Here is a 576,716-nt window from a genome sequence, read left to right as displayed (position 1 = left end):
CCCATCCAACTCCCTGCTAGTGGCCTAGGAAAGCAGTGGAAGATGGCCTAAACATTTGGGCCCCTATACCACGTGGGAGACCTGGAAGAAGCTCCTGCCTAATGACTTTAGACAGACCCAACTCCAGCTATTGCAGCCATTTGGGTACTGAACCAGAGGAGAGAAGACATTCTCATTCTTTCTCATGCTTGCTCGCTCTCTCTCTCTCTCTCTCTCTCTCTCTTCTTTACCTCTTCCCTCTCCTACACCCCCCTCCCCCTCCCTTCCATCTGAGACCCTAGCCCCTATGGTTAGGGGAAAGACCCCCTGACAGGAGAATGGAAGGGACCACACCCTCTGCTAACCAAGGGCAGAGGATATGCTTGTGTCTTTCCAGAGAATGCAGGACAGCCTATGTGGGTACCAGCCAGAAATATCAAGCCTGCAACTGACAGTCAACCAGAACCAGCTGAACAAGACTGAGAGTCCGCCTTGTTAGACGCACCTGCCCTATCATCCTACCCTGACAAACTGCACATAGCCATATCCATTATTGTTTTATAGCCCACTTAGCTCTGGTCAGCCACTCAGACTGCCCACAGCCTGTGTGCAGTCATGCCATTACTGATTACCATTGTTCCTCATTTCTACTCCTATCTGAGCAAGCACTCCTGTGGTCTCCTGTTTTGAGCACTGGTTAGTCCATGACAGGTAAGATCCCCTGGAGGACAACCTAAGACAGGCACAGCCGCATATGGAGACAACATGGAAACAGGGTCAACAGTGGTATGGCCAAGGATCATGCCTCCCGTTGCTCAAAAATAAATGAAAAGGGGGAAATGTAGTGGAATGAGAAGGCCATGCCAAGATGGCCACTGGCAAGTAAGCATCAGTTACTCTGGAATGGCTTTGAAACCCACCTGGCAATGGAGCCTGCCTGGTAACAGGCTGTGATTGGATGGCTTCAGATACTGCCTGGCAACAGGCTGTGATTGGTTAGGGCATAAACCGCCCCTTGACCGGATTGGCTGCCTTGGCTATTTAAGCTGCTGTACCAACTGAAATAAACAAGTCTGCGGGCTGCTCGCCTCTGGCCCACTTTCACCCGGGTCCCGGGGTCTGTGTGGTAACTCCACACCTCTTGCCCCCAGCACGCTCCTCCTCTCAGAATGAATCCACTTCAACACCTCCCCCTTCTCTTCTTATTTCTCTCTCTCCTCTTCCCCCTCCTCCTTCTTCCTCTCGCTCTCTCTCTTTGTAAATCTGCCTTTTAAATATATAAATGTATATTTAAAAAATAAGACATGACAACTGAGAGGTTAATACCTACACACTGGGAGGATCCAAGATGGTTAAATAGGGAAAGGTATGCTGATTTTGACCATGGGAAGATAACAGAAGCAAAAGGGAGGGACTGCATTCCCAGGGTACAGTTGGAGAGGAGTTTGCAGTGGAAATTCTACAGAAAGAAGAGAGATGCTGTGGAGCAGTGAAGACAGTACAGTCACACAGCAGCAAGTGGGATACCATCAGCAGCTCCTGCAGCCAGTGGCTGGAGAACGTGCCATTTTCTTGGAGCAAGGTGAAAGGAGCCTGCAGCAGCCCCTGTCACTGGTGTTACTGCCTGGGGGAGAACCTCACAGACCACCCTGACTGAGTCTGGCTTGGAGGACTAGCAGATGGCAGAGGGCCCACCCAATGCTATGAAGGGTGGGCACACTACGTTCTTTCCATCCCCCAACAAGAGCACCTGGTGACTCTCCCTTCCCAACTGACAAGAGAAAAGATCTACCATTCCCAACTAGGGTATCACTCTGACTCTTGCCGCACCCTCAAGCATGAGACTGAGCTCCCTGGCACCACCCAGCACACATCTCTTGATATCTGATGAAGGAACAGGAACTCTAGTAAGCCATAAAGCTGTATCTAAAAGGTAAAAGCCCTCTAAGGAGAAAACCAACAAGTGTTTCCACAAATGCCTAAAAATAAACATAAATACAGAAACATGAACAAGGAAGACAATCTGACTCTCCCAAAGGAACCCTCCAAAAAATCAGTATTAGAATATGAAGTTGAAGAGATTGGTGAAATGCCTGAAGGTGAATTTATAAGAATATCCATAAGATAACTCAGAAATACAGAGAAGCAAATACTTAAGTTATTGAAGTCCGTACATTACATGGATGATAAATTGTTCCAGGAGATAAGAGACATTGAAGAGAAATCAGACTGATATATTGGAAATGAAGAATTCAATATGTCAGATAACAAATACAGTAGCAAGCCTTAACAGACTCAGTGAGGGAGAAGAAAGAATTTCTGAGCTAGAAGACAGACCCCATTCTTGAGCACAGACCAGAGTTCCCTGGCCCCACCCAAGCACATACGTCGATGTCTACTGAAGGAGCAGACACTTCACTATGCCTCAGAAGCATAGTTCAAAGATAAACCATCAGCAGAAAAAAAAAAAAACAATAAGTGTTTACACAAATTCTATGTTAACAGAAAACAAAAATGAGCAGGTGTAGTCATCTTAATATCAGACAAAATAGACTTTAACCAAAAAACTGTTCAAAGAGATAAGGGAGTTATGTATTGATTAAGAGATCAATTCAACAGGAAGATGTGACTATAATACATGTATATGCACCCAATGCCAGGACACCTAGCTATTTAAAACAAATGTTAATGGATCTAAAGGGAGAAATAGACTTTAATACTGTCGCTCCCCCTCTTCGTGGAGGAACGACACTAAACCCTGCCTAGGCTTCATATCCGAGTCACGGCACCATTATGTCACTCCCCCTCTTCATGGAGGAACGACACTAAACCCTGCCTAGGCTTCATATCCGAGTCACGGCACCATTATGTCGCTCCCCCTCTTTGCAGAGGAACGACACAGGACCCTGCACTGTTCTTTTGTCTGCTCGGCCCTTCCCGGGTTTGCTGCTGGTTCTTCCCGGGTTGGCTACCGTCCCTTCCACCTCCGTGGAAGGGCGGTTCCCCCTGCCACTTTCCCCACTTCCGCGGGGGAGCGGCACACCGCCGGCCGGCTCTCTCGGGGGCTGCTCAGGTGTTCCCCTTAGATGTTGCTGGTGCATGTTGTCTCTCTCCTCCTTTATAGTCCTCTTCCACCAATCCCAACTCTGCTACCCACACGCCGAGTACGCTGCTCTCCTCCAATCAGGAGCAGGATCAACTCCTGCAGGTCATCACTCAAGTTGGCGAGAGGCAGCTGTGTAGAAGTTGTTATTCCTCTCCCAGCGCCATATTGTGGGAGATCAGATGCATAGAATAAGTCTTAATTTCAGTAACAGTCTAATCCGAGTTGCTCCCCACAAATACAAAAGTAATAGGGGACTTCAACACCCCACTTTCATCAATGGGCAGACCAACTAGATAGAATATCAATAAGGAACTACAGAGCTAATTGACACAATGGACCAAATGGACCTAACTGATATCTACAGAACATTTCATCCCACAGTTGCAGAGTACACATTCTTTTCATCAGTCTTTGGAACTTTCTCTAGGAAGGGCCATATGCTAGGCAATAGCAAGTCAGCAAATTCAAAAAAAAATTGAAGTCATACCATATATCTTTTCTGACAACAATGGAATAAAACTGAAAAATAACAAGAAGTCCTAGAAAACATGCAAACACATGGAGACAGAGCAACATGCTCCTGAGTGAACAGTGAATCATTTAAGAAATCAAAAGAGAAATAAAAAAATTTCCTGGAAATGAATGAAGATGACACAACAAATCAAAACTTATTTGATAGAGAAAAGACAGTGTTAGAAGGAAGTTTAAGGGCTGGCTTTGTGGCATAGTAGGTTAAGCCTCTGCTTGCAGCACCAACATCTGAATTGCCCCACTTGTGATCCAGCTCTCTTCTAATTGCCTGGGAAAGCAGGAGAGGACAACCCAAGTGCTTATTTAGTTAGTATTTTGCACCCTGATGAACATAGATACAGAAAGTCTCAGCAAAATACTAACTAATTGAATCAAAACCATATCAGAAATGTCATTCACCCATACCAAGTGTGACTTATCCCTAGTGTGCAGAAATGGTTCAACATATACAAATAAATAAATGTGACATATCACATTAACAAACAAGAATAAAAAGCATATGATTATCTCAGTAGATGGAGGGAAAGCATTCGATAAAATACAAAATACTTCTTGATATAAACCTTAAGCAAATTAGGTATAGAAGGAACATTCCTCAACACAAGGCAATTTATGACAAACCCATGGCCAGCATCCTACTGAGTGGGGAAAAGCTGGAAGCATTTTCACTAAGACCTGGAACCAGACAAGGACTCCCACTGTCACAATTAATATTCAATATAGTTCTGGAAGTTTTAACCAGAACCATTAGACAAGAAAAAGGAACCAAAAGGACACCAATTGCAAAAGAAGTCAAATTATCCCTGTGTGCAGATGATATAATTCTATACATAGAGGAACCAAAAGACTCCAATGAAAGATTGATTATTGAAACATGTAGTTTGCTCACAGTTCTAGATGTTCCAGGGCATTAGCTTGGCTTTTGTGCAGACTTTATGGCAGATAACATCACAATGGGAGTGTGTGCAAAAGTAGATCACACAGCCATAGAGGAAGCAAAAGAGTGAGACTAGGTCCCATAACCCCTTACAAGAACATCATCTTTAGTCATCTCAGGATCCACTGCTAGGCCTCCCATCTTAAAGGTCCTATCATCTCCCACATCACCACACTGGGGACCACGTGTTCAACACATAAGCCTTTCGGGGACAAACAGCATCCATACTATAACATTAAAGTAAGTTAGGATGTTGGAAATTCTACATTATATTTACTGATGAAGCAATTGAAGTGCAGTCTACAGTAAAACTCAAAAAGATCAATGGCTCAATTAATAATACAAGAGCAACAATAGTGTAAATGTAATTTAAGAGCACTACTTTCATGAGCCTTGTGACATAAATGCAGATTTCTGCAGCTATAGCCAAATATAGGTAATTTGTATGAAGAAGGAGATTTATAGAGATTTGGAAATGAGTGCCTGTTCATAAAATGTGATTTTAAAGATGATGATGGTAATTGCACATCTGTTTCGATCTTAATTACATGCTTCTGGCTTTCTTCATTTCTCTTTATTTTTTTCTTTTATTGTACTACCTTAGCTACTTTTTCCTGTCTTTTTTTTTCTGTTTTCATGCTTGCCCCAGAGAAGCTCATGTAGCTGGAACACCTTAAATTATTTGACTTACTAGAAACCATTATTATCTTCCCTTCTGCTGTGTTTCCACAATATGCATAGAAGACACTCCTAATTCATGGGCAAAACAATGGGGATGATATTCTTTAACGTAGCAACTATATCTTACTCAGTTTTGAGCCTATGGAATGTCCAGCATAGTGTTATAGTGTTATATGGATATATAAAACATGCATGTTGAATGAATGTTCAAAGGAGTAAAGAATAGGATGAGTAATAAGGATTTACACCCTTCAACTAGAAAATGTAAGACAAAACTCAGGAATAATTACCTTAAAATGATAGAAAAAGAATCTTTTAATTTGAAAGGAAGAATTACACACACAGAGAGAGAGAGAGAGAGAGAGAGAGAGATAGGGAGAGAGAAAGAGAGGGTCTTCCATCTGCTGGTTCACACCCCAGATGTCTGCAACAGCCTAGGGCTGGGTCAGGCCAAAGCCAGGAGCCAGGAGCTTCTTCTGGTCTCCCATGTGAGTGCAGGAGCCCAAGCACTTGGGCCATCATCTGCTGCTTTTCCATTAGCAGCGAGCTGGATCAGAAGTGGAATAGTAGGGACTTGGACCCATTCCCAAATGGGAAGCTGGTGCTGCAGGCCATGGCTTACTCCACTATGCCACAGCACTGGCCCCTAAAAAGGGTCTCAAAAATACACTCTCATCATTTTATTGTTTATGAAAGATTAAGTTGTCACAGGAAATTGAGTTTGATAAGACAAATAAATCAGCTTATGCTGTATACAGAAAAATAAATAGAATTTTTACATTCTTATTTAGGCTGAACCTGGATTCATTTAATGCTGCCAAAGGAAGAATCAGAGAAGGTTGGTCTAGTTATATAATGGGCAATTATTATTAGGTGAGGATGAGACCAAATAAGTATAATATGTTGTCTGTTAACTATCTCCACTGCTATACGTTTGTGTGTTAGGGAATGGAAAATCTGAACTTTTTTTTTTTATTAATAGGAACTATAAGGTAACAGGAGCTGATATAAATCTGTTCTCCTGTTACAGATACATAGAGTGCTCAAATAACAAAATAATTTTTTAAATATCATCAAACTCAAAAGAAAAATATTGGAAAACATTTCTGGTTATAACAAAAATGAAAAAGAATGATTGTAAATTGTAGTTGGTGTTGAGACAATCCTAAGGGAAGTAGATGTAGAAATAGTCCTTTGTGGAAAGAGGCTTTGGTTTTAATCAGAATGTGGACATAGGGTTTATGGCTTTGGTCCTGATTAAATGGGGAACTACAACCAATATTTTGCATAAAGTTATGATTCCCCAAGAACTTCACAGTCTTTGAACTGGACTATACAAATTAAGGAACATGGAGAAGCAGTGATGTCACAAACTCTCAGTAAAAAATAATTTAAAAAAATTCCTAAGATAAATAAAAAACCAGGACATGCACAGAGATATGAATTCTGATTTACATTTATCTTTATTATTGATAACCCAGGTTAAGCTATAAACAAAACCATTAATCCAAGAATTGGAATAAATCTGAATTTTTCAGAAAAAAAGAATGAAATATACACACATATATGAGAATTATTGCATAAGTTCCTGGAAAGTACATATTATGAGAAAACTATACATAGATTTCAAAAATGTTTTCACAAAAATGTATTTTAATTACAATTTTCTTGAACCTTTGGAAGTACCCTTGGAGGTGCACATATCCATGAACTAAAGAACTTTAGATTTCCACAACATGCATTAAAGGTAATCTTACAATTAAAACATCACAAGCCACACAAGGAAGGAAACTATCATAAGAGAAAGCCTGTAAATCCAATAATGGGAGAATTAGCACTATCAAAATGAGAAGTAAAAATCTAAGAGTAGGAGCCAGTGCTGTGGCATAGGGGGTAAAGCCACCACCTGTAGTGATGGCATTCCATATGGGCACTGGTTCATGTCCTGGATGCTCCACTTCCAATCCAGCTCTCTGCCAAGGCCTGGGAAAGCAGTAGAGGATGGCCCAAGTGCTACGGCCCCTGCACCTGAATGAGAGACCCAGAAAAAGCTTCTGACTCCTGGCTTCAGATCAGCTCAGTTCCAGCCATTGCAGCCATTTGGGGAGTGAACCAGTGGATGAAAGATCTCTCTCTTTTTCTCTGTCTCTCTCTGCCTCTCTGGAACTTTGCCTTTCAAATAAATAAATAAATCTTTAAAAAAAAGAATTATATCTATGAAATACATTGAATCTGTTATAAACTAATTAAAAATTAAAATTGTTTTAAAATCTGTGTATACAACATGAAGAGTATAACATGAAGAGTATACAATATCTAAAAATATTCAATTTGAAATTCTTCATGCAGTAATAAAGAAGTAAAACTAAAATGAAAGAACAGAATAGCACTATTATAAGTAGCAGCTATAACTTCTAGAAATGAAATGTATTCATTGAAACTATCACTTCAGTGGAACAGTTAGGGAGAGTTTTATACAAAGCTGTAATGAGAATTAGTAAGCTAGGAGATACACCTGAAAAAGTCAGAAAAGACTATAGAAAAATAGAGATAAAAATGAGGGAGGGAAAAATCCTTATGTTCTTAGAATTGTATATTTGAAATACATAAAGTATGTTCTGTATGTGTTAATGAAATATTTTTAAAAGAAATTGGAAACATGAAAGATTTAAAAATACAGATACTATAGTGCTGACATTGTGTTAGGCTGCCAAACTGTGATGCCAGCATCCCATATAAGAGTGCCTGTTTGATTCCCAACTACTCTACCTTAAGTTCAGTTCCATGCCCACACACCTAGGAAAGCAGCAGAAGAGATCTAGCCATTGTTAAAAATGGCTTTCGAGACCTAATCTAGGAATTCTATTAGTTAATTCACTCTTTCTTTCTAATCTTAAAACAAACAGATAAGAAACAATATTTGCTTCATTATGGAGAAAGTTGAAACACTTCAATGTTGGAACTTGGGCTCATATTTCTAATTTCAGGCATCTTTCGATTCTGCCTTTAGTCTAGGTTGAGAAGCAAAAGGCAGCTATGCAGAAACTGCTCATAAATAAACCTTCGTTCCAGCACAGCTTCTGATGTCATAAGTGCAAGATTATGTAAATTTTATTTTGGCCTCAAGCACCAGGAAGCTACCTGTTTAGAAAGACATAAAGATTTCAACTCATTAATGTACACTTGGCAACTATTTTCACACAGAGCAAATGAAATCTAAAACTAGAGAAAGATAGAATGTCATATATTAACAAATACCATTGTAACAAATATCATTGTATAAATTTTTCTGATTCTCCAAAGTGGAGTGGAGTCAGAACATAAAACATACTTTTTTCAAACCTTTAAAAAGATAGCAAGGGGGTGGTGTTGTGACACAATGGAATAAACCACTACCTGGGACTCTGGGCATCCTATATCAGAGCGCTTATTCAAGTCCTGGCAGCTCCACTCCCAATCCAACTTCTGTGTCTCCCTCTCGCACCCCTCCCTACCCACCTTTCATTCTGTCTTTCAAATAAATAAAAATGTTTAATTTTTTAATAGCATAAAGCAGTCATTGAAAGGAAACTATTAAGGCATAGAGAAATATTAATTTTGAACAAGTAAAATATTGGTTTACCTAGTAGAACACAAAATAAGAACATTATAAAATATTAGAGAAGGATTCAGAAATGTCACATATAAGAGATAGAGTATATTCTCAGTATTCATGAATGCCATATTTGCAAATTAGGCCACTTGGTAAAATTTATGCGTAACTCCAATATCAAGACTCAAGGCACTTTTGCAATTTTCTGATGGATATGCAGAGTGGCAAAGAACTTGAAACACCTATATTTCAGGCATGTTCCTTGCTAAGGTAGAACAAGCAATGCTCTACCTTTTAACGCTCATGATGTGAACATCTTATCCTATTGGTAATTTCACTGTTTATAATGTTCTCTAATTGTAGCGTTGACATGTTGTCTAATATTCCTAAACACAGGAAGATTTCAAGTTGCCTTACAGAGGATATATGGATGTTACATAACATTTGTTCAGGTATGAGTTTTACTGCTGCTGACTGTCAGTTCAATGTTAATGTGTTAACAATAAATAATATATACATTTTTGAGAATCTATATATGAAGCAGATATATAATACTATGTTATATATATATAATGAATCAAGAAAAAAATAAGAAACTTTAAACAAAGTGCACATAAAGCAAGGCTATATTTTGATTGGTTAAGGAGAACATTTTGACCAGAGACTCAAAGGAATCTAGAGTGTATATCCATTAAGAACAATGTTTCTGGCCGGCGCCGCAGCTCACTAGGCTAATCCTCCGCCTTGCAGCGCTAGCACACCAGGTTCTAGTCCTGGTCGGGGCGCTGGATTCTGTCCCGGTTGCCCCTCTTCCAGGCCAGCTCTCTGCTGTGGCCCGGGAGTGCAGTGGAGGATGGCCCAGGTACTTGGGCCCTGTACCCCATGGGAGAACAGGATAAGCACCTGGCTCCTGCCATCGCATCAGCACGGTGCGCCGGCCACAGCGCGCCGGCCGCGGCCGCCATTGGAGGGTGAACCAATGGCAAAGGAAGACCTTTCTCTCTGTCACTCTCTCTCACTGTCCAAATAATAATAATAAAAAAAGAACAATGTTTCAGTATTTATAAATTCAGTGTTGCAATCCCTTTGTGAAACCTATTAGGAGCTATGAGAATAAGCCACATAAAAAGAATGTATTTGAGAGATGCATCCACAACTTGTTAAAGTTGTTTCAAAATGTCATACCCCATCAAAATCACTTGGTTTTGGTTGGAAACAGGAACTAGACTGAGTATGATTAATCTGATGCAATAGGTAAAGCCATTTGTTTTCAAATGATTGTTTTTTAAAGTGGCAAAAAGAAACCAATATATTATTTGATTGAATGTATTGCATGGAGGTTATGTGTAAGGAAGAGTGTGTGGGTCATGAAATTGGTAATGATGTTGGAAGCCACTTAAAAAAAGATTTATCTGGTTATTTGAAAGTTAGAGTTATAGACAGGAAGAAATAGAGATCTTCCATCTACTATCTACACTCTCCATATTACTGCAACAGCTATGGTTGGGCCAGAATGAAGCTAGGGGTCAGTAGCTTTATCCGAGTTTCTCTTGTACGTGGAAGGTGCCCAAACACTTCAACCATCCTTCTCTCCTTTTCCAGGCTGTTAGCAGGGAGCAGGATCAGAAGTGGAAAAGCTGGGATTTGAACTAGTGTGCAGTTGGGATGCTGGTGTCACAAGCAGCAATTTTACCTACTATATCACAATATGACCCTGAAAGGCACTTGTTTTTTTTTCCCCTCTGGGGACCTAATGACAGTTCACAGGTGCCATTTACCTGTCCTCACGAACTATCATTGATTAGCTGGAGATATTTTCACAAGTCCTGAATTTTAAAACTGATGCTGGAACATTAAATCTTACATCTTGTCTTGCTGAACAAAATACAGGAGCAATTGAGAAATAACTTATTTTTGAAGAAGGAATATGCTAGGTATTCTTCCTGATGTTGTAGAGAGTTGAACTTTGGCCCTACAGAGGATTGCTAAACAGAATCCACCAATAAAGTACTCAAATACAACTTCAGTATTAGCTTTAACACTTCTTCTGGCTAAAATTTTTGTTTAAGGCTGAAAGTAATGAAAATAAAATGTAGTATTTTTCACTTTGTCTTAACATATTTTGTTACAAAAAAACATCATTTGCATTTCCACTGAGTTTTTAAAATTGTTTTAAGAGAAAAAGTACGGACATCTCCATCCATTAGATTAAAGTAGGTTGATTGATTTAACCATAAAATACATGTGCAAATCCAAATGATTAACTCCATAAATTGTTTGAGTTGTCTCAGTGGGGAGGTTCAGATATAATTGCTCTTGGTTATTAAGATGCTTTATGTAAAAGGTTGAAGCTTGTCTAGCATAAAAGATTTTATGCACAACTAATTCCAAATTGGTTCTGTCTATTTTAGCTTTATTATTTGTAAAGAGAATGTAATATAACACTAGAAATCTTCCTGGTAGAACATATTCCATATACTTGGCAGTGAAAATGATTTAATCACTACATCTAAATCTTATCTGAAATAGTCCACAGCAAATATGGCCTTTGAAAGACGTTTTGAAAATTCAACCCTTACTGTGAAAAATCTAATTGTGTGCTTCCTTGATTTTTAGAATTCTCTATGTCATAAAAAATCTGTACTATATTATTATTTTAGCATAAAATTTTTCTTGAAAAGTGTAACTAATGCACTCAGAAAAAGAAAATATTTCTTAGAAGTTATTTAGAAAGAATGTGGACAAGTTTTTAAGTGAAACTACAGGGTGTCCCTGGAAGCCATCTTCTTGAAAGATCATTGTTTCATGAAATTTGTTGAAAATTTGTCTGGTTTGGGAGATACACTACTTCTTAGAGGCTGGAATATAGAAATAGAGATTACCTATATTATACCTAAATTGCAATACAAGGATGGTGTCTCAGTGGGTCTTGAAAACAGCCTGTTAACTCAGCAAACATGCATTCTGAAAACAACTGAAAATTAAACAGTTGTATTTATATATTCATAACTCGTCAACAGTAGGATGAATAGATAAATATCTATTAACATAGGGAATATCTGATAGAATTGAGAGGGGGCATAGAAATAAATTGATCATGCTTTTGCCTAAAGATAGGAAACTAAGCTTATTAGAAATAAAATTTGAGAGAACATTAAGAATTTAACTTGCTCTTTTAGAACTTAAATCTAAATTTTATTTTTAATCAAAGAAATAGTGATACATAATTTTAAGACAACTAATACAACAAGGATTATAATTTTAAAAATAAATTATTTTCCCAAGTCTCTGATAATGTCATTAATTTAATATTGACAATAGGTATATATTTTTGGCAAATGAATTACATTGTAAACTATGTTAATATTTTCTTTGATATACAAGTTTTTCTTGGGAGACACTTGCCTTCCCTCCATTCCCTGCCAGATTGCTTTTCTCTGGAAGAACTATAAAAGTCAATAATCAGGTTTCACTCACTCCTCAGTATCTTGTTTGCAACATAACCCCTACAAATTAGATTAGAGCTCTAATGGAATTACACTGGAGACTTCTCCTTCCCTCCTCTGATGCAGACTTCTGGGCTACAGGTCTATTTGCGATTGTCATTTTTTTTAATCACTTATTTATTTGAAAGTCAAGAGTTACACAGAGAGAGGAGAGGCAGAGAGAGAGAGGTCTTCCATCCGCTGGTTCACTCACTAATAGGCCGCTTGGCCAGAGCTGTGCTGATCTGAAGCCAGGATCCAGGAGCCTCTTCCAGGTCTCCCATGCTGGTGCAGGGCCCCAAGGCCTTGGGCCATCTTCTACTGCTTTCCCAGGCCACAGCAGAGAGCTGGATCAGAAGTTGAGCTGCCAGGCCTTGAACCAGCGCCCATATGGGATGCCGGCATTGCAGGCACCAACTTTACCTATTATGCCACAGCGCCAGCCCCAGCAGTTGTCATTTTTATGCGAATTTTACCTGTTTCCTTTGTTGGGGATCCCACTTCCTGAACTCTAAATCTCTTTTCTTGGTTTTTCTTTTGGTTTTCCTAAAGCATATTACCTACTTGCTTCTTGAGAAGGATTGCTTTGACTGTAACACTTCTGCAACTGTCTTTGATAGTACTCCTCTCTGAACTTTGGGTGTTTAGTATCTCTCAGAATTCCAGGTCAGAAATTCTTCTCAGTTCATAATTGCACAGCATTGGTGAAATTTCTTGCAGCATCTTATCATGCTATTAAGAAGTCATATGGGCTGGTGCCGCGGCTCACTAGGCTAATCCTCCACCTTGCAGCGCCGGCACACCAGGTTCTAGTCCTGGTTGGGGCGCCGGATTCTGTCCTGGTTGCCCCTCTTCCAGGCCAGCTCTCTGCTGTGGCCCGGGAGTGCAGTGGAGGATGGCCCAAGTACTTGGGCCCTGCACCCGCATGGGAGACCAGGATAAGCACCTGGCTCCTGCCGTCAGATCAGCATGGTGTGCCGGCCACAGCGCACCAGCCACGGCGGCCATTGGAGGGTGAACCAATGGCAAAGGAAGACCTTTCTCTCTGTCTCTCTCTCTCTCTCACTGTCCACTCTGCCTGTCAAAAAATCAAAAAAATAAATAAAATAAATAAAAAGAAGAAGTCATATGCCATTCTGGCTCCCAGGCCTTTATATGTATTTATGACATTTTTCCCCTAAAATGACATAAAACTTTTAGGACCTTCATTCTGGTACTCTGAAAGTTTCTGATGAAACATGCTTGTGTTGTTTTATTTTTTCACTGCTATTCATGGGCATGTAGTTCTTTTATTCTGAAAACTCATGCCTTTCAATAATGGGACATTTTCTTATATTGTTTTTCATTAATTTGTACTATTTTCTGTTTTCTATCTTATTATTTCTTATTATTTCTATCTTATTATTATCCTTGAGAAAATCAGTTTTAATTCCATATCTTCTATTGACTTTATGCTACTAAATTTTAGAATACCATAAATCCCTTTTATTTCTCTGAAATTGCTTTAAATGTCATTCTATTCTTATTTTGTAATAAGGTTTTGTTTCCCACCTGTACAAAAATATAAATTGCAGTTTGTAATTGCTCTCTGAATGTTTCTGATCACTGAATTTTTTCTTTATTTTGGTTCCCCCTTTATATTTCATATTTTCTTTGAATATTTATTACTTAATATTGTTTTCAGTTTTGAACCATTGGTGTTCCGTGTGCATGGGTATTCATTGTCAAATGGGGGCCTTAGAATGTTGTTCTGGTCATTTAATAGGGTCATGCTTTTATTACTAGAGTGGTGGCCTGTTTTATGTATCACCTGGACTAGGTTACAGTCTCAAATTATTCACTCAACAGCAATTTAGGTGTTGCTGTATAGCTGTGATGAAAGCCCACAGTCAGTTGATAATAAACAAAGGAGAATGTCCTAAGATAATCTGAGTGGGCCTGATTCAACTTGTTGAAAAGATTTAAGAACAGAACTAAGATTTCCCTGAAGAAAGAACTCTGTCTGTGATAAGCAGCTTCAGCTTGTGTTCAGGAACTCTAGCTTGCCCTCTCCAACGGCCTGCCTAATAGTTATCAGGCACTATAATAATATAATTCTTATTTTATTTTAAAAAACAGTACTTTTAATTTTAAATGCCACATATCCCTGCTTCCACTTATTCCTTATTTCCTGATCCCTGAGAGTCTCCGGTCAACATCTCTTAAGAGTAGTGATTGTTTATTTTGGGAAGAAGGTTGGGGCAGCCATCTGTGTGCAGGAACTGGGAGTCTGGGTACTTCTTCAACAGATCTCCTGGTTTGAGCAACATCCAACTTTCAGCTTTCAGTTGGACATTATCTGGTCTCTTCAACACTGTGCCAGAGTCTCTTGCTGTTAGACTCAGGTTTCAGCGTCCTACTGCCTGCGAGGAAGTTACTGCTTGCACATCGCTTTCCATCTCTTACATTCTGTTGACATGAGTTACCTGTTGTTAACGGTTTTGGTTGAGTTTTGTCTGTTGAACTGATGGTTTGCTCTCCTTCTGTTACTTTAAACTTCTGAAAGATCATTTTGAATACTTTGCATACAACTCTCCAAAACTTAAACCCATTATATCCTTAGGAAATAATTTCATTCTCTCAAATCCTTCACCAAGTAGATCCAGACTGGGTTTATAACTAGCGGGGGTGTAATAGTCTAGTCATGGTATCATTGAGCATGTTTTTTCAAACACTTCCAGTGCTGTGCATCCTACTACTCATCATGATGTTAAAAATTAGTGTGTCCACTCTTGGGATTTTCTTAATTCAAGCCTATCTAGGAACTAAAGTTGTAGGAGCAATTAGCTTTTCTTTTTTCCATCTCTAAGCAAAAGTCTTAAAATAAGATTCAAAGCATATATGTCCCAATAAATAATGAACCATATTTTTGTATTGCAATAATTTTAAAGTATATGTAATTCTATTAAAAATTTTATACCTGAGTCCTTATGGGTGGTGCAGTAAAAGATTAAAATGTTTATTGTGAAATGATCTCTAATTTATACATGTTTCTGTATTGGTAAATTAATGTTTTTCTTGAACTGATAAGAGTATTGATTTTTTTCATGGAAATTTTCCTTGGGTAGTGAATGTATTTCTGCTTTACTATTATTAGAAACTTTTTCTTTTTTAAAGATTTATTTACTCATTTGAAAGTCAGAATTGCTGAGGGAGAAAGAGAGAGACTCCATTGGCTGCTTCATTCCTTAAATGGCTGCAATGGCCAGTGCTGGGCCAGGCCGAAGCCAGGAGCCAGGAACCTCATCCAGGTCTCCCATCTGTGTGTAGGTGCCCAAGGGATCATATATGGGATGCCAGCACTGCAATCACCTGCTTTACCCACTATGTCACGGCACCAGCCCGAGTACTGACTTTTAAAATGCTTTGATCTTGATTATTTTTATGCTTTTACTCTTCAGCTAAATGCTAAGTAAATAATTCATTGCATCAGTTCCAACATGTGATAAATGTTATTTTAGTGATTCTCCATTTATTTCCACGCTAAAAACAAGGATTGGGGACTAGTGCTGTAGCCTAGAGGGTTAAGCAGCCTTCTGCAGTGCCAGCATCCCATATGGGCACTGGTTTGAGTCCTGGCTCCTCTGCTGCTGATACAGCTCCCTGCTAATGGCCTGGGAAAGTAGTGGAAGATGGCCCAAGTTCTTGGGCCCCTGCATCCACGTGGGAGACCAAGATGAAGCTCTTGGTTCCTGGCTTCAGTCTGGCCCAGCCCTGGCTATTGTAGCCATTCGAGGAGTGAACCAGTGAGTGGAAGATCTGTCCTCCCTCTCTCTCTGTAATTCTGACTTTCAAATAAATAAATAAGTTTTTTTTAAAAGGTAAGAATTCGAATAAAGGAATGAATTTATAATAGTTACATTTACATGATGCATTAAATGAATTATCATTTGCACAGGCTCCACATTTCTCTTTCTCCCCTGTACACCTCATGTTTCTGATGAAACTTACCAGCAACAATCAACCAACCATTCAGAATTTGTTGAGGATATCTCTTTTTTCTTGTATTTTTTTCTTTTAAAGATTTATTTACTTATTTGAATGGCAGAGTTACAGAGAGAAAGAGATGCAGAGAGAGAGAGAGAGAGAGAACTTCCATCTGCTGATTCACTCCCCAAATAGCCAAAACAACTGGGTCTAGGCCAGGCCAAAGTCAGGGGCCTGGAGCTTCTTCAGGGTCTCCCATGTGGGGACAGGAGCCCAATCATTTGGGCCATTCTCTGCTCCTTTCCCAAGTGTATTAGCAGGGAGCTGGATAAGAAGTGGAACAGCTGAGACTCAAACCAGTGCCCATATGGGATACTGGTGCTGCCAGGCCATAGCTTTATAGGCCCCATGTAGTCATTTCTTTGATTAGCCACTTAACAGGGTCAGTGCAGTAAACTTACTTGAAAAATCAGAACTGTCAATTAAGAATTGTTAGGGCAAACACAGTATTTTATTGGCATCTAGAACTTGATTGCCAGCTATTATTGACTTTTGATTACTTCAGAGCTGAACTTTTTATACTTTGATAGAATAAAAATGCAGAAGACTTGAAATAAATTAGTTATCTAGCCAAAGAGCAGAATGTTAAGTAATGATATTACTTAACATAAATGAAGTCTTTAGATTTAATTTTATTTGGAAGAGGCTAGAATTCACTCTGAACAGCAGTTTGAGTGCTGTCACAACAGTGAACTTAGGCACTGACTGACAGGAAAGTAAAACCAATTTATACTTAAATAAATTTGTATGTGCTCCACTTACTATTGCTGAATAATAAGCCATCCCAAAACTTAATGACTTAAAGCAACCACCTTTTATTGTATTTCATGTGTCCTGAAGTTCAGAAATTCATAGAGTTCAGTTAGGCAATAACTCTATATTTAATGCAGTCACCTGAGTCTCTAAGTGACTCTCAGGTGCTAGATGGGCTGATCTAGGGGATGTGATTGATTGTAATCCTGGCCAGCGTAGCTGGAAGGATAGCTCAGTTGGAAAAGTCAGCAAATGCTATGATCTCTCTAGTAGGAAGTTTTAAGTTTTTCCAAATTGTTACATGCAGTTGACTTTCTTGAGTGTGTATTCCACAAAAGACCCATTGGGCAGTTGCATGGCTTTATCTGACTTAGCTTCAGATGTCACATGGCATTACATTTGTCACATTCTGTTGATTATAATTGGACATGAAAAGTTCAGATCAAATATAAATGGAAAGATTATTGAAGCACATTGTTGAAGGATATGTGGGCTGCAAGATATTGTAGTGAGTTTTGGAAATACATTAAGATTATTCTGTCACAATGTAGTAAGAGATTCCTGGATTTAATTAGCTTGCTAGCTTTGTACTTTTGGTTTTTAAGTTAATCTCTTTTATCTTTAATTTTATTATCTGAAAAGTAGGAATGATATCAAGAATATTTCAGAGTTGAATGGGAAATGAGTAGGAATGCTTAGTAAGAGCTGATATATAATAATTATTCAAAATTATGGCTAGTAGGCGCTGGTGCTGAGGCGTAGTGAGTGAAGCCACTGCCTGCAGTGCCGGCATCCCATATGGGCACCGGTTCAAGATCCAGCTGCTTCACTTCCACTCCAGCTCTCTGCTACGGCCTGAGCAAACAGTGGAAGATGGCCCAAGATCTTGGGCCCCTGCACCCATGTGGGAGACCTAGAGTAAGCTCCTAGCTCCTGGCTTCAGATTGGCACAGCCCTGGCTGTTGAAGCCAATTAGGGAGTGAGCCAACGGATGGAAGACCTCTCTCTCTCTCTCTCTCTCTCTCTGCCTCTCCTTCTCTCTGTGTGTAACTCTGACTTTAAAATAAAATAAATCTTTAAAAAATATATAGCTAGTATTAGTTATTAGTACAGTGAAAGAAAAAGAGAGACCAAGAAAGATGTAGGCAGGCAGATAGGATATAATCAATTATGTTTGTGAGCTGGAAGACCACAACCCCTGTGTGAACTCATGCCCCTACCTGACCCCACCTATATGCCCAACTACCAATCAGACTTCAGAACCACTCCCTCTTTGGAAGTAAATAAAAGTTCTGGAACACTGTGGGAGCTCCCCTTGCTGCCCTATGCATTTGAGACACATGGCTTATTGGCCTGCTCTCTGCCTTCACTTTGCTACCCGTGTTTAAGCTACTGTGGCTACTCATAACCATATGCTTGTTCTACTTGGCTCACTCCTGGCCTGCTCTCTGCTTGGTATGGACCCAACTTAGCTTCTAGACTTCTCTTTCTCCCCTAAATAAAGTCCTCACTCTCCTGCACATTTCTCTCACTGAATAAAATCCTTATAAAACTTACCACGTTTTCTAGTCTATTTGAGCCAGTATTCAGAAGTCTTCTCTGAATACATGGCAAGAGCCCACAGGCTTATTAATTTTGAAAATTATTAATAATCAGTTTTTGATTATTAATAATGATATGAGGAACTTCCCTGAAAGAGAGAGACTGCAACTTGGATAATTGTCAAAAGAGAGCACTGCATTAATCATTTGGTGCTGTGAAAGTTACATGATAGTCACTCTTCAGATGCATCCTTATTCAATAGTACTGTCACTTCAAATGTTAACATTTATCAATGCTTATTGCAAAGTGCTATTTGAAATAAACATTATATATATATTGAATTAATTCTCACAGTATCTCAAGGGAGAGATACTGTTATTATTATTCCTATTTTATAGTTGAGGAAACAAACTAAGTAATTTTCCCAAGATACTCTACACAACTAATGGAGGGGCAGTTATTTCCACCACCCAAGTTCTTAACCACTATTTTATGCTGCTCTCTTGTTAAAAGAAAAAAAAAAGCTGATTATCATTAAGTACGTGATAAGATTATAATATCTTTAAGATATTTTGAGATATTTTTGGAATGTCTCCTTGTCACTTCCATATAAAAACTTACAGAACAGTTCTTTGGTTCTTCTGTCATTGCCACAAAAAAAAAATGTGCTCAGAATGAAGACAACATAAGGAAAACTCTAAATAGACATATAATATGAGTGAACAATTATCCTGTGTTATAAGGTATGGAATTGGTGGTTACTTTTTTTCTTTTTTACCATCATGTCATTTGTCAAAAGCTCAGTGATGTAAGTTTCTTGTTTCAGTGGCTATATATGATCTATAGGTATGATTTTTATTTTTAATAAGTTTATTTCTTTTTTAAAAGTGGAAGATTATTATTTTTTATTAAAGTGAATCTGTCATTTTGAATGGGTTAGTTTCTAAATACAAAACCATCTCCAATCAGCCTAATCGATGAGGAGTGTTCATGGGTTCAAATATCTGAAAAGGATAAAGATAGAAAGAGTGTGAGCTGTGTTTGATATAGTAGCCGAGTTTATCAAGGACTGGGTTTATGGTTCTCCAATCTGTTTTTCACAATATCAGCTTTACTCATATTTTTTCTTTAATTAAGGATGTTGCCAGCTATTCCCAGAATAACATATTTTCTTGTAAACATTAGGAAGACAATAGAGTTTTCCAGAAACACTTTCTTAGAAGCCATAATAAACTTTTTCTTGCATTTTAGTGACAGGAAATGAGTCACTCTCACATTCTTTAAGTAATAACTATACCAAGATACCCTAGACCTTAGACATTGATTGGACTATTTGGCGAGGCCAAGGCAACTTCAGCTGGCTGACAAGGTCACAGCAGAAGGTCTGTCTCAGCAAGGCGTGAGAATGACAGCCTTGGTCCTCTTGGTGGTTTTAGGTTTGTAGGAAATTACGCTCTGCATAAGAAAGCTGGAACTTCCTGGTGGTCCCGCTAATGATTGCTGTATTTCTAATTTTAGGGAAGAGTGTTTGCTCTCATAATCCCCAAAATGTCTATTGCTTTATAAAATTTTAATCAAGCAGAATATTAGTGTAGGAGAAGGGGTTGATGCTTTCCACAAGGTTGAGCTGATGTATACTTCCCACTAGAACAAAGTTAAATGTTAGTAAAACTTTAATTCAATATGTGCAACAAATACAACAATAGTTAAGATGTCGAAACTGTGGAATAAATTTAAATGAATCTTTAGATAAGTACAATAAAGAAATTAAAGAGTTACAGAAAGGACTGCAAAAGAAGGGATACATTTTTTAAAAGGGGGCCAGCTTTGAACACTGGAGCTGCTAGTAAATATTAGATTAGGAAGGTAATATTCTAGCTTGTGTAACCAATTTCTGCATAGCTGGGCAGCACTTCAGGCCGTGGCTTGTGTGAGCAGCCCATTGTCTCGCACCTGTCTGTGATTGTAACCCATGCTCTGAACAATCGAAGAAGAGGGAATCCTCCCAAATTCTTTCTATGAAGCCAGCATCACCTTAATTCCTAAGCCAGAAAAAGATGCAGCACTGAAAGAGAATTACAGACCAATATCCCTGATGAACATAGATGCAAAAATCCTCAATAAAATTCTGGCCAATAGAATGCAACAACACATCAGAAAGATCATCCACCCAGACCAAGTGGGATTTATCCCGGGTATGCAGGGATGGTTTAATGTGCGCAAGTCAATCAATGTGATACACCACATTAACAGAGTGCAGAAGAAAAACCATATGATTATCTCAATAGGCGCAGAGAAAGCATTTGATAAAATACAAAACCCTTTCATGATGAAAACTCTAAGCAAACTGGGTTTGGAAGGAACATTCCTCAATACAATCAAAGCAATCTATGAAAAACCCACGGCCAACATCCTATTGAATAGGGAAAAGTTGGAAGCATTTCCACTGAGATCTGGTACCAGACAGGGATGTCCACTCTCACCACTGCTATTCAATATAGTTCTGGAAGTTCTAGCCAGAGCTATTAGGCAAGAAAAAGAAATTAAAGGGATACAAATTGGGAAGGAAGAACTCAAACTATCCCTCTTTGCAGATGACATGATTCTTTATTTAGAGGACCCAAAGAACTCTACTGAGAGACTATTGGAACTCATAGAAGAGTTTGGCAAAGTAGCAGGGTATAAAATCAATGCACAAAAATCAACAGCCTTTGTATACACAGACAATGCCATGGCTGAGGAAGAACTTCTAAGATCAATCCCATTCACAATAGCTACAAAAACAATCAAATAACTTGGAATAAACTTAACCAAGGACGTTAAAGATCTCTACGATGAAAATTACAAAATCTTAAAGAAAGAAATAGAAGAGGATACCAAGAAATGGAAAAATCTTCCATGCTCATGGATTGGAAGAATCAATATCATCAAAATGTCCATTCTCCCAAAAGCAATTTATAAATTCAATGCAATACCAATCAAGATACCAAAGACATTCTTCGCAGATCTAGAAAAAAATGATGCTGAAATTCATATGGAGGCACAAGAGACCTCGAATAGCTAAAGCAATCTTGTACAACAAAAATAAAGCCGGAGGCATCACAATACCAGATTTCAGGACATACTACAGGACAGTTGTAATCAAAACAGCATGGTACTGGTACAGAAACAGATGGATAGACCAATGGAACAGAATTGAAATACCAGAAATCAACCCAAACATCTACAGCCAACTTATATTTGATCAAAGATCTAAAACTAATTCCTGGAGCAAGGACAGTCTATTCAATAAATGGTGCTGGGAAAATTGGATTTCCACGTGCAGAATCATGAAGCAAGACCCCTACCTTACACCTTACACAAAAATCCACTCAACATGGATTAAAGACCTAAATCTACGACCTGACACCATCAAGTTATTAGAGAACATTGGAGAAACCCTTCAAGATATTGGCACAGGCAAAGAATTTCTGGAAAAGACCCGGGAGGCACAGGCAGTCAAAGCCAAAATCAACTATTGGGATTGCATCAAATTGAGAAGTTTCTGTGCTGCAAAAGAAACAGTCAGGAGAGTGAAGAGACAACCGACAGAATGGGAAAAAATATTTGCAAACTATGCAACAGATAAAGGGTTAATAACCAGAATCCACAAAGAGATCAAGAAACTCCACAAAAACAAAACCAACAACCCAATTAAGAGATGGGCCAAGGACCTCAATAGACATTTTTCAAAAGAGGAAATCCAAATGGCCAACAGGCACATGAAAAAATGTTCAAGGTCATTAGCAATCAGGGAAATGCAAATCAAAACCACAATGAGGTTTCACCTCACTCCGGTTAGAATGGCTCACATACAGAAATCTACCAACAACCGATGCTGGAGAGGATGTGGGGAAAAAGGGACACTAACCCACTGTTGGTGGGAATGCAAACTGGTCAAGCCACTATGGAAGTCAGTCTGGAGATTCCTCAGAAACCTGAAGATAACCCTACCGTTTGACCCAGCCATTCCACTCCTTGGAATTTACCCAAAGGAAAGTAAATTGGCAAACAAGCAAGCTGTCTGCACCTTAATGTTTATTGCAGCTCAATTCACAATAGCTAAGACCTGGAACCAACCTAAATGCCCATCAACAGTAGACTGGATAAAGAAATTATGGGATATGTACTCTTTAGAATACTATACCGCAGTAAGAAACAACGAAATCCAGTCATTTGCAACAAAATGGAAGAATCTGGAACACATCATGCTGAGTGAAATAAGCCAATCCCAAAGGGACAAATACCATATGTTCTCCCTGATTGGTGACAACTGACTGAACACCAAAAAGGAAACCTCCTGAAGTGAAATGGACACTATGGGAAACGGTGACTTGATCAGCATAGCCCTGACTGTTAATGAACAACTTAATACATTATCACTCTTAGTAGTTTTTTTGTCTGTTCTACTTAATATGACTGGTTTAATTCTGTAATTAATACACAGTTATTTTTAAGTGTTGAAAATTAACTGAAATGTGATCCCTGTTAAACATAAGAGTGGGAATAAGAGAGGGAAGAGATGTATAATTTGGGACATGCTCAAGCTGACTTGCCCCAAATGGTAGAGTTAGAAACAACCAGGGGATTCCAATTCAATCCCATCAAGGTGGCATGTACCAATGCCATCTCACTATTCCAAGTGATCAATTTCAGTTCACAATTGATCATAATGAAAGGACTAAGAGTCAAAGGGAGCACATAAACAAGTCTAGTACCTGCTAACACTAACCGATAGAATAAATAAGGGGGAGAGTGATCCAACATGGGAAGTGAGATACTCAGCAGACTCATAGAATGGCAGATGTCCTAAATAGCACTCTGGCCTCAGAATCAGCCCTAAAGGCATTCGGATCTGGCTGAAAAGCCCATGAGAGTATTTCAGGCATGGAAAGCCAAGACACGCTGGCAAAAGATCTCTGTGAGTGAGATCCCAGTGGAAAGAACAGGTCTTCAAAGAAGGAGGTACCTTTCTCTGAAGGGAGGAGAGAACCTCCACTTTGACTATGACCTTGTCTAAACAAGATAAGAATTGGAGAACTCAGAGGGCTTCCATAGCCTTGGAAACTCATGACTGGAGCATAGGGAGATTACTGATGCCATAGACAGGAGTGTCAATTGGTAAAGTCAACAACAGGAGTCACTGTGCACTTACTCCTCATGTAGGATCACTGTCCTTAATGTGCTGTGCATTGAGATTTAATGCTATAACGAGTACTCAAACAATATATTTCACTTTGTGTTTCTATGTGGGTGCAAACTGTTGAAATCTTTACTTAATGTATACTAAACTGATCCTCTGTAAAAAAAAAAAAAAAAGAAAAAAAAAAAGAAATTATCAACTCCCAACTTGACTCTCACTGGGATTAAACATGACAATAGGTCTGATCTGATTTCATCATCATTTTAAAAAAAATCATCTATTAATTTTCACTTTATGTTTCTGTGTGGGAGCAAACTGCTGAAATCCTTACTTAATGTATACTAAGCTGATCTTCTGTATATTAAGATAATCGAAGATGAATCTTGATGTGAATGGAAGGGGAGAGGGAGTGGGAAAGGGGAGGGTTGTGGGTGGGAGGGACGGTATGGGGGGGAAGCCATTGTAATCCATAAATCGTACTTTGGAAATTTATATTCATTAAATAAAATTTAAAAAATAATAGATATTTAAAGCATAAAACCAATTTAACCAAAGAAATCAATTTTTTGTTTCTAAAATATTTTATTTTTTATTTATAAAAAGGGAACAAATTTCATATATTTCTATATATACAGTTCAAGAGCATAATGATACTTCCACTGTGTCCTCCCTCCCCTCTCCCTCCCTTCCTTCCTGCCTCCCTCCCCTCCTCCCTCCTTCCCTTCCTCCCTCCCTCCCTCCTACTCTTCCTTCTTCTTTTATAGAAATTAATTTGAGGCCTTACTTTTTCTTCTTCTTTATTCATCTAATTCACAGATCAAGATGGTCTAAAGATTTTGCTTAGAGAGTATTTAATTTTGAATAATTTTTAATAAATGTAATTTTCCTAGTGTGCTAGGTGACTGATCTTTTATTTATTCCTCATCAGAGTGTTTTATATTCAAACACAGAATTTCAGTGAGCATTATATCAATTAGTATTGTTGCAGATTGAATGTGGTGGTCAAAACATTTTTAAAACTTTGTTAATTACCCTGATAAGTGCAGTGCTGAGAACTGCTGGTACTCTAATTAAAGTAAGAGAAATGTTACAATAAACATTTTCCTGGTGTGTTTGTTTAAAGTAGGCTATTTAATGCACTGTAAGATTTGAAAATGTTCTGTTTGTTAAGTGAGTGAAAAGATTACAAGCTAGCAGTTTCTTATTAATAACATCTACATAATATTCAGAGTAAATCAACCTATATTAGTATGTTACTTGAAAATAAAATATATATATTGTAGGAAGTTGGCATTTGATTTGCCAGTCACTGGCTGTACATTTCTTTTTCAGCTGAATATTTCACTTTGTGATGAGTGCACTTAGTTCAAAGTGCACTCATCAGAAAGATGCCCAGGGAAATGATGGTGTAAAATTCAACAGCGGAGGTGAGCAGCAAGGAGATGGGAAAAGAAGAGCAGCAGAAATGCCAGCTAAAAATGAAGTTTTTAGGTGATGCAGTCATATATTTTCTAGTATTAATTATGACCAAAGCTAGGGTGGCCAAAGGAGGCATTTGTGGACAGCAGAGGAATAAGGGGGTTGCCCTGTTGCCTGGAAGAGTTTGGTTCCAGGAACAGGGAAGGTATGTAGTACATATATCTTGAAGGTACAGTGAGAAAAACAATTGTTTTTGATCATGCAGAACTGAATGTTCATCTCAGCTGCCTCTCTGAATAATCCTAGAGTCTGTGGACAAATTATCTCACCAATTTAAGACTCAGCTTTGCCACTGGAACAAATATCTATGTTAAATGAGTTTACATATATAAAATTCTCAGCCACCATATGTGCCTCATCAGAGGGAGCCTCTGTACATGGCTGGGCCCTCTATCTATTCTTTTCCATAACTCATGGCTTACAACAAAGGGAGCAGGACGATTCTTATGACTCATATAACCACTTCTGGATTTGTGAAGGAGTGGCCCACAGTGGGACAACTCCTTCTAAAATTTACCATGAAACATGGAAGAGGTCTGATTCATACACGCTGAAACAGACTTCTCATAGCACAAAATGGCTCAAATAATTAAGCAAATTACTATAAGCAAAGCCTAACATGCTATGCAAAGAAGCAACATTCTATAATCAGAAATATGTGTATGTGACTCATTCTAAAATCATAAGAAAACTCTATCATTTTTGAGTTCTGGTTTCCTCTTAAAATTATATGAGGTGATGTGTTTGAATTTATGTAGCACAGATTGGCACTTTATATGCTCACGGGTGATTCTGCATCCTGGGGTACCGTTAGCGCAAGAAAAGGAGGTCTGACTGAACTATGTCAACTTTTAGCCCAGTAACCGTCAATAGAAAGGATTAAACATTGCCTGTATGCAGGTCTTGGTGTATTCCTGAGCTACAAGTGTCACTTATACTTGTGTAACAGCTCAGTTAGCACAGTGGTAGCTGTTGCTTTCAACAACTTGTATATTTGGAAGAGATTTCAAATCGCTTCAGAGAATGTGCCTGAATTTCAGTTACTTCTAAAAGGCATTTCAAGCACGTTGATGACATTTGGTTTAAATTTATATTCAAAATATGTGATGTGGCCTGCTAACTATTTTGAAAAAGTTCTTTGTGGGAGATAATGAATCATTGTGACATTCAAAATACACAGTGGTAATTATATTACATGTTCCTCAGTCAGGAAAGCAGTAAGAGTTTATTGCTGCACTTAAAAATCTAATGTCAGACATAACCATTAAATGTGTTTCAAATGTTTTAAATTCAGAATGTATGGCCATGCTTAAAAAACATAGGTGCTGCCAGCTACTGATATATAAATTCAGCAGTGAGGACCAAGTTTTAGGATTACAGGTGAAGTAGTTAGAATATTACTCTAGAAAGGGTAGTGGGAATGGCTGTGAAACTAGCTTTTGCATGATGAAGCAGTGTTGAGGGACAAGCCTATTCTTGAGCCTCTGGCAGGATTTAATACTTTCCTCTCCTCTCAATAGCTAAACTTTCAATATATCTCATGAATAATTATTCTTAGGAGGATAAACCACAGCCTCAATATTTTAAATTGTGTCCATAGATTTCTTGTTTGGAATTTCTGAGCCTTAAGCATAGATCTTTTAAACTGAAGTCTGGGGGCCGGCGCTGTGGCTCACTTGGTTAATCCTCTGCCTGCGGCGTCGGCATCCCATATGGGTGTCAGGTTCTGGTCACAGTTCCAGTCCAGCTCTCTGCTGTGGCCGGAGAGGGCAGTGGAGGATGGCCTGGGTGCTTGGGTCCCTGCACCCGCATGTGGGACCAGGAAGAGGCACCTGGCTCCTGGCTTTGGATTGGCGTAGAAGAGGCACCTGGCTCCTGGCTTCGGATAGGCATAGCTCTGGCCGTTGCGGACATCTGGGGAGTGAACCAACGGAAGGAAGACCTTTCTCTGTCTCTCTCTCTCTCACTGTCTGTAAATCTACCTGTCAAATAAATAAATAATAATACAAATTTTTTTAAAGCTGAAGTCTATTCTCCACACTGACCTTATAGATCCTCCCTTTGGAATAGGGTTAGAGCCATGAAATGAACATCTTCCTAGTCATCTGTTCTTGGTCTTTGAAATGAAGAATGGTGATTCTCAAACTGTAGATGTATCAGAATCACTCAGGGACTGGAAACTTTTAGTTCTGTGATGTTTCCAAGTGAGGTTAATGCCCCTAGTACAGGGATTACACTTTGTATTGCTACAGAACAAGTGTTGCTGATAAGTAATACAACACATGACTCACATGACGTAAACAATAGATATTACCTGAATAAGAAATCCAGAAGCAAAAAATCCTAGACATGCAGGGCGTCACTCTGTTCCTATCCTGTGACATCCTCATTTTGTTGGTTAGGTCTTCCTAATTATTGCTGCATGGCTGCAGCAGCTTCAAGCACCAGGTACCAATCCAGCTGCATTCAGAAGCTTACAAATGGAGAGATAGAAGATCTTTTTCATGTCTCCTGGAGAAATGCTCTTAGCCAAAAAGGAATAATGCAAAGGATGGGAATGTTGCCAGTGGGTAACCAGCAAGAGACAAATTGTTAGGTAATGTTAGGAAAACTCATCTGGCATTTGTTTTCCATAATGTATTTGAAACGGCACAAAATATCTGATTGCTTATGCCTGCCCACCTTCCCTCTGAGCACCTGCTTCCTTCTTCCCTTCCTTCTCCTCCCCTCCCCTCCACTTGCTTCATTTTTCCTTCCTTTTTCCCTTCCTTTTCCCATTCTATTGGAGTCTTTCAGTGATACCCTCTGTGTCCACCATCTCTAAATACTGATTACTTCTATCAAATTTCTTTTTGCCCATGCACTAAAATTTTTTAAGATTCATTACTGCCTTTTTATATTATCAATTAAATATTTCATTATTTTAGATCATATATATTTTAGTTTACATTATAGTCAAAGGCTTACTGATGCACTAAATAAAGATTTCAACAGTATAAACAGTAAAAAGACCATAGTTCAGCTGCAAAATATACAAGGACTACAGACAGTAATCAACTGAAAAAAAGTTCAGCTTCGAAACTCATATAAGTTAAATGTCAAAAGTCAAAAAATCATTAAAACTGCAGTAGTATATAATTCTTAACAAGTTCTTTGATAAAGATTTAAAACAAAGTTTGACAAAATTGTATTTGTAGCATAACTAATAGCACACAGGCATTTATTTCTTTTCTTTGTTTTTTGACTTTTTAAAAAATTGTATTTAAGGTATACAAACTTTATATATACAGATTTAGGAACATAGTGGTACTTCCCACTCTTCTCTCCTTCCATCCACACTCCTATTCTTCCTCCTCCATCTCCTATTGTCACTGTTAATTTTTACAAAGATCTATTTTTAGTTTACTTTATACTCATAAGATAACCCTATACTAAGTAAACGGTTCAACAGATAGTATGAAGAAAAAAACAGTATTCCTCAACAGTAGAGACGAGGGCTGGAAACAAACATCAAATCTCAAAATGTCATTCTTATTAGTTACCACACATCAAAGAAAATATATGATAACTGTCTTTTTGTGACTGGTTTACTTCAGTAAATGTAATTGTTTTCAGTTGCATCCATTTTGTTGCAAAACAAAGGGTTTCTTTTTTTTTTAATCCCCAAGTAGTATCCCATAGTATGTATGAATGTATATGTGTGTGTATATATATATACACAAACACACACACACACCATAATTTTTTTTGCTCTACTCTCTTTTATTTTAATCATTTACTTATTCATTCATTTATTTATTTATAATGCAGAGTTAAAGGGATAAAGGGAGTGAGAGAGATCGATCTTCATCTACTGGTTTATTCCTCCAGTGGTCACAATTGCCAGGACTAGGCTAGGGTGCAGTCAGGAGCCTGAAACTCCATCTCCCATGTTGATGACAGTAGTCCAAGTACTTGGGTCGTTTTCTGCTGCTATCCCAGGAACAACCTGAATTGGAAGTCGGACAGCTGTGGCTCAAACTGGCCCTATATGGGATGCCAGCATTGCATGTAGCAGCTTAACCCACCCTGCCACAACGTCAACCCCTACTTCTCCGTCTACATCTCCCACACCTACAACTCTCAAAATAGTCCCCAGATTTCCTTGATCCCCCTTAAACTGAACTAAATGTCTTACCTACCCTGAGCCAATAGCGTCACTCATTCTGAGTGATGGCTTACTCATATGACCTTTGTGATTTCATCTGCTGGTCAAATCTGTTTCTCATGCTTGCTTTTCATTCTGGTTGCTGGGGTATGACCTATTCTGGGACCAAGGCAGAAACTGTCGGTTGATCCTGGGCTCTTTTCCTTCTTCTGCATGTCTGAAATGAAACTTTTATCTGATTAAAAACCTTCTTTTCACCTTGTTCTTCTAGTCATGCTGCCCTTCTTTGAGTTTGTTCTCAGGTCAGTTAGGTTATCTCTCTGTTCTTCAGGACTCATGTGTATACTACTGTGTATTCTCACAGGGCTGCTACATGGTAAGATATGAACAATCTGTTCTTTGGGCCAGCCACATAAATTCTTATAAATTTGTAGCATATTGTGTATTCCTCAAAATTCTGAAACAGCATCAGATATAGATAGATAGATAGATAGATAGATAGATATTTTTAAAAGGCAGAATAACAGAGGGAGAGACAGAGAAAAGAGATTTTCCATCCGCTGGTTCACTCCCCAAATGGCCACAACGGCCAGGACTGGGCCAGGTCAAAGCCAGGAGCCAGGTGCTTCCTCTAGGTCTCCCACATGGGTGCAGGAGCCCAAGCACTTGGTCCATTTTCTGCTGCTTTCCCAAGTCCTTTACAGGGAGATGGATTGGAAATTGAGCAGCTAGGACTTGAACAGGCTCCATTACAGATGTCGGTGCTGCAGACCGCAGCTTAACCAACTGCGCCACAGTGCAGGCCCTCAATAAAAATATTTTTTTTTAAATCTTAGACTTTTATTTCTTTTATTCTTAAGGAGTATAGATACCTGTAAAAGAGCATGAAGAACCTTGATATTTTAATAAATATTTTGAAAAAGGTATATTTATTTATTTGAAAGGCAGAGTTACAGAGGGAGAGGAATTCTATCCAGGTAACCCACATGGGTGGCAGGGGCCCAAGGACTTGGGCCCTCTTCCACTCCTTTCCTCGGTGCATTATCAGGGAGCTGGATCAGAAGTGGAGCAGCCACGACTTGAACCAGTGTTCATACGGTGTGCTGGTATTCCAGGCAGAGGATTAACCCTCTGCGCCATAACGCCAGCCCCTCAGGTCATCTTAATAAAATGAGCACTGTGAGTTCATGGCCCTCCTTCTCAACTAGAATGTTGTGACTATTGCTGAGCCCATTTCCCTCACAACCCTCAGAAGAAATTATTATCCTGTTTTCCTTCTAGATTAACCAGGAACTTACCCTTAAGTAATACATTATTTAATTTTATTTCTTGACAAGCAGAGAGACCGAGAGAGAGAGACAGACAGACTCCAATCCACTGGCTCGTCTCCCCTGCCCCTCAAATGCTCACAGAAGCTGAACCTGGGCCAGGCCGAAGCCAGGAGCTGGGAGCTTAATCTGGGTCTCCCACCTGGGTGTCAGGATCCATGTACTTAAGCCATCATCTGCTGCCTCCCAAGGTGTGTGTCAGCATGAAGCTGGGGTCAGAGCAGAGCTGGGACTCAAATCAGGCTCTCTGATATGATGTGCAGGTGTCCCAAGCAGTGCCATAACCCCGGTGCTAAATGCCTGCCCTCTGGCTCATTTTTTATCACTGCAGTCATGTGTTCGATTTTGTGAACATACTGCAATGCATGTATCTATCCATTGTCTTATTGATTCAGGTGTTTTTCTAGCATGATCAGTACTGTCATGAACATCCTCGTGTGAGTCTTCAGTATCTGTAGTAATTTTTGTAGGATGTTCATTTGAGAGCAGAGGGAGAAAGAGAGCTCCTCACTACTGGGTCACTTCCCAAACACTTGCAATGGCCATGGCTGGGCAGGGGCAGAAGCCTGCAGCATCCAGAAACTCAATCCAGGTCTCCCATATGGGTGGCAGGAACCCAATTCCTAGAGCCATCTCCCATTTCCTCCTGGGGTCTGTATTAGCAGGAAGCTGGAGTCAGGAGCCGGAACAAGGATGGAGCCCAGCTACCCCAACGTGAGATGCAGGTGTCCTAACTAAATCTTCACCCCTGGATTATTCGTATTTTCTTCCATGCATTGGTTTTTCTGTTTAAGAATCACCAATCATTATATTTCGTTCTTTCTTTTTTTTTTTTTTTTTTTTTTTTTTGACAGGCAGAGTGGACAGTGAGAGAGAGAGAGACAGAGAGAAAGGTCTTCCTTTTGCTGTTGGTTCACCCTCCAATGGCTGCCACAGCTGGCGCACTGCAGCCAGTACACTGCAGCCGGCACACCGTGCTGATCTGAAGGCAGGAGCCAGGTGCTTATCTTGGTCTCCCATGGGGTGCAGGGCCCAAGTACTTGGGCCATCCTCCACTGCACTCCCGGGCCACAGCAGAGAGCTGGCCTGAAAGAGGGGCAACCGGTACAGAATCCGGTGCCCTGACCGGGACTAGAACCCGGTGTGCCGGTGCCACAGGCAGAAGATTAGCCTATTGAGCCATGGTGCCGGCCAATCATTATATTTCATCATATTTTTCTCTTCCATGTCCATTACTTTCTCTTCAGTAGTCACTGTAATTATATTAAACTTTTCCTCTACATTACAATTCAAATTTTAACACTCTATCGTTTTATTCTTATTTCCAATTTATATTTTAATTCTATAATAATGCTACCCTCTGTTTGCTTCCTTAAATCTGAAATCTCTTTCCACCTCCTCTCTGTTTTACCATCCCATCCTGAAGCTCCTGCATCGTCTCACGTTCTGTTAAGGTGTACAGCGTGAAGCGTGGCAGGGCCACCTCCTGTCGCTTCCCTTGTGATTTCCTCTCACTCGGGCTCCTGGCCGCTGCCTGCCACATTCCCTTCTGCCACCCTGCAGGGTGAGTCGCCCTGCTTTTCTTGTCATTTTCCTCATGCTTGGAGAACCTTATCCATTCCCATCAGCGGTTATGACAGAGCGTGGGCGACTTCTCTACTTGCTTCCTCTTGATTTGTTTTTCTCTTATTTTCACTGGGAGAGCTGAGGGAGCCAGGTGGGGAGGTGCAGGGAAAGCTCAGAGGAAAAGTGTCCATGGTGAGATAGCCTGGACTCTGCTCCAGGCTGGATAACAGAGAGGAGAGAGGATAGAGAGAGAGAGAGAGAGAGAGGGAGGGAGAGAGAGGTCTTCCATCCTCTGGTTCACCCGCAAAATGACACAACAGCCAGAGTTGGTTAAGACCAAAGCCAGGAGCTCAGACCTGCACCCAGGTCTCTCACGTGGGTGGCAAGGGCCCAAGCATTGGGGCCATCTTCCACTTCCTTCCCACGTACATTAGCCGGATCGGAAGCAGAGCAGCTGGGACTTGCCCAGCACTGTTACATGGATACTGGCATTGCAAGCATCAGCTTAACCCACTGCGTCACACCACCAGTCAGGATTTGTACCTTCCAGTCCACCCTGTCCCCGACAATCCCAAATTCAGTGTACTGCCCTGGGGCTGTCACTTTGGGCAGAATCAGCCCAGTTGTTCACTTTCCTCCTTTGTCCCATTCATCCCAGCTTAGCCTTGTCTATTACTTTTAAGCCAGAGGAGGAAACAGCTCAGCAAACCTTCATGCGTGACTCTCTCCTCTTTGGGAGTCTTGATGAGAACCCTCAGGACCTTGTGGACTGTCTACTGCTGCTTCCAGGAAGTGAGCACCAGGTTAAGAACCATGTGTGGCTGGTGCTGTGGCCTAGAAGGTTAAGCATCCACTGGCATTACAGTGCAGGCATCCCATATGGGCACCGGTTCAAATCCTGGCTGCTCCACTTCTGATCCAGCTTCCTGCTAATGCCCCTGGGAAAGCAGCAGAAGATGGCCCAAATATTTGGGCCCCTGTACCCATGTGGGAGACTCAGAAGAAACTCCTGGCTCTTGGCTTCAGCTTGGCCCAGCCCTGGCCATTTCGGCCATTTGGGGAGTGAACCAGCAGATGGAAGATTCTCATCCCCCTCCCCCGTCTCTCTCTCTCTCTCTCTCTCTCTCTTTCTCTTTCTCTCTCTCTGTCTTTCAAATAAATAAATAAATCTTTGAGAAAAAAAAAAAAAGAACCATGCCATGCTGGCCTTCTTCACTCTGTTCCATAATCTCATGTATTTTCCTGGTTAGCAATTTCCTAAATGTATCGCCTCTTTCCTTATTTGTTTGATGTTGGTGAATGTCCTCTGTTCATTTTTACTTGTCTTGGGGTGCTCTTTTGAAGTATTAGCAGAACAAAATGGTATGAGAAAGTGTCAACTACCATTTTAGTCCAAAAGTCCTTTATTTATCTTATGTTGTCTGGCTATCCCTCTAGAATTTGATTTCCATAAGGGCAGGGACTTTTGGTTTATCCCTGTGTCTCACATCCTAAAACAGTGTTTAACACAGTGTAGGTTCTCAATGAGTACTTAGTGCATGGATGGATGGATGGGTATATGATTGAATGGGTGAGTGCATGGGTAGATAGGTAGATGGATGGATGGGAGGGTTGGTGGGTGGATGAGTAGATGGATGTATGGAGTACATGATAGGTAGATGTGTGGGTGGATGGATAGATGGGTAGATAGGTGGGTGGATGGATGGGTAGAAAAGCAAAGAAATTAATAAGGCAGCTTTCCACATAGGTGGGGATGGTATGGGCTGAGCCTTGGAGGCAAAATGGAGAGGAAGAGTGGGTTTGAGACACACCAGAATTTGGGGTAGATATGACAGAGGTTGGTAACTCAGGTGTGGTGAGGAATAGTGGGCAAGAAGGAAAACCCCATATGCTAACTGAAGGCTATTGAGCGTTCAGCTTGATGAACAGGTGTGGTCATTAGGTCCTTAACTAAGAGTGCAAACACCAAAGGTGGAAAGGTACTGAGTTTAATTCTGACGTGCTGGGTTTGGCCCCATTGGGTCATCTGAAATATGGGGCTGATGTTGAGAGACAGCGGAGCTGGAAGGATCCGGGGAGTTACCAGCAAAGGCGAAGTGTGAGTCAGTGGAGTTAGAAGAGAAGAGAACAGGCAGAGGAGGCAGCCGCTTAACAGCATTTAAAGTGGAAGCGGGATCAGAGGGAAAGAAATCTGATTCTACTAAGCTCTAGGTTCCAGAACGTGCTTCTAGAAATTGGAGGGGAAAAAAAGACATGTAGACACATGTGCCACATTTGTGCCCAACTGGACTTGCTCGTGCCCCAGCGTCTGCTGCCCCATTCTCCCTGCCGTCACGTGTTTCCAAAGGGCAAGAAGAAACTGCAGGTTTGTGTAACCTCACAACAGGTGAGACCAACTGCCTTTTAGCAACAGGAAAGGTGCTCTTTGCGTTCACTGACTTGCACGGTGTAAGTCATTTGAGGTTTTAAGAATTCAGCGGGGCCTGGGCATTTTAATACCCAACCCATGGGGCAGAGGGGCATGGGAGCAGACAAGCTCAAGGCAGGAAGTGCTGAGTGTCAGACCAAAGGCCCAGGGAAGACGCTGGGAAGGCTGATCTCCACTGATGACTCAGGGCCTGGAAACGAGCTGTGACTTTGAGACTGAGTCAGGTGTCTTATTGATTGGGACAGGGGTCCAGGGCTCACGGTCCCACCCTAACTCCTCCCCACCTATTTCACATCCTTAGACCTCTTTAGGGTTAGAGTGATGAATTCATTCTGAATCTCCAAGTTCAATGTCCCCAGTGCCCCTGAGCACTGTCCCGGGGATTGGGAATTGGGAATTCGGGTTGAAGCAAAGTAGCCTTGGACTCCAAGGGCTTTGGTTCCTGAACTGTCGTATGCACACCCGAGCCAGAAAGGACTGTGCCTGTCGGGTGGGCACAAGTTTGTCTTCTGAAGTTTCATTCCTCTTCAGCCACTTAGCTGAGACTTTGGAGGAAGGGTGACCGTCAATTGTCACAAAAATAAAAGTTTAATCACAAAAAACATGAAGCACTAACTGTGGCCAAATTAATCCAGATTGTTACCATAGCTAATTTTGTTGTTATGTGCTTACAAAGTGCTGGGCATGAGGTTAAATGCGTTATCTCTGAGTTCTGTTCTCCTATCAGGATGTTCAAATTGAAATCGTATTAATAATTAACCTCATCCCTTCCTTTCAATGAATTTTGACTGTGGACTCTGCTGGGAAGGCAGTTTCTGCCTCCAGAGTCTAATGCATTCCAGGCTGAAGATGGCACCCCCACCTCCACCCCTGTCACAGGGGGGCGAAACCAGCCTTAGTGGATCCCAGCATCAAAATAGGATGGAGTGCAAAGAAGCTATCAGAGTGCACCACACTAAGGGTAAGTTCCATGAAGCTTTTATTTGAATGTATTGTTCTGTTAATACACCGTGTTTATCTCACACCTATCTCTGTAGAACCCTGATGGTAGACCTAAGGATATACTGAATAATGATGTAAAATGGCTCTCTTACTGTTGGCCAATTTAAAATGGTTGAAAGCTATGAAACACCTCAAAAAGTTCATGGAAAAATGGAGTGAAAAGTATATTTTGGTGCAAAAACCTTTTGATACCCATGTGTAGTTATTTCATAATACGTGGTCTTCAAAGGCTTCTTGTGCAAATAATTGCAAAGTGTTTTTGCCCTGAGATCAACATATCTTTTATTTTCATTTTCCATGCAATTTTCGAAGTGAATTTTTGAAGTAACCTCATATTTCTCTATGGGAGGGGCGGAGGGAGAATTTTCTTTAAAAATTTCCTGTTGTTGTTACACAGGCTTCTAGTCGTAAGGAGTTTATACACAACTCTATGTTTGCACGTGTTTCAGTAGCTTTGGAAGAGAGGAGTTTGTCAGCACTGGAAGGCGCTTGAGAATTATTTTCCTTTAAAGGAGGGATAATGACTTTCTGAAGCTTGTGTTCCAGTCGTAAAACTACTAGTTTGACTTCTTCCTTCTCAATTTGTATCCCTTTAATTTCTTTTTCTTGCCTGATGTCTCTGGCTAAAACTTCCAGAACTATATTGAATAGCAGTGGTGAGAGTGGGCATCCCTGTCTGGTACCAGATCTCAGTGGAAATGCTTCCAACTTTTCTCCATTCAATAGGATGCTGGCTGCTGGCCATGGGTTTTTCATAAATTGCTTTGATTATATTGAGCAATGTTCCTTATATATCCAATTTGCTTAGAGTTTTCATCATGAAAGGGTGTTGAATTTTATCAAATGCTTTCTCTGCATCTATTGAGATAATCATATGGTTTTTCTTCTTCAATTTGTTAATGTGGTGTATCACATTGATTGGTTTGCCAATGTTGAATCATCCTGCATACCAGGGATAAATCCCACTCAGTCTGGGTGGATGATCTTTCTGATGTGTTGTTGCATTCTATTGACGAGAATTTTATTGAGGATTTTTGCATCTATGTTCATCAGGGATATTCGTCTGTAATTTTCTTTCAATGCTGAATCTTTCTCTGGCTTAGGAATAAAGGTGATGCTGGCTTCATAGAAAGAATTTGGGAGCATTCCATCTTTTTTGATTGTTCTGAATAGTTTGAGAAGAAATGGAATTAGTTCTTCTTTAAATGTCTGGTAGAATTCAGCAGTGAATCCATCTGGTCCTGGGCTTTGCTTTGTTGGGAGGGCCTTTATTACTGTTTCAATTTCTGTCTCAGTTATGGGTTTGTTTAGGTTTTCTATGTCTTCATGATTCAATTTAGGTAGATTGCATATGTCCAGAAATCTAGCCATTTCTGATAGATTTCCCTGTTTGCTGGCATACGGGTCCTTGTAGTAATTTCTGATGATTCTTTTTATTTCTGTGGTGTCTGTTGTTACGTTTCCTTTTTTCATTATTGATTTGGGTCTTTTCTCTTCTTTTTTTAGTTAGTTGGGCCAATGGGGTGTCAATTTTGTTTATTTTTTCAAAAAAACAGCTCCTCATTTGGCTGATTTTTGTAATTTTTTTGAATTCAATCCTGTTGATTTCTTCTCTGATTTTAATTATTTCTCTTCTTCTACTAGATTTGGGTCTGGTTTGCTGCAGTTTTTCTAGATCCTTGAGATGCATTGAAAGCTCATCTATTTGGTGCCTTTCCAATTTCTTGATGTAGGTACCTATTGCTATAAACTTTCCTCTCAACACTGCTTTTGCTGAATCCCATAAGTTTTGATATGTTGTGTTATTATTCTCATTTACTTCCAGAAAGTTTTTGATTTCTCTTTTGATTTCTTCTATGACCCAGTGTTCATTCAGGAACATGTTGTTCAGTCTCCATGTGTTTGCATACTCTCTAGGGATTCCTGAGTTGCTAATTTCCACCTTCATTCCTTTATGGTCTGAGAAGCTGCATGGTATGATTCTAATTCTTTTAAATGTGCTGAGACTTGCTTTATGGCCTACTATGTGGTCAATCCTAGAGAAGGTTCCATGCACTGCTGAGAAGAATGTGAAGTCTGTAGATGTAGGATTGAAAATTCTGTAGATATCTGTTAGATCCATTTGGGCAATAGTGTTGATTAAATCTGCTGTTTTCTTGTTGATCTTCTGTCTGGTTGATCTGTCTATTTTGGAGAGTGGAGTATTGAAGTCCCCCAGTAATATTGTATTGGAATCTAAGTCTCCCATTAAGTTCCTTAACATACCTTTTAAATAAACCGGTGCCCTGTAATTAGGTGCATAAATAGTTATAATAGTTACATCTTCCTGTTGAATTGAACCCGTAATCATTATATTGTGTCCATCTTAACATTTTTTGTGTTAAAGTTTATTTTGTCTGATATTAATATAGCTACACCTGCTTTTTTTTTTGTTTCTGTTGGCATGGAATATCTTTTTCCAACCTTTCACTTTCAGTCTGCATGCATCTTTGTTGGAAAGATGTGTTTCTTGTAAGCAGCAAATAGATGGGTTTTGTTCCTTAATCTATTCACCAGTCTATGCCTTTTAACTGGAGAGTTGAGTCCATTAACGTTCAATGTGACTATTGATAAGTAGTGACTTTGCCCTGCCATTTTCCCAAAGATATTTTCTAGTATAAGCTTTGAGTTTCCTAAGATCTTTTCTGGTAGGTTTTCTTCCTTTACCTTCTTTCATATTGATGATCGTATTTCTGTGTTTCTGTGTGTAGCACATCTTTAAGCATTTTTTGCAGGGCTGGACGAGTGGTGACAAACTCTTTCAATTTCTCTTTGCTTTGAAAGGTCTTTATTTCACCTTCATTCCCAAATGAGAGCTTTGTAGGATATAATATTCTGGGCAGGCAGTTTTTCTCTCTTAGTACCTGGGCTATGTCTCACCATTCCCTCCTAGCTTGTAGGGTTTCTAATGAGAATTCAGCTGAGTCTAATTGGAGATCCTCTGAAAGTAATCTGACATTTCTCTCTTGCACATTTTAGGATCTTTTCTTTCTGTTTCACTGTGGTGAGTTTAATTACAACGTGTCGTGGTGAGGATCTCATGTTTATTAGGGGTTCTATGAGCTTCCTGTACTAGGATTTCTCTGTGCTTCTCCAAACCTGGGAAATTTTCTGTTATTATCTCACTAAAAAGGCATTCTAATCCTTTCTTCCTCTCCATGCCTTCAGGAACTCCTAGAACCCGAGTGTTGGTTTTTTTACTAGTATCCTGTAGAATGTCAACAATATGTTTTAGATTTCTAATTTCCTCTTCTTTTCTTTGGTCTGACTGTATCCTTTCCTGTTCTCTGTCTTCTAAGTCCGATATTCTCTCTTCTGCTTCACTCATTCTGTTTTTAAGGCTCTCTAATGTATTTGTCATTTGATCTATTGAATTCTTCATTTCATTATGATTTCTCATCACTATCACAGTTTCATGTTCTACTAGTTGCTTCATTTCATTTTGATTCCTCCTTAATATTTCATTTTCACAAGAGAGATTTTCTGTCCTGTCCATTAAGGATTTCTGTAGTTCAAGAATTTGTTTTTGAGAACGTCTTAATGTTCTTATCAATTTTTTGAGATCTGCTTCTTGCATTTCTTCTATCTCATCATCTTCATAATCATGAATTGGGGTGTCTTTTTCATTTGGGGGCATCATAGTGTTTTCCTTGTTCTTGTTACCTCGGTTTCTGCATTTGTTGTTTGGCATTGTGGAGATAATCTTTGGTTTCTTTGCTGTGGTGTTTTTTCTCGTTATACTATGACTCTAGATTAAGTGGACTGTCTGCTTTTGATGGATCCTTAGAGGCTGTGATGGGTGTGGCCAGAGAGCTCTGTTTGGTTCTTCAGGGTTAAGGGTGTGCCAAAGGTGACTCATCCAGGTTTTTCTCTCGCTCACTCTCTCTCTCTTTTTGACTCAGAAGGGAAGTAATTCCGCACAGCTCCCCTTCTAGTGCTGGCGCGCAGACTCCGTGCCTCGGCTTCCACGCAGTGGGCATCCTTGCTCTCCCTGTAGGTCCTCCGTGTCACATCCACTAGATCTGGAAGAGTTTCCTCTGCAATTTTTTCCTGAGCCTTTTCCTGAGACTACAGTAACTCTACTTTTATTAAACTATCTTTTCCCAGACTATCAGTGCACGCCCTCACTATTCCGCCATCTTCTGGGCAACATATTTAATGTTTATAGTACAAAAGAGTCATTAAGAAGAATTTTTCTTTTTCGGCGATGAGATTCTCCCAGACAGTCAGAAATCCATACATAGTTTATTCATAATATGCATTTTCATAAATTTTTAAAGACCCCTTTTATGCATGGATTTCAATATTTTTTGCACCAAAAAAAATCTCTCTTAATGCCATTTTCCACAAGCTTTCTGAAACATGCTCATGAATAGCTGGGTTCGTGCACCTGTGTGCGTGAGAGGTTAGGAGAGAGGAATCCTTCACCACCTGGTGACCCCTTTGCATGCATCCAGCTCCAACTCTCAGCAGCACCTCTACCTTCCCCCTGGGTCCCGCCTCTGCTCATCTTCAAAACCCGCAGAGGCCCCCTAAACACTCTGGCTGCCTGCACCCTGCCCTTCCCCCTTCCACTCTCCCCTCCCCCACCCCTCCCCGGCAGCCAATGGGCCTTCCAGCAGCTCCCATGCACTCCCCAGGCAAAACCCACAGTGTCTCCCTGATCTTATTCTCTGCAACTCTCTCCTCCCTTACTCCGTCCCTGCCACAACTGTGACTTGTTCCTTGGCTCAGCAGTTCGCTCTTGCTTTCTGTGGGGAAGGCCCTGCCCGGTGGCTAGTGGACTGCCTCCCTCCTTTGCTCCCTGCGCATCCCTGCTCAGACACATGCCAGCATCCCTGAGCATCGTGGGGAAATAGTACCTCAGCCTTCCCCACACCCCTCACCTGCTGTGTGGTTTGGTCCCCGTGTGCTCAGCACCCACTGAGCACACCCACCCCGTGTCACCCACTGAAGTGCGGTCTCTGAGGCAGGGGTTGGGGCTGGTTTGCTCTCTGCTCTGTCCTCAGCATCTAGAAGATGGCCTGGGATGGAGCTGCTCACTCACCTTTCTCAAATGAATTTGTTTTCTTCCATTTTTCTATTTAATCACTTTTTAAATAAAGATTTATCTTTATTTATTTGAGAAGCAGAGTGACAGAGAAGGAAATCTCTATCCACTGGTTAACTCCCTAAATGGCCACAATCACTGGGGCTTGGTCCAGGCCAAATCCAGAAGCTGGGAGCCAAGAACTCCATCTGTGTCCCCATGTGGGTAGCAGAGGCCCAAGTTCTTGAGCCATCTTCCTCTGCAGGGAGCTATCTCAGAAGTGGAACATCTGGGGCCTGAACCAGCGCTCCACTATGGGATGCTGGCATTGCAGGTGGCAGCTTAACCTGCTGTGCCACAAAGCCAGCCACCCAGGGTATCTTAGTAGAATCTGGAATGGCCTTGGCAAGTTCTCCTCTACCTCTCGGCGCAGCATGTTGGGTTAGGAGCTCCTAGCCACGCTGAGTGGGTTTCCTGGTCCCTTGTGCTGGCTGTGCTGCCTGGCCCTGGATCCCTGTAGAGGAAGGCTGGAGCCAGAGAGGACCTGGGAGGGAACAGACCCATGTTAGTGTCCAGACCAGCCGGCGGCAGAGGAAGCCCTGAGCCGGGGCCCTAGAGAGAGGCCAGCAGGCATTGAAAAGGGGGTTACTGAATGCATGGGATCATGGAGGTCTCTCTTCGGGGACCTGGGTGTTGGGGTGTCTATGAGAATCCTGGTCTCCACCCTCTAAGGTGAAGTCCAGGGACCAGGTTCTGGCACAGCTTGCTTTGTGTGTGACTTTGAACAAAGCCTTCAGCTCTGGCTGCCTCTGCACTCCTGGCCCGAGTTGCTGGCTCAGTTCCCCTGGGACAGGGCCCATGTGGAATTCTTTGTATGCATTTAATGCCTCAAGAGTCCACAGGCTCAACGGTGGTATCCCTGGTTTCCTCACCTGTGTCCATCGTGGACTTTTTACCAAAGGACCCGAGGGTAATAAGAATAAAATGATGAAATGGAAATATTCAGTTATTTCACATTCTTTTTAAGACTTATTTATTTGAAAGTCAGAGTCACAGAGATTTTCCATCCCCTGATTCACTCCCCAGATGGCTGCAACGGCCAGGGCTGGGCCAGGCCAAAGCAGGCCCTTCATCTAGGTCTCCCACATGGGTGGCAGAGGCCCAAGTGCATGGACCATGTTCTGCTACTTTTCCCAGGCCATTAGCAAGAAGTTGGACTGGAAGTGGAGCAGCCAGGACACAAACTGATGCCCATATGGGATGCCAGTTTCGCAGGCAGCAGCTTTCTCTGCTACACTACAACGCTGGCCCCTCACATTCTTTTTGAAAGTAAGAATTTATTCATTTATTTGAGAGAAATAGAGAGCTTCCACCTGCTGGTTCACTTTCCAAATGCTTGCAATAGCTGGGGCTGGGATGCATTCAGAACAGGTTGCCTGAAACAAAGTTCAGGAGCCCACCTGGGTGGCAGGAACCCAATTACTTGATCCATCACTTCCACCTCCCAGGTCTGCATTGTCAGGAGACTGGAGTTAGGAGCCAGAGCCTGGGCACTCTGATGTGGGGTGTGAGTGTGTGTGTCTTATCCACTAGGCTGAATGCCCGCCCCATATCTGACACCTTACCCAGGACCATAATAACAATCTCCTAACTGCGCCCCTCTAGAAAAAATTATCTTTCTCTCCAGGTGGGTCCAGGTCTCCTCTTTGGCTCTCACAGCCCCCAGGGAATGCTGCTGCCTCATTCTCCCCCTCCTCATTCTGGGACAGTTTAAGATCTGTTTCCCTTCTAGACACAGACCCTGGAAGGCACTGAGGAGTTCCTGCCTGTAGGAGTTCCTGGCCCGGGGGGGGGGGGGTGCCCTCCCCTTAGAGGAGGAGGGGCCCTGTGACTCATTTCTGAGCAGTAGAGTTTAGCAGAGTGGTGGTCCTCACTTCTGTTGGCTTGTGTCCTGCTTTACTACCTCACGTTAGATTTCATTATGCTATAGCCGACTGCGATTCCCGTCGCGTTCTCAGCTTGCACAAAAGTGGCCACGTTGAGACCCACATGGCAAAGAGCTGAGGGTGCCTCTGACCAAAGCCAGCAAGTGCAGAATCCTGCAAACAACGAGAACCGGAATGTGGATTCCTCCCTAGCAGAGCCTCTGAGGAAGCCCCAGCCCCTGCTGACCCCCTGACTGCAGCCTGAGGCAGAGGGCCCAGCTAAGCCCCACTGTATGTCACAGATGATACATATGTGCGCATGCATATGTGTAGCTTTAAGACAGTGATGTCCGTGCAGTGGGTAAGTCACACCCTCCCCTGTTGGGTGCATGCTCCTAAAAGGCAAGGATGGTGTTTTACTTATCTTTGAGGTCCTAGAGCCCGGCACAGGACCCCTATGGACGTTTGGAAACACACTGAACTGGCCTCTGCCTCTTTCTCCTCCAACAGAACTTTCTAAAACTTTCTAAAATGCTAATTGTCACTCTCTGCTCAAAACTCCGCAATGGCATCCTATCATTTTTAATAAAAATTGGCTAATTTAGCTTAACCATTAAGGAACCTCACAATGTGTCCTCCAGCTTCTATTGCAGTCTCTTCTCCACACCATCCAACCCCTCTCGCCCCACACTCCAGCCCTGCTGACTCATCACTCCTGTGGCCTGCCCCCCTGGTGGGGGCAGGGCCCTTGCACATGAACTCCTACTCATCCTTTCCAGTCCACTGTCACATCACCTCCTCACTTAGCCCAGTGCCAGCCCACCACTGTGCTCCTTGGTACTCTGAGCTGTTTTCCCATGTACCATACTGGGTTTAAGCCCCACTCCTCTTCTAGTGTGTGTGTGTGTGTTCTCACCCCAGCCTCTGGCCTGGGAAACCTAGCCATGGTTGAACGAGTCCCCAGATGGCATTGATACTAATGCCCAGAGCTGAAGCGAGGTGCTCACAAGTTAAACAAGGCTGAACCAGTTGTGTCAGTGGCTGCACCTGCATTGTGGACGGAGGGTGCCATGCAGACAACAGAGACAGAGTCTCGTGCTGCTGTTGCTGTCTCCTCATTGTAAGCAAAGGGAGAGAAATGCCCTGGTCCTGCTGGAGAGAGCTGTGTGTGTGTGTGTGTGTGTGTGCTAAGACATTACCCGGGGGACATCTGCTGAGACTCCACCCTTAAAGACCTGGTATGGAAATTGTTTTATTTATTTATTTGAAAGGCAGAGTTAGAGAGAGGCAGATGCAGAGAGAGGTCTTCCATCCACTGGCTCACTCCCCAGATGGCCACAATGGCTGGAGCTGTGACGATCTGGAGGCAGGGGCCAGGAGCTTCTTCCTGGGCGCAGGGGGTTCAAGGACTTGGGTCATCCTCTGCTGCTTTCCCAGGTGCATTCGTAGAAAGCTGGATCAGAATTGGAGCAGCCAGGACTTGAACCGGCATGCATATGGGATGCCGGCACGGCAGGCGGCAGCTTTACCCACTACGCAACGGTGCCGCCTCCCCTTTGTGGAAATTGAACACTTCCTTCCCCTTGCTAAAATCTTACATGATGGAGCCAGATGGACTCAGGGGCCCTCTGTGGCTCTCCCGGGCTTCCTGGTTGGGACCCTTCAGACCCAAGGCCCCCTCTGTCAAAGAAGATGCTTTGTCAGTTGCATGTAACTTCCTCATCCTGGGTGTTCTCCTCACCACTTATTTTTGTCCTACGTGCAGGGCCCATGAGTTCCACAGAAATCCAGCTGCCCAGGAAGGTTGCTGAGGCTGTGTCTCCTCCTTCGCCACTACAGATGTGAACCAAGGGCAGCCTTTTCAGTTACAAACAAGTGTGGGCTCATGGGAGGGGAATCCCAGGAGAAGGGCGGAGTGCAACACCTTACAGTCAGTATCTGAAATTGACAGCCAGCCTCTCCCTTTCAGTGAAAATGCAGTCTTGACACTGCATTTCAACAGGAGTGGTGAAGCTGGCTCAGCTCCCGTGTAGACACGAAAAGCCAGATCACATCTTTTCAATCCATTTCTGATCGGTTCATGGCGGTTTCCAGATGATGAAAACACCTGTGTTTACGAAACCCACTCTGACGATGGCTGTTCCACAGCTTTTGGGTCTCCCTGCCTGGGTCTGATTTGCAACAGTGCTGATTCAACCGCCATCTCTGTTGTTCAGATGGCTGAAAAGCCGTTTTGAAACGTGGAGGATCACTGTTGCCATGCTCAAACATAGCTGGGTGTATACAGAGAAGTCTCTTACGCTTTGCTGCAGAAATATTCTGGTCAGCTTGCTTTGCCCTCTCCAGCACCGCCACCAAATGCCCCTCAGGTTGTGGAGAGGCAGAAAAGCCTGCGGTTGTCCTTACCTGAACTCAAGGTGTTGAGCGTTCAGATCGAGTCCCTTCTCTACCACAGGCCCTGCAGGTGACACAGGAGTCAATTCTTAGGAGGAGTCAGAGGTAGCAGACGGCAGCAGAGCTGCGTAATGGGGGGGGGGGGGGCGTGTTTAGTGACTGAGAAATGAGTGAATACGTGAGGAATAAGCTATTATAACATGGGGTGTGCCCAGGAAGACATCTAATCAGGACTCGGATAGGAGGGGTGTAGGGGTTGGGGAGTGGTAGGACTGTAAGAATGAACTTACTCTTTGGCAGGTTAAAGCCCCAGCCTTCAGCGCTGCCATCCCATATGGGCATCTGTTTGAGTCCCAGCTGCTCCACTTCTGATCCAGTGCTCTGCCATGGCCTGGGAAAGCAGTAGAGGATGGCCCAAGTGCTTGGGCCCCTGCCCAGAAGAAGCTCCTGGCTCCTGGCTTCTGGCTTTGGGTTGGCTCCACTCCGGCCTTTGCAGCCATTTGGGGAGTTAACCCTGCAGATGGAAGATCCTCCCATGCCCCCACTCTTTCTCTGTAACTCTTTTTTAATTAAAAATAAATCTTTAAAAAAAAAAAAACCTAGAATCATAAAATTTGCTATTTGCATTTTGTTCTTCCAGATTTTGTCCCCTACTAGTGGCAGAGGGTCCCGAGACTGAGCATGAATGTTTAAATAAATAAGCCTATTTTTTTCAAGTATTACTATTTGAAGATGACAAAATTAATCATGAATGAGCTTTCATGTGTAAGGCAGGGTATCAGGCTGCTGGGGTCGGGGGTGGTCCCTACAGAGGCCACAGCTGCTCTTCCCCCTCAGGGGTCTTCCAGAGAGAGTGAAGAGTGCAATAGCAGCAGGAAGCATAGGAGGGTGCTGAGTGGGTGGTGCTGGTGCAGGGCCCCATGGGAGGAGGAAGTGGGTGCAGGCTGGGCCATCAGAGAAGACCCGCAGGACAGGCGGCACAGCTGGAATGACTGTGGGAGAGAAGTTCTAGAGAGGACAGTGAGCCCAGATGGTGAGGAAGGCAGTGTGGCCAGAGAGGATCCAGAAGGTGTCATGAGCAATCCAGTGAGAGATGTGAGTTGGGTAAAATGGAAAAGCCCCGGAAGGGCAGCCCACATGTTCTCACGTTCTCCCATGGAGGGACAGGCAATAAATGGCTGAAGGAAGTAACGTGTCTTGGAGAAGGAAAGTCAGAGTAGAAGGAACTCACGTGTGTGTCTCTTGGCCCACCCAGAGGAGGGTAGGACTGGTCCCAGACCTCCAACCTGCCCTGGGCCAAGGTGGGAAAGGGGAGTTAAGATAACAGGAAAAGGCATTCTGGGAACACAAGGTCAAGTTCCCCTTGACCCTCCCAGATGAACAGCTGGGGTTCTGGCTTCTCTGTGTCTCTCGGGTTTCCTTGGCCTGGGCTATTCCCCTAGAGCTAAGGTAATGGGGGAAACCAAGGAGCCAGTCCCACGGTTAGCCAGAGAGCCTCCATGAAGCCAGGCCACTCTGGGAAAGCAGTCTGTAAGTCTTCCTGCTCCCACTTCCAGACTATGGAATTCACCCTTTCAGAAGTGTCTGCTTGGCTTCCCACTGGAGGGGAGCCACAGAAGTCATCTGCTTCTCTGTCGCTCCCCCACTCGCAGAGGAACGACACCGGACCCTGCACTGTTCTCTTTGCCCGGCCCCTCCCGGGTTAGCTGCCACCCCCCCCCCCAACGCCTCTGCGGAGGGGCGGCACCCCCACCGCTTTCCCCGCTTCTGCCGAGGAGCGGCACACTGCCGGCCGGCTCTCAGGGGTTCCTCAATGTTCCTGGTGCATGCTGTCTCTGTCCTCCTTTATAGTCCTCTTCCACCAATCCCAACTCTGCTGCCCACATGCCGAACACACTGCTGTCCTCCAATCAGGAGCAGGATCAGCTCCTGCAGCTTATCAGTCGAATTGGCAAGGCAGCTGTATAGAAGTTATTTGCTCTCTCTCAGAGCCATATTGTGGGAGATCAGATGCATAGAATTAGTCCTAGTTCCAGTAATTTAGTCTCAATTGCTCCCCACATTTCTCCTCGTCAGGAGATTGCTAAAGGCCTAGCGAGTCGGACCCAACGATGGGCCTTCCTTATGGTCAGAGCACTTAGGGTTGCAAGGAGCAGAGCCATGCTTGGCTAGCATGGGTGGAGGCAAGTTTGCTAGGGAAGCTCTGCAGAATCTGACCTAACCTCAGGGAGGACCCAGACCCCTGCCAGGCCTTACGGGAATGGGCTCTGGGAGGCCACCCATGCGTGAGGCTTCCTACTTTCTCACTCCGTGCTTGCACGCAGTGCCGTGGCTTCTCTTGACACCTCCGATGCTCCTGTCTCTGCTCACCTGGACGTCCTGTGCTCATTCCTGGCTTATTCCTCATTGCTCTCATGTGCCCCTGGGCCCCAAGCTTCATGATCTTTCTGCACAGGTCCTATAAGAAGCGTTTCTAGGTCCCACGAGCGGAATCCAGTGGACCACCTCATGTTTTCATTCCAAGTCGTTAGCCAGCCTGGGGATGAGCTCTCTTGGGATTATTGTCCTTCCTACTCTAAGCAGCTGTGGGCTCAGAATGGGCCTTTGGTACCTAGTGTTTCCATTCATGGAGCTGGGCAGGCTGAGTCTCTGAGAAGGGCATGTAGGCTGCCAACTGGCATCTCTTGTGTGGTTTTGCATCCCTGAATATGGGCATGGCTGTCTATATAAGGCCAGACTTCAGAGTTTCTGAATATAGAGAGAAGTGCCTGGCAGGACCAAACTCCTCTGCTGTTGCTGGTGCTACCACCAAGGGAGCAGAGCGGCCGCGGCCTGGGAAGAAAGGGCCTCTGGGAGCTGAAGATGCCCGTTCCAGAAGCAGCTGTGTATTGAGTATTTGTGAAGTGTAGTGCAGATTCTGGGCTAGCAACACACATCTGGGTCTTCCTTGGTATGAAATGCCAGGGGGTGAAAGCCTGCTTTTGGGAAAAAAGCATGTCTTTTAGAATGTAATACATGTACATTGTTTAACAGATCTCAAACCTGGATTTCAGAAAGTTTCAGCTTTCCCCCAGTGCCCACTGCTCTTGGCGGCTCGGTTAGACCGGCAGGATGATCATGTACTCCAACCCAGGGCAGGATCCCTTCTGAGGGTCACACCTGCCAGCTGCCAGCTGCCTCCCGGCCAAGGGCCCTGCAGGCTGAGGACACGCTCAGGCAGCCTGGGCTTCTCAGCTGTGTGGCTGGGCGGTGACAGTAGGGTTCCTCAGGAGCCGGGAGGCTAAGCGTCTGCGCTGAGTGTGGCAGGGTCCTCCCATTGCTTTCACCGGGATACCTGACTGGGGGTACCTGACAGCAGCCCACTGCAGGGAGTGGGTCTCCTAGGAACTGCCAGCTACTCCTCTCCCCACTAGGGAACCAACTTAGGGCCAAACATAGGCCTGGTTCTCAGTCTGAAGAATTACCCAGCTCCTGAGATAACACCTGAATAAACTCTGGGCCCCTTTTTTTTCCTTAGCCCCATTGTGTGTGTGTGTGTGTGTGTGTGTGTAGATTGGGGGGTGGGGGCAGGGGGGAATTAGGTTCAATCCTTCCATGGTGTGTGTGTGTGTTTAAAACATTTATTTAATTATTAGAGAGGCAGAGGCAGAAAGAAGTCTTCCATCCGCTGGTTCACTCCCCAGATGGCCACAATGGCTGAAGCTGCGTTGATCCGAAGGCAGGAGCCAGGAGTTTCCTCTGGGTCTCCCATGGGGATGCAGGGGCCCAAGGACTTGGGCCATCTTCTACTGCTTTCCCAGGCCATAGCAGACAGCTGGATCAGAAGTGGAGCAACCAGGACCTGAACTGGTACTGCAGGCGGTGGCTTTACCCACTATGCCACAGGGTCTGCCCCATCCACGATGTGTTTTTAAAAATGTGAAGGGATACAAGTGTCTGATTCCCAGGAGTTGTTGGCTGGAAACTCTCTTGGTTTCAGACTGAAGCGAGTCTTCCCCCGACTGACTGAGCAGCAGGTTGCTTTGCTCACTGAAACAGTATCGTTACATAAACAAGCCGGAGACTGCTGGGCTTCGAGCAAAGCCAGCATTTCCATCTGACTTTTAGCCGATCAGGATGTCTGGACCAATCCAGGCTCTGCAGTTTCACATCTCCTGAGCTTGCAGCTGTTTTCCCTCTGTCCACCAAATGCTGTAAAGCTTTGGAGAACTGTGCAAAGCACTCTTGCAGGCTTCACTGGGGCTGCATCCTCCCACCCAGTAATGCTGGCTGATGCGCCTTTCCCTGCTCTGCTGCTGCTGGTGACAACCCCGGAGTATACAGGGGCCTGAGCTTGGGGGAGGGGTCTCAGAGATTGCTCAGGCCTTCTTGGTTTCAGGACAGTCTTGTTTTTTCTTAAAATAACTCGAGAATTATGTGCAAAATATGCAAAGGTCACATTAGCTGACTGCATCCATAGATAAATGTGCAGCACAAGGGCTTGTTTACACATCAGCCACTGCACTGCCAAACCAGCGGCAGCCAGCAGCCCCGCCAACATAACAAAACCTCCTGCAGAGATGCACTTGAAATCTGCAGTTTAGCAAGGAAGGCACCCACAGCACACCTTCCTTAAATTTGCATATTTGTGAAAAGAACACACACCCGTAGAACGAATTTTAGCCGGGTTTAAATGCTAAAATGGTCTCCAGGATTTGCTTTGTGGAGAACACATGCTTAAAACTTTACTGCATAAAGCCAGACATCAGCAAGCCTCCATGGAAGGGTGGAAAATCATCATATATCTTTACCCCACAGAAGTTAAAAAGGCCTTTTGTTGTTGTTGTTAGCTAACAATGGAAACTTTTTAAGTGTTTCCTCCCTCAGTCTTGCCAAGCAATAGAGAAAAAAAAAAAAAAAGAAGAAGAAAAGAAAAACTTGTTCTGCTGAGTTCAACCCCAGACAGGCTCACAACTTCCTTCCTGCCTTCCTCCCCCAGCCCCCACCTTTGCCTTTCTCCCTCCTACCTACCCCCTGCCTTTCTCCCTCCTCCATCCCCCCCCCCAACTTTTTTTTTTTAATCTTACATTGAACAAACACTGAAGTGGCTGAAGTGGCCAGGAGCAGCCGCTGGCAGGGGTAGCATCTCCCAGGCCGAGCCGGCCCCTCCCCGAGCAGCCTCCCCTCTTTCACAGTCCCTTTTAAGGTCTTCCTAAGCGTGCTGGGGCTATCATTCCGGAGCATTTGTACTGAGCCATCTGAGGGGCCTGCGAGCCTGGGGGAGCAGCCCCCCGGAGACCGTGGCCTCCGAGATGCGAGATGTGGGGACAGTTTCTGGGCAGCAATGACACAGGCCCAACCCCAGAGAAGGCTAGGGCTTGCGGCAGAGAACCCGCGGGGAAGGCGGGGATGGGAACTCTGCCCTGTGGTTTCCCTGGCTCCAGGGAGCCTGCAAAGCTCGGAGGCCCAGGGCTGGGCCAAGCCGCCTGGAGTCCTGGGCTCGGGAGGCCCCGGGGAGACCCCAGGTGGGGTCCCAGTGATCCGGGGGCCACGGCAGCGCGCTGAGAAGTGTCTGCACCGCTGGGCTTGCTTGGGGGCCGCTGCCCCGCGCAGCCAGTGGCCCAGGAGATGGAGGCGGGAATTCCTTCTGGCAGAATGCTGGAGCCTTTGCCCTCTTGGGAAGCAGCAACAGATCTGAATGAACCTCAGTGCCTTGCTGGGGACAGGGTGGGTGTGCAGCCTGGGCACGCCAGGGCTTGGCTGGGCACTGTGGAGGAGGCCGGGCTGGCCTGGACGTGCGGCACGCGGGCATCATTGCAGGGGACAACGAGGTGGGAAGGCCCAGGGCAGGACAGAGACGCACAGCCCCGGGCCGGAGCTGCTGTCCCCAGCGGGGAAGGACAGACCTCTGGCGAGAGAGACCTGCGGCCCCAGCAGCATTCCCGCGGTCATCATTAGGGACGTGGGTGCCCAGGAGGACGGAGGCTTGGAGGAAGCCCAGGGAAGCCAATGAGGAAACTCTTGTCTTCCTCGGCCTCCTCCACAGGCTTCTCCTCTTCCTATGACGACTCAGAGGAGGACGTCTCCAGTGACCCCGAGCGCACCCTGGATCCCAACGCCACCTTCCTGCACACCCTGGACCAGCAGAAACCCCGAGTGGTAAGTCTGGCCCCGAGATCTTTCTAGAACCCATGCTGATATCAGCAGGCCTTCGATGCTCCATTTGTTCTGTTTGTCTTGCTTTGTCCCGAGTCATGAAGACTGTAACCAGGGCTCTGGGCAGTCACGGCTCATACTTCCTTCCAGCTGTGTTTGCTGGGGGGAGGGTGGCATGGTGGTGGTGATGGGGTACGTAGAGGCACGGGCCGTGCACTTCATAGTTTGGACAGCAAATCTGAGTCACTCCTACTGCTGTTTCCATGCTCATCCTAAAAAACAGGTTTTCACTGGAGTGCTTTGCACGTCAGCGCTCTTCTCGGGAAGATGGGATTCATGCGTGCCACCAGAAACTTGCTGGGTAATCCTCGAAGACAGCAAGAATGCTTTTGCCCGATCAGGCGAAACACTTAAGGCTGTGATTCATTGGGGCTGAGGGCACCTGACCAGGATGTCATCCAGTTAATTCAGCCTCTGCCGAGAGGCCAGCAGAACCTGGCCCGGGGCCCTGGAGCCCGTAGATGTGGTCGCGCTGGTCTGTTGGGTGAGGAGCCACCGAACCTCAGTGACTTGAGGCCTGGACATCGTAGTGTCAATGTGGGCAGGGTAACTCAGGTGCGGTTTGATGTTTGAATTAAAGTGAGCCAGGCAGGAGGGCGGTATCTTTGCTGGAATGTTACATTAGATTGAACTGCTGGAGAGAAGCACCTGGGTGCTGTCTCCAGGCTAGGTACCTCCTGCTAGGTGAGCCTGTGGGCCAGTACAGATGCTGGGCAGGTGTGCTGTCAGGTGCATCTCTGGGTTCATCACACTGACGTCTCCCTCTGGCTGCAGCTGTAGACAAGAGTTTTTCTCCTCTGCATGGTTAATCTCAGTCATAGACTGTCTTCGCTGCAGGATCAGAAGCCCTAACAAGACGTAAGTGATGGTGCTAGCTCTGCTGACAGGGGCTGGACTTTGTCTTTGCTCCTCCAGAGTCTAGGGAATTTCCCAGCTCCATGGGGTGGGGTGGGGGGGGCTGTTGCACTGCCATGAGGGAAGAGTTGGCATTTTATTGTCAGTAGCCTTCTGACTTCATGTTGAATATCAAACACTAGTCACTGCACCTGGATCGTTTTCTCCTGCACAACTTGCTGTTTCCATGCCAGCTCCCTCGCTAAGATGTCTGCACTCCAAAAGCATGCTTCTGTCTGATTCCGCGTCACAAGTCACAGTCTGAATTTGTGGAGGCCAAGCATTTCTCCTCCTGAAACTCTGCTTTCTGCTGATGACCTGGAGGCAAGTGTGCATGCAAAATCTGGCCCCAGTCACCCTGGCATTTTGTGGGCAGCACAAGGCCTGCACCTGCTGTTGGCCATGGGCACAGCACCTTTAGGAGGGCGGTCCTCCTGGAAGGGGATGGTGGTGCAGAGCGGGTGGAAAATGCTCTCTGAAGGTGTGGCCCGCAGCCACAGCAGGTAGAGAACTAGTGAGTGAGGCGTGCGTGGACCCAGGCATCTCATTCGCTGTGCAAACCCTGAAGCACAGACACAGCCACTTCAGCTCCTCCAGCTCTCGGTTCACCCTTTATGGCTGTGGATTAGCAGATGTGAATGGCTGATTACCAAAGTGGTTTATATGTCCTGTGTTTGGAAAGAGCTCTTGTCTGGAACTAAGTAAAGGGGAGATAAACAATGACAAGTGACCATTTTATTTCTCTCTTTTGCCAGAGGGCTACCAGCGGACAAATCAGAGGCTAAAGTGGTGTTTTCAAGGTAGCATGGAGCTGGACGGGAAGTGGAGCAGGCAGGTCTGGAACCGGGTGTGGGCAGGAGACTGTCGTTCTACCCGCTAGGCCACAGCGCTGGCCCCTATTAGAAATCTTCCAAATAGGAAGATGGTGTTGTGATTTTGAATAGAAAGACTCATTCTACTCAAAACAAGAGCTCTGCTTATCACTTTTACATGCACCAAATAAAAATATCACGGTTTCAAAACTGAGTTACACATCCTGCCTGTCGCCTACCTTTGTGATGTCATGGGTTTGTGATATAGTTAACAAAGGTGTGTCTTTCTGGACATGAAAGTGTGCAATTACTTAACAGAAATTAATCATTTAAGGCCAAATAAATGAACCAAATTGAATATGATAGCCAGAAATACCAAAATATAGGAAGGATGTATAACTTGGCACAGATTACATTTCATATTAGTAGGAAATCATTATATGTAAATGAAATGACTCTTAATGGGGAAAACAAGCTAGACATTTATGTCACAAAACTAAGTTCCTGATGGAATAAAAAGTAAACATTTTCTGTGTACAAGTTGAGAAAATTACCAGAAGAAAACACAAATGCCTATCAATACATTTTTTCTAAGAATGACTCTAAAAGGAACTATCACAAATATTACAAAGTAAAAGAAATCTTTTGTCAGTGTTTCTAGATTTTTTTAACTATTATTTAATGAATATAAATTTCCAAAGTACAGCTTATGGATTACAATGGCTTCCCCCCCATAACGTCCCTCCCACCCACAACCCTCCCCTTTCCCACTCCCTCTCCCCTTCCATTCACATCAAGATTCATTTTCAATTCTCTTTATATACAGAAGATCAGTTTAGCATATATTAAGTAAAGATTTCAACAGTTTGCACTCACATAGAAACACAAAGTGAAAAATACTGTTTGAGTACTAGTTATAGCATTGAATCACAATGTACAGCACATTAAGGACAGAGATCCTACATGAGGAGTAAGTGCACAGTGACTCCTGTTGCTGATTTAACAAATTGACACTCTTGCTTATGGCCTCAGTAATCACCCTAGGCTCTTGTCATGAGTTTCCAAGGCTATGGAAGCCTTTTGAGTTCACTGACTCTGAACATATTTAGACAAGGTCGTAGTCAAAGTGGAAGTTCTCTCCTCCCTTCAGAGAAAGGTACCTCCTTCTTTGATGACCTGTTCTTTCCACTGGGATCTCACTCGCGGATCTTTCATTTAGGCTTTTTTTTTTTTTTTTTTTTTTTTTTTTTTTTTTTTTTTTCCCGCAGAGTGTCTTGGCTTTCCATGCCTAAAATACTCTCATGGGCTTTTCAGCCAGATCCGCATGCCTTAAGGGCCAGAGTGCTGTTTAGGACATCTGCCATTCTATGGGTCCGCTGTGTATCTCGCTTCCCATGTTGGATCATTCTCTCCCTTTTTTATTCTATCAGCTAGTATTTGCAGACACTAGTCTTGTTTATGTGATCCCTTTGGCTCTTAGTCCTATCAACTTAATACATTATCCCTCTTAGTATTTTTTTGTTTGTTCTACTTAATACTTTTGGTTGAATACTGTAATCAATACACAGATATTCTTGGGTGTTGAAACTTAACTGAAAACTGATCACTGTTAAATATAAGAGTGCGAATAAGAGAGGGAAGAGATGTGCAATTCGGGACATGCTCAAGCTGACTTGCCCCAAACAGTAGAGTTAGAAACACACCAGGGGATTCCAATTCAATCCCATCAAGGTGGCATGTACCAATGCCATCTCACTAGTCCCAGTGATCAATTTCCGTTTCTAGATATTTTATATATAACTTTTGTCCTATACATATGTTTTATTATATATAGATCTATTACATATATTCCAACAATTATAGCTTCATCATTTTATTTTGTGTCCTTCTAAAAATAAAAATAGCAAATATAGGTGATGATTATTGTAGAAGTATTGCTTTCCTTAAAAACATTGAAATCCCCAAATGTATTTATTCATTCTTCCAATTCATTTGTTCATCAAACATGAATCAAAAATATGTATTATTAACAGACTTAGGGGCCTTGCATCCTTCAAAACTTTGTTTACTTGCTTAGTCTGAGAAAGTTGGGAGGTTTAAGATTGAAATAATAGGACTTGGTTTCAGTGGAAGAGTTTCCTTCCTTCTTTCAAATAAAAGTGTTTGTGAAGTTCAGAAATTGGAAAGGGTAATATTTAGCTGCCTTTTTGAAAATGTGTAAAAGTTAAATACCAATGGTGATCATTGGAAGGATCTGATTTTCGTTCTTTTTGCATGTCTAAATATTGAATAAAATTAGTCATACCTATTCACTCAAATCCCAAGGACTTGGGCCATCTTCCACTGCTTTCCAAGGCCATAGCAGAGAGCTGGTTCGAAAGTGGAGCAGCTGGGACTTGCATGGGATTCCACTACCACAAGCAGAGGCTTAGCCTACTATGCACAGCGCCGATGCCATCTCTTCTTATAGGCTACTCTTTCATTAGTGATAATGAGAGCTCATAAGTACTGTACTTTTTCCAGAAGAAAAGTATTTCTTTGGAGAGCATGTAATATTATGCTATTTGATGCTTTGTTTGGAGACTGTGCACTATAATTTCCTAAAAGCTTGTTCACTTCCACAGGACTCCTCTGCACTTGGCATGTGCGAGTGGTCATCCAGGAGTGGTAAATATGCTTATTGAAAGAGATTGCGAAATTGACCCCACTGACAAAAGAGATGAAACGCCGTTAATTAAGCTACGCAATAGTCACCCATTTCCAGCACAGGAAGGATGTGCTTTAAATGATGAGAATACAAATGAATTTATCTCACTTAAATGTAACTAGTGGGTGAAACCAGGAGAATGTTTCTTTTGAATTATGGGAACCTACACTATTTATTGGTATCATACTGACAGGCCACACAATGTTTCGAAGAAGAATGTGGTACTATCCTACTGACTCAAGGAGCCAACCCAAACCATACAGACAGTGGGGGGAACATGGCCCTGCATTATGCTGCGCTTAGTAACAACCTGGCAATGATAAAAAACTGCTTGCCTATGGCGCAGATATTGATGCAAAAAATAAGGTATGATCAACTTTTTTCCAAACTGTCTGAAATGCATTTGTTTGAATATTATAATATTTGGAATCAGTTTTCCATATTTTTAAGTTCAAGTATTCCTTATGTGAACATATTTTAAAATAATTGTCTAAGATTTCATTTTAAATATTGATCTTTTTACAGAAGCATTAGAGAGTACAGATTTCCATGTATTTGTGGTCAGTATCTGGGAAAACACTGTTAAAGTTGAAACTGTTTTCAAATATAGCATCCCACTCACATTTTTTTCTAGTTAGTGTAAAATAACACAGGAAAGTAAAATTTGTCTTGCAAACAGGCTTTAGTTTAAGACATAAGGTAAATGACTGGATTTCGTTGTTTCTTACTGCGGTATAGTATTCTAAAGAATACATATCCCATAATTTCTTTATCCAGTCTACCATTGATGGGCATTTAGGTTGGTTCCAGGTCTTGGCTATTGTGAATTGTGCTGCAATAAACATTAGGGTGCAGACCGCTTTTTTCTTTATCAATTTAAACTCCTTTGGGTAAATTCCAAGGAGTGGGATGGCTGGGTCGAACGGTAGGGTTATCTTCAGGTTTCTGAGGAATCTCCAGACTGATTTCCATAGTGGCTTGACCAGTTTGCATTCCCACCAACAGTGGGTTAGTGTCCCTTTTTCCCCACATCCTCGCCAGCATCTGTTGTTGGTAGATTTCTGTATGTGAGCCATTCTAACCGGGGTGAGGTGAAACCTCATTGTGCTTTTGATTTGCATTTCCCTGATTGCTAGTGACCTTGAACATTTTTTCATGTGCCTGTTGGCCATTTGGATTTCCTCTTTTGAAAAATGTCTATTGAAGTCCTTGGCCCATCTCTTAAGTGGGTTGTTGGTTTTGTTTTTGTGGAGTTTCTTGATCTCTTTGTAGATTCTGGTTATTAACCCTTTATCTGTTGCATAGTTTGAAAATATTTTTTCCCATTCTGTCGGTTGTCTCTTCACTCTCCTGACTGTTTCTTTTGCAGTACAGAAACTTCTCAATTTGATGCAATCCCAATAGTTGATTTTGGCTTTGACTGTCTGTGCCTCCCGGGTCTTTTCCAGAAATTCTTTGCCTGTGCCAATATCTTGAAGGGTTTCTCCAATGTTCTCTAATAACTTAATGGTGTCAGGACGTAGATTTAGGTCTTTAATCCACGTTGAGTGGATTTTTGTGTAAGGTGTAAGGTAGGGGTCTTGCTTCATGCTTCTGCACGTGGAAATCCAGTTTTCCCAGCACCATTTATTGAATAGACTGTCCTTGCTCCAGGAATTAGTTTTAGATCCTTGATCAAATATAAGTTGGCTGTAGATGTTTGGATTGATTTCTGGTGTTTCAATTCTGTTCCATTGGTCTATCCATCTGTTTCTGTACCAGTACCATGCTGTTTTGATTACAACTGCCCTGTAGTATGTCCTGAAATCTGGTATTGTGATGCCTCCAGCTTTGTTTTTGTTGTACAAGATTGCTTTAGCTATTCGAGGTCTCTTGTGCCTCCATATGAATTTCAGCATCATTTTTTCTAGATCTGCGAAGAATGTCTTTGGTATCTTGATTGGGATTGCATTGAATCTATAAATTGCTTTTGGGAGAATGGACATTTTGATGATGTTGATTCTTCCAATCCATGAGCATGGAAGATTTTTCCATTTTTTGGTATCCTCTTCTATTTCTTTCTTTAAGGTTTTGTAATTTTCATCGTAGAGATCTTTAACGTCCTTGGTTAAGTTTATTCCAAGGTATTTGATTGTTTTTGTAGCTATTGTGAATGGGATTGATCTTAGCAGTTCTTTCTCAGTCATGGCATTACTTGTGTATACAAAGGCTGTTGATTTTTGTGCATTGATTTTATATCCTGCCACTTTGCCAAACTCCTCTATGAGTTCCAATAGTCTCTTAGTAGAGTTCTTTGGATCCTCTAAGTACAGAATCATATCGTCTGCAAAGAGGGATAGTTTGACTTCTTCCTTCTTGATTTGTATTCCTTTGATTTCTTTTTCTTGTCTGATGGCTCTGGCTAAAACTTCCAGAACTATGTTAAATAGCAGTGGTGAGAGTGGGCATCCCTGCCTGGTGCCAGATTTCAGTGGAAATGCTTCCAACTTTTCCCCATTCAATAGGATGCTGGCTGTGGGTTTTTTATAAATTGCTTTGATTATATTGAGGAATGTTCCTTCTATACCCAATTTGCTTAGAGTTTTCATCATGAAAGGGTGTTGAATTTTATCAAATGCTTTCTCTGCATCAATTGAGATAATCATATGGTTTTTCTTCTGCAGTCTGTTAATGTGGTGAATCACATTGATTGATTTGCGAATGTTGAACCATCCCTGCATACCAGGGATGAATCCCACTTGGTCTGGGTGGATGATTTTCCTGATGTGTTGTTGTATTCTATTGGCCAGAATTTTATTGAGGATTTTTGCATCTATGTTCATCAGGGATATTGGTCTGTAATTTTCTTTCAGTGCTGCATCTTTCAACGAAATCCAGTCATTTGCAACAAAATGGAGGAATCTGGAACACATCATGCTGAGTGAAGTAAGCCAGTCCCAAAGGGACAAATACCATATGTTCTCCCTGATCGGTGACAACTGACTGAACACCAAAAAGGAAACCTCCTGAAGTGAAATGGACACTATGAGAAATGGTGACTTGATCAGCATAGCCCTGACTGCTAATGGACAACTTAATACATTATCCCTCATAGTATTTTTTTTTTGTCTGTTCTACTTAATATGACTGGTTTAATTCTGTAATTATCACACAGTTATTCTTAAGTGTTGAAAATTAACTGAAATGTGATCCCTGTTAAACATAAAAGTGGGTATAAGAGAGGGAAGAGATGTATAATTTGGGGCATGCTCGGGCTGACTTGCCCCAATTGGTAGAGTTGGAAACATACTAGGGGATTCCAATTCAATCCCATCAAGGTGGCATGTGCCAATGCCATCTCACTAGTCCAAGTGATCAATTTCAGTTCACAATTGATCATAATGAAAGGACTAAGAGTCAAAGGGAGCACATAAACAAGTCTAGTATCTGCTAACACTAACCGATAGAATAAATAAAGGGGAGAGTGATCCAACATGGGAAGTGAGATACTCAGCAGACTCATAGAATGGCGGATGTCCTAAATAGCACTCTGGCCTCAGAATCAGCCCTAAAGGCACTCGGATCTGGCTGAAAAGCCCATGAGAGTATTTCAGGCATGGAAAGCCAAGACACTCTGGCAAAAAGATCTCTGTGAGTGAGATCCCAGTGGAAAGAACAGGTCTTCAAAGAGGGAGGTGCCTTTCTCTGAAGGGAGGAGAGAACCTCCACTTTGACTATGACCTTGTCTAAACAAGATAAGAGTCGGAGAACTCAAGGGGCTTCCATAGCCTTGGAAACTCATGACTGGTGCATAGGGAGATTACTGATGCCATAAACAGGAGTGTCAATTTGTAAAGTCAACAACAGGAGTCACTGTGCACTTACTCCTCATGTAGGATCTCTGTCCTTAACGTGCTGTACACTGAGGCTTAATGCTATAACGAGTACTCAAACAGTATATTTCACTTTGTGTTTCTATGGGGGTGCAAACTGTTGAAATCTTTACTTAATGTACACTAAACTGATCTTCTGTTAAAAAAAAAAAAAAAAAAAAAAAGAAACTATCAATTCCCAACTTGACTCTCACTGGGATTAAACATGACAATAGGTCTGATCTGATTTCATCATCATTTTAAAAAAAATCATCTATTAATTTTCACTTTATGTTTCTGTGTGGGAACAAACTGTTGAAATCCTTACTTAAGGTATAATAAGCTGATCTTCTGTATACTAAGATAATCGAAAATGAATCTTGATGTGAATGGAAGGGGAGAGGGAGTGGGAAAGGGGAGGGTGGTGGGTGGGAGGGACGGTATGGGGGGGAAAGCCATTGTAACCCATGAGACGTACTTTGGAAATTTATATTCATTAAATAAAAGATAAAAAACAAACAAACAAACAAAAAAAAGACATAAGGTAAAAGCATAATACAGTAAATAGAAACCTTGCTGTTGTTGACTTCCTACGTAAATCTCTGTGGCAAGGCTTAAGATGGAAACTTGGACAGAAAAAAAGAGAAAACAGTCAGCTACTTGGAAATTAGGTAATTGGGGAAAAATACCAAGATGGTATATTTACTTTTGTTTTATTTTTTCTGGTTTACGTGTGTAGACAAAGTGTGTTTTGGGTGTAAGAATTCATAGTTTTTGGTAACTAGGAGTGAGTTGTAAGCTTGCCTTAGGTTCCCTTTTTAAGAGGACCCTGGGAAAACCAGATTGGGAGTGATTGGTGGTAATCAAGAGGCAAACAAGAGGGAAGAGCAGATGATTCGCTGGCTTAGTATTCTATGCTAATTGCTAAGAGAGGAGTCTAAACTCATCCTCCAAACCTAGAATGCCTTGATGGGAAGTTGGCAGAAAAAGATCTTATAAATAAAGTGAGGCTACTCCTCCCAGGGAACACGAAACAGAGTTCTCAGCAAGTGGGTCTGTCTCTTTTCATTCCTGTTTTCAGCCAGGTTCCCAAATGATGAATGAAAGTGGCGTGTGGGTGATAGAAGAGCCAATCCACTGCACTAGCTCTAGGTTGAAATTGTTCATCACAACGACTTAGAAAAATTTAACAAAAATTTACACATCTAGGACCCCCCACCAGTAACATTTAAAAAAAAAACTTTATATATTTGACAGAGTGGCAGAGAGACAGGGAAGAAGGTGGGGGCTTGTTCACTCCTTAAATGGCCCAGAACTCCACTGAGTTTTCCCATGCAGGTGGTAGGAGCCCAGATACTTGGGGCGTGTTCCACTGTTTTCTCAAATGTGTTAACAGGCAGCAGGATTGGCATTGGGCAGCCAGGGCTTGAACAAGTGCTCCAGTATGGATGCTGGTATTGCAAATGGCTTAACCCACTGTGTCCCAAGGCTGCCCGCCCTGCCATGAACTTTTTGATTCAATAAATCTTTTATGGCCTGGATATGTATATTTAAAATATTTCTTTGAAATTCTGATAAACTCCTGGTTAAGAACCACCAAACAGCTAAGTGTAATACATACATTGTCATATCTCAAAACTTCATAGGTCCTTAGAAGAGTTGGAGTTTGATAGATGCTACTTCCACCAACACTTTGCAACAAACTTTCTTTCACTTCCTCTGTAGTTGGAAAGTTATGGGAGACAATGTTGATGATAATTCTCAGCTTTTAGAAAACTACCCTGGGGCTGGCACTGTGGCTTAGTAGGTAAAGACCGTGATTTAGACAGTTTGGATATTTAAATGATATTCTTTTAAGCCTGAGACAGAGTATCTTTCCAATTTTTGTGTTTTCGATGATTTCTTTTATCAGTGTTTTAAAATACTTTGTAGAGATATTTCATTTATTTGACTAAATTTATTCCTAATATTTATTTTTGTGGCTTTGTATGTGGTGTTTACTTTTAAAATATTTATTTATTTATTTGAAAGGCAGAAAGAGTTAACAGAGACGGGGGTGGGGTGGGTTGAGGAGGGAGGGTGAGAGGGAAGGTTGATCTGCTATCTGATGGTTCATGTTCCAAATGGCCACAACAGCCAGGGTTGGGCCAGGCTGAAGCCAGGAATCAGGAACTCCATCCAGGTCTGCCCATGGTCAGCAGGGCCCCAAACACTTGAGCCATCTCCACTTCCTTCCCTGGTGCGTTGGCAGGGATCTGGATGGGAAGTAGAGCAGCCAGGAGTCGGCACTTCCATATGGAATGCAGGTGTTGGTTTAACCTCTACTGCGCCACATGACCAGCCTCTATTTCTTGACCACTCTATCATCAAGATTGTTATTGGTATATAAAAGTCTGCTTTTTTGTATGTTGGTTTTGTATCTTGGGACTTGACCAGACCAGATTGATTTGTCAGTTCTCATACCTTTTTATGCAGGGTATAGGTTGTTTATAACAGGAATGATAAATTATAGGAATTAAGGACATAAGATGTAGGGAGCTATCTAGGATTGCATAGTAGATAAGAAACTCAAAATTCTTATGACATTTATGATTTTTTGTTTAACTGGAGGGATAGCAAACTTCAAAAGTTTTATTGAAGAACATTAAAAATAATTTTAGAGTCACTGCGGGAAGCCTTTATAGAAGATGGAAGTTAGGATTGTAATGTAACATCATCTGCTTCCACCCCAGCCTTCAGAAGGTAGCCTAGCACTCCTGGAACACTGGGGTCTGGAGCTTGCTGGACTCCATAGAACTATAGCTCAGGGGAGATGTCTCTCACCTCCATCTTCTTTCTCAACTTTCTGATGTCCTTCTCAAAAGCATGTTAGGTAGGACATGGGTAGTATCGACTGGCCAATCAGTTATGGAGGGACAGTGGATTGCTGACCTTGTGTCTTTACTGGGGACAGATGAATGAGATTCCATGTAACTTGATTTTTAGAGGGAGGAAATAGTGTATATTTGAGTCTAGCCTTATCTCAGGTTTCTGTGTCTTATAGGCTTAAGATGTAAATATTTGAGGTACCCATGTTTGTCAGCTTTGTGTTACCTTAACTAAAATACCTGAATGAGGCCAACAGACCCAGGGTTATGGGTTTACTTGGCTTCTGGTTTTGAGGTTCACACTCCAAGGCCAGGTGGCACCATCAGTCTGGCATCTGATGACTGTGGTGGGTGGTGAATGTGTGCAGGGGGAGATGACTTGGTAAGCCGGCAAGCAGAGAGATAACCATGGCGCTGTTCAACCCTCAGGAGAACTACTTTTGGAGAATAAGTCCTCAGTGACCCATATGCCTCCCACTAGTCCCACATACTTGACACCATAATTGTATTGTCTCCATCCTTAATCCATTGGCTTTAACAGTAATCCATTAACCAAAAAATAAGACATTTTGGCATGAAGCCACAATATATGGTACTTTTATTGATATCCAAATTATTATTCAAATCATATTTTGCCATTGTGTCCTGGGCTGGGGGTGGGGCCATAGGAAGCAAAGACATTTAGATGGTACTGATACATAAGTAGAGGTACAAGTGCCAGGACTCTTGTTTTTCCAGTAGAGTCTCTATTTGGGTATCTCAGTGTTATGGAGGCTTTTAATGGCTTGCTAGTTTATGTATACCTGAATGAGGCAAGACTTAATATTGATTATATAATATTTAATATTTTAATCTGAGAAAATCACCATTAAAAGTCTATACATTTATTCTTTGCCCTGTATACCTTTAGCACTCAAAAATTTTGTATGTTTCCAAGGATTCTTTATATTGTTTTAGGGTAATAGGAAGCAATGAAGCCTTCTTAATAAGTGATTTCTATGCTGAATTTGTCAAGACTTCCATTTTTACCTTACACAGCTTAGCCTATAAAACAAGGATAGGCAATGGGAGATGGACCATGTATTTTTCTACCGTGTTATAGGTTACCATGTTTGTTACATTCAGGAAATAAAACTTAGGGCAACCATTGGATTTTTCAGTTGAAGCTTTAGGGTAGACAAATTGTAAAGACCAGTTTTTCTCAAGCACTGCCAATTTATTGGCACTCACACTTTGTTATGGAATGAATTGTCTTCATTAACTATATCATTAGAATAAGAGAGATGGAGACAGAAACGGGGATAGAAAGGTTTCAAAAGCAAAAGTGAAATTTTCATTATATCAAAATCACCATTTAATCTATGGATAACTGACCTTTCACCAGACCTTTTTAATGGAAAGAATTTAACAATTTTTTGTTATAGATTTTTGTTCTAAAGCACTTGCATCAAAACTGCTCCTGATAGTATTGAAGACATGAATTTACTTACAAAGGTAACATCTTTTATTTTTTATTTTAATTAATAATTATAATATAATAATTATAATATTAATATAATTCATGCTGAAATGGCTAAATTTTGCTAAAATATTAATCCTTCATAGAATGAGTGGTGTGCAGATATTTTCACATATTCCATTGGATGTTTCTTCACTCTAGTTTCCTTTGCTGTGAAGAAGCTTTTGAATTTGATATAATCCTCTTTGTCTAGTTTGGCTGTTGTTGCCTTGCTTTCAGGGTCTTATCCAAGTCATCACCTACAGCAATGTCTTACAGTGTTTCCCCAATATTTTTTTATATTTTATTTTATTTATTTTTATTTTTTAAAAAAATATTTCTTAATTCCCCCCGCAACATAGAATTCTTTTTTTTTCTTTTGCATTTGTATGTATCTCATAAATACATTAGGAACATAGTAATTTTTCCACCATACGTACCCTCCCACTGCTTCCTTCTACCTCTCCTATTTAATCTGAGAAAGAAAAAGAAAGTATGGAATAAAAAAACTAAGAGAACTGTTCCTCAACAGTCTAAACAAGGGCTATTTTATGTTATTGTTTCTCAAAGGAGATTTTGTTGTTGCTGTTTTTTTTGTTTGTTTGTTTGTTTGTTTGTTTGTTTTTACAGGCAGAGTGGACAATGAGAGAGAGAGAGACAGAGAGAAAGATCTTCCTTTTCTGTTGGTTTACCCCCTAATGGCCGCTGCAGCCAGCATGCTGCGACCAGCGCACCATGCTGATCCGAAGCCAGGAGCCAGGTGTTTCTCCCGGTCTCCCATGCAGGTGCAGGGCCCAAGGACTTGGGCCATCCTCCACTGCACTCCCAGGCCACAGCAGAGAGCTGGACTGGAAGAGGGGCAACCGGGACAGAATCTGGCGTGCTGACCGGGACTAGAACCCGGTGTGCTGGTGCCGCAGACGGAGGATTCGCCTATTGAGCCACGGCACCGGCCTCAAAGGAGATTTCACATCTTCCCCTTTCCTCTTTTCGATTCCTTCCTTCCCCTTCTTTTCCTTTTATAAACTTAATTGTCTTTAAAGAAGAACCCAAGGATGATACATCTTTTGTGAGCTCTTAATAACTATAACTTATGAAACATAATAATATCCTCTATTTAATACACTAAATGTAAGTGATTCTTGAGAACAAGTTTTACTATTAAGTCTCACGATACAACTCTTTGGGGAGAGAGGTCCTACATGGGAAGTTAGTGCACAGTGACTTATTTAACAAATAACACTCTTAGATATGACATTAGTGATTGATCAAGGCTCTTGAAATGAGCTGCCTTGGCTATGGAAGACTTTGTGTCCACTAGCTCGACAAAGCCATAAGCAAAGTGGAAGTTCTCCTCCCTTCGGAGAAAAGTATATCCTTTGGTGGCCATTTCATTCTACTGGGGTCTCACCCACAGTGGTCCTTAATGTAGGATTTTTTTTTTCCAAGAGTGTTTTGGCTTTCCATGCCTGAAATGCTCCCCCTGGGCTTTCCAGCTAGACTGGAATGCCTTTAGGTTTGATTCTGAGCTCAGAGTGCTACTTAGAGTGATTGTCATTCTGTAAGTCTGCCATATGGACTGCTTCTCATGTTGGAGCCTTCATTCCTTTTAAATTCTGAATATTGTTTCCAAGCACTTAGTCCTATTTATATGATCATTTTAACACTCGATCCTAACTATATGGTCAATTTACCGCATATTCCTATCCATTTGATCTTTATAACGCTTAAGCTGCTATTTTTGTCAGCCAGCTTATGGGATTTTGGGGTCCTATGGCTAGTTGTTAAGCTGTACCTGTGGGGAGCAACTCGGACTAGACTGTTACTGGAATTAAGACTTATTCTATGCATCTGATCTCCCACAATATGGCGCTGGGAGAGGAGGTAACAACTTCTACGCAGCTGCCTCTCGCCAACTTGAGTGATGACCTGCAGGAGCTGATCCTGCTCCTGATTGGAGGAGAGCAGTGTACTCGGCGTGTGGGTAGCAGAGTTGGGATTGGTGGAAGAGGACTATAAAGGAGGAGAGAGACAACATGCACCAGGAACATCTAAGAGGAACACCTGAGCAGCCCCCGAGAGAGCCGGCCGGCGGTGTGCTGCTCCCCCGCGGAAGTGGGGAAAGTGGCAGGGGGAACCGCCCTTCCATGGAGGTGGAAGGGATGGTAGCCCACCCGGGAAGAACCAGCAGCAAACCCGGGGAGGGCCGAGCAGACAAAAGAACAGCGCAGGTTCCTGTGTCGTTCCTCCACGAAGACGGGGAGCGATATAATGGTGCCGTGACTCCGATATGAAGCCTAGGCAGGGTTTAGTGTCGTTCCTCCATGAAGACGGGGAGCGACAGTACCCTTAGAAGTAAATCCTTAGGAATGTATTAGGACTATACTGCTTTGCAGTTGCAGACTTCATACATTTCACAAATACAACTTTAGGATCTTGGTAATTCTTCCCATTGTGCTCACCCTCCCACCCACACTCCCACCCCCTTCCTCTTCCCTTTCCTATTCTCTTATTCTTTACTAATATGTATTTCCAATTAACTTTATACATATATGATTAATTCTATGTTGTGTATAGCATTCAATGAATTGTATGAAAGAAAAAAGGATAAGGAAGATATTATAAAGGAAAAGATAAACAAAAATATAGAATAAGAAGCTGTTCCTCAACAGTTAAGAGAAGAGCTGTTCCAACTCATTGCTTCTAAAAGTGTCAATTTCATTTTTACATATTGTCTTTTAGGTGCTCTATTATCACAGCTCAGGGAGAACATATAAAACTTGTCCCTTTGGGATGGGCTTATTTCACTAAGTATGATATTTTCCAGTTTCATCCATTTTGTTGTATATGACTGGACTTCTTTTTTTTTACCGCTATGTAGTATTCCATGGAATAGATAGACCATAATTTCTTTGTCCAGTCTTTAGTTGACAGGCATTTGGGTTGATACCATGTCTTTGCTATTGTGAATTGAGCTGTGATAAACATGGAGACTCAGATTGCTCTTTCATATGCTGATTTCATTTCCTTGGGTATATTCCCAGGAGTGAGATGGCTGGGTCATAGGGTGGGTCTATATTAAGACCTCTGAGGTATCTCTACACTGTCTTCCATAGTGGTTTTACCAGTTTACATTCCACCAACAGTGAATTAGGTTACATTTTTCTCCACATCTTCTTCAGCATTTGTTGTTTGTTGATTTCTGTATGAAAGCCATTCTAAAGGGGATGAGGTGAAACTTAATTGTGGTTTTGATCTGCATTTCTCTGATGGCTAGCAATCCTGAGCATTTTTTCATGTGTCTGTTGGCCATTTGGATTTCCTCTTTTGAAAAATGTCTGTTTAAGTCCTTTGCCCATTTCTTAAATGGATTGTTTGGTTGTTGTTGAGTTTCTTGATGTCTATATATTCTGGTTATTAATCCTTTATTGGTTGTATAGTTTGCAAATAATTTCTCTCATTCTGTCAGTTGTCTCTTCACTTTGCTGATTGTTTCTTTTGCGGTGCAGAAACTTGGTCTATCCATCTGTTTTTCTATCAGTACTGGACTGTTTTGATTATAACTTCCATATAGTATGTCTTGAAATCTGGTATTGTGATGCTTCTGGCTTTGTTTTTGTTATATAAGATTGCTTTAGATATTCAGGGTCTCCTGTGTTTCCATACAAATTTCAACATCATTTTTTCTATATCTGAGAAGAATGTCCTTGGTATTTAGATTGGTATCACATTGAATCTGTAAATTACTTTCAGAAGTATGGACATTTTGATGATATTGATTCTTCTAATTCATGAACATGGGAAATTTTTCCATTTTATTCTGTCTTCTATTTTTTCTTTAATGTTTTGTAATTCTCATCATAGAGATTTTTTTTATTAGACAGGTAGAGTTATAGACAGTGAGAGAGAGAGAGAAAGGTATTCCTTTGGTTGGTTCACCCCCCAGTTGGCCGCTGCTGCTGGAGCTACGCTGATCCGAAGCCAGGAGCCGGGTGCTTCCTCCTGGTCTCCCCTATGGGTGCAGGGACCCAAGCACTTGGGCCATCCTCCACTGCCCTCCCGGGCCACCAGAGAGAGCTAGACTGGAAGAAGAGCAACCAGGACTAGAACCTGGGGTACTGGCCCCACACTCAGAGGATTAGCAAAGTGAGCCCCAGCGCCTGCCCATCATAGAGATTTTGACATCCTTTTATTCCAAGGTATTTTGTGGTGGTTTTTTTTTTCTTTTGGTTCCTATTGTAAATGGGATTGATCTTAGAAGCACTTTCTCAGCTGTGACATTGTGTATACAAAGGCTGTTGATTTTTTGTGTTAATTTTATATCCTGCTATTATACCAAACTTTCCTAATAGTTACAATAGTCTCTTAGTGGAGTCTTTTGGATCCCCTATGTATAGGATCGTGTCATCTACAAATAGCGATAGTTTGACTTCGTCCTTCCTGATTTGTATCCCTTTGATTTCTTTTTCTTGTCTAATGACTCTGGGTAGAACTTCCAGGACTACATTGAATAGCAATGGTGAGACTCGGCACCCTTGTCTGGTTTTGGATCTCAGTGGGATTGCTCCCAGCTTTTCCCCATTCAGTAGGATACTGGCCGTAGGTTTGTTGTAAATTGTCTTGATTGTGTTGAGAAATGTTCCTTCTATTCCCAATTTGCTTAAAGTTTTCATCATGAAAGAGTGTTGTATTTTGTTAAATCCTTCCTCTGAGTCCATTGAGATAATTGTATGGTTTTTGTTCTTCAATTTGTTAATGTTATGTATCACATTGATTTTCGAGTGTTGAACCATCCTTGCATCCCAGGAATTAATCCCTGTTCGTCCAGGTGGATGATCTTTCTGATGTATTCTTGGATTCAGTTGGCTACTATTTTATTGAGGATTTTTGCATCTATCTTTATCAGAGAGACTTGTCTGTAGTTCTCTCTCCAGTTGCATCTTTTTCAGGTTTAGGAATTAAGGTAATGCTGGCTTCATGGAAAGAATTTGGGATGATTCCTTCACTTTCGATTGTTTTGAATAGCTTGAGAAGAATTGGAGTTCGTTCTTCTTTACATGTTTGGTAGAATTCAGCGGAGAAGCCATCTGAAAAATTTTCTTTCATGTCATGTGGATTTTATTAGTTCATGCATTTACTTCTGATTGCTTCTAAGTAATCCTATGATCAATTTTCTGAATTCCATTTCTGGAATTTCTTCAGTCTCATCATCTTCACAATCTAGTATTGAGGTGTTGTGTTCTTTTGTGGGTGTACCACTTGGGTGTCAGGGAACTGAATCAGAAGTAGAGCAGCCAGGACTCAAACTAGTGACCATATGGGATGCCAGTGCTGCACACACTCCACAGCGCTGCACACTACTCCACCGTGCCAACCCCAATCCATGTGTTCTTATGATCTCAATTCTTTTAACAGCATTTCCTTTCTAGTGAATCCTTATTTGAGACAAATATGCTAAATTTTCCAAAATTATATTTGATTTAATTTTATCACTTGTATTTATGATTTGGCTGAGCATTTTACAAATACTTAGCTTGCTGTCTTCATTTCAAGCCTCAAGTAGTATCATTTGAGTATAACTTTGTACAGTACAAAGATAAATGCTGCTGTCTGTGACTTGCTGTTTAGGCATTGTACCCCCATTTTCAGACTCATGAGAGCTGGTAAGATTCATAGATAGCTGTAATGCAATAAGTGAGTAGAAGACAGGATTGTAGGGACTGAGGTCAGGAAAGAAGGTGGAGGACGGCCAGTGCCATGGCTCACTTGGTTAATCCTCCGGCTGTGGTGTCGGCATCCCATATGGGTGCCAGTTCTAGTCCCAGTTGCTCCCCTTCAGTCCAACTCTCTGCTGTGGCCTGGAAAAGCAGTGGAAGATGGCCCAAGAGCTTGGGCCCCTGCACCCATGATGGTCATTTGGGGAGTGAACCAATGAAAGGAAGACCTTTCTCTCTCGCTCACTCGCTCTCTCTTTCTGTCTATAACTCTACCTGTCAAAAAAAAAAGATGGAGGACAAGTCGGCCAGGGCCTTGATAATCATTGGATTTTCACTCCTGAGAATTGAATCCATTGGAAGTATTTGAGCAAGGGTTGAAAGTGCCAGGAGTTCTGATGTTCATTTAAGGTTATAATGAAAAACAGTTGTTCAACACTGTAGGATTTACTGGCACCACCAGCTCCAGTCATATTTCATGGTTATTAAAAAAAAAAAAAACACATTTTATTGAGGGGCTGGCTTTGTGGCATAGAAGATAAAGCCACCACCTGCAATGCCAGCATCCCGTATGGGCACCAGTTCATGTTCCAGCTGCTCTACTAATGGCCTGGGAAAAGCAGTGGAAGCTGGCCCAAGTGTGTCTCTACCTCCCACCTGGGAGAACCGGAAGATGCTCCTGGCTCCTGGCTTCAGATCAGCAGAGCGCTGGCCATGGCAGCCATTTGGGGAGTGAACCAACGAAAAGAAGACCTTTCTCTTTGTCTCTCTTTCTGTCTATAACTCTACCTGCCAAATAAAAAAATAAGAATTTCTTATAGGGGCCGGCACTCTGGTGCAGTGGGTTAACGCCCTGGCCTGAAGCCCCGGCATCCTACATGGGCGCCAGTTCTAGTACTGGCTGCTACTCTTCCAATCCAGCTCTCTGCTATGGCCTGGGAAAGCAGTAGAAGATGGCCCAAGTCCTTGGGCCCCTGCACCCGCGTGGGAGACCCAGAAGACGCTCCTCGATCCTGGCTTTGAGTGGGTGCAGCTCCGGCCATTGTGGCCATCTGGGGAGTGAACCAGTGGATGGAAGACCTCTTTCGCTCTCTGCCTCTCCTCTCTCTGTGTAACTCTGACTTTCAAATAAAATAAATAAATCTTAAAAAATGTTCTTATTTATTACCTTTACTTTTGTGGAGACAGAATAAATATTTTAATTGATTTCAGAATAATTTGGACAGAAAGGCCCTTATACTTTTCTCCATAATGCAAAAGTTTTCAGCTAATAAAAAAATCTATCTGGAAAAGGAGCACTTGCTTCCCTTCTCTTTTCTTTTGTGTATCTCATAACAGGATATAATGTTCAGATCGTGTATAATGTGTACACCTGCAATAGAGAATTTAGAAAACCGGCCGGTGCTGCGGCTCACTAGGCCACAACCACTACCACAGTCACCCCTGCAGTTCTTCTGTCTTCCTAATTCTATGCAGTCACCATCCTATGTTTTGTCTCTATAAAGATTTGCTGTTGTGGACATATTATATACAAAGAGCCCTACAGGATGTAGCCCTTCATGACCAGCTACTTCCACTTAGCATAGCACTTGTAGTGTTCCTCCAGGTTGTGGCATCTATCAACATTTCTTTGTTTTATTGTCAAATAATCTTCTATTATATATATAGAATTATATTAGGATATATTGTATTTTATAGTAATAAAATAATCCATATCTTAGAATAAAATTCTGTCTTGTGAACTGTCCATTAATCAGTTTGTGAACATTTAGCTATTTTCCCAGTTTTTGGCTTTTATTAATAATGCTGCTATGAACATTTATTTCTGAGTTGTGAGTACATAAGTGTTCACTCTGCTGTCTTTGCATTTTAGCAACTGTCAGGGATTTTTGCTCATTCTCCCCATATCTCCACCTTTACTTAGGCTACCTTTTCTAGCTCTTACTTCCTGTTTATCTATCCTCACCTATTCAGACCCAGTTCCTAATTTCCCTTTTTTTATGAGGCTTTCTGTTACACTTTGACTTTTATAGATCTTATACTTTCAGTACTTCTCATCTATTTTATTTATTTATTTATTTGAAAGTCAGAGCTACACAGAGAGAAGGAGAGGCAGAGAGAAAGAGAGGTCTTACACACACTGGTTCACTCCCCCAAATGGCCGGAGCTTCTCCAATCCATGGGAAAAAGAAATCTAAGTTTATTTTCCTTTATGACATAGCCAGAACTGTGATTTCTCCCTTTATCGCTCCTTTCCAACTTGAAGGCACAGCTTTTCTTGTATACCAAACCGTGGAGCCCTACTCAGCCTTCAGATTGCTTGCCAAAGTAGGCAGGAATGAGTTGATTTCAGAATCCTGATTTAGCAACAGATTGTAGTATTTTCAATTCAGTGGCTTTAGCCTGTTGTCACGGAAGGTATGTGCTTCTCAGTCTAGGAACGCTGCATACATTTTATTTCATGATCATTGCCCATCTGGGTAGGACGCAGAGAAAATAAAGTGCAAGCTGGGAAATAATAGAATTAATGGAGGCTTTGTGCAGAATGGAGCAGATGTATCCCGAGCCTCCTGCTCTGAATTTGCTGCCATTTTCAACCATGGGAAGGATTAAATCCAATTTGTACAGGACACTTCCACCTGTGTGCCACCTGTCTAAATGGGTCAACTTTCATTTGAACATGAAATCAGTAACAATAATGCTAATAGAAAATATAGATCATTTGTGTCCTATATCTTTCTGAGTTCTTCATGTATATTCCCTAACTTAATCCTTCCAACTTTCAAGTCATAGAGACACTGTCATTTTACGGATGAAGAAACTCCGTGCAGGAAGTGAATTTGCTCAAGATGAGAGAAATAGTAACCAATGGAGCTGGAATCCAGACCTTGGCATTAGGGTGTGTTAACTTTCATAATTCTTGGAAGAGCCATGGTTATTCACACATATGAATATTTAAAATCATAGTTGGTATAGTGGTGCTTGAATTTGAAACTATAGTTTCCTTTCTCCCCTGAGCAGTTTTATAAGTTTGAATATTTATTTGATAAAACTGAAAAACAAGTCTAATCTGGTGTTCTATTCTGAGGGCAGGGATCTATAAACTTTTCTCTAATGGCTCAGTGTTGTTTTAGATTTGGGGTTATAGAATCTCTGTTGCCACAACTCAACTCCACAAGTGCAGCACAAAAAATAACCATGAATATGCAAATGCTGTGTCCCAATAAAATGAACACTGCGTCCAGGTAATGAGGACTTTTGTACTATGTACTAGTAATGTTTATGGGCTTTTTATTCTTTTTTTTTTTTAGATCCAGAAGTTTAAAGAGGATCAAAAAAGACTGCAGTAACGTCTTTCAATCCTAGATAAACATACAGAAAGGTAAAAATCCAATTACCATGCAAAATAACTTCAGATTCTGTAAAGCACATATACCATGTACTAAGATAGTCGTATCAATTATGATCATAAATTGGCCCGTTTCAAGCCAGGAGAAATTTTGGTACTAACTACTTTGAATCACATAGTTTTTGTACATTATTCCTGATTTTACATATTATTCACAAAGCAGGCAGAATCATGGTGAATTTGCCAGATCACCTAATACTCTAATTTTAAGCCTATGATTATAAAGTAAATTAGAATTATGTTACTGCAAAAATTAAGGGAAAAATAAAAAGGAAGAAAGGAGGGAGGAGTGTGGGAGGAAGTATGGTTATCATCTTAGAATTGTATCTGAAGCGCATGAAATCTGTTTTCTTTATATTAATAAAAAATTTTAAGCGAATTTATATAATAACAACTTCAGATGTTTTTCATAAACTATTTTTTTATAAATTGATCTCTGAGAATAATTATTCCACAATATACCTTTTAGCTTCAAAAAATCAAACCATGTCTTGGAAGATATAGTGAAAAAGCAGGCACGTCGAGTAAAACAGCATCAGCTCGGTAAGTCAGTCCTCCGCTTCATCACACTGAAGCTGTGTACTTCTGGTTCCATCAGCCCTTCGCGGCAGGTGGCAGCCCTACCCACTACGCCACAGCGCCTTGTTGAAGGTACCTGTAAGTTGGAAAAGAGTTGAAAGCATACTTCATACATGCAATTTGCTCACCATTGTTGAGACATGACATAAAGGAGTAGTTTCCTTATCACTTTGTAATTTGATTTAACCAGTTTTCCCATAAGCAAAAACTTTAAGGGCACAAGCCTTTGGCCTAGTGGTTGAGACGCTCACTTGTGGATACCTGCTTCTCATGTCAGAGTACTTGGGTGTGTGGCCAGTCTCCTGGCTCCAGCTTTGTGTCATAGCATAGCCTGGGTTGCATAGATAATGGCTCAGGAAGTTGGATTCCTACAACCCACATGGCAGAGTGGCATTCAGTCCCCAGATCCTGGTACTGGTATGGGCCAGCCCTGGCCATTCCAGGCATTTGAGAATGGACCAGGAGACTAGAGCCCTGTCTGGCTGCTTTTCCATACCTATCTATCATTTTCTTTCTCCCTGTTTCATTTTTATCTCTGTTTTTACAGGTTCTCAGATAATTTCTAAAAATCCTAAGTAAAACAAAAAATAACCCTGATAATCATGTGGCTGTGAAATAGGATGGTTTTGCACACGTTTCTGACATCATCTTCAAGATTCCTCACTGTTCTGTCATTGGAAAAGAAAATTTCTTGTAACAAAACAATGAAGACTATTTTTTAAAAGCACATATCTTGGAGCATCTTATATTTTTTTCATAGATATAAATTTTTCCTGAAATTTAAATATTTGTTTTACCATGAAACATCAGAAGTAAATACACTCTACATAAAGTTATATTTAAAAAATTTTTACAGGGGCCAGCACTGTGGCATAGCAGGTAGAGCCACCACCTGTAGTGCAGGCATCCCATGTTTGTGCCAGTTTGAGTCCCGGCTGCTCTTCTTCCAATCCAGCTCTCTGCTATGGCCTGGGAAAACAGTGGAAGATGGCCCAGCCGCTTGGGCCCCTGCACCTGCATGGGAGACCTGGAAGAAGCTCCTGGCGCTTGGTTTCAGATTGGCACAGTTCATGCTGTTGCGGCCATTTGGGGAGTGGACCAGCAGATGGAAGACTTCTCTCTCTCTCTTTCTCTCTCTCTCTCTCTCTCTCTCTCTGTCTCTCTCTCTCTGCCGCTACCTCTCTGTAACTCTGCCTTTCAAATAAATACATAAATCTTTAAAAAAAATTTTTACAGAGTTTTTTTAGTTGAAAGACAGAGTTACAGAGAAAGAGAGAGACAGAGACAGAGAAATCTTCACTCCCCAAATGGCCTCAATGGCCAGAGCTAGACCAAGCTGAAGCCACGCATCAGGAAATCCATCCAGGACTCCATGTGTGTGGCAGGGGTCCAAAGTTTTTGAGCCATCTGCTGCTGCTTTCGCAAGTACATTTTTAGTGGGGAGCTGGATTCAAAGTGGAGTAGCGGGACTTACAGGATGCTGGCATCCCAGGAGGCAACTTAACTCACTGTGTCACAATGCTGGTGTCTGTATTTTATCACCTTGATACAAATCTTGAAGTGTATAATTTAAAAAAAAAATGAGTCCTATGATTTTTCCCTCCCTTTTTTTTCTAAATTTCAGAATTCAGTGATTTGCAACACTTAATCATTCTATTTTAGTGTGTTGAATAAATATTTACCTTCTTGACATATGCTTTTTCTGAGTTCACTCTAATTTATTAATAAAATTTGGACATATTTATGGGATGCCATGTGCACTTCAATGCCTGTATACAGTGTGTACTGATCAGAACAGTTTTATCAACATTTCCCCTTCCTTGAAATTCCTTTGTGATTAGAGGTTTGGAGCTTCTTTTCTTTTTCACACAATATATACATTAGATATGTAATCTCCCTGTGATGCTGTGTTATCCCTTCAACCGAACTCCTATTTGGTAACCATTATCCAAATCCCTCTTTCCATGTCAACCTCCTAGCCTCTTGTTACCCTCATTCTGTGTTCAGATTGATTTTTCCCTGTTAAAAATGTCATCATCCAGATATGGCTTCTAAGTTCCCTGACTGCATCAAATCCGATCTTTGCCTGGCTGTAGACATTGTCATGGATCATCACATTCTTGGCAGAATGGCCGTTCTACGGCGTATTTGCAATGATGCAGTTCAACTGCTGATTCGATGGATCCCCACTGCAGAAAAGGAGAGTTAACATCCCAGCGTGATCCTTGCTTTTGTAGCTAGGTCCTAGGTCTTTCCCATTTGTGTCTCTACCATTCTCAGTAAGTACATTCCAATGTTCCTCCCTACGTTGGAGCCCTCGATTTGCTGTCTGGATTCCTATGCCATCCTTTTGCTCCTGTTGCTCCATGCAATGCCCCTTAGGCCTTCCCTTTGCACTTGATTTATTTTTCAAAATGTGGTCCTATCTTTGCCGTGTTTCCTCAGCTTCTGAGATTGAAATGTATGTTCTCTCATTTCTACCTGTCTGTCCTTTACTGACATCAGTGGTAGGAATGATGCATTATACATTTTTGTACTTGCTTTGCCCGTTTCCCTGTTTATCTACCCCAGTGGAACATAGGACAGAATGTGCCCTCTGTTTACATTTTTAGCTTTGGCAAAGGTATGCTATAACATCAGAGACATACTGAATGTGTCACTGATTGAGTGGTTGAGAAGTTGAAGATGTTAGCTGAAGTGGTTTTCTTTCTTACTGTAGACAGTAAATGAAAGCAGTGATACTATTAACATCTTAGAAACAACTCCACCAGAGCACGCTACGGCGTACAAATTAAATCCCATCCAAAGATTATCTAATACAAGTGGTGAGTATATATCTATAAAAATTTCTATATAAAAGCTATGGTATGAACTGATATGCATAGCTCTAAATTTGGTATGTTTCTTTTTAGTGTTTCTCTTTTGCTGTCTCTTTCTATATGATCCCCTTCTTTCTGAAACTGCTTCAAACCTGTGAAATTCTTTCTTGTTGTTACTGACATTTCATTGAAACATTTATGAATGGAGAGAGAATATTTTGTATATATTTAATTCATAGTTATATAAAATATGGTCATTTTATATATATGTTGTCCACCTTAGAATCAGAGGATGAAGAAAAAGCAAAGCAACATGAGGTACTGTGTCTTGTTTTGATTTGTAAATATGAGTTGGGTGATGTTAAAATGTAGAAGTGGTGCTTGTTTCTCTTTCTACCTTTTAAAAAGTATTTGAGAGGCAGAGCGACAGAGAAATCAGAGTTTCCATGCAGCAGTTCACACCCCAAATTCTGCCACGATTGGAGCAGAGCCAAGTCAAACCAGGGCACAGGAGGCTGAAACTCACCCTGAGTCTCCTTATGGGTGGCAGAGATGCAAGTGCTTGAGCCATGACCTGCTGCCTCCCTACGTCTACCTTTGCGGGAAGCTGTAGTCAGGAGCACCCTAGACCCTGTGCTGTAGAATTCGGTTGTCCTACCTGGCATGTGAGCCTCTAGGGGAAATACCTGTGAAGGGTGGGGTTGGACTTTTATTTATCACCTCTGTATAGAACCACTAGTAATTATTTCCTTACATTTCGTCATAGAATTAGTAATACATTATGTTGTAAGTGTTTTCCTGCTGCATCAATACAGTTCCACTAATCTGCAAGATTCATTTAATGGAGCCCATGTAGCACAGTGCAAAAAAAAGAAAAAATAAGGCATAACTGAAACGAGGAATCAGTTTGGCTGTTGACATTACATTTGTCTAAAATGTTAAGAATTATTCCAGCTCAACCAATACCAAGTATACGATTCCATGTTTTCTATCGATGTTTGTCAGTCTAAGGAGATTTTGAGAGAATTGTTATTGAATCTATTGTTTTTACTTCTTGGAAATTGATAACACAACACCTGGCATTTCAAAGCATTATTATTTAAATTTAAATTACCAACTATAAATCTTCAAGAAACACATAAGTGCAAGGCCAACCTTTGGGAAATGTTAAATATGTGAGAGTTTAAGAAAAAGTACACTTTCATGTTTTCGTAAGTAGAACCAGTTTTTGGCAATAAAATTTTGTTCCTTTATGGTAGCTATGTTAGTGCTCTTTTTTCTGATGGTGACATCTGGGAATGATATAGGCACTGCCTGAACTCTTGGATTCAAGTTGGTGCAGCATAGTGGTATTTCCATCAAAATCATAGGACATGTTACATGCTGCTCTGTCACTAAGGATAGAGTCTTGGAAAAAAATTGATAATGATTATTTAATCTACGGTGACAACCGTGGGATGGAACATGAAGGGCCTAACCTCTTAGATTTAAGTAGCTGCTGCATACAGGTGCAAACATCTTTGCTGAAGTCAAGAGATACATTTGTATTCCGTGTTCTGGGTATTTTTAATTTGGCGTATGTTAAATTTCAGTAGAGGAGTATTAGATATTTCTTTATAGGATATAGTGATTTTGTATATTTGCACGTTCTGGTGTTATTTTAAATACTGTGACCTTGAATAAGTTCTGTTGCTGAGTACCTACTGTGTGCTAGCACATTTAGACACTGAATATACAAGTTGGGGGTTACCGCTCTCATGACTGGAACCGAAAAACAAATTAATAAGTACTAATTAGCTTAGAGCTTCATAAACAGAGGAGATCGCCAGTTGGAGAATATTGAGGCAGTTTGTGGTTGGGGTGGGAATGGGATTACCAGTGAAATTCAGTAAGCAGAGATCTTTCCAGTGCTCATTTTGTTGTTGCCAAGTAGAAGAATGAGAAGGAGCCATCTCTCTGCAAATATAGATGGATGACATTCTAGACAGAAATAACAGTGGATCCTATCTCTTTATCACTTTTAACTACTGGGAATGAGAAAGAGGCACAAAGTAGAAAGAAAAAACCTTCCATCAGCATTTTTAAAATTATTTGTAGAAAATAAAATACACAGATGGATGCCTGGTGCATGTTATAAGCTCATGCAATAAATATTCGTACTAAACTTACTATACCATTTTGATAATATTTCTTAGCTGCGAAAGAGTTGCATATATCTAGTACAAGTATTTGCTTATTGTTACTTAAGCATAAGGTTTTCCTTATTGTTTTCTCATTTCAGTCAGTCATTTACCTGTGATTAAATATTACATAAAATAATATTTAGGGGACAATCATTGGCCCAGCATCCTCTGTATGCCAGCAGGATACATCACACTGCCTGGGTTCATGTCCCAGCTCCTTGCCCAATTCCAGTTTCCTGCTAACATGCACCTTGGTAGGCAACAGGTGACAGCTTATGTATTATGTTCCTGCCACCCCTATCTGAGAGCAGGATTGAGTGCCTGGCTCCCAGCTTCATTAGTTTTCCATGGTCCATCTATAGCCATTATGGGCTTTTGGAGAGTGAACTAGTGAATGAATGAACTCTGTGTCTCCATATCTTTCCCTCTGACACTCTACCTCTCAAATGAATAATTTTTTTAAAAAAATGTATGCATTTCCAAGTCACCATATGCATAAATAGAGCAGCTTCCATGATGTTCTCTTTCTACTTAACATCATCTAACTCTACATCATCTAACTGCCAAATATATATCTTAACACTAAAAACCATATCTAACAATATATTTAATGTTTAAATCTGCATTATGGCAAGTGCACTTACTACAGAGTTTATTTCAATGTAATGTGTGTTCGACTGTAACAGTTTGTTGCAGTTAATGCAGTGTTCTTAAGCAGCCACATGATTAGATCTGTAGAAATCAATCATACACTATTTTCACCCCTGCAGTGTCCTTTCTTTCTTAACTGTAGAATTGGCACTGCATTTCACAGAGTTCATCAGTTGTGACAGTAAGCCACACATTCAAAGTTATTGGTCTATCCAAGTGAGGTGTTTTCTCTTACTTCTTCATGACCTCGGTAGGTGCAATAAGCGGTGCTTATGAAACAGAACACCTAAATGAGTTCCCTCGACACAGCAGGATGTGAAACAAAAACAAAAAAATTAAACAAGCAGATCACACAGTGCATGGAGATGCTTCCATTTCACTCTTTGAATACCTTTTATAAAATAAGGAGCAGAATCTTGTCGTCCAGGGACCCAGTTTTGTCCACTTATTCCTTTAATGCAAAATCACTGTGGGGCTAAGCTTTGTGTTAGGTTAAAACACCTTTTGGGATGCCTGGGTCTCATATTGGAGGGCTCGGGTGGAGTCCCCACTCTTCCCTTTTTTTTTTTTTTTTTTTTTGACAGGCAGAGTGGACAGTGAGAGAGAGACAGAGAGAAAGGTCTTCCTTTGCTGTTGATTCACCCTCCAACGGCCGCCGCGGCCGCCGCGGCCGCCACACTGCGGCCGGCACACCGCGCTGATCCGAAAGCAGGAGCCAGGTGCTTCTCCTGGTCTCCCATGGGGTGCAGGGCCCAAGCACTTGGGCCATCCTCCACTGCACTCCCAGGCCACAGCAGAGAGCTGGCCTGGAAGAGGGGCAACCGGGACAGAATCCGGTGCCCCAACCAGGACTAGAACCTGGTGTGCCAGTGCCGCAAGGCAGAGGATTAGCCTATTGAGTCACGGCACCAGCCCCCCCCCCACTCTTCCTATTCAGCTCCATGATCATGTGCTCCCTAGGGAGGCAGCAGGTGATGGCTCAAGTCCTCGGATGCCTGCCACCCATCTGGGAGACTGGAAAGTTCGATGCTTTCCTGCAGCTTTGCCATGACCCGGCATTTGAAAGCGTCTGGGGAGTGAACCAGAAGGTGGAAATTTCTGTCTATTTCTTTGTGTCATTCTGCCTTTCTAATAAACATTAGTAAAAGTTTAACAGACCATTGTATGACAGGTTCCTTTATCTTATACCCTAACTAATTCTGGGAACCTCCCGCAATTCAGATCATGTCTATTTTGCATGCTTGCCTTTTAATGGGTCTCCCTCATTTACCCACATGCCCTTCTAGTTCATCCTCCACACACAGTGATCTCCCTCGGGTGGCAACACGACCACGAGCTACTCTTCAAAACACTGAAGCCCAGGCATCTTAATTACACGCGTTGTAAAGATTTCAAAATCTCCATCTGCCCTGTGCCATGGCATCACTAGACGGTTTGGTATTGACTCCCTCGCCGGTTTCTGCTTTATAGCAAAATTTCTCCTCTCTTTGCTGCTTCTCTGCCTCTCTTGCTACTGTCTTGCACACTGTCACTTTTTCCTGTCCTCTCTGCCTTTTAATCTTCCTAACTTCAGCCTTTAAATCTTGTGTTTGTTTGTTTGTTTGTTTTTAACAGCCTTTAAATCTTAGCTCAAGCATTATGTGTAGAAATTTATTTACATTATTTAACTCCTGATGTCTAGTCCTTAGCAGGGACTCAATAAATAAGTAAAATAAGTTAGAACTGTTCACATTATGATGATGTAACACTCTCTCCCACAGTTGAGTATCAAGTAGAGTAGACATGGAATGAATCATTTTATAGTTTAGATGGTAAGTATGGTATTAAAATCAACATGTTACTAAGGTAGTCCTAGGAAAAATACATCTGTTTCCTTGAGGAAAATACCCATAAGCAAGGAAGACTTCACATAGCAAGCTAAGTCTTAAAAAGGAAAAGGGGCCGGTGCTGTGGCAAAATGGGCTAATCCTCCGCCTTGCGGCGCCGGCACACCAGGTTCTAGTCCCGGTCCGGGAGTGCAGTGGAGGATGGCCCAAGTGCTTGGGCCCTGTACCCCATGGGAGACCAGGAGAAGCACCTGGCTCCTGGCTTGGATCAGCGCGGTGCACCTGCCACAGCAGCCATTGGAGGGTGAACCAATGGTAAAGGAAGACCTTTCTCTCTGTCTCTACCTCTTTCACTGTCCACTCTGCCTATCAAAAAAAAAAAAAAAGGAAAAGAACAGTTTTTTGTAGAGGAAAACATTTCAAATATCAGGAACAGTTAATACACTGATAACGCTTTCCACGATCTTACTAGACCTTCAACAATGAACAATCTGGTTTACATGTTAATAAAAAGGTATTGTTGTGAGGTAGAGGACAGTACACAGTGTGACTTTATATGTTTCTCTGGTGTATTTAAATTTTTGTTTGACAGTTTTAGTCATTCATGCTGAGTGGCTGAATCTGAATGAATATGTATGATGTTTGTAGTGTCTCCCTATATATTCTGTTGACATTTTGAACATTTCTAAGTATGTTTTAAAGAAGTAAATACTCAACTAAAGAGTAAGCCTAAATTAAGTTTTTTATTGATAAAGATTAATAGTTTCATTAACTGTTCTAAATAGTATATTGAAGTACATAGATCTGCCATGCAAATGACAAATATATAAGCCAATATAAAACCAACTGGATTAGATATTGGACACAGTCCTCAGTATACTGGCCCTGAAAGCCTTTTGGGTCTGGGGCTTCCCCACACCAAAGTATCGTAGCATATAGTTCAAATAATGGACACAGTGTTTCTGCCATTCCAGACTCTTCTACGAAAATAGAACAAACAAAGAACATGTCCAGGAAGTCGTCTTATGAACAACAACATTATGATAACAGTCTGAAAACCGTGAGCTCTCACAGTTACTCTCTACTGGATCAACAGCAAGAAGAGCTTGATAGATTTGAGCCACGGGTATGTCAAAATTGAATTTTCTAGTTTAATATTCAACATAGCATATAGTGAAGTTACATTTCAGGCTATCTTTTATGGTGACTAAATCATAATTCAGTTGTTAATTAGAATATTTCACTAGTTATAAAACTTTTTTTAGAGTCTATAATATGGTATAGCCAGTCATTATGCTTCAAACAGAGGCAAACAAATTCCTAAATATGGTCTGGTATACCATTTATATAAAAATCTCACTCGATTATTTTTCTTTATCCATATGTGATTGCATAAAGATAATTTTTTAAATATGCAGGCTGACAGAAAAGGCATATTCACTTCAAACTGACCAAGTTAATATTTGTATTTTGTATTCAGAATAAAAATCTCAACAAACAGAATAAATAAGGACTTTTAAAGAGAGGATATACCCTCTACTTTCAGAAATAACATACTTGACTGGGAGCATAAAAATACATTTTTAATACCCATCTCTGTGGTAGTTCAGGCATCTCTTGAAAATAAAAGAACCTAGCCTTGAAAATGTTTTCCCTTCTCGTTCCGTCTCTGGGTCCCCAGAATATGCTAACCTTTAAGTTTCATTTAAGGGAAATAATTACATTCTGAAAATGGCAAATCAGGCCATAAACTTTTTTTTAAATACAAGTGAGAGTTTTGATGATACATAGATTAAAAAGTAAGGCATGGGGGCCAGCGCTGTGGTGCAGTAGGTTAATCCTCCACCTGCAGTGCTGGCATCCCATATGGACGCCAGTTCTAGTCCTGGCTGCTCCTCTTCTGATCCCACTCTGCTATGGCCCAGGAAAGAGGTAGAAAGTGGCCCAAGTGTTTAGACCTTGTACCTGTGTGGGAGACCCGGAAGAAGCTCCTGGCTCCTGGCTCCTGGCTTCAGATTGACTCAGCTCCAGCCATTGCGGCCATTTGGGGAGTAAACCAGCAGATGAAAGACTTTCTTTCTCTCTCTCCCTTTTGCTGTCTGTATACTCTACCTTTCAAATAAATAAGTAAAATCGTTAAAAAAAAATTCACAGAGACATAGTTACAGTCAAAAGAAGATCAGGAGTTGATATGACCATGACATGTTTAAAGCATGCAAATGGACATGACAAAACACTAAAAGCATATCCAAATGAAGAATTGCAGCAACAAATGGAAAGTTTTAGGAGGATACAGGATGTGATAGGCATTTGGCTCAGAGGTTGAGACACCACTTGGGATGCCCACATTCCATTTTGGATGCCTGGACTTATGTCCCAGCTCTGTGTTAAATGCCAGGTTCCAGTTAATATGGACCCTGGGAGGCAGCAGGTTATAGTTCAAGTATTTCAATCTCTGCTAATCATGGGAGAGACCTGCACTGAGTTAGCAGCTGCAGGACTTGGCCTTGGCCTGACCCAAGGTAGTAAGCTTTTATGGAATAAGCCAGCAGAGGAAAATTTGTTATCTCTCTTTCAAATAAATAAAATAAAATTTTAATGGAAGGATGAGTTAGTAATACTACAAGTAGAGTTTCTGGCTTTGGTGAAAGAATAAAATTCAACTCCAAAAAAGATGTTCAATTCCAAAAAAATGCTGATAATTCTGTATTTTTCTCTTTATCAATTTTATCTGATGTATTAATTTTTCAATTTATAAAATGCTCATAAAAATCATGCATCTATGTGTGAAATTTTGTCTGAAAGTACATTCTTCCTGCTATCTAATTATAGTTCAGAAAGCAACTTCTAAAATTTTTGTTACTTAATCAACTTAAATGTCTCTTCTGTCTTCCAAGTAGCATATCACCTGAAAAACTAACATCATAGCATATCATGAGATCTTCTGAGCCAGGGTGAACATAAAGGAAGTTGCTAAAAAAAAAAAAAGATTAGCAACCCCCAGGGTTTCTTTCTTGTTTAGCTTCATGATAAATGTAATAATAAATGAGAATAGAATGTAAAAGAACCAATGACAGGGAAGAAATACATATTTAGCCTTGAGAGTTGCAACAAATATTTCAAGCATAATGTGCCTGCCTGTGTACAAGTTTATCCATTTCACTTAGGCCATTGGAACTTTTAGTTCCAACACAACCACTTTATCTTTTTTTTTAAAGATTTATATTATTTATTTGAAAGACAAGAGTTACAGAGAGAGGCAGAGCCAGAGAGAGAGAGAGGTTTTCCATCCAGTGGCTCACTCCCTGAATGACTGCAACAGCCAGAGCCGAGCTGATCCGAAGCCAGGAGCTGGGAACTTCCTGTGGGTCTCCCACGGGGGCTCAGGGGCCCAAAGGCTTGGACCATCTTCTGCTTCTTTCCCAGGCCATAGCAGAGAGCTGCATTGGAAGTGGAGCAACTGGGACTCAAACCATCACCCACATGGATACTGGCACCGTAGACTGGGGCTTTAACCTGCGGCGCCACAGCGTTAACTATTTTAGAACTATACCTTGACTCTGTTCCCTTTGTATTAGTATCACATTAACATGAAAAGAATCAAGTATTAGAAAGAAAAATAACAATGATATATGCTCCCACATATATTTATCCCTGCTCTAAATCACAGCTTTACGTCATGTTGTTTAAGTATGATAAGTTTTGGCAAGTGTGATTTTTTTCCATGTTTGACCTGGCAGTTAAGAGGCCCACAGCCATGTTGGCATGCCTGTGTTTGATTTCTGGCCCTGGCAACTGATTCCTGCAGATCCTGGGAGGCACAGGTCCATGCCGCCTGTGTGTGAGAGCTGGCATGAAGTTCTGGTTCCGGGCCCCAGCCCTGGCTGCTGCAGGCATTTGGGGACTGACTTACCTCTGTCACTTTCTCTGTGTCTCTCTCTTTCAGACATGCTTAAGGGTCTCAGTGCAACATTCTGTTCACATTCTGCAATTTAGGGCCATCCATTTCTCCCCCACTTTACATCATCCGGAGTGATTTGAAACTGGAGACCTAAATCATCGGGCAACTCGTTAATTCACATGATTGGTCCTGGAAGCTAGCTTTGGGTGGGTCTTTAGCTGGGGAGGTCTGCTAGACTCCAGGGATCATGACTGGCCCTATTGCATGTGTCCCTTACGAAATGATGGCTGGATCTGAGGAGGAGCTTCCCGGAGGCAGTACCACATATTCTAACCCAGCGAAAGGCACTCAGCCTCTGGGCCGCTGTGGATCCACGAGAAGCCAGGGACTACAGGCAGCTTCTGTTCAGGAAAGGGAGCTCCGTGGCAGAAATGCCGGAGGATTCATAAGCTACATGCTCTACGTCTGCCACACTGCTCACTTAAAGCAAATCAGACAGTGGTTCTCTGAGGAAACGCTTTCTTTCCTGTCCAGCTGCACTGACATTCCAGCAAGTTGTCTTGTTCTACTGCAGTTGTTGAATGTGCTCTTAAGATTTTGTGGAAATCCTCAAAGAATGACAAGACAGCTTGAGAAGTAATTTTCATTCAGAAGAAAAGGCAGTTTCTGTCACCAGGCTTTCATATGGGGAGGTGCTATTGCTCCCCCAATCCACACAAAAGTTGTAATTTGGAAGTTTCACAGTGTCTGTGACATGTTGTTAAAGGACGTTGGTCAAGTTTTAATGTTTAAATTGATTCCACTATTTGATGATCACATTGCATGAATAGTAACATAAGAATGATTCAGTTTTCATTGCAATTTAAAATTAATTCACTGGGTAGTGAAGATAAAAATTTTAAAGCATTGCTTGTTCATATCTGTGAAATTCCTCTCTGAATCACTGACTAAAGGGAAATAACAATAATTATCCAGATTGTGGTGATTTTAAACATGTATCTTTAAATTGTCTCTAGTCACAAGCGTAGAGAGAGCTTCCTCCCAGACATATACAACACCCAGTATTGAGGATATTGGAGCCACTTTATTAAGGAGACGACTTTCGCTGGAGTTAAAATGGCGAGAATGGGAGGAATATAAAAAGCTTCATTCGCGAGAACTAGACCCTAAAGCATTCTCATAATGACACTTAAAATTCTAATGGCTTCCTCAAAAATCTTGTAAGTAGAGTTTTTCCAGAAGGCAGCGAATATTACCTGATCTGCTTTACCCCAATAACCACTTCCTTCCCTCTTCCTTTGTCAAGTAGATAAAATTCATTTAAACTAGTTTTACACATTTGTCAAATTCTTGACCATTTTCTGACTGGGGGGAAAATCACAAAATAATAAAACATTTGTTTTTGAGAGAAGAATATTTATACCAACTAGCTTTCATTGTGTGTAACTGTCATTTAAAATGTTTATTTCACTTGGTGCACATTGGCTTATGGTTGGAATCTTTTTTTTTTTTCTATGATCTCTTTGCCTTAAAGGAAAGGAATCAATCTCTTGTTGCAGACTGAATCTTATTTTTCATTTGACTTCATACCCTAGTAATTAAGTCATAGCCAAGCAGATCAAAACTTTGAGAAAGCATTGTAGCTGAGTAGCTTAAAAGGGACCAAATTAGATGACTGTTTTAGCACATAGAATGCAAGGTCCTGGCTGTTTTTCCATCATTGTATCAGCTTTTACTTTAGTATAAACATGAAAGACTCAGGGTCTAAGTACTAGGAATAATAAAATTGGTCTACCGGATTTAAAATGAAAATGAACTTTAACTGCTTCTGTAAATTGTTAAGTATGATGCGAATATAGAAAATCGTCAGTACTTCCTAGCAGAAAAATCAGGTAATGTATCATTTTACAAGATGATGAAAAGCATGTATAAGTGCAGTCATGATGGAAGTATTACTAAGGAAATATTTTCTCTATTTTTCAGAGGATGGAAAGAGGTATTTTTTAGTACTTCCAGATGTTGAAAATAGGTTATTTTAAACAACAGAGCAGTTCTGATGTACACACAATTTTATACCATAGTCTTACAGTTTTTTTGCTTAACAGTGATAAAGTTTTCAACTTTCTTATATTGATTGAGACTTAGTTAACTATGAAGCCTTTGAGATGAAGAGCAGAATTCTTTGTTTTCTTCACAGCTGTTGCCAGAAGTGGAACCCGATATGTGCACAATTAAGATTCATATACCCACATATCCAAGTATGTGCATGTGCCATTGCCGGCATGTGGGGAGTAGATCCGTGGAAGGGAGAATGCACTCACTCATTGTCTGCATTCCAAATAAACTTTAAAAATAAAATACTATATATTTTATCATATGTAACTATTTTAATGAAAATTTTCACATAATAGTAAACCGTTAAAATGTACGGAAATGGACAAGCTGGACTTCCCGCGAGACTGACCTGTGGCGAGACTCCACTGACCACCCCTCCTCCACAAGTATCGGGCTCGGCATGGCTGCAGGGGAGGCCGCGGTGGGGAAAATGGCGGACGGGAAGGCGGGAGGAGAGAAGCCCGAAGAGCCGCAGCAAGCTGGAGCCACGGGAGGACCTGAAGAAGCAGCAGAAAAACCTTGAAAACCAAGACTGTTTCTTCCAGTAATGGAGGGGAAAGTTCCAGTCGCAGCGCTGAGAAACGACCCGCTGAAGAAGAAGCTGTAGACCTCCCAACAAAACCTACAGAGATCTCCAAGGTTGGATTTGCATCAAGTAAGCCTAAAAAAACTGCTCCAACTCCTACTCCAAAAACCCATTCAGTAGCAGCGGCTTTTAATGAGGATGGTGAACCAGAGGAAATGCCTCCAGAGGCAAAGATGAGGATGAAGAATATTGGAAGGGATACACCAACATCAGCCGGACCAAATTCCTTCAATAAAGAAAAGCATGGGTTTTCTGATAACTAGAAGCTATGGGAGTGAAATATAAAATCTCATCTTGGAAATGTCCATGACCAAGACAATTAAATGATGTGTTTTGAAATTGGGGTATGGGGTGGGTGTAAAGTTAAAAGGAACAGTTGCCTTTTGTAAAGAAGGGTATAAGACTGTCTTTGGAGCCACTTTTTTTTTTTCATTTTTTTAAGATTGGTACACTAATAAATGAGAGTTTAAAATTAGAGGTAATGTATGTTTTATACACAAATTTCAGACACTTGCTAATTTTGTAGTTTCCCAAGGTTACAGATAATAAAGAATCAGAAATGGTACCTTTAAAAAAAAAAAACCACTATATCGAATCTTGTGGTCTGTAGTTCCCCAAAAAGCCTGATTATTTCTTTTCCCTAAGTCAGTTTCCCCGGGATGAATGCATGGGTCTCCGAGAAAGGCTGGGAGAGAGGTTAACAACACACACCCTCGTAAACTAGCAGCATTCTTCCCAAGGGCACCAGGACGCATCATCTGTCCCAGTGTGAACACTCTGTAAATGGGCTCATGTGTGGGAAATGATGGGAGGTAGGGGGCAGACTGGGACTCTGGCTGACTCAAGTCAGACGTCCAAGTATCTGAGCTGAAACACTTCCTTTTGTACAGACCAGGGAGAGCCTGTATGGCCCAAGCCTTTCTCTCCCAGAGACTGATGATCTAGCCCGTACCAGGAGTCACCACATGGGAGACACCCCGAATTCTGCTTTGTCTCTATGCTCCATCCTGGGGACCACAGCCACCTTGCCTGTGCCAGTTCACTGCCACCACCTGGCTCCTGTCCCTGCCGAAGACCGCACATGGCCTGCAGGACCCAATACACCTTCTCTCCCCCCTTCTCTTCATGCCTCTGCTGCAGCCCGCCGGCCCCTGGGCACTCCCCGAGCACGCAGACCATGCCCACGTCTGGGCCTTTGCAGGTGCTGCTGTTCCCTCTGCCCCGAGTGCCGGCCCCCAGGTCTCTACGGGACATTCTCCCTTGCCTAAGCCTGGCTCCCAGCCAAATGTCACCTTATGGCAGAGGGCTTCCCTGACCACCTTACACATGGAGTCTCCCCCTACAACCCTGAAGCCCTTGGTCCCTGACCCAGCCTTGTTTGTCCACAGAGCCCCCATGTCCTCCTCAGCCAGGTACTGGGCTATGTCCTCACTGCTCGTCTCCCCTCGTAGGACATCAGCTCTACCACAGCAAGGACCTCATCCATCCATGGTCTCCCCAGAGCCTGTCTCAGTCTCTCCTTACCCAGGAAGGGGCCTTGAACATGCTTTCAGGCTGTAGGGCCACCCTGCGGGCAGCTGTCCACACCAAGCCCGCCTCCCCTTTTGCATGGAGATATGTAGCCTGTTAGCCAGCCAGCTGCTGCCCGCGCACCCTGCAGACTCCAGAGTCCCGGAATCAGGCTGTCTCCTTAAACAGATCTTGCCATCAGCACATGGGAGGCACAGCCACAGGACTGCAGCTTCATGGGCCCAGGACGTGTGGTCTTTTTCCTTGCTGGACTGCCCCCCTCCCCCGCCATGGGTAGGCACAAAGTAGGGATCTGCCGCACATTTGTCGAATGCACATACAAATACAAATTCCTACATGCTGACCCTGAGGCCAGCAGGAGTCCTCTGGGCCTTCCACTCAGAGATGACTAACATCAACCAGCCATGCTGCTGTCAAGGGGGCCCAGGGCAAAGCAGCAACTCCCTAAGTCCCCTCTCGAGATCGCAGAGAGCTGGGGAGAAGCTGCCGGGCTCCAGCGGCCGTGGGCTCACAGGGACCCAGTCTGCAGTCACCGCTGGCCACGCGAGAGTAGATGGGCTGAAGGTACGGGGCTACACCCCCCACATTCCCCACAGGTCCCCTTCCCACTCTAACCCTCACCCTATGTAGCAACAAGAGACAGCCCGCCTTGGTCTCTGAGTGTGGAGCCCCTCCTGGGGTCACCAAGGCCAGCTCCTCCCCTTTGGTCACAGAAGGGCACATCTCTCCCGGTGAACTCTGAAGTCCACAGCCAAGAATATTCTCACTCAACCGTCAAGCGCAGGCCTGGGGCCACTCACATGAGCATATCAGAGCAGGAAACACAGGCTCGTTCCTCTCCCGGGCCGTCTTCATCAGCTTTCTCAGCGGCCCTTGGGGCCACAGCATGGTCTGTACCCTGCCACCCAGCAAACCGAGGCTCCGCTCCCCGCTGACAACGGCGCAGGCAGCAGCTCTGCACTGAGGTGCTCCAGCTCAAGGACCCTCTCCCGCCCCCACCACACACAACCCACAGTGGGGTGGGCTCATGGTCCCCCACCACCTTCACATCGCTGAAATGCGCTGCCTCACGCCTTTTGGTTTTTAGGGTTGCAAAGCCGTCCCTAAGACAAAGGCCTGGACCTATGGCTCAAGGCTGATGACATGTCTCGGCAGCTGGCTGGGATGTGCATCCCATCCCACGCTCAGTATCTGCTCAGGAGGCGCTGGCCCACCAAGGGCATGTCCTAGGTGAAGGGTTTGTAGATGCCAAGAAGGTCGGTGCCAATGGTCATGCTTCCTGGGTGCCGCAATGTGCAGCCCCCAGGCTCCAAGGCATGGCATCGGGGGCCCCTGCACTGCTCCGGCCTGGCCCACGCACTGGCTGGGCGCGGTGGAGCACTGCACCATGCCTGTCAGCAGCAATGCCTGTCTGCCAGTCTTTCCTGGCACTGCCCTGCCCATGTGCCCTGTCCGCGTAGTAACTGTGGCTTTCAGCCTGCTGCCTGAACCCAAGGGAGCGGGGTGGGGCAGCACCTGGATTAAGTCCCCTCACCTCCACCCCTGCCAGGCGCTTCCCCCCCTCACACCTCTCCAGCAGCCCAGGCAGCCGGGGCCTCCCCACCCTGTGCCCAGTGGAGCCCAAACCACTGCTGCACCTCCAGCTCAGAAAATCGGGGAGCAGAAGCAGGAGGCGGTTCCCAGGTGCCCCGCTCTCCCATCCCCAAGGCTGCCGCCTCGGCCCTACAATGCCTTCCCCAGGCTACTCAGAAGCCCCCGCGGCCTGCAAGTTTCCCGAGGACTCCCGCTCCTTCTCCTATGTTCTTTAAAAAACAAAAAATCAACACAGAGAACCAAAACTAAACAAACAGCCCCTAGTAAAACAACAGATGTGTGGAGAAGCCCTGGAGCAGTGAGCACATGAGGGAGGTACAGGGAAGCTCCCATTTTTTCTGGGCATGGTGGGTTATTTCACTAAAGAAAACCAAGGGCTTTATTGTAAAAAAAAAAAAAAAAAAAAAAAAAAAAAAAAAAAAAAAAACCTCCTCCTGAGACTGGACTCATCTGGTCCAACCCCCTCACTTTAGCAGAGACGAAGGGACCTGTATGGCCATGCGGTGCTCAGTGGCACACCTGGGCCCCAGCACTGGGAACAAGGTAAGCACTTCCAGCTGGAGCTTGTGTCCACAGTCAGTCCAGCGGGTTTGAGTGCAACCTCATTACTAAACCCATTATACAGACGAGGCCGCTCAGGCAGAGAAGTTAGGACTGGGCCCAGGAAGCAGTGGACCAGGGTGTGAACCTGGGCAGCACTTCATCCCTGTTCCTCACCTCCACTGGTGCGTCAGCAGGTGCAGCAGGCAACCGCGGCTCCACGCGAGCCTCACAGCCTGGCCAGACTCACAGCTGTCTGCTCTCCTCTGTGTAGAAGCGCGCAGCCATGAGGGTGGTCCCCATCGCAATACACCCAGCGTGACAGGCAGCGTGGTCGGTGCTTTACCTGTTCAAGGGTCAGCTCCTGCTCCAGGCCCAGCAGCCGCCCAGGAACCCACTACAGCTGTACTGCTTGGGGTCTTCCGCACAGGCTACCTGGCTTCACGAGGGCCACGGAGCACCCCTCACGTGGCTGACGCATCCAGTGTGTGGACTTAGGGAACTGGCAGTGGGACATCTCAGTACTGCTCTCCAGAGCCGAGCACTGGTGAGCCACAGCGTGGAGGTGGGAGTGCTGCATGGGAAGTCTCTGGAGACAGCAGCAGGGGAGATTCAGGGTTAGATTAAGCACCCCGAGAGAAGCAGGGGAGGCCAGCCTGGACATCAAAAGATCGTTTCCTCCCTGGGTGCAGGACTCGGGATGCCACGCAGGTTGGCCCACACAGCCACACTGACCCACGAGGCGGCAGGCCAGGTGATGGGAGGAACACCTGACAGCTCACAGCACACGGGGACTCTGATTGCAACTAAGACTCAGGGGGTTTGCACAGGAAGAAATTCCTTGTGCCCCACGAGATCAGGTAAATTTGCAGCTCTGAGCCAGGGTGCTCGGTGGGCTCCAGAAAGTGGGACAGGACGAGAAGAATCAGGAGGCAGAGAGAGAGGGCAGAACGCCTATCAGAGGCTGTCGCTGTCTGCCGGACGGGGAGAACTTCCATTTTGGAATTGTAGCAATTCAGAGCCATTAGCTGCCTCCTTAATTAGGTTAACAGCTTTAGAAAGAGCCAGAGGCCAGCATGTGGCACAGTGGGTAAAGCTGCTGCCTGCAATGCAGGCAACCCTTGTGGGCACCAGTTCCAGTCCTGGCTGCTCCACTTACAATCCAGCTCCCTGCAAATGTGCCTGGGAAAACAGAGGAAGACGGCCCAAGTCCTTGGGTCCCTGCACTCACATGGGAGACCCAGATGAAGCTCCTGGCTCCTGACTTCAGCCTGGCCCACTCCTAGCCATTGTGGCCACTTGGGAAGTGAACCAGTGGATAAAAGATTTTCTCTCTCTCTCTCTCACTCTCTCTCTCTCTCTAACTCTGCCTTTCAAATAAATAAATAAATCTTTTTTTAAAAAAAAAAAAAAAGAGCGCAAGGGGAAGAGCGCCAAATGAAACAATTAAAAAAAAAGTTGCTCAAGTATCTGTTCTTTGCAGAGAGGATTCCAAGCTGAGAAATTAAGTGCTCTTCATGGACAGAACTGAGACACCCGAAAGGCACAAAAAACTTGGGGGGTAAGAGAAGTCACTGGCAGGAGAGGCGGAGCAGTGGCCTGAGCTGGTGGATTTCTCAGATCTCACAGGGGAGTAGCTCTGCTCTCACTGAGAACAGAGGAGCGAGCTCCAATTTCTGCTGGGAGGACGAAAGCCATCTGCAAGAAAAATAGAGGTCCCTGGAAAGGCTTCTGGATGCTGTAACAGACGCACCAGGGAGCAGGATGCGGGCCTCAATGGGAGGGAGATGGGCCTCAATGGGAGACAGGTCCCATGCCTGTCCTGGGGCTGCAGGCCTCAGAGCAGAGTGCAGCGCGCTAGCCCAGCCCAAAGTCAAAGGTGAATCACAGACTCATCACGGAGTCGTCGTCTCTGGCCGCCTTCCAAAACAGCTTCCCAGGGGCTGCTGCTCTGGCATAGTGGGTACAGCCACCACCTGCAGCACCAGTATGCATAATGGGCCCTGGGTCAAGTTCTGGCTGCTCCACTTCGATCCAGTTCCCTGCTCATGTGCCTGGGAAAGCAGCAGAGAAGGCCCAAGTGCTTGGGGCCCTGCACCCATGTGGGAGACCTGGAAGAAGCTCCTGGCTCCTGGCTTCAGTCTAGTCCAGCGCCAGCTGTTGCGGCCATTTGGTAAGTGAACCAGAAGATGTAAGCTTGATCTCTCTCTCTCTCTCTCTGTATCTCTCCCTCTAACTCTGCCTTTCAAATAAATAAATTTTTTAAAACAATGGCTTCATTCCAGCAGCTTTTCCTCCTGCCACCAACGAGACCTGCCCTGGCATTCAGGCACCTAGAGTGGCATTCGTGTTATTGTGGAAACAGGGACCTGCCCCGGCAGGTAAACCTAGGGGGCAGATGTGACGCGTGTTGTCCAGCCCACTGGGAGGTCAATCTCAGAGTGGACGCAGCACCTGCAAGAGAGCCCGGCAGATGCGGATGTAGGATCTGCCCGTGGATGGCCTGCACTCCTGGCCAGTTCTCACCTGGCTCCCCCCTTCCTCTTGCTCTGGGATGTCTGGTTTTCATCCGTGAGATACAGGACCCTGCAGAGCCCCATCTCAAGCCTGCTGACGGCCGACAGCACCTGCCCACTGGGCTGCACCCTCTCCATCCTCTGGGCCATACCTGCCCTCCTGGCGGGAGCGCGGTACGGGGCTCTCAGCCAACACCAGAACATCCGCTCGTCACACACTACTTCCTTGCTGTCAGAGGCCATGAACGTGAGCATGACCCTCCCTCGGGGAGCAGCTGGCAGCAGGAGCAGAGGGACCTCATTCCACTGTCCCATGGGTGAAGACAGCAGACGGAGGATCCAGTGGGTGCCTGCCGGCAGCTTGAAAACCTGACACAGGTCCTGCTCCACAACCAGCATCTAAGACAGGCATGTCAACTACTGCCGGGAAGCCACAGTCCCCAAGGGCTGCTGGCCCCAGGCTGCAGGGGCCTTGCCTGGGCCCAGCCCAGGGAGACTCGTGTCATCAAGAGCAAAACACCCATCCACAGAAGTCAGGGCCACTCAAACCAGCTCCTCCTAAGAAGCATTTATGTGAAGGCACATCTCAGGCTTGAATTAGGTCTTGTTTCTACACAGGCCGGCTTCCACTCTGATGGAGCAGTTGGACCTTAATAGTTTTGGAACTCACTGTGTGATTAACATACTTTGCCTACCAGGCATTTTCCTATTTTCCCTGTGAGGTTTCCTTCTATTATTCTCTCTCTCTCTCTCTCTCTCTCTCTTTTTTTTTTTTTTTAAACAGGCAGAGTTAGACAGTGAGAGAGAGAGAGACAGAGAGAAAGGTCTTCCTTCTGTTGGTTCACCCCCCAAATGGCTGCTACGGCCAGCGTGCTGCCAGGAGCCAGGTGCTTCCTCCTGGTCTCCCACATGGGTGTAGGGCCCAAGGACTTGGAACATCCTCCACTGCACTCCCGGGCCATAGCAGAGAGCTAGACTGGAAGAGGAGCAACCGGGACAGAATCCCACGCCCCGACTGGGACTAGAACCCAGGGTACCGGCGCTGCAGACAGAGGATTAGCCTAGTGAGTTACGGCGCCGGCTCTCTCCCCTTCTTTAAGCACTGTAAACAAAGGAAAAATTCTGTTTGTATGGCAATAAACCTTGTGATTCATGAAATCACACTTTGATCATCTATATATAGTGGCTGGGTGGTCTCATCCCTCCATGGAGGGTGCTTGTATTATTTTTAGGAGTTCTTTCAATAAGTGTGTGCTGAGCTTTTCAGTGTTTTAAACCAGTGAAGAGGTTGACCTCTTCACTCTCTTAAAACTTATTGAGAACTCCCAAAACGTTTATCAATATAGATTTTGTGTGTGTGTGTATCAATAATTACTAGATTACAAATTGAAATAGTAACGTTGAAAGATTTACTCATTTGAAAGTGATAACGAACTTATTATTTGTCAACACATGTGATACTTTAAATGCAAAATATGATGTTTTGGAAGAGAACGTAGTGAGAAGAGTGGCACTATTTCACATTCATGGTAGGCAGAACCAGGGTCCCCAGCGCTATCCACACCTCATCCCCAGTACTCAGCTATGACGGCCACGGCTGAGATGGGAAGGCACCTTCGTCACTCAGGCGGGCTCAGCTGAATCACTGCATATTTGCTGACAGTGGTCAGGGGGGAAGGTGATATCGCTGGCTTTGCGGATGGAGGAAGGGGTCACCAGCCAAGGAACGAGCGTGGCCTCCCAGAGCTGGAAAAGGCAAGGAAGTGGGTTCTGGAAGCCTCAGAAAAGGAACGCAGCCCCGTGGTGGAGGATTTTCGCTCAGTGACGACACCTGTCAGACTTCTAACCTGCAGAGCTGTAGGATATCAGGGTAGCATGCCACTACCCGTGAGGTAATAGTCCACAGAAGCAATAGAAAACAAATCCAATGCTTTTGCAAATCTCCGTAGTGTCTGGCTTAATAGAAGACAGGTGGATTCTCACGTCCATTTCTGCATTTGATCTGTTGTCAAGTGGTGTTTTGGTTGAAGCATAGAAAATTTGGACGGACATAGATTTCTAATTGGAAAATATAAGGATATTTCTGTAGCCTTTTCCTATAATTGTGGATTATTCTTTGATAAGACACCAAATTCATCAATTGTAAATTCTTAATAGTTGCAATGTAGAACCTGAAACCACAGGGATGAACTTTGTGCTGTCTGTTACGTTAATGTCCATTGACCTGTCTTGCAGTCTGAATGCATCTTTTATTCATGCATTATTTTGTAGCATCATGTGCTGGTCATTTGGAAAACATTAATTCATTGAGTTATTCAGATTTTTACAATGCTGATGTCATACAATATAAAAAAGATCACATTTGTTAACCTTGCTGCTGATCTCAGCTGAAAATATTGGTAAGCTACTAAGTCCACAGTGGCAGATGCCAATTTTCCAAAATTCTTGTCCTCATTGGAAAGCTCAAGTTTTCTCAGGCAACAAGTACCTTGAAGTTTTTATTTTCTTTGAAGTGAGAGGCTCATTTTGTTCATTTTCCAAACCTGTCTGAATAACTTCAGGTTGTCCATCATACTTTCAAGAAAAAATGGTGTTCTATGGAAAAAGCGGCAAGTATGGCTTATAACCCTCTACATGGCAAAGTTCTTGACCTGGAGACAACCTGGGCCCTGCCCTGAGCTACAGAGCCCACCAAGAGTCCCTTCATCACAACAAAAGCCACTCCCATCACTCAAGAACCTCTGTTTTATTTTTTAAAAAAGATTTTATTTATTTGAAAGGCAGAGCAACAGAGAGAGGGAGAGACAGAGAAAGAAGAATCTTCCATCTAATGGTTCACTCCTCAAATGGCCACAAAGGCCAGAGTTGGACAAGGCCAAAGCCAGGAGCCAGGAATTCCATCCAGGTCTCTCACATGGGTGACAAGGATCATCTTTTGCTGTTTTCCCAGGTGCATCAGCAGGGAGCTGGACATGTGTCATTTTTCTGTCTGCCTAGCATCGTTTAGATAAATACCTTTCCTATTTTTGGGAACTTACAGGCCAGAACTACGTTTTCCAGGATCTCTTGCAGCTAGACTATCAGCATGTGAGCTGAGCCTCACCAACCAGATGCATCTGATGGAGCCGTTCCTGGGGGTGGGGCGTACTCAGTGGGGCCATCATTTTCTCAGGGGCAGCAGTGTGTCCTGGCAGCAGTGGTCCAACCCAGACACCAAAGTCTGCACTCAGCCGTGGAGAAGACGACCTGGGGGTCAGGGTTTCTGGCCTCATTTCTGGCCTTCCTGGAGTTTCCTTGAGTCACAAGAGTATCCTTCTATACACTGGCTTGCTACTGACCCCACACTCTGGCTTCTTCCACGTGCAACTGAGAACGCCGGCTCATGGTGTGGTTGCAGCCTATCTGTTATCCTGCCGGAAGGGGAAGCACTTGGCCTTTCCAGGCTGCCAGGCCTGTGCAATAAGACTGGGAAATGGAAGCCCAAGTGCTCGTTAGCCTCCGTGTCCAGCTGCACAGCATCAGGGCGACCACAGACCAGCTGGGCCTCTTTAAGCCTGGAGTGGCCACTGCAGGGGACCATGGCCATGACCAAGGAAGGAATAAGGGCTGACTGCAGGAGGCCCGTCTAGGCCAGGCAAGGATGACCAGATCCAGAGAGGGATTTCCTGGAGGCACCTTGCTGAGTCAGTTTTCCTCAGGGGCAGCCGGTTCCCATTGCAGGATGGAGGCGAGCTGCCTAGAGTGTTGCTGACTTCCTTCTCCCTGGCTTCATTCTCCCTCTGGCCTCTAGAGGAAGAGAGTTCCGGGAGGAGGGGCCCAATGTGTGCAGAGCCCTGACCCACATCCCGCTTCCAGGAGCTTGCACTCAGCTGGGAACACTGTCAAGGCCATGACAGATGCGCCGTCTTCCTTGGGTCAGCTTTGGATGAAGTCATCCTTTCCCTCTGGGTTCTGTCAGGATCCGTCCTTGGTGTTTCTGAGTCACTCGACAGTTTATAAGCACTTGGAAACCAGAAGCACTGTGAGAGTGGCTCTGCAAGGGGGATTTTATCCCAAGCCTGTTCCTCCAAGGGTGCCCTTGACTCTGAACCAAGAACGTTGACCAGAAAATTGAATGTGAGAGGAAGTTTGAGAATCAAGGGGCATAAAAGAAGGGGAAGCTGTCCGTGGATGTTCAGGCAGGTGTAGGACCGGTGGAGAGCACGAGATGGAACCCACGGCTCTACGCACCCCACACTCCCCGGGGGGGCGGTTCTTGGCTCCTACCAGGGGCAAGTATGGTAGCGTCATCTCACAAATGGCTTCACTCGAATAACGCTGGTCCTCGCTGGGGAGAGGCTCTCTGGGGAGCATTGCCTGAAGTCTACCTTTGGGCTTTTTATTCCTTTGGCTTAGGGCTAGACTATTGGAATCCAAAAATCTGTAGGAAGGTAAAATTAAAAACGTGTCCGTAACCCGTAATTTAATGATGATCAACATAGACATATTTAGCCAGGTCCTTTCCAGGCGCCCTTCAGCAGAATACCTCTGTAAGAAGTGGGTTGCATTTTTACAGGGGGAGGAGGGCTGTGAAGATTCCCTGATGGAGCAAAGTTGGCACCTGAAGGGGGTTACATGGTAAATGGCAGGAATGTTAGAGCTGGCAGACTTAAATTTCCCAATGAGACTCTCTAGCCCAATTTTCGCACTTTCATAAGCAACTGACTCTGGTTAATCATCAGAATCACATGCGGGAGTGACTGATTCCAGACTTTACTCCAAATCTGCAACATGAGACTCATGGAATATGGGTCATTGCATTTCAAATGAAGCTATCTGGCCTTTCTATGTGGAGTCACTGTGTCCATGCCTAAGAAAAGGATTAGCATATAGGAATCAGGAGGCTGCACATCTCAGCAATTGTGGCAATGACTGACACAGCACGAAAATCTGCCAAAGCCTGATTTGGGGACAGCAATTTTAAGAAAAATTAGTCTCTCCATTAGAGTTCCAAGAATTCTTAGACAACCTAATATTATTTTGAAGTTACCAAAAACCTATTGTCATTGTTTTCTAAGAGACTTCCTGAACATTTCAGGCCTGAGTAAACAGTAAGAGTTTATTATAGTAAGGAGGAAGCTGACAAGGAACCTAGTTATTTTTGTTGCATACAGTATCTTAAGGTAACTAGAATTGTGACTGACAGCATTATATAAGGGCTATCATATTTTTTTTATATTTTTATTTATTTGAAAAGCAGAGAGACATGTCTTCCATTTGTTGGTTCACTCCCCCAAATGCCCACAACAGCCACAGATGAGCCAGGCTGAAGCCAGTAGTCAGAAACTCAACCTAGGTCTCTCACATGGATGGCAAGCACCCAAGCATCTAAACCATCACCTGCTGCCTCCAGTGTGCTCAGAAGCAGGAAGCTGGAATCTAAAATGGAGTGAAGACATGATCCCAGGCAATTCCAAATGGGATGGAGACATCTCAGGTAGCTGCTTGAACTGACTCCCCAGGGGCTGGCACCGTGGCATATGGGTGAAGCCAATACCTGCAGCCCCAGCAGTCCTATATGGACACCAGTTCGCATCCTGGCTGCTCCACTTCTGATCCAGCTGTCTGCTAATGTGTCTGGGAAAGCAGCGGAAGATGGCCTAAGTGCTTAGCCCCCACTGCCCTGCACCCACGTGGGAGACCCAGATGAAGCTCTTGGCTCCTGGCTTCAGTCTGGCTCAGCCCTGGCTGTTGCAGCCATTTGGGAAGTGAACCAGCAGATGGAAGATATGTCTCTCTCTCTCTCTCTCTCTCTCTCTCTCTCTCTCTCTCTCCCTGACTCTCTCTCCTCTCTCCCTCTCCCTCTCCCTCTCTCTCTCTCCTTACCTCTCATAATTCTACCTTTCAAATGAATAGCTAAACATTTTTAAAAATAAAATAAATTTTAAAAATTGCTGCACCAAATTCTCACCCCAATACTAACAGATTCTATGAATTTCATAAAATATTTACAACACATTAACAGCATAGTCATAGAAATACAACTCAAAAGGGGAGGGCCTATGGCACATTGGGTTAAGCCATTGTTTGAGATATCTGCATCCCTTATCAAAGTGCCCATTGCAGTCCCAGCTACTCCACTTTTTTTATTTTTTTAAGGTTTATTTATTTCAAAGTCAGAGTTACGGAGAGAGATCTTCCATCCACTGGTTCACCCCTCACATGGCCACAACAGCCAAGGCTGGGCCAGGCCAAAGTCAAGAGCTTCATCCGTCTCCCACATGGGAGCAGGAACCCAAACGCTTGGGCTGTTCTCCACTGCTTTTCCCAGGCCATTAGCAGGGAGCTGGATTGGAGGTGGAACAGGGACACAAACTGGTGCCCACATTTAATGTTGCCTTACAGGCAGTGGCTTAACCTGCTATGCCACAATGCTGACCCCAAGCTACTTCACTTCTAATCTAGCTTCCTGCTAGCACATCTTAGAAACAGCAGATGACAGTTCACATACTTGAGTTCCTGCCACTTGTGTGGGAGACCCAGATGGAGTTCCTGGCATCAGCCTGGAACAGCCCAGTTGTTGCAGCCATTTAGAAAGTGAACTGGTAGCTAAAGATTGATCTTTCTCTCCTCTGCCACTCTGCTTTTCACATAAATAACTTAAAAAACAACTCAGATTTATCACTTGTTTGACCATATTCCCCATGCAACATATAAAATAATACTTAGAAAACATAATATGTTTATTAGGGGTTCCAGGGATGCTTCTGGAATGTTCCAAATGAGTTTAAAGTCAAAATATCCAATTTCTAACTTGACTTTTATAAGTCTGTCAAATATCCATGGCTTAAAACTTGATTAAAATAACAGCACAGGTCACTGCAGTCAGGGCACCAAAATGGCAATCAAAAAACATCAATGGCCATTCCAAAAAGCAACAACACAGTAGGAAAAACACTCAACTCTTCAAACAGCAGATCAATTCTACAAGAAAATCCTGATGTAATAAAAAGAGGAAAATTCTAAATCTGCAGGTACTTTTGATACTCATGCAGAATTATTGGAAAAAATTAAAATTTTTAGCCAGCTTCATAAGAAAATTCCTTTCACAAACTTTCTGCAGCCTTTCAATTTCTCCTCTAATCATATTTTCCTCCCTCATCTTGGAATCATCATTTGAAACATATTTTATATCCTGTAGCATCGCCCACCAAAAGCATGCCTGTGTTCTTTGAATAAGGAGCTACTTTTAGTTTTACAAGACTTCCAAAGAGAAGGAACTAGCTCTTGTTTGCCATTATGTCCCTGACCCAAGTAGAATGTGTTACACATAGGACATAGTGAAATCTCTGTTCAATAGATGCATTTCTCAGTGTTTTCCAAGACATACTTGACATTTTCTCAACGAAGGCAGTCAACCACTATTTTCCCATTTTCTCTTCAGAGCAGTTTCTAGTAGCTTACCCCACCCCTTCTATGAAGGTAAATCAGGAAGCCTGCCGTGATCACCTCTTTTCCTATCTTCACACTCTCCACCAACGCACAATAAAGTCAGAATAATTAAGGAAGAAATTGTAGTCTTTTAACTTACTTGAAAATGAACGGCAGTTCATAAGTATCCACTGTCGAAATCTCCAGAACATGATGCCAAAACTAAAAGCCCACGCTCGGGGGCACAAGCGGCTGTGCAGGGCAGGAGGTAAGCACTACGCCGCCGCTGGAGCACCAGGCTCCGTCGTTGGCCCAGCCGCAGCCCTCCACCCCGGTGGTCCTCTCCTGCCTCGCCCGCGGGCATCCTGGCACTGGGCGCTGGCGGTACGACGGTCATGTCCCTGGACAGGCAGAAGCTCCAGGAGGAGGTGGCGGCGCGCTGCGTTCTGTTCAACTGCCAGCCCTACCTGGCCGTGGCTCCGTGGAGCACGCGCCACTTGCTCAACGTCAACCTTCCCCTTACCTCGGTGGTGGCGCTGCTGTGAGCGCCGGCGACCCGATATTGCGCACTCTGTGTTGTGGGATGAGGCAGCGTTCGTGGCTGCTGCGGGAGGCCAGCGGGTGCTCTCTGCAGCCGGCCTGTGCCACCAGGGGAGCTCCCACAGACAGAAGATGCATGAGGAGAATACCATTTGCGTCCTGTTCACCTGCCCTCGCGCTTGCCAGCAGATTTACTTCTTTGATGGCGGATATAAGACCTGCTCACAATATCCTGTGTTGCCTGGATGAGAAACACATTGCACAAGAGAAAATGGAAAGCGAGAGAGCGCTCCTTAGCCAGCGTGGAAAGCCAATGCTAACCATCAGCTTCAGGCCAGGTTATGACCAGGGTAGCAGGCTGAAACCCTTCCATTCCTCTACCTTACCGTACATCTGAGGGCGAGTTCCCCCACCAGCCTGTATGTCACTGCCCTGCTGAATGTCTCCTGGCAGACTGCCAAGGTCTACACGACCCACTTCTCTACAGGTGGCTCTCCATGGCAGACAGCCCCACAGCCCCCGGCAGTGCTGTACTGTCACTGAATAGGGATAGTCAGAGTAGCCTTATCAGCGTCATTATCACACATCTTCGTGTAAGGGTATGAAATAAGACAGGAAGAGAGTAACGAGAATAGTAAAGTGTTTCCAGTAAGAGCCAGAACCACACTAGGATGCTCATTTTCACCACTGCTAACCCATATAGACCTGGAAGGTTTAGCCGGAGCTATTAGGCAAGAAAAGGAACTCAAAGGGATACAAATTGGAAAGGAGGAAGTCAAATTATCCCTGTTTGCAAATAATATGATCACACACACACACTCTCACACTCACTCACTCACACCAAAAGACTCCACAAGAGACTATTGGAACTCAAAAGAGTTTGGTAAAGTTGGAGGATATAAAGTCAACATACATAAATCGGTAGCCTTTGTATACAGAAACAGTGCCATGCCTGAGAAAGAGCTTGTAAGATCAGTACCATTTGCAATAAATACCAAAAAAAATTAATACCTTGGAATAAATTTTACCAAGAAGGTGAAAGATCTCTACAATGAAAATTAGAAAACATTAAAGAAATAGAAGAAGACACAAAAAAGGAAGAATTTTTCATGTTCTTGGATTAGAAGAATTAATATCAAAACGTTCATATTATCCAAAGCAATTCCCAGATTCAATGTGACTCTAATCAAAATACCAGCAACATTCTTCTCAGATCTAGAAAAAACAATATTAAAAATCATATAGAAACAGAAGAGACCCCAAATAGTTAAAGCAATCTTAAACAACAAAAGCAAAGCTGGAGGTATCACAATACCAGGAAAGTTGTAATCAAAACAGTTATACTACAGGAAAGTTATCATCAAAACAGTCTGCTAATGGCACAAAAATAGATATGTAGACAACGGAACAGAATAGAAAGTCCAGAAATTGATCCATACAGCTACAAGCAGCTGTTCTTTGACAGATAACCTAAAACCAATCCCTGGAGAAAGGACAGTCTCTTCAACAAATAGTGTTGGGAAAATTGGATATCTGCATGCAGAAGAAACAAGACCCCTACCTTACACCTTATACAAAAGTCAACTCACAGTGGATCAAAGATCTAAATCTATGACCGATACCATAAAATTGTCAGATGAAAACATCAGGGAAACTCTGCAAGATATTGGCATAGGCAGACTTCTTGGAAAAGACCCCAAAGTACAGGCAATAAAAGTAAAAATAGACAAATGGGATTACATTAAGCTAAAAAACTTCTGCACTACAGAGGAACACTCAAAAAAGTGAAGAAGCAACTGACACAATGAAAGAAAATTTTTGCAAACTATGTAGCATAAAGGATTAATATCCAAGATCTGTAAGGGGCTCAGGAAACTCAACGACAATAAAACAAACAGTCCAGTTAAGAAATGGACAAAGGACATGATCAGGCATTTTTAAACGATGAAATGCAAATGGCTGACAGACACATGAAAAGATACTAAGGATCACTAGCCATCAGGGAAATATGACTCAAAACCACAGTGAGGTTTAACCTCATCCCAGTTATATGGCTATCACCTAAAAATCAAAAAACAATAGATGTTGGTGAGGATGTGGGGGGAAAGGTATACTAATACACTGTTGGTGGGAATGTAAAGTAGTACAACTACTATAGTAGACAGTATAGAGATTCCTCAGAGATATGAAAATAGATGTACCATATAACCCAGCCATCCAACTCCTAGGAATTTACCCAAAGGAAAATAAATCTGCATATGAAAGAGTTATTTGTACCCCCATGTTCATTGAAACTCAATTCAGAATAGCTAAGATATGGAATCAATCCTGATCTCCATCAACTAATGACCGGATACAGAAAATTGGTATATATACACTATGAAATACAAATCAGCCATAAAAAAGAATGAGAAACTAGTCTTTTCAACAAAATGGATGCAATTAGAAACTAGTGTGCTTATGCAATAAGCCAGTCCCCAAAAGACAAACATGTTTTCTCTGATATGTAGTAGTTAATATAGAATACCAAAAAATGTATAGGAATGAAACAGGTACTTTGATGTTTGAATCCCTTGTTTTTACTTCCATGAACTATGGTCTTTCTACTTTTTATTTGTTGAATATTATGTTAGTGGTGCATTAAGCCTGTAATTATAGAGTAAGCTGAAAGTATATTTTTTGCAAATTCTTTTTTAAAAAGAAAATGACAGGAGAGGGATTGAGGGAGGGAAGGAGAAAGGGAGGGAAGTATGGTTATTTTCTTAGATTTGTACCTATGAAATGCATGAAATCTGTTCTCTTCATGTTAATGAAAAAATTTTAAAAAGTCAATTTGCAGTAAGTAAAATTTTGATTCATAAGGCTGTTAAGATACTTGTAGATTATTAAATACCTACACACAATAATACAATTTGGAAGGCAGCGTTAAAGAGATGGGGGGAGAGAGCAATACAAAGATCTTCCATATGCTGTTTCACTCTACTAATACCTGCAAGTGCTTGGGATGGGCCAGACTGAAGCCGGGAGCCTGAATTCCACTCAGGTCTCCCACATGGGTGTCAGGAGTCCAAGCATTTGGGCTGTCTCTTGTTGCTTTCCCAGGGAGGCATCTGGGAGCAGGATCTGAAGTAGATCATCCTGGACTCAGATGCTCATATGGGGTGCAAGTATTGCATGTGACAGCTTAACCCACTGTGCCACAGGACTGATCCCCCAAAACACCCTTTTAAATTGGTTTTGGTTAGAAGTTTCACCTGTCATAAGGAGGATGATTCTTCTACAATTGATCTACACATTTAATGTTTCCAATATTTAAAAAAAACAGTATTTTGAAAGAAAATATGTTTCTCTAAAATTTATTTGGAAAAATCAGTATTTCATATTGGACAATAAAATTCTTGAATAAAACAGTGATGTTGGGATGAATTTGGGAAAGTGAGGTTATCAAGTTCCCACTCTTTGTGCCCTTGCACCTTTATCTGTGCTCCCATAACTCTGTGCCTCTATGGTAACTGGTGTCATGTCCACCTGCTTGGCTACCTCGCACAAGTCTGTTATGTAACAGTTTGGCTCCAGGCCTTTTTTGTTTGTAAACCCCTATAAGCAGCTGGGAAGCATGACTAGATGTAGCTGCTTGTGCATGTGTGGATATATGGCTATGAGTGTATGCAGATGTCTCTGTTGTGTGTCCAACTGCCACCTTGGACACACAGGTGGGTATCTCCCATAGCGCCCTGCATCGGGAGCAAGTGACTGTTCCTCATGCATTTCTCACCAACACTGAACAAATGTAAAACCAGCAGCAACTCTGAATTATTCTCTGATCTGTCAGAATCTGTATCTGCTTGTTCTGGGCTCTAAGCCCCAGGCAAGTAAGTAGTAAATGAGTAGGGAATATCAAGTATTAAAACTGCAACCAAGCTGTTGAGATAGACATAGCTAGGTAGCTGTGCAGGGATTCAGTTGTGTCTACTAGGGAACTAGAAGGCAGGTAACAGTCTTGTCTCATTCCAAATAGACCACACACCAACTTTCAGCAAATAAATTAATGGTATGGCAGGGGTCTTTATCTATAGATAACTTCTAGAAAGAACGCTCTGGCCTACAACCTCCAAGGTTCTAGAACTTGTGGATTTATTTTTCAGACATGGTCTCCTGGAAATACCAGAAAGTTTTGAAACTGAATCTAAGTGGAGATGCTCCCAGATACAGTCCAAGTGATGTGTCTACACATATTATATATGATCCTTATGTGTCATTTCAAACCAGGGTATGTCCACAATGGAAACACAAAACTTGGGCATTTACATTAATATCCCAGAACTTCTGGTTTGCCTATTTATTTTCTTGTTCCCGGAGACATTGGGAATCTGCCAGAAGTTGTCACTTCCTGAGATGTGACAGGGTACAAATGAGTTTAAAATATGTTGACCAGAAAGAAAGAAATAGTTCGAAGAAGATGGAGATTGTTAAAGAGGCAAGAGATCAGTTTTAAATGACTCTTATGTTTAAATCTGAGACAAGTTGAGGACTAAATTATAAAAGTGATCATAGCACAATGAATAAAGAACTCATGAGTACACACTGATATAAAACAGTAATTAGATTAACTTATGAGAATATTTTGCTTTATATAGAAAGCAACCTACAAGTAAAATAATGGAGTTAGGAAATCACAAGTAGGCAATCATGATAGTACAATTAATTCAGGGAAAAATCACTAATAAAGGCAAAATTTAGTGGGTAAAATTGAGTTGAGATCAGGATTTTACATATCCTAAAAATATATCTTTGCAACAAACGTATTGATAAAAAAAGAGAACAAAATAGTGGGACTGAGGGAATTACCTAATGGAGTACAGTAAAAAGAACCCAACATGGGCGATATTTCAGACAAAGAAATAGCGCTGAACAAATTCAATTTGAGAGAAATTCTAAAAAATGACTTTTTCATAAACTTTTAAAAATAAGATCTTACACCTATGTGCCCACTGGCCAATCAGGCTAATGAACCACTCCCCTTTGGAAGTGGATTAAAGGCCTGAACCATGGTGTGCCCAGTCCTTTTTGGCATTTTTTTGGTGTGTGGCCTTCAGGCCACCCTCCCCATGTTTTCTGGCCTGCATGCTCCTGTACATAGCTGGCTCCTGATGCTCAGTATGAATCCAGATTTCCCTCTTTGTTATAGATAGAGTCCTCACTCTCCTATGCATTCTTCTCACTGAATAAAAGCTTAAAACTTAAAAATATATATAAGGTCTTAAGAATCTAGGTAGGTAAATTATTCTGCATATAAAAGCACTAGAATGAAATAATTGGGCAAAATATTTTATCCTGTATTGTATATTTTTTGCTACAGAATACATTTGGCAAAAAAATGATCTTCGGATGAAGGGAATGGAGTTGTGTATGCTATTGTGACTGTTTCTTTTGCAAAGAAATAATTTGAAAAAAAAAAAAGACTTGGAAAATACCGTACTATGACTATTGACAGCACAAACATAGATGCACACATCACCAAAGTGTTTATATATTAGATTGTATTATATACAGAACATTAATACTGAAACCTACATAGTAAATTACAAGGATAAAATAGCATTGTATAGAAGCTGTAACTTAAGAATAAAGGCAATAGTTATAAAATGAACTTTAAAAAGTACTATTAACCATTAATTTGCAGCTCTACTGAAGCTTTGTCAATCATACCAATGTGGTATATTATATTGTAATTGCCCATTTTCATTCATTAATAAATTATAGCTTTTCTAAACACTAAATTAGACAGTATAAATTTTCATAGCAATGTGAAAGAAAATGTCATTGCCTAAACAGTACCTAGAAGGGAAGCAACTGTGGCACTGTTCGTATGAGCACAGAATTCCAAGGTACATTTTGGTCCCATGAATGAAATGACAGAAGTGAGGATATCAGCTATCTCCCCAAATTTCCTGTTTCAGCTGTCAGCATACAGGTGCCAGGCATCAGTGCCATTTCTGGGGAAAGTGTTTATCAGATAAAAAAGAAGAAAAATCATGAAGAAGAATATCATGAAATGTAGTTTATCACTGATCATATCTTATTACTCCATTAATTTTTCTGAAAGGTAAGTTTTATACCATAATTATGGTCCATAGCCCTATTCATCAGAAATAATTCAGTTTTAATTTTGAAGTCCATCCTTGTCATATCAGTTGGTATTACATTTGCAAATAATGGTAAAGGATGTAATCAAATCTGTAAGAACTTTTTTTAAGCAACAATGCTACCAATATCCTGATTAGCTTCTGAGAGATTATTTTCATGTGGGTAAATGAGGCCCCAGAGCATTGACTCTTGTAGGCATAAAAAGAAACAGTAGATCAGGCATGAAAAATAGAGAAGAAATGAGTTAAACTTAAATGTCTGAAACATTTCAATTCAAATTAATTCTCCCTCTATTAATTTACTTCAGTTTCACTTCATCACATTTTAAGAAGCTTCTAGACAATTTTTAGACAGATCTTTTCTTTCTTTTAGGGAAAAGAACAGGAAAATATTTGCAGGATCAAAATGATGATGACAACATTTATCCAAGTGTCTTGTCCTGAAAAGCAAAGAGGTGAGTGATACTCTGTCAATTCCAAGAGACAATGCAGCATTAAAGACAGGCCAGGCTAGACACAGCTTTTTGAAGCATTCTGTAAAGAAGTGATTCCTCAGTGTCGGCATCAGCAGTATTCTTGATTACCCGCATTTCTTCTCCCTTTCTAGCATAAGTATAGGTGCTACATTAGGGATTAGGGATTAGGCTTGCTGCTTTAAAAAAAAAATGATCTTAGGCCAGTGCTGCGGCTCAATAGGCTCATCCTCCGCCTGCGGCGCCAGCACACCAGGTTCTAGTCCCTGTCAGGGTGCCGGATTCTGTCCAGGGTCGCGCCTCTTCCAGTCAAACTCTCTGCTGTGGTCCAGGAGGGCAGTGGAGGATGGCCCAAGTGCTTGGGTCCTGCACCTGCATGGGAGACCAGGAGAAGCACTTGGCTCCTGGCTTCAGATCAGCGCGGTGCGCCGGCCGCAGCAGGCCGGCCGCAGCGGCCATTGGAGGGTGAACCAACGGCAAAGGAAGACCTTTCTCTCTGTCTCTCTCTCACTGTCCACTCTGCCTGTCAAAAAAAAAAAAGATCTTCGTTAGAAACATGTCAGGGGATTCCAATTCAATCCCACAATGTGGTATGTACCAATGCCATCTCACTAGTCAGTGATCAGTTTAGGCCGGTGCCGCGGCTCACTAGGCTAATATATAGACATAAAAGGGATATTTGCATATTGGTCATGTATCAACAAAACTCGCTAAATTCACTTGCCAAATTTAATAGTGTTTTTTTTTTTTTTATGTCCACCAACTTTGCTTCTTTCTCAATATTGATGCCTTTTACTTTTCTTTCTTGCCTTGTGGCATGGCTAGAACCTCCAGTGCAATATTTTAATAGAAATGGTGAGGTCGCAATCTTTTACCTTACGTCTTGCATTAGGATGAGCATAGTTAATATTTCACCATTAGTTGATATTAACTGTAGGTTTCCTTAGATGCCTTTTGTCAGATTGAGGAGATTCTTTTATTTCTAGTTTTATGAAAATTTTATAAAAGTAATAAGTTGGTACTGTTTTTTTCCCAAGAGCTTTTTCTGCCACTATTAAGTTCTTTAGATGATATTCTCTTTAAAGCTAAAAATTACAATGATTACATTTGTGAATTACATGAATTAATTTTAGAATGTCAAAGCAACCTTGCATTATTGAAATGAACCCAACTTGCTCATAATATATTATTCATGTAGTATTGCTGGAGTTAATTTACTAATATTTTGTTAAGGAGTTTTATTTTTAGTTTTTATAAGGTATTGATTTGAATATTTCTTTTATTGGGTTTTGGAGTCAGGGCTTGGTAGCTTATATAATGAGTTAGGAAATGTTCCCTTTTCTCTTTTGTAAAAGAGTTTGTGTAATATTGGAGTTATTTCTTCCTTTTATTTTGCTGGAATTGACCTATGAAGTCATCTGAATTAGAGGTTGTCTTTCTATAAAGGTTTGCAGAGTTCAATCCTCTTATACAGGTATATTAATACATAGAGTTCTATTTATTCTGTCAGTTGTGATATATTGTGTTTTTCAAGGACTTGATCATTTCATCTACATTGTTTAATGTGTTGGCATAAAGTTGTTCATAACAGCCCCTTGTCATCACTTAGTAACCTGTACAACCTGTGATTCTAGTCTCTCACTCTTGATGTTGGTAATTTGTGGGGGCTTTTCCTCTTATTTTTCTTGATTAATATCACTATGACTTTACCAGTTGCATTATTTGCATTATTTCAAGACTTGTATTAATATTTTCAAAGAACAAACTTTGGCTTTGTAGATTTTTCTCTATTATTAATTTGTGTTCTATTTATTGATTTCCTTCTTTGTTATTTTCTTCTGCTTACTTTAGGTTTACTTTACATTTCTTTTGTTGCTTCCTAATGTGGATATTTAGATGATTTTAGATCTTTCTTGTGTTCTAATATAAACATTTGAAATTCTGAATTCCCTTTTCATATCAATTTAGCTGTAGCCTCCAAGTTTTAATGTGTTTTCCTTAACATTTAGTTAAACATATTTCCTATTTTTCTTTGTGAATTCTTTTATCCTAGGGTTATTAAAAATGATAGATTTTCAACATATCTTTTTTATTATTGATTTCTAATTTTTTAAGATTTAATTTATTCATTTGAGAGGTAGAGTTACAGACAGACAAAGTGTAACACAGAGAGATTGGTCTTCCATCTGCTGATACACTCCCCAAATGGCCACAACAGCCAGAGATTGGCTGATCTGAAGCAAGGAACCAGGAGCTTATCTCAGGTCTCCCATGCTGGTACAGGGGCTCAGCACTTGGGCCATATTCCACTGCTTTCCCAGGTCATTGGCAGAGAGCTGGAGTGGAAGAGGAGTGGCCAGGACATGAACTGGTGTCCATACGGGATGCCAGCATCTCAGGGGGAGGCTCAGCCTACTATTCCACAGTGCTGGCCCTATTTGGTTTCTAATTTACTTGACTCATCAGAAAACATACTCCGTGATTTAAACTTTTTGAAATTCAGTGAGAATTGTTCTGTTGCTCAGTGTATGATCTATCCTGTTTAATGTTCTGTAAGTGCTTGAATGGAATTGTGTTCCTCAGGCTGGCGCCATGGCTCAATAGGCTAATCCTCCACCTTGCAGTGCCGGCACACCGGGTTCTAATCCTGGGCGGGGCGCCGGATTCTGTCCCGGTTGCTCCTCTTCCAGTCCAGCTCTCTGCTGTGGCCCGGGAGTGCAGTGGAGGATGGCCCAAGTGCTTGGGCCCTGCACCCGCATGGGAGACCAGGAGAAGCACCTGGCTCCCGGCTTCGGATCAGCACGATGCACTGGTTGCGGCGGCCATTGGAGGGTGAACCAATGGCAAAAGGAAAACCTTTCTCTCTGTCTCTCTCTCTCTCACTGTCCACTCTGCCTGTCAAAAATAAAATAAAATAAAAAAGAATTGTGTTCCTCAGTTGTTGTAAAGAATGTTCCATACATAACTATGAGATCAGTTGGTCCATAGGATTCACATCTTTTATGTCTTTACTTGTTCTCTATTCCTTATTAACAACTAAAAGAAGTATTCAGGTCTTCAGCTCTGATTGTTCATATGCAAATCTCCCTTTAGTTTGTCAGTTTTTGCTTCCCATGTGCTTTCGAGCTCTGGTATCAGGAACATATACAAATATACAAACATTTAGCATTTTTATGTGATCCTGATGAATTGCCCCCTTTTATATTTATGAAGTATCACTCTTTGTCTCTAATGAGACTGTTTGGAAGGCTGTTTGATGGTAGTAGAGATACATCAGTTGTTTTTTTTTTTTTTTAATAATTACTGTTTGCGTGGTCTATCCTTTTCATGCTTTTGCTTTCAAGTCCTGTCTTTACATTTCAATTGTGTGTATTTCTTGAGTATAGCACATAAGTAAATTGTGCTTCCTTTTCCCATAGCCTTGGACTCTACTCCCATTGAAAGAAGTCTTCCACTAGACTCACAATTTACATTTAAATTCAAATTTAAAGCTACAGCTATTGACCAGTTACTCATGCTGAGAGACTAATAGCAAAGGAGTTACATTCCTGTAAGGGGTGATTGGCCTTGATCATCATGAAGGAGATCATGTCTTAGGAACAGTGAGTAATTCTGTACCATACATGACATGGCCACACAGAACCCTAGAGGTCTATCCTATGATTGATTCTCTTATTGAATATTGCCATTAACTCCACACCACAGCTTTTCCCACCACAGACACCCTCCAGGACATACAGGCCAAGCAACAGCGTGGACCACAGCTTGATTCTGCTGAAGAACTCTGTTATACATTTGCTGAGACGTTACATGGAGTTTATGAGGATCTGGCCTCTCATTTAGATACATCAGAAAATTGGGAGGGGGAGCAAGATGGCGGAATAGGAAGGGAGCACATTGACAGTCCGGGGAGAGACAGTTTAATAAAAGTGGAGATACTGCAGGTTCAAGGAAGAGTAGGGGAAGAAACAGCAGAAGAAACTCTTCCGGAGCTAGTGATTCACAGTAGACCTGCATGGAGAGCATGGGAGCCCACAATACGGGACACCAGCAGCAGACTCAACACACCAGCGCTGGAACGCGAGGTGAGCCGAACCACAATAGCCCGAGACACCGGCAGGCAAGCGGAAAGAGGAGACTAGAGGGAATGACCCTGGGGGGAAATTTCACCAGGCTAACTAGAAGAGAGAGAGAGAAAAAAAAAGTGATCCAATATGGACATGGATTTACTCTCTCTCCGCTCACCTCTCAAAGGCGAGCAAGACAAAGAGCAGGCGCCATCTTGGACATACGTCATAAGCAGGGTGAACTCAGGTCTGCACCGGCCCTGAGCCTAGCAGAAAAACCTGACTCTGGGCGGGGTGAATTAACAGGAGATTAGGACCTAGTGAATTTGTGGTGCTACTGAACTGAGACTGTAAAAAAGAGACGGTGGGGGAGAGAACTCACGGAATTCATGTGAGTACTCACCAGAGATGCTACAATTCTGTAACTTTGGCAACCCAGTGGGAGACTGAAGGAGAATTTGAGCCCACTCTGAGGGCAGCACAGATTCCCTGTGTGGTCCTTGAAAAAGAGCTTCCAATCTCTGGCTCCTGTGGGTATATCATTTGCCTCATAACTACCTCCAACTTCGTTCAGCTGTGCGGAATTACTTCCCTTTTGAATCAAAAAAATAAAGAAAGAGATCTACCACGCCTAACCTGGGAGTGTCACCTTTGGCACACCAAACAGAGCTCTCAGGCCACACCCATCTCAAGCCTCTAAGGCTCCATCAAAAACAGATAGTCCACTTAATCTAGAGTCATAGTATAACAAGAAAAAACATCACAGTGAAGAGACCAAGTATCTCAAATATGCCAAATAACAAACCCAAAAACCAAGGTAATAAAAACAAAGAAGTCACTATGATGCCCCCAAATGAAAAAGACACCACAATTCAAGATTATGAAGATGATGAGAGAGAAGAAATACAAGAAGAAGATCTCAAAAAATTGATAAGAACATTAAGAAGTTCTCAAAAACAAATTCTTGAACTACAGAAATCCTTAATGGACAACATAGAAAATCTCTCTCGTGAAAATGAAATATTAAGGAGGAATCAAAATGAAATGAAACAACTAGTACAACAGGAAACTGTGATAGTGACGAGAAATCATAATGAAGTGAAGAATTCAATAGATCAAATGAAAAACACATTAGAGAGCCTTACAAACAGAATCGGTGAAGCAGAAGAGAGAATATCGGACTTAGAAGACAGAGAACAGGAAAGGATACAGTCTAACCAAAGAAAAGAAGAGGAAATTAGAAATCTAAAACATATTGTCAGGAATCTGCAGGATACTATTAAAAAACCCAAAATTTGGGTTCTAGGAGTTCCTGAAGGCATGGAGAGGAAGAAAGGATTAGAAGGCCTTTTTAGTGAGATATTAGCAGAAAATTTCCCAGGTTTGCAGAAGGACAGAGACATCCTAGAACAGGAAGCTCACAGAACCCCTAATAAACACGAACAAAAGAGATCCTCACCACGACACGTTGTAATTAAACTCTCCACAGTGAAACATAAAGAAAAGATACTAAAATGTGCAAGAGAGAAACGTCAGATTATTATCAGAGGATTTCTAATCAGACTCACAGCAGATTTCTCATCAGAAACCCTACAAGCTAGGAGGTTATGGCAAGATATAGCCCAGGTACTAAGAGAGAAAAACTGCCAGCCCAGAATATTATATCCTGCAAAGCTCCCATTTGTGAATGAAGGTGAAATAAAGACTTTTCATAACAAACAGAAATTGAAAGAATTTGTCGCCACTCATCCAGCCCTGCAAAAGATGCTTAAAGATATGTTGCACACAGAAACAGAGAAACACGGTCATCAATATGAAAGAAGGTAAAGGAAGGAAACCTCACAGCAAAAGATCACAGGGAATTCAAAGCATATATTAGAACTTATCTTTGGCAAATGGCAGGGCAAAGTTACCACTTATCATTAGTCACATTGAACATTAATGGCCTGAACTGTCCAGTTAAAAGACACCGATTGGCTGATTGGCTTAAGGAACAAAACCCATCTATTTGCTGCTTACAAGAAACACATCTTTCCAACAAAGATGCACACAGACTGAAAGTGAAAGGCTGGAAAAAGATATACCATGCCAACAGAAATGAAAAAAGAGCGGGCCTAGCCATCTTAATATCAGATAACATAAACTTTACCACAAAAACTGTGAAGAGAGACAAAGAGGGGCACTATATAATGAAAAAGGGATCAATTCAACAGGAAGATATAACAATTATCAATGTATATGCACCTAATTACAGGGCACCGGTTTATTTAAAAGATTTGTTAGGGGACTTAAAGGGAGACTTAGACCCCAATACAATAGTACTGGGGGACTTCAATAGTCCACTCTCAGAAATAGACAGATCAATAGGACAGAAGATCAACAAGGAGACAGTAGATTTAAACGACACTATAGCCCAAATGGATCTAACAGATATATACAGAACTTTCGATCCTACAGCTAAAGATTTTACATTCTTCTCAGCAGTACGTGGAACCTTCTCTAGTACTGAACAAATACTAGGCCATAAAGCATGTCTCAGCAAATTCAAAAGAATTAGCATCATACCATGCAGCTTCTCAGACCATAAAGGAATGAAGTTGGAAATTAGCAACTCAGGAATCCCTAGAGCATACGCAAACACATGGAGATTGAACAACATGCTCCTGAATGAACAATGGGTCATTCAAGAAATCAAAAGAGAAATCAAAAACTTTCTGGAAGTAAATGAGGATAACAGCACAACATACCAAGACTTATGGGATGCAGCAAAAGCAGTGTTAAGAGGAAAGTTTTATCAATAGGTGCCTACATCAAGAAATTGGAAAGGCACCAAATAGATGAGCTTTCAATTCACCTCAAGGATCTAGAAAATCTACAGCAAACCAGACCCAAATCTAGTAGGAGAGGAGAAATAATTAAAATCAGAGAAGAAATCAACAGGACTGAATCCAAAAAGCATTATAAAAAATCAGCGAAGTGAGGAGCTGGTTTTTTGAAAAAATAAACAAAATTGACACCCCATTGGCCCAACTAACTAAAAAAAGAAGAGAAAAGACCCAAATCAATAAAATCAGAGATGAAAAAGGAAACGTAACAACAGACACCACAGAAATAAAAAGAATCATCAGAAATTACTACAAGGACTTGTATGCCAGCAAACAAGAAAATATATCAGAAATGGATAGATTTCTGGACACATGCAACCTACCTAAAGTGAACCAGGAATACATAGAAAACCTAAATAGACCCATAACTGGAACAGAAATTGAAAAGGTAATAAAGGCCCTCCCAACAAAGAAAAGCCCAGGACCGGATGGATTCACTGCTGAATTCTACCAGACATTTAAAGAAGAACTAATTCCATTTCTTCTCAAACTATTCAGAACAATCAAAAAAGATGGAATCCTCCCAAATTCTTTCTATGAAGCCAGCATCACCTTAATCCCTAAGCCAGAGAAAAATGCAGCACTGAAAGAAAATTATAGACCAATATCCCTGATGAACATAGACGCAAAAATCCTCAATAAAATTCTCGCCAATAGAATACAACAACACATTAGGAAAATCATCCACCCAGACCAAGTGGGATTCATCCCTGGTATGCAGGGATGGTTCAACATTCGCAAATCGATCAATGTGATTCACCACATTAACAGACTGCAGAGGAAAAACCATATGATTATCTCAATAGATGCCGAGAAAGCATTTGATAAAATACAACACCCTTTCATGATGAAAACTCTAAGCAAATTGGGTATAGAAGGAACATTCCTCAATATAATCAAAGCAATTTATGAAAAACCCACGGCCAGCATCCTATTGAATGGGGAAAAGTTGGAAGCATTTCCACTGAGATCTGGTACCAAACAGGGATGCCCACTCTCACCATTGCTATTTAACATAGTTCTGGAAGTTTTAGCCAGAGCCATCAGACAAGAAAAAGAAATTAAAGGAATACAAATTGAGAAGGTAGAAGTCAAACTATCCCTCTTTGCAGACGATATGATTTTTTACTTAGAGGATCCAAAGAACTCTACTAAGAGACTATTAGAACTCATAGAAGAGTTTGGCAAAGTGGCAGGATGTAAAATCAATGCACAAAAATCAACAGCCTGTGTATACACAGGCAATTCCATGGCTGAGAAAGAACTGCTAAGATCAATCCCATTCACAATAGCTACAAAAACAATCAAATACCTTGGAATAAACTTAACCAAGGACGTTAAAGATCTCTACGATGAAAATTACAAAATCTTAGAAAGAAATAGAAGAGGATACCAAGAAATGGAAAAATCGTCCTTGCTCATGGATTGGAAGAATCAACGTCATCAAAATGTCCATTCTCCCAAAAGCAATTTATATATTCAATGCAATCCCAATCAAGATACCAAAGACATTCTTCTCTGATCTAGAAAAAATGATGCTGAAATTCATATGGAGGCACAAGAGACCTCGAATAGCTAAAGCAATCTTGTACAACAAAAACAAAGCCGGAGGCATCACAATACCAGATTTCAGGACATACTACAGGGCAGTTGTAATCAAAACAGCATGGTACTGGTACAAAAACAGATGGATAGACCAATGGAACAGAATTGAAACACCAGAAATCAACCCAAACATCTACAGCCAACTTATATTTGATCAAAGATCTAAAACCAATTCCTGGAGCAAGGACAGTCTATTCAATAAATGGTGCTGGGAAAACTGGATTTCCACGTGCAGAATCATGAAGCAAGACCCCTACCTTTCACCGTACACAAAAATCCACTCAACGTGGATTAAAGACCTAAATCTACGACCTGACACCATCAAGTTACTAGAGAACATTGGAGAAACCCTTCAAGTTATTGGCACAGGCAAAGAATTTCTGGAAAAGACTCGGGAGGCACAGGCAGTCAAAGCCAAAAATAACATTTGGGATTGCATCAAATTGAGAAGTTTCTGTACTGCAAAAGAAACAGTCAGGAGAGTGAAGAGGCAACCGACAGAATGGGAAAAAATATTTGCAAACTATGCAACAGATAAAGGGTTGATAACCAGAATCTACAAAGAAATCAAGAAACTCCACAACATCAAAACAAACAACCCACTTAAGAGATGGGCCAAGGACCTCAATAGACATTTTTCAAAAGAGGAAATCCAAATGGCCAACAGACACATGAAAAAATGTTCAAGGTCGCTAGCAATCAGGGAAATGCAAATCAAAACCACAATGAGGTTTCACCTCACCCCGGTTAGAATGGCTCACATTCAGAAATCTACCAACAACAGATGCTGGAGAGGATATGGGGAAAAAGGGACACTAAACCACTGTTGGTGGGAATGCAAACTGGTCAAGCCACTATGGAAGTCAGTCTGGAGATTCCTCAGAAACCTGGATGTAACCGTACCATTCAACCCAGCCATCCCACTCCTTGGAATTTACCCAAAGGAATTTAAATTGGCAAGCAAAAAAGCGGTCTGCATCCTAATGTTTATCGCAGCACAATTCACAATAGCCAAGACCTGGAACCAACCTAAATGCCCATCAACGGTAGACTGGATAAAGAAATTATGGGATATGTACTTTTTAGAATATTATACCGCAGTCAGAAACAACGAAATCCAGTCATTTGCAACAAAATGGAGGATTTTGGAAAACATCATGCTGAGTGAAATAAGCCAGTCCCAAAGGCACAAATACCATATGTTCTCCCTGATCGGTGACAACTGACTGAACACCAAAAAGGAAACCTGTTGAATTAAAAGGACACTATGAGAAACGGTGACTTGATCAGCATAGCCCTGACTGTTAATGAACAACTTAATACATTATCCCTCTTAGTGTTTTTTTTTTTTTGTCTGTTCTGCTTAATATGACTGGTTTAATTCTGTAATTAATACACAGTTATTCTTAAGTGTTGAAAATTAACTGAAATGTGATCCCTGTTAAACATAAGAGTGGGAATAAGAGAGGGAAGAGATGTACAATTTGGGACATGCTCAAGCTGACTTGCCCCAAATGGTAGAGTTAGAAACATACCAGGGGACTCCAATTCAATCCCATCAAGGTGGCATGTACCAATGCCATCTCACTAGTCCAAGTGATCAATTTCAGTTCACAATTGATCATAATGAAAGGACTGAGAGTCAAGGGGAGCACATAATCAAGTCTAGTACCTGCTAATACTAACCGATAGAATAATTAAAGGGGAGAGTGATCCAACATGGGAAGTGAGATACTCAGAAGACTCATAGAATGGCAGATGTCCTAAACAGCACTCTGGCCTTAGAATCAGCCCTAAAGTCATTCCAATCTGGCTGAAAAGCCCATGAGAGTATTTCAGGCATGGAAAGCCAAGACACTCTGGAAAAAAAAAAAACCTAAATGAAAGATCTCTGTGAGTTAGATCCCAGTGTAAAGGACAGGTCTTCAAAGAAGGAGGTACCTTTCTCTGAAAGGAGGAGAGAACCTCCACTTTGACTATGACCTTGTCTAAACAAGATAAGAGTCGGAGAACTCAAGGGGCTTCCATAGCCTTGGAAACTCATGACTGGAGCATAGGGAGAATATTAATGCCATAAACAGGAGTGTCAATTTGTAAAGTCAACAACAGGAGTCACTGTGCACTTACTCCTCATGTAGGATCTCTGTCCTTAATGTGCTGTACATTGAGACTTAATGCTATAACGAGTACTCAAACAGTATATTTCACTTTGTGTTTCTGTGGGGTGCAAACTGTTGAAATCTTTACTTAATGTATACTAAACTGATCTTCTGTAAAAAAAAAAAAAAAGAAGAAGAAATTATCAATTCCCAACTTGACTCTCACTGGGATTAAACATGACAATAGGTCTGATCTGATTTCATCATCATTTAAAAAATCATCTTTTATTTTTCACTTTATGTTTCTGTGTGGGAGCAAACTGTTGAAATCTTTATTAATGTATGCTAAACTGATCTTCTGTATAAAAAGAGAATCAAAAATGAATGTTGATGTGATTGGAAGGGAAGAGGGAGTGGGAAAGGGGAGGGTTGCGGGTGGGAGGCACGTTATGGGGGGGGGAGCCATTGTAATCCATAAGCCGTATTTGGAAATTTAAATTCATTAAATAAAAGTAAAAATAAAAAAAGAAATTATTACAAGGACTTGTATGCCAGCAAACAAGGAAACCTATCAGAAATGGATAGATTCCTGGACACATGCAACCTACCTAAAGTGAACCAGGAAGACATAGAAAACCTAAACAGACCCATAACTGAGACAGAAATTGAAGCAGTAATAAAGGCCCTCCCAACAAAGAAAAGCCCAGGACCAGATGGAGTCACTGCTGAATTCTACCAGACATTTAAAGAAGAACTGACTCCAATTCTTCTCAAACTATACAGAATAATTGAAAAAGAGGGAGTCCTCCCAAATTCTTTCTATGAAGCCAGCATCACCTTAATTCCTAAGCTGGAAAAAGATGCAGCATTGAAAGAGAATTACAGACCAATATCCCTGATGAACATAGATGCAAAAATCCTCAATAAAATTCTGGCCAATAGAATGCAACAACACATCAGAAAGATCACCACCCAGACCAAGTGGGATTTATCCCTGGTATGCAGGGATGGTTCAATGTGTGCAAAACAATCAATGTGATACACCACATTAACAGACTGCAGAAGAAAAACCATATGATTATCTCAATAGACGCTGAGAAAGCATTTGATAAAATACAACACCCTTTCATGATGAAAACTCTAAGCAAACTGGGTATGGAAGGAACATTCCTCAATACAATCAAAGCAATTTATGAAAAACCCACAGCCAACATCCTATTGAATGGGGAAAAGTTGGAAGCATTTCCACTGAGATCTGGTACCAGACAGGGATGCCCACTCTCACCACTGCTATTCAATATAGCTCTGGAAGTTCTAGCCAGAGCTATTAGGCAAGAAAAAGAAATTAAAGGGATACAAATTGGGAAGGAAGAACTCAAACTATCCCTCTTTGCAGATGATATGATTCTTTATTTAGGGGACCGAAAGAACTCTACTAAGAGATTATTGGAACTCATAGAAGAGTTTGGCAAAGTAGCAGGGTATAAAATCAATGCACAAAAATCAACAGCCTTTGTATACACAGACAATGCCATGGCTGAGGAAGAACTGCTAAGATCAATCCCATTCACAATAGCTACAAAAACAATCAAATACTTTGGAATAAATTTAAAAATCTCTATGATGAGAATTACAAAATCTTAAAGAAAGAAATAGAAGAGGATACCAAGAAATGGAAAAATCTGCCTTGCTCATGGATTGGAAGAATCAATATCATCAAAATGTCCATTCTCCCAAAAGCAATTTATAGATTCAATGCAATCCCAATCAAGGTACCGAAGACCTTCTTCTCAGATCTGGAAAAAATGATGCTGAAATTCATATGGAGTCACAGGAGACCTCGAATAGCTAAAGCAATCTTGTACAACAAAACAAAGCTGGAGGCATCACAATACCAGATTTCAGGACACACTACAGGGCAGTGGTAATCAAAACAGCATAGTACTGGTACAGAAACAGATGGATGGACCAATGGAACAGAATTGAAACACCAGAAATCAATCCAAACATCTACAGCCCAGTCATATTTGATTAAGGATCCAAAATCAATCCCTGGAGTAAGGACAGTCTATTCAATAAATGGTGCTGGGAAAATTGGATTTCCACGTGCAGAAGCATGAAGCAAGACCCCTACCTTTCACCGTACACAAAAATCCACTCAACATGGATTAAAGACCTAAATCTACGACCTGACACCATCAAGTTACTAGAGAACATTGGAGAAACCCTTCAAGTTATTGGCACAGGCAAAGAATTTCTGGAAAAGACTCGGGAGGCACAGGCAGTCAAAGCCAAAATCAACTATTGGGATTGCATCAAATTGAGAAGTTTCTGTACTACAAAAGAAACAGTCAGGAAAATGAAGAGGCAACCAACAGAATTGGAAAATATATTTGCAAACTATGCAACAGATAAAGGGTTGATAACCAGAATCTACAAAGAAATCAAGAAACTCCACAACATCAAAACAAACAACCCACTTAAGAGATGGGCCAAGGACCTCAATAGACATTTTTCAAAAGAGGAAATCCAAATGGCCAACAGACACGTGAAAAAATGTTCAAGATCACTAGCAATCAGGGGAATGCAAATAAAAACCACAATGAGGTTTCACCTCACCGCAGTTAGAATGGCTCACATTCAGAAATCTACCAACAACAGATGCTGGTGAGGATGTGGGGAAAAAGGGACACTAACGCACTGTTGGTGGGAATGCAAATTGGTTAAGCCATATGGAAGTCAGTCTGGAGATTCCTCAGAAACCTGGATGTAACCCTACCATTCAACCCAGCCATCCCACTACTTGGAATTTACCCAAAGGAAATGAAATTGGCAAACAAACAAACTGTCTTCACATTAATGTTTATTGCAGCTCAATTCACAATAGCTAAGACCTGGAACCAACCCAAATGCCCATCAACAGTAGACTGGGTAAAGAAATTATGGGACATGTACTCTATCGAATACTATACAGCAGTCAAAAACAACGAACCCGGTCATTTGCAACAAAATGGAGGATTTTGGAAAACATCATGCTGAGTGAATTAAGCCAGTCCCAAAGGCACAAATATCATATGTTCTCCCTGATCGATGACAACTAACTGAGCACCAAAGCGGAAACTTGTTGAAGTGAAATGGACACTATGAGAAACAGTGACTTCATCAGCTCTTGTCCTGACAGTTGATGTACAATGTAATACTTTATCCCTTTTAGTATTTTTTTTGTTCTAGTACCATTGGTTGAACTCTGTAATTAACACACAGTTATTCTTAGGTGTTTAAATTTTAACTGAAAAGCGATCCCTGTTAGGAATTTGGAAAACATTATGCTGAGTGAAATAAGCCAATCCCAAAGCAACAAATACCATATGTTCTCCCTGATCGGTGACAACTAACTGAGCACCAAAAAGGAAACCTGTTAAAGTGAAATGAACACTATGAGAAACGGTGACTTGATCAGCCCTCACCCTGACTGTTGATGAGCAACTTAATATGTTATCCCTCCTGGTTTTTGTTTGTTTGTTCTACTTAATACTTTTGGTTGAATACTGTTATCAATACACAATTCTTCTTAAGTGCTGAAACTTAACTGAAAAGTGATCACTGTTAAATATAAGAGTGGGAATAAGAGAGGGAAGAGATGTGCAATTTGGGACATGCTCAAGCTGACTTACCTCAAACGGTAGAGTTAGAAACATACCAGAGGATTCCAATTCAATCCCATCAAAGTGGCATGTACCAATGCCATCTCACTAGTCCAATTGATCAATTTCTGTTCACAACTGATCATAATGATAGGACTAAGAACCAAAGGGATCACAGAAACAATAATAGTGTCTGCAAATAGTAGCTGATAGAATCAAAAAGGGAGAGAATGATCCAACATGGGAAGTGAGATACACAGCAGACCCATAGAATGGCAGATGTCCTAAACAGCACTCTGGCCTCAGAATCAGCCCTTAAGGCATGCGGATCCGGCTAAAAAGCCTATGAGAGTATTTCAGGCATGGAAAGCCAACACAATCTGGAAAAAAAAAAAAAAAACTAAATGAAAAATCTCCGCGAGTGAGATCCCAGTGGAAAGAACGGGTCACCAAAGAAGGAGGTACCTTTCTCTGAAGGGAGGAGAGAACTTCCACTTTAACCATGGCCTTGTCTAAATATGATCAGAGTCGGTGAACTCAGGGGGCTTCCATAGCCTTGGTAGCTCATGACAAGAGCCTAGGGTGATTACTGATGCCATAAACAGGAGTGTCAATTTGTTAAGTCAACAACAGGAGTCACTGTGCACTTACTCCTCATGTAGGATCTCTGTCCTTAGTGTGCTGTACATTGTGATTTAATGCTGTAACTAGTACTCAAACAGTATTTTTCACTTTATGTTTCTGTGTGGGAGCCAACTGTTGAAATCGTTACTTAATATATGCTAAACTGATCTTCTGTATATAAAGAGAATCGAAAATGAATCTTGATGTGAATGGAAGGGGAGAGGGAGTGGGAAAGGGGAGGGTTGCGGGTTGGAGGGACGTTATGGGGGGAAGCCATTGTAATCCATAAGCTGTACTTTGGAAATTTATATTCATTAAATAAAAGTTAAAAAAAATTGGTATTGGCCTTAAACCAGTAAGATACCATTATTTTAAAAAAATTATTTATCTTTCTATTTTTGTTTTATTTGAAAGGCATAGAGACAAAAAAGCGCATTTTTATTTTCTGGTTAACTCTCCAAATGCCTGTAAAAGCCAGAGGTAGGCCAGGCTGAAGCCAGAAGCCTGGAATTGAATCTAGGTAGATGGTGGAGGTCGAAGAACTTGAACCATCCTTTTGCCTCTCAGGGTGCACATTAGCAGAAGGGAAGGAGCTGCTCTGCAAACCAGACACTCTCTATAAAATGCAGCCACCCAGGCTGCATCTTAACTGCTATGCCAAATGCCCACCTTGGGTACCATTATTTTTTACTGGGGAAGGTATTCTCCTTCTCTGTATTGTCCAACTATTTTCTTTATTTATTTTTGTTTTGCTGAATTATTTGAACAACACATCCTCATTGGCTAACCACAGATTCACATATCCTGCCCCTAGGGATGTGGTCATCTATTAACTATCTCCATAATTCTATGAGCCAGGCCTTCATGGCTGAACTTCAAACTGCAATGTTTATTACAGTAATTTTATTCATGTTCTCTCTTCAGCTAAGCAGTTCTATCTCTACATTGGTCTATTATCATCCCCTTTACTATAAGCCCAGTTTAAAACTGCATCTTTTACCTTCAGCCTCTGGCCTACCAGAGGAGGAACACCCCTGAACTCCTTACTGAGGCTGATGCCATCTCATTATCTAGCTCCTTTCCCACACCTATTTCTTGATTTCAGTTGTTTTCCTGTGGTGGAATGAGGTGAAAAGGTCATATCAAGATGGCTGCTGAAAAAAAAAAAAAAAAAAAAGATGGCTGCTGACAACTGAAACTGCCTGGCAACAGTCCGTGATTGGATGGCTTCAAAAACCACATGACAATAGAGGAAATCACATGACAATAGAGCCTGACTGACAGCAGGCCGTGATTGGATGGTTTCAGAAACTGCCTGGCAATAAGAGCCTGACTGGCAACAGGCTGTGATTGGATGGCTTTGGAAACCGCCTGGCAACAGGCTGTGATTGGTTGGGGCACAGACTGCCCCTTGACCGGATTGGCTGGTCTTGGCTATATAAGCTGTTGTACCAACTGAAATAAGTCTGTAGGCTGCTTGCCTCAGGCCTGCTTTCACCGACTCCCAGGGTCTGTGTGGTGACTCCGTGCCTCTTGCCCCCACCACGCTCCTCCTCTCAGAAACGAATCCACTGCAACACTGTTGAGAAAGCAACTGCAACATTTTCCTTTTTTGAAAAAACCAACAAACAAACCTTGTTCCATTAGTCTACAAGTCTGTTTTTGTGTCACTACCAGGCTGTTTTGATCATAATGCCCTGTAGTATGTCTTGAAATCAGGTATTGTGATGCCTCTGGCTTTGTTTTTATTGTATAAAATTGCCTTAGCTATTGAGGGTCTCTTGTGCTTCAATGATGAATGCTAGCATCATTTTTTCTAGATCTGTGAACAATGCCATTGGTATTTTGATTGGGATTGCGTGGAATCTGTAGGACATTTTAATGATGTTGATTTTTCCAATCCATGAACACGGAAGTTTGCTTTTTTAATTTTTAAATGTCTTCTATTTGTTTCTTTAGTGTTTTGTAATGTTCATTGTAGAGATCTTAGACCTCCTTGGTGAAATTTATTCCAAGGTATTAGATTCTTTTTGGAGCTGTTGTGAATGGGATTGATCGTAAAAGTCCTTTCTCAGCCATGACATTGTCTGTATATACAAAGCCTATTGATTTTTCCATGTTGATTTTATATCCTGTCACCTTATCAAATTCTCTTATGAATTCCAATAGTCTCTCAATGGAGTCTTTTGGATCCTGTGCATTTAGGATCATGTCATCTGCAAATAAGAACCGTTTCAGTTCCTCCTTTCCAATTTGTAATCCTTTGATTTCTTTTTCTTGCCTAATGGCTCTGGCTAAAAATTCCAGGACAATATTAAATAGCAATGGTGAGAATGGGCATCCTTGTCTGGTTCCAGATATTAGAGGGAATGTTTCCAGCTTTTACCCATTCAATAAGATGCTGGCTGTGGGTTTATCATAAATTGCCTTGATTGTGTTAAGGAGTGTTCCATCTATACCTAATTTGCTTAAGGTTTTAATCATGAAAGGATGTTGTATTTTATCAAATGCTTTCTCTGCATCTATTGATATAATCATATGTTTTTGTTATTCAATTTGTTAATGTGATTTGTGAATGTTGAACCATCCTGTATATCTGGGATAAATCCTACTTGACCCTGTTGAGTGATCTTTCTGATGTGTTGTTGGATTAGATTAGCTAATATTTTGTTGAGGATTTTTACATCTATATTCATAGGGAATATTGGTGTATAGTTCTCTTTTTCGGTTGCATCTTTCTCTGGCTTAGGCATTAAAGTGATGCAGGCTTCATAACAGGAGTTTGGGAGGATTCTCTCCCTTTTAATTGTTTTGAATAGTTTGAGAAGAATTAAAATTAGTTCTTTAAATGTCTGGTAGAATTCAGCAGTGAAGCTATCTGTTCCTGGGCTTTTCTTTGTTGGGAGGGTCTTTATTACTGATTCAATTTCCTTCTTGGTTATTGGTCAGTTTACATTTTCTATATCTTCATGACTCAATTTTGGTAGATTGTATGTGTCTAGGAATCTATCCATTTCTTCTAGGTTTCCCAATTTGTTGGTATACAGCTCTATGTAGTAATTCCTGATTCTTTTAATTTCTGTGATATCTGTTGTTACACTTCCTTTTTCATATCCAATTTTACTGATTGGATCTTCTCTCTCTTTTCTTTTTTCTTTTTTGGTTGTTTGCACCAATGGTATATCAATTTTCTTTATTTTTTTTCATAAAACCATCTCTTTATTTCACTGATTTTTTGTTTCAATTCTGTTTATTCTCTAATTTTAATTATTTCTTTCCTCCTACTAGTTTTGGGTTTGGTTTTTGTTGTTTTTCTATGTCCTTGAGACACATTGATAGCTCTTTATTTGGTACCTTTCCAATTTCTTCATGTAGGCACTGATTGCTATAAACTTCCCTCTTAATACTGCTTTTGCTGTATCCCACAAGTTTTGATATGATGTATTGTTATCTTCATTAGTTTCCAGAATATTTTTTATTTCTCTTTTGATTTCTTCTATTACCCCCTGTTCATTCAGAACCATGTTGTTCAGTCTCTATGTTTCCATATTGTCTAGGGATTCTTGAGTTGTTTATTTCCAGCTTTATTCCATTGTTTCAGAGAATATGCATGGTATGATTTCGATTTTTTTTTAATTTGCTGAGATATGCTTTATGGTCTAGTATATGATCTGTCTTAGAGAAAGTTCCATGCACCTAAGAGAAGAATGTGTATTCTGGCTCTGTGGGGTGTAAAGTTCCTTAGACATCTATTAGATCCATTTGGTCTATAGTGTCACTTAACTCTGTTGTTTCCTTGCTGATTTTTCTCTCTGGTTGATCTGTCCATTGCTGAAAGTAGGGTATTAAAGTCCTCTATTACTATTGTATTAGAGTCTATGTCTTCCTTTAGATCAACTAGCATTTCATTTGGATAGCCAGGCACACTGTAATTGGGTGTGTATACATTTATTATAGTCACATCTTCCTAATGAATTAATCCCTTAGTCATTACATAGTGCCCTTCTTCATCTCTTTTAACAATTTTTATGTTAAAGTCTATTTTTTCTGATATTAGCATGGAAAAACTTCTCTTTTTTGTTTCTGTTAGCATGGAATATGCTTTTCTATCTTTTCACTTTCAGTCTGCATGTATCTTTGTTGGTGAGGTGTGAAGTTAATCCACACATCTACAATCAATTTTTCTTTGACAAAGGAGTTAAAATCAATTCCTGATGCAAGGACAGTCTCTTTAACAGATAGTGCTAGGGAAACTGGGTCTTCACATGCAGAAGTATGAAACTAGACCCCTACCTTACACTTTTCACAAAAATCCACTCAAAACGAATCAACGACCTAAATCTATGACCTGATACCATCAAATCACTACAGAACATTGGGAAAACTCTACAAGACAATGTTATAGGCAAAAACTTCTTGGAAAAGACCCCACAAGCACAGGCAATCAAAGTCCAAATTGACAAATGGGATCATCAAGCTGAGAAGCACTGCAAAATAAACACTCAGCAAAGTAAAGAGACAACAGACAGAATGGGAGAAAATATTTGTAAACTACACAGCTGATAAAGGGTTAATATCCAGAATCTATAAAGAGCTCAGGAAATTCAAAAACAACAAATAAGCAATCCAGTTAAGAAATGGGTAAAGGACTCAAAGAGGCATTTTTCAAGAGAGGAAATTCAAATGGCCAACAGACACTTGAGAAAATACTCAGGACCACTAGCCATCAGGGAAATGCAAATCAAAAGCACAGTGAGGTTTTACCTCACTCCAGTTATAATGATTCTCATACAGAAATCAACAAACACAAATGCTGGCGAGGATGTGGGGGACAAGGTACTCTGGTCCAATGTTGGTGGGAATATAAACTGATACAGCCACTGTAGAAGACAATATGGAGATACTTCAGTAATATGAATATAGATCTACCATATTATCCAGCCATCCCACTCCTGTGAATTTATCCAAGCCAAAAGAAATCAGTACATGAAAGAGTTACCTGTTCTCCCATGTTCACAATAGCTAAGATTTGGATTCAACACAGATCTCCATCAACTATTGACTGGATAAAGAAATTATTGCATACACTATGGAGTACTATTCAGTTGTAAAAATAAATGAAATCCTGTCTTTAGCAAAAAGATGGTTGCAACTGGAAGCCATTATGCTTAGTGAAATAAGCCAGTCCCCAAAAGACAGATATCATGTTTTCCCTGATCTGAGGTAACTAATAGAGTACCTGAAATATTTTTGAGATTCAGTGATTTTTATAGCCCTTGTCTCTTCCATTGAGAAACAGGTTTTTTTATTGTTGTTTATTTGTTTTTTTTTTCTCTTCATACTGTTTGTTGAACTCTTTTACTTAGAGTCACATTAACTGTATGATCATTAAGTATATTGAAAATAGATCTTTGCAAAAATTAAGAGTGGGAATGGAAGAAGGGGGAGGAAGGGTTGGAGCATGAATGTGAGGGAGGGTAGGGGGAAATTTATTTCAGTTCTTATAACTGTTTTCTTCACTATTTATCTTCACAACCTAAATAACATATAGTGACATATTGGCATTTTAGTTCTAGGCACTATTAACTTTCTGCTATGAAATATGAGATTGCTTTCACAACCACCACAACTACCAACACCATAGCTTCTTTTATTTTGTTCTCCAATCATAATGACATAATTATTTGGGCTGGATTCTGTGTTTGGGATAGTATGAATATTCAAAAATTTCATGGAAAATACCTCTTATGAAAAAATCTATACATGGGTATCAAAATATTTTCCAATAAAATAAACTTATTTTTAAATTCCATTTTCCTGCAATATTTCTGAAATGCCCTTGTATATCTATGCAATTTCTATCTACATTTCAGCCATGTAATATACACTTCGCTTTTTTTGTCTTTATTTGGGGGCCTAATTTTTTTGTATTCCATAGCAATAATAATTGCCTTAAATTTTCATTTGTTTATTTTTCTGTATGCTCATTATCGGTTCATCTCCTCAAGAGTGGAAATCTCTCTCATGCCTAAACCCACCTGAGAGTCTATCAGATGATGACTTCTTATGCCATAGCACTCATACCTAATTCTAATCTTGGCTAGTTCTTCCTAGTCAGTTATTCAGTTTCCCTCCTGAAATGTATCTTCTTGATTATGCTAGGAAATACCTTCACCTCTCTTTCCCCCATATTTCATTTATTCTTTTTCCTTGGATTGCTTTCTTAAATGGCTGGAATCTATCTTCCAATGGTTTCCTCAGGAAAGGTTTATGTTAGATTGTGAGCTTCAGATCCTAATCCTCCAAACCTGGTCTTGAAAGCAAAAGAGACTTTGCAGATATGATTAAGGGAAAGATCTTTCAGTGAGGATATTATCCTGGATTATCCAAGTGGGCCCCACGTAACCACAAGTGTCCTTTAGGGTAGAATGTGATGTGAAGATGGAAGTTGAGAGAACTGGAGATGCTACACTGCTGGGTTTGAAGGTAGAAGGATTCGTAGCAACGAATATATTCTGAAAAAAAGACAAATTCTTTCCCTAGAGCCTCTAGAAGGAATTAGCTTGGTTTACACCTTGACTTTAGCCCAGTAAAGCCAATTTCAGATTTCTACTTTACAAAACTGTAAGTGAATAAATTTGTATTGTTTTAAACTAGCAAATGTTGTGGTAGTTTGTTGCAAAGGCTTTAGAAAAGTAGCATAGGGAGGACAGGAGATATTTTTGAGGGTTTGTATGTCGGCAGATGTTCTTCTCACATTCTAAATGATAGTTTAGCTTGGTATACAATGCTAAGTAGAACGTACTTTTTATTCAGAATTTTAAAAGCATTTTTCTGAGGCTTTTCTTCTTCCAATAATATTGTTAGAAAGATGAAATGTCATTCTTATTCTTGATGCTTTATATGTAATCTGTTTTCATGTAAGTTTTTTAAAAACCTCTGGAAGTTTGTGTCTTCACTATTCTATAATTTAACAATGCTCTTCCTAAACCATAAGAATCTATTTTCATACACTTTGCTAGGCCTTCAGCAGGTCACTTTAATATGTTAACACATGTCCTTTAGCGGAGGCACATTTTCTTTAATTATTTTTGTTAATTCTTTGCATTCTATTTTGTATATTATCTTTTTCTAGATCTCGTATTGTTTAGCTACTTCCCTCCTATAGTGACCCTGCAGTTTCTCTTCCTGATTTCCATCTCTTTGAGTCTTTGCCTTGTTTTTTTCCTAATCTTTATGTCCAGCTTTTTATTTCAACCTCAATATTTTTAACTTCCAGGATCAGTTTTATTCTTTGAATCTCTCTCCTCACCCCCACTGCATCCTGTCCTTATTTAGTAAGAGAAATATCTTCACTTACCTATCTGTCTCTTTGAATGTATGAGTGATAGTGTGTGTGTGTGTGTGTGTGTGTGTGTAAGTATTCTAAATAGTCTGTTTCCTCCAAATAGTTTTTTCCTTATTTATTTTTTATCTCTGTCTTTTGCGTTTACAGCCTTTCCTCAAATTTGGCTGTCAGCATATATTATTTTGAAGGTGTTACTGAGGTACAATGAACATACAATACAATGAACATATTTAAAGTGTTAATGTTGATGAATATGTCTGTTCAATTATTAATTTTTGCTCTCAGTTCTTAGTTCACCCTTTGATATATCTTTTATGATAAACAATGGAATTTCTCTAAGCATCTCACCTTGAAAGTAAACTTTTGCAATCAAGGACTTTGGAGAGAGAATGTAAGAGGAAGAAGCGTCTTGGCGATTCCCAGCATGGGCCAAGTGGTGTGGCCGTGAGAACATCTGGCAGAAGCTGTCCCAGCCACAAGTTCAAACACTCTCTGCAATCTTCTAGCTTCAGCCTGGTGATAATCTCTCTCAGTGCCTGCTGAACGTGGAAGCAAACACCCAAATGTGGTTTTCATTCAATCACCTATGTTTTGGAGGGTCACACACTGGGTGACTGCTCCTTTTCTAAGTCCCCACAGTTCCCCTGGAACATCCAGGGTTGGTGAGGTACGCATTGTGTATTTCATGTATCTATCACCTTACCTATCATTTCTTTCTGGGAAAAACATTCAAAATGCTCTTCTGTGGCTATTTTGAAACATACAATGCATTTTTGTCAACTATAACCACCCCATTGTGCAATATGACACTGGAACTTATTCTTCCAGTTTAACTGAATCAATATACCTGTTGACCAATCTCTCTACATATCCTCCTCCTCTGCACCTAGCTTCTGGCAGCCACACTTCTATTCCTCACTTCCTTGAGATCAACTTTTTCATAGTCTTCATATGAGTGGGATCGTGTGGTACTTGTCTTTTTTGTACGTGACTTATTTCACAGAACATCATGTCCTCCAGGTTCATCCATATTGTTGCAAACAACAGAATTTCATCTATAGATGACTGAAAAGTGCTCCATTCTGTGCATGTACCACATTTTTCTTTGTTCATTAATTCTCCAGTGGATGCTTAGCCTGATTCTTGGCTATTGTGACTAGGTAGTGCAGGTATCTCTCCAACATACTGGTTTCATTTCCTTTGGATATATACCTATCAGTGGCGTTACTGGATCATATGGTGGCACTGTTTTTCTTTTCTTTCTCTTGCTTCCTTCCTACCTCTTTCTTTCCTTCTTTCTTTCTCTTTCTTTCCCTCTCTCTCTCTCTCTCTCTTTCTTATTGTTTTCCAAAATTGTTGTCCTGGATTTCATGCTTATGTCCTTGCTGAAATCTGCTTTCATTCCTCTTGTATACATATCTAGGAGTAGAATGGCCAGATGATGTTGTAGATACAGATTTACCACTTTTAACTATGAAACTATTTTCCACAGTGGCTGCCACATTTTATATTCCCATCAGCAATATATGAAAGTTCTCAGTGTTCCATACCCTGACCAAAACTTGATATGGTTCATCTTTTGAATTTTCTTTCTTTCTTTCTTTCTTTCTTTCTTTCTTTCTTTCTTTCTTTCTTTCTTTCTTTCTTTCTTTCTTCTATATGTAGCATCTAATTGTGATTTGAATTTGGATTTTTTTTTTGTTCATTAATGTTATTAAGTATCTTTTTGTGTATTTCTTTGCCATCCATATAACTGACCTGGTGAAGTGCTTGCTCATATGTGTTTCCCATTTGAAAAATCATTCTGTTATTCTTATTATTGAATTATAAGAGTATAAGATTGCTTTGTATATTCTGGATGCCAGTTCTCAGAAGGACACAGGTTTTATAAATATTTTCTCCCAGTCTGATGCTTATTTTAATTTTCATAACAATGTTTTTTGAAAAGCATATTTTATTTACAAAGAAGTCTAATTGATCAATTGTTTTTCTTTACAATCCACAGCTTTAATGACTTCTTAAATTTTGGCCAAATCCAAGATCACTAAGATTTTCACCCATGCTTTCTTTAGGAAGTGTTAAAGTTTATGATGTTTTAGTATCACTTTACTAACCGTCCTTTTTTGTTCTTGAATTTCTTGTTTTTGCATTTCTGAGGATAACATAGGGGTCTTTTTATCTTCTTTTTTACCCACGTACAAATGGAGCCAGGAGGTTAATAGAATAAAATATGTGGAATCAAAACTGTGTTAGCAATTCAGGCTGTACGAGCCTTTAGTTTATGCCCCTCTCCCATCATGCAGTTAGGAGGTTAGAGAAATAAAGAACAATAATAACAATTCATTGACTAAGTAACATGCTAAACACTGTTTGAGACATTTATATTAAAGATAGAAACTATATTGTTTTATGCTTTAAAAAAGGTGTTATAAGATGGGCTCTGTTTTCTTTTTTTTTCTTTCTTTTTTCTTTTTTCTTTTTTTTTTTTTTTTTTGACAGGCAGAGTGGACAGTAAGAGAGAGAGACAGAGAGAAAGGTCTTCCTTTGCCGTTGGTTCACCCTCCAATGGCCGCTGTGGCTGGTGTGCTGCAGCCGGCGCACCGCGCTGATCTGATGGCAGGAGCCAGGTACTTCTCCTGGTCTCCCATGCGGATGCAGGGCCCAAGGACTTGGGCCATCCTCCACTGCACTCCCTGGCCACAGCAGAGAGCTGGCCTGGAAGAGGGCCGGGACAGAATCCGGGGGCCTGACCGGGACTAGAACTTGGTGTGCAGGCGCCGCAAGGCAGAGGATTAGCCTACTGAGCCGCAGCGCTGGCCTGTTTTCTCTTTTTAACAGCTGAACTCAGTACTAGAGTCAGAGTCCCCTGTAGAAGGTGGCTTCACCTGAATTTCTGATTTGTTTGTATCAACTACTGGCCTCATAAAAGAGGGCAGGACCTGAAAGAGACCAGTAAGGGGAGCATTTCAAATGCTTGGGTCTGAGGGATTAGTGTAAGGTATAGAGAGAGATTTGACTTGGGTTTAAGTCTTACCCTTTTGGCCTTAATTTTGTGATTCTGGGCAAGTTTCTTAATTCCATCTCACTTTCCTTTCTTTGACTGTAAAACATGGGGCCAAGACTGGCTTTATGGTAAGCTGGGGTTTATAAATAATAGTATCTACCAATAAAGTTCCCACTATGTGCTAGATACTCATACATGCTCCTTATATAAGATGATCTAATGGACCCCTAACCACTTATGGATAACAGGTACTATCATTATTTTATTTATTTGTTTTTAAAGATTTATTTATGAGAAACAGAGAGAGAAAGAAACACAGAGAGAAAGAGATCCTCTATCCACTGACTTAACCCCCAAATGGTCATGACAGGAGCCTGGAATTCCATCTTGGTCTCCCACGTGGGTGCAGGGGCCCAGGCACTTGGGCCATCTTCCACTGTCTCCCCAGGCGCATTAGCAGAGAGCCGGATCAGAAATGGAGCAGCCCTGAAACCGGAGCTCATAGGGATGGCTGAGCATCGCTGGTGACAGCCCAACCCACCGTGCCACACGCCAGTCCCATCATCGTTATTTTACAGGTGAGAGACCAGGGCACAGACAGGTAAGGATGTTTGTCCAAGGTCGCTCATTGGAAACCAGGGAAGTTGAAGCCTCACCCCAGGTACCGTCACCCTCCAGCCTGTGCTCCTAAGGCCTAGCAAGAACTGGACTTGAAGAAATATTTCCTTTGCATGTTTAAGAAGAGCATTCTTTAACCTGTTCTTTGGGAACTCGTGTGCTGTAGCTAAACCTGAGTGTCTGTCCCTGAGCCTGGCTTTCTCTTTCTGTCAGAGAGCCTGGGGCGGAGGGGGAGGAGGGGAGGGTGGATAGATGGCTCCCAGGCAGGCTTGCGGTGCCGGAGGGGGAACTGGAAATGCGGGAGGCGAGGGGGGACCACCACTTTCTGGGAAGCTGGGAGGATGCAGGTGTGAAGAGGCCACAGCAGTGGGTGGTGAGTGTCAGGCCTGGGGCGCGCCTGCTCGGGAGCAGGGCTGCAGACTTAGTTCTAAGTGACAAGTTGAGGGAGAGGGCTAGCGCCGAGAGCGGGCGGAGAGCGGGCGGAGGCGTCGCAGCCGCCGCAGAGAGAACACAGTAACGGGCAGCCCCAGCGCAGGCGCCCTCTCCTGAGTCTCCGCAGGGGAGACCCGCCGACGGCGAGCGCAGCCGGGACAGCCCGAGACTGACCGCGCTCACCGGGTCCACAGGTGGCCAGGTGGAGGCGAGGGAGCAGGTGCGAGGGGGGCTAAAGCCCTGCAAACTCCTCCGGGCTCCTGCGAGCGCCCGCGCCCCGGACGAGATGGCCGAGCGCCCATAGGGAGCCGGTGGCTGTTCAGCCTCCGCGAGGGAGGAACGCACCAGCTGCGCCGCCTCAGGACCAACCCGCCGCTACGGACGCTGCTGGCCGCGCTCCTGCGGGCCCGAGGTAAGAGTGCACGACACGCCCGCAGTGCCAGGCCGAGCTTTGGGCCCAGGAAGCCCGGGCCCGCCTCGCTGGGCGGCAGGAGATCGCCTAAGGCTGCCTGTGCGCCCCCGGTCGCGGGCAGGGGCGGGCGCCATTGGCCCCCGAGCCCCGATACGAGTCAGTCCTGGGCGCCCGGCTTTCGCTGTCAGCGCTGATAGGAAGCTTGGGGGAGGGTGGGAGACGTCGGTAAGCGGGGCACCCCGTGCTGGCGTCTCCAGCTCTGCCCTCGGCCTCGGGCGCTCCCGGGAAAGGTGTCCCGGCGTCCCTCCTGCTCCAAACGCTGAGCCTTCCCGCGCGGTCCAATCGGGAGCTTGAGTTTTCAGCGGTGCCTGCAAGAGCCCTGGGGGTCCGCGAAGTGCACTGAACAAAAGCCAGGTGCTCCCAGGCCTCGGGCAGCCTCCTCTCACCGCCGCCCCCGCGCCCCTTGCCCTACCGAGGGTCACGATGGAGCTCAAAGCTTTGTGCATCGCTGCCGCTGCCACTTTGTGCAAAACTTGTTGTCAGGCACGCCCAAGGCTTGGAGCGTGCCACCTATGCGCGTTACAAACCGTGGGGGAAAGCCATCTAATGAATATATTTGATTTTGTAAAATCTCCAAAGACAGTCACCAACTGTAAGAGAAGTACCCAGCCGCCTTAGTTCGCTGCGGGGAGCCTGGACCCTTGAGGCCTCCAAACCTGTGCACAAGGAGAGGCAAGACCCTGGCTGTACCTGCAGACAACCGAGTCTTTGGAGGTTGGAAGAGGAAAGTAGGTTAAATATTCGGGGTGTTGGGCTTCACTTAAAAAAAAAAAAAAGAAGATGTATTTTATTTATTTGAAAGGTAGAGTTACAGAGAGCTAGAGAGGGAGAAGCAGAGAGAGAGAGAGAGAGAGAGAGAGAGAGAGAGAGAGGTATCTTCGATCTGCTGCTTCACTCCCCATATAACTCCAGTAGCTATTGCTGAGCCAGGAGGAAGCCAAGAGAGGAGCTTCTTCCAGCTCTTCCACGTGGGTGTGGGGACCCAAGCTTCTTGGGCCATCCTCAGCTGCTTTCCCAGATGCATTAGCAGTGAGCTGGATCCAAAGTGGAGCAGTGTGGGCTCTGAGCAGCTGGGACTCCCAACTGGAACCCATATGGGCTGCTGGTGTCACAATGCTGGCCCCTGGGCCTCCACTTTTTTTTTTTTAATATTTATTTATTTAAAAGGCAGAGTTACAGAGAGGGAGAGGCAGAGACAGAGAGAGAGAGAGGTCTTCCATCTGCTCATTAACTCCCCAGATGGCCGCAATGGCCGGAGCTGCATGGATCCAGAGCCAGAAGCTTCCTCCAGGTCTCCCATGCAGGTGCAGGGGAGATCAGGAAGATCCTCTAGGTAAATACAGCTCCTAATTGTCATCTAATGTGCATCAGCAGGGAGTGTCCCTTCCTGATGAAAAATCCTAATAAAATGTAAGCAACTTGGTCACATGGATGTTTTGTTTGGTGATGCCAAACGTCTGACCCAAGGCCACAACACCCCATGCAAAGTCTGCCCAGCAAACTGAGATGCAGATAAGCAGTGTGATTCCAGCCAAGGTAGGGCTCCTAGCTGCAGGCCTGGATCCAATGCAGTTATTTCCTCTGTGGTCTCCTTTTCTTTGTACTTTCGCCAAAAAAAAAAAAAAAAAAAATTATTTTAAAAGCAGAGTATACAGAGAGAGAGGGAGAGAGAGAGAGCGATCTTCAATCTGCTGGTTCACTTCTCAAATGGCCACAAAAACCGGAGCTGGGCCAGTCTGAATCCAGGAGCCAGGAGCTTCATCCAGGTCTCCCACATGCGTTGCAGGAGCCGAAACACCTGGGCCAACTTCCGATGCTTTCCCAGGCACATTAGCAAGGAGCTGGATAGGAAGTGGAGCATCCAGGACCCAAACCAGTGCCCACATGGGATGCTGGCATTGCAGGCAGCAGCTTTATCCACTGTGCCACATGGCCAGCCCCCTTTTCTTTGTACTTAATTGCTCAATAGTGGCTGCTTTCAGAGAAGGCGGGGAGAGTTGTTCACCTTTTTTGCTTAACTGCTTTGGAATAAATATCCATGCCACAATTTTCCTGAGTATAAGACAACCTCGTTATCTGCAGCCATGCAAATTCTGTCTCCTTTAACTCTTTTTTTAAAATATTTTATTTATTTATTTGAAAGGTAGAGTTAGAGTAAGAGAGAGAAACAGAGAGAAAGGTCTTCCTTCTGTTGGTTCACCCCCCAAATGGCTGCAATGGAAGCCAGGAGCCAGGAGCCTCCCCCCAGTCTCCCACGAGGGTGCAGGGGTCCAAGGATCTGGGCCATCCTCCACTGCTTTCCCAGGCCATAGCAGAGAGCTGGATTGGAAGAGGAGCAGCCGGGACTAGAACTGGCGCTCATTATGGGATGCCAGTGCCACAGGTGGAGGATTAACCTACTGTGCCACAGCGCTGGCCCCTCCTTTAATTCTTCACAGGCTTTCAAAAATTTTCAAAAAGACTGGCCCATCCCATACTCTTTAAGTCCATTCCTATTTCTGTTAATGTTTTGTTTTTTCACTTGGAATAAGGTTTCCAGAGGAACTCAGGTTTACTTTTGGAAACTCATCCATGCTTCCTCAGGCAACACAGCCAGTGGCTGATAGGTAAGCATGGATTATGTGGGGGAGTGTTGTCTGGTGTCTCAATGAAGTCCTTTATGCCAACAGCAGAGACAAGGAAGGAAGGAATGAGATTCATTTAATTTTGCGCTTTCCTCCTTGTGAATTCTTAGTTCCCTGTCCCTATTGTTAAAGACTTGAGAAGACATGTTCATGTGGTCCTTTGGTGGTGGTGGTGGTGGGGGGGTGTGTGTGTGAACAATCATCTAGCTTTTGGAGTTTGCACTAGATGTCTGAGGCCAGTTGAGGTATTGATTGGAGATATAAGAACAATTGTCCTTCTCAGGAATTGGGATCCATGTTGACATATTTTACCTCTGTAAGGCAGGATCTAAAGAGTGCAGGTTTTCTTCAGACCCCCTGGGGGATTTCACAAAGTGTATCATAGTTGACCTGCTTATGGCTACAACAGGCAGGACATCTCTGGGTTCCTGGGGAGGTAGATCCAGTCTGGGAGAGGGGAGGCACTAGGGACAGCCCCAGTTGCCTCTGGGTGTCTATCTGGGGCCTGGCAGTGTAACTCATCTGTATGTCAAGTGCACTCCCATTCATCTGGAGTTAGAGTGGAGGATAGGATGAGATAGAGATCCTTTTGGGCTGTAGGACTGGGTCAGGTGAAGGAACCCCTTATTTGGAGGAGTTTTCCAAAAGTGAGCCTAAATGCTCTTCGATTTTGCAAAGGTCTGATAAAGTAAAAGGAACATGGTCCATAATGAGACCTTCTACTCCAGCCACCTCCAGTAAAGAGAAATTTGGGGCTATTGCCCTCTTGAGCCAGTGAATGGAGGAGAGGGAAGGGGGCATCAGGTGGAGCACCAGGTACAGCCTCCAAGGGGCCTGGCAGTCCATATGGCAGAGATTCGTTGGCAGATCAGGGTCTCAGGGGGGATGTGACAAGGAAGGGGGTGGCAGGGCAGAGGGTTTGAGGCCTCATTCCTGCATGAAGAGAACTTGAAATGAGGAACATGAGCTACAGAGGGAGGGGTGACCTCAGAGGACAAATAAAGCCTTAACACGAGGGACCTCTGACCATTTGCCATTTCTGTATAAAGTTGTCAAAGTCTTGGAAAATTTGGTAATTGCCAAACTCTGGCAACTCAGGAAATTTTGGAACCAATGGAACAGGCAGAAAAAGGCTGGGGTTGGGGGTTCAGCTGGCTCCAGGATGTCTCCTAGAGAGGAGATCCCGCAACCAAAATCTTGTCCCAGAAAAGAGAAGATCCCAGTGGTTGGAACAGGTGATCCTGGTCCAGGCTGTGGGATTGTTCCCCAAAACTTTCCAGAGGTTTCTCACGTGTTCCCAAAACAAAGGCAGGGGGAATAACTGAAGACTGTAGACCCTCCAGGGGATGGGGAAATAGCTGGAGCTTGCCCCAGAAGTCTTGGAGAGATGGAGAGCAATTTCTTGCCATTCCATGGGTTGGAAGTCAAGTCTGGTGTGGATGTGGCAGGGAGATCTGGCAAAATGGTTCTGGCTGGAGTTTACGCGATAGCAGAAAGACGAAAAAGTATGAGTGGGTTTAATCAGATTGGTTGGGGAGGAAAGGGCAGAATTAGAAGGGGTACGGAGGGCAAGAAATTTTGTGCTGGGAAAGTATGGTTAGGGGTCTCCCCCAGGCATGAAAGGCACCACAAGAGCCAAACAATTACGGTCAACTCATGGCCCTCACCCCCAGTTTGTGGCAGAGAGGAAGGAAAGACAAGGGATGGGACAGAGCTGAGGGTGCTGAGTGGGTGGGCATTCTGGGGGCTGGGCTGGTTTGCAGAGCTTTCTTTGCTGGGTGCAGGCTAACAGCTGAGGCAAGGTTGAGCTGTTGGAGGAAGATTAACAGCTGAGGCAGGTTTGAACTGGCTAAGGAAGATTGCAGGGGCTTGGGATACTTCTATGGCATGGGGATTGGGCTCTGCTGTCAGTCACACAGGCAAGGAACTGAAAAGCAGCGGGATGCTTTAGATCGGCTTTCATTCTCTGTCCATTATTTGTGACCTCAATTAAGAAATTCCCCCCTGAATCCGAGTATTCTGAGATGCCCTAGTTTTCAATATATTTAACAAATACCTGTGTTATTCTTACAATGGGGCCAGTCACTGGTCTCAGCCTTTTGCAGGTGTTAACTCTTTTACTGTGAGCGAAATATTCTGCTAGTCTTCCTGGATATATAAAGGTGAATAAGGCTAGGTCACTGCCTAGAGGGGTTTCTCAGATAGAAGTTGTATTTCGGCCAGAGATTGCTAGCTGTTCACCAAATCTGTCTCTTTTGCTTCCTGAGACTATGACATATCCCAGCTCCCTTGTGGTTAAATGAGACCATGTGACTACTAGCTAATGGGAAGAGATTGGAAGTAATGAATGTCATTTATAGGCTGCCCAGGCAAGATCTTCTGATCCTTTTTTTGTTGCTTGGCAACCTAAAGAAGTCAAGTGTTGAAGATACCACACGATGAAAAGAGCCTGGATACTCCCACTGCATGGTGGAAGGCACCTGCCGGCGCACACTTACTTAGGTTTTATGTGAACCAGAAAGCAAAGCACTGAGAAAGCTGAGATTTGAGGGTGGGGGTTTTCCATTTGCAGCTGCTGTTACCTTAGCTAATACCAGGTTGTAAACTGTAGTGTCTTGAAATACAGTTAGTGGATCAGGACCAGCATTTTTAGATAGACTAAAATAGGAAACCTAGTTTGGGTCTGACCACTTCAAATGGAGCCTGGGGCTCCCTCTGGTGAATTAAATTCTTTTCTGAGTTATTTATGGCACACTGAAGATGCTTCTTGCATTGTTCTGAGCATTGTAGGCTATCTAGAAGAACTGTGACTGGCCATGGCCCCTGGAGAATTTACCTTTTAGGGGCAATAAAACAGGCACTTGTGAAATAATTATACAGCCAGTGAGTACAGGGTTGGCAATTTCATATATACAGAATCCCAGAATGGAGACGCCTTCAGGGATGATAGTGGAATATGCAGTGAGCCTTGCAGGAATGGAGACTGAGAGCATGAAGGCTGGGAAGAAGGGAAAGGAGTAGAGGAGTTGCTGTAAGGGCTAGATTCTGTAACAGCCTGCAGCCTGCAGCCTCTCTGGTCTCTAGCAGGTGCCCAAGCAGCTGGGCTCTTAGGTCAGGGTTCTACCAGGAGGGAAGCAGATCTCCAGGGAGCAGAAGAGTGCAGAAAAGAGAAGAACCACCCTAAGGCCTGCGGATTTAAAAAAAAAAATTATATAAAGATGAGATGGAAGGGGGAGAAAAACTCAGGATTTTTCTGGAAGCATGAAGACTTCACATTTCTCTCTAAAGGATAACCCAGACAGTAAAAAATGTCCTACATTTCAGGACTGGTTGCTGAAGGTGTATGATTGTGTCTTTTGTCTGCCAACTTTGAGTGGTAGTTTTGCTTTGTAGTACAGGCTACTAAATCCCAGTCCAACTTTTTCCTGTTTGATGAAAATCCCGAGAATATAGTGATAGCACATTGAGTGTGCTGTGTGTCAAGCACCATTGTAAATTTTTGTGTGTATGTGACTTTCAAGTTATTGCATGGTGTTCAGGGCAGCCCTGTGAGGCAGGTGCTAGTTATGACTGTTTTCCTAATTTTCAGATAAGGAAACTGAGGCACAGAGAGGGTAAGTAACCTGCCCAAGACCACCCAGCAAGTTAAATGAGAAAAGCCAGGATTTAGAACTGGATATCCTGAGACTGGGGCTTTGTGCTTCATCCTTACACCATAACGTATCTCAGCTTTTCTTTAAAAAAAACTCTGGTGATTAAAATTCTCTAAAAGATCCCAAATACCTGTGTCAAAGCAGTCATAATTAAAGTTTCCATTTGTAGAGGGCCTTGCAGCTTACAAAATTATTTCATGAACGGAAGTATCTTTATTTTTCCAAATATTCCAATGAAACAGGACTTCTTTCTCCCCTTTAAATTTAGGCAAGGAAGGTTGGCAGCTCACTCACAGTCATTCCAAAGCTGGCAGAGCATATGTGAATGCCAGCCTGTCTGACTTTGGGCCCAGAAGCTTTCTGTTCTAAGAGACAACTTGAGTTTGTCATTTGTGTCTCTATGATATTGATAAATGACTGATTTACCTGATTCTCACTCATTTCATCCATAAAATTCCCACATTAGCTCTTGTCTTTGAAAATGGTTGTGAGCCCTTTGTAGATGGGGCCTGGACCTGGGATTCCTGTAACAAAGGACAGTTTCTATTATGAATAAACAGAGCAGTCACTTAAAAAGAAGGAGTTTCCTAAGCGGTTGGTGATGGCAACAGGTAGAGAAGTGTTGGTATCAGATGGATCTTGGTGTAACACCAGGCTTGCCTTTCCTGGCAGGTCAGCAAATGACTTAACTTTTCTGGGACTTGTTTTTCTCACCAGTAAAATGGAGGTGTAGTGGGGCCATGGGAGGTAGGACCTAGGCTGTGGGTGGTGATTGAGCACAGCTGTCACCATGAGTTGAATGGAGAACAGCAATCTCTCCTTTGTGATTTTCACAGGATGGGATGGGACAAGACTTTGGTACCTTGTTAGACTTGATTTTATTATACAGTCATCTCTAGGGCAGACTTTCTTATTCCTGGAGCTTTTAGGTTACAGTTATATTAATCTTAATGATGGGGGCTTTCTTATAGTTTGTGAAGGTAAATATCATAAGATAAAAATAGCCTTTACTGCCCGAAATCCTAGATAGCTTTGAAGGAGTCTTATCTGTTATTCATGGGAAATTAACCCCATTTCCAATGGGCTGAGACTTCCATCAAAGCAACTTGTTCTGCTTTTTCTCCATAAGGGATGTTATAGCCCCACTTCTTAGATTTCACTCCAACTGGGGTATTTTTAGTTTTATATAACTTTCACACTTTCTGGAGGTGTTTGTTGATCTTTTCCCATGTGAACTTATGTTGATGGTATGTATCAGCCTTGCATGTGCATGCTTTAGGAATTGGTGCTTAACCCAGTAGTGACTGTTTACCATTTCCTCCCTTCCGAGGACTGTTACATGGGAAGCTTCCAGTCCAGGGAGCTGCCTATTCCAGAAGAGTTGAGTAGCTCAAGCAGCAACAGTTTATGGTGCTGTTCTCACCCTCGTGTTGAGTTTCCCTCTTTCTCTCTGTGCCACTCCCAGGCAGTCTGACCATTTATATCTGGTAACCCCAAGTCCGGAGATCAAGAGCACTGCCTGCTGTCAGAAAGTCTTCAATGGGTCGGAACCTACTGGTGGTGCCTCCCAGGGGACACTTGATGAATAGTATCTTTCTTCCCCAACATGGGAGGACCTGAGCTGATCATGCCAATTATTCTACCCAGCTTCTCCATAATCACTGTCCAGTACTGTGGCTCACACTTCTGCAAAGAGCAGTGAGAAATGGGGCAGAGAGACTCCAGGACTTAACACAGGTCAGTCTTCTTTCCCAGGAAGAAAATGCCAGTCTTGAAGAATGAAGAATTGCTGCCCCACCCCCATACATACATGCACACATGATGATTGCAACTTACTATTTGTTGTTTAAGGGCAAGTGCCAGATTTTATAGTTGTGTTGGTGGTGATGCTATATATATATATGTTAAGATGATCAAAAGTTTTACAAATAATCCTTCTACATCTTTGATCAGGACTCAGATTTAGGAAGTTTCTTAGCAGATCTAGGATGATGACAAAAATGGTTTCCCTGGACTTTTAGAATCAAACCAGAGCAATGGGTCTGTCAGCTTAGACCAGAGTGGTGGTGAAGGAGACAACAGGAAAGTAATAACTGAAGAGACAAAAGCTGTGCACTCAGTGCTATGTTAAATACCAGGGAGTCACTGATGCTTCTGTTGGGTTAAATATTTAGTTAGCAGCTAAAGTGGCTGAAGGAGGAAAATATGGCAATGTTCTTTGGTGTAGGAACTTCACTGTTTTTATAAGGGAGGCAAGATTCATATACCCTTGATAGAATGAGAACAACTAATTGACTCCAGTGTCAATGTCCTGACCTTTGCTTAGGGCTCCTCCCCTGTGGGGAGCAATCCGGACTGGACTAAGTTACTGGAATTAAGACTTATTCTATGCATCTGCTCTCCCACAATATGGCGCTGGGAGAGAAGTAAACAGCTTCTACACAGCTGCCTCCAGTTCAGCTAATAAACTGTAGGACTTGCTCCTGATTGGAGGAGAGCAGCGTACTCGGCGTGTGGGCAGCCGAGTTGGGATTGGTGGAAGAGGACTATAAAGGAGGAGAGAGACGGCATGCACCAGGAACATCTAAGGGGAACATCTAGCTGAAGGAACACCTGTGCAGCCCCCGAGAAAGCCGGCCGGCGGTGTGCCGCTCCCCTGCGGAAGTGGGGAATGTGGCCGGGGGAACTGCCCTTCCACGGAGGTGGAAGGGATAGTAGCCAACCCGGGAAGAACCAGCAGCAAACCCGGGGAGGGCCGAGCAGACGAAAGAACAGCGCAGGGTCCTGTGTCGTTCCTCCACGAAGAGGGGGAGCGACACTCCCCTATCTGTAGCCCCTGGGACTCTACTGCAGCATCTGCTTGCCTCCCCAACACAGCAACTCATGATCTTCCCTCTTTCCATCTCTCCTTGCTGAAATCATCCATGTTCTTCAACCTCTTTGTTGATCACTCAGGAATCCACCCTGACCTGCTTCAGCCCTCTGTCCTTTCTTCTCCTGCATCCTCACCTTCCACCAGCATTTTCACACAGACCACTAAGCCACTGTCTCCCTACACAGATTTTGCCCACCTCCTACATTTGAATCTTTGCAGTAATAGTCATTATCTATAGGGCATCACTACGGGCTAAGCTCCTGGCAAGGCATTTTGTATTTTGTTTCATTTTTTTTTAAGATTTATTTATTTGAAAGTCAGAGTAACACAGAGAGAGGAGAGGCAGAGAGAGAGAGAGAAAGAGAGAGAGAGAGAGGTCTTCCATCTGCTGGTTCACTCCCCAGATGGCTGCGATGGCCGGAACTGCGCTGATCCAAAGCCAGGATCCAGGAGCTTCTTCCTGGTCTCCCACGCAGGTGCAGGGGCCCAAGGACTTGGGCCATCTTCTACTGCTTTCCCAGGCCATAGCAGAGAGCTGGACTGGAAAAGGAGCAGCTGGGACTCGAACCAGCACCCATATGGGAGCTGGCACTGCAGGCAGCAGCTTTACCTGCTACACCACAGTGATGGCCCCTCAAGGTTATTATTGATAAATAATGTTAGCCTTCCCATTTTCCATGATTATTCTTATTTATTGCTTTGGTTTCTTTTGTACTTCTACTGGGAGATTTTCTGCCTTCACACTCTTTCATAATGACTATCTATCTGTGTCCCTGTATGTAGCACATCCTTAAGCAGCATTTGTAAGGCTGCACAAGTCGTGACATGTTCTTTCAAGTTCTGTTTATTATGGAAGGTCTTTATTTCACCTTCATAAAAGAGAGTTTGGCAGTGTATAGTATTCTGGGTTGACAGTTTTTCCTTTTAAGAGTTGGAGAGTGTCTCTCTATTCTCTCCTAGTTTGTAGGGTTTCTGATGAGAAATTAGCTGTTGAATATATAAAGCAATTTTAAACAACAAAAAAAAAAGCCAGAGGCATCACAATACTATATTTCAAGACATAGTACTGTAATGTCCAGTTCAGTTGTCCCCAAAGACCACCAAGGAGCCGATACCGCGGTAAAGCGCATGAGAGCTTTATTGCAGATCTGGGCCTGGACTCTCAATCAACACCGACACAGCAGGTCTGAATTGAGAGCCCCGACCCTTCAGTTAACAGGGTTTTTATAGGGTTTTCAGAGACATTCGATACATCATGGTACCATTTAGCAAATCATCTCATCCCATGGGAAATTTAAAGGACATCCCTTAGAATTGCTTAGTGCATCCAGTGGCGGGAACGGACCTACTAAAGGTGGTTGGATGGCTTTGGGTTGATGCCTTTTGAATTGATTGGCCGAAGCAGAGGGTCCGAGCTGCTGGGGTGTACGTGCCGAACTGCAGGGTCTCAGGAAGCTATTAATGACCTTATCTTCCCTGAGAAGACACCAGGAACTCTAGGTATTTCTCTGTTCTCTGCTAATCAGCTATTGCTAGGAGAGTTTATCGCAAGGGGATTTCATTTATTTACTTTTAGGAGCTTCTGGCTTAGGGTTCAGGGCCTGGCTAGGCCCAAGTTACCAGATGGAGGCCTAATTTAAAATAGTTACACCTTGATCCAGGCTCAGGTCTCACAATACAGGGAAATTACAATCAAAACAGCCTGGTACCTGCACAAAAATAGACATGTAGACCAATGAAACAGAAGAGAAGTGCTAGAAATCAATCCATGCATTACAGACAACTCATATTTGACAAAGGAGCTAAGATCAATTCCTGAAGAAAGGGTAGTCTCTTCAACAAATGGTGCTGGGGAAATTGGATCTCTATGTGCACAAGTATAAAACAAGATCCCTACCTTACACCGTCTACAAAAATTCAACTCAAAATGGATCAAGGAATTAAATCTACAACCTGATACTATCAAATTATGAGAATACAACATCAGGGAGATTCTGCAAGACATTGGAATAAGCAAATACTTCTTGGCAAAGACCACAGAAGCAGGGCAATAGAAACAAAAATAGAGAAATGGGATTACATCAAACTAAAAAGCTTCTGCATCACAAAGGAGACACTCAACAAAGTGAAGAAGCAACCAAGAAAATGGGAGAAAATATTTGCAAACTATGCAACTATTAAAGGATTACTATACAGAATCAATAAAGAGCTCAAGAAACTCAACAACCAACGAACAAACAATCTAGTTAAGAAGTGTGCAAAGGACTTGAACATGACATACAAATGGCCAACAGACACATGAAAAGATGCTCAAGATCACTAGCCATCAGGTAAATGCAAATAAAATCCACAATGAACTTTTACTTCACTCAAGTTAGAATGGCTTTCATACAGAAATCAAACAACAAATGCTGGTGAGGATGTGGGGGAAAAGGTACCCTAATAGACTGTTGGTGGGAATGTAAACTAGTATAGCCATTGTGGATGACAGTTTGGAGATTCCTCAGTGATCTGAAAATAGATCTACCATGTGACCCAGCTATCCTGCTCCTGGGAATTTACCAAAACAAAATGAAATCAGCATATTAAATAGTCATTTGTACCCCTTGTTCATTGAAACTCAATTCACAATAGCTATGATATGGAATCAACCCAGATATCCACCAACTGATGACTGGATAAAGAAAACATGGTATATATGGAATATTACACTATGAAATATTACTCAGATATAAAAAAGAATGAAATCTCATCTTTTGCAACAAAACAGATGCAGCTGGAAACCATTATACTTAGTGAAATAAGCCAGTCCCAAAAAAAACAAATATCATGTTTTCCCTAATCTGTGGTCATCACCATGTATAAAAAAGACAATGTATATGAGCAACATTGACATTTTGATATTTAAGTATTGTTTATACCCTTGTATCTACTGTTGAGGAACACTGTTTTTTCTTACTATTTGTTGAATTTTTTACTTGGTGGAGGTTTAAGCTTATTATTATAAAATAAACTGAAAGTATGTCATTGTAAATATTACATGAAAAAATAGGAAGGGGGAGGGAGGGGGAGGGCATGTATGCAGGAGGGGAGTAGGGTGAGAAATATCACTGTGCTCTTAAATTTGCATATATGAAACACATGGCATTTGTTTACCTTATATAAGTAAATTTTAAAAACTGCTCTATGATTTTCCCATACAAATAGAAGAAAGGAATTTCTGAATGATGAAGCTAAAATGTACCCTAGATTTTAGATAGGAGGATTTTAGAAGAGGACTGCATAAATTAAGCAGCACACTACTGGAGCACAAATGTGAACTCTAATTGTGGGCAGTGAGAAACACTGTATTTACAGAGGCTTCATTTTAAGAAGACTGTCTTCCATTTGAAACCAGCCTGCTTATTACTATTTCTGAAATTAAAGCTGTGTGGGTTCTTGCCATGAATTCAAAGAAGAATTCTGAATACTGGCTCAGATAGACCAGACGACATGGTAAGTTTTTAAGTTTTTTATTTAGTGAGAGAAATGCATAGGAGAGGGAGGGCTATATCTAAAAGAGAAAGGAAAATCTAGATCCATACCAAGCTGAGAGTAGGCCAAGAGCCACACACGGGGGCAACAAAGGTCTATAATGGCAAAAAAGGGCTGGGCTCACTGTGTTCCAGGCCTTTTATCCACTTCCAAAGGGGCGTGGTAAATTAATCTGATTGGCAGTTGAGCATACAGGAGTGTCAGGTAGGGGCACGAGATCACACAGGGGCGTGGTGAAGGCATAGCCTTCCAGCTCACAGACTTAATCGATTTTATCCTATCTGCCTGCCTACATCACATTCTTTCTGCCAGAGACTTTGGAGAGTTGGTTAATAACATTACCTCTTTTATATGAACGAAATATGTGCTGGCTTTATGATTAGACTAATACCTGTAATACTCCCCAGAAAAGGATACTGTCTCTTATTAGTCACTAGGCAGGAAACCAGAAGTCAGCAAAGGTGACAGTTCTATCTGTATTAAGCAAAGGAGCCCAGCTTGGAATGCACTGAAACTTAGTTTTCTAGCCACTGTCAGTGTCAGCTCCCAGGCTGTTCTGTTTATAATTAAAAAAGATGTTTGCATGTATCATCACAACTTAATGTTTCATTATCAAGAGAAAATAATTTTCACCAGGGGTGTCCCTTAATAACTGAAAACAGAAATGCATTATCTATGTTTTCAAAGCCTCTGTATTTTACGACATTTAGAATAGTATAATGTGGCCGGCGCCGCGGCTCACTAGGCTAATCCTCCGCCTTTCGGCGCCGGCACACCGGGTTCTAGTCCCGGTCGGGGCGCCAGATTCTGTCCCGGTTACCCCTCTTCCAGGCCAGCTCTCTGCTGTGGCCCGGGAGTGAAGTGGAGGATGGCCCAAGTGCTTGGGCCCTGCACCCCATGGGAGACCAGGAGAAGCACCTGGCTCCTGGCTTCGGATCAGTGCGGTGCACCAGCTGCAGCGGCCATTGGGGGGTGAACCAACGGCAAAGGAAGACCTTTCTCTCTCTCTCTCTCTGTCTCTCACTGTCCACTCTGCCTGTAAAAAAAAAAAAAAAAAAAAAAAAGAATAGTATAATATGGTATTACAATTAGGAATGAGAAACACTTGAAATTTATTAAGTGTTTTACAGATATTTTGAGTTGTACTTTTACACTGTTAAGGACTGTATTTGATGTTTATAGAAGTATTGTCAAGGGGTGGCTGCTTCCAGGCTCTTATCTCTGATACAAAAAATATGTTCTAGGATAAGACGCAGGTAAATGTTAGCAGGGGAACAACATTTAATATCAGCTACATGAAAGTCCACACTCGGGGAGCACTGGCATGCTGGAGAGCGAGCTTCTCCTGAGGTCACTGGGTCTTCCTTTTATATGAGACAGGGTCTTGGGTCTTTGTTGTACATGATCCAGAGGCAAATGGGGTAGTCTCAGATGGGTTTAAATGAATACCCATAAGGGGTGGTGTTTTGGTCAGGAGTTGGAATATCACACATTTTCTTGCCTTTTCTGGAAGTCTCAGAAGTGTTATGGTATCAGGTATATGATGGGAGCAGGATTGCCAGCCATGGTAATTTAATTATCATGATATTGTAATAGGCTATAGGTCATCACGGGAACACAGCAGCCATCTGGGTGTTTTCTGGATCTGGGCAGTGCTTTCCCAGAAACTGCAGTTCTCCACAACAATGGAGTAGTGTCACCAGAGGAGAGGCCTTGGGAAGCAGCCGGTTCTTGTCTTAACACCAGAAAGAATTCAGGCATGAGACAGAGAGCAGAGTAATAAGGTTTTATTGCGGACAGGGCATCCATCGGAATGGAAGGGACAGATCGAGAGTGCCCAGTTACTCGGACTGGGCAAGAGTGAGGTTATACAGTTGAGCTGAGAGAATACACCTGGGCAGGCCAGGTGGGCAGGCCAGGTGGGCAGCTCAGCAGAGAGCAGAGGGCTGAAAGCATGCAATCTGTTTGGACTCCCTAGGTTTTTAAGGGAGTCTGTTTACCTACCTCCCCCTCTCCTCCAGGACAAAGGATGGGGAGTCCTGGTAGAAGGGTTTGTTGGGTGAAAGTTAGTGAATTCCTCCCCAGATTTGCTGGCAGAGGCAGAGCAGAGAGGCTTCCCTTAGGGCATCTGGGAAGGTTTTATTGCCCCCTGTTATCAGGTCAGGTAACCCCTTTGGTCCTGAGGAGAGAAAATTCTCCTGGGAGCTTTTCCTGGGGGAAGGGCTGGGACCACCTGGGAGGTTATCAGGGTCTGGGCAGGACTTTGAAGTGCAAGGTGCTGGTCTTCAGGCCTGTCTCACATATACATAGGCTACATTCTGACTTCCTACCTAACAAGGTGAGGTTATTTCTTATGGAGCTCATAAATACCCAGGTAGAGAATGATTTTTTTTAAAACCATAAATGACTCAAGAAAGGTCCTTGGCAAATTTTAAATGTGAATTCCTGTCTAATAACTGCTTACATAAACACGAGCACACAGTGCATTATCACACTAAAACGTGTTATTCTCCTTTTCCTGACCTGCCTCCTTGTTTGAAAAGTTCTACATCCGCAGGTTTGCAACACGTGCAGAGCCGCTGTCTTCTGCCCTAGGTGCACCTGTGTAATCAGGCTGCTGCCAGTGACTACCTTGCAACCATTAAGGAAACCAGGTGGAGGATAACACCGAGGCACACAGGGTCTGACAACCAAAAAAGAGAGAGGAAAGGGAATGGAATAAGGAAATAAACGAAAGAATGAAAAAAAAAAAAAAAACAAAGAAAAGGAAAAGAAAGTGTTACTGGCATCCTAGTCAAATCACTTCTGTACTCATGAATGTTCCTCCCTGCCTGAAGACCAGACCTTCCTAGCTGTCAAAGCCCTTGGTTGCCACGTGTGCCCCTTCCTCCGAAGCTTCTAGAGGGCATGCATAAACTCAGAACATGCAGTAGCAGGGACAAGAAGAAGGGAACAGGATCTTCGGAACCTGGAACTCATGCAACCGTGCTATTTGAGTTAGGTCTCGTCCTCTTTCATGTTGCTTCAAGAAACACAAAGCGTGGACTTCGTGCCCCTCTTCCAGTCCAGCTCTCTGCTGTGGCCACGGAGTGCAGTGGAGGATGGCCCAAGTCCTTGGGCCCTGCACCCCATGGGAGACCAGGAGGAAGCACCTGGCTCCTGGCTTCAGATCGGCGCAGCGCGTGGGCATAGCAGTCATTTGGCGGGGTGAACCAACGGAAGGAAGACTTTTCTCTCACTAACTGTGCCTTTAAAAAAAATAAGTTTTTGTGTATTTAACCTTCTCCTATGAGGTTAACTGTATGCAGAGTAAGACGAGAGGCCCCGGAATGGGTTAACGATGAAGCAGACCGCGCTGAAAAAATAAAGAGGATTAGGGGCAAGCCTGAGAAAGCCCCTAGGAAATCCAGTGGCTCCTGCTCCTTGACACTCGCGCTTTCGCTCTCGCCTGTACTTAGAAGGTGGCGGCGGAGCCCAGCTGAACAAGTACTTGGCAGCTCCGCGCAGGGCTGGGGGCCGGAGGGCCTCTGGTTTGATTTGCTCAACCCCCTTCCCCAAACAAGGTCGGACCAGTCCTCCCGGAAGGGCGCCTCACAGTTAAGCCTTTAGCGCGCATTAGACCCCGCAGGCTCCGGGGCCAGGACCCTTCCCCGGATCAGGCGCCGCCTGAAGCCAAGACAGCCCGGGAGTCAGGTGGGTGCTGGGCCCCCAGGGGGCTGTCGAGGGTGGGAGCCAGACACGGGGACGCACTGGCATCCGTCAGCGATTCCTCTGCCTTTGGACAAGTCGGTGCCTAGGGCGAGATTCTGGAGGCAGGTGGGAGCAGCCCGGAAGCCCGAGGGGGAGGGCGCGCCGCCTCCCTCCTCAGAGCATGGTGCGGGACCGCCGGGGCGGCCGTTCCTCCTCCGCCTCTGGACTCCCGGGGCGCGGCTGTCCCTTCCAGGTCTCCCTCCGGGCCTTCCCAGGGCCGGGGAAAGTTCCTCGGAACCCACAGCGCCCTTGGATTTGGAGCCTGCCGCGGCGCTGGCTGTGGAATCCGCTCTGCTCGGAGCCCAGCGGAGCGCGTCGCGGGCGCTAGGAAGCCGCCGTCTGCGGGCGCCGGAGCGGCGCTGCCCGTGCGGAGCCGAGAGTTTGCAGCAGCCCCGGCCGCGAGTGGCCCCGTCGCCCCGCGGTTGTTTCCTGCGCGGGGCGCGGCGACGAGGTCGGCAAGTTGCGAGGAGACCCCCAGGGGTCCGGAGAGGGCTGCGCTCCGCCTCGCATCCCTTCCTGCGGTCCCCGGCGCTCGGGCGTGAAATCGGGGCGACGTGTACGGAGGCCTCCGGGTCCCGCCGAGACTGATCTGCGGCGCTCCCCGCCTGGCCCCAGTCCGCACCCGGAGCCCGGGAGCGCGGGGCTCGAGGAAGGCCGGGCAGAGGGGACGAGGGCGAGGGGCGGCGGCGGCGACATGGCGCGGTTCCCCAGGGCCGACCTGGCTGCGGCGGGAGTTGTGCTACTTTGTCACTTTCTGATGGACTGCTGTCAGTTCGCCCAAGGGGAGCCTGGACGCCGAAGGAACGGTAAGAGGCGCTTCCGCTGGCGGCTCCGTGGGCGGCTGAGGACCGCCCCGGGCCCCGGGCCCCCAGCCCACCCCCGGCGCGGCGGTGGGCCCTGGGGAAAGTTGCTGAGGTTGCGCCCCGGGTGCAGCTGAGCTTCCCAGTGGAGGGGAGGTGGACACGAGAGGATGGGGTGGGATCGTCTGCTCCAGGTAGCCCTGGGAGGGCTGCGGTGTGGGAGCGAAGCTCCTGCGGTGGGTGTCTCTCCCAGCGCTGGGCGCCCGGCCGCCACCTCCTCCTTCCCCAGCGCTCGGAGAAACTCGGCGAGTGGGGGTGGGGGATGCGCGGGCAGCCGGGGCTTACAGGGCTCCCTTTGGCAGAAGATTCCCGGTGGTCGCCCCGGCCTCCCCCTGGTCGTTGGGGGGCTGAGCGGGCCCTGGCTGTGCTGCGGGGCAGGTGCGGCCCGGCGCGGCCCGGCGCTAAGTGGGCAGGAGGGGGCGGGCGCGCCCCTGGAGACCCACCCCCGACCCCTGAGCTCCCGCACGCAGGCTTCACGAGGCTCAACCGTGCCGGGCTTCCTCCCCGTGCCCTGGCCGGTCCCCGCGAGGAGCCTGGCTCCGCCTGCGCTCCGCGACTGCGCCCCCTTCTCAGGCGACGGCTCCGGCAAGGTGCGCGTCCTGCTTCGAGCAGGGAGCCAGCGGGGCGCCTGCCTCCCAGGACCCTGGCCTCTGCGGAAAGGGTGCCGGTCCGCGTTTCCACAAGTTAGAGAAGAGTGGAGAAACAGGCAGAGGGTTCTTGGAGATTTGTGAGCTAGCTTAGGGAGGAGGTGAAAGCAAAAAATAATTGGAGGGAAAAGAGAAAACTTTGTTAGGTTGATTGTGTTGTGTTTAGTTTTGCGTTTGTGTTTTCACTTGCTGGAGGAGTCTGGTTGAGGGTGCCCAGAAGGTGCACGAGTCCCTAGTTCTCAGACTTGGGAGTCAGTCAACAGATGCATGCCCGGGAGGGCACCCGGGGATCCTGGGGAAGATGGAGCTGGGAAGAAACCCTTCCATGAAATCTTACATCGCTGAGATCTGGAAGAGTCCAAACATTATGTCTGTCTGTCTGTCGTACATTTTAGAGGGAAACCCTATGCTTTCTCTGTGCTCTTGCAGGAGTAATCGTGACTGGAGGTGTGTGTGTGTGTGTGTGTGTGTGTGTGTGTGTATGTTGGGAAGTCTGGGCGTGCTGACATCACCTTTAAAGCAGGTGCAGGTTTCCTGGTTTTGATGTTCTTTGCCATACATTATTCTGCGGTGGTCGACCTTTGTTCCTGTGTGTGGCACCTCTGCGTATTACTCTCATGCATTACATTAGTTAAAAATAACAGTTTTATCCTCTGAAAATCAACACATTTATTAAAAACATGCGGCAATCATGGTATTAAAAGTGTTTAGGAGAACAGCTTATAGCATTATTAAAGGAGGTGATGGGAGTGTGTGCGAAATATGTCCCGACTTGCTCATTTAAAAGCTTGTTTGGCACCGGGAGTAAATAATGCATTTACAGTGAAAAGGGAAGGTCAGCGGGTGCTCCTTTTTTCTTCCTTGAGCTTTTGTCAGTAATCTTACTAAGGCAAGAAGATACTTTGAAGTCTTGTTTCAAGTTCTCAATATAGTAATGGAATTCATTCCAGTATGAGAAGGGCCAGATAATCAAATACTTTTGCTTTGGGGAATATAAAATGCTTGAATTTTTCAGTATAAATGTGCTGGTATTTTAAGCCAATCCAGTATTTCTGGTGGAAATCTCTTAAATTCATATTTCTGTAGGATCCAGAAAAAGGAATAGTTTAAATTCCTTGGCAATGTTTTGGAGACTTTCTTATGCACTTTGTCTCCTGGACATCAGTCAGCGTGTAGCTTCCTGAGACATCTTAGAATAAAATGGTTAGACAAATACAGTCAGGAAAGAAGCTGGCGCCCTGGCTCAATAGGCTAATCCTCCGCCTTGCGAAGCCTGCACACCAGGTTCTAGTCCTGGTCGCTGGTCGGGGCGCCGGATTCTGTCCCGGTTGCCCCTCTTCCAGGCCAGCTCTCTGCTATGGCCCGGGAGTGCAGTGGAGGATGGCCCAAGTGCTTGGGCCCTGCACCCCATGGGAGACCAGGAGAAGCACCTGGCTCCTGCCTTTGGATCAGTGCGGTGCGCTGGCCGCAGCGTGCCGGCCGCGGCAGCCACTGGAGGGTAAACCAACGGCAAAGGAAGACTTTTCTCTCTCTCTCACTGTCCACTCTGCCTGTCAAAAATTTTTTTTTTCCTTTGTAAAATAGCCTATGTAAAAGGTCCGTACAGGGGAAGAAGTCCAGCAGTCTTGGAATTTGGCATTTGGCAGTCAGGATATTTGTTACATTTTAGCATAGGAAACTATACTTTCATAACAGGGGGTTTTATTATGTATTATTTTAGTAAATGCTGCCATTGATTATATTGCCACCAAACAGTGGAGGACTGCTAATTTTTCCATATATTTCTGTTTTAGAGGTGAGTAGTTTATGCTTAGCACATGATTTGCCTTATTCTAGTTCTTTTTCTGATGATATTTTCCTGCTATTTTCTGCTTTCCTTGGAGTTAAAACAATTTCCCTGAAATTGTTAATTTGTATAGTTATGGGAGTCCCTGTTGAGACTTGCTTGTATTGTCACAGGCGTTTTTGCCACAGTGTCTTGGCTTTCCATGCCTGAGAAACTCTCAGGGGCATTTTAGCCAGATCCTAATACCTTAAGGACTGACACTGAGGCCAGAGTGCTGTTTAGGGCATTTGCCATTCTGAGTCTGCTTCCCATGTTGGATTGCTCTCTCTGTTTTAATTCTATCAATTATTATTTTTTAAAGCTGTTATTTATTTATTTGAAAGGTGGGGAGGCAGAGCTCTTCCATTGCAGATTCATTCCCCAAATGGCGTCAACCAGCAGAGTCGAGCCAGGCTGAAGCCAGGAGCCTGGAATTCCATCCAGGTCTCCTACGTGGGTGTCAGGTGCCAAGTATTTGGACCATCTGCTGCTGCTTTCCCAGGAACATTAATAGGGAACTGAATTAGGAGTAGAGCAGATTGGACTCAAATAGTCTTATATGGGATGCCAACATCACGATAGGCAGTGGCTTAACCTGCTGTGCCACAATACCACCCTTTTAATGCTGGTTGCTGACTACATGTTTACTCACATTCTTTTTTTACTATCTTAAAATACAGAGTACACACATATGTATGTGATATATAAATGTACATACCTTGAACTTATACTCTACATTATATGCATTGTGTATATAATGTGCACATACATAAAATATATGGTGGTGGCGGTCTGTTTTCAGTGGAGGTGAATATTAAATATGTTGGCTCTTTGTGCGGTTGCCTTGAACTGCATGTGTGTGCCAATGGCTTGCACCGAGGGAGCTCCCCCGACCCAGGACGCTTGCTCTGAAGGCTCTTGCAGGGGGGAGGCTGGGGAGCCGTGCAGTGCAGTGCGGTCTCTGCTCCAGGAGCAGCCAGAGGAGAGTGAGAGGCGGGAAGAGACAGCGCTTGTGCTTCAGTGGCACACGGAGCTCTTCCGCACTGTCTTGTTAGTGCGTCTGGATGTTGTGCTTTGTGGCTAGACCTATTATTTTTAAGTTCAACTTTCTCCAACAAGCGTGTATGTGAACCTCCTGGCCTGTGTTTTGTGTACTCCCTTACCTGTGTCTTCATCTTATCCTTCCTACCTTTCCTCTCATACAGTCTTACTTTGTGTGTGCCTTGGAGATGGAGACAGGTAAATAGAATCCAATCACCCGAACATGGAAGGTGTTACGTGTTCCTAGACGACTGCGTGGCTTTGCCTTTCTCTGCCAAGTTCCAGCATCTGGCTTTCCTCGGAGGACGTTTTCCCAAAGCTTTACTCGTGCCAGCAGGTTGCTCCGTTCTGGGGGCGTCTTTCTCGGCCTGGGCTCACAAGCAGGCTGTCTTCCCGCTGAGGGAGCCACTGCGGCCCACAGCCTAGGTAGCCATGCTATTAGGACGGTTGTCCTGGCTCTTGTGTCACAGGTCGCCTGGCCCTGGTGGCAGTGTAGCAGCTAAGAAAAGATGAGAGTTCAAAACAGTGCACGATGTGTTTGTTTCCAGACAGTGCGCCCACTTCATATTTGTTCTTTGGTTTTTGTTTTCCTTGATTTAATCAACAAGGTGATGAGATGAGGAATGCAGGCAGACTTATATATTTCAGTGGAGTTAGAGGTCTGGTTAGGGGCCCGTCTGGAACCCACACAGCCTATAAAATACTGCAGATGTGAACATGGGAGTAGACACTGTGTGCCCTTACCTGAAACCCAGCCCTTTAATTCCTCCCTCCCCAGGCCAACTAAACAGATCCGTGCTGTAAAATAATCCTGAGAGTGTGCTGCACCTATTTTGGTAATTTAGCCAGTTTATTTGCTAATGTCACAAAGAGATGTAGCAGTATGACTTTCTAAATTTGTTGTTTAATTCTTGTTTGGAGTAGAAATAGGGTCAGTTTTTAGTCACACAGCAGAATTTTAAGGAGTATTTTAACATTTTTCTGAAAACTGAATCTCCTATGAAGGTCAGAATTGACTTGTCAGTTTTAAAAAAAATTGCATTTTAGGTTCTCAGTTCTTTGCTGACATACTCACCTGACCTGACAGGTATATTCTCTTCGTTAAACTTCACTGCTTCACTCACTGCTACTTTGTCTCATGTCTGAAATGTCTTTTCTTGCATGAAGATGTGGAGCTCTGATCCAGCTGTCTCCGGTAACCTCTCTTGGCAGAGCCAGCCGAGAACAAGCACAGTGAATAGAAGCCATCCAGCTCCAGGTGGTCACGAGGCAGGGCTTCCGACCCATGCCATTGGACAGTTGACCAGCCCTCTGGGCCATGCTGGACAGCCTTTTCCCAGGCCACTTGCAAACACCGTAGGATAGACAGCAAAAGAAAAATACCCATAACCAGCTCTACCCCAGACACTGTTCCAGGAAACTACAGAAGATAGACCTTCACCTGTCCTACCCACATGAGATTATGAGGGGTAGGCACGGAGACATTAACTAAGAATGTGAAAAGGGATGAAGAACAAAAATGGGAATTTTATGCAGTGGAAGGAGGGAAGAAACACTTTGGAAGCAGACCAACATTCGCACATCTGAAGTCTTCCCATGTTTGATCAGCTTTTTTTTGGGTGGGTCCCAGCCCTTCTCCAGGGGCAGCTTATAGGATGCAAACTGGGGATTATTTAACCATGGTTAGATGTTGGCGAGATTTTCAGATGTAGATCATTGGGCAGCCGCAGCCTTTCGGATTTTTTTTTCCAGCAACAGTCTAAAAGATCTGTAGTACTATACTCATTGCTAACAACCAAATCATTTCAAGGTCTTGGATGTGATCCATTTGCTCATGTTTACATCAGTTATGGTCAACACGGTTCCTATACTCAGTAATTTGCCCTTGTTCTTCCCAGAGCACATTTTTCTCACCCTTGTCATATTTCTTGTTTTCCTTGAAACATTTTTCACCATTCTTCTGTGTTCCATACAAGCTGTATGGTGAGGGCATCTGGTGTTTTTATTTGCTCGGTATCTTTTCTCCCCTTGTCTCCCCAGTCTGTCCTGTTCTCCAGACAGCTCACCATGTGTCCCAGAGGTGGCCGTCCCTGATCCTCCTTGTCCTAGACTTCAGGCCAATTATTTTCTAAGTGTTATATACAGAAATCTGTGAGAGACAAGGACTTTGGTTGGTTGGTTGGTTGGTTGGTTTGTATTTCATCGGAGGGATGCTGCATTGAGAAGATAGAAATCTAAACCCATTTGTAGGTAGTCTTGGGTTTTCCAATAGCATAAGTGAGAAAATTATAATTTTGAGTTGGGAGTTTTTACTTACACTGAAAGTGTCTTGGAAAATACATCAAAGTTTTTAATTACATGGCTGTTTGTGTTTAAGGATTATTTCCACAATAAATTTTAAGTGTGAGGGTTGAAGGTAAGAATGTCTGTTTTACCTCCATTATTTGTTTTCACAGCACTTTCCATAGTACTTGGTATGTAGAAGGCTCTCAATAAATAGTAGTGAGATGAATTATCTGTGTAAGTTCATTAGGAAAAAAATAATAATCAGGAATGGCTGTTTGGTGCAGTACTCAGGGGGAGTGGTGGTTTGAGACCCTCTCCCCTGCTTCTGATCCAGCTTCTTGATAATGACACGTCCTGGGAAACAGCAGGTGATGACTGAAGTAGTTGGATCCCAGCCAGCCATGTGGGAGACCCAGGGGGAGTTCCGGGCTTCTGGCTTTGGTCTGGTCCAGCCCTGGGAATGAACCAGTGGATGGTGCATCTCTGTCTTTGTCTTGCTGCTTTTCAAATAAAATGTAAACGAAAATTCAAGAAAATTTAAATAATTCAGGTCTCATATTGAATGACATGAGTCCAAAGTTGTGACTATAATAAATTCTTTCCTTTCATGTTCTTGTAGTTTTTTTGGTCCCCTTCTCATTTTAAGTTTTTAATTCTCTTACCTGGCTCTTACGTGTCTATTCTTTATTTTGTGGAGTTGAATTTGGTGCCTTTCTTTATTTTCCACTGCATTTTCTGTCATCGTTGTATGTTTGCTGCAGGAATGAATAAACTTGCCAGGCAGTATAAAATAGTGAAGGATAAAGTTTTGTCTCTTTAATGAGTGATACATCATGGCTTTTGAGACTTCATTAATCTCTACCCTGAAGGACAAAGCAAAATAATCCATCAGGTATAATTGAGTCATTTTGTTCACTTAATACTTGTGTTTATTGAGATTTCTAGATCATTAAATATCTGTATGATGACACTTTAATCACGACACCTAGCGCCTAGGTTCTAAATGTTGGTTACTTTGGGCTTCACTGGTTCTAAGTGGTGGTTTCTGGGAAGCTGTGGTTTTCCACTACTGCGTAGAAGGGGGATTCAGGGAGTGCAGGCAGGGCTGCAGAGGGGCTAGCGACCTCGGCTTGCCTGCATCAAGTGCACCACACACTTACCCGGCACTGCAACTCTGTAGCCTTCTACAGTACGGTATTTTATCTCATCTTCACGCCCACCTGCAGTCTTTTATCAGTGTAGAAGTAGAGCTCTGGAAGGTGAGGGGGCTTGTTCAAGGTTACACAGATAGTGAGAAAAGTAATGAACTTACAACTGCAAAATTCAAACTTGATCTTTTTTCTGTGCCACAGCTGATCATGTAGTGAATATTTCAGTTTAACCTTTTCTAGTTATTGGTATAAATTTATATTCTTAGTCAAAGTCTATTCTAATTTTCTAGATGTCATACATCCTTAGGTGATCTTTTTCTAATTTATAACTTGTGAGTATCATAAAACCAATAGCTTGTACCATTTAAATTTTTATTTATTTATTTATTTTTTTTTTTGACAGGCAGAGTGGACAGTGAGAGAGAAAGGTCTTCCTTTTCCGTTGGTTCACCCCCCAGTGGCTGCTGCGGTTGGCGCGCTGTGGTGCGTGCACCACGCTGATCCGAAGCCAGGAGCTTCTCCTGATCTCCCATGAGGGTGCATCCTCCACCACACTCCCGGGCCACAGCAGAGAGCTGGCCTGGAAGAAGAGCAACCAGGACAGAATCCAGCGTCCCAACCAGGACTAGAACCTGGTGTGCCGGCGCCACAGGTGGAGGATTAGCCTGGTGAGCCACAGCACCGGCCTGTACCATTTACCTTTGAAACCAGTTTAGATGTTTGAGCATTCTTTGTTTCCAGGGAGACTTTTCCTATGAAGAGGTTTAATTATGACATGAATGCAAATTGTGATTCCCTGAAGATACTGATTGTGTTTGGGTTAGTATTCAATAAAAATCAGTTGGTCAAAAATGTGTTTCTCCCATGTGCTTTTTGCTTTTTAAAATTAAGTTTCCTTGCAGTGACTCTTGATAGCCAGGGATATGATGGTGGAAATCGGCTGGCTCTCAACCAGGAAAGCCTGGGATGCTCTGGGAGGTGGTTTTGCTCTTCAGCACCTAATTCGCACCTTGTGAATGTCACATTTAACACTGGGATGGTTGTGTTATTGTCCTTCCTTTTAAGCCCTTTAAACGGTTCTGTAAGAATTATGCTTAATTGAATTTATTTTGTGGCCACTTTGGAGAGATCTGAGGATCAGAAAGTGATCTAATTGCTGATGTGGAGTCTGGTTGATCAGGAAAGTGGTGACATGCTGACTGGATTCTGGAGATCACTACTGATTTTTCCAGGACTCTTTAGGTTGCAGGTTGAAGTTACATGGCCTCATGGACTGTGTTTCAGTCAATTCTCTGGAGGTGGGTGTAGGACACAGCTGTTCAGATGCTGTTTGGGACACACGCATCCTGTATCAGAGCAGCTGTGTTCCAGTCCTGGCTCAGCTTCTGATCCAGCTTCCTGCTACTGCACATCCTGGGAGACAGCACATGATGGCTCAAGTAGTTTGGTCCCTGCCACCCATGTGGGAGACGTGGAATGAGTTTCAAGTTCCTGGCTTCATCCTGGCCCAGCCCTGAATTATTGTGGGCAGGTGAGGAGTGAACCAATGATCTTTTTATCCTCCTTCCTTCCTTCCTTCCTTCCTTCCTCGTCTGTTTTTCAGGTAAGTGAATGAAAAAGAGCGGTCACTACTCTGCTTGCTACCTTCAGCTTAGAAACAAAGGAGAAGGGTCTAGATCACCTCATGGGGTCCTTAAACATCTGTCCTAGGCTTGCTTCCAGTTCCATGAATCACTAATTCCATGACCTTGGGAAACTTGACTCACTCCTAGTTCCTTGATTTTGTCATCTATAAAATTACAATGCTAGGGCCGGCGCCGTGGCTCAATAGGCTCATCCTCTGCCTAGCAGCGCCGGCACACTGGGTTCTAGTCCCGGTTGGGGCGTCGGATTCTGTTCCAGGCCAGCTCTCTGCTGTGGCCCGGGAGTGCAGTGGAGGATGGTCCAAGTGCTTGGGCCCTGCACCCTCATGGGAGACCAGGAGAAGCACCTGGCTCCTGCCATCGGATCAGCACAGTGCGCCGGCCGCAACGCACCGACTGCGGTGGCCATTGGAGGTGAACCAATGGCAAAAGGAAGACCTTTCTCTCTGTCTGTCTCTCACTGTCCACTCTGCCTGTCAAAGATAAAAAAAAAATTTAAAAATGCTAGGGCTCAACTTGCAAGAATTTTGTGAGGGTTAAGATATGAAGTAGAGGACAGGGGCATGGAAAGCACTCACTGATGGTCAATGTTTACTAAACAAACACTATAGATACCCCACATTCATACGTGATGGTGTGCTCTTTGGAATGTGAACTTCAGACACATGTACTTTTGTTGCCACAAGTTAAAGGTTTAATATGCATTAACATAGCAGTTTCTTTTAAAGATTTATTTATTTATTTGAGAGGCATAGTTTCAGAGAGAAGGAGAGTCAGAGTTCTTCCATCTGCTGGTTCACTGGTTCACCCCCGAAATGGCCGCATTCGCCAGAGCTGTGCTGATCCGAAGCCAGGAGCCAGGAGCTTCTTTTGGGTTTCGCACGTGGGTGCAGGGACTCAAACACTTGGGCCATCTTCTGCTTCCCCAGGCCATCAGCAGGGAGCTGGATCGGAAGTGGAGCAGCCAGGACTTGAACCAGTGCCCATATGGGATGCCAGCACCACAGGCGGATGCTTAATCTATGCCAGAGTGCCAGCCAAGCCCTTGCATTAATATTTTAATAGTAGTAAAGTTTGAAGTAGTCATTACCTGTTTTCACTTATATAATAGCCATTTAAATCTTCAAAAGATTCAAAGTATAAGAGTTGGTATGAAGTAGGCATTAGTAGTTTTTTCTTAGTGATTTACTGATACAGAATATTGGAAAACAAAAACTAAATTCCAGCTACATTTCTGTATGCTGTTCCTGGTGCCTACAGGGTCTGCTTTCAGTTTATGATCCATAGAATAATTGCAAATGTTTCTCCCCTTTGCTACATGCAACCTTGGCAATGCAGGCGTCATCAATGCATTTTGGACCCACAGTTACAATCTGTCTATACTTTTGAAATGCCAGCATTTTTGCAGAAAGGAACCAATTAGGACTAAAACAAAAGCCATCTTTGTGCATGTGACTGTAGAGAAGGGAGGAGGTTAACATTACACAAAATATCAGTTTAAGCTTTGGGTAAATGTGCAGCTCTCCGATAAGATTACAAAACTTTCAGAGCTGGAGGATGTTGGGGACATCTGGTCCAATCTCCTCATTTTAGCAGTTTAACTCAGGCAGGTGCAGAATCAAGTCTAGAAAATGTTCTTTCCGTCCCACTAAGTTAAATTTATCAGTTATAACTGAGCAGATTCACAGTTTGAACTCATAGTACATTGAACCATAAGCCTTTATAATAAAAATATAACAAATACAATTTATTAACGAACTGCACATCATTATGCCTGGAGCAACAATTTGATTTCATAGTGGACCTTCTGATTTATACAACATCATAAAAAGTATTGGAAAGATGTGACATTGAGAGGGGGATAAAGGCCAGCCTCTCATTGTCCTATCACACGTGTGGGATTTCATGGCTGAAGGGAATGTGGTGTGGAGTATATGGAACTGGTACATAATTTCATTTTTGTTTTGGTGAAGCATCGAATATTACTGATATCTAATCATCATGTGATTACTATTATCTAAAACTATGGCAGTGAAACAGCTATCAGAAAGTAGTTACACTAATAATGTGCTAATTACACCAATAACCACAAATTTCACTGTAGAAACCTGCAACAATTTTTCCTCACAATTTAAGACCGGCACTGATCTATGTCCTTTCCCATCACAACTTAAAAGGACCTGGCAGTTAAGCATGTTGGGATAGATACCACACCAGCTTTCCAATTTTTTAAGTCTTAACGTCTTTATCAAACTGATTTACTTTTCAACCTTTAATTTCACAGATGGAGGCTTCCCTGTTAGATTTGTTCACAGTTGTCTGACCAGGCTCTCTCTTCCCCAGTGTGTCCACTCTCATTCCTTGCTTTTCAGTTGACATGCGTTTCTGCCTTTTCGCTCAATATCTTTTGTTTTCTACCCTTTCCACTAAGCTGCAGTCTCTTAATATGCCATGCCATTCCTTGTTTCAATTTAGATATTTTAGAAAATACAAAATAGCATGTAGAAGAAAAATCTTTATCACCCAGTGGTCAGATGGCTATGGTTAGAATGTGGTGTTTGTTTTTAAGTCTAGCATCTCTCCATCTTTTTCCTGCTGCTTTTTCCTGTGTGCTGCTCTTTCCCTTAAGTATTCTGGTTCTGCTGCTTCCTAGCTGTGACCTCTAGAGGGCTATCCCCTGGGCCTTTGTTTTCTCATTTGTAAAGTGAGAATAACAATCCTTGCCTCAATGACTTTGAGGATTAAATGAGTTGATTCATGGAAAGTGGCTAGCAGAGTGCCTGACAGAAAACTCAATGTTAAGGTTTCCATGCCACATTGCTTACTTACACTGTATTTGCCTGTGCTACTGTAGGAGTGCCTATAGTATAGAAAATAAATTGGAAATGATAAGAAATGTCATCCCAGTGGATAGCCTGCCATGTTCCTCATTGGAGACCTCTTGTGATAGGACAGTGGAAATGTGCAAGAAGAATAGGTAACATTTTTAGGTTTGTTCATTTGCCCTGAGTTTCAGATCTGGCACAGGAGTCAAGTAATTTTTAAAAACTTGATACATTCTTTTTCTAAAGAAATTAATTATTTGAAAGGCAGAGAGACAGTCATAGAGGTGTTTTGTCCACTGGACCAGGACAACGCCAGGAGCCAGGAATGCCATCTGTGTCTGCCCACAGACTCAAGCACTTGAGCCATGGTCTGCTGCTTCCCAGAGGCATTAGCAGCAAGTTGAATCAGAAGTGTACTTCGGGAAGGGATGCACATCCAAAGCTTAGGCCTGCCTCTCAAGTGTTATCCATGTCTTTTTACTGAATGGGCATATGACTTAAGGGCATCTCCCAGTGTCTTAGTGTGAGGCATCTAAAATAATCAGGTTTATCATTGGTGGTTTAAATGTTGGGGCTTTTAAACAGAGAGAGCCCCCATCCCCTGGTGTAGTCCCCAGATGCCCATAAAATGCTCGGGTCAGATCAATGCCAGGAAATGGAAACTCAAGCCAGGCCTTGCAAGGGGGCCGCAGGGACCTGATTAACGGGGCGGGGCTATTGCTGCTGCCTCCTGTGTCTGCATGAAGAGGAAGCTGGAGACAAACTGAGGCTCTGATGGACAAGCATCTACATGATGGTCCTTTCTGCTTGGATTACATTTTAGGAGCGCCTAACCCGCCCCGCTCCCACTGCTGTCCTTTCCCGAGAAGGGTCCTGCCCCTCTCGCCCCCAGTGACTTTTCTCCTTCCTGACTTCTCCCGTGTTTCCACTGCAGCCTTGGCCATTTGGGCACCTTCTTTCTCCACGTGTGTGAGTCACAGCATAAGGAACGGAGTGCATCAGTAACACTCAGGCAGATTTAACTCAAATGAATTGAAACCCAAAGCCCAGAGGTTATCAGCAGCACCCAGGCTGTTAAGAAGCCCCTGTGCTGGGGTGAGGTAAGTGTGAAGGCAGCCAAACAGTGCCAAGTTAAAAGGTGCCAGAGATGGCAACTTGTGTCTGGCATCTTTTCATCTGTGGGGGTGTGGGTGTGGGTGTGGGTGTGTGTGCTCTTTAGGATGTCCATAAATAACGCCCTTTCTTCTCTGCAGCCCAGAGGGTTTCATCTTCTCCCGCCTCTCCTCCTTCCCTCTGGGACTCTCCTTCCCCCTCTCTGCTCCCCTTGCTCTCACTCCCATCTCCCTGTGGCTTCCAGTTGGCTTCCCTGCTTAGCCCTGGCACTGAGCTCTCTGGTGCTATTTATTCAACTTCCAAATTAGAGCTATCACTGCACTGTGATTCATAGAACGCATCAGACACTGGCTCTTGTCTTGTGCTAATTAGTCTACATTTGTCCGGAGCTTTGGCCCCCTGGTGGTTTTAAACTGTGCATGGGAACAATGACCTAGCTGGTGTTCTGAAATCTTTTTCTTTCTCTTCAGTTCCTCCTCTAAATACTGCAACAGAGTAAGGCATATCAGAAGCAGCAGTGCCTCATTGTCTTTCAAGTCATGGCATGGCAGAGTGACAAAGAGCAATAGCTCCAGTAGTATGGGTTCGGCCCCTTAAAGGAGGACAACCTGAATTGTGTGATGTTGAGGTGCCCATCGTCACAGCTCCTTCTATAACATCAGGTAGAAATGATCACCCAGAGGCAGGCCTCAGTAACATAACTATATTGTGTAGGGAGACATAAAATTTATTTAAAAACTATGGGGGTTATTATAGTGATCTAGGGACTATAAAAACCTTATATTTTCTAATGGCACTGTATTAAGAATGAAAAGCCAATATTAGCTGTGTGAAAGCTGATGATAAAGGGGACAAAGAGTCTCCTCTTCTCTGAGAATATCATCTTAAGTGTCTTTAAGGTCCTGAATCTATTTTACACGTGAGGACAGTCTCTGCTTCTAGACTTACAAGGGGCCTTTCCTGAGCAGTAAAGTTCCCTGTAGCCAGGAATTGTGCGCCACTGGAGAAGGTGACCTAGACATGTAGCCAGTAGGGTGCTGAGCCCCAGGGACCACTGATCTACTTGGCTTGGCTGTAAACGGGTACAGAGGTGATTCTTGTGAGGGTCATGGTAAACTGTGTTAGAGTTGTATAGACTGGTGATCTGGGAGTCAACAGAAGGCTTTAGGTTTCAGTTTTATAATCTGACAGAATTTCTGTCGCTTTATAGATAGACGAGAATAGTTCAAAAGGTTCACAGAGAATACAATTGTGCCAAAATTTTTGATATCCACGCATAAGAGGGATCTTCCAGAAGGTGATGAAAACTGTATGAGACAATTAAACATGAGTTTATTTTGGTACCAAAAATTTTGAAGCTTATCTTGTGAATTATTATTCACTTAGTTATCTGAGAAATGTCGTGGATTCACTCTTGAAATGCTTGCACCACCTGGGGCCAGCCAGAGGCAAGTATTCAATCTGGATCTCCCACATGAGTGGCAGGAACACAATGACTTGAGCTACCACCGTTGCCTTTCAGGGTACCTACTAGCAAGAAGCTGAAATTAGGAACAGCCAGGATTTGAACCCAGGCACTCTGACATGAAATGCAGGGGTCCCAACCAGTGTCTACTGTGCCAATTGTCTATGCCAGAAACTTGTAAATTCATTTTCCCAGAAACTTTTTGAATTTCCCTCCCTTACGGAATCTATAGTGATGTGAAGAGTCCTAAGCTTGCATCAGTACTTTTTTTACATCATCACTACAGGAAGCTGTTGAATTGTAAACTGTTAGAAGAATGTTCCCTAGCCAGAGAATAGAATTGTACATGGGCACCAGTGTGCCACTTATCTATCCAGAGTAAATGTCATTTACAGGAATACTTTCTCCTTTTTAAAAAAATTTAAAGTTTTATTTACATATTTGAAAGGCAGAGAGGGAAAGAGAAATTTGCCATCTGTTTCTTTACATCTGGGTTCTCCATGTGGGTGGCAGGCATTGAAGTACTGTAGCCATCATCTGCCGCCTCCTAGGTTCATTAGCAGAAAGTTGGATCAGAAGCTGAGGTGGGACTCAGTCTCAAGTGAGTATCCCATGTGGCAGCTTAACCCAGTGTACCATGGCACTTGCTCCATTTCTTTGCTTTTTCAGATGGGAAAAGGTTATTTATTTTCAGGTGCACTGACATAAATTATCCTTCTTATATTAATGATTATAATATTGAGTTCTACCATAGTCTGTTTTAGCATTTAATCCCCTACATGTTCTGAAAAATGTTTCCATGTGCATATTGATGGATTGTATTGAGTCCTTTTTTTTTTTTTAATACAATTGAGCATTTGCCTTGAAATAAAAGTAAGGCCCTCTTTGTAAGTTGATTTGTGAGAATAGCAGCATCACCACCCTGAGAAATCACAGAATGATTTAGGAAGGTCAAAGTCAAATGGAATTGTATTTATTGGATTGTGTTATATCAAATGTATGCAAAATTTGGCAAATACTGACATTTATTTTTTAAAGATTTATGTACTTGAAAGAGTGAGATATTTTTCATCTGCTGGTTTACTCCCCAAATACACTTCAATAGCTAAGGCTGGGCCAGGAGTCAGGAAATGCAGCCTAGTTTCCCATATGAGTTCCCAGGTGCATTAGCAAGAACCTGGAACAGAAGAAGGGTTGTTGGAACTTGAATCAGTGCTCAGGTATAGGATGCTGGCAATGCAAGTGGTCACTTAACCTGCTGTTCTATGATGATGGCTCCTTTGCTAACTCAATGTTAATTGCCTTTTTTTTTTTTTAAAGATTTATTTATTTACTCGAAAGTCATAGTTACACAGAGAGAGGAGGAGAGGCAGAGAATGAGAGGTCTTCCATCCAATGGTTCACTCCCCAGGTGGCTGCAACAGCTGGAGCTGTGCCAATCCTAGGCCAGGAGCTTCTTCTGAGTCTCCCACACGGGTGCAGGGGCTCAAAGACTTGGGCCATCTTCTACTGCTTTCCCAGGCCATAGCAGAGAGCTGGATTGGAAGTGGAGCAGCTGAGACTTGAACTGGCGCCCATATGGGATGCCGGCACTGAAGGTGGCAGCTTTACCTGTTAGGCTACAGCACTGGCCCTGTTCATTAACTTTTAATGAGTTTTGTTTATAAGATCAAGAAGAATACAAGTATCTTAAAGTCTGTTCTGAAATCATAGAACGCTTTCAGAAAAATCAATATTTTGTTGCTTCAATGATTTTTTTTCTGAAAAACTTAAATTTGATTGATTTTAGTCAATCCTTAATTTTGGAAAATATGGAGCATATCCTGGACGAGAATACCACAGCTTGGTACCTTTTGATGTTGACACCTGGGCTGTCATCTCTGTGGTGGTACAGATGAGCAGCCTACAGATCCTGGGTAGTGGGTTTAGCAATGGCCTGTTTTTCCGTGAAGAGACCCGAGGTGAGATGGGGAGGAGGCAGTTCCAAGACCAGGAGCAAAATTTCCCTTTCTTACGATGTCTGTGTTACAGTTTGTATCATAATTATGGTGTCCTTATTAAACTTGATATTAGTTCACAAAACTCACTAACAAATTTTATAATAAGTAACAGCCTTGTTTGAAAGGATATAGCTAAGTATGGGTCAGTTGGTTATAAGTCTACTGAACTCATCTATTTCTTATGCTATTCTTAGAAAGTAGCACTTTCTAGGAATTTATTTCCTCCAGATTTTGATATTATCTTTTTTTTATAAAATAAGATCTTCATTTTCCTTCTGTTTTATAAGATATGTGGTGATTATATCATTTCCATCTCTGACATTGACTGTTTGTGCATTATCTCTGTTATTTGATTTTTTCCCCTTAGGTGTTAGCATTTTTTTTACAATTTTTACTGGAGTTCTATTAGTTTTTGTTACATCATGGATATGTTACTGTTAATACAACTTTATATAAATTTTACAAGTTTTTATTAAAATACAATATTTTGGGCAGCTAAAAAAACCAAGCAACCTAGAATTAAGATATATATAAACTTCTCATCCTAATAAAATTTAGAATATACAATTTCTGCAGAAATATACAGCATATATATATTTATATGTATAAATAAAATATATAAAATTTGTGTACAAATGCATAGAGCTATTATCAGCTTGCAAAGCAAGGATACAGGAATTATTTCCAAAGCAAGCAGCCTACAGTAGAAAAGTCAATGTGGGGTAGCTTCTGATGTTTTTCATATTTGGTAAGGTTTTGTATATACACAGTCATATTCATAAGAATATCTTCTTTAAATGAATTGTACAAAATATCCATTTAATTTACCCATCAGTTTTCAAATACAGCTTGTGTGCTTTCTTAGGCCTATGCATGGTTAATAATGTTATAATAAAACATAGGCTTGGAGCCCAGTGAGGGGAACCGTGAAGAGTCTATATCCCAGCTTTGCTCTGGAGAAGTTTCTTCTAAATTTGAAGATATGTCTTATGAAGTATCCCTGTCAGACCATAAAATGACAACAAAAAAGAATGGAGATAACCTTTCACAATCTTTGAGAAACCACTAAATTAGCATATATTTGAATTCTGGTGGTCCCTTAAAGGCAAACAGAAGGGAAAAGGCATCGAAAACCATTATAATAGCTGAAAACTTTCCTAGCTGTTGTAAAGATATGCTACTGAAGGGACATAGCACCCCAAGTAGATAAGAGTAGAAAACAATACTCAATGAAGCATGTCATAATAAAAAATCAAAAGTACAACATGAAGAGAGAACTCTAAAACTGCATAAGAAAATCATCAAGCCACATTTAAGGAGACCTCTGTAACACTAACAGCAGACTTCTCTGTTGGAACCCCACAGGCCAGGAGGGAATGGAATGATGCATTTCACTTACTGAAACAAACCAAAAAAAAAAAACCCTTGCCCACCAAGAAAACTCTACCCAGCAAAGATATCCTTCCTAGAGGATAAGTAAACACTTTTCCTTCATGAAGGAGAAATAAAGTGTATCCACAACAAGCAAAAGCCAACCAGCCTTACCAAAGCTGCTTCAGGGAGCCCTGCATTCCAGAAGCAAAGGGCAGATAACTGCTTTCTTGGAAACTCATTGAAGTATGAAGTCTACCAGAAGAGCAGACAAATATAAAATAGAATATACTCAAACCTTCCCAATGCAGTGACCACCAAGCCATGAAGAACAACAAAAGAGGAAGCAAGGAACAAAGGATATTAAAAAGTAGTACTTAGGGAGGAAAATCTGATGAACAACAACCTTTAATATAAATGGCCTAAATCAAATTAAAAGATACAGACCAGCTGGATGTATAAAAAAAGACCCAATGATATGCTCCCTACAAGAAACTCCCTTTGCCAGTAAAGACATGGAGAGTGAAAGTACAAGGATAGAAAAAGATATTCCACACAAACAGAAATTAAAAGTGAGTAGGAATAACTACACTTGCCCTAGAAAAACTAAAAGGGACAAAAAAAAAAAAAAACTATAATGATCAAGGGATTCAGTAAGACATAATGACTATAAATATAACTTCACCTAATGCAGAGATAAGAGCACCCAGTTTACACAACCATTATTGTAAAGAGAGACAAGCTATATAGTCCAGTGATGGTGAATGACTTTAATATCTCACTTATACAATGGGAAGATTATCTAGATTAAAAATTGAGGAGCCAGTGCTGTTGTGTAGCAGGTAAAGCCACTGCTCCACTTCTGATCCAACTTCCTGCTGATGTGCCTGAGAAAGCAGCGGGAGATGACCCCAAGTCCTTGGACCCCTGTACCCACCCACTTGGGAGAGTCAGAAGAAGCTCTAGGCTCCTGGCTTCGGATGGCTCAGCTCCAGCCATTGTGGCCATCTGAGAAGTGAACCAGCGGATGGAAGATTCTCTCTCTCTCTCTCTCTCTCTGTCTCTCTCTCTGCTTCTCTGTAACTCTACCTTTCAAATAAATAATTTTAAAGATATTTTTAAGGGAACATCAGAGATAAAGTAACAGATGTGGAATCTTTTTTTTTTTTTTTTTTTTTTTTTTTTTGCCAAAGACCATTTGGATATTTATAATGTTATTTACAGGACATACAAAATTACCAACTTAAATCTGTAGCAGACTAATTGTTATTGAATTTCAAATCCTGCCTCCGGTTGCCTTGGTAGGGCCAGACCAAATATTTCTTGACCTTACACAGCATGTGGGCTGGACATTTCCCACTCCACTGTATAGTCCACATGGGCCTCACAGACACTTACAGAACATTTCCTCCAATAGTGTCAGAGTTAAAGTCCTTTCATGAGCACCCGGAGCATTTGCTAGCATTGACCAAATATTAGGCCATAAAACAAGTCTTATCAAGTACAATGCAATAAAACTAGAAATCAAACATTGAGAAATTATACAAATTCACTGATCATGGCAACATGTTATTGAATAATGGGACAGTGAAGAAATGAAAAGAGAAATTTTAAAATTCTTGAAACAATATGAAAATTCAACTACCAAAAATTGACATAGAAAATGTATTAATAAGAGCACTTATAGCAATGAGCAGTTACATTAAAACATAAATCTCAAATACTCTACTGATACACCTCAAGGGTCTGGAAAATAAGAATCAGCCAAGTCCTAAATAAGTTAAAAAAGGGGCCAGCACTGTGGTGTAGAAGGTTAAGCCTCTGAATAAGGCATGGGCATCCCATATAGGCACTAGTTTGAGTCCCAGCTGCTCCAATTCCAATCCATCTCCCTGCAAATGGCCTGGGAAAGCAGTGGAAAATGGCCCAACTCTTTGGGCCATTACAGCCATTTGGGAAGTGAATCAGTGGATGAAGACCTCTCTGTCTCCCCGCTCTGTGTAACTCTGCTTCTCAAAGGAATCCTTAAAGTAAAACACAAACAAAAAATCACACCAAAGTATCAATGAAGACTTGATTCTTTAAAAAGATAAAGTTTATAACTCTAGCTAGAGTAACCTTGAAAAAAGACTCAGTATAATCAGATGAAAAAGGCAACACGGTAACTGCTACCACAGAAATAAAAAAGATTACTGTGGACTATAATGAACACTATAAAACCAACAACTCATCATATCTGAAGAAATCTTCACATATAGTCTACCAAAATTTAACCACAATGACATAGAAAACTTGGAGCCCAGTAACAAGATCGACTATGTAATTTAAAACATTTCACAACAAATGCAATCCAGGACCAGATACCTTTACTGCTGAGTTGTATCAAACCTGTAAGGAAAAACTAATGCCATTTTTTCAGCTATTGCAAAAAATTCAAATAGAGAGACTCCTTCCAATCTCATTCTATGAAGCCATGATTACCCTGATACAGAAACCAGACAAGGACAAGACAAAAAAAAAAAAAATTATCTCCTTAACGAAAATAGATGGAAACATTTTCAACAAAATACTAGCAAATCAAAGTGAACTGCACATCAAAAAGATTCACCATTATCACATGGGATTTATCCCATGAATATAATAATCATTTCATATACATCAACCACTAAACACAAGACTACTTGCAAAATCATCAACAGAAGCAATATTTTGAAGAAAATATTTGATATTATCTGACAGAGTTGGTATTCAGAAAATCAAAGGAACTCATAAATAACAAAAAGCAACCCAGTTTCAAATAGACAAATGATTTCCATACACATTCCTCAGAAGAAGAAATACAGATGGCCAATACCTGTATGAAAAAATGCTCAGTGTCAGTGGTCATCAGGAAGATGCAAATCAAGAGTACATCTCACCCAAAATAGAATGACTACTGTTAAAAAGACAAAAATAACAAATGCTGGTGATGATATGGAGAAAAGGAATTCCTTATATACTTGTTGGTGAGAATGTAAATTTATATGGTTATTTTGGAGAATAGTATGGAAGTTTCTTAAAAAAATACATCTACTGTATGATCTAATGTCGCTCCCCCTCTCCACGGAGGAACGACACAGGACCCTGCGCTGTTCTTCTGTCTCCTCGGCCCTTCCCGGGCTTGCTGCTGGTTCTTCCCGGGTTGGCTGCCGTCCCTCCACCTCCGTGGAGGGGTGGGCCCCCCTGCCACTTTCCCCACTTCTGCGGAGGAGTGGCACACCACCAGCCAGCTCTCCGGGGCTGCTCAGATGTTCCTCAGGTGTTCCTGGTGCATGTTGTCTCTCTCCTCCTTTATAGTCCTCTTCCAACAATCCCAACTCTGCTACCCACACGCCGAGCACGCTGCTCTCCTCCAATCAGGAGCAGCTCCTGCAGCTTGTCAAGTTGGTGAGAGGCAGCTGTGTAGAAGCTGTTTACTCCTCTCCCAGCGCCATATTGTGGGAGAGCAGATGCATAGAATAAGTCTTAATTCCAGTAACTTAGTCTAGTCCGAGTTGCTCCCCACAATCTAACTTCCTATTTCTAGTTATATATCCAAAGGAAGTAGAGTCATATCAGAGATACCTGTACTCCTTTGTTTATTGTGCTAATATTTACAATAACAAAGATAAAATGGATAAATATAAATATTATTTAGCTCAAAAAATAATGAAGCCCTGGTATTTGCAGTAAAATATACAAAACTGGAGAACATTAAGGGAAAAAAACCAGGGATGGAAAGATAAATACTGCATGTTCTCTCATATATGGAAGCCCAAGAAAAAGTTGACCTGAATATAGGGCAGTGATTACTAGAGGCTGAGAAGTATGGGGACAGAATAGAGATCGTTGGAAAATGAATGTGTACCAAAACACAGAATAACTCTTAGAATTCCACAGCACAGTAGGATGACCATAGCTCGTGGTTACCTTACATGATTTATGAAGAACTGAAATAGTGGAGCTTGAAGGCCCCAAACAAACAATAAGGAGGTGGAAATGCTGATTGTAATTTGATCAGTACATATACATATGCATGGATTTGAATACTTTTTGCATCGAAACAAACTTACCTTATTTTCCACAAATGTTTGAAGTAGCTTCATATTTACATAAAAGTTTTAAATGATTATTTGAAAAAGGGAGATACAGGGTGATAATTTATCACACACTTAAAAAAATGTAACAATAACTTACGATTATGGTGGTTAGAATTACAATGATTTGTCCTTTCTGCTAGTTTACCAAGTCAGTTTGCCTTTGTTTATGTCTTTTGAAAAAGAAATATGCCTTTTAAATCTTTTTTTATATTCAATATTTGAAACAACTTGATTCATTACCTTAAAATATTACCAATATAAAAATCAAAAAATATGCTTAATTAGAACACTGTATTAAATTATGCAAATATACAATGAAGATAAGGTACAGATTTGGGTTCCATGAAGGCAGTGTATTAAGATCTTTTATAAAAACTATAATCACATTAGAATTTTGAATCTCTACTATCATGGAAGATACATTTTTGTAGGAATTTAGAGTACAGAATTTTGTATGAAGTACACATAGTGGATCATACTTGATCTTGATTCTGCTATTTGAGATGATGAGACATGGTTTCCAAGCTTCTTGGTGCTGTGCCATATACTGGGTTGGAGAACGAGTAGACAGAACTCTAAGAGGAGAAACACATTGGAAAGTAAGATTTTAGGCAATGTTTAAAAAACAAACCTGCCCAGAATACAGCAGGCTTCAGATGGATTTCACTGGAGCAGTAGCTGGAGCTTGGCTGTCTATCCCTGTAGCCCCTCCAGCCCAGGCTGCCTGAACCCCTGGTACAGGTGTAGCTCTGATGTGTTTCTGGGGCCCTCTGCACACTGGCACCACTGCCTCAACCTCACCCTGATAGACAGAGGAATGCAGTAGCCTGCATTTTGACTACCTCTTTCTCTGGTAACAAGTCTGCTGTATTGAGTACACTTAGGTTAAATGAAATAAAATATAAATTCAAGAGTTTTAAGTTGATAGAAACATAGTTTACAGGGTATATGAGGAAACTTAAAAAGTTCTGTGGAAAAAGGGAATGAAAAGAGAAGTTTATTCTTGTACACAGAAACTTTGAAATCCTGGGAAGTTTTTTCATAATAGGCATTGTTTATAAACTTTTTGATACCAAAATTTGTTTATGCCAAAATAATTATCTTTTAATTCTACTTCCCATGAAATAACTATCATAACAGATATTGAAAAAGGGGGAAGTTCCATAAAATGACCCATGTGATTTCTTCAACTAATTTGCTAGAGAAAAAGGAGAGAAAAATAAAATCTGGAGATTAAAAGAGTTGTAAAAGACATCTAGCCGGCGCCGTGGCTTAATAGGCTAATCCTCCACCTTGCGGTGCTGGCACACCGGGTTCTAGTCCCGGTCGGGGCGCTGGATTCTGTCCCGGTTGCCCCTCTTCCAGGCCAGCTCTCTGCTGTGGCCAGGGAGTGCAGTGGAGGATGGCCCAAGTGCTTGGGCCCTGCACCCCATGGGAGACCAGGAGAAGCACCTGGCTCCTGGCTCCTGCCATCGTATCAGCGCGGTGCGCCGGCTGCAGCGGCGGCCATTGGAGGGTGAACCAACGGCAAAGGAAGACCTTTCTCTCTCTGTCTCTCTCTCTCACTGTCCACTCTGCCTGTCAAAAATAAAAAAAATAAAAAAAAATAAAAAAAAAGACATCTATCAATTGGGATGCCTATATCTTACATGGGTCCTGATTTAAAAAATCTGGTAACAGGGGCCACTGCCATGGCTCACTTGGTTAATCCTCTGCCTGTGGCGCCAGTTCTAGTCCTGGTTGCTCCTCTTCCAGTCCAGCTCTCTGCTGTGGCCTGGGAGGGCAGTGGAGGATGGCCCAAGTGCTTGGGCCCTGCACCCCATGGGAGACCAGGAGAAGCACCTGGCTCCTGGCTACGGATTGGCTCAGCACTGGCTGTTGCTGCCATTTGGGGAGTGAATCAATGGAAGGAAAACCTTTCTCTCCATCTCTCTTTCTCACTGTCTATAACTCTACCTGTCAGATAAAAAAAATATGATAACAATAGCAATACAAATTGACATGTAAAACTCTTAACTAGAGGCAGCAGAAAATGGCTCAAGTTGTTGGGTCTCTGTCACCCATGTGGACTAATACCTCGCTTGAGTTTCTGGCTTCTGGCTTTGGCCCAGCCAGTGCTGGCCACTGCAGGCATATTGGGAGTGAACCAGCAGAAGAGAACCTCTTTTTTTTTGTCTCTCTCTGTCTCTCAAATGAATAAATAGAATTCAAAAATTTAAAATCTCCTACTTATCTATAGGATACCTGGAGCAGCTGGAACACTGAATATCTGAAGGTATCCAGAAATTTTTAAATATTTATATGTGGTACTTTTGCTGTAATATGAAAAAACCCTTATCTGCTAGAGTTACAAGTGAAGGCTTTACAGTTGAATTTAATGATATCAGGGCTTTACTTAAAATCCTTCTGGTGAGTCAAGGGATTGAATGGCTGGGAAGTGAACCAAGATGGTCTTAAAATGTTGGTTGATGGCTCCCTGCCAGTTTATTACACTATTCTTTCAATTTCCTTATCACCTTATGAGAGTTCTGTTTAAGAGATTTTAGAACAACATTTTGGAGAAGTATATTTTCCAGTCAAAATGTTAGGCACAGTGAATATGGCTTAATGAATGTTAAGTCACTTGTTTCTGAAACAGAATCAAAACAGCAACAAAGGTCAAGAGATGTTGTAGAATTTCTTCTCTTGGCATTCTTTATGGAAGGAAAAGGGACTGTGAAAAAGGAATAATTTTTCTGTATTCCTTTATAGAAAATAAAAGAAAGCACTTCCAAGGTTCAGATCATCAGTTACTGTCACATGCATACACACTGTAAGACCCCTCAGAGGCAGGTGGGAAACTGGGTCTCGGATTTAAACCTGTGTCCGTGCATGATGACAAGCACAGATCTGAATGCCAGAAAAACCCATCTCTTCAGTAGAGTGTGTAACATCGTAGACAGTATAAGTTTCTGAGATAATACTACAAAAATAACTTCTAAACTATCTCACTTTAATTCTTACACCATTTGTATTTAATTATTAAAAAATGATAACATTTTCTTTAGTCAAATAGATTAATATTACGCCTTCCCCCTTTGTAAAAAATGTCATATTTGGGTTATTTTAAAAATATATATTTGAGAAGCAGAGAGAGAAATACACCATTCACTGTTTGACTTCCCAGTATCTACAATGAGCTGAGCTGTGCCAGGCTGAATCCAGGAGCAGGTAACTCAATCCAGATTCCCATGTGGGTGACATGAACCCAACTACTTCAACTATTATCTGCTGACTCCCAAGATGTTCATTGGCAGGAAGATGGAATCAGGAGTGGAGCCAGGATTTAAACTAAAACACACTGGCGCCGCTGCTCACTTGGCTAATCCTCTGCCTGCGGCGCCAGCACCCTGGGTTCTAGTCCCAGCTGGGGTGCTGGATTCTGTCCCGGTTGCCCCTCTTCCAGGCTAGCTCTCTGCTGTGGCCCGGGAAGGCAGTGGAGGATGGCCCAGGTCCTTGGGCCCTGCACCCGCATGGGAGACCAGGAGAAGCACCTGGCTCCTGGCTTCGGATCGGCACTGCACCATTTGGGGGGTGAACCAACGGAAGGAAGACCTTTCTCTCTCTCTCTCTCTCTCTCTCTAACTCTGCCTGCCAAAAAAAAAAAAAAAAAAAAAAGTAAATCCAAACACACCAGCATGGGATGAGGGCATCCCAACTGGTGGCTAAACTGCTATACCCTATACCAAACACCTGTTTTGTGTGTGTGTGTGTGTGTGTGGTCCGCTTCTGAAACAATACCACTCACCATTGACCATTGTTACTTACCTCTGTTTTCTCTGGGTTGCTCCAATTGCCATAGATTGGATTAACAAAGGCACAGTTACCAGTTCTCTCAGTTTTCCTTAAGGCACACAGGACAACCAAAAACAAAAGAAAGAAATATTACACTGAAATATACCATATTCATTTTCAGATTATTATCTGGTATAAACGCTTGAGAGACAAAATATCTAGCCAGTATACTTATCTTCATGAATGTATTACCTTAAGATTTTTTTTAAAAAGGACACAAAAGTAAGCGCATTCTAGAAAGCAAACATATTTTGTATTTAGATCTAAATAAACCCAGGTAAATAATAGAGGTATTAGGTGATCTCAATGTTAATTTTTCTTTTTCTTTCTTTTTTTTTTTTTTGACAGGCAGAGTTAGTGAGAGAAAGAGACAGAGAGAAAGGTCTTCCTTCCGTTGGTTCACTCCCCTAATGGCTGCTGTGGCCGGCGCTGCGCCGATCCGAAACCAGGAGTGAAGTGCTTCCTCCCGGTCTCACGTGCGGGTACAGGGACCCAACCACTTGGGCCATCCTCCACTGCCCTCCTGGGCCACAGCAGAGAGCTGCCCTGGAAGAGGAGCAACCGGGACTAGTATCTGGCGCCCCAGCTGGGACTAGAACCCAGGGTGCCGGCACCCTAGGCAGAGGATTAGCCAAGTGAGCCTCGGCACTGGCCCAATATTAATTTTTCAAAATATTAATGAAAAAAGTACAGTGCTAAAAATAATGTAATATGAAGCTGAACTAATAATAAGAAAAGGCCATCTTGAAGTTCCTTAGGCTGTAGAAGTGCTAGCTGCGGCTGGTCCAGGTAAAGCCAACAGCCTAGAATTCCATCTGGGACTCCCATTTTGGGGGCAGGAGCCCAAGTATATGGGCTATCTTCTGCTGCTTTCCTAGGCACATTAGCAGGAAACTGGATTGGAAAAAGAGCAGCCAGGACTCAAATGGGTTCTGATGTTGGAAGCCAGCATTGTAGACAATGGCTTAACTCGCTGCAGCACACTAGCCTTGGTGCCTGATATATTTGTTCACACTAGCCATGCCTCTGTCAGTCTGTGCCATTGCACCTGTTGTGTTTTCTTGAGATTCTTTGCCACCTGCTGGATTTCAGCCCAAGACTCTAGAGTTGGGCAAAACAGCATCTCCTCACTAAGTCCTTTCTCAATCTCTACTGCATTATCTTCACACCAAAAATAGCATGGCTGTCCTCTACGTGTGCTTCTCCAGCACTCTGTGAAGTGGCTGCATGCATTAGATATCGGCTTGTTGCTATACTAAGATTGTTTGCTTTTATATGTTTTCTACACTAGAATATAAATTATTATTTTTATATTTCCAGCCCCCACACAGTGACTAGCACACAACAGATCCTTAATAAATGTTTGCCTCAAATGCATGGTTGCACAGAGTTTCTGATTTCTGTGTTTTTTTTTTTTTATTTTTTTTATTTTTTGACAGGCAGAGTGGACAGTGAGAGAGAGAGAGACAGAGAGAAAGGTCTTCCTTTTGCCATTGGTTCACCCTCCAATGGCCGCCGCGGCTGGCGTGTTGCCGCGCTGATCCGATGGCAGGAGCCAGGTACTTATCCTGGTCTCCCGTGGGGTGCAGGGCCCAAGCACTTGGGCCATCCTCCACTGCACTCCCTGGCCACAGCAGAGAGCTGGCCTGGAAGAGGGGCAACCGGGACAGAATCTGGTGCCCCGACCGGGACTAGAACCTGGTGTGCCGGCGCCGCAAGGTGGAGGATTAGCCTAGTGAGCCGCGGCGCCAGCTGTGTTTATTTTTCTAAGGTGAAAATAAGCTTTCGTTCTGTCCTTTAATTTATTAGTGAGCTTAAAATTCCAACCCAGTAAACATACTGGTGAAGTTGTAGACGTATCTCCCAGGATACTTTTACAGAGAGATGATGTGGCCAAAGACTTGGAAGCAGGAGAGAGTCTATCAGGAGAATAACAGCAATTACTAAAGAAAAATTAAGCTGATCCACTTCCTTATGCTCTGCAACATTAATAAAGTATAACACTTAGAATGTTTAGTCTCCCGCAAAAGGAGCTGAATGTATTTGCTACATGCCACAGTAAAGCTGTGTGATTTGCTAGTTATACACACCTCACTTATCGTGACAGCCTTCCTGTCCGGTTCATTTAAACAGCTTACCTCTTTCAAGGAGTGTCTTATTTTCATACAAAACATTAATCTACTCTGCTTGCTTAAGAAGAAAACAGATGCAACCTAGAAATGTCAAGGACTGGAACCCTGTCTTCCTGCTATGGAAGTTTAACAGTGAACAGAGGAAAGGTGCTGAAAAATGCCAAGAGCATGGTTCTGGGGACTTTGTCTGCCAAATAGAGATACCTGTTATGCTGGGGAAATGCTAATGGTGAAATGGCTATCTACAGGATAAATAATTTGAACATGAGTTCTTGTACAGTAAAGTGATCTTTCCTATTTTGCTCAGATATTATTCCTTACACTCTGGAGTTTGTGTGCGATGACAATAGATTTAGAACTTAGGACATTTACCAAACAATAAATACGGGTACAATACCAATAAACTCTGCGGCATGCCAGATGTGTATTCCTGACACACCCATGTGAGCCAATTTTGTGTAGTGAAATAACAAGGAATTGGTTAAAAGATTATCAGTTATTTAGTTAAAATAGGAAATCAGAAATCCAGGTGAAATTTCTAATTTTATTCTTTTGATAAATATGGATATTACTTTCTGGTAAAGTATTTATAATACTCACTTAAAATTGACCTTTCTAAGAAAAATAGAATAATAATATCATTATAAGTAAATTTGATAAGTAGGTGGTCAGATGCGATACACTCCTCTTCCAAAGCCCCAGGGCAAAATCTTACACATATGGTTATCTAAATTAGAGCCTGGCATGAGAACAGTAGTGGGCAGACTACATGCAGCCACTGATTTAATAAAATACCATTTCCTGTCCTCCTAAAATGTCCAGGTTTTCTGATGCTCAGTTCATTCCATAGTTATGAATGCTTGTATGCGTTAGTTTCTAGTATTCCCTCTTGTCTACCATTCATATTCTAGGAGTTACATTCGATCATGTACTGACGTGATAGGCCATGCTTAACTCCAATAATGGCTCTGCCAAGGGCCACACAGGTAGGTATCAGTTACAATTTTTAAGCTTTGCTTTCAGCTTCCTTAGACTGGAATGAAGAATGGTCAATAACTAACAATGATGTTAGGGTAACTAACATGTAACTAACAATGATGTTAGGATAACTAACAATGATGAATAACTAACAATGATATCCCACATGTCATCTGCCAGGATTCTTTTGCAGATAATTCTGTAGCATGAAGACCAAGTAAAGTATTATACTTGGGATATAAAATGTTACTTTGGATTCCAACATCCTCATCTAGACAGGCTGAGAAATCAGACTTCAATAATATTTATGACAATGAATTTCTATGTGCCAGTTGTTGAACTTAGAGTTGTGACCATGAATAGGACAAGGATTCTGCCCTCAGAATCTGCTCACATCTTTTATGGGAGACATGATAGTAAAAGTCAATGTGCCGAGTGAAAACAAGCTCAAGAACAAAGCAGTTTCCAAGTTCAGGGTTGAGGAGGTTACTTCTGACCAAGGCTTGGATAGAATTGAAGAGGGTATCACTTGTGAACTTAGCCTTTGTGAACATGTTCCTTTCTGATGTTTTACTCTCCTGGCCAAAGGAAAAATAAACTCCAAATCTCTGGAAAGTCATTCTATTCCCCTTTGACTAATAAGTCCTTGTCCAATATTACTCTGGTAGATGGCAGTTGGCATCACTCATTCTGTATCTTGGATATATTCAGTCCATAAAACCCAAATTCCAAGACTCTGATGTGCTGTGTCAAATATGCAGCTTCCAGCCATCTAATTTTTCATTTGCCCTATGTGTTTCATATGTTAGGTAAGGGTGGAGCATTCAATGCTGTCCCTTTTTTCCAGAAATTTTCCAGCCCATAGAAGTATAACAAATGAATCCAAGACAGATGGTTTTATAAAGTATCTAATCTAGAATTTTACATTTTAGAAATTTTTACCATTAACTGTTTAAGGAAATTGCAATGGAAAGATAAATGTAGAACACTGCTTAGTCTAGGTGAAAACATCCTAGTAGCTGAAAGATTTAATGCAGTTACATTAGAACAGGAAATATTTCAGCCCCCAAAAATGAAGCTCATCATTTCATTGAAACAATTCAATTTTGGAACTGGGAAAGAACTGTAAAATACAAGTTACCTTCAGAAAGTTCTTTGAAAAAACAATTAGACAAGGCCTTTCATTGTATTTAAACATTTCCCTGACTTGTTATCAGTTAAAGCTCTGGCATGAAATAACTGACATTCTCAAATTGGAAAATTTGAGAAGTGTTTGACAAAGTGACAAATTACAGAGGAATGCCCTGATGATAAGGAAGACCATAGGCAATGGTGCAGGACACTGGGATATCAACACCAGGCCTGTTGCCACCATAAGCCTGGGAGAAAGAAAAAGAAAGGGTTCCTGAGACTAGGAGATGGCAGCTGAGTGTGTGTAGGGTCTACTGATGAACCCACATTTCAGACAGCCAGCACAAGGAAGAAGCCACGGTATAAATACCTAGTTCACCTTCTCTGCCCTCATGTATGCTCCACCTCAGCCAAACATCAAGTCAGATGATGAGGGAGTCTGTTAATGCAGTTCATAAAGGACAGCATCTAGACCCATTTGCTACCCTTCTCCATCCTGTTTGGCAGAGAAGAGTGGAAGGCAGATCTGAGAGGACAAACAGAAGATACCACTTGTCCTTTTCTTCTTTATTTTAGAATAAATTGAAATCTCTTTCTTGGGCTTCCAAAGCCCTTAACAATATCTCTACAACATACTTCCCTTCTGATACTCTACAGCTATGTGCACCATTCTGAAAGCACACATTTTAAAATTTTTCTTTTCTTGATAGCCCATTTCTTTCCCTCATATTTTTTCTTCCTTCAGATTTCAGTGCAAACTCTATCCCCCCTTATAGCATGCATCTTAGCTGCTGGCTCCAGGGATGTATCACCTCCAGGTTGCTCCCCTGCATACCTCTCACAGCACTCTGAGCAGGGAGCTCTGATTTCACCCACTCCCTGGGCAATGATATGGAGTGGTGTATTTTGAGAGGAATAAAAATGTGACCAGCATGGGAAAAATGTTGCTTTCTTTTGATGCCTCCCTTGAGGGTCTTTGTGGAACAAGAGATCACAAATGAGGATTAAGGGAAGGTTATCAGGGAGCTGGCTGCTTAAACTTCTCTTTAAAATAGGAAGAGAACAATCAACATTTGTTGCCCAACCTTGTTTTTAAGGTAAGATTTTACAACTCGTTTCTCAATTTCCTTTTTCTTTCCCAATGTGAATTTTAGCTGAGTTTTGAAGAGTCTGGCCAATAGATGTACAGGGAACTGGGACTTGGGAATCAGTTTGGTGATTCTCAGACTGTGGGACCACCTGCACTTCTTGTGTACAAATGCACACATGGGCTTGTGGACACAGCAAAGGCTTTGCAAGCAGTAACAGATAACCTTGGCCACTGTGCTAGTGGAGTTCTAGTGGCTAAGGCTGTGTTCATTTCTGGCTCCAGGGCAGCTCTCTGTTGACATTCTAGCTGCTAAATCCGCTGAAGCATAGAGTATGCAAGGTTTTGGATTTTTGCTAAGAATAAGTATTCTTATTGCTGGGCCCAGGTTGGGCTTGTCCAGGGATCTTGAACTTGACTAGCAGCTGACTTTCTGCCTTCAAAGATCCATATTACCACCCAAAATGTTTGCAGTGGGAATGGGTTTGGTAGAGAGAATATGATATTACAGGAATGAATATTTTATTTGGGGGCCAGGGCCACTCATTCAAGAATCTCAGACAACACACCCAGGTGGTACATCCAGCCGAATCGTCTTTTGGTTCTGTGGAGAACATCATGCTCTTTTTTAGTGGCCTTAAGCTGGCTCTTAACATAATCCTAAAAGCAAATTTAAGGACTTCTTACTAAAAACAGGAGACGGGTCATTGTTAGGCAGCTCCTGCTTCTGCCCAGGAAAACAAACTCGTAGTGTACAGTAACCTTAAAATTACATGCAGTTCATACAGGGTGAAAGGAAAATACAGCAGATGAAATGTTTCAGAAAACTGTTCTGCTGTATATTTCATTCAGCAATTAAAGGGCTGACTTACCTTACTGACACTTTTCTTTTCCCAAGAAAACACAAGACGGCGACAGTAATATGAGTCATCAGGAAAGCAAATCCAATACCCAGAAGAGCCCATAAATCTGGAATTTCAAACCAATGAAAGAGACAAATATGCAGTGAAAAACATTAAAGGCTCCAAAACAAAGAGTTCTTTGAGTCACAATGTCACCTACTATTCTGCATGTACACAAGATCTGCAGCAGGAGGGGTGAACTTGATGTGGCATCGACTTCCTTTCCATCCTTGCCCACATCTGGAAATGAGATAAAACGTTGATAAAGAAAAGCTGTGAATCTATTTTAGCAGAGTTGCGATATGATGAAATGATGAATGTCAAGCAAAAATGAGATTACAGAAATGTGGGTAGTTTTGATAAGAAACTAAAATGTGTAGCCAAAACCAAAACAAAATTAAATTTTATTATTTTTATATTACTGTGTAAGATCATACTCTTTTTTTTTTTTTACAACATTTATCACCTTCATGACTTTACAAGGTAGAGACCTGGTTTTCACACTCTCCTTTTTCATTTTCCAAAATTGACTTGCCTTTTTTCAGAGTGCAGTATTACATCGTTAGTCATCATTTGTTTCAAACCCTAAAGCTAGCATGTTTTCAATAGTAAACAGAATTAAGTTCTTTCAGACAACCAACAGAACATATTTAAGTTATTCATTAATATAAATATAAGCCTATTTATTTCTGATTTCAATAGGATGATCCCTGAAGTTCTTATACGTGGAATCAGTTCATAATTTCATCTGATGGCCTAAGAAGGAGAGAAAGAAGGAAAGGGATGAGAAGGGAAGAGAAGGATAGGGGAAGGAAGGGAGGGAGGCAGAGAGGAAGAAGAAAAAATTCAGATCCCCACCAGAATTCCATTATTTTTTTTTTATTTAGGGATTTTCATAACAAAACACACAATACCGGTAGGGATGGTTTTCAGAAACTTCATAATTGGGGAGCTTTTAACTCAAAGGGAGGTTAGATTTATTTATCAGCAGTAAACCTGTCAGGATTTTTCTGGTAGTATGTGTTTGCATGTGGGTGTGAGAGCGTCTGTACATGTGTTTGTTTAGGAGAAGTGTACAAGTGATGGTATACTTGGTTGAATTTCCTGCCAAGTTCATGGGAGGTGCTACAAAAGGGGATAAAAACCTAGCATCTGACTATGTGTGTTTAAAAGCCCTGTGTGAGGAGCAGTGCTTCTTCAGTGCACACCTACTGTGTTTTTTCTCAATCTTAATTTTGATAATTTGTGTACTCAAATGCAACTCCTTCACAAACAGTTTCTTTAAAAGCTTATGGGTTCAAGGAAGCTCATCATTATGCCTTTCTTTCTTCACTAAATAGTCTTTAAAATTGCAAATAATTTGATTGTTCTGATGTTTCTGAAATTCAAATTAGAATTATTGAAGATTGGTATATTTAGTTTTTATTCTCACAGCCCTTAAAATATTTTTGTTGGGCATCATTTTGATACTATGAATTCTAAATGGAAATCGCCCACCTGTGCACACACAGGTGTGGCCTTTTTTAATCTAGGTTAACTGGATTCCTTTAGACTTTATCACTTCCCTGGCATCACTGCTACAGTAATCTTCACCTCAGCAAATAGTATATATTTGAATGTGCTTATTAAGGTAAATTCCAGTGGGAAGTATCTTGGGAATAATGGTGAAAAGAACAATGAAGATTAAAAAAAAAAAAAAAGCTATGAAGGCTTGTCTATCAATCTACTCCTGTTATCCATTTATTGTGTTTATATGTTCATGTAAAACCTAGTAATGAACAAATAGAGCAGTGAATGAGATTTGTTTGGTAATTCTTCAGGGAGTTCCCCTTCACTGAAAAACTAATGTCAGTTTTATAGAGAATACATATACATACCATAAAGGAAAATAAAGATTTTTTTTTTTTACTTATAAGTATAAAAGTAACATAAAAATTGTTTAGGAATAAATTGCAGCTCAGGAGCAGGCATCTGGTGCACTGGTTAACTTCCCACTTGGGACACCCACATCCCATGGAGTTCCAGACTCTTGGCTTTGGCCTGGCCGAGCCACAGGGATTGTGGATATCTGGAGAGTAATCTAGCAGATGGAAGATAGATCTGTCAGTCTCTCTTGCTTTCCCCCCACCTTCACCTTTCAAATAAATAAATATTCATCTCCTTTAGAGAAGACACAAGCAAGTCTCCAGTAATGAACTTTCTGAAAACAATCTGTACCAGTGTTAGTAGTTTCATTGCGTCCGTTCCTAAATAAGGCAAAAGTAATGGAATCCTAGCAGGGGTCTTCCTTTCAATACATATATAAATATATGTCACGGAGAATTAGATTACAGAATAAAGCAAAGTGATACAACCTCAAACCTCATCAGCTAACATGAGAAAAGAGAAACGTCTACTCTAGGGGTCAAAATTAGCTTCAAAACATACTGAATTTTAGCCAAGAAAACTTGTAATTTAGAAAGTAGGAATGAAAGTTTGAGTTATATATTTATATAACAAACTCCTTCAAAGAAGTTGGTTATTTCAAAGGAAATTGATTATACAACCTCCATGTTTCCACTTACTAGATTATATGTCTCACTTTGACGCCTGGAAGCAAGATGATTTCTGCACATGTTTTCAAGAGAGTTTATCTTACATAAATTTTAATGAATCTCCATTAATTTGTAAATGGGAGTAGAGTTTCCTGAGATTTCAAGGTTAAATGATAAAACCTATGATTCAAAATTTCTAGTCAATAAAAATATAAATGAAAAAATAATTCCTTGAAGTAAAAATTGCAATATTCACAATAAAATTATTTCTCAAATTATCACTTCCTTATCCCTTTCCTTTTAAAATTTTTATTTGATTTTTTTTAATTTTAGTTTTTATTTTTTTGACAGGCAGAGTGGACAGTGAGAGAGAGACAGAGAGAAAGGTCTTCCTTTGCCGTTGGTTCACCCTCCAATGGCCGCCGCGGCCGGCGCGCTGCAGCAGGTGCACTGCGCTGATCCGATGGCAGGAGCCAGGTGCTTCTCCTGGTCTCCCATGGGGTGCAGGGCCCAAGCACTTGGGCCATCCTCCACTGCACTCCTGGGTCACAGCAGAGAGCTGGCCTGGAAGAGGGGCAACCAGGACAGAATCCAGCGCCCCGACCGGGACTAGAACCCGATGTGCCGGTGCCGCAAGGCGGAGGATTAGCCTAGTAAGCTGCAGCGCCGGCTTTATTTGATTTTTATAACATTAAAAGTAAAATATGTGGGGCTGGCATCATGATGTGATGGGTTAAGCTGCCACCTGTGATACCAATATCCAATATGGGTGCTGGATCAAGTCCTAGCTGCTCCACTTCCGATCCAGCTCTCTGCTAATGGCCTGGGAAAAGCAGCAGAAGATGGCCCAAGTGCTTGTGCCCCTGCAACCCATGTGAGAGACTGGAAGAAGCTCCTGGCTCTTGGCTTTAGCCTGATCCAGCCCCAGCTGGCAACGGCCATCTGGGGAGTGAACCAGAGGATGGAATATTCTCTCTCATTCTCTCTCTCTCTCTCCACATAACTCAGACTTTCAAATAAATACTTTTTTAAAAAATATATGTGCTTGAAGTAATAGTGAAGTCATATACAAATGTGTGTTAAAACTCAAGCTTTTATCTTCATATCCAATTGCATTCTCCAAGATATGTCTCCTGGTGCTTTCACCTTTTCTTGGAACACACATACAGGAAAACACACATATACATTTGGTTTGGGGTGCTGTTAGCTATCTTTCTCTTACTTACTTCTCTGCAACTGGCTTTCTTGCAGCCAGGTATAATGCACTTTAAAATCACTTGTTTGTACAAGTAAGTTGTACCTTCTATCACCAGTACAAACTTAAATTTAGTTTTTCTATACTTCCATTTTGTTCTTTAAAGTTTTTCTCATTAAACTGATAGTAAAGAAAAGTGCTAAAAGAAATTACAAAATTTTTGCCTCAAGACCAGCCCACCGGAGAGTCTGATCCAAGAAGAATCTTCTCTGAGACCTGGTGAAATCTGATTACCACAGAAAAGTGAAAAGCCGTTGGCACAGCTGTTTTCATGACTTCTCAGTTGTGCCATTTACAAAACAGGTTCACGCAGGAATATGGTTGGAGGTTCCTGGGAGGAGAACAAGAACCTGTTTGAAAAGACTCAGCACCTGCTGTGTGCACTCCTCTCCCCGCTGCCCTGGGGAGGTTTCTACCCACAGGAAGTGCTCCAGGAGGGGAGAATGTAGTGACGTCCCAACTGGAGCTGAAAGCTTTTGCTCACACCATGTGGTTTCTGGACCTTGTGCTGTGCCTTTACCAGCAGCAGGGGAGAGGAAAAACTGGGGCAAACTCTTTTTTAAAAAAAATTTTAAGGGGAAGGGTTTATTGGGGGAAACCTGACAGACCAGAGGGAAGGGGCAAAGAAGGAAAAGAGGGAGGAGGAGAGCACACACACACACACACACACACAGCACCACGTGTTCGGGAACGGGTCCTCTTAAAACTTTGCCAGGGGGCGGGCAGAGAAATAGGAGCATTGAATCCTATTAGGATGGGGGTGGAGCTGACACTAGTGATTGGGCCATGTGGTCACCTGACTTCCAGCAATGCAAGCTCTTAATAAGCCATCCTGATTGTCATGGGTGAATTTATAACAGGAAATGAGAAAGCACAAGACGTGAACTAGATTCTGAGCCACAAATCACTGAAATTCTCGTGAACACCAGTGATAAATTTGCTTGAATTAATCTTCCCCATGACAAATTAGCTCCAGCATGTTTTTAAATATTTATAAGTATTAGCTAGAGCCCACCTGAAAGCAAAAGATAAACTGGATCATTTTTGCTTTAGGGCCGTTTCCACAACAGAAAGAAGAGAAAGGGAGAAATAAAATATAATTAGACTCTTTCAACAAGAGTCAACACCCTAATTATCCCCAAGTTCCAACAGGTCTGCTATTAGTAGTTTATAACCAGGAGTCCTTGAACGACTTACTTCAACACATTCTCCTCTTATTGTCATTTGGGTGCCAGCCCCAGCTCATTTGTTTCATTGCCAGGACAAATGAGGAGCCACACATGTAATCATGTGCTCACGGACTGATCTGGGGGGAATCCCAGGGGTTTTCCTGGGATCTTTAAATGAATTGAATAGGTTGCATAAGTCCACAGTAAAACAAATTAAGTGCCATTGCAGAGGTATGGTTATTTCATAAAATTTTTTGTGTCTGTATTTTCAAATGTAGGAGTTATTATACGTGCAAGTTAGAATCTGATCCAATACTTTACAGTGATTCCTAACAATTTATTCCCAATTTTATTCCTAACAATTATGAAACTTAAAGGAATTGTGAGCCTATTTTCAAGCACTATATCCAAAGCATCATAAAGAAATAGGAATTTTATATTAAAAATATTATAGGTTTAAAAATCTCCAAGTTCTCATAGCTGGTTTGATCTTCATTTCTCTTTTATTCCCAAACTCTTCACGTTAATTCAAAGACCCTTCTCCTTGGAGTCAGTTTCACACTCACACTTCTAGGGCTTCCCATGACATCTGTTTTTTGCTGGGTAGAAGAGGTTTCACACTTTGTCCATCTATCCCCTATTTTCCTTATAAAGGCAGACTTAGATGAACCATCTTAGGGCTGGTGATGCCCTACAAACTTCCACAGTGGCACATTAACAAAGGACTGCAATTTAGGTTTCTTTATAAATCTTTCTAGGCTATAAATATATTGTATGTGAAGTCATCCTTGTTCACTCTTGCATGCTTCAAATAATAAAATCCTGAGCATAAATACTTGCTGAAAATATTTATAAACAATAATGGTGGTTACCCTTGGACAGTGAGTACCACTTATCAAAGCACTTTTGTTTTGTATGCAGATTATCTCATTTAACCCTTAGAACAGTCATTCACAATGTTAGCATGCATTAGCTTCACTTGGCAGCTTTGTTAAAGCAGACTGCTGAGCCCTAACCCTCTACTTTGGGATTCAGTGGTCTGGGGGTGTCTGGAGAGTCACTGCTAACAACTTCCCAGATGCTGCTGCTGGTCACAGAACACCTTGAGAACCGCTGCCTCAGCACATCCCCCTGAAACAGTGCTGTTTTTACCAACTTACAAGGAAACAGAAGCTCAGAGAACCCTGGCTTTTCACATAGTGGATTCAGGTCTCCTGAACTGCTTGTCTTGTCTTTTTCCACTGGTTGGAAGATGGCTTCACACCCTGTCAATCTAACTCGCATTACCCTTTAGCACAGAGACCAATTTGGACTTAGCCTGTGCTACAGGAACATTAGTGAGACATTTACTATATTCCTGTTCCTCACAATATTTATTATCAGATTCTGTCCTTAGGGGATAATTGGAAAATGCAAGTCATATGCTGCAGTATTAGAATTTCCGCTGGATTGGCAGTCAAGGTGCACAGATTTGCAAATGCAGGAAGAAAGCATTCAATTTGCAGCATCACAACAGAAATTAGCAGCTTGGAGGAAACAGAGCAGACAAGTGGGCCTCCAGCTCCCATTTCTTCAGGCAGGGCCGGGTGTGGGGTTGTAGCTGTTGTAATACTGTTGGTTTTTTTTTAATTTAATTCCTGAATTTGGTATCTTGAGCTCTCCATTTCCTCAAGTTTTTCCTTCCTTTTCATAAAGTTCTATTTCCCTGCACCAGACAGGAAAAAAAAGAAGAGGAAGTAGCAAGGACACTATATAATTCACAAACAGGGCCACTGGAAACGGGCTGTAAGTCCACAAAAAATAGTCTTATTTTGAGAGGAAGCGGGTAAAGAAATTAAGTTTTTCTTGTGGAGTGTAGTCCTAGCAAAAACTGATTTTTGAAAACTCTTTCCTCATATGAAGTCTGAAAGAATTTTCCTTTAACGTATACTCTGACCTCTTAGCTCCAGCAAGACCTTATCCCGCTTTCTCTCCTCACATTGAAATATAAATGAAAACACACAAACACATATATAAAAACCAGGAAGAATAAACACAGAGTTGCTGGGCTCTAGAAGGTATTCCCCCAACCACAGCACCCATAGCTGAGAAACTGGGGGGGTATTCATAAGACTTACTTTGACTTTTTGCTAAAGTAACAAGTTCTTTTACTTTCTCAGTACAAAACAGAATTTTCCAGTGGCTTTCCATAAAAGTGAGAGCAAAACTCTAAGCCGTGTGCTCTTTGCTTAGGGAATAATTAGTGAGCACCTTCTACTTGCTGGGCTTTGCTCTGGGTTCTGGCTGTCCTAGCCCATGAGCCCACGTGTTTCCTGGCTATAAGTTTGCGCTGTTTCCTAAATGTTGTACAAAACCTTTTCTTGGCCTTAGTGATTTCATGTTTTCTGTTTTCCATGACGGGTACACCCTGCTCAACCTTAGCCAGTCTGGCACTTCCACAGAATTGTGCACTTGACTCAGAGAAGCATTAACCAACAATCTAACACACACCACTGTTATCTATCATCCCTTTCCCATCCATCTCTAGAAACCTCCTTATCCTATTTTTCTTCAAAACACCTGCTTCAAGAAATATTTATATGTATATAATCAAATACCAGAATTAAACATGAGTGATGAAGAGAAATCGGAATAAAATGAGTGATTTTGCAGAAATGACCTCATCTAACCCTAGTGACCTCTCGACAACCCACCTGGTCCGACATCCTCATATCTCACATGGGGGTGACACTTATAAAAAATTTTAAATTGTGACACTTGAAACAGCATCAGATTCAATATATTGGTTATAAGTGCAGAGGCTGTGCCTAGCAAAGAACTACAAGTCATTTTGTTACTGCAAGGGTAAGAGTTTTTCTGTCTTTCCAGTAGAAGAATCCCCAGGAAAGCAACATGGCTCACGGGTGTGAACTGGGGCATAGCATGTCCAGTGAGGGATAAGTCATTACAGCTACACTCACTGTAGGTGTGGATGAGTCAAGGAAAAATCCTTGTAATAGGCCAGCCTGTGCATTGCATCCTATAAAACTAAGTATCTGTTATGCATCAACTCAGCAAGTCAGAGGACAAAAATGCAGGGACAGGAGATTCTTTACCTTGGTACCACAGGGTGGAGCTGACAATGGGACTGCATGTGCCCATCACATCCTCACACATGGCTTGAAAAGGGGCTTCAAGTCACTCTGGCAGAAACAGAGCAGGGACATGGGCACCTAGTACCCTTTACTGACCTTAGTCCATAAGGAATAAAGAGAAAACTAAATATTCAGCCTTAAAAATTGTTAGGAAAAATTGAAAAGAATGTTGTCTTTAGGGTCTAGACAAACATCTCCTGCAAGAAGAAATGATTTCTGTAGGGCAGAAAAAGAGAAGAGAGATACAAACAGGAATATGATAAGGAAGGACATATGGAAATTTAAAATGAATGACATAAAATTAAAAATAAAATACATGCATATGTTGGAGATAATGATATCAGAATACATATTTTAAGAAAAATAGTTTGTTGAGGGAGAGAATAAATTTGAGAATCTCATCTGTGTGTAGAAGATTATTCTTTGTGCTTCAGTTTGCTTATCTGTAAAATATATAAACACACCTACATTTTAGAGCTGTTGTAAGTCTTCATTCATTTAATACCCGCAGATGTTCAGAACTACACTTGATACATTGTAAACATTTTATGAATATTAGCTATCATTTTCATAAATGAATATTTTATTAAGTGCCTAACATATGCGGTATATAGTGCAAATCTTACTTTCCTCAAATAACCCTGATGAATAAAAAGCAAAAAATACAGAATGATCATTTTTGTGGTCAGTTCTATAAACAGGCAGTCTTGTACTTTGACGATTAAAACACTTAAAAAATGAAAAACTATTTGTTTTCCAAAGTAAATGCTTGTATCGATTGACTTCCCAGTTATTTCTTTAAAAAAACCACCAAGATTGTTTCTAATGGTGTTGTTCTAGAAAACTCAGTGCAGCAATATGATTATTTCCAGAGGTAATCCAACAAAGGGGACCTAGTGTGGTTTTCAACTGTGGCCAATGTTACAGTGAAAAATAAGTGGTATGAAATTACAGGCTATGTCAAGTACCATGGTGAGGAAATGGGAGGAGGAATAAAATCTCCAGTGAAAGGTCCCTTAATTGTTCTTTTGATCTAATTCCCTGTCCCTATCCATAAGGAAATTGCAGATGGGAGACGTGAATTACCCGCAGAGAAGGACGTGGTCCTCCGTGACAGCTTCTCTTAATGCAGTCATTACACTCCTAAACCTCAGCATTAACAGTGTTTGTGATGTCCCCTCAGGTTCTGCTGTGAACCTGCCAGAATGCTGTTAATGTCTGCAAAAGATCCTTGAAAACTGACCACACGTATAAGGTAGTCTTCTCATTTTGTTTTTTTGCATATGATTCTCAAATCTGTTCTGACCGAATGGGGAAACTCAGTATTCTATATTTCACCTGGATATCAAAATACAATACCCTACATACTGCTGGTATTAGTTCTTAACTGAGTAACATGAGAAGAACAAAGCAGACACCAGAAAGTAAGTCTCTTTTCTTTCAAAACCTGATATTTATGAAGGGCTTTTTATGTACATAATAGACTTTTCAGAGAACTTCTATACTCTTTATTTTATTCAGTTCTCAGAACAGCCCTAAGATGCAGTCAAGGCAAATACTGCAATCATTTTAAGAATGGAGAGGTCAGTGTTTATAGAGGTCTCAAGCAATAGCAGAAAACAAACAGTGTAACCTAAACTCCAGTAGTGAGCAGGTTAACACATTTTTGAAACTAGTGGCATATTTAATGACTGAATAAGTACATATATAAGCCACACTGTTTCTTTTTTCTTCATACATTTATTTCTAAAGAAACAAAACCTAACTGTATCTGACTGTCCTTGTGGTCATTTCTTGGTACCAGGCAAGGGTCATCCTTCGAGGGGTTGCAGACACGGATAGAGGCTCCTGACGTGGACATTGGGACTGGAATGTGCTCTCACTGCATTATTCTGGGGAAGCCACTCTGAACTCTCTTCCTTTCTTTTATGAAAAAAAGAGAGAATGATTATTTATGTAATTATTTGAAAGGCAAAGGCGGAGAGTGGCAGCGAGTTATCTTTCATCAGCTGTTTCACTCTCCAAATGGCTGTAACAGCCAGGGTTGGGTCAGTCTGAAGGCAGAAGCCAGGAACTCCATCCTGGTCTCCATATGTGTGATAGGGGCCCAGGAACTCAGGCCATCTTCTGCTGCCTTCCCCAGTGCATTTGCAGGGAGCTGGATCAAAAGCAGAGTAGCTGGGCTTCAAACTTCACTCTGATATGGGTTGCTGACATTGCAAGCAACAGCTTAGTGTGCTGCACCACAATGCTGGTGTGTAAACACTGCATTCTTTTTTTTTTAATTTTTTTTATTTTTTTATTTTTTTTAACTTTTATTTAATGAATATAAATTTCCAAAGTACAGCTTATGGATTACAATGGCTTCCACCCCATAATGTCCCTCCAACCCGCAACCATCCCCTTATCCACTCCCTCTCCCCTTCCATTCACATCAAGTTTCATTTTCGATTCTCTTTATATACAGAAGATCAGTTTAGCATACATTAAGTAAAGATTTCAACAGTTTGCTCCCACACAGAAACATAAAGTGAAAAATACTGTTTGAGTACTCGTTATAGCATTAAATCTCAATGTACAGCACACTAAGGACAAAGATCCTACATGAGGAGTAAGTGCACAGTGACTCCTGTTGTTGACTTAACAAATTGACACTCTTGTTTATGGCATCAGTAATCACCCTAGGCTCTTGTCATGAGCTGCCAAGGCTATGGAAGCCCCCTGAGTTCACTGACTCTGATCATATTTAGACAAGGCCATGGTCAAAGTGGAAGTTCTCTCCTCCCTTCAGAGAAAGGTACCTCCTTCTTTGATGACCCATTCTTTCCACTGGGATCTCACTCATGGAGATCTTTCATTTAGGTGTTTTTTGTTGTTGTTGTTGTTTAAAATTGATTTGAAAAGCAGAGTTACAGTGAGAAAGAAGGAGAGAGAGAATCTTCCATCTGCTGGTTCACTCCTCAAATAGCTGCAACAGCAAGGCTGGGCCAGGCTGAAGCCAGGAGCCAGGAGTTTCATCCATGTCTCCCATGTAGGTACAGGGGCTCATGTATTTGGGCCACCTTCTGCTGCTTTTCCAGGCCATTAGCAGGGAGCTGGATTGGAAGTGAAGCAGCCAGGACTCAAACCTGCCACCATATGGGATGCCAGTGATGTAAGTGGGCACTTAACCCACTGTGCTACAACATGGGCCCCAAACTCTACGTTTTTAAGAAAGAGAAAAACAGTGGCCAGAGGACTGAATATGGGAGAGTGTGCTTTGTTAGAATACAGGAAAAGGAAATTAACTCAATGAAAAATAAAAATTCAATTAATGTGAAGACCATATTAGTCCAAAAAGCAGAAGATGAAGATAGGTCAGGTAGTAAAAGGACTGGATTACAAGATTGGGGTGTGGTGGGGATGGTATTTGAACCCCTGTGACAGTTCCCTGAAATATTAAGGGCAAAAGAATGAAACCATTGTGAGACAATGAGGATGGCGGATGTGATGTACAGAGTGGAGTAATTGGTATATGGAAGGAAGCAAGGACACAGAGACATCACCAGCCATTTTGGTAACATTATTTGACTCATATCATATATTAATAGCAATTATCCTCTTAGATTCTATAAATAAAAAAAATCCAAAAGGCTCGTAATAAAACTACAAGTGTTTGCAGAATGAGGAAAGCAATTAGAGCAAAAGTGACTGAGAGTGTCCTGAAGAGTCTCAAAGGAATACACTTCACAATGGCACAATTAAGAGCACTGCTTGGAGGCCAGCGCTGTGCAGTAGCAGGTTAAGCTGCCGCCTGCAGCGCCAGCATTCCATCTGAGCACTGATTCTAGTCTAGGCTGCTCCACTTCTGATCCAGCTCTCTGCTGTGGCCTGGGAAAGCAGTAGAAGATGGCCCAAGTCCTCGGGCCCCTGCACCCATGGGGGAGACCCGAAGAAGCTTCTGGCTCCTAGCTTCAGATCAGCTCCAGCCACTGTGGCCAATTGGGGAGTGAACCAACAGATGGAAGACACCACTCTCTCTTTCTCTACCTCTCTACCTCTCCTTCTCTCCATGTGTAACTCTGACTTTCAAATAAATGAATAAATATCTCTTAAAAAAAAAAAAAAGCTTGGGTGCTTTGGCAGCGGGAGACAGCGCTGTGATGTAGTGGTAAAGTCACGATCCTGGCATTCCATATGGGTACTAGTTCATGTTCTGGCTGCCCCAGTTTCAATATGTCTCCCCATATGGTCTGAGAAAAGGATCAGAAGATGGCACGGGACCGACTCTGAGGCATAGTGGGTAAAGCCACCGCCTGCCAGTGCCTGTATCCTATATGGGCGCCGGTTCAAGTTCCAGCTGCTCTACTTCCAATCCAGCTCTTTGCCATGGCCTAGGAAACAGTAGAAGATGGCCCAAGTCCTTGGGCCTCTGCACCCACATGGGAGACCCAGAAGAAGCTTCTGGCTCCTGGCTTTGAATCAGCACAGCTCTGGCTATTGCGGCTAATTGGGGAGTGGACCAGCAGGTGGAAGACCTCTCTCTCTCTGCCTCTCCTCTCTCTGTGTAACTCTGACTTTCAAATAAATAAATAAATCTTTAAAAAAAATGATCACCACGGTTTCCTTGGATAGAACAGCAAGCAAACAACAAAAATAGAGAATGAATGGTGGCAATTCAATAAAAAGTAATTGGTCCTTAATTTTAAATTATATTTTTAAAAAGAAAGCAGTGAATATACATAATTAGTCAATTGAAAAGTTTAGGTGAATGCATCTGATTACCATTTATACAAAGCATGAAAGTGTGTGTACATATATATATATATATATGAGTAATACCAAATAAAGCACTTTAAGATAATTGTCTTTTACAGATATTTTCCAAAAATGATATTATATGTGACTATATAATATTATATAATTAAACATAAGCGTGGCCTGGAATCTCTAGATACTTCAAGCCACCAAGATATATTTGGGTCAAGATATCATATACTCTGCTTTTTGAGAAGTTCTGTGAAATGTTGCAGCTTTGTTTTAATGCTGATCTACCCAATAACTCATATGCATTTCAGTAGAAAAAATTAATTTGACCAGAAGACTATGGGACAACAAAAAACCTTATGCATGCATTTCTTTTCTAGAAAGTTTTAATTTACTTATTTGATTTCTTTCAGAGACAGCGAAAAAGAGAAAGAGAGAGAGAGATCTCCCATTCACTGGTTTACTCTCCATGCCTGCAACAGCCAGGGCTGGGTACGGACAAAGATAAGATCCTCTGAAGTCAGGAGCTGTGAACTCAATCTGGGTGTCCGACATGGGTGGCAGAGACCCCTACTGAGACAGCACCTTTGCCTCCTGGGGTACATGTTAGCAGGGAGCTGGAACTGGGAGTAGAGCAAAAACTCAAATCCAGGCACTCCGACACTCACCTCTTTTTTTTTTTTTTTTTAATCTCAAATGCAGTTTCCATAACTTTGAAAGCTTTATTCAGTCTGTAGGTTCTCCACTATTTATGATTCTTATCTTATAAATCAGGGCAAAATATTGACCAAATGCATCATTTTGGCTAGTTTCTAGAATGAGTTATTTTCCCATAAATTTTGTGATGAATTTTTCCCCCTCACATGGGTCACGTGCTGATGCCATAACATCTACATCAGAGTGTGAAAAGCCAATCAACACTCATGTGATTAATTTAAAGCTGTTAGAGCACACTGATTCCATTCTGTTAAATAAATGAGAAAAAGCTGTGGTTATTTACTCTCTGCTGAATTCAACTCTTCCTAAGATTTTCATGCAGCAGGTGGGGCAGGAAGCTGAGACAGCCCATAAATATTCAAGAACTCAGCCCCAGAACACTCTGATGTGTCTCTCTCTTACATTTCTTTCTTACATCTAATTCTCTTAGTAGTCATGGCCTGATTTCCCTTCTGCACCTAACTAGTTTCAGCTTCAATTTTCATGCTGTCTCATATTGTATTTTCTGTGCTCAACAACACAGAAAGTTTCTTTTGGGAATTCTGTTTCCTAACTTCATTTTACTTTAGGAATATTAAATTTTAGGTGCTGGAATTGTGTCTTGTGGGTAAAGCTGCCACCTGTGATGCTGGCATCCTGCATGAATACTGTTTCATGTCCCCACTGCTCTACTTCTAATGGTTCAGTTCCCTCCTAAAGGTCTGGGAAAAGCAGCAGAAGATGGCTCAAGTGTTTTTGCTCCTGCCACCCACAGAAGCAAACTGGATAAGACTCCTGGCTTTGGCTTGGCCCAGCCCTGGCCATTGCGGCCATATGGGGAATGAACCAGCAGATGGAAGATCTCTCTCTCCCTGTAGCTTTGACTTTTCACATAAATAAATAAATCTTTATTTATTTATTTATTTGAAAGAGTTAGAGAGCTAGAGCTAGAGCTAGAGCCAGAGAGAGAGAGAGAGAGAGAGTTCTTTCATCCGCTGATTCACTCCCCAAATGGCCACAACGACCAGAGCTGGGCCAGGCCGAAGCCAGCTACCAGGAGCTTCTTCCAGGTCTCCCATGTGGTTGCAGGGGCCCAAGGACTTTGTCCATCTTCTTCTGCTTTCTCAGGCCATAGCAGAGAGCTGGATCAGAAGTGGAGCAGCTGAGACTTGAACTGGCGCCCATATGGGATGTCGGCACTGCAGGCCGGGGCTTGAACCCAGTGCACCACAGCACCGGCCCCAATAAATCTTTTTAAAAAAGAATGTTAAATTTTAGATTCAACACTGAAATCCAGAGTAAGCAAAGAAATTCAGCTATTTATGACATATGTTACATATATATTACATGCATATATTATAGATATAATATTTTATATATATAGTGAGAACAAGAAACATTTCTTTTGGATGATAACTGAATTTGGTTAAATGTGTTGCATACACATCTTGCTAATAAAACACATTTAAAACTCCCTTTTCTGAACCTTGGTTCAGTCTTTTAAACATCAAAATAGTTCATTTGCACTGGAGGGAGCCTGCCGGGGAAAGCGTCACTCCTGCCAAGTGTATGGCAGTGCAGAGAGGTGGTGCTGAATCATTCTGTCATTTCAGGTAAATTACAAATCCATCTGCTTCCACAGGAGACAGCATATGCTAGGCCATCTACAGCTACCTGTTCCTAATGCCACACATGTCAGGAAGCCCCTGACTGTGCTTATGATAGGCCAGCTTATTGCTAACAAAGTGCTTAATGAAAGGTTACGGTTCCACTTGGATTTACCCACTGTGGGGTACTCTGGATCTAAGGTCATTTCTCAGGAGCAAAGAGGTGCTCAGTCTTCTTTTCATCCAGGTTTCAAAACAAACAAACAAAAAATTAGAGGCTGAAAATCCCTGCTACTGGATCAGCCATTAAAGTGGGACACCATGTATCACCAAAGAATAACTTTGATGTTATTCTGAAGTTTACAGAGGTTAAGGGGGCTGCCTTTGAGTTATCTACATAAAGAACAAAGTCCCCTAAAGCAAAAATGAAAAAGTAGAAGTCAACAAGGAAAACTGGAAGACAAACTTAAAATTCTTTCCCAAAGATTTCAATTTTCTTTATAAAAAATGTTTAAAAGCTTTAGAAAATATAACTTTAAGGAAACTATATATACATATACATATACATATATATGTTCATACACACAGGTATACACACACACAGAGGCATATATATATATATATATATACATATTTTCAGTAATTGTTTAGATGTATTCATACAATGAATCCAGAAAAGTTTTTTGAATTTTTAACCAGAAAGTAATTTTGTGTTTCCATTAACCTGAAAGTAATTTTGTGTTTCCATTTATAACACATGACTTTCTAATATTTTAGCACATACATTTCAGTTTCAAACACTTCTTTTATCTATGGTGCATGCACTTTCCTAATTCACTGAGAGCATGCTGAATAAGGTTGCAGATAATACGCTTCTTGCTCCCACCTGGACATTTTCCAAGGCTCACCTAACTGGCTTTTCATTGTTTGACATTGCTGAAAACCCTGGTTGACTCCTTCCTAGAACTGTGTTAACACCAAGTCTCCCTTGCTCTGATTCTTCCTTAGATTGCTTTCTGCATTCTGCTAATCCCTTGCAATTATACACTGATGACTCCAAGGTAAAAACCTCATTCTTAATGTCAAGAGCTACAGGCTTGGCTGGAAAGGTCATATTCTGTGACTGACATACCATACACTATCTAGCTCTTTATTTGAACCTTAAAAGTAGATGCTACTCCCATTTCACTATGGAAGAAACAGGTTCAGAGAGCTTCAGTGACTTGTCTAGGTCATGGAATTTATAAGCAGAACAGAGCCTCTGACTAAAGACAATCTGACCAAAAGCTTCACCACCTCCCACCACACTACAATGCTTCTTTCCAAACAATCCTGTCTATGAGCCAAACACTCATACAGAGCTCTCCAGTGGATATCTAATCAGAGACCACAGCACCACAGGAAACTTCAGCACCTGACCTTCAATGCTGAAACTCTCAGAAGCAAGAGGTCCACTGATCACAGAGATACTGTGCTGGAACCAGATTACTAACCTTTACTATAAACAGCCTGGTTTCATGACCCTCCAGTCAGGATTTGCCTCACTAGCACTTCCACCTGCCAGCTTTTCCTACTTAACTCATAAAACTGTTCCCATACTCCTAACTGGGGAGAGGGATTTTAGCCAAGGCTCCTGTCTCCTCTGCTGGTTGACCTTGCACATAAAGCCTTTCTTTACCCGGAAGACTAAAGTCTCAGACTTGTATTTGTGCATGGGGCAGTGAAGTACCTTGTTTCCTCACAGCCACTTGAATGATTCTTCTTAATCATGACTGACTCACTCCCAAAGCATCTTCCCGAGTGCATGGTGGTTTTTATAAGGTTTTATAATAGGGGACTCCTCCCATGTATTCCAAGATCAAACCTATATCCTTTATTTTGGCATCCATGAACTACCATAATGTGGATACTGGCTACATTTGGAATTTTACTTTCCATGCTTCTTTCTTGCAGTTTGAGAAATACATCCTTGAACATTTGGTTCCTTCTTAGAATTGGAACCTCCCTGCCAGTTTAGTAAATATCTATCTATTCTTCAAGCACACATCTCCCAGGGTAAGGCTGAATGCTGCAAACACTTTCCCAGTCCCCATGTGAGTGAAGGTGTCAGTGCTGACTTAGGTTCTGCCAAGGAGAGGCTCTCACTCTGGACTTTGAATTTAGATGTGCCATGGGCATCCTTGATGGTCTCATTGGCAGTGTATCAGTTGCCAGTTTCTGGGACAACACTGCCACAAGCTTCTTACCAGTGTCAAGTGGAGTCACACTAGCATCCCTTCTCTATCCATCCTGTGGCAGGAGTTTGGCCCTTGTTCCCTGCTGCGTAGCTCCTGCGTGTTGCTTTCCGGCTCTCCAAGTGCTTCCGTGGGTTATGCAAAGTTTTTAAAAGTACAAAGGAATTTGTACTTTTTTTTAAAAAAATTCTTTTGTACTTAAATCAACTAGAGTAATTTTTGTTTCTTGAACCTAGGAGCATTGATTGTCATGCTCATGGAGGACGAAGCAAGCCTGCTCTGATCTTAGCATTCTTCTTGACTTGACAACCATGCATTGTAATTATAAATCTATGTATCTGTTTTCTCTACAGTCCACTTTGAGGATGAGAACTTTGTTATATTTTACTCTTTCTCTTCCTGTCTCTAGAATAAACACTGCTTGGCACACTTCACAAAGTAAATCAGCCACGACAATACAAAGCACATAAGCAAATTACCCTAAAGACATTTTACATTTTAAAAGCTGCTTTCTGCAAGTCAGTACATTATTTCAATGTGTTAAATGATGAACAGTTTAGTTTTGTAGTATATTTAAGATTTAACAGCACATAATCGCAGCTGACAATATTTATTAACAAATATCTTTTTTTTTTTTTTTTGACAGGCAGAGTGGACAGTGAGAGAGAGAGACAGAGAGAAAGGTCTTCCTTTTGCCATTGGTTCACCCTCCAATGGCCGCCGTGGCTGGCACGCTGTGGCCAGCGCACTGTGCTGATCCGAAGACAGGAGCCAGGTACTTATCCTGGTCTCCCATGGATAAGCACTTGGGCCATCCTCCACTGCACTCCCTGGCCACAGCAGAGAGCTGGCCTGGAAGAGGGGCAACCAGGACAGAATCCGGCACCCCGACCGGGACTAGAACCCGGTGTGCCTGTGCCGCAAGGCGGAGGATTAGCCTAGTGAGCCCCGGCGCCGGCATAACAAATATCTTAATCAATGCTGATTCATGTGATCTTATTTATTAAAAATAAACACTTAAATTATTTGATTAAAAAAAAAATAGTGGCTTCCACAAGTAGCAGAACAGCATTCAAAAGGCTAACCAGATGAAAAACAAAAAAAATGTAAATTATGAAATGTTCAAGAAACCCATTTCCCCACAGCTATACCATTCTTATTGTGGTGGTGGTGGTGGTAGTGGTGGTTTAATAATTGTGCTGGGACTACAGATGTGATCCTCAATTTACCAGTCTCTAATTAGGCAGACTTCATATTTCTACTTTCCATTTAAACTTCCCATCTCGCACTTCACAAAGTTCTAATGGTATAATTCCATTTGCCTGCCTCACTTTGTTAGTCACTTCACTTTTATTGCATCTCATACTCTCTCTATTTTATTTTTTTAAAGATTTTTATTTATTTATTTGAGAGGTAGAGTTACAGATAGTGAGAGGGAGAGGAAACAGAGAGAAAGGTCTTCCTTCTGCTGGTTCACCCCCCAAATGGCTGCAATGGCCAATCCAAAGCCAGGAGCCAGGTGCTTCTTCCCGGTCTCCCACATGGGTGCAGGGGCCCAAGCACTTGGACCATCTTCTATTGCTTTCCGAGGCCATATCAGGGAGCTGGATTGGAAGAGGAGCAGCCGGGAGTAGAACCAGTGCCCATATGGGATGCCGGCGCCACAAGCGGAGGATTAACCTACTGGGCCACAGCGCCGGCCCCTCTATATATTTTCTATAAACAGTATCCTGAAAGGAAAAATGAGAAAACCTAACATAGTCTTTTTTATTTGTTCCTTAATTGCCATTACAGTTGCCCTGAATCCCCTCCATGAAAGCAAATTTCCAACTTGCATAATTTCTCTAGTTTGCATATAATTCTTTTGTATTTCTTAGAGTAAATGACTACTGACAAATTTTCTCAGTTTTGTTTATCTGAAAATGTCTTGTATTTCATGCTCACTTTGAATGATGTTTTTAGGATCATTTATTTGAATGGCTAAGTTTCATATTTATTTTTTGAAGGTCAAAATTAAAATCTGTTCATCTATTTCAAAATCAAATAATTTAATTGATTTGTTGTCTGTACAATATTGAGTATAACTAATTTTTGAAGGTGGCTTGTCCATTTTTTTTCTTTCAATTCATTCTGCTTTTCTCTGAGTATCCTTCATTTGAGTCTTTTTTTCTTAGCTTTTATATAGGTCATAAACATTTAATATATAGTATATATATATAAAATGATAACTGCTGCTGTTTCAGAATGGAGATATTTTCCAATTATCTTGTTGAATTATTGTTACTAGTAATAAAAAGGAAATGCATATTTATCTGATATCTATCTGCCTTCTATGTGGTTATCATTCTAATAGTATTGAAGTTAATTTGCTTGGATTTCCTAGGCTAGCAATATCTGCACAACTATTTGTGTTCCTTCTTTTTTATGCTTAACTCCTACATCTTTTTAACTGTCACATTGGCTAAAATCGTTTAAACAAATAGAATAATTCAAGAGTTGTCAAATTTTCCTTCAAATTTCTGGCTTTAAGGGAAACGAAATTTATTTCTAAAGTGGCAAATGAAATTGTGTGTAATTTCTCTTATACAACATGATACTGCAAAGTTTGCATACATTTTTTTAGAGATTTTATTTATTTGACCGGTAGAGTTACAGACAGTGAGAGAGAGAGAGACAGAGAGAAAGGTCTTCCTTCCATTGGTTCACTCCCCAAATGGCCGCCACGGCTGGAGCTGTACCAATCTGAAGCCAGGAGGCAGGAGCCAAGAACCAGGAATCTCTTCCGGGTCTGCCATGCAGGTGTAGGGCCCAAGCACTTGGGCCATCCTCCACTGCTTTCCCAGGCCACAGCAGAAAGCTGGATTGGGGAGGAGCAGCCAGGACTAGAACTGGCACCCATATGGGATGCCGGTGCCACAGGCAGAGGATTAACCAAGTGAGCCACGGCGCCAGCCCCGAAAGACTAAATCTTTTAAAATGTTTATTTCCATACACTTGAGAGGCAGAGCAACACACTTACACACACACACACACACACACACACACACACGAGTCTTCCATCCATAGATTCACTCCCCATATGTCTACAACAGAAAGGGGTGGGCCAGGCCAAAGCTCGGAACTCAACCCAGATCTCACGTGTGAATAGCAGAAGCCCAACCACTTGGGCCATCACGTGCTGAATCCCAGGATGCATTAAGAGGATGCTGAGTCAGAAATGGAGAAGCTGGGAATTGATCTGGCATTCCAATGTGGGACATGGGTGTTCCAAGTGTCAGTTTAACCTTCTGCTCCACAGTGCCAGTCCCGGAATTGTTAATTTCATTTGATGTATGCCTTACCTCACAGTTATCATTTTAATTGTGAGAACACCTTACATACACTATCTTAGCATTTCTCAAGAATACAATGTATTATTAACTACAGTCATGATGTACATACATTTAAATTTTGTGGTAGAAGCAACAACATCTTTGACTATTAAGTATATACTATGTCAGTTAATCTGCTCAAATTACATACTTATCTATTCTTGGGTGAACTTTGTTAATTTCTATTGTCCCATAAAATTCTCTTTTGTGTGTTAGACTTGAAGAAAACTCACATGCACAGCCTCTTATGCCTATCCCATTCCTACATGCTCTCATCTTTAAATCAACTCTGGAATGCTGGGATTTTTCATTTGCAAAAGAGCCAAGTGTTATTCCAACTGTATTTTTTAGATTTTAGCACTTGAGTATCATGTTTGAAAAACAACAAAATACATTATTTTAATTTTAGTTTTTTTTTTAAGAAAAGTATATTCCACCTTATAAAGAACAATTGTGTGATGTCATGGAGATAATTTCGATGATGTTAAATAAGAAACTGGAAAAATATTAAAAATATTTCTAGTGGCTTCCATTGAGATACAAAATTTTTTAAAATGTTCTTAAGAAAACAGTTATGAATGAGACTGCTCAACAACAGAGTCCCCTTTCACCTCACAGATCACTTTGGTAGAGAATATTAGTTTCTGCCTCTTCCATAGAGAGAAGTTATGTTAATTTTTTTCAAAGTCATAGAGTTTATAAGTTCCAACCTAAGCTTACCTGGTCTGAGAGTCACGTTTCCACCCTTTAATGCATACTACATGTAGAATGTGATTGAGATACATGTGGGTTCAGAATAAGTTCTAAGAGGGGAGATTGTACATACTTAAGAGATATAAAGAAGAAATGAGGAATTTTTTATATTCTCAAGTTAGAAAACGATCCAACATGGGAAGTGAGATACACAGCAGACTCATAGAATGGCAGATGTCCTAAACAGCACTCTGGCCTCAGAATCAGCCCTTAAGGCATGTGGATCTGGCTGAAGAGCCCATGAGAGTATTTCAAGCATGGAAAGCCAAGACACTCTGGCAAAAAAAAAAAAAAAAAAAAACCTAAATGAAAGATCTCCATGAGTGAGATCCCAGTGGAAAGAACGGGTCATCAAAGAAGGAGGTACCTTTCTCTGAAGGGAGGAGAGAACTTCCACTTTGACCATGGCCTTGTCTAAATATGATCAGAGTCGGTGAACTCAGGGGGCTTCCATAGCCTTGGCAGCTCATGACAAGAGCCTAGGGTGATTACTGATGCCATAAACAAGAGTGTCAATTTGTTAAGTCAACAACAGGAGTCACTGTGCACTTACTCCTCATGTAGGATCTCTGTCCTTAGTGTGCTGTACATTGAGATTTAATGCTATAACTAGTACTAAAACAGTATTTTTCACTTTATGTTTCTGTGTGGCAGCAAACTGTTGAAATCTTTACTTAATGTATGCTAAATTTGTCTTCTGTATATAAAGAGAATCGAAAATGAAACTTGATGTGAATGGAAGGGGAGAGGGAGTGGGAAAGGGAAGGGTTGTGGGTGGGAGGTGTGGGGAGCAAACCGGACTAGACTGAGTTACTGGAATTAAGACTTATTCTATGCATCTGCTCTCCCACAATATGGCGCTGGGAGAGAAGTAAACAGCTTCTGCACAGCTGCCTCCAGTTCAACCAATAAACTGTAGGACTTGCTCCTGATTGGAGAGCAGCGTACTCGGCGTGTGGGCAGCCGAGTTAGGATTGGCGGAGGAGGACTATAAAGGAGGAGAGAGACGGCATGCACGAGGAACATCTAAGGGGAACATCTAAGGGGAACATCTAAGGGGAACACCTGTGCAGCCCCCAGAGAGCCGGCCGGCGGTGTGCCGCTCCCCTGCGGAAGTGGGGAATGTGGCCAGGGGGAACTGCCCTTCCACGGAGGTGGAAGGGATAGTAGCCAACCCGGGAAGGACCAGCAGCAAACCTGGGGAGGGCCGAGCAGACGAAAGAACAGCGCAGGGTCCTGTGTCGTTCCTCCACGAAGAGGGGGAGCGACATGATGGTGCCGTGACTCGGATAGGAAACCTAACTCGGATAGGAAACTTAGGACAGATTAGGAAACTTAGGAGGGAAGAAACGGGAAGAACTGGGAAAATATCGGAGAGAGAGACTAGCAAATAGCCTAGGGAAAAGCCGGACGAAAAAGGTGCTGGAAGAAGCTATTGAAAGCCTAGGCATAGACTCAGATACGGACTACGGGGGGAAGCTGGGAGAAATCTCTAAGGTCGAAAGCGAAAGTGAAAGCTAGAACAAACAGACTCGGATGCGGACTGTGGGGAGAGGCCAGGAGAAATGAGGGAGGAGTATTGTTGGAAGAAAGCTTGGGGAAACATACCAGGTAGAGAAAAATGTTAGGGAAATTAAAGCCGCGGGGGGCAGGCCGAGGCGGAAATGAAAGCCACCTTGGGATTCTCAAGTTAGCCTGGGAATAGGGGGCGAAAAGTTGAAACCAGAAGCAGAAACGTAAGCCAGATTGGGATCCATCTGATTAGCCCGGGGAGCAAAGGACGGGAAGCCAAACCGTGGGGCGGAGACGTAAGCTGGGTTGAATTCGCCAGGCTAGCCCGGGGAACTTAGATTGAATGCTAATGGCGGAGACGCAAGCTACGCTGTGTTACTCGCGGAAGCCACCGCGTGCAGAGAGAGCACAGGGCGTGAATAGATAGGGAACGCGGGGCTGGCGCGAGGCCGTGGTGCAGACGCGAAGGGGCGTGGAGACCGCGGAGTGTGCGCGCAAAGCCTAGCCGCGCAGATGAGAGAGACGCGGGCTGAAGCGGCTCAGCCGGAAAGCCGCCGAGAAACAGCCTCGGGGCGGGCACCGGGAGGCCGCAGGGATAAGAGAAACAGAAGTTTAGAAGTAAAATGAGAGGAATAGGAATGCTGGAAGATAGAAGCAAAATGGGGGAAATAGGAATGCCCGGAGATAGAGAAATAGAGAAATAGAAAGGCCTCCCCTCAACATGGCAATGAGAAAGCTTGGATTCGGTCTGCCTGATTAAGTGAGGCGATGAGCACCTGCGGGCGGCTAGCAGCTTATGCGCCGCAGGTCACCGAAGACAGGCACGAATTAACATCAGTAAGGCTTCCCCACAATACAACAATTAGAAGGCTTGGATTCAGTCTGCCTGATTAAGGCGGTAAGCACCAGCAAGCAGCTCGACCAGAGTATGAGCTGCAGGTCACCAAAGATAGGCACGTACCAACACTAATAAGTCTCCCCCACAATACGGCAATGAGAAAGCTTGGATTCGGTCTGCCTGATTAAGGCGGTAAGCACCAGCAGGCGGCTCGACCAAAGTATGAGCCGCAGGTCACCGAACACAGGCACGCATCAGCGCCTAAAAACCTCCTCACAACATGGCGAAGAGAGGACCCGGATTTGGTTTGCCTGATTGATAGGACTTGTAAGAACCTGTGGCAACTCTAGCAAGTAGAGCAGAGTGTGTGCCGCGGGACACCGAAGACAGGCGCGTATCAACGCCAAAAATAAAAAGAAAGGGGGATCTGTGGGGAGCAAACCGGACTAGACTGAGTTACTGGAATTAAGACTTATTCTATGCATCTGCTCTCCCACAATATGGCGCTGGGAGAGAAGTAAACAGCTTCCGCACAGCTGCCTCCAGTTCAACCAATAAACTGTAGGACTTGCTCCTGATTGGAGAGCAGCATACTCGGCGTGTGGGCAGCCGAGTTAGGATTGGCGGAAGAGGACTATAAAGGAGGAGAGAGACGGCATGCACGAGGAACATCTAAGGGGAACATCTAAGGGGAACATCTAAGGGGAACACCTGTGCAGCCCCCAGAGAGCCGGCCGGCGGTGTGCCGCTCCCCTGCGGAAGTGGGGAATGTGGCCAGGGGGAACTGCCCTTCCACGGAGGTGGAAGGGATAGTAGCCAACCCGGGAAGGACCAGCAGCAAACCCGGGGAGGGCCGAGCAGACGAAAGAACAGCGCAGGGTCCTGTGTCGTTTCTCCACGAAGAGGGGGAGCGACAGGAGGGACGTTATGGGGGGAAAGCCATTGTAATCCATAAGCTGTACTTTGGAAATTTATATTCATTAAGTAAAAGTTAAAAAAAAGAAAGTGAAAAAAAAAGAAAAGTATAAAAAGGATGAAAGGAATAACAAATGCTCATTGGAATAAAAGTACACACTGTGTTGTGACAAGCAGCTGAATGCAAATAAAGTATAGTTCTAGACTTTCTTGATGCCTTTGATTCAAATCTGTACTCATAGAATCATGAACTGTCTAGTCAAATTTTCAAAGAGCAGGGGCTGGCACTGTGACACAGTGGGTAAAGCCATGGCAGCAGTGCATCCCATATGCACCAGTTCCTGTTCTGCTTGTTTCACTTCTCATCCATCTCTCTGCTAATCCGCCTGGGAAAGCAGAGGAAGATGGCCAAGTACTTGGGCCCCTGCACCCACATGCTGCCCGAAGCAGCTCCTGGCTCCTGACTTCAGATTGGCTCAGCTCCAGCCATTGCAGCCATTTGGGGAGTGCAACAGCTGATGGAAGATTTTCTCTCTCTCGCTATCTCTCTCTCTCTCTTTCTCTCTATCTCTCTAACTCTGTCTTTCAAATAAATAACTAAATCTTTTTAAAAAAATCTTCAAAGAGCCAATGTACAAAAAGAATTGAGACTTAAGAGCAGAGGTCCTGGCTAACTGACCTAGGTTTGAATTGGACTCTCCCACTTTCTTGCCTTTATTTCATTAAGTCTTAACTTTTATTGCCAAATTAAATGTACTTTCATCTGCCCTGTAAGTTCAAGTTAAGGTCACCCACATATCAAACACTTAAGTGGGGCCTGACTTATAATTTATCAGTAATAATACTCTTTTGGTTATTTTTAATATTCAAGTAAAATGAAGTAAATCTATAGAATACTTCCAGTGACTATGGCTACATTTTTTCCTTTTCCTTTAGCTTGTCTCAGGTCACACTTTTCCTACACCTTGTCTAAGAGACTCCTTAGCTGCTCCCACAGTCTCACTGTACTCCATTGTATGGATATATTATAGTTTGTTTGGCTACTTTCCTGTGTGCAGGCAGTTGGCTCTTTCCAATGCTTTTAAATTATAAAAATGCTGGAGAGAGTAGCCTTGTGGACACGTACTGTCATAATGTTAGAGCTGTACTAACACAAGAAATTCTATAATTAGAAATTGTTAGGTCAGAAAGTAAATGAATATGTAGTTTTGTTAGGAGTTGCCAAATTCACATCTGAAAGAATTGTATCAATTTACTTTTCCACTAGCAAAACGCCTATGACACTTAACCAGAAAAAATATTCCTCATCTAAGAGGTGGGAAATGGCATCTTAGTGCAATTTAAATTTGTTTTTTTCTTATGAATTTGAATCTTTTTTCATGTTTAAGTATCATGACAGTTAATTTTATGTATTATCTGTACTATGGAATGCCTATACAGTTGATAAAATGTATTTTCTGTGTGTCTTAGGGTGTTTCTAGAAGATATTAGTATTTGAGCCAGCCAATTAAGTAAAAGTGATCTATCCTCGCCACTGTTGAGTGGGTATCATCCAACCCACTGAGAGCCTGCATAGAACAGAAAGGTGGAAAAAGAGCAAACTTGCCCTCTCTCCTTGAGGTGGGACTTCCATCTTCTGTCCTTAGACAGCAGAGCTCTTGGTTCCCTGGCCTTTGAACTATGGGAAGTACCCCCTACCCCAACCATGTGCACCTGCCCCACCCAGTTTCCTTTCTTCAGCCTTCAGCTTTGGTCAGGAAGTCACATCATTGGCTCCTCTGGTTCTGTCCTTCAAACTTGGGTTGAATTCCAATACTAAATCTCCTCTTCATAGTCATATATATCTTACTGATTCTGTTTGGAGGATCTAATTCAGGCATCATTTTATATGTTTACAAATTAATCTTTTGTATTTTTTCTATCATGTTTGCATTGTCTCTGCATTTTACATAGTTCTTTCTGTATTAGAGATATCTGTCCTTTTTCTGATACATGTGAGAAAAGTATATTCCATCAGGTTTCCTGCTATTCATTTTTTCATTTTTTAATATTGCTTACTATTTTTTTTCTTTTGTTTGATGAGAAAAAAATTTTAAATAAAATTTTATGGAGCTGGTATTGTGGTGTAACAGGTAAAGCTGCTGCCTGTAATGCCGTTATCCCATATGGGTGCCAGTTTGAGTCCTAGCTGCTCTTCTTCAGATCCAGCTCCCTGCTAATGTGCCTGGGAGAGCAACAGAAGGTTGCCCAAGTACTTGGGACCCTGAACCCATGTGGAAAATCCAATGAAGTTTCTGGCTCCTGGCTTTGGCCTGGCCATTGCAGCCATTTGGGGAGTAAACCAGCAGATGAGAGATCAATCTCTTTCTCCCTTCTTCCTCCTTCCCTCCCTCTCTCTTCGATCTTTTAAGTAAATAACATCTTATAAAAACACTAGTTTTATATCCTCCAAGCTTATTTACTAAATTGTTTCTATTGCTTGAGTTTTAATCACTGCTCCTTTAGGGTTTTCCAGCTGTGCTTTCATCTTAACTTCTAATTATCATGATTTTGGGGTGGGGAGAACAGGGTCAAATTGTATGGTGACTGCTTCCAGTATAATATGATCTATCAGTTAAGACAGCCTTGTCTTAATGGAAGTGCCTTTGAGATTCTCCATTACGGAAGATGCTGCATTTAAGAATGAAGAGGGGGCCAGCGCTGGGGTTTAGCAGATTAAGCTTCCTTGTAGTGCCAGCATCTCATATGGGTGCCAGTTTGAGTCCTGGCTGCTCTACTTCCAATCCAACTCCCTGCTAATGGCCTGGGAAATCAGTGGAGAGTGGCCAATGTGCAGGGTTCCTGCACCCATGTGGGAGACCCAGAGGAATCTCCTGGATCCTGGCTTCAAAATGGCCCATCTCCAGCTTGTTGTGGCCATTTGGGAAGTGAACCAGCAGATAGAAGATCGCTCTCTCTCTCCCTCTCTGTCTGTAACTGTGTCTCAAATAAATAAATAATTTTTTTTCAAAAAATAGTGTATCACAATAATAAGCAAACATGCATTAATTCATATTTTCATTATTGCTTTTTTTAAAAAAATCAAGAATGGGGACAATCACATTTCTTTGCTTTAAAATGTCTAATCCCAATTAAATCCTTTATTCTTGTATGCTATTTGGTTTTCTTCTCTGGAGACAATGAGGATTGTTTTTATATCGTTGTCTAATACTTTTACTAGGAAATGTGCTGTGGTAGCTGATTTTGTGCTAAATTTTACAGACCATGGTCAACTCTTTAAATACGTAGATTCAGGTATTCTTTCATTTCTGAAAATGTTTCCTTGGTCTGTAGTTTTAAATAATGGTTTTGTTCCATTGTTTTGTTTCTCTCTTCAGGGACTCTAATTTATTCATATTCCTTATCTTCTACTTACAATTATGTTCTCACTGACTCTTCATCTCAGGTCCATGGGAAATTGTAATTTAATCTTTATATCTTATTTATTTCATTACCTGAGTTCAGTAAACTCAACTGATTCAATTCTTGTGTTCAATGGCATCTCAATATTTTGGCAGTTTTTGAACTTAAGTTTTAAAATTCTCAATTAAGTTTTGTGTGTGTATTTTTAAATATCCTCAAATGCTTTTTTTTTTTTTTAAGGCAAAGTGGAGAGTGAGAGAGAGAGAGAGACAGAGAGACAGAGAGAAAGGTCTTCCTTTGCCGTTGGTTCACCCTCCAATGGCCGCCGCGGCTGGCGCACCACGCTGATCCGAAGGCAGGAGCCAGGTGCTTCTCCTGGTCTCCCATGGGGTGCAGGGCCCAAGTACTTGGGCCATCCTCCACTGCACTCCCTGACCACAGCAGAGAGCTGGCCTGGAAGAGGGGCAACCGGACAGAATCTGGCACCCTGACCGGGACTAGAACCGAATGTGCCAGCGCCACTAGGCGGAAGATTAGCCTAGTGAGCTGTGGCGCCGGCCTCAAATGCTTTCTAAAAAAAGACCAATGTTTAGTTCAGCTTGGAATTGGAGTTGGTGTTCTTGCATTTTCTTCTTTGGTTTAGGTTTCTTTTTTAATGCTTGGTGCTGGCAGGGGTTGGGGAGGAATTCATACATTGAATTTTATTTTCTACAGTGGTTTTGTATACATAGAATTCATACTTGTCTCTTCATTTTGTGGGTAGGGTTGAGAATTTGAGGCAGTTCTCAAGATTCCTAGTTTAAGAGCACCCTCTTCTGTCATTATAGCAAAGCTGACTTTCTTTCAGTGAACAAATCCTACAGACTGCAGTCATTTCTTTTTAGTACAATGAACATGTTATATGTTCACAAATCATTCTTCTGGTGCATACACAGAAAGTCCTCAATAGTTCTTTTTTGATTAGTAATTGAGGTTATGGTGAGGTCATGTGTTCATATCTCAATACAGTTAAGAACATAATTAACATACTGACTATGCTTTTCCTTGAAATTTCAGAACTCTCCACGTTCATTCATTCTTTAGTCTGCACATTATTCAGACAGCTTTCAGAATGCCAGGCATGTATTAAGTGAGAAGTCATTGAAAAAATAACTTTTATTTCCTCAAAAACAAAAGTGATTCACTCTCACATACTACAAGGTGAGGCAAGTGCAAAATGAGGAATTACCATTTTTATTGTCTTTTCAATTTCAGGTGAGGTTGCTGCTTAGGATGCCCCTGTCCCGTGTTGGAGAACCTGGTTTGAATCTCATCTGCTCTGGCTTCTCTGCACTAGGCTCCTGCTGATGTGCTGAGAGGCAACAAATGATGCCCAGATGTTTGGGTTCCTTGCCACCCACATGGGAGACCTGGATGGAATTTCCAGTTCCTGGCTTTGGCTTGGCCCATACAGACAGTTGGAGACTAAATCACTAGATGGAAGATCTCTCTCCTACTCTGCCTTTCAAATAAATAACTCTTAAAAAATACTAAAGTATGTCTTTAATAAAAGAGTTTACTAGAAATGGTATTTAAACTTTCTAACAGGTCATTATGGTCTTCTGTCATCACTTCATTGTTGATTTTCTGTTTTTTCAGAACACAGATAAATAGGGTGAGCCAAAACTTGTAGACTTTTATGAAAGTTTCCTTTTTAGTCAAATATATATTATCATTGTACACACTGGATAAAGGAAAATAATATTCTTTTTTGTTATGAACAAAATAATGTGAGGCGTAAAATGATGTAAATGAATAGATATATATTTATATACTTATGTGTTACTATGTATTCTAATTTCATGCTTTTCCTTTTTGTCTCCTTTACCCATACTAACTTAATAAATTTCTTTCTTTTAACATCTTTCATGCTTTCCATATTAATTTGGAATTTGGAATTTGTACTGTATTACTCAGTCTATTTTCTAGCAGATACATTGATAAATGAAACTAACATAATAATGTAACACCCTCTTTTTGGCTTACAGTTTGCTTCTTTGGCCCTCAAACCTGTCAAGCTGTGGGTGCTTCTCCACGGATGGAAAACCATGGTTCACCTGGTAGTTTCTATGCTTATACATGTTATGAACTCCTAGCAACTCAATGATATTCTTTTTAAATCACTTGGATCTTTCTTTAGCTCCAAACCCAAGGGGAAATCTAAAGACTTTAATAATAATTTCCCACAGATATTCATGAAATTCTTAGATTCACAAAGGGCCAGAATGAGAGTGACCTGGTCTTCTCTTTTTGGTTCTACTATCTTCAGGGGACAAGGACAATGAATTCCCATGTTTTGGAACAGGATACATAAAGCCATCACCTTTCCAGAGGACCCCTACCTGTACTCTAAAATTTGTATTCTAAGTCTTCATTTAAACTTAAGTTGAAAAGAAAAATCTATATGTGAAAAATGAAAGGGTAACTAATTTGAACTTATAATTAATTTTTAAAAAGATGTATTTATCTGGAAATCAGAGTTACAGAGGGAGAGGGAGAGACAGAGAGAGAAAGAGAGATCTTTCATCCGCTGGTTCCCTCCCCAGGTGGTTGCAATGGCTGGGGCTGGGCCAGGCCAAAGCCAGGAGACAGGAGCTTCCTCCAGGTCTCCCATGTGAGTAGCAGGGGCCCAAGCACTTCGACCATCTTCTGCTGCCCTTCCCAGGCCATTAGCAGGGGCTGGATCAGAAAGGGAGCAGCATGAACTGGTGCCCATATAGAATGCCAGCTTCACAGATGGAAGATTTAGCCACTATGCCACAACACTCTCCCCTATAATTAATTTTTTAAAATGTTTGCAAGGGAGGGAAGGAAGATGCATTAACACAAAGCTAAATTGGAGCAGAGTATTCAGGACTTGAATTGGTATTCAGATATGGGATATGGGCATCTCAATCAGTGGCTTAACCCTCTGTGCTACAACACCCTCCCCTGGATATTAATTTAACTTTAATTTACATGGCTACATGGTATCTTGTTAGGAGTTGTTAGATTTAAAATAATAAATTGGCCAAGGGTAAATGAAAGGATGAATATTTTAAGATTATTTGTGGAAGAAAATAAGGAATTAAATGACAAATAATAGGACATTGGTGGTGTTAAAATATGAATGCATACATTGCATATTGTATGCATTACCAAACAACAATATCATAATACTAATGACTAAAATTCCTATAATATCTTCTAAAATGTTTTTCATGTATTAACTCCTTTAACCTCATAACTACCCCATGAGAAAGGTGCTCTTATTTTCTCTATTTTACTGAGGAAGCAGCTAAAACACGGGAAGATTAAGGAGTACTCAGTACTACATTGACAGTAAAAGACTAATCTAGATTCAAGTATACCAACATAGAAGAATAACCATGATGTTTCACAGGAAAAAGTGCAAAGCAATATCTAAAATCACATTTCTGTAAAAAAAAGAAAGATAAAAACATGCTTATGTGTGTGTGTGAGAAAGGAAGATTATATATTTATATGGATATATTTATTATAACATAGTAGGACTTGGGTATACAGTAGTATGTATACAGTAGTATATATTCTCAAAAATTTATTTTGATACACATATATTTCTTTTGCAGGTCACAATTCTAAAGAAATAATTTAAATGAAAAGACTGCCATATTAGAATATGCAAAAGTTTCACGAGTTATTTTTTCATTTCTACATTGTGGATAGCATTAAGTATTTGTTTATATTGATGGTCATTGTAGTGATTTTGCTGTTTTAAAAGAATTATTTGCTTTCAGAAATAACATATCAGAATACTTGATTGACTTTCCGCATAGTGAATTCCTTTCTGCATTCATCTCCATTGTTTTTCCTCCTTTCTTCTTTAAAATTGCCTTTATTTTAATAACACTTACTTATGAGTTGTGTGTAAAAAACCAACCATGTATTCAAAGTGTGAAGATCAAATCAGATTCGTATTTCCCTCTCTTTAAGCATTAAGTTCTTGATTATTAATAATTGTAAATATTTATGAGACACAGTGAACATTTAGATACATGTCTACAGTTTGTAATGAGCAAATTATAGCAGTTAATATTATCCTATTATCTTATTAAATCCTATTATCTGATTAAATCCTATTATCTGATTACATCCATCCTTTTCTGAATCCTCTGTTTCACCTTTTCCTGTATCTTTGAGTTTTCCAATCTTAGAGAAATAAATTTAGTTCTTTTACATCTGAATTTCAAGTGCTAAAGTTTATTTCCTTGCACAAGGATGGTGCCAAGTAGCAAAGCTCCTTGCTTGCTCAGCTGACACTAAAATCTCAGTTTCTTTCCTAACTACCAAGGTTGAAAAGGACAAAAAAAATTTTTTTTGACAGGCAGAGTGGACAGTGAGAGAGAGAGAGACAGAGAGAAAGGTCTTCCTTTTGCCGTTGGTTCACCCTCCAATGGCCGCCACGGCCGGCGCACTGCGGCCGGAGCATTGCACTGATCCAAAGGCAGGAGCCAGGTGCTTTTCCTGATCTCCCATGGGGTGCAGGGCCCAAGCACTTGGGCCATCCTCCACTGCACTCCCGGACCATAGCAGAGAGCTGGCCTGGAAGAGGGGCAACCGGGACAGAATCCGGCGCCCCGCCCAGGACTAGAACCCGGTGTGCCAGCGCCACAAGGCAGAGGATTAGCTTAGTGAGCCACGACACCGGCAATATGTGTTTTTAAAAGCAAAGTTGGAGGAGAGAGATGACCTTAGAGCTAAAACACAAACATGATGGTTCATCTAACAAAACAACCTGGAGATCGCATGACCACTTGCTTTCCAAGTCTCTGATGATTTCACCCGGTGTGTTAAGATTTGGCTCTTATGAAAACCTATTATAATTGATTATTTTTGGTCTTTATCTTTTTAGTGGTCACTCTGTTGTTCTGGTACTATGTTAGAGTTCACTTGGAAGGAGGCTGATGCTTTGCTATAGCAGGTTAAGTTGCTGTTTGCAATGCTCCCATCACATATAGGATTGAAGCACCTGTTTGAGCCACAGTACCGGCCGAAAAGGACAAAATTTAGAGCTCCCTATTGTACAGTTGACTTGAATTAACATTATATACACAGCTGACATTCAATAATATAATTTATGCCATCATTCTCAATTTCAAAAAATTTTAGAAACTAATATTATACATCCTGCATTCCTGTCTATTATTAGTTTTTGATAAGTTAAAATTTATGAAAATGGATATGAGGAAAAGTACAATTTTGTTGAGATGTAAAATCAATTGCATAATGAATTCAGGAGACAAACACTCTGAGAAACTCTTTAGTAATCTGATTTCAACATGAAAGCAATGGCTAAATAAATCTCATAACATTTTTGGTTTTTTTTTAACTAGTAGAAGTTTTTGTTTTTCATTTTTTAGGAATAAACTGCTTTCCTAATACATATGCTTACTTAGAATGGTATAATTATAAAAACAATTATTATTATTAATTTTTTATTTATTTTTTGCCAAGCAGAGTTAGACAGTATGAGAGAGAGACAGAGAGAGAGGTCTTCCTTCCATTGGCTCACCCCCCAAATGGCTGCTATGGCTGGTGTGTTGCGCTGATACGAAGCCAGGAGCCAGGTGCTTCCTCCTGGTCTCCCATGCGGGTGCAGGGCTCAAGCACTTGGGCCATCCTCCACTGCCTTCCTGGGCCACAGCAGAGAGCTGGACTGGAAGAGGAGCAACCGGGATAGAATCTGGCGCCCCAACCGGAACTGGAACCCGGGATGCCAGCGCCGCAGGCGGAGGATTATCCTAGTGAGCCACGGTGCCAGCCATAAAAACAATTATTAATCACTTTTTTGATACTTATGTGGGTTTTGTTAGGACTTGATTATCAAACTTCAGTTTTCCAATAAACCACAATATATTCATTGGTCTGCTAGATTAAAAGCAAATATAGTGGAATATGTACCATTTCCATTGAGGTTTATGCAACTTTTTTGAACAATTCCCTAAATGGTGAAAGAATAAACTGAAGCAATCTTTGATATGCAATATAAATAATTCCTCAAAGAAATTACAAGGCCTGTTCTTGTTTATTCTTGCTTTGAGTATGCAAATACATTCCTTACCTGTACTTTAACTTTACTCATAAACATTCATTCAATAAACCAAAAATGGTCTTACTTATGAACTAATTTTAACTGTTAGAACAGAAAAATATGGAATTTAACATTAACAGAGATAAAAGAAATACAGACTAAATTCATCTGAAATAGAATAGCCATATTAGAAAATCTTTTTAAATTTGATATGTACTGAGAACAACTAACGATGAATATTATAACCACATATTCCACATAATATAAAATGTTGAAGAACATGGAAAATCATATTAGGTTGTATTTTTTCTGAAATATACTTTTTATTTCTCTTATTCGGAAAGATAAACACACCTACTGCCATTATCACTTTTTTTAACTTTAATAACCACATACTGATTGGTGTTCTATTATAATAACCTCTAGAAAAGTAAGTAAGCCAGAAAAGAAAGACAGACCATGCTCCTTACCGACACGTGGGACCATTTTTCTCCACCACACAAGCTCCGCCATTTCTGCAGTAATTTGCTGGACACTCTGAAAAGCAGCATCACAGAGCAGTGAGTCGTAAATGTGAGGAGGAGGAGGACACACTCCTGTAGCCACTGCATTACGTCCAATCTCTGGGAGCAAATGCTTTCCCAGCTACTAAAAGGGAAAGGATTCTCCTCGGTTGCTTTTCTGTTCCTCCAGCATGTGCTCAAAGGCCCCTGCTGCCGTGGTTCCTGCCCTCACATGCCCCAGTGGGTCACAGGAGGAGGCTTTCTTCTCTGCTGGATTAGGTACAATCTGCCTCCTGAGGACGTGTATGCAGGACACATTTGTGGTTACACTGTTTTTGTTGTTGTTTACAGAAACATTTATTTAGCTCCACACCATAGTCACCATATCACAGTAGATGCCTGCTTGGCGTGGGTGGCCTTGTCTTGTTGATAAAATCGCTCATGCTTGCATGTCTCCTACCTCTGCGGCAGACAGCAGCATGGCTGGCTCATCCCCTCCTTGCCCTGCCCTGCTACTTTACTGCTCTGTCATTCCCTAGTTCTAGTTTAGCATAAACATTTATTTTCAAAAGTGGCTTGCTAAAAGGCAGCTAAATGTCCTCCCACAGCTACCACTGTGGAAGTGGTTAGCACTTTCCCCTTCTCCTAGAGCATTCACTCACACTGCTTCTTTGATCCTCACAACACAACCCTGATGCCCTAAGGGCCTGCCAATTTCCCCATTCATTTAAGGCTCAAGTTTCTCCTTCTGGGTTTTTAAACACCAGATTCTTGAAGGACACCATTCCTCCTTTGATGGGCTCCAATACTTGATAGAAACCTTCACTGCCTTCAATTTTTAACTTGAAAAATTTATCCTGAGCACCTATTAAACCTCTGGCACTTGGTGAGAAGCTGGATATGTAACAATAATACAAGCGCTTAAAACAGCTGGTAAGGCTGCAGGCACTAGATCCAGACTGTCTGAGTTGGAATCTCAGCTTCACTTATTAGTTGTGTAATACTGGGTAAGATACTTAATCTCTCTGTGCCTTGGGCTCCTCTCTATAAAACAGACAACCAATCTCACGGAATTGTTGAGAATGTGAGAATAATACTAAGCTCAAAGTAGGTGTTGAATAAATGTTGACTCCAAAAAGATATTTTCCTCTCTTCCAATGGCCTGCTAAGCTCATAGAGGATGCAAAAAAAAGTACACAGGGCATAAACATACTGTATGAAAAATAACCTGCTAGAATGGATGCACCACAGGTGATGAGAGCGTCAAGAAGAGCACATTAGTCAAATTTGCAAAGGAAATGCTTTCTATAAAAGAAGCAGTAGCCTTTTATTTAGGTAGTAATGTGTTTGTTTACAGGTAAACATAAACAGCCCAAAGCCTGAAAAGGCTTGGTACATTGGAGGGAGTGAAGGAAGTCCCCCATGGATGTTGATAACATCAAGAGGAGCTAAGAGAAAGTCAGAAATACACGAGGCCCAGAGCATTAAAGACTAAGTGAGGCTGAGATTTTTAAGAAGGGGAGTGGATGTGGCCGACACTGTGGCACAGAGGGTAAAGCCTCCACCTGAAGTGCCGGCATCCCATATGGGCACCAGTGTGAGTCCTGGCTGCTCCACTTCCAATCCAGTTCTCTGCTATGGCCTGGGAAAGCAGTAGATGATGGTCCAAGTCCTTGGGCCCCTACACCTACATCGGATTGGCGCAGCTTCGGCCATTGTGGCCAATTGGGGAGTGAACTGGTGGATGGAAGACCTCTCTCTCTCTCTCTCTCTCTCTCTCTTTTTCTGCAACTCTTTCAAATAAATAAATAAATCTTTTTTTTTTAAAGGGGAGGGGAGTGGCATGCCTCATGCTAGGAAGAATTTTGACTGCAATATATAAAGTTAACAGAAAAGCCAAAAGCCAAGAATAAAATTTGGTGATTCCATTAAGGGTTCTTCATAATAATCTGGGAATAAATGATGGTTGCATGAATGAAAGGAGCAGGGCTGGGGCAGCAGGTTGAAAGTTGTAGGAACTTAAGAGAAGTAAATGCCAGATTTGTGACATCTTGGTGAGCATATGGGAGTCAAGGATGATGTTCACATTTCTGAAGGGTCCACTGGCTAATTGGTGACTTCATTCATTGAGTAGAGGGATTTATTGGAAAGGAAGTTTTTTAAAAAAATGTTTATTTGTTTAAATTTACTTGAAAGGTAGAGTGATAAGAGACAGCATGTGCACATTAGACAGTGAGAAAGCGCACACTTCCATTTGCTGGTTCATTCCTCAAATGCCAGGGGCTAGGCTTTGAAAGCCAGGAGCCTAGAATTCCATCTGGGTATCCCATTTGGGTGGCAGAGTCTCAAGCTCTTGAGCCATCTTCTGCTTCCTTCTAGGATACATTAACAGGAAGCTGGGTAGGAAACAGAGGAGTTAGAGCTCAAACTGGCACTCCAATATGGGGATGTGGGCACCCCAAGTGGTAGCTTAACCTGGCGTGCCATGATACTGGCTCTGGGGGAGGAAAATTCTTAAAGGCAAAGATGATTCCCTTTTTTTAAGTCCCTGAAGGACATCCAAGTTGAAGTGTCCAGTCAGCAATGGAATTTGCATGTCTGAACCCCAGAAGAATTATGAAGTAAAAAGGTAAATTCAAGGGTTTTCTTCAGATTCCTACTTCTGTATTCCAGACATTATAACTTTTTAGGTTTGTTTCTGAAATTATTTTGAGATCATTGTTTTAGGTGAAATAAGATCTGCATTGTTTTATATGGGATTTGAGCATGCCCCCTAGGGGTCCACCTATTGAAATTGAATCCCTCTTGTGAGGAATTAGAAAGGTGGAAACTGTGGCCCACACCATGGCATAGCGGGAAAAGCCACTGTCTGCAGTTCCAGTATCCCATATGAGCGCTGGTTCAAGTCCCAGCTGCTCCACTTCCTATCCAGCTCTCTGCTGTGGCCTAGGAAAGCAGTAGAAGATGGCCCAAGTCCTTGGGACCCTGCACCCTTATGGGAGACCAGGAAGAAGCTGCTGGCTTCAGATTGGTGCGGCTCTGGCCATTGCGACAAATTGGGGAGTAAAGCAGTGGATGGAAGACTCTATCTTGCTCTCACTCTCGCTCTTGCTCTTGCTCTCGCTCTGCCTCCCCTTCTCTCTCTGTATAACTCTGACTTTCAGATAAATACATAAATCTTAAAAAAATGAAATTTGGAAACTTAATGCCACCACAGTTCAGAGGTGATATCTTTGGAAGATGACTAGGATTAGACAAAATTGTCAGAGTAGATGAACCATAATTGAATACTGGCAGCTTTATAAGAGGAGGGAGAGAGACCAGAAGACACACACATATGCTCCATGTCTCTTTCACATGGTTCCCTATACTGCTTTGTGACCCTGCCATCAAGAAGACTATCAGCAGATGTAGGCCCTTGAATTCCCAAGCCTCAGGAATTTTGTTACAGTAAAACGAGATGGATTAAAACAAGGTCACACAGATATAGTTCCCACATTTACAGGAGCGGATCAACCTTTACTTGGCCAGAGACAGGATGATGGTCATAGAGGACAGTGGGAAAGTAAAGAGGAGAAACATAAGCGTTAGGCAGCAGTAGCAGTGTGCACTGAGGACAACCACTGCAGGGAAGTGGGGGCTTGAGAGAGGAAACTGTCAAGCCAGCCACTGGACATGAGTAGAGAGATGGCAGGAGCATCAGCAATCAGGAAAGTAGGCAAGGAGGGAAGTTGTAGTTTGAGACAAAAACTGAAATGTGCTATGTGTGTGGTATCATTTTTCTTTTCAAAACATTTTGGTTTTCCTTCCCCTTTGACTTCCCTTACCTCTCCTTATTTAATGGATCACAGCCAGGGAGTGGGGTCCTGAAGCAGAGAGCAAAGGGCTTTATCTGTCAGGTGTAAGGGGTGTGCTCAGCTGAACAGCTCAGAGACAAAAACTTCCTTAACAAGAAACGTGCTGATTTGATGAAAAATAGCCCAGCAATATGGCAGCACACCAGCAGATGTAAATCTTGCTAGATAAACCATTTCATGATTATTTTAAGTACAATATTAGTTTTCTTCAAGTAAGGGTTCTGTCTGATACTGTGGGACATCAGAACCCATACAGTCCACCACAGATGTACACTTTCTCTGAACTCATTCATATTTAGTTGATTATAGAGACTCACACATATACGTTTATTTTCCTTGGAACCACTCAGTGAATCTTGTTTTCTTGCAATGCACAGTGGAGTGCTGTAGAAAAAATTTGAATGCTCACTGTAATAAGGAGTCATCCTAGTGTTCTGGAGAACCAAAGATTTGTGGATTGTCTCTGTGAGTTCTTTGTAAGTTTCTGCCATAGACCCAATTTCTTTACCCATAAAATATAAATACACAGTTTGAAGTATCTTCATCCATAATTTACTCAAAGCACATGAAATGGGAAGGGTACGGTGATGAGTAGTCAGGAAGAGGCTGAGTATTTCTAGTAGGTAAGTAGATAGTTTCCCAGATAGACACTAGGCATCCATGAAAGTGATACTGGAACTAGCACAGAAACCCTCATTTTTAGCTACAGTAAGATCTCTCCAGCTTGTCTCTGTTGCTTGGTTACTGTGACTTTCTGCCTGAAGGCCAACACAGCTCAGAGTTGACCAGCTAGAAGTATCATTCTGGGCAGAATTCACATTTACTCCCATTCTAGTCTGTCCCTGTGGATAAGCAGGAACACACACACACACACACACACACACACACACACAAGCTTTCAGGCTTAGAAATAAGTAACTTGCAACTAGGTACCTATTTTTTTCCCTCTTTAATAAAGAGACCAGCAAGTGATGGCTGTTATGTGGTCCTTCACCATGAAGACTGATAAGCACTTGAGTTTTAATATAGCTTCTGTGATATCTAGCTCAGTCATTTATGAGTTGTGTGACTTTGGGCTGGGGTCTTCCAGGTTAAGTTCTTCACATATAAAATAAGCATTACATTACTTCCTTATAAGACTGGTCAAAACATGAAATTAAATTATGATACTTTCCACTTGTGAATGTTATTAATGAAGTATTAAGTGATTGCTCTCATTCACCTCTCTATATTTGGGTGTGTGGGGGTGAATGCCTGTGACACTAATTCATTCCCATTCCTCTTCCCACCTTCTCCTTCTCTTCCCACCCGCTCTCTATTACAATGTTGCCACCACCACTACCATTACCAAAGGCCAGGTGTATGTCAGGGATTATCATGGGCTTTACATCGTTACCTTTCTTAATCCTCATAACATGTGTTTACCATAGTCACTCTCATTTTGCAGAGAAGGAAACTGAGACCTCACATGGTTAACACAACTTGCTTTAACAACAAGGAAGAATGTGAGCTAGAACTAAATTCTAGACATCCAATTCTAAAGCTTGTTGTTCAAAAAATGCCAAATGATTTCTTACTCAGTTCAGAATTTCCGTTATGGCTTGTAGTTCTTGATATGATGGTCTCAAGAACCCCTCGAATCGTGTGGCATTTATGCCCCAACACAGGTAAATATGCACAGCCACAATAATCTGCACACAGCTGGAAGCGCATCCCAGGACCCCGATGGAACAGCTTGTGCAGGAAACCATGTGCCCAGTTGGTACAGACTGTTCTTTCTATCTTGAAATCTCTATCTTGAAATCCCTGCACAAGGAATGCAGGAGAGATGACCACATCTCAGAAACTTGAAGTAGCTCCATGGCACTTGCTTAAGAAGTTTTATGCTTTGTTTAGTTTGCTTTTAAACTATTCTGAAACATTCGTTGGGTCATATCATCACCATATGTTACTTATATTCATAATATCCCATCTTACAGTTTTCTATTTTTAGTGTCTTTTCTTAATTCTCCTTTTGACTATGATAGTTATAACCTGAGAATAAGGTTTATTCACGTCTACTGCAAATAGCTAGAAAAACACTTCCAGTTTAAATTTAGCCAAGCAAATTCTGGTCAATAATTTTTTATTGCGTAAGCAATCACAACTTGAAATAATATGCCTTTCTAATTTAACTTAGGAGCAGACAGGATTCATCAACATATACTTAATCTGCAACACATAAGCATGTCTGAACTTGATGTTTCCGTTAATGACTTAAGCCTTTAGGTAGGTGAGGCCATCTGTTGTGCAACCACTGTGGGAATTACTGGATGTTGTATGGATCCAGCTCACATAACTATATGAAATGCTACCTTAAAGGAATATGATATTTGGAAAGAAGATAATATGTAACTTACATTGACAAATCTTCATCATGGTGATGTTTAAGTGCAGTCTTAAGAACATAAGCATTGACTTTAACATATTTGACTGATAAGCCAAAAAGCAATAAAATATAAATGGAGAAAACCTAATACAATATGGATTTTATTTCTGAAAACTATGTTGAACTAGGTCTTTATTTTACTCTATACCATAGCTGTGCCAATATGAGCTACACTTTGTGAGTAAAGTATATATAACTGGTGGCTGGCTAAATAGGACAACAGATTTTATGTACAGGTTGTCCATGCTTGCTATGACTAGCAAGTATTTTTTTTCAAAAACCATTTTTAAAGATAATCCATGTCAACGAAGACAACAAAAATCATAACATGTTACAATATATTTGTGTTCCTAAATGACCACTCCAAAGAAAATCTCACCTTTAAGTAAATACATTTGACATTTGACTTCTGGATCTAAATATTTGTGTTAACCATTGCAAACAATGATTTTTTTTTTTTTTTTTTTTGGACAGGCAGAGTTAGACAGTGAGAGAGAGAGACAGAGAGAAAGGTCTTCCTTCTATTGGTTCATCCCCCAAGTGGCTGCTATGGCTCTTGTGCTGCGCCGATCCAAAGCCAGGAGCCAGGTGCTTCCTCCTGGTCTCCCATGCGGGTGCAGGGCCCAAGCACTTGGGCCATCCTCCACTGTCTTCCCGGGCCACAGCAGAGAGCTGGACTGGAAGAGGAGCAACCGGGACAGAATCTGGTGCTCCAACCAGGACTAGAACCTAGGGTGGCAGCACCACAGGCAGAAGATTAGCCTAGTGAGCCGCGGCACCGGCCCGAAACTATCTTTTTAATAGCTTTCTGATACTCCACACAGAATAACAGAGTTTCCTTTTGAGTAATTTACCTGAGAATCAGCTTGTCTAGTCTTATAATGCCAGAATCCCATATTGGAGTATAGATTTGAGTCCTAGCTACTTCTGCTTCCAATCCAGCTTCCCATAGTAGTCCCAGCTACTCTGCTTCTGAGCCAGGTTTTCCACTGGGAAAGCAGCAGAAGTTGGCAAAAATACTTGGGAACCTGTCATCCATATGGGAAACCAGGATGGAGATCCTGGCTTCTGCCTGGCCCAGACCTGGCTGTCGTGGCTATTTTGGTAAACGTAGATAGATCTTTGTGTGTTACTTGGCGACACACACACACACCATATATATGAATAGTTTAAAAAAGACAATGCCTATCTAGTAGTGAAACAATGCCAGAGTATGAGTATTCACCTTTACCTATTTCATTGGGTCAGATCTTCATTTCTTTTTGAATTAATAAAATTCAATGCAGTGTGAGTACGTACTTTCAGCAGTAATGTAATAGAAGACTTTTACATTATAATTTGGTTATGATTATCATACATTTGTCACTTTTCTCATGATATTGTCTTCTTTTGAAAGATACAAAGAATATATTCTTATTTAATTTTGGCATTACAATTTAGAAAATAATATTGAATATGTCCTTTTTTTTTTTTTTTGTTTTTTTTTGACAGGCAGAGTAGACAGTGAGAGAGAGAGAGAGACAGAGAGAAAGGTCTTCCTTTGCCGTTGGTTCACCCTCCAGTGGCTGCTGCGGCCGGCGCGCTGTAGCCGGCGTACTGCACTGATTCGAAGGCAGGAGCCAGGTGCTTATCCTGGTCCCCCATGCGGGTGTAGGCCCAAGCACTTAGGCCATCCTCCACTGCACTCCCTGGCCACGGCAGAGAGCTGGCCTGGAAGAGGGGCAACCGGGACTAGAATCCGGTGTGCCCGCGCCACAGGCGGAGGATTAGCCTATTGAGCCGCGGTGCTGACCATGAATATGTCCTTTATCACTGACTAATATTATCTTTTAGTTGTGACAGAATTATATTGTCTCTATTGTTTTATATATCTCCTACAATCAAAATTCAGTTATTCAGGAGAGAGATACAAACAATACACAACAAAGGTTAGAGAAACATTAACACAATCTTGTTAAGTTTAATAAGTTTACTTTTAATGAACAAATAAGTAAAGGAAGCTCTTTTGAAGAAAAAAAATTACTAGTTTTTATTTACTTTTTTTTTTTTTTTAATGAGAGGTAGGGGAAAGAGCAGGAAAGAGAGGAAGAGAGAGAGAGAGAGAGAAAGAGAGAGACAGAATGCGCTCTCATCCACTGGCTCATCCCTCAAATGCCCACAATGGCAAGGGCTGGGCCAAGCTAAATTCAGGAAACAAAAACTTAATCTGGGTCTCCTCTGTGGGTTACAGGGACCCAACTACTTGAATCTTCACTTGTTGCCTCCTGGAGTCTACGTTAATTAGCAGGAAGCTTGAATGTGAAATGGAGCTGGAACTTGAACTCAGTTACTCTGAAATGGGACTTGAGTGTCTTAAATACTAGGCCAAATGCTCACCCTTTGTATAGTATTTTTCCCCAAGGTTTTTATTTATTTATTTAAAAAGTAGAGTGAGAGAGAGGGAGAAACAAATATTTCCCATCTACTGGTTCACTCCTTAAATGTCCACATCAGCAGGGACTGGAAAAGGATGAAATCAGGAGCCAGAATCACCATCTAGGCCTCCTGTTTGGGTGACAGGAACCCAGGTATTTGGACCATCATCTGCTGCCTCCAGATGCATTATCAGAAAGCTAAATCAGAATTGGAGGCAGGGCAAGACCTTAGGTACTCCAAAATGGGATATGAGCCTCTCAAGTGGCAGCTTAACCCTCTGGGCCGTAATGCCTGCAACTTAACTATAGCTTTTTTTTTTTTTAATAATAACATTAGATTGTATCGGGTTACCTTATTGCAGAAATCAAACAACTTTTATAGAGGAGATTAAACACTAATAAGCTCAAATTATATTAAACTAACACTACATATATGATTTTTACTTAGTGAACATTGGATAGAATAAGCATATATTGTAAATTTTGTGATAAAGTTGGTGATTAATGTCAACATTATTCCAGCCTCCCAACCAATAAGGGGAGTTCAATTATTCCACGGTTCCCATTGTTTAGAATCTCAATTTTAATATTTTTATTGTCTGCAAATTAAGTTACTGTTCCTTTTGCAAAGAACATTAACATGCAAATGGAGTACCTGAGCAGCTGGACTCATCAGGTTGGAAATTCACACAGTCAGCAAAACCATCACAGCGGTGGAGAGCTGGGATGCAGCTATTAGAGGAGGTGCATACCAGAGCTCCCTCGGAACAGCTCTCGGTGGCTGAAACAAAGAACAATGATCATGATTGATCACCAAGAATACCTTTTTCCCAATGAATTTCTCATAATAATAAGACAGTTTCTTGTGGTATCTTTCACTTTTTCTAGTCCTGCATTTTACAAGATAATTCTGATTAGAGGAAAATTCAAACTCATTAAATTGAAACTTTCTGCAAAAAAAGTTTGTTGACAGAATAACTTCCCAGTTATATATTATTATGGACTGAATTGTATCCCCTCAAAATTCTTGTGTTGGAGCCCTAAGCTCTAATAGGAGGTAGTTAGGGTTGGGGTCATCAGGGCATGGCTCTACTCTAATGTGAGTGATGATTTTCTTACAAGGAGAGTGAAAGAGATAGAGACAGACAGACAGACACAGACAGACTTCAGCTGTGCATGCACAGAGAACAGAACACAGAGGATACAGCACCTACAAACAAAGGAGAGAGGCCTGAGGAGACGCCAGACCTGCCAATGCCTTGTCTTGGACTTCTGGCCTTCAAAACTGAGTGTTCTGTTGTTCAAGCCATCCCATCTGTGCTATTTTGTCCTGGCGGCCTGAGGAGACTAATGCATGCACTGTAGAGGTAGAATTGATCTCAGGTGAAAATTCAACATTTACCTCAAGGCAGATGTCTCTGTGCTCTGCTTCTTCCCTGATGTCCCTGAAATTATGTGCAATCAAAATGACAAAGATTACAGCTTAATTCAATGTTCATCATCTTCCAGCTGGGGCATAAGCCACGGGTGGTCACTGGTACCTGCTGGATGATAGGTGATGATATAGGAAGCTAAAACTCAATGGTAGGATTATGTGCCTTCATAGCACTGTGCTCAAGTGTCAGAGGGGTACTGTAGTCTCTTATTGAGGGCCACAGCAGAGCTTGACTTGACTTCAAGGGACAAATATAATAACTGATAGGGATGTTATTACTCACAAGATAGCTGCTGCTTCAGAAAAATATCTTTACCAATGCCCACAAGGAGCACTCAAAATCTGTTCCATGGCAATCTGGTCTGCAAATATTCATTCTCTCTCTCTCTCTCTCTCTCTCTCTCTCATGTGAATCTTGATTAATTCCCTGAGATACACTTTAGTCACTCAGAAGCCCAATTATTACAATTACTAGTGTGGAAAGTATATTCTTGTGTTCTCCTTTCCCACTCTCTAGTCTTTTCTAGTCTTTACAGCTTCCTATAAAGGAAAAGTCTTTGGTTTAGATTGATTTTATGAATTGGGGCTGGCTGAGAACCCCTCATTTCAAGCAGCAATAATGGCAAAACATATCTTTGTTTTCTTGCTTGTCTCAGGACCTGGAAACCTGCAGGTTTGGGCTTCAGGTTGGACCCCTGTTTTCTGGCTCTACTCTGTTTTTGGTCCATGCCAGTGTTAATGTTTACCTTGTCACTGAACCTTTTTATGTCATAACTCTTCTACCTAGCATTGTTATATGTCTGGAGCAGAGGGAATGGGTCAGAGCATGAACTCACTGTATTATTTGATTGGAACGTCTAGATGGATTTCAAAAGCAATAAATAATGGCGATATTGATCTTTTTAACCCTGCTCCTCTGAGTACCAGAATTTGGTGGAGATATGCCAAAGACAACAATCAATAATCAGAATTTTCTGGCATTAAACTCAGTTTCAAAATTAATAGCTCTCTTTTCATCAGATTTCCTTGTTGGTACAATGTGTAACAACATATTTGAAATTTGGCTGCTACCATCTTTAAAAAGTTCTTTGCAATAGAACAGATAAAATTAAGTTATCACCTTTTCAAAGCAAATTGATAAATATGATGGCACAGGAATAAACATCCTCATGTATAGATTTTGCACAGATTCTGCCAGTTATGTCACTTGATATTCTTTTCATGTACAGTGTATTGGAAAGAATTATTTGAGGTATTAAATCTAAGTTGTATTTATGAAATTTGTATTTCTTAAAAAATAATTAAAAAAAGAGTCAAGTAGGAATAGATTTGCAATACATTTTAAATTATAATATTTCCAGAAAAACAATCATCTGGCAGAGTGGGAATATAGTCTGTAGGTACAAATTCAGTAAAGTTTGATATTGGAATGGTGGGTAAAGTAGTTTGTCTTAACTGGAGAGTCTGGGTAAAGAAGTAGTACAGGCAGACCTCAAAAACAAGGTGTTTGGTGGGAGAGTTAGCCAATAGGTAGCAGCAGATTAATAAGGAAAACAAGACTCTGAGATCAGCATGGACTAGCTGCTTCTCTAGTAAAATGCACCACTTCTTACCAAGTAGTCCTCTCTGACTCCAGATTCAGACAACTCTCCCCTCTTCTCACACCTTTCAGTCTATGAGTAATAAAAGCCTCTACTCTTACTATCCTTGTAGCTTACTTATACATACTATTTCCCCAATAATGAATCCCTTATTAATATATTCTCTATACACACTATACACACTACCAGTGTGCCCTTTATTTATTGACAGGATAACAGCTAATAAAACACAGATGAAATAATGAAACTTTCTAGTAAACAGATTGCTATCTGAGGAGTATCAAGGAAAAGCGTGTTCTTAGTTTTATGCTATTGTGTTGCTCCATGTCATTAACCAGATTTTTTTTTCTTTTTGGGGCCAAATGGTATACTTTTGATACAAGAAATATCACTTCAGCTTTAAAAATATTAACATGTGTCCAGCAGAAAGACAATATTAAATATGAATTATTTTAAGTGTGTAATTCATCACAGGTTTGTCAAAACATTCTGATCATTGGAAAATTTATTTGTGCAAGAATAAAAGGCCTTCACATTTCAACTGATATTTATTTCGCTGCTTGACATAATAAACATCTCAGAATTCTTACGCCTACAACATTTAAACATGTACAAGGCACTTTTTTTATTCTATATCCCACTCCCAAGCCAACTTCTGGGAAGAACTGCCTACAGTAGATTTCTCTCTTTGTTGTTTTCCACATGCTCTTCATGAAGATTGATTTCAAAATTCTGCCCCACTTCCCCACTCTACTGAAAGTTCTGTCTCCCACATTACCAGGAAACACTTTTTCCCCAATTTATATTTTAACCCTAATAATATGCAATCTCAGAAATATTAAATATTCTCTGATACCTTTAAGATCACCTTGCTCTTTTTTGTTGCCTTTCTATGTCTATCACCATGGAAGGGTTAAATATACTGTTGCGGCATTTTGAATGAGTTAAAGACAATTAAAAAAGAAAAGCACCTACAAGAAGATCACATTGATTTTTGTACTTTTAAAAAAATGTTTAAGTATTTATTTGAAAGGAAGAGTGACAAAGAGACAGAGAATGAGAGAATGAGAGTTATAGACACAGATCAATCGATCAAGATATCTTCCATCTATAGATTCATCGTCCAAATGCCCACAACAGCCATGGATAGGCAATGGGAGGCCAGGAGCCTGGAACTCCTACTGAGTCTCCCACAAGGGTGAAAGAACTCACATCTGCTGCCTTTCAATCCTCATTAAGCAGCATCTTTCTATCTTCTCCTTCCTATGACACTTCTCATCCTCTGGTAACCACTATCACTGAATGCTCTTATTCGGTCATTTTCTCTAGCATATTTTTTCCTCATCAATTCCTAGTGTGGCCTTATATCCCTTTAGAGGCAAAATTTCATATGACCACCTAGTCTAATGCCAATTTTCCAATGAGTGCCTAAAATTACACAGTACTTTTCTAAACTTTTCTTTTAGTATCATGTATATTTGAAGTCAAAGATCATGTGATTATTTTGAACTTAATATGATCTCCATGAGCCAGATCTTAATGGGAACAGGGATATGTAATTTGGCAATATTTCTCCTCTCAATTCACCTCCATTTGCTTGCCTTTTCTCTAAGAAAATAGTACAAAATCTGACAAGTTGGTTTTATCAGAGAATATTGAGCAGAAACTAACATGGATATGAAAAACTAATCTCTATGTCTAAACCCAGAAGAGTTTCACTGATTTAAGGCTAAAGACTTGTCTCATTCGTCTTTACTCCTTTTCCAACAGTTATTATTCCAAATACCTACACTAAATGGGACACTGAAATAACCTTATTTTTCCCAACATTTCCCTATTATAGAGATATTCCAAGACATTAGTACTACTCAAAAAAGTGATTACTAGCATATAGTTTATGGACCTCTGTCACTGCAGCTCTTGCCAAGAAAAAATAATATAGTACTTTATTATAATAAGCCAGTGAGCAAATAAATAAATAAATAAAATGTTAATGGTGCTTAGCCTCCACCATGATTACATGCTTCCTTAAAGATACGTGTAACTCGGCCGGTGCCACAGCTCACTTGGCTAATCCTCCGCCTGCTGTGCTGGCACCCTGGGTTCTAGTCCCGGTTGGGGCGCCAGATTCTGTCCCGGTTGTTCTTCTTCCAGTCTAGCTCTCTGCTGTGGCCCAGGAAGGCAGTGGAGGATGGCCCAAGTGCTTGGGCCCTGCACCCACATGGGAGACCAGGAGGAAGCACCTGGCTCCTGGCTTTGGATCAGCGCAGTGCACCAGCCATGGCAGCCATTTGGGGGGTGAACCAATGGAAAGGAAGACCTTTCTCTCTCTCTCTCTCTCTCTCTCTCTGTCTCTCTCTCTCTCACTGTCTAACTCTGCCTGTCAAAAAAAAATAAAAATATAAGAAATAAAAAGATATGTGTAACTGAGTCTCAATTACATTCATCTTTCCATAGCTGATGCTGGCTGGTTGTAATACAATTAGAAGGTGCTGCACGCAGGGCTTGAGGTTTCGCATGTATCAAATCCTCACAGCCTAGAAAACTAGGTAGTACTGACCTCATTGCATGGATGATGAGACTGAGATAGGCGGCACTCAAAGAACAACCCCCAAATTGCACAAGTAGTAAGTGACAGGGATGAGGATCAAGCCTGTGTCCTTAGGATTTAATATCCCATGAACTCTTCATGATATGACAGCTGCTCAGGTGATTATCCAGTCTATAGCCCTTTTCTTGAGCTATTCACATGAATCTTGAAGGTGGGAGGAAATTATAATTGTTCTTCTTTGAAAAGATTAAAAATTCACAAGGGCATTCCCTATATGGAGGATCCAGGACAAATGGAAAAGTAAGGGAGGAAGGTTTAACAGAAATGAGTGTGGGCACCAAATGCTGAGCAAGGGCTGCAGGGCTACACGCTTTGCTTTACCATCTCTCCCTTCCCACCACCCCACACTCTCCCCTACACACAATGCTATTGATGATGGGATCATGCTGATATTCCACAGAACTTTATTTTGTCTTGCTAGTCCTCTTCATCATTTTGAAACAGAGTTTTCCCTTGGCACACAGAATTAGTGAAAATAACTCACGACAGCTGGATTCATCTTCATTAAAGTGACAGTCTGGTACTCCATCACACAGCAGGAGAGACGGGATACACTGGCCCCCAGCGCAGGGGAACTCCATTTCCCCACAGAGCTGAGGTGTGGAGCCAGTAGAACAATCCATTTCATCAGATCCATCTACGCACTCTTCTGAGCCATTACATATTCCAGAAAGAGGGACACACTGGAGTGTGTAGATACAAGAAAATTGATCCACACCACAGGATGGCGGCTGTGTTGTGGCAGGACCTAAAACAGAGAACAACTCATGTTAGCATTAAGAGAATGTTGAAAGAGAGAGAGAGAGAGAGAGAGAGAGAGAGAGAGAGAGAGAGAGAGAGAGACTGAGACTACTTTGTCCTCAGTGTTGGAAACATTGCAGGAGATGATATTCTTGAATAAGCATAAACCATTCTGGTTAGTGAAATTAGTTTCCAGTTAGGAATAATAGGATCCTACACATATGGTTAGAGAATATGTCCTATCTTAACCCGAGAAACATGTTTTATAAAAATGGCATTATTGACATGAAGACCCTTACTTTTAAACGAAAGAAGATATTTGGATCCAGGTGCTTTGCATGTGACTTCAAAGTTAGACTCTGCTTAAGAGTAAAGATACTTTTTGGAAAGGCACCCTCAAAACGTTAGAATTTAAAGACAATGGTATTACATAATTCAACGTTATATAATTCACATCCTATGCTATTTAGACAAGGTCATAGTCAAAGTGGAAGTTCTCTCCTGCCTTCAGAGAAAGGTGCCTCCTTCTTTGATGGCCCGTTCTTTCTGTTCTTTCTGCTGGGATATCAGTCACAGAGATCTTACATTTAGGGCTTTTTTTTTCCACCAGAGTGTCTATGCTTCCCATGCATGAAATACTCTCATGGGCTTTTTAGCCAGATCCGAATGCCTTAAGGGCTGATTCTGAGGCCAGAGTTCTGTTTAGGACACCTGGCATTCATTGAGTCTGCTATGTATTGCACTTCCCATGCTGGATTGTTCTCTCCTTTGTAATTCTATCAGTTAGTATTAGCAGATACTAGTCTTGTTTATGTGATCCCTTTGACACTTAATCCTATCATTATGATCAGTTATGAACTGAAACTGATCACTTTGACTAATGAGATGGCATTGGTACATGCCACCTTGATGGGATTGAATTGGAATCCCCTAGCACGTTTCTAACTTTACCGTTAGGAGTAAGTCCGAGTGAGCATATGCCAGACTGTACATCTCCTCCCTCTCCTATTCCCACTCTTATATTTAACAGGAATAACTTTTTAGTTACATTTAAATACCTAAGAACAATTGTGTGTTAATTAAAGAGTTCAACCAATGGTATTAAGTAGAAGAAAAAAAAACTAAAAAGGATAAAGTGGAAAGTTGTTTCTCGACAGTCAGGACAAGGGCTTTGATCAAGTCATTGTTTCTCATAGTGTCCATTTCACTTCAACAGGTTTCCTTTTAGGTGCTCAGTTGTCACCGATCAGGGAGAACATATGATATTTGTCTCATTGGGACTGGCTTATTTCACTCAGCATGATGTGTTCCAGATTCCTCCATCTTGTTGCAAATAACCGGATTTCATTTTTACTGCTGTATAGTTTTCTATAGAGTACATATCCCATAATTTCTTTATCCAGTTTTAGTTGATGGGCATTTAGGTTGATTGTATGACTTAGCTATTGTGAATTGAGCTGCAATAAACATTGAGGTGTAGACAGCTCTTTTATTTGCCAATTTAATTTCTTTTGGGTAAATTCCAAGGAGTGGGATGGCTGGGTCGAATGGTAGGGTTATATTCAGGTTTCTGAGGAATCTCCAGACTGACTTCCATAGTGGCTTGACCAGTTTACATTCCCACCAACAGTGGATTAGTGTCCCTTTTTCCCCACATCCTCTCCAGCATCTATTGTTGGTAGATTTCTGCATGTGAGCCATTCTAACCGGGGTGAGGTGAAACCTCATTGTGGTTTTGATTTGCATTTCCCTCATTGCTAGTGAACTTGAACATTTTTTCATGTGCCTGTTGCCATTTGGATTTCCTCTTTTGAAAACTGTCTATTGAGGTCCTTGGCCCATCTCTTAAGTGGGTTGTTTGTTTTGTTGTTGTGGAGTTTCTTGATTTCTTTGTAGATTCTGGTTATTAATCCTTTATCTGTAGCATAGTTTGCAAATATTTTTTCCCATTCTGTTGGTTGTTTCTTCACTTTCTTGATGGTTTCTTCTGCAGTACAGAAACTTCTCAATTTGCTGTAATCCCAATTGTTAATTTTGGCTTTGATTGCCTGTGCATCCAGGTTCTTTTCCAAGAAGTTTTGCCTGTGCCTATATCTTGCAGGGTTTCTCTGATGTTCTCTGATAATTCGATGGTGTCAGGTCGTAGATTTAGATCTTTAATCCATGTTGATTGGATTTTTTTGTAAGATGTAAGGTAGGGGTCTTGCTTCATGCTTCTGAACATGGAAATCCTGTTTTCCCAACACCATTTGTTGAATAGACTGTCCTTGCTCGAGGAATTGGTTTTAGATCCTTGATCAAATATGAGTTGGCTGTAGAGGTTTGGATTGATTTCTGGTGTTTCTATTCTGTTCCATTGGTCTATTCATCTGTTTCTGTACCAGTACCATGCTTTTTTGATTATAGCTGCCCTGTAGTATGTCCTGAAATATGGCATTGAGATGCCTCCGGCTTTGTGTTTGTTGCACTAGATTGCTTTAGCTATTTGAGGTCTCCTGTGTCTCCATATGGATTTCAACATCATTTTTTCCAGATCTGAGAAGAAAGTCTTTGGTTTTGATTGATATAGTATTTGATCTACAAATTGCTTTTGAGAGAATGGACATTTTGATGATACTGATTCTTCCAATCCATAAGCATGGAAGATTTTTCTATTTTTGGTATCCTCTTCTATTTCTTTCTTTAACATTTTGTAATTCTCACCGTAGAGATCTTTAACGTCCTTGGTTAAATTTATTCCAAGGTATTTGATTGTTTTTGTAGCTATTGTGAATGGGATTGATCTTAGAAGTTCTTCCTCAGCCATGGCATTGCCTGTTTATACAAATGCTGTTGATTTTATATCCTGCTACTTTGCCAAACTCTTCTATGAATTCCAATAATCTCTTAATCATTTTTGTGTTAAAGTTTACTTTGTCTGATATTAAGATGGCTATGCCAGCTCTTTTTTGGTTTCTGTTGGCATGTAATATCTTTTCCAACCTTTCACTTTCAGTCTGCATGCATCTTTGTTGGAAAGATGTATTTCTTGTAAGCAGCAAATAGATGGGTTTTGTTTTTTAATCCATTCAGCCATTCTGTGTCTTTTAACAGGAGAGTTATGGCCATTTACATTCAATGTGACTATTGATAAGTAGTGACTCTGCCCTACCATTTTTTCAAAGATATTTCTAATATATGCTTTGAACTTCATGTGGTCTTTTACTTACAGATTTTCTTCCTTTACCTTCTTTCGTATCGATGGCCGTGTTTCTGTGTGTAATACATCTTTAAGCATCTTTTGAGGAGCTGGACCAGTGGTTCAAATTCTTTCAATTTCTGTTTACTATGAAAGGTCTTTATGACTTCATTCACAAATGAGAGCTTTGTAGGATATAATATTCTGGGATGGCAGTTTTTTTATCTTAGTACTCGGGCTATATCTTGCCATTCCCTCCTAGCCTGTAGGGTTTCTGATGAGAAGTCTGGGGTGAGTCTAACTGGGGATCCTCTGAGAGTAATCTGACGTTTCTCTCTTGCACATTGTAGAATCTTTTCTTTATATTTCACTGTGGTGAGTTTGATTACAACGTATCGTGGTGAGGATCTCTTTTGTTCATGTTTACTAGGGGTTCTATGAGCTTCCTGTACTAGGATGTCTCTGTCCTTCTCCAAACCTGGAAAGTTCTCTGCAAGTATCTCACTAAAAAGGCCTTCTAATCCTTTCTCTCTCTCCATGCCTTCAGGAACTCCTAGAACCCGAATGTTGGTTTTTTAAATAGTATCCTGTAGATTGTCAACAATATTTTTTATATTTCTAATTTCCTCTTCTCTTCTTTGGTTAGACTATATACTTTACTGTGCTCTGTCTTCTAAGTCCAATATTCTCTCTTCTGCTTCACCCAATCTGTTTTTAAGGCTCTCAAATTTGTTTTTTATTTGTTCTAGTGAATTCTTCATTTCATTTTGGTTTCTTTTCAATAACTCAATTTCATGTTCTACTAAATTCCTCATTTCACTTTGATTCCTCCTTCAGATTTCATTTTCACAAGATAGATTTTCTGTCCTGTCCTGCATGGATTTCAGTAGTTCATGCATTTGTTTTTGATTGCTTCTAAATTTTTTGAATTACCTATCTTGAATTTCTTCTATCTCATCATCTTCATAATCTTGTGTTGGAGTGTCAAGTACATTTGTGAGAGTCATGATATCTTCCTTGTTCTTGTCCTCGGTTTCTGCATTTGTTGTTTGGCATTGTGGAGATATTCTTTGTTTTCTTCTTTGTTTTTCTTTTCGCTGTGGTGGCTTTTCTCCTTATACTATGACTCTAGATTGAGTGGATTGTCTGCTTTTGGTGAATCTCTAGAGGCTTGTGTTGGGTGTGGCCAGAGAGCTCTGTTCAGTTCTGTTCTTCAGGGTTAAGAGTGTGCCAAAGGTGACACACCCAGGTTTGGCATGGTAAATCTTCTCTCTCTCTCTCTCTCTCTCTTTTTTTTTTTAATTCAGAAGGGAAGTAATTCCACTCAGCTGAGCTCTTCTCTTGGATGACAATCAGTGCCTGAATGCTAGCCCCAGTGGGTAAAATATTTATCTGCTCTGTCCCAAGGACCACACAAAGGATCTGTGCAGTCCCCAGTGTAAGCTCAGATTTCCCCTGCAATGTCTCTCACCGGGTAGCCAAAGCCTCCCAAATTTGTGGCGTCTCCCACCGAAACTACTCACGTCTCAGCCACACTGTGAGTTCTCCCATGCACCCTCAGTTTTTTTTTTTTTTTTTTTTTTTTTTATTAACAGTCCTGGTTCATAAGCTCCACACATACACTAGTTCTTAGCCTCCTCTTATTTCTCCCCACCAGAGTCAGGTTTTTCTGCTTGTCTGAGGATGGGCACAGCCCTGAGCTGGCGCAGCTGTTACAATATGTCCAAAATGGTGCCTGCTCTATTGTCTCACTCACCTTTGTAAGGTGAGTGGAGAGAAAGAATTGTGGCTGTACCAGTCCCTTTTATTTTTTTTTCTCCCCTCTAGTTCAGCTGGTGCACTTTCCCCCATGGGGCTTCAAGCCTAGTTCCCTCTAGGCTCTTCCTGCCACTTTTCCGCCAGTGTCTCGGGCTACTGCGTTTTTGCCTAACCTCCCTTTCCAGCGCTGGTGTGTAGACTTGGCAGCTGGGCTCCTGAGCCATGGGTGCTCGTGCCCTCCATTTGGGTCCACCATGTTCCTCTAATTCCGGAAGAGTTTCCTCTGCAGTTTTTTCCCCAACTCTTCCCTGAGACTACAGTATTTCCACTTTTATTAAACTATATTTTCCTGGATTATCAGTGAGCTCCCTCCCTATTCCACCATCTTGGAGCCTTCCCTCAATATACTCTGTTTTTTCCAATATACTCTGGTTTTGTTGCACTAGGTTTTGCTCTGAGATCCCAATTTAGTGCCCAAAGACTGAATGCCACTGTATCTAAAGTGCAGATGAAGTCCTAGTTTAGTGTAAGATATTGTACTGGAATGAATCTTGAAGACAATCTTGTTCAAATCCAATCAACTCATGTGACAGATGAGGATCTTAAGTTCACAGCATTTACATATTCAAAAACTTAGCATTCAATAAACTTTCATTACATAAAAGTGTTCCTCAGCAAAGATTTGAGTTCATAAACAAATCATCATTGGTCAAGGGAAAGTAGTTATAGTGAGATGAAAGAAATGAGTTCTAATATTCTCTTTCACAAAATGGTGATGACATATGATGATAATTTATTATATATTTCAAAAAAGCTAGTAGAAAGAATTTTGAATGTTTTAACCAAAAAAATTGTAAATGTTTGAGGAGATATATTACCCTGATTCAAACATTAAATAGTGTACACATATATCAAAACATCACATGGTATCCCACCAACATACACATTTTCTATGACAATTAAAACATAAAATTTCAAAACTATGCTAGATAGAAAAATAAGCATGGGCCAAGAATGTTGAATATTGATTAATGATTCTCAAGGTCAAGGAATGTATGTGAATACATAGGGTTGCACTACTTTTCAGGAATGTTATTGTTTGGAGGGTCTTAAACATCTCATTGTCTCTTTGACAGTTGTTGATGAACTCATCAGTATATTAAAAAGAAATAAATAGAGCCAAATAGCAGTGGGGACCAGTCAGTAATTGTCTTATTTACACATTCAAACTACTTTTATTTATGGATTTTTAAGTTCATTAATTTATTTAAAATGCAAAACAACAGTGAAAGTGAGAGGGAGAGTATGAGACAGATAGAGACAGACAGACTTTTGTATCCTGTGGTTCACTCCCCAAATCCCCACAACAGCTGGAGCTGCGCCAGACCAAAGCCAGGAGCCTAGAAATCTAGCTGGATCTTTCACATGAATAGCAGGAACTCAACCACTTGAGCCATCATCTCCTGATGCCTTCCAGGACTGCATTAGCACGAAGCTGGATTGGAAACAGAATAGCTGGGATTTAAATCAGGCATTCAGATATGGGATGTGGGTTTCCTAAGCAGTAGGTTCACTTACTGTGCTATCACACTCACCCCCTATTTATGAATTTTATGAATAATCCACCGAGATATACCTCAGTATAGGCTTCCCAAAAAAGCTGATTTATAGCACATTCCAATCATCAAAGTGTTCTTTTAAATTAAATCCTTGCTGGATTGTTTCTCAGATTTTTCACAGAAATATTTCTGATGCAGAAGGAACGTGAATTGGCACTCTGAAGGGAAGACTATGCAAACTCTTAGGCAGAAGCAGCTCTCCATGAATAAGCAAAGATGTATTTTCAGTTGACATTATACTCATAAGAATGAGAATAGCAGAGGGAGGAGGACGAAGGTTGGGAGTGCAGGTGGGATGGAGGTTAGGGTGCTTAAGCATCACTATGTTCCTAGATCTATATATATGAAATGCATGAAGTTTGTATACATTAAAGATTTTTTAAAAAGAAATAAGCAAAGACTGGGGAATACTCAAATGTCAGTGACTGTGATAAATAGAGAGGAGGGAAGAAAGATACTTCAAGAAAGTACTGATTCACTTTGAGCAAGATTTATTATATGACTTAAGAGCAATTTTGTTTATTTTTAAGCCAATATTTGCTTAGTCTATGTGTTTTTATTTTTTAAACTTTATTTTAGTATTGTGTGTGGGGTGGTGACAAGTGTGTATGGTCACTTTAAGCCATTAGAGTTATGGGTGAGATAAGAGGGGGATCCCCTTAAGAGGCAATCACACGTTTCAAGTGTGTTAGAATCAACAAGGAAGTGTATCTCATACTGTAGTTTACAACTGACTTATCCTCTGTATATTGGAGCAGAGTCAAGGCTGTAGCAACCATAAAGTTACTCTCACCTTCATCCAACCCAACCTGTATGCTCCAGTAGAGGTAAGTCACTGCTGTTTTGTCAATCTTGTAAAAGTAGTATGACTAGCACATGAACATCATCTGTCATGTGTCTCATTAGCAAACACATTAAAAAATACTTTAGAGTTTGGGAGATGAGAGAAAATATTCTGAAACAACATAAGATTCACAATTAAAGCTACATGGGTCATAGGTGCCATCAAGAAATTACAGTTGCATTATTACCATCCTTACAACAGTGCCTTCACCAGGTATTTATCTGATTTCATACAGAGGTAGGACACTCCAAGTCAGAGCTGGACAAATTTTAACCTCCCTTTGAGAATACAATGATATCTCAATGCCCAGTGGAGTTACTAGCTTTAGATATGTATTCAGTAAATATTTCCTACACTGGCACACAGTAAATCAATAGTCTTAATAGTGATTAGACTTTCCTTGATAATTAATGTGGGATTAGATCATCAAAGTGGGTAAGCTAAAGAACACAGTGACTAATTGTCTCCACTGATGTAATAAACCATAATAGTAAAAATGTAAATCAGTAAAATAGAAACTAAAAGGCTCTGTTAAAAATATATGTAACCCTAGGGTGGATATTTGGTCTAGCAGTTAAGATGTCAGTTAGGCATGAGTCCTGGCTCCATTCCTGATTTCAGCTTCCTGCTGAGCAGCCTGGAGGGCAACAGTCAGGTCAGAGCTCAAGTTGACTGCCTGCTCCTACATGGAATTACTGGTTCACCACTTAGATCTGGCCTAGCCACTGCATGGTGAACCCTTGGGGAATGAATCAGCGGATAGAGCTCTGACTCTGTCAGACTCTCAAATAAATTAAAAAAATATATATGTTTCTTGATACTTTTGAAAATGTTTCTGTAATTTGGTGACTAAAGTGATCATTATTTCATATGCATGCCATGGTTTTCCAACCTATTGCTTCAGAAGTTTTATGAGATTGTACAAAAAGGACTTTGGTCATTAGTGTTCTATCTAAGAGTAAACCTTATATTTTTGTTTTCTCACAAATCTTATAAGAATGAAAAGGAAAATCTTCAAGGAAGAAAACCCACCAAGGATAAAAGATTTGGGAACTACCAACATTAACCAACTTCAATATTCCCAGGAACTAAGACTTGGCTCTGATAACCACACTCCTCTTCATTCTGACTTCTGCAGGTGGTTCTCTACCCTATTTTGTTTCTTTGAGAGGGCAAAGAATGTTAACTTTTGTTGCTTACTTATGTCTAGACAGTTGTGGGAATCTATTTCTTATAGCAATAAAAATATTTCATACATATAATTTACAGTGAAATTCAGTGAAACAGTCCCATGGATTTCATAAATGCCTAAGGAAAATCTGATGGATTTTTAGTTTTATGATTAGTATGTTTACTTAAAGCAAAATATATTGTTTTAAAAGGAAAATGATGTGCATATCAAACTTCAGTTTAAAGAGCAGAAATTAAGTTAGTGGAAATACTACCTTACTGAGTCACATAGATGGTAAAATCACTCATTGCAAATATACATCAGTTATAAATCTGTAATTATATTTGAAAAGGTATTTTTTTTACATTTTTTTAACTTTTATTTAATGAATATAAATTTCCAAAGTACGGCTTATGGATTACAATGGCTTCCCCCCATATCGTCTCTCCCACCCGCATCCCTCCCCTTTCCCACTCCCTCTCCCCTTCCATTCACATGAGGATTCATTGAAAAGGTATTTAATTAACAACATTCAAATATATAATAAAAACTATGGGGGAGATTATGATTTTTTCACTTCAGTTCATGAAAATTTTGGTTTATTTGTTATATTTCTATGTGAGCCCTTCATAAATTATCCAAATATTGATTTTTTATTAAAACCTAGTCATTTCTATGGGGGCACTGAACTCTAGTCACCTCTGTGGGGGAACCATAAGAAAAACATCTAATTTCCATGTATCTGCTAGTGGACATATTCCTGGAAAGATGGATGAGATTCCCTTTTGACTATAGAAAATAGGAGAGGCTGGTGCCATGGCTTGATGGGTAAAACCATTACCTAGGGAGCCAGCATCCCATATGGATGCTGGTTCAAGACCCAACTGTTCCACTTCTGATCCAGTTCCCTGCTAATGCACCTGGGAAAGCAACCAAGAATGGCCCAAGTGCTGGGGCCCCGGAAGCTCCTGGCTTTGTTCTGGCCTGGCTCTGTTGTTGTAGACATTCTGGAGAGTGAACCAGTGAATGGATGATTCCTCTCTCTCTCTCTCTCTCTCACTCTCACTCTCACTGTAGCTCTGCTTTTCAAATAAAAAAAAATAAATCTTGGAAGGAAGGAAGGAAGGAAGGAAGGAAGGAAGGAAGGAGGGAAGGAAGGAAGGAAGGAAGGAAGGAAGGAAGGAAGGAAATAGGAGAGTCCTGACCAGGTAGAGAGGGACAAAGGACTTATGGGGGACAAAACAAGGTAGGAAAGAGGGTATGTGTTTTGCTGTAAGAAAGCTGCATGTGTGTAAAAAGACAGAAGTCTCATGGAATACACAAAATTGAAAAAAAAAAGTGAGAGAAAATAGACAGTGGTAGAGGGGTGCATGCCTTATTCTCAGAGTCCACTCTTCCCAAAACACTTACAGAAGCTGCAGACTTAAAAGAAAATTGAGAGCTGATGAAACACCATATTGAGGCCCCAAAAGAGAAGATTTTTACTTAACATCACTATTCTCCACAACTGTAGAGGCTTCCTTCCTAACCAAGAATAGTGATGCCACTGCTAATGACTGCAATTGCATAAATATTCTATCTTCATATAACCTCATATAATCAAAAATTTTGTGATGGTGGAAAAATAGACAACATTATGAAATGTTAGAGAGGTTTTCTCTTGTTGTCACTAGTCCACTTTCCAGCTCTCTCCTTTGAATCACTAGTGAGTAGCTTCACAGTTTCACATAACCTCTCTCTACATGTGCATACATATATGTGCACGAATATATTCACATATATAAGTGCACTTAAGTATGTTTATATCCATTTGGAACTTCTGTTCACATTCTTCTGTTTATATTAGTTTTAGTAACTGTAGATATTCACTTTGAAAATAATTATTTGCTATTTGGCATCTGTTCTCAGACACTTAGTTTCCATACTGGATCCAACTCCTGAAAAGTTTTCAGCTTTTTTTCCCCTACGAATGCCCCTGGGAAAGCAGCAGAAGATGGATGGCTCAACTATTTGGGCCCCTGCCATGCATGTGGGGTAGAATTTCTGGCTCCTGGCTTCAGCCTGGCCTAGGTCTGGCTGTTGTTGGTATTTGGGGAGTGAATAAGCAGATGAAAGATTTCTTTCACTCTTTATCTTTCATTCTCTCCACCACTGTGCCTTTAAAATACAAAACAATTTTAAAAACAAAGTTTAAAAAACAAAGAACTTTGATGAGGGTTATCTGAATCAAGAGCTCAAGGTTTCACACAGACTGCGTTACCTGGAAGTTGAGATTGCATAGAGTGTAGGTTCCACAGGAAAACCATGAGGGTAAGAACTCAGATGTGTGTCCTTGAAGGAATGGACTCTTCTGTTTTATAATTAATTTTTAATTTATTTTTAATCTGAGAAGTGTGTTAGGGTAGGGGTGTCCCATGTGCTGGTTCACTCTCCAAATGCCTGTAAATGTCTAGGGCCAGGTCAAAGCCAAGAGCTAGAAATTCAATCCAGGTGTCCCACATGGGTGGCAGGGACAAAAGTACTTAAACCATCACCTGCTGCCTTCCAGTGTGCACATTAGCAGTAAACTAGGATCAGGAGGAGGCTTAAAATGTAAGTCTAGATATGCAGATATGGGGTGATGATGCCTTTTTAAAATTTTATTTAAGGTATTTAAATCTCACAGTGATACTTCCCACCTTATTCTCCCTCTGGCCCATGCTCCCCAACACTTCCTCCCTATTCCCTCTTATTTTTACAATTACCTACTTTCATTTTTCCTGTATACTCATAAGATTAACTACCCAAAGAGTTCAAGAGATAGAAGAAAAAAATCACTGTTCCTGAACAGTAGAGACAAGGCTGTAAACAATCATTGAATGGCAAAATGTCAATTTCATTCTTATACATTACATTTTTGGTACTCTATTAGTTACCACAGATCAGGGAAAATATGTGGTATTTGTCTTTCGCAGACTGGCTTATTTCATTAGTATAATGGTTTCCAGTTGTATCCATTTTTGTTGTCAAAATTGGGATTTCATTCTTTTTATGGCTGAGAAGTATTCCATAGTGTATATATACCATAATTTGTTTATCTAGCTATCAGGTGATGGACATCTGGTTTGATTCCATATCTTAGCTATTATGAATTGAGCTGCAATAAACATGGGGGTACAGATAACTCTTTCATATGCTGACTTCATTTCCCTTGGGTAAATTCCCAGGAGTGGGACTGACTACTGTCTTAAACGCTATGCCAAATGCCTACCATGGAAAGGGAACTTTAGAATAAGGGTCTAAAACCAACATTTTAAATAAGGCATGGGTAGAAACAAAGAAAATGACCCTACTATACTTTAAAAATCAAGACGAGGTGGTGTTGTGGCACAAGAAGTTAAACTGCTGCCTGCAATGCTGTCATCCCATGCAAGTGCTGGTTCACATCCCATTTGTTCCACTTCCTATCCAGCTCCCTGCTAATGTACCTTGGAAAACAACAGGGGCTGACACCATGGCGCAGTAGGTTAATCCTCTGCCTGAGGTGCTGGCATCCCATATGGGCGCCGGTTCTAGTCCCAGCTGCTCCTCTTCCAATCCTGCTTTCTGCTGTGGCCTGGGAAAGCAGTAGAAATGGCCCAAGTCCTTGGGCCTCTGCACCCACATGCGAGACACGGAAGAAGCTCCTGGCTTCGGATCAGCGCAGCCCTGGCCGTAGCGGCGATTTGGGGAGTGAACCAATGGATGGAAGACCTTTCTCTCTATCTCTCCCTCTCACTGTCTGTAACTCTACCTCTCAAATAAATAAATAAATAAATATTTTTTTAAAAAAGGGAAAACAACAAATGGTGGACCAAGTGCCACCTATAGGAGATCTAAATGGTGTTTCAGGTTCCTAGGTTCAGCCTGGCCCTTGCCATTGACGTCATTTGATATCTCTCCCTCTCTCTCTTTTTCTCCCTCCCTCTTTCCCTCCCTCCCTCTCTTTCACATAAATATTTTATAAAAATGAATATTTTGTAAGAGAACAAACAGCCTCACTTAAGCAGAAGCAACCTAGGGAACAGAAATTCTGATTTCAGTGGAGGGGAAGGTTTCATAGAAATGTAGTTTATGACAGAACTTCTGTTTTCTTATTTCAGTTAATTTTCAACACTTAAGAATAACTGTGTATAAATTACAAAATTAAACCAGTCATATTAAGTAGACCAGACAAGAAAACTACTAAGAGGGATAATGTATTAAGTTGTTCATTAACAGTCAGGGCTATGCTGATCAAGTCACCGTTTCCCATAGTGTCCATTTCACTTCAGGAGGTTTCCTTTTTGGTGTTCAGTCAGTTGTCACTGATTAGGGAGAACATATGGTATTTGTCCCTTTGGGACTGGCTTACTTCACTCAGCATGATGTGTTCCAGATTCCTCCATTTTGTTGCAAATGACTGGATTTCATTGTTTCTTACTGCGGTATAGTATTCTAAAGAGTACATATCCCATAATTTCTTTATCCAGTCTACCGTTGATGGGCATTTAGGTTGGTTCCAGGTCTTAGCTATTGTGAATTGTGCTGCAATAAACATTAGGGTGCAGACCGCTTTTTTGTTTGCCAATTTAAATTCCTTTGGGTAAATTCCAAGGAGTGGGATGGCTGGGTTGAATGGTAGGGTTATATTCAGGTTTCTGAGGAATCTCCAGACTGACTTCCATAGTGGCTTGACCAGTTTGCATTCCCACCAACAGTGGGTTAGTGTCCCTTTTTCCCCACATCCTCGCCAGCATCTGTTGTTGGTAGATTTCTGCATGTGAGCCATTCTAACCGGGGTGAGGTGAAACCTCATTGTGGTTTTGATTTGCATTTCCCTGATTGCTAGTGATCTTGAACATTTTTTCATGTGTCTGTTGGCCATTTGGATTTCCTCTTTTGAAAAATTTCTATCGAGGTCCTTGGCCCATCTCTTAAGTGGGTTGTTGGTTTTGTTTTTGTGGAGTTTCTTGATCTCTTTGTAGATTCTGGTTATTAACCCTTTATCTGTTGCATAGTTTGCAAATATTTTTTCCCATTCTGTCGGTTGTCTCTTCACTCTCCTGACTGTTTCTTTTGCAGTACAGAAACTTCTCAATTTGATGCAATCCCAATAGTTGATTTTGGCTTTGACTGCCTGTGCCTCCCGGGTCTTTTCCAGAAATTCTTTGCCTGTGCCAATATCTTGAAGGGTTTCTCCAATGTTCTCTAGTAACTTGATGGTGTCAGGTCGTAGATTTAGGTCTTTAATCCATGTTGAGTGGATTTTTGTGTAAGGTGAAAGGTAGGGGTCTTGCTTCATGCTTCTGCACGTGGAAATCCAGTTTCCCCAGCACCATTTATTGAAGAGACTGTCCTTGCTCCAGGAATTGGTTTTAGATACATGATCAAATGTAAGTTGGCTGTAGATGTTTGGGTTGATTTCTGGTGTTTCTATTCTGTTCCATTGGTCTATCCATCTGTTTCTGTACCAGTACCATGCTGTTTTGATTACAACTGCCCTGTAGTATGTCCTGAAATCTGGTATTGTGATGCCTCCGGCTTTGTTTTTGTTGTACAAGATTGCTTTAGCTATTCGAGGTCTCTTGTGCCTCCATATGAATTTCAGCACCATTTTTTCCAGATCTGAGAAGAAGGTCTTCGGTATCTTGATTGGTATTGCATTGAATCTATAAATTGCTTTTGGGAGAATGGACATTTTGATGATATTGATTCTTCCAATCCATGAGCATGGAAGATTTTTCCATTTCTTGGTATCCTCTTCTATTTCTTTCTTTAAGGTTTTGTAATTCTCATCGTAGAGATCTTTAACGTCCTTGGTTAAATTTATTCCAAGGTATTTGATTGTTTTTGTAGCTATTGTGAATGGGATTGATCTTAGAAGTTCTTCCTCAGCCATGGCATTGTCTGTGTATACAAAGGCTGTTGATTTTTGTGCATTGATTTTATACCCTGCTACTTTGCCAAACTCTTCTATGAGTTCCAATAGTCTCTTAGTAGAGTTCTTTGGGTCCCCTAAATAAAGAATCATATCATCTGAAAAGTGGGATAGTTTGAGTTCTTCCTTCCCAATTTGTATCCCTTTAATTTCTTTTTCTTGCCTAATAGCTCTGGCTAGAACTTGCAGAGCTATATTGAATAGCAGTGGTGAGAGTGGGCATCCCTGTCTGGTACCAGATCTCAGTGGAAATGCTTCCAACTTTTCCCCATTCAATAGGATGTTGGCTGTGGGTTTTTCATAGATTGCTTTGATTGTATTGAGGAATGTTCCTTCCAAGCCCAGTTTGCTTAGAGTTTTCATCATGAACGGGTGTTGTATTTTATCAAATGCTTTCTCGGCATCTATTGAGATAATCATATGGTTTTTCTTCTGCAGTCTGTTAATGTGGTGTATCACATTGATTGTCTTGCGCACATTAAACCATCCCTGCATACCAGGGATAAATCCCACTTGGTCTGGGTGGATGATCTTTCTGATGTGTTGTTGCATTCTATTGGCGAGAATTTTATTGAGGATTATTGCATCTATGTTCATCAGGGATATTGGTCTGTAATTCTCTTTCAGTGCTGCATCTTTTTCCGGCTTAGGAATTAAGGTGATGCTGGCTTCATAGAAAGAATTTGGGAGGATTCCCTCTTCTTCGATTGTTCTGAATAGTTTGAGAAGAATTGGAGTTAGTTCTTCTTTAAATGTCTGGTAGAATTCAGCAGTGAATCCATCTGGTCCTGGGCTTTTCTTTGTTGGGAGGGCCTTTATTACTGTTTCAATTTCTGTCTCAGTTATGGGTCTATTTAAGTTTTCGATGTCTTCCTGGTTCAATTTAGGTAGGTTGCATGTGTCCAGGAATCTATCCATTTCTGATAAGTTTCCCTGTTTGCTGGCATACAAGTCCTTGTAGTAATTTCTGATGATTCTTTTTATTTCTGTGGTGTCTGTTGTTACATTTCCTTTTTCGTCTCTGATTTTATTGATTTGGGTCTTTTTCTTCTTTTTTTTAGTTAGTTGGGCCAATGGGGTGTCCATTTTGTTTATTTTTTCGAAAAACCAGCTCCTCGTTTGGCTGATTTTTTGTAATTTTTTCTTGATTCAGTCCTGTTGATTTCTTCTCTGATTTTAATTATTTCTCTTCTCCTACTAGATTTGGGTCTGGTTTTCTGTAGGTTTTCTAGATCCTTGAGGTGAATTGCAAGCTCATCTATTTGGTGCCCTTCCAATTTCTTGATGTAGGCACCTATTGATATAAACTTTCCTCTTAACACTGCTTTTGCTGCGTCCCATAAGTTTTGGTATGTTGTGCTGTTATCCTCATTTACTTCCAGAAAGTTTTTGATTTCTCTTTTGATTTCTTCTATGACCCATTGTTCATTCAGGAGCATGTTGTTCAATCTGCATGTGTTTGCGTATGCTCTAGGGATTCCTGAGTTGCTAATTTCCAACTTCATTCTTAAGTGTTGAAAATTAACTGAAATGTGATCCCTGTTAAACATAAGAGTGGGAATAAGAGAGGGAAGAGATGTATAATTTGGGACATGCTCAAGCTGACTTGCCCCAAATGGTAGAGTTAGAAACATACCAGGGGATTCCAATTCAATCCCATCAAGGTGGCATGTACCAATGCCATCTCACTATTCCAAGTGATCAATTTCAGTTCACAATTGATCATAATGAAAGGACTAAGAGTCAAAGGGAGCACATAAGCAAGTCTAGTACCTGCTAACACTAACCGATAGAATAAATAAAGGGGAGAGTGATCTAACATGGGAAGTGAGATACTCAGCAGACTCATAGAATGACAGATGTCCTAAATAGCACTCTGGCCTCAGAATCAGCCCTAAAGGCATTCGGATCTGGCTGAAAAGCCCATGAGAGTATTTCAGGCATGGAAAGCCAAGACACTCTGGCAAAAGATCTCTGTGAGTGAGATCCCAGTGGAAAGAACAGGTCATCAAAGAAGGAGGTACCTTTCTCTGAAGGGAGGAGAGAACCTCCACTTTGACTATGAGCTTGTCTAAACAAGATAAGAGTCAGAGAACTCAGAGGGCTTCCATAGCCTTGGAAACTCATGACTGGTTCATAGGGAGATTACTGATGCCATAGACAGGAGTGTCAATTGGTAAAGTCAACAACAGGAGTCACTGTGCACTTACTCCTCATATAGGATCTCTGTCCTTAATGTGCTGTGCATTGAGATTTAATGCTATAACGAGTACTCAAACAATATATTTCACTTTGTGTTTGTATGTGGGTGCAAACTGTTGAAATCTTTACTTAATGTATACTAAACTGATCTTCTGTAAAAAAAAAAAAAAAAAAAAAAAAAAGAAATTATCAATTCCCAACTTGACTCTCACTGGGATTAAACATGACAATAGGTCTGGTCTGATTTCATCATCATTTAAAAAAAATCATCTATTATTTTTCACTTTATGTTTCTGTGTGGGAGCAAACTGTTGAAATCCTTACTTAATGTATACTAAGCTGATCTTTTGTATATTAAGATAATCGAAAATGAACCTTGATGTGAATGGAAGGGGAGAGGGAGTGGGAAAGGGGAGGGTTGTGGGTGGGAGGGACGGTATGGGGGGGAAGCCATTGTAATCCATAAGTCGTACTTTGGAAATTTATATTCATTAAATAAATGTTAAAAAAATATAAAGTCAATTCTAATGAAAAAAAAAGAACTTCTGTTTTCTTTTTGAAATAGAACAAGCATTCTATATTGCACAGTTATAATAGGTTAAGAGAACTAGCCTAGGGAAAGGAAATGTTAACATGGGGAGAGAAGATAGTTTCAAAGATAACAGATGGCTTGGGGGGGGGGAGTCTTATTAGGTTACGGTGAACCTTTGGGTGTGAAGAAAGTAGACAATAAAGCCACATTGATTACCTAAATTTCTTCACAGTTTCTTAATAATTTTAGTGCAGAGGGGTTTTTGTTGTTGTTGTTGCCTAGAGGACATGAAAATTTCATGGCAAAATTCACAGGCAGGAAACTTCTCTGCATACTACCTGTACCAACTTCAATGTATGAGTAGGAGTGGACTTGAAAATACAGCAATTCCTCAGAATTCCCAATTCTTCTATATTTCAGATATTAGAAGACTATACTTGGTCCTGTTTTCTGAAAGAATCACTTACCTCCAGACATGCACTCTGGGGTGAAAGAGATGTCATCAAGGGCAATGAAGATGTTCTCATTTCCACCTAAATCAGCTTCAAATGCCACTTTAAATGGACCGTTACTGGAGACAGATACATGTCCATACGTCCAGCCAGTTCTTTTATTTCCAACCACTGACCACACCAGGATATTTAGTCCTGATTCTTCAACTGTATACACCTAGAAAAGCAGCAATCAGAAGAACTCCTTGTGACTAATGAATGAAAGCATGAAATCTGTCTATATGATAGCTCAGCACACTGACAATCACATTTTTTTAATCTGTAACAACTGTGTTATAAAGTAAATTTACCCATGTTATCCTTTCTCTCTTTAACAGGACCTTCCTTGATTTTGTCCTACCATTTTCTGTATGCCATCTTAAGCATCTAAAAAACTAGGGGACTTAAAACTAGTATTTGTGTCGCCCATGTTAGACCAGGGTTTTATTATGGGTACAAATCATTCACATTATAGCAGAAACCAAAAGAATGTGCAGAAACTCTTCCCACTTTAACAGAAACTATCCAGGATTAATGCAGAAGAAAAGGCAGTTCAGAAGACAACAGATGGCCAGAGGGGCCTTTATCTTATGCTCTTACTGTGAGTTTATAACTATAAAATTTAACCAAAATGTAATTATCAAAAGATGAGATAATATCACTCATCTCATAACATATGAAGATATTAAACTGACATTCCAAAATAATATGAAATATTCCACTGCCAGAAATTAAGCATGTTGCCAATGTCCATCAGTATAAAACACTTCAGATAAGTAAAAAAATTCAACTAGTAACAGAAATAAAGCAAAATAAAAATAAATCAAGTTGAACATAGACTAATGAAATATTGAAAACTTTTTCCAGAGTTTGGAAACTTGAAATATGAGATTAAAATCATAATCAAATTGAATATTTTGGGAAAGCAATATTTCCCAAGCAAAACTCAGATTTTATACTGATTATTCAACTAAATGAAATAAGCTAAGATTCAGTATGAAAGGAATTTGGGTCAGCTGACTTTTCAGTTTCACACACAAGCATTCATTTCAAACAGACTTCAGGTTAAGGGTTTGGTGGATACTTCGTTCTCTAATCCATGCAAATAATTTCAATTTCTCAAAATTAAAAATAAGAAGTGAGGATTCCAACTGAACTTGTTGATTACCCTACAACTATACAGAATCTAACTTTGTGCATAAATCCTATTTATATTACAATGATTTAAAAAGGAATGATTTTATTATATTTACTTTATAATTTTTTTTTCTGGAGAACTCAGTTCAGAAAACAAAATTATCCAAACATTTAATCACTTCATTTTTTTTTGTTTTACCCTCCATCTTTAGCATATGCAAGGAGTCTTTGAAAATTTCTTGTAAAATGTGTATTATTAAGTAACTGTGCATGGATTTCAAAAATTTTATACCAAAATAAACTTATAATTCAATTTTCCTTGAATTTTTTTAAGTTCTCTTGTGTATTTCAGTTATCAGTGTATTTATTTTTATTGTTTTTGTAGCTTATTTTTGTCTCTCTTTTTTTTGACAGGCAGAGTTAGACAGTGAGAGAGAGAGGGACAGAGAGAAAGGTCTTCCTTTTCCCTTGGTTCACACCCCAAGTGGCCGCTATGGCAGGCGTGTTGTGGCCGGTGCGCTGCAAGGATCCGAAGCCAGGAGCCAGGTGCCTCCTTCTGGTCTCCCATGCGATTGCAGGGCCCAAGGACCTGGGCCATCCTCCACTGCACTCCCGGGCCACAGCAGAGAGCTGGACTGGAAGAGGAGCAAACCGCGATAGAATCCGGCACCCCGACAGGGACTAGAACCCACACTGCTGGTGCCACAGGTAGAGGATTAGCCAAGTGAGCCGTGGTGCCGGCCTGTTTTTTGTCTCTTTACTCTTTTTTGTTCTTTACTCTTCAATGAATCCTACATGCTCTTGCCAAACCCATTCACTTTCCACTCTCTTCTTTCCTCTTAAAATTTATTTTTCATTTCATTTGAAAGGCTTAGAAACAGATCTTCCATCGACTGGCTCACTACAAAAATGCCTTTAATACCCAGAACTGGGCCAGGTTAAAGCCAGAAACCAAGAACTCTCACATGGTTGTCAAGAATCCATCTACTTGAGCCATCACCTGCTGCTGTCTGGAGTGCACATCAGCAGGAAACAGAAGCAGAACTGAAAGCTGAACACAGGCACTCATATGGCATGCACATGTCTCAAGCTGTGATTTAACCATTGCACTAAATGCCTGTCCGCTTTTGGATTTTCTTCTTGTTCTGCTTCTTATAACTCCATGCTTGGGGCCAGCACTGTGGTATAGTGGATAAAGCTGCTGCCTGCAGTGCCCACATCCCATATGGATGCTGGTTTGAGTCCCAGCTGCTCCACTTCTGATCCAGCTCTCTGCTATGGCCTAGGAAAGCAATAGAAGAAGGCCCAGATCTGTGGCCCCTGCACCCACCTGGGAGACCTGGAGGAAGCCCCTGGCTCCTGGCTTCAAATCAGCACAGCTCTGGCTGTTGTGGCCAAGTGGGGAGTGAACCAGTGGATGGAAGACCTCTCTCCTGCTCTCTCTCTCTCTCTACCTCTCTACCTCTCCTTCTCTGTGTAACTCTGACTTCCAAATAAATAAATAAATAAATAAATCTAACAACAACAACAAAAAACTCCATGCTACCCCCTCCTCACTACAAGCAAATTCCCCAGCATATGTCAACATACCTTATCCTATTATTTGATCCTACCACTATCTCAAACTAACTGTGGTCAACTTCACTAACTAATGAAAATATTTGATGAGTTTATATTTTTTAAATATCACCAATATATTGAGTAGAACAATTACATGCTAGCCAGGAATTTCCACAGTGCCAATGGAAAAAATAGTAGGATTATTTAAGAGCTCCATGTAATACTGTTTCTTACTATGACTATAACCCACTAAAGCATGAAGTTACAATATAGATATTTCCATCTTATGAAAACCATATGTATTTTATTTTCAGGAGTTTCTTTAGTGATAGTACTCAGCAAAGAATTATTTTTAATAATTTTTAAATATCCATTACTTTGAAAAAGTTTAATGGTTACTATTCTTAGGAAATAAGTCATTTTAATTTCATTGGTTTCTAATTTTACATTTCTTTAAGAAAATATTCCTGAAATGTCAATCCATATAGCACTAATAATTTATTATTTAAAACAGCTTTCTAAAAATCAACCATTAGGGTTAATTTGGTAACATCTATTTTGATGTTCTCAATTTTGGTTGAATATAGATCCAGTAACATAATAATGAACAACAATATAGTTTTATAAAGAAATAATTTTATCATGACTTTTATCATAAAAACATGGATTCAAAGAACATACACATAAAGATATTAAACTGTTGAAATCTTTACTTAATGTATGCTACACTGATCTTCTGTATATAAAGAGAATCAAAAATGAATCATGATGTGAATGGAAGGGGAGAGGGAGTGGGAAAGGCGAGGGTTGCGGGTGGGAGGGACGTTATGGGGGGGAAGCCATTGTAATCCATAAGCTGTACTTTGGAAATTTATATTCATTAAATAAAAGTTTAAAAAAAGATATTAAATTACAATGAAGTTTATACTGTATTCAAATATTATATTGTAATCACAGCAAGTGCTTATAATATATGACAGGACAAATTTCAATGAACTTGCTAAATTAGCACAAAATGATGTCATCTAAAACAAATATTATTTAATTAAATTTTTGTCAAGTTTATCAATGAGTAACTCCTCAATATTTATTTTCAATGAACATTCTTTTGAAGGAAAAACATTCAACCAGGATATGAAAAGGTAACAGAAGATATGAATGCTAATGTTAAATTCCAGAATAATATAGACTAGAGACTGGCTATTTCAACAAACATATCCATGGATGTAGGTTGTCCAGATAAAGCTTTGATAGAAAATGTTATTTTTCTTGAAGACCCTCTCCTGCAAACGGTGCCTGCAACATTGGAGCCAGGTCACTGATGCTGACTTGGAGTCTCTAAATGGACATCTCTGGATATTAGTAATGCTTCGCCCATTGCATTAGGTATTTAGATTATTAAACCTGTGTGTAAAATGCATCAGTGGAGGTTAAATGTAACATTAGTTGGCCCCATCTACTTCCGGCTGTGCTGCTAAGAGTGTGCTTTTAATCACCCTTGATTGGACAAAGCAGTGGACTGAGCTATTGCTCCATCCTTAGAATGCATGGTTCATAGAGTTTACTCTGAACACACTCACATTTCATAAACAAGAAAGAAAAACCTAAAATTAATGGAATGGAAAATTTCCCTCACATAGGAGAAGTAATATAAAGGATAGAAATAATAGAAATAGGAACAATGCTGCCCATATTAATGAAAATATAATCCAGTCATATATTTTATGTTGCATGAACCCCAAATCTTGGGTGGATATAGGGTAAAACTATTGCTGCTATTTGTGGCTCTGGAATTAGAGACATAAACAGAGATTAAACAATTAAACAAAACAGTAAGACTTGTAGTCTCCAGTCTAACAAACAATAGGAAAAGGGCTGAACAAACAGAAAACCAACATGTTTTCTTAGATACAACAGAGTATTTGATATTAGAAGGCAAGCTGCTGGCCGGCGCCACAGCTCACTAGTCTAATCCTCCACCTGCGGCACCAGCACCCCGGGTTCTAGTCCCGGTTGGGGCACCGGATTCTGTCCCGGTTGCCCCTCTTCCAGGCCAGCTCTCTACCGTGGCCCTGCAGTGCCGTGGAGGATGACCCAAGTGCTTGAGCCCTACACCCGCATGGGAGACCAGGAGAAGCACCTGGCTCCTGCCTTTGGATCGGCGTGGTGCGCCAGCCACAGTGCGCCGGCCGCAAAGGCCATTGTGGGGTGAACCAACAGAAAAGGAAGACCTGTCTCTCTCACTGTCCACTCTGCCTGTCAAAAAAAAAAAAAAAAAAAAAAAAAGGCAAGCTGCTGCAAATTGGAGAGAAAATAAAGTGGACACATTAAATCTCACTCATAGAACCCTAAGACAGCCCTGCAGGAACCGGTACAAAGTGGGAAACTAAATCATAATTCATGAGCTGTGGGAGGCTTATTGTTCACAATTTTGAAAATTAAATATTCTGGGGTTGTGGGAAAGTTTGGGGAGCTCCAAAATATTTGTCAGTTTTACCTCTGGGAATCTTATCAAATTCTCACAAATGAAGAGCAGAGAAAAATCACCCCAGGATTTTGGTAGGAAGAGGGGGAAACCTGCCATTGTGAGCTACACCCAGAACATTGTTTTTCTGAGCAGGTCTATCCTCAAGATAAATTAAAGAGAGCTGGGGGGTTTAACCCGGTTTAGTGAATTTAAGGAGAAAAAAAAGACCCAACTCTAGCCCTCAGTAGCCTTCCATATGCAGGAAAGAAAATATGTAATTCCAGCTACCTCAAACTCCCTGTCTCATCTAGAAAGACAAAAATAAAGCCCAGAGGCAACCTTAAAGGACACAATCCAGGGATTCAGTGTCAGTAAAGACTGACACAATCAGAGCACTGTGAAAACTTCCCCTCACTCCAACTACCAACACACATTATGGAACTGCTATACAGTGATAGGCACACACAACTCAAAGAGTACCATGTTGCAAATCTTATTTAAGGAGAAACCCAAAGGCAACGGAAATAATTAGTGGTCCCTGTTGCATTTAGTTTTACAAAACAATAAACAGACTGACTTCTAGCCAGTGAAACATAAAACTTCATGCTACAGACTTCTTAATTGCCTTACCTAGTGTATCATGTAAGTTGTCAACACAAAATCACAAAGCCTACTAAAAGACAAAAGTCAGTTTGAAGAAACAGACTAAGCATCAGAAGAAGGCTGAGCCTCAGATATCGCACAATTGCTGGAAACACCAGACAAGAAATTCAGTGTGATTAATAAGCTTAGGCTGTAATGGAAAAAGGTGACAACATGCAAGAACAGATTTGTTTTGTAAATAGAGAGATGGAAATGTAAGAACTGATCAAAAGAAAATGTTAGAAATAAAAAAATGCTGTAACAGAAATGAAATATGCTTAAGGATAGTGAAATGAGTGCTATAAAGGATGATGGGAGAGTGGAGGGAGGGACTGGGGGAACTCCTTGCACTACTCAGGTAGTGGTGCAGTGTTATCTGAAAGTAGTCTTGGATTAGTCATAACTGCATATTGCAAACTCAGCAGAAAACACTAACAGCCACTTAAAAATAAGAATATATAAAATGGCAAACAGAAAAAGAAATGAAAAAGAACAAAACTAACAAAAAATAATGAAGTAACAAATATGGTAAGTCTTAATACAACTATGAGTAATCATTTTAAATGTCAATTTTCTAAATATACCAATTAAAATAAGTCATCTTAGAGGGCCGGGGTCGTGGGACAGCAGATTAAGCACCGCTTGCAATGTTGGCATCTCAAATCAGAGAGTTGGTTTGCATCTAGGCTGCTCTGCTTCTGACCCAGTTTCTTGCTTATGAACCTGTAAAGGCAGTGGAAGAATGGCAAGTACTTGGTGCTCTACCACCCATGTGGGAGATCAGCATGCAGTTACAGGCTCCTATCTTTGGCCTGGCCTAAGCCTGGCTGTTATGGGCTTCTGGGGAGTGAACTAGCAGATGACAGACAAATTTTTTTAAAAAAGTGAAGAGATTGTTGGAATGGATTAAAAATAATACATAACTGTATGTTGTCTATAAGAAATTCAGATAAATATAATGTATACATAGATTAAAAGTCATAGGATAGAAAAATATATACTAGATAAATGCTGATTAAAAGAAATATAGAAAACTATACTAATTGGGAAAAAACAGATTTTAAAGAAAAGGAAGTATCAAGGATAAAGATGGCATCTGATATGATCTGGGCTTGTACTCTCTGCTGCCCACATCATATTTTGAAACATCACTTCTAAACTGATGAAATTGATAGGTAGAACCTTTGGGGGGTGTTTGAGTTATGATGACCCTGCTCTCATCAATGGGATTAATGGCCCTATAAAGGAGACTCTAGGGGGCTTTTTTGCCCCTTCTATCCTGAGAGGACACACAGCTAGAAGGCACCATCTCTGAGAAATAGCTCCTCACTGTAACTGGGATTGGACTTGCACGCTTCTGTAACTGGAAGAAACAGGTTTCTATGGCTTATAAATTGCTCAATCTAAACAGTGTGAATGGACTGAGATAGCATTATAAAATGAAAAGGGTCAACTCCCTAAGGAGGAATATTGATCCTTAATGTGTATATATCCCCCAACAGAGCATCCAATGCTTGAGGCAAAAGCTCATAGAACTTCAAGATACAGATGAATCCACTTTGATAGTTGGAAACTTCAATACCCCCCTATTAGTGATTGACAGAGGAGAAGGCTGCAAATCAGCAAGGATACACTTGAACTGAACACCATCAGTCAACTAGATCTAATTTACATTAATAGAGTATTTCATCCAGCAACAGCAGAGTACACATTCTTTTGAAATTTGCACCTCACAGTCACCAGAACTTATGACATTCTGGATAAGAAATCACAGTGTGGCAGACTTAAAAGAATGCAAATCATAGAATGTATTCTCTCAGACCACAATGAAATTAAAGTAGTCAGTAACAGGAAGAGAGATGAAAAAAATCTCAAATATTTTGAGATTATATAACACATTTCTAAGTAAAATATGTATCAAAGAAGTTCCTAGAGAAATTAAGAAATATTTCAAACTAAATGAAAATACAGCTAGCCAAAGTTTGTAGGATGAAGCAAAGTAGTGCTCAGAGGAAAATTTTATAGCATTGAATGCTTATAGAAGAAAGTAAGAAATATCTAAAATCAAAACAGTTCTTGGAAAAGTTAATGATATTACTAAACTTCTAGCCATGTTACCTAAAAACAATAGAGAAGAAACATACTATTTTATTAGAAATGAGAAAAGTCCATCAGTACTGAGCCTTGGACTATTAGAAGGACAATAAATGATTATTATCACAAATCTCTATCACATTTACTAATCTAGATGTAATGGACTAGTTCATTGAGAGACTAAAGTTAACATGAAGAAAAATCATCTGAATAGAATTATATTTATTGAAGGAATTGAATCCATTATTAATAACATTCTGAAAAGAGCCAAATGTGAAAACTAGAAAAGGATATTAATAAAAAAGAAACCTGTGAACCAATAGCCCTCATGAATCAAGATATAAAATCTTTAAGATAATTTAACAAATCAAATGTAGCAATATGTAAAGAAGTTGCACACCATGATCAAATGGAATTTATTCCAGATATGCTAGACCAGTAAACACTAGAAAATCAGTGAGTATAATACATCATATCAATATATACAGAAACAGACTATGATGAAAAGCAACACCCATTGATGGTTAAAAAAAGGAAAAATCTCTTAGGAACTAGGATTATAGGGCATCTTCTACTTTCAAAAAGCATCTACAAAGAACTTATAGCTAACATCCTAATGGTGAGAAATTAGGAAGTTTCCCCAAAGATGAGGAAAAAGCAAGAATGTCTGCTGTTATCACTGTGATTCAAAATTGTTCCATAAAGTAGGCTCAGTGCCACATGATTGATTAAATCACCACTTGGAAGGGCACATCCTATATTGGAATGCCTGGTTTGAGTCTTCACTACTCTGCTTCCAATCTAGCTTCCTGCTAATATGCTTGGGAAGGTAGCTGATGATGGCTAAAGTGCTTGGACCCTGCCACCCAAATGGGAGAGCTGGATGGAGTTCTAGGCTCCTAGGATTGGCCTGACCCAGCCTTGACTGTTGAAAGAATTTGGGGAGTAAACCAGTAGACAGAAGTTCTTTCTCTGTTTTTCCCTTTTACTCTGCTTTCAAATAACTAAAATTTTTTAAAAAATTGTAATGAAAGTTCTTGCTAATATGATTAAAGTAGAGGAGGTATACTGACTATGAAGGAAGCAAACTGTTTGTACATGCCAAAATTATCTACAGAGAAATCTCTACAATCTATAACAAAAAACTCCTAGCAGTAAGAAATTAGAACAAGGTTGCAGGACACCAGGTTAACGCACAAAAGTTAAACGTTCTCATATTCCAGAATTTAGCAATTGGACTTTTTTATCAAAAATAGAATACTATTTACACTACAACAAAAAGAAATGTGTATAAACCTAATAAAAACATGATGTAAATGAAAAACAATGAACAGCAAGACAGTATAAAGCTGCAGTCATCTACATAGTGTGGAACTGGTTAAAAAAAGACAAATTGACTATTTTTAATTTGTTTTTAACAATTTTTTTAATTTATATGAGGTGACCAAATTTTATGTATTTCATATATATAGATTTAGGAACATAGTGATACCTCCCACCCTACCCTTCTTCTCCCATCCATATACTCACCCTCCCTTCTTCCTTCCTTTCTGACTCTTTCAATTTTTATAATGAATCCATAATTTATTTTATAATCAAGATTAACCCTTCACTAAATAAATAATTCAACAAAAAGAAAAAAAGGGTACCACAACAGTGGAAACAAGGGCTGTTTATATATATATAATTATATATATAAAATTATATAAAATATAATCATATATATTAAAAAAAATAAAATTATATATAATTATATATTTAATTATATATATAATTATATATATAAAATATAATATAAAATATAATATAATTATATATAAAATATAATGAAATTATATATATATAATTATATATATATAATTTTCAAAATGTCGATTTCACTAATATACATTACATTTTTTGTACTCTATTAGTTACCACAGATCAGGGAAAACATATGGTATTTGTCATTTTGGAATTAGCTCATTTCACTAAGTATAATGATTTCCAGTTGCATTCATTTTGTTGTGAAAAACAGGATATCATGCTTTTTCACAGCTGAATAATATTCCATAATGTATATATATATATATGTGTGTGTGTGTGTGTATATATATATATATATAATTTTCTTTAGTCATTAGTTGATGGACATCTAGGTTGATTCCATATCTTAGCCATTGTGAATTGAGCTGTAATAAACATGAAGTTACAGTTAACTTTTTCATATACTGATTTCATTTTGTTTGGGTAAATTCCAGGAATGAGATGACTGGTTCATATGGTAGATCTATTTTTAGCTTTCTGAGGAATTTCCATACTGTCTTCCACAATGGATGTATAGTTTGAATTCCCACCAACAGTTGATTAGGGTGCCTTTTCCCCAATCCTTGCCAACATTTATCACTTTTTTATTTCAACATGAGACCCATTCTAACAGAGATGAGGTAAAACCTCAATGTGGTTTTTGTATGTGTTTCCCTGATGGCTAGCAGTCCTGAGCAATTTTTCAAGTAGCTGTTGCACATTTGAATTTCCTCTTTTGAAAAACCCCCATGCAATTCCTTTGCCCATTTCTTAACTGGATTGGTTGTTTTGTTGTTGTTGAGATTCTTGAGTTGCATAGTTTGCAAATATTTTCTCCCATTCTGTCAGTTGCTTCTTCACATTGTTAAGTGTTTCCTTTGCAGTGCAGAAGCTTCTTAGCTTGACACCATCCTATTTGTCTATTTTTTATTTTATTGCCTTGCTTCTGGGATCTTTTGCAAGCATTCTTTGCCAACACCAATGTCTTACAGAGTCTCCCTGATGGTCTCCTCCAGCAATAGAGTGGTATCAGGTAGGGGAGTTAAATCTTTGATCCATTTTGAGTTGATTTTTCTATAAGGTATAAAGTAGAGGTCTTGATTCATACTTCTGCCACTGAGATTCAAATTTCCAAGCACATTCATTAAAGAGACTGAACTTGTTCCAGGGATTGATTTCATCTATTTTGTCAAAATTAGTTGGTTGTAGACATGTGGATTGATTTCTACACATCTTTTTTTTTTTGTGCCAATACCAGGCTGTTTTGATTATTATTGCCCTATAATATGTCTTAAAATCTAGTACTGTGATGTCTCTGGCTTTGTTTTTGTTGCTTAAGATTGTGTTAGATATTCAGCAGCTGATTTCTCATTAGAAATCCTATAGGCCTGGAAAGATGGACACAGTCCAAGTGTTAAAGAAAAAGCTGTCAACCTTGAATATTGTACCCTGCAAAGCTCTCATTTATAAATGAAGGCTAAAAGAAGACCTTCCATAACAAACAGAAATTGAAAGAATTTATTACCACTTATTCAGCCTTAAAAATGCTACTTAAGTATTTGCTACGTATAGAAACAAAGCACAATAGTCATCATTATGAAAGAATGTGAACGCAGAAAATTTCCTAGTAAAAGTAGAAAGGAAATCCAAAACAAAAAATAGGAATACTTATGGCAAAATCAGGGATAAGTCATTACTTATCAATAGTAACCTTTAAGGTAAATGACCTAAATTCTCCAATTGAAAGATACAGACTGGCTGAATGGATTAAAAATCAAGACCCTTTCCTTTGCTGCCTACGAGAAACATACCTCACCAACAAAGATACATATAGATTGAAAATGAAGGGATGGAAAAAGATATTCCAAGTAGGTGTAGCCATCCTAATATCATACAAAATAGACTTAACAAAAAACTGTTAAAAGAGACAAGAAAGGCATTATGTAATGATTAAGGTAACAATTCAACAGGAAGATGTGACTATAATAAATGAATATGCACGCTGGGCACCCAGATATTTAAAACAAATGTTAATGGACCTAAAGTGAGATATAGACTCCAATACAATAATAATGGGGGACTTCAACACCCCACTTTCATCAATAGACAGAAAATTAACAAAGAAATAACAGAGCTAATCACACTGTGGGCTAAATGGACCTAACATATCTACAGAACATTTCATCCCACGACTACAGAATCCACATTTTTTTTCATCAGTGCATGGATCTTTCTAGGATAGATCACATAGTAGGCCATAAAGCAAGTTCAATAAATGGTGCTGGAAAAACTAGATCTATCTGCAAAAAAAAAAAAACAAAAAAAAAAAAACAAAAAACTAGACAGAGCATCTATGTGTCACTAACATTCATTCAAAATTTTTAGACCTAAAATTGAACTTGAAACTACTAAATTTGAAGAACAAAGGACAAAATCTAGGTGAGTTTGGGTTTTGTAGTAACTTTTAAGACACAACATCTAAACCAGGAGCAGTGAATGAAATATTGCTAAGTTGAACTTAATTAAAAACTTCTGCTTGAGAAAGACATTGTTAGGGGAATGAAAAGATAAATTGAAGACTGGAGAAAATGCTTTAAATGTATATCTAACAAAAGACTGGTACCCAAAATATCCAAAGAACTTTCAAACTTCAAAAATAAGAAAATAATCAACATGATTTTAAAACTGGAAAAAGGAGGTGGTGTTTGGTACAATAGTGAAGTTACTGCAGGCATCACATTCAGGGTGCCTGATGGGAGTCCTGGTCACTTACAGTTCCAGTTTCTTGCTGATGTGTACCCTGAGAAGCAGGAAGCAATAGCTCAAGCTTTTGTGCCCTTGTCTGCCCCTGGGAAAATCTGGATTGATCATGGTTCCTGGCCTCAGTCTAGTCCAGCTCTGCTATTGTGAGCATCCGGGGAGTAAATCAAAGAGTCTTGCAATGCTGATTCACTCCCCAAGTGGCCACAATGGCCGGAGCTGCAGCAGGCTAAAGCCAGGGCCCACAAACTCTACCTGGGTCTCCCATGTGGTAACAGAGGCCAATCCACTTGGGCCATATTCTAATGCTTTTCCAGTCACATTAGCAGGGAGCCATATCAGAAGTGGAGCAGCTGGGACTCAAATCGACACTCATAGGGGATGCAGGAAATGTAGGTGGCAGCTTAACCCACTTTGCCACAACACCAGTCCCTCTTACCAGTTTTAAAAATAAATTTTTTTATTTTTTATTTATTTTTGACAGGCAGGAGTGGACAGTGAGAGAGAGAGAGACAGAGAGAAAGGTCTTCCTTTGCCGTTGGTTCACCCTCCAATGGTCGCCGCGGCCGGCGCGCTGCAACCACTTGAAAAACAGATGCTATCTATCTACTTTAAAAATCAATGCTACTCAGGTATTGTTAGTAATGTTCTTTGTTTACAAGAAGCATTCTTTGTTCAGGGTAAAAGGTGTTAGTAATGTTCTTTGTTTACAAGAAGCATTCTTTGTTCAGGGTAAAAGGTGAAAAGGTCACCACAGCCTTCTTCCTCGGTTTGGCAGCCACTGAGTTACAAATAAGGGAATTCACCACAGACAAGTAGAGTTATAGGTAATTTTAATGCAGAAAGCTTAAAGCAACCCGATCTGCAACTCAGCTCAGGCTTAAAAGCTGAAGAAACAGATCACCTTTCTCTTTTTTCTCATTTGAAATGGAGAACAAGCATCCCCCAGTTTGCTGTTCAACAACTTAAAGCAAATTAACTAAGTTTCTGTAAACAAAACATTTGTCCAAACTATAAAAAATTATGCAAAGTTGGTTGATGATTATTTGTGGTATAGGGAGGCATTTTTGGTAATCTCTGTCATACTTAAAAACCATTAAACTTTCTGACAGTATTTAACCTACTTAACAGTGTAACAGTCAGGGGCTGGCCTTCAGGTTCTGATTACGGCTCTCCAACACTAATTGGATGTCTTAGGCTAAATTACTTCTCTCTAACTTTTAATTGCGTCTTCAATTTAATGAAAGAAATATTAACTACCTGACAAGATTCCCATTAGGTTTAAATTTAAATGATGTCTATAACAGTACCAATACTAACTATATTTACTTTTTATTATTAACTATGTGATTGCTTTTACATAACATAATCGCATATTGTGAAGAATTGTTTATACAGTAGAATAAGTCACTTTAATGAGAGTGTTGATTTGGTGACTTCATTTTGAGGAGTTAAAACTCTCATGGGATTTAAAAACAGAATTTCAGGGGTTGGTGTTGTGATGTAGTACGTTAGGCTGATGCTTGGGATAGCTGCAATCCCTTAATGGAGTGCCAGTTCAAATCCTGGCTACTTTGCTTCTGATCCAGTTCTCTGCTAGTGTGCCTGGATGTGTGGATGTGTGCATAATGCAGATTAGGGCTCAAGAATGTAAGCTCCTGTCACTCATGTGGGAGACCTGGATGGAATTCCTGGTTCTGGGCTTAGTTTAGCCCAGCACTGGCTGTTGCTGCCATTTGAGGAATCAATGGAAGATACTTCTCTGTCTCTTTTTCAGATAAATATTTGAAATATTCTTTGTCTGTTTTTCAAATAAAACTTTTAAAAACACGTAATTTCAGGGTTTTCAGAGTCTTTTTAAATAAACAGTACTACCAGCATCCTTGTAAATAAAAGAAATGAGAACCACAAGCCTTAGACACGTTGAGTTCCCAGCCTTTAGTGAGTGAGCTCTATTCTAGCTGGGGAGTCTTTCTTGCACATCAGTTGGTTTGTAATGAACATCCAAACACCTTCTCTTGAAGTAAAGGAAAATTTGAACTGCAAAACAGTAAACAGAAACAAGATGGAATTGTGGGCTGATTCACCTTTCTTTTACTATGTTCTACAAAAGCTGTAAATATTTGTAAGAATGGTTTCTGGTTCTGATGGCTAACTGCAAGCACGTGATCACCTCTATATCCAAGACCTTTCTAGTGCAAAGACAGGAGTTGGAGGGGCTCATACTGTGGTGTAGCGGGGAAAGCCACTGCCTACAGCACCCACATCCCATATAGGCACTGTTTCAGTTCTAGATGTCCCAAGTGCTTGGGCCCCTGCACCCATACAGGAGACCTGGAAGAAGCTTCTGGCTCTTGGCTTTGGATCAACCCAGCTCTGGCCTTTGCAGTCATTTGGGGAGTAAACCATCAGATGGAAGACCTCTCTCTTTCTCTGTCTCTGCCTCTCCCTCTCTGTAACTCTGACTTTCAAGTAAAATAAATACATCTTAAAAAAAAAGACAGGAATTTGATTTGCTGACATAAACCCGTAAAACCACTGGAAAATCATGAGCACAGCTATTATGTACAAACAGAGTAAAGACTTTCCAGAAGTTTTAAACCAGGCAATTGCAAATATTTCCAGGTGAAAGAGCAGGTCACTGAAGAAATATGAACAGTTAGCTCTAGCAGGATTCTGAAGTAACTCAGAGAGATGGTAATCATAAAAGAGGGTCTACGCCTTTGCCATCAGCCAGTGATTTATCAGAGAATACCAGAAAACCAGGTTAATGCATTATAGTAGGATATGAGGATTGTAGCATTTATATCCAGAATATACAGGGTGGGTAAACATTGCTGCAGTGGAGAATTGACATAGGACTTTTTGAGATGGACACTGGTACCAGCGAAGGGAAGCAATGTCCCCTGTGACTTCCATGCATTATTTTTATTTCCCTCAACAAATAATTAAATCACTGGAACCTCATAAACATAAGATCACTAACAACACAGTCTATCTTTCATATCAGGTGACAAATAACCAGAGATCCTGAATCAACATGCAAATTCACAATTAAGTGAATATGATTTCTTCCTGGGTCTAAGAAATAAAATGAACATAGAAACTGCATTCAATAGAGTCTCAGTCACATATATGAATAGAAAATCAATAGTGACTAACTAGACAGTTGAAGAAAGTTATGAAGAGAGACATTAAATTAGAATACTAAACATCACTGAAATGATTGCTGATAGAGCTAATGGGAAAATAAAGAAAAAAACATAATTAATTCCCTTGAGAGGTTTGGGTGCCAATCATATATGATGGCAAACATGAAAAAGAAGCATTCAGAGTTTTTGGAAATTTATAAAATGATTATAAATAACAGCCCCATAAATGTGTAGAATTGACATAAGTTAAATAGCAAAAAGTGATTTGGATATCTGGACCAAGTTATCCATAAAGGCTACAGTGCCAGGGAACCAAGAGATAAAAATGTTGCAAATATAGGTTAATGACTATTAAGACTAGGTCAAGAAATTTTCAGATATATCTAATAAAGTTCCTGTAAAGAGATAATCAGATAAATTACAGGTAAAAATTCCAACTGAAATGAAAAATGATGAGGGCCCATAAAATTTCCAAAGCAATTTGTGAGATTCAGGAATACAAGGAATCTTTGACAACCTTCCAGAGAGAAAAGTAAGATATGTGAAAATCCTGGAGGAGAAATACTCAGATTGAATTCGATTTTCTTCAAGGCAAGCAGGAACCGAACAGAATACAGGCAGCAGCACCATAAATTGATTAAAGGAAAAATAATTTGAAACTTTGTAATTTATACCCAAGTATCTTTCCAACATGGATACATATGTTGTTTTAGTCAGTCAGTCATATATGCGTGTATGCAGTTAGCCAAAATGTATGTGAGTACAGTATATTATAGATTTAATATGTTTCCTCAAAACTTATATGTTGAAATTCTTCAGCCAAGCTTCTCAGAAAGTTAATGTATTTGCAGTTTGGGTCTTTTCAGAGGTATTAAGTTAAAATGAGGCTGTTAGGGTAGGCCTCAATGTAATCTGCATGCCCTCACTGGAGGAGGAAATTCGGACAAGGAAACAGTAAAGAATGTGCTTGCACACAGGAAATACCACATGAAGAACAAGTCAGAAGGCAGGCACTTACAGGCTAAGGCAAGAGAAGAAAAAACTAAACATGCTACCTTGATATTGGAATCTAGACTCCACAATTGTGAGAAAATGAATCTTCTTTAAGCTCCCCAGTTTGTGGTATTTTGTACTGCAACTTTAGCAAATTAGTACACATGGCAAATTTATAATATCTAATGTAGTAAAATGCTGAGGAATTAATAAAGAGTAGTGAGCAAAAATAATGCAGAACACACAGTTTTATGTAATGATAATATACTTTCATGTCTCAGGCATTTTTATGAATATGATCTGAAGAAATTTATACCCTGCATCCAATGTTCCAGCCACTTAATAACTCAGAGGTCTGGTTAGGAAAATGAGCCATATCAGTAAAATTGATGAAGGCCTTTTATTTGAGTGTTGGACAAGCTTATGATATATACATATATATATATATAAAATTGCTTTTTAAATAATGAATAAATATTTTGAATAGAGTTAAAAGAAATTATGTCTACTTTAGAAAAAGAGATACAGCAATTAAAGCACATAAACAACTTGGAGTAAGGAAGCGCAAAGGAAATCCAATCAACCCAACTAAAACACATATATATGGGAAAAATAATGAAGCAAGAAAAAAGCAAATAGAAAACACAAAAATAGGCTTACATTATGATGAAGCAGTAATCATATCATATGTGAAAGAACTCATTTATAAAAAGCCAGAAGCTCAGGTTATATAAAAATAATATAGTCATAAAACTGACACAACTAATGCTAAGTTTCGTGGAATACTTAAAAACAAAGAATGAGTAAGAGATGAAGCAAATGAAGACAAAGCACCCAAGAGGATCATCATATTATTAGCAAAGTAAGATTCTTGGGGAAAGTATACAAAGGAATATTTATCATTGAAAGAAGTTATGTTTTCTTATATAAGACTGTTTTGGGTCTTTAAGCATTCAACAACATAGCTTCAACATATAAATAGCTGAGCCAGAGAGAAGAAAAAGACAAATAGAGACTTTTGAACCTGAGCCCTAGACATGACTTCTGATGCTGATACTAGATGTGACCAGGCCCTTGTGTCCACAGTCTCACAGTACCTCTCTACTGTGGTACTGCAAATCAACCTCTTAAAGTTAACTCATTAAACTGACGGTGTGTTGATTAAGTCTAGTAGGCCCTAAAGGTTCCCAGAACACAAGACTTATGAGGTCATTCATCTCTGTGTGTAAAATCTTGATGTTTCATCTTTATTTTCTTTTATTTGAGGGGGGGGGGAATATGAATGAATCAACTTCCACGTGCTAGTTGAATCCCCACATGATTTTCACAGCTGCAGCTGGCTCAGGCTGAAGCTGATCTCAATCCCTTCACCTCCTGCTTCCCAGACTATGTATTATCATGAAGCTGGACTTGGGGTGAGGCGGGGTGGGGGGGTGGAGCTGGAACTCAAACCCAGGCATTTCAATATTGGATGCACATATCTCAAATGGTATCTTAACCACTATGCCAAATCTCACCATTGATGCACTGTTCTGTCTTTAGGATTTTGTTCAGGAGCTTCATGTCCTCAGTAAAAAGTAGCCACCAACTGCATGTACCTTGCTGCATGTAGACTGACCAGAGTCTACTTGCCATCATCAATATTCTCAAAAGAACACGATAGTCTTCTTATCACTGCCTGGGAAATAAGCCCACCTGAGACCACCTCCCCACCAAAGAATGGACTTAGATACTTCAAGGAAGCAGAAAACGAGGCATTTATTGTTACCTGGTCTCGAGAGCAGTGACCAGCAGGTGGAAGCAGGCACCGCCCTCAGAAATTCAGCCCCTTTAGTCCTGACTGTGCAGCAGTCCCTTACTCCAGTTTCCCATTAGTTGAGAAACTTGGGAATTACAATCTATATTTGACATGATGCCTAAAACAGGGTGAGGGAGCAGTGATAGGTGTGTGTTGTTGGGTAGATCTAAGACAAGGGAAGGGGAGTTACATTGTTGGTACCATCAAGTCTCCAGGAACTGAGACGTGAGAGCACTGTGGAACAGGCAGTAGGTGGTTAAAGATTACAGAATTGCTGAGAATTATAAAATTAACAAGAGGTTCATCATAGTTTGCAAAGCATCTCAGCAGTAGAGCTACTTTGGGGGTTTTGCAACTCTATCCTAATGCTAATAAAGCCTAGAATCAAGACTGCACTAAGGCTAAGTCTTTTATGAAAATGTACCATGATCATTTCTTAACACTGCCCCATCAAAAATGGGACATAAACACTACAGGCCAATCAGAGACCTGCACTAAGCTGGATGCACAGCTGTCAACCCCAATTTAATATGTAAGATTCCTTACTGTTTTTATGTTTTATTTATTTATTTTTTTTTTTTTTGACAAGCAGAGTTAGACAGTAAGAGAGAGAGACAGAGAGAAAGGTCTTCCTTTTTCCGAGGTTCAACCCCCAAAATGGCCACTAAGGCCGGCGCACGGCGCAGATCCGAAGCCAGGAGCCAGGTGCTTCCTCCTGGTCTCCCATGCGGGTGCAGGGCCCAAGCCCCAGGGCCACGGCGGCCATTGGAGGGTGAACCAACGGCAAAGGAAGACCTTTCTGTCTCTCTCTCTCATTGTCCACTCTGCCTGTCAAAAAAAAAAAAAAAAAAAGAAAAGAAAGAAGAAAAAGAAAAGAAAACAAATGGGGAGGCAGAAGAAAAAAATATCTTGAATTTTGAAAAAATATAATAAGATTCTAACTTGTTATTCATATACAAAGTAAATTATCAGATTAAATCTAGAAATCAGAATTATGGACTAAAATAAATGAGAAAAAATAAGTGGGAATATTTTGTTAATTTATGATAGCAGTCTCTTAAAGAAGGCATAAAATGAAATTTACAAGGAAATTATAGATTGACAGATCACACCAAATGAAAACATAAAAGTTGCTTTAGCATTGAATATCTTAATTATTTTAGGAAGTCATATTCAGGCTGAGACTCAGCCTTCTTAACAAACCTAACTTCGGTTAGCTAACTTTTGCAAGGTGACTCCGACTGACCCTAGACCATTTGTAGTCAGCTGTAAGAAGTACTTTCTTCTGCAAATTCCCACATCTCTGTCTTAAAGCCATGACTTGATTTTAATTTTTAGCATCATAACTCTTCAACTTAAGGTCACTTTTCCTTCCCTAATTTTATTATATTGTGAAGGGCAAGTCTGTTTTGAAGGTCAAATTATATTGGCTCCTTCTCTTGAGTATCAACCTTTGCATTTCTTGTGGTGCCTTTCTATCCTGCCTAATTTATAATTCAATAACAACTTACACTAGTGGGTTTTTTTAATCATCTTAACATTTACTTTTCTATTATCTACAATGGAAGATACATAGCTCTTTTCAGCAGTTGGCTCCACATTAGCTGTCAAAGTATTTCTTCACTGTCAAAATCTACACATCCTCCTGTGCTAAGCTGTTAATATGTGCCTGTGACTCCTATTACATGATAAATGTTTGTGTGCTTGACACACTCTCATATGTGTACCCTGTCACGAGATTCAGAGTGTCCCCAGAATATTAAAAAAATGGCCATTGTCTTCTATTCAACAAAACATATATAAGGTTAAAACAAGAGATACTGATGTTATCTAGGGAGAGCCTTGAACCTAATCTTAAAAAGGGACAAAACTGCTAAGAAACACTTTGGTTCATTTTAAATAGTGCTGTCAAATATTATTTGTAAATTTGTATTATTTATTTATAAGAAATGCTCAAATTTCAGGTAAAATAAAGATTTTATGCAAGTCTATTTAGAATACAGAAATTTGCTAAGTATGTTCAATAATTCCTATACGTGTCTCCCTATCTTTTTTTTTTTTTTTTTTTTTTTGACAGGCAGAGTGGACAGTGAGAGAGAGAGACAGAGAGGAAGGTCTTCCTTTGCCGTTGGTTCACCCTCCAATGGCCGCCATGGCCGGCGCGCTGCCACGCTGATCCGATGGCAGGAGCCAGGTACTTATCCTGGTCTCCCATGGGGTGCAGGGCCCAAGCACTTGGGCCATCCTCCACTGCACTCCCTGGCCACAGCAGAGAGCTGGCCTGGAAGAGGAGCAACCGGGACTAGAACCCGGTGTGCCAGCGCTGCAAGGCGGAGGATTAGCCTAGTGAGCAGCGGTGCCGGCCATCCCTATCTTTTATCTATGAGACATTTGCACATTGTTTCCTCTAATAATACTAATATTCTCAAAAGCTTACTTGATAAGCAGTGTAACACCACTAGTGAAAACAATGACCATGAAATTCAGCATAGGCAGGCATGAAAGAGAACCAGTTACTGTGCATTATCAGTGGAAATGCTTTTTGCAAGTCCTTGTCTATACTGCTAACAGTGGTCTCTCTACTTTTGACTTGTTGAATTCTTTATTTATTGGAAGATTAAGCCTGTGGTTGTAAATTAAATTAAAATTTTGTCATCACACACAAGAAAAGGAAAGTAGGTAGAAAGAAGGAGGGAGGAGAGTATCATTACATTCTTAGACCAAAGTACATGAAATCTTTTTTTATATTCATAAAAATTATTAAAAAGAATGATTATATAGAGATAATGCTGATAGTTCCTCTCAATAAGTTTCATAACAATATAACAAAAAGCATTATTACACTAAGCATTGATCATAAAGAAAAGAAAACAAAAAATCTGATGAGTGTATTACCTTAAGCGTGTATTTCATCAACTGAGGCCTACTTCATTTTGAATACAGTTTTTGGGTATACATAAGAATGTATTTAACTTAGCAAATTTTCCCTTTTGCAACCTTGATTTTTTTTTCCATTTCCCTTTTCACTCAATATATTCCTGGAAAAATTTCTGTAGATGAAGTGATAATTAAGATAGGGGCCCGGTCTTCATCTATGTGGTGACGTCACTTGGGAATAACCAAGGCCTTTAGAGTGACTCACTAGCACAGGTTATCATTCTATAATATTAATTAATGCACTAAGTGATAACCCCTGATTATATGAATGTGAATCTCAATGTATTTCCTTTTATTTCTAGGAACACCTTATGCACCATTTTTCAGTGGTCTATTATTCAATGATTCATGCTGTTATCATCTGATTATATATGGGCAGTGAAGATAATTGATGAACTACATGGCAAAAGCCTTCCCTTTCTCAGAGTGCCTGCCTACTCCTGGTGCCATATGTCCTGCACCACATTCCAGAGGGTCTTTTATCATTTCCCATTAAAAAAACAGAGCAAGTTGGCTAAAACTTTTTTTCTTTTTCCCCACACTATTTCTGGAGTTCATGGGTCTAGGAGCATAAAGGGAACAGACTTTCCTTTCCAATTAACCTAAAGAAGGAGACTCCTGAAAAATCTGACCCTTCTAATAGGACAGCTAAAGATCCAAGGATAACCTCTAGATTATCTCAAAATCAATCAGAGGAGACCTCAATCAATTATTTAAATGATTTAGTCTTGGTGGCTCTTGTCCTTGAACTCTACATTCAAAGTTAATCACTTAAGCAGAAAAAAAGGACAAAGCAGGATGTCTCCTAGGCTACTACATGTAAAACAAATACTGATAGCATGTCACACACCATCTCATGCACACTATGCATTTGGGGACACATCTGACTTTTTAAATCACCTTGATGCCATTTATTGCTGCTTGGTAAAATCCGCAAGTCCAGCTGAATTTATAATAAAAACTGCAATATACAGAGTACAAATTGTGCAAATCACCTTTTCAAGAACTACATTGCATTGGTAGAAATTAAGTGATTTTGAATAATGAACGTATACATCTTAAAGGTGTCACAAAAATAACCACCTAGTTCTGAGAGGCAGAAAATCAGAATATTGAAAGGCATAGAATGATATCAGCAAGTCTTGGGAATCCCAGGCTTACCACCTCCTTACGAATGGCCTTAGACAAATTCCTGAACTTAAATCATTTTTTTCCTTCTGTTAAATGAAGATATTGCCAGCACTACTTCATTGAATGGTACGAGGATTAGATTCAAGTAGCATTTGACTTATAGTAACTACCTAATATTATTACATCTGTATCATTCTGTTTTTTTCCTCTGGTTTTACTATCTTTCTAAGTGCTGCATTAAAACAAAACAGTGGCTGGCATGGTACAGTGGGTTAAGCCACCTGCAACACTGGCATCCCATACTTGATCACTGGTTCCAGTCCTGGCTGAACCACTTCTGATCCAGCCTCCTGCTAATATGCCTGGAAAGAAGAAGAAGAAGACCCAAGTACTTGGGCCTCCACCACCCATGTGGAAGCCAAGGATGGAGCTCCTGGTGCCTGGCTTGGCTTGGCTCAGACCTGGCTGTTGTGGCCATTTAGGGAGTGAACCAGAATATGGAAGATCTGTCCCTTTCCTTTTTGTAACTCTGCCTTTTAAATAAGTAAATGAAATATTTTAAAAAACAAAATTTTTGAGGACAAGGCCACAGCAATAATGGTTTCCTGAACTGAAGCATTTATATGTTAAATGTTTTATATTCCATCAGTTTGACCAGAACTTGTTTAGGTCTAAAAACTGCTTTAAGATAAATACCATTTCAATAAAGTAGGTTAACTGTTTTTGAAATATGAACAATGGGTTTTTAGAATCCCATTTAGATACATTAATTCACCACTAATTACTCATTTTCCCTGAGTAATTAGAAATTTCCATAAATTAAAAAAGTTATGGAAAGTATAAATTACAGAAGTGACCTATTTGATTTCCTTTTTATTTCTTTAGAAAAAGTCTGCAGTAATAAAAGGATATTAGTCATTCTTAGAGAGATTCTCTTGTCCTGTGCCAAAGTACACCTCTTTTATTTGAATTAACTAATTCATTTGAGATAATGTTAAATAGTAGAACAAGTCAAGCTAAGAAGTTCATCTTCCAAGACTATATTATCTCATGAGGAATTAATTTATTACACTTAGGGCGATTTTGGCAATGGGGATCAAGAAGTGGCCACCACCATCTCATAAAACGCTTTAATTTCATGTGTGGGTTAGTAATTGAAAGACAAACTCACCTTTATAAGTTCTGTTTTGACAAAAATACAGTAATGATTAAGTAGAAGCTAGTGTTTTCCTATATAAATCAGATTTTTACCAAAGGGAATACTGATACCTATATGGAATTTTCACTGTGATTGTTATTTAATTGCTATCAAAAGGTAATAAAGACTTCCTAGTTCCTATAAAATATTTGCTTTTTCATGTAGCCCTCAACTTTGAAGACTGGAATACAATGGAGTAGTTGATTTTTTAATACTAAAACATTGCTCTCCATCCTTTTGAGGATCATGGCCTGGTGCGTGTAAACCACTGGCAGCGGAAGAAAGAAGAGCAGAGTTGAGCCGAGCTGTCACTGAACTGTCACTGAGCTGTCACTGAGCTGTCACTGAAGAGATCCTGACCCATTCGTTCCTGACTTGTTCCAGCCACAGCTCTCGGAGCTGCACCTGTTCCTGAGCTGCCCTAGCCGCCGTTCCTGGGTGGCTTTAGCTGCATGAGCTGTCGCCTTGTGCCGCGTAGCAAAGCTAGAGGGCTGGCTCTTCGACTCCAAATGTGAGGAGATCCAGAGGTTCGCTCGCACTGGGCCACACACACACACACACGCTCACACAGACAGTGGGGTTACAGCTCAGGGACAGCTCTGCAGGTCGGCTTGTGCCACTACCTGCTCCATGCAGAGTAGCGGGCTGCCTCTTCACTCTAGATGTGTGGAGATCCAGAGGTTCACACACACCAGGCCCCTTGTCCGTTGTCTGGGTAGATGTATTAAGTTAAGTAGTTAAATGGTTAAGTTAAGTAGTTAAGTAAGTAGTTTTAAGTAGTTAAATAGTTAAGTCACATTAAATAGTAGTGTTAAGTTTATTGATAAGTGTATTAAATAGTATAGATTGATAAGTATATTGATACTGATAAGTGCATTGACCCCAGTGAGCATGCTGATGAGTAGTGTGATATAAAACCCCTGGTGTGTCCCCGGTGTGTGAACAATAAAATTGGAAAAGACAGTCTTGTGTCCATGTGTTCCTTTCTTCCTCGTGACTGACAAGTTGTACGTCGCATTTGCTACTGTTGAGCTACGTGACAGTAGGCACTCGCGACAAATGGCTGTTATAGCCGGCTCTGCACTGATCCAAAGCCAGGAGCCAGGTGTTTCCTCCTGGTCTACCATGCGGGTGCAGGAGCCCAAGTACTTGGGCCATCCTCCACTGCCCTCCCGGGCCACAGCAGAGATCTAGACTGGAAGAGGAGCAACCGGGACTAGAACCCAGCGCCCATATGGGATGCCGGCGCCACAGGCGGAGGATTAACCAAGTGAGCCACAGCGCCGGCCCCCCTATTTTGTTTCTAATTACTAAGTTAAAACATTAAATTACAAACTCAGATTTAGGATCTGACAGCTAGAAGAGATGTGAGTGAATGTTAAGACCCTCTGTTTTGGGCTGGCACTATGGCACAGCAGGTTAGGCCACAGCACCAGCATCACATATGGACACCAATTTGACTCCTAACTGCTCCATTTCCACATTGTTGATATGCCTGGGAAGGCGGCGGAGGATGGATGGCCCAGGTGCTTGGACCCCTGCACCCGTGTGGGAAACCCAGATGAAGGTACAGGCTCCTGCGGCCATCTGGGGAGTGAACCAGTGGATAGAAGATCTCTCCCTGTCTCTCTCCTTCTCTCTCCTTAACTCTGCCATTCAAATAAATAAATAAATAAATCTTTTTAAAAAGACTCTCTTTTTTTCTATTTCTTTTTTAAAGATCCAAAGAAGATAAGCTATTTTTCTAACATTACACAGCCAAGACTAGAATTGCATGGAAACTTCAGATCTCAGATGAGTGGTATTTTGATTTTTGATTACATAGTATCCTAATGTCCATAGATTTAGATGGAGGCTTATCATGTCAAATATAACATATCTTAAGTCTTCATCAGAAAACAATATGTTCCAGGACTTGAACTTGGTTTTAGGGATAGAATGTTGATAGCATCCTAAATACCATCAATAACAACAAATGCAACTTGTCCTAGAGAGGCGGGGTCTTAACAAAGGTTTGTCCATTTTACTAAACCTCCTAGAGAACCATGTTTCAATTTGTTTATTCTTTTTGTCACAAGTTTGTATGTTATTAAATGGATTATATGTTTATTCTTTCCTTTTCCCATTTCTTTGAGTTAACTATTTTGTACTTTTTCCACCATCTTAATTTGGCTACTAAAGTAAATTTTATTCTTAAAATTTTAAATAGAAAATATTTTAATAATGCATATTTTCCTTTTTGAAAAAGATTTATTTCTTTTTTATTTGAATGGCAAAGTTAGAGAGAGAGAGAGATCTTTCATCTGCTGCTCCACTCCCCAAATGGCTACAACAGCTGGGGCTGGGCTGGACTGAAGCTAGGAATGCGGAGTCTCTTCTGGGTCTCCCACATGGATGCAGGCACCCAAGCACTTGGGCCATCTTCTGCCAGACTTGCCTAGAAGAAAGCATAAAACTGCATGTGAAAGAATAGCATGCTGATGGGAAGTCTCAATCTGAAGTGTAGGGAGGCTGGACTTCCACTTCTCTAGTTCACCCACACGTTAAATGACTGCAATCTTGGCAAGGTTTTCATTCCGGGATTAATTTAAGATTTTTGATGGCAGTTAACTGAGAAAACAGGATTGGTCCTAGCAGTTATGATCACCAGTGACATAAGAACATGTTGTGATGTTTATCCTGGGTTTCTGAAAATGGTTATGAATTTTTCAGTAACAAATTAACAAGAGAATTGTATTACTGACTCAAGCAAACTAGAATCTAGGGATTAAACAGAGCAGGTACTTTCCTTTTCTTCTATTTTCTGTAGTACCATGTCTCTCTGAGTGCTAGCATTTTTTCAATCTCTGTCCCCATGTTGTGAAAGATGGCCTCCAATATCCCAGACCTAGTCTGCATCCTTACAAAGTTGTACAAGACAATATATATTAATACTTTGAATCAAATGCTACAGGATACCGTGATTGGCCATGGCCAAGTTGTGGAGGTGGTAAGGTCTATGCCAGAGCTAATTCCATCAAGACCATTGGGATTAGGTAACAACAAACACACAGATACAGGCTAACTAGCTGGCTTCCTTCAGAACTCTTTCCCATAGACCTCTCTGAAAACCACCTGGAGCATATAGCACTGTTAACAGCTAACTACTGCCCACTAGTTAGAAATATCAGCAGTTTCCCAAAACAAGGTAATAGAAATCAAAACTGGAGGCCAATGTTTTTATTTCAAGGGTACTTACATAATTATAGCTAAAAAACATGGGGAAGTAGGAAAGCTAAATGACACTGGGCACTCTGTGGTTTGAAGGAGAAAGATTTTATTATATTAAAAGGTCGTTTGGCCTTTTGACTGGTATTTCCTTATGTAAAAAACAAATAATCGTAAACTAACAGCTTCTTTAACTGCAAGACTCTGTGTTTAATGTTATTAGTGGAAATGATGTGTTGAGGATTCAATTAAAGTCAGTGATTACATGTAATGCTGGATAAAATATAGCATAACAATGGGATAATCTTGAATATTCATACACTCTATATAAAAATCATGAAACACAACCACAATGTTCACATCTCTGTATTTACTCATTTACCCTTAACTTTAAAAAATAAATCTCTTTGTTCTTTTAACTGATTTCCCAATAAGAGATTCACATAGAATCAATATAAGTTCCCCACATTTTTCATGTGTATATTTTTATGTGAAAAGACCTCCCTTTTCTGCCAATGATTATAAAAATATGTTTTTCCCTTTCTTTTCTAACCCATGTCATTCCTCAGACTTTGGTCAACTACTGAGAACCTGACAGATAACTCTAAGGTAATAGATCTCAGATTTTTGAAATCAGATTTTCTGATAATTTTGTATTCTTAGAAAAGTTACTAAGCCTCTTTGAGTCTTAATTTCTTTATTGTAAAACTGGGAATATATAACCTACCTCATCAGGTTAACATAATAATTAAAATTGATAACACATATAACATTTAGAATTTACTCTGAAACATAGGGGACACTAAATAACAGGTGTTATTATTTAAAAGTGAAAATGTGATAAAGGTAAAAATTCCAGTTCTAAAATGACACTTCAAAATGTTTGAGGATAGATGAATTAAAATATGAGCTTATTTTGGAACCAAACAATTTGAAATATATGCATGTATATAAATATGCATATATTTATTTTTTTGTAATATGCATTTTACAAAAACTTTCTAAAACTGCTCACATACATAGACTTCAAAGATTTTCTGGTGCCAAAATGAACTTAATTTTAGTTCCATGTTTCTATGAATATTATGAAGTATATTCAAATTTATTCCAGAAACAAGTAATCAAATAATTTCTAAGACTAACTCTACATACTTTGTTCTAATATACCATGTAATCTTTTAATTACAACTAGATCTCAAATTTTCTTCTCAATGAATGGAAAGTTCATTCACCTTATCATGCAATACAAAAGTATAAACTCAGCAACTAATTTCTTTAAAGACATCTGTATTTCTGTAGATTCTAATCTTGTGAGCCTATATATATATATATATATAGTATATATATTTCAAATCTTAAATTTGCTTTGTCTTTTACTTTGTTTTAGGTAAAAAATTCTCTTCATCATTATCTCTCATATGACATTTCTTCATTATCTCCAGCTAAGTTGTTATTAGAACATGTATAATATGCCTAAACTCTTTTATTTCCAAATAATCTTTTAAATAGCGTGCACCTTAAATGAGTTTAGGTGGCAGCAATCAATGAGATAAATATGGACTGGGATTAAGATGAATGACAACACTGTGCACCCAAGTCTCAGTGCCCCAGAAATGAATGAGCAATTAATGAAATCAGTATTGGTGGTATAACTTCAAAAGAAAGCATAAATAAAAAGTGGTTAAACATATCAAGAATATTTCATTGAAATATTGAAGACAAATCTGTCTTTGGTACCTTTAATATCCCCATACTCCCTGGATCAACCGTGTAGAACCAGAAACGAACAGAACACATTCCATGACTTGCTGGGAAGAATTTCGATGTAGTGATTCTTGCAGTGGATCCTTCTTTGGGCCCAGAAGAGTTGACATACAAGAAGTGCTGGCCACTGCCTTGAAACAAATTCATATAATTTTTTTCAGTGCAATGATATATTTTAGTACATGAGACGGGAGATGTTTAAACTATGCACACATACCATTTTCTCTTTAAACAGAATTAATTTTCCTTTTACAAGTTATACCTCAATAAAATTTAATTCCTCTGAACCAAAAAAAAAAGAGATTGTGACTATGACTATGATCATGTGATTCACAAAATTCACTTGGATTCATGACTCATACATAAAGTGATCATATATTTGTGTTGACTATGAAGCTAAGTCTTTTCCTCCCAGATCTGTCAGTTTCAAGAAAATAAAGTATTTTTTATGCTGTCAGAGAACAGGGTATAGAGTGGATACTGGGCACTGACTTATACCAAATCTTATTTTCAGTTTTTCTGGTTTCCACAGTAACCATAGTTAGTAGTGAATGGCTATCACTGCAAAGTGAATTAATTTTGAGATCCTATTATTAAAGTCTCCTAACCAATAATATTCTTTTATTTCTGTGGCACTTTAGTGTCCAAGGATCAGTAATGGTGGCTCCCTTATCACATTTGCTATTGTAATTTGTGTAATCTTTTCTTGTTTCAGTTAAATAAGAGAGAAAGTTTTCAATTTCATTGGTCTTTTTAAGGTACTAGTTTTTGGTTTCATTGATTGTTCTCTATTGATTTTATAATACAATTTTATTATTATCTGCTCAAGTATTTATTTCTTTCCTTCTGCTTACTTTGTATTTAAATTCATTTTATTGTTTCTTCATTTTATAGTTTCCTAAACTGGTAGCTTAGATTATGGATTTTAGAATTTTTTCTCTTCAACATATGCATTCAATATTAAAATCTTTCTGTAATCATTGCCTTAGTTAAAACTCACCGATTTTGACATTATGTTTTCTGCTTAGTTTTTTCAGAATGTTACATTTTTATTGAGCATATTCATTTGTGACTCATGGTCTGTTGTTTAATCTCCAAGTGGTTGTAGGTTTTATAACTATCTTTTAGTTGCTGATTTTTAAGATTAATTCTATTGTTATCTGAGAGCATACTTTGTATGATTCTTATTTTTAAAAATATGCTAAAGGGCATCTTATAGTCTAAAAGGAAGGTGATCTTGGAAACTGTGATATGTGAGTTTTTGAACAATATGCACTCAGCTGTCATGAAGTGACATTTATTTCAAACTAAGAGTTAGTGTCTAGTACAAATAGTGTGAATTCAGAGTCAAACCGTCTTTGCTTAAATCACAATGTCAACATGGCAGTAAGAGTGCAAAAAATCCAGTAGCCACTTCCAGGGCCCATGACCTTCTTCAGGTACATTCCTGTCCACTTTGGTATCAGCAGACAGTAAAAATTCTTATTTGTCTTTGAGACCTGATTACCAATAATCTTGAGATTTTGAGTATTTCATTGAGTTACTGTGCAATAAGGTAATAAGTTTGGCATTTCTTTTAGAAGGACAGTTAATACTTATAAAATAAAGCTGTATTTTTACACCTTCGGTGCCGTAAGAAGAATCATACTCATTTGTACTAAGATCAAATCATACAAAACCATTCTTCTTCAAATTATCTGAATTCACTCATTGCTTTAGATTGGAGACAACTTTAGTCTTTTTTCCCCTATTCAGAAAACTAAAACTGCATAATCATTTAAAAAATGCTTTGTAATATGCTTCCCTTTCAAAATAGAAATGTTCCCTTCAGAGTTCTACTTGCTCAGCCTGGGTCTACCGCCTCTATAACTCTACCTGTCCCTCACCCTAAAATAGAGGAGTACCTGATAAATATTAGTTGAAATGCCCTCAATCTCTTTATACTTCCCTATTTCCCCCAGCTTTCTGAGGTGCTGGTTATCTGTGTCTGGAGCTTTTAAAGGTTGTGAAATGTAAACAGGCTCATAGGGTGAATAAGATTTTACTCAAAAGTGGTAACAATGAAATCCACAGATCCAACATCTCTAAAGGCAAATAAAATTTTTTCATGGCTTTTGATAAAAATGCCATTACATCACTTGTGTTTGCTTTTTTGAGAGCTATATAATGACTAGGTAATGACATTTCTTTTTTTCTGCTTTTCCAATAGTTTAACCTTTAGGTATTACTCTTTCATGAAAAGTGTCTGACAATTGAGATTCCAGATCTCACTGAAATGCTAGATCTATTTTAACTCAAAGAGTGTGAAAAGAGGGAAGAACATAATAATTATTATTAAGATATTATTTTCATTGAAACTGCAAAAAATAACATTGTTTTAATGAAATATAATGAGTAGAAACGTAAGCAAGCTTGTTCACATGTTAACTTTGCATGTACTGAAGCCAAAAGCTTTAATTCAAATCCTTACTCTATCTCATACTAGTGTGTGACCTTGTACAACCTACTTAAATTCTTTAGGACTCAGAAGAAATAAAGAGATAATCATAGTAGGCTTGCTAGCCTTATATGGTTGTGGTAAAAATTAAATCATGTACTAAATGTAAATTGCTTAAGTACAGTTGCAAATTAGTGCTATTCTCCTGGGAAATTTAGAGAACAGACGTACCTGTAAAGATATCCTCACAATAGATGCAAGACAATTAATGAAAAGTTATTGACTGGATTACTACCATAGAGAACACACGGTATCTTCCACGTGGATGTTAAAGAGATGAGTGAGATAGGACTGTGAAAATATGACCCCAAAAAATCTTACAAGAAAAGCTAGCAATATATTTAAAAGGCAAGCTCTGTATCAGGCTCTCTGGATTCAAATTCAAACTCTGACACTTACAAGCTTTTTGACTTTTGAAAACTCCCCAAATCCCTACTGTGTCTCATATTCTTTTATTTTTTTTAAAGATTTATTTTATTTATTTGAAAGACAGAGTTACAGAGAAAGGAGAGGCAGAGAGAGGTCTTCCATCCACTGGTTCAGTCCCCAGATGGCCGGAACGGCCGGAGCTGACCAATCCGAAGCCGGGAACCAGAAGTTTCTTCCAGGTCTCCCACGTGGGTGCAGGGGCCCAAGGACTTGGGCCATCTTTTACCCTTTTCCCAGGCCATAACAGAGAGCTGGATAGGAAGTGGAGCAGCCGGGACTAGAACTGGTGCCAGCGCTTCAGGCCAGGAGCTTAACCTGCTGTGCCACAGCGCCAGCCCCAGGTCTGATATTCTTCTATCAAATGGGGATAATAATCATAATGTATAGCTCATTTGGGTTATTATGAGCACATCACACCAAACATCAAAGTAGATGCTAAATACTATATAGTTAATATATAAAAGATGGCTTAAGTTTTAGTGGAATAGGAAAGACTTTATAAAAAATGAATAACAGGGAACTAAAACTGAAAGACTTTAATCTTTCAAGCCTTATTTAAGAAGAAGCCTCCAGGGAAATTCAAACACAAGAAAACAAAAGCAAGGACTTCAGGAGAAAATTTATCTTCTGATTCCTACAGCTGTGGCAAATAGTACATACAAGCTTTCTCCTGGTCAGATAAACATAAAGCCTCACACTAAAGGCTTATTTTCCTCAGTTATTTTTACCTAGTACATGGTATCATCTAGCAACAAAAAGTTACAACTCATACTAAAACAATGTTATGACCAAATGTTGATATTTACAACACTCAAAGAATATTTGAGGTACACAACAGTTTGTAGGATGGTATAAAAGTAAGTTTGGAAATGTAATTTGGGGAAAAGATTGAAAGCCCTTGATGCCAAACTAAAAAGCAATGAAGAGCCTTGTAGTTACTTAGAGGAACAAGACGCCCAAGTGAGGAACATGAATCTTGAGTTGATATGAAGAATAGTACATGATCTTGAACTGATATGAAGAATAGCTTGGTTTAGAATGTTTACATTGTAGATGAATTGCCTTGACATTTGCACTAGCTCAGGGGTGAGTTAGATGACAGGGTGGAAATGCAAAGGAAAAAGAAAAGGAAAGGAACAGTAAGTTAAGAATGAAAAGCTGACAGCATTTGAAACTGCAAGAGAATTAACAATGTTAACAGTGATACTAACAGAGACACTAAGATCAGGAGGAGGCAATTCTGAAAGGTAGGTTAAGTTTGAGATTTTATATGTGACCTGGAGACATTGGCAGTTTCCTAGCTCACAACTGAAAGTATGAATGAAGAAATAAGAACTAGAGACATGCAGATATTAGAAAACTTTGCTTACTGACAGAACAACAATTCTTTAAAAAGAATACTAAGGAAGAGATATAGAAAGACTCAAGTGGGGCAGTGCTGTGGCAGAGTGGGTTAAGTCTCCACGTGTGGGACTATATGCTGGCACCCCATATAGGCATCGGTTCTACTCCTGGCTGCTCCTCTTCCAATCCAGCTCTCTGCTATGGCCTGGGAAAACAGTAGGAATTGGCCCAGGCGTTTGGGCCCCTGAACCCACTTGGGAAACCTGGAAGAAGCTCCTAGCTCCTGGCTTCAAATCGGCTCAGCTATGGCCATTGTGGCCAACTGGGGAGTGAATCAATGGATGGAAGACCTTTTTATCTGTCTCTCCTTCTGTCTGTTACTCAACTTCTCAAATAAATAAATCTTTTAAAAAAAAGAAAGGCTAAAGTGAGATTATTGGTTAAGACTCAAGTTATAAAAGGAATGAGAAAAAAACAAAGACAAATGTAACATTAGGGAAAACAACACAGTTTGCTATAGTGAAAATACAAAAGAAAATTCCAGCGGGCACCGTGGCTCAATAGGCTAATCCTCCACCTTGCGGCGCCGGCACGCCGGGTTCTAGTCCCGGTCGGGGCGCCGGATTCTATCCCGGTTGCCCCCCTTCCAGGCCAGCTCTCTGCTGTGGCCAGGGAGTGCAGTAGAGGATGGCCCAAGTGCTTGGGCCCTGCACCCGCATGGGAGACCAGGAGAAGCACCTGGCTCCTGGCTTCGGATCAGCGCAATATGCCAGCCATGGCGGCCATTGAAGGGTGAATCAACGGCAAAAGGAAGACCTTTCTCTCTCTCTCTCTCTCTCTCTCACTGTCCACTCTGCCTGTCCAAAAAAAAAAAAAAATTCCATGAAAGTGCAGATTGATCAGTAGCCTCAAATTCATATTATAGCAAGAATTGGGTCATTATGATTATAAAATCATTAAATCCTTAGAAGAGAGCTTAAATATATAAAGACAGGAATTGTAACAAATAATTATCACTACGTGACTGTGAGTAGATGACCAAAAATTATTTTCAGAAATATCTGAATTAAGTATTACATATATATATCTTAATTAAGGAATTAAGTAAGGTATAGACAGTGAGGGAAAGGTATGGGGGATATAAAAGAATAAAGTAATAGTTATGCTATGGTTTAAATATTCATTTAGGTGTCTCCCAAAAATCTACCTGTAAAAGTCTATCTGTCAAAGTTTCCCAAAGTCATAGATTAATGGTACCTACAGCTAAGAAGTTTGAAAACTTAATACAATTATTGTGGTAAGTCCTTGGATCACTGGAGCCATGCTTTCAGAATGTGGCTTTTGTGAGAGTTGGTTATAATAGCCAAGTTGAGTCTAGTCTAGCTTCTCTCTCTACTTCCTGGCTTGCCATGTGATTGTTTCTCTACACAAGTTCTGCACTGTCATCCTCCAGTCTCACCAGATGTCCAAACCAGTGGGGCCCACCTGATCTCAGACTGCGAACCTCCAAAACCATTAGTCAGAATAAACATCTTTCCTTATGTAGCCAGTGTCAGGTATTTAGTTACATTAATAAAAGGCTGATTAACATAACTTACAAGAGAAGCTAGGACAAGGTTTTCTTTGTTTTTTTTTTGTTTGTTTGTTTGTTTGTTTTTGTCAAGGTAGAAGAGAAGCATTATGCTTGAGGCAAAAAAGTCTGAATCAGTGATTGTTTAAGGACACCTATAAAAAGGAAAGTAATAAAAAGAGGCAACATTTTGAGAAGACAAACAGGGATAAATTTAATGTAAATGTGTATGCTTCTAGTATATTTCTTTTATAAAAAACTATGGTGGCTGGGACTGGCGCTATGGCGCAGCAGGTTAACACCCTGGCCTGAAGGGCCGGCATCTCATATGGGCGCCAGTTCTCGATCTGGCTGCTCCTCTTCTGATCCAGCTCTCTGCTATGACCTGGGATGTCAGTAGAAGATGGCCCAGGTCCTTGGGCCTCTGCACCCACGTGGGAGACCTGGACGAAGCTCCTGGCTCCTGGCTTCAGATCAGCACAGCTCCAGCCATGGCAGCTATCTGGGGAGTGAACCAGCAGATGGAAGACCTCTCTCTCTGTCTCGACCTCTCTCTGTAACTCTTTCAAATAAATAAAATAAATCTTAAAAAAAAGAAACTATGGTGGCTTAATGCTTGTAAAATGATGAAATAATTAACCTATAAGATTCCAATTACTTATTCAAGAATTAATCTTGCCCTCCAGAATTTTAAAAGGACCGATCATTCACACAGTCCTTATTCAACACCATGTCCAACAGATGATGCCTTCAAGCATGTCGAAAAGAAAAGGCAGGGCTGAGTGTTTGGGAAGTGTTTATGATGCTGCTTGGAACACCTGTATGCCATATGGGAGAGTCTGGTTTGTGTCTGGACTCCTCTTCTGGTCCTGCTTCCTGCTACTGACCGAGAGGCAGCAGATGATGATTCAAGTGGTGGATCTTTGCCACCCTCATGAGAGACCAAGAATGAGTTCCAGACTCCTGATTTTGGCCTGATCTGTTGTGGGCATTTGGGGAATGAACCAGTGGATGAAAGATATTCAGCCCTCCCTTCTCTTCCTCTCAAATAAAAAACTAAACATTTGGGTTCCCCTTGGTAGTCACCAGTTACAACACTGTGTTCCTTAACAATGAAGATACACTCTGAGAAGCATATATTTTTAGGCAATTTCTTGGCTTACAAACATCAGAGTGTATTTACACAAACTGTGGTCACTACAATGTCATTAGGCAATGTTTATCTCCTAATCTTAGGAGACTACTTGTGTTTATAACTCTCTATTATTGACTGAAATGTCATTATGCAGTGCAGGATTGCATTCCTGGGTCATTTCAAATGTATACAGACAAATACCAACATGGTCAATAAGACAAGCAAAAAATTAAGGCTTTGTTTCTCCCAGAGGCAGAATGCAAAATGAATTGGTTGGGATATCTGCTGGCTGGAAGAGATCCATGGTTTGAGATCAGCACTGTTTTTTGGCAGCACAATGAAAATTTTTGCTGTTTCTCTTATCTTGAAAATGTTTGCAGAAACACAGTCTACAGGTGAGTTGGGTCTGTTCTCAGTGTTATCTCAACACCACCAAAGTCAAATGAAACTCTGCCTCAGAGACAAAGAAGGGAACAATAATGACTATGGTCTAAAGACTACAACTTCATGAATAGAAACATTAATCTAATTCTGGTTAATAAGCAAAGGATGGTTATCATTTACTGGCTGTTCTGCATGAGAAAATGAAAACTGCTAGATGTATTCTGAGGTTTATTAGCAAAGAAGATCTCATAGGTTTTTTTTTTCCCCCCCTTGGCAGTGCTGTGTATTTGGTGATAAATATTGAGCCGCAGCTCAATAGGCTAATCCTCCACCTTGCGGTGCCGGCACACTGGGTTCTAGTCCTGGTCGGGGCGCCGGATTCTGTCTCAGTTTCCCCTCTTCCAGGCCAGCTCTCTGCTGTGGCCCGGGAGTGCAGTGGAGGATGGCCCAAGTGCTTGGGCCCTGCACCCCATGGGAGACCAGGAGAAGCACCTGGCTCCTGCCTTCGGATCAGCGCGATGCGCAGACTGCAGCGCACCGGCCGCGGCGGCCATTGGAGAGTGAACCAACGGCAAAGGAAGACCTTTCTCTCTGTCTCTCTCTCTCAAAAAAAAGAAATACAATGTGTGGTAGAGATGCCACTGATTGGTGGGAATAAAATAGCTTTTAGAGTAAATAAGAAGTAAAGGAAAAGAAGTGCTTGTTTGTTCTGAACCATCTGATACAGACCAAATGTAGTAGCAACAACAACTTCATGAATTCTAGGATTTTGTTTTACAGAAGACAAATGATCAATTACTGACCATTTTAAGTCATCAAATTAAGACTTCTCAGGAAGTTTTGAGAAAGTCATAATAAGTTATAAAGAACGATGCTTACACATACAGACTAGTTTCAGGTAGATATTGGACCCAAAGCTAAATTCAACAAGTATCTTCTGTGTGGCTGAAGGCCACACAGAAGGAGTCTCTCATTCCAAACTAGTTAATTGTTGAATTAATATATTTTTAAAAAGCAGAGTAAAATTATTTGTAAGTGATATTAAATTTACCAAGAGATAAAATATTGTGTACACATTAGTTATGTTATTAATTACTACTAATTTTATACTAACAATTGAAGTCATTCTCTTTGATTTAATTCTCTGTCACCTAGTGTTCCTGTTTTGGTGGCATAATATAAAAGAAGTCAAAGAAAAGGAAAAGGAGGCGGCAAAAATGGGGAAAAGAGAAAAAAAATACCGATGTTGATATTGCACATAAAGGACTTCAGGATGCTAGAAATAAATATCAGCAAGGAAAGAAAATAAAAATACAAAAAATATTGTTAGGTTGAACATCAAGAAGATATTTCTAGGGTTTGTTAAAAAAATAAACAGCTCTAAAAATTAAGTAGAACACAGGAAACTTTTAAAATCTGAGATAAATTCATACATGGTTTAAATAGTAAGACTGACATCATACAAAACCAGATTAGAGGGTTTAAACTTTCTAGTTCATTGGTAAAGCAAAGCATCCAAAGTAAATCATGCAGCAAATTCCTAGTGGCCCCTCTCCTCAAGGTAGAAATACTGGGCAAAGGCAAAAATAATAGAGGCTTTCATGCAGGGGCCTTCCAGGAATAGGGCGGATGGAGGGGGTTTTCCGAGAAATATGACAAATGCAGCTAGGTCAACTAAAGCAATGCTTTCAGGTCAACTACAGCGATACAGGTGCATACAAATGTGACTTTGTGTTAACAGTTGTGTGGGCAATGGTACAGTACCAAAATATCCAGTCAAAGGTTGCATAGCTAATTATATACTAGGGAACTTAATGTCGTCTGTGCTACAGTATATAAGACAATCCCCTGCTTTGTTCAGGGCCCAGAATTTGGAGACAGAACCCTCCCTGGGTTAGCCTGCAGAAGAATAAAGCTGTTTTTCCTGCTAAGAGCTTTAATGTGTCCTGCCGCTCTGACTGAATTTCCCACTACAATCATAGACAAATTAATACATAGTCATAAATATCACCAATAGGTCAGAAGAAATTCTATAATTTTATAAAAACAGTAGAATGATTATATGTTACAAAAAGAAAACTACATAAAAGTTAAAAAACATAGTAACAATAACATTGCTTCTTTTCTTTGAATATTATGGGACAAGGAATTATATTTGGTCAATAACTGAGGAGGTAGTATTTCTGTAAATAGAAAATCCTGATATCATAAGATTGCTACATTAATATCTAATCATTAGAAAGTACTGATAATCTATGTATAACACTAGGAAGATGATACATCAGATAAATTAAATTATTATGATTTGCCACCTTGCTTTTTATGTGTTTTCTTTTTTCCAAAATACCTTTTGCTTCTTGACCAATTTTGCAGTTTCTAGTTACGAATGTGGGAATTCAAAAAGCCTTCCCATTTTCAAGAATATTTGGGGATGTATATTTTCATTATTTTTTAAGTTAAATGTAGTATCCAGTTTGTTTTTAGAAAAAGTCTTCTGTGTGTTGTATAATACATACGGAATAAGGCTAACCAACAGAAATAAAATATGAGCTATCTGTGTAAATTTTAGTAGCCACATACAAAAAAAAGACATAAGAGATGGAATAAATGTGATCTTTTTATTTTTTAAAAATTTGTTTAAGGATAGATATTTGGCACAAAGGTTCACTAGTAGCTTGGGATAGCTGAACACCATATTGAAGTGCCTGGTTTGAAGAATTAGCTCCATTTCCACCTTCCTGCTAGTGTATGCCCTGTGAGGCAGCAGATAATGGCTCAACTAGTCCCTGCCATCCACCTGTGAGACCTAGATTAAGTTCTTAGCTCCTGGTTTGGGCCTGGCAGCCCCAGCCCAACTATTTGTTGCAGGCATCTGGGGAGTGAACCAGTGGATGCCAAATCCTCCCTGTCTCTCTCTCTCTCTCTCTCTCTCTCTCTCTCTTTCTCTGCCTTTCAATCAAATATTTTACATAAACAGAAAAAGGTCCCACCCCCTGCTTTATTCCCCGAATGCCCACAATATTAGGAGTGGACCAGGCCAAAGCCAGGAGTCTACACATCAACTGAGCCCATGTGGGTGGTAGAGACCCAACTACTAGAGCCATCACCTGCTGCCTTGCAGGATGAACATTAGAAAGAAGACAGCACCAGGAATAGAGCCTGGAGTTGAACCTAGGTATTTCAATACAGATGTTACTTATCCAATATAGGACACGAGTATCCCAATCCTATTGAGCATCCATCACTCCCACAAGGAAATAAGCAACACATTCTGACATTCACCCACACAGTTAAGAGTGTTCTAGCCTACTTTGCCTGGTTATTGCTATTAGATTTACCTGGTGTGTGATCAGAGTCTGGGTTCAATGCTTCGGTGTGAATTCTGCTGCCAATGGCCCAGTCCAAGTCATCCTCAGAGTCCTGAGTAAGACTACAGGCAGTGGTCCAATTTTCTGAAGTTGTTTCAAAATTACAGCTTCCTGTTGTACTTGTGTATTGTCCTAGGGAAGCAAAAACATTAATTAAAGTTTCTACAAATGTCTTTTGAGATTGATCTTACACTACTAATTTAAAAATCAATAGTTGCCTATTCTAATTTTTGATAAAAAAATTTATACATCTGAGACATTTACACTCATTGATGATATCAGTTAGAGAATGTAACCTTTTTTTTGTCAAACAATCTAGAAGCAGTACACGGATATTGTCATTTATCCTCTAGCTTTATAGAATGAGTAATAATATTTTTATAGATGAATGACAAAACTGTGTCCTCATATGAACATCAAACATAACCTTCTGATGATAATACAGATAACTCAGGTCAAGAAAACAGCTTCAGTTGTCAAATACTTAATTCAGTCCTTTCATCCACTCAGTGTTTGAATGTGTAGCTCATTACGACATTTATTAATAAATGCGTCTTTGGGAGAAGCAGTAAACTGTGCAGGAACAAACCAATTATTAGAGTACAACATGTCAAGCTAGGTATTGAGTAATGAAAGAAATTCTCTTCTGAGAGTATTGACCACTTAATAAATAAAATTAAATAGTTCATAATAAGAAAAATTAGTTGGTAACAACCGAGTGTCTACTCTTATTCAACTGTGAAAAGCACCATGATACCTGATATCAAGGCCTTCATTTTTCTTTTTTTGTGTGTTGAGCAGTAATTATTTTTTAGCATTCACCACAAAAACTATGTTACACAGAATTGATTACTGGGTGACTTAGTAGAAGTCAACTGTGATTGTCATTCACTTTCCCCTTATTTCTAGAAATATGAACTTTGTGATATTCTTAGATCTTCTCATTCATAGCTTTTTCTTAACATGAAACTACTATTGAACATATAGAGATTCAATCATAGAAACAATTTATGTTTTTAAAATGGATGCAAATAATTTATAGCCAACAGAGCTTGGACATTTTTATAATTTCATATATCCCTGACAGCATTTTCATGAAGTATCAGTGTTTTAGTTCTGAAGTATTTTTGCATCTTGTCCCCAAAAGTAAGAATCACTTTTTTTTCTTTCACTCCACATGACTATACAATCCACTGATTCTTTTTTTTTTTTTTTTTTTTTTACAGGCAGAGTTAGACAGTGAGAGAGAGAAACAGAGAGAAAGGTCTTCCTTCTGTTGGTTCACCCCCCAAATGGCTGCTACGGTTGGCATGCTGCACCAATCTGAAGCCAGGAGCCAGGTGCTTCCTCCTGGTCTCCAACGCAGGTGCAGGGCCCAAGCACTTGGGCATTTTTCACTGCCTTCCCGGGCCACAGCAGAGAGCTGGACTGGAAGAGGAGCAACCGGGACAGAACGGGACTAGAACCCGGGGTGCCAGCGTCGCAGGCAGAGGATTAGCCTAGTGAGCCACGGCGCTGGCCACAATCCACTGATTCTTACAAAGAGAAAGTTAGACTGTGACCAAAGACAAGGGAGAGAAAAGACCCCTGAGGAGGGCAGATGTCCTAATCTCCATGTACTGTAATTCCGGTTCCAGTTCCCCATAGGTATTGGCATGTCAGGGCAGTCATCCAAATCTCTGTTCCCTATAGGTGTTTACATGTCTGAAAGTATCCTAATCTTTGTTCTCTGTACCCTACCCCCTACTCGAGTTCCCCATAAGCGTGGTTTCAAGTTCCTCATGGGTGATCCTGAGCCCACCAATGCTATAACTGTTAGTGCATGAGGCTGATGAACCTATAAATGATCTAAGAAACCTGGACTGGATGCCCAGTCTTGGGAAATGATTCCACTGGGCCCATGGATGTTAATAAACTGCTTCTACTGATCCTCCACCAAGTCTCTGGTGCCTGTTTGAACTAAGAAAATTTCTCCAATCCAGCTTTCTGTTAACACTTATATGCTTACTTATGGTCTTTGCATTTCTCTTTTATGCTTGTCATTCCAGTTATATATAAGAGAAGCTTATATTATACTAAATGATGTAGACAAAAATAAGAAATTCAGTTCTCCATGTCTTTGGCCAGTACATCTTTAAACATCCAGATGTGTTCTTTAGAATGATGTCATATATGAGGAGCCTTCAAAAAGTTCAACAAAAGTGTATATTATGAAAAAAACTGCATGAGTTTCATAATGTTTTTGCACAAAAATATGTATCTTATTTATTTGAAAGGCAGAATGACAGAGAGAGGGAGAGATTGATTGATAGATACCTTCCTTCCATTGACTGGATTGATCTCCAAATTCCTACAACATCTTGGGTTGGGCCAAAGTCAGAACAAAGAAGTACATCAGAGTCTCCCCTAGGATAGCAGGAACTCAAGTACTTGAGTCATTATCTGATGCCTCATCCAGCCACTCTCCCCACAACCAATGCATTAGTAGGAAGCTGAGGTTGCTCTCAACCCCAGGTACTCTGTTAGGGATATGGGCATCCCAAGCAGTAGCTTCATCCACTCATATACAATGTTGGCCCCAAACTTATCTTTTAATTCCATTTTTCAAGAACTTTTGAAAGGGCCCTCATACAGCTTCTATACTCTCATTTATCTATGTAACTGATTACCTGGCCATGTGGTAGTTGTTCTACATTTTTGTGTGTGTGTGTGACAGGCAGAGTGGATAGTGAGAGAGAGAGACAGAGAGAAAGGTCTTCCTTTGCCGTTGGTTCACCCTCCAATGGCCGCCGCAGCCAGTGCGCTGCGGCCGGTGCACCGCGCTGATCTGATGGCAGGAGCCAGGTACTTCTCCTGGTCTCCCATGGGGTGCAGGGCCCAAGCACTTGGGCCATCCTCCACTGCACTCCCGGGCCACAGCAGAGAGCTGGCCTGGAAGAGGGGCAACCGGGACAGAACCCAGTGCCCTGACCGGGACTAGAACCCGGTGTGCCGGCGCCGCTAGTGTTCTACATTCTTTTCCACTCTGTCACCACCCTTGTCCTTCCTGCCCTACCTTATTTTGATATGACTTTATTTTTGACTCTAAAGACATATATGTTATCTATTTACTTAATTATGTTAATTTCATTTTCTCCACATAAAATGCCAGTTTTCCCTTTTTCCTTTCAAAGGCTAATGTCTGACATGATCTCAACTCCTTATTGTAATGCTGCTATCAGTATCACACAGCTCCATCTCTTTCTGTTACACACACTTTCCATGCCCTACAATCTCACTTTCTCTACCATTTGCTTTCTTATAACTTGCAGACACAGCCAGGCTGCTCCTCGTGGCTTTAAAACAATTACTTGCTTAAATCCCTTATTCTACATATCCTCACTCATCATTTCTCATGACCTTTAACATATTTATGCAGATGATTTTCAAATCTGTAACCACAATGAAATACAAACATTTTTTGATGCTTTTTGAACCTTCTACTTGGAAGGTCAATATCGCTTCAAAACCAGCGACTTAAAATCATCAAATCTTTTGTTCTCCAAATGGGCTTCTCTCTGGCATCATCACTTAAGTTCATAGCATAAATATTCTCACTTTAAGGACTCAAACCTGCAAAATTACCTTTGATTCTTTTTTTTTTTTCATTTTCATGTCCAAGCTGTTATAATTATCTGTAGCTTTTGGTTGAATGTATTCCAGTCCCTTTTTTGCAGTTCCATCACTATCCCAACTTGTTCAAGCCCTTGGATTATTTTAAGTTTTTTTATTGTTGACTTCATTCTATCAACCTTATAAAAACCAGCCACATAAATCGTGTTCAAGATTGCTGTGTGTTACTTTTCCTTACTTACGATATCCAGTGTTTTTATATTTGAAAACACAGTCCCAAATCCCTAGATTTGAATAAAATAAGCTTTAATTTGACACAAAGTGTTTTTAGGATGAAATTTGCCTCATTTTCAAAACTGCCTCTGCTCCAAGTTTTTAGAAAATTTTCTCTTAAATGTGAACAGATATTTTTGAACAGTTATGTTTAGCTCTACTTCTCTCTTTTTGAATGCTTTCTTGCATAGTTGGTCACTTTTTTATCATCTATTTCTTCTCTCTCTTGTTCCAGACAGGACTGAAATTTCATCTGAATATTCACTCCTTTCGCTCAGACAGGAACATGCTTTAAAAAATGAAAAGCCACCTCCTGGACTCTAAAGACATCCGATGATTCATCTAATTAATGCATTTTCCCATTTCCATTCCATCTAGCAAACCATACTTATCCTTGAACAATCAATCCATGCCATATCTCTCCCTTTACAGGTCATACCAATTCTTAGTATGGGTGTAGGATGGGATGGGGTGAGGTGGATTGGGGGAGGGGCTTAACAGCAATTATATAGTTGTTACCATTCATTTGAGAATCCATTACTTTTTAGTTTTGTATTGGTATCTCAAGTGTTAACACTGAGTTACTGTAAACATTTCCATGTGACAAGATATTACTAAACCTCATTATATATACCATAATCATAGTGGTTCAATATATTCCTAGTATTTCCTGATATTTACAAGTTAGCAGTTACTACAACATTTTTTTATGTTTTAAAATTTATTTGAGAAGGAGACAGAAAAGAACTCCTATCTACTGGTCCAGATGCCCATAACAGCTGGGCCAGAACTGAAACCAGGAGCCATGAATGCCATCCATGTCTCCCATGGGTCTGGTAGGAAAGGAACCCAACTACTTGAGCCATGATGACTGCCTCCTAGGTGCTGCATTGGCAGGAAGCTGAAATCAGGAGCTAGAGCTGGGGATCAAACCCAGATTCTCTTATGGGATACAGGTATTTAACTAGTAGACTATATGTCCGTTCTCAGAGAAAGTATTCTTCAAATTATAATATTTGTTATGATCCCTCATATGTCTATAAAATATCACTAAAGCCCTTTTAAACAACTGGCATTTTCTCTGCAATATTATATTCAGCCATAAGGTTGTAGGATCAGTGTATGTGTTGGTCAATTTATAGTTTTAAAGACACGTCTCCTCAGGTCTACACAGTCTCTTTAAATTGTCAAAACATAATATATACTATAGGATTATGATGTCCTTACCAGAAGCTGAGCATATGCTAGTGCTACGCGCTAAGACTTCCCAGCCTTCAGAACTGTGAATCAGAATAAACCTCTCTTATTTATAAATCACCAGGCTCCAGTGTTCTGTTCCAGCAATAGAAAATGTATAGAGAAAAACTGCATCATGGAATCCTTTCTAAATTATTGTCCCACAAAAGTGTGGGCAAATTTAAATAGCTATTTATGCTATTAACTGTTAGGGTGGCTTGTTATCCAGCACACAATAACTACAACAGGTTACTTAGATGTTATCAAGATTCGGGATGAAAACTCACATATGAAAAATTATTTGCAGTTAAGCATATGTTCATATTCTAAAATTACAGACTTGGCTTTATACATGGCTATAAACAAATTACTGGGATGAAAGCTTGACTTTTTTTAAAAATGATGACCATCTACTCCTATTTTATAGTATAATGTAAATGCTGAAGTCATGCATTAGATTAATTGTTAAATCAGTAAATATTTAACATGCTTATTTTTAGTCTAATGGAGAAAATCAACCATTTTCAGGTTTTGGGTGTTTTTTATTTGTTTGTTTTGTTTTTTGAGAAAGAAGCAATAAGCAATGAAAAGATGGAGGCTCCTAGTTCAGTTTCTGGCCAATTCTGATCTTCTACATAATTAAGAACAATTATACAATTGAAAGCTTTTCTAATACAACTTGCTATTGTATTAGGTTAGCTATAGTTTTCAGCATGGGAATAAAAGGGATAAGAAGTCTGTCCTGTAGATATTTGTATAGAAAATTTGGAGAAGGTGTTTGAACTATTCTAAATTTATCTGAGCAAATAAAAAGAACATTTTCCTAAATCAAAAATGCCAATATGCCGGTCTACTCATAAAATGGAAGTTTGTGATGAACTGGCTACATTACAGCAGAGAGATGTACCTACCGCAGTGAGCTTCATCAGACTTATCAGAGCAATCAGGCTTATAGTCACAGACAAGGTGGGATGCAATACACTTCTTGTCTTGGCACAAAAAATCAGTGGTTTCTGGGCAAATCTCAGAGGCTTCTCCAACTAAGGAACAAACGAAAACAAAAGCAGTATTTAGTCAATATGTTTAATACACTTGAAGACTCTCCTTAGCTGCTGTATAGATTACACACTAATAAGTTCGTGATTTTAGCAGTCATCCAGGATAGACTTCTAAACCACTGTCTTTCTGTCCCACCTCAATTGCTCAGTATGTCATACAGATTCTGTATTTGAAATGGTTTTCATCACCCACAGGGTTACTGTTTTCTGTTACATAAATGCAAACTCCAGATCAAGGCATTAAAGAGAGCCTAGGTTTATGGTTCCAGGTTAATTTTCCAGTCCTATTTGCTGTGACTCCCCCCATAAGCGTCTGTGGTGAAATCATATTCCATGACTAGATGTGTCACACACAGGCCGCTGGCTCCTCATGCTTCCACACGCTCACATATGCTACTGCCTCTGGCTGCACTGACTCTTCTCTCTCATGCTCAGGGTGATCCGCTGTTCGCCTCACTCAAGAAAACAACCTTTTCTTCACCCTGGTTTGCCCCAGGTTGGCCACTGTCTCGCATCTCCTAGGAACCATTTATTCCTACACTGGAATGCTGACATCTCATACAACATGTGTGCATGTGTCTTTCTGTTCCTCCAGACTCTAAGCTCCCTTGCAGTATCAGTTTCCATTCTGTTCATCCGTTCATTCTGTTCATTCAGCATCCCTTATGGGTGCTGATTTGAGTCCTGGCTGCTCCACTTCTGATCCACCTCTCTAATGGCCTGGGAATGCTGTGGAGCCTGGTCCAAATGCTTGGGCCCCTGCATCCACATGGGAGACTCAGAAGAAACTCCTGGCTCCGGCCTGGCCTAGCTGTCATGGCCAGTGGATAGAAGATCTCTCTCTCTCTCTCTCTCTCTCTCTCTCTGTCTCCTCCCCTAACTCTGACATTCAAATATATAATTCTTAACTAAAAATAAAATAAAGTGAGGCTAAAATAGATTACATATTGAAATGAAATTTATTTTCCTAACAATGAAGGATAGCAAAGACATGAGGAGAAATCAAGTTGGTGCTTTGAATTCCAGTAAATTGAGCAATGACTAGAATTTCTAGGTTAAATTTGCTGCGTCAAGAAAAAATAAGTGAGGAGTCTAAAAACCTAAAAAAGTAGATCTTCTTTAACATACTAATATGGTAAGTTAAAAAGGTAGATTGTTTTACTGTCATGTGTTTAGCTATTTTTTCTCTGTATATCTATTTTATTTTTATTTAATACTATGCCTATTGTTTTTCCAGACTAGTCTTTTCTTTTTGTATTAGGGTCCCAATAGCAAGTGGTCCCCAAAGTACACATTTACAATAACTTCTTTAAAAATTTCATTTAAGTTATTCAAGTTTTGAAAGAAGGGTTTTTGAAAGAATGTGTGGGAAGTATCACTATGTTCCTAAATCTGAATATATGAAATATACTTACAACAGCTTTTCTGTTCCCTTTGAAGTTTTAATTGTTCTAGAAATTCTAATGTTAATGTTTTATTTTCAAGTTCTTGCTCCTACATCACATGCTGTACTATGAAGATGCTTCACAAATTAAGGATTTTGCTGGATTTTTTTTTTCATTTTTTTCCAAGTCCCTGAACAAGTGGCAAATTTCTTTAAAACTTCCCTGATGCAGAGCAACTTTTTAGTCATGGAAAGGATCAGACATTATGCAAAAATTCAAGTCTAGCTCTCCTGTTTCATGAGTGATGAAAAAGCCCATATCTAGCTTTCAAACTTCATATCCATGACCCCCAATCCCAGGGACACTGGAAAGTTAGTTGTCAAAGGTATCTATGTGATCATTCTCTGCTTTAGGCTATGAGACTGGACATTTTGTTTTCTTCTTTAAATTTTAGTTAAGAGTAATTAACAAGTTCTCTTTTTTTTGACAGGCAGAGTGGACAGTGAGAGAGAGAGACAGAGAGAAAGGTCTTCCTTTGCCATTGGTTCACCCTCCAATGGCAAACTGTGGCTGGTGTACCACGCTGATCCGAAGGCAGGAGCCAGGTGCTTCTCCTGGTCTCCCATGGGGTGCAGGGCCCAAGCACTTGGGCCATCCTCCACTGCACTCCCTGGCCACAGCAGAGAGCTGGCCTGGAAGAGGGGCAACCGGGACAGAATCCAGCACCCCGACTGGGACTAGAACCCAGTGTGCCGGTGCCGCAGGTGGAGGATTATCTTCCTGCTTTGTCTTTTTCTATTACTTGCTTCTCAATAAACCTTATGATAACCATATGTGTGTGGTCCACAGATTCAAATCTCTTTCACTTTTCTTTGTCATTACTCCTGTTTGTTTTTCCCTCATCCTTCCTTAGTCGTGGGATGCAGGCAGGTAACCACAATCACCCTTGTACAGGGTATATTTGTTGCTGGTTAGTGACTACTCAGACAGGCACTTGATTTCACAGCTCAGTTTGCTGCCAGTGATTTCAAAACAATGGGATTTGATTAGAAATGATGTGTTCCACTTCTAGATGTGGCCACACAGATGCTTACACACAGCACACTACTCTTTTTCTCTCTCAAGATAGGAATGTCATCATCATTAGGGTGAAGACCTGCATGGGTTCCTGCAAAAATGCATGGGAATAGCTGTCCCATGCACATGTTCACATGACAACTACTGTACAGTGAATAATAAATGACTTTCTTTAAAAAGCAGATTTATTTATTTGAAAGGCAGCATTACAGAGAGAGGGAAAGATTCAGAGACGTGGTAGGTGGTGGCAGAGAGAGAGTGAGATCCTCCATCTGCCAGTTCACTCCTCAAAAGTCCATAACAGAAATGGGCTGGACCAAAGCCAGGAGCCTGGAACTCCATCTTGGTCTCCCACATAGATGGGAGGGTCCAGGCTCTTAAGCCAACCTCCCCTGCTTTTCCAGACACATTTGCCAGGAGCTGTATTAGAAGTGGAGCAGCCAGGAGTTGAGCCTACGTTAAAATTCTACCAGATTTTTAAAGAACAACTAATTGCTGGGTCTGGTGATGATTTATAGCACCTGTAGTGCTGGCACCATAAAAGGGCAATGGTTCGAGTCCCAGACTGCTTCACTTGCAATCCAGCTCCACTCTAAAGTGCCTGGGAATACAGTAGATGATGACCCATGTACGTGGGTCCCTAAACCAATGTGTGAGACCCTGAGACCCAGATAAAGCTCTTGGCTCCTGGCTTCAGATGGGCCCAAATCCAGCCACTGAAGCCATCTGGGGGCTAAATGAGTAGATGGAAGATTTTCTCTCTCTTTCTATCTAACCCTGCCTTTCAAGTAAACAAATAAACCTTTTAAAAAAGATTAATTTTGATACTTCTCAAAATATTAAAAACAATTGAAAGGGAGGGAATTCTCCCAAACTCCTTTTAAGAGGTCACCATCACCTTAGTTTCACAACCAGAAAAAGATACAATAAAGAAAGAAAACTAGACCAATAGCCTGAAACATATAGATGCAAAAATCTCCAACAAAATAATAGCTAATTAAGTCCAAAAACACATCAGAAGGTCATTCATCTGAACCAAGTGGGATTAATCCCTGATATGCACAAATGGGAACCAAAAGACTCCACGAAGAGATCACAGAAAAGAGTATGGCAAAGCTTCAGGATAAAAAACTAACATATCAATGGCCTTTATATACACAAACAATGCCATGGTTGAGACATAGTTTGTATGGTCATTCCCATTCACAAAGGTACAATAAAAATTAAATACTTTGTGATCAATTTAACCAAGGAAGAGAAAGAGCTTTATAATGAAAATTATAAAACATTACAGAAAGAAATTGAAGAAGACACCAAAAAAGGAAATGTCTTCCATGTTCATGAATTGGAAGAATTGACATCATCAAAATGCCCATATTACCCCCAAACAATTTACAGATTCAATGTGATCCCAATTAAACTACCAAAGATATTTTTCTCAGAGCTATAAAAATCTACCTTAAAAATCATACAGAATCACAAGAATAGCTAAAGTAATCCTAAACATAAAGAATGAAGTTGGAGGCATCATAATACTTGATTTTAAGACATCTTACAGGACAGTTGTAATCAAAACAACCTGATACTGGCAAAAAGTACACATGTGGACCAACAGAACAGATTAGTGACCCCAGAAATTATTCCACACGTTTTCAACCAACTAATCTTTAACAAAGCAGCTAAAATTAATCCCTGGAGAAAGGACATTCTTTTCAACTAATGGTTGGGAAAATTGGATCTGTGCATGCAGAATTAGGAAACAAGATCCCTACCTTACACACTTATTTAAAAAAAATCAACTCAGTATGGATCATGGATCTAAATCTAAGACCTAAAACCATAAAATTATTAAGGTTAACATCAGAGAAGCTCTGCAAGACATTGGCATAAATATGCTTCTTGAACATGACTCTAGAAGCATAGGTAATAAAGGTAAAAAATAGACAAATGTGATTTAATCAAACTAAGAGGCTTCTGCGCTGCAAAGGAAACACTCAGCAAAGTGAATAGGTAACTGCCAGAATATGAGAACGTCTTTGCTGTGGATAAAGAATTAATATCCAGTATCTATAAAGACCTCAAGAAACTCAACAGAGGCCAGAGCTGGGGCATACAGGTTAGACAACACCTGTAGTGCTGGCACCCCAAATGAGTGCTTGTTTGAGTCCCAGCCACTCCTTATATGATCCAGCTATTTAGTATAGATTGGAAAGGCAGTTGAGGATGGCCCAGGTGCTTGGACCCTGTACCCACATGGGAGACTCAGTGAAGCTCCTGGCACCTGGCTTTAGATAGTTATAGCTCAGTTGTTTCAGCCATTTGGGGGGGTGAACCAGTTGATGGACACTTCTCTCTCTCTCTCTCCTGTCTCTCTGTAACTCTGCCTTTCAAATAAAAAATCTTTAAGAAAAAGAAAACAGAGATTAGATTAAGATGGCATAGTAGGAAGGGAGCTTACTGCTCTATTCTAGAAGATAATTTTTTAAAAATGCAGAGAGTGCAATCTCAGTGAAAAGTTAGGGAGAAAATGTCAGAGGAAATTTGTTGCAAATTAGAGGAACACAGTGGACCTTCATAGAGGGTGTGGACATGCACAACGCAGAACTCCAGCAGCTGAGAGCCTCCATACCAGCTTTGGAGAATGAGGTTATACCAGACCACAGCAGCACAAGCCCCTGGTGATAAAGTTGCAGGAAAAATGGAAATCCAGTTTGTAGACCTTTAGGGGAGAGTGTACATGCAAAACTAGAGGAGAAAAAAAGGGAAGGGGCATGTTTCTCTCTCTTTAATCACCCTGCTACAGCATCATCTAACAAGCTTATAGAGAGTGGGTGCCATTTTGGACATACATAGCAATTGTGCTATTTTGTGTCCACACCCAGCAACCAACCCAGTGGAGACTCCTGAGTCTGGTGGGTAGAAATGACAGACGGCTAGGTGTTCATGACAGTGGGAGGCTTGTGTACCAGGACTGTGAAAACCTGAGGCTGTGTGGGAGGGCTCACAGCATGTCTGGGAATTTGGTAGTCACTATGGGAGGCTCCACACAATCAGTGCTTTCTGGTTCCCTGGTGAGGGTCATTGCTGAGGAATCTGTGCTTACAATGAAGACTGCACAGATCCTGTTTGTGGTCCTTATGGCAGCATGGATGAATACCATACCCACTGGGGCTAGCATCCAGGCACAGGTCTCCTTTGAGCAGAAATGGTGAGCTGAGTTTATGCCACAGAGCAGAACAATCCCACCTTCTGATAAAAAAAAGGAGATTTGCCATCTCTAAACTGGGAGTCACCATTGACACTCCTTTCACACTGGAGCTCTGAACAGAACTCCCTTGCCACACCCACCACATATCTTAAGCATTCACTGAAAAAGTAGACATTTTACTAATCCACAGAGGCATAATCCAAAAATAAAAGATGCCACAGCCAAAGAAAACAAAGAGTATCTCCACAAATGCCAAATAATAAACACACAAATTCAAGAAACAAGAATAAGGAATACAACATGATACCCCCAAATGAATACAACACTTCAGTACTAGAATGTGAAGATGAAGACTAAAGAAATGCCAAAAATGGAATAACAAAACTTGATGATAGCGTTACTTAGAAGTAAACACAGCAAATTCACAAACTAATGAAATATGTACATGAGATAAACAAAATTTCTCCCATCAAGTTGAGATAATAAAGAGAAATCAAAATAAAATCTTGCAAATTAAGAATTCAGAGAACAAATAAAAATGCAGTGGAAAGCATTCACAACAGATTCAATGAAGCAGAAGAAAGAATATCTGACTTAGAAGGCAAATTGCAAGAAATTATACAGTCAGATAAAAAAAGAAGAAATTAGAAAATTAAAAAACAGGATACTATCAAATGACACACATACGGGTTCTAGGCTTTCCTGAAGATGTGGGAAAAGAGAAAGAATTAGAAAGATTTTTAGTGAAATAATGACAGAAAACTACCCAAATTTGGAGAAAGAAAGGGACATCCAAGTACAGGAAGCACACAGAACTCCTAATAGGCAAGACCAGAAATTACATGATGAGCTGTATACCAACAACCTAGGAACTCTAGAAGAAATGGATAGATTCCTGGGCAATAAAACCTACCTAAAGGGAGCCATGAAGGCATAGAAAACCTAAACAGACCCATAAAAAGATGGAAATTGAATCAGTAGTGAAGACCCTCCCAACAAAGAAAAGCCCAGGACAAAATGGTTTGATGGCTGATTTCTATCAGACATTAAAGAAGAACTAACTCCAATTCTTCACAAAATGTTCAAAGAAAATGAAAGGGAGGGAATCCTCCCAAAATCATTCTATGAAGCCACTATTACCTTAATTCCTAAACCTGAAAAATATGCATCAGAGAAAGAGAACTCCAGGCCAATTGCCTTGATGAACATAGATGCAAAAATCCTCAAGAAATTTCTAGCCAATCTAATCCAGCAGCATATCACATCTTTCATTAGTAAGATCACTCACCTGGACCAAGTAGGATTTAACCCTGGTATGCAGGGTTAAACATTTGCAAATCAATCAATGTGATACATCTCATTAAAAATTGAAAAACAAAACCATACGATTATCTCAATAGATGTAGAGAAAGCATTTGATAAAATATAACACCCTTTCATGATGAAAACTCTAAGCAAACTGGGTATAGAAGGAACATTCCTCAGTACAATCAAAGCAATTTATGAAAAACGCACGGCCAGCATCCTATTGAATGGGGAAAAGTTGGAAGCATTTCCACTGAGATCTGGTACCAGACAGGGATGCCCACTGTCACCTTTGCTATTCAACATAATTCTGGAAGTTTTAGCCAGAGCCATCAGGCAAGAAAAAGAAATTAAAGGGATACAAATTGGGAAGAAAGAAGTCAAACAATCCCTCTATACAGATGATATGATTCTTTATTTAGGGGATCCAAAGAACTCTACCAAGAGACTATTGGAACTCATAGAAGAGTTTGGCAAAGTAGCAGGATATAAAATCAATGCATAAAAATCAACAGCATTTGTTTATACAGGCAATGTCACAGCTGAGAAAGAGCTTCTAAGATCAATCACATTCACAATAGCTACAAAAATAATCAAATACCTTGGAATAAACTTAACCAAGGATGTCAAAGAAATCTATGATGAGACACACAATCTTAAAGAAAGAGGATACCAAAAAATGGAAAAATCTTCCATGCTCATGGATTGGAAGAATCAGCATCATCAAATTGTACATTCTCCAAAAGCAATTTATAGATTCAATGCGATACTAATCAAAATACCAAAGAAATTCTTCTAAGATCTTTAAAAAATGATGCTGAAATTCATATGAAGGCACAGGAGACCTCAAAGAGCCACAGCAATCTTGTACAACAAAAACAATGCCAAAGGCATCCCAACACCAGATTTCAAGACATACTACAGGGCAGTTATAATCAAAACAGCATGGTAGTGGTACAGAAACAGATGAATAGACCAATGGAACAGAATAAAAACACCAGAAATCATCCAAAACTTCTACAGCCATCTCATATTTGATAGAGGATCTAAAACCAATTCCTGGAGCAAGGACAGTCTATTCAACAAACTGTGCTGAGAAAACTGGATTTCCACATGCAGAAGCATGAAGCAAGACCTCTATCTTACACCTTAAACAAAAATCCACTCAACATGGATTAAAGATCTATATCTATGACCCAACACCATCAAATTATTAGAGAACATTGGATGCTTGCAAGATAGAGGCACAGGCAAAGACTTCTTGGAAAAGACCCCAGAGAACAGGCAGTCAAGGCCAAAATTAACAATTGGGATTACATCAAATTGAGAAGTTTCTGTACTGCAAAAGAAACAGTCAGGAAAGTGAATAGGCAACCGACAGAATGGGAAAAAAATTCACAAATTATGCAACCAATAAAGGTTTAAAACCAGAATCTACAAAGAGATCAAGAAACTCCCCAACAACAAAACAAACAACCCACTTAAGAGATAGGCCAAGGACCTGAATAGACATTTTTCAAAAGAGGAAATTCAAATGGCCAACAGACACATGAAAAAATGTTCAGCATCACTAGCCATCAGGGAAATGAAACAAAAAAACCCACAATGAGGTTTCATTCACCCTGGTTAGAATGGCTTACATACAGAAATCTACCAATAACAGATGCTGGTGAGGATTTGGGGGAAAAGGGACACCAACCCACTATTGGTAGGAATGCAAACTGGTAAAGCCACTATGGAAATCAGTTTAGAGATTCCTCAGAAACCTGAATATAACCCTACCACATGACCCAGCCATCCCACTACTTGGAATTTACCCAAATGAAATTAAACAGGCAAATAAAAGATCTGCCTGCATCTCCACGTTTATTGCAGCTCAATTCACAATAGCTAAGTCATGGAATCAACCTAAATGCCCATCAACAGAAGACTGGATAAAGAAATTACAGGATATGTACTCTATAGGATACCAAACAGCAGTAAGAAAATAAACTCTGGTCATTCGCAACAAGGTGGAAGAATCTGGAAAACATCATGCTGGGTGAAATAAGCCAGTCCCAAATGGAGAAATATCATAAGTTCTCCCTGATCAATGACAACTAACTGAGCACCGAAAAGGAAACCTGTTGAAGTGAAATGGACACTATGAGAATCAATGACTTGATCAGTCCTTGTCCTGACTGTCTAGCAACAATTTACTATTTTATTACTTTTAGTATTTTTTTGTTCTACTTAATACCATTGGTTGAACTCTTTAATTAACAAAAAATTATTCTTAGGGGTTCAAATTTAACTGAAAAGTGATCCCTATTAAATATAAGAGTAGAATAAGAGAGGGAGGAGATTTACAGTTTGGCACAGGCTAACTCAGACTTACCTCTAAATGTAGAGCTAGAAATGTGCCAGGGGATTCCAATTCGATGCCATCTTACTAGTCAAAGTGATCAGGTTAAGTTCATAATTGATCATAATGATAGCATTAAGTGTGAAAGGGATCACATAAACAAGACTGGTGCCTGCTAATAATAACTGATAGAATTAAAAGCAGAGAACAATCCAACACGGGAAGTGGGATACACAACAGACTCATAGAATGGCAGATGTCCTAAACAGCACTCTGGCCTCAGAATCAGCACTTAAGGCATTTGGATCTGGCTGAAGAGCCCATGAGAGTAGTTTAGGCATGGAAAGCCAAGACACTGTGGTAAAAAAAAAAAAGACCTAAATGAAAGATCTCTGTGAATGAGATCTCAGCGAAAAGAATGAGCCATCAAAGAAGGAGGTACCTTTCTCTGAAGGGAAGAGAGAACTCCCACTTTGACTATGATCTTGTCTAAATAAGATCGGAGTTTGTGAACTCAAGAGGCTTCTATAGCCTTGGCAGCTCATGACAAGAGCCTCACCTGATTACTGAAGTCATAAATAAGAGTGTCAATTGTTAAATCAACAACGGGAGTCACTGTGCACTTACTGCCCATGTAGGATCCCTGTCCTTAATGTGTTGTACTATATGCAAATTAGCGGTGAAACTACTACTCTATACTTTGTGTGTCTGTGCGGGTACAAGCTGTTGAAATATTTACTTAGCATATACTAAGTTGATCTTCTGTAAATAAAGATAATTGAAAATGGATCTTGATGAAGAATGGGATGGGAGAGGGAGTGGGATATAGGATGTTTGCAGGTGGAAGGGAGGTTATGTGGGGAAAAACTGCTATAATCCAAAAGTTGTACTTTGGAAATTTATATTTATTAAATAAAAGTCAAAAAAATAAAAAATAAACAAATGAAATATGGTCATTTGCAACAAAATAGAGGATTCTGGAAAACATCATTCTCAGTAAAATAAGCCAGTTTCAAAGGTACAAATATCGTATTTTCTCCCTGACCTGTGATAACTAATAGAGCACCTAAAAGGAAATCTGTAGAAGTGAAATTGATACTTGAGAAGCAATGAATTAATTATCACTTGTCTTGACTGTTGAGGAACAGTTTTCCTTTTTTTTCATATTATTTGTTGAACTCTTTACTTAACATATAGTTAAACATATGTGTATAAAGTCAATTGAAAATAGAATTCAGTAAAAAATAAGAGTGGGAATAAGGGAGGGAGGAGGAAAAGTGGTGGGAGTATGGGTGTGATGGCAGGCATGATGGGAAGAATAATCATGTTCTTAAAGTTGTAATTATGAATTGTATGATGTTTTTGACTGTATAGCTGTATAGTCTGCATACAGTTCTACAGACTTACTTCTAAGGGTACAGTTTAAAAAACTTGCCCTGGGACCCCAAATCCTCTTAAGCTGAGTGGAAAAAATACCATATTGAGTAATAAAGTGATCATATGGATAGGATTACATGCCTGGTAACAATAATTAATAGAATAAAAAGGAGTGAATGTTCCAACATGAGAAGCAGACTCATAGAATGACATTTGCTTTAAGTAGCACTTTGACCTCAGAATCACACCTTAGGGCATTCTGATCTGGCTAAAAAGCCCATGAGAGCATTTCAGGCATGGAAAGCCAAGACACTGTGGTAAACAAACTATCCTACATGAAGGAACTCTGTGAGTCCCCAGTGGAAAGAAGTGGTCATCAAAGAAGGATGTACTTTTCTCTCAAGGGAGGAGAAAGGATGACATATATTTATGTCTTCACAAACAATGTATCATTCTTGGGTGCTTCTTTAAAGTTAATTAAGTTTCTAAAAAAAAAAAGAAGAAGAAATGAAATTAAATTCAAGATGCAGTGACTGGCCAGCGCCGTGGCTTAATAGGCTAATCCTACGCCTGCGGCGCCGGCATCCCAAGTTCTAGTCCCGTTCGGGGCACTGGATTCTGTCCCGGTTGCCCCTCTTCCAGGCCAGCTCTCTGCTGTGGCCCGGGAGTGCAGTGAAGGATGCCCAAGTGCTTGGGCCCTGCACCCGCATGGGAGACCAGGAGAAGCACCTGGCTCCTGTCATCGGATCAGCGTGGTGTGCTGGCCACAGCACGCTGTCCGCAGCGGCCATTGGAGGATGAACCAACGGTAAAGGAAGACCTTTCTAAACTCTGTCTCTCTCTCCCTCACTTTCCACTCTGCCTGTCAAAAAAAAAAAAAAAAAAAAAAAAAAAGATGCAGTGACTTTGAACAGCTCTTGTCTTGACTGTTGAGGAACAGTGTTTTTTTTATGCATATTGTTGAACTCTTAGTAAAGAATTGGTCTTGATATATAAAGTTAATTGAAAATGGATCTTAGTGGAGAATGGGACTGGGAATGAAAGAGGGAGTAGAGGTGGGATTGTGAGTGGGAGGGCGCGTATGGTGGGAAGAATCACTATCTTCCTAAAGTTGTACCTATGAAATGCATACAGTTTGTAGTTCTTAAATAAAAGGTTTCTTTGGGAAAAAAAATAAAACAACAATAAGCAAGCAATACAGTTAAGAGATGAGCTAAGGACATAAACAGGTATTTTTCAAATGATGAAATACAAATCACCAATAGACACATGAAAAGATGCTCAGGATCACTAGCCATCAGTGAAATGAAAATGAAAAGCATGATGAAATTTCACCTCACCCCAGTTAGAACAGCTATTATCCAGAAATCAAAAAATAACAAATGCTGCTGAGGATGTGGGGGAAAAGGTACTCTAATATACTATTGGTGGGAATGTAAACTAGCACAAACATTATGAAAGCCAGTATGGGGATTCCTCAGAAATCTAAAAATTGATCTACCGTATGACCAAGCCATAGCACTCCTGGGAATTTTCCAAAGGAAATGAAATCAGCATTTGAGAGTTATCAGTACCTCCATGTTTATTGTGGGTCAATTCACAATAACTAAGATATAGACTCAACCCAGATGTCCATCACTCAACTGATAACTGGATAAAGAAACTGTGGCATATATACATGATAGAATACTACAGAGCCATAAAAAGAATAAATATCATCTTTAACATCAAAATGGATATAATTGGAGACCATTGTGTTCTCTGAAATTTGTCTGTACCCCAGACAAATGTCATGTTTTCCCTGATTTGTGATAACAAATATACAGAGTACAAAAAATGTCATGTACATGAATGAAATTTACATTTAGAGATTTGATTGTCTATACTCTTGAGGAACAGTGATTTTTCAGCTTACTATTTGCTGAATTCTATATTTAGTAGAGGGTTAAACTTGTGATTATAAAGTAAATTGAAAGTATGTCATTGTAAAATTTAAAAGAAAAATAAGAAAGGAAAGAGGAGGGAGGGTAGAATTGAGGGAGGGAAAGATGGTAAAGTGGGAATTATTATTATGCTCTTAAAACCATGTATAGGAAATATATGAAATTTGTTTCTTTTGTATACATTTAAAAAAGATGAAATTACCATAGAAAATAAATTATTATTATCAAGTTGACATTCACTTCTATTCACATGTTGGATGCCAGTGACAATTTGATGAGAACAAAGACTGATAAGATTTGTTACATGTTTAGATCTTAATAAAATTTTCTAATTGCTATGACAGGAGAGTGAACAATTACTCAAGGTTCACCTACACTCCCCTAAAGATGAGAAATAGGGAATTTGCATAATAGAGCAACATTAATTTGTTATTATAATTTTTATTTATATAAGCTGAACAAATTGCACATGTCACATATGTAGATTTAGGAGCATAGTGTTAATTCCCACCCCACCCTCCTTCCCCTGTTCTCACACTCCCTCCTTCCTTTTTTGAATTTTCACACTGACATGTTGCTGTGGATTCATTCTGAGAGGAGGAGCATGATGGGGGCAAGAAGTGCAGAGTCACCACACAGACACCAGGAGTCGGGTGAAAGCGAGTCAGAGGAGAGCAGCCGCCAGACTCGTTTATGTCAGTTGGTACAGCAGCTTAAATAGCCAAGGCAGCCAATCTGGTCAAGGGGCGGTTTATGCCCTAACCAATCACTGCCTGTTGCCAGGCAGGCTCCTTTGCCAGGTGGTTTCTGAAGCCATTCCTGAGTAACTGATGCTGGCTCTCCAGTGGCTATCTTGGCATGGCCTTCTCATTCCACCACACTGACACACTTTGTTTACTTTATAATCATAAACTTAACCTTCCACTAAGTATTCAAAAATATTAAGGAAAAAATACTGCTCCTCAACAGTAGAGACAAAGGCTGTAAACAATAATTAATTCTCAAAATGTCAATTTAATTCATATACATTACTTTTTTGTACTCTATTAGTTACCACAGATCAGGGAAAGCACATGATATTTATCTTTTTGGGACTGGCTTATTTCACTAATATAATGATTTACAGTAGAATCCATTTTGTTGCAAAAGACAGGATTTCATTCTTTTTATGGCTGAGTAGTATTCCTTAGTGTATATATACACCCTAATTTTTTCATCCAGTCATCAGTTGATGGACATCTCGGTTGATTTCATATCTTAGATATTGTGAATTGAGCTGCAATAAACATGAGGGTACAAATAACTCTTTCATATACTTATTTCATTTCTTTTGGGTAAATTCCCAGGAGTGAGAATGCTGGGTTATATGGTAGATCTATTTTCAGATTTCTGAGAACTCTCCAAACTGTCTTCCACAATGGCTGTACTAGTTTACAATACTACCAACAGTGCATTAGTGTATTGTAAGTATTTTCTCCCATTCTGTCAGTTGCCTCTTCACTTTGCTGTTTCCTTTGCAGTACTAAAGCTTCGCAGCTTGATGCACTCATATTTGTCTATTTCTCCTTTGCATGCCTGTGATACTCAGATAGCTTCTAAGAAGTTTTTGCCTGTGTCAATGTCTTGCAGAGTTTCCCCCATGTTCTCTTCTGGTAATTTGATTGTATCACATTGTAGATTTAGATCCTTGATTCATTTTGAGGTGACTTTTTTTTTTATTTGACAGGCAGAGTTAGACAGTGAGAGAGAGAGACAGAGAGAGAGTTATAGACAGTGAGAGAGACACAGAGAGAAAGGTCTTCCTTCCGTTGGTTCACTCCACTAACGCACCAATCTGAAGCCAGGAGCTGCGTGCTTCTTCTCAGTCTCCCATGCAGGTGCAGGGACCCAAGCACCTGGGGCATCCTCTACTGCCTTCCTGGGCCACAGCAGAGAGCTGGACTGGAAGAGGAGCAACCGGGACTAGTACCCAGCGACCCAACCGGGTAGAACCTGGGGTGCCGGCGCCGCAGGTGGAGGATTAGCCAAGTGAGCCACGGCGCCAGCCTTGAGGTGACTTTTTAAAACATTTATTTATTTATTTGAAAGAGTTACATAGAGAAAGAAAGAGAGGCAGAGAGAGAGAGGTCTTCCATCTGCTGGTTCACTCCCCAATTGGCTGCAATGGCTGGAGCTGTGCCAGGAGCCAGGAACTTCTTCTGGGTCCACCACATGGGTGCAGGGGCCCAAGGATGTGGGTCATTTCCACTGCTTTCCCAGGCCACAGCAGAGAGCTGGATCAGAGGTGGAGCAGCTGGGACTCAAACCGGTGCCCATATGGGATGCCAGCAGTGCAGGCAGTGGTTTTACTGACTACACCACAGCGCTGGGCCCTGAGATAACTTCTGTGTAAGGTGTAAGATAGGGGTCTTGTTTCATACTTCGGCACATGCAGATCCATTTTACCCAGCACTATTTGTTGAAGAGACTGTCCTTTCTCCAGGGATTGATTTTATCTCCTTTGTTAAAGATAAGTAGATATTAGATATGTAGATTGAATTCTGCAGTTTCTGTCCTGTTCCACTGGTCTACATGTCTATTTTTGTGTCAGTACTGGGTTGTTTTGATTGTAACTGCCCTGTAGTATGTCTTGAAATCTGATGTTATGATACCTCTGGCATTGTTTTTGTTATTTAAGATGCTTTAGCTACTCAGGTTCTGTTGTGTTTCCTGAGAGTTTACTACTGTAGGTCCATAAAAAAGGAGATGTTGAAATGTAAAAATAGCCATTTTTAAACTGTAATTTATGTCCATATAGTACATTAACGATGTTGTACAAACACCAATTCTGTCAAGATTTAAACCCGTTTATCACACAAAAGAAAACCCTGCAACATTATACATTCACTCTCATTTACCCTTCCCCTTGGTTTCTAGTGACCTGCTATCATATTTTGGTATACACAGATTATTTTTCTGGATATTTCATATAAAAGGTATCTAGTTTCTTTCACACAGAAAAGTTTTTTGATGTTCATTCATATTTCAGTTTGTACTGTTTTTAGCAGATATATAATATTACACTGTGCAGGTATAAAATACTTCATTCACCTATTTATGTGGTAGTGAAAATTTGGATTTGTTGTGGCTTTTAGTTATGGAGAACAGTGCTGCACTGAACTCTGATGTATCTAACACATCTTTAGGAAAAGGTTTTAATCCATGAAAGTCAATCTTTATTTGTGATACAGAAAACAAAAGTAAAAAAAAAAAGGAAGGCAATATGATGCCCCCCAAAGAACCTAAGAATGCTTTAATATCAGATTCCACAGAACAGAGATTGATGAAGGTCTGTAAACTACATCAAAAGAATGATCATAAAGAAGCTCAAAAGATAAAGAACACTGATAAAGAAAATTAGCAAATGAATGCATAATATCAATGAAAAGTACAGCAAAGATACAAAAATTCTCCAAAAAGTACCAAACAGAAATTTTATAGATGATCTCAGTCAGACATGAATTACAGTTGAAAAATCTCAATAACAAATTAGAACAAGTAAAGCAAAGAATATTTGCATTGAAGATAAATCTTTTGAAATATCCCAGTCAGGAAAAAATATATAAAAAGAATGAAGACAATCTGAGACTTTGGGAAACCATTAAATAAGGGAATAGTTGAATTATGGGAATTTTTGAGGGAGGTAAGAGGAGTAAAGTTATGGAGAACCTATTCAACAATAAAAATGGATTTAAAAAAAAAAAGGACCCAATGATATTCTCGCAAAAGGATACTAAGAAACTCACTCAGAAAGCTAAAGTAAGCTCTAGGGTGCAGAGGACATGAATCCAGGCTGAGACCATGGAGGCACATCCTCGCTGTCCCATCAGCAAGGGAAGGAATGTGGTCTGCCAGAGGTCTCTGTGACTATATTAATAACTGTGGTTGGCACAGAGAAGGCTTCAGACCCAAGCTAAATGGTCTCCTGCTCATAGGCTTACTGATACAGGGTGGCATCAGCTGACCATTGCAGGTTTCTGAGCAAACAGCATGTGAGATGGGTCTGACTTTGAAGTCCAGCAGACTGTCTACTACTGCCTGGCCAAGGAGAATTTCAGGTGTGCCTGTAGTGCTTTCAAATGGTTACAGTTTGATGAGAAATTCCAAGTTTTTCAAGGTTTGACACAAACAGTTGACCTGTTTGCTGTCTTGGGCCACTGGAGCCAGATGCTGAGTCAGAAAATTATGGGCCAAGGTGGTGGTTGTGGAGCTACAGGCTGTGGTTCCACAACAAAGTAGGGTCCAGGTCCAGGGGGACACCTCCCAGCTGTCCACTGCCACGGACATCATGCAGCACTTTGCCGGCTGTCCCACTGACCCAGTGGTGTGTGATGGAGATCCTAATGTAACTGGCCTCCATGATGCTGATGAGTATATGAAGGCCCATCTCCTAGTCACCCTGAACATTGCCACACACATCCTAAAACTGTCAGGCTGCTTCATGGCCAAAATGTCCCAGAGCCAGGATGTGATGGTGCTCTACAATTACCCATGTGATTTCTCCAATGTGTTCTGTGCCAAGCCCAAGGACAGCTGGAACTCCAGCATCAAGGCCTTTGTTGTCTGTCAGGGTTATGACCCCTTTGAAGAGTTCATGAGTCCTAAACAAGTCCCTGCTGGACCATTCTTATGATTGTAACCAGCTGGATGGTCCCATCTGCATGACTGTGCCTTTCATGACTTATGGGGACTTGAGTGCCTATGATACAAAATGTAGTTACCTGCTAGACCTCCAGGATAGTTCTGAGTGCAATACACTCTGCCCACACAGCCCCCCATGTCACCATTGTTGTTTCTGCAACAATTCTACATAGACAACAAGAAAAGAAATAGTGCCCAAGTCTGTGGAATACCTGACTGAGGCCTTGCTTCTTGCCTAAACCTCTCCAAGGGTGTCTTGATTATGTCCAGAATTTCCTGGACAGAATCAGGTATCCGTGAACTGGACAGATGAAGATATTACAGCTTTATTTTCACTGCTGACCAAAATTTCATCTTTATTACTAGTTATGAATTCTAGTACCAAACCTCAATAGTAAAAACAGTAATTGTCACTTTCTCACTGACACAAACCAGTTACCTTTAATTTTTACACTAAAAAGTGTTCATGCTGAATGAGGAGATAAACCATACATAAATTACACGTTTATGGAAAAGACCTACCCCCCAAATATCACCAATACCTCCCAAATATGACATTTTAATTATCTGACACCTCTATAATATATTATTCTACATTTTGAAGCTGTTAAGGTTTTGATCATTTCTTTGATGACAATTTTGTAGTATCATTTTCATTTTTGTTTTTATTTTGAATTTAATTACACAGTCAATATATTACTTTTTTTGGAATTCAACTTAAATGTTCTAATTATGGTAATCATTAATAATGTCACACATATATTACTGAGAAGAGGTGTTCTTGATTTGATACATGAAAAAAGATCGGATGATAGTTATTCAATTTGTTCCAAGTGTTACATATTTTGTAACACATAAACAAGTGTTTTTGTCATCTGATCACACCAACACGCAAGAGAACAAAGCATTACTAGTACTCCAAAAGTCCTATTTCTCCCTCTCCATTTTTTAAACATATGAAATAAGAGTACATTGCCATTTAGATGGTATGATTCTGTGAAGAACTATTTATAATATATACTGAATCAAATCAGTTTCCTTTAAAGTTACATTACAGTTATTTGTGGCATATTATAACATTATTAGCATTGTCACCACTTTGAAGGATAGATTTTATAATTTGGAGTTCTGATTTTAGAAAGCTTATTTATGATTGCAAAGATATACAATGATTCATGATATATATATGTATATGCATATATATTAAATTATCAAGGTATCAAAACAAGGTATGACAATTTTAAATATTTTTGTGCCTAATTCCAGACATACTGTTTTATAACACAAACAGAGCTGTAGAGAGGAAAATGCTTCAATGCAGTATTAGTGGGGCATCCCTGTTATAGCAATGAACAGATCATCCAGTGGAAAAAATCACAAAAGAAACAAGAGTTAAACAGTGCTGGGGCTGGGGCTGTGGTGTAGCTGGTAAAGCCACTGACTGCAGTACCAGCATTCCATATGAGCACTGGTTCAAGTCCCAGCTGCTCCACTTCTGATCCAGCTCTCTGCTATGGCCTTGGAAAGTAGTAGAAAGGTGGCCCAAGTCCGTGGGCCCCTGCACCCACAGGGGAGTCCCAGAGGAAGCTCCTGGCTCCTAGCATCAATTGGCGCAGGTCCAGCCATTGCAGCCATTTGAGGGAATGAACCAATGGATGGAAGACCTCTCTCTCTCTTTTTCTGTCTCTGTCTCTCTCTCTGCCTTTCAAATAAATAAATATATAAACCTTAAAAAAATTTTTAAAAAAACTAATGCTAAAAACCAAAAGGATCTAATAGATCTAAACAGAACATTCTATCCAATAGCCATATGAAATTCTTCAACAAAACGTGGCAAACAAGAAAACAGAGCATTAAAAGGAAAATATACTATTATCAACTGAGATTTAGTATGGAGTGCAGACTGCTCGACTACATAGATCAACAAATGCAGAACATTACACTAAGAGAATGAAGGATAAAAACCTATGGTCATCTGAATATAGACAGGGAAAGAGTTTACCAAAATTCAACAGCCTTTAATGATAACAATCTTTGACAAATTTAGATATAACAGATAGCATCATATTTAATGGTGAAATGCTAAGTTTTTCCTCAAAGATAAGGAACAAGAAAAGGATGTCCATTCCTGACACTAATATTCAACACAGTAGTGAAAGTCCTAGTCAGGCCAAATTGGCAAGAAAAGGAAAAAAGACATTCAAGTAAGCAACAAGTAAAATTATTTCTGTTTGCAGATGACATGATGTTATATATGGAAATCCCTGAAGCTACTTCAAAAAAATCTCAATTATTCATGGAATCTAAAATTGTTGAATTCATAGAAGCAGAGAATAGACTGGTGGTTTCTGAAGTTTGGGAGGGAGAGGAAAATATGGAGGTGATGGTTAAAGAGTATAACATTTCACTTATGGAAGGAAAGTTCTGGGGTTATCACATTATACAGCAGTAACAAGTATTATATATTTAAAATTTCTTTAGGATAGAGCTTACATTCAATACTTTTATTGTTAAAAAAAAATTAAGAAGTAAAACCAGGGCAAGCATTTGGTAGAGAGGTGAAGATGCTGCTTCTGACTTCACATCCATATCAGAGTTGCTTGGGCTCCCACATACAGTTCTAGCTTCCTGCTCGTGCACACTCTGGGAGCAGCCAAGTAAGGACTCAAAGTGGTTGGGTTCCTGATAACTCATGTTAGAGACTGAGACTGAGTTCTAGATTTCTGGCTTCAGCATGGTCAAGACCCAGCTGTTAAGGGAATTTAGAGAGTGCATCAGTAGAAGGAAGATCTTTCTCTATTTGTCTTTTTATTTCTTTCTCTGCCTGTCAAATAATAATGAAGTTTAAACATTAAAAATATAAAGGGAGTGGGATGGCACTTTGAAATGAAATATGTAGGTTTATGGCTTTCATGGTGATGACTATTTCACAACCATTGTATAATCCAACTTATATGGCTGCATACATTAAGTGCAATTTTTACATGGCAGTCAAAAATCAATAGTGGTTTTTTGGAGAAAAAGTAAATTTTTGATTATTAAATGATTTTTGGATTGTAACACAATTTTGGCAAAATTAAAGTTCAAACACTTGAGGAATAATACTATATCAAACCCCAGTGTTAAAAAAATGCCGTATACATATACATTCAAAATATTCTTTTACGTGTATTATAAGGATGCATATTATTGCCTTTGCATTACAATTACCTAAAGCTTTAAATTGTACGGATGCTTAGACCTCACACCAGAATGATTTAATTAGTCTAAATCAAGGCCTAGGTAGACAGCGTAGAGATAATATTTTAAGCTCCTCAAGAGATTTTAATGTGCAGACAAGATTGAGAATCACAGTTAAGGATGCATTTCATTATTTTTGCTTACATTTTTTTAATAAAGGCAAAGAGCAGAGAGAGAGAAGAAGAAAAATAGGAAAATGGAAAACAACTATTTATCTTTTTAGACAAACACATTTTCTATAGTGGACTGTGGGTAACTTTCCTATGAGAACCCATGAGAACAAAGTCTAAAATTAAGCAAGCAGTATATTCCTAAACGCAGGTTTTTTGGATACTTGAAATCTTGAGATTCGTATTTTATTTATAATTTTTGCTTTTATTGAAGTAAGTACTAAGACACTTCTTTTACATAGATTGTGATTTTTTTCAATCACTGCACTAAAGTGTTCTGACCTTTAGGTTTTTTTTGTTTTTGTTTTTGTTTTTGTTTTTGTTTTTGTTTTTTTGTTAAATACTGCTTTCTCCTTCTAAACTAGTGATAGTAAAAAGTAACTTAGGGTAACTACCCTCTAAGCTCCTTCTCATCACCCATGTTACCTAGCATTGATATTTCATTAGCATATAATTTAACACTAGAGAGGTTTTTATTAAGATTCATTTTTAGTTTCATTTATGGTCTTTCAAACTTTCTCACTATGCTTTTAAAGTTCTTTCCATATCAACTAAAAATAACCTATTAGTATTCATGATTTTTAGCAGGCTGAGCTATTAAAATTGAAAGGTTACTTTTTCCTAAAATGTATTTAATATGCAATTGATCATATTCAACTACAATGAACCATACCTTTTTATTTGCCAACAATAAAGAATTATAGAAAAAAAGTAATTTATCACTAAATAGGAGATACTAAAATATCACTCAATATGCTGAGTAATGGATTGTGTTGAACAAAATTAATTATAATCATGTAAATTGTCTTAGGATTTGAAGGTGAAGAAGGAAAGAAACATTGCAAAGTTCTTCATGAAACTAGACAAAGCCAGGATAATAATCTCATGTCTCTTCTACTTGAATCTGCCCTTCTAAGAATCCTTCTGCTTCTCTTGTGAGGAAAGGTATTTCTTTGTGCATTAAGAACTTATTTCTTTGTAAAAATCAGAAAAACTTAAGCATTTTTCCTTAAATTGCAAAAACCATTTTTAGATAAAATCATTGATCATACTCAAAACTTTACATCCAAGATGAAATCACTAGGAAAGGGCTTAAGCAGCACATTCTCACACCTACATTCTCTTTTCATATGTGCAGAGTCCCACTTCCCTGGGTTGAAGCACCCTCTCTCAGACCTCTCCAAGCCCCAATCCTGTTTCCTGTAGGCCACAGATACCCAGAGCTATGTGTACCTGAAATCAAATGCAGCCCAAGTGTTAAGTGTATGTAATATATGTAAGGTAGCTTTTCCAAAAGATCAGCCACTTTTCCTGGAAACATGGAAAGTGTGGGAATCAGAAGTTAGAGGATTTATTCTAAGCTGAACGCTTTGAAGCTCCAGTACTCACAGGGAGACCAAATGCTGTAACACCACCAAATCCAAAGTCACATTTTTTAATTGCCTCAGTGGAAGGATATTTTAATATGAGAACAACAATAAAATTAAATAGCAGTCAGGTTTCACTCCAGTACCAGAGAGTACCTACTAAGTGATTCAGTATAGAAAGCCACGGAAGACATGCACCTCATTGGCAGTATGTATCACACAGAACTATTTTGGAAATCAAAAGCACTTGGCACACTGTGAAACTGTACAAATGTATTTATAATTATTTTGACATTTTCTGGGTAGTTTTATAAAGAAAATATGTGTAGGTGTACTTCACATTTAGAAGCATGACAAACCATAGCAAGCTTTTTCCAAGTTATAATTCACATGATGGAGAAGCATTTTTAATCTCCTAAACCCAGCTCTAACTAAAGTCTACTTAAATTTATCTAGCTAAATTTCCTTTTCATAAATGCACTAACTGCCAAGTTTCCAACCCACTCTTACTGGTCAATTTTTAATGAATGTAAGTTAGTAGTATGCATATAAATATTCAGCTTAACATTTTAAATCATGGTGAAAAATAAATCCAGAGGAGAACACGTCTACATGTTAGAAAGGAGATATAGGCCGGCACCGAGGCTTAACAGGCTAATCCTCTGCCTGTGGCTCTGGCACCTCGGGTTCTAGTCCTGGTTGGGGCGCCGGATTCTGTCCCGGTTGCCCCTCTTCCAGGCCAGCTCTCTGCTGTGGCCAGGGAGTGCAGAGGAGGATGGCCCAAGTGCTTGGGCCCTGCACTCCATGGGAGACCAGGAGAAGCACCTGGCTCCTGCCATCGGATCAGCACAGTGCGCCGGACGCAGTGCACCAGCCATAGCGGCCATTGGGGGGTGAACCAACGGAAAAGGAAGACCTTTCTCTCTGTCTCTCTCTCACTGTCCACTCTGCCTGTCCAAAAAAAAAAAAAAAAGAAAAGAAAAGAAAAGAAAAAGAAAAAGAAAAAGGAAAAGAAAGGAGGTATAGGGTATAGCATGAGAGGGGAATTCATTGTGCAACTGGAAGATGGTGAAGGGACTGTTAGGCTCTGAATCTTTGCGTCCCTCCTAAATTCCTATGTTCAAATCCTAATCCTCAAGTGATCTCAGGGGCCTCTGGGAGAGGAATCGTTCACTGGGGAAACACCCTCTTAAATGGAATTAGTATGCTTCTAAAATAGGCCCAAGGAAGCTCATTCACCCTTCCACCCTCCTAGCACACAGCAAGAAAGTGCTGTCAATGAACCAACAGATGATTCCTTGCCAGACACTGAATCTGCCAATGCCTTGATCCTGGATTTCCCAGCCTCCAGAACTGAGGAAATAAATGTGTGTTGTTTATAAGGCACCCCACCTATGGCAGTTTGTGAAAGCAGCCTGAACAGACTAACATAGGTTTCATCTTTAAACTGTTGTGCCCAGATTGTTAGATCCCTGCAGAGACCCTCAGAGAGTCGATCACACTGAACTGCAAAAAGCAAGGTTTATTGGGGAGTACAAGCCACAACAGGGACCCCATCCAACCAACCGGCACAGCGGAGGAAGGAGTGAGGCTCCAGTCTTTGTTTGGGAGAGATTTTAAAGGAAAAAAGGGCTACATCAGCAGGAAAAAAGAGTTACATACAGCACGGAAGCTTTGGGTACAGGGAGTTACTTTGTTTAGCAATCTCTACTGTGCTGTCCTTGGTCTACTGAGCTGGCTGTCCCTGGTAAGCTTTGATATCTCCGGAATGCCTGCTTTTAGAAGGACTCGGGTCTGCTATAGGAAACGGAGGCTGCTTTTTTTATTGTTTTAAAATGGAGTCACTTTGGCTCTTCAAAACCATGTAGTTGTTAACAATTCACATTCCAATTCATTGTGTCTGCACATAACATATAACAGAACATTTTATAAAGGTACAGCAAAGAAAAAGTGGCTAGATTATAAATGTGTTTCCAAATGGAAATGTTTTATAGACACTTACCAGTTGTGCAGTTTTTAAATTCAATATCATCAATTGCTGCTCCTCCTCCAAGATCCCTTGTTCTGATCCCTTGGAATATAACTTCAAAATTCCTTAACTTTCCTAGCATGATGACAGCCTGTTGCCAATGATTAGCATGGTTCTCACTTTCTTCCCATACTTTCTGGAGTCCTTGTTCTGTCTGAAAGTAAGGAAGCTTGCATTAGGGAAATAATTAAACATGAAATAATAAGTAAAAGAGTTACTTAGCACAGAAGCATTTTTCCAGTGACAACTGAAAAGGAACCTAGATAATATCCATGATTGAACTTATCTCACCAAAAACAGAGGCATGTTAACTTAATATTTTCCCCAAAGCAATACTAGCAGCAACAGTAATAAACTTGTTTTGATATGTCCAGAGAGAGTATTATTGTGAGTTCTACTCAGTTAAATTCACCTATCCTTGATATATACAAAATTCTTATGGTGGAATGAGAAGGCCATGCCAAGATGGCCACTGGCAAGCCAGCAGCAGTTACTCAGGAATGGCTTCAGAAACCACCTGGGAAACCACCTGGCAATGGAGCCTGCCTGGCAACAGGCTGTGATTGGTTAGGGCATAAACTGCCCCTTGACCAGATTGGCTGCCTCAGCTATATAAGCTTCTGTACCAACTGAAATAAACGAATCTGCAGGCTGTTCGCCTCTGACCCGCTTTCATCCGACTCCCAGGGTCTGGATGGTGACTCTGCACCTCTTGCCTCCATTGGACTCCTCCTCTCAGAATGAATCAACAGCAACACACCTGTCCTTGCATATACACAAAATTCTTGATGTTTGATGGAATCTGAACAGTTTACCAGAGGCCCTGGACTAACATTTCTAGATTCTCCCAGCCTAACTTCTATTTATTTATTTTCCTTAACTATTGAGGTTGCAAAGAATGTAAACAACTGACACAGAGAAAGAGAAAATGAAAATAAGTATGAGGAAGAAATCATTTACCCTTGTGGGATAGGATAAAGGCATTATAAACTGAATTGAGCACAGAGGGAAAGTGATCACATCTATGATCATATTTCAAAGACTCTATTATTGCATAATTATATTATTTGGTTTTCAAAAATTCTATTATGTGAACAAGGACTATAACTGTTTCTTTATAAAATTCTTCAAACAAAAAGGAAAAATTTTCTTAAAAACTTATATAAATATTTCCTGTGAATATCTGAAGTTGGCCAGTCAGTAGTACAGTATTCTAATACACCAACAGTCCCAGTGTAACATAATATGCCATATTATGTTTATAACTCTAATTAAAATACCCTACATTAAACAAGTATACAAGCCTGTGGACACAGAGCAGGGCATAGATTATATATTTTTCTTTGGTGGTCTAGGTCTAGCCCTGAGAACTAGATGATTTATAAATAATGGTGATGGGTACTTAGCTAAGAAAAAGCATAAAATATATGTTTATAGTTATAGTGACTTGGTCCCAAGTCACTGTGTTTTCATGATGAATTCATAGTAAGAACTTCTCTCTGATCTTATAATTGAAACAGTAGAATGTGTGGGAGAGTATTTAGTGGAACAACATCCAGAAAACCCAGCAAATATCCCAACCGACTTAGAGCACACAGTTATGAAGTATACAGTTTATAGATATGTTAAAGAATTCAGCTTAAGGCCGGCGCCATGGCTCAATAGGCTAATCCTCCACCTTGCGGCGCCGGCACACCGGGTTCTAGTCCCGGTCGGGGCGCCGGATTCTGTCCCGGTTGCCCCTCTTCCAGGCCAGCTCTCTGCTATGGCCAGGGAGTGCAGTGGAGGATGGCCCAGGTGCTTGGGCCCTGCACCTCATGGGAGACCAGGAAAAAGCACCTGGATCCTGGCTCCTGCCATCGGATCAGCGCGGTGCGTCGGCTGCAGCGGCGGCCATTGGAGGGTGAACCAACGGCAAAGGAAGACCTTTCTCTCTCTGTCTCTCTCTCTCACTGTCCACTCTGCCTGTCAAAAAAAACCAAAAAACAAACAAACAAACAAAAAAAAACAAACAAAAAAAAAAAGAATTCAGCTTAAGAAGAACAAAGGAATTGTTTGAATTAGGACCCAAGGGAGTTACACACTGATATTCTCATGCTTTTAGGGGACTAATATTAATATAGATGACTAATAAATATGGAACCAAGTGGTTCTTTGTCTTTATGGTTTTAAAGAGAAAGCAAAACTACATGTTAGTTAACCTAAAACTAACTATGTAAAACAACAGTTTACGGATAACATCTTTTGACATCCTTTTCAAAACTACAACAAATCTTTATGGACAGACATTCATGTCACTTCTTCATTGAAAAGGATGGAAAATTCACACTTAAGTAATGGAGTTTTATACCATTCTGAGGACTAAAGAGAACATGCCCTTTTCAAGATTAGTCTTTGATTCTCAGTGATGTCTCCATAACTTGGAATCAAAGATTACGGTAGAGGGGGTCTGTCTGACACTTAGCAATGTAAGAGAAATGAGGATTGATACAAGTCTACCTTAACTTACAAATTCAACTCATTTTACTAATTTTCCTCTGCAGTTTATAGAACCACTCATTAGTTATGCCATGTCCTCAAAGGATTTTCAGTCAAAAACATCCAAGAAGATCCTATGATTATGTGAATAATAAAATGTGAACAATTTCTTAAATCTTACAGTGGGGATTCTAGCAAGAAATATACTTGAATTATGTGTTCACTATGACTTCAGGGGAAAAATGAGACATTAATCAAACTGGTAATAGGATAAAATATCATTTTAATATATCTGCTATTGTTACACTCTGGATTTAACATTGAATCTTATCCCTATAATTATAAAAAGTATTCACTCAAATGTGCATTGGAGATTTCTTTCTTTCCTCATCCATCCACTCATTCGTTTAGTCAGAAAACATTCAATAGCGCCAAATATGATGTCAGATGCCAGGGATAAAGAGGTGAAAAGACTTGGAGGTACACTGTGGAGGTAATAAGCTGATACAGAAGTCATAAAAGTAAGTTAAGAACTAGTGCTGTGTCTTTCCGTGCATACACACACACACACAAACTTACACAAATAAGACATATACATGTTCTCAACAGAAATTTCAAAATAAGTGGTATGCAGGCATTCCCCATTTTTTTCTACATATTTTTGTGGCTTACTTATTTACTTAATACCCTGGTTTCAATACTTTTTAAATAGATAAAGAGAAAAACCTATCACTTTTAATTCATGACTTTGCCATTGTCTAAAGATTTAACTCGGCGCCGCGGCTCACTAGGCTAATCCTCCGCCTTGCAGCGCAGGCACACCGAGTTCTGGTCCGGGTCGGGGTGCCGGATTCTATCCCGGTTGCTCCTTTTCCAGGTCAGCTCTCTGCTGTGGCCCGGGAGTGCAATGGAATATGGCCCAAGTGCTTAGGCCCTGCACCCGTATGGGAGACCAGGAAAAGCACTTGGCTCCCAGCTTCGGATCGGCACAGTGCGCCAGCTGCAGTGGCCATGGGAGGGTGAACCAACAGTAAAGGAAGACCTTTCTCTTTGTCTCTCTCTCTCACTGTCCACTCTGCCTGTCAAAAAAATTTTTTTTTAATTTAAAAATTAAAGATTTAACTCTTACATCCCAGTGATTTTAAACTCAAGATGTCAAAGAAATACACATCTGAAAGTGATTAACCACACTCATATTAAAAAAACATTAATACATGTATACTAAGCTGATCTTCTGTATATTAAGATAATCGAAAATGAATCTTGATGTGAATCGAAGGGGAGAGGGAGTGGGAAAGGGGAGGGTTGTGAGTGGGAGGGACGGTATTGGGGGGAAGCCATTGTAATCCATAAGTCGTACTTTGGAAATTTATATTCATTAAATAAAAGTTAAAAAAAAAGAATATATACAAAGATGTAAATTCAAAAAAAAACATTAATACAAAATATTAAATTGCAGAAACTGAAGAAATATTTTTTTCTTGCAATTTAACATTTTACTCTACTATCATTGATTTCCCATAAACATGCATATTGACCCTTGTCCTGCATACTTGTTTTTGCACAGCATTGAACCTGGGCATTTTTTAAGGTCAGAAAGCAAGAAAGTGCTTAGTTAAACACACATGACTGAGAGTATGTCAAATAAATACAGGAGCCAACAGAGTTTCCAGTACCCAAAGATAGAACAGCTTGAGCAATAAAATAAAGCATTATTGGATTATACCCCACAGTACATAATAAATGTCAATGACTACATACTGATCTAAATAAAAACTTGAATGAATAGATAAGAAGAATACACAAAGCTCCCATGACAAAGAATTCCAAATAATTTACATAGCTATTCAAGCCTTAATAAGGAGGAACCTGAGGCCTGCACTGTAGTGTAGCTGGTGAAGCCACCACCTGCAGTGCTGACATCCCATATGGGCACCGGTTCAAGTCCCAGCTGCCCCACTTCCGATCCAGCTCTCTGCTGTGGCTTGGAAAAGCAGTGGAAGATGGCCCAAGTCTTTGGGCCCCTGCACTTGCATGGGAGACCTGGAAGAAACTCCTGGTCTTTGGATCAGCACAGCTCAGGCCATTGCAGCCAACTGGGGAGTGAATCAGCACATAGAAGACCTTTGTCTCTCTCTCTCTCTCTCTCTCTCTGCATTACTCTGACTTTCAAATAAATAAATAAATCTTTTTTTTAAAAAAAAAAAAAGGTGAAACCTAACTTTTCATTGCTTCAGTGTCAGCTGCATAGGTGATTTTCTTTCAAAGAGTCTAATAAGAAATGGCAGGGGACTTAACAAACACTGTCTCAAGCCAAATGATGAAGGCTAATATCAACAACAATAATCTCACTTTGAAAATAACTATTCTTGGGAGCAGGCTTTTAACGTAGCAGTTAAGAAGCCAATGTCCCAGGGCCAGCGCTGTGGCATAGTCGGCTAAGCCTCTGCCTATGGCACCAGCATCCCATATGAGTGCCTGTCTGTGTCCTGAGTGCTGCTCTTCCGATCCAGCTCTCTGCTTATGGCCTGGGAAAGCAGTGGAAGGTGGTTCAAGTGCTTGGGCCTCTGCTTCTGATCTGTCCATGTGGGTAGTAAACCAGCAGATGGATGGCCTTTCTGTCTCTCCCTCTTTCTGTCTGTAACTCTGCCTCTCAAATAAATAAATAAAACTTTTTTTTTTTCTGGAATAAAAAGAATCCAATTTCTCACATCAGAGTACCTGTGTTTAATTCCTAGCTCTGGCTCCTTACTCCAGCTTTCTACCAATGCAGATCTCTAGGAGGCAGAGATAATAACTCAAATAACTGGATTCCTGCCACCTTTATGGGAGATGTGGACCTCATTCCTCAAAACAATAATGGCTCTGGCCTAGTCTGGCCAGGCCGAGCACCTGCCACTGTGGACTGAAAGTTGGTTCAGAACTTTTCTGTATTTATTGGATTTAATTTAGTTTTCCCTAATGTAGGTAAAAAACTAATTTAACAGATTTAAATTGTATGGATGTTAAGTATACATTTAAAAAACTCACTAAAGGGAACAGGTAGTTAGCCAAGTGGTTTTAGTATCCTATGTGAGAATGCCTGGATTTGAATCCCAGCTCCACTTCCTAATTCAGCTTCATGCAAATACAGACCCCGGGAAGCAGTGATGATGGTCCTACATGGACCACACGGGAGACCTGGATTGTGTCCCAGCTACTGGCTCTGGTCCCAAGACCAGCCTTGGACGCTGCAGGCATTTGGGAAGTGAAACAGTAGATTTTGGGAACTCTCTTTCTCTGTTTCTTTCTGTCTCCCTACCTCTGTGTGTTTATGTCTTTGCCATTCAAATGGGAAAAAAAGCCCTTATTAAAGGTATTTTCCTTAAATGTGAGTTACTGCATTCATAAAGGTAATTTTCCTTAAGTAACACAATAAGAATAAGAATGGTCTCTACTTAGACCTAGGTCATGGAGCTATTTTTCTGACAAAGTTAACATCCAGAAAGACTCTTGCAAGGTCTTTATTACACTCTGTATAGAAGACTCATGAATCCTAAAAGAAAAAAATCTTAATGTATGACATTCAAGATGTTTCTTATATAGTGATTGATGGGTAATTTCCACTGTCTTTCACACTATGTTTGAACTCTGAAAGAAAAAATATTCAGATTGAACACAGAAGAACAATGAGAAACAATAAAAATGACAAGTCTTTAGGAAGCATGTGACAGAATAATCAGAAAAGGCAGCAAGGTCAAAAACAAGGTGCCAGTTACAAATGATGGCATCTGTACCTTGGCACACTGTCATTCATGAAAGCTGACAACCATTAAAGGCAAACTAGAACATCACTTTATGACACAATTACTAGTCATAGCAACTCTCTTACCTTCCTTGAGAGGTAAGGAATAATGAGAGCGATAATGAGACAGATACATATGTGTAAAAACAAGTGTGTGCAAATGAAGAACAAAAGAATAAATTTCTCTTTCAAAGGAAAAACTGTACACATTGTTTCTAAGGCATGGCTAAAAATATCTCAAAAATATTAAAAGTAAAACTATTTTAATAAACTGTTTTATTGATTTGAAAAGCAGAGTTACAGAGAGAGCGAGAGAGAAAGAGAGAGAGGGAGTATTAGAGCTTTGTCTTCCATCCGCTGGCTCAGTCCCAAAATGGCCACAATGGCTGTGGTTAGGCTTGGCTGAAGCCAGGAGCTTCATCCTGGTTTCCTACATGGGTGCTGGGACTCAGGTATTTGCTTTTCCAGGTGCATTAGCAGGGAGCTGGATCAGAAGTGGAGTAGCCAAGACTTAACCAAGCCGCTATATAGGGTGTCAGCGTTGGAGGCAACGGCTTAACCTTACTACTCAGAAAAACATGACTATATATACAAGTAATGGTGGAATTTTCTTGCTTGAATAAAATGTTGGATTCACCAAAACAAGAATCCTGTTTTGCACTTCTTTGACAAGTAAAAATATCCAAGATTTTACTATCAATATATACTAATGAAAAATAAAGATTTAAGGCCGGCGCCGTGGCTCAATAGGCTAATCCTCCACCTTGCGGCGCCGGCACACCGGGTTCTAGTCCCGGTTGGGGCGCCGGATTCTGTCCCGGTTGCCCCTCTTCCAGGCCAGCTCTCTGCTATGGCCAGGGAGTGCAGTGGAGGATGGCCCAGGTGCTTGGGCCCTGCACCCCATGGGAGACCAGGAAAAGCACCTGGATCCTGGCTCCTGCCATCGGATCAGCGCGGTGCGTCGGCTGCAGCGGCGGCCATTGGAGGGTGAACCAACGGCAAAGGAAGACCTTTCTCTCTCTGTCTCTCTCTCTCACTGTCCACTCTGCCTGTCAAAAAAATAAATAAATAAAAATAAAAATTAAAAAAAAAAAGAAAGAAAAATAAAGATTTATAGAGGGGGCCAGTGTAGTGGTACAGCAGGTCAACAGCTGCTTCTTGCAAAGTTGGCTTTCCAGATCGCAGCATTGGCTTGAGTCCCAGCTGCTCCACTTTCAGTTCAGCTCCCTGCTGATGGCCCTGGAAAGGCAGTGAGACATGGCTCAACTACTTGGGCCCCTGCCACCTGTGTCAGAGACTAGGGTGGAATTCTATGCTCTTGGCTTTGGCCTGGCCCATACCTGGCTATTGAGACCATTTGAAGAGTGAATGAGTAGATTGAATCTGTCTCCCTCTTCCCTTCTCCCTCTTTCTCTTAAAAAATTATACTAGGGACTGGCACTGTGGCATAGCAGGTAAAGCTGATGCCTGAAGTTCTGGCAGACCATAATGGCATTGGTTCCAGTCCCAGCTGCTCCATTTCCAATCCAAATCTCTGCTGTGGCCCGGGAAAGCAGTAGAAAATGGCTCAAGTCCTTGGGCCCCCTGCACCCACGTGGAAGACCCGGAAGAAGCCACTGGCTTCTGGCTTTGCCTGGGTGCAGCTCACGCCATTGCGGCCTGAAAAAAATACTTGCTTTAAATAAATTCTTTACATAAACTTACAAAATGCATACTCTACTTGCTTACTATATCTTTATACTCCTTAATTCAGGTGAGGACTAATAATCAAACTTCATACATATGATTTTCATGAAGGTTGTATTCTCACTGAAATCAATTACTACTACATATCTTGTATGTGTCATTAATGCAGCTGAGTGTCAAGGCAAAAAATAAGAGGACATGATTTAGGGGGCTCACAAATAAATAAATGAGAATGAAAAATGTCTAAGTCTTATACTTGATCTTGACCAAATTCCATTATTTTATATAAAAAAGGGATAGTACTTTTGTGGGATTTCAGGAAAATGAATGAAAGATCTGTGTGAAATTAGAAAGGTATAATAAAGAACATAACACTAGAAATAGGCTTTCAGAAATGAATAGGTCATGGCCAAGCACAAAACTATGCATAGATTCCAAAAATGCTTTGCATCAAAATAAATATATCAATTCCACTTTTGTCAACTTTTTGAAGTATACTTTTGAAGTAAAGTACTCTAGGGTCTAGATATAGTATATAATAATTCTAAAAACAACCTTGATCATTATCTCTTACTAATACATTTTACAAACAAGGAGACCAAAGTACTTAGGAAATTCGAGCCTGAGAACACACTTTCAACAAATATAAGGGCAGAACATAACCCTTGTTATCTGGAAAGTAGACACTTACACTAGCACTAGACAGTGTGTAAGACATAGTTTCAGACCTAGGAAGGCCACTTGCAATATGTATTTCTCTTTAAAAAGGAAATAGCATCCACTCCATAATTTATTAGCTGGGCATTATAATTGCTGAAATGCCATCATAAGAAATAAAAGTCTAATTTTGATTTGGTTTAACCTTTCAATTTATTACATATAAAAAAGCATGAAAGCCAAGCTCGTTAAGGTTTAATATCATAAAAGAGCTGTGTATATCCCTTAAAGCCTTGGGCAAAAACCCTGAGATCCAACTGCCCATAGACAGTGGATTACATGCTCAGTAATAAACAGTAAGACATTTACTAGGAGGCAAGACTACTACATATGACTATATAGATAATTATTTCATTTTCTTTCACATCCATATTCCAAGGATTAAAAATGGAGCTACCAGTATAGAGCAAGATAAAACTCTATAATGATAATGGTAAATAGAGGCCAGTATTGTGGTACAGTGAGCTAAGGTGCCATATGCAACACTGGCATCCCATACCACAGCACCAGTTTAACTCCCAGCTGTTCCACTTCCAATTCAGCTCCCTTCAAATGTGCCTGGGAAGGTATCAGAAGATGGCCCAGGTATCTGGGCTCTTGACATCTATGTGGGAGTCCCAGATGGAATTCCAGGTCCCTGTCTCCAGCTTGGACAAGTACCAGGCATTGACACCACTTTCTGAGTGAACTAGTAGATGGAAGATCTATTGACTCTGTCTTTAAAAAAATAACTAATTCATAAAAAAAATCAAAACTGATTAAGAGAAAATTCATATAGGAAATATCAAGCAAATCCTAATACAGCGACCTACTTGTTGGCTGTAGATTTTTTTAATATTCATAATTCTGACAAGAAGCTGAAAATTTAAAATGTGTGTGTAATTTCAAAGGTAATTAGCAAAGTGTCAGAACATATTAAAAACAATAAAAAGATAATAGGGGCTGGCCCTGTAGTGTAGTGGGTGAAGCCAACACCTGCAGTGCCGGCATCTCATATGGGCACCAGTTAGAGGCCCAGCTGCTCTACTTCCAATCCAGCTCTCTGCTGTGGCCTGGGAAAGCAGTAGAAAATGGCCCAAGTCCTTGGGCTGCTGCACTCTCATGGCGGACCTGGAGGAGGCTCCTGGCTTCGAATCAGTGAAGCTCCAGCCAGTGCAGCCAATTGGGGAGTGAACCAGCAGATGGAAGACTTCTTTCTCTGCCTCTCCTTCTCTCTCTCTCTGTAACTCTGACCTTCAAATAAATAAATCTTTTTAAAAAGAATATAAAATTCTACCTACAAACTTGAGATATTACTATCTACCAAAGGTTGAAAATCCAAAACTGCACATATGCTTAGTAGCAAAACGTCATAACCAATTAGTGATGCCTTTCAGAAGAGCTGGATGGGAAACAGTGATGCTGTTTGTAGCTATTATCATTGCCTTAAACTCCCTGTCATGTAACAAATGAACCAATTATTTTTTCCTAAAAACTTGATTCATTTGAACTTACTCTTAACTCAAGATAGCATAATGGAAATAATCTGGTTCTCCATTAATTTGACATTTTTCAACTATTCAGATCTTCATTTTTCATATACAACACATCAGCATTTTATCAATGTATATTCACATATGATCAGTCATGACTACAAGCCAATTAAATCCAATAAAGCAACTTCAACAACACAAATCTAAATTATTTAAATATCACCCTTCATCCTATTTCATTTCCAGTGAGATTTTTTTTCTTTTGTTTAAAAGCTTTTATTTAACGAATGAAAATTTCATAGGTCCAACTTTAGGAATATAGTAGTTTTTCCCCCAATACCAACCCTCCCATGCCCACTCCCATCCTACCTCCTATTCCCTCTCCCATCCCATTCTTAAGATTCATTTTTAATTAACTTTACATACAGAAGACCAACTCTATACTAAGTAAAGATTTCAACAGTTTGTACCCCCCATACACACACAATATATAAAGCACTGTTTGAGAACAAGTTTTTCAGTTAATTATCATGGTACAACTCATTAAGGACAGAGGTCCTACTTGGGGAGTAAGTGCACAGTGACTTCTGTTGTTAATTGTTAAATTAACACTCTTATTTATTATGTCAGTGATCACTCTCTTGCCATGAGCTGCCAAGGCTATGGAAGCCTTTTGTGACCACAAACTCCATCAGTATTTAGACAAGGTCATAGAAAAGTAGTTCTTTCCTCCCTTCAGAGAAAAGTACATCCCTCTTTAATGGTCCCTTCTTCCATTGGGGTCTCACTCACAGAGACCCTTCATGTAGGATATTTTTTGCCATAGTGTCTTAGCTTTCCATGCCTGAAATGCTCTCATGGGCTTTTCAGCCAAATACAAATGGCTTAAGGGCTGATTCTCAGGTCAGAGTGTTATTTAAAATGATTGTCCTTCTATGAGTCTGCTGTGTGGACTGCTTTCCACGTTTCCCTTCTTTTTATTTCTATTATTATTATCAGGCACTTGATGCTATTTATATGATCATCTGTGAAATGTTTTGTAAGAGATGAATAAAAAGAAAACTTATAAAATATTTATTACAAATAACAAAATATTTATTTGTGTATCTTAATTATTCATGAATTAGATTACTTCTTTGGCATTTGGAAAGGCAGTAGGACTAATGAATGTGCTAGTAGCTTGTTATTTAAAGGAGGTCTAAGAACACATTGTTCCCTTGCAATCACCCTAATCACCATGCCTTGGCCCACAGAGGTTTCCTCATCAAATATTTCTCCTTTCAAAAAAATGAAGTCAACTTTGGGTAGAGGTCTTTTATCTATTATTCCCCTTCTCCACCTCCATTTCTAAGCACTTCAGGACAATGCATGGAGTTGTCTTCATTTAACAAAGAACAACCATAGTGTTTCCCTTGGTTCTGTCCTCCCAAGTCACTGCAGCCCACTGAGAACAGTCACATCCTTCTTTCAGGTCACATTTTCCAGTCCTTAGTGTAACTATCTCCAGAGCTATGTGTGCCTGTATACTCAAACATGTACATAAATAGATATGTATATGTACCATCATCTGTTCACTGTTGTATCTTGAGTGTCACCTGAGGCCATTATTTTTCCAAGGAGTAACTTGCTAATGATGAAGGAAACAAAGAAGGGGAAATCATGAATAACACATTAAGATCAAAATGAGATAAATTACCAAAAGAAACAGCCAAAACTCTACTTTTATGGACAAATAGGAAAAGACTGATTTTTAAAGACTAATAAACAGTAGTTGGGTTTACTTTTCATATTGTTATTCACTAGCTACTTAAGGTCAGAACATCACTCTCTTGGAAACCCACTCAGGTATGTGAGATGGCAGGAAAGAAGTGACCCTGAAACACTTTTTAAGATGTGATTAAATGTATAGCTAAAATATTTTAAAAGGTGAATCCAATCTGGCTGAAGAGCCCATGAGAGTATTTTAGGCATGGAAAGCCAAGACATTCAGGCAAAAAAAAAAAAATGAACTAGATGAAAGATCTTTGCGAGTGAGATCCCAGTAGAAAGAACGGGCCATCAAAGGAGGAGGTACCTTTCTCTGAAGGGAGGAGAGAACTTCCACTTTGACTATGACCTTGTCTAAATAAGTTCAAAGTCGGCAAACTCAAAAGGCTTCCATAGCCTTGGCAACTCATGACTAGAGCCTAGGGAGATTACTGACACCATAAACAAGAGTGTCAAATTGTTAAGTCAACAACAGGAGTCACTGTGTACTTACTCTTCATGTAGGATCTCTGTTCTTAATGTGTTGTCCAATGTGAATTAATGCTATAACTAGTACTGAAACATTATTTTACACTTTATCTTCTCTGTGGGTGTAAACTGATGAAATCTTTACTTAATATATACTAAATTGATCTTCTGTATATAAAGATAATTGCAAATGAATCTTGATGTGAATGGAAGGGGAGAGGGAGCAGGAGTTGGGAGGGTTGTGGGTGGGAGGGAGGTTATTGGGGAGAAAAAAGCCATTGTAATCCATAAGCTGTACTTTGGAAATATATATTTACTAAATAAAAGTTAAAAAAGGTGAACCCAAAAATATTCATGTCACAAATAAGAACTTTGGAAAATTGTCCCATCCTCTTTTCCTTTGTTTTGTTTTTCTCTGATTGTCTTGATAGTTACTTTAAAAAGCCATCTTTTTGCAAGCTACAGTCCAAGAGTTTTTGGGTATGTGGTGTTGATGCAGTTGTTAGAATCTGTTGCCAAACAAATTCGGTTTAGAATTTTATTGCTTTTGGACATAGGCTACTTTCAAAACTTAGACAGCAAAGGCTACTTTGAATTTTAAAGAAAATTTTAACATTCAACACAGACCCAACTGGAAGAGTTTCTGAATACCAAAGCAAGTCACAAAATTGACCACTTTACAAAAGCAGCAAACACAATTCTGTAACATTTTCTTTGTAGCACTGAAAATCACTGCTCTGATTGTTGAAATATCTTGTGTAAAGGGAAAGATTTGATCATCATATGTGGTCCTATACAGGATGTTCAGTAACATTTCATCTCCAGTGTTAATTTAGAATTGAAATTAGTTTATGATTATATTATGAAACAATTGGCATAATTTCAGACACATGAGTTATTGAAACAAACACTTGGTTTAATTCATTTAATTAAACATAAAGTAATTGTTTTTCTTTGTTTTCAACTGCACATTATATAAATCTCTTGTTTAATTGGTTTGATTTATATTTTAAATGTCATCCTATAAGATTAACAGCTATCATAAAACATCCCTCTGACATAATCATCTTATTTTGTTCTTTTTGTATTTGAGACAGCCTCTTCCTATGTCAAACTGTGAATTATGTTCACCATTAGGATGGTCATTCTTATGCTGATAGAAATCAGACTCTGTCCTGCATCCTGGTCTTCATGAACAGCAGAAGGGAGTGCTTTAGGGTGGCATGAAGCTGCCAACTATACAATCTATTTCCAACTTTGTTAACAGTAGGGCTTTGGGTATCAGATGGGGAAGTAACACACAAATGTCCTCTTAGGAACTCAGTCTCCTGATTTCTCCTCTATCCATTCCTGGCAGCTTGTCTCATCTCTCTCTCTCTTCTCTTTAAAATATGTATTTATTTATTTATTTGAAAGGCAGAGTTACACAGCGAGAGAAGGAGAGGCAGAGAGAGAGAAGAGAGAGAAGAGAGAGAGAGGTCTTCCATCCGCTGCTTCACTCCCCAATTGGCTACAACAGCTAGAGCTGTGGTGACCCAAAGCCAGGAGCCAGGAGCTTCCTCCAGGTCTCCCACACGGGTGCAGGGACCCAAGGACTTGGGCCGTCTTCTATTGCTTTCCAAGGCCATAGCAGGGAGCTGCATTGAAAGTGGAGCAGCCAGGACACAAACTAGTGCCCGTATGGGATGCCCAGCACTGCAGGCTGCGGCTTTACCCACTACGCTACAGAGCTGGTCTCGTCTCATCTCTAGTATACATGATGAGTTGCCATTTGCATCCCTCAATGCTATGATATTCTTTCATGGGTACTCAAAGTACTATCTGGACTATGCTTCCTGCAGATAGAATATGCTTCAACACTGAACTTAAGCACTGTTAACATCATTTGCTTAGAGTATTTCATTATAAGCTTTGGGAGATGTTTAATTTTGTTTATTAAATTTAAAGCCTACAGCTGGCGCTGCAGCTCAATAGGCTAATTATCCGCCTAGCTGCGCCGGCACCCTGGGTTCTAGTCCCGGTTGGATCTAGTCCCGGTTGGATCTATTCCCGGTCAGATCCAAAATACTTCTCTTATGACATACTTGAAGCTCAATAGAAAAGGATGAAAATGCTACCATTATTCTGCATCTTGCAGTCCTTGTTGAAATTTCAGCCCAATTAGTTCATAAACTTACAATATTGAAGAAAAATTAAAATTCAAACAAAAATAAACTTCAGGAATGAATTCAGGACAATAATTATTTTATGTTTTTCCCAGTAAATCATAGATCCAGGGTATTTTACATCTCAGGTATAGAAATTCAATTCTCAGTTGTAGAATTTCACTGAAAATCTCTGTCTATGGAGCGAGAAAGCAATTAGTACTCATGCACAAATAACAAGTGGTAATAATTATCTTTTCTTCAAACTTCTGTAATATTTTGACTAATAGGCCTTAAAGTTTTCAAATCTAACTTCCCCAAGGAAGTCAAGGTCATCTGGTTCAAGTCTATGTATTGCTGTATTTATTTTCTGTACTTGACACTGTTAACAGCTAAAAGACATTTTATCTTGCTAGAATCTTTGCTACTGGTTTGTCTGAAATTCACTTCTTATACTTGGATTACTGTGTCCTGGCATACAGGCATCTTATTGATCATAAAATTGCAAAGATATTGCCTAGCAGCATTCTACCCGAGTACTTCATGGTCAGTTTTACTAAACATTACTAATGCCAACACGAAGTTAGGAAAGAAAACTGCATAAATGAGACAGAGTCTCCACAGAAGCAGCAAGGCTTTTCCGAAGGTGAGGGAAGTGGTTTTTTCCCTTGATTTCTTCCTGGAAGACATGCTGTTTCTCAGCACCAGTAGCTTTCCTCGTCCTCCAGGGACTTGATTCATTACCAGGATCATTCACTCCCTGTGTTGTATTTAATTCTTTTGTGGTTCATCATTAAATCTATTAGCTACAGATGGGTCTGGTCATAGGCTCCTTTCACTTACACCCATCATTTTGGCACAAACATACTGACCTTGGCTATAATCTTTGAAATTCTTATACCAATCCAAACTGTCACCATGTCTTTCAAGTTAACGTTTTTAACCTGCACTGAATAAAACCAGAAAAAAGAGGCAAAAGTAGTCTCCCTGTGAAGACTGGGGAAGGAGATGATGAGCCATCCAAGTCTTCTTTATAAGCCATTCACATGCAAAATTCTGATGGTGGAAGAAACAAATGAGACTTTCAACCATAGTAACACGACTAGAATATGCAGGATAAGTTGAAGAGAGCAGCACTTAATCATTGTTGCACCTGGCCCAATTTATAATCATAAAATGTGTGTTTCTTGTTTTCTTCAGCATGTAAAAGCATAAAAACATGGGGCTGACACTGTGGCATAGAGAGTTAAGCTGCCATCTGCAGTGTTGGCAATTACATGTGTATCAGTTGAGTCCCAGCTGCTCTTCTTCAGATCTAGCTCCCTGCTAATGTACCTGTGAAAGAAGTAGAAGATGGCCCAAGTTCTTGGACCACTACACCTATGTGGGAGACCCAGAAGAAGCTCGTGGCTTTGACCTGGGCCATTCCCAGCCATTGTGGCCATTTGGGGAGTGAATCAGTGAATGGAATCTCTCCTCCCTCCCACTCCCCATTACCTCTCTCCCTCCTCCTCCCTCTCCCTCCTGTGCTCTTCATATCTTTACTTAACTAACATTTAAAGGAAAGAGGATGGAATCTACAAAATTGAATTATACATTGAGCATTGGTTACTATACCATCATGGATAGTTACTACAGCTTACTTTGAAAACATCCTTCTTCCACGTACTATTCCCTGACAGTGGCCAAGCATTTAAATTCCTAATAAAAACTATCTAAATTTGATATCATATGAATCATATTTTCATTGAAAATACTCTCCAGGGGGTCAGCATTGTGATATCACAGTGTCTGGTTCCCACTGTGGCTACTCCATGCTTTGGATTCAGGTTCTTGCTAATGAGCCTGGGAGGCAGGGGTTGATGACCCAAGTACAAAGGTGGCCCAGATGGAGTACCTTGCCTCCTGGCCTTAGCCTGACTTAGCCCTGACTGATTTAGTAAATTGGACAGTGGAGCAGCAGATGAAAGATATGTCTCCCTACCCCCTATCATTCTGTCATTAAAATAATAAATATTTTTATTATTATTGTAGAAAGCTTTTATTTAATAAATATAAATTTAATAGGTACAACTTTTGGATTATATCAGTTCTTCCCCCCGTACCCACCCTCCCACCCCCAAACCATCCCACTTCCTATTCCCTCTCCCATGCTATTTTTCATTAAGATTCATTTTTAATTATCTTTATATACAGAAGTTCAACTCTATACTAAGTAAAGATTCCAACAGTTTGCACGCACTAAGACACACAAAGTATAAAGTACTGTTTGAAGACTGGTTTTATGGTTAATTCTCATAGTACAATATATTAAATACAGAGGTCCTACATGGAGCAAGTGCACAGTGACTCCTGTTGTTGATTTAACAATTGACACTCTTATTTTGGACATCAGTGATCACCCGAGGCTCTTGTCATGAGCTGTCAATACTATGGAAGCCTCTTGAGTCCACAAACTCCGACCTTATTTAGACAAGGCCATAATCAAAGTGGAAGTTATCTGCTCCCTTCAGAGAAAGGTACCTCCTTCTTTGATGGCCCCTTCTTTCCACCAGGATCTCATTCACAGAGATCTTTCGTGTAGAGCATTTTTTGCCACAATGTCTTGGCTTTCCATGCTTGAAATGCTCTCATGGGCTTTTTAGCCAGATTCGAATGCCTTAAGGGCTGAATCTGAGGCCAGAGCGCTGTTTAAGGCATTTGTCATTCTATGAGTCTGCTGAAAGTTCTGCTTCCCATGTTGGATCATTCCCTCCTTTTTAATTCTATTAATTATTATTAACAGACACTTGGTCTTATTTATGTGATCCCTTTGACACTTAATCCTATCTTTATGATCAGTTATGAACTTCAACTGATCACTTTAACTAGTAAGATGGCATTGGTACCTGCCAACTTAATGGGATTTAGAGTCCCATGGCAAGTTTTCAGCTTTACCCTTAGGGGTAAGTCTGAGGGAATGTGTGCTAAACTGTACATATTAAATAATAAATCTTTTTAAAAGCCACTTTTCTTAAAATGAAATTATGGCATATTAGCCAAAATGCCCAATTAAGACAGTGAGTAAAACTGGGGAAAAATCCTTATGGCTATTTATCTTACCAAGAGGGAGTATGTTGCTAGGAAACTTTTATGTCAAAAAGACTGTTTTTTTTTTAAAGATTTATTTATTTATAATTTAGAGTTACACAGACAGAGAAGGGGAGAGAGAGAGAGAGAGAGAGAGAGAGAGGTCTTCCATCTGCTGATTCACTACCCAATTGGCCACAACAGCCAGGGCTGCACCGATCTGAAGCCACTAGCTTCTTCCCAGCCCCCCACGTGGGTGCAGGGGTTCAAGTGCTTAGGCCATCCTCCTCTGCTTCCCCAGGCATATTAGCAGGGAGCTGGATTGAAAGTGGACCAACTAGGACTTTAAGCATCACCCATATGGGATGCCAGCACTGCCGGAGGTAGCTTTACCCCTATGCCACAGCGCTGGCCCCAACAAGATTTTTTAATGTTTAGATATATATGTGTGTGTGTGTGTGTGTGTGTGTGTGTGTGTATACATATATACAGGAAAATTGAATATATATATCTTCAATTTTTGACAGCGAGTGTCTAAATTTGTAACCTCTAAGCTACTACATAATTGAAGTTCTTAGAATACTAAATTAACCATCCCTTTTCTGCTAGCAATGCAGCATTTATTACCAATTCTGCCAGGCTTAAAGTAGGCCCTCACTAAACATAAGGAAATGGAGGGAGGAAGTCAGTGCCTTATTTATTGCCTGGTTCTACTCTCCTGGCACCTATTATCAGATATTTTATCAATTATACAGTGTTCACACCTAGTTAAAAATCTAATTTAAATTCTCAAAGGTGGAGAACTACGCTTGTACTATTCAAGTCTCTTGGTTTGAAGTGCCTGACTAGAGGTTAATTCCAAAATAAAAATTATTTTAGCTACATTTTTAAAGCCATGAAAGAAAGGGACGTCCAAGTACAGGAAGCACATAGAACTCCTAATAGACAACACCAGAAAAGATCTTCACCATGACACATTGCAGCAAACTCTCCACAGTAAAACATAAAGAAAAGATTCTAAAATGTGCACAAAAGAAATGCCAGATTCCGTTCAGAGGATCTCCAATTAGACTCACAGTGGACTTCTCATCAGAACCCCTAAAGATAGGGAGAGAATAACAAGATATATTCCAAGTCTTCAGAGAAAAAAACTGTTAACTCATAATACTGTACCCTACAAAGCTCTCATTTATGAATGAAGGTGAAATAAAGACTTTCCATAACAAACAGAAATTGAAAGAATTTGTTACCACTCGTGCAGCCTTACAAAAGATGGTTAAGAATGTGCTCACAAGGGCACCGGGTTCTAGTCCTGGTTGCTCCTCTTCCAGTCCAGCTCTCTGCTGTGGCCTGGGAGAGCAGTGGAGGATGACCCCAGTCCTTGGGCCCCTGTACCTGCATGAGAGACCAGGAGGAAGCATCTGGCTCCTGGCTTCAGATCAGCACAGCACCAGCTGTAGTGGCCATTTGGGGAGTGAACCAACCAAAAAAGGAAAACCTTTCTCTCTGTCTCTATCTATCACTGTCTATAACTCTACCTGTCAAATAAATTAAAAAAAAAAAGAATGTGCTACACACAGAAACACAGTCATCACTATGAAAGAAGGTGAAGGCAGACAATCTCCTAGTAAAAGTACAATGGAAATCCAAAGTAAACATCAGGAATATTCACAGAAAAATGACAGGGCCAGTTTTTACTTATCAATAGTCACCTTGAATGTAAATGATTTCGTCTCTCCAGTTCAAAGATACATATTGGCAGAATGGATTAAAAACAAAACCCATCTATTTGCTGTCTACAAGAAACATATCTCACTAACAATGATACATATAGACTGAAAGGGAAAGATGGAAAAAATATTCAATTATAACAGAAACCAACATTAGACCAAATAGACTTTAACACAAAAATTGTTAAGAGACATAGAAGGGAACTATGTAATGATTAAGGGATCAATTCAACAGGAAGCTGTGACTATTATAATCATATATGCACCTAATTATAGGGCTACTGGCTATTTAAAAGAAATGTTAATGTATCTAAAGGGAAACATACACTCCAATACAATAGTAATAGGGGATTTTCTATATCCAGCTTTCAGCAATCGACTGGTCAACCAGACAGAAAATCATCAAGGAAACAACAGATGTAATGAACACTATACCAAATGGAACTAATAGTTATTGACAGGACTTTTCACCCTACAAATGCAGAATATACATTCTTCTCACCGGTGCATGGAACTTCTTCTAGGATAGACCACATGTTAGGCCATAAAGCAAGTCTCAGCAAATTCAAATAAATCGAAATCATACCATGCATCTTCTCGGACCACAATGGAATGCAGCTGGAAATCAACAAGTCAAACTCTAGAACATATGTAAACAGATGGAGACAGAACAACATGATCCTGAATGAACAGTGAGTCATACAAGAAATCAAAAGAGAAATAAAAAAAAGTCTGGAAATGAATGAGGGCAACACATGTCAAAACTTATGGGATACACAAAGGGACAAATACCACTTGTTCTTGATAAGTGACAACCAATTGAGCACCAAAAAGGAAATCTGTTAAAGTGAAATGAACACTATGAGAAATGGTGACTTGATCAGCCCTCACCCTGACTGTTGATGACCAGCTTAATATGTTATCCCTCTTAGTATTTTTTTGTTTGTTCTACTTAATACTTTTGGTTGAATACTGTAATCAATACACAATTCTTCTTAAGTGCTGAAACTTAACTGAAATGTGATCCCTGTTAAATATAAGAGTGGGAATAAGAGAGGGAAGAGATGTGCAATTCTGGACATGCTCAAGCTGACTTACCTCAAACGGTAGAGTTAGAAACATACCAGGGGATTCCAATTCAATCCCATCAAGGTGGCATGTACCAATGCCATCTCACTAGTCCCAGTGATCAATTTCTGTTCACAGTTGATCATAATGATAGGACTAAGAACCAAAGGGATCACATAAATAAGACTAGTATCTGCAAATACTATCTGATAGAATCAAAAAGGGAGAGAATGGTCCAACATGGGAAGTGAGATACACAGCAGACCCATAGAATGGCAAATGTCCTAACAGCACTCTGGCCTCATAATCAGCCCTTAAGGCATGCGGATCCGGCTGAAATGCCCATGAAAGTATTTCAGGCATGGAAAGCCAAGACACTCTGGGAAAAAAAAAAAAAAAACACAAACCTAAATGAAAGATCTCCACGAGTGAGATCCCAGTGGAAACAATGGGTCATCAAAGAAGGAGGTACCTTTCTCTGAAGGGAGGAGAGAACTTCCACTTTGACCATGGCCTTGTCTAAAAATGATCAGAGTCAGTGAACCCAGAGGGCTTCCATAGCCTTGGCAGCTCATGACAAGAGCCTAGGGTGATTACTGAGGCCATAAACAAGAGTGTCAATTTGTTAAGTCAACAACAGGAGTCACTGTGCACTTACTCCTCATGTAGGATCTTTGTCCTTAGTGTGCTGTACATTGAGATTTAATGCTATAACTAGTACTCAAACAGTATTTTTCACTTTATGTTTCTGTGCGGGAGCAAATTGTTGAAATCTTTACTTAATGTATGCTAAACTGATCTTCTGTATATAAAGAGAATCGAAAATGAATCTTGACATGAATGGAAGGGGAGAGGGAGTGGATAAGGGGAGGGTTGCGGGTTGCAGGGACGTTATGGGGGGGAAGTCATTGTAATCAATATTCTGTACTTTGGAAATTTATATTCATTAAATAAAAGTTAAAAAAAATGTAGAAAAAAAATAAAAGAAAAACTTATGGGATACAGCAAAAGCAGTGTTAAGAGGAAAGTTTATAGCAATTGGTGCCTACATCAAGAAATTTGAAAGGCAACAAATAAATGAGCTACCAATGCATCTCAAGGACCTAGAAAAACAAAAGCAAACCAAACCCAAAACTAGGAGAAAATAAATAATTAAAATTAGAGAATAAACAAAACTGAAATCAAAAAATCACTACAAAAGGTCAGTGAAAAGAAAACCTGGCTTTTTGAAAAACAAAATTGACACACGTTGTCCCAACTAAAAAAAAAGTAGGAAAAGACCTAAATCAATAAAATTAGAGATGATTAGAGATGAAAAAGGTAATGTATCAACAGACACTACAAACATAAAAGGAATCATAGAAATTACTACAAAGAGCTGTATGCCAACAAATCAAGAAACTGAGAAAAAATGGATAGATTTCTGGACACACACAACCTACCTATATGGAGCCATGGAGACATAGAAAACCTAAACAGATCAATAACCAAGATGGAAACTGAATCAGTAATAAAGACCCACACAACAGAGAAAAACCCAGGACTGGATGGTATATAGCTGAATTGTACCAGACATTTAAACAACTAACTCCAATTATTCTTAAGCAATTCAAAACAACTAAAGGGAGAGAATCCTCCCAAACTCCTTCTATGAAACCAGCATCACCTTAATTCCTAAACCTGAAAAAGATACAACAAAGAGAAATACAGACCAATTTCACTGATGAACATAGACGCAAAAATCCTCAACAAAATACTGGCTAATCGAATCCAAGAACACATCCAAAAGATTCACCCAGACCAAGTGGTATTTATCCCAGGTATGCAGGAATGGTTAACATTTGCAAATCAATGTGATGCACTGCATCAACAAACTGAGGTACAAAAACTGTATGATTATCTCAATAGATCCAGAGAAAGCATTTGATCAAAATACAGCACCCTTTCATGACGAAAACTTTAAGCAAATTCGGTATAGAAGGAACATTCCTCAATACAATCGAGGCAATTTATGACAAACCCATGGCCAGCATCCTATTGAATGGGGAAAAGTCTGAAGCATTCCCGCTGAGATCTGGAACCAGTGAATGCCCACTGTCATCACTGCTATTCAATATAGTCTTGGAAGTTTTAGCCACAGCCATGAGGCAAGAAAAAGAAATCAAAGGGATACAAACTGGGAAAGAGGAAGTCAAACTATCCCTATTTGCAGATCACATGATTCTATATAAAGGAGATCCAAAAGACTCTACTAAGAGACTAATGGAACTCATAGAAGAGTTTGGTAACATGGCTGGATATAAAATCAACACACAAAAATCAGTAGCCTTTGTATACACAGGCAATGCCACAGAGAAAAAGAACTTCTAAGATAAATCCCATTCACATTAGCTGCAAAAACAAAACAAAACAAAAAGCTTTCAAATAAATTTAACCAAGGATGTCAGTTTGGTTCTAGTTTAGGGCTTTTACAATTCTCTGCTTTAAATATTTATGTTGATATCCCCTAGTTACAAATGTTTCCCTAGAGAACATGCAAAAGGACAAAGCTATGTAACAGGATACGTACAGCTTCAGTTTTACTACAGCCAATTATTTCCCAAAATTGTTACACCAACTTATGCTACTACCAATATACATAATCTTTCACTTCTTTTTTTCAAATCCTTGGGAATCTTTAATATTATCCTTTTAACTTCTGCCTAACATTTATGGATAAGATCTCACTAAAGACTTGATTTTCCCTATCTTGATCCCTATAGCAGTAGAGAATGTTTGTATCTGTTTATTGGCCACTAGTATTTTCAATGTAATGGCTAGTTACATCATTTGACCACCTGTCTGTGCTTTAGTTATTTGTAGTAATTTATTTACAGGGGCAATAATATTTTGTGATTACATTTACAGGTCATGAGACCTCGCTCTGATCAATGAAAAGACAGAATGCAGAATGGCGGAAGAATCAAGACCAGATAGAGGGGCTAGACTTTATCAGGAAAATAGATCCCTTTCTCGAGGAAGAAACGTATGTTTGAAGGTGAGTGGTACATGAAACGGTTATATAGAGAAAACTTCAATATATATTACATTTCTACATCATTTAATATATACTATATGCATTGGTGTATCCTTGTATTTAGAGCCTTTGTAGAGAACTGACACTCCAATAACAAAGTGAGGATACAGTATTTTATCTCAGGACAGAGCTACCGTGTAAGTTGTATGTAGCACTATGTCACGTTAATGCTCTTCTGTTTTTGAGACATGGTTATTATTTGAACATTAATCCTGTGAGAAGGCACATAATATTTTAATGGAATATGCCAACAGATCTGAATGATCTTCCTTTGCTTTAAAAAATTTGAGTTCTACTCAGATGTTATTTGTTAAGGATAACTCATACTCTGCCAAAATTATTCTTTTCTAACATTTTTTCCTAAATGACAGTCACCATGTGACAGGTTACAGGAAGCAAACAGCTGTACTCTAATTATTGACAGAATCTCATTGTGGCTCTGCTATTGGCCAACACAGGCACAAAGCTCTCTGTACACCCACTCATCCAGTGTTTGAGAACAGACACAGGAAGAGTACTGGCATGAGGGAAGGGCATGTAAGTGGAACACAATGAAAATTTCTGTATGTAAAAGTGATAAGTCACATTTTTGGGTGGTACATATTCTAATATAGTCTTATTTTTAACCAAAAAGCAAAATAAGTATTCTATATTTAATTTTTCATTATCTATGCTCATCTTCCATAGGAATGGAAACTTTTATCTACAATTTTTTAAAAGATTTATAGTTTCAAAGCATAATTTCACCCATTGATACCATCTGATGACCCTAAAAGCAATTTGTAGATCATTTTTTGATCATCAGTATATATATGTAGATATAGAAGCTTATAGATGCTAAGTAATTTTCCCAAGATCATAAGTAGTAAGTGGCAGAGCTGGAATGCAAATTTAAATTTAAACAGTATCTTGATTGTTCCAGAAAAAATGAGCGAACTGTAACCATAGGTAAGGGTTAGCCTCATGCTTAGGGGTCGTGTTATCTGAACACGGAGTCTATCTATGTATTGGAAGGACAGAACATTTTATTCTTTGAAAAGACTCAAAGGAGGGTCAAAACTGCAGCAAAGGAGTGAGGCTGTGAACCAGGTTACATGTATGTAGAGAATCCAGGTGTGAAAGTTTGATATTTAATTTTCCTCTTGAACTCTAGGTGATGTCACATTTAGTTTCCAATTTTGTTTCCTGCCCTACGTTCTAAAATTCTAATTAGATACAGCCATTCTGTAAAATCTATGACAAGTACATAAGCCTTGTTTTGGTATTTTTATTTTGTATTAATGGATGAAAGCAAATTCAAGGGTCTTAGAATTCCAGACAGTGACCATAACAGGAAAAAGTGACTATTGGGAGCTCCAGGTAAAAGTACAATTGCTGAGAAAGAGCTCTTAGTGGTGGATGTAAAAGTAATGACTTTGCTAATACTGTTCCAATGTTCTACTAGTAGTTCTCAATTCCTTCATCAAAAATAATCAGGGAGAGCCGGCGCCGTGGCTCAATAGGCTAATCCTCCACCTTGCGGCGCCGGCACACCGGGTTCTAGTCCCGGTTGGGGCGCCGGATTCTGTCCCGGTTGCCCCTCTTCCAGGCCAGCTCTCTGCTATGGCCAGGGAGTGCAGTGGAGGATGGCCCAGGTGCTTGGGCCCTGCACCCCATGGGAGACCAGGAAAAGCACCTGGCTCCTGGCTCCTGCCAGGATCAGCGCGGTGCGCCGGCTGCAGCGGCGGCCATTGGAGGGTGAACCAACGGCAAAGGAAGACCTTTCTCTCTCTGTCTCTCTCTCTCACTGTCCACTCTGCCTGTCAAAAAAAAAAAAAAAAAAAAAAAATAATCAGGGAGGTCGGCGCCACAGCTCACTAGGCTAATCCTCTGCCTGCGGCGCTGGCACCCTGGGTTCTAGTCCCAGTCGGGGCGCCGGATTCTGTCCTGGTTGTTCCTCTTCCAGTCCAGCTCTCTGCTGTGGCCCTGGAGTGCAGTGGAGGATGGCCCAGGTCCTAGGGCCCTGCACCCGCATGGGAGACCAGGAGGAAGCACCTGGCTCCTGGCTTCGGATTGGTGCAGCGCACAGGCCGCAACGCACCAGCCATAGTGGCACTTGGGGGGTGAACCAACAGAAAAAGGAAGCCCTTTCTCTCTCTCTCTCTCTCTCTCTCTCTCTCCCACTGTCTAACTCTGCCTGTCCAAAAAAAAAAAAAAAAAAAAAAAAAAGAATCATGGAGAGTTTCATGTGTTCTTAAGAAATATTAAGAAAATTAAGATAATGGACAAATATGCCTAAAAACCTCATTTAAAATCTCAACTACTTTTATAAATCTTAGCTTTTGTAGGATTGAATCTTGTGTGTGTCATTATGAACCACCTACTGAATAAAACATGCTAGTTATCTTCATGAAGACTTTTTAAGGCCATGTATGCATTCATAAGAAATTATGTGAAAAAGTAATTAGTAATGTTACTTTCTCTTTACTGTGCCTATAATTTTACGAGAAAACACAAGTGAAAATATTGAGTTCTGTGCCTTGTAAAATGATTCTGATTCTAGAAATTCACATTGAAGTTAGTAAGTTTAACAGAAATTTAGAAGTTTTCTAAAACTGTCCTTTAATACAAATTAGTCCAGAAACGGAATGTATTTGTATTATGTTTGTACAAAATTTAATATGGAGACATCACTTCCCTGGAGATCAAGGAAGGCAAAAGTGATTCGATGATATAGATCTGCCAGCCATCTTAAATAACATACCAACATTTATTGGTTCTCCTCACTGTCTATGGTTGCACTAACATTTTTTTAAAAAAATTTATAGTACTTAAGTGACTTAGAAAAATCCATGTATTTATGGCTAGAAAGTGTATAGGAAAAAAAGGATATCTTCAAGAAAGTGACATATATTAGAAACTATTGGGGCTGGTGCTGTTGTGCAGTGGATTAAAGCCCCGGACTGCAGTGCTGGCATCCCATCTGGGCGCTGGTTCAAGTCATGGTTGCTCCACTTTTATCCAGCTCACTGCTAATGTGCCTGGGAAAGCAGCAAGGATGGCCCAAGCACTAGATCCCTCTCTCTCTCTCTCTCTCTCTCTCCCTCTCTCTCTCTCTCTCCCTCCCCCCCGACCAGGTCTGTAACTCTGTCTTTCATATAAATAAAATATTTTTTAAAGAAAGAACCTACTAATACAAAACAGAAGGTACTACATTTTAGCCAAATATAAATTATCTTGAGCTCAGTTCAACAATCAGCGTTTAATCATTTTATAAAGTATAGAAACATTTTCCAAATATTGAGCTCTTTGTTTAAAATTTGTATTTGTTAAATGAATAGATTGAAAATCAAAAAGCATAAACGCATCCTAACCTAAATGTTAACTACATATTGTAAAATTAAAACCAGTCTCTCCAACATCCAATTAAACATATTAAACTGCAAATAGTTCATTCATGTACTCCAATCACATCTTTATTCAAATAAAAATGAAAAAAAGTTTTATGAAGATAAATTTGTTCAAAATTGTTAAAATGTTATCAATAAGTTAATAAAATTTGATTAACTGGTTTCAAGGTTTCTTCATAGCACTGTTCAGGATTCAACACTTGTACCTATGAATTATCTGTGAGCAAATGAACAATGACCATGTGATATTTCTGGCCAATTGAGTCTTTTTAAAAAAAATATTTTTATTTATTTATTTGAGAGGTAGAGTTACAGGCAGTGAGAGGGACACAGAGATAAAGTCTTCCTTCCATTGGTTCACTCCCCAAATGGCTGCAACAGCCGGAGCTGTGCCGATCTGAAGCCAGGAGTCAGGTGCTTTTTCCTGGTCTCCCACGTGGGTGCAGGGGCCCAAGCATTTGGGCCTTCTTCTACTGCTATCCCGGGCCATAGCAGAGAGCTGGGTTGGAAAAGGTGCAGCCAGGACTAGAACTGGGGCTCATCTGAGATGCTGGCACCGCAGGCGGAGGATTAACCTACTGCATCACGTCGTAGTGCCAGCCCTGCCGATTATGTCTTAAACTAGGTAAGATATAATATTGCTTTTCTTCTCTTTTCTTCTTTCAGCTCTTAGACAAAGAAAAATAAATAAATAAATAAATAAATAAAATAAATACAAACCTGACTACTTGTGACATCTGAAGAGGTACTTCTGAATCTGAGTGACAAATCTCTGTGTATTTTTCCACGAGCAGCCAGTCCAGACGTTACTGACTACCTGTCTGCAGATTCACATCCAGCGGGCTGAAACAGCTGTTTGCTGGACAGGACTTAAATCTATTTACTCCTAATCTGCTCTGAACATGGCTCAGACAGAATGTGATCTTAAGTGACTTTATGTATTCTGATTGTTGAGAGAAGGAGTTGCTTTTCCATGTGAGAAAAATCCAACTCAGGCAAGGCACATTGCTTTTTCTTTTCTACACCCTTTTCCTGAAATAGTGAATAAAATGCTAACGACATGCCTGAAATAATATTCAGTGAGTTGAAGAAATCAAAACAAGCCTACACTGGGCAATCTGTCCTATGCTAATAGCCACATGTAGTATTAGCAATTAATTGTAAATCATCTCAGATTAGAGTGCTGATGAGATGCTTGTACACAATGAAGGATACTTTTTTATTACATTGAGGGTAAAAACAGGCCCGGAATGATCAGCTTTCTAAGTAAGCAAATGCAGCTGCCCTTTAGATTGATCATTTGACATGTCCATGGTCTCTTGAATAAAATCTGTACATCATAACCTTGGTATCCATGGAGGACTGGCTCCAGCAAACACCACGAATATCCAAATTAGAAATACTGAAGTTCCTTATCTAAAATGGTATAGTATTTTTGTATAATCTACACACAACCAAGCATATACTTTAAACCATATCTAGATTAGTTATAATGCCTAACAGAATGTGAATGCTATGTAAGTAGTTGATAAGCTGTGTTGTTTAGGGAATGATAACAAGAAAGTTCATACGTATTCAGTACAGTTTTTTTACTATTATTGATCTGTGATTGGTTGACTCCAAAGATATAGAATCTGTCAATAAAGAAGAACAAATATATTTCCACATTAGATGCAGAAATCATTAGATAGAATTTCAAGGAAATAGAAGAGCCCTAATTGGAAGTCAGAAAAACTGAGTCCATCTTCTAATGTTATTCTGGAAGCACCCTGTGAGTTGAGGCAGGAAACATAACCCCCTACACCCTTCATCTATAAAATGAATAGCTTAGATTAAATTTATCTTGAGGTAACAGCAAGATGGCGGAATAGGAAGGGAGCACACTGATAGTCCGGGGAGAGAGAGTTTAATAAAAGTGGAGATACTGCATGTTCAAGGAAGAGTAGGGGAGGAAACAGCAGAAGAAACTCTTCCGGAACACGTGATTCACAGCGGACCTGCGTGGAGAGCGTGGGAGCCCACAGTTCGGGACACCAGCGGCAGACTCAACACACCAGCGCTGGAACGCGAGGTGAGCCGAACCTCAATAGCCCGAGACACCGGCAGGCAAGCGGAGAGAGGAGACTAGAGGGAACGACCCCCGGGGGGGAACAGTTCACCAGGCTAACTGGAAGAGAGAGAGAGGAAAAAAAAAAAAAGGTGACTGGTACGGACACGGGTTTCTCTCTCTCCGCTCACCTCACAAGGGCGAGCAAGACAAAGAGCAGGCGCCATCTTGGACATACGTCATAAGCAGAGCGACCTCAGGTCTGCACCGGCCCTGAGCCTAGCAGAAAAACCTGACTCTGGGCGGGGCGAATTAACAGGAGATTAGGACCTAGTAAATTTGTGGTGCTACTGAACTGAGACTGTGAAAAAAGAGACGGTGGGGGAGAGAACTCACGGAATTCACCTGAGTACTCTCCAGAGACACTACAATTCCGTAACTTTGGCAACCCAGTGGGAGACTGAAGGAGAATTTGAGCCCACTCTGAGGGCCAAACAGATTCCCTGTGTGGTCCTTGGGAAAGAGCTTCTGATCTCTGGCTCCTGTGGGTATATCATTTGCCTGCTAACTACCTCCAACTTAGTTCAGCTGTGTGGAATTACTTCCCTTTTGAATCAAAAAAAGAAAGAGAGAGAGAGAGAGAGAGAGGTTTACCACACCTAACCTGGGAGTGTCACCTTTGGCACACCAAACAGAGCTCTCAGGCCACACCCATCTCAAGCCCTAAGGCTCCATCAAAAACAGTCCACTTAATCTAGAGTCATAGTATAACAAGAAAAAGCACCACAGTGAAGAAACCAAATATCTCCAATATGCCAAATAACAAACGCAAAAACCAAGGTAATAAAAACAAGGAAGTCACCATGACGCCCTCAAATGAAAAAGACACCCCAATTCAAGATTATGAAGATGATGAGATAGAAGAAATGCAAGAAGCAGATCTCAAAAAATTGGTAAGAATATTAAGAAGTTCTCAAAAACAAATTCTTGAACTACAGAAATCCTTAATGGACAAGATAGAAAATCTCTCTCGTGAAAATGAAATATTAAGGAGGAATCAAAATGAAACGAAACAACTAGTACAACAGGAAACTGTGATAGTGACTGAAGTGAAGAATTCAATAGATCAAATGAAAAACACAATAGAGAGCCTTACAAACAGAATGGGTGAAGCAGAAGAGAGAATATCGGACTTAGAAGACAGAGAACAGGAAAGGATACAGTCAGATCAAAGAAAAGAAGAGGAAATTAGAAATCTAAAGCATATTGTCACAAATCTTCAGGATACTATTAAAAAACCCAACATTCGGGTTCTAGGAGTTCCTGAAGGCATGGAAAGGGAGAAAGGATTAGAAGGCCTTTTTAGTGAGATATTAGCAGAAAATTTCCCAGGTTTGGAGAAGGACAGAGAAATCCTAGTACAGGAAGCTCACAGAACCCCTAATAAACACGACCAAAAGAGATCCTCACCACGACACGTTGTAATTAAACTCTCCACAGTGAAACATAAAGAAAAGATCCTAAAATGTGCAAGAGAGAAACGTCAGATTACTCTCAGAGGATCGCCAATCAGACTCACTGCTGACTTCTCATCAGAAACTCTAGAAGCTAGGAGGGAATGGCGAGATATAGCCCAAGTACTAAGAGAGAAAAACTGCCAGCCCAGAATATTATATCCTGCAAAGCTATCATTTGTGAATGAAGGTGAAATAAAGACTTTTCATAACAAACAGAAATTGAAAGTATTTGTCGCCACTCGTCCAGCCCTGCAACAGATGCTTAAAGATGTGTTACACACAGAAACACAGAAACACGGTCATCAGTATGAAAGAAGATAAAGGAAGGAAACCTCACAGCAAAAGATCACAGGGAATTCAAAGCATATATTAGAACTTATCTTTGGCAAATGGCAGGGCAAAGTTACCACTTTTCATTAGTCACATTGAACGTTAATGGCCTGAACTGTCCAGTTAAAAGACACCGATTGGGATTGCTTCTTAACCTGATGCAATTTTAAATGATGCTTAATTTTGTTTTTAAATTTCAAATCCTAGCTCTTACCCATACATGGAACAACAATGAAATTGTACATGTAATTCGCCACTTTGCTACACTAACATTGTTCCAGGGGTACTTATGATGTACTTTTGAATTTTCTATACATGCAATAATGACATTTGCTAGCAGTTTTATGTCTTCCTTCCCAATATGTATGCATTTTGTATCCTTTCTTTGTGTTACTGCACTGTCTAGTAATTCCACCATAATATTGAAAAGTAGTGGTGAGAAAAAGACACTTCCCCCTTTCTCCAACTTAAGGGAAAACTGTCCAATTTCATTATTAAAGCTGGTTTTGGTAGATATTCTTTATCTAGATGAGGAATTTCTCTTCTGTTCCTTGTTTGCTCAGTTTTTTTTTATGCCAAATATCTTCTACAAAAGTTGATGTACTCATTTAACATTTTTGCAGTTTGTGTAGTATGTCCAATTTATTGATTTTTTTAAATGCTGACAGCCTTGCTTACGTGGGATAAATACCACTTGCTTGTACTACATAAAATTGTTGGATATTACCTATTATTATTTTGCTTTCTATTTTTATTTTGCATCTTTGTTCAAGTGAAATGTTTTTCTATAGTTTTCCTTTCTTAGAAGTTTAACAAGTTTTTTATTAAGGTAATGCTGATTTCACCAATTGAGTTATAAATTATTATCTACACTTCAGATCTCAAGAGGAAATGGTAGAGAGTTGTCCTTTTTTGTACTTGGAATGTATGGTAGAATTCAACTATGAGTTACCCTTGCCTGATATTTTCATTCCTTTTTTTTTGGTGGTGGTGGGAAGAAGTATGCATCTTTGATTCCATTCTTTTAAAGGAAATGGGCCTTGACTGATTATATTTCTTTTTGTGTAAGTATTGGCAATTTGTGCTTCAAGCAATTGTTCTGTTCATTGAAGTTATCAAATTTTTGTGCATAGTGATTTTAGTAGCCCCTTATTATCCTTAAGTTTCCATGGAACATTAATGTTCATTTCCAATGATGGCCACTCTTTGATTTCTGATACTGGTAATTTCTGTCTTTCTCTTTTCTTAATGAGCATGGAGAGAGGTTTATGAATTTGTTATTTCACTGAAGTATCTTTTGGTTTTGCTGATTTTCATATATTATTTTCCTATTTTTCAATATTATTCATTTATACTTCAATTTTCATTCCTTTTCTTTTTCATGCTTCAATTGTTCTTCTTGCTACAGTTTCTTAAACTTTATTATCTGGGAACATTCTTCATGTGTTTTGTGAACATTCACAGTTTCAGGTGTATTTTGTTGTCCAGACTGTGGTCCATCCATGGAAGCTTGATCTTGTTGGACAAAGAATTCTGTAAATATTATTAGACCAAAGTAATTGATAAGGCTATTAAAGCCAAGTTTATGCTTCTGTTTTTTTTTTTTTTTTTGCATTTTTGAACAGCCAATTAATGGAAGATTGATGTTCCCAAATATAATAGTGGAACTTTCTCTCTCTCCTTGAAATTTTGTCAATTTTTAAAAAATATTTATTTATTTGAAAGTTAGGGTGTCTGGGTAGAGCAGGAGTGGGGAGAGACAGAGAGAGCACACGCGCGCACGCAAGAGAGAGAGAGAGAAAGAGAGAGAGAAACAGAAAGAGAGAGAGATCTTCCATTCACTGTTTCACACTTGAAATGGCTGCAATACCTGGAGCTGGGCAGGCTTAAGCCAGGAATTCCATCCTGGTCAACCATGCAGCAGAAAGACAGAGAGATGCATTGAGAGGGGAGCATCTAGAATTCCAAACAGCACTCCAAAATGGAATACAGGTGTCCCAAGCAGTGGCGTACCCTGCTTTGCCAGAATGCCCACCCTCATTCTGTAGGTTTTTGAAGTGTTATTTTGCAGCTCTGAATTTAGGTGTATACACAAATTTGCTAGGTTTTAAAGCAATGGCTGCCTAATCATTAAGTAATCTTCCTGTTTGTCTCTGATAATTTTCCTTGTTCTGAATTCCATTTATCTGAAATTAGTGTAGTACCTCCAGCTTTCTTTCAATTAGTTTTAACATATCTTTTGCTATCGCTTTATTTGAACTTGTCTGAATCAGTATATTTAGTGAATGTCCAAAAGACAAGAGGTAGTCGAATATTGTTATTATACTCACTTTGTCAATCTTTATCTTTTAATGAATATATTTAAACGATTCACATTTAAGCCTTTAAATAAGAAGATGGTTTTCATCCTATTTCACAATGGTTACTGTTCCTCTTCCCTGTCATAGCTAATAAATGATGTTTCTAAGCCCTCTACTGTGAAAAGTTGGTGGGATTCCTCAAGATAAAGCAAAGTATTGGATCCCTAAGTCCATGTTGCCTGGGAGTTTCCCATTCATGGTAGGAATGGCCTCCAGCCACTGGGTAAAATTGCCTTCACACAAAGTTACCCTCTAAGTGCTTCAGCCAGGGCTCTGTTCCAGATAAGCAGGTCCCAGCTGTGATTCCAGCTTTACGACCTTTGATGATTCCTGGGTGCTCATTGCATTGTAACTGCAACTCCTTAGTGTGCCCAGAGAAGCTGTTGATATTTGTTTTGTTTAGCTTATTATTGTTGTAATGAGGAGAGTAGTGACTTTCAAGTCTTTTCATTTCGGAAATGATACTTGAAAGAACTTCCACTTTGACTATGACATTGTCTAAATAAGATCGGCGTTGGAGCCTCGGGTGATTACTGACGCCATAAATAAGAGTGTCAATTGTTAAATCAACAACAGGAGTCACAGTGCATCTACTCCCCATGTAGGATCTCTGTCCTTAATGTGTTGTACTATGTGAATTAGCGGTATAACTAATACTCAAACAGTACTTTACACTTTGTGTTTCTGTGTGGGTGCAAACTGTTGAAAACCTTACTTAGTATATACTAAATTGATCTTCTGTATATAAAGATAATTAAAAATGAATTTTGATGTGAATGGGATGGGAGAGGGAGCGGGAGATGGGATGGTTGCGGGTGGGAGGGAGGTTATGGGGAGAAAAAGCTGCTATAATCCAAAAGCTGTACTTTGAAAATTTATATTTATTAAATAAAAGTTAAAAAAATAAAAAAAAATAAAAAAAAATAAATTTATCTTGAAAGAACACACTACCTTTAAGATTCTCTGAATCATTAAGCAAGATAAAACAGCGAACTCATTTCATTACGGATGTTGAGCACAATGAGGTTGCTCTATCAGGAGTGCTTTTTTTCCACTTCTCCCTTGAATATACTATGTTTTCTGTCATGACTGCATGAAGTTCCGAATGGCTTCAACTAAATATATTTAAAATCCCTAAATTATGCAGTGATCTTAATTAAAATATCAATACTTTTTTGTAGATGCAGTAGTTCCAAGAGAGTCCAAGATCTATAGGTCACAGGAATTTCTGCATCTTGTTCAAAGATAGCTAGCTGAAAAGATGCACAGGTGTTTTGTTTCTTTAGGCTAGACAGTCTTCTAACTGTAAAACAAGTTCTCAAATACAAAGCACATTTAAAAATTCCCTCAACTTCTTTTTAGTGTATTTAAATCTAAACATTATTTGTCATTAACTAACCTGACCAGAAAATAAAAAACTAGAAAAATAAGTGAAATTGTAAGATTATGACTTAAACTATTTGTAAAAAACTATTAACTTCTATGTTGCAGAGCCCTTATTCTAATCTGAAGTATTTGCTTTATTTTTGTTTCTAATTTTCATTTTTAATTTTTTGCAGGTGGGCTGAAATGCAACAAGTTTAAATTTACTAGTGAATATAAATCAGTTAAAAGGTAGTTTAAGGCCGGCGCAGTGGCTCACTAGGCTAATCCTCTGCCTGCGGCGCCGGCACCCCAGGGTTCTAGTCCCAGTCAGGGTGGGGTGCCAGATTCTAACCCAGTTGCTCCTCTTCTAGTCCAGTTCTCTGCTGTGGCCTGGGAAGGCAGTGGAGGATGGCCCAGGTCCTTGGGCCCTGCACCCGCATGGGAGACCAGAAGGAAGCACCTGGCTCCTGGCTTCGGATCGGCCGCAACGCATCGGTGGTAGTGGCCACTTGGAGGGGGGTGAACCAACAGAAAAAGGAAGACCTTTCTCTCTGTCTCTCTCTCTCTCACTGTCTAACTCTGCCTATCAAAAAAAAAAAAAAAAAAGGTAGTTTAAAATGAGAAATGTTAAAAAGAATAAAGATACTATCTAAAATGAATTATTAAATTCAGAAAAACACATGATCTGTTCATTTTAACTTAATAACTAAATATCCTCCATTGAAAGAAAAGCACACTCTGTAGCATCCTAATCTTAATTTTAGAATAGCTAAGTTCCAGTCCTACCTCATTCATTCATGTGACCTTGGACTCATTACTTAGTCCATCTGATCCTTGACTGACTTACCCATAAAAAAAAGATAGGTGAATAATGATCATACCAGTTGCCAGAGACTGAAGCCCACTCATAAAATGCTTAGCTTGGATTAAATGATCACTAATCATACTTCTACCAGATAAGATATTCGATCTAATAAAACATGAACTATATTTTAAATGTGTTATTTATTTATCATAATTTATTATGATAAATTATTTATCATAATTTAAAGGGTTTTCCTATTTATAACTGAAGCAAACTTCAAAAGAAAAAATTAATGTCAATTTCTCAATTTTTTCATCTTGTTATGCATGCATTACCTTGATTTAAGACATAAATATTACATTTGTTTCAATTCCATCTCTTTAATGAAAGGTAGTTCTCATGACTGAAAACAAGAAACACAGGGAAAAAGGAGAAAATATGTGGTAAGTAAAATCATGCTGCTCTTTACTAAATATCTCTAAAGCAACAGCTTTGTTTTCCTGAAGTTTCCCTGAATTTCTTTTATTAGGAGTACTCGAAGAATTTTATCTCCATTCTGAGAACTATCATTCATTTTTCTGATAAGAACAGATTCTGCACCTGATCTTAGCCAAAAGGCCAAGAATCAATCTATTATTCATTTTTCTAAAATAAAATTGCATAAAATGTATATAAATCTCAGTACAACAAAATCTCTATTTCATTGTTAGAGTTGACGTGGAGCACTGGGGGACGGGGGCGGGTAGGAAAATACAGGAGTTTGGGATGCAGATATAGCTGGATTCAAATTCTCATTATGTCACTTGACTGGGTATTGAGACATAGGATAGGGGTTAGGATATTTTTGTGGGAATCCTTAATCTCTTGAGCAAAATAGGGCTAACACTATTTAACTCATAATGTTACTTTAAGAATTACATAAAACAATACAAGAGTTAATGGTCAATAACTAGTATATTCTAGTTTGCATTGTTATATTTTATTTTTTTATTTTTTATTTTTATTTATTTGACAGATAGAGTTAGACAGTGAGAGAGAGAGACAGAGAGAAAGGTATTCCTTTCGTTGGTTCACCCCCAAAGTGGCTGCCACGGCCGGTGTGATGTGCCGATCCGAAGGCAGGAGCCAGGTGCTTCCTCCTGGTCTCCCATGCAGGTACACGGCCCAAGCACTTGGGCCATCCTCCACTGCCTTCCCGGGCCACAGCAGAGAGCTGGACTGGAAGAGGAGCAACTGGGATTAGAACCTGGTGCTCATATGGGATGCTGGTGCCACAGGCGGATGATTAACCAAGTGAGCCATGGCGCCAGTCCCCTGCATTGTTATTGAGATAATCAATATTATCTCAAACTCTATTACCATTAGATTGTTGCTCAGTGGTTCCACACTCTAATATCTGATTTAATTTTAGATTTATATTTCAAATTTTTCCAGCTCTTTTTGAATGCCACGCATTGAAATGCATAGGAGCCATTCCTACAAAAGGGTTGTCCTTCATAAGGGTTGTCTTTCCTTCCTGCATTGTCAGACCTCCTCTGAAGACATGATTCCACCCAGAGAGTAGCCTGAGAAAGACTTCGTAATGATGACCAGAAATATGCATTATGTTAATCAACAAAATGAAATAATTGCCCTACAATGCATGAATATAAAATCAGCATGTTAAGGTTTCTCTTCTAAAAAATAAGTGTGACTAAAGAAAAGGTATACACCTTTTAAACAACTGAGTTTTTGTACTAGCGGAAAACAAATCTTTAAAATCAAATTTCCACAGTAATTTATTGAAGAAACCACAGATGTTCTATGTGACTTGGTAGGAAGACTGATCTCACAAAATGGTTGAATTTTAACATTTTATCGTAACATGAAGTTTGTTACGATGAGATAGCTGAAATAGAAATATGAGTGAAGCAATTCATCAAACCTCACAGAGCAGGACTGAGTCACTCACGTGCATCTCCTAGAATCAAGTACCACACTCAAAAGTGAAGTGCAGAAACACTCCTGTTAGAACTTTAAGCCTCATATTTCAGTTAGCGTCCACATTTCTAAATCAGAACAAATCACTGTGGTTATCAGCTGCATGCGTTTTTTTTTTTTTTTTAATAGATGATTTTTTTTAATGATGATGAAATCAGATCAGACCTATTGTCATGTTTAATCCCAGTGAGAGTCAAGTTGGGAGTTGATAGTTTCTTTTCTTTTCTTTTTTTTTTTTTTTTTTTTTTTTTTTTTACAGAGGATTAGGTAGAAAATGTCTCAATCATTCTAGAAGAGTCCTAAGTTATAAAGTCAATTCAGGTTTCCAGTCAACATGGGATACGCAGTCACAACTATTTAGACATTATGAGCTCTTTGGTATTTGGGTCAGGCATTTTCCATCCGGGCTGGGGCACTTCACACAGAAGCTCTGAGTGATAAAGTGGAATGGCCTTGAAAGCATATTTAAAATCAGACTCCTTGGAATCCCATCTAGATTCTTACAATGAACACACACACACACACACACACACAATCTCCTTTTGTTGCTGTTTTAACTTGCTTTTAGTAAAGGTATTTGAACCAAGTTCATTATTATTAATATTTGCTTTACTATATTGGTACCTGAAAACTGTCACTTTGTTATACTAAATTAAAGCTCTGACAGAAACATCCAATTAATCTGCCAAAAGAAACACATCACTATGTCAGTTAACAAGCAGTTCAATGGAATCACACCTTGATCATTCTCCTGAGTGGTTCAGTCCTTTGTACAGTGTGCTTAGAACTGAAAGCTCTATTATTAGTACCCCTAATGATTGCACACAGTGGAGGAAAATGGATAGTCACTCTCCAGTCAGATGTACCAATGATCTACTTTATTAGTGAAAAGGATAGTGAAGGAAGCAACTACATAGAAGGAAGATACACATCTTAGACAAACTTAAAACAAACGGAACTGGTGGATTCAGCGATAATCACAGGATGGGATACTGAACTCACAAGTGGTTTCCATGCCCCAATTTACCAAATCCCCCAGGGCATCTGGGCCACTGGAGCTGCTCCTCCCCAGAAAAGAGGCTTCCCTTGGTCAATCAGAAGAGTTGTAACTAACTCCTGTGGGCTGTGCTGCCTGTGGGAGCCCTCACCAAGCTCAGAGGCATCACAGACCAAGATCCTACCTTAATGAGAATATGAATGGATCCTGTGGCTTTTGCGGATATGAAATACCAGAAACTTAGGGTGCAGGCTGCACCAGACTCTTGCCACACAGGACTCCTGAGGTGTGCTTTCTCCCCCCGCAGGCCCACTGGGGTAGCCTCTAGATACAGGAAGTGTCCTAGGAATAAGAATGGAATTCAGATAGGACCAAGACACAAGGAGAATTTTTTTAGCTTTTAAATCTTAGTGTTTTTATTTACAGTCTATTGAATTTGAACTCCTCAAAGTATTTCTATTTGAAACAGAAATTTAATATCCATCTCTTAAGCTCACTGATAGAATAATTTGCAACAGTCTCTACTTTCAGCAAATCTCTATGTAGTACAGATTGCCTGATCAACAGGATATTTATGTCATCAAGTCAACAAAATAGTGACAGAAACCTTTTAACAGATCCCTAAACTATCAAGGGATAACAAAACAATGCAACGTTTCCCCATGAAATCAAAATAAAGATATACATTATACAAAAATACAATATATAAAGATACATATTATATAAAAATTCAATTACCTATGCAAATAAACTAGGGATTTTTAATATTTAACATGAGAGGAAATGTAATTGGATTTTATTCTTGGATGACAAAATATCCAGATATTATCATGTATGTAGATTTCAAAGTTTGAATAGGATGTGGATCATTCTTTCTTTGGCTTGGTCAGCCTGGCTTGTTCACCTTATTGGTTTTTCCTAATTATGTGAAATTTCAACATTTAGATGTCTTTCTACTGTTTTGTAGCATCCAAGAATCCCTTCTTCATCCTGCCAATGGCCTATGTTCCTTGACCAGTGAGTTTGAGACTTGACCTCAGCTACTCTCTACAGAAATTATCCATAGCCACCACGCTTAACTTATATAGTCTTACAGTTACATTTGTATATTTGAAATGTTCCCATCTTTTTCTCCTGTTATGGGCTGAATTGTTACCCTCACAAAATGCTAGTCCTTATGTATGTGATACTATTTGGAAAAAGTATATTTAATGCCGGTTTAGTTGAGGTAATGAGTGAAGACACTCAATATGACACTGCCTTAATTAAAAGGTAGAAATTTATACAGAGAAAAAGACATTCAGAGAGAAAACAATGTAAAGATATAGAACCGCAACCTGCAAGCTATGAAGCATGTGAGATCACCAGCACCTAGGAGAGGCATGGAAGCACGGATTCCCATGGCCCTCAGAAGGAACCAACACTACTGACTCCTTGCTTTTGGACTTCCAGCCTCCAGAGCTGTGAGACAGTAAACAGCTGTTGTTGAAGCCACCTAGGCTATGGCCCTTTGTTATGGCTGCCCTGGGAAACAACATCCTCACTGAACATTTGATTGACCTGCTCTGTAGCCATGGGAATCTCTCAGGAGTTCTGTAGCTGATATCAGGGAAAATAATGTGACAACAACTGTGAATAATATTAGAAGAACTGTAACAACCCAATAACCTACCATCTTCATTTCCAAGTGTGTGGTCTCTGGGAGGTCTTAAGCTTTGATGAGAGCCGACCCCTAATATCCAATCAAAGTTTTCAGCCAGGGAGTTTTGCCAGCCGCACCAGCCTTCTTCAAAAGTACAGGAACCACCGCATTCATTTTCATCAGTATTATCTCCACAGTCATCTACAAAATTACAGTTTTGCTCCTGTTTATAACATTTACCATTCTGACATTCTCGATATCCATATGGGCAGTAACCTAAAAAGATAAAACAAAAACATGAGGAAAAATTTCCAAAACATTCACATGAGATCAGGTGTGTTCAGGGTGGTATGGGCACAGACTCCAAAACTTTCAATGAGGTGCCAAGTCAGTAAATTCATTTAATATTTAAATGAGCATTGCATTCTTAGTAATCTGAGAAATCTGATCGGTATCTCTCCTATTCTAGAGTTCTCAAATGGATAATTCACAAATGAAAAAAAAACTATCATTTTAGTGACTGAGTAAAGTTTTGCAAGTCTCCCAAGTGCTGCATTTCTTTTAAGATGTGTTCAAGAATATAAATTGGATCTAAGAGTCAAGGTGAGGACTTCCATTTTTATTCTGATTAAAATCTTTAAGGAACTAAGAGTGCATGTATTATGGAATATTTGGAGTATATTGTGTTAGCATCCATTTGTTCTGATATTTATCAGAAGCCAAACATATAAGAGATATTTCCTCAGATAGGATCAGAAATACATAACCAATAAGCTATTTTGCAGTAGATTTTTCTCCAAAATGCTTATTTGTCAACTTGTTGGGAATTTATTATTGATTTGTCAATTTATTTATTCTTTGTCAAATTTATTTATTATTGAATTATTTGTCAATTGTAGGGAAATTGTTAAAAGCAATGTCAACCAGAAATTTATTCACAAAACGCAGGATAAAAGGCAATGCTTTTAATGGCCTGATTTTAACTCAGTTCTGATATTTACGATTATCTGACTTGGATTGTACTAGTACCTGATGAGCTTCGCTTTTGCTATCTAAAAAAAGGAGGAGGAGGTAAAGAGCCAAAAAAATAAAATTAAACTAATGACACAGATGATTGTATCTATCACTAGCACTTTGAATACTGCATAGCCTTTATGTAGGTGAACAGCAAATACAAAAAAGAGTGAAATAAAGTGCTTTTAGAAATAATAAAGTGTTCAGTGTATACATCCAAGGTATTTTTAGTGTACTGCTTCAACATTACCATAGAGCATAGTCAGCATGGGCAATACTACTTGAGAAAGAAAAGTCAATAAAAAGTCCAAGTAGAGACATCAGCTTCACATTTGCTCTCTGATACTACAGGAACAGAATTTTTTTCCTTCCTAGATCCCCATCTGACAGTTAGGAAAGCTAGCATCACTCCCTGCTTAGTTTCAGAGGAGGTAGTTCTCAAGCTAGAGACAGATTACTTCATGGTGAAGGCTGGTGTGGATGATGTTTCAGGTGTTTACTGCATGGTGTTCTGGAAGCTGGAAACTCCTGCTGATAAAACTATACAGAGGCTCTTATGTTCTGAATCATTTCACATTTTAGAAGACATAGTAAGGAGGGAAGAAGTAGAAGATGAGTGGAATGCCACAAAGAAACCAGTGGGGAGGGAATGGGTATTCCGAGACCTCCAAGCTATTTTGTGCATGTGCTATTCCTGGACTAGTGATTTGCATTTGTCTAATTAACCTATATCTTCCTTTGTAAAGCCTTTGGAGGTAAGTTTTAGGCACGCATTCTGCCTCTAGGGGAACTTCCTTATCTGGATTAATTGCTAACCTTTCTCTCAGTGTGGAATCTAACTACCTTTAGTTAAGTGTCCAGTTCAATATTAACAGATGGGGGGTAATACAAAAGACCAAGATTTCAATTACAGAGCTTGACTAAAAATCATAACACTAAAGCATTTTTGAGATACACACAGAATACTGACTTTAACTCTTACGTTTATAGATGAGAAAACTGAAGATTAGAAATGCTCAATGATGTATATTTTTCAAAAAACAGAAATGCAATTTGGACCCAGTTCTCTCATCTTTAGAATTATTTTAAAAATCTATTGACATAAAAAGAAAAACAAGGATATCATGTCAGCTATCTCAAAACACAACACTACTGGGGACCAGAAAAGGGGTTGTATCACTATTCATGCTTAACTGATATAGCTAATATTTTGGAAAATAATGATTAAGTTTTATATTTTAAAAACAAAAATCATTACATCAGCAGGAAATAAAATAATGTGGGGCTAGAGGTGTGGGCTAGTGGGTAAAGCTGCTGTCTGTGATGCTGGCATCCCATATGTGTGCCAGTTCAAGTTCCGGCTGCTCCACTTATGATCCAGCTCCCTGCTCATGGCCTAGGAAAAGCAATGGAAGATGGCCTATGTGTTTGGGCCCTCTGCCACCTGGGAGAGACCCGGATGAAGCTCTTGCATCCTGGCATAAGCCTGACCCTCTGCAAGTCACTGCAGCCACATGGGGAGTGAACCAGTGATGTAAGATCTCTTTCTGTCTCTCCCTCTCCCTCTCTCTCACTGTAACTGTAACTGACTTTCAAAATAAAAAAAATGCAAAAGGAAAAGAAAATAATGTAAATATTGCATAAGGCTAATTTTGAGCAGAAAGACCCTAAATGAAAACATTCCTGATATCTTTCATCTCATCCATAGAATAACACAGGATTAAGACATTTCTGATAAAGATCAAGGCATATTATCAACTAGTGTTATTTAACTATTTCCAAATTATTTTCCATGCCAGTCTGTGGTGTAGTCCAAAATAAATTCAGCCACTTAAGAGTAAGGCATATCTTTAGGTGGTTCCAATGTTAAAGCTCTTACAAATTGTTTAACTTTTACTTTTATAAAAAAAGTAATTACACAGACTAGGCAGCTACTTTCTTGGTGGGAAGTTTAGTGAGACAAATAAAAACAAATCATAAAAAGTTGAGACCCTCCAATGCATGAGAGACTCATGAAACTTACAATACCTAAACCTAATCTCTAAATCTTCTCCTCTAACATTGCACAGTCTTCTCCATCTTTATTAATAGTGGCCCTGCTTCAAGTTATTCAGGGGAAAGATCTTGTAAGATTTTTCTGTCTAAACATTAACCATTTTTGTGTTGGACTTGACCACTGACTGGTTTTAAGTTTCACCCCTCCCTTTCCTCTTCATGCTCCCAATCTAGGAAAGCTGATAAGAAGGCCCAGGTGTATGGATTTTAGTAGGGGAGATCAAACCATGCAAGTAACTATCCATGTTCAGGAACCATCACCTTGGGTGCACCCCCATAACAACCATAAAACACCAAGTCAGTCCCTTAACTCGCTCTCTCAAGTTATTTTTGAACATAGTTAATAGTCACCTTGATCTCCCAGAAAGTCTAACTTCTGTGGTTAAGAAAAATTTTCAAGTCTTCTTGGTATATATGTGGTGTCACCAACACTATTATCCAAACCAAACTTTGGAAGAGAGGATGCATCTCACATCTGTGGATGGTCACAAAGCTCTGGGAGTTGTAGTCATCATACACATAACTTCCATCTCTCAATTCACGTATAAACTTTTAGCTAATTCCATCAATTATCCATTATATACCCTTAGAATATAATTCATCATGTCTAGTGCCACTATTTTAGTCAAGCCACTGTTGCTTGGTGCGATTTTACTGCAGTGATTTCCCATCAGATCATTGTGTTCCTGTCTTCTCTTCCTACGGTCCACTAAGAAATAAAGAGCCTGGATGATAAATAACCTCTCAATACAAGTTGAATGTCATACCTCTGCCTCAAACTCTACAATATTTAAATACTATTCCCAATTACAAGGATTCTGTACACTTTGAGAAAATGGACTATTTGGGACTAATAAAAATAAAGTTTAATATGAGCCTGTTGTGTTTTTTTTTTTGTATTTACTTTTGTTCCATAAATTCTGTAAGTATTCAAAAAACGATGGTATTATGATGAAAGGTTTAAAGGGCTAGCTTTCAGGGAAAATTTCTGGCAAATAAGAGACAATTTCAACATGAGTGTAAGTAATTGGAATACTTCTTCATCCAGCTCTGCAGGAATAAGAAGGTGAGAAATTACCCTCCATACATAAACAACCAGAAACCTGGGGTAAATTAATGAAATAACTGCTTTCAGACACTGATAAACAGGAAGCACAGGACTGTGATGTGATCCATTACAGAAAGTAAAAAAGGCACCCTACTATAACCCCAGCTTTCTGCATAAAGGAACTTACCGGACTGCAGCTCTTAACAGAAAACAGAGGTCTCTAGGAGGCAGCGGTTGGGTCAGCTAAAACTTTGATGGAAGGAGATGAGATCAGGTATAAAAGGATGCAGACATCATGAAGCCTTTGAATTCTAATTTGCATATATGAAGGATATAATCCACAAAAGGAGATAGAAACAGCTTCCAAAGCAACAGTAACTAGGAGTCATAAACTGAAAAAGGTACAGAGTTCACAGAGGCCAGGCATCTCTGGGTTTCTACCAGCCAGAGTCAACAGTCTTTGGATAAACATAGGAAAGTCAGGAGCAACTCCAGAAAGGATACACCTCAGTAGTCAAAGTCACTGGAGAAGTAAGCTCTGGATCATGAATTGACTAAGTAGAATCCCAGGGCCAAATCTAGCCTACTATCTGTTTAACATAAATAAAGTTTTATTGGACTTTAGCTATGTCCACCCATTGACGTGTGGCCATTTAGACAGTACCATGGGAGAGTTGAGAAACTACATCAGAGATTACATGCCCTACAAAGCCAAAAGTATTCATATTCTGGAACAGTACAAATTTTTTTTCCAACTTCTCTTCTAAACCTACCCCATAAATGCTTAAAAACAAGCTTCAAAAGCACCAAAGAGAAGACTAAGCAATTTAATGCCTTCAAGAACATGGTGTTACATTTTTCAGGAATACTCCAAAATTCAGCATTTAATAATATATAATTCACAAAGCTCAGCATTAAATTAAATCACCACCAGGAAACTGTTATCTATAACCAGGCAAAACATTAATCAATAGAAACAAATAAAGAAATGATAGAGATGATGAAGTTATCAGACAGGAAATTAGACTATCTATTACAAATACATACAATGTGCTCCACTACAATTCTACAAAATTTAGAAAAGTTATCAGTGCTAATAAATTTAACATGACTGCATATCAATATGTAAAAGCCAATTATTTTTACTTGCTAGTAATAAACTGAAATCTGAAATTAATTTTAAAAAGATCTTTTGGTACATGCAATCTTGAAGGGATTGTATTGGAATCCCCTGGCACATTTCTAACTCCACCATTTGAGGCAGGTCTGATTGAGCATGTCCCAATATGTACCAATGCCATCTCACTAGTTCAAGTGATCAATTTCAGTTCACAATTGATCACACTGATAGATCTAAGAGTCAGAGATCACACAAACAAGACTAATGTCTGTGAATACTAACTGATAGAATCAAAAAGGGAGAGAACAATCCAACATGGAAAGTGGGATACACAGCAGACTCGGAGAATGGCAGATGTCCTAAATAACACTCTGGCCTCAGAATCAGCCCTTAAGGCATTCGGATATGGCTGAAGAGCCCAGGAGAGTATTTTAGGCATGGAAAGCCAAGACACTCTGGAAAAAAAATGAACTAGATGAAAGATCTCTGCAAGTGAGATCCCAGTAGAAAGAATGGGCCATCAAAGGAGGAGGTACCTTTCTCTGAAGGGAGGAGAGAACTTCCACTTTGACTGTGACCTTGTCTAAATAAGATCGAAGTTGGCGAACTCAAAAGGCTTCCATAGCCTTGGCAACTCATGACTAGAGCCTACTGTTTATGGTGATTACTGTCACCATAAACAAGAGTGTCAAATTGTTAAGTCAACAACAGGAGTCACTGTGTACTTACTCCTCATGTGGAATCTCTGTTCTTAATGTGTTGTCCAATGTGAATTAATGCTATAACTAGTACTGAAACAGTATTTTATACTTTATGTTCTGTGTGGTACAAACTGATGAAATCTTTACTTAATGTATACTAAATTGATCTTCTGTATATAGAGAATTGAAAATGAATCTTGATGTGAATGGAATGGGAGAGGGAGTGGTAGATGGGAGGGGTGCAGGTGGGAGGGAAGTTATGGGGGGGAAGCCATTGTAATCCATAAGCTGTACTTTGGAAAATTATATTTACTAAATAAAAGTGTTTATAATAAAAAAGAGATCTTTTAAAATAGCATCTCAAAACATGAAATTCTATGGAAAGTTTAACAAAATACATGCTAGGCCTTTACACTAAAACTATTTTTAAGAAAAAAAAGACTGCAAATAAATGCACAGAGGCATAACAGGTTTATGAACCATCAAACTCAATACTAAGCAGATAACTCTCCACAAATTTATTTATAATTTCAACATAATTCCAATTAAAATTTTATCACATTTGGAGAAATTAGCAAAATTCTTCTAAAAAGAACATGGAAATGCAAAACTACTAAACTGGATAAAAAGTTGGCTGACTTACAGTACCTGATATGAAGACATACTCTAAGCTACAGTGCAGTACTGACAGATAAACACACAGACTAAACAGATCAGCATACATAGTTCAGAAATAGCCTCACAAACATGATCAACTAATTTCCAACATAGGTAACATAGTAGCCTGTTACGTTTCCACAAAACTAAATTTAATCTAATTATGAGCAGAATCAAAGACAAATTGAAGGTTACTCTACAATAGAGAAAGCCTAGACTTTTCAAAGACCTCAATGTCAAGAAAGAAAAGAAACCAATGTCAACTAAGGAAGACTAAAGACACATAACAACTGAAGTTAATCCTTGATGAGATTCTGAGATACAGGAGACTTTGGGGATGACTGCCATAATGAAAGATATCTGAAGAAAATTAACTTTTTTTAAAAAAAAGATTTATTTATTTATTTGATAAGCAGTTACACAGACAGAGAGGGGGAGAGGGGAAGGGAGGGAAGGAGAGAGAGAGAGAGGAAGAGAGAGAGAGATTTCATCCACCGGTTTAGTCCTCAAATGGCCACAACAGCCAGGCTAGGGCCAGGAATGTGGAATTCCATCTGGATCTCCCACTTGGGTTGCAGGGGCCCAAGCACTTAGGTCATCGCCTGCTACCTTTCCAGGCACAATGGCAAGGAGATGGATTAGAAGTGGAGTGGCTGGTGGTTTAACCAGCTGTGCCACAACACTACCTCCAGAATATTAATTTTTAAATTTACATTTCCTTTTAGAAATACCATGTGTGTATTCATATAAATATTTACTTTAACGAAAAAGTAATAACATTAGGTTCTAGGTTAGAACAAAGATCTGTACTTGGCCAGGGGCTCATTCTAGCTAAAGTAAGAAGAAAAGCTATGCTACTGTTAGAGGAACACAGGTGGCGCTATAGTTCCTGTGACGAGCATCAGTCTGGAATGGGTCAACACTATGGTTTGGGGGAAGTGGACAACTGAACACCTTCCACTCCAAATGGCAGCAGAAAAACAATAGAAATTAAAGAACTATCTTTAGTTTATAAAAAAGAGGCAAAGAATGGCATGTTCTGTGAAATAATCTAAGGGAATAATCTATAATAATAATCTAAGTGAATAATAATCTGTGAAATAATCTATACTAAATGTATATACTACAAGTACGAAAAGGTAGAGTGAAAGGAAGGTGAATAGAGGTAAGAGAAAACTGAAGAGAACCTTAATAGTTACTCTTGTTCTGTTTCTCACTCATTTCCACACCATCCCAGCCTGCCTCTTTAATATTATATATTTCTCTTTTCAAAGCACATCCATCTTCCTCCTCAACTAATGCAATAACTTCCCAACAGGTTCTTCAACATCCATTCTCATCCTACTATTCATGTTCTCCATTGTAACATGGTGATGGTTTCAAAATGAAACCGGCACTGTGGTGCAGTGGGTTAACACTCTGGCCTTCAGTGGCGGCATCCCATATGGGAGCCGGTTTGAGACTCGGCTGCTCCACCTCCAATTCAGCTCTCTACTATGGGCTGGGAAAGCAGTTGAAGATGGCCCAAGTCCTTGGGCCCCTCACCCACATGGGAGACCCGGAAGAAGTTCCTGGCTTCCGGCTTCAGATCAGTGCAGCTCCGGGCATTGTGATCAACTGGGGAGTGAACCAGCGGATGGAAGATCGATCTCTCTCTCTCTCTTTCTCTCTATTTCTCTCTCTCTCTCTCTCTCTGCTTTTCCTCAGTGTAACTCTTTCAAATAAATAAATAAAATCTTTTTGGAAAAATGAAAAATTAGATTATCACCCTGCTTCAAAGCCTTTGATGGCTTCCCATCAGACTTAGCGTAAAAAACAGATCAATTAATATGACATAGATTCAAATTCATAGTTTCTGGGCTACTCACTTTTCCAGCCTTACCTCTTTTTCTGCCTCCCCAAAAAGCACCCTGATTTTTTTCACCCCTATAACTATTTTACACGTGCTGTGTCACCTGCCTACACATCTCCCTCTCAGAAGCTTTTCAAGATTTCAACTCAATTTGCACCTCCTTAAAAAGTCTTGATTGGTTTAATCTCTCTATTATCCTTCTAGTAACACCATGCAATTTAAAAAAGTAAACATTAGTGCTCTATTTTTCTTTGCATGGTTCTTTCCATCAACAATTTGTGAACAGTTTGAGGAAAGATACACTAGATATGTTATAGATACATTGTGAGAAACCCAACATTAGGTGATTTTTTTCATTGTGCAAACATTATAGAGAGTACTTGTACAAACTAAAATGGGTCAGCCTACTAAACTGAGATAGATTAGCCTATAGTACACCCTATTTTTTAAACATTTTTGGTACTTTTTAAACTTTTTTGTTAAGAATTAAGACAGAAATACACATATTAACCTAGGCCAACACAAGGTTAGAATCAATATCACTGTCTTCCACCCATGTGTTTTATCTCTCTAGAAGGTCTTCAGGGACAAGAACATTCATGGAGCTGTGCTCTCCAACAACACTGACTTCTGGATACCTCCTGAGGATCGGCCTGATGCTATTTTACAGTTTAAATTTTTTTGTATTAAGAGTATACCATAAAATAACAATCAAAAGCACAGTAGAATAATACAACAACAATGCAGTAGATTGGCTTACACCAGCACTATGTGTAATGCATTGCATTATGGCATTAAGACAGTTGAAATGTCACTAGATGTTAAGAGTTTCTCAGCAACATTATAATCCTCCAGGACAACCATCACAATTTATTGACTAAAACACCTGTGTAATGCGTGACTGTGCTAAGTAAGTGCTCACTATATGCTGTCCGGATATAAAAATCAAAACATGCTTGAATGAACAAAGAGATCAGCACATACCAGTGAGTGCATATTGGCATTTTAGGTAATAGTTGACTAGAAGATTAGTAAGTAGTTTGGTTGGTGGACAAGAATGAGAAATGCAGGGCTGTGTGTAAAGGATGAGTTTTGAAACACCCACACTGAGGTCTAGACACATAGGCAATCACCTATGACACACAGTAGTAAAACTGACAAACAGTTTGGCCTTCTTTCATTTGATTTAAATAGTGACAGAAACTATTGCTTATTCAAAACATGAATTTCCAACCCTTTGAACAAATATTTCCCTATTATGTCACAATCACAATTCCAATTTAATGCCTTTATATAACTTGATTCTATTATAATAAGGCACTAGGCTAATCCTCCACCTTGCAGCGCCGGCACACCGGGTTCTAGTCCCAGTCGGGGCACCAGATTCTGTCCCGGTTGCCCCTCTTCCAGGCCAGCTCTCTGCTGTGGCCAGGGAGTGTAGTGGAGGATGGCCCAAGTCCTTGGGCCCTGCACCCCACGGGAGACCAGGAGAAGTACCTGGCTCCTGCCATCGGATCAGCGCAGTGCGCCGGCCGCAGCGTGCCGCCCGCGGCGGCCATTGGAGGGTGAACCAATGGCAAAGGAAGACCTTTCTCTCTGTCTCTCTCTCACTGTCACTCTGCCTGTCAGAAAAAAAAAAAAAGACTTGCTGACATGGTTAAATTAATTCTAGGCAATTGAAAATAAAGAAAAAAATCACGGCCGGCGCCGTGGCTCAATAGGCTAATCCTCCACCTTGCGGCGCCGGCACACCGGGTTCTAGTCCCGGTTGGGGCGCCGGATTCTGTCCCGGTTGCCCCTCTTCCAGGCCAGCTCTCTGCTATGGCCAGGGAGTGCAGTGGAGGATGGCCCAGGTGCTTGGGCCCTGCACCCCATGGGAGACCAGGAAAAGCACCTGGCTCCTGGCTCCTGCCATCGGATCAGCGCGGTGCGCCGGCTGCAGCGGCGGCCATTGGAGGGTGAACCAACGGCAAAGGAAGACCTTTCTCTCTCTGTCTCTCTCTCTCACTGTCCACTCTGCCTGTCAAAAAAAAAAAAAAAAAAAATCACTTAAATTAAAATCTGTTAGCAGGAAGTAAAACTAATCAACATTATTTATATGTGTAAATACCATTCTCATTTGTGTGGTATATTTTTAAATGAGTTGAAATAAGCAATATTTGAATTTATTCATGTTCATGTATTTGTGTGTATATATCATTCATGATAAGTAGTACAAAATATTTTCAGCAGGATTAGCACACAAACTCTTTTTATTTAAAATACATATCCATCTAGATTAATTTATTTTTTCAGTGTTTTATATATATATATAAGCACATTACATATTTGTATGTGCATACCATATAAAACAAATTTATTACAAATCTAGTTATACCATGAATATATATGTGAAATTATTACATACATGGTAAGTGTATGTGTAAAATATGGTTAAAATAATTTAAAAGTGTTGTGGCATAGTGAGTTTGGCTACCACTTGTGATGTTGGCATCCCATATGGGCACTGGTTTGAGTCCTTGCTGCTCTACTTCCTATCCAGCTCTTTGCTAATGGCCTGAGAAAAGCAGTAGAAGATAGCCCCAAGTGTTTGGGACCATTCCACCCTTGTGGGAGATCTAGAAGTAGCTCCTGGATCATGGTTTTGTCTTGGCCATTTGGCCACCTGGGGAATAAACCAGCAGATGGAAGTCCTCTCTGTCTTTCCATCTCTCTCTGTAACTCTTTTAAATGAACAAATAAATCTTTAAAAAAAGTAAAAGTTTTAAGTAGATGTAAAATTAGTCTCAATTGTAACTACAAATTAATCACTTCCTATGTATAATGCATTGTGGTAGGCATTTTCTCTCTGATCCTCATAGTCATCGAAATAAATATTAACTCTATTTTTTAAAAAAATACTTAATTTTGGCATCTCTTGGAATGATTCTATCAAAGTCACAGGATACAAAGTGTGTGAACAATTGGAATTTACAACTTAAAACATAATAACATTTACATTATCCAAAGGAGGTGAGATTTAAATCTAACACAGTATGTACAAGATCTATATGAGGAAAATTAAAAATTCTGAAAAAAGGAGTCAAAAAAGATCTAAATAAATGGAGAGGTGTACTATTTCTCTTATGAGGCGGAAAATCATTCACTCCATTATTTAAATAAACCATGTTGATCCCACAGCAGTCACTGTGAAGAGTAGAAAACTTAATCAAATAACCTGCTCTTAGTGCTTCACATGCCAAGCATTACTAATGTAGATTTCCCCTCTCTGGCTTTTTTAAAATTTTTTGTTATTTTTAGTTTTTAAAAGGTTCAGGAGAGTTCATAGATACAGTTCTGAGAATATAGTAATATTCATTATTCTCTCTATTTTCAAATGCAGAAGTTAAGGATTAGAAAATGAAAAATTTCCAAGGTTATAAGATTTAACATGCATCTGATTGCAAAGGTTTTATTAATATTATCAATTAGCTATATGACAAAATAACAACAATATAGCAAAAGTCTACTGAATGATTATTCTGGGCAGTTTTTGCAATGCATTGTGTCATGTAATCATCAAAATTGCCCTCTGCTGCCATATCAAATATTTACTATGTTGTGCTAGAAATGAGCAATTTCTCTCATACTGAGAAATAGGTAACATGGTAAACCCAGTTCAATTCAATATACGCTAGGTAAGGCTAAAATCCATCTGGGTTGAGAAATTTAGGGTACCATGTCTTTGTCCCTGGGCCACTGATGACACTCTGGACAGTGATGAGAAAAATATAATGGCCTCCTTCCTCTATGGGATAACTAAAAGTGAGAATAACTTGAAACCCCCCATTAACCCTGAAAGCATCCTTAATAAAGTAGGACCCTGGGAACACCACATTACGAAGATCAGTCCAACAAAGTGTGAAGATAAAGAGACCCAGGAGTCAACTTGGTGAAAACCACTAAGAATTTCATTTGGTCAGGTTCAGCTCTTTGAATTAAGTGTAAGTGGTTTTGTGTTCTCGTTTAAAGCATAAAACTTTCACCCATGTGTCAAAGACTAGATAAACAGGATTCAGAGAGATTGGCATAGGAAAGTTTCACTTTTTTATGTTTTATCTCTTTTCAGTAAGAACTGAAGTAGGCAAACTGACAAAATCATAGAATAAGTGGATAAAGATCAACCTGTTCAATAAATGATATAAACTGAGAAAGCACAGATGGTCCTGAAGAGTTAAAATAATTGGGCCACAAAATCACTGACAGCTTTATAAGGGATAAAAGCATTATAAAATTTAGTGCCTGCAAGATAGAGCCATATCATTGCTTTTGGGAAAACACAAGAAATTCCTCCCATGGATATTCAATAATGTAAAGTACATGTCTTCTTAAGAATAAGTAAGCTAAACCTATGGGAACTAAACTTTACAACAAACTTCCAATCAAATCAAAGGTACAAAAAAAGTTTTCAGGTCTTTATTTCATTGATTCCTTCATATAATAAAAATTAATTAAATCACTGCCTTGGTTACAGACTCATGGCTCTGGCACAGGGAAAAAATGATTAGAAAGTATTTGGGGGCCGGCACCGCGGCTCACTAGGCTAATCCTCCGCCTTGCGGCGCCGGCACACCAGGTTCTAGTCCCGGCCGGGGCACCGGATTCTGTCCCGGTTGCCCCTCTTCCAGGCCAGCTCTCTGCTATGGCCCGGGAGTGCAGTACTTGGGCCCTGCACCCCATGGGAAACCAGGATAAGCACCTGGCTCATGGCTTCGGATCAGCGTGGTGCGCCAGCCGCAGCAGCCATTGGAGGGTGAACCAACGGCAAAAGGAAGACCTTTCTCTCTGTCTCTCTCTCTCACTGTCCACTCTGCCTGTCAAAAAAATAAAAAAAAAAAGAAAGTATTTGTCTTCATGGTATTTGTTCTTCATTGGAGGATAAAGACAATGACCTCAATATAGAAAGAATGAGTGTGAGTGGAAGGGGGGTAAGTATATGCAGCAGTAAAACAGTAACATTTGTATACAGAAGCTTGAAAGAAGTGAAGGAGAAAGCTATGCAAAGCAGGTGAGTTAGCTGTGAGTACAGAGCACTAGGAAGGAAAAGATGAAATTCTGGAAGATGATCAAGAAGTAAGTGGCTAGATCCCTGGGAGCAATGTGCTGAATCTTAAGAGGGTGTCTGGGAGACTGGCTTTGCAGTTACTTCAAGGATTTACTCTGAATGGGAAGCCATTTGCAGTTTCAGCCTAGCATCATATAAAACTAATATCATATAAAAACACTTGACTGGCATATGGGAAGTAGACTGTAAGGGCAGCCTGTATAGAGAGACCAGTGAGGGAGTAGGCATCTGGCACAGTGGTTAAGATGCCGCATGGGATGCATGTATTCCATATCAGAGTCCCTGGGTTCAAGTCCCAGCTCTGCTCTAACTACCTCTGCAAGCAGCAAGTGATAGCTCAAACCACGTGGGTCGAGGCCAGACATGGAGGAGACAAGGTTGACTCCGGATTTCAGCCCAGTGTAGCCTTGTCTGCTACAGGCATTTGGGTAGTGAACTTGTAGATGGAGGACCTCTCTCTGTCTGCATTTCAAAAACTAAGTCTTTTTTCTTTTTCTTTTAAATAGGAAAAGACAAAAACAAAAGACCAGCAAGGAGGCTGTTGGAGTAGCCAGCAGGGCAATGAGGTAGTTTCAGACTCAAGTTATTAAAGATATTAAACAAGTAGTGCCAGGGTTGGGGGGGTGGGTATTGTAGTACAGTGAGTTAAGTCATGGCTTGAGATCACGTCTTCTCAGATCAGAGTGTAGGTTTGAGTCCCAGCTACACTGCTTCAGATCTGGCTTCCTGCCAATGTGTCTGGGAAGGCAGTGGATAATGGCCCAATTACTTGGATTCCTGCCACACACATTGGAGATCAGGTTGGGGGTCCAAGCTCCTGGCTTCAATCTGGCTCTTTCACCCACGTTGGGAGTGAACCAGCAGGTAGAAGATGCCTCTATCTCCCTCTCTCCTTTATCCTCTGTCTCCTCCTCCCTCTCCCCCTCTCTTTCCCTGTCCATCAATTCTTTCAAATAGTTTTGGAAAACCTACTGCCTGGAACAAACGAAGTACCCAGCAAATGTGAGCTATTTTAAGAGTATTAGCAATGTTGATATTGACAAGTAGTTGAAACTGGAAATATATTTTTAGTATAGAGTCAAGAGAAATTTTGGTAGACTCAAGGTAGACAGAGAGTGAAAAAGATTCAGGATTGCATCTAGGTTTTTGGCATGATACTGGTTTAAGTGATTTGTTTCCTAAATGAGGGATGGGGAATTTGAGGCAGAATAAGTTCCATTCTTTTTATTTATAAAAAAGACAAATTAGTATCATATTCTATAATGAATGCCTTGTTTTTAGAATATTAATATGTATTATTTTATACTACTATCATCATAATTCCCTGAGAAGCAGAGGACAAGATACTGTTGTATGGATGAAGAAAGTTGAACTTAAGGGGCTGGCACTATGGTGCAGTAAGTTAATCCTCCACCTACTGTGCCAGCATCTCATATGGGTGCCGGTTCTATTCCTGGCTGCTAATCTTCCAATACAGCTCTCTGCTATGGCCTAGGAAAGTAGTAGAAGATGGCCCAAGAGCTTCAGCCCCTGCAACCACGTCGGAGACCAGGAAGAAGATCCTGGTTCCTGGGTTCAGATCAGCTCAGCTCCAGCTGTTGTGGCCATTTGGGGATTGAAGCAGCAGACAAAAGTGCTTTCTGCCTTGCTGTCTCACTGTCTGTAACTCTACCTCTGAAATAAATAAAATCTTAGAAAAAGGAAAGTTGAATTTAAGAGGTGCCTAAATGTATCAAATTCTATAAATTAGTCAAGACATTTTAGCACAGCATATGATACATTGGCAAATATTGACCCTTCTGCTGTACTGATCTATTATCTCTGGGGAAAATATTGTTGAATTTTCTTGGAAATTCACTGATGAGTGACCACAATATGTATGATGTTTGTATAAAAAAGGGAAGAGGGCCTAAAATTACTTAGAATAGGTTGAAAGTGGATCAAAGGTTAAAGGAATTGTGGTAAGATACTGAAAGCTTAAAACAAGTTGCTTCCTCCTGAAGAATTTTTTTAAAATACAAAGCAAAATTCAACCAGCAAATGAAGAATTAGTGTAAACTAATCCCTCTATACTGTCTTCAGATTGCTGCATAATTAAGAGGCCAAAAATATGATGAATATATGGACACATCAAATAATTTTAACACCATGAATTCCATTTGTCTGAAGATAAGATGTAAAATTGTCTCATTAATTAAGCCTAGAACCTAAAACCATTAAAATCAATCCACAGAACTTCAGGGACTTATTAAAGACAGGATTTAATCAGTTCCTTTAACCTTTTGGTCTAAAAATGTTTTCCATGACTAAAATTATTATTAGCACTATTAACAACTCACTTGTAAGGCTGTTTTGAAACACAAGTAAATGATTCTAAGACATTTCAGAAGAGAATGGATCACAAATTATATGAAGTAAAATTTAAGTGAGCTTATGTTTTGATTAAAAAATAAAATTAGCAGATATCATTGCTAATTTTTTCATTAATAATTTCATTTCATTATCATAGCTAAAATTAATGCAATGTCAACTGCTGAACCAGACCTTTTATATATATTGTCTTTAATTTTTTAAAACACTGAAACATAATTATCTTTACTCTATACCTATATTATTTAAATTGTTAATTAATTCATATTGCTGATAGAGGGCAGAGTTTGAATTTAGACCCAGGTGGACCTAACAACATACTTAGTGCTCCTTTCCATTCCAGCTCATTGCATAAAACTCTAACAGAGAAAGTAAGAAATAACAAGAAGAGAAAGAATACATCTTTATCCTATTGGAGTCCATAAATAAAAACAAAGTATACATTTATATTAAAGGTTTACTAATAATATTCTATATATGCTGGGAAAACTGAATGATATAAGTACATGGTAAGAGGGATCTATGGCACCAAGTGACACAACATGGGAATCACCAGTGGTAATGCTACCGAATACCTGGGTACTAAGCTTACTTTGAAAGGAGAATGGAAGTCATCAAATACAAAGAAAAGAAAACACCTTTGCATCAATTAAATAGTTGCATGAATGATAATAAGAAGCATAATTCTCACAGCATTCTTGTTTAACATTCTCACAGCTTTGTTTAACATTCAAACTCATATTTTATAGTACTTTATAATTTATGCAATGTCATATGTATGTACTTGTATAGAAATACACACTCATAAATATGATTATTCATATATGTGTGCATAAGCATATGTGTTCTGTACTTAACTTTCAGAGAAACCATGTACAGATCAAACAAATCAGCATTACAAGAAGAGCTCAAAATCCGCACCTTGTCACTTCAAACTTCAAGTAGAGAATTAGGGGAGATGTGATGAAATAGTATGCTAAGCTGGCTGCTATACAGTTAACACAGTTCCTCGTGCCCCATCCACAACAGGGTTTGGTAGGCTTTGGGGAAAGATAAAGAACTTGTATTTGATAGGTTGAATAATGAAGCGCCAAAACTCCTCATTCTGGGTAAGCTCTGAGCATGTTACAGAAGGGCCAAAAAGAAGAGATTTGGAGAATATGATTAAATTTTAGGGTGTTGTTTGGGGATAATATCCTGGACTAACAACGTAAGTTTAAACTATTTAAAAAATCCTTCAAAGTGAAAAATGAAGAAAGTATAATAAGGGCAAAATACAGAAAAGAGGCAGAAAATTTTTAAATTATGAAAATTATTTGACCCACTGTTATTAACTTTGAAGATGGAGCAAGGAAGCCACTGGCCAAGGAACATGCCTGGTCTCTAAAAATTGAGTGTGACTCTCAGCTAAAATCCAATATGGAAATGGCGACTATGTTGTACATGCACAGGGATGTGACTTCTGCCACAAAGGGACTGCCAATCTCATGCACACATGTGCACACACAGAAAATGGATTCTCTCTAGAGCTTCCCATAAAGAAGCACATCACTACCCATACTACTTGGCTCAATGATACATCAGATTTGTGAACTACAAAACTGTGAGATAATAACTTTGTGGGTTTTTTAAGATAAGAAGCTTGTGGTAATTTGCTGTGGCATTCATAGAAAACTTACTAACTGGGACATTAATGTTATAATTAGAAAATTGTTTTTGACTGATTTCCTTTGGGATTTTGGAGTAAGTCATACTAGAGTTAAATCATTTGTTTTTGTTTTTGTTTTTTACACATAGAGTTAGTGTGAGAGAGAGAGAGACAGAGAGAAAGGTATTCCTTTGGTTGGTTCACCCCCCAATTGGCCGCTACGGCTGGAGCTACGCTGATCCGAAGCCAGGAGCCAGGTGCTTCCTCCTGGTCTCCCATGCGGGTGCAGGGCCCAAGCACTTGGGCCATCCTCCACTGCCTTCCTGGGGCACAGCAGAGAGCTGGACTGGAAGAGGAGCAACCGGGACTAGAGCCCGGCACCCATATGGGATGCCAGCGCCACAGGCGGAGGATCAACCAAGTGAGCCATGGCACCGGCCCGAGTTACATCATTTGTAACAGGAAGATAATCTTATCTACAGTAGATTGTTATAATTGATCCTATAAAAAATAATCTAAAATGCCAAACAATGCCCTGATATACCATACAATACATATTTTTAATAAATTAAGGCTGTCACTATTGTCATTGAGATATTCATAACAGGTCCATGATAATATCACAGATTTTATATTATGACACATTTATTTACAAGGATGTCTCACCTACTAACTTATAAAATAAGTACGAGATTTATGGCATTTGTGTTTACATCATTAGGGACTAGAACATTATCATGTGCCCAATCAATAAACATGTAGAGTTGAAGTGAAAGACCAGAGATGTCTATACTTCATTCATGATGCATAGGGAGACTGATCAATAATTCTCAGTGGAGGAGTAATGTGATCACAGTCTTGTTCTAGGAACTTTAACCTTCTGTGACTGGGAAATCAATCGAAATTGGGAGTGACCGGAAGTAGCAAGACTAGTTAGTTCTCAATCAATCTCATTTCAAATCTGACTTATTACAATATTGACAGAGAAGTGGCCTAATTCAATGCTGTGTTTTTCATTCTGAGAAGACAGAAACCTAAAAAAAATCAAAAGCTAATTCAAATCCAATATTTTTTCTACATAGCATTTCTACTTGTGGTTCTGAATCCAGCAGTGAATACAAAAATCATAAAAGGCAGTATTACCTGCCAAGCAATATCTATTTTGCAAACTGTAATAGGCAATTAACCAGGTATGGTCTCAACTGGTGCAGCTCAATACACAAGATTGCACTGATTTGGAGGAATAAATGTGGGCATAAAATCATGTGAAACTATTCCTGTGAGTCTTTGCCTACAGTACTTTCTGGTTACAAACATTTTTTAAAATGTTTATTTATTTATTTGAAAGACAGTCACAGAGAGAGAGGGAGAGACAAACAGAAAAAAAGAGAGGGACAGATCTTCCATCTGCCGGTTTACTCCTCAAATGGCCGCAATGGAGGAGTCACAAGCCCAGAACTCCATCATGGTCTTCCACATGGCTGGCAAGGACCCAAGTATTTGGATCATTTGCTGCTTTCCCAGGCACATTAGCAGGGAGCTGGATTGGAAGTTGAGCAGCCAGGACTTGAACTGGTGCCCATATGAGATGCCAGAATTTTAAGCAAGAGCTTAACCTGCTGTACCTCATGCTGGTCCCTACATTAGGTTTCATGAGTCATTAATTTTAAGAATTATAAAGAACTAACCATAAGAATAATGATTGGAGGAAACAGTTATGAATTAAGACTCATTCAGCCTAATGGGAATTTCTGAACCAAGGAGTCACACTTCTCAGGAGTGAACATCTGCTCTACTCTCTCAGCATATCTAATTAAGACAGCAAGCTCATAAGGATCTGTACCAGGATATAAAAAGGAGAATTTGACACTTATCATCTATGGCCAAGCTTTAGTCAATAAGTAATCTAAATGTCCTTATTACAGTAAGGTGATCTTTTGTGTGGACATAACATCATTTTTAGAGAATCAAACTAGGATAGAAATAAACAAGATTATATATTTCAAATAGAACAAGGTAAAAACATTTTTAAAAAATTCAAGACTCAATTTATTTACAACTAGATTAATTAAAAATTATTTAAGAATGCATCTCCTGAACCAGGGACAATTCGTTTTAGTCCTGTCATAGAAATGTGCAGAATATATTATCTGAATCTTCTTTGAGCTTATAATCATACTATTGAAATAAGGTATTCATACATGAAGCACAAAATAAATAATAAAGACTACCTTGCTGATTTTTGGTCTAAAAGGCAAGATTAATAGTTTTCCAGAGTAATTCTTGGGTCTAGGTTCTGCTGCCACCCAGTGGACACCATGAGCCCTTAGTTTGGCCAAGCCATCCCTGAACCAAGCTAAGTTCCTGCAAGCAAGATCCCAATGCAGTCAGAGTTCCTCTGTAACTGTTTAGAGAGGGAGTCAAGGGCCCCTATGACTGTGGCAATTTTTGCATGAGAAGGACACATCCGTGGGACATTAGCTTTTCTCTTCAATATGCCATCTTCATCTAAAGGGAAGACGGTTGGACATTTCAACTCTGTTATTAGCACCTGAGTGGCTCCAACCCAACAGAGGTTCCCAGCAGAAGGGCAAAATTTTTTTCTCAAAGGCAATGCATTTGGTAGACCTCATGGGACAGGAGAAATTCAGAATCTAAAAGGATCTTTTCTTTGCCAGAGGTTTCGTCAGTGATAGAAAACTATAGTTGAGAGAGGCCTTGTGCAAATTCTATCCAAGAGAAAAGCTTCTGAGACAACTATCTCCACTGCTACTAACACTGTATGCTACACAGGAGCCCATTTAATTTTGGGCAAGTTTTCTTGTTAATTTATAGTAAAAACTCTAGATGAGGAAAATATTTTAAAGTCGAACTTCCATTTTGGTAGTAGGGGCCATAGGAAATTCAGTTTTCCTGTCTCAGGGATCAATTTTTGAGACAGCCTACATTGTTCCATAGAATTTGACTTGGGTGTCAATGAAGGGTCTGAGAAATCTACCTGTAGGATGCTGGTACAAGACACAAGTTTCCTGGGTTTGTGATGAGGGACAGCTTATTATTCACAGTAATAGTAGCAGCCACAATATCACCCTTTATCTTAGTTTGCTTAGTCCCCGAGTTCCAATTTCTATGGGTGATGTGAAGGGACACAAATGGTGCAAGAAGAACATGCACTGAATTGCACTGCAGGCAAGGAAGCCCCAGGGAGAAATTATCACTGTATTCTAAATCCTTTAGCAAACCTGTACAGATAAGTTTGTATTTTGGAAAGCTGTATTTATATAAGTATCAATTAAAAGATAAGCCAAAACAAACAGCAGGCAGTACTACTTTGTAAAATGTATGGAAATGCAAGAGACTCTTGGAAGATTATCCCCCAATATTGGGTGAGTGGTGCTTATTTCTTACTAGGACTAATGAGTCATTTCCCACATCTGATGTGCGTTAGTACTTGCTCCAAACCCATCATCATCTGTTCTCTATTGGGGGTCATCAGCATCATATCATCTCTTTAGTAAAAGCAGATCTAATCCATAGCATCAGTTATTTCCCTTCCTTATATCACTTCACTCCCAGATTCAGCCAACTGAATTAATGGCTATCACACCTCAAGATAGCTTGTCATTCAAAAGACCTTTATCTACTGCTTCCCCTCCAACCTTGCTTCCCTGTGGCTCACCCCTACCCAACTTCTTACTCTGCTGTAACTTCACAGGTATATAAAGCCTTTTATCCCATTAAATAGGGAAAAACCTCAGGTCCACACCTGGTCTCACTTGAAGACTGAAGGCGGGAGTCAGATAATAAAAGAGCTGCAAAAGTATTTGCTTAAAGAGCCATATTGGACTTCTTACCTCTGTAGAGAAACATGGATCTCCATGTTTGATCCAACCAGGTGAATGTATTCCTTTTTGGTGTGGTTTTAGAAGTCACCTGGCTTAGGAGACAGTCTATACTATGATTTGGATGCGGTTTTTCCTCCAAGGTTCATGTGTTGGAAACTTGATTCCCAATGTGACAATATTAAGGTGGTAGCACCTTTAAGAAATGAGATCCGATGGGAGGTAATTAAGTCATTGCAGATGCTACCATTTGAGGAAACTAATGTTATTCTCATGGGACCCCCCCCCATTAGTTCTTTATAGAGCAAATTGTTATAAAAGAGAAAGAGTAGCCCCTCCCTGGTCTCTAGTATACTTTCTCATCATATGATCTCTTCTACACATGTTCCCACCATGATACTATCAACCATGATGTGATGATGTGGCCAAAAGGGCTCTCACATGAGTTGAGCACATGCTGATGTCATGCTCTTGGACCTTTAAAACTGTGAGTTAAGTAAACCTCTTTTCTTTGCATATAAGGAATCTGCAAATAGTTCATGTAAAATATACTTTATGAGAAGAATATGTATGGACTTCAGAAAATCTGCACAAAAACTAACATTTTCAATCCATTTTTGTCTGATTTTTTTGAGCTACCTTCTTATTATTCAGCTTCAGATATTTTCTTAAAGCAACAGAAAATGAACTATTATAGTATGTTTATACTGGGCATCTTTTGGCTGAAAATCATCACAGTCTCCTACAAAGGGCATCTGAGTACTAACAACATAGTCATGGTGTTTTCCACATTTGAGATCAGGGTGGGTGGAGCAGATGTCAAAAATTATGAACAGTTCTCTGCATGAGAGACTTGTCATCAGGGCTTTCTGTCACATTTTGCAGACATTAAGAAGCAGCTCTGACAAACATCCTTTATAGAACTGGGTAGAAGTCTTCCCAGTAGTTAAAGATTTAGTCAGACAAAAAGAAATTCCAAGTAGAAAACTTTGTTGTGGAACAGATTCTATAGCAAACTGAATCATAGGAGCTTAAAACATAAAGTCAGGTGTGAGATGACCCAGGTGAGCAGTCCATGCTGTAATAATATAACCTCTCTTACCCGCTCTGCTCAGAGACACTACCCAAGATTCTAATAACTTTGCAATGTATTGTTTATAAAGTGGTTATAATTTCCTTTATCTTCCAAGCATTATAGTCAGTAGCTCAGCAGTACAGAGGCATGTTAACATCCAGATATGGTTCTAGAGGTGTCATATCTACAGAATACAGGATTTATAACTCTGCTTGTTTAGTAACAAGCAGCAAAGAAGCCAATCCCTCTCCACCAGGGAGGAATCAGTCACAAGACAGCCATTCTCTGGTCACCTTGATCTACTTAATTGCCTATATGTCTAGGTAAGGACACTGTGGAATATTAAGGGATAGTTTGGCACACTCAGCAAGGGTGGCAAATAGAACCAATGGTCCCTTCAAATAGGCTAAATTAAAACTTGAGAGTATTGGTTCAATTACATGCAAAATAATAGTACAATGCACTCAACTAGTATCATTTGATACATGCAATAAATTCCATTTTCTGTATTTAACACTATACTATAATGATTTTGATAAATTGAGATGTCAATGTAATACACTATTATATTGTATATATACTATGTAATATAATATGAGTATCTGTAAACTGTAAAAGTCCTAGTTTTTGTTAATAGTAAAGTGATTTAATGACAATATTTTTAATAGAGGATATCAAATTAATACAAACAAGAAATATGAATTTGCCCCTTTGCCTTAGGCAATAGCTAATCCCTGTATATGTGAGGTATACTTATTTCATTCCCTCCTAACATGAAGTGCAACCCCAACACTTTTCCTGTTACTAATAAACAGAAAACAACAGCAACAACAACAACAACAAAAAAAAGAACTCCCTTCATCTGTTTCTCCATTCCCTTTATAAGACAATAGTACAATTACAGCCCTCATTTTTGCTATTACTTTAAGGCACTCACTGTGTATTACATATGTGTACACAAATATCAGTAAAATTAATGATATTTTTACCAAAAAGTAAAAATGCTTTTGATGAGTCATTTAAAGCCAACATTCTATTTCTAATAGTATATATCAAGAATTTGATAGAAATTATGATTCCCAAGTGTCTTGTATATATAGTAGGCCCTCTAAATACTTGTTATGTCAAGTTGTAATTTGTTCTTAATAACCCATTTTATGAAGCCAGAACTACCCTCATGCCAAAGTGAGACAAAGATACTGTAAAACAGAAGAAAACTAAAGGCCACTATCCTGGAAAATAATGAAGGATGGGAGTGTGGGCAGGAAGGAGGGTAGGGGGGTGAAAAATATCACTATGTTCCTAAGTCTGTATATATGAAATACATGAAATTTGTATACCTTGAATAGAATTTAAAAAAACAATCATGGAGGCAATAATCCTCAACAAAATATTGGTAAACTGGAGCAGGTGTTTGGTACAGGAGATTGCGCTGCTGCTTGGAACGCCTGCATCTTACTGGAGTTTCTGATTGAGTCCTGGCTTCTCTACTTCTAATCCAACTTCCTGCAATGTTCCTACAATGCATCAGATGATAGCCCAAGTACTTGGGTTCCTGCCAGGTGGAGTTCCTGGCTTCTGGTTTCTGCCTGACCCAGCCCTGGCTACTGTGAGCATTTTGGAAGTGAACCAGCAGATGGAAGATCTCTGTCACTCAGCCTTTTATATAAGTAAGCATTTTTAAAATACTATCAAATACCTATGATTTTAACTTGATATGACTTGTAAACTAATTAAGACCTTCAAGGCTCAAAGTCATAAAATGATGGTAATAAGAGGGTAGAAACTCAAACCAATTATGGCATTTGGGAGGTAGGTCTAGTGGAGGAGCCTTAAATCATTGGAGGAATGTCCTTGGAAGAGAGTTCTCACAGGAGAGTTGTTTATAAAAGTTAAGCTCGAGTCAGGCAGATGCTGTCTGCATCCTGGTTCACCATGTGATTCTTTCTCTCCACTGATTCTGTCCTTACTCTAATCAGAAGCCAAAGCAATGATGTTGTCCGATCTTGAATTTAAACTTTTAAAACCATAAGCAAAATAATTACTTTATCTGTATAAAGTTAGATATTTCACTGTAATAACAAAAAAAGCTAGTATATAAATCTTTAAAAGATTCATACACCATTATCAAATGAAATTTATACATGGTACAAGAAGATATCTAAACAACTGTAAGTCAGTTAGTGGGATATACCAGATTAACATAAAATTCTTGTGATAATTCCAATAGGTACACAAAAGGCATTGGACAAAATTGAATACTCTTTCACCATAAAAAAAACTAGCACTCTCATGATAATTTCAGTATTATTCATGATAGCCAAAATACAGAAACAACACAAATACCCACCAATGGATAATAAATAGCAATATGGTGATACACACACACATACACACACACAATGGAATATTATTCTGCCTTTAAAAATAAGAAAATTTTGGGGTCTGCGCTGTGGCACAGTAGGTTAATCCTCTGCCTGCAGTGCCAGCATCCCATAAGGGTGCCAGTTCTAGTCCTGGCTGTTCCACTTCCAATCCAGCTCTCTGCTCTGGTCTGGGAAAGCAGTAAGAAGATGGCCCAAGCGCTTGGGCCCCTGCACTCGCATTGGAGACCCGGAGGAGGTTCCTGGCTCCTGGCTTTAGATTGGCTCTGCTCCAGCCATCGCGACAATCTTGGGGGTGAACCAGCAGATGGAAGACCTTTCTCTCTCTCTCTTCCTCTCATGGTCTGCCTTTCAAATAAATAAATAAAATCTTTAAAAAAAATAAAATTTTGCCATTATGTGGCAAAATAATGCCTCTGAAGGACATTCTGCGAAATGAAATCAGCGAGTCACAGAAGGACAAACATTACATGAGTCCACTCATACAAGGGATCCAAGCTGTGAAATTTAAGGAAATATATTACATTAGTGTTGCTACAGGTTGAGGATTGGAAAAACAGGAAATCAGAAAATTGTTACAACAGGCATAAAGTTTCAGTAATGGAAGGTAAGTCCTAGGGATCAGCTGTGCAAAATTGTACCTATGGTTTTTGATGTAGTACTATGCAGTTAAAAACTTTAGAGGATAGATTTCATGTTGGGTGTTCATACCACACTATTAATTAAAATATAAGACAGTTAAGTTTGCCTTCATACTAGCAGCAAAGAAATTACTTGATGATTCACAATAGTACATTATGTCTCCTATGAAGAACTGGAGTAAAGAAACTCCAAGTCTCCAAGCATAAAATAATAAGGAAAAGAAAACGCTAATTACCATGTTTTGATCAGCACACATTGTATACCTGTTGAAATATTGCACTGTAAATTATAAATATCTATAATTATTACTGGTTAATAAAAATAAATTAATATTTGCAGATGATTGCTCTTTGTGAGCCTTGTTTTTAAACTTTGTTATGACACTTCTACAGTGTCCTTTAGGATGGTGTATCTCTGCTACCAAGCCTGACTTCTGGGAACCCTACTGAATAACCTAGTGAACAATAACAATTTTTCACATTGTATGAGCACTGGGAATCATTTAGCTGGGAGGAGAACTGAACTTCTGAAATGTCTCTTTCTACCTATGCGTCTTACAGCAAATAATCAAGATGGCTCTTAAGGTGTATCAGATGCCCACCAACTAAGTCTAATTTTCTCCACAGCTTTCACCTCTGTATTTTTAATGTGCAGAGTATACCTAAAGTATGGCCCTGTAAATCATCAGCTTTCATAATTAAAGAAAAAAAGAAAATGGCAGGCCAGCATGGCGATGTAGCAGATTATGGTGTCGCCTGTAATGCCAGCATCCCATATAGGTGTTGGTGCATGTCCTGGCTGATCCACTTCCGAACCAGCTCCCTACTAATGAACCTTGGAAAGCAGAAGATAACTCAAGTACTAGGGTCCCTGCTGCCCACGTGGGAAACCTGGAAGAAGGTCCCTGCTTCAGCCTGGCCCAGTACCAGCCATAGAGGCCATCTCTGGAAGATGGAAGGTATCTTTGTCTCTCCTTCTCTTTCTGTTACTCTGCCTTTCAAATAAAGAAATAGAACTTAAGAAAGAAAGAAAGAAAGAAAGAAAGAAAGAAAGAAAGAAAGAAAGAAAGAAAGAGAGAGAGAGAGAGAGAGAGAGAGAGGAAGGAAGGAAGGAAGGAAGGAAGGAAGGAAGGAAGGAAGGAAGGAAGGAAGGAAGGAAGGAAGAAGGGAGGGAGGAAGGAAAGGTAATATACATTTTTGGTGAATAGAGAAGACTTACGATTTAATTTCGTTCCTGTCACTCCAGATGTTGTTTTAATTTGTATACAAAGTTACAAAGGAAACTCCAAAAAAGTGGCCTGTCATATAGATTGGTATGTTCACAAACACTCATTTCTGAGAAAAAGGAAGCCATGGCAGCATCAAGACCAAAACTATAACTTCCAAAATGATTTTCACTAACAAGAAAGAGCTATTTGAATATTTCAATGATTATATTTTCTTTTCTCTTCTTAAGGATTAACGATCAGTTATATTCTACCTAAGACTCTGTTCCTCTGGAAAATAAAATTAACATGTGCTATCTTTACATTAACCCTACTTTCCCTAGATTATAGCCTACATTTACTAGAGAAAACCAGGAATTTGCATGGATCTAGCAAAAATATATAAATCTTATTGTTATTTTGTTACTTAAAATGAATAATAGATTGAATATCATTATCATCCAATTTCAACAATTTGGAGATATGTCAAACTACTTTCAAACATATTCCAAACCATTTTAAAACAAAGTAACTTTTCTCAAGATGGTTTGCACTATCACATCAGTAATATTAGGTGTAGCAGTCTTTGCTACACTGTTTTGCTGAAAATTATACTTCTGTATATTTTAAGTTTTTATTTGTTTATTTGAGGGAGAAAAATTGCTCCCATCCATTGGTTCACTTCCCAGATGCCCTAAATGGCGAGGTCTGGGGCCAGAGGCAAAGCCAGGAACCAGGATCTCAATCCAGGCCACATACATGGGTGGCAGGAATCCAATCACTTGACCATCACTGTTGCCACCCAAGTCTGCAATAACAGGAAGCTGGAGTCAGGAGTCAGGGCTGGATATCAAAGCCAGGCAATCAAATATGGTATGCAGACATCTTAATTACAAAGCTGAACACCTGTCCCTTTCTATTTTTAAGGTAAACTGTAAGGCTATATTGTAATATGAAACATACTTAAAGCAGTATGTGTTGATCATATGTTAAACATTGTAGCAGGAGATTTTGTGCAAATAAGATAGCATAATTTAATAGATGTGCCAATGAACACACTCATCACTAAAGATCATTTAAACAAAATTGGTAAATAAAAATCCTTCTTGGTAAAGAAAAATATGTTTCATATTCATGTCTTCACACTGTATTACAATACTACCATCATTAGTAAAATCTTGAATATTTTTTTGGAAAATAATTCTTTTGGAAGGTCTGGTCTTTAAGATGCACAGCAGTTTCTCTACATTCAACAGTGTACTGGGGACTTCTTAGTTTTTCCTTCCACTTTGCACTAAGATTAATTCAGGACAATTAAAAATCACTGCTTCTACTGAGTATAATGATCCCCAAGATAAAGACTTCAAAGAAAAAGCAACTAACCAGAGCAAAATGACATAATCATAAGTCATGCCTTTTTCCATGTCTCAGAAACTATATGGCCATCTTTAAACTTCAACATGGGGACTGGCATTGTGGCACAGTGGGGTAAGCCAACATCTGCATGCCAGCATCCCATGTAGGTACCAGTTCAAGTCCTGACTGTTCCACTTCCAATCCAGCTCCCTGCTAATGTGCCTGGGAAAGCAAAGGAAGATGACTCAAGTTCTTGGACCTATTCCATACACATAAGAGATTCAGATGGAATTCCAAGCTCCTGACTTCAGAATGGCCCATAATGCCCTGGTCATTTGGTCATTTGGGGAGTAAACCAGTGGATAGAAGCTCTCTGTATTTCTCTTTCTGTAGCTTTGTCTTTCAAATAAATAAATAATTTTTTAAAAGCCTCAGCATGAATTCATTTTTGGTTTGCACTTAAAGCAGAAGGTTAATCTTGAAATCTTTATATTTGATGAATGTTCGCTTTCCACATTTGGGTTACACTATTTCTGTATTAATGCCCATTTTTTCTAATAAAAAATTTTTAACTTTAAATTTTGACAGTACTTCCCATGTTCACTGAACTTGGTAAGAAAAGCAAGACATTAAAAGCTATTTTGTGATTCAAAACTGATCCCATCATTCCTGTGATAAACACTGATTAAGGCCTACTATTTATCCAGAACAATATTAAAGATAAAGATTAAAAACACATGAGAGGGGCTGGCATTGTGGCATAACATGTAAAGCCAGTGCCTGTGATGCTGGTATCACATATGGGCACTGGTTCACATCCCCACTGCTATACTTCTGATCTGCCTCCCTGCTAATGGCCTGAGAAAAGCAATGGAGGGTGCCCCAAGTGTCTGTGGCCCTGTCACCCACATGGGAAACCTTGATGAAGCTCTTGGCTCCTGGTTTTAGCCTGGTCCAGGCCTGGCTGTTGCAGCCATCTGGGGCGGTAACCAGCAGATTGAAGATTTTCTCTCTCTCTCTCTCTCTTTCTCTCTATCTCTCCCCGCCCCTCCCTTTATCTCCTTAATGTTAGTAAATAAACCTTAAAATAATTTTTTAAATAAAAAATAAAACACATGAGAGCCTTCCAGTGTAAACCTGACTCTTTCATGTCTTGATAATTATAACAAAGATTACTCTACAGTTCCTTGTTTGCATTCAGCTACAAATATTGCAAATACTTTGTAAATACTTTTTGATAAAATCGATCATTTCTAACATAAGATTGAAGCTCATGGCTATATTTTAGTGGTCCCAAATATTTAATCGACAGCCTTACTGAAAGGCTCAGCTCATGAGGAAAGAAGGGAGGAGAGAAGAAAGAAAAGCCACAATATTTGGATGCCAACTTTTTAATCTTTGGTAATTAAACTCCAATATGTATGCTTTATGTAGAGTGCTATTTGCAGCTTAGACCTGGGGCTATCCTTTGAGAAACCTAGACTATCTTTGTTTCTGTCCTTTTGGCTCTGCAAGTTGTCATTACACAAATAACCAATAGAAAACCAGTTTTCTCTGTGCGTTTATGCTTCTGTCATCAGCTGAATATCAAAGTTTCCCAGATAGTTTAATCTTTCTTCTTCATTTTTGCAGCTCTCTATTTCCCTTATATGTCTTAGATACAAAGGAACCCTGCTATCCAGAAGCCACATGGACATTATCATCATGAAGGAGGCAGGATTAGTGTATGAATATGCTTCATAGGCAGTTGTGGTTTTGCTCATATTTCCTCTCCTAACTTTAGTTTAACACTCAGTAAAATGACTTCAGTAAAATTATTTGTGAGAGATTTTTATCTAGTTGTACTACTAAATTCTGGTTAATGTTGTATCAGTATGCTTTAGCAACATCTAGAAGCATACCTTAAAGAAAAATTAGAACATATCTATTAGCTATTTTCTTTCTCTCTTCATTACTTTGAAGGGCTGCTTAAGACATTGTGTTAGGGGGAATCTTGATTTCTAGCTAAAGATCTTACATATATATATATGAATATGTATGAGGGGACCATAAAGAGTTCATGGAAAATGGAATTAAGAATAATTTTACATTGGTGAAAAACACTGAAATCCATGCATTTTCTCTCTAACACATTGCCCTTGAACTTTATGAAGATCCCTAATACGCATGGTTTTCAAACTTTTTTGTATTAAAATACACTTATCATTTAATATTATTTTCCATAAATATTTTGAAATACCCTTGTATATGTGTGCATATATGCTTTAACTATATTGTATTAAAAGGTACTATAAATCACTGATAAACCACAATACTACATAAAAGAATACTACATACTGCCTCAAAAGTTTGCACAGAACCTCTGAAAATATACCAACATGGCATATCACAGCTTGCAGAGAGCAGCCTATACTGATTGTGTGATGGGGCTTTGTACTAATCATCAAATCTTTAATATGAACATTGATTATAAGATTATTATGCCAACATTTTAAATTTATGTGGAATGGCTCGAGTATTAATACAAATCGAAATCTGAGATGCACATTCTGGCAACATCCTATGATATAATTTCTAGAACATTAAAATCCTCCCATTACAGGAAAATTGATTTCTACACTAGTACTTTATTGTACTACACTATGCATGGAGTTTAAATTACTAAGACATTCAAAAATATTGTATGTTTATATGTTCAGTAAAAGTCACCAAAACATTTGAAAAATAGCTAGCACGTGCACATATTCAAATGAATATTCTTGGAAAAGCAATAAGGATGCTGAAATTGAAGTCCTTTCACAAATACGTGCTCAAGCAATTTCCCAGCACAAACAATACCTTATGCTAAGTGAGCAGTAGAGAACTGAATTTCACTCAGTTCAATTTCTTTTGCACTAAGCAAGATGAGGGATAAACAAGCTGGTCACAAATTGTTTTGAATTGATAAATGTGTGCTCTCATACAGTCAAGTGCAAATCTAACCAACAGAAAATTCTAATTTTTCCATTTCCAGGCTGACCTGTATTTTTACTCTGAAGTCTTGGTCCAAGCCATAAAACAGTATAAAAACTGTCCATGCTTGTTGGGTAATTTTTCTTCATAATATTTACAAAATATCATGAATAATATCCAGTCTATGGACCTAAGGGAAATCAAAATTGAGGAATGGAACATTTATAGGCATGAATGCATGGAAGAATGACAATGACAAGTGATTTCCTTCCAAAGTTATATAGAGGGGTAAGCTTTTGGTATAGTAGCTAAGGTGTTTGCATGTTGTGGCCGGTGTTGTATAGTAGGTAAACCTGCTGCCTGTGACACTGGCATCCCATTTGGGCACCAGTTCAAGACCTGGCTGCTCTACTTCCAATCCAGCTCCCTGTTAATGTGCCTGGGAAAGCAGCTGATGATGGCCAAGTGCTTGGCTCCCAGCACCCACGTGAGAGGGGAGACCTAGAGACAGCTCTGGGCTCCTGGCTTCAACCTGGTCTAACTCCTGCTGTTGTGGCCATTTGGGGAACAGATCAATGGATGGAAAATCAATCAATCAATCATTCAATCTCTGTGTGTGTGTGTGGGTGGGTGGGTGGGTGTAACTCTGCCTTTCAAATAAATAAACCTTTAAAAACAAAAAGATGTTTGCATGTTACATCAGAGTCCATGGGCTCTGCTTCTGATCCAGTTTCCTGTTAACGAAGGCTCTAGGAGGCAACAAATAATAACCAAAGCCACACAAATGGGAGACCTGGAATGAGTCTCAGGCTCCTGGTTTTGGCCTGGACCATTCCCGGTTCACTTGTGTGCACTCCTTCTTCTTAAATTGTGTTTGTTTATTTGAAAGGCAATGATCATAATGTCTGGGACTGACACTCGCCAAAGTCAGGAGCCAGAACTCCATCTGGTTATACCACATGGATAGCAGGGGCCCAAGCACGTGGGCCATCTTCTGCTGCTGTTCCAGGTGCTTTAGCAGGGAGCTGGGTCACAGGCAGAGCAGCTGAGACTCGTACCAGAACCACAATACAGTGTGCCTGCATTGTAAGTAGCAGCTTAACCCACTATGCTACAATAACAGCAAACTCTATCTTTCAAATAAAATACATTAGGAATAATCAGAATTTTTATTAAAAAGTTACTTATAAATGTTCCTGCTAATTCCATAGCTTACTATCCTTTCATTTTAAAATTTAAGTTTGTTTTTGTACTTAATATCTGCTAAAATTCATGAAGAAAACTTTCTAGAAAAAAAATCAACTTGAAGAAATACATTCAGCAGAAATGCACCATGCACTTCTCATAGCCACAGCAACATTCAGGAGGGAATCCTCTGTGCTGTCATTCTATGACATTTTCAAATCTTCGTCTACCAGTTCAATCTGAATTGGAACATGAGCTTTTTCTTGTGCAATGTATTACCCAGAAAGTACTCCAGTGAGTTTTGTTTTATGTGATGTACATGTTTTTCCAATATATATATTAGCCAAAAAAATCACAACCAGGAAAACAGGGTAAAATGAAATATAAGCATTCTATAAAATTTGGATATTCAAAACCAAGACATTTTCTATCAGGAAAGCATTTTGGAGTATATATATGAAAATCAACTTCTTTTCTATCCCTAACTCATATCATATCCATACAAGTCATCAAACTTCTATGAACCTCAGTTCTATGTTATAAGAATTTGTAAGCCCAAAACATCAAACTACTTTAATCTCATCTTTGTCTTTTTCATCTGTCCATGACTATAATTTCAATATTACTTTGGATCTATATTGTGACTGCTAACTTCTATTATTTTCAATAATAAATGAACACATTTAGCAATTAGACATGGGACTTTTGTGAGATGAATTTCTTTGAAGGGAACAGGAAGGGCATAAGAAATCTGAATCCCTGTTTTGAGTAACAAGAACATGAGAAAGGTAGAACAGCAGTATACAACATGCTTTTATGAAATTTCAACTTATGCAGAGCTTAATTTCACAATCTCTCCACCAGGAAGAGAGAGGCAGGAAAAAAAAAGATGATTATGTGCCAAGCTTGGCAAAAATCATTTTTTGGCAGAGTATACAAGCATATAATTAAACAATCTTATTGAAAAAATTTCTAATTGGTTTTTTGGTGTCTCATAAATAATGTACATGCATGTATGTGTTTATATTTGCAATTTTTAGTGATTATTAATTTCTTATTACTGTGAAAACAGTTGGAGCTTAAACAAGGAGAACCAGAGTAAATGTAATTATGTTCCAGAAATACTGGAAACACACATTAAACTTCTGGAAATGATTGTAATTCACATAGACTTTTCTTCATATTCATGTGTGTAGTCTAAAGGTGATGACAAGGATAACTCAAAATAGAAAAGACAGGGTGGGGCAAAACATACATTTTGGGAGATGTAGAACTCAATCCAGAATCAGTGAGTCTAATTAATCAAAATAGAGGCTTACTTTTAAATGTTTACATCATCTAAAGAACACCGGTAAAGATGCCAAAAATGGAAGATGATATAAAATGAGATTTTTATCATATAAATGCCTGCCACATATTACACTAAACAAATCGTGTAATCAGATATCTCTCTTAGTTCTTTAAAACTTTAGAATCTAAGAAATAGGTAGATATTCTATCTGCTTTATGGGTGAGGAACTTTCATGGATAAGCTGCATATAATTCAGAAAGCCCGATATTAATACTTAGTCCACCAGCATATAATGCTTCAACTTTCACATTTGACCTGCGGATATACATTCTGTGGTTCTATTTAAATAAGCCTGTTACTATGATTAAGAATTTTCCCCAGCTACTAGAATCCTATTATCATCAAAGACAGACTCCAAAGTGCCCAAGAGGATTCACTTTATCTCCTGTACTGTCCAATAAGGTAACCAAAGGACTAAGCAGCTGACGTGTGGCTAATGCAAACTGAGATGTGCTATGAGTGTACAAGTGTACACTGATGTTAAAGACTGGGTATGAAAACAAAAATATAAATTTTCTCATTAATATTTTATATTTATTTGTGCCAAAATGGTAATAACTTGGAAGGACAGAGTTAAAGAAAATACATTATCAAAATTAAATTCACTTTTTTTTAACTTTACTCTGGATAATATAAAATCAGATATGTGGCTTATATTTGTGACTTGCATGAGTGTTGTGTTTTTATTGAATGCCACTTCACTTCCTTGTATCAACTTTCATGAAGAGCAAATGAAGCACTTTAGACTTTGACTTATTCAGGATACTCCTATCCCTAATCCCCAATTCCACCCCCCAACCCAATTATATACATACACTGTCCTCAAAATGACAAATACTCCAACAGAGTCCTCCCAATACACATGAAGTCATGGTTTGTCAGAATTATTTCACATTTTGAGTCTCTAAACTAAATTTAGCATATCACTTTTACCAAGAGATGGCTGTTTGCTTTTAGTTTCTAAAGGCAGGTAAAAACACATAGGTATTATATAGGAAAATGAACTCATATGTAGTTTTTATCTGCTTTATTTGAATTTAAGCATCACAACTGTGATATCTAGAAATATTTCACTTCAATTTTCAGAATTCTTTGAATAGAAAAAAAGGTTTCAGAGTCTTCCTTCAGTAGCCACTCCTATCAGTTATCAAAATCTATATGAAGTTGTACATATTTCTATTATACAAAAATATAAAACTCTTCATATATTTTAAATAAATATAATGCTTTTACATTAACATTTTATATTCCTGTATTAATTCTTGTTTGTGTCATTGTCTGGAGGCTGAGAAGACCCATTTAATACAATTTCTAAGATCATTCAATATATTGTCAATGGATTTTCATGCTTCAGGACTTAATGTTGTTTTCTCTGTTGGGTTTTAGACTTTCTTGGAACCAGTTATGCCTTCCTTCTTGCCTATTCATCCCTTATGGAATGAGAAGGTATGCCTGTTTCAGTCTAATTGCCACCACAACCCACATCCAATGGCTTTGTGATGCTTCTTCTCTCTCACCCTCTCCACCCCTCTGCCTCACCATTTGACCCTCCAGTGGTGCTTCCTCTACCATATTATCTAATCCTACTGCACCTGAGCATCCTGTAAATAAGTCTAAAATTAGATATCCTCAGCTGGATGCTTTGTCTTCTCTATATCCTCATTATATTTTTATATTTCCTGCAGCATTGAATTATATTCTACTAAACATTAGAGTTAGTTTGGTTTATTTTACCTATTCACTCTTTTCATTTTGAGTTATTTTATTTTTTAAGATTATTTTAATTTATTTGAAAGACAGAGTTACAGAGAGAGCTAAAGAAAGAGAGAGAGATTTCTATCTGTTGGTTCACTCCCCAAATGGTCCCAATGAACAGGGTTGTGCCAGGCGGAAGCCAGGAGCTTATTCTGGGTCTCCCACTTGGGTGCAGGGGCCCAAGCAGTTGGGCCATGCTCTGCTACTTTTCCAGGCACATTAGCAGGGAGCTGGATCGGAAGTGGGAGCAGCCAGTACTCAAACCTGCACACACATGGGATACCGGTGCTGCAGTCTGGGGCTTTAATGTGCTGTGCCAGAGTGCCAGTCCCAATATTGAGTTATTTTTAAGAACAGAAAATTTCTTCTTTTCTACTCATCAAAAATTTTAACAAAATACCTCAAATATTGTAAGGATATATAAAGATAGCCAGCGCCATGGCTCAATAGGCTAATCCTCCGCCTTGCGGCGCTGGCACACCGGGTTCTAGTCCCGGTTAGGGTGCCGGATTCTGTCCAGGTTGCCCCTCTTCCAGGCCAGCTCTCTGCTATGGCCCGGGAGTGCAGTGGAGGATGGCCCAAGTGCTTGGGCCCTGTACCTGCATGGGAGACCAGGAGAAGCACTTGGCTCCTGGCTCGGATCAACGCGATGCGCCGGCTGCGGCAGCCATTGGAGGGTGAACCAATGGCAAAAGGAAGACCTTTCTCTCTGTCTCTCTCTCTCACTGTCCACTCTGCCTGTCAAAAAAAAAAAAAAAAAAAAAGGATACATAAAGAGCCTCAATTTTATTGTGTATCCTTATTTTCACAATCAGTACACAATCTGCACTACTTTATATTTATTTTTAAACTTTACTTTTAGAAGTTTTTTTCATAATGACTTATTTAAAAAATTATAGACTTAAGATCTTCATATCTCCAACAGGATTTGTTATTCCTCTTTTTATTAAGATTTATTTATTTATTTTGAAAGAGTTAAGAGAGAGGGGGGACCATCTGCTGGTTCACTCCTCAGATTGCCACAATGGCCAGCACTGGGCTTGCTGAAGCCAGGAGCTTCATCCAGCTCTCCCATGAGAGCACAGGCCCCAAGCACTTGGGCCATCTTCCACTGCATTTCCCAGGCCATTAACAAGGAAGCTGAAACATGAACCGGTGATCATATGGGATGCTGGCTTTTCAGGTGGCAACTTTATCTACTACACCACAACACCAACCCCTGGTTATTCCTCCTGTATCCCATTTAATTGCTTTTCAGTAAGTTTTGAAGGGGTTCAGTGTAAAATTTTTACACCCTCACTATTGGGATGCTGTGAGAATTTTTAAATTATCATAAAATCATTATTCAAAAGGCCAAATCTGTACAGCATCTAGGACAGCCATTGAAATATCCTACACAGAATAAAATGCAGAAATTTTCTCAAAGTATATTAGAATGAGGAGTCTACAACATTAAGTCTATGTAACTCTACTACAGATCTTGAGATTTGCATTACTTTATACAATTCACATATCATCAGAAATATGCCTTGCAAAGGGCTTATGTAACTGGGAAATATTTATCCAGAAACTTCCCCTTAAGCAAATGAGAATACTTGCTTTGAAAAAAATGAGGAAGAGGGCAGGCTCCGTGGCGCAGTAGGTTAATCTTCTGCCTGAGGTGCCAGCATCCCATATGGGTGCAGATTCTAGACTGGCTACTCATCTTCCAATCCAAATCCAGCTCTCTACTATGGCCTGGGAAAGCAGTAGAAGATGGCCCAAGTCCTTGGGCCCCTGCACCCATATGGGAAACCAGAAAGAAGCACCTGCTCCTGGCTTTGGATCGGCGCAGCTCTGGCCGTTGCGGCCATTTGGGAGTGAACCAGTGGATGGAAGACCTCTCTCTCTGTTTCTCCCTCTCACTGCCGGTAACTCTACCTCTCAAATAAATAAATAAAATCTTTAAAAAATAAAAAAGAAAGAAAAGGGGAAGTTAAGATATAAATGGCAATAATACCATTCCACATATCATGTTAAAAGCCACAAGTTGAAAGCCAGAGCAAAGAAATTAGTTTTTTCTTAATAAAGCACCTTTATTTTCATTAATTAAAATAGATATAATTCTGATATAATTATAATAATATTTTGCATTTCTATACTTAATTCAAAGTTAAAATACTGATATTGGTCATTTTAATGACATACAGAAATCAACTAACAACAATGCTGGCGAGGATGTGGGGAAAAAGGGACACTAACCCACTTGTTGGTGGGAATGCAAACTGGTAAAGCCACTATGGAAGACAGTTTGGAGATTGCACAGAAACCTGAATATAGCCCTACCACATGACCCAGCCACCCAACTCTTTGGAATTTACCCAAAGGAAATTACATTGGCAAATAAAAGAGCTGTCTGCACCTCAATGGTTATTGCAGTTCAATTCACAATAGCTAAGACATGGAATCAACGTAAATGCCCATCAACAGAAGACTGCAAAAGAAGTTATGGGACATGTACTCTATAGAATACAATACAGCAGTAAAAAAAAAAAAAAAAAAAAAAAAAAAAAAAAAAAAAAAACAATGAAATCCAGTCATTTGCAACAAAGTGGAGGAATCTAGAAAACATCATGCTGAGTGAAATAAGCCAGTCCCAAAGAGACAAATATCATATGTTCTCCCTGATCTGTGACAACTAACCGAGCACCAAAAAGGAAACCTGTTGAAGTGAAATGGACACTCTGGGAAACAGTGACTTGATCAGCCCTTGTCCTGAATATTGATGAACAACTTAATACTTTATCCCTTTTAGTATTTTTTTGTTCTGCTTAATACTATTGGTTGAACTCTGTAATTTACACACAATTATTCTTAGGTGTTTAAATGTAACTGAAAAGTGATCCCTGTTAAATATAAGAACGGGAATAAGAGAGGGAGGAGATGTACAATTTGGGACATGCTCAAGCTGACTTGCCCCAAATGGTAGAGTTAGAAACGTGCCAGGGGATTCCATTCAATCCCATCAAGGTGGCATGTACCACCAATGCCATCTTACTAGTCCAAGTGATCAATTTCAGTTCCAATTGATCATAATGATAGGATTAAGGGTCAAATGGATCACATAAACAAAACTAGGGTCTGCTAATAATAACTGATAGAATAAAAAAGGGAGAAAAAATCCAACATGGGAAGCAGGATACACAGCAGACTCATAGAATGGCAGATGTCCTAAATAGCACTCTGGCCTCAGAATCAGCCCTTAAGGCATTCAGGTCTGGCTGAAGAGCCAATGAGAGTATTTTAGGCATGGAAAGCCAAGACACTGTGGCAAGAAAAATAACCTAAATGAAAGATCTCTGTGAGTGAGATCCCAGTGGAAAGAACAGGTCATCAAAGAAGGAGGTACCTTTTTCTGAAGGGAGAAGAGAACTTCCAGTTTGACTAGGCCTTGTCTAAATAAGGTTGGAGTTTGTGAACTCAAGAGGCTTCCATAGTCTTGGCAGCCCATGACAAGAGCCTCGAGAGATTACTGATGTCATAAATAAGTGTGCCAATTGTTAATTCAACAACAGGAGTAACTCTGTCCTTAATGTGTTTTCAACGAGAATTAACAGTAAAGCTAGTATTCCAACAGTACTTTATACTTTGTGTGTCTGTGTGAGTGCAGTCTGTTGAAATTTTTTCTTAGTATATACTAAGTTGATCTTCTGTATATAAAGATAATTGAAAATGAATCTTGATGAAGAATGGGATGGGAGAGGGAGTGGCAAATGGGATGGTTGTGGGTGGGAAGGAAGGTATGGGGGGGAAAGCTGCTATAATCCAACAGTTGCACTTTGGAAATTTATATTTATTAAATAAAAGTTGAAAAAATACTTATTTTGGTCATTTTAATGACCGACAAAATTTGTTTTCTCATTTAATAAATCATACTGTGTTTATTTTCATCTCATGCTGCTAATAAATTGAATAAATTACTGGTGCCTGCTATTCCTACTTCTTAGAACATTGTGACTACATGCATTATATAGAATATCTACCAACTCTACATTTCAATATAATCCTTTAGACAAATCACCAAAGGCTATTTTAGGTCAAAGGGACATTTACACATATTCAATCATCTATACCATTTCAATATATAAACCCAATCATTCAAACTGATATGTCCATGGTTCTACAGAGAGTAAGGTAAATATAGATGGCCTCCGACTTATAAAGGTTCAACTCACAATTTTTTACTTTGTTATGGGGAGGTAGCAACAGAAACCATACTTTGAATTTTGATCTTTTCCTGGGCCAGCCATATGCAGGGACATGATATTCGATTGCTAAGTTATGATGTTTGCTAAATTAGGAGTACTAAATGCATTTTAGACTTAGGATAGCTTTATTGGACATGATTCCATTTTAGGTTCAGAAGCAACTGAGTATAATCTTAATAATATCTTATTAAAATTGAGTGGCTTTGCTCTTGCTGCTCATATTTTAAGTGAAGAGATTTTCCTTTCACATTGAATTCTGAATAAGACACATACACAGGAGTGTCCTCTTATTTTACTGATATAAGAGGAACCTGACTGAATACAGAATTCAGGAAGTGGTAAAGATGCCAAAGCTTAATGCAAATTGGAAGATATTTTTGTAAGTAAAAACTTCAATGAGGCCGGCGCCACAGCTCGCTAGGCTAATCCTCCGCCTTGCGGCACCGGCACACCGGGTTCTAGTCCCGGTCGGGGCGCCGGATTCTGTCCCGGTTGCCCCTCTTCCAGGCCAGCTCTCTGCTGTGGCCAGGGAGTGCAGTGGAGGATGGCCCAAGTGCTTGAACCCTGCACCCCATGGGAGACCAGGAGAAGCACCTGGCTCCTGCCATCGGATCAGCATGGTGTGCCGGCCACAGCGTGCCGCCCGCGGCGGCCATTGGAGGGTGAACCAATGGCAAAGGAAGACCTTTTCCTCTGTCTCTCTCTCTCACTGTCCACTCTGCCTGTCAAAAAATAAAAAATAAAAAACTTCAATTATCATTTTTAGTTTAAAAATATTTCCTTTTTTCATTATGAAAGCAATGAAATCCTAGGTGTTTATGTCAAATCTTTTATAATCCCATCTTTCTCCCTCTCCACCCTAAAAAATATACCAAACACAAATTAAAATGTACCTGTTGGGAGAGGCACTGCTGGTTCTTCTTTGACAGAGTGATGGGATGACAGACAATTCTCTGTGAGCACAATGTCATCAAGTGCAATATCACCATGGTAGCCTTTCCCTACTCTTCCTTCAAATTTGAGTTGGAAGTCCTCATCGCCAAACAGTGGCAGTTCTTCTCTCTTCCAGAAATTGCCTTGTTCTGCAGTGAGGTTAAGGAGGACCTTGGTTTGGTTTGAGACTGATACCTGGATCAAGCTGAGAGCCCCAATGCCATTTCCGTACATGTGATAATGAAAAATGATCTGTAACCGAGAATAGATTATGTATGATTACAACAGTTAACTCCATTTTATTTGTAGATATATCACATTACTTCCAACTTTATTAACAGATTCTAGAAGGAAAATAATATGTGCATGTCCTTTTGCTCCGTGTGTACTTTACCACCAAATGAAGACAGGATGGCCTTGAATCATAAGTTTTGATATATGAAAGAATACATGAAGAGACAGAAATTTAGGAGGAAAAATGAACTGCGTTTACTTTCTATAACTTCTAAAAGCAGGATTCTTCAAAGCAATATTTTGAATGCACTCCCCAAAATGCATGTTAAGAACTGAATCCCCACTGCTCTAAGTGTTGACAGGTGGGATCTTTAACAGGTGATTACAGGTCACAAGGCTCTGTATTAATGTTACTGTTGCAAAGTGGGTCCATTATGAAGAAAGTAGGTTTGTTACAGAAGTAAATTCAGCACCCTCTCTTTGTATAATCTTTCTTGCATTCCCCCTCTGATATTATATCACACAGCAAGAAGGCTCTTGCCAGATGCAAGCACCTCAAACTTGGACTCTAAGCCTCCAGAACTGTAAGAAACATATCTCTGTTCTTTATAAATTAACCAGTCTCAGGTACTCTGATACAGTGGCTCAAAATGAACCATGACACTTGATAAACTCTCAAAGCCCACATTAAAGGAATAAAATAGCACTCGATAGCAAAGTATTAAAAAGACCTTCTGGGATTGGCATTGTGGCATAGCCAGTAAAACTGCCACCACCTGCAATGCCACCATCCCATACAGATGCTGGTTCATGTCCCAGCGGCTCCACTTTCAATCCAGCTCTTTGCTAATGGCCTGGGAAAAGCATCAGATGACAGTCCAAGTGCTTGGACCCTTGCCACCCATGTGGGAAACCCAGATAAAGCTCCTGGCTTCAGCCTGGCCCAGTCTGGCCATCACAGCCATCTGGGAAGTGAACCAGTGGACGCAAGATTTTTCTCTGTCTCTCTCTCTCTGCAACTTTTTCAAATACATAAATAAATCTTTAACAATATGTAGCAGACACTAAGGAGTTCATTTCCCCCTCATGAAACTTAAATAATTCTCATTGAAGTAGAACACTCACTTGCTTATTCTACTACATTCTTGTACTGGAAACAATTTATCCTAGTTCTACAAGACCCCAAGGACTCCACTACACACAATAAAACCACCAGAACACAATTATCCAACTTTTACATGAAATGCTAGAAGCAGCCTTGGGAGTTCTTCCTAACAATAAGAGATTTTCAGAGATCAACAATTTAATGTTTTAAAGATAGAGTTAACTGTATTTGCAGGCACTTTTATGTACAGCATCAAAATCTGAGAACATTTGGAGGAAAAATGCTTTTTAAGTTTTTGTCTTCTGATTTATATGGATTAGAAAAAATTTTAGTGGATGAATTTCACAAGGAAAAGACATTTTTGAAATACTAGCTGTCATCTATAGCATACTCAAGGCAAGTGAACTTGTTTTAAAAAATAAATAATTGGCCGGCGCCGCAGCTCACTAGGCTAATCCTCCGCCTTGTGGCGCCGGCACACCGGGTTCTAGTCCCGGTCGGGGCGCGCATTCTGTCCCGGTTGCCCCTCTTCCAGGCCAGCTCTCTGCTGTGGCCAAGGAGTGCAGTGGAGGATGGCCCAAGTGCTTGGGCCCTGCACCCCATGGGAGACCAGGATGAGTACCTGGCTCCTGCCATCGGATCAGCGTGGTGCGCCGGCCGCAGCGCGCTGGCCGCGGCGGCCATTGGAGGGTGAACCAACAGCAAAGGAAGACCTTTCTCTCTGTCTCTCTCTCTCACTGTCCACTCTGCCTGTCAAAAAATAAATAAAAATAAATAAATAAATAAATAATTGATTAAACAGTGTATACTGTGCAATGCTTCAAAAAATATCAACTAAAAATAGACGAACCATAGTGACTACATCCAAATTTCCAAGCAGATGAAATAATCAAATATTATTCTATGATCCAAAATTTCTTTTAAGTTTTCAAACATGAGAAATTTTATAATCACTGAAAATTGTCCTGAGAATGATGAAACCTGTGGGGTGGTGCTGACCCATTTTAGTGAAACGGAGAGAACTGTCAGCATCAATAAGTACCAGAAGATACAAGTGCATGGCCCACCTCTACATGGCTCTCTAGCAGCCACATGCCTGGTCTACTCAGTGTTCTGTTTTATTACCATCACCATCTTTGTGTGACAATGATGAAGAGTATGTGCTTCTGTCTCAGTAAATACTTCTCTGTCTTATTAAGGTCATCTCTTGATTGATAATATCAGGTTAAGATGAAAAACCAGTCAACACCTCTTTTCCCAAGGGAACATCAATGACAATGTAATATGTATCACACAATAACACACATACAAATCCTGTAAATATTACCTTTTGTAGAGAGGTATTTTCACTGGGAATTCAGTTACTCAGAGGTCTGACTTCTTTCATCAATCTCTCTCCATCTTTCCTATTCCCTTATTCCCTCAATACATGAAATATATTACGACAGATATAAAAACCCAAAGCTAAAACAAAAACAAAAACCAGTTTTTTTGTAGGGAAAAAAAAACAAGAAAACAATGACTGTAGTAGGGTGTTGAAGGCTGGTCAATGTGTCTCCCTTCCAGAGTGAGGGATCCTTCTATTGCGGACACAGGTTTAGCAGAAGAGTGCAATTTAAAAACAGAAAGATCACTTAACTCTTTCCAGATCTGACTTGATCAGCTAACAACTTTCTAGATGTATTTTTGCTCTCTTTTCAGTCTTCAAATAGTAGGGAACCCCTAGAGAGAATCTATGTGTGCAGAATTTATAGAGATTACATTTCATGTGGTATTTATGAAGCATTCTCTTAGAAGTAAAGTTCTTGTGAAGTCATCTCTGAGAGCTTAATTTATATTGTAACTTAAATAAACTTAAGTTCTAGCCCAGTTGACTCAAATCTGTTATGGAAAATAAACAACACAAACAATGAAAAAACTGAATGGAAAACCCAGCAAGTATGTGTCATATGTGGCCTTTGGCACCAAGAGCCACCCAGTGCTATTTATAACTTTTTTTCTAAAGATTTATTTTTATTTATTTGAAAGAGTTACAGAGAGAAGTAGAGCCAGAGAGAGCAGCCTTCCATCCAGTGGTTCACTCCCCAGATGGCAGCAATGGGCAGAGCTGAGCTGATCTGAAGCCAGGAGCCTCTTCCAGGTCTCCCCTGTGGGCACAGGGGCCCAAGGACTTAAGCCATCTTCTACTGCTTTCCCAGGCCATAGCAGAGAGCTGGATGGGAAGTGGAGTAGCTGGGACTTGAACCGGCTCCCATAAGGGATGCCACTTCACACACCTTTTCTTCTAATTTTCAAAGGCTAAGGAACATATTTTCTTTTTGTTTATAGAAATGTACCTTTTTTATGGATACATTCAGTCTTTTCTATGAAGAAAACTTTAACCATTTCATGTAGCTCTAACTAATCTGTAATTCTTGATAATATTTTATACTGCTTTTTAATTTTATCCTGTTGGTGAAATTCCCATGATTCCAATAATCACTACACTTTGAAGGAAAACAACTGGTATTTCACTTTTTTGTATTATCCATGGTTTCAAGTTATAACCATGAAATTCCCAATGGTTTTCAAAATTCTGAAATGTATGAAATTATCTATTGGAAATTCTTCTAAGATTTCAAATAAATCTTCCCTTTCATTCTAACTCTCTCTTTTCCATTTTTCACATATCCCAACTAGAGAAAATTTTAACTCCTCTTTGTTCTGGCACCAGCTATTCTACTTTCTGTATTTGGTTTTACCAACAATTACAAAATCTATCGTTTTTCCATACCTTGCAATTTTTGCTTCTCTTACTTATAACTGGACTTGAAATTCTAGCTGCTCTCATGGGCTGCTGTGGGAACAAGCTCTTTATGAAGATGTAATGCCCAGATGAATTTCCCAAGGTGTGGTCTGCCACTGGCTCTGTGCCTGTGGCAAGGATGCTGCTAGCTTTCAGATTCCAGTCAAAGTCTTCATCCTGCTCCTGTTCCCAGGCACAAAGGTCAAACTCAAAATCGCAGCGTCCCCTGGAGGTACCTGGAAAACATTTTCAATCTTATGTTAGAGGATATTGGCTGACTTGAAAGCATATGGTCCACACTTAACAGTGATCTTGCTGTGTCATGTAATATTCAAAACCTTGCAATACTACCTTTACAGCACCATTTAAGAAGACTGTTATACACAGCTATTTCCATGACTCATGTAAATTGGTTGCCCCACAAATCTCATCCCAGACTGAGAATTTTGAGAAAATAATTCAGCATTACATACATTACCTCCTCCAAACACCTAGTGAGTCATTTTATTCTATTTTATCACCTTTGCTTTTTAGGTCTTGGCTGAGAATTTAGGATGTTTATTATTCTAGAATACACTTTAGTTTGGCAATCATGTCCTAAGGCAAGAGTTACCATTTATTGTTATTGTGTTAGAACAGATCCTCACATTAGAGAGGAGAAAATTGTCAAACACAAAATGCTAATGATTTATTGATTTGAATTAATTTACAATAATTTGAATGAAATGCAAATAAAGTTACACTGAAACTATCAACAAGTGTTTTCAAATATTACATTACTAATATTGCTCAAGTTGTGCTTTCTTCCATTTCTAGAATGGTAGGAATTACACATAAATATTTTTACAATGCTGTAGGTAAATTATAAAGCTAACAATGGTAACAAAGATGTTATAAAACTAGGCAATACTGGCCGGCGCCGTGGCTCAATAGGCTAATCCTCCACCTTGCGGCGCCGGCACACCGGGTTCTAGTCCCGGTCGGGGCGCCGGATTCTGTCCCGGTTGCCCCTCTTCCAGGCCAGCTCTCTGCTATGGCCAGGGAGTGCAGTGGAGGATGGCCCAGGTGCTTGGGCCCTGCACCCCATGGGAGACCAGGAAAAGCACCTGGATCCTGGCTCCTGCCATCGGATCAGCGCGGTGCGCCGGCTGCAGCGGCGGCCATTGGAGGGTGAACCAACGGCAAAGGAAGACCTTTCTCTCTCTGTCTCTCTCTCTCACTGTCCACTCTGCCTGTCAAAAAAAAAAAAAAAAAAAAAAAAAAAAAAAAAAACTAGGCAATACTGTATGAAGGGTTCATATTTTACAGAATTAAATATGATATGCTTGGGACACTATTGTTATTCTGTAAGTAAATACACATCATGATGCATACCAATATGTAATTTTATTATCGGTAATAAAATGTATTTAGAATTCGACAACAATACTTTTTTGTTCAGTTCTGTTTGATTATTACAACCGAATTTAAATTATGTAAAAACATAGGTATATTTGAGATTGTGTCTAAAGCTATAAAAATGTTTATTTACTTTAGAGGAAGAGTTACAGAGAGACACAGAGAGAGGTCTTCTATCCACTGGTTCACTGCCCAAATGACTCCAATGGCTGGAGCTGGGCTTATCCGAAGCCAGGAGCCGGGAGCATCTTCTGGGTCTCACACACAGGTGCAGGAGCCCAAGGACTTTGGCTATCTTCTACTGCTTTGCCAGGCCATCAGAAGGGAGCTGGATTGGAAGTGAAGTAGCTGTGACTTAAGTCAGCGCTCATATGGGACGCTGGTGCCAAAGGCAGAGGCTTAACCTACTACACCAGAACACTGGCCCCCAAAACTATAATTTCTTAAGAATACCCTGTTGTAACATATCAACACATATTCAGATTTCTCTCTTATAGAAACTCAGTTGAGTAGCTGCTCAGAAATCAAATCATTTTTATCTACATGAGATTAAAAATCATTCTCCCATCTAAACACTATGGACCTGTGGTTCAGCACACTGACCATAGACGTCTATTAATCCATCCTACAGAATCAACCATAGTTCCTCAACAAAAATATACTTTATTTACATAGGATTCTGAGAATTTCAAAATCTGAGTGCTTGACATCAAAACACTGTTTTCTTTTTGGATATATTCTCACAGTTACCAAAGGTCATACAAAATTGTTTAAATACATAAACTTTATATTCTTTGCAGTAAATAAAATGGAGAGTAACAAATGTTGAGTTTTATTACTATTTCTATACCCCTGGTGGGTTCATCTTACTAAAATTAACAATGGTTGTATCGCATCTCACAGCAAGAAAGGTGGCCAACAATGAAAATGAGATTAAGATCATCATTTTTAGCTTTTGTAAGATCAACAAAAGGTGGTAAATTTAAGAAAACATCAGGACTAACATGCTTTTTTAATTGTTTTAACAGGCTAATACTGATGTGTGATATTTTCAAGGACAGAGTAATTTTTGCTAGCACCAAGTCAACAGAATGTCATTTTCTATACAATTGCTAATTCAGGGGGGTTTTTTTAGATTTATTTGAGAGGCAAAGTTATAGACAAAGAGAGCTCTTCCATCTCCTGGTTCACTCCCCAGATGGCTGCAAGGACTCGAGCTGGCCAATCTGAATCCAGGAGCCAATAGATTCTTTCAAGTCTTGCACTTGGGTGCAGGGGCCCAAGCAAACTAGGACCATCTTCCATTGCTTTCCCAGGCCATAAACAGAGAGCTGGATCAAAAGAGGAACATGAACTGGCACCCATATGAAATTACGGGTGTTGCAGCTAGAGGCTTAACCTACTAAATCACAGTGCCAGCCCTACCAATTCAGTTTTAAAACTACATTTGAAGGGCCGGCACCGTGGCACAGTAGGTTAATCTTCCACCTTCAGTGCCAGCATCCCATGTGGGTGCCAGTTCTAGTCATGGCTGCTCCTCTTCCAATCCAGCTCTGTTATGGCCTGGGAAGGCAATAGAATATGGCCCAAGTGCTTGGGCCCCTGCACCCATGTCAGAGACCCGGAAGAAGCTCCTGGCTCTTGGCTTCAGATCAGCACAGCTCCAGCCCTTGAGGCCAACTGGGGAGTGAACCAGTGGATGGAAGACCTTGCTCTCTCTCTGCCTCTCATTCTCTCTCTGTGTAACTCTGACTTTCAAATATATAAATAAATCTTTTAAAAAAAGAATCTGTTGTCTTAAGAATTATAAAGTAAGTAATTCGGTTGTCTGTGTTGGAAAATTAAGCAGCCCGTAAAGACCAGACTACTGCAGACTACTGTACTTTCCAGTAGCTGCACATGCTACAAAATAACTCATTTAAAAAAAAAAATCATATAAACATTGCTACAGGTCTCCTCAAAGTAAATTGTATTTTTCTTTTCATCATTACCATGGTCTTAGAGACATGTTTCCTTGGAATAGTATAATTCTAACAAATCAGTAGGAAAAAAGATAGAATAACCAAGAGTAAGTCGAATTCCATATTACTGTGAGAGAGGGAGTTAAATTACACATTTCGCTATTTCTCATAAGTTCCAGGTGAGAAACAGTGCAAATAGTCTTGGGAACATGTCAACTCCTGGCATTTTATGTGCAATAAATGCCAGTGCCAGACAGGTGTGCAATAAGGAAGATATTTATCATTTTTGTCTGCATGTGTTTCAGCAATCAAAGTAGCAATCTGCCTTTCTACATGCTATAACTGGTACATTAGTTAATATCTGCATAAGGATATAATATTTCCTTTACAAAGGTAGAATTTTGAATAAAAATAACCTAATTGTTTTTAAGGTATTGCCATCAAAATTCTAAAAATAAGACCTCATTATTCCTAATCCTTTATTTGTTCCTTATAAATTTAATCATCAAAATATATAAATAAAATACATTTAGGAAAATAGGAAACAAGTTGGAAAGGGGACTTCTGTGTGTAGAATGTAACAGGTCATGTCTGAGCATTCTCTATGTGCCATCTTATTTAAATCTTGACTCACCTCTATTCAATAGTTTGAGTGGATGATGTACAAAATGAAGTTGAGAATAAAGTTTGCTAGGGATCACACTGCAAGTCACAGAACTATGAGCTGAAAAAGGCTTGACACATTCCCCATAGCACTATTACCCTTTATGCAGTATATACCCATATAAGAGTATTTCTAACGTTAACAATGTATATTCTTGAATTTGATCTTAAGATGTTTAATTTTGTTTAAAAATTTGAAAATTGTAACAGCATTTTATACAATAAAACTAAAATAAAATGCCTGTAATTAAATTGTAAATCTTTGCAAAAGAACTTGCTTTGGGTAAATTCCAAGGAATGGGATGGCTGGGTTGTATGGTAGAGTTATATTCAGGTTTCTGTGGAATCTCCAAACTGACTTCCATAGTGGCTTTACCCGTTTGCATTCCCACCAACAGTGGGTTAGTGTCCCTTTTTCCCCACATCCTCGCCAGCATCTGTTGTTGGTAGATTTCTGAATGTGAGCCATTCTAACTGGGGTGAGGTGAAACCTCATTGTGGTTTTGATTTGCATTTCCCTGATTGCTAGTGATCCTGAACATTTTTTCATGTGCCTGTTGGCCATCTGGATTTCCTCTTTTGAAAGATGTCTATTGAGGTCCTTGGCCCATCTCTTAAGTGGGTTGTTGTGGGGGAGGCTAAATCCAGAGAGGCCTCGAGGAAACTTCCTGAGCCTGCCTCGAATTTGAAAACCTGTCTTTAAGTTTCAAATCCCTGGCAGTAAAAGACCCAGCCCCAGGGCACTTTTGCCTAGTGATCATTAAGGTGGTATAATAGGAGTGGCTAAAACCCTTTCACATTATATCACCCCACCCCTTGCCCGCATCCACTTGCTCTGTACCACAGCTATATACACACCTCCCTTTTACAATAAAGTGAGATCCTGCTTCAACTGGGCTCCCCACCACATCTGATTGTCCCCAGAGGTTTGGGGAAGGCTGAGTGGCAGGTGGCGCACTTCCCCTCCTTGACCAAGGCAAGCTGCAGGCAGCCTGCCTAATTCTCCTGTGGTAAGGAGGAAGAGTCACCACAGTTGTTGTGGAGTTTCTTTATCACTTTGTAGATTCTGGTTATTAACCCTTTATCGGTTGCATAGTTTGCAAATATTTTTTCCCATTCTGCTGGTTACCTCTTCACTTTCCTGACAGTTGTTTTGCAGTACAGAAACTTCTCAATTTGATGCAATCCCAATTATTAATTTTGGCTTTGACCTCCTGTGCTTCCGGAGCCTTTTCAAGATGTCTTTGCTGGTGCCTATATCTTGCAGGGTTTCTCCAATGTTCTCTAATAACTTGATGGTATCTGGTCATGAATTTAGGTCTTTAATCCATGTTGAGTGGATTTTTGTGTAAGGTGAAAGGTAGGGGTCTTGCTTCATGCTTCTGCACATGGAAATCCAGTTTTCCCAGCACCATTTGTTGAAGAGACTGTCCTTGCTCCAGGAATTGGTTTTAGATACATGATCAAATGTAAGTTGGTTGTAGATGTTTGTATTGATTTCTGGTGTTTCTATTCTGTTCCATTGGTCTATCCATCTGTTTCTGTACCAGTACCATGCTGTTTTGATTACAACTGCCCTGTAGTATGTCCTGAAATCCGGTATTGTTATGCCTCTGGCTTAGTTTTTGTTGTACAAGATTGTTTTAGCTATTCGAGGTCTCCTGTGCCTCCATATGAATTTCAACATCATTTTTTCCAGATCTGAGAAGAATGTCTTTGGTATTTTGATTGGTATCACCTTGAATCTATAAATTGCTTTTGGGAGAATGGACTTTTTTTTTGACAGGCAGAGTGGACAGTGAGAGAGAGAGACAGAGAGAAAGGTCTTCCTTTGCTGTTGGTTCACCTTCCAATGGCTGCTGCGGCCGGCACACTGCGGCCGACGCATCGCGCTGATACGAAGCCAGGAGCCAGGTGCTTCTCCTGGTCTCCCATGCAGGTGCAGGGCCCAAGAATTTGGGCCATCCTCCACTGCACTCCCGGGCCATAGCAGAGAGCTGGCCTGGAAGAGGGGCAACCGGGACAGAATCTGGCACCCCGACCGGGACTAGAACACGGTGTGCTTCCTCCTGGTCTCCCATGCAGGTGCAGGGGCCCAAGCACTTGGGCCATCCTCCACTGCTATCCCAGGCCACAGCAGAGAGCTGGACTGGAAGAGGAGCAACCAGGACTAGAACTGGCACCCATATGGGATGCCGGTGCCGCAGACAGAGGATTAACCAAGTGAGCCACAACGCCGGCCCCTATGCCGTGAATTTCAAAGTCATCACAGATCATTAAAACTATAATATCACATTCTTCATCATTAGTTTGACAAATATATAAAACAAAGCTTCACAATACTGTATTTGTAGCAATACTGATCCACACAGGCACCTCTCTCCTTTTTAAAACAATTTTATCCTGTCCTGTAAGGATTTCTGTAGTTCAAGAATTTGTTTTTGAAAACTTCTAAATGTTCTTATCATAAATTTGTTGAAATCCGTATCTTGCATTTCTTCTATCTCATCATCGTCAACAACAGGAGTCACTGTGTACTTACTCCTCATGTAGGATCTCTGTCCTTATTGTGTTGTTCAATGTGAATTAATGCTATACCTAGTACTGAAACAGTATTTTACACTTTGTGTTTCTGTGTGGGTGCAAACTGATGAAATCTTTACTTAATATATACTAAATCGATCTTCTGTATATAAAGATAATTGAAAATGAATCCTGATGTGAATGCAGGGAGCAGGAGATGGGAGGTTGCAGGTGGGAGGGAAATTATTGGGGGGAAAAGCCATTGTAATCCATAAACTGTACTTTGGAAATTTATATTTACTAAATAAAAGTTTACAAAATAAAAAATAAAACAATTTTAGCTCCCACATTTAAAAGAGAACCTGCAATATTTGTGTACGGCTTTTTTCAATCAATATGATATCCTCCAGTTGCATCCACTTTACTACAAATGACAAAGTTTCATTTTTTATAGCTGAATACTATTCCATTGTGTATATGCCACATTTTCTTTATCCATTCATCTGATGATGGACACCTTGGTTACTTCCAAATTTGGGCTATTGTGAACAGTGCTGTTATAAACATGGTGGTGCAGGTATCTCTTTGATACAATATGTTCCTGTCTTTTGGTTGTTTGCTTATTTGTTTCTCTGTGTGTCATATTTTAGCCATTCTGACAGGGGTGAGGCAATAACTCATTGTAGTTTTGAATTGTATTTCCCTGATGACAAGTGGTCTTGAGCATTTTCTCATATCTTCACTGGCCATTTGTACTTTTGAGACTGTCTAATGAGTTTCTTAACTGGAATGGGTGGTGTTTTGTTGTTGAGTTTAAGTTTCTGATATATTCAGGATATTAAGCCTTTGTCAGATTGGTGGTTTGCAAATATTTTCCCCAACTTGCAGTTGGTAAATAATTTAAGATATATTCATTATGTTCAGCATCTTACTAATTATGTTGATCAAATATTATGTATCTTTACTTACAAGAGTGTAGAATGGAATCACTGGGGGAGGCATCAGATATTCTCAACTGTATATCAATAATACTCATAAATACACTAATTAGAATGTATTGGAAAATAGGCTGGCACTGCGGCTCAACAGGCTAACCCTCTGCCTAGCAGTGCCAGCACACCGGGTTCTAGTCCCGGTCGGGGCGCCGCATTCTGTCCCGGTTGCCCCTCTTCCAGGCCAGCTCTCTGCTATGGCCAGGGAGTGCAGTGGAGGATGGCCCAAATGCTTGGGCCCTGCACCCCATGGGAGACCAGGAAAAGCACCTGGCTCCTGCCTTCGGATCAGGACTGTGCGCCGGCCGCGGCGCGCCGGCCGCAGCGGCCATTGGAGGGTGAACCAACAGCAAAGGAAGACCTTTCTCTCCCTCTCTCTCTCTCTCACTGTCCAATCTGTCAAAAAAAAAAAAAAAAAAAGAATGTATTGGAAAATGAAAATAGTTTCCAAAAGGACTCTATAAACCAGAGTCATGTACAAGTAAGATTTTAAGTTCTTAAATACACTAATCACTCTTTGATCTGTGTCCTCTTTTAGTAATATCATTCAAATTATAAAACAAATACATTTAAAATTTTTCTGATAGATTAGGTTTTTAGATTCCACATTGATGTGCAGAATATTAAGGCATTAGGTGTTTGTTATAATAGATTGTTTTCTTTCCCTCCATTAGAGATGTCTTTGTCTTTTAAGAGATTTTTAGCCTTTCTGCTATCCTACAAGGTACTTTTCTAATATTTCAAAAGTTTTCTATAGTTGTGATACACATTCAAAGTTATTAGAATACTCAAAAAAAATCCATTGTAGACTTTATGTCCAAAGATTTGGTTGGTTACTGGCCAATCTTTTGAAATCAGTTCCTATTCCCCGGAGAGTAATTTAGACATCCAAGTTTATAGCACAAGCTGGATAATAACACTACTCATAAGTCATGGAGCAGATCCTAGCCTCTCTTTAATTAAAACCTAACATTTAAAATCAGCAGACTGGGAATACAGGTTAATTTCTTAACATGTGCAACAAAAGCAAGCAATGTAATGTATAAAGAAATCTTTCCAGTAGAATCACTGTAAAAATTCCGGTTACTTCAAGGGTTTAATCTAGACGTTTTGTTTATTTGCTCAAAGGAGCAGAAAATGCTTTCCTTTCCAAACACAATTTGTGGAACTAATTCAATTTTTTAGCTGAGAGGGATCTGGTAATCTGTTCATCAAAATGCACCCTTTGATACAACTAACCCTCTAAAAGCTTGTGATTGCTTTTGTCTATGTTCCCTATTAAAGAAATATCAAGAGTAAGTTTCCAATGTATTTCTGAACCCATTAGTATATCAGTTCCTTTTCTGATTACAGAGAGAAAGTCCTACAAATATTCATTAACTTAGAGCCTGGATACAAAGATTTATATGGAAGATTTACTTAGATGTTTACATTCTAAAAAACTTTCACTCAGTAACTTCTCTGGGAAAGAAATATATTTTTAATACTACAAATACAATTTAAAACCATAACACTGGTCTTAACTATAACCTAATAGATTTGTTTGATATTCAAATGAAAATGTCAATGAAAAAAATTTGAAAGCATTTGGTGCAAAATACACTAAAAATATAGCATAAACTATGCATAAAATAATGATTAAGACAGAACTGTATCCAATTATTTTTGTTCAGTTTGTATGATGAAAGTGGATACTGTAATAACCCGCAAATAAAGGAAGTAATTAGCATGTAGTAGTAAAAAGATTGCTCTAAGACATTTAAAATCAATTTTACACAGAAATGTTAAATGTCTGGACAAAACAATGGATCGTAAATCGAAATACTTGGGTTCTAGGACCAACTTTGTCAGTACTAGTTTCATGAACACCACAAAACCTTCACCACTCTTGCTGAGAACTTCAATCACAGAAAGCATTTCTAGGATCTGTTCCAGCATACTTACCTCACAGGGCTTCAGTGAAACCAAGCAGAAATTAGTAAACAAAAATGGCTTTGAAAGTTAGAAGTTCTGAAATGTGAGTTCTTTTTTTTTTTTTTTAAGATGTATTTATTCATTTGAAAGTCAGAGTTACACAGAGAAAGAAGGAGAGGAAGAGAGAGAGAGAGAGAGAGAGAGAGAGAGAGAGAGTTTTCCAACCGCTGGTTCACTCCCCTACTGGCCCCAACGCCCAGAGCTGTGCCAATCTGAAGCCAGGAGCCAGGAGCTTATTCCAGGTCTCCCATGCGGTTGCAGCGGCCCAAGGACTTGGGCCATCTTCTACTGCTTTCCCAGGCCATAGCAGAGAGCAGGATCAGAAGAGGAGCACAGCCTGCACTGCGGCTCACTAGGCTAATCCTCCGCCTTGCGGCGCCGGCACACCAGATTCTAGTCCCAGTCGGGGGCGGATTCTGTCCCGGTTGCCCCTCTTCCAGGCCAGCTCTCTGCTGTGGCCAGAGAGTGCAGTGGAGGATGGCCCAAGTGCTTGGGCCCTGCACCCCGTGGGAGACCAGGATAAGCACCTGGCTCCTGCCATCGGATCAGCGTGGTGCACCGGCCGCAGCAGCCATTGGAGGGGGAACCAACGGCAAAAAGGAGGACCTTTCTCTCTGTCTTTCTCTCTCACTGTCCACTCTGCCTGTAAAAAAAAAAAAAAAGAAAAAGAAAAAGAAGAGGTGCAGCCAGGTCTTGAACCGGCACCCATATGGGATGCCAGCACTTTAGGCCAGGATGTTAACCCGATGTGCCATAGCACCATCCCCATGATCTCTTATTATATGGAAACTGTTCTTTATATTTCATTTTCAGTGTCAAGAAGGAAATAATATCAAACTGTAGTACAAAATTATGCTAAGGCAAAAAATTTGTCAAACTGCATATTGACAATTTATATTTTTCTCATGTGTGGTGAAATAAGGCAACAAATACACTGTTTTGTGTAATTTTCAGGCCAATCTAAATAGCATATATGTTCAATCAGTTAAGGGTGTTTTAGAAGGTGCTTTTAAGTGTGACTTCATATCCATCAGAAATTTTCAAACACTGACCTCCATCTCCTTTGGGAAATCACTTTATATAAAATATTAAAGCTTTTTAATTGTCACACGATTATTCACTAGAGTCAACACCATACTATGAAATGGACTAAAGAATGGTAGCTTGCCAGATCTGCTCAAATGGACTCTGATCAATATTTTGCTTTTTAAAAAAAAAAAAAAAAAAAACTGTTTCCATTTGGTAAATACTTGTTTCCATTTTGTCTTTGAAGATAATTTTTTTTCAGACTTATCTCTAGTTACTTCATAAATACTAAAATCCATCAAGTAGTTTTAAATTAATTCTAAATCCTAAGTATTAAGAAAGGAATGCATTTCAATAGTCCAATCATCTTGCCTACCCCTGCTACTGAAATATATGCCCCTGTACATTTCAACACAGAAACACTTACTGAATAAGATTGTTGGAAATAAAGGCAAAATTGAGGAAGCAGAACACTCCCACTTACCACAAATGAAAGAAGTCTCATCTGAATTGTCAGCACAGTCATTCACAAAATCACACAGCCTGTCCTTCGCAATGCAGTGCTTATTAGCACACGTGAATTCTTGAGCAGTGCATTTTCTGTCTGGGCTGGGTAAGGGTGAACAATTTTGAAAGGAAACATCATCCACTGCTACATCGCCCATGTAACTGACACCACGTTTTGCCCTGAAGACGATCTAAGAACAAAAAGTAAATGTCAATTGGAGGTGAAGCTGTCAAACAAGATGTTCAAAACTTGGTGCAAGAACTTAATATTAAAATCAAAATTCAACCTGACAACCACCAAAAATGTTCCCATACTGAATGTGACCCACGAGAAGTTAGGGGTCAAAGTTTGCCATTTTCAACACCTAAAAATGGGAATGTGGCAATACAATTGTCTTACATTTATCATTTTTAGGCTACAGGGTCAATAAAATTGGCACCAGTCAACAACCCACACGGATGCCCCTGCTGTCTCTAGATTCAACACAGGGTCTGCACATTCCTTAGAGCCTCATCACACAAGGAGGAGCTCAATCAGTCGAAATGAATTAGAAGAAAAAATATACAAGCACATCCTTTATTTCACTCAATTCTTCCCACTCTTGAGGTCCATGCCCACCTGAATAGTTTGAAAGCTCAAAGATGGCAAAACTCAATACCATGAGATTTTTTTTTGTAAATTGGCCACATCTTTTGAATTTAAATGACTTTGGTTAGTCTTTGATTAATGTATGTGATAGACATAATCCTCATATGTCATGTTACCTGGCCTCAATTTCCCACATACGTGACTTGGCAGAAGTAATGAAAAATAATGAATCACTGAAGCTTTCAACAATCCTATCTTTATTTTGTAACAATACCACTGCTTGGATCAACAGTGGACACTGTTCATGGAACTGAAGTCTCATTATTAGGTTTATGAGATCTAAATGGAATTACTTCATTGTCTCCATGACATTCCATTAAAAGTTAAAACATTAACATATGACATATTCATAGATTTCAAAGAAAACTTGGATCAAGCATACCTTAGCTATTTCATACAAAATATTTACTGATACCAATCTCCTAAACCCCTCTTGATCAATCCTAAGTAACTTTTTCTTGAAAGAATTTGAAAATGATGTATAATTTATACTACTATGCGAGTTAGTATTGTTTCCCTTTTAAAGTGAGAGGGCAGTATAGTTAAAATTGTGCCTTCCATACTAGCTAAATAAAAATACAGGTTTTCGCACAATGAATTTACATAAAAAGAATAAATTATTCCTCACAGAAGATGAGCTAGAAAAGAAAAATAAATTTTAAGGCAGTTGAAGTATTTGGGAATAACTAAGATGTGAAACTAGGAAGAATAAACAGGACTACACCCTGTCTTAGAAGAGAATTTGGGCCAGGCAAGTGGGTAACGCTGTTCCACAATGAGAAAGATACACTACTATTTGGATAATCTGAACATTTAACTCATCAGCTTTTCACTATGAAGTATTTCTATCCAGTAGTCAAAAGTTTAGCTGTCTGCCATGTCCAAGTGATGTTGACTGGAATTCCATAATTAATACTGATTACTGTGAAGTATTTTTTAAGAAGAAAAATGATGATGCATCTTTTTCAGGTAGAATAAAATCAGATACATATTTTACATAAGATTTGGCAGTAATATGCATAACAATTGAACTGTAGACGATGTAGACTCTGGATGGCTGCCTGTGTTTAAAGTCTGTCTCTGCCATTTTGTAGTTACATAAACTAGGGCAACTTACATAACTTCAACATAGTTCTCCATAGAGCTAACAGTATATGCCTCATAGGATTATTCTGAAAACAAGACATTTAAAGTTTCAAGCAAAATGTAGCACTAAGTATGTAGTAATTGCTTTAGATGTGATTGCACCAATTATAAAAAAAATCGATTAAATATTTAAATTTGAGTTTTCCCAAATAAAACAATTCAAGTTTCCTAGTGATGTTTTGGCATGCAATGTCTAAAAATAAATTATGCTTTTTCTTAACGGTTGGAAACATTCTCTGAGGCTAAAGGTAACACTGTTTTAAGAATGGAGGAAGAATCAGCTGTGTGGGGACTCATCTCTGTATCTACTGGGCAAGGTAATGTACTTGGCACATAGCAAGGTCTCAATTTTTTACTATAGCAATGAGTGACCCACATGAAACAGTGAATGTCCACTAGCTATTAACATTTGGTTTTAACTTTCTAGCAATGTGGATATACTTTTTCATTCAATTTCAACATGTGAAAAGCTAAAATTGTGGAAATGTTAAGTAATTTATTCCACACATTGAAGCTCCCCTTAATGTTATTTTGAACATGATTTCACTATAAACATTCAAGCATGCATCACTTAACAATGGGGATACATTTTGAGAAATGCATCACTAAGCAATGTCATTGTCGTGGGAACATCAGAGAGAGTGCTTACACAAACTAAGCCATGGCATTGATAGGCAATATAATTCCAAAGGCCACCATCATTTACATGTTCCATCATTGACCTAAACATCACTATGCAGCACAGGACTGTATTCTATGTGCACAGAACTAGTTACGGAGGTCACTACCCAGTGTGCAACCCTACCCCTGACAGCAGCAGAGATCTCCACATGTTCTTGCTGAGGATTCTTCCTGTCTAAATTTAAAGCTCTTAGAGACTGAAGAGTTATAATCCTTCTAATAGTAAAATTCTTACTGTGTAAGGCCATTAAATTAATGCATAATTTCTTCAAATTCAGCTTATTTTTATCTACTTCAATTTTCTGCAAATCATTCACAGGTAAACTAGATTGCAGTGAAAGGCAACATATATATACACACATATGTGAATGGGATTTCATATTCCTGTCACTCCAAGAAACCGGCCATAATGCTGGGTCAATGCCTTTATGCAGTTCTATGCAATCTATGTGTCCATGGCAGTTGAAAGGGGCTGACATGTCAGAGAATGTTCACAATTGCTCATGTACTTACTAAACATTCAAAATCAACTTGCTATTCCTGTTACACATGCAGAACAGTGGAAATGCAGTTTTTAACAAGCATCTTATCCATTCTAACTAGAGATGATTATTTCTAAATTCATGAAATTAAGCCTAAAAATTAAAAAATAAAATATTTCCTATTTAAAAGGCTCTTACTTTGCTTATTCAAATTTTAATTTTAAGTCTTATCTTCAAAGAAAATTCCCAACAAAATCACGGCCCATATATCCCTTCCTTTTTTCATAATCCATAAAAAAATAGAACCCATACCAAATACCTTGGCACATTATTATTTTGATTTTAAATATTTTAATTACTATACAACTTGAACTTTATTTTATGTGTATAGTTCTCATCCTACCAATAATATAATACATGGAGACAAATATGGCATCACATATTATTATATTTCTCAATATTCTGAATTAGGTAAATTACCTATAATGAAGTTTAATCACACACTGTTTTCACACACTGCCTTTTCAATCAGGTTTGAAATAATTTAATTACTCTACAGTCTCAGAATATACTTGCCAAATAGAGCAAAGTATAGAAAGCTAATGCAGAGGGAAGACGATTGCTGCTCAATTTAAATATTCCAAGAAGTATTATTATCTAATTCTAAGAAATTAGATCATTCTAGAATTCTAAGTTCCTGACGGAAAACCCCACCTGTAATGTTGTCTTAAGTCTATGCATTCATATTTCACGATAGAAAGGGGATGGCAGGACAGGACTGGAGTGAAGGAAATAAATCAAGATTAAGAGGGGTGGAGAATCTTCCTCCTCACATAACCAATTAAAATTACAAACCTGTGTGTACAAATGAGTGCCTAAAAACACTTCCACTTTCTTCCACTGTGCACCCTGCCGGCCAGTCTGAGCCCAAAGTTTAGAAGTAACGTTGCCTTTCTTAATGAGCACCTATGGAGACAAACGAGGTAAACAAAGTTGAAATATTTTCAATAGTTTTCTAAGTGATTGTCAAGAACTTGAATATCCACATGATGTTGCTGAGATAAGAGCTGAGAGTCTTCATTAAGCACTTTATTTTTCTTTTTGACAGGCACACAGTGAGAGAGAGAGAGAGAGAGAGAGAGAGAAAGGTCATCCTTTGCCTTTGGTTCACCCTCCAATGGCCGCCGCGGCCCACATCACGCTGATCCGAAGGCAGGAGCCAGGTGCTTCTCCTGGTCTTCCATGGGGTGCAGGACCCAAGCACTTGGGCCATCCTCCACTGCACTCCCGGGCCATAGCAGAGAGCTGGCCTGGAAGAGGGGCAACCGGGACAGAATCCGGAGCCCCGACTGGGACTAGGACCCGGTGTGCCAGCACCACAGGCGGAGGATTAGCCTATTGAGGCGCAGAGCCGGCCAAGCACTTTTGTTTTGTACCATAAATTAGGGCATTTGTGCTCCCAGAGAATCCTACAAGCCTTATGTAATAAGGGTATACAGTGTTGCTAGTCCCAAGATATATATGTTAGCTAGTCCAATCTAATTAAGAACTCAACTATATTACATTTTTAAAAAGCTTATAGTAGTAGCAATTGATATTTTATGAGATATTATTTGTATCATTAGATGATGAATAATGGAGTTTCATACTAAAATGCTCTTTTGAGAATGACCTTCATTATTCTATGTGTTTCAATGGGCTTTAATATTACAGTGTGAGCCCATTCAACTTTAACAGCTCAGATGGGTGATATTAGTGGACATCCATCTGTACTGGGACTCTAGGAGCCCCCCGTCCAAGAGCCTTGGAGCCAACATAACCACATTAGTACCAGCAAGAGGAATTCAGATCTGTCTTATCAGCCAAATTATCACAGGTCTTCTTTAAGACTGAAAAAAGCCATCAAGAGCACAATTGAAATAGTAAACAGAAAAATCTCACAGTGTAAAAAGACGGCTTATTATTTCACAGAATTGCTTTACTTTTTATTTATAAAAAGGGAACGAATTTCATTAATTTTATATATACAGTTGTAAGAGAATAATGATACTTCCCACCTCACTCCCACCCTCCCTCCTCCTTCTTTTCTCATTTTCTTTTAATTTTCTAGTGACATACTTTCAATTTACTTTATAATCACAAGTTTAACCCTCTCCTAAGTAAGGGATTAATAAAGTAGTAGGTAGAAAAACCACAGATGCTCCAGAGTATGGAAAGGACTATAACAATAATAAAATCTCAAAAAGTCAATTTTGCTCATACACACCATATATTTTGTACTTTCCATATCAGGGAAAACATGATATTTCTCTTTCTAGGACTGTCTTATTTCACTAAGTATAGCAGTCTCCAATTGCATTCATTCTGTTGACAAAGACAGGATTTCATTCTTTTTTATGGCTGAGTAGTAATCTATACTATATGTAAATATATGTATACACACATATGTGTATTTAATTACACACATATACAATTTATCTGGTCATCAGTTTATGGTCATGTGAGTTGATTCCATATTTTAGCTATTGTAAATTGAGTTACAATAAACACAGAGATACAGATAGCTCTTTCATATGCTGATTTCATTTCATTTGGGTAAGTTTCCAGGAGTGAGATGGCTGAGGCATATGGTATTTCTATTTTTTGATTTCTGAACAATCTTCATAGTTTCTTCCATGATGGCTATACTAGCTTACATTTCTACCAATAGTGCATGAAGGTATCTTTTTCCGCCACATCCTTGCCAGTATGTTACTTGACTTTTAGATGATAACTATTCTAACTGGGCTGAGGTGAAACTTCAGCGTGGTTTTTATTTTCATCTGCCTGATGACTAGTGATCCTGAGCATCTTTTCATCTGTTTTAGGCCATTTGAATTTCATACCTTAAAAAATGCCTGTTCATATCCTTAGCCTGTTTCTTAACTGGATTGCTTGTTTTGTTGAGTTTCTTGAGCTCCTTATATAACAAGGATATTAGTCCTCTACTGTGTAATTTGCTAATATTTTCTCCTATTCTGTAACATGCCTCTTTGTTGAGAATCTACTTTGCTGTGCAGAAGCTTCTTAGCTTGATATAATCCCATTTGTCTATTTCTGCCTTTATTGTGTGCGCCTTGGGGTCTTGCCCAGAAGTCTTTGCCTATGCCAATGTCTTACAGAGTTCTCCTGATGTTCTCCATATTAGTTGGTTGCAAATGTGTGAATTTCAAGGGTGTCTAATATATTCCATTTGTCCACCTGTCTATTCTTGTGCCAGTACCAGGATGTCTTGATTAAAATGATCATGTAATATGTCTTAAAGTATGGTGCTGTGATGCCTCAAACTTTATTTTTATTGTTTAAGATTGCTTTAGCTATTCAGGGTCTCTTGTGATTCCATATAAATTTATGGGTCATTTGCTCTAGATCTAAGAAGAATGTCTTTAGTATTTTGATTGGGATCACATTGAATCTGTAAATTGCTTTGCGTAATATGGACATTGTGATGATTTCAATTCTTCCAATTCATGTATATGGAAGACTTTTACATTTTCTGGTGTTTTCTCATATTTCTTTAACATTCTGTAATTTTCATTGCAGAGAACTTTCACATCTTTGGCTCGATTTCTCTCAAGGTATTTAAATTTTTGCAGCCATTTTGAGCGGAGCTGATTTTACAGGTTGCTTCTCAGTCATGGCTATACTTGGCTGTCCCTGTCCTTCTGCAAAACACATACTTTTGGTCATTTTATATATAACTCTGTAAATCTCAAACACTATTTTTAGTTTTTCTAATATTTATGGCATATTTCCAAATATTTTCTCCTACCTCTGATATTCTTTCTGCCTCACCAAATCTGTTAAGGTTTTCCACTACATTTAACATATTGAATTATTTACTTCTAATATTTAAGTTTGATTTTTCTAATCTACCACCCAGAAAAATCACATATCTATGCTGTGTATGGATTTCACTCATGTATTTGCTTCTGTGTTTTTGAGTAATCTTATGATAATTTTTTTTGAATTCCTTTTCATGCCTCTCATCAATCTCTGTTTTCACATTCTAATATTAAAGTGTTGTTGTGTTCCTTTTAGGAATCATATTGTCTCCTTTCTCAATGTTTCTTATAGTTCTACTTTTAAATTTAGGCTTTAGTGGGAACACCTGTTGATTTTCTCATCTGAGAGCTCTTAGCTTAGTGGAGTGCTTGCTCCTTCATTGGATACCCAGAAGCATGTACTGGGTAGGGAAAGGGAGCTCAGGCCAGTGTTCTAGAGTGGGGGAACAGTTCAGAGTTACACACATGTTGGGCAAGGTAAAGTTCCTTTATGATCAGCAGAGTGGAAGGTACGATTACACCTGCTGGCATGATCACAGCCTCAGCCTATCTGCCAAGGTGAGCCAAATGACAACAGTGCTTTTTAAAGATTGTGAAACTAAGATTTTTTTCCAATTAAAAGGTTATGAATCTCTTGACTTTTAAAATTCCAAGTAGTATATAAAGGTTTTTTCTATTTTAACAAAATTCAGGTGAATTATATTATAAAATTAGTTTCATAGTCCTATAAAATTATGCGGATAACAAAAGTGTCAAACTCTTGATATATAAAATCCAGTGTATTTCAACAGTTAGCTAAGTCAAGAAAATATAAATTTTTTACAAAAAAATTGAAAGCATTTGAGGGATACTGAAAGGAATGATTAGGAAGTATATTTTTGTATGAATACCACACTACAATTCAAGTCCTATGTTCAAGCAATATATCAACATTTCATTTAGCCACATAAAAATGATATCATTTAATTATCATTTTAATGATATGTATCATTTTAATTATTTCATAATTGCTTATGAAGTATCAGTGTTTTATAATTTTTTATCTACCAATACAAAATTTTATTCTGAACAAAATTCAAAGATATTTCAGAACATTTAATCTTGGCCACCAAATATACTAGGATAAGTAATTTTCCTAATGATAAACCAATGGCTAGTTATGCTGACTGTTGGGACTAAAATCATTTCAAAAAGCTAATGTACAATAAATACATATAACTTCAACTCCCAAGTCTACCTGGATACATTCATATTATTAACACATATACTCACACACACAATTGTACTTTTATACTGGTTTTGGGTAAAAAAAAGTTTATCTATCTTAAGGGTGACAATTCTATAATTTATCTACCTATTTAATGTCCAATATTTTAAAAACCATTTTAAAAAATACCCTTTGTAAAATTTGGAAAAAAGCAATATTTAATAATGGTCAATTCTAGACTGCAACAATAACAAAACGGGAAGGGAATATATAACATTAAAATTCCAATCAAGCAGTGGACTTAGATGTGGTTAGGTAGTTGGCCTGCCATTCACTTCTCTTTATTGGGGAAACAGGAGGCAGGTAACCCAAGTATCATCTCAATTCAAATAGATCAAACTTTTAGCAAAAAGTTAAATAGGATGGTGGGCAGGGATCAGCATCTATAGATTGCTTCTAGGAAGAAATTCCTAGCCTACAACCTCTAAGGTTCTGGAATTTAGGGGTTTTTTTCTTTTTATTTAATAAAGATAAACTTCCAAAATAAAGCTTATGGATAACAACGGCTTTTTCTCCCCCATAACTTCCCTCCCACCCACAACCCTCCCATCTCCCGCTCCCTCTCCCATTCCATTCACATCAAGATTCATTTTCAGTTCTCTTTATATACAGAAGATCAATTTAACATATATTAAGTAGAAATTTCAACAGTTTGCACCCACACAGCAACATAAAGTGTAAAATACTGTTTGAGTACTCGTTATAGCATTAATTCACATTGGACAGCACATTAAGGACAGAGATCCTACATGAGGAGTAAGTACACAGTGACTCCTGTTGTTGACTTAACAAATTGACACTCTTGTTTATGGCATCAATAATCACCCTAGGCTCTTGTCATGAGCTGCCAAGGCTATGGAAGCCTTTTGAGTTCGCCAACTTTGATCTTATTTAGACAAGGTCATAGTCAAAGTGGAAGTTTGTGGTGGAATGAGAAGGCAATGCCAAGATGGCCACTGGCAAATGAGCGTCAGTTACTCAGGAATGGCTTTGAAAGCCACCTGGCAACGGAGCCGGCCTGGCAACAGGCTGTGATTGGATGGCTTTGAAACCTACATGGCAAACAGAGCCTGCCTGGCAAAAGGCTGTGATTGGTTGGGGTATAGACCACACCTTGACCGGATTGGCTGGTCTTGACTATATAAGCTTTTGTACTTACTGAAATAAATGAGTCTGCTGGCTGCATGCCTCAAGTCCGCTTTCAAGCGACTCCCAGGTTCTGTGTGGTGACTCTGCACCTGTTGCCCCTACCACGCTCCTCCTCTCAAAAACGAATCCACTACAACATTGTTGAGAAATCAACTGCAACAGAGTTCTCTCCTCCCTTCAGAGAAAGGTACCTCCTTCTTAGAAGGACCGTTCTTTCCACTGGGATCTCACTCACAGAGATCTTTCATTTAGGTCTTTTCTATTTTTTTTTTTTTTTTTTTTTGCCAGAGTGTCTTGGTCCATGCCTATAATACTCTCATGGGCTCTTCAGCCAGATTCGAATGCCTTAAGGGCTGATTCTGAGACCAGAGTGCTGTTTAGGACATCTGCCCTTCTATGAGTCTGCTGTGTATCCCTCTTCTCATGTGGGATCATTCTCTCCTTTTCAATTCTATCAGTATTAGCAGACATTAGTCTTGTTTATGTGATCCCTTTGACTCTTAGACCTATCATTATGATCGATTGTGAATTGAAATTGATCACTGGGACTAGTGAGATGGCATTGGTACATGCCACCTTGATGGGATTGAATTGGAATCCCCTGGCATGTTTCTAACTCTACCGTTTGGGGAAAGTCAGCTTGAGCTTGTCTTAAATTGTACATCTTCTCCTTCCCTTATTCCCATTCTTATATTTAACAGATCAATTTTCAGTTAAATTTAAACACCTAAGAATAATTGTGTGTTAATTACAGAGCTCAACCAATAGTATTAAGTAGAACAAAAACAAAATACTGAAAGGGATAAAGTATTAAGTTGTACATCAACAGTCAGGACAAGGGCCAATCAAGTCACTGTGTCTCATAGTGTCCATTTCACTTCAACAGGTTTCCTTTTTGGTGCACAGTTAGTTGCCACCAATCAGGGAGAACTTATGATATTTGTCCCTTTGGGACTGGCTTATTTCCATCAGCATGATGTGTTCCAGATTCCTCCATTTTGTTGCAAATGACTGGATTTCATTTTTTTTTTTCTGTGTAGTATTCTACAGAGTACATGTCCCATAATTTCTTTATCCAGTCTACTGTTGATAGGCATTTAGGTTGATTCCAGCTCTTAGCTATTGTGAATTGAGCTGCAATAAACATTAATGTGCACACCGCTTTTTTGTTTGCCAATTTCATTTCCTTTGGGTAAATTCCAAGGAGTGGGATAGCTGGGTTGAATGGTCAAGTTATATTCAGGTTCCTGAGGAATCTCCAGACTGACTTCCACAGTGGCTTGACCAGTTTGCATTCCCACCAACAGTGGGTTAGTGTCCCTTTTTCCTCACATCCTCACCAGCATCTGTTATTGGTAGATTTCTGTATGTAAGCCACTCTAACCCAGGTTAGGTGAAACCTCATTGTGGTTTTGTTTTGCGTTTCCCAGACTGCTAGTGATCCTGAACATTTTTTCATGTGTCTATTGGCCTTTTGGATTTCCTCTTTTGAAAATTGTCTATTGAGGTCCTTGGCCCATATCTTAAGTGGGTTGTTTGTTTTGTTTTTATGGAGTTTCTTGATCTCTTCGTAGATTCTGGTTATTAATCCTTTATCAATTGCATAGTTTGCAAGTATTTTTTCCCATTCTGTTGTTTACCTCTTCACTTTCCTGACGGTTTTTTTTTTTTTTTTTTTGCAGTACAGAAACTTATCAATTTGATGTAATCCCAATTGTTAAGTTTGGCTTTGACCTCCTGTCCTTCCGGAGTCTTTTCCAAGATGTCTTTGCTGGTACCTATATCTTGCAGGGTTTCTTCAATGTTCTCTAATAACTTGATGGTATGTGGTCATAAATTTAGGTCTTTAATCCATGTTGAGTGGATTTTTGTGTAAGGTGAAAGGTAGGGGTCTTGCTTCATGCTTCTGCACATGGAAATCCAGTTTTCCCAGCACCATTTGTTGAAGAGACTGTCCTTGCTCCAGGAATTGGTTTTAGATCCTTGATCAAATATAAGTTGGCTGTAGATGTTTGGGTTTATTTCTGGTATTTCAATTCTGTTCCATTGGTGTATCCATCTGTTTCTGTACCAGTACCATGCTGTTTTGATTACAACTGCCCTGTAGTATGTCCTGAAGTCTGGTATTGTGATGCCTCTGGCTTTGTTTCAGTTGTACAAGATTGCTTTAGCTATTTGAGGTCTCCTGAGTCTCCATATGAATTTCAGCATCATTTTTTCCAGATCTGAGAAGAATGTCTTTGGTATTTTGATTGGTATCCCATTGAATCTATAAATTGCTTTTGGGAGAATGTACATTTTGATGATATTGATTCTTCCAATCCATGATCATGGAAGATTTTTCTATTTTTTGATATCCTCTTCTATTTCTTTCTTTAAGATTTTGTAATTCTCATCGTAGAGATCTTTCGTGAAGTATTCCATATTTTTAAAAAATTTACATTCTTCTCAGCAGTGCATGAAACCTACTCTTGGACTGACCACATACTAGGCCATAAAGCAAGTCTCAGCAAATTCAAAAGAATTAGAATCATATGATGCTGCTTCTCAGACCACAGTGGAATGAGGTTGGAAATTAGCAACACATGGAGACTTAACAACATGCTCCTGAATGAACAAAGGGTCATACAAGAAATCAAAAGAGAAATCAAGAACTTTCTGGAAGTAAATGAGGATAACAGCACAACATATCAAAACTTATGGGATATAGCAAAAGCAGTGTTAAGAGGAAAGTATATAGCAATAGGTGCCTACATCAAGAAATTGGAAAGACACCAAAATAAATGAGCTTCCAGTGTATCTCAAGGATCTAGAAAAACTGCAGCAAACCATTCCCAAATCTAGTAGGAGAAGAGAAATAATTAAAATCAGAGAAGAAATCAACAGGATTGAATCCAAAAAAAATTATAAAAAATCAACCAAAAAAGAGCTGGTTTTTTGAAAAATTAAACAAAATTGACACCCCGTTGGCCCAACTAACTAAAAAAAAGAAAAGACTCAAATCAATAAAATCAGAGATGAAAAAGGAAATGTAACAACAGACACCACAGAAATAAAAAGAATCATCAGAAATTACTACAAGGACTTGTATGCCAGCAAACAGGGAAACCTATCAGAAATGGATAGATTCCTGGACACATGCAACCTACCTAAATTGAACCAGGAAGACATAGAAAACCTAAACAGATGCATAACTGAGACAGAAATTGAAACAGTAATAAAGGCCCTCCCAACAAAGAAAAGCCCAGGACCAGATGGATTCACTGCTGAATTCTACCAGACATTTAAAGAAGAACTGACTCCAATTCTTCTCAAACTATTCAGAGCAATCGAAAAAGAGGGAGTCCTCCCAAATTCTTTCTATGAAGCCAGCATCACCTTAATTCCTAAGCCGGAAAAAGATGCAGCATTGAAAGAGAATTACAGACCAATATCCCTGATGAACACAGATGAAAAAATCCTCAATAAAATTCTTGCCAATAGAATGCAAAAACACATCAGAAAGATCATCCACCCAGACCAAGTGGGATTTATCCCTGGTATGCAGGGATGGTTTAATGTGCGCAAAACAATCAATGTGATACAACACATTAACAGACTGCAGAAGAAAAACCATATGATTATCTCAATAGACGCAGGGAAAGCATTTGATAAAATACAACACCCGTTCATGATGAAAACTCTAAGCAAACTGGGTTTGGAAGGAACATTCCTCAATACAATCAAAGCAATCTATGAAAAACCCACAGCCAACATCCTATTGAATGGGGAAAAACTGGAAGCATTTCCACTGAGATCTGGTACCAGACAGGGATGCCCACTCTCACCACTGCTATTCAATATAGTTCTGGAAATTCTAGCCAGAGCTATTAGGCAAGAAAAAGAAATTAAAGGGATACAAATTGGGAAGGAAGAACTCAAACTATCCCTCTTTGCAGATGATATGATTCTTTACTTAGGGGATCCAAAGAACTCTACTAAGAGACTATTGGAACTCATAGAAGATTTTGGCAAAGTAGCAGGGTATAAAATCAATGCACAAAAATCAACAGCTTTTGTATATACAGACAATGCCATGGCTGAGGAAGAACTGCTAAGATCAATCCCATTCACAATAGCTACAAAAACAATCAAATACCTTGGAATAAACTTAACCAAGGACGTTAAAGATCTCTACGATGAAAATTACAAAACCTTAAAGCACGAAATACAAGAGGATACCAAGAAATGGAAAAATCTTCCATGCTCATGGATTGGAAGAATCAATATCATCAAAATGTACATTCTCCCAAAAGCAATTTATAGATTCAATGCAATACCAATCAAGATACCGAAGACCTTCTTCTCAGATCTGGAAAAAATGATGCTGAAATTCATATGGAGACTCAGGAGACCTCAAATAGCTAAAGCAATCTTGTACAACTGAAACAAAGCCAGAGGCATCACAATACCAGATTTCAGGACATACTACAGGGCAGTTGTAATCAAAACAGCATGGTACTGGTACAGAAACAGATGGATACACCAATGGAACAGAATTGAAACACCAGAAATCAATCCAAACATCTACAGCCAACTCATATTTGATCAAGGATCCAAAACCAATCCCTGGAGTAAGGACAGTCTATTCAATAAATGGTGCTGGGAAAATTGGATTTCCATGTGCAGAATCATGAAGCAAGACCCCTACCTTTCACCTTACACAAAAATCCACTCAACATGGATTAAAGACTTAAATCTACAACCAGACACCATCAAATTATTAGAGAGCATTGGAAAAACCCTGCAAGATATAGGTACTGGCAATGACTTCTTGGAAAACACCCCAGAAGCACAGGCAGTCAGAGCCAAAATCAACTATTGGGATTGCATCAAATTGAGAAGTTTCTGTACTGCAAAAGAAACAGTCAGGAGAGTGAAGAGACAACCGACAGAATGGGAAAAAATATTTGCAAACTATGCAACTGATAAAGGGTTAATAACCAGAATCTACGAAGAGATCAAGAAACTCCTCAATAAAATTCTTGCCAATAGAATGCAATAACACATCAGAAAGATCATCCACCCAGACCAAGTGGGATTTATCCCTGGTATGCAGGGATGGTTTAATGTGCGCAAAACAATCAAAGTGATACAACACATTAACAGACTGCAGAAGAAAAACCATATGATTATCTCAATAGACGCAGGGAAAGCATTTGATGAAATACAGCACCCTTTCATGATGAAAACCCTAAGAAAACTGGGTTTGGAAGGAACATTCCTCAATACAATCAAAGCAATTTATGAAAAACCCATGGCAAGCATCCTATTGAATGGGGAAAAGTTGGAAGCATTTCCACTGAGATCTGGTACCAGACAGGGATGCCCACTCTCACCACTGCTATTCAATATAGTTCTGGAAGATCTAGCCAGAGCTATCAGGCAAGAAAAGGAAATTAAAGGGATACAAATTTGAAGGAAGAACTCAAACTATCCCTCTTTGCAGATGATATGATTCTTTACTTAGGGGATCCAAAGAACTCTACTAAGAGACTATTGGAACTCATAGAAGAGTTTGGCAAAGTAGCAGGATATAAAATCAATGCAAAAAAATCAATGGCCTTTGTATACACAGGCAATGCCATGGCTGAGGAAGAACTTCTAAAATCAATCCCATTCACAATAGCTACAAAAACAATCAAATACTCTGGAATTTAGGGAATTTTAGATAAGGCTTCTTATCAGTAATATGTCTTCATGTATTATTTAAGAATCTTCTGTGCATGGGGCTGGAATTGTGGCATAGCATGTTAAGCCACCACCTGCAATGTTGGCATCTCATCTGGGCACATGCTCTTCTCCTGGTTGCTCCACTTCTGATCTGGTTCACAGCAGATGGAAGATCTCTCTTCCTCTCCCTCTCTTACTCTGTGTAACTCTGCCTCTCAAATAACTATATTTTAAAAAGTGTGTTATTTTGAACCAGGGCCTGATATGGAAGAAAATACTCAGGAATTTACATTATTATTTCAGAAATTGGTCTTCCAGGAGAAGACTGGAATCATTATTTCTGATTAATTCTGGAGATGTGACAAATAATGTTTAGAACATCTTAGCAAGAAAGGAAGAAATGACTCAAAGAATGATAGGGACTTTTAAATAAATATAGGTCATTTTTAAAGGATAATTTAAAGGACCAAATATGAGACAAGTTGAGGATCAAACAATAGTAATAGATCATAGTACACTGAATAAAGTATTAACTTATAAATATACACTGACAAAACAGTAGGTAAACAAAGGAGGATGACTTGCTTTACAGCACGATACAATAATGGAGTTACTCTTATTCTATTATATACCCTATTATATAGTTATTCTAGTATTATATATTCTATGTATTATTCATTATTTCATTCTACAAATAGAATAATGGAGTTAGAAAATCACAATAAGGCAATCATGATAGTAAAATTAATTCAAATGCTGGGAGGCAAAAGATTGCTAGTAAAATTGAGTCGAGATAGGATTCACATACCTGAAAATTTATCTTCACGATGTTTTTATTGATAATGAAGGGAAGAAAATAATGGGACTGATAGAATAAAAAGAATTCTACACTGGTGATATTATAGCAAAAAACATTTTTGAACGTGGAACAAATTCAGCTTGGGGGACAGTCAAAAAAAACATTTTCCCATAAATGCTTAAAGTGCCAAATTCTAATTATTCTACTTTTATTCTACTACAAAGAATCATATCTGATCCTGTATTTGGTGCTTTGGCTACAAGCCTCATTACTGGGATCATTGACAAGAAATTATCATCTCTGAATGAGGGGATGCTGGAGTTTTTTGTACCATTACAGCAATGGTTTGTGAGTTTCAAATAGTTTTATTCATTTTGGTTTTTTAATCAAAGAAGGTATTTGAAAAGGGTAGAGAATACCATGCTACAACCAAAGACAGCAATAACACATATCCAAATAGAAGTGTATATATACTGGATTATTTTATACATAGAACACTGATAATGAAATCTAAGTCACTAATATGCAATATAATTGCACAGAAACTATAAACTCATAATAAAGGCTGTAGTTGTAAATAGGAAAACATGAGTACTAATAGCCATTCACCTGCATTTTTACTACTTCAGCAATACCATTGTGATATCAGTGAACTAATTATCCATTTTAATTTATTAACAAACAAATATTAGATGATGAATTGTCAGAGAAATCAAAAAATTCTATTGTCTAAGCCATACCTGTAGAGAGCCAACTGTGGCACCATTCATGTGAGTCCAGAACACCAAGGTACATGTTGGTCCCGTGAGTGAAATAACAGGAGTGAGGATGTCAGCCACATCACCAAATTTCCCATTTGAGCTGTCAGCAAATAGGTACCATCCTCTGGTGCTATTTCTGGGGAAAGTGTTTATTGAATTAAAAAATAAACAGTTTATGACTGATCAAATCTTATGGCTCTATGAATTTTCCTGAAAGTGTATCTTAAGGCATAATTATGTCCCATAACCTTCATTAGCAATAACTCAATTTTAATTCAGTCCTTATATCAACTGGTACTATATGTATAAATAATGGTCACAGCTATACTAACCAAATCTATAATAACTTTTTTATACAATGATATTTCAAGTACTCTGGTCAGCTCTGAGAGACTATTTTAATGTGCGTAAAATGAGGCTACAGACCACTGGATTTTATAGGCATATGATGAAAAACAAAACCAACTCTGAATTCAACTGAGAAGCATGAAATGCTAATCAAATTTATTCCCCTGTATTAATTTATTTCAGCTCCACTTCAACACAGCTTAACAAATTTGTAGGTAACTTTGAAATGTGTGTACAAATTGAGATGGAAAAGTAATGATAGAAATATACAACAGTGTACTCTTGCATAAGTGGAAACTCTATGCTTTAATTTGGCAACTCTGAGATTATAAAACACTGAAGTCATGCCATGCCATACACAGGTTTTTGAAGTAGTCAATAAAGAACTGACAATTTGAGCACTCTTATTAATTGGTTGCACCTTTCTAACTTACCTGGTCCATTTTATGGAAGTACTAAATAAATTTTAGTTATATTTTATACCAAGTCATTAGATCTTGCTAATGAAAAGATCTTCACTGCATTGCATACTACCAAGGATATGAGTTAATATACTTCTTAAGAGGCAAGATTATTATACGAATATGTCCAAATTATGACTCAATAAACAAACCCTTCCAATTTTGTTTCTTTATGCTTAATATCTAGTATTCCAAGGATGCAAAAAACAAAACTTACATATTCAGGAGTATAGAATTAGAAGTTACAACAATCAGAAAGAAAGAATATGTACATTTCTGTATTTCTATAAATTGTTTAATCTGTGACTCAGCATTGGTCATGATTATAATTTTTTATTTTATCAAAATTATATCCATATATTTAAATGGCTTCAATGAATTTTGGTTTTAGTTCTCAACTATAGATTGGAAGGGTCTACCCCTCCCAATTTTAATGCTACTCACCCCTTTAAGTCAAACTTTTGTCACTTCTTGCATAGTCAGTCTCCTAACTGAAATTCCCACTTCTGTTTACTATGTATTCTTCACACATCACTTAGAGAAACAGTATTCTAAGCTAGGAGCTTCATCCAGGTCTCCCAAGAGGGTGCAGGAGCCCAGGCACTTGGGCCATCCTCTGTTTCAAAAGTGGAGCAGCTGAAATTCGAACTGGCTCCCATAGGAATGCCAGCACTGCAGGCAGTGGCTTTACCTGCTACACCACAGCACCAGCCCCAGGATACAATAATATTCAATGTTCCACATAGATCTCTATCGAACTTCAACTCTGCCTCCCACTGGGAATGGAACTTTTGAAAGTTTTGCCTAATCAGCTCTCTTGAGCTAGGACAATATGACCCCATCACAACCCCACATATGTGAATTATAGCACTGATTTTTTTAAGATTTATTTTTAAGAGTTACAGAGAAAGAAGGAGAGGCAGAGAGAGAAGGAGGTCCCATTTGCTGGTTTACTCCCCAATTGGCCACAATGGCCTTAGCTGTGCTGACCCGGAGGAGTCAGGAGCCAGGAGCCAGGAGCCTCTTCCGGGTCTCCCACGTGGGTGCAGGGGCCCAAGGACTTGGGCCATCTTACACTGCTTTCCCAGGCCATGGCAGAGAGCAGGATGGGAAGTGGAGCAGCCAGGACTCTAACCAACGCACATATGGGATGCCGGCACTGGAGGCAGTGGCTTTACCTGCTGCACCACAGCACCAGCACCAGCACTCAATGTTTTAAAGGTATCACTTCTTAAATTGATTTGAAAGCATAATTAAATCCCAATACACTTACAGCAGATTTTTTTCAGAAATTAGTAAATTAATCCTAAATTTTATGTTGATGTACAAGGAGTCAGGAATAGTCAATTAAATTAGAGGACTTAATCAGGTATCAAAACTCCCGTTAAAGGTATAGCAACAAAATGCTATGGTCCAAAATCATATGGGATAATCCTAAAGACCATGTTGATGGTATTAAGAAGTAGGGCATATCTTAATGGGGTTAGCACTCCTTAAAAAGAGACCCCAGAGAGCTAGCTAGCCCCTTATACAACGTGAGGATCCACTAAGACCCAGGAAACCAGCCCTCATCAGACACTGTATATGCCAGCACCTTAAACTTGGACTTCCCAGCAACCACAACAGTCATAAATCACTGTGTGTTATGAGCCATGCAGATTATGGTATTTGTTACAAGTACTTGAGAGGGCTCAGACGTCAATACAAAGCAGTACTAGAAAAAGAACCAATAGCCTAGAAAACTGTAGGAAACACTCCTGAAACAGATACCCATTTGGACATAATAGTTTGTCCTTCCACTCATTGCTCTGAAACATCAATATTTTCAGTAAATGAACCAAATAAATTAGGTAGTCACAGTGATAAAGTTACCCTTCACCCATATTTTATATCTAAAAATAAGACCAAGTGGATTTTACCTAGAGTATAGATGGTAAAACAATAAAGCTTATGTAATAGAACATTATCTTCATGATGTGGGGTTAGAACATTTATTCAGTAGTACAGAATAATCCCTCACCAGGGTTGTATTTAAATTAAGTATTTTTTATCATTGATACCAATAAGATGATCAAAAGACCAATCAGTCAATGGGAGAACACATTGAATCAATTTTAATGAACTGAACATTTATAAATTGCCTACTATATGTCATGCATTATGCCACAGTCAACAGTATATATGTTTATGTGGCTATATGTACACATTATGCAACTAAATACATATTTGAATCAGATAAAATGTCCAAAAATGTTATTCATCTATGTTTGGCAGACATGCCTGTTTGCTTCCTACACAGGAAGGCCGTCAGGTAATACTTGTTAATAAAATATACACATTTAAAATCTATAAAGCACATGTTATCTAGGACTCCCTGAAGATACCAAAGTACATGAAAGCTCTAATCCTTCATCATCCATATACTTTAAATCTCTAGGTTACCAATTCCTAATATTTAATGACTATACAGATTATCTGGTAGAAAATGAGAAATAAGGCTACATATTTAGTAAAGACTATTTTATTTGAAATAATTTGAGTTATGGCTGGTTGAAACTGCTGTTATGGAACCCTTGGATACAGAGGGTCACTGCTATATGCAATGGCAAGAAAAAAAAAAAACAGTACCAACAAAGGTGAAACAAAACACTACCATAGGAAATGACAGAATATAGCTATCAAGCCTAAAGGTCACAAATGGGGCAATCATAAATTATCTTTTCAGTGATTCTTCAAACAGAAGTTTTTTATTAATTTTCATGAAAGTACATGAGTGCAAAGAAAAATATCACATTTCCCCCAATCCAATATTAGAAAATTCATTTTGAAGGACAAATCTAAAGTGAATTATGAAGATCATTGTCTAAAATTGTATATCTTTGAAATATCCACTTCATCTAATAAGGAAAAGAAAAAGCAAAATATGTCAGGAGATCAATTTGAAAAATGCAAGCAACCATACTCCATTTGTGCTGTTTATCAAACTGTGAACACAGTACCAATGTAGCAGACGACTTTGTCACCAGTCTTACAGACATTAATTGGAGCTCATGATGAATGTATGATTACTAACAGGAAAATGAAGAATTGCATCAATTCTTGCCTGTATCTGAATGAGATTACTCAAGCATGTACTTGCAAAGGAAATCAACCCCTGTCTGAGGATGCATACATTTGTAATGACTATAGTTAATAGTGCTGTAACCCATAAAATTCCAGCACCTCTCTATCAACCTTCAAATTACCTTTACTCATACAGAGAAGAAGCATGTTTTTTTAATAGAAACATGTATTTTTCTAATAAAACATATAAACCACAAAGTAGCAAAGGTTTGAAAAAAAGTTGTGTTACACTTTTCAGGTATTGCAAAATTCAAGTCCTAGGCAATGAAGAAGTCCATTACAAAGATCTGATTTGAATTTCATGATTTAATAAAAAAGCTGTGTAGGTCTGCATAGAATAATCAGTTTAGGTCCTTCAATTACACCAATTAAATCATTAAGATAGTTTTAGTTGAGAATCACCTGAATCCTCACCATGATTAAATTAGGGGTCAGGGTGAAACTTACAAGGACAAATCACATTGTTTTTGAGCAAGTTCCAACAACCATTGGGTCTGAATATATACATTATGATAGATAGGGTCTCCAGGGTCATTGTCTGGAATGAGATTTATGCTCAGATTCATGCTAAGACTGTAAGCTCTGTCAACACACCCAATGGCATATGATCTACCCAGAGTTGTCATAAAGTTAATTTGGTCCACCAGCATCAAGAAATAGCAAAGATTGGGTATGGTCTGAATGTTCATGCCTCACAGCATTTATACATTAAAACTATAGTCCTGGGGCCAGCACTGTGGCATAGCAGATCAGGCCTCCACCTGTGGTGCCGACATTACATATGGGTGCTGGTTTATGTCCCAGCTGCTCCTCTTCAGATCTCGCTCTCTATAAATGGCCTGGGAAAGCAGTAGAAGATGGCCCAAGTGCTTGGGCCTCTGTACCCAAGTGGGAGACCCAGAAGAGGCTACTGGCTTTGGCTCAGCTCAGCTCTGGCCATTGCAGCCATCTGGGGAGTGAACCAGTGGATAGAAGACCTTTCTCTGTCTCCCTCTCACTCTGTCTGTAATTCTACCTCTGAATAAATAAGAAAAAAATTTAAAAAAGAAATAACCGGGGTCCCTAAGGTGGTAATATTAAGAGACGGGACTTTGAGAAGCAGTTAGTTCATGAGTGCAGGACTGTCATGACTGCATCAGTGCTCTTTGAAAAAGACTCCAAAGAAATAGATGAGTTCTTCTACCATATGACAACAATGCTATGAGGCACTACCTATAACACAAATGCAGTCAACAGAGTGAATTTACCCGTGTCTTGATATTGGACTTGAAACCTCTAGAACCCAAAGAAACAAATGTTTAGTATTATAAGCTTATTTCATTTATAGTATGTTGTCCCAGTAGTCCAAATGGACTGTTTCAATAGTAGTAGTCTCCTAGTACTTTCCAAGCATGATGTTAATGTCTTAGTGTACAATCCTTAGCTTTGTAGAACTCCTCCTGACCCTAAGTACCAATTAGAACTCTGCAAGTGAAATCTGCTGAATTACCACCAAGTACACCAGTAAATACAGTCTACATGTCTTCCTTCCATCCTCTATCTCTTACTTGCTCCCATATATTCACTGCAGGTCCAAGACTTACAGTTCCCTCTTTCCCACTGATTCCACAACATGCTTCCCTCTTAACATCTAATTAATAAGCTTCTATTTATTGCATTAACAATTGTATTAACAATATTCCAGCAAAAGGGATGCTAGTCACAGGTTGAATACTTAGGTATGGAGCCATCCTACAGGATAAAGAAGTCTAATGAAACAAATATCCAGGACCAAATCCCATGGGCAGCCCCATCAGAGTAGGGCTATATTTTATAGTGACTGTCCAAAAAGACTCCAAGGTCAAATTAGAATAAAATTCAGTAGCAGTTAACAGATCCAGAAGCAAATACACCTCACATGTTCCAACCCAAGTCGAACAGAACTCAGAATAATTCATTAATATATAAAGTACCCAATACAAAAGGTAGAGATTCACCATCAGATAATTTGTACTGGGATGGAAACTCTAAGAATCAAATGGAAATGTGGAAAGGCAGAGCAAAAGGGGGGGGGGTGATGAATACTTCCAGCAATTTCACTAATGTACCTAACAGTCAAAGCATGCCTATGTGAACTGGAAGATAGGTCAACATAATTTGTAGAATATCTGTTTACCTTTTAGTAAAACAAAGAATAAAATGAATAAACAGAACAGAGTGTCCAAGAACTATGGGAAAATATCAAGTAACCTGTAAGTGAAGAATTTTAGAAAAGGAAAGGAAATATTTTAAAAGGTAATGGGGGAAGGGAGTTAGGGTTGTGGTTTAGCAAGTAAAAGCTAAAGTAAAAGCCTGCAAGGCTAGCATGCCATAAAGGGGCTTGTTCATACCCCAGCTGCTCCACTTCCATTCTAGATCCCTGTTAATGGCCTGGAGAAAGCAGCAGAAGATGATGCAAGTGTTTGAGCTCCACTACCCATGCAGGAGACCTGGACGAAGCTCCTGGTTTTGGCCTGGCCCAGCAATGGTCATTGCGGCCATCTGGGGAGAAAATCAGCAGATGGAAAACCTCTCTGTCTGTAACCCTGACTTTATAAATAAATACATTTTTTTAAACAGAGAGAGAGAAATAGAGAAGTGGCCCAGAATTGTCCCAAACTTAACATAGAAGGCACAGATTCAAGAACCTCAGAGAGGCCGGCGCCGCGGCTCAATAGGCTCATCCTCCGCCTGCGGCACCGGCACACCAGGTTCTAGTCCCAGTCGGGTTGCCGGATTCTGTCCCGGTTGCCCCTCTTCCAGGCCAGCTCTCTGCTGTGGTTCGGGAGGGCAGTGGAGAATGGCCCAAGTGCTTGGGCCCTGCACCCGCATGGGAGACCAGGAGAAGCACCTGGCTCCTGGTTTCTTTTCAGCACGGCGCACTGGCCGCACCACGCCAGCCGTAGCAGCCATTTGTGGGGTGAACCAATGGAAGGCAGACCTTTCTCTCTGTCTCTCTCTCTCTCACTGTCTAACTCTGCCTGTCAAAAAAAAAAAAAAAGAATAGATTAAAAGCTCCAATGATATATCTTCTTTATATTTATTCTAATTATTGTATAGTTGTTTATTTAAATTAAATACAAAAAAGCACATCATCTTTTATTCTTAAATGCATACTTTGTCTTAATGTTACAGTGGTTACTGGTGAGACAAAAGAAGGCATCTGTAATTAGCTTTTAGGGGATTATAAATTCTTGTCTATAGAGGAAAAATTGCATAAAGAAATTAAGTCAGTAACTCTCTAAGAGGTAGGAAAATGTGCTGACAGTGCCATAGTAGGTAATTTACATTCTGCAGGCCATCACATTTTTGTCACAACTACTGTACTATGCTTTTATAGTACAAAACTAACCGTAGACATTAAATAAATAAGTGGACATGTAAGTGTTGTGTTTCAAAAAAATTTTACTTCCTAAAATTGCAGTGGGATAGATTTGGGCCTGCAGGCCAGCTTGCTGGTTGCAGCTCTATTATACCAACAATCGCTGTGATAATCATAATATGATCATGTAATATAGATTTAAAAGAGGATTTAATATTCCTCATGTTTCATAGAATAGTCTGAAACTTACAGAATAAAGAAACCATTCTTAGAAAAATGGGAACCACTAACTCACTGTTGGTGGGAATGCAAACTGGTTAAGCCACTATGGAAGTCAGTCTGGAGATTCCTCAGAAACCTGAAGATAACCCTACCATTCAACCCAGCCATCCCACTCCTAGGAATTTACCCAAAGGAAATTAAACTGGCAAACAAAAAAGCAGTCTGCACATTAATGTTTATTGCAGCTCAATTCACAATAGCTAAGACCTGGAACCAACCCAAATGCCCATCAACAGTAGACTGGATAAAGAAATTATGGGACACGTACTCTATAGAATACTATACAGCAGTCAAAAACAATGAAACCCAGTCATTTGCAACAAGATGGAGGAATTTGGAAAACATCATGCTGAGTGAATTAAGCCAGTCCCAAAGGGACAAATATCATATGTTCTCCCTGATCGGTGACAACTAACTGAGCACCAAAGGGGAAACTTGTTGAAGTGAAATTGACACTATGAGAAACAGTGACTTGATCAGCTCTTGTCCTGACGGTTGATGTACAATGTAATACTTTATCCATTTTAGTATTTTTTTTGTTCTAGTACCATTGGTTGAACTCTGTAATTAACACACAATTATTCTTAGGTGTGTAAATTTTAACTGAAAAGTGATCCCTGTTAGGAATTTGGAAAACATTATGCTGAGTGAAATAAGCCAATCCCAAAGGGACAAATACCACTTGTTCTCCTTCATAGGTGACAACTAACTGAGCACCAAAAAGGAAACCTGTTAAAGTGAAATGAACACTATGAGAAACGGTGACTTGATCAGCCCTCACCCTGACTGTTGATGAGCAACTTGATATGTTATCCCTCTTAGTATTTTTTTTTGTTTGTTCTACTTAATACTTTTGGTTGAATACTGTAATCAATACACAATTCTTCTTAAGTGCTGAAACTTAACTGAAAAGTGATCCCTGCTAAATATAAGAGTGGGAATAAGAGAGGGAAGAGAAGTGCAATTCGGGACATGCTCAAGCTGACTTACCTCAAACGGTAGAGTTAGAAACATACCAGGGGATTCGAATTCAATCCCATCGAGGTGGCATGTACCAATGCCATCTCACTAGTCCCAGTGATCAATTTCTGTTCACAATTGATCGTAATGAAAGGACTAAGAACCAAAGGGATCACATAAACAAGAATAGTGTCTGCAAATACTAGCTGATAGAATAAAAAAGGGAGAGAATGATCCAACATGGGAAGTGAGATACACAGCAGACCCATAGAATGGCAGATGTCCTAACAGCACTCTGGCCTCATAACAGCCCTTAAGGCATGCAGATCCGGCTGAAAAGCCCATGAGAGTATTTCAGGCATGGAAAGCCAAGACACTCTGGGGGGGAAAAAAAAAAAAAAAAAAAAAAAAAAACCTATATGAAAGATCTCTACGAGTGAGATCCCAGTGGAAAGAACGGGCCATCAAAGAAGGAGGTACCTTTCTCTGAAGGGAGGAGAGAACTTCCACTTTGACCATGGCCTTGTCAAAAAATTATCAGAGTCAGTGAACTCAGGGGGCTTCCATAGCCTTGGCAGCTCATGACAAGAGCCTAGGGTGATTACTGAGGCCATAAACAAGAGTGTCAATTTGTTAAGTCAACAACAGGGGTCACTGTGCACTTACTCCTCATGTAGGATCTTTGTCCTTAGTGTGCTGTACATTGAGATTTAATGCTATAACTAGTACTCAAACAGTATTTTTCACTTTATGTTTCTGTGTGGGAGCAAACTGTTGAAATCTTTACTTAATGTATGCTAAACCGATCTTCTGTATATAAAGAGAATGGAAAATGAATCTTGATGTGAATGGAAGGGGAGAGGGAGTGGATAAGGGGAGGGTTGCGGGTTGGAGGGACGTTATGGGGGGGAAGCCATTGTAATCCATATTCTGTACTTTGGAAATTTATATTCACTAAATAAAAGTTAAAAAAAAATAAAGAGATATTTATTTACTATCGGTATTCATCACTTTTTATTATTAAACCTAATGCCATTGTTAAAAAAAAAAAAAAAAAAAGAAAAGAAAAATGGGAACCACAAACCCAAAAACTTGGCCAAGGGCCAAAATGCACAAAAAGGTTAACTGAACACTGTGGAGTTATTTGCAGCTACATGCTACATAGTAAAGCTTATACTTTGAATCTGGCAACTCCTTATTAGAACAGTAACAAGCCGGCACCGCGAACTCCTTATTAGAACAGTAACAAGCCGGCACTGCGGCTCAATAGGCTAATCCTCCACCTACGGCGCTGGCACACCAGGTTCTAGTCCCGGTCGGGGCACTGGATTCTGTCCCGGTTGCCCCTCTTCCTGGCCAGCTCTCTCCTGTGGCCCCGGAGTGCAGTGGAGGATGGCCCAAGTCCTTGTGCCCTGCACCCGCATGGGAGACCAGGAGAAACACCTGGCTCCTGGCTTCGGATGAGCATGGTGTGCCAGCCGCAGTGGCCATTGGAGGGTGAACCAACAGTAAAGGAAGACCTGTCTCCCTGTCTCTCTCTCTCACTGTCCACTCTGCCTGTCAAAAAAAAAAGAACAGTAACATACTTGGATGAACACAACACCACCCATTACTGTAACCTATTATCAACAGTATTCATTTTTTAATCAAAAGCTACTAGACATGCAGAAAACTTACCAAGAGACCAGGGTGGGCTAAAATATCAGCAGCCTACAGGAATTCATTACAATCGGCCATTATGTTAAGCAAATCATATAAAGATTTACAACACCTTATACAAAGAAATTTTTGCAAAAAATTGGATACAACTGAAGACCACTATGCTTAGTGAAATAAGCCAGACCCAAAAAAAACAGGTGTTTTACTTGTAGCTAATATATAGTGTGCAAAAAATGCAATATATGACTGAAATTGACACCTTGAGATTTGATTATTGTGTGATAGCCCTTGTCTATACTCCTGTGGAACAGAGGTCTTTCTATGTTCCACTTCTGGTATTCATTTAGTGGAGGATTAAGCCTGTGACTATAAGGTAAATTTAAAGTATGTTAGTGCAAAAATTAAAAGGAAAACATTTTTAAAAGAGGGAGGGATGGAAGGTGGAAAGTATCATTATAGGTTTAAAATTGTATACATGAAATACATGAAATCTGTTCTCTATAAAAACAAAAATGCTAAGGGGCTGGATGTTGTGGAATAGTGGGTAAAGCCACTGCCTGCAGCACTGGTATCCCAAATGGGCACTGCATAGTGTCCTGGATGCTCCACCTCCAATGGTCTGGGAAAGCAGTGGAAGAGGGCCCAAGTGTTTAGAAGTTCTAAAGGAAGTTCTTCATGAAGAAAAGAAATGAACAAATCATAAAAGCTAGTAAATCAGTTCTAAATAAAGTGTAATTAATGAGTGTGTATTGTATATGTACATACTTAATATTAAGTTTGCATAGATTTTTTTAACTTAATATATATTTGTACATTTTTTCTTAATCCTGGTAAAATAACTAAGCACAAAAAGTGTAACATATAAAGTGCATTGGTGTAATATAAATAACAAAGCACTAATAACATAAATGGAAATAAACAATACTTTTCACCTTCTGAAAATCAATATTAACATTAGAACTAGATCTATTGTGATACAATTATCCTATTTATTATAATATTTATATCAAACGTGGAAAATTTCAAAGAAGTATTACTGAAATAAAAAAGGAAAAAAATAGAGGCGTAAATTGTGGTGCTGCAGGTTAAACCACCAGTTAAGATGCTAACATCCTATATCTGAACGCCTTGGATAGAGTCCCATTGAATCTGGGAGGCAGTCAATGACAGCCCAAGCACTTGGGTTCCTGCCACCCACACTACTGAGAATGATACATAATATAAATTATTTCTAGAGTAATTTTATGCAGTATTTCCAGGTTGCAGTTCACCATGGGAAATTGAGATCACCAGAGAGCAGAATCACAGTGGAGAGACTAATGTGGCGGATACACTTCCTTATACTATGACTAGGCATTATGTTACAAGTCAAGCAATTCAAGAAATAACATCACTTCTCTCTTCAATACAGACTCCATGCAACAATAATCAGAACATGGTGTCCTCACACTTCTGTGAACTATACTTTTATACTCTCTATTCACTCATCTGCCCCCATAAATGTTAGGTGCACATGAACAAGAACGAGTTGAACATTGACTGCTCAGCAGTGTGCTCAGGACAGAATTCCAGGGTATAATTATTCCATCTACTAGAAGTAGGTATTACTTTAAATAGAGTAAATACAGAAACATGACGCAAAGGGTAATCAGTTAGGGATGGGCATTGTGGAGCAATGGATTAAGCTGCCACTTGGGATGCCAGCAACTCATGTAGGAAGGAGTTCCTGGTTTGATCACTGTCTGCTTGTGCATCTACTCTGACTCTGTGTATTTTAATCATTCATGTATTCTGAGTAAATATTAACACAGATGATTTCAGAGTAGAATAATTTATACATTGTCTTTCAGATTTTCATTATTTCTTGTTTTGAGCTGAGATTATTTCCCTATTGAGTAAATAATTTCCCACAATGGGAGTCCACTGATGACAAGTTATCTTAATTTAATCTCTCTGAAAAGTCTTTGTTAAAAATATTCTGCAAAAATAAAGACAAGTATAGACTTCTTGCTCTCCCTTGAACCCAATACATTGTGTGTATGGCAAAAGGTGAAGTATGCGAAGGTTTGGATGATGTTCTCCTTCCTAACATGAAGCTGGGTGTTTACTTCTAGCATAAAGCCATCTTAAATATAAAATAACTGACTAAAGTTGAGCTTCAGGGTCCCCCATGCCTGTATGTCCAATTGCACCTCTTAACCTCTCAGCTGCTCTGATTAGAAACTCTAACAACACAGTTTACATTTCTTCTAGTCCTGCTGACACTAAAAAAGATAGGCTACAAGTTTCCATAGTAACGCTCTTCTGTAACAGCTAGTTCATTACCCCTTTGACATCAAGGATTCCCTATAGTTGTGCATGTACATAGACACACAAATAGACATACACAGGCACATCCACACTCCAGCCTGGTTGCATTTTCCAATACAATAGACTTCATTCCTTATATTTCCTTTTCTTTCTTATCAGCTGTCTTGCCAATCATGTCCTGATAAGTTTTTCTAATGTTCCTATCTGCTCTGGGCACCAAGGCCCTGAATCTCATTTATTTCCTTTTCAAGTACTTTGTCTTAGTTACAAAATTTTCATAAAATAAAATTATTATTTATCATTCCTCCAAACTGGGTGTAACCTTCCCTTATTTTTGCTTGATGAAATTCAGCGCATCTCTTTAAAGCCAACTCAAAGAAAATAATTTCTCCTGCCTTCTCCCCACTTTGTGAATCACCAAGCTTCCCTCTTCTGCACTTAAATAATAGACCTTGTGTTCTATTTTAAATAACTCTTATTTACCTTATCTAAATTTTAAGATCTTGGTATCTCTTTTGGTTACCTCCCTAAGAGTTACTTACTTATTTGAAAGTCAGAGTTACAGAGATATGAGAGAGAGAACCTCCAACTGCTAGTTCATACCCCATATAGGATACCGGTGGTGCAGGCAGTGGCTTTACCCACTATGCCACCAGCTCTCTTGTTACTTCTAAAGTACTTCTCATAACTAATATGAAAAAAGCTATTAAGTTAAATTTTAACATGCATCAAAAGTAGCATTCCCTGTAGAATAGTGCTACAACAGATACATTTAAGTTGCTGTATGTAGTCACTGTATTATGAAAATGTGACTAGACATGTAGAACAAATTCTGAATAGCAAAGATATGGTTATTAAGATCTAGAATCTGATATCAAGCTTTATCTCAGGAGCTGCATTAATTGTATTGTTATCCAAGAATATTTTTAGTTTCCTAAATATATACCCTCTCTTTTAAATTTAGGATTGTATAATTTTAAGAACTCCATTTTATGCTAAGAAACTGGACTGAATACATGAAAATTAAAGCAGTATGGGATAAGTTATTCCAATTAAAACAATTATATAGATCTAGTAGATTTCTAATGAGATCAAATAGTTCTTGTACTTTATTTTCAGGATTTAAATCTTACACTGCTCAGAAATTAACTGAATAAAAACATTCAATAAATATAGTACAGTATCATAAATTAAAAGATACACACAATTATATATGAAAATCTTATAAGTTAATAGAATATGTGTAATGTGCAAACCATGATTCCAAAATCTTGCACTAAAAAAGGTACTTTATTTTTTTTAACTTTTATCTAATAAATATAAATTTCCAAAGTACAACTTTTGGATTATAGTGGATTTTTTCCCCCCTTAACCTCCCTCCCGCCCACAACATCCCATCTCCCGCTCCCTCTCCCATCCCATTCACATCAAGATTCATTTTCAATTATCTTTATATACAGACGATCAATTTAGTATATATTAAGTAAAGATTTCAACAGTTTACACCCACAAAGAAACACAAAGTATAAAGTTCTGTTTAAGCACTATTTATACTGTTAATTCACATAGTACAACCCATTAGGACAGAGATCCTACATGGGAAGTAGGTGCACAGTGACTCCTGTTGTTGATTTAACAATTGGCACTCTTATTTATGACGTCAGTAATCACCTGAGGCTCTTGTCATGGGTTGCCAAGGCTATGGAAGCCTTTTGAGTTTGCCAACTCCGATCTTATTTAGACAAGGCCATAGTCAAAGTGGAAGTTCTCTCCTCCCTTCAGAGAAAAGTATCTCCTTCTTTGATGGCCTGTTCTTTCTGCTGGGATCTCACTCACAGAGATCTTTCACTTAGGTCATTTTTTTTTTTTTTTTTTTTTTTTTTGCGAGAGTGTCTTGGCTTTCCATGCCTGAAATACTCTCATGGGCTTTTTAGCCGGATCTGAATGCCTTAAGGGCTGATACTGAGGCCAGAGTGCTGTTTAGGACATTTGTCATTCTAAAAAAGGTACTTTAATACTATTTTGCAGGTGCTTTGACAAAGGATTCAAAAAGCTCATGTAAACATGAAGTTAAGATGCAAATTACCCATGAACTTTTTGAAAACCTACATGCATTTATAAAAGGAAGAAATCTTAGGCCAACTAATTTACTTCAGCAAAAACAAACAGGCAGCTCCCCCAAGACTGTCAAATATCAGCTCCTCAAAAAAGAGGAAGTTCTAAAATGCAAAGGGACAATGGTGATCTGCAAGCATTTAGAGGAAAACAGAAGCAAGGCATTGAAAACAACTTAATTGGCTATAGGCTACTCAAGCAACCAGTTAATTAGCTACAGCTTAACCAGGTGATGGTTTCCAGCCTGATCAGCTGACAGGCTACATGTCCTTGTGCAACCATCCAGAGCTGAGTTACTCTGTTTCTATTAGATAGGTCTGATGAGCCCAATGACTATGCACAATACAAATCTACCACCTCCCACAAATTTTGATACTTTCCTCTTTTTTATAATGCTCTCCTCAGTAACAGTTTACCTAAAACTTAGGGCATATATGGTACCCTTGGTTGTCATCATCCTGGGTTTTTAGTACATCATCCATAGTTTATGGTGAACTCAAAAATCTATGCTTTTGAATGCTTATTCCAGAAGACGACAGACCATTTAGGATTCAGCAAATGGCTGGATGCAGACTTTTTTTAAAAAAGGAATTTATTAATATATGGGATTCTCAAGGCTACAGCAAATGCATAATTACTGTCACTCAATTTTCATTAATTCTCATTTTTGTGTGATATGCATTCATGTTTATGTGATATTAATACAAAGAGAACAGATTCAATGTAGTTCCTAGAGACAATTCCAAGACTGTAACAGTTCCCTCTCCCCATTTCTTTTTAATTTTTGAGATAACATTTTTAAAATTTGCAATATATTCGAAGGCTTAATGCTGGACATGAACATTTAAGATTTTGAGATATCATAGTCCTAGTAATAGTCTCCCTTCTATGCCATTAAAAGAATGCAAAGAGCTTGATGTATGCCCTTAGTCAGGGTCACTATGAACCAAGCTGAAGTCAAGAGATGAAGGACTTAACCAAATGAGGATTCTATCCACATTAATAAATAGCCTATTCATTAATTTCTTCTAATTGAGACTCTATAATACCCTAGGTATTTATCTATAAGCAACAAAAATTATTACCAGCTGCAGATTCCTCCCAATTTGGCTATTAAGTCAATTATTGCTACATAACCAAGTTAAACTAAAATGTGAAGTGAGAACAAATGTTTAGATGTCTGATTACTAGTGTAGTCAGCTTACATCAAACAAGGAGAAGCAAGGAAGACTAAGAGGAGTTAAAAGTCTCATTATGATAGTTCAGCTCCATCATGCTGGGAAAGGTTGTCCACATTGTAAGTTGTCTGCTTCTGGGGAAGATGTTCTCTAACAAGCTTCATCTCAAACTTCCAAGAGTTGTACACTTCCAGCAGGTCAAAGGGACTCTGATAAGTCACGAGATACAAAACCAAGGTTTCAGGTCCTGAGCTTTAGTGTAGTGTGCATGGTGACATACTGGAACAGTCACTCCATCAACACTTTCCCACACTCGGTATTACCCTATTAACTCCATGATGAGTGGCAGTGCAGATCCCTTAGCAATGGAAGCTGTCTAGACTCAGAAAAACCTGGTGGCCATAAATGCCCTTCATCAGTCCATGCTGAACATTCAATTCATTTCCTTTCAAATATCATTTTTGTTTCTCCAACTTAAGTGCTTACTACTGTCCATTAGACAGGTCATCATATGCAGAATGATTTGGATCAACTTTAAGGAGTTCATTTACACTGTAAATCTCATAATCAAGTATAGCCCATCAAATATGCTCTCAAAATTACCAAAAACCTCAAACCAAGGGAGTGGCAAGCATCAAACCCCTCAGCCATCACTTGCTGCTTCCCAGGGAGCACATTAGCAGAAAGTTGGAATCCGAAATGGAACCAGGACTTGAATCCAGGCATGGCAAAATGGGATATGGGACATCCCAAGCAACATCTTAACTTCTGGACCAAACCCTAACCCCAGAACGATCAGATTTATAGGAATTTCATGCAATATTAATAAGACAGTCACAGAAATATATCTCAAAAGAGAAGGCACTGTGGCACAGTGAGTTTACCTGCAGCTTTAGAAACCTCCATTACTGGGCCAGTGCAGTGGTATAGTGGGCTAAGCCTCCACCTGCAGCAGCGACATCCTACATGGGCTTTGGTTTGTGTCCCAGCTGCTCCTCTTCTGATCCAGATCTCTGCTAAGGCCTGGAAAAGCAGAAGATGGCCCAAATGCTTGGGTCCCTACATGTGTGTGGGAGAACTGAAGAAGCTCCTGGCTCTAGCCGTTGTGGCCATCTGGGGAGTGAACCAGGCGGATTGCAATCCTTTTTCTCCGTCCCTTCCTCTAACTCTACCTCTCAAATAAATAAATAAAATCTTAAAGAAAAGAAAATCTATATTCCTTATCAGGGTGTCCACTGGAGTCCCCAATTTCTCTGCTTCTGATGTAGTTCCCTGCCAATGTGCCTGAGAAGCAGTATACGATGCCCCAAGTACTTGAGTTCATGTCACCTATGTGTGAGACGTGGATGGAGTTCCTGGCTCTTGGCTTTAGCCCAGCCTAACCCCAGGTGTGGTAATAATCCCTTGGAGAATGAGTCAACAGATAAAGTCTTTTCTTTCTTTCTCTCCTTCCCTCTCCTATCCCCATCTCTCCTCCCCTCATCCTTTATCCCTCTGTCATTTTGCATTTCAAATAAATAAATCTTAAAGGAAATAAAATTTCAAACTATGTTATTGCTTATTGGATCAGAATCTCTATGCATTTTAACATATCCATCCTAATTCAATTTATCTTTTAGGGTCCAATGACCATTCTGGAATGTTCCAAAGGAAATTTTAAGTCAAAAGATCTAATCAGAAATTTGACTTTTGGAAGATTGTTAAATATCAAAAGCTCAGAGCTGGCATTGTGGCACAATGGGTTAAGCAACCACCTGCAGCACTGGCATTCAATATGGGTGCTGGTTTGAGTTCCACTGCTCCAATTCCAACCCAGCTCCCTGTTAACCCACCTGGAAAATCAGTGGAAAATGGACCAAGTGCTTGGACCTCTGCATGCAAGTGGAAGACCCAGAAGAAGCTCATGGCTCCTGGCTTTGGCCTGTCCCAGCTCCAGCTGTTGTGGCCATTTGGGCAGTGAACCAGCAGATAGAAGACCTGTCTGTCTCTCCCTCTCTCTATAACCCTGCCTTTCAAATAAATAAATCTGTAAAAAGAAAATCAAAGGCTCAACACCCTTGTTTTAAAAAAAAGATCATGGTTCACTGTAGTCAGTTAAACAAAATGATAATCAAAAGACCTGAAAGACCATTAGATTTTGACCCTGTAAACAGGTCCTAATAAAACCTATATTGGATGGGGCAAGCGTTGTGACACAGCAGGTTAAGTCATTGCCTGAAATGCTGGCATGCCATATGGAACCCCCTTCAAGCCTCAGCTGCTCCACTTCCAATTCAGCTCCCTGCTAAAGTACCTGGGAAAGCAATACAAGATGGTCCAAGTACTTGGGCCCCTGCCACCCATGTGGGAGACATGAATGGAGCTCATGGCTTTGGACTAGACCAACCCCAGCCCATGGGGAGTGAACCACCAGATAGAAGATCTTTAACTTTGCCTTTCAAATAAATAAATAAATCTTTAAAAACAAACAAACAAAAACTACACTGGAGGGGCCAGCACTGTGGCGCAGCAGGTTAAAGCCCCAGCTGTAGCGCCAGCATCCCATATGGGTGCCAGTTTGAGTCGTGGCTGTTCCACTTCTGATCCAGCTCTCTGCTAATGTGCCTGGGAAAGCAGTAGAGGATGGTGCAAGTCTTTGGGCCCCTGTACTCATGTGGGAGACCCAGAAGAAGTTCCTGGCTCCTGGCTCCAGATCAGCTCAGCTCCAACCTTTGCGGCCATTTGGGGAGTGAACCAGTGGATGTAAGACCTCTCTCTCTGTCTCTACTTCTCACTGTAACTCTGTCTTTCAAACAAATAAAATAAATCTTTTTTTAAAAACTACATTGGGTAACTATATATATATACACACATATATGTTGTATATATAACTTTAAGGTTATACAAGGTTATACAAATAGCATATGAAAAGATTCTAAGGGAAAGATAAATTACGTAAGTTAAAATTGGAAGACATTCATACTTCAAAAAACACCATGGAAACATCTATTAAAACATCATGAAATTATCATGACAGTCAAGGTTACCACATATGGGGACTATGACATAGATAGATCTTCAAAGTAACTCTTAAGAGTCTCATTCTTAAACATTAGTGGAGACCCGGAATAATCAGACAAGTGAGAAATATCTCTAATATACACTCAAAAAACGTTCAACAAACAGAGAAGAGCTTAAAGAAACAAATAATGCAAGGAGTAAAAATGTAAACCAAGGAATAGGAAGTCACCATGTTGAGGAATCCAGGGACTCAAGACCATATAGTGGCTGAGGGATGTACCAGGAAAACAACTGTGCAGTAGATTAGCAAGGGACCACAGGGTCAAGTGATCAAGGGTGGGGGGAGCGGTCTCCACAGAAAAAGAGGGTGGAGAGATGAGTTATACACTTGAACACTTGAAAAGCAGCATGGACATTAGGAAGAAAAAGCACTAAGTGTGTAAAGCATCAAAAAAAAAAAAAATAAGAGTTGAGGCAATTATTTTCTTTCTTTTTTTTTTTTTTTTTTTTTTTGGACAGGCAGAGTGGACAGTGAGAGAGAGGGACAGAGAGAAAGGTCTTCCTTTTGCCATTGGTTCACCCTCCAATGGCCGCCACGGCTGGCGCGCTGCAGCCAGCGTACCGCGCTGATCCGAAGGCAGGAGCCAGGTACTTCTCCTGGTCTCCCATGGGGTGCAGGGCCCAAGCACTTGGGCCATCCTCCACTGCCTTCCCAGGCCACAGCAGAGAGCTGGCCTGAAGAGGGGCAACCGGGAAAGAATCCAGCGCCCCAACCGGGACTAGAATCCGGTGTGCCGGCGCCACTAGGCAGAGGATTAGCCTATTGAGCCGCGGCGCCAGCCGAGGCAATTATTTTCAATGGGAACAAAAATATGGCAAATAAAGTGAGCAACCATCATGTGATATCTAATCCAGAAATGAAGAAAATAATCAGATCACTGCTAGGCCAAAAAATAAAACAAAATTATGCATAAATACATCAAAAAGAATGTGTGAACATAGGAAATTAGGGAGGTACACAGAGGTTCCTTTCTAGTAATAGGAAGACAGTAAATAAAGCCTAAACTGTTTACAGCAAGAAATGACTATATTAATATATTGTCTTACAAATATTAATAGCCAACCATAACCAATTCTAAAAATAAGTTAGCAAAATATAGATTAATAATTACAAGATTTTAGGATGTAATACAATATCTTCAGAATTGGATTGTTGAAATAATGACAGGAGGCTGGCGCCGCGGCTCACTAGGCTAATCCTCCGCCTAGCGGCGCCGGCACACCGGGTTCTAGTCCCGGTCCGGGCGCCGGATTCTGTCCCGGTTGCCCCTCTTCCAGGCCAGCTCTCTGCTGTGGCCAGGGAGTGCAGTGGAGGATGGCCCAAGTGCTTGAGCCCTGCACCCCATGGGAGACCAGGAAAAGCACCTGGCTCCTGGCTCCTGCCATCAGATCAGCGCGGTGCGCTGGCCACAGCGCGCTGGCCGCGGCGGCCATTGGAGGGTGAACCAACGGCAAAGGAAGACCTTTCTCTCTGTCTCTCTCTCTCTCACTGTCCACTCTGCCTGTCAAAAAAAAAAAAAAAAGAAATAATGACAGCAGTTTATCATTGTAAGACTGTCAAACATTTTGGACTGTGAGTATGTAATCACTGTGACAAATATTAATTGGCAAAACATGATATAAAATAAAAACAATAAACAATTAAAAAAATCAATATAAAATGCATCAAATATACTAAAATTATTAAATATTCACACATTCACAAAAATAAAAAATTAAGATTTAATGGTCAATATAATAAGAAAAAAATAACATTTGATGTCTGGATATCAAATGACTACACTGTACTTCTTGCATGATCCCAGCCCCAGACCTTTACATCTGGGTCCCATTCAGCAAGAATCCATCACTCACTAATCCTTTCCTTGTTTCCATTTTCTTTATAGCACCTGTTAGTATGTCCATGCTTTATAGTTATTGGGTTATTGCCCATCTCCCTAACGACAGCAAGTATCATCTGTTTTAGTTGTAAGCTCATCTCTAGTGCCTAGAATGGTGTTTCTCACATGGTAGACATCACATTTTTTTTGTGCCAACTTCATAAAACTGGGATAAACCAAAATTAACTGCAAAGTCCACCAACTTGGAAAAGATAAATTTCCTAATGCCCTTACAGTGAATAGCAAATCATATTGTAATGAAAATTAATGGTATGGTTTACCACAGAATAAAAAATCTGTTCATATACCTGTGTAAATATTTTACACATTGCTTGTGTTCATATGAGAATAACAAGCACACAAAAGAGTAAAAAAGAGAAGAGAGTGAAAGGGAAAGGGGAGGTAGTTAACACGAAGAAGAGAGACTGAAGATGAAGGAGAGATAATGACCTAGAGGAAGAATGAAAAAAAGACTAGAAGAAGGGACTTCAGGATGGGTGCAGTGCACTGATAATTTTAAAAATAAGATATTAACAGTGATTTATAAAGAACAATATATTACAAATAAATTTTTGTGTATGCTTTTCTCCAGTTTTATGAATAATAGTCAAGAGTGCCAAGCATTTTTTTTTTCAAATAGAATTTTGAATGAAAGAATCTACCTAGCCTTTTGTTCTTTAAATATTCATCTTTCCAACAGCACTGGCTTGTATTAAGGTATGTGAGGTGGGCAGGGATTTGTCAGCCACTTGATAAGCCTTTCCTAGGAGATGTGTTCAAAACCAGGGCCACTTACTTTGTATGATCCACCCACGGCCTGTGGTTTTCTTCTCCTTGATGAATGCTGATTCCATTGCCAAGCCCCCATCTGAATATGTTTGAATCCTGAAGTAAATTCACTGGAATCGGCTGATACCATTTACACAAGCTTCTGTTTTCAAAGCTGCAAACTTCCGAAACTTGGTTAAGGTGAGACAAAGAAAATGTCAATAAACAGTAATTTCTATCAGCACCAGCCCTTTTCTATCCTTGGTTTATTCTTATTATAACCTAACTTCTATGTATTATTAAAATAATTATACCAGAGGCTGTCACTATGTCACAGGGAGTTAAGCTGCCACCTGCAACATTGGTACCCATATGGGCATCAGTTCAAGTTTTCTCCAGCTCCCTGATAATGTGCCTGGGAAACCAGCTGAAGATGGCCCAAGTACTTGGGCCTCTACCACCCACACACGAGGCCCAGATGGAATTCCCAGCTCCTTGCTTCTGCCTGTCCCAGCCCTGGCCATTGTGGCCACTTGGGGAGTGAACCAATGAATGCAAGATCTCTCTCTCTCTCTCTCTCTCTCTCTCTGTGTGTGTGTGTGTGTGTGTCTGTAACTCTGCCTTTAAGAAACAAATAAATATTTAAAAAAAAAACTATACCAATGTTTGTGAGATCATTGAAAGTTTCCAAAAAAAACCTAGGTTTATTCTGTTTAAATATGTATAGTGACTGAAATATGATATGAGAATAAGTGAATACACCAAGAATCTGCTCTTATGAGGAGGCTAGAGCAGCAATTTGATCATTGCCAGTCTCATCCACCATCATACACACTTGCCTGCATAAACTCCAAGTCCTAGCAAGTCTGTTCTCCTTTAACTACACTAATAGCACTAAGCTGGATTTTTAGCTCTGTCTCTGAAGGGATTATTGCAACTTCCAAGTTACTCAAGTACAAAGAAGGAGACTTACAGTAACATATACTTTGAACATGATTCCTTGAAATATTTTCAGACTCTAACAGTGATTATTCTACTATACAAATTGCAAGTTTAATGATTTTTAAATATATAGTTTTTACGTGAAAGTGCTTTCTGAACTTTCTATTTCTCTTGCTCTCTCAATATGAGCATATACCTATCATAAATCCCCACTGCTTGAATAAATAAAAGAAACACATTCAATTCAATGAGCTCTTAGGTACATTACTGAAAACCTGGTATGAGCACCTATTTTTGAATGATACTTTAGAGTCATGGCATACCACTACCACCAAGTACACAATTAGAATGTGTGTTCACATATATTCTGAAAAGGAAACACTCCATTGAGGAAAAGTGCTGTCCAATCATGACATTCAAGTGTGTGATTCAATTTCTGATAATAATGATTATTAATCTTAATGATTATCAATTAAAATAATGATTATTCAATCTCTGATAATATGATTCTATATGATACAATCATATTTATCCCATGAGGAGGATTTAAGATTCAATATAATCTGGTTTTTCATATAATTAAACAGATAAAATTTCAGATCTTTCAAAACACAGATGACCAAAATATCAGTCAAGCAAGATGAATGGGCCCTTGAGATCTGCTGTACAACATTAGACTTCATGTTGTGCAATTAGCAATTTATTAAGAAGATTTGTATCATATTTTATGTTCTTACTACCATTTTTTTTAAAATAGAAAATATAAGACTGTAGTGGTCAAACAGATTTATATTAGTTGATCTTAGAAAAAATGGATAGATGGTAAGACTATATAGCTTGTTTATAAATGAAATAGTAATAATTCAATTAATATTTATTCAAAATAATGATTTTCATTAAAAATATACAGATAATATTAATATAGGACATTTAAAGGATTTAGCAAAACTTCCCTTCTAGTCATAATCCAAATAACTAAAATTACAAAGTGGAACAATGAAGACAGTCAGTATTATGAACTTTTATACACTACACATATATGTGATTATTAGATTTCAGTTATTCCACGAGAAAGTCTGAAAACCATAGCATCTCCCATGGTGTCACCTTACATCTGTGATGCAAGGTACCCCCACCTAACATGACTTACTTACTGCCTCATCTCACTCACAGAGTGAGAAAGCTTTGACTTTATGATTTGGGTGTGTGTGTGGGGGGGTCTAGTTATTTAATGTTTGGTACACTTGTATATTAAGAAATAATATTTAGGTTAAAATAATAAATATGAACCTTACTATATCTCATAAGTTCTAGAATATCTTGACAAAGTTGATATGACACAAAAGAGTTTCACTATATTATGTATCATCTGTTTGTTCTGAATCTTTAACATTATCAACAGACTTGAGACACAGAGTGAATTTATATCCCACTTAACAAAGATTGAGGAAAGGAGACATAGTGCCGAGTGAGCCTTCTGATTTGCTGCTTCACCTATTCAGACCCGGATTAATCTTTCCCTTCTTAGACCACATCCTTTGCTGAGAAGTTCAATTTTAAATTAAATAATATGCCTTCAATTATTCTAGGAAAAGCCATGTAGCAGCAGCTACCAATAAATGAAAACCATCTTTCACCAGAACACAGATTGAAGGTCTTATATGGCTTAAAACTTTTTTTTTGGTATGAACTCTGCATATTTTATATAATATTCAAGTTAATCATAAGTGTACATTTTGGTAAAGGCAGAATTTGAATGAGTTTATTAATTTGAGAGAATTATAAAGTTTGTTTCCTAAGCAGCACCTTCTAGATAGTTTGAAGAATAAAAAAGGGAGATAGATAGAGAAGACCTAGTAAATAATATTCCCAGAGTCAAGTCAAGTTCATGAAAACAATGATTCTGAATCCAGAACACTAATATAATGATACTTATATGTGGGTTGGCCTTATGAGAAAAAATGTATGTTTTTCTGTACAAAAAAACCGTGTTGAAAATAAATAACTAAGGTCCTAGGCGTGCTACTCAGAGATTATACTAGTATTTTCTTATCTATTTTAGGAATTCACCTACCACAGGATGATTCATCGGATTGGTCAGGGCAGTCATATCTAAAATCACATCTCTGAATCTTGTCAACACAGAGGCCATCAGACCTGCAGACAAACTCATTGTCTGTGCAGTTATGTGGAGGTAACGTTACTGGAACTGAAGTTTCTGGAGGAGCTGGAAGGTCCACCGGCAAAGTACCTTGATGAGAAGTAAAAGAGAGATGCCATTCAGTAGGTTTTCCATTGCTTTAAAGATTATATACAATGAAACCTTCTCTGTATGCTTTGTGTTAAATACTATATAAAGAATAATCGATAGTACTGGCTAATCTACTAAACTCCTTTGTGTAGTATGATTATATATATATATATATATAGATAGATAGATAGATTCTAATTCTTAGTATGTTAAAAATACTAAAATAGAAAATAGTCTTCAAAAGTATAAAAATAGGTTAATGTGCATTAGAAAGTCATAGAAAAGCTAGTCAAAGCTCATTAAATAAATAGGAAGCACAAGAACAACACTTGGGAGATCAGCAGGAACCAAGGAAGTTAGATATAGACATTAAGAATCAAAGTTGGGGCTGACATTGTGGCACAGTGGGTTAAGCTACCACTTACAAGGCCAGCATCCCATATGAGTGCCAGTTCAAGTCCAGTCTGTTCATTTCAGATTCAGTTCCATGCTTTCCCTACTAATGCACCTAGGAAAAGCAGGGGAAGATGGCCCAAGTACTCTTGGCTTCTACCTGGCCATTATGGCCATTTAGGGAGTGATCAGCAGATGGAAGATACCTCTCTGCCTCTCTCCCTTTTCCCTCTCTCCCTCTCTCTCACCCCCTCTCCCTCTCCCCCTCTCCCCTTCTTCCTCTCTCCTTCTATCTAACTCTGCCTTTCAAATGATGAAGAAGGAGGAGGAGGAAAGTGGAAGAAGAAGGAAAAAGAAGAAGAGAATAAGAAGAAGGAGGAGGAGGCAGAGAAGGAAAAAGAAGCATAAAAGTCAGTGCCCTAAAGGCTGGCACTGTGTCAAAACAGGTAAGGCTGCTGCCTGCAGTGCTGGCATTCCAAATGAGTGCTGGTTTGAGTCCCAGCTGCTCCACTTCCAATCCAGCTCTCTGCTATGGCCTGGGAAAGCAATGGAAGATGGCCCAAGTCCTTGGGCCCCTGAATCCACATGGGAGACCCGGAAAAAGCTCCTGGATCCTGGCTTCAGATAGGCTCAGCTCTGGCTGTTGCGGCCAGTTGGGGAGTGAACCAGCAGATGGAAGACCTCTCCTCTCTGCCTCTCCTTCTCTCTGTGTAACTCTGACTTTCATATAAATAAATAAATCTTTTTAAAAAAAAGTCAGTGGCCTAGGTTGTGGAACTGCTGGGCAATTCCAGAGCACCATTCTGCGCCTTTCTTAAAAAAAAAAAAAAAAAAAAAAAAAAAAAAAAAAAAAGATTGATTTACCTGAAAAGGAGAGCTACAGAGAGACAAAGAGAAAGAGGGAGGCCTTCCATCCACTGGGTCACTCCCCAAATAGCTGAAATGGGAAAGATAGATCTCCCATCTGCTGGTCCACTCTCCAAATGACTGTAATAGGTGGGGCAAGACCAAGCTGAAATTGGAAGCCAGTAACTCATTCTGGGTCTCCCACATGGATAGCAGGGATCCAACTTCTTAAACAATCGTCTGCCCAGAGCTGGGCCAATCCGAAGCCAGGAGCCAAGAGCTTCTTCTGGGTCTCCCATGTGGGTGTAGGGGCCCAAGGACTTGGGCCATCTTCTACTGCTTTCCTAGGCCATAGCAGAAAGCTAGATCAGAAGTGGAGGTGTGCAGACTCAAACCATCATCCATACAGGATGCCGGCACTGCAGGCAGCAGCTTTATCTACAAGCCACAGTGCTGGCCCCTCTGCTCCACTTTTGATTCAGCTCCTTGCTATTGTGTCCAGAAAGGCAGCAGGAGATACTCCGGGGGCTTGGTCCCCTGCCACCTACATGGAAGACCCAAATGGAATTCTTGGCTCCTGGCTCAGCCAGGCCCAGCCCTAGCCATTGTAGCCATTTGAGGAGTGAAACTGGGGATGAAAGATTTCTTTCTCTGTCTCTTTTTCTCTTTCTGTCACTCTGCTTTTCAAATAAATGAAATAAAAACACTTTAAAAAACAAATCAAGGTCTGAATAAAGCTAGCTCACCTGGTAAATAAACTTTATTTTTCCACTGCTACAATGAATTTGTTGCCCATACGCATACACATTTAAGACTCAAAGTTACAGCAAAGCAGGAATCTTCATATGAAAGTTTTGAACAATGAGTTTTTAACTTCCAAAATTACAAAAATTGGAAGATTTGCAGAGAATTTGATAGAATTAATTTACATATTAAATGATTCGATAAACATATAATGTCATGTGTCAAATATGCCATTTCTACCACAAGATCATATATAGACAAGTACACAAGGTAGTCACATATATATCTCACCATGATTCCCAAGATAAGATTGTGTATAAGAGGCTGACATTCTGGTGTATCAGGTAAAGCCACTACCTCCAATACAGACATGCCATATGGGCACCGATTCTAGTCCCAGCTGCTCCACTTCTAATCCAGCTCCCTGCTAATGGAGTAGGAAAGCAGTGGAAGATGGCCCAAGTGGCTGGGCCCCTATACCGATGTGGGAGACCCTGATAATGCTCCTTGCTCCTGGCTTCAGCCTGGCCCAACCCTAAACGTTGGGGCCATCCAGGGAGTGAACCAATAGATTAAATCTCTCTCTCTCTCTCTCTCTCTCTCTCTCTCTCTCTCTCTCTTTCTCTCTCTCTCCTTCTCTCTCTGTAACTCTGACTTTCAAATAAAAAATAAATCTGAAAAAGATTATGATCGCCTGGAGGTTGGTGTACTTGGGTCGGAGAGGGTCATTGCCCTTGGGGTTCTATTAAGATGATCATTTCAGCTCTGTCACTCCAGCCTTGATTCTAATCAACCCAAATATCAGTGGATGGGGTTGGGTGAGGCAGGACAGAGGGAGCCCACTGTCTAACAATCTGGACTGCTATAGGAGCAGCCCTGCTGCTCGCCTCAGAAAATGTTATCATAAAGACAGATAAAGTGTTTGAAGTTATGCTGGCTACGGATCGTTCCCACTATACCAAATGTAATGCTTATATGGATTCTGCACAATCAATAGGTTTCCAAGCAACAATCAGTGCTCCACACATGCATGCATATGCACTGTACCTTCTATTTGATCAATTACATGCAGGAGCTAAAGCTCTTGATGTAGGAGCTGAAAGTGGAATTCTTACTGCATGTATTGCAAGTACAGTGGGATGTACTGGAAAAGTCATAGGAATTGATCACATTAAAGAGCTAGTAGGCGACTCAATAATCAATGTAAGAAAGGATGACCCAACACTTTTGTCTTCAGGGAGAGTACACCTGGTTGTGGGGGATGGGCAAATGGAGTATGCTGAAGAAGCCCCAAAGGATGCTATTCATGTTGGAGCCGCAGCCCCAGTTGTGCGCCAGGCACTAATAGACCAGTTAAAGGCTGGTGGAAGATTGATATTGCCATTTGGTTCTGCAGGTGGAAACCAAATGCTGGAGCACTACAATAAGCTACAAGATGGCAGCGTCAAAATGAAGCCTTTGATGGGGGTGATCTATGTGCCTTTAACAGATAAAGAAAAGCAATGGTCTGGGTGGCAGTGATTTTATCTTCTGCTCTTTTCTTCTTCCACGCATGCAAGGGATGAACTCTAAGAACACCAGTTTGATGAGCCTCTGATATTTCAGTGGGTTGCTCATCTCAGTCCTCAAAGCTTTTTGGAAACCAACAGCATCACAGCTTGTTTTGGACTTTGTCACACTGTTATTTGCAGCATGAAAATGTGTGGTTTTGTAGGGTTTTCTAATTCTTCAAAGAGGCACAGAGCCCGACTGGCAGAAGAAGGCTGCAGAATAGGAGTGTGTGTGTTACTTCTTTCACATGCCCACAGTTTACTTCAAAATCGGAAAAGAAGAGGTTCTGCAAAATGGAAACATTTTAGTTTATGACTGATTTTGAGGAGTGGTTTTCCTTTTCTTAGATACTTAATTTTGTTCTGATGTTAATTTATCAAATTTCTTCTGTGTATCACATACCACCACCATTCACAAGTTAAATTCTTGGTATTTGGGTATCTGTTAGATGCTACTAAGAAAATAGAGATGAGCTTCCTTTTTAAAGCTTTTGATGTGGTGTCATAGAATAGCATGTTGTAGACACAGTCAGTTGCTTTGTTACCTTCAAACTAGGCATCTGTAAATACTGCAACTTAGATGGCAGGTGTAAGCACTCTGCTGTTCAGATAGGACATAACTGACAGTTCATGCTTTCTCTCTAAAAGTGACAGGGGACTTGTAGCTTAGCATTGTTTTCTGTGTGTGTGTGTGTGTGTGTATGTGTTTCTAATTTGCTGCTGATAATGTATATGAATCTAACATGCTGAGTAAACTGTATTTTTGTTACTTCCCAGTTTATGCAGTGCTGCTTTGCCAAATAAAAGTTCAGAGAAAAAATAAAAATAAAAATGAAAAAGATTATGATCAAGATTATAATTCCATGGAAGCATGAGTGGTATCAGTCCTTTTACCCCTGTAACCACAACACCATTCATAAAACATGGTATATGGTAGGTATAATATTATTGGCAAGTGAATGGATGGACAGATGGCTGAAAAACAGAGTAAATAAATGAGCAAATGGACTATGTCTGAGTTCATTAAAAGAACACAGAGGGAATAAAGCATATATTATAGGGGGAGTCAAGGAAGACTTCTTGGCCAAGTGATGCCTAAAATAAACTTTGAAAGGATGATAAGTTCATCTGCTATGTGAAGAAGGATACAAGATAATTATGGGGAATAAGAAAAGACTTTGAAGTGCCCTGTGTTTGTGTTCTTATCTCTGTCTCCTGATTTGAGCTTGCTGGCAATGCTCATCTTGGGAGGCAACTGATGATGGGTTAAGAAGTTGGGTCCATGCTGTCCATGTGGGAGACCCAGAATGAGTTACTTGTTCCCAGTATCAGCATGGTTCAGCCCCAGCCATTTCAGCCATTTGGGGAAAAGACCAGCAGATGGGAGAAATTCTCTCTCTCCTTCTCTATCTCTCTTTTAAAAAGAAAAAAAAAGAGCGGGAGATGGGAGGGGTGTGAGTGGGAGGGAAATTATGGGAGGGGAAGCCATTGTAATCCATTAACTGTACTTTGGAAATTTATACTTACTAAATAAAAAATAAAATAAAAAATTAAAAAAAAACAAAAAACTTTTATTTACTAAATATAAATTTCCAAAGTATAGTTTATGGATTACAACGGCTCCCCCACCCAATAACTTCCCTTCCATTCGTCCCATCTCCCACTCCCTCTCCCATTCCATTCACATCAAGATTCATTTTCAATTATCATTATATACAGAAGATTGATTTAGTATATATTAAGAAAAGATTTCATCAGTTTGCACCCACACAGAAATACAAAGTGTAAAATACTATTTCAGTACTAGTTATAGCATTAATTTACATTGGACAACACATTAAGGACAGATCCCACATGAGGAGTAAGTACACAGTGACTCCTGTTGTTGACTTAACAATTTGACACTCTTGTTTATGGCGTCAGTAATCTCCCTAGGCTCTAGTCATGAGTTGCCAAGGCTATGGAAGGCTTTTGAGTTTGCCAACTTCGATGTAATTCAGACAGGGTCATAGCCAAAGTAGAAGTTCTCTCCTCCCTTCAGAGAAAGGTACCTCCTTCTTTGATGGTCCCATTCTTTCTATCTTTCTACTGGGATCTCATTCATATAGATCTTTCATTTAGGTTTTTTTGTTGTTGCTGTTTTGTTTTGTTTTGTTTTTGTTTTTGTTTTTGGCCAGAGTGTCTTGGCTTTCCATGCCTAAAATACTCTCATGGGCTCCTCAGCCAGATCCGAATGCCTTAAGGGCTGATTCTGAGGCCAGAGTGCTGTTTAGGACATCTGCCATTCTATGAGCCTGCTGTGTATCCCACTACCCATGTTGGATCGTTCTCTCCCTTTTTTATTCTATCAGTTAGTATTAGCAGACACTAGTCCTGTTTGTGTGATACTAACTGATAGAATAAAAAAGGGAGAGAATGATCTATCTCTCTTTTTGAAACAAATAAAATGAATAAAAATATTTTAAAAGGGAAAGCTTGTGTGGAGCAGAAAAATATATAGAATTTTTTAATACTATGAGAGTTTGGCAAGAGAATATTTGTGATATGATAAAATACATGTGGTTGAGTCAACACATAGAGAACCAAAGAGTAGACAGTTACTAGGTCATAAAGAACCAGGTTAAGACCAACTCAGGATATTGAACTAAATTTTCAAAGCTGTAAATAAATACAAAGATACAGAATTTCTATTTCAATAAATATTTTTGGCATTAATGCGGAGGATGAATTGGAAGTGGCTCTGACAAGGGAAGACAAAAGAGTTAAGTTCTTTCTTTAATCCAAGCAAACAATAAACCAAAGCTGAGATAATTTAGAGGGAAAAGAAGACTTGAACAATATTAAATATCCAATAGCTATAGGACTGCGTATGGTTGGGAATTTGAGGAAAGTCCAGTAAGTACTACTTCCTTAGCTCGAGTTCTGAACCAATTCAGAATTAACACTAAAGTCTCTGTCAGATAATAGATAAAAATATCAATTTTTTATCTAGGAAGCTAATACTGAGAAAATGGTCTGTACCCATATAAAAATGATCTTTTAAAGTATAAAAGCAGAACATAAATTCTCTAAATTATAATCTCATTTCAGGCCTATGTGCAGAATCACAGCAATGAGATGTGGACCAGATCTCATGCTTCTTATAGTTGGTTAGCTTCATTAACTAAAGAAGAAATGAGGAACTAGGTATGGATGCTCTGGTTTTGTTTACAAATTCACCAATCCAGTGTGATATTTCCTTCCTCTGGGAAGAAATTAGCAAGATAAAGATAAACCAGGAATACAAGGCTACCTAAGAGTTCAATCTACAGGAAAGCAGGGACTAAGACCCAAGAAAAAGTGTGCTGTACCAACAGAAGTGAGTTCAAGACAATGAATGGATTAACCAGTAGATGATTACGCTACTCTCTGAGATAGCATATATATTATATGTATGCAAGTAAAAGAGAAGGAGTCAGTTTGTAAGGAAAGAATTTTTTTTATTTTTTTTATTTGACAGGTAGAGTTATAGACAGTGTGAGAGAGAGACAGAGAGACACAAAGGTCTTCCTTCTGTTGGTTCACTCCACAAATGGCCACTATGGCCAGCGCTGCGCCAATCCGAAGCCAGGAGCCAGGTGCTTCCTCCTGGTCTCCCATGCGGTGCAGGGGCCCAAGCACTTGGGCCATCCTCCACTGCCTTCCTGGGCCACAGCAGAGAGCTGGACTGGAAGAGGAGCAGCCAGAACTAGAACCCGGTGCCCATATGGGAAACCAGCACCGCAGGCAGAGGGCTACAAAGTGAGCCACGGCATCAGCCCAAGGAAAGAAATATTTTCTATCCCAGGATAAAGAGTCAATGACAACAGTTCAAAAAACAGACCATAAGCTGGTTAGAGAGTCCAAACCCCTGCAATTAGATACACCCACAATGAAGTTACTTAGGGGAAAAAGGAAAAAACTCAGCAAGCGCCATGGCTCCACCTGCGGTGCCGGCACCTGGGGTTCTGGTCCCGGTCCGGGCGCTGGATTCTGTCCCGGTTGCTCCTCTTCCAGCCCAGCTCTCTGCTGTGGCCCAGGAAGGCAGTGGAAGATGGCCCAGGTCCTTGGGCCCCGCACCCGCATGGGAGACCAGGAGGAAGCACCTGGCTCCTGGCTTCGGATCGGCGTAGTACGCCGGCCATGGCGGCCATTTAGGGGGTGCACCAATGGAAAAGGAAGACCTTTCTCTCTGTCTCTCTCTCTCTCTCTCTAACTCTGCATGTCAAAAAAAAAAAAAGAAAGAAAGAAAAGAAAAAAACTCATTTACAGGGGACACTTACCACTCCCATATAAGCCTGATACTTCCATAATAAAATTTGAGACTATTTAACAAGGAAAACAATTTAATTATTTTTTAACATTCTGAAAGGCATAGCTGAATTAAAAGAAATATACTAAACTTGAAAAAACTACTTCAAAACAAAGTTACAACAGGATTATATAAAGTTAATTCTGATGGCATTTATCGACAACTATAAAATTATTGAGAACAGTAAAACTTTCAGTGGACAGGTTGGTACATATTTTATATGCCTCAGTAGAACATTTGTAACAAATTACCTTGAAAATCACTCCCACCATGCCTTAATATAAGCTGTTAAAAACAAATCTTTTCCTAACTTAATTTGCCATAAGCTTTCAGAGCATAATTTGCTTATGCAGTTTTATTGAAAACATTACATAACAAAAATACATTAATAGAAAATACAGGGAAACATTATTTCTATGGGTATGCCCTTGCCATGGTTTGAACACCCCCCAAAGAATCCATGAGATTAGAGACTCAGAGCCCAGGTTGGTGTTACTGAATGGTGGTGGAACCTATGTGAGGTGGGGGCTAGTGGAAAGTCCTTAGTTCATTAGAGGTGTGAGAAAGCTCTGGAGTTACCCCTTGGTAGTCTCACAAGAGGTTGCTATAAAAGGAGCTAACTTGACCCACCAACTCTTACTCCTTCCAGGCTTCAGATTTGTTTGCTCCAAAATACAATCCTACCACGTCACATGAAATCTGCCATGGGGCCCTCACCCATAACTGAATCTAGGCAGGTGACATGCCCTTAGTAAATCTCTTTCTCTTCAGGTGAAGGTAATAGTGACAAAAAGTTGACAAATATGATTCCATATCAAGAATGCAACCAAGAAAGTGTCATAATTTGGAAGGGTTCGAAGGAGTATTTTCCTTTAGCTAAATCAGGATGGTATAATATCTCACTTTAGCACATCTTGACCCAAGCTGGCTTATTCCGTGTGTTAGGCAATATGGTTTTAGTTTAAGAACATTTCTGCAGATCTGAGTCTTTCAGAGATGACTGTCATTTATACTGAGAAATAGGTTCAATGCTCTATTTTAGGCAGCCTTCTTTAAATGTGCTAATTTCAAGGAAGAATAAGTAAATCTGCATTCCAAGTTCAGGGTAAACACTGTGTCACTAGAAGAATGAACAACTTAGATGGAGGTAGATCTCAGATGTTTTGGTACTTTTGACATTGCCATACATTATGTGCAGTTATGGGAAGAGGCCTTTACAATTAATCATCTTACTTTAATACAAAGAAACTACAACAGAAAGCTAAATGAAACACATATAAAATGTTCTGTACTGATTATACTACAGCCTAATACCTGCACTATCATACACTTAAGTCAAAACTACACAGGACTTAATCATTTCTGATTTTATTATTTTTCACTTCAGAGAAGAACATTTTAGGGTAGAAAAGAAGTCCAGTAAACTGACTGTCACTAATTCCACAAATTCAGAAACAGTTGCGCTTGAAAAAAAGGATAATTCAGTTGAATTGCTCCAGGATCAATTATGTCAATTTTTTAAAAATTGTATTTAACTGTGAATCACTTTAAACAATGAGAAAAATTAAGAAACTAATAGGTATATGACCAAACCACCAAGACTAAAGGAAGTTATTATAGCTCTTCTTCAAAACTTTATCCTAACAAAGAAAGAGAAAAGCTTTACATAAAACCCACACCTCATTCACTCTCTTTCTGCCACTCCTTCAGCCTCCAAAGAGAACCTTTATCCAAATACTGGTTTGTACCAACTTTAATTTTTCCAACATGTTTCTATTTTTATTGTGACAAAAATCTGTAAGAGTAAATTTGCTACTTAACTACTTTTAAGTATACGGTTCAGTGGTGTTAAACATATTCACATTGGTGTGCAGCAGTTTTAGAACTTTTTCATCCTGCAACACAGAAACTCTATATCCAATGAACACTAACTCCTTGTCAACGACCTCTCTATATCACTTCATTCTTCCCTTTCAATATTGAGTTGGCTGTTGTGGATTTTATGCCTTTCCATATAAATGCTAGAATAAGTTTGCCTACAACATACCTTGCTAGAATTTTGATTCCTATTTCACTTATAGTTTAAGTTGGGAAATACTGACATCTTACAATACTGAGTCTTCCCATATATGTTTTTGCATTCTTATCACCAAAGTATTTTCTACTCAAACATACACTAGTATGTGTGCCTTTGAAGTCTTTATATGTTTATAATTAATAATTTTATATTTTATAATTTCATCATACATTTTTAATTGGCACTTTCACCAATATAATTTTGACATTTAGCTCTTGATATATGGAGAATTAATCTATTCATTTTAACTGCTTTATTCAAGTAAAAGATTACCCACAGTTGAATATTCTTGTATAAATCATCTATAACTCATATATCTATTTTTAAAAAGGTCTGTAAAATTACATATGAAGTTTTCATTCATAAAGTATGCTACAAATGGACATCTTGGTACAGTTTCTGTGAATCAATGTTAGAGGGTTTCCAAGACAGGCAATGAAATGAAATTGCACAGTCACAGATGATTAGTCAGCTTAAATATTTGTTCCCAAAAGGGGTTGTAAAACACATCTCTACCCAGAAATGCTGAATATCCTCACATTCTAGGTAATACTTGGCATTATCAGACTTCTTAAATGTTTGCCAGTATAATGGGTATGAAATGATAATTCCTTGATATTTTAATTTTTCCCTAATTATCAAAGTTATGTAAATTACTGAATTATACAAATTACTAAAATTATAATTTTAATTAAATACTTTTAAATGCTTTTTTTCATCTAAAGTACCATTCTAGTGTCTTACTCCAGCTCTTTTTTGTTAGATTCATTGTCTTGTTCTCATCAATTTACAGTTTTTTTTATTTTCATCTAATGAACATGAATTCCACTTATTTAACTTTGTAATGACTTAGAGCATTACTTCCTGTCATGCTTTTAACTCAGGTGATGCTAGAAATGACTTTATGTCTTACATAAACTTTCATTAACCAAAAATGAATTTTGAACAATTTTAATAATAAAATATATCTAGGATAATAAGCCTATGTTATGTCAGGAACCTATAACAAAATAGCATAGGTAGGATAAACACTTCTTTCTCATGGTTCTAGAAGGTGGGATTCTCAAGTAAGTGTGTCAGCATGATGTTCTTCATCACATGGTATGGTTATGTCCTCACATGGCCTTCAGACAGCAGAAAGCAATTTTATTTTCTCTTTTTATGACCACATTAATCCGATCATGAGGGTCCTACCTCATGATCTAATCTAATTCTAATCATAAAGATCCTGCTTGAATACCATCACATTAAATGACTGAGGGATGGAGGTACAGGGAGAAGGGTACATAAGCATTTAGTCTGTTGCAAAGCTTATGATTTTTTTCTTTTTTTTTGTCTATGATTACTTCTAATAAGGCTAATGTTGGAATACAAATTTATATTTTAAAAACAAATATGGATTTGTCTCTTTAAGCAAAAAATGCTAGAAGTTTTGCAGATGAAACAAAAATTGCAAAGGTGAAATGGAAATGACTGAAGTTTTAACTTAATAAGAAGCAAAGATTAGCCTGGTTTGATCTGATCTTCCAGATTGCTAAATCACAGGGTAACCAATCCACCTGCACATCTGTCATATGGAAGATTTCCTAAATTGACAACTCAGGCTGAAGATGGACTCCTTGTACTGGACAGGATAGAAAATATCCTTCGAGAAAATGAATCTTAAGGAGGAATCAAAATGAAATGCAGAAACTAGTAGAACAGGAAGTGTGATAGTGAAGAGAAATCAAAATGAAATGAAGAACTCAATAGATCAAACGACAAACACATTAGAGAGCCTTAAAAACAGAGTCAGTGAAACAGAAGAGAGAATATCGGACTTAGAAGACAGAGCACAGGAAAGTATACACTCAAACCAAAGAAAAGAAGAGGAAATTAGAAATCTAAAAGATGGCCGGCGCCGCGGCTCACTAGGCTAATCCTCCGCTTTGCGGAACCGGCACACCGGGTTCTAGTCCTGGTCGGGGCGCCGGATTCTGTCCCTGTTGCCCCTCTTCCAGGCCAGCTCTCTGCTGTGGTCAGGGAGTGCAGTGGAGGATGGCCCAAGTGCTTGGGTCCTGCACCCCATGGGAGACCAGGAGAAGCACCTGGCTCCTGCCTTCGGATCAGCGCAGCGCGCCGGCCGTGGCGGCCATTGGAGGGTGAACCAACGGCAAAGGAAGACCTTTCTCTCTGTCTCTCTCTCTCTCACTGTCCACTCTGCCTGTCAAAAAAAAAAAAAAGAAATCTAAAAAATATTGTTGGGAATCTACAGGATACTATTTAAAAAAAAAAAAAAACCATTTGGGTTCTAGCAGTTCCTGAAGGCATGGAGAGAGAGAAAGGATTAGAAGGCCTTTTTAGTGAGATACTTGCAGATAACGCTATTTAAAGTTGAGTTGTTTGCATTAGGTTATTTCTCCTCACTATCTTTGTGATGCCTAGGAGACTTCCTGGTTGAGATGCTGAGTAGGAGATTAGTCTGGAGTTCAGGGGAAAATTTGGAGATGGAGATATAAATCTGGAAATCTGGAAAACACATTCCTTTGTAAATCTATAATATGTAAAGGAAGTTGTTGACAACAATCCTTAAGAACATGTATACTGTAGTGCAAGAATGAAACACCACTGAAGAATACTGAGAGTTTAGTAAAGTCTCCAACATGGTGTCACAGAATTGTAACCCCTTTGGTTATTATAACTGCTCAAATATAACAGAATTGCAGTATAACTTCAGGCATGAGTTCCCAGCACTTTTCATATATGAGTTAGAAACCTAGCTGATCCAAACCTCTTTATTATGTTTTCAAAAATGTGAATACTATTTAATATGAAAGATTTACACAAAATGTCTCCATCATTAATAGATTTGAAAAACAGAATAAAAGAGGGTATCTTGGGACATTTGTGAAAATAAACTTTTGATTGCTTCTGCATATTTTTCAAGTAAACACATTTAAAAATACTCATACACTGAAATTTTTCTCTTACCGGGATACAGAGTACAGTCCATGAACGACAAATCATCAATTGCAATATCTCCAGTGAAGCCATCTCCCACTGAAGCCTCCACCAAAATCTAAAAGGAATATAAAGAAAATTTCAGAAACTGTAAGAGAATTAATCTGGTACTTAGAAGTGAATTCAGAAGATACTTAAAGATAATCTTCAGGGCCGGTGCTGTGGCATAATGGGTAAAGCCACTGCGTGCAGTGCTGGTATCGCATATGGGTGCTGGTTCGAGACCTAGCTGCTCCACTTCTGACCCAGCTCTCTGCTAATGTGCCTGGGAAGGCAGAGGAGGATGGCCCAGGTCCTTGGACCCTTGCACCCACGTGGGAAACACGGAAGAAGCTCCTGGCTCTTGGCTTCGGATCAGCATAGCTCTGGCCATTCTGGTCAGTTGGTGAGTGAACCAGCAGATGGAAGACCTCTCTCTCCCTCTCTCTCTCTCTCTCTCTCTCTTTCTCTCCCTCTGCCTCTCCTCTCTGTGTAACTCTGACTTTCAAATAAATAAATAAGTCTTTAAAAAAATATAAACCTCTCCTGAGCCACTAACAAAACACTTTTCAAAAGTCTCTGGAAGTGTTCATCTGGCCTCTCTTGAAAATGTCCAGTAACAGGAAACTCTGAGCCTTAATGAGTCCATTAGACTCATGAACTCAATCTGTTTCTGATAAGTTTCAGTTTTCTGAAATTTTAATATATCAGATTGATATGTATTCCCCATAATGCTCAATAATTAGTTCTAGATTTGCTTTGCTTTCCTCTGATCCTCCAAGGCAAAGTATTATCCTCTGTTCCCACTTTGCCTTTGCTGAAGTTGCTGCTTCCCATGCTATTAAACATCTCATTCTTCTAGAAATCCAGTTTGACACCAGCATTACCTGCTAAGATGTACATTTAAATTTTTATTTTTGCAAATTTGTTTGAAGGACAAATAGAGAGACAGAGACAGAAAAACCCCCCAACTGCTGGTTCACTCTCCCAAATGCCCACGGCAATTGGGGCTGGACCATGCAACAACTCAGAAACTCAGTCAAAGTCTCATGTGTATGTCGAGAGCTGCTGCCTCACAGGGTGCACATTATGTGAAGCTGGAGTGGGTAGTGGATCCAGAATTTGAAAACAGGCACTCCAACATGGATGTAGGCATCTTAAATGGTGTCTTAAGAAATGTACCAAACATCCATCCCCGATGTACATTCCTAAAACTTCTCACACAGAACTCACTCTGTAAGACTTTAGGAAAATGGCTAATTCTGACTAGATCTCTTTTGGAGCCACATTAATCACAGTTAACTCACATGACATTTGTGCTATTACAGGGGCTGTGACTCCACCAAAACCCAAGTAAGATAAAAAACATTGACAAACGACAATAGTATATGATGTATTGTGATTAGGGTAGAGGTTTACTATAATAAAATTAATCATGATGAATTACTTTAATACTCATGCAAATATGTTGCATACTTACTAGGAATCTGGCCATAATTAAATAATAAAGGACTTCAAGCATTAAAAATCACATTCCTTTCTTCCAACTCTTTCAAAGAATATATGTTTCCATTTCATTTTCCCTATAAATTCCATATGTGCAAGTTCAAATTTTTATTTTGTTTTGCAAATTATAATACCATATACAATATACAGAGATTTCAAAAAGTTAATGGAAAATAGAATTAGAAAACTTGAAGTCCATGCATATAATGGGTCTTGAAAATTGCATAACAAATTATGAATGGATTTCAAAACTTTGTTCTACTAAAATCAATTTAGTTTCTATTTCTTCATGGGCCTTTTGAAGTATCCTCATATTTACTGAAGTCATAGTATAAGGAGAGACTTTCAAAGGTCAAATTGTTGACCTCAAACTCCTTGTCATCTTCCCCCAAACTTTCCATCTTTCTTGAGGTCTACCAGGGTTTTCTTCCTGATTTGTAACTGAGGAAATAAATCAACTTGAGAAAGGTCCATGCAACTGCCTAACTGGTAAAAATATAGTCCATCTGATACTGCAAAGGCCATTTATTGATGTTATACAGGTAAAATATACCATATCTGACTTCCAGTCACAAATTAGCAAATATGGGAAAAAATAGAGGGAGAAAAAGGCAGGTAAATATGATCCACAATGAGAAGTAAAACCATTCAATTGAAAGTGATCTAAAAATGGTATAGATCTCAAAATTATCAAAGACAATTGTGGCACAGGGAGTTAAGCGGTTACCTGCAATAACAGACAGCAAAGGAAAACCATGAACTTCAAAACACTTTAGTCTGTGTCTTAAAAACTTTTCCACATGTTCCAGTTAGTCCACTCTTGCGTTTTACCCAAAATAAATATATATATATACACACACATATATATTTACACACACACATACACACCCAAATATATATGTACACACACAAATGTTCACATTTACTAATAATAGCCAAAACTAGAAATATCATAAATATCAATAAATAAGTCACTGAAGAAGTTGTGCTTTAACTCAAATGAATTATAAATCCATACTGTAACATAATAGAATTTCAAGAGGCTGGCATTGTGGCATAGCAGGATAAAGCTGCTGCCTACAGGGCGGCATCCCATATGGGTTCCAGTTCGAGTCCCAGCTGCTCCACTTCTTTTTTTTTTTTTTTTTTTTTTTTTTTTTTTTTGACAGGCAGAGTGGACAGTGAGAGAGAGAGACAGAGAGAAAGGTCTTCCTTTTGCCGTTGGTTCACCCTCCAATGGCCGCCGCGGCTGGCGTGCTGCAGCCGGCGCACCGCGCTGATCCGATGGCAGGAGCCAGGAGCCAGGTGCTTTTCCTGGTCTCCCATGGGGTGCAGGGCCCAAGCACCTGGGCCATCCTCCACTGCACTCCCTGGCCACAGCAGAGGGCTGGCCTGGAAGAGGGGCAACTGGGACAGAATCCGGCGCCCCGACCGGGACTAGAACCCGGTGTGCCGGCGCCGCTAGGCGGAGGATTAGCCTAGTGAGCCGCGGCGCCGGCCCCAGCTGCTCCACTTCTGATCCAGCTCTTTGCTATGGCATGGGAAAGCATTAGAAGATGACCCAAGTCCTTGGGCCCCTGCACCTGCGTGGGAGACCAGGAAGAAGCTCCTGGCTCCTGGCTTTGGATCTGTGTAGTTTTGGCCATTGCAGCCATCTGGGGAGTGAACCAGCAGATGGAAGACCTTTATCTCTCTCTCTCTCTCTCTCTCTCTCTCTCTCTCTCTCTTTCTCTCCCTCTCTCTCCCTCTGCCTCTCCTTCTCTCTCTCTCTGTGTAACTCTGACTTTCAAATAAATAATAAATAAATAAATAAAAATCTTAAAAAAAAAAAGAAAAGAAAAGAGAGGAGCTTTACCACACCCAATTTGGGTGTCACTTTGGACATTCCCCTCACACTGGAGCACTGTACAGAGCTCCTGAAATATAAATGCAGCGATTCAAGTAACAAAAATAAGGAAGACACCATGATGCCTTCAAAGGAACACAACAGAACTTCAATACTAGTAAGTGAAAATGAAGAGACTGAAGAAATGCTGGAAACATAATTCAAAAAATTGATCATAGGATTACTGAGAGTAATCAGAAGCAAATCCAGGAATTAAAAAAATCCATACATCACATGAATGAAAATTTCTCCCATGAAATTGAGATTTTAAAGAGAAATCAAAATGAAATATTGGAAATGAAGAATTCAATGGATCAAATAAAAATTTATGTGGAAAGCATAAACAACACACTCAGTAAAACAGAAGACAGAATATCCAAGTTAGAAGACAAATCTCTAGAAATTTTACAGTCAAACCAAAAAAAGACAAGAAAATTAGAAAACTAAAAAGCAGTGTTATAGGATACTATAAAACTAACCAACATATGGGTCTCATGAGTTCCTGAAAGTACGGAAAGACAGAATGGATTAAAAGGCCTTTTTAGTGAAACGATCACAGAAAACTTCCCTAATTTGGAGAAAGGGACATCCAAGTACAGGAAGTACATACAACTCCTAATAGACATAAACAGAAAAGATCCTCACCATGACACATTGTAGAAAAACCCTGCACAGTAAAACATAAAGATTCTAAAATATGCACAAGAGAAATGCCAGATTACTTTCCAAGGATCTCCGATTATACTCACATCAGATTTCTCATCAGAAATCCTACAGGCTAGGAGAGAATGGCAAGATATATTCTAAGTCTTAAGAGAAAAAAATGTCAATCCAGAATACTATACCCTACAACACTCTCCTTTATGAATGAAGGTGAAATAAAGACGTTCCATAAAAAAGAAATTGAAAGAATTTGTCACCACTCATCCAGCCTTACAAAAGATCTTTAAAGATGTATTACACACAAAGAAACATGGTCATCACTATGAAAGAAGGTGAAAGCAGAAACTCTCCCAGTAAAAGTACAAAGGAAATCCAAAATAAAAAATAGAAATATTTATGGGAAAATGGCAAGGCAAAGTTGTTACTTATCAATAGTCACCTTGAATGTAAATGGCCTCAACTCTCCAGTTAAAAGATACAGACTGGTTGAATGGATTAAAAAACAAAGCCCATCTATTTGCTGCCTACAAGAAACACATCTCACTTACAAAGATACATGCAGACTGAAAGTGAAAAGATGGAAAAAGATATTCCATGCTAACAGAAACCAAAAAAGAGCTTCTGTCACCATCCTAATATCGAACAAAATTGACTTCAACTCAAAAACTTTTAAAAAGAGACAAATAAGGGCACTATGCAATGATTAAGGGATCAATTCAACAGGAAGATATGAATCTAATAAATGTATATGCACCAATTATAGGGCTTCTGTCTATTTACAGGAAATGTTAATGGATCTAAATGGAAACATAGGCTCTAGTACAATAATAATGGGGGATTCCAATACTCCACTTTCAGCAATGGACAGATCAACCAGATAGAAAATGGCAAGGAAACCACAGTTAGTTGACACTATAGACCAAATGAACCTAATGGCTATCTCTGGAACTTTTCATCCTACAGTTGCAGAATACACATTCTTCTCACTAGTGTTTGGAACTTTCTCTAGGGTAGACCACATGCTAGGCCATAAAGCAAGTCTCAGCAAATTAAAAAAAATCAAAATCATACCATGCATCTTCTTTGATCACAATGGAATGAAGCTGGAAATCAACAACTAAAGAATCTCTAGAACATATGCAAACACATGGAGACTGAACCATATGTTCCTGAATGAACACTGGATCACAGAATAAATCAAAAGAGAAATCAACAAACTGTTGAGGAACAGGTTTTTTTTCATACCATTTGTTGAACTCTGTACTTAGTATAGAGTTAATCTTCTGGGTATAAAATTAATTGAAAATAGATCTTAGTAAAATGTTAACAGTGGGAATAGGAGATGTGGGAGGAAGAAGGGTGGAAGTGTAGGTGGGAGGGTAGGTACAGTGAGAAGAAGCACTTTATTCCTAAAGTTGTATTTATGAAATTCATGAAGTTCATATACCTTAATAAAACAAATCTAGGGGACTAATGATTGTGCTGACTGAAAACAATACATATTGTACAATTTTATGTATATAAAATTTTAGAAAGCATAAATCAATTATAGTGGCAGAAAGTTGGTGAATAGATGTTAAAGGATAGGAATGGCAAGGCCAGAGGGGTGTATTATAAAGCATAATGAGGAAACTTTTGAAGTTGAAGAATATTTTCATTATCTCGATTGTGGTGACGGTTTTAAAACTTCCAACATCTGTATTTTATTGTCTGTCAATTATATCTTAATAAAGCTTGTAATAAAAAGTAGAGAGTTGAACTGACATTTTTATAACATGGTTTGATGTCTTAACTGAATATGCCACACATAGAGTTTGATATTTCAGTTGAAATCATTAAGCTAAACAATTCCTGTATACTTGATTTACAATCTAGTCCTATTAAATTTGTTTCATTTTAAGTGAGTTTTCCTGAAAAATCTTTGAATTTTTCTTTTAATAAAAAAAAATCTAATGAGTGTGTATTACTGGCCAGGCATAATGCTAGGCCATTTCATTGAAAATTTGAAAAATTAATTAAAATTTTGGTTGTTACTGTGTCTCTTTCTCAATAAAAAAAAATTCTGTATATTCATTATTCAAAAGACAGAAATACACAGTTGCTTAAATTGGACCCCATTTTTACTATCTTGAACAATTAATTCATAGAGAGTACAGAATCTCTGATTTCATTTTTTTCATATCTTAATTTTGTGTCTTAAAGGAAGCTAAAAGAATCACTTGATAAAATCAAACAGAGTACTCCATGTTAATGCAAGGTGGGTTTCAAACCTCACTTTTATGTGTAGATTCATTATCAAAGACTTCCTTGGTAATTTGCATGATTATCTGGCCATAAAACTGCTTCCCTGCAAAGTTGATCTTCTGGAAAACAATTCTTGACTGAATATCACAAGAAGAACTAACCCACTGCATTATAGTTTGACCCAAATTACAACTGTCCTGATTAGAAATTAAGAATTCATTTAAGGGACTGGCACTGTGGCACAATTGGTAAAGCCATTGCCTGTGACATTGGCATACTATACGGTATAAATATGTGTCCAAGCTGCTGCTCCACTTCCAATCCAGCTCCCAACTAATAGCCTGAGGAGAAAAGGACGATGGCCCAAGTGCTTGAACTGCTGCCATCCACGTGGAAGACTCAACGAAGCCCTTTGCTCCTGGCTCCAGCTTGGCTCAGCTCTGGTCATTGTGGCCACTTGGTGAGTGAACCAGAAGATGGAAGACCTCTCTGTCTCCCCCCCCCCCCCCCGTAACTCTGACTTTCAAATACATAAACTTTTTTTTTACAAAAATAATTAATTTGAAGGAGGAGCCATTACTAAATAAACAAAATTTCCCTTCAATTACATTTCCTATGCTTGAATATATTTACTATCGTGAACAGAAAGATTTCATATCATGTATGGTAGATTAGTTCTCACACTTTTAGTTTATGTCAATCTGAACAAATCACCCATCCCAATCCCACTGTGTTCAATAATGAGGCATGTATAAAGCACATCCATGATTGTCAGAAGCACTCAAATGGTGCTTTGGAACTAAGTTCTTGACCATAAAAGTGTTGAGTAGATGGTGATGTTTAGATAGAGACAGTGTTTTGCTAACTAAAAGAAGTTTAGTACATGTAAAGAGAAAAAAAGTTTAGCCAGGGATAGGGAAGAGGTTTCTTCCAGCATATATATTTGTAAATCTATTTGACTCTGAGGAAAAAAACAAATACTCAAGACCCATACATTTATGGTCTAAAGAATATATTGGAAAGGAGATGAAAGTGAATCACTTAAAAGCTCTGAGTCTCAGTCCAAATCCTAGCTCTGTATTCACAAGCTCTTTGCCTGTGGATAAACAACAGTCTCTCTAATCTTTTTTCTCCACATATGCAAAACTGCTTTAAAAAAAAAATTCTGACATTCACCTCAGGAAATTACTGAATCAAATAGAAAACATATATAAAAAATTCTTTATAAAATTCCAAGAGCTGCAAACATATTTGAATATGCACTGCAAACCTAATTTTAGGAGAAAACAGATGAGGTTTATGGTTAAGAATATTAACCTTAGGAGGGCAGACACCAGGACACAAACTCCAGCTCTTCCCAGAGCAGCTGTGTTATTTTTGAATAACGCATGTACTCTGCCTAGATTTCAGTGGCTTAACTATAAACTGTTAGAGATCAAATAAAATATTCAAAATCACAGATTTGAGAGTCTATGCTTTCTGCAGAATATTAGAGATTATACCAAAATTTTTTTCTTCCCCAAGATTTTTTATTTTGTTGGACCAAGTAATTAAAATCAGAGGGACATGCAACTGTTCCCAATGCCATACAATCATCTTTAGAGAGTCTAATTACATATTATATGGGGATATTCAAGGAGGAAAACAATTTTAAAAGCCTGGGGACACCCTTAATTAAGTGATAAATGTGCATCAGAGTAACTCAGATTAAATTCCACTTGATTTAATTCAAGAATTTAGTGATTTTTCATATTTCTTAGACATTCTGAGGGTTTCAAATACACATTATGAAAGCCATTAGCCATACCTGAAAAGGCTTCCTGCTGGAAATGGAGAGGTGATTTCTGATCCATCTGTTGCCTTGATTCCCAAATATCTGCCACAGCAGCTGTCCCCTTGCATTGCTCCAGATCCTCTGGTAGATGGCCAGCCTATATATGTGCTTTCCAAACATGTGGTAGTGGAAGCGGAAAGTGCAGCCCTCTCTACCAGTGGCATTCAGGATGGGGCTGAGTAAAATTGCATTGTTTTCAAAAACCTGTGGCTCTGAAGATTCTATGTAGAGGTAGTGTCCTCTGGCTGTGCCCAGAGTATTATCTTTCATTGGTCCTGTATTAAGTGTTGAAGTTGAACCTTGGTTCCTGGTCCAATCAAAGTCATCTTCTGTATCTTGCTCCCAGTTACAAAGTCCATTTTCAAAGTTACACTGCAGTTCAGGCACTGAAATGGCATTAAATAATAGCCAAAGATAATTAAGAACAATATTAAATATAAAACAGAATTTTAAATGATAGTTTATACTTTGTTAATTCTAAGGTAAGCCATTTTAGTGTTAAAATGTAACACTAAACTTTTAAAAAGTTAAGAGTCAATCCTGGGGCCAGCATTATAGCACAGAGTTAGGCCACCACCTGCAACACCAAGGTCCCATATGAACAGCAGTTCAAATCCCAGCTGCTCCACTTCTGATCTAGTTCCCTGCTAATGTACCTGGGAAAGCAGCAGAAACGGCCTAAGAGCTTGGATTCCTGCACCCATGTGAGAGACCACATTTAGTTCTAAGCTCCTGACTTCAGCCTAATCCACCCTCAGCCATTGTGGCCATTGAGGAGTCAACAAGCAAATGGAAGATCGATCTCTCTCTCTCTCCCTCTCCCCCTTTCAAAATAAATAAATATATCATGTTTTTTAAAAAGTGAGTAAATCTTAGATAATCCATAAAGCAATACTATTTTATAGATTGAAGAAGGAATTGCTTTGGCCATTATTTTCAAAAAAAAATTTTTTTTTGACAGGCAGAGTGGACAGTGAGAGAGAGAGACAGAGAGAAAGGTCTTCCCTTGCCATTGGTTCACCCTCCAATGGCCACCGCGGCCGGCGCACTGCGCTGATCCGATGGCAGGAGCCAGGAGCCAGGTGCTTTTCCTGGTCTCCCATGGGGTGCAGGGCCCAAGCACCTGGGCCATCCTCCACTGCACTCCCTGGCCACAGCAGAGAGCTGGCCTGGAAGAGGGGCGACCGGGACAGAATCCGGCGCCCCAACCGGGACTAGAACCCGGTGTGCCGGCGCCGCTAGGCAGAGGATTAGCCTAGTGAGCCACGGCGCCGGCTCTATTTTCAAAAATTTTTAATGCCTCTCCCTTCAAACTTCTGGCTCAGTGAACTGCAAACTCAGCTGAATATTCCAATTACCAGGCAACGCTTAAAAAGTAAATAAAAACACCAAAGTCCTGATTTCATCCTGAAGGATGTTGATTTCAAGGGGTAACGCCACAATCAGGATTTTTTAGAAGCTCCCTCAGTGATTCTGATAGGCAAAGCTAAGAACAATCATACTACAATGGGTCTCAATATTTAAGAATCACCTGGGCTCACATATTAGGTATGGGATGAAGGCAAGAAATCGACATTTTTTAAACACAGATCAAGATGATGTTGGTGTAGGTGTTTTCCTTCCAGACCTTATCCTGAAAAAAGCTTCTCTTTGGTTCTATTCTGTTCCAGTACCAAGTGTTCCTACACATCAGTGCCAGAATAATATAATCTTTCAATGGCGGTGGTAGCTTTCCTTCTCTATTCAAAATCCTTCAACACATCCTAATTTAATCTAATCTCTTGTATCTTCCAAATACCACCTTTTCCAGATTTAAGTGACTTCCTGTTTGCTCCATCATTTTTTCCACCCTTCACAAGCCCAATCTTCCCTATGCCTTCTGAACATCTCAACGTCCCTCAAGCTCTATTTGTGCTAATGTTATGTCAAGTGCTTTGGCAATTCTTTACTATTTTAGGAATGGTAGTCCTTTCTTCTCACTAAATTTTTTGTGTCTATGAACTGGAGCTTTTAAGCTTCTCTTTTTAGTCACTAAAACAATCCAAACACTTATACAGAAGTGACCAGTTTCTTATCAATTGAATATCCAAATTGCTAAGGAAATATAGGACATATTCATTTTGCAAGATGTGAAGATTTTGTCGTAACCAAGTATTTTCTTTGAACAAATGGGATGAAATATACACTTGACAGTATTTGGGCAGAGATGACTAGATTTAGAATTAGCAGGTAGTTCTGAATCTAAGCTTCATTTGTGTAGTACTTTAAAGAAAGTAAATGCCTGCTGTCTTTGAACTATTTGTCTTAGTAATGGCACTGGTGCCCAAGATGAACAAACATTCTTTAAGGATAAATAAAAGGGTAGAGGCCGGCGCTGTGGCATAGTGGGTAAAGCCACTGCCTGCAGTGCCAGCATCCCATATGGGCAAAGGTTCAAATCCCGGCTGCTCCACATCTGATCCAGCTCTCTGCTGTAGCCTGGGAAAGCAGTAGAAGATGGCTCAAGTCCTTGGGCCCCTGCACCCGCGTAGGAAACACGGAAGAAGCTCCTGGCTCCTGGCTTCAGATCCGCACAGCTCCGGCCATTGCAGCCAATCGGTGAGTGAACCAGCAGGTGGAAGACCTCTCTCTCTCTATGTCACTCTGCCTCCCCTCTCTCTGTGTAACTCTGATTTTCAAATAAATAAATCTTTAAAAAAAATAAAACGTTTTGTGAATAAGCATAGCCAGACGAGAACAAATCATCTATCTCTGTGAAAACGACAGGACAGGAGCTTAGACCTAATGAAGGAAACCAAGTGAGTAAATACCAAATGCAAGAGGAGCTTTCATGGAGTGTTTCCCTACTTGTGAATAATCAAGCCCAGCTGTGACATGAACTGGGCTGCACTATGCGTTCTCCAGGTGTCAGTTTTTGACTGTGGAACAGAAGGAGAATGTCCAGTTGTGTTTTTGACATAAAACTGATTCCGAAGCCAACAGATGTTACATTGTCTGTCTTCCTGCTGACTGCACACTAAGCCTTCACTTTTAAGGAGAATTTGTGTAGCTCTAACCTTCAATAAAAGAACACATCTCTAGACATATTTCAGGAAACACAACATGGGTTTCTGAGTGTCTAGTGCACACTGAGCAACAAATGAATGTGCTTCCATGGGAAGCTGTGAGAGAAACTGATATTCCAATGCACTGTTTCATTTCACAAATACACAATCAGGGGCCGGTGCTGTGGTGCAGTGGGTTAACGCCCTAGCCTGAAGCGCCAGTATCCCATATGAGCGCCGGTTCTAGTCCTGGCTGCTCTACTTCTGATCCTGCTCTCTGCTATGGCCTGGGAGAACAGTAGAAGATGGCCCAAATCCTAGGGCCCCTGCACCCATGTGGGAGACCTGGAAGAAGCTCCTGGCCCCTGATTCGGATCATTGCAGCTCCGGCAGTTGTGGCCAACTGGGGAGTGAACTATCGGATGAAAGACCTCTCTCTCTCTCTCTCTCTCTCTCTGCCTCTCCTCTCTCTGTGTAGCTCTGACTTCCAAATAAATAAATAAAATAAATAAAATAAAATAAAATAAAAATCATTGGTATACCTTGATATTACAGCTATTCTCCCCAAATTTCATTCTACTATGTTAATATTGGGAAGCTGGATGGATAATTTCCTTGCTTTTTGCAGCAGATTGACATTCTTTAACAAGTAGTATTTAGAAAACTTGAAAAAAAATGTGAAAAGAAGCCTTAGATATGTAAAAATAAATCAGCTTTAGGACAAGTTATACTTCTTATGATAGTTATTGTTAAAATTATCAGTTTTAACTAAATCCATTCAAATTTACTTTGTAAATTTCATGAGATGCCTAGTAATTCTGACTTTAATATGCCCAATTTTAATATATCTTTGAAAATAATGTAGATCAAGGATAACAAATACTGAAAACTCTCTAAAATACAGTAACACATAGCTTGAATTTCTTTTAAATAAAACTCTGTTGCTATTTTTGCATGAAGAATATGAATCCAAAGAAAGGTGCAAACTACTTTGACGTATTTTTGTAATAAAAAATTATTGGTTTCTGATTCATTTTCATGAGTAAGTACATTAAGCATAACTGCAGCTAGGTGAATTAAATTGTCAGATCCACACAGTCACTGAGTATCACAAATGTTTTGTGAATTTAAGCCAGAAACGCAGGACTAATCTTTGACATGTATTTCTCACTCTCTACTACTCTCTACACTCCCTAGAGCCAAGATATCATCAAAGGTTTCTCCCAAGCATTGCCAAGCTTCATCCTTCATCTCCCTTACTGTCACTGAAACCCACTGCCAACCACATTCCTGAGGACTCCCACAATAACTTTCCAGTGATCTCCTAAATCTACTCTCCTCTAACCATTTGTTATATTATATCAACAGAGACCTTTTAAAATGTTACCATCCTTGAAATATTTCTAATGAAGAAAACTTTTTGTACTACAAGGACCTGTGAATCTGGCCTCCCCCACATCACCATTCCTAGGTTGCACCTTCTTTCCCCTTCTTTCCTCCTTGCTCCAACCACACTATCTTCCATTTGTCTTCTAGTCACACATCAGGGTTTTTGGACACATGCTTTGCCCTGTTTTTCATGTCTCAGCTGTCACTACCCCTAGGAAGTCCAGTACCATGATTATATATAGCATTCCTGTTTGTATTTACTCTCAAAGCTGTTATATTCTATTTCCTCATTAATCATTAGAATATATATTTCTTTAAGTAGACTGTAAACTCCATGAGGGCAGAGGCTCTATAACTGTAATCATTATATTCATAGTACCTAGTTAATAAATCTACTTAATAAAAACTAATAGCCTGACAAAGTAATTAATTAGCCACACTTAATATTCACCAACTTTTGAATTATACTGTGTTATTGGCTTCATTAGCCAAAAAAATAATAATTAATTAAGGCCACCACTCCCAAAATGAGTAAGAGAGGCCAAAAGCAACTTACCACAGTCAGCCTCATCAGTGCGATCGCCACAATCATCCACCAGATCACATAAGTGACGCTTTTCTATGCACGCCTTGGTGTGCAGACACCAGAAATGATCTGGCTCTTCACAGCTTTCAGCTGGAAGAGGAAGAGTACAATTTTCAAATCTGATGTCATCAATAGCTGAGACCCCATCATAAATACCAAGACTGACTTTTTCTAGTGACAGATGGAAGGGCTGAGTAAGGCGCCCTAGCTGAATGGTTGCTTCTGACCACTGGTTGCCCTGATTATATAATACTCTCCAGACAGGTGTTGAATCATTGGATTTTTCTATATGAAGTTGCAGTTCAGCAGCTCCCACTGAGAGCCCATAGTTATAAAACCTGAAAAAAAAGCAAACACAAGAAATGGAAACGATTCACAAGGAGACTAAATATTTAACCTGCAGACTCTTCTACCTTGTCAATAATCAAGTAACAATTGGTTATCATAAATGGAGGCCTTTCCTTCCTGAAGTAATTGTGGCTGCCCATACTGCAAGAGCTCATCTGCTGAGGTGCACACTCTGTGGCTCCCACAACCCCGAGAGACTCTCTCCAGAAGCTCAGAAAAAAACAGTAGAAGCAGTTTTAATAAAATCATATCCATCAGTGGAGGGACAATTCCTCTTTCTCTTACGAAAGAAAACATAAAATATGCTCCTAAATAAAATGTAAATGGTGTGATTTTAATATTTGGAAAATAAAACAGAGATTAGCCAAAATGGCTAATAAGTTCAGGAATAAGCCTGCAACTACCAGGCATCCAGGGTAACTGACAATTGGTTTTCACGTTTACCAGAAGGAAAGTGTACATCCAGGTCCAGTCTGGCTGAAAGTTGGGCTCTGGAGTTTAGCAACTTGTGACAAACTGTTGTTTTTCTTCAGAATGAACATAAAATGCCCTATTGAGATATAAAGCAAGTGATTAGCTAACATACTAGATTCTAAGATAAAGCATCTCATTCTTCAGCCTACGTTAAGTTACTTTCAGATCCAAAAGTAAGACAATGTAACAATAAAAAAAATCAATAAAACTGATTTAGGGGCTGGCACTGTGGCAAAATATACTAGGCCTCTCTCTGGGGCATTGGCAAACCATATGGGCACTGGTTCCCGTCCCAGGTGCTTCTCTTCTTATCTAGCTCTCTGCTTATAGCCTGGAAAAGCAGTAGAAGATGGCCCATGTACTTAGGCCCCTTCACCCACGTGGAAGACCCAGGAGAAGCTCCTGGCTCCTGGCTTCAGATCAGCCTAGCCCTGACAGTTGCGGCCATTTGGGGAGTGAGTCAGCAGATGGAAGACCTTTCTCTCTGTCTCTTCTTCTCTCTTTCTGTAACTACCTCTCAAATAAACTTTAAAAAAAAAACTGATTGAAAGTAAAATTTATTCTTACATCCACTTCTAAATGATGCCCAGACAATTGATTGCTTCAATTAATTCAGCAAAAAATAAATCTATTCTCCATAAACACCGCCCACAACAGAATCAAATACATGTAGAAGGCATAGCTGAAATTGATATATTCAGCTGTCTTAGCCTAACATAGAACCCTAATTGCTTCTCTGTTTCATCTTAGCCCTAACTGAGAAGTAAATAGACTAAGTTAGAACTTCCGCCTGCTCCGTACCTTCAGTTGTGTTGTAAGTGTGATCCCGAGGTGGGGCCTGTTGCTCAAAGGTAGCAGAAAGATCAGCTGGGGAGCTCCAGATCCAGTCAAAGTGGTCACCACCAAGTGCTTCAAACCAGCCGCAACTGTTTGTTTCAAAATCACACCTGGAAACTGAAGAACAAAACTGTGCTTCTTACACTGGCCCTCCACAGTGTTCCCACACTTTGAAACAGTAGAGTCTAAATGGAAATCATCTCATTATGTATTTATCACCTTATAAGTACATTAGGGGACACATTTGAGGAGGGAAAAGTGATCCTTACTGACGGTGGGAAAAAATGAGGTTGTGTGTTTTATACTGAAAACTGCGAAGGCAGAATTCTCAATTTATGAAATTCAATTTTTTTCAAGCCAATCATATTCTGTCTTAGAAATATTGCCATTTGGCCGCATCGTTCATAGAACTGCCAAGGTCTGCCTAATTCTTTCTGACATCCACGTTAGTTTCCCAGCCACTATTATTACATCCTGTGGAAAGCTTAATTGATCCTGCTGAGTATTATACACTAAACCATGAAAACAGCTACTTTTTAAAATTCAACTTCCTCTACATTTTATATAATATTTACCTTTGATTTTCATAGAGCTTCATATTTTACAAAGTATTGTGGGCATCATTTAATTTGTGCAAAAAATAATAATTTGACCCATTTTCAGGTATATATGCAGAGAAATCAGCTAACATCCACATAGACATTCTGGAGGAAGAGGAAAAGAAAAGAAGCAGAAAAGAAGGAATGAAAGGAAAATTATAATAGTAGGCATGCAGTAGGACAGCTAATAGTTATTGAACAACTTATGTAATAGCCTTTTGATGAATGATGAATTCTTTAACATAGATCTTTCTCAACAAGTGTATGGGATAGGTATTATTATTATTGCTTTACAAAGGAAGATTTAGAGAAGTTATTAATTTAAATAAGGTGTGCATTATAGTTGTAATCCAAATATTGTTACTCCTAATCTATTATTCTTCCTTTAACTGCTGATAATAACTGTTAATTAACATTAGACTGGAAACAGGATAAACCTAAAAGAATCATCAGAATTTGCTTAGATACTGTGAATGTTCATCATCATTACAAATATCAGTGCCAAATGAAGTTCATTTCACTAATGTTTATAGTACTAGGGATCCTGGGCCATTGTCTGTTTTTAACCAGTAACTAACCAGCATCTATACTGCATATTCCCTTGTAAAATGAATTACAAAGTAAACAATAAGTCTAGGGGATAAATGTGTTTTAAAGCCACTAATGAGAGTTTAAAATTTTAACTACATTTTAACATAATGATAAACCATTTTTAATTTTTAAAACAGAAATGAATATGACATTTATATTATAAAGTACTTTTTTTTTTTTTGGACAGATAGAGTTACAGACAGTGAGAGAGAGACAGAGAGAAAGGTCTTCCTTCCATTGGTGCACCCCTGAAACGGCCGCTATGGCTGGTGCTACACCAATCTGAAGCCAGGATCCAGGTCCTTCTTCCTGGTTTCCCATGTGGGTGCAGGGGCCCAAGCACTTGGGCCATCCTCTACTGCCCTCCCGGGCCACAGCAGAGAGCTGAACTGGAAGAGGAGCAACTGAGACTAGAACCTGGCGCACACATGTTGCTGGCACCACAGGCAGAGGATTAACCAAGTAAGCCATGGCACTGGCCCCAATACTTTCTAATTTCATATAGTTCCTATGAAATGTCTAATTTTAAAAATATATTTGCTTTCTATCCAATTTCCTGGCCTGATATTTGGTCAGGAGAATATTCCAAATCTTATCCAATGCTGGTGGGAATTTATGAATATTTTTAAAAATTAAAACATTTAAAATGCTGTATTTCTTTTGATTAGTAAGATACAGAGTAGCATATTTCAATATAAAGAGGTAATAAGAAATTAGCAAAAAAAAAAAAGAATTGCTATATTTAAACCAAAGATTTCTCAACAAAGTTTAGAAATCTGTTGTAAACAAAGTAAAATCAAATGCTAAATAAAAAGTGAAAAATCATAAATATCACAAGTTAGGGATACAACATGAAGAATATGTGTTATATTTTTAAATGCTATCTCGCCGGCGCCGTGGCTCACTAGGCTAATCCTCTGCCTTGCGGCGCCGGCACACCAGGTTCTAGTCCCGGTCGGGGCGCCGGATTCTGTGCGGGTTACCCCTCTTCCAGGCCAGCTCTCTGCTGTGGCCAGGGAGTGCAGTGGAGGATGGCCCAAGTGCTTGGGACCTGCACTCCATGGGAGACCAGGACGAGTACCTGGCTCCTGCCATCGGATCAGCGCGGTGCCCCGGCCGCGGCGCACTGGCCGCGGCGGCCATTGGAGGGTGACCCAACGGCAAAGGAAGACCTTTCTCTCTGTCTCTCTCTCTCACTGTCCACTCTGCCTGTCAAAAAATAAAAATAATAATAAAATAAAAAAAATGCTACCTCTACTTCTAATACATAATATACAAATATGACATAATTATACATATATTATGGAGGCTTCAATGTATTTAAACATCATTTCAATCCCTGAGAAGCAAATGCTTTGGTAAGTATTTAAAACAGTGAGTAGAACAGGACCCAGAAGTTCTTGTTATGGAAATATGAAAAAAAATCGTCAATACAAATTTATTCCATGTAGTTAGCTAGAAAGTACACCTTATTATCTACTATCCATATCTACTATCAAGTGGTAGTAAAATTAAAAACAAAGCATGGGGCTACCATTGTAGCTTAGCGGGTAAAGCCACCTGCAGTGCCAACATCCCATATGAGTGTCAGTTTGAGTCCCGGCTGCTCCACTTCCAATCCAGCTCTCTGCTATGGCCTGAGAATGCAGTGGAAGATGGTCCAAGTCATCTATGCTTATTGGTAGAAAAGTTAATGATTCTACAGTAGCTTTTATTTATTTTGGGAAAAATAAAATAGAATAAAAATAGAATAGAATAAAATAGAATAGAATAAAAATAAAATAGAATGATCTCTATTATAATATTACATGAATATAGTAGTTGTCTCTGAGGAAAAGGCTTTAGAGGATATTTGGTGGACTGAATAATAAGTCCTTCATTGTCATTTTTAGGGCCTTTTGCTGAGGAAAAAGATGGTTTTGTGCAGGAGCCATGGAGCCTTGTGAGAGAAAAAGAGTATAGAATCAGATTCCATCTCATAGTAGATTCACTGTCATAGAACTTCTCCATTGACATTCTCTCACCCCACTGAGGTTTATTTGTAAGGAATAAACACAAATTATACAAAAAAGAAGTCTGAGCTAATACTTTGGGCCTCACTCAGACTTAGAAATTCTTAAGAAAAAAGTTTCCTGCACATTATGGGGTTCAATCTAAATGCTATCAGGTCTTAGTCACATATGCAAGATATCCATTTTTTTTTTTTTAAAAAAAGGGACTGTGTATGTGAGTGGTAATTTTAACAAGTTAAAACCTACAGTCCCACTGAGGGTTACCAATATAGCTTGCAAAAATATAGAAACTGGCAAGGACATAATTGCAGTGTGGTAAACATCTATTGAAGTGTATTTCAACTTCCTAAATCCTCATGAAGAGCTTTTTAAATTTGAATGAGAAAATACACACAATTTTTCTGTGCTCATTACTATCAACACAATTCCAAATCAGACCTGATATCAAAGTCTATGTTACTAAAGATTAATACTGTTTATATTAGGTAAATAAGCAGTAGTAATTATAGCATCTTAAAAATAATCACTATATAGAAAGCATTGTGTTATATGTTTTCAATGAGAGATCATACAAAACTAATTATATGTTATCAACTTCCAGCAAAATGACTGGCTACAGATACTAGATGAAGGTCACTCTAACAAAAAAGGACAGAAGCAAAGAGTATACAACTACTATTTGACTACAATATTTGGGAGAGAGCACTGAAGTGCAGCTCAGATGAAATGGACAAACTTTGGAACACAGGCACTCAGGATATCTTATAAAGAAGATAACAAAGTACATGGCATCAGCCACTCTATTTCTCCAGTTCAGACCAGTTTGGACCTAGTGTAATCCTCCCATAATGGATAAATGGTGAACGGGAGGCTCCCTGTGGCCTCTATCAGCACCATGCACATTTGACATTTTTGCTGCTGGGGAATCCTGTAGCCCTTGTGGGCCCCAAGAGACCAGGGAGTATGCACAGTCCATATTGTACCCGCTACTCCCTAGGCTATTGCTGTATGGTGCCTTCCAAGACCATATCTATCCCCACTCTGCTCCCATTGCTGTGATGCCTGGGTGTAGTGGAGGGCTGCCCACATTGACTGAAGAGTGCTTTGGTCATGCTGCCATATGCACCCTTCCCAAAGCCAGGAAGTATAGCTTCAGAAGTTCTACAAAGATTACACTGTGACCAAAGCCAACACAGCCAACCGATTCTAAAACCTAAGACACACTTCTAGGAGAAAGTATTTTAGTGCAAAAGCCCCTCTACAAAATTTGTAGTCAGCAAATCCACCACATGTGCAAATATCAATGTTGAGAATGAAGAAGTGTGAAAATCAGGTCCTGTAATGTCTAAAAAAAAATCCACAATAAATCTCAACTAATACACTCAAAAGAAGACTGACAAAAAGCCTGGAAAGGAATTAAAAACAGTGCATCTACAGATATTTAGTAAGATACAAAAGGATAAAGATAAACCATTAAAATCAGGAAAGCAATTTATTATCTGAATGAGAAATTCAGTAAAGAGACATCATTTAAAGAAGAAACTAGAAATCATAGACCTAGGAACTCAGTAAGTCAAAAAAAATCACAGTGGAGATCCTAAACAACACAGTAAATCAAGGAAAACATTTCTGAACCTGAAGGGTCTTTTGAAATAACAGTCAATTGGAAAAGAAAGATAAAATTATGAATAATGAAGAAATACCAGTGACATGCATAGCAGGTAAAGATACTGCCTGCAACCCTGGCATCTCATACAGATGCTGAGTCGCGTCCCAACTGCTCTACTTCTGCCGTGACTCTTCCTCATCACCGCCGAGAATTAGTCAGGCTGTCCGCAGCTTGCCTTGTCCCAGGAGGGGAAGTGCGCCACCCACCACTCAGCCTTCCCCGAACTACCCCCCACCCCGCCCCGGGGGACAATCAGATGTGGTGGGGAGCCCAGTCAAAACAGGATCTCACTTTATTGTAAAAGGGAGGTGTGTATATAGCTGTGGTACAGAGCAAGTGGATGCGGGCAAGGGGTGGGGTGATATGATGTGAAAGGGTCTTAGCCACTCCTACTATACCACCTTAATGATCATTAGGCAAAAGGGCCCTGGGGCTGGGTCTTTTACCACGAGGGATTTGAAACTTAAAGACAGGTTTTCAAATTCGAGGCAGGCTCAGGAAGTTTCCTCTAGGCCTCTCTGGATTCAGCCTCCCCCACACTACTTCCAGTCTAGCTCCCTGATAATGGCCTGGGAAAAGCAGTGGAAGATGGCCAAAGTGTTTGGGCCCCTACAACTGACATGGGAAACGCGGAAGAAGCTCCTGGCTCCTGGCGTCAGCCTGGCCCAACCCTGGCTATTGTAGCCATCTGAGAAGGAAACCAGTGGATGGAACATCTCTTTCTATATCGCTCTCCATTCTCTCTGTAACTATGACTTTCAAATAAATAAATAAATCTTTAAAAAATGAAGAAAGTTTCTGAGATTTAAGAGATACCTTGAAGTGAACAAATATTTCAATTATGAGTGTCTCACAAAGAAAAGAGAAGGGAAAAGGCATAAAAATCATATTTGATGCAACAGCAGCTGAAAATTTGCCAAATCTTGGGAACCATGTGAGCCAAGAGGATCAAAAGACCTTAAATAGATTTACACAAGAAAGGTTCTCTCTGGATCTTATTAGAGTCAAACTGTCAAAACTCCAAAGCAAAGAAAGAATTCTAAAAGGAGAGAGAGGAAAAAAAAAAAAAAACAGCAAATCCAGCAAATCACATTTAAGAGAACCACCATTAACCTAACAGCAGATTTTTCAGCAGACTTTAAAGACCAGAAGAGAATGCAATTTAATATTGAATATTCAGAAGGAAAACAAGCAAACAACAACAACAAAAGGCAATCCAGGATATTATGTTAAGCAAAGCTATCCTTCAGGCACAAAGGAGAAGTCTTTCCAAAATAAGCAAAAACTGGGAACTCATCTCTACCAGAATGGCCTTACAAGAAACTTAAAAAGGAAACCTACTTCTACAAGCAAAAGCTACCATCATGACAATGCACAAAAGTACAAGCCCATCAGGAGGGTAGACACATTAAGAATAAAAAGAATCAAACTTTGTCAAAATAGAAAACCAGCAAACCACAAAGATAAAAACAGAGAAGGAAAAAAATTATCAAAACAATAGGAATAAATCATTCCATATAAATTAATCACAAATACAAATGCATTAACTTCTTAAACTAAAATATTTAGACTAGATGAATGGATAATAAAAGAAGATCCAAAGATATGCTGCCTTTAATAAATTCATTTCACTGGTGAAGACATTCGCGGACTGAAAGTTAACGAATAAAAAAATTCCATGCAATGGAAAAACAAAGAAAGCATAAAAAGCCACACTTATATCAGATAACACACTTTCATTCAAAAACTATACAAATAAAGGTCACTATATATTAAGAGATCATTTTGACAAGAGAAAATAACATTTGTGAATATATATGCATCCACCCCTGGAGCACCCAATGTATAAAGTAAATATTAGATCTTCAAGGAAAGATAGACTCCAATACATTAAAAATTGACATTTATCTTGTTTTAATATTTCCCCTGCTCAACAAAATATCTCATTAGAATAAAATATGCAGCAGAATAAATGTCAAATTTAAATATATTTCTAAACATCCACTTGTTTGTTAGGTAGAAAATTCATTTAAATGGAATTCATGGTTTCTAAACAGGCACAAGTACCTTAGTTGCTAAGTTTCCTCATGTGAGAACCATCATGTAGGCTGTCAAATTATTTCTTTGACATAGGACTAGGCTTGAATTGCAATAGGGTCTGTTGTCATCAGGCCTATCAAAGACCCTTCAGCAAAGGCCTAAAGGTAAGGCATTGAACCTTTTTTCCCTCATGAATGCTAAGGGTGGCTGAAATGAATTCCACAGCCCTGGAGGCAAAGGAAGTTCTTCCCCTCCTTACTGGCTCCCCACGGCTCCCAACATAACCATTTTAACAGGGGAAAAAACATACATTTAACACAGGTTAACATCCGATAGATCTGCCTTTAAGAGGAGGTCCAAAGACCACCCACTTTTCTCTAAAACAAAAGCACACACAAATACACACAAGCACACACAGATAAATACAACACTGACTGCAGTTATTCATGTGTTAAACAAATAGAGAAATTTTGCCATCTTAGCAACAAGTACTAAAACATTAAATTGGCATAGAGGGCCCAGTGCTGTGGTGCAGTGGGTTAACGCCATGGCCTGAAGCACCGGCATCCCATATGAACACAGGTTCGAGACCTGGCTGCTCCACTTCTGATCTAGCTCTCTGCTATGGCCTGGGAAAGCAGTGGAAGATGGCCCAAATCCTTGGGCCCCTGCACCCACATGGGAGACCCGGAAGAAGCTCCTGGCTCCTGGCTTTGGATCGACATAGCTCCAGCCATTGCAGCCAACTGGGGAGTGAACTATCGGATGGAAGACCTCTGTCTCTCTCTGCCTCTCCTCTCTCTGTGTAGCTCTGACTTTCAAATAAATAAATAAATCTTTAAAAAAAAAAAAATTGACAGAGTCCCTGGAAGGAACAGTGCTAATAGCTTCAGACTAAAATCGTACATTTGCCTTATTTGCTAGATATTAACTTTAGCCTAAGAAAAGCAAAGACTATCTGAAATACAATTAATAGCTATGAAATAGAGAAGGTCAGCAAGTAAACCATTGATTGACTTACAGCAAGTTGCTAGATCTTCACTTGCGTCAGCGCAGTTCTGTTGAGAGTCACACACTGAATCCTGAGCAATGCACTGTCCACTGGCACAAGCGAATTCATCAGAAGAGCAAAGCTTTCGGGTGGGGGCCTGTCCACAGGCATAGACCCAGAGTTGATCAAGCCCAATAAAACTTTTCTGGCTCAAAATAATTCCTTCAAAAATAATCTTCAGGAAAACAAAAAAAAAATCAAATTTGAGTGAGTTTTTCATCTCTTTAAGAAGAGAAAAAACTAAAAAAGGATATTAGAGAATAAATAGTTATTAAGAAAAACATCTGTTTGTTGAAAAAGCAACCAAGTACAAATGATAACGAAGTCCCTATCTGGTAAGCCTGACCCACATTCGTAAGATGTATGGACACATTGGCTCCACCAAGGCCTCTGAAAATCCACTCAGGATCAGACAATAGACACCTATATCACCCCACTTAACACCCAAATATTTTTGATGACACACTTGTTACTTGCTCAACATATTTACAGCTGTCCTTCTTTTATTTTAAAGGAAAATATTGTCATTACTTATCCAAAAGCTCTAACTGGGTCTTGTTTTTTTAACAGCTCGAATTTGTATTTGAGTGCCTGAAGGGATGTAATAGGCAAATAGAAAGGACATGATATAAGAATAAACAAAGTGCTCGCTTCGGCAGCACATATACTAAAATTGGAAGAATAAACAAAAATTAAAAGACTGCACATAAAAAATATTAAACTTGTGTTAAAAAAAAAAACAATCGCTCTGACAAGAAAAGAAGTGCCAAAGAAAATAAATATATTTTTCTCCAAATGAATTGCTAAATTTTCTGGAGGTTCACAAGATTAGCAAGGGAAACAATCACACATTTCTCTACAAATGTAAGATTATGTCAAAGTATTGGAATTTTTTGAGGAGCTATGAAGAGCAAAGGATAGTTAACACCAAGAGTGCAGGTATATAAATAGCTGAGTGGAAAGCAAATAATTTATTCTCTACCATCCAATATGCAGCCAGCAGCTACACAAGACTACTTTAATATAAATTAATTAAAATTAAATTAAAATCCAGTACTTCAGTTATACTTGCCTTATTTCAAGTGTTCAATATCCCGATGTGGCCAGTGGCTACCATTGTAGCTTCCTGAAAGCCAGTGTCCCATTTGGGCACTCCGCTTGGTTTCTATTCAGACCATTCACTTTTCTATCACTTGCCAATCAAATAAAAGTTTCTGCTTCTTTGCAAATTGTTTCCCTGGCTTTTTATTTCTATACTGAGCTGAGGCAAAGAACCCACAAAACTCACTGGTTACAGATGGGAGAGTGGTTGCAGGAGTGAGTTTTCTTGTTGATATCAACCCCTGTTGATACTCAGATGATACTCTGAGTTTTCATTATAGGTAAAACCAAGTTAGTTGTCCTGAATCTCTTTATATGAAATATATGAAACTTGTATATCTTAAATAAAATTAAACAAAACAAATAGAACAGCACCAAGTTAGTTGTTCTAGCACTCCCACCCTTCCTCTTCTTTTCTTATTTTTCTGTTAATTTTTACAATGACATACTTTCAAGTTACTTTATAATCACAAGCTTAAACATCCACTAAATAAATAATTCAACAAATAGTAAGTAGAAAACCACTTTTCCTCAAGAGTATAGGCAAAGGTTATCAACAATAATCAAAACTCAAAATGTCAATTTTCTCATATATGTTTTTGTATTCTATATATTAGTGACTACAAATCAGGGAAAACATATTTATCTGTTTGGGTCTGGCTTATTTCACTAAACAAAATTGTCTCCAACTGCATCCATTTTGTTGCAAAATATAGGATTTTATTCTTTTTTTATGGCTATGTAGTATTCTATTGTGTGTATATACCACAATTTCTTTATCCAGTCATCAGTTGATGGACATCTGGGTTGATTCTATGTCTTAACTATTGTGAGGGTGTTTTTTTTTTTATTTTTATTTTTTGACAGAGTGGACAGTGAGAGAGAGAGACAGAGAGAAAGGTCTTCCTTTTTCTGTTGGTTCACCCCCTAATGGCTATTGTGAGTTTTTTAAAAGACTGAGAGAGAAAGGTCTTCCTTCCACTGGTTCAGTCTCAAATGGCCGCTACGGCCAGTGCTGCGCTGATCCGAAGCCAGGAGCCAGGTGCTTCTTCCTGGTCTCCCATGTGGGTGCAGGTATCCAAGCACTTGGGCCATCCTCCACTTCTCCTGGGCCACAGCAGAGAGTTGGACTGGAAGAGGAGCAACCAGGACTGGAACCTGATGCACACATGGGATGCCGGCACCACAGGCAAAGGGTTAACCAAGTGAGCCACAGCGCCAGCCCCTCAAATATATCTTAAGTTATCTGCATGTTACAAAAGTATAAATCACTGCACTCAAAACATTTGCAAATAACCAAGTGATTTTAAATACCAATATTATCTGCTTCATAATACATTGTGCTTCCTATGTGCAATGCATGATGCTAGAGGATGCTAGGGACAGAGGTCATGGAGAAGGAGTAAGCGCTATCAGTGACACACAATGGTTTCTCCACTCAGGGCAAATTGGGCCTGAGATGGGCCACGTAAAAAGAAGACGTAGACAATTGCTCTCCTCAAATTTATATACTCTACACTAATAAAATATGCTAATCTAAATTTAGCAGTGGAAGATAAATTCACTATTGAAAGATAAAATAAACTTATGATTTAAAAAAATGTTTTTTACCTGAAATATCTTCAGACCATCTGGTATTAATACATCTACTTTCACCCATTTGCTGTGAGTTGATGTGTTGTATGTCCAAAATATTTCTTCTTCCTTTGATGAAAAGAAAGATATGACTCATTCCCCAAATTCTAATCTCCCATTTAATTACATTGCTCTATTAATTCCATTTTAGTAGGATTATCTAGATGTATGATCATCAGTACCAGGAAATCTGAAGTATTGGCTGTGAGAATGAAGATCCAAATAATACTTTTAAAGAGGAAAAAATAAGAAAACAAACTATGTCTATTTAGTAAAGCTGTTTTTTCTTAATTCATAAATTAAGATACAGCAAAAATTTGAATAGACTGTTAAATAAAGTACTATGCCACAAAAATAAAACTCTAAATAAAAATTGATAATACCAGTTATTTAATGTTGATGCCAATATCATTTTTTATATTTTACAAAATGGATGATGCTTTATAAAGAAGAGAAATAAGAGACAAATGTTAAATATAAGGGTAAAAATTGTATCAGATGCAATGTCTGTGCAATGTCAATTTCTATTAAATATTTTTCCCACAGAAAAATTCAAAGGAAACAATTATTTTCTGGTAATATATTCCTACAGTTGAACTCTGCTAGTCACTCTATCAAAAGCCATTTTTATAAGTTCTAGAGCATGCTACATATGTTCCTGTATAATGATAATTTTTCCACATACAAAATGCATACAAAACTGTTACAGCACACTAAAACACTCAATTAACATCCATAATATATTCCAGAAATGTGTCTGTATTATTGTTGTTTATGGTTTTTGACCATGCTTTTGTGCTCTGAAATAATCCTACTGTTTCTTTAATTTCATCAAACATTCAACTTAAATTGATATTTCCATGGAAAAGCTAGACCCATGGTTCATACTATTTACCTATAGGATACAGTGACTTTTCGTGTAGCCATATATTAAACATGTAGAGAATGTTTATGCACGCTGAGAATGCATAAATGTTTCAGGCTGACCTCGGAAACTGGCTCTATGTCTGCTTTCTAGTCTGAGATACAAGCAGCTTTGGAAGGTGACATGCAGCTGTAATTCAAAAAACACATGACACAAATTTTCACTCTTCTAAGTATTTATCTCCTCCCTCAGCTCTGCTTATTTCATTGGTTTACAAGTTTTTCTAAAAATGAATCAATTTTCAATTTAGTCTTATATGCCTCTGCTGCCTGATTCCTACTCCTAATTTCTAAGTCCTAAATATTTCAGAAGTTTAAATCGATTAGTGTTCTTCATCATCATTACAATGTCTATTAGATGAACAAAAATGCAGCTGAAGTTTCCATGTCACATCAAGAATGAATTAGTTATGAAAAAGTGAGAAATGAACTAAATTTTCTTACAATTGTATCCTGCACAACTCCAGTTACTAAGCATCAAGACATTCTTGTTTTGCACATACTTTTACTGACACAACTTGGCAAACTGCATTCATCACCTCCCCCCTACGCATTTCATGAAAATTGAGAACTTGCGCTTCTGTCACAGTTAACTACTTGATTTTCCTCTGTTCTATCTGTAAAGGAATGCATTTAAATTTTCCTGAAAAGTGAACAGAGATCTTTCCAAAGTAAAATGTCTTTCCATTCATTAATATAATGGTGTCCTGTTCATAAAATACATATTTTTCTATCAAATTTTCCTGTCTGATGACACAAGCAATTATAAAGGAACTATATGAAATCAACTTGTATTTTATTTCTGTTCATATGCTTATATTCTTATTTAACAGATGTTAATGTAAAAAGTAAACCCTTGTCCAGAAAAATATTTCAATTGATATTCTAGTTTTCTATCATCTTAAAAATCATTGAATAAAAATGTAAAAACGTTTTTGCTCCCCAGATTAGAATCAATAATGCAGACTTAGGGTCAGAGTTATGTAACAGTAGATTAAGCCACCACCTGTGATGTCAGCATTGCATATGAGTACTCGTTCATAACCTGGCTGTTCTGCTTCTAATCCAGCTGCATTCTGGGAAAACAAGACAGTCCAAGTGCTTGGACCCTGCCACCAACATGGGAGACCCAGATGGAGTTCCAGGCTCTTGGTTTCCATGTACTTTCTACATCTCAAGTTCTAATGTCTTCTGGAAATAACAAAACACCTTTACCATTCTTTCTGGATTTTTCTTGGTTTACCTCTTCAAATTTATAAGGATTTATATGAAGGTACTTCAACAGGTCTGTAGAAAATGGAATTCGCTGATACATTTATTTGGTGGCAAGAAAATTTTAGAATCCAAGCATACAAGGGCTCTTCAAAAAGTTTACAAAAAATGCAATTATGAAAAAACTATCCATCTATTACAATAGTTTCTGCACCAAAATAAACATTTTAATTCCATTTTCCACAAACCTTTCCAACTGCCCTGTGGATATGAATAAGAACAGCACTCTATTCATGGAAGATGCAAATGAGCATCTTCATCAAGGGCTAATTTTTTAAAATTTTGGAGTATGCTTTAACTTTGTGGCAAAATATCAATCTGCAGCTTAAATATATTTTGATGAAAAATTTTCATCAGTGTGTTTTATGTACAGTGGATAGAAAACAGAATGTCAGAAAAGACAACATTGTTTGCCTAACACAAGCTAATATATAAAACACCAGCCAACATTCTCAAAATTGTACATCCATTTTGGTTTGGGTTAATACACTGCAACAGTTCTCCAGCATTATCCTCTTTTTTTAGAAACTCCTAATAAATATGTTATTAGTCTATGGTGTTGTATCTAAGACTATTTGTTTTCTCTATTTTCTTATACCACCCCCAAAGCCACCAGAAGAGTACTACTACTCATTTTCATTACATCATAATGGTATTCCACATACATTAAAAATTCTAAAATTCATCAGTTATTTTCATGGCAGACTAGAATAATCTTTTGGATTATAACATATGCATGAGTATTTCACAAAGTTCTTGGAAATTCTAATTAAAAGGTAAACTTTATTCTGACTTTTGACTTCCATGCATTGTTTTTTATAACAAATTTTCATAAATTTTTAAAGGAAATTTTAAAGATTTATTGTTTATTTCTTTGAAAGGCAGAGTTATAGAGAGAGAAGGAGAGGCAGAGAGAGAGAGAGAGGGAGAAAGAGAGAGAGATCTTCCATCTGCTGGTTCAATCCCCAAATGGCTTCAAAGCTGGGGCTGGGACAGGCCAAAAGTAGGAGCCTGGAGTTTCTTCCAGGTCTCTCATATGGGTGCAGGGGCCTAAGCACTTCTGCCATCTTCCACTGCCTTCCCAGGCAAATTAGCAGGGAGCTGGATCAAAAGTGGAGCACCCAGGTCTTGAACTTGCTGCCATATGGGATGCCAGAATTGCAGGTGGAGTCTTAACCTGCCACACTATAACACTGGCCCCTTTCATGAACTTTTTGAATAACTTTTATATGCATGGATTTCCAGAAAGTTTTGCATCAAAATGAATTTATATTTGACCTTTTATTTTTCATGAACTTTCTAAAGTATCCTTGTATCAGTGATTTTCCACTGAAATTTATCTTAAACACTCATTAAACACCAATATGGACACTCATTAATTACTTGCCTCATAAAGCACAGTCTTGTAGGACCATATTCTAAGGCATATTTAGCTAAATTATTTCAGAGCCTTTTTCACTATGTGTTAGCTGAAAGAGGAAACTGAAAATTATAGATCATTTCCTCATATGAAGTTGCATGCTTGGTTTATTTGGCAAAAGTGATAATAACTGGAAAATTATAGAGGCATGAATAGTAAAATGCATCTGTATAAAGTTTAACTTTTTATAAGGGGTCAAGACTTGCTCCATGAATGTGGAAAGTTTGTAGTGCTACAGGAAAGGTAGGAAGGAGCTTTCTGCAATCCCAGGCCTGAGCCCTTACCATGCTGCACGAAAGGTACCAACATATGTAAGGCAATGGATTCCCAAATAATATTTCAAAGATGTCACAAAAATTTAACACAGCTACAGAATGCTAGATATAGGACCTCTTCAAGTAACAAAGGACACTGTATTAAGTTCTCCAATGAGAGTAATTATCCAACTTTTTGCTTCAGATCCCATAAATGTCCCAGGAAAAAAGGAGTGGAAGAAAGACTAGATATGATGAAAATAGTGCAATAAAGATAGAATGAGAAATGATGTGATAGAACCAGGAAGAAAAACGTTTCCTCTTGAATTTCCAAGTATCTTGGTAATGAGCATTCTGATTTCTGAGGATAAATTATGATAGCACTTCAAACTTCAGAAGAATACAAACCAGGACAGAATGTTATTGACAGATGCTTATTGGCACCCAATAAGTGCAGATGATATAAAAAAAAAAAACTTTTGTTGAAAATGAATCTGGCTGTTGTGATGTAGAAGTTTCAACTTGATTTAGTCAAACCATTCTGAGCCCAAAAAACTGACCTGTATACTTTTGCTGCCACCTTCTGCTCCCATGTCAGAATCCCTGTACTTATTGCCAAATGAGACTGCTCTTTACTCCTATGACATCTTTATTTCCATCTATAAATAAAATCTTCTTCACAGTAGAAATTCCCAGTGTCTCTGGTATTTTCCCATTTGTAGACAGTTTTTTCAGCTGCTAGATTAAAAATACCTAAGGTGGTTTTAGCACTAGCACAACCATCACAACATTCACTCTACCTGCTGTGTCATTTTATAAGCAAATGCTCAGTTTGCTTTTAATCAGTAATTACCAGTCTTTAAAAACTGTCACATGGTCTACCTGAATGAGTATTTTCCATCATATTTGCAGTTTTAATGGTATATATAGGTTTAAAATTCAAAATAGATCATATAAGAGTTTCAATACAGAGCTAAAATTATAGAATGCTAGACATGTCATTTTATTAGACTTCCAGTTTCTTTAATGTAGTTCCATCAATAGGAAATATATATAATTATATATAATATATAATACTGTGAAAATCACCCTACTGATTTTTGTAAATGTTAGTGTGTCCTAAACTGTTTTCTTAATAGTTCTTTTCAAAAGTATACTGATGGAGTCAGTGTTGCAGAGTAGCTGGCTTAGCTACTGCCTGCAATGCCAGCATCTCACATGGGTGCCAGTTCAAGTCCTGGCTGCTCCACTTCCAATCCAGCTCCGTGCTAACATGCCTGGGAAAGACTCGGAGGATGGCCCAAGTGCTAGGCCCCTGCATCCATGTGGGAGACCTGAAAAAGCTCCTAGCTCCTGTCTTCAGCCTTGCCCCACTCTCTGCCACTGCCACCATTTGGGGAGTGAATTAGAAAATAGCAAATCTCTCTCTCCCTGTCTCTACCTCTTTCTATATATAACTCTGCCTTTAAAATAAATAAACAAATCTTTAAATATAAATAAAATATAATCAATAAAATCAAGTTAAGGACACATAAAGCACACACACAACTGAGAAATACCTATAGAAATGTCAAGTTGTCAGGAATACAAATTTCGCTTTTTTTTGACAGGCAGAGTTAGTGAGAGAGAGAAAGAGAGACAGAGAGAAAAGTCTTCCTTCCATTGGTTCACCCCCCAAATGGCTACCACAGCTGGCGCACTGTGCCAATCCGAATACAGGAGCCAGGTGCTTCCTCCTGGTCTCCCAGGCAGGTGCAGGGCCCAAGCACTTGGGCCATCCTCCACTGCCCTCCAGGGCCACAGCAGAGAGCTAGACTGGAAGAGGAGCAACTGGGACAGAATCTGGTGCCCCAACTGGGACTAGAACCCGAGGTGCCAGCGCCGCAGGCGGAGGATTAGCCAAGTGAGCCACAGTGCCAGCCTAGGAATACAAATTTCATTTTTCAATGAATCTGAGACTATTGCAAATTTGTTCTTACCTTATTATTGTACAGTCTAACTCTCAAGATGCTATTTTCCATGGCGTAATAGAATTGAAGGTGGCAGCTCTTGCCCAAGCAATGACACACAGAGCTGTTTAAATAAGCCTTGCTGTTTAATTGGCTAAGAGTAAAAGCATGCTTAGCCCCAACATACACATAATATCCTAAAAAAGAAAAGAAAAGCAACTCAGGAAAACAATTGTCATTTTCTTTCTGAACAAAATTCTATTTCTGAAAATTTCAAAACCTAGCATGAAATATAAATATTTTATTTAAAAACATATGAAGTTCTAAAATGATTATGTCAAGTATAAATACTAGGTTTTCATTTTCATGTGTGAATCAGAAGTCAATCTTTCTCTTTTTTTGCTTTTTCAAAATTTTATTTAAGTTATACTATTTTCATGTATTTCATATATATCAATTTAGGAACATAGTGATACTTCTCTCTCTAAACTCCCTCCCACCCATGATACAACCCTTCTTCTTCCACTCTCCCATTCCCACTCTAAATTTTTACAAAGATCTATTATCAGTATTTTTAATAGTCATAAAGTTAACCCTAAGTAAGAAAAAGAGTCCAACAAATAGTATGAAGAAGAAAACACTGTTCCTCAACAGAAGAGGCAAGGGCTGAAAACAACAAATTTCAAAATGTCCTATCCATTCCAATACATCACATTTTAAGTACTCTATTAGTTATCTTAGATCTGGGAAGACATGTGATATCTGTCTTTTGGGGACTGGCTTATTTCACCAAAACATAATGATTTCCAGTTGTGTCCATTTTGTTGCAAAAGACAGGATTTAATTTTTTACAGCTGAATAGTACTCCATAGTGTATATATACCATAATTTCTTTATCCAGTCAACAGTTGATGAACATCTGGGTTGATTCCATATTTTAGCTATTGTGAATTGTGCTGCAATGAACATGGCAGTACAAATGTAACTCTTTCAGATGCTGATTTCTTTTGGTTTGAGTAAATTCCCAGAAGTGGGATGGCTGGATCATATGGTAAGTCTATATTAGATTTCTGAGGTATCCCCATATTGTCTTCAACAGTGGCTGTACCAGTTTACATTCCCAGCAACAGTGGATTAGGGTACCCTTTTCCCCAAATCCTCGTCAGCATTTGTTTTTTGTTGTTGTTGTTGATTTCTGCATGAGAGCCATTCAAACTGGAGTAAAGTGAAATTTCATTGGGTTCAATTTGCATTTCCCTGAAGGCTGGTGATCCTGAGCATTTTTGCAAGTATCTGTTGGCCATTTGAATTTTCTCTCTTGAAAAAATTCAAGACCATTGCCCATTTCTTAAATGGATTGCTTGTTTTGTTGTTGTAGAATTTCTTGAGCTCTTTAGAGATTCTAGATGCTAACTGTTTATGGGTTGCGTAGTTTGAAAATATTTTCTCCCATTCTGTCAGTTGCCTCTGCACTTTCATGAGTGTTTCTTTTGCAGTGCAGAAGCTTCTCACCTTTATATAATCCCATTTGTCGATTTTGGCTTTGATTGTGCATCTGGGGTCTTTTCCATGAAGTCTTTACATATGTCAATGTTGCAGGGTTTCCCCAATGTTATCTAGCAGTTTAATGGTATTGGTTTGTAGATTTAGTTCTTTGATCTATTTTGAGTGGATTTTTGTGTAAGGTGTAAGGTAGGGTTCTATTCATACTTTGGCATGTGGAGATCCAGTTTCCCCAGCATCATTTGTTGAAGAGACTGTCCTTGCTCCAGGTATTGATATTAGGTCCTTTGTCAAAGATAAGTTAGTTGTAGATGTGTGAGTTGATTTCTGGAGTTCTATTCTGTTCCATTTTTCTATCCATCTGTTTTTGTGACAGAAGAGGCTGTTTTGATTATAACTGAAATCTTTCTTTAATCAAGAATTTCTGGGGGCAGTACTGTTGCATAGCCAGTAAAGCCTCTGCCTTCAGTACCAGCATCCCATATGGGCACCGGTTCAAGTCCTGCCTGCTCCAATTCTGATCCAGTTCTCTACTATGGCCTCGGAAAGCAGTGAAAGATGGGTCAAGTCCTTGGGCCCCTGCACCCACATGGGAGACCCAGAAGAAGCTCCTGGCTTCAGATCAGTGCAACTCCAGTTGTTGCAGCCATCTGAGGAGTGAATCAGAAGGTGGAAGACTCTCTCTCTCTTTTTCTCTCTCTCTCTCTTCATTTCTCTCTGCCTGTGCCTCACTGTAACTCTGCTTTTCAAGTAAATAAATCCTTTTTAAAAAAAATTCTTCCTGGGGCCGGCGCTGTGGCTCGCTTGGCTGATCCTCCGCCTGTGGCATCGGCATCCCATATGGGCACTGGGTTCTTGTCCTGGTCACTCCTCTTCCAGTCCAGCTCTCTGCTGTGGCCTGGGAGGGCAATGGAGGATGGCCCAGGCACTTGGGCCCTTGCACCTGCATGGGAGACGGGGTGGGGCTTTGGATCAGCGCAGCACTGGCCGTGGCAGCCATTTGCGGGGTGAACCAACGGAAGGAAGACCTTTCTCTCTGTCTCTTTCTCTCTCACTGAATATAACTCTGCCTGTCAAATAAATTATAAAAAAATGCTTCCTGTTTCTCCCTAGTGAAATACTTCATTTCTGTGTAAGTTAATAAATATTATTGCAAACTCTAGAACCATAAATGTAATTGAAACTTATTTCCAGGAAAAATTGGGTTTTAATCAACATAGCACTGGAAGTTTACACTTTCCCTCTGATCTGCATATAAAGAAATGATAACTGAAATAAAAACATTTTTTAGAAAGCAGACAGAGAAAGGACAAAGACAAGATAAAACACCTCAGAGTATGTTTTATCAGAAACAGGTTATGGTAGTTTGGATTCTGACTCTGACCAATTTACATGTTTGACAAAAGAGGAAAACAGTTAAACTCTCCCAGTGAAGGTAAAAACTTTGGATAGGGAACTATGCTTATAAAATTAGGACAGAAAGTACAGCAACATCCACTGTTTTGGGCTATGGCAAAATGATAAGATTTCACCATGAAATATGAAACCCTGAACTATACTGTTATACAGATAAGGTTTAGGGGAGTTAAGTAATGCCACACAAAATCATTTAACAAGGCGGGGTAAGAACAGAAAATGAGAGCAGGAAAGAGTGGAGGGAGGTGGGAAGAGAACAAATCTCACTGAAAAAGAGTCTCTGAAGTTCCTAGTTTTTTGCACCATCATAAAGGGAGCTCAGAAGTTGTCAATCTTATCCTTTCAATAAGTAAAAAAGCTGAACAAACTGAAAATTAACAACTTTTCACAGACCGTGGGAGAACTGAGGTCACAGTTCAAAAGCACTACCCCAGGATTAGGGAGTCTGGAAGACACAGAAAACCACAATTCACCAGAGCAAAAAGTCCAGAGCACAGATCTCTGTGGAAGCGAGTCCTGAGCAGGAAAATCTAAAATGAATCTGGTATGAGTAAGTCTGACAGTAAAAAAAATCAGAATATTTCAACGTGTAGCTAAGATAGAGGAAATCAGCCATTCTGCCTGGACTATTCTGACATTATAAATAAGCTCTGAACTCAAAATAAACTAGGTCTCCACTACCTAAATGACCAGAGTTTTACTATAGTCTAACTGTCTGGGGGAAAAGGAACTACCCAACTTCAATCAGCTCTAGCCTTCTACATGGCAGTAGCAGACAGGCAGAGGAACAGCCAGAATTCAACTCTTTGTAGTCTTCCTGTCCTGACTGAGGTCTGACAGAGGAGAGTGGTAGCAAGAAGCACTTTTGAAGGTCACAGAATAGGTGCAGGGTCACCAATAAACTGAGACCTAATTAGAGGATAATACAGTGTCTCCCCTCCCTTCAAAATATGTTACCACATCAACAGGACTTCTGTATAATAAGCAAAATAGTACAAAAAGAGTTACCAATCTCAGACCCTACTGAAGAAGAGGTCTCTAAGAGACAAGGACTCCACACTGAACAAAATGTTAGCCTCAGACACTTACAGCCACAGCAAACAGTGAACACAGTAAACCACTGATGGATAAACATAAGTGCTCACACTATTTACATGAATTCCTTTTACATGGTGCATCATGTCTGACTTTCAACAACAACAACAACAAAAAATATAGAACATACTGAAAAGAAAACAACACAGTTTAAAAAGAAAAAGCATCAGAACCAAGGCCAAATTTAAAACAACTATGATTAATATGTTAAGGACTTGAATGGAAAATGTAAACAACTGAAAAAAATAAAAATGATGTAGGCAATGAGACAGAAGTCCTGAGAAGGAATCAAAAAACTTAATATAACTATTACAACCATTTTAACAGAAAGGATGTCTTTGATGGGCTCATTAGTAGACTGAAGGGTTTCTTAGGATGTGAGGGAATGTTTAATAGAACTTCCAAAATCAAAAAAAAAAAAAAAAGAAAAGAAAACAAACAATGGGATGAAATGGAACAGAATAGTCAACCACTGTGGGGAAACTGCAACAGGTGCTCTATCCATGTAATGAAAGTTAAAGGGAAAGGAAAAGGAAAAGAAAGCAGCAGAAGCAATATTTGAAACAATGTTCCCAAATAATGGTAGACATAAAATCACAGATCCAGGAAGTCCAGAAAATATCAAGTAGGATAAATTCCAAAAGCAAACAGGAAATAGACAAGAAATAACAAATAAGCATATTATATTCAGACCGCAGAAAATCAAAGAAAAAGCGAACATCTTAAAAAGTCCACTGGGGAAAAAATGCCCTTACCTATGAAAGAGCAAAGATAAAAACAGCATTTATCTTCTTGGAAAACATTCAAGCAAAAGTGGAATGAAGTAATTTCAAGTTTTGAGAAACAAAATGTGGAAATCTGTATCCTATAAAATAATCTTGAAATATTAAGACCTCCTAAAAATTAAAAGAATTTTTTGCCATATACCTGCTTTGCAAGAAATGAAAATATTTAGAAAGAAGGAAAATGATATAGGTCAGAAACTTGGATTTACATAAAAAAAGGAAGAGCATTAGAGAAGAACTACTGAAAGCACAACAAAAATTTATTTTTCTTATAAATTGATCTAACCAATAGCAGTTTATTCAAGAGAATCACAGTAACAATAGACATAATCAATGATACCAGGGAAAGGAGGGAGGAATTATGAAAATTGTAGTATAGGGTACTTCCAATGATAAAGAATATAGAAATATTTGAAGTGAGTTTGATTAGTTGTAAATATAAATTATAAACTCTAGACCTATAGCTACAAAAATTTTTAAAAAGAAGTACAATGATATACTAAAAAGGAGACAAAATGAAATCACATAAAATCTACAAGTAAAATCATAAAAGGGAGAGCAGATGTTTAGCCTAGTGGCTAGACACATGGATCCCACATCAGAGACTGTGAATTCAATACCCAGTTTCCGGACTCTAGCTTCCTGCCAGTATAGATCCTAAAAAGTAGCTGTGATTAGATGTTGCCACTCACAATGGAGACCTGGACAGAGTTCCTGGCACCTGTATCCAGCTTCAGTTTAACCCTAGCTCCTGGGGGAATTTTCAGGGGTACCAGCTGATGGGAGCTCATTGTCTGTCTCTGTATGTTTATTTCTCTCTGTCTATCTGCCTCTCAAATAATGAACAGTAGCAAAATATTTAAAAAGGGCAAAAATAATGGAAGACAATGCTAGCAACAAAGAATAAGGGGAACAAAATGCAAACAGTGATAAGCATGATAAGTATAAATACACCCAATATTGATAATACTTTAAATGTCAATTTTCTAAGTATACATATTAAAAACAAGAGATGGTCAGAATGATTCAAAAAATGTGACCCAACTAATCATTATCTACATGAAATCCAATATAAAATAAGTGTACATTTAGATTAAAAGTAAATAGATATAAAAGAGATACATCATGTTAGAACTAATCGAAAAGTTGGGTAGCTATATTAAAACTGGAAGAGCAAACTTCAGTGCAAGGGAAAAGAAATGAGCTCCATTATGCCACAGAAAGGCATGCAGAAAACTGAAATGCCTATTGAGTAGAAAAAGCCAATCTGCAATCGTTATGTCCTGAGTGATTCCAATTACAAGACTTAAAGGAAAAGGAAAACCATAGAGTAAAATAATCAGCATTGTTTTCCTCTCCTACCTTCGTAATTACCACTTTGATCCTGCTGAGGTGTGGATCCTAATGCTTGGACCTCACTTGCTTTTGTCCGTATCCAGGACAGTTGCTCAGCAGATGCTTCTGATGCCCAGTCACACATGTCGGATTCAAATCCACAGGCGTGACATACTGAAGAGGAGAGAAAAAAGTGCCGAAGGTCTGCCACAAGCTACTAAGTGGATGCTTACCCAACGTTATCTATTATGATCAAATCAACTAGAAGCATAACATACACACACATGCACACAGATCATATCTGGAATTTTTGATACAGTAATACTTAGAACACCCAAGTAACTCTGTTTGCCAAAACCTTCAGTTGATCCCGCTGGGTATCCTCCCAAATGAGAATCATCAGCATAAAAAAAGGAAAAGAGATTCCTATTTCTTGTACCACTTTGATTGCAATTTTTAAAATGATATAATACAACTTCATTATTTTCTTTTTAAGACTATAATGTAAATTAAAAATGTTATCTCAAAAATTTAAAATTTCATATTAAAATGACATAATACAAGAGTATTAAAAACTCATGGAAAGCTGGAATTAAAATTGTGATACAAAATTTTGAAATCCATGCATAGATTTTCATTAATCCATATTTTCCATGAACTATCTGATGCACCTTTATGTTTGACTTTATCTACTTTATCAAATTAGTTTAAATTAACTATTCCTAATCACATTGATATTTTAAAGGAAAAACATTGTATATGATCCCAATGTGGTCTGTAATGCCACTGCTTTTTAAGATATCACCTTAAAAGGGCAGGCACTGTGGCGTGGTAGACTAAGCCTCCACCTGAGGTGCCAGAATCCCATATGGGTGCCAGTTCATGTCCCAGCTGCTCCTGATCTAGCTCTCTGCTGTGGCCTGAGAAAGCACTGGAAGATGGTCCAAGTCCTTATAACACTCCAGCTTAAACTAGGACATTAATGTCAACAAGATTGGTATGTGCATATCTCTATGGGGGTCTCTGAGTCTCAAGAATTGCCTACACACCAACAAGATGGGCATCTCAGTCTAACACTTACATCTCAATCCTTCATGTGGAGAATCGAATCTGCAGAGGTCTGCAACTGGATGGCATAGTTCCTGATGGGTCTCAGACGCTTCTTGACATGGTAAAATTTCATCTGTTAAGTTTAAAAATGTGGAATAGGTGAAATGCAGATGCAACTGGAAAGCCATGTACTTCTTAAAATGTTAATATTTATTCTACACAGCATCTTCCTCTCACCTTCTCTCCATAATAGCATCAGTCCTGGGCAACCCCTTAAGGAAACTTTTTTTCTTATTGAGGCAAAAATTCATACACGAACACATACACAGAGTCAGAGACAGTAAAACAACTATGCCAAGGCTTTTGTATTTTAATGAGATCTCTGTGGTTACTGGCAAGTCCCAAAATTAAATATCCATTTTCTATGGAAATAGGTAATCTGTCTAAATGCCCAAAATTAAAAGCTCATTATTGGAAAGACATCTATACTGGCATCAAATATAACATATGGTACCCTTTTTAACTAGGAATTAGACCTTCCCTGGAACTAATCTCCTCCTCTCCTTTTTTTTTTTTTTTTTTTTTTTTTTTTTTTTTTTTTTTTTGACAGGTAGAGTGGACAGTGAGAGAGAGAGACAGAGAGAAAGGTCTTCCTTTGCCGTTGGTGCACCCTCCAATGGCCGCCACGGATGGCGCGCTGCGGCCGGCGCACCGCGCTGATCCGATGGCAGGAGCCAGGTGCTTATCCTGGTCTCCCATGGGGTACAGGGCCCAAGCACTTGGGCCATCCTCCACTGCACTCCCTGGCCCCAGCAGAGAGCTGGCCTGGAAGAGGGGCAACCGGGACAGAATCCGGTGCCCCGACCAGTACTCTCCTCTTAAAGTATACAGATTTTCTATTTTCTTTTTCCACAGTCTTCTCAACTAAAGAACTGCATGAAGGTAGCTTTGGTGTCATGACTGCTCCTCTTGCCACTTACAGAAAGTTCTTGATATCACCCTTCTAGAAACCACTGGCCTCTTTTGATAGCAAATGGCACCCCTCCCTGGACCAGCTCGATACAGTCACCTATAAACATTGATGAACTATACCTGAGTACCTGCAGATTTGAGCTCTTACCTCACAGTCACTATATCATTTTCCAATATTCACTTCCACCTTGCTTTTCAGCTTCCTAATCTCTTCTTATTGGTGATCTCAGAGGAGAGCTTTGATGAAAGGACACCTGCCACTCTTCCTCTAAGTGAGTATTATCACTTCTATTGATAACATTTCATTATAATTTCAAGTATCCCATCCCCCAACCACCACTCTGTCTTTCCAATTCACTCCTTTTAATATCTCAACTCAAACAATACAGCAGTGCATCACATATGACATTTTGATCCATGATAAAATGCACACATGATGGTGGTCCCCAGAGATTATATCACATAATGACATTGTAGCCATCTTAGCTTGTGAAAGTACACTCTGTAATGTCTAAAAGTGAGAAAGCAATGTAATGATACATCTCTCAAAAATATTCTCATGGGGAGGCATGACTGTATTTTGACTGCGACAGGACTTACAAGCCTAATTCCTTCCTCTTTCTTTTTCCTGCTTTCCCAGAATGATACTCAAAACTCTACTCCCTTTTTAAACTTCTAGGCTTTCCTTCTCCACCATCATTCATACCTTATCTTGCTTCATGTTTTACTGGGAAAATGAGAGAAGTAAGAAAACTTCCCAAATCTCACCTCATCTCCCTACCACGCTGTCCATTTGGCTTTCCTCCTGTTTCTGTGGGTCAGCTTACCATTCTCCTGTTGGAGTCACTCCTTTCAGTTTCACAGAAATTCTAAGTTCTCTTGATTATTTCCAGAGTAACTACAACAATTTTCTTCCATATCATCTATATCAACATGTTCTTTTTCTACAAGATCATTCTGAACTGCACCGAAACAGCCAAAATTTCATACAAGAAAACCTTCTTCTGATTTGGCATTTCTTATGACTAACTTCTCCAAGGGCTGTCTATTCTCACCAACTCCAACACCAATTCTTCTCTCCCTAATTCTCTCTTGAACCTATTCCCCTAAATTACCTTATTGAGGTAAAATTCATATTGCATAAAATGCATCACTTGAACTATACAATTTGATGGTCTCTAGCACATTCAATAACGTGCAATCATCACCATTATCTACCTCACAAACTTCTACAGCACTAATGAAACCCTATACCCAGTAGTAGTCACTCCCTGTTCTCTTTTCTCTCCTAGACTGTGGGGAGCAATCCGGACTAGACTAAGTTACTCGAATTAAGACTTATTCTATGCATCTGCTCTCCCACAATATGGCGCTGGGAGAGAAGTAAACAGCTTCCGCACAGCTGCCTCCAGTTCAACTAATAAACTGTAGGACTTGCTCCTGATTGGAGGAGAGCAGCGTACTCGGCGTGTGGGCAGCCGAGTTAGGATTGGCGGAGGAGGACTATAAAGGAGGAGAGAAACGGCATGCACCAGGAACATCTATGGGGAACATCTAAGGGAACCCGTGCAGCCCCCGAGAGAACCGGCCGGCGGTGTGCCGCTCCCCTGCGGAAGTGGGGAATGCGGCCAGGGGGAACTGCCCTTCCACGGAGGTGGAAGGGACAGTAGCCAACCCGGGAAGAACCAGCAGCAAACCCGGGGAGGGCCGAGCAGACGAAAGAACAGCGCAGAGTCCTGTGTCGTTCCTCCACGAAGAGGGGGAGCGACATAATGGTGCCGTGACTCGGATAGGAAACTTAGGACGGATATGAAACTTAGGAGGGAAGAAATGACTCGGATTAGGAAACCTAGGTCGGATAGCAAACTTAAGAGGGAAGAAACGGGAAGAATTGGGAAAATATCGGAGAGAGAGACTAGCAAACAGCCTAGGGAAAAGCCGGACGAAAAGGGTGCCGGAAGAAGCTATTGAAAGCCTAGGCATAGACTCAGATACGGACTACGGGGGGAAGCTGGGAGAAATCTCTAAGGTCGAAAGCGAAAGTGAAAGCTAGAACAAACAGACTCGGACGCGGACTGTGGGGAGAGGCCAGGAGAAATGAGGGAGGAATATCGTTGGAGGAAAGCTTGGGGAAACATACCGGGTAGAGAAAAATGTTAGGGAAATTGAAGCCGCGGGGGGCAGGCCAAGGCGGACACGAAAGCCACTTTGGGATTCTCAAGTTAACCCGGGAATAGGGGGCGAAAAGTTGAAACCAGAAGCTGAAACGTGAGCCAGATTGGGATCCGTCTGATTAGCCCGGGGAGCAAAGGACGGGAAGCCAAACCGTGGGGCGGAGACGTACGCTGGGTTGAATTCGCCAGGCTAGCCCGGGGAACTTAGATTGAATGCTAGTGGCGGACACGCAAGCTACGCTGTGTTACTCGCGGAAGCCGCCGCGTGCAGAGAGAGCACGGGGCGTGAATAGATAGGGAACGGGGCTGGCGTAGGCCGTGGTTCAGACGCGAAAGGGTTAAGCGTGGAGACCGCGGAGCGCACGAAGCCAAGCTGCGCGGAGCCGTGAAGCTGCGGGGATAAGAGAAACAGAAGCTTAGAAGTAAAGTGAGAAAAATAGGAATGCTGGAAGATAGAAGTAAAATGGGAGAAATAGGAATGCCCGGAGATAGAGAAATAGAGAAATAAAAAGGCCTCCCTACAACACTGCAATGTGAGAGCTTGGATTCGGTCTGCCTAATCAAGTGAGGCGATGAGCACCTGCGGGCAGCTAGCAGCTTATGCGCCGCAGGTCACCGAAGACAGGCACGAATTAACATCAGTAAGGCTTCCCCACAATACAATATTAAGCTTGGATTCGGTCTGCCTGATTTAAGGCGGTAAGCGCCAGCAAGCAGCTCGACCAGAGTATGAGCTGCAGGTCACCGAAGATAGGCACGAACCAACACTAATAAGTCTCCCCCACAATAAGGCAATGAGAAGGCTTGGATTCGGTTTGCCTGATAGAGCTTGTAAGCCCCTGCAGGCAGAGCAAAGCATGCGCTGCAGGGCACCGAACACAGGCATGCATCAGCGCCTAAAAACCTCCTCACAACATGGCGAAGAGAGGACCCGGATTCGGTTTGCCTGATGGATAGGACTTGTAAGAGCCTGTGGCAACTCTAGCAAGTAGAGCAGAGTGTGTGCCGCGGGACACCGAAGACAGGCGCGTATCAACGCCAAAAAATAAAAAGAAAGGGGGATCTGTGGGGAGCAATCCGGACTAGACTAAGTTACTCGAATTAAGACTTATTCTATGCATCTGCTCTCCCACAATATGGCGCTGGGAGAGAAGTAAACAGCTTCCGCACAGCTGCCTCCAGTTCAACTAATAAACTGTAGGACTTGCTCCTGATTGGAGGAGAGCAGCGTACTCGGCGTGTGGGCAGCCGAGTTAGGATTGGTGGAGGAGGACTATAAAGGAGGAGAGAAACGGCATGCACCAGGAACATCTATGGGGAACATCTAAGGGAACCCGTGCAGCCCCCGAGAGAACCGGCCGGCGGTGTGCCGCTCCCCTGCGGAAGTGGGGAATGCGGCCAGGGGGAACTGCCCTTCCACGGAGGTGGAAGGGACAGTAGCCAACCCGGGAAGAACCAGCAGCAAACCCGGGGAGGGCCGAGCAGACGAAAGAACAGCGCAGGGTCCTGTGTCGTTCCTCCACGAAGAGGGGGAGCAACACTAGACCATGTAACACCTGATCCATCTTCTCTCACAATGGATTTGCCCACTCAGAATATGTCATGTAGCTGGATTCATATGGCAGGAGGCCTTTTGGGTCTACCTTCTTTGACTTAGCACAATGTTTTCAAGGTCCGTGGATTGGTATTTCATTCCTTTTTATTTTATTGCCCCACTCTTACTGCTCCACTGAAACTGCATGTATCAAAGCTGATCTCTATGTTGCTAAATCTTACATTAAAGCTTTTACTCAACATACTTGACAGATCAGTAATAATGGAAAAAGTAAATCATTCACTCATCCCTGAAATATTTTCTTCACTAGGCTCCAGCACACAATTTCTACTGGTTTTCCCCCAATAAGATTTTCTCAGTCTTCTCTGCTGGTTTGCCTTCACTTGCTCAACAACACAACGCCCCAGATCTCAGTCCTTGGAACTACTCTTCTCAACACTCTACACAACCTTGTATATATCACACAGTTGCATGCCTTTAAAATGTTTTTCAAATGCTGATTGCTTCATTATTCTAAAACTCAGATGTTTTGCTGTATTTCAGCTCAGACCCTTAATCCATCTTGAGTTGATTTTTTGCATAGGCTGTAAGGTAAGGGTCTTGTTCATACTTTCCCATGTGGAGATCCAATTTTCCTAGCACCATTTGCTGAAGAGACTGTCCCTTCTCCAGGGCTAGATTTTAGCTCCTTTATCAAATATTAGTTGGTTGCAGATGAGATGTGTGGATTGAATTCTGGATTCTGGGGTCCCTATTCTGTCCCATTGGTCTACATGTCTTTTTTTTTTTTTTTTTTTTTTTTTTTTGCCAGTATCAAACTGTTTCAATTACAACTGCCTGGTAGTATATCTTGATATCTGGTATTGTGGTGCTTCCAACTTTATTTTTATAATTTAAGATTACTTTAGCTGTTCAGGGTCTCTTGTGTTTCCATATGAATTTTAATATCTTTTTTCTGGATCTGATAAGAATGTGCTTTGTATTTTGATTAGGATCTCATTGAATTTATAAATTCCTTGGGTAATATGGACATTCTGATTATATTAATTTTTCCAACCCATAAAAAATAATGGAAATATTTTTCCATTATTTTGTGTCTTCTATTTATTTCTTTAATGCTTTGTAATTTTCATCATAGCGATCTTTCACCTCCTAGGTTAAATTTATTCTAAGGTATTTAAATTTTTTTAGCTATTGTGAGTAGGATTGATCATTGTTTTTAAAGATTTATTTATTTATTTGAAAGTCAGAGTTACACAGAGAGAGGAGAGGCACAGAGAGAGAGAGAGGTCTTCCATCCAATGGTTCACTCCCCAATTGGTCGCAACAGCTGGAGCTGTGCTGATCTGAAGCTAGGAACCAGGAGCCTCCTCCAGGTCTCCCACAAAGGCCACAGCAGAGAGCCAGATTGGAAGTGCAGTGGCCAGGTCTCAAACTGGTGTCCACATGGGATGCAGGTGCTTCAGCCCAGGGTGTTATCTTGCTGCGCCACAGTGCCGGCTCCAGAATTAATCTTGGAAGTTCTTTTTCAGCCATGGCATTGTCTATGTGTGTAAAGACTATTGATTTTTGTGTGTTAATTTTATATCCTACAACTTTACCAAACCCTTTTATGGTTTCAATAGTGGAGTCTTTTTGTCTCCTTATATATAGAATCATGTCATCTACAAGTAAGGATAATTTGATTCCTCCTTTCCAATTTGTATCCACTTGATTTATTTTTCTTCCTTATAGCTCTGGCTAAAATGTCCAGGACTATACTGAATAGCAATCGTGAAAGTAGGCATCCTTGTCAGGTTCCAGATCTTAGTGAAATGCTTACAAATTTTCCCCATTCAATATATGCTGGCTGTGATTTTGTCATAAATTGCCTGGTTTGTGTTGAGGAATGTCCCTTCTATACCCAATTTTTCACCATGAAATGATGTCGTATTTTATGAAATACTTTGTTTGCAGTATTGAGAAAATATATTGGTTATTACTCTTCAGTTTGTTAATGTTGATGTATTACATGTATTGATTTTTGTATACTGAACGATCCCTGCATACCAGGGATAAATCCCATTTGTTCACGGTGAATGATTTTCTGATTTGTTGTTAGATTCAATTAGCTAGTATTTTGTTGAGATTTGCTGCATCTATGTTCATCACAGATATTGGTCTATAGTTCTCTTTCTCTGTTTTATCTTTTTCTGGTTTGGGAATTAAGGTGATGCTGGCCTCATAGAAGGAGTTTTGGAGGATTCCCTCCCTTTCAATTGTTTTGAATAGTTTGAGAACAACTGAAAGTAGTTATTCACTAAAAATCTGGTAAAATTCATCAGTGAAGTCATCCAGTCATGGGCTTTTCCTTGTTGAGAAGGTCTTTATTACTGATTCGATCTCCATCTCGGCTATTGGTATGTTCAGGTTTTCTGTATCTTCATGACTCAAACTTGGTAGATTGTGTACAGGAATCTATACATTTCTTCTATGTTTCCTAATTTGTTGGCATACAACTCTTCGTAGTAATTGCTGGTGATTCTTCGTTTCTGTAGTATCTGTTGTTACAATTTTTTCATCTCTGATTTTATTGATTTTGGTCCTTTTCCTTTTTTTTGGTTAGTTTGGCCAATGGTATACAAATTTTATTTTTTCTGAAAACCAGCTCTTCATTTCACTGATATTTGTGGGGTTTTGGATTAATTATATTTCTTTCCTAATTTTAATTATTTCTTTCCTCCTACTAATTCTGTGGTTTATTTTTTGTGGCTTTTCTGGGTCCTTAAAATTTATTGATAGTTTGTCTAAGTCTTCAAGATGCATCATTAGATATTTAATATGAGACATTTTCTTTTGTTAATGTAAGCACTTAATGCTATAAACTTTCCTCTTAATATTGTTTTTGCTGTATCTCACAATAAGTTGTGTTTTTATTTTCATTTAGTTCAATAAAGTTTTTTATTTCCTTTTTAATTTCTACAATGACCCATTGATCATTCAGTAACATATTCTTTATTTTACAAGTATCTATGAGTGTCCTATTATTCTTCTTGCAGTTGATTTCCAGTTTTATTCCTTTATAGTCTAAGAAAATACATGGTATAGTTTCAATATTTTACATTTTCCTGAGATTTGACTTGTAGCCTAATATCTAGTCTATCCCAGAAACTGTTCCATGTGCTGATAAGAATATGTGGGTCAATAACTAGAGGGTGGAACAGGAAGTATTACTATGCTCTTAAATCTGTATTATGAAATACATCAATTTGTTCACCTTATATAAATAAAAAATTAAACCAATATTTGTATACACAAACAACACCATCATGGGTATGGGAGAACTTGTAATATCAGTTCCACTCACAATAACTATAAAAATATTTTGGGTTAAATTTAACCAAGTATGTGAAAGTTCTCTACAATAAAAATTACAGAACATTAAGGAAGGAAATAGAAAAGAAAATATTCCATGCTCATGGATTGGAAGAATTAATACCATCAAAATGTCCAAAGCAATTTACAGATACAATGAGATCCCAATCAAAATACCAAAGACGTTCTTCTCAGATCTGGAAGAAATGATTCTAAAATTCATATGGAATCACAAAAAATCCTGAATAGCTAGAGAAATCCTGGGGCTGTGCTGTGGCATGGTGGATAAAGCCTCCACCTGCAATGCAGACATCCCATATGAGTGCCAGTTCAAGACCCAGGTGCTTCGTTTTCAATCCAATTTTCTGTTATGGCCTGGGAAAACAGTAGAAGATGGCCCAAGTACTTGGGCCCCTGCACCTGCATGGGAGACCTAGAAGAAGCTCCTGGCCCTGGCTTCAGATCAGCCCAGCTCTGGCCATTTGGGGAGTGAACCAGCAGATGGAAGATTTTCTATTTCTCTCTCTCTTTCTCTGCCTCTGCCTCTCTGTAACTCTCTCATTAATATAAATACATAAATCTTTAAAAAGTCCTAAACAATAAAAATAAAGCTGGAGGCATCACAATGCCATATTTCAAGACATATTATGGAGCAGTTATAATCAAAGCAGCCTCATACAGCCTCAAGAATAGACATGTGGACTGATGGAACAGATTAGAGTACCCACCCAGAAATTAACCCATATATCTAGAACCAACTAATCTTTGACAAATGAGCTAAATGCACTCCCTGGAGAAAGGACAATTTCTTCAACAAATGCCATGAGAAAATTGAATCTCTGCATGCAGAAGTATGAAACAAAACCACTACCTTACACCTTATACAAAAATCAACTCACAATGGATCAAGGATCTAAACCTAAGACCTGAATCCATCAAATTACTAGAAGAAAACATAAGGGAAACACTGCAAGACATTGGCATACGCAAAGCCTTCTTGGATAAGATGCCAGAAGCACAGGGAATATAAGCCAGCATAAACAGATGGAATTACATAAGCTAAGAAGCTTCTGCACAGCAAAGGAAACACTCAACAAAGTAAAGAGGCGACTGACAGAATGGAAGAAAATATCTGCAAACTATACATCTGATAAAAGATCGATATCCAGGATGTATACAACTCAGCCACCACAAAATAATCTACAAAAGAAGTAGGCTCAATAGGCTAGTCCTCCGCCTGTGGTGCTGGCACCCCGGGTTCTAGTCCCATTCAGGGTGCCAGATTCTGTCCTGGTTGCTCCTATTCCAGTCTAGCTCTCTGCTGTGGCCTGGGAGTGCAGTGGAGGACGGCCCAGGTCCCTGGGCCCTGCACTCGCATGGGAGACCAGGAGAGGAACCTGGCTCCTGGCTTCGGATCAGAGCGGTGCACTGGCCACAGTGCGCCGGCCACAGCGGCCACTGGGGGGTGAACCAATGGAAAAAGGAAGACCTTTCTCTCTGTCTCTCTCTCTCACTGTCCACTTGCCTGTCAAAAAATAAAATAAAATAATAATAAAAAAAGAAGTAGGCTTAGGATATGAACAGGTGTTTTTCAAAGAATGAAACACAAATGGCCAACAGACATAAAAACCATAATGAGGTTTCACCTAATCCAGTGAGAATTGCTATCATCCAAAAATTAAACAAATAACAAATGCTAATGGAAATGTAGGGGAAAATAAACCCTAATCTACTGCTTTAGTGAATGTAAAATATACAATCATTATGGAAGACAGTATGGAGTTTCTTTACAAATCTGAAAAACAGATTACCCAGCCATTCCCTGGAAATTTTCCCAAAGGAAATGAAATCATCATATGAGTTATCTGTTCTCCCATGTTTATTGCTGCTCAACTCACAATACCTAAGATATTGAATTTACCCAGATGTCCATCAACTGACTACTGGATAAAGAAATTATGGTATACATACATAGTAGAATACAACTCAGCCATATTAAAGAACTAAATCTTATCTTTTACAACAAAATCGATGCAATTAAAGACCATAATGCTTGTTGAAATAAGCCAGTCCATAAAAGATTAACATCCTATGTTTTCCCTGATTTGTGATAACTAATATACAGAGGACAAAAATTCAATATATATGAGTGAAATTAATATTCTGAGACTTGATTATTGTTTATAGTCATTGCCTATACTTTTGAGTAACCTTGGTTTTTCTACCTACTACTTGTATACTTTATTTAGTAGGTAGTTAAACTTGTGATTATAATGTAAACTGAAAGCATATTACTATAAATTAAAAGAAAAATAAGAAAAGGAAGAGAGATGGTGGGAGCATGGGCAGGAAGGAGGGTATGGTGGGAAGTATCATTATGCACTTAACAATGTATATATGGGGCCTGTGCTGTGGCACAGTAGGTTAATCCTCTGACTGCAGTGCCAACATACCAAATTGGTGCTGGTTCTAATCCTAGCTGCACCTCTTCCAACCCAGCTCTCTTCTATGGCTTGGGAAAGCAGCAGAAGATGGCCCAAGCACTCAGGCCCATGCAGCCACATGGGAGACCCGGAAGGAGCTCCTGGATCCTGGCTTCAGATCAGCAAAACACTGGCCGTTGTGGCCATTTGGGGAGTGATGCAGACCTTTCTCTCTGTCTCTCTCCTCACTATCTATAACTCTACCTCTCAAATAAATAAATAAAATCTATTAAGAAACTGTATATATGAACTATATAAAATGTGTTGCCCTTGTATAAATAAAAAAATTTAAATAATTTTTTTAAATAAATGACTTAATAAATATTTGACAAAATGTTTAAAATAGGCCCTTATGAATCATTTACATTCTTATTTGTGATGTTACTGAAGCAACTGAAAATGAAAATGATTAACTCATCTGTAATATGATTTCTCAGAATGGAAATTTATTAATAATGAATATGCAAATCCTCTTGAATGTAAGATCCACAAAAAATGAACCTGTCTATGCAATTAATGGAACACTGGCAATAAGTGAATCTAAGATTGTATAGCAACAGTTATTGTGATGCAATTAAAACTACAGTTCCTATAGATGCACATAATACCAAATCTTCTGCCCCTAGAACAACATAATTAAATGTTGGTCATATTTCAATTAAATGTTATATGGTATCTCTAATTTGCTACCATTTACCCAGAACAAAAAGTACTATAAACAAAAATATCAAAATAGATGAGTACAAATTTCACGGAATTAAAATGTCACCTGTGTCAAGTGGTATTAAATATTTGCTGCTAATGTAAAAAAATATTGGATTTTGCCCTCAAGCTGAAATTTACAATTAAAAACCAATGGTGGGCCGGCGCCGCGGCTCACTAGGCTAATCCTCCGCCTAGCAGCGCCGGCACACCGGGTTCTAGTCCCGGTCGGGGCGCCGGATTCTGTCCCGGTTGCCCTTCTTCCAGGCCAGCTCTCTGCTGTGCCCCAGGAGTGCAGTGGAGGATGGCCCAGGTGCTTGGGCCCTGCACCCCATGGGAGACCAGGAGAAGCACCTGGCTCCTGGCTCCTGCCATCGGATCAGCGCGGTGCGCCGGCCACAGCGCACAGGCCGCGGCGGCCATTGGAGGGTGAACCAACGGCAAAGGAAGACCTTTCTCTCTGTCTCTCTCTCTCACTGTCCACTCTGCCTGTCAAAAAAAAAAAAACCAATGGTGTATCTCTTAGCCTTTTAGTTCAGTGTAGTGGCACAGCAGGTTAAGCTGATGTTTGTCACATCAGAAGTGTACGTTTACTTCCCAGCTGTCCTACAGATCCAGTTCCCTGCTAATTTACTTCAGAAAGCAATATAAGATGGAACAAGTACTTAGTCCATTACCATCCACGTGGGAAACCAGGATGGAGTTTCTGGCTCATGGATTTGGCCTTGCTCAGACCTGGTTGTTGTAGCCATTTAGGCAATGAACCAGCAGCTGAAAGATCTCTCTATAGCTCTATCCTTCCCCTCCCCCTCTCTCACTCTGTCTTTCAAATGAATGAATAAATCTTAAAAAAATAGTAGTAGGTGGGCATATGTTTGGTGTGTTGATCATATGTCCTCAATAAATAAATTTCCCAGGAAACTTTTTATTTTAATAAATTAAATCCCAGAAATCAAAGCTATTTAAATTATGTCACTCATTTAGTCTTATAATCATAAGGTTTTTTTTCTATTTCTCTTTCTCTCTCATTCTTATACTGTACCACCATCTAGCTTTAGCAAATATTTTGGGGGTTTAAAATCCATCATCAGTATCAGAAGAAGTTCTGCTAACCATTTTAGGGTCTCTATGCCATTAAAGCCACATGTCTAGGAGATGCCATTCTTTCAATCTTATCTTGCACAAACAGATTGTGTGAAATTGGCAAAACTCTCCAGAATTTTAAAGAATAATGCCAAATTCTCAAGGCTATTTCAGTAAACATAATAATTTATATCCAGTTTTGACTCGAAAGGTTTTTGATAGTTTCCTTGTCAATTTTCTTAAATTTATCAAACCCAGTTAGTAAATGAATTTCAGTGAGGAGTCATTCATTGGATCTTAAAAGGTAGCTGCAAGTTAAAACAGCCAAAAAAGGTCACTAAGTCCTTAGTTCTTTAATTGGATAGTATGCCTGCATCCTGAGGATTATAATTTAGGATTATTTATGTATTCAGAGCCTTTACAAATGACACTGAGGCAAAGTTCTCAAAAGCAAATCTAAATATTCACAATTTTTTAATATATTCTAATCATGCAATTATTCCAAAAAATTATAATCTGCAATTTACTCTCAATAATCAGCATTACTCAAAAATGAATGATTAGACATACTCATTTAATCAGAGAAACAGACCTTGACTTATTTTTCATAGTTGCTATTTTCATAAAGTGTAAAATTATTCTCCTTCCAATAAATGTACAATAAATTTTCACACCTTAGAAGAGGCATGGGTTAGAAAGGATTCTTGGAATTAATGGAAATAGTCTAAAGATCTCTCTAACATTATAAGAAGACTGGTTTCACACAAGCCATAGAAACCCATATCCATACACTTTGATAAAGTTTTTAATATTGTATAGCATAGAAGTATACACAAAATAGAATAATAGAGTTGTGTTTTTCCATAAAGACAATTGTATTGGAGCCAGGTTTGTGACATAGCAGGTAAATCCACCATCTACAATGCCAGCATTTTATATGGGTACCAGTTCAAGTGTCACCTATTCCACTTCCAATCTAGCTCCCTGCTAATGGCCTGGGAAAAGCAGTGAAAGATGGTCCAAGCATTTGGACCCCTGTCACTCATGTGAGACACCAAGAAGAAGCTCCTGGCTCCTGACATTGGTCTGGCCCAGCCTCAGCTATTGCAACCATCCGAGGAGTGCACCAGCAGATAGAAGCTCTTTCTCTCTCTCCTATCTCCTATTTATCTCTCTCTCTCTCTCTCTCTCTCTCTCTCTCTCTCTCTTTCTCTCTCTCTCTGTAACTCTGCATTTATGTAAATAAACAAATCCTTTTTTGCAAAGATAATAGTATAATTAATAAAGTTTGCATAAACTGCTTCAACATTAGAATATTTCCAAATTTACAAGGAACCATTTCATTTTAACATTAGTCTTACATTTTCTTATAAAAAGGGATTTTTTTTTCATTTATTTGAAAGGCAGAGTTATAGAGAGAGGAGGAGGGAGAGAGCAAGAAAGAGAGAGGTCTTACATCCACCGGTTCACTCTCCAAATGGCCTCAACAGCCAAGGGTTGGTCCAGGATGAAGCCAGGAGCCTGCAACTTCTTCCGGTCACCCACATGGGTGCAGATCATCTTCCACTGCTATGCCACACCATTGACCTCTTTAAATTTTGCTACATACAGCTAATATTTTTTGGTATTCAGTTCTATGGGTTTTGACAAAACATAGGACCATGATCTTCATGCATTTATTGTTTTATTTTTATTTTTGTTGATTTTTCTTTATTAGAAAGGCAGAGATATGGATGGGGGAAGGGGAGAAGAAATAGAATTCTTCATCCACTGGTTTACTCCCATGTGGGTGGCAGGGGCACAAGTACTTGGGCCATCTTCTGTTTTCTCAGGTACATTCGCAGGGAGCTAGATTGGAAGTGGAACAGCCGGGACTCCACCCAGTATTCATATGTGATGCTGGCATTGCAGTAGCAACTTATCCCAATGAGCCACAATTCTGCTCCCAATGAGCTTTGAATTTCTATTCTATCAATTATCCATTTATTTAGGTCTTCTTGGTGTCTTTCATCCATGTTTTATAGTTTTCAAAACACAGATATGCCATATGTATTGCTAAATTTATATGTAGGAATTTATTTTTATTTTATTAAATATGGTACCATTTTTCTCATTTCAATTTCTAGTAGTTCATTTTCTTTTTTTTAACTTTTATTTATTGAATATAAATTTCCAAAGTACAGCTTATGGATTACAATGGCTTCCCCCCACCATAACTTCCCTCCCACCCGCAACCCTCCCCTTTCCCTCTCTCTCTCCCCTTCCATTCACATCAAGATTCATTTTCGATTCTCTTTATATACAGAAGATCAGTTTAGTATATATTAAGTAAAGATTTCAACAATTTGCACCCACATAGAAATACAAAGTGAAAAATACTGTTTGAGTACTAGTTATAGCATTAAATCTCAATGTACAGCACATAAAGGACAGAGATCCTACATGAGGAGTAGGTGCACAGTGACTCCTGTTGTTGACTTAACAAATTGACACTCTTCTTTATGGCCTCAGTAATCACCCTAGGCTCTTGTCATGAGTTGCCAAGGCTTTGGAAGCATTTTGAGTATGCTAACTCCGATCTTATTTAATTAAGGTCATAGTCAAAGTGGAAGTTCTCTCCTCCCTTCAGAGAAAGGTACCTCCTTCTTTGAAGACCTGTTCTTTCCACTGGGATCTCACTCACAGAGACTTTCATTTAGGTCATTTTTTTTTTTTTTTTGCCAGAGTGTCTTGGCTTTCCATGCCTGAAATACTCTCACGGGTTTTTCAGCCGGATCCGAATGCCTTAAGGGCTGATTCTGAGGCCAGAGTGCTATTTAGGACATCTGCCATTCTATGAGTCTGCTGTGTATCCCACTTCCCATGTTGGATCGTTCTCTCCCTTTTTTATTCTATAGGTTAGTATTTTCAGACACTAGTCTTGTTTATGTAATCCCTTTGACTCTTAGTCCTATCATTATGATCAATTGTGAACTGAAATTGATCACTTGGACTAGTGAGATGGCATTGGTACATGCCACCTTGATGGGACTGAATTGGAATCCCCTGATATGTTTCTAACTCTACCGTTTAGGGCAAGTCAGCTTGAGCATGTCCCAAATTGTACATCTCTTCCCTCTCTTATTCCCACTCTTATTTTAACAGGGATCATTTTTTCAGTTAAGTATCAACACTCAAGAATAACTGTGTATTAATTACAGAATTAAACCAATAGTATTAAGTAAAACAAACAAACAAAAATACTAGGAGGGATAACGTATTAAGTTGTTCATCAACAGTCAGGGCAAGGGCTGATCAAGTCACCGTTTCTCATAGTGTCCATTTCACTTCAACAGGTTTCCATTTTGCTGCACAGTTAGTTGCCACCAATCAGGGAGAACATATGATATTTGTCCCTTTGGGAATGGCTTATTTCACTCAGCATGATGTGTTCCAGATTCCTCCATTTTGTTACAAATGACCGGATTTCATTGTTTTTTACTGCTGTATAGTATTCTATAGAGTACATATCCCATAATTTCTTTATCCAGTCTACTGTTGATGGGCATTTAGGTTGATTCCAGATCTTAGCTATTGTGAATTGAGCTGCAATAAACATTAATGTGCGGACAGTTTGTTTCTTTGCCAATTTCATTTCCTTTGGGTAAATTCCAAGGAGTGGGATGGCTGGGTTGTATGGTAGGGTTATATTCAGGTTTCTGAGGAATCTCCAGACTGACTTCCATAGTGGCTTGACCAGTTTACATTCCAACCAACAGTGGATTAGTGTCCCTTTTTCCCCACATCCTCGCCAGCATCTGTTGTTGGTAGATTTCTGAATGTGAGCCATTCTAACTGGGGTGAGGTGAAACCTCATTGTGGTTTTGATTTGCATTTCCCTGATTGCTAGTGATCTTGAACATTTTTTCATGTGTCTGTTGGCCATTTGTATTTCCTCTTTTGAAAAATGTCTATTGAGGTCCTTGGCCCATCTCTTAAGTGGGTTGTTAGATTTGTTGTTATGGAGTTTCTTGATCTCTTTGTAGATTCTGGTTATTAATCCTTTATCTGTAGCATAGTTTGCAAATATTTTTTCCCATTCTGTCGGTTGCCTCTTCACTCGTCTGACAGTTTTTTTTTTTTTTTTTTTTTTTTGCAGTACAGAAACTTCTCAATTTGATAGCTCATTTTCAGTGTGGAAATACAATAGACTTTATATTGACTTTATATTCATTACAATGATAAACTCATTTATAAGCTTATTTTTTCAACATAAATTCTGTGAGATTTTATGATCATATTATCTGCAAATAAAAACTCATTTCTTTCATCTTTAACTATTGCATGTCTGTACCCTCCACTGTCCTCCCAGGCCACAGCAGATAGCTGGACTGGAAGAGGAGCAACCGGGACAGAATCCGGCGCCCCAACCAGGACCAGAGCCCAGGGTGCCAGCACTGCAGGCAGAGTATTAACCAAATGAGCAGCAGCGCCAGCCTATTTAAAAAAATATTTTATTTATTAATTTGAGAGGTACAGTTACAGATATAGAGAGGGAAAGACAGAGAGAAAGGTCTTCCATCCACTGGTTCACTCCCCCAAATGGCTACAATGGCCAGAGCTGGGCTATAGTTAATTTTTCCAAATGCCTTTTCTCCATCTACTGAGATTATCATGCACTTTTCTTCTTTAGTCTATTAACATGATAAATTACACTGATTATTTTCCAAACATCAAACTAGTGTTGCATTCTTTGGATAGCTCTGATATATTACCTTTTTATATTTTGCTCGATTCCATTTCACAATATTTTTTTGATTTTGTTGTGTACTTTGGAATGTACATCTATAGTTTCCTTAATATATTCTTGTCTGGGGCCAGCATTGTGGCACAGTGAATTAAGCTACCATTTGAAATGGCGGGATCCCATATTAAAGTGAGGGTTCAAGTCCCTGCTCTTCTGATTCCAATACAGGCCCCTGCTGATGAACCTGGGAAGTCAGCAGAAGATGACCCAAATACTTGCAACCCTGCCATTCACATGGGAGATCCCAATAGAGCTCCAGGCTACTGGCTTCAACTAGTTGAGCCTAGCTCAACCCTGATCATTAAGGTCATTTGAGGAGTGAAACAGCAGATAGAAGATCTCTCTATCCAATTTTACCTCTCTAAAACTCCCACCATTTGCAAAGTGCAAACCCACCCAGGTGTCCATTGTATCCTATAATACTTTATGTTTTTTCCATGTTATTAATCATAATGAAGCTATGTTTTCCTCCCAAAAGCTTAAATATGGCTTTAATACCTATTTTAAAAAGCAAAACACATTCTACACCCTCACCTTCACAAAACATACCTAGTAACCTTACCTGAATCCTAGCTTCTTCCTACTAAGACCATATCCTTTGTAGTTTTCCCTTGCGAAATCCTTTTTGCAAAGCCCCATAAAACACAAAGCCTAAAATCCACATTGCTTTTCTTCTCAATCTCCACTGTTACTTCTTACACTGTTACAGTTTCTCCTTTGTAAAATATCTTGGTCCATGACACCTTATTGCGCTCTATCTTTCATGTCAGTCTGCTTTGCATATTCATTGAACACTTTAGTCTTGGGTTTCAAGGTTTTCTCTATTACTAAACTGTGTCATCTTGTATAAATTTGTAGCCAGGTGGAAGTCCTGATCAATACATTAGCCGTAAAATGCATTGATGCCTCAATTTTAGTAAACCTCATTTCTACACCACCTTAAACACATTACGTTGTCCTATTATAGTGATATCTAGAACTATTACCTCAGAAATTTTAGACTTCAGGGGCCGGTGCTGTGGTGCAGTGGGTTAATGCCCTGGCCTGAAGCCCCGGCATCCCATATGGGCACTGGTTCGAGACCCGGCTGCTCCACTTACTGTCCATCTATCTGCTATGGCCTGGGATAGCAGTAGAAGATGGCCCAAGTCCTGAGGCCCCTGCACCCACGTGGGAGACCCGGAAGAACCTCCTGACTCTTGGCTTCAGATCAGCACAGCTCCTGCCGTTACGGTCCATGGAAGACCCCTCTCTCTCTCTCTCTCTCTGCCTCTCCTCTCTCTCTGTATAACTCTGACTTTCAAATAAATAAATAAATCTTTAAAAAAAAAAGAAATTTTAGACTTCAATGTTTTCTAATTGAAAGTTTTTCCTTTAATAGTCAAACTTCTCAATCAAGATCACAGTTAATTTTTTTTTACTTCCGTAGTGGTTTTATAGAGCTGTTTCAAGGCTCACTACAAAATCTGGTATTTGTCTCTTGGATATTTATTATAATCATCTGCCTTTTCCCAGTATGTGGGTCATGAGTAATTAGGGAAATAGCTTTGGTTTCTGAAGTGTTGTGGTGTAGCCAATTAAGACCCAACCTGAAGTGCCGGCATTCCATATGGGTGACGATTCCAGTCCCAACTGCTTCACTCCTGATCCAACTCCCTGATAATGTGCCTGGGAAAGCAGCAGAAGGTGGTCCAAGTGCGTGGGCACTTCTACCTACACGGAGAACCCAGAAGAAACTCCTGACTCCTGGCTCTGGCCTTGCCCAGCCCCGGCTGTTGAAGTCATTTGGGAAATAAACCAGTGGATAGAAGATCTTTCTCTCTGTCTCTCCCTCACTTTCTCTCTGTAATTCTACCTTTCAAATAAATAAAATATTAAAAAAAAATCCAAGCACAACACAGACATCCCCTATCAAACTTTTGGTCACTCTTGGCAAGGCCACTGCATATTTTCCAACTTAAAAATATTATTTACCGGCCGGCACCACGGCTCACTAGGCTAATCTTCCACCTTGCGGCGCCAGCACACTGGGTTCTAGTCCCAGTCGGAGCACCGGATTCTGTCCCGGTTGCCCCTCTTCCAGGCCAGCTCTCTGCTGTGGCCCGGGAGTGCAGTGGAGGATGGCCCAAGTGCTTGGGCCCTGCACCCCATGGGAGACCAGGAGGAAGCACCTGGCTCCTGCCTTCGGATCAGCGCAGTGCGCTGGCCGCGGCGACCATTGGAGGGTGAACCAACGGCAAAGGAAGACCTTTCTCTCTGTCTCTCTCTCTCACTGTCCACTCTGCCTGTCAAAACATAAAAATAAAAAATTAAAAAAATTAAAAAAATATTATTTACCACAACTATCATAGTCTTTAATCAAATTAGGATTTAAAACATTTCTCTACAGACTAGCTGCCTTTATTCTGCTATAATATAACAAATTTTATAAAAGGAGCAAAAAATATTCATGAAATGCATAAGTCAGTTTCAAAAAAATCCATGGAAAATTTTTTGAAGCCCTTCTTAAATGCATATTTATGACTTTTGCACATTAGATTAAATTATTTATCACAATCAAATTATAACTTCAGTATTGAATTTTTTATTGAGGACAATATAAATGGGAATTTGAATATTATTCAGCTAATATAATCAAAGGGAAATATGGATAATTTTTTATATCTAATATGAGATGTGCCTCACTGATGTATTTGTTTCAGTCTAAATATAAAATAGATGATAACTAATACCTCTCTCTATCTTGTGTTTTTTAATGGAATGATCAAATTAATTCTCTAAGAACACAATTTCAAGTCCGTGGATATCAGTTTTCTACCAGTCTTCTAGAGAGTACAGAATTATCTTGTTAAGGTTTTACTAGCCAGGATAAACATCACTATAAGGTATTAAATATGTTATTAAATTATCTCATTTAGATATTTATAGTATCCAAGTCACCAACAACAGTCTATTTTTGCTTCTACTATAGTCCCAGTCACTATTATGTAAAGTATTAGAAAAAATATTCCACACTAAATCAACAGGCAAGAATACACAGCAGATCAAGGCCATTAAGTTGTTTAAATTGAGCCGTATTTACAATAGAGGATATGAATCAAAACGAACTAAAAAGTTCTCACCATCTGCAGGAAAGCAATCTGAACTGAAAGATATATCATCAATAGCTATGACTTCATCTTGTCCACGAGTTGAAATCATCTGACCTTGAAAAACAACCTGCCCAAAGAAAACAAAATGAAGCAAGAAACATCACTGTCTCAAAGTCTTACAGAAAAGAACCCACAAATACATGTCATTCCCTAGAAGCACTTGGATGATCATGCAAATTCTAAGTGTGAAAACAGCAAAGTAAACCCTCTTAAGGACAATAAAATGGATAGCAAATGCAGTACTGCAAATACCTGGCTTAAGTTAGGTAACACGTTTTGGAAATGAAACCACATTCACCTGGTTTCTATCCTACAGTTTTCTCTGTGTAAGTGCCTGTGTGTTCAAACTGTCTGGCACTTTCCGGCTTTTGAACATAGCTTTCTCTTGATCTCTGGTTCTTAGCATTCTGCAAGTGTGCTGCATTGTCATCTCCGGTTCTTCAAATTTTATTCTAGGCCTTGCCTTGAATGTCCTGTGCTCTCCTCTTGCATGTTTCCTTCCACCACCTAATCACAATTCGGGACACCTACTGGAAATTATTGTTCAATGACTTAATGTTCCTTTTTTTTTTTTTACAGGCAGAGTGGAGAGTGAGACAGAGAGAGAGAAAGAGACAGAAAGGTCTTCCTTTGCCGTTGGTTCACCCTCCAATGGCCACTGCGGCCAGCGCACCGCACTGATCCGAAGCCAGGAGCCAGGTGCTTCCTCCTGGTCTCCCATGGGGTGCAGGGCCCAAGCACTTGGGCCATCCTCCACTGCACTCCTGGGCCACAGCAGAGAGCTGGCCTGGAAGAGGGGCAACCGGGACAGAATCCGGTGCCCCGACCGGGACTAGAACCCAGTGTGCTGGCGCCGCAAGGTGGAAGATTAGCCTAGTGAGCCGCGGCACCGGCTCTCTAATGTTCCTTAATGTTAACTGAATGTTTACATTGTAATGTGGAGCCTGCCCAGGTCTACACCAAGAAGAAATATCCTGGGACGTGCTTAACTTGAGAAACTCAGAACCACTCTCTAATTTCCTAATCACCTAAAACAACATAAATTGGTGTGTTGGTGGAGAATTTTATCCCCCCCTCACCAGTGAATATGAATAATGCTTGTAGCTTCACTCATGGATGTGTGAAACATAGCTACATTGTTCAAACCTTGCTTACAACACAAACACTTATTTCAAACAATCAGCACTGCATTTAGGCTGAATGCAGTAAACCACAGGAGATAATTTTGCTATAGCACAGTTTCCTTTCTTCTACTACTTATGCTGCACTAATACACATTAGCCTTCAAAAGGCTAATGGAAAACAGAATTAAAATGTTTTAATACAAAAAATTTTGAAATCCATATATTGTGTTTTCATTAACATGCATTTTCCATGAACTTTTGGAAGATCCCTCCTATTTCCTTTCAAACCAGACACTATCTACTGTTCCATTAAAATTCAGTGAGAGGAGTAGAAATTTGGCCTACCAGTTAAGCCCCCAGTTAGGGTGCCCATATTCCAGTCTCTGGCTTTGGCTGCTAATGCAGATCCTGAGAGGCAATGGTGATGGACCATGTAGTTGGGTTCTTGCCAATCATTGAGTTCCAGGCTCTTGGCTCTTGGCTCCAACCCCAGCCCTGGTCCAGCCTCAGCCAATGTGGGCATTCTGGGAAGTGAACTTGCAGATGGGACCTCTCTGTGTCTGTCTCTCTGACTCTAAAATACTTTTTTAGTCCAGTGAGAAACATATACAACACACATAGAAATCTGTTTATATGTAGCCCTTAGACAGTCATACCTTCTTCACACAAAACAGAATACCCATGTGACTACTTAGAAATCGGGACTCTGTTGGAAAAGCCCATCAAAGACTGTTATGTAGAGGTGGTTTTATATTATAACAACAGAGCATAATGATTAAAAGTGTAACTCAGAACCAACTACTTGGGTTCAGGTCCTAGTTACATCACAACAGCACCCTGGAGAACATACTTAACATGCCCGTACCTCAGTTTTTTCCTTAAATAGAAATGACAAAATCACCAACCTGTGATAAAGTTTATACAAGAAAAATGAATTACACATAAAAATATACCTAATAAATAGTTGGCATTAAGTAAATATTAGCTACTATTATTATAACAAAGTTACTAAATATTTATGAATTATATGCTTAAAGATAGAAATTTATTCTATACAAATTAACATTTTATTCTTCTGAAAGCTATTTCACATATATATATATTGGCTGAATTAAGCAGGTCTTTGGTTGACATTTTTGGAGAAGAAATACATATTAAATGCATTATAACTCATCTCTTTTTTCCCTTCTCACATTCTTCCCCTCAAAAACCTCAGTGTTTTGACTGATGTCCAGAAACACAAATTGATATCACAAATAATCCCCTCTCCTGAATCCTCTCCCATATCTCTGCAGCCTACTGGACATTTTCATTCAAATGACGAGTCCCTTCATAATATTTTGCTCTTTCTACTCAAATTGAATCTCTAACCTCACTCAATTTCTGACAATGATGCCAAGAAACTGTTGTGCTGTAATTCTCAAAATTCCAAAGGACTTTTGGAATAACTGTTTCCTTAATTCTCGTGTCCAATCAGCCAAGACCCATCAAGTCTTATATTCCTTCCATCCCTATTTCCACTCCTATATCATGCCTGATATATTGAAGTAGCTCTTAAATTGCCTTCTTGCCATAATCCTCTCAGATTTGCAATAGGAGGCTGACGCTGTGGTGCAGCAGGTTAAGCCATCATCTGCAGTGTGGGCTCCCACATAGGTGCCAGTTCAATCCCCGCTGCCCCATTATTAATCCAGCTCTCTGCTAAAGTGCCTGGGAAAGCAGCAGAGGATGGCTCAAATCTTTGGGCCCTCAAACCCAAGGGGGAACCCAGGTTAAACTCCTGGCTCCTGTCTTCAGCCTGGCCCATCCACTGCCACTGTGGGCATTTGGGGAATGAACCAGTAGAAGATCTCTCTTCTCTCTCTCTCCCTCTCTCTCTCTCTCTGTCTCCCCCTCTCTTGCTATAACTCTGACTTTCTTTTTTTTTTGTTTGTTTGTTTTTGTTTTGTTTTGTTTTGACAGGCAGAGTGGACAGTGTGAGAGAGAGAGAGAGACAGAGAGAAAGGTCTTCCTTTTTGCCGTTGGTTCACCCTCCAATGGTCGCCATGGCCGGAGCGCTGCGGCCAGCGCACCGCGCTGATCCGACGGCAGGAGCCAGGTGCTTCCCCTGGTCTCCCATGGGGTGCAGGGCCCAAGCACTTGGGCCATCCTCCACTGCACTCCCGGGCCACAGCAGAGAGCTGGCCTGGAAGAGGGGCAACCAGGACAGAATCCGGTGCCCTGACCGGGACTAGAACCCGGTGTGCCAGCGCTGCAAGGTGGAGGATTAGCCTAGTGAGCCACGGCGCTGGCAACTCTGACTTTCAAATAAAGTAATTTTTAAAAAGAATTTGCAATAGATATAGGTTTACTTGATTGGGTTATCTTACATATTACCTTGGTAAGGAAAAATACTGTTAGAATTAGCTACTATGTGAGTTCACTGGCTCAGCAAGAGGAAATCTTTTAAATATTTATTTATTTATTTTAAAGGCAGCAAGAGAGAAAGAAAGAGAGAGAAAAGAGGTGAGACGAGGCGAAGCAAGGAGAGGAGAGGAGAGGAGAGGAGAGGAGAGGAGAGGAGGGGAGAGGAGAGGAGAGATCTTCCATCCACTCGTTCACTCCCCAAAATGGCTGCAGTGGCTAAGGCTGGGCCAGGTCAAAGCCAGGAGTCGAGAACTGCATCTGGTTCTCCCAAGTAGGTGGCAGGAGCATAAGCACTTGGGCCATCTTCTTCTGCTTTCCTAGGCACATTAGCAGAGCACTGGACTGGAAGTAGAACTTAGCACTCAAATGGGATGTTGCTGTCACAGGGAGTGGATTAACATGGTGCACAACACTGTCCTAAAGAGGAAATGTTTATCTTAGGGAAAGAACTATGTCTCTACGAATAGTGAAATTGACTAATGGGTCTGGTATAACGGCAAAACTCAAAACCGACCAGGTGGCTGGTGCCATGGCGCACTAAGTTAATCCTCTGCCTGCGATGCCGGCATCCCAGATGGGCACCAGGTTCTAGTCCTGGTTGCTCCTCTTCCAGTCCAGCTCTCTGTTGTGACCTGGGATAGCAGTGGAGGATGGCCCAAGTGCTTGGGCCCCTGCACCCACATGGGAGACCAGGAAGAAATTCCTGGCTCCTGGCTTTGGATTGGCGTAGCTCCAGCCACTGGGGCCATTTGGAGAGTGAACCAACGGAAGGAAGACCTTTCTCTCTCTCTCTCTTTCTCTCACTGTCTGTAAACTCTACCTGTGAAATAAAAAAAAATAAAAAAAAAAAAAAACAGGCATAACTAAATAGTGTAGCTAAATAGATTAAATCAAAACATTTCCCAGGAATTTTGGTTAGGATATGGGCAATTTGCTAAAAAACCTTAGCATCAGGTTCCATGAAGAGCCATGGTCAGAGGCTGTGTTGGGTATGTGCTGGTAGGATTTCTAAGAAAAGTGATATTTAACATTCCTGGTTTTCAGCAAAACCTTGGCAAAGATAGCTTCCAAACACCTACTTTGTTTTGATTGTATTGGAGAAAAGAACAAAAGAGGAACAAAACAGAATCAACATCTGAGCTCCCTTCAATAGCAAAACAAGAGGTAAATATTTAACACCCTGCTTGGGATGCCTGCATGCCATATTGAAGTGCCTGGGCTCAAGACCCAGCTCTACTCTTGATTCCAGCTTCCTGCTGATGTGCACCTAGGGTGGCCATCATATGGGAGACCCACATCGAGTTTCATCTCCTAATTTCAGGCTGGCCCAACCTCAATTATTGTGGGCAATTGGGAGTGACCCAGCAGATAGGAGATCTCCTTCTGTCTCTTGAATAAATAAATAAGCAAACAAATAAATAAATATCCAAAAAAAGGAACCAAAAATGGTGTGGCAGAAGGTTTCACTTCAATTTGGGAACTAAATTTCTACTGTATATTTAGCTTATTTTATCCTTTGCTTCCTTCAACAATTTATAACAGTAGTAAGCATTTATGTTTATAATTTCAAAAATGTAATTATAGTTCATCAGTACCATGCAGTGCCTAACACTATTGTTTCATTCAACAGAGAAGACAAAAGGATATTTAATGAGTCACATGCAATAGATGTGACCAAATCCAGTGGAGGTTAGATTTTTTTCTCCTATACCATCTAAACCTCTATATACTATACTACAATTAAAAATTATTATGGCTCAGTGATTAAGCAGTTGAGATCTGAAATCAGATTATCCCAGCCATGGTATGGGATTTAGTAGGTTACTCAACTTTGCAAAGCTCATAATCCTCAGGTAGACAAAGGTACACAATAATTCTTCCTCAAAGGATTATTATCTAGAGTCAATTAGATTATGTACCCTTTTGTAGTCTGAATATACTCTGGCCCTTGAATTCATGCAGGAATTTAACCCCAAAGTCATAAATTAATGGTACTAAGTGGGTAGAAACTTAATACAATTAAAGGCTTAACATGAGGCCTTTGAAAGCGATTGGATTAGGACATTAGGGGGAGGTCCTATGATTGAATCCTGGTAGCTTTATAATAGTCCACATAAACATAGAACAAGTACACTTTCTGTCCCTTGCCATGTGTGGTTCTGCACTATCTCAGATCTCTGCCAGCAAGAACGCCACCACCAGGGCCAGTGTTCTGTCATAGCAGGTAAAGATACTGCCTGTGATGCCAGCATCTCATAAAGGCACCCATTTAGTCCTTGCCGCTCTACTCCAGTCCAGCTCCTTAATAATGGCCTGGGAAAAGCACAGGAACATGGCTCAAATGTCTGGGCCCCTGCCACCCTTGTGGATGACCTGGAAGAAGCTCCTGACTTATCCCTAGACCATGCAGCCATCTGGGGAGTGAACCAGCAGATGAAAGATCCCTTTCTCTCTGTCCATATATCTCTGTAACTCTGATTTTCAAATAAATAAATAAATATTTTTAAAAGGTATTCTATCACCAGAGACCAAACCAATAAGGCCTACCTGATCTTGGACAGTGAGCTTCCAGAATCATAAGCCAAATTAACCTCTTTCCTTGGTAAAGTGAGCTCACTCAGGTATTTTGTTATAATAATGAAAAGCTGGCTAATATATCCACAAAGCATTAAACAGTGCTGAACACATAGTAAGTGTTAGTTGTTCTTATTCCTTAAATGTCTTCGGAGAGGCCAGCATTATGGTATAGCAGGTAAAACCCCTGCTTGCAGTGCAAGCATCCCACATAGGCACTGGTTCAAGTCCCAGCTGTTCCACTTCTGATCCAGCTCCCTGCTAATGTGCCTGAGAAAGCAATGGAGGACAGACTCTGCACCCAAATGGAAGACCTGGAAGAAGCTCCTGGCTCCTGGCTTGGCTTGGCCCAGCACTGGCTACTGTGGCCACTTGAGGAGAGAATCAGCAGATGAAGATTTCTTTTTTTTTTTTTTTTTTTTTTTGCCAGCCAGAGTTAGACAGTGAGAGAGAGAGACAGAGAGTTATAGACAGTGAGAGAGAGACAGACAGAGAGAAAGGTCTTCCTTCCATTGGTTCACCCCCGAAATGGCCGCTATGGTTGGCGCACTGCGCCAATCCGAAGCCAGGAGCCAGGTGCTTCCTCCTGGTCTCCCATGCGGGTGCAGAGCCCAAGCACTTGGGCCATTCTCCACTGCCTTTCCGAGCTACAGCAGAGAAGTGAAGATTTGTCTATCTGTCCCTCCTTTTTTCTCTCTGGAACTCTGTCTTTCAAATAAATAAAATTAATCTTTGAAACCAAAGGTCTTCAGAAATGTTTTGAAATACTGCCATCTTTACTAGAAACACTATTCCATCCTTATATGGTAATACTTCCTCAGAAATTAACATATTTTAGTTTTGTGAAGGGATGGACCTAGTATTTTACAGTTGAAAAGTGACAAAGTCCACAAGTAAGGACCTGCTGCACAGGCTTTCTCAAAGGCCTATGCCAAGCTAGGATTGAGCTGGGACTAAAATACTTATTTTGACATTTTTAAATGAAGTATGCAAGGCTTTTAACTATCGGAAGTCAGCAAGAAGGGGAAATTGCATAAAAGTCTCAGACACTAGCAAGTGCTGAGACAGCAGATATTGTACAGTGACACAGATTAAAAAATTCCCTCAAGTCTCTCACCAAAGCTTTTCAGGAACAAGACACAAGATGGTGGCAGCCATTTTACAGATATAGCACATCTCTGTGGCCCAGCAAACAAGAGCAAATGAAGATCTGTTCACTTATTGACGTGACAGAACTAAAACATACCTGCAATCAGATTGATAGAGCTGAAGGACCCCAAAAGATTCATACGGTCTCCTCATTCTTACAAAGCCTTTACGGTACAAGCATCATTTTCATAGCAACAATAAAGTAATTTAGGAAACAAATTAATATCATGCACATGTATCTGCATTAGTTGCATCCACTGCTGCATTTACAGTGCTCAAGTGAATAACCTTGCTGTCTCAGCCACAGCTGAATTACCCTGCAAATGATGTATCCTGGAATTTAAGTTTTATATTAATCTACTGAATGTATTTAATCACCAAATCCCACAATGTGCCATTTGAGAATGAGCAGCTAAGGAAAATCAGAAAATTATTTTGAGAGTTTAACCTAAAAATATCCAGCAAGTTCCAATCCCGTCCAACATCCAAACCTCTATTAATTTGGATAGTCAGATAAAAAAGGCACAAAGCCTGACAAAGATAGCTTAAGACTCTCACTACTGTCTCCATCTCAGAGTTGAAAAATATGTGTAAACAATGACAAAACACGTGCCTAGACAATATTCCCATCTCAGTCACTAAAATGTATATAATCATGGAGAAAGAAGGAATTTCCACAAAATTATCCTTCAGTTTCTAATCGATGTGACTCAATTTTTACAAAATAATATTGGTTCCATTTTCCTGCTATTGTTCTTTAAAATGACAGACAGAAACAAGATCAAAAAGAGAAGCTTAGCAAATAAGCCAAAAATTTTTCTAGCAAGTAAGAACACCTGAACATAAACAGAGAATCAGATTGATGCTCAGGGAAATTCATTCTGCGCAACACTGCTCACCAAAGCCACAGGTTTCTTTAGGGCCCGGGAACACATACTGTATTCTCCCACACTTGTCAAAAATCTAACCGTTAAAGTCCTGCTGCAATCGCTTCTCTGCCTTTTGACTAAGATCAAGTGTAAAGTGGTACTGGGTGCGGGCCAGTGTTGCAGTGCAGCAGTTTAATCTTAAACTTGCAATGCCAGCATCTCATATCAGAGCATAGATTTATCTCAGCTTCTCTGCTTCTGATCCAGCTTCTTGGTAATGTGCCTAGGAAAGCAGCATAGGATGCCCCAAGTACTTGGGCCACTGCCACCAATGTGGGAAACCCAAATGGAGTTCCCAGACTGCTGGCTTCAGCTTGGTCCAGCCCTGTCCACTGTGACCATTTGGGGAGTGAACCAGTAGAGGAAAAATCTCTGTCTCTCCCTCTCTCTGTACTTTTCCTTTCAAATAAATTAATAATTTTTTTTAAAATGTGGTATTGGGAAGCATCCTTGTATCATTCCTACCATATCCCAAGTTTTAATACAAGTCTCCATTAAGTAAATAGATCAGTCACTCATAGAAATGATGCCTTTCCTCTCCAAACACACACATACACACACACACACCACAATGCACACTCCTTCAGGAGAGCTCAGAGTCTCAAACTACAGCCATGCATTTCCAACAACACAGATCTTGTTAAGTTTAGGAATCACTTAGTCATCTGCTATGTGATTTTTTTTAAACCTTCTTTGGATTCTCATTTAGTTTAACAACATCTGAAGTTTCCAAATTATAGTGATTTTATGAAAGATCAGCTAATAAAATGTACCATTATTTTATCACATAACTCAACCTTTATAATAGAGACCCTGTTCATTTTTCTATCCTTTTCCTCTTAGCCACTCAAAATAATTTAAAGTAAAATTCAATCCAATTTCATCCTTATATTTGCACAAGTGTTAAATTCATTATATATCAGATGATTAGCCACTGCACATCAAATTTATAAAATTGAAAATAAATTAAAAAGGAAATCTCTAAACTGGTCTACAAGCCAAGTTTAGAAAGTAAATTTATTAGGAATAACATGCTTTAATATCTCATTTGTAACTAGAAAATTTTGTTTTACTGTCTCAAATGTTAACAAGCAATACTTTCCCAAGACCTCGTATAATAATCATTAGATTACAATTTCCATCACCCATAAGTTTTATTAAGCTGCATAAATAAATTTGCCTTTTATAGGTCTGCATTGGCTTAAAATCTCAAAATTATTTTGGAAAAAAATAAGGTTGTGTTGAAATGAGCTTAACCATGAAATGAATGTAACAATTGAACATAATAATTTTTCTACTTGAACAGCATTTTGGAATTAGTATTTAAATCAAACAGTCTCTTACTTAAATTGCTGAACGTGATCTAGGTTGGAAGAAAAATTATTCTTGGGAAGAAAAAATGAAAAGTAAAAGGAAGTTAGAGAGGAAAACAGAAGAGTTCAAGAAATTAAGGAAAGAATAAAAGGTCATGGTTTACTAAAGTATCAATATCTTTAAATATATCAACTTTAGTTTCGGTATATCAACTCAAAACACTGTTATAGAGGTAACTTCTATGGTAATAGACCATCCCAGTTTTCCTAGGACTGTCCATTTCCAATGCTCAAAAGTCCTGAGATGTTCCTCAGGCCCCAGCAAACTGGGATTGTTAATTTACTTTTAAGTCATTTGGTGTTAAAGATGCATATGTTATCATTGTTGCTTCAAATATGTAGTTGGAGAATAAAACACACAAACCTGAAATCTCTGTGAGCTCTGGATTTTGACAACATTTCTCTCCCACTGATTTTGGAGCCCAGCTGCATTTTGCCATAAATGCTGAACAGCACCACTGCATGCATTTTGGAGTCCTACCATTAATTTACAACTCACATGACTGATGAAGTAATAAAATGTAATCTGCAAAAAGAAATTGATGTCCAATTACAATAAAGAAGGTACTCAACATGACTAATATTTAAAATGCTTTGTGCCTTCAGATACCTGGCAAGCACGTTGGTTATCGGTTGAAAGGAAAACTCTGCTTCTTAAGTATGAGGAAGTAGAATCCACTTTGGAGACCAGTGAGAGGAAGTGGGCTATAAAAAAAAAGAGAGAGATTCAGTGCACTCGATTCTGAATCAGACACTAGTGATTAACTCAAGCCTACACCCATGTTAGGTCAATATAATTTTTTTAAGAAAGATACATCTAACCACATTATTTGTTTTTCTAAGTGTTATCATATATTTTGCTTCTTTATATTACTCTGTAAAATAACTAATTGTGATTATACTTCCTATACCATTATAATGGTGTATAATCACATTCCAGTGTATCATATCTACCATAGAAAGCTAAGACTTTGCCAAGACGGTATCAGGGGAAATATTTTAGTGGGACTGCCCTAAAAAATATGTAATTCAATCAAGAATTCAAAAGAGACCATCATTCTTTGTGATTTGGTTCAGAAATAGTTGAATCAAATAGCCCCAGCTTCACCCAGTATCATGGAAATGAACATTGAGTCTTAATGCTCTCCTATTTGCAGCAGTACCTACCCTGTCAGGGAATCCGCCACTATTTAGAAAACTAAAAATATGTAGAGCATTCCCTAGGCCTTCAAAGATTTCTTTTAGTGCTTTAAAGGGGTTATACTTATAATCTGAGAACCATTGTTTTCTGCTTCTCTATTTGCTACTTGTCAAAAGGAATAATAAAGATGATTGATAATGAATGTGATGACATTTCTACCCAAGTTACTTAGTGTTTTTTTAAAGTTGAACTGTCAATAAAATCTAGTTTTCTATCATGGGGAGAATCTATAACAAAATTGCAACACCTAATAAAGTTCCTCTCTACTTCATTTCCAAAACTGTACCCTAATTATGAAGAAAGAGGTAAAATTAATAATTGTTTATAAATATAGAGGCACAACTGAAATTACTGCAATAACAGAAAACTGTTCTAAAAACATATTCCCTAGAATTATTATATAAACTTAATTTAGATGAAGTGTTGTGTATCATGGAGGTACAAGTCGACTATTATTACTTTGCTTTTGTATCAGGTAAACAAATGTTGTATGAGCGAACAATCAAATACATATTAAGAGCCATATGAATATGTTATTTTAGGTTTAAACATTATTATGAATACAAATGATAATAGCATTCAACATGCTCTAAATTATAATTTATAAATATTCCACTACTGGGGCCAGCATTGTGGCATAATGGATTAAGCCACCAACTGCAATGCCAGCATTGCATATGATTCTGGTTCAATTCCCGGCTGCTCTACTTCCAATACAGCTCCCTGTTAATGTGTCTGGGAAAGCAGTGGAAGATAGCCCAAATCCTTGGGCCTTTCCGCCCACATGGCAGATCCAGACGAAGCTCCTGGATCCCGGCTTCAGCCATTTTGGGGGTGAAACAGCAGATGGAAGATCTCTCTCTCTCTCTCTTTCTCTCTTTCTGTAATTCTGCCTTTCAAATAAATAAAATAAATCTTTTTTTTTAAAAATAAATATCCCACTACTAAAATGAATCATAAGAAACTCAGGAAAATATTTTCATTCATCAATGTAATTATTTAAATTAGTCATTAATTTTTTAAAAGCTTGGTTTTAAAAATCATACTTGACTTAATATACTAAGCCACTGGACAATAAAGTAACATTTTACAATAATATTTTTCAAATCTCAAATAAGTATTGAAGTGTTTAAACACTATGTTCTATAAATAGAAATCATGTTACTTGGTGCATGTTATGACAATAAATTATCCTGTGTTTTGTCAAATATTAAATAAAGTTAAATCTTTAGATTATAGTCATCTATAAAGTTTTACATTCAAGAATAAGTTGAGATCCTTTGAGTTGAGTTGTAGTAACAAACAACTTTCTTTTTGAGAACAGAAATAAAAGTGTTCAAAATGCATCCAATAGCAGTATCTGTTTTCTACCTTTAATTCCAACTTAGTGACAATACCAAGGATTTTTTTAGTGTACATTCCATATTACTTTGCTCCTTACTATATGAATATACAATTTCTTTAATTCACAGATAGAAATGTTCTTTAGAGAGCAATATAAGTAGATTGTTTTGACTTTCAGAAAACATTAGTCATCAAGTCAACTTCTAAGCAAAAGTTTGGCAGTCTAACTTTTCCCATATCCTTATCACCTCATCTAACACTGCCACCTTCTGGTTCTAACCATTGAAAGGAGACTATGATAATAAAAAATGGTATCCAACATTCTGTAAAACTATTCCTCTCACTGAATATTATAATTCACATATGACACACACACACGCATTATCCACGTCATAATGTCTTGTGAATCCATATTCATTTCAGTTTATTTATGATTCACAAATTCCCATTTTTGCCTGCATATATAAAAGCAAATGCTTAACTTTAACACATATATAAAACAATCTTGAGATAAAGTATTAATTAATTATTAAACTGACAAAACAGAATAAAAAGTCATGATTTCAGGTATCATCTTAATATTTTTTGTCAAAAGACCTTTAAAAAATATTTTTTCCTCAGTAGCTGCATAAATGTTGGAGTAAATCCCAACATGAACCAAATTTAATACCTAAAAAATTAGTATATAAAATATGAAAGCAAGAAAATCAGAGCTAAATCCAGTAAAGTGGGTAATGAATTCCACCAGCGTTGAGCTTCTGTAAAAGGTAAGGTAGAATTTTCAGTCTCATATTCAACTAGTGATAGGCAGCTTTGTAGTCTTCCACTTCCCAAATTTTGGGTAGCTAATGAGATTAAATGTGAGCAGGACAAACAAATCCTATTGCATGTTACAGACTAACCAATTGGCAAAGAGAATCTAAAAAAAAGAAAAAGGAAGCATTTTCACAGAGAGATAATACCAGTTCTCAAGCTCATCCCCCAAATATCAAACAGTGAGGATGGGTTATCAAAACAAGTTCCAGGGACCCATGTTGTGGAACAGCAGGTGAAGCCATCCCTCTGAGACACAGGCACCCTACATGAGAATGCCAGTTTGAGTCCCAGCTCAAAACAAGGTCCAAGGACTAAAGCCTAGGTTAAACTGTCAAAATATATAGAAAAAGGAATGTGTTCATCCCTGACAGATTTAGGTCATTACAGCTAATACAAAGGAAATTACCATCCACAAACACCTTCAAGTTTGTTATATATATAATTTATTAAATTCTGTTTCCATTGAAATACAAATTTTGTCTCATACCCATTCTTAAACTCAATACAACCAGATAATATCTGCTTAAACTATACTTTATGTCTCAAAGGATACCCTCAAATAGTAATTGTTTATGGATTGTTAGCAACTTGTATAGGCATGCTGCCATAAAAACTTGTCTGGCTACTGTGACAAAAGACTAAGTGAATCAATTTAGATGACCATAAAATATACAATAAAACAAAGGTTATGTTAATAAAAATGCTATATTAAAGACCTCTGAAACTTTTCTCCTCTATAAAGTAATTTATAAACTGGCATAATATTTTCAAACTATGCAATTGATAAAGGGTTAATATCCAGAAACTATAAAGAGCCCAAGAAATTCAGCAACAACAAAACAGAGTCTAGTTAAGAAATGGGCAAAGGACTTGAACAAGCATTTTTCAAGAGGGGCAATTCAAATAGCCAACAGACACTTGAGAAAATGCTCAGGATCACTAGCTATCAGAGAAATACAAATCAAAACTGTAACAAGGTTTCACCTCACCCCACTTACAATAGCTTTTATACAGAAATCAACAAACAAATGCTGGCGAAGATATGGAGAAAAAGGTATCCTAGCCCACCGTTGGTTGGAATGTAAACTGGTACAGCCACTGTTTCTCATAGTGTCAGTTTCACTTCTACAGATTTCCTTTTTGGTGCACAGTTGGTTGTCACCAATCAGGGAGAACATATGATATTTGTCCCTTTGTGACTTATTTCACTCAGTATGATGTTTTCCAGATTCCTCTATTTTGTTGCAAGTGACCATATTTCATTTTTTACTGCTGTATAGTATTCTATATAGTAGATATCCCATAATTTCTTTATCCAGTCTTCCATTGTTGGGCATTTAGGTTGATTCCATGTTTTGGCTATTTTGAATTGAGCTGCAATAAACATTGAGGTGCAGATAGCTCTTTTATTTGCCAATTTAATTTCCCTTGGGTAAATTCTGAGGAGTGGGATGGCTGGGTCATATGGTAGGTGTATATTCAGACTTCTGGGGTATTTCCATACTGTCTTATACCATGGCTGCACCAGTTTACAGTCTCACCAAAAGTGGATTAGAGTACCTTTTTCCGCACATCCTCACCAGCATTTGTTGTTCGTTGATTTCTGTATGAAAGCTATTCTAACTGGGGTGAGGTGAAACCTCATTGTGGTTTTTATTTGCATTTCCATGATGGCTAGTGATCCTGAACATTTTTTCATGTGTCTGATGGCCATTTGGATATCCTCTTTTGAAAAATGTCTGTTTAAGTCCTTGGAATATCTCTTAAGTTGGTTGGTTGTTTTGTTGCTGTAGATTCTGGTTATTAAACCTTTATCAGTTACACAGTTTGCAAATAATTTCTGCCATTCTGTTAGTTGTCTCTTCACTTTCCTGACTGTCTCTTTTGCAGTACAGAAACTTCTCAATTTGATGTAATCCCAGTTGTTAATTTTGGCTTTGGCTGCCTGTGCCTCTCGGGTCTTTTCCAAGAAATCTTTCCCTGTACCAATGTCTTGCAGGGTTTCTCCGATATTCCCTAATAATTTGATGGTGTCAGGTCATAGACTTAGATCTTTAATCCATTTTGAGTGGATTTTTGTATAAGGTATAAGGTAGGGGGCTTGTTTCATACTTCTGAATGTGGAAATCCAGTTTTCCCAGCACCATTTGTTGAATATACTTTCCTTGCTCCAGGAACTGGTTTTAGCTCCTTGATCAAATATAAGTTGGCTGTAGATTGATTTCTGGTGTTTCTATTCTGTTCCATTGGTCTATCCATCTGTTTCTGTACCAGTACCAGGCTGTTTTGATTAAAACTGCCCTGCAGTATGGAAGACTTACTACTCGTTAACACAGCAATAATCATTACAGAGTCACTTCAATTCTTTTCAAAATGTCAATAACAATTTTCGAGAATGCACAAGTTGATCCTAAACTTCATATGGAAATGGAAGAAACACAGGGTAACACAAAAATATCTTGAAAAACAAGGACAAAAATTTTTCTTAATTCCTGTTAAAGCTTACTACAAAGCTGCAGTGACCAAGACTGTGGTATTGCCAAAAGCATAGGAACAAAAATCAATGCAGTAGAATTAAGAAACAAACTGATATATCTATAGTCAATTGTATCTATTTATTTTAAAGGCAGAGTTACAGAGATAGGAGAGAGAGAGAGAGAGAGAGAGAGAGAGAGAGAGAATCTTCCATTTGCAGGTTCACTCCCACATGGCAGTAACAGCCAGGGTTGGGCCAGGCCAAAGGCAGGAGTCAGGAGCTTCATTCAGGTCTTTCACAGGGTGCAGGGGCCCAAGTATTTGGGTCATCTTCCACTGCTTTCTCAGGTGCAATAGCAGGGAGCTGGATTCCACATCTGTGTGGAATAGATGGGACTCAAACCAACGCCCTTATGGAATGTCAGCATCACAGGGAGCAAGTTAACCTGCTACACCACAATGCCAGGCTCTCAATTTTATTTTTGACCAGGTGCTAAAAAATTGAATGTGGGAAGAAGTCTTTGCAATACACAGTGCTGGGAAAACCAGATAACTGCATGCAAAAATAAGTGAAAACTTCAAATGATATCTAAAAATTAATTAAACCTGAATTAAAGGTTTAAATATAAGAGGTAAACTTGTAGAAGAAATCTTAAGTAGAAGTATACAATCTTTGCTTATGCAATGGTTTCTTCACCATGACACCTAAAGCAAAAGCAATCAAATAAATAAAGAGCAAGCAGGTAGGTGGATGGATGGATGGATGGATGGACAGATATAATAATAAGTTTGGCTTCAAAATTATATAGGCTAACACAGGAGGACCAAAAATGGCAGTGACAGAAGATAAATCCTTAATTTTGGACATGCCCAAAAACAAGGGTGGGGAACGTTTTTTCTGCCAAGGGCCATTCGGATATTTAAAACGTCCTTCAGAGACCATACAAAATTATCAACTTAAAAATTAGCCTGCTATAGATTTACTGAATTTTGGGCATCTCCTTTAGTTGCCTTGGCAGGGCCAGACCAAATGATTTTGTGGACCTTCTATAGCCCACAGGTCAGATGTTCCCCACTCTTGCTCTAAAGGAACAAAGCAAGCCAGAGATTTGCGACCAAATCATGTTGCTAATTAGTCTCCAAGTACAAACATCCAGATCTCCAAACCCTACATTTAGAACTTTTTTCTACTTTAACAAGTAAATGGGCTTCTTTTTCATTACAAAAGGCTATTATAAGTACAAATGGACAATCCAGTAATAATAAAATTTTCTTTCCTGAAAAGCTTCAAAGTTAGTGTATCTATTGATGCCATAACAAATTATCACATACTGAGCAACTTAAAAAATACAAATTCATTATCTCACAGTTTCTACAGATCAAAAGCCTAAACAAGTGTGGTTTAGATGGTTTTTGGCTTTGATGTTCAAAAAGTGGAAATGAAATTGTTGGCTAGCTCTATCTGCTCCTTTCTGATGCTTCTCAGATGAATTTGCTTGGAGTTCTTTCAGGGTGTTTGTTGGAAGATTTGAAGTCCATGCAGCCCTAAGACTGAGATCCCTGCTTCTTTGCTTGCTGGTAAGCAGTGATTGTTCTCTACTTCCAGAGGTTCCATCATTCCTTGTTTTGTGGAGCTCCTTCTCCTTTTATTTATTTATTTTTTTTTTTTTTTTTGACAGGCAGAGTGGACAGTGAGAGAGAGAGACAGAGAGAAAGGTCTTCCTTTGCCATTGGTTCACCCTCCAATGGCTGCCGCGGCCGGCGCACCACGCTGATCCGAAGGCAGGAGCCAGGTGCTTCTCCTGGTCTCCCATGGGGTGCAGGGCCCAAGCACTTGGGCCATCCTCCACTGTACTCCCTGTCCACAGCAGAGCGCTGGCCTGGAAGAGGGGCAACCGGGACAGAATCTGGCGCCCCGACCAGGACTAGAACCCGGTGTGCCGGCGCCGCAAAGCAGAGGATTAGCCTAGTGAACCGCGGTGCCAGCTCCTTCTCCATTTTCAAAGCCAGCAATGAAAGTCAAGTACTCCCATATTATTTATTTTTTAAGTACTCACATTTTAAATGTCTCTTATCTTCCCTCCTGCCTTCCTTTTATAGGGGCCATGTGATTAGATTGGGCCCACTGGAAAAGTCCAAGGTAATACTCCAATTTTAAGGTCCACTGATCAGTAACCTTGGTTACATTTATAAAGTCTCTTCACAGCAGTACCTAGATTGGTGTTTGATTGTATAACAAGGGAATGAGCATCTTGAGTTCGATGTCTTGAGAATTCTGCCTATCACAATAATGTGGACACCAATTTGGTTCTCTTGTTCCATTTGCTATATGTCAAGGTGATGACAAAATAAATAAATACAGTAGTTTGTTTTTTTAACTTTTATTTAGCAAATATAAATTTCCAAAGTACAGTTTATGGATTACAATGGCTTTCCCTCCCCATAACTTCCCTCCCACCCACAACCCTCCCCTCTCCCACTCCCTCTCCCATTCCAATCGCATCAGGATTCATTTTCAATTATCTTTATATACAGAAGATCAATTTAGTATAAATTAAGTAAAGATTTCAACAGTTTGCACCCACACAGAAACACAAAGTGTAAAGTATTGTTTGAGTACTAGTTATAGCATTAATTCACATTGGACAACACCTTAAGGACAGAGATCCTACATGAGGAGTAAGTGCACAGTGACTCCTGTTGTTGACTTAACAAATTGACACTGTTGTTTATGGCGTCAGTAATTGCCCTAGGCTCTTCTCATGAGTTGCCAAGGCTTTGGAAGCATTTTGAGTTTGCCGACTCTGATCTTATTCCGACCTCCGACAGGGTCATAGTCAAAGTGGAAGTTCTCTCCTCCCTTCAGAGAAAGGTACCTCGTTCTTTGATGGCCCATTCTTTCCACTGGGATCTCACTCACAGAGATCTTTCATTTAGGTTGTTTTTGTTTTTGTTTTTGTTTTGCCAGAGTGTCTTGGCTTTCCATGCCTAAACTACTCTCATGGGCTCTTCAGCCAGATCCGAATGCCTTAAGGGCTGATTCTGAGGCCAGAGTGCTGTTTAGGACATCTGCCATTCTATGAGTCTGCTGTGTATCTCATTTCCCATGTTGGATCTTTCTCTCCTTCTTAATTCTATCAGATAGTATTAGCAGACACTAGTCTTGTTTATGTGATCTCTTTGACTCTTAGACCTATCATTATGATCAATTGTGAACTGAAATTGATCACTTGGACAAGTGAGATGGCAATGGTACATGCCACCTTGATGGGATTGAATTGGAATCCCCTGGTATGTTTCTAACTCTACTGTTTGGGGCAAGTCAGATTGATCATGTCCCAAATTGTACATCTCCTCCCTCTCTTATTCCCACTCTTATATATAACAGAGATCACTTTTCAGTTAAATTTAAACACCTAAGAATAATTGTTAATTACAGAGTTCAACCAATAGTATTAAGTAGGACAAAAAAATACTAAAAGGGATGAAGCACTAAGTTGTTCATCAAAGTCAGGACAAGGGCTGATCAAGTCACAATAAATACAGTAGTTTGTAAAATACAGTACTTTGTCTCTCTTGACTAATTGACTAGCTTTTCTCAACTAATTGACTTGTAGGGTATGTTAGATAAGAGTGCTTCTTCATCACAGTTCCCCATATTCATATTCAGAGATTGACATTGGCCAGGTGATTTCCAGTTTAATGGGTAAAATTCCCTGCCTGCACTCATGTAATGGAATCAATGCTGATCTTTGTTCAAGATTCAAAACATATGTCATTTGGAATCTGTATAATGTTTATTTCAGTATACTACTACTGGGTTTTAGCTACTTTTGTTGAGTATGGATTTTTTTTCATTTGTGGCTGAATTAATTTGAAGAACATATATTCATATAAGTTAAACAAATAAACAAGCTATCTGCCTATACAGATAAAATTTCTTCCAAAAAGGAAATCAAATCATGTTTACGAAAACATTTTTATACCTCAATAGAGAAAGTAGCAAGTGCATCATTTTTCAGCACTCTTCAGTGAAAAAATATTACTCACTTTAATGTATTTGAGAGCTTGCCTACTAGGGTACATTGTGAAATTTCATTGGTATGATATCAGTCAATTTAAGTATCTAAGTTGTCAACTGTGATTTCCCCACTGATGTATAACTCTGAATTTGATTTAAAATAAATGAGAAAATAAACATTTACCAATATACGACTCATGTCATATTTGTTCCGAAAATATCATACAGTTTACTCATTTCAAATGTGTGTGCATGCATGTACACACACAAATATCAAGGATACTGATGTTACTAGCTAGACAATCAAAGAAAATACTGAAGCCCTCTAAAAAATACTATGATGAGACAGAATGAGTCATTAAACAGCACATATGTGTAACTTTGAAATTCCTTCCCCTATTCCTGAGCCACAGCCACACATCCATCAATATGTCTTATTTCTGTTGCCTGGCTATACAGCCGCAGAAATGGAATTGTCAACTGTGAAGGATTTGGGATACAGGAGGGAGAAGAAAAGGAAATGATACTGATGAGCAATATCAGAGACATTTAGGGGACAGCCTCTGACATTCCCAATATACACTTTCAGCCTCATCTTCATTTCCAAAGATAGTCCCCACAGGTCAGAGTGGACTGCATGACATTGCCTGAGTGTCCCAACTATCTCTACATGGTCCTTATATGCCCCTTTCAGTTTGAAGTATCATTTCTCTCACCTCTGTCCATTGAAATACAAATCATCTTTCAAGTCTTCTCTAAAATGCCCTTTTTGTCTACAGTCAGCACTTGCTTCTAGGTCCAGAACAATTTGCTCAAACCCATATTTTAACACCTTTTTCTTTCTCCTTTACAGAAATGCATTACTCCTGAACATGTATCCCATAGAGATAAGAAACAATTTGATATGCAGACTTCAGTTTGTTATTTTTTTATAACCTATGCAGAATTCATCATGGTATCTTACACATTAAAGTTGGTAAGAATCTTTTGATTTAAATTAAGAACTGTCATTATCAAATATAAAATATACTTTAAAATACATAACTTTTAATTTTTGGTTTTCAAAATAATATAACTACCATACTGAAATTGGAAAAAGTAAAAAATACTGTACTTCTACTTCACTAACATGTCTTATTTATACTTTTATTCTTATTAAAAAGGTTTAATACCGTAACCAAAACTTTTTCATAACTGAGAGTTCAGAAGAATTTTCAAATGACAATGCAACATTTGTAATGCTGACTCTGATGCAGAGTCCAGGTACACTTTACACTAAAGTTTGCTACAAATGTTAATATTAGACACAAAAATTAAAATGATAATTTGTCTGTAAATTCCCAGAGGAGAAATTACATTCTTTGTTCAGGCCTCTTCAACACTGCGTAGTATCTGATGAAACAAATGTTCAATTAATGTCTAATGAGCAGACTAGGGGAGAGCAAAATACAACCCAAAGAAACATACCAGCTGCCACCTGACTTGTATTTCTTGTGAGATATTAGATTTTTACATGTTTAAATGATTAAAAATTCAAAACACAAAAATATATTATCAACAAAAATATGAATTATAAATTTTTATGTCTATAAATAAAATGTCTATTATAAAACAGTCATGCTTAATATTTTTGTATTATTTATAGTTGTTTTTACAATAGAATGGTATAGTTCGGTAGTTAGGACATAGAACAGAGGACTCAAAAAGTCAAAAATGTTTACTATCTATCCCTTTAAATCAAAAGGGTACAGACCTCTGGAAGAGATGAGTCACTCAAGGGAAATCTTTAAAAACAAGATGGATGTCCCATACAATATCTGTGAAACACACACACTATATCCTTGTGATATTGTGAACTTTTAAGTATGTATATGCAGCTATAAGAAAGCTTGTTTTATGGGTGTTTTACTATTCATATATATAGCTACAAGGATAAAAGTTATGTCTCTATCACTAGACTCAAAGTTCATGGGGGAGAAGAGCTGTGCTTTTGTTCACCTTTATGCCTGCAGGCCCTGGATTAGAATGTAGAGCAATGTAGGTGCTTTATAAAGAGTTTCTGCAATAACAAACACATAAAGGAATAAATGAACAATAAATTTTCACTGTTTTTAAAATAAATAGTTATTCAGACTATAAAGACAGCAGAAATGTGATCTATGGAGTGAGAATGTGGGATTCTTTTCTCCACTTGTGGGCCTTTACCATTTCTTCTTAATAAAATAATCCAACTCTATGCCTAGATAATGCAACCTGCCTACTGTTAAGGAAGGGGTTATGGTTCTACTGCCCTTCAGAATGGGCAGCAAAGAGAAACTCTGGAGATTTGGGTGTTCACTCAGATGAAACCCTCAGTGGTGAGCATGATTACATTAAAATAAGAAATATATGTTCCCAGAATTGTGTCTACAAGTCACATTGAGTTTGTTAAAACCTAATTAAACTTTTTTTAAAAAATGACAAAACTTCAAAAAAATAAGAAATACCCAAAAGCTGGCACATGCAGAGGCTTTACAGAGCAACAAAAGAGGCATATTTTTAAGGGAATACAAACTAGGAAGAAGGGATCAGAACAAGTCAGATTCCCTCAGACTTTGCACTGGGTCTGGCTTTAGATGCAGCTGAGGGTTGGACTATAGCTCTGATAGAAAGGCTGCTGTCTCCTTGGCCTGAAAACCAGAAAGGGGAATCTCAAACAGCCATATCTGTCGGAAAGATAAAAGAGAATTCTAGAAAGAAAAGAGCTAGGAAAAGAGTGTCTCATGTTCTGTGAGTAAAACATGCTCAAGTCTCTGGCTAAAATGGAGACATTCATGTGTAAGAAGCACCTCTTAGCAACCAAGGATGAAAGAACTGAGTTGATATTTGAACTGCTCCATACAACAAACAACATGAAGTGCAAAATCTCAGTTTACACAAGTTAATAACCTGCTTAAACAAATCATCACCACTCTCTGAAGGAAGAGAACAGAATTTAGAGCTTCCACAACGTAAATATTCACAATGTCCAGTATACAACTCAAAATTATCTAATAATCAGGGAAATGTAATCATACACAGAGAGCTCAAGAAGCTCATGGATGATGTAAGTTATGAAAAAACTCTACATGGATTTCAAAATTTTGTGCCAGAAATAAACTTATCCTTTAATTATACCTTTCCGTGAAATTTTCACAGCACCCTTGTTTCGTGGGTATACACAGGGCAACTCTGAGATGATGAAAACAGTGATTTCAAAACTGCTATTTTAATTATGCACAATGAAGAAACTGAAAATATGCTTATAATGAACAAAAACATAAGGAATTTTAGCATAGAAAATAAAATTCAAGCAACCAACTAAAAATGTTAGAATTGAAAAATATATCTGATTTTTTAAATCATCAGATGGATTTATAAGCATAATGAAGATAACAAAAGAATGAATGACTGAACTTGCAGACAGATCAACTGAAATTACTCAATCTGCAAAAAAGAGAGATAACAAAAGCAAAATATACAATGAGACCTCATAACTGAAATATAAGAAGGAGAAACATAATGAGATAGAAAAAAATATCTGAATAAATAATGGCAGAATATGTTCCAAAATCTGTAAAACACCTACATTTTAAGTTTAAGAAGCTTAGGGTCCAGAATTGTGGCACAGCAGGTTAAGCTACTGTTTGCCATGCCAGCATCCATATCATCTGAGTGCCAGTTTCAGTCCCAGCTGCCCCACTTCCCATCCAGCTTCCAGCTAAATTGCCTGGGAAAACAATGGATGATGGCCCAAGCACTTGAAACTCAGTAATCCAATTGGGAGACCCAGATGGAGTGTCGGGCTCCTAGATTCGGCCCCGCCCAGACCTGACTGTTGAAGCCATTGGGGAATGATCACTGGATGGACAATCCCTCGCTCTTCTCTCTCTCTCTCTCTCTCTCTGTCTCTCTCTCTCTCTCTCTGTCTCTCTCTTTCTCTCTCCTTTGTCCCTCCCTCTCCCTGTTCTCTGTAATTCTATATTTTAAATAAATAAATCCTTTTTTACCAAAAAAAGCTTAGTTAAACCAAGAAGAATAAAATAAAAAATTCCAAACTGAAAAACAAAGATAGAAGACCAAATCTTAAAAGCATCAGAACTACAAAGATATATTCCATACAACAAAAATAACAATTTGTAATTCTGAAATTAGAGAGACTGAAAGACAAATAATACCTTTAAAAGACTGGGGAAAAAAAGACTGAAAAATTTTATAGCCAGTGAGAATACATTTCAAGAACAAAAGTAAAATGAAAACATCTTAAGAAAGGGAAAGCTAAAATAATTTGTCATCAGCAGAATTATACTTCAAGAAATAAAAATGAAAATTCTTTAAACTGAAGACAAATGATATGAGAGACAAACTGACATAGTCAAAAGGAATGAAGTGGGGGCCTGCATTGTGGTGTAGTATGTTGAGCCGCCACCTGTGATGCTAGCATCCTATATGGGCACCGGTTACTGTCCTAGCTGCTCTGCTTCCTATCCCACTCTCTGTCAATGGCCTGGGAAAAGCAGCAGCAGGTGGCCAAAGTGCTTGGGCCTCTATCACCCACATGGGAGATCCAAACGCATCTCCTGGATCTTGGCTTCGGCCTGTCCCAGGCCTGGCAATGGCAGCCATCTGGGGAGAGGACCAGCAGATGGAGGATCTCTCTCTAACTCTGTCTTTCAAAATAAATAAATAAATCTTTTTTTTTTTTAAATAAATTTCACTTTAACAGGTTCCCTTTTTGGTGCTCAGTTAGTTGTCACCTATCAGGGAGAACATGTGGTATTTGTCCCTTTGGGACCAAAAAGGAAACCTGTTAAAGTGAAATGAACACTATGAGAAATGGTGACTTGATCAGCCCTCGCCCTGATTGTTGATGAACAACTTAATATGTTATCCTTCTTAGTATTCTTCTTTGTTTGTTCTACTTAATACTTTTGGTTGAATACTGTAATCAATACACAATTCTTCTTAAGTGCTGAAACTTAACTGAAAAGTGATCCCTGTTAAATATAAGAGTGGGAATAAGAGAGGGAAGAGATGTGCAATTCGGGACATGCTCAAGCTGACTTACCCCAAACGGTAGAGTTAGAAACATACCAGGGGATTCCAATTCAATCCCATCAAGGTGGCATGTACCAATGCCATCTCACTAGTCCCAGTGATCAATTTCTGTTCACAATTGATCATAATGATAGGACTAAGAACCAAAGGGATCACAGAAACAAGACTAGTGTCTGCAAATACTAGCTAATAGAAAAAAAAAGGGAGAGAATGATCCAACATGGGAAGTGAGATACACAGCAGACTCATAGAATGGCAGATGTCCTAAACAGCACTCTGGCCTCAGAATCAGCCCTTAAGGCATGCAGATCTGGCTGAAAAGCCCATGAGAGTATTTCAGGCATGGAAAGCCAAGACACTCTGGGAAAAAAAAAAAAAACACCTAAATGAAAGATCTCTGTGAGTGAGATCCCAGTGGAAAGAATGGGTCATCAAAGAAGGAGGTGCCTTTCTCTGAAGGGAGGAAGGAACTTCCATAGCCTTGGCAGCTCATGACAAGAGCCTAGGGTGATTACTGATGCCATAAACAAGAGTGTCAAATTGTTAAGTCAACAACAGGAGTCACTGTGCACTTACTCCTCATGTAGGATCTCTGTCCTTAGTGTGCTATACATTGAGATTTAATGCTATAACTAGTACTCAAACAGTATTTTTCACTTTATGTTTCTGTGTGGGAGCAAACTGTTGAAATCTTTACTTAATGTATGCTAAACTGATCTTCTATATATAAAGAGAATTGAAAATGAATCTTGATATGAATGGAAGGGGAGAGGGAGTGGGAAAGGGGAGGGTTGCGGGTGGGAGGGACGTTATGGGGGGGAAGCCATTGTAATCCATAAGCTGTACTTTGGAAATTTATATTCATTAAATAAAAGTTAAAATAAAATAAGTGACTTGTAAGTAATAAATATGATAAAATATTATTTTATTCTTAACTTATTTTTGATATTATTTACAGCAAAAAATTATAAAATGCATTTGTGGGATCACAATATATGTAGATTATAGATGAAGAGACTACATGTGACTACTCTAGAACAAAATAGAAATACTAGAAGCTGTTTAATAGCATGTATGTTCCATAATGTAATAAATGGACATTATATCTGATTTAACAATTAATCAGAAGCTCTCATAGTCCCATTTAAAAGTGACTTTTCAAATAAATTATAACTTTGATAGCCTATACATTTTAGATGCACAATGAATTACAAATTTAAAAAATCTCCATATCAACATTTCATATCAGCTCAATTACAGAATTATTCAGGCTCATATTCCTATTCCCACTTTTTAAAATAGTCTTACCATCACTGCAAAGATGTATTGACATTTTAACCAAATTCAGTGCTATACACTTTCAAAAATCAATACTACACTTTAATCTCTCTGCCCCTGAGCATAGATTTCAAATACCAGCAAGAGTGAATTTTATTGTTCTCACAGATTTTTCAACCTATGCTCTGAAAACTCAAGGCATTGTTTACATGAAAAATATTATTTTGGAACACTGGTCAATTATTTCAAGAAAAAGCTAATCAAAAATGTTATTAACTTTTTTTTTTCAAGAGACAGAGAGAGAAAAATGTCCTATCTGCTAAATCATTCCCCAAACAGCCACAACAGACAGGGCTGAGCCAGGCTGAAGCCAGGAGCCTGGAACTTCTTCCATGTTTCCCACATGGGTGCAGGGGCCCAAGTACTTGGGCCATCTTCTGCTGCTTTCCCAGACACATTATCAGAGAGCTGGATTGGAAGTGGAGCAGCAAGTACTTGAACCAGTGCCTATGGGAAGCTGGCAACACAGTAGAGACTTAGCCTACTATGCCACAATGGTGGCCATGATGTTATTAGCTATTAAAATAAGGAATTTAAGTGGAGACAAGATTTAAGAATAGTTTTCTGTAATTATTTTCAAATACCTAGTATCTAACACCAGAATGTTTGTTTACTTAAAAGTGCTGAAGGCCGGCGCCGCGGCTCACTAGGCTAATCCTCCGCCTAGCGGCGCCGGCACACCGGGTTCTAGTCCTGGTTGGGGCGCCGGATTCTGTCCCGGTTGCTCCTCTTCCAGGCCAGCTCTCTGCTGGGAGTGCCAGGGAGTGCAGTGGAGGATGGCCCAGGTGCTTGGGCCCTGCACCCCATGGGAGACCAGGAAAAGCACCTGGCTCATGGCTCCTGCCATCAGATCAGCGCGGTGCGCCGGCTGCAGCGTGCCGGCCGCGGCAGACATTGGAGGGTGAACCAATGGCAAAGGAAGACCTTTCTCTCTCTCTCTCTCTCTCTCTCACTGTCCACTCTGCCTGTCAAAAAATAAAATAAATAAATAAATAAAAAAGTGCTGCTAAGAAGAACTCATAACTTAACGTTAAATTCTACTAATAAGAAATGCATGACTACCATTAAAATCACCAGCCTTGATTTAGTTATTTTTAGTTATATTTTGTGTCTTTTCCTTATGCAGTGTGAATTCTTAATATCCCCATTTTAGCGGCCCATTGCTGTAGTAGGCTAAGCTTCCACCCGTGGCAGCCGCATACCATATAGGTGCTGGTTGGCAACATGGCTGCTCCTCTTGCAAGCCAGCTCTCTGCTATGGCCTGGGAAAGCAGTAGAGGATGGCCCAAGTACTTGGGGTCCTGCAACTGTGTAGCAGACCTGGAAGAAGCTCCTGGCTCCTGACTCCAGTTTGCTGGCTTCTGATTGGCCCAGCTCCTGCCATTGTGGCCATTTGGGGAATGAACCCAACAGATTGAAGACCTTTCTCTCTGTCTCTCCCTCTCTGTATCTGTAACTCTACCTCTCAAATAAATAAATAAAAATATTTTTTTAAAAAATTCCTCATTTTATAGATGAGGAAACTAAGACCACAGAGCCAGCTGGCTCACAGCACAGGGAAACCCAGCAAAGTCTCCTGACTCTGGAGATTATGTTACATTAACAGTTGTCTGTCTATACATCTGGTTTTGATTTGAATTGCCGCATTTTATCTCTTGAGTAGGCCATCAAGAAATAAGCATGGAAACATGAGAAAACAAAAGAGGGTGGAGAGAAAATCAAGTGGAACAAAAGATGGAGGGAAGGCAAGAAAGAAGCACAATGACAGAATTTCCGAGGTTGTCTAACTCCAAAGTGAAGAGACAAGCAAAAGGAATAAAACAAGAACCACATAAGAAAGAGAAAATAACTGGAATTCTGCCCACAAGAAAACTAGGATTAATAAATACATTCATTCTTCTGAGAAAATAAGAGTAACCCTAAAGGAGAGATGTATGCAATCAACACTTGCAAGACATTGCAATGGCTGAGGTTAGGAACAAGAATACTGAAGTACCACCACCTGATATAACTAAATCTTTAGTAAAAGTTTCCTGTAATGTTAGTAGTTGGTTCTATTTCTGAGTCTCGTCCCTTTTCTGTGACAAAGTTGGTTTATTCCTATCAAATATTAAAAGTTCTCATGGCCAGCGCTGTGGCACAGCAAGCTAATCCTCCACCTGTGGCACCGGGATCCGGCATGGGCACTGGTTCAAGCACTGGCTGCTCCACTTCTGATCCAGCTCTCTGCTATGGCCTAGGAAAGCAGTAGAGGATGGCCAAAGTGCTTGGGCCCCTGCACCCAAATGGGATACCCGGGAGTAGATCCTGGCTCCTGGCTTCAGATCGGCACAGCTCAGGCCTTTGTAGTCATTTGGGGAGTGAACCAGTGGATGGAAGACCTCTCTCTCTCTCTCTTTCTCTCTCTTTCTCTCTCTCTCTCTCTCTCTCTCTCTCTCTATTTCTCTGTAACTCTATCTCTCAAACAAATAAATAAAATCTTTAAAAACAATTTCTAACAAAAGTTCAAGGGATCTCCAAAAAGTTCATGGAAAATGCATATTAAGGGAAAAATGCATGGATTTCAAAATCTTTTTGTACTAAAATTACATTTTAATTACATATTTTACATTTAATTACATTTTCCATGTATCTTTTGAAGTATCTTCATATGTTTTATATAAAAGCCAAACATGAAGTCAATGTTGTAATACAGCAAATTAAGCTACCACCTGAAATGCTGGTATCCCAAATGGATGCCAGTTTGAGCCTCAGCTGCTCCACTTCTGATCCAACGCCCGGCTAATCTGCATGGGAAAGTAGGGGAAGATTGCCCAAGTTTTGGGGCCCTTGCACCCATGTGGGAAGTCCAGATGGATTTATAGGCTTCTTTCTTTAGCCTAGCCCAACCCTGGCCATTCTGGCCATTTGGGGAGTGGACAGAGAAGATTCTCTCTCTCTCTCTCTCTCTCTCTCTCTCTTTAACTCTGCCTTTCAAATAAACAATATTTTTAAAAAGCCAAATGAAACAAAAAACCCCATCTGATTTATATATATTAAAGCTAGTATCACCAAAAGTATTCAGAAATGTGCTGAACATTGCCTCATTGTTTGAAGTTTCAGGTACTCTATGATAACTTTTAGCAACAAAATCTTATTTAGCTCTCAGAAAACTATTCTAAGAAATTATCATCATTTTCCCCATCTTAAAATTTAGAAAATCAAGACTCAAAACAATAAACACCTCTCAAGATCTCACAGGTAGGCAGTGATAGACCTGGGGCTCTAATCCTCCTCAGTAATGTTTATGCAACATTTCCTAAGGAACAATGGATCATTTCAACTCATCTCCAGGGTAATAATGATACTTTATCAATTTTATTTAAAGGTATTTATTTGAAGGAAGTTTCACAGTTATAAAAAGAATCACTCATAAGTTATACCAGGCAATATGTTACCTCTTTTCACACCAGATCAGAGTGGGCTTAGAGTTAATCATCTCATACACAATGTTGAAGGAATAAGTTCATTAATTAAGGGATGAAGAAATGAATGTTTTTGGCTTCAGAGTCACCTCAAAGGCTAGTGAGCAGCCCTCTAAAGAGTTTTCTAGTCTACCTGATTAAGCAACTGTAAATAGAGCTGATGTCAGTCCAGCCAAAAGAAATCTGATAGTCTGACTAATCTATTTTGTATTAGCATGTTTATATTTTATAACTTCCATAGTAAAAAGATTTGGAAAATACCAAGTGTTAGCAGATCTGTTGAAATCCCAGGAACCAAACTATGAGAATCTGATGAGAAAGTATAGAATCATAAGTATTTTGAAAATGGTTAAAGAATGCCTAAAATTAGATATGATAATTATTCATATGTAAATATTAACCAAGATTCTACTTCCCTAATCAAACACTTGGGAGAAAAAAGGAAGAAAAGGGAAAGCAAGAAAGGGAAGAATAAACAATGGAGTAAAGGGAGGAAATACATAAATTCAAAGCATTTACCAGACATATCACCATTGTGATCATAAAATGGAGGGAACAGATCCATCATTCCATTTCTCTTCATCCAGACAAGTTGCAGATCCTGATCTTGTGCCATAATACACAACCCATCCTCAAAATCACATCTTTCATAATTTGAGCCTAGTGAGAGAAAAAGTAAACATATTCACAATCTGATTTGGCTTAAGAAGAATGACAACACTAGAAAAGAATGCTTAACAACAAATCACAAATACAGATTGATTAGGATTGTTTCTCACAAATCTGTTTATTTTATTAATGCAAAGCTTTTTCTGTATACAACATTCTAATAAATTACCATGCTCAGCATACTCACATAGAAAGAACATCAAAAGAGTTCAGAAGGCTGGGGACCTAGTACTTTTTTAAAAAATACTTTTATTTAATAAATATAAATTTCAAAAGTACAACTTTTGTATTAGAGAGGTTTTCCCCCCATAACCACCCTCCCACCTGCAAACCATCCCATCTCCTACTCCCTCTCCCATCCCATTTTTCATTAAGTTTGATTTTTAATTATCTTTATATACAGAAGATCAACTTAGTATATACTAAGTAAAGATTTCAACAGATTGCACCCACACAGACACACAAAGAATAAAGTACTGTTTGAATACTAGTTTTACCATAAATTCGCATAGTACAACACATTAAGGACAAGATCCTACATGGAGAGTAAGTGCACAGTGACTCCTGTTGTTGATTTAACAATTGACACACTTATTTATGATGCCAGTAATCTCCCAAGGCTCTTGTCATGAGCTGCCAAGGCTATGGAAGCTCTTGAGTTCACAAACTCCAACCTTATTTAGACAAGGCCATAATCAAAGTGGAAGTTCTCTCCTCCCTTCAGAGAAAGGTACCTCCTTCTTTGATGGCCTGTTCTTTCCACTGGAATCTCATTCACAGAGATCTTTCATTTAGGTCATTTTTTGCCACACTGTCTTGACTTTCCATGCCTGAGAAACTCTCAGGGGCTTTTTAGCCAGACCCGAATGCCTTAAGGGCTGATTCTGAGGAGGTCCTAGTACTGATTTTGGTTCTTATTAATGAAATGTCTTACCTAAATCTTTCAAACACAGCAAGCCCATTTCCTTACTTGTAACATTAGCATAATACGCTTTGCATTCTCTCACATATGGTCTAAAGACATACTATGCATACGTAAAAGTTTTTACAACTCTTAGCTACTACGATATATAAGGAATAATTAAGGTTGACTGATTTTGGTTCTTATTAATGAAATGTCTTACCTAAATCTTTCAAACACAGCAAGCCCATTTCCTTACTTGTAACATTAGCATAATACGCTTTGCATTCTCTCACATATGATTACTATGCAGTCTAAAGACATACTATGCATACGTAAAAGTTTTTACAACTCTTAGCTACTACGATATATAAGGAATAATTAAGGTTGCATCTTCAACTCAGTTTGAATCTGCCTGCCATCTAACCATATCAGAAGTCCAATCCATAGAAGGCCCTCTGATTAAAACCCAACATCCCTGAGAGTGATGTAGCCCTGCACAGCACTTGATGAATCTGTGTCCCTGGAAACCTTGGTGCTTTTACCTCAGCAAAGGTATTTCTGGCTCTTCTTTTCTAGATATAACTGATGCAGGAGGAGCATTCTAGTACTTCATTTTTTACAATAGTTCCCAAATAGAGCTAACATCTGTGAATTTCACATTCTAAAGGTAGATGACTTCAACCACAAATAGCCCCTCCCTGGGTTTTGGTTCTCAACAACTATGGAGATTGCCCTTTGACAGTTCCTTCTTTCCCTGACTGGTAGCATTAGCCAAAGTGGGAGTAAATATGTTGGTTAATATCAGAGAGTTCTAAGTGACCTAGTCACAAAAACATAATTTTATTTAATCAACTAGAAAAAATCTTAACTAATTATAGTATATCTGATCTATTTTCTTAAGATCATCCAGATGAGAATTAAAAGCTGATTTAGAAATGTCACTTTCAAACATTATTTAAACCTGGTTAACTACCAATGATCCATATTACTAATTATTTTACTTCTATATTCCTTATTTTGAAAGATTTTTCCAACCAGCAGTATTCTGTAATGATAAGAAGATTCCTCACTGCTACAATTTATTAAGGTAGTTTGTTCTGTGCTAAGCATTTCCTTTGAAGTAGGTTATCTTATATAAAAACCCCAGGAAACATACATTTCCTTCCATTTTAAAGATGAAGAAACTTAGAAAATGTCCTATAGCAATTCAGTAAAATCCCAAGACAGAACAGCTGTTAAGTGCTGGGGTCAGCTTTCAAAACTGAGTCTTAAAGCTCTGCTCCAAAATCCAGCTGGTAATCAACTGCCTGATCTTTAGCCAAGACCTAGAATTTAGAAGATATCAGAGCTTGGTCATTTTAAAAACTGAAGTCCAGGAATGAAGATATTTTCCTTCCTGAAGTCACATTTGAATATTGCACCTCACCCAAATAAAGCAAAAAAAAAAAAAAAAAAAAAGAACAAATCTATTTCATGGAGCTGGCATTGTGGTAGCAGCTAAAGCCACTACCTTTGGTGCCAGCATGCCATTTAGGTACCAGTTCGAGTCCCAGTCACTCCACTTCCAATCCAGCTCTCTGCTAATGTGCTTGAGAAAGCAGGAGAGAATGGCTCAAGCAATTGGGTTCCTGCACCCACATGGGAGATCCAGAAAAAGTTCCTGGTTCCTGGTTTTGGATCAGCCCAGCTCTAGCCTTGAGGTAATTTGGGGAGTGAATCTGCGAAGATTTCTCTCTCTCTCTCTCTGACTCTGCCTTTCAAATAAATAAATAAACCTTTTTAAAAGAACTATTTCATTCCTTTTTATTTGTATATATTTATTTGAGAGTCAGAAAAACAGAAAGACAGATAGCTTCCAACCACTGATTCACTCCACAAATGCCTGCAACAGCCAAGTCTGGGCCAGGCTGAAGCCAGAAGCCAGGAACCCTATCCAGGTCTCCCACATAGGTGGCAGAAATCCATTTATTCAGCCATCACTGTTCCTCCCAAAGTCTGCATTAGCAGGAAGCTGAAATCAGACGTAGAGTCGAGACTGAAACCCAGGTATGCCAATATGCGAGGCACACAACCCAAATGGTGTCTTAACTGCTGCTTCAAACATCTATTCCAGACTATATTTCTTCACACCCAGGTGGGCAGTGGCAACACAGAAGGAAAACTGACAGGCCCTGAACATGGGCAAAATTGGACAATGATGGGATTTACCTTTGCTACAGAAACATTTTTTCAACTGATACTGACTGCTTCTATGTATATCTTTGGCTTATTTTACCAGAAAACTCCCCATTTCCTTACTATGATTACAAAATAACATCAGCAATAGAAAGGAACATAAAACATCTTTTTGTTAGTTTCAAGGGAAAAATCAGAACAGAAGAGAGGTAAAAAGAATCCTGTGATTGTGGCCTACGTGCCTAAAATTACCTTACTCCATTTCTAGAATAAACACAATAGCTAATAGAAAGGCTATTTATTAGGTAACTTTAAAATATCATTTATTTTAATTATAAAAGCAATATATGTTATTTCGGGAAAGATAAAATTATAAGTATAAAAAATAAAATCACATCTAAGCCCAACACACTGAAATATTTCTTACATGCAACACTATGATTATTATATCTCTACACAATGATTATTATATCTCTACACATATCAGTAATCATGACTGTTTCCAAAACAATATATCATGAGCATTTTCAAATTTTAAATAGCATCAAAAATTGTGACAAATGTTGTACAGATGTAAGACAATTAATTTATACATAAACCCAATTTTAAAAAATTAAATTATTCATATTTTCTATCATATTAAATACTGTGAATTTTTTCATGGACTTATTTTATTTGTCAGAATGTTTTAAAGATTCATTTATTTGAATGGCAGAGTGACACAAAGAAAGCGAGAGAGAGAGAGAGAGAGAGACAGATTGATCTTTCATACTCTGTTGCACTCACCAAATGGCCACAATAGCCAGAAATGGGCCAGGTTTAAGCCAGGAGCCAGAATTCTAAGTGCTCTCCAACATGGATGGCAGGGGCCTAAGTACAGGGACAATCTTTCACCTGATTTCCCAAGCACATCAGCAGGGAGTTGTAACAACGGCAGAATAGCCAGGTTTTAATCCAGCACACCAATATGGGTGACATTGTTATAAATAGCAGCTTAACCTACTGTGCCACAACACTGGCATCCCCAATTATTGTTTCTCTCCCAATTACTTTTTTTTTTTTTTTGGACAGGCAGAGTTAGACAGTGAGAGAGACAGAGAGAAAGGTCTTCTTTCCATTGGTTCACCCCCCAGGTGGCCACTACGGCCAGCACGCTGTGCTGATCCGAAGCCAGGAGCAAGGTGCTTCCTCCTGGTCTCCCATGTGGGTGCAGGGCCCAAGCACTTGGGCCATCCTCCACTGCCTTCCCGGGCCACAGCAGAGAGTTGGACTGGAAAAGGAGCAACTGGGACAGAATCCAGCACCCTGACCGGGACTAGAACCTGGGGTGCCGGCGCCACAGGCGGAGGATTAGCCTAGTGAACTGCAGCGCCGGCCCTGTTTCTCTTTGAACACATTGCCCTTCCACCGAGCAGGCAGAGCACCATGCACAAAACATTCCCCTGTACCCATGCTTTCTGCAGTTGGAAGGAGAGTTGGAGGTGAACATTCAGCTTCCCTACCATTCTGAGGCCTTTTATTGAAAGCCCACACATATCTTGCTTCTCAGGAACTTTTAAGCATCAGCAGGGTTAGAGCACCCAGAGTCAGTTATACACAAAGAATGGAGTAGAACTCATAGTAACCAGCTTGCCAATCTGCTTTCTGGAGAGATAAGCCAAAAGCACCGCTCTGGAGGAAGCATATCTGTAGGTCTGTCGAGTGCAAGTCCCCAGCCAGCTTCCCCATTCAACCCCTGTTCTCTACTTCTGCCTTCCCTACCCATGAAGGAAGATGCAAGTCAGGAATTATCCTCCTTGAGATGAAATAGGCCCTGTTCTACCCAGTGGTCTAACTGTGATCTCAGAAACCTTGTGCAGACTCACAGCCAAACAAATGATCCTGTCCAACTACAGATTCCAAACAATAGGCCTGTCCATTCAAGGAAGACAACCTGCAACTCTGCCCTATCAGAGGCTATAGAGCCCAGCCAGAAGCTCCATTTCATTGAAGAATCCTTGTAGTGGACTCACTAGGCCACAGAGAACAGCCAGCAATTCCATTCCACTTCAGAGCACAGGCAGTAACCCAGTTCAACTAGCAAACTTGATTTCAGTATCTACCTGTCTGTAGTCACTACCAAGTGACTTACCCAGAATTCTGGGCAACATTAAATAGTGAAGTTCTATCAATACTAAAGAATACCTGCAAATGCCAAAAGAAGTGTCTGTTACCTCAAATATGCAAACACCAACACAAGGACCCAAGTATTATGACAGATATGAAGGACACACAGACATTCTCCAGGATAAATCACATGATAGTCCACAAAACAAATCTTAACAAATTTAAGAGAACTGAAAACATTTCAGTTATCTATTTGGAACACAATGGCGTGAAACTAGAAATCAACAATGAGAGATCTTTGAAAATAGAAAAATATGTGGAAATTAAACAACACACTCCTAAACAACCAATGGGTCACAAAAGAAACAAAAATGTCAATTAAAAAATCTAGAAACAAATGAAAGTGTAAACTCAACATATCAAAAATTCACAAAAAAAGGAAGACCTAAGGCAGAAACATATGGTAATAAACGTCTATCTCAAAAAGGAAAGATATCGCAAATTAGCTATCTAACATTACCTTCAAATAGCTAGAATAAGAAAAACTAAGTCCACTAAATTAGTAGAAGAAAAAAAAATAATGAAGATGGTTTTAAAAATAGTACCCAAAAGCAAGGGTAACAAAAACAGACCAATAAGGTTACATCAAATTCCAAACCTTCTACAAAGCAAAGGAAACAATTAACAAAGAGACAACACACAGAATGGAACATATACTGGACAAGGGATTAGTATTGAAAATACATCAAAAAATTCAGATACCTCAATAGCAAGAAAAAATAAGCTGAATTTTAAAAATGGACAAAGAATCTACCTGAAAATGTTTTGCTCAAAAGAAGACACAAATCACACACGAACACACACACACACACACAAACATAAATAAAGAATGCTTAGTGTGATGGGATATCCAAAATAACTAGGTAGGTTGCAGCCACACTAACTTCGGCTGATGGGGGATATGAAAAGAGCAAAGGAAGGACCACGGTTCCAGGGGTCTGACTGATGGAAATTTTAGGCAAAGAAGTGAAAAATACAACAAAGACTCCGTGGGACAAGGGTAGAGAAAACAGATACTGCTGCAGCTAGCAGTGCTGTGAAACTAGTGGCCAGCTGTGAGCCAGCATCTTATCACATCAAGGTAAGGAGAAATTGTCAAGCACCCCACTAATCACAGTTTTAGCTGAAAGGGAATTTTGCAGTCACCTACAGACTTTTACTTCAGCCTACAGAGCTGACTGTGGTCTGAGTAACTGGCAGGCTTGGGGCACGGAAGCCACCTTGTTTCCTTCCCCTTGCCAACTTCCACAGAACACCATACTTCACTGCAAAAAATTGTACAGTGTGCCTCTGTTCTGCTCCAATCAGCATCAGAATCAGATTCAGGGCAATATGTAGGGCAAAGTACAGATCTCCTACATCCTACAGCTGTGGGAGTTTTAGATTAATAATCACAAAGCTCACTCGTGCACTCTACACGAGCCCAGGGGATTCAGAGAAAGAGCAATCAGCAGTGAAATTCCATTCACAACAGCCACAAAAAAATCAAATGTTTAGGAATAAATTTACCAAATAAGTGAAAGATCTCTACAATGAAAATTAATCAAACATTGATGAAAGAAATCATCAAGGACACAAAAAATAATGGAAAGATGTTCCTTACTCATGCACTGGAAGAATTAATATCATTAAAAACGCTATACTACCTAAAGCAATTTAGAATCATGCCAGGGGATCCCAATACAATCCCATCAAGGTGGCATGTACCAATGCCATCTCACTAGTCCAAGTGATCAATTTCAGTTCACAATTGATCACACTGATAGGTCTAAGAGTCAAAGGGATCACACAAACAAGTCTAGTGTCTGCTAATACTAGCTGATAGAATCAAAAAGGGAGAGAATGATCCAACATGGGAAGCAGGATACACAGCAGACTCATAGAATGGCATATGTCCTAAACAGCACTCTGGCCTCAGAATCAGCCCTTAAGGCATTCGGATCTGGCTGAAGAGCCCATGAGAGTATTTTAGGCATGGAAAGCCAAGACACTCTGGGGAAAAAAAAAAAGAAGACCTAAATGAAAGATCTCCGCGAGTGAGATCCCAGTGGAAAGAATGGGGCCATCAAAGAAGGAGGTACCTTTCTCTGAAGGGAGGAGAGAACTTCCACTTTGACTAAGACCCTGTCGGAATAAGATCAAAGTCAGCAAACTCAAAAGGCTTCCATAGCCTTGGCAACTCATGACTAGAGCCTAGGGAGATTACTGACGCCATAAACAAGAGTGTCAAATTGTTAAGTCAACTACAGGAGTCACTGTGTACTTACTTCTCATGGGGGATCTGTACTTAGTGTGTTGTCCAATGTGAAGTAATGCTATAACTAGTACTCAAACAGTATTTTACTGTTCTGTGTGGGTGCAAACTGATGAAATCTTTACTTAATATATACTGAATTGATCTTCTGTATATAAAGAGAATTGAAAATGAATCTGGATGTGAATGGAATGGGAGAGGGAGCGGGAGATGGGAGGGGTGTGAGTGGGAGGGAAATTATGGGGGGGGAAGCCATTGTAATCCATTAACTGTACTTTGAAAATTTATATTTACTAAATTAAAATATAAAAAAGCAATCTATAGGTTCAGTGCAATCCCTATCAAAACACCAATGACATTCTTTACAGAATTAGAAAAAGTAATCCTAACATCACATGGAATAGCAAAAGACCCATAATAGCCAAATTAATCCTGAACAACAGAAATTGGAGCTGAATGCATCACAAAATATGACTTCAAAACATACTGCGAAGCTGTAGGAATTAAAATAATATGTTATCAGCATAAAAATCGATACATAGATCAACAGAACAGAATAGATAACTCAGAAATTAATCCACATACGTACAGCCAACTGATTTTTGACAAAAGTGCTTAAACCATACAGTGGAGTAAAGATAATCTCTTTACCAAATGGTGCTGGCAAAACTGGATATATATATATATATATATATATACACACATATATATATAAATTGGATATATATATATACATATATATAAAACTCAACTTGATAAGGGTCAAAGACCTCTTTAGGACCTGAGAATATGAAATTACTGGAAGAAAACAGGGGAAATACTCCAAGACATTGGTGTAAGCGATGACCTCTTGGACAAGACTCCCAAAGCACAGGCAACAAAAGCAAAACAAAATAAATGGGACTACATCAAACTCAGAAGCTTTTGCACAGCAAAAGAAACAATCAACAGAGCAAAAAGACATCAACAACATGGGAAAAACACTTGCAAATCATCTATCTGACAAAGGATTAATATCCTGAGTGTATCAGCAACTTAACAACAACAAAATCACGAATCAGTTGAGAAATGGGAAAAAGACAGTTCTCAAAAGAAGAAATACCAATGGCCAACAAGTATATGAAAAAACACTTAATATTTCTAGTCATTGGGGAAATGCAAACCCAAACCACAATGAGATATCACCTCACCCCTGTCAGAATGGCTGAAACCAAAAACACAGAGGGTAACCAATGGGGGCAGGGATGTGGACAAAGGAGAACACGTATACACTGTTCGTGGGAATGTAAATTAGCACAGCCACTGTAGAAAACACCGTGGAGATTTTTTTAAAAATTAGAAATAGACTTGCCATATGATCCAGCAATGCCACTACTGGTATATACCCAAAGAACATGAACTTGATGTATCAAAGAGATAGCTGCACCACCATGTTTATAGCAGCACTGTTCACAATAGCCAAAATTTGGAACCAACCAAGGTGTCCATCATCTGATGAATGGATAAAAGAAAATGTAGTATATATACACAATGGAATATTATTCAGCTATTATAAAAAGAATAAAACATTATCATTTGCAGCAAAATGGTCACAACTAGAGAACATGATGTTGAATGAAATAAGCCAGACACAAAAAGACAAATACTGCATGTTCTCCTCTATATATGGGAGATAAAATTTAAAAAGAAGAAAGAAAGAAAAGAAGAAAGGAAGAAAGGAAAAAAGAAAAGATAAAAAAGAGAGAAAGAAATACCTGTATGTATCTGTGTTGCTGCTAATATAGTTTTGTGAAACTTTGTTTTATAATTTTGTCAAACCAATGGTTAAGAATGTTATACTACGGGCCAGCACCGTGACTCACTAGGCTAATCTTCCACCTGTGGCGCCAGCACCCAGGGTTCTAGTCCCAGTTGGGGTGCCTGATTCTGTCCTGGTTGCTACTCTTCCAGTCCAGCTCTCTGCTGTGGTCAGGAAGGCAGTGGAGGATGGCCCAGGTCCTTGGGCCCTGCACCCGCATGGGAGACCAGGAGGGAGCACCTTGCTCTTGGCTTTGGCACAGTGCGCCAGCCACAGCGCGCTGGCCGTAGCAGCCACTTGGGGGTTGAACCAATGGAAAAAGGAAGACCTTTCTCTCTCTGTCTCTCTCTCTCTCTCACTAACTCTGCCTGTCAAAAAAAAAGAAAAAGAAAAAGGAATGTTATACTACTATAGCTTTAATGACCAGTGATTATTTTAAAATTTGCTATATATGGGTGAAATGGTCATTTTGCATTCAATTATTGTCTATAGCCATTGTCTATATTCCCACTAAAGTCTTTCTGCTTTTTACTTGTTAAGCTTCTTATTTGATAAAGTAGTAAGCCTTTTTATTATAATGTAAACTTAAGATATGTTATCTCAAAAAAATTAAAAAGAAAGGGAAAAGAAAGGAGTGTCCAAGGGAAAAAGGGGGAAGGAGGAAGGAAGGAATATCATTATGTTCTTAGAATTGTATCTATAGAGGCCAGCGCCGTGGCTCAATAGGCTAATCCTCCACCTGTGGTGCCAGCACTCCAGGTTCTAGTCCCGGTGGGGGCACCGGATTCTGTCCCGGTTGCCCCTCTTCCGGGCCAGCTCTCTGCTGTGGCCCAGGAGTGCAGTGGAGGATGGCCCAAGTGCTTGGGCCCTGCACCCCATGGGAGACCAGGAGAAGTACCTGGCTCCTGGCTTCGGATCAGTGCAGTGCGCCAGCCACAGCACGCCGGCCGTGGCAGCCATTGGAGGGTTTACCAATGGCAAAGGAAGACCTTTCTCTCTGTATCTCTCACTGTCCACTCTGCCTGTCAAAAAAAAAATTGTATCTATAGACAATATTGAATCTGGTAAAAACTAATCAAAAATAAAAAAAATTCTAAAAAATGTGTACTAACACTAATCATTAGGGAAATGCAGATGACCTCACACCTGTTAGCATGTTCTTTATCAAAAAGATAAAAGATAATAATTGTTAACAAGGATGCAGTAAAAAGTGAACTCTCATACATTGTTGATGGGAATGCAAATTAATATAGCTGTTCTTGAAGACAGTATTAAGTTCCTGAAAAAATTAAAAATAGAATTACCCTATGATCCAGCAATCTCATCTGGGGGTATATATCCAAAGTAATTGAAGTCAATATGCTAATGGTTTTTATGCATCTCTATGTTCACTGCCACATTGTTCACAACAACCAAAATATACAATAAACCTAAGTATCCATTGACTACAGGGTGGATAAACAGGATGTGATACAAATACACAGTGGAGGCCGGCGCTGCGGCTCACTAGGCTAATCCTCTGCCTTGCAGCGCCGGCACACCGGGTTCTAGTCCCGGTAGGGGCGCCGGATTCTGTCCCGGTTGCCCCTCTTCCAGGCCAGCTCTCTGCTGTGGCTAGGGAGTGCAGTGGAGGATGGCCCAAGTGCTTGGGCCCTGCACCCCATGGGAGACCAGGAGAAGCACCTGGCTCCTGCCATCGGATCAGCACAGTGCGCTGGCCACAGCGCGCCGGCCGCAGCGGCCATTGGAGGGTGAACCAACGGCAAAGGAAGACCTTTCTCTCTCTCTCTCTCTCTGTCTCTCTCACTGTCCACTCTGCCTGTCAAAAAAAAAAAAAAATACACAGTGGAATACACTTCAGCCTTAAAAAAGAAAAAAAATCTGTCATTTGTAACCATGTGGATGCACCTGGAGAACATTCTGCTCAATGGACTACCACTGGAACAAAAAGACAAATACTGAATGAACTCATTTACATGTAGAATTTAAAGTAGTTGAACTTAATGAAACAGAAAGCAGGAAGATGGGTACCAGAGACTAGGGGATGAGATAAGGGAACGAGAAGTTATTTAACAAAGGATTCAAAAATTTCAAATAGACAAAAGGATTAAGTTTTGAGGTCTATTGTATAGCAGGGTGACTATAATCAATAATAATGTATTGTATACTTTAAAATAATTAGTTAATTTTCAAATGTCTCATCACAAAGTTGATAAATAAATGAGGTGATGGACATGTTAATTTTCTTGGTTTATTCATGTCACATTGTATACATATAGCATAACATCAAAAATACTATGAACCCTAAAATATAATATTTTGATTTAAAATAATGTTAATAAAAATAATGAGAGAATGAGGAAGACTAGTCATTACAGACCAGCATGGAAACAGACAACACAGAACTTGTAATATGATTTTAACCATACACAGACCAAGATTAAAAGACATTTTTACCTGGCTAAGGATGTAAAAATTGCTATAAAAGAGAGACTCTCCATGCAACACTTGTTACATCTACAAACCATTTTTCTTCCTCACTATATATCAAGTGCTTAATATTGTTTGTAAATAGAATTTGTTCTATTTTGAAGATTCAATTTTCTACTTAATTTCTTTAAAAATATATGCTGAGTTAAAGCAATAGGAATTTATTATTAAAATTATGTTCATCATATAAAATATATTTTCAAAAAACTACTAGTATCACTCATTGCATCTGAAATCTAACTTCAACTATGCAAATTTTATTAAGAAAAGTCAACATTTTAGTCCATTTCTTTAATAGTCACACCGTTTGGATATTAAAAGGAGCATGGGTTGATTTTTTTCTCAAAATAGGGCTAGTTGTACATCATTACAAAGTTAGATTTCTTAAAAATGTGATCTATAACTTTAGCATCACAAGTTTTCAGAATGAAAGTACTTGACCATCATTATCCCTTCACATTTTTCTTCTAATGTGGTGAATAAAAGAAATTCATACTTAATGTGATTTTCAATTTTATCTACAGGATCTTATCCACATTTTAAATAAAATGTCAAAGTGGAAACTTCTCAGAAATGAAAATGAAAAGTATAAATGCCAAAAGGTGACCCCGCCTCGTAACATTTAAAATGAACTGTGTTTATTCCGCAGCTCTGAGCCTGCGCTTCCCTCCCAGGTTATGAGCTATCAGAACCTTTTCTACTTTGCAGCTTTCTCCTCCACATTAACCTTTTCCCTGAAGCAGGGCCAGGCATGTTATCACCGTGAGAGTGCTACAGGAAGCTTCATGGAGATTCCTAATGGAAAGGACTTTGCACTTCTTGTCAAAATAGCCAAGCAGTTCTCCTTTGCCATTCACGGAGGAAGAGTAAGGGCTTTCTCCTAAAACCTGGAGCTAGGGGCAACATCCTAAACTTAGCCTCTGTGGAGAAATTGGACAAATACTTGTCCCTGGTTGGGCTTTGCATTTTTTTAAGATTTATTTATTTATTTGAAAGTCATAGTTACATAGAGAGAAGAGAGGCAGAGAGAGAGAGAGAGAGAGAGAGAGAGGTCTTCCATCTGATGGTTCACTCTCCAATTGGCCACAACAGCCGGAATTGCGCCGATCCAAAGCCAGGAGCCAGGAGCCAGGAGCTTCCTCCAGGTCTCCCACGCAGGTGCAGGGGCCCAAGGACTTGGGCCATCCTTCACTGTTTTCCCAGGCCAAAGCAGAGAGCTGGATCGAAAGTGAAGCAGCCGTGTCTCGAATCTCGAACCGGCGCCCATATGGGATGCCAGCACTTCAGGCCAGGGCGTTAACCTGCTGCGCCACAGCGCAGGCCCCTGGGCTTTGTATATAATAGTTACTAAGGGGGCTGGCACTGTGGTGTAGTGGATAAAGCAGCTGCCTGCAGTGCCTACATCCCATATGGGCACCAGTTCAAGTCCCAACTGCTCTACTCCTGATCCAGGTCTCTGCCATGGCCTGGGAAAGCAGTGGAAAACAGCTCAAGTTCTTGGTCCCCAGCACCCATGTGGGAGACCCGGAAGAAGACCCTAGCTCCTGGCTTTGGAATTGCTCAGCTCCAGCCGTTGTGGCCATCTGGGGAGTGAACTAGTAGACAGAAAACCTCTCTCTGTCTCTGCCTCTGCTTCTCTGTAACTCTGTCTTTCAAATAAATAAGTAAATCTTTTTAAAAAATTACTAAGGACTAATAGTGTGACAGCTATCTCAAACTACAGGAGAGAAATTGTCAGTCTCTTTCTTTCCTGCTACAGAGAGGCAGTTTTCAGTAGTCAGTTTTCTTGCTTTAATGTAGTAATAACATTATTTAAATGCAAGATAAACAATAGCAAAATCAATTATGCAGAATCTTATTTTAGCAGAAGAAAATGAAGATTTATATACATACTAATTGGTACATGAATAAAATAGAAAATATACATTTGTATAAAATGATCTACAATAACACAATTGGTGCCACCAGATAATTAATTTAAGCAATAGCTACTGTGAACTAACAATGAATCCACAGCAACTGTATGCAAATGTGGTTGGGGCCTTTGCTGTGGCATAGCCAGTACAGCCACCACCTACAGCTTCAGACACCCATTTAGACACTGGTTCAAGTCTTGGCTGCTCCACTTCTGCTCCAGCTCACTGCTAATGCACCTGGGAAAGCAGCAGAAAATGGCCCAAGAGCTTAGGCCCCTGTACCCATAAGAAGCTCCTGGCTCCTGGTTTCAGTTCAGCCTGGCTCCAGGCATCACGGCCATTTGGGAAAGGAACTGATGGTTAGAAGATCTCTCTGTTTCTCCCTCTCTATCCCTCTCTGTAACTCTTAATTTCAAATCAAATAAATAAATATTTTTTTGACAGGCAGAGTGGACAGTGAGAGAAAGAGAGAGAGACAGAGAGAAAGGTCTTCCTTTTCCGTTGGTTCACCCTCCAATGGCCGCCACGGCTGGCGCACTGCAGCCGGCGCACCGCGCTGATCTGAAGGCAGGAGCCAGGTGCTTCTCCTGGTCTCCCATGGGGTGCAGGGCCCAAGCACTTGGGCCATCCTCCACTGCACTCCCTGGCCACAGCAGAGAGCTGGCCTGGAAGAGGGGCAACTGGGAAAGAATCCGGCACCCCGACCGGGACTAGAACCTGGTGTGCCGGTGCCACAGGCGGAGGATTAGCCTATTGAGTCGCCGTGCCGGCTGAAATAAATAAATCTTAAAAACAAGAAAATGTGTTTTATGAAAGGTGACTGCGTGTAAAAATGACACTATTCCCAGTGCTGAAATGCAGCGTTCCTTCAAGATTTACTATCGCAGTAGAAGCTACAAACACATTTTGCTCTCCATGCTTTCCCTTGCTAAACTGCTTCCTGTTCTTCAATGCTATTACATTAAGCAATGGGAGATGTTCCCAGCCATTAGAATTGGCTTATCTCACTTTATGATATTTTATAATAATATGAAAGTTCAGGATGGCGTAGCAAATGCATCATGCAGAACCCACATTTAGGTCTCATACTCTCTGAACTATTGCAGTATGCACTGCTCCAAAAGCAAAGGACACAGCCCAAAGTTGCATTACATGCACAACTGGAGCCAGTGCTCTGGGAAGTAGCATCCTGTAAACAGAAGCAAAATCTAACCATCCAGGCTAAAATTAATTTCACATGTTTTTATATTAAATTCAAGCTTAAGCTCATACTTTTCACACAGTGTTTTACACCTGCATTAATGAGCTTTTCAGTTTTAGTTCATTAACGTAACAGCTGCATTTCTGCTTATCATTCCTTTAAAATCAGTACAAACTGACCTAAAATACAATCTAGCCAGTTAAAGTTTCAGTGATTTGATATTAGAAAATTGTTAATTTATGGAACACATTTTCATTTCTGATTTAGGCATGCAACACAAAACCCGTGCATGCCCAGGAATCTAGTCCAATCTCCAAGACAGCTCACGGAACCCTGGTTTAAAGACACAGGAAACCGACATTGGAGAAAAGAGAAGGGCACTTACATTGCTCTTCATCGCTGTTATCCCCACACTGATCTGTGAAGTCACACACCTGGTCAGGAGGCAAGGCAATCCCATTGCTGCACTGAAAGGCTTCTATCCCTTGTTGACTCAATGGAGAATTGAACAAGCAGGAAATCAACAGGAACCAAAGAGCTACCTTCACTGGGAATGGTGACATTCTGGCCAGGGAGAAGAGCAATATTTTGTATTGGCTAATAGAGATCAGGCAGTTGTAATATTGAGTCCATAATAAGAAGCATTTTTTCTTTTCTCTATTTTTAGACTTGCTTCTTATGAATGGTACTATGGGTAACTATCAGCTACTTGACCAAGTGATTTTCCAAGCAGTTAAGTTGCTCTTTCAGAGGAGTGTCATTAGACAATGTTTAACTTGAGTAATTGCACCATTTCTATGTCCAGGTAAACATGAATATTTATTGCCCTAGGTACACCCTGTTGAAACAATGTAAGCCTTCATGATTATGTTATTTCCTGAAAGAAAATTTTCAAAAACTAAAAGAAAACATATAAATAGAAAGCAGGACCACCATAAAGACATAAATGATACAGAAATGTTCTGTGTTAATTCCTGTGCTTACTTAATCCCATTCATGTAATTCTGAACATTATAGTTACTAAAATGTATTCAAATATTATAAACTCAATTATTAGAATTACTCAATAAAAATGAAATCCATATCCTCTTTTTACTGAGTAGGAAGTTGATATTGCTTATTAAGGTAAATTAAGAACCAACCCAGCCCTGATGAGGGAAGTGAATCAGTAGATAGGAGTTTCTCTCTCTCTCTCTTTCTCTCTCCTTCCATCTGTCAAATAAATGACAAAAATAATTTTAAAAAATCCTGCTGCTTAATATAAAACACCGAATCACACTTATCAATTCATTTTAATTTGCTTCTACAAGTGAAACACATGGTTTTGTGTATATTCACAAACAATATACTGAAGTTGAGATTACATTAAAATATTAAATATAAAATTCTGTGAGGCAGGATAATTTTGGTTTATGAAATTGTACATTCAAATTATTCCCTTAGACTTTATTTCTCAAAGGTACTTGAGCTCTTTTTTGACTACTTTCCTTTAATTTCTGCAATGCAACTTTAAGAGACAGATACCAATGAGACCCTATGAAGAAACTGCAGCATGTAGAGTGAAAAAAGACCATAGCTCAGGGACAGAAATTGTATTCTGAGCATTTAAAAAAAGTTGAGAAATTGGCTCACTAGGCTAATCCTCCACCTGTGGCGCCGGCAACCCCAGTTTCTAGTCCCAGCTGGGGCGCTGGATTCTGTCCTGGTTGCTCCTCTTCTAGTCCAGCTCTCTGCTGTGGCCCGGGAAGGCAGTGGAGGATGGCCCAAGTGCTTGGGCCCTGCACCCGCATCAGAGACCAGGAGGAAGCACCTGGCTCCTGGCTTCGGATCAGCACAGGGCACCAGCCCTAGTGGCTATTTGGGGGGTGAACCAACAGAAAAAGGAAGACCTTTCTCTCTGTCTCTCTCTCAGTGTCTAACTCTGCCTGTCAAAAAAAAAAAGAAATTTTTTTTTCATATTCTATGGTGCAAAAGCATATTTATATCTAAGGTATCAGCATTCAGGATTCTGAGAACAAAAATCTAATTTGAGATGCAAGTGTTGTGGCACAGTGGGTTAAGCTGTGGCCTGTGATG

The 576,716-nt window shown here is 39.7% G+C and overlaps 1 protein-coding gene and 4 pseudogenes across 2 annotated transcripts; 3 read left to right on the top strand and 2 right to left on the bottom strand.

Annotated features, from left to right (window-relative positions):
- Window positions 1-85,985: 85,985 nt before the first annotated feature.
- Window positions 85,986-88,309, top strand: LOC108178161 (PEST proteolytic signal-containing nuclear protein pseudogene; annotated as a pseudogene). Its single transcript, XR_016219318.1, has 2 exons — window positions 85,986-86,277; window positions 87,469-88,309. The product of XR_016219318.1 is annotated as a PEST proteolytic signal-containing nuclear protein pseudogene (transcript).
- Window positions 88,310-167,553: 79,244 nt separating this feature from the next.
- On the bottom strand, window positions 167,554-575,367 carry MALRD1 (MAM and LDL receptor class A domain containing 1). Its single transcript, XM_008268638.5, has 36 exons — window positions 575,026-575,367; window positions 559,587-559,727; window positions 539,943-540,037; window positions 539,697-539,858; window positions 529,748-529,844; window positions 509,548-509,649; window positions 508,494-508,640; window positions 502,363-502,529; window positions 496,490-496,582; window positions 493,748-493,952; window positions 485,780-485,932; window positions 484,949-485,054; window positions 484,127-484,494; window positions 479,111-479,523; window positions 470,997-471,084; window positions 457,910-458,086; window positions 454,922-455,084; window positions 433,389-433,545; window positions 420,753-420,863; window positions 416,917-417,130; window positions 405,884-406,131; window positions 401,732-402,023; window positions 361,307-361,552; window positions 359,819-359,976; window positions 321,359-321,539; window positions 297,114-297,242; window positions 291,052-291,213; window positions 280,328-280,485; window positions 251,706-251,907; window positions 233,740-234,003; window positions 228,264-228,389; window positions 218,877-218,943; window positions 184,310-184,389; window positions 184,120-184,216; window positions 177,893-177,968; window positions 167,554-174,660 (listed from the first exon to the last, which is right to left on the bottom strand). Exons 1-36 carry the CDS (start codon window positions 575,201-575,203, stop codon window positions 174,580-174,582), a joined length of 5,904 nt encoding a protein of 1,967 aa, XP_008266860.4. The 5' UTR covers window positions 575,204-575,367; the 3' UTR covers window positions 167,554-174,579.
- On the top strand, window positions 302,755-314,799 carry LOC100344085 (tRNA (cytidine(32)/guanosine(34)-2'-O)-methyltransferase pseudogene; annotated as a pseudogene).
- Window positions 357,184-357,287, bottom strand: LOC127483646 (U2 spliceosomal RNA; annotated as a pseudogene).
- LOC100344340 (protein-L-isoaspartate(D-aspartate) O-methyltransferase pseudogene) lies at window positions 460,962-461,829 on the top strand (annotated as a pseudogene).
- Window positions 575,368-576,716: the final 1,349 nt, after the last annotated feature.

This window comes from Oryctolagus cuniculus, chromosome 13 (assembly GCF_051225735.1).
Source record: "Oryctolagus cuniculus isolate XC-2025 breed Fujian yellow rabbit chromosome 13, ASM5122573v1, whole genome shotgun sequence".
Taxonomy (NCBI): domain Eukaryota; kingdom Metazoa; phylum Chordata; class Mammalia; order Lagomorpha; family Leporidae; genus Oryctolagus; species Oryctolagus cuniculus.
This window is presented reverse-complemented; position numbering and strand designations above follow the sequence as displayed.

Bases quoted from the DNA above. Each gene is read 5' to 3' on its own strand.
- MALRD1 (XM_008268638.5), bottom strand. From the start codon at position 575,203: ATGTCACCATTCCCAGTGAAGGTAGCTCTTTGGTTCCTGTTGATTTCC. The intron at 540,038-559,586 runs GTAAATGCTTTG...TTTTTTTTATAG, and splicing joins TCACAATGGTGATATGTCTG to CCCACTTCCTCTCACTGGTC. The intron at 251,908-280,327 runs GTACCAAAGACA...CTGCTTTTCTAG, and splicing joins GGAGTATGGGGATATTAAAG to GTGTATACAGTTGAAGAATC.